The 576,716-nt window shown below is 42.8% G+C and overlaps 1 protein-coding gene across 1 annotated transcript; it reads right to left on the reverse strand.

Annotated features, from left to right (window-relative positions):
- Window positions 1-11,228: 11,228 nt before the first annotated feature.
- CFAP20DC (CFAP20 domain containing) lies at window positions 11,229-487,274 on the reverse strand. The gene is made up of 18 exons (XM_082266497.1): window positions 487,214-487,274; window positions 458,636-458,711; window positions 442,760-442,849; window positions 440,669-440,762; window positions 429,560-429,632; window positions 358,146-358,260; window positions 341,617-341,767; window positions 318,167-318,331; window positions 301,110-301,228; window positions 297,583-297,748; window positions 292,500-292,592; window positions 277,165-277,278; window positions 250,504-250,817; window positions 173,595-173,969; window positions 137,622-137,825; window positions 80,548-80,609; window positions 30,448-30,542; window positions 11,229-11,695 (listed from the first exon to the last, which is right to left on the reverse strand). Exons 2-18 carry the CDS (start codon window positions 458,654-458,656, stop codon window positions 11,583-11,585), a joined length of 2,364 nt encoding a protein of 787 aa, XP_082122623.1. The 5' UTR covers window positions 458,657-458,711; window positions 487,214-487,274; the 3' UTR covers window positions 11,229-11,582.
- Between the last annotated feature and the right edge of the window lie 89,442 nt (window positions 487,275-576,716).

The raw sequence follows: 576,716 nt of genomic DNA on the forward strand, positions 1-576,716 counted from the left end.
CGCCGGAGGCTCGCTCCCGCTGTTTTCAGTCACAGCGGGCGTCGGGCCAGGGGAGGAGCAGCGGCGATCGCCGCTGCTCTTCCCCGATCGTCGGGGAATCGAGTCTGGAGATCCGCCCGCTTGTGTAAACACAAGCGGGCGGATCTCCTAAGTGACAGGCAGGGTCAGATTGCAGGGTTCAGCATAGCTGAACCTGCGATCTGTCCTCGTGTCACTCAGTCACCTCCTCCCACACACGTCAGTAAGCACCAGGCATACATTAACCCCTCCCTCTCCAATAAAATTAACCCCTTCCCTGCCAGTGTCATTTTTACAGTAACAGTGCATATTTATAGCACTGATTACTGTAGTAATGTCACTGGTAACCCCAAAAGTGTCAAAAATGTCAGTCAAGGGTCCGATCTGTCCACCGCAATGTCGCAGTCCCGCAAAAAAAATCGCAGATCGCCGCCATTACTCCTTAAAAAAAACACCAAAAACGACAGAAATCTTTCCTTTAGTTAGTAAACGCAATAACTTTTGCGCAAACCAATCAAAATACGCTTATTGCATTTTTTTTTACCAAAAATATGTAGCAGAAAACAAATTGGCCTAAAATGATAAAAAAATTTGATTTTTACATTTTTTTTGGGGGGGGGGGATTTCATATAAAAAAATGTGAAAAATATTGTTATTTTTTCAAAATTGTCGCTCTTTTTTTGTTTATAGCGCAAAAAGTAAAAATTGCACAGGTGATCAAATACCACCAAAAGAAAGCTCTGTTTGTGGGGAAAAAATTACGTAAATTTCGTTTGGGTATGGCGTTGTATGACCGCGCAATTGTCAGTTAAACACAGTGCCAAATCGCAAAAAGTGGCCCAGACGTAAGACAGCAAAATCCTCCGGTGGTAAAGTGGTTAAAATGGGAAAGCCATGTTAGTATTATATGGAGACAATTATGTACATATTGTATCTTTTTTTTGTGAAAGTTGAGTGACAAAAGGAGTCCGTGTATAATTGAAATAACATTTAGATAGAGCGACCCTTTAAATCCATCACTAGAAGCAAATCTTCTGAACCTCTGTACATCTGGTTGCAGTCACTTTACTGTCTTTTAAGAAATACTAGAACACTGTAATGTCAAGCTCTTTTAAACAACAAAGAGGGTTTATTTCCGCACTCTCTTCAGTGAGGTTTCATGTTGTTCAGACTCGCAGGCTCTTCCATCTTGTAATATCTCTGGCTCAGCACATGTTCGCACAGTTTGGGACAATACTCAGCAGGAATGTTAAACACACATTGTCCAAGCAAGATTATGCAAAACACTCACCCTTAGGAACCAGCGATTTTAACAAAAAGCCAAATACGCTCGCCTGTCTAGTGCAGGAAAAAAAAAAAATCAATATCTCCATTTCGAGTGATCAGGCTGCAGATGTTGGCGTGCCAAATGATGATTAACACAAGCAAGCTGTTTGAAGTATTATTGTATGCAAATACTTCTTTAGGTAATTAGCCATTGATTCCATTTCATGTTACATAAAGTAGTAGGAATGATTTATGAGCAAGCGTGGGGACACTTCCCTGCTGTGCAGAAATCTGCCTACAAAATATTTGTGCTTACAATTAAATAATATGTTGCCGCCGGAAAAACATCTTCATTTTCACAGATAATGATTCTTCCCTTTCTTTATTTACCAAAAGCATATGGAAGATTTTTTAAAGCAATGGGGCATTTGATCTCTGGCTCCTTGAGCCATGTACATGATAGGTAGGGCTATATTGTTTAAAGTGGCTCTGACACCTGTAGGTCAAAGAAAATGTAATTCAGCTTTCTGATAGGCTTGATAGTATAAGACTGGAAAGGGAAATAACCAATCAACCTGGTTAGTAGGGCTGAGCTGGGGTTCAGTCCGAACTTGGAAGTTATCTATAATTGCTGGGCCAATGTACTGCAGGTGGGAGATTTCCCACCCTGCAGCTGCAAATATACACAAGTATCTTTGACCTAATGTGGCCACATTCATGAAAAGTGGTTGTTGGGCGCTTCTGACCAGGCAAGAAGGAAGGGAGTCCACCACTGTAGGGGAGGCGCAGGGGATGCTCCAAATTCTTGTTAGGAGACTGTCCTGAATGGCAGGGTACAAGGCAGCACTGGCAGGAAAACTCAGAGGAATCCGCTTGGCACAGGTAAAAAGAAAAGAACAGGCGCCACTGTAATTAGCCAGACAATTTATTGCACAAAATACATAGTAACTTACACATGGGTAAGTTGCAGTCCGTATCGCAGCGTCTCCAGCGCACGATCCGGCCGTCCACCGGTCCGGAGGTGACGTCACAGGAAGCTGGTCAAAGACTTGGTTACACCGGAAGCCGCAAATGGAACGCAGGCTCCCGGAAATGACGCAACGCGTTTCGGAGCATGCGCACTCGGCTCCTTCCTCACGCTTGCGTCATTTCCGGGAGCCTGCGTTCCATTTGCGGCTTCCGGTGTAACCAAGTCTTTGACCAGCTTCCTGTGACGTCACCTCCGGACCGGTGGACGGCCGGATAGTGCGCTGGAGACGCTGCGATACGGACTGCAACTTACCCATGTGTAAGTTACTATGTATTTTGTGCAATAAATTGTCTGGCTAATTACAGTGGCGCCTGTTCTTTTCTTTTTAATGTGGCCACATGGCCATACTACATCAACGATAATGATGTAATATTGCCATGAACCCATATTAGGTCAATGATGTCATTAGCATCGCTACCCCATCAGGCACTTTAGCCATGGGGTGGGGAATCTTCCTAATGCAGCCAATTGGTCCAGCAATGATAATGTCTTTCTGGTTTCAGACCCCAACCCAAGCCCAAAACCAAGCTCATCGCCATTTATAATATGTGTAACATTCAAGGGGATGTACAGTTTATGTTTAGGAGCAGCAAATACATTTTTTAGAATTTAGTTTTGTAGATTTGTAAATGCTGCATAATATTATGGACCCTTCTGCATTACGCTTGTAATGAGTTTGAATTAGGTACTTAAAATGGTACTGTAGTGGCAGAGCAGACATTTTTTTCCCTTCTCTGGCAATAATTGAGCAAGGCTCTGGAACTGTACACCACTTCCAAAGGGTAAAATCAACTTTACTGTTCAGCGCAAGCACAGAAACTCCACCCCGGATTCATCCTCTAATATGATTTGTACCCTACTGGGATTTGATCACAGAGCACTATGAATAAGTCCCAGTAGGGGGCGAACCTGACACAGAGAGAGGATCCTAGGTGAAATGTCTGGAAGAATAAAGTTGTTTTTTTTTTTTTTTAAAACTTTTTATTGGAAATATAAAACATAACATAAAGTATAATAGAGTACAATAATGTATCAGTTTAACAATAACTAAAGTCGAAAAGCAATACTGGGTACAGATTGATCTAAAATATCACATTATAACTTCAGGAAGTAAGCGTCAAGTAACTACTATATGGGCTTCAGTACACCTGATGACTAGTGAAAAATAACCATTTGTTGGGTTTGGACTTGGGCAAAGGAGTGGTTTGGGTACAGGTTTAAGAGGGAGCATGACTCCCTCACATAGGTGAGAGCTAGGCAGATGGTGGGGGTGGGAAAAAATATATTATCATAGCTCTCAGGAGTGTATGGGGTGAGATCCACTATCTAGGAAGATCTCTGTGAGTTGATTTTTTACCTTTGGAAGTGGTGTGTTGCCCCAGAGCTTTGCTGAATTTTGTGTGGGAAGAACAGACACAGGAGGAGTGTGCACCTGCAAGCTCAAACAGAGGATTGCAGAGATCTTAGAAGCAGCTTCTTCTTTTGAGGATGACAGATGAGAGTTGTGTGTTCTATGGGTCTGTCCACTGGTATCTTGTTTGCCACTGGGTTCAGGGTCTTCTTCCCTTCCACAGTTTAGCCACTACTTTTGCAACTTCTGTGGCAGATGGTATATAGTTATTGGCACCCTTTACAGATGCATTCACAGGGAAAGCACTGTATTCACTTTAGCAGCTTAGCTTACCTTGCTCCTCCACCCCCAGATCACCTGCTCTATTTTTACTATAGGTATTGAAAGGCAGCTGAGTTACTGCTGGAAGCAGGGGAAGGTGAAATGACTTTGAAAAGGACTTGGATGACTTCAGTTGTTCTTCTTTGAACTTTGAGTATGAATTGCTCTACAGTGCCTGCAGCTATAGAGGTCAGTGAGTGCTCAGAACTCAAAACTTGAATGTCTCTAGCTTGGTTACAGGTTTACGTTAAGCAGGTTGTGCTTGATGTGTTCCCTATATGCATTTAAAAGCTTTAATATGTAATTTGTCTAGAATGTGACTTTAAATGTAAAGGCATTTTGCCTAGGGATTACATATAGAAGAGCATAGGAGGGTACTCTCCAGACTTGTATAAAGTACTCGAAATTTCTACTTGAGTAAAAGTACAAGTGCTCGATCAAAAAATTACTTGAGTAGAAGTGGAAGTGCTCGCAGAAAAAGTTACTTAAGTAGAAGTACTAAAGTATTCAACATTTTTTTTACTTAAGTATTGCAAGTAGTTTTTTCAAAAAATTTGCTACTTAAGTACTAAAAGTAAAAAGTACCAGTAGTTTTGAAAAAAAATTTCTACTCAAGTACTGAAAGTAGAAGTACAAGTACTGTGTTATGTAGTTATTAAAGAAATAAGTCAAAAGTTTGAACATCATATTGTTTTTATTATTTCAAATGATTTATTCAAATGATTAACCTGTGTTTGTTAGTAGTTTCTTGATGCACTTTAAGCCCTGTAGCACCATTTATTTGTTTGTTTCATATTTTCTTTTTATTGGAAAGATTTGGTATAGCAGCTTTTATTATACACAGCCTTTATTTTCCTATGCGCTGATTTACAAAGAACATTATACACATTTTTTTGAGCTTTATGCAACCTGCCATCTACTGTTCTGGCAGTGGTAATTGTTTTAAAAGTAACGAGTAACTATGCAGCAAAAAAAAAAAATACTTGAGTAGAAGTATCGAAATCATCGAAAAAATGTAGTGAAGTAAAAGTAGAAGTAGGAGAAAAAAATTCTACTCTAGGAAAGTACAGATACCGCATTTCGGTACTTAAGTACAGTACTTAAGTAGTTCTACTTCGTTACTATACATCTCTGGTACTCTCACAACTGCCGTTTGCTATGAAAGGTATGTGTGGCTCTATTTGTATGGTGAAATTAAACTTTTACTCTGTCTGTAGTATTAAAGGTAGATATTTAAGTTTTGCTTGATAGAAACTGCTTAATGTACCAGGTCACACAAGGGACTAATTATAAGTGGTTATTATCTTGCTGACAGACAGGAACCATGACGAGCTTAATTAAAAACTTTGATGTGATTGGAGTAAAGCAAAGGTTATTTGGGGCTGTGGCGCTGGCGTTGGAGTGCTGCAGTTCTGAAACACGGTTTTACAGCGCGCAGTTGTGCACATTACCATTTAGCAATAATCATTATACAAGCCCTTGAGTATGTTATTGCTATGGTGATGACATTGTAGTCGAAGAGTTTAGAAGCTCTTCTACTGAAATACAGATCATGTATAAACAGCTCTGCAAGTGAAGGATGTTTAAATTTAGACCTGTCACCTTCTCGAGTCACAAGTGTAAGCAGCAAAGCACAAAAAGGAGGGTCTCATTCTGTAACTGGAGATACATAAACACATTCTACATCATGCCTGGATAACGATGACTGCGTCAAGATGGAATTTTGAAGGATTTCACGGTCCCTGTCCCCTGTGCTAATTGAAAATTGTGTTGTGTTACAATATGGTTAGTTTTAACAGCTGCAGAAGGCACGGCGATGATAAACAAGATCATTGCCTGCAGTTATTCCAAATAGGTTTTTGGTATCCTGTGTCATAGACTATACAAATGATTGCAAGTGTAGCGTGCGCTCTGACACGGCTCGTCAGAAAAGCAGTACTTGCGACTGCAGAAGCTCAAAAACATTTGGGACTTTGTATCCAACTAATCACAGAGGGGAAGCCTTGAAGGCAGAAATATGGAAGTTGCTGACTTGTTTTTAAAGGAGCAAGTTCTAGGCCTGTAGCCGTTGTTCTTGCTTCACTACTTAGTATGTTACTGACCAAAAACAGGTCTGAAGGTCAACATTCTAGACCTGACTTGTTCCATATTAGTCATTCACTAGATAGTGAAGCAAAAGTTAGGAAGACAGTCCCATAGCCAGCATTTTTTTTTAAAAAGGCTAGCCAAAGTTTGGACCTCACAGGTTTCTTTTAAAGTGCTGGTGCTCGTTGCTCTCGTTCCCCTGATGACGCGTATTGATGCAAAACATGTAGGCATGGGCTTAACTCATGAAGTCATCACGCCCACCGAGTGCTAGCTGGTGCAGCTTTTTTTTTTGAACCGTCACACCAGAGAGGCTCTCACTCCGTCAAATGGCCAGAAAGGAACCAAAAAACAAGGGAGCACAAAATAGTGTAACACTGCTAAAATTTTTATTAAATAAAAATACACCAAATTGCACTTACAAACATCTCGTGGTAAAGAGCGTAAACAGATGCAAAGGTAGGCTGTCAGCAGCGTGGCCTTGACGCGTTTCAGCATAAATGCTTTTTTCAAAAGATAGTGCCCTACCTTTTGAAAAAAGCATTTATGCTGAAACGAGGTCAAGGCCACGCTGCTGACAGCCTACCTTTGCATCTGTATACGCTCTTTACCACGAGATGTTTGTAAGTGCAATTTGGTGTATTTTTATTTAATTAACATTTTAACTGGTGTGACGGTTCATATCTGCTATTACCTCTTCACCTCAACATCAGTGACCTCAGTCATCCCTTCGGATTATCCATCCATTGTACAACAAACTGATTTGACTCATATGCTATATGTCATTTTGAGTCCTATCGTTCTGGTGAGCACATTATATCTCTATATCTTGTTGGTGTTGGGATCCAGTGAGCACTTCAATTATCACCGTTGTGGACTGTTTTTTTCACTTCACATATGGGACTGTTGATTTGATGTTCACTTTTATTCATTTTGCAATTTATTTGTATTTACCTTTCTTGGTTTATATATATACACGTTTATATCGCTAGTATTTATTAGCGCTGCACTTTTTTCCACATTAAGCATTATAAGAAGGGGGTCAAAAAATATTGACAAACATATACATACAATTTCATATACATGTTAAAATCAGCATTTTTTGCTAGAAAATTACTTAGAACCCCCAACCATTATACATTTTCTAAAAGTAGAGGCCCCGGAGAATAAAATGGTTGCTGTTGCATTTTAATGCAAAGTTTCAATAAAATATACACTTAAAAAAATACACCTAATGAATTTTGGTGCACACAAACAAACTATAATACCCAAGTAAATCGATAACAAACCTGTCAAGATTTAAAATTGCGCACAACCTTAAAATGGTGACAGTTTTAGGTATGGGACCTAAAACTGTCCATAGGTGATGCTTTAAAAGCCTTTACAGGTTATCAGTTTAGAATAAATTGTGAGTTAAGGCTCTTGAATTATTGCTCTCACTCTGATGTTTTCTGTTTACATATGCGTGCCAGCCTACGCACGTGTTTGCATTTGCGTTTATGCACAGGAAGATGGTGCTTTTTTTTTTTTTTTTAAATGTATTTTTTTATTATCTTATTCTTTTTGCATTTTTTTTTCATTTAACTTTATTGTTCTCGCACAAGTAACCGAACAGCCCTTGTGATAGCTTTGGGCAGACGACAGATACTTTTTATGGAGACATCAGGGGTCTGATGTCATTCCTGCCTTCAAAGCAGCTAATCAAACACAGATCATGTTTTTATTTTTTTGTCAGATATTTATAACATTTTGCATATTAATATTTTGCATTTTGCTTTTGAGTCCAGGTGGAGCCCAGTCAAACTTTGACATGTAAAACTTGAATTAGACCATTGCTTACAGAACTCAATAGGTCATCAGAGCCAGGGCCGGGACAAGGGGTGGGTAGGAGGGCCGGCTGCCCTGGGGGCAATGGATTATTGCAGGGATGGGGGCGCCCTTAACCCTAACTCTAAGGTAAGGGAGGGGGGGGGGCACAATTTGGCATATTTGCTGAATGACCTTGTCCCGCCACTGATCAGAGAGCACTCATGTTCCCTAATGAGATGACTTATCAGAATCCAAGGTTTTAATCAGACAAACTGTTATATGTTAAATTTTTACTTGTCAAACAAAGATCACGTATAAATGTAAAGTAAAATACAGATTTAAAACATCAGTTTTATAATTGTCTTATAAAACGACCAAATAAAACAAACCCAAACCAACAAAGTTTATCCTAACGCCTTAGAAACAGCAGATTACAGTGCCTGATGGAAGAACTGTCTCTGATACCCATAGTATCAATAACATTATTTCATTTACAGGGCAGTATGGGTGAATGAACATACTGTAGAATCTGATTGGTTGTTACGGTTCCTCCATTAGAAAACTATATAAAGGTATTGTCCTCAATAAAATTATCTGAAAAGCTATAACTTATACCAAACAGTGTATAACAATTAGCTATATCAACATATATACAATGGAATCCATAAAATTATCAGTCCAGCTGCAGGCCAAGGAACAACAGGACTACAGTAGTATATTGTCTAGAAACTTAATGGACATTCAGAATAATTTTAATTTGAAATGAGATTTTTTTTTTGTGAATATTAAAACATCTCTATGCAATATATGTGCAAATGAGGTTAAAGTATATCCATACATTCATTCTCTGCTTCAAAATATGACAGACAGGAGTAAGGCCCCTTTCACAATGTCTGTCCGTCGGACGGATTCCGTTTTTCTCAGCGGTGGAACTATCCGCCGATCCCCCAGGAGCAGGAGGATGACAGCTGTTCTCCGTGCTGTGTGCGGAGACAGAGCTGTCAGTTCCCCATACATCTCTATGGGGGAATCGGATGGGAATGGACCGTCGGTCCGTTCTCATCCGATCCCATCCGATTTGATCCGATTCGCTGGATGGATGGAAAATAGGGTTTCCATCCGTCCAAATTTGACGGATCGGATCGGATGTCAGCGGACATGTCTCCGCTGACATCCGATGCCCCATAAGGATGCGTGGGGGGACCGTTCAGATCCGCCATAAAAACGGACAGGCGGATCTGATTGGTCCGCCTGTGTAAAAGGGCCAAAGTGTTGTTATCAATGAGCCAGTCATCATGGCTTATAACATCATATAAAGGGGATCTCATTCAACACAGATGACTTTCATTAGTCCAGTACAAAGAAAACAATAAAACCAAGTTTCTCAATGGATTTAGCCTCGGTTCACACTAGGGCGACCTGTGAGGTGACCTGGTCGCCTCACAGGTCGCTGCAGGTCGCCTCCCATAGGGAAGCTGCGGACCCGTTCTAATAGGAGCGACACAAGTCGCTCCAACCTAGAAAAAGGGTCCGGAGCTTCTTTGGGGCGACCAGGAGGCGACCGCCATAGACTTCAATGTTATGAAGTCCGTGGCGGCCGCTCCGAGGTCGCGGCGCGCTCCTCGCACCGCGATCTCGGAGGTCGCACCGGGAAGTAGCGTCGCGGTAGTGTGAACCGGCGCTTAGAGTTATACCAAAAGTGTAAATTCTGATATTTTTAGGAACTTGACATTTGGTACTTTTTACATTTTACTTTTGTAAATGATACAAATGTACAATTTTCACAAATCAGATAGTGTTTTACATACATGAATGCCAATATACTGTATATAGTAAACCCGTGTTTTGCATATTCAGGGAAAGGCAAAAAGTCCACCTAAAAAAAAAAAGACTCAATGCTGCTTCTGACATTTAGGGGTCTATTTATAAAACATTTGTTGTTCTGAATGTCAGAAGCATTTGTGCAAACTGAACAAAATGTCCCCATACATTTTTTAATAGATTAATTCCTGTAACATTGGCTCCATCTAGTGGCCAAAATGCAGTATAGTATTCTGAAATATCTCAATGAGAAAATATGCCACATTTTGTCTACTAGATGGAGCTGATCATACAGGAATGTATCTATTAGAAAACAGGCAATTACATTTCCTCTAGCTTGCACATTTGGGAAAAAAAATATTTTATAATTAGCCCCTTAGTCACAAGAGCAGTGTTAATTTTGACGTGAAATTTTGAATTCGTTTTAGTCATAGATTTTTTTTTTTTTACTAAAATGCCATTATAGTTTTAGTTGTATTTTAGTCATCTGAATTGTTTTAGTTTTAGTCGTATTTTAGTCTACTAAAATCTCCAGTACATTTTAGTTGACTAAAATCGAATGGGTTTAGTTAAATTGTAATGCATTATTCAAGCATTTTTCTAAATATTTGAAACTCAATATTTACTCCGGGAGTAGAAATCTCATGACATGTTATTTTTTATGGTATTAAGGTTTGAACATGCACTACAGACACAGATTTACCCATTGTGAGGTATGACAAATGTTAATTTTGACATCTCATTTTGATTTTGTTTTAGTCATTTGACTAAAAGGCCATTTTAATTTTAGTCATCTGAATTGTTTTAGTTGTATTTTAGTCGACTAAAACAGTGTTAGTTTTGTTGCCAAAATTAACACTGCTCAGGAGGTTGGGAGTGAGATTTGGTGATGTTACTACCGGGCTGCTTACTGTTCTCCTTGCTGGAGGTTGGGAGTGAGATTTGGTGATGTTACTACCGGGCCGCTTACTGTTCTCCTTGCTGGAGGTTGGGAGTGAGATTTGGTGATGTTACTACTGGGCTGCTTACTGTTCTCCTTGCTGGAGGTTGGGAGTGAGATTTGGTGATGTTACTACTGGGCTGCTTACTGTTCTCCTTGCTGGAGGTTGGGAATGAGATTTGGTGATGTTACTACCGGGCTGCTTACTGTTCTCCTTGCTGGAGGTTGGGAGTGAGATTTGGTGATGTTACTACCGGGCTGCTTATTGTTCTACTTGCTGGAGGTTGGGAGTGAGATCTGGTGATGTTACTACCAGGCTGCTTGCTGTTCTCCTTGCTGGAGGTTGGGAGTGAGATTTGGTGATGTTACTATCGGGCCGCTTACTGTTCTCCTTGCTGGAGGTTGGGAGTGAGATTTGGTGATGTTACTACTGGGCTGCTTATTGTTCTACTTGCTGGAGGTTGGGAGTGAGATTTGGTGATGTTACTACTGGGCTGCTTACTCTTCTCCTTGCTGGAGGTTGGGAGTGAGATTTGGTGATGTTAATACCGGGCTGCTTACTGTTCTCCTTGCTGCAGGTTGGGAGTGAGATTTGGTGATGTTACTACTAGGCTGCTTACTGTTCTCCTTGCTGGAGAAGAGATGAAGCAAAGCCCTGTACCAAGATGGCTGCCTCCACACAGAGGCACAGTGCAAAAACAATACATGGTAAATCAGTAATGGGGAAGAGATCGGCTCAGGGAGACCATGGGCAATAATACTGACTGGTCCTTTCCTCCCTGCCTCACTTTTTGAGCTTCCAGAACTCAGTTTCTTTTTAAAGCACGGGACAGGGTGGATAAATATGTTACCGATCACTGCCTAAAAACAGAATGTAGCCAGCTTAAAAGCAATCTTGAAGGCACATTAGCCTTTTTTTTTTCTTTTACAATATTAACATGTTAAGCTAATTCGTAATATTTTCCAGTTTCTGGGTCGAAATAACAGTTCAGACACGGATCATATAACAAGGTCAGTATGTCCTCTTCTTCGTCAGCGCAAATTCCATCATCACCTAAATGATAAGAAATTTATATCAGATACAGTTCATGGTAAAGCATTGGTACTGTTTTGTGATATATTTGTATTCAGTTCACATTTTAAGTTAATATTGTAAAGTTGCATGCCAGTTATTTTTGATGTTACTTTAACATATTTCAGAAGGTCAGGGATGCCCCTTGTAGTAAATAGATATTTGTAAAGCAATGATTTTTCTACAAATGTGTATAAAACATTATTTTAAAAAGTTGGATACATTAAAAACCAAAAACTGCTATATAGATATATATATGAGTTTGGCTTTAAAAAGGCTGTACGTTTTCTTACAATAGCTAGAATCATGAACTGAAATCCTGTTTATACTTTTTAAAATGTAAATGTTAGAGCAGTAGTAAACCATCCCCCCCAAGAAAAAAATAAATAAAAATGAGGCCCCCTGCAGCGTTACATAGTTAGTGGATCTAGTGCAGCCAATAAAAGGAAAAAAAAAATACAATCCTATTTACACAATCCTATACCAGCAGTTGATCCAGAGGAAGGCAAAAAAAAAGCCCCCCAGCAAAGCATGATTTAATTAGCTCCAGCAGGAGAATAAAATCCTTCCTGATCCCCCAAGTTCTGGCATATTATACCATAATGCACTTCAGTGGCGGCTGGTGCTCGGCAATTTGGTGTGGGGGGGGGGCGTCAAACCAATGCACCCCCCCACAGACAGTCGGTCGATCCGTAGGCAGGCAGGCAACACATCCCCCCACCCAAATGCCCTGCCTCCTTACCTCCTCTTTCCTCCTGTCCGAGCCGGGGAGTGCTGGATGGCTGAGCCGCTGTGCTTCTCCTCCAGCCGTGTGTCTTCTGCCTCTTCCTTGCCATTGGCCAGTAAGATCACTTCTCCTTTTGGCCAATGGGGAAAGGGGTCTCACAATCCTCTTCCTGATTGGCTGGGAGGAGAGTCAGTGTGACCAATAGTGAATATTTATTCGCTATTGTCATACACTTGGGTGGGCTCAGGGCACAGTGCTCTGCGCCCCGAGTCCACCCTTTTTTGAAGCCTATTAGAGCCTCTGGCTTCAATCACGTGCTTCAAAAATAAGAAAATCCCCTATTGGAATCCATGCGTCCGGCGCCCTGCATGTAGATTAGGTTGCCGGACGCATGGATTGGGGGGGTGGCGCCCCTGCGCCCCCCAATGGATGGGCTGCCACTGATGCACTAGTATGTACCACATATGTGCTTACCTGCACAAGGAGCCTTTGGGTGCAGCAATGTCATGGCACCCTGGCATTTCCATTTTCCCTCCAGGTTCGAGGGCTCTGGCTGTATGAATGGCCAGGGCCGCAATGACATCACTCCAGTGCCCATATACCATCCCTTCAGAGCACATGTGCCGGTGAGATCACTGGCTGCATCCCGTGTGAATATCTCCTAAACAGTGCAAGTTTAGGAGACATCCACTGTACCGACATGTAAGCCTTATTATAGGCTTACCCGTAGGTATAAGTAAAAAAGTGGACTTTACTTCCACTTTAGGAAATAAATACATGGAGGATATTATTGGAAGAAATATTTTTTAACTGTAATGGTCAGAATTAATGAATGTTTGTTGTGCTAATTAGTCACCATTGTTTCACGATTTACCCTTTTCCCCTATAATAGGTTGCCCCCCCTTTTTTTTTCATTGGTTATTTGGTTCACATAAACAGCTTTGCTTAGAGGTAGGTTCTGTTTTGTGAACATAGTTCTGTTGGCACAGCATATAAGGTTCAATGTTGGCCCTTTATCTTGGCATTAGGTCTACGCTGTTTTCCTACACAAGATTTAAGCCTCTGCCGACAGTGTGCAGATTGCTTACTGTATAGTGCAATAAAGGTTGCCAGCAAGGACATATTTATACTTCTTGCCTCTTAGGCCAACTGTCTCTGCTCCTTACCCCAATCAAGTGGCTAGATAAGGGGCACACAGTAAAGACATGGAGGTTGAATGGAGAAACCACTTAGGTCTTCTATGTCGATGATTGCATATACTTGGATTATTTTTGACCCAAGTGGGACGAACAAAAAAAGATCTGTGCTTGTCATCTTAATAAAGGAGTCCCTGCTCAGCCTCAATACGCAGTTGATAATATGCTAAACAAGTAAACTAAGGTTGTTCATTTTCAATTACCAGTGTGCTGGCTTCCACTTAACATTCTGCTGTTCTGCAATGCCTTCACTGCCATGCACGCAACATAGATCTACAGGCCTTGAGGTGTTGTTTGTGGTATAGACCGTTTTCCATTTACACTCAAGCACCACCCCACACACTTATTCCTCTCCTTGCACAAAACCTTCATACCTAACCCATTAACATGACTCTGTTAGTTGGACACACAAAGAAGTTCCTGTAAAAGAACACAATTAAATATGCGGCTGTGCTACTGCCCATACCACTGATCTGTGTTCTCCATCACTACCAAAGAATCTTCCCTATCCAACATGTTGCTGGGTGTGTGGAATGCCTGCTACCCCTTACACGCTATGATTTCTTCCAATGGCTCCTACATCATTACTGTGTTGAGAAGTAACATAAAAAGGAGCCAAGTATATGACATTCCTGGAAGTGTCAGGAACAAGATTAGCACATGGTATGTAAGTGAGCCGCTTAGGGGAAGTGTAGTCCTGTGCCCGCTGCTCGGGAAGGAGCCCACCCACGCTCCAGACAATGATAGATAAGAGCTTAAGGTCCCGGGAGCCGAACATCAGAACAAGACCCGCTGTGCATGAACAAGTGGCAGTCTCAGCCTGGACCCCCCACCAGGCCATGCCCCAAATGTGTTTCACTCCACCCATTGGAGCTTACTCATGGGGATGAGGACAAGATTAGCACAGGCAATGGGACAGGCAACTTTTACAGAGATTTCTTTGCTATTTTTCTTTTTTTTTAAGCGACAGAGTCACTAAATATCACCTAACACATAACCCCTAAAGTGTCACCATCGTAGAATTCTAATTGTTTTTATTAAAGTGGGAAAGAGTTACAATTTATGTCTGGTTTTATTGTTGTCCATTTACCATTAGGGGATTCTCTTTCATTTAACTCAGTAACAACGGTTACAGGGACAGAAAGTGAGGGGGAGTCACTCCAATGGTCAGCCTGACAGTAACAAAAACCTAAAAAAGGTTTTATCCTTTACCAGTGTATAATCAATTTTAAAAACATTAAATGTTTCATTTGTAACCCCTGAAGTTTAACCGTAATGCTTATCTGAAACCTTTCTTGGAGTTAACACACTTATTACCACCAAAAGTGTCCTATGATGATCCCTACAGTGGCACCACTGAGATCATGGCACCAGAATGAAACAATCTGACTGCTGAAACTCTAAGATGCCGTGAAAATTGCAGTAACTGCTGCAATTTACCACTTGCTTGAGGAATGTGTTGAAATGTTCCCAATCAGAAGGCAGCCTTGGCCATTGCAAACAGCTGGATTAGGCTATGGTCTGTGGCTAGACGCAGGAAGATTGCACTGCTTATAATTGCCATTTGGATAATTAAAAAGCTGATAAGAGCTCACCAGCCATCACAATAAAGGCTGATGACTTCTTCGTTTTCTTTCCAGAGAAGTTTATATGGAAAATGATGCAACTAGGTTAGACAGGTTCTCCAAAAACAGATTCATTTCAGGTCCAGCAAATATAAAGGTACTTAAATAGCTTGAATGATACTTCACAAACATTTCCTAATTCACCAAATACACATTTTCCTAAATGGATATTGGCACAGAGGTGAATATGCAAACACGTGGTTATGTTTATATGTGGAATTGCTTGTGTGAAGGTTTGGGTAACAAGCAGAGTTAGTGTTAGTGTTAGGGTAGCAGGAAGGGTTAGTTTTAAGATTACAGGGAGGGTAGTGTTAAGGTAACAGAAAGGGTTAGTGTTAAAGTGGTTGTTAAGCCACTATATCAGGGGTCTCCAAACTTTCTAAACAAAGGGCCAATTTACTGTTCTACATGCTTTAGGGGGGCCGGAATGTGGCTAGTGGGTGTAGAAAAATGCCCCAGCATCAGAGCCCATCATTTGTTTTAAAATGAGAAATAGTGTCCTATTGAGAGCGTCAATAGGGGGAATGGTTCCCCATCATTGGTGTCAGTTGGTGGAACATTGCCCCAAGGGCCAGATAAAGGCAAGCAAAGGGCCACATCTGGCCCCTGGGCTGCAGTTTGGAGACCACTGCACTATGTGATCTTTACATCATCCTCTCTGTTAGATTACAAACTGTATCCTACTGCCTGTGCTTTATTTAAAAAAAAAAGTGGATTTCTACCTGTTTTCACAGCTCCGAGTGGTGATCATGTGTCTCCCGGCTCTCTTCTCTCCCTGTCTGACATATCCAGGGGGGCGGGGCCAAGAACTTCCTCTGACGTCAGCTGGGGAGGCGGGGAGGAAAGGAGGAGAGAGCCGGGAGCCATGCGACGGCCGAGCGGCGTTGTGAAAACAGGTAATAAAGCACAGGAACTAGGATACAGTTTGTAATCTAAAGCCCCGTACACACGTACCGAATATCAGCCGAACGATCGGCTGTCTTTTGTCCGGTGCTGTCCTGTCGGTTGAAAAGTGCAAAAGACTGCACACGAATTTTGTCGGCCAACAACAGCCGACTGCAGAAGTGATGTCATGTGATGGTTAACTTTCCGTGTGTTTTTTCTTCTCTGAGCATGCCCAGTCTTGCTCATCTGCTGTTTATCGGCCGAATTCTGTACTGACTGGCGAACAATCGGCCGTTCTGGTGTTGGCCAACAAAAATTTTAATGCCTGCACACCAGATTCTGTTCGGCCGAAAAGTCGCAGTCGGTTGTCGGAAGCATCATACTAACAAGCCGACAATCGGCTGATCGGTCGGCGGCCGAATATTTACGGCCGACAATCGCTACGTGTGTACGGGCCTTAACAGAGGGGATGATGTAAAACATAACATAGTTTTGTAGCAGCGGGGAGGGGAGCAGAGTGGCAGTATTGAGCTGACAGGCAAAGAGGGGAGGGGGGAGGAGGACAGAGGGAGACAGAGGAGAGCTGCAGATAGCTGCAGAGGATGGAGACACATATGCTGACCATGGTGTCAGGGCTCAGCAGCCATGATATACCATGGTCAGTGTACAGGAAGGAGGGTAGAAACTGGCAGGATCAGCCAGGTATTTTAGGTGATACGAGGGGCCAAATTACACAACACAAGCAATGTGCTGTATATCATACTTTAAAGGAAACAGGATCTGTTTTTTTTTAGGGTAAAAAATGCTTTCCGGTTACAGGGAGGGTTAGTGTTAAGGTTACAGGAAGGGTTAGTGGTAAGGTTACAGGGTTAGTGTTTAGGGTACAGGGACGGTTAGTGGTATGGTTACAAGGAGGGTTAGTGGTAAGGTTACAGGGAGAGTTGGTGTTAAGGTTACAGGGAGAGTTAGTGTTAAGGTAACAGGGAGGGTTAGTGTTAAGGTAACGGGGAAGGTTAGTGTTAAGGTAACAGGGGAGGGTTAGTGGTAAGGTTACAGGGAGAGTTAGTGGTAAGGTTACAGGGAGGGTTAGTGCTAGTGTTACAAGGAGAGTTAGTGTCCTCCTTTTGCCTGTTACTGAAATCCTGCATCAGCCTTGCCTTGAATTCAAAGCCTTCAATCCCGTTGAAGACGTGTGTCATCTAGTCATTTATGTTTATACAGCCCTTAAGTGTTCCATGGGTATTTGCCCACATGCATGCCCATGCCCATATTTCGCTGGTGTAGCACTGCCCCCTAGAGCAGTGTTTTTCAACTCCGGTCCTCAGGGCACACTAACAGGCCAGGTTTGCAAGAAAACTGAAATACATCACAGGTGATATCATTTGCTGCTCAGTGATTGCAGTATACTAGTCTGCATCTCCCCAAGGTAATACTTAAAATCTGGCCTGTTAGTGTGCCCTGAGGACCGGAGTTGGGAAACACTGCCCTAGAAGACTGCTGAAGAATGACACTTTTGGATTCCCCTGGGTTACCCATAGCAACTGCTTGCAGAAATCTTAATACTTTAAGTTCTTGGCTCAATCAATGATCCGTCTAGGGGTTGTTGTTTTTGTTGTTTTATTTGTATTGGGATAGGAGAAGGGATGAGTGGGATACTCTAACTGTTAACTATTCACACTTCAGAGGACTTCTAACTTGAGAATCTGGCAAGGCCACTACTTCATCCTGCCACTTGAATGAAGATGAGGTAATTGTTCCTATTTGTGTTTCTCTTCAGGGTACTACCCCAGTACCCCCTTTCTCTGTTCTAGCTGACACCCATACACTGACTCTACACTTCGGAGTGGTCCCCTTCCTGGGCAGACCCCTGGGCAAGATCCTCTGTACTCACGATACTGTTTTTACATATTCTCGCAGTGCCCCAACTCCTCCAGTCAGCTCCCCTGGACCTCTGGGTTCAGCCTCACACCAATGGCTCACCAGGCCGACTGCCTGTGACCATCACCAACTGCAGCAGAAGAGGAGGCAGCCGCCGCCCTCCTTCTGGGACTTTGTTTCCCGACAAAAGACCTCTACCTCATGTGCCCGTGGCTTTGAATACCCTGCCCCATAATGCACCAAGACCAACTGTCTGTGCCAATCCCTGGGGCAGCCTGTGTGTCATTGGTCAGGTTTCCTCCAGCATCCAACGTGGCTCCCCATTGGATCAGCTGGGGACACTCCCTGAGACCAGATGAATCACACACTGGGCACACTGAACAGACCTAACTACAGATCCTGTTCTCTGTTAAGCAGAGTGCAATATAGATTTTGCTTGCTGCTCCTCTGATAGGCAGAGCCAAAACTATACTCACTGCCTAGCACCTAGGAGGGTGCTACACTGGAAAACTCCCAGGCACACCTTTTATGAATTTGTTCAATGCACACACATTAAAGTGAGTAATGTTAAGGCAGATCATTCATTTTAAATGGAAGGTCAACACAGCCCAGTGTAGCTAAAACTGCATCCTTTTTATAGAAAATGAAGGACTTAGTGGAATGCTGCAGTGCAAATAAATTACACTGCAGCTTACTAATGCATGTAACCCGCATTACATCAATGCAATTGTGTAAAAACTTAGCCTAAGTGCCATAAAGGGAAGTGTTTCTAGCCTCTGGTTCTTGTGATTCTTCTGATTCCCGTTGATGACGTTAAAGCTTGCCCTTCACAATAATTCCTGTCTGATGCTCGCCTTGTTTGTTTGATCTCTGCCTTGCCCTTTTGCTTGTATGCAACCACAGTCTCATCCCTCATTTTTGTACTTTATCCTGTTTCTGACAACTGTGCTCATCCCTGGGTATATCTAGGGATTGCAACCTGAGAGTGATTCTACAGCAAAGTCTATCACTCACTGTTGGATGCACTGATTCATACAAGGTGGTTCTTTAGATTGTGTGCATGGGCCCCATTTAGGGCCTACATTTATCTGGCATTGCTGAAAACCCATGACCAATGTGACAGTTCCTTTTAGGAATAGATATAAAGAGATGGTGTAAGGTTTGGAGGAACATGGAGGTTTGGTTTTAATGGTTTAAGAACTAGAGATTGTTAAAAGTGTTTGTTACCCCAACACTTCATATTCCTGATATGTGCCTGCTGTACCATGAACTTGTATTAGAAAGTCTCCTTTTCTCTTTGTATTGCTTCCTTTGTGTGAAATCCCAGGTCTTCCTGCTAGTCCCCTTGCTTTTCTGTTAACAATTGACCGCACTAGGCAAGGAGAGCACATCATGGTCAGTTCTCTAGCTATGCTGGAAACTCTGCGTGCTCTCCTCCAATAATCAGACTTGTCCTGAACATGCACCCGCTGCACAGCTTTCACTGGAAAGCTCAGTGTGCTGCTGCTTTTCCTCCCCCAACTCTTATGCAGCTGAGAACAGAGGGAATGTGATCACTTACAGAAAAGGGAAAACAGGTATTTATAATTTATTTTTATATTTGTCCAAAAATGTTTTGTCTTTCAAATCTATTTTAAATTGAATGGGCTGTTTTACAAGTTGATCATTTAGAATCACTTTAAGGTTGTAGGGAAGGTTACCATTTTTTCAGGGAATTTCACTAGCTACTCAATTTAATGTAGTCAAATGAGATAACAGGCTATTTCCAATGGATTGCTGTGTTTCACTGCATTCTGTACATCCTTATTTATCATTTATCCTGACGATTCTTTCCTTAATAAGCCAGTAGCATTTCCATGACATGCTTATATTATTTTTGTTTAGAAGGTGATGATTTGTTCCATTCAGAAATGCTTTTCTGTTAGAACAGAGGTACCTTCGCTCCTAGGCTGACAGGTGTATGATGTATTGAGTCTAGGATGGAAATGGACTTGGGGGTACTGGTAGACAACAAGCTTGGCAGTGGCATGCAATGCCAAGCCGCCGCAAGCAAAGCCAACAGAATACTGGGATGTATAAAAAAGGGGATTCACTCCAGAAATAAAGAGATTATTCTCCCACTCTACAAGACTCTGGTCCGGCCACATCTGGAGTATGCTGTCCAGTTCTGGGCACCGGTCCTCAGGAAGGATGTGCTGGAATTGGAGAAAGTCCAGAGAAGGGCAACAAAAATAATTAGGGGAATGGAGGACATCAGCTATGAGGAAAGACTACAAGCACTGAACCTTTTCTCTCTGGAGAAAAGACGATTGAGGGGGGATATGATATCAATGTACAAATACTGTACTGGTGACCCGAGCATAAGGAACAAACTATTCAGAGAAAGGAGATACAATAAGACACGTGGCCACTCACTAAAACTTGAGGAAAGGCGGTTTAACCTTAAAGTGCGTAAGGGGTTCTTCACTGTAAGAACGGTAAGGATGTGGAATTCTCTTCCACAAGCAGTCGTATCAGCAGGGAGCATTGATAGTTTCAAAAAACTATTAGATGGACACCTTAAAGACCACAACATACAGGGGTATACAATGTACGGTTAAAGCAAACACACACATCATAGGTTGAACTGGATGGACTGATATCTTTTTTCAACCTCACTAACTATGTAACTATGTATTTTGGATGGTTGTATTTTAGGTTATCTGACAATAAAATATAGTGCATTACATGAAGCAAGCAAAATAAAATGTAAAAACTAAAAGCTATAACACAAGAGGACTTTAGAAAACAACAATTTTCAAGGCTACAGTTTATTGAAAGAAGCATTAACTGATGATAGGGCCATGGATACAGCTCCACAAAAATATCACTTCTGCATACCAGGGGGCAAGGTGACACATTCTCGCTGGCACTGCCACCAGCTGTTGGCAGGATATCATTTTAAAGTTCCAGATTAAGGTCAGAATGTTGATTGTGGAAACCACTGGTCCTTAGATTTTATTGCCAATAACCCTTCAATCCAAACTTAACTGACAGCCTCTGGATATGTGTAATGGAGCAAGCTTACAGCAAACAGAACATTTAGCCATAAAAGTACGCTGTCAGACTTGCATTAAATCACTAAAAAAACTTAGCACAACTAAAGCAACCAAAATTGTTTTATTTAACCCGTTATCATCTACCAGTAGCAACAGACCTATGCTCTGAAAAGCTGAACTGCTATATTAAATCATAGATCATAAACATGAGTATTTTTATGAGTAGACACATTCTAATACAGTTATAACTGTGTAGGCACCATAACTCTTTTGCTTAGTTTCAGAAAAGTTATTTCCTAACTTTTTAACAACTTTTTAAAAAGTTCTATCATGTGACAATGCATCCCTTTTTCCCTTTTTCCTGATGGGGGGGGGGGGGGGGACATAACACACTGTGCCTATATTCCATAGTCTGTTCAGCCTGGGGCATGATGCAGGCTTTGCTTGAGCAGGGGCCCTGTGTGTAGCACCCTCCTGGTCAGGTGCTAGTTAAAAGCAGTAATAGCATGTGGTTGTTCTTCTACTTATCAGCAAGCAGGATTTTTAGTTTTAGTTTAGTTTTAGTTTAGTTTTAGTTTAGTTTTTAGGTCTCCGCGTGCAGCAGTTGTGGTCCGATTCCAGGATTCACTGCCGGGGACGGAACGGCATCGGTGAGATCTTGGCCGCATACCATCCGGTCATCTCTATTCGTTTACATGCCTGGTTTTTTATATTGACATGTGAGTGTAATGTGATGGGGATGGGATTTTTTTATCAATAAAATTGTTAGTATTAGATTACTGCCCTATGAGCGTTTTTCCTTTATACACACATGTGATGCTGCTTGGAGTACTGCAGTTTACATTGGGTATTCCTCGAGTGTGAGACTTTGGAACATCTGCCGATGTGTAGCATTCAGTGGAGTGATCCGGAGTCTACTATTTCTTTTGAAGGCTTAACGATCTCAAGCCTGTGGTGAGTGTTGACTGCCTAGGGGGTCACGTGGTGTGGTGGAAGTTTTTGTTCTCCCAATCATTTCTTCACGCCGTGGTGATGGGTCATCCCTCTGGAGCAGTTTGATGGACTGTTGTATATATAGTACATCCTTCTCACCTATTTATACATGCAGCGATATTTCATGTATAATCTTTAAGCGCTGCTTATGTGGTTACTTATTGTGTCTAGACTGACTTTGAGGGTATTCACATCTTTTATATCAGGATTTTTAGTTTTGCCTGTTACATGTGACCATGTGTGATTCACTTGGTCTGAGGGAGTGTCCCCACTGTATCCAATAGGGAAGCCTATTGGACAGTGGAGGGAACCCAGCCCGTGACACACAGGCTTTTGTGACGGTCCCAGTGGGAGGGCACAACCACAGTGTATCCTGGGATAGGACATAAAAGCCAGAGGCACATGTGACAAGGGTCTTTGGGCAGGAAGCCAGGTCCCAGGAGGAGGGTGTCTCTCCTCCTGTCAGCAAGGATATTGGCCACAGGCAGTCGGCCTGGTGAGCCAGGGTGTGGTGCTGAGCCAAGAGGTCCAGGATACTGATGGTGGAGTTGAAGGCAGATCTGCCTGAGAAAAAACAGTGTCCATGAGTTCCAGGGAGCCTGCCGGGGTTCTGCCCAGGAAGGGGACCACTCCAGTAAGGTCAGAGGACAAGGGCTAGCACACATGGTCAGTTGCAAAGGGGGTGCCAAGTAATTTCCTGAAGAGTAATTTACAGAATAGTTCACCCTTCATATATTCACTTCAGTGGCAAGGCAAAGCAGCAGCCTTGCCACACTCAATCCAGTGAGAAGTCCTAAAAAAATGTGCATAGTTGTCAAGTTGGAGTATCCCACTCATTGCTTCTCCTATCCAAGTTCCTAAATAAATACAAAAAACCAAATCCCCTGGAATGTTCATTGACTGAGCCGAGTGTTAAAGGTGCCAACATTTAACAGACTGTTGCTATGAGTAACCCAGAGGACTCCAATCTAAGCAGCTCCCATGGGGGCAGTGCTACAGGTGTGTTCAAGAGGCAGGCTGTGATTGGGAGGAGGTGTGTGCCAGAGGAAGATTGTGATTGGTTGGGGGGGGGGCATAGTGGTTAAACAAACTACCCAATACAGGCATGCTGTATGTATGTACAGTGTTCTGTACCTCTTAACAGTCAGCCAAATGATATAAACTGGCCTTCCACCAATTCTATGACCACTCTGTTCCTAACATACTGTTTTGTATATTGGAACATTACAGCTCGAACTTTAGACAGAGTTCATCATTGCTTGTTGATAGTTGGACCTACTTGTTTTTTTTATATCATGAAACTTATTTTTATATATAATCTTTATTTAAATATTTTTTAACTTAGTACAGACATGTCACAATTAATAAAAAGGTTTTCTAAGGTAAATACGTTAGTTAGTATTTCTTTCGACATGTAATTTACTTAGTATTAATAATGAAAGCAACTAAGTCTATACATAAACTGAGAATTACTGCTCAGAGAATTAGAGTTAAAGAGGTTGTAAACCTCAGAAAGAAAAAAATTAAAGAAGGAAAAACCTGAAAGACAAAGGCATAATGAGCTAGTATGCATAGCATATGCATTATGAAATACTTACCTTAGAATGAAGCCCCCGCAGTGCTGCCGACTCATCGGTAACACGGCAGACATGTTCTGCTTCCTGGTTCGTGTCCTCCGGCCATCTGACATCACTCCCGCGCATGCGCACGAGAGCTGCCGTTCACGGCACCGGTGGCCGTTCCTTCAGAGCGCATGCGCCTATGACATCATCGGTTGCATGTAAATATCTCCTAAATGGTGCAAGTTTAGGAGATAGTTACATTACCTAGAGGTAAGCATTTTTATAGGCTTACCTATAGGCCCACATCATTAAGGTGGGTTTACAACCTCTTTAAATACAACCCCTGGCAAAAAGTATAGAATCACCACTCTAAAAATGTTTATTTAATTGTTTCATTGTGTAGAAAGAAAAACTATCACAGACATGCCTCAAAACTATTTTCATTTAACATTCCAACCTTCTGTCTTTAAAGAGATTGTAAACTCGGTAAAAAATTTTTTTTTTTCTACAACCTGAAAGAGAAATACATAATGAGCTAGTATGCATCGCATACTAGCTCATTATGAAATACTTACCTTAGAACGAGCCCCCGCCGTGCCGTCCGCTCACCTCTATGACGGGCGACATGTCTAGTCGCCCGTCTTCCGGGATCGCGGCATCCGGCCATCTGATTGGCCGGAGCCGCGGTGACGTCACTCCCGCACACGCGCGCGGGAGCCGACAGTCACGGCACGGGGCATGCGCCGGTGACGTCACTGGATGCATCAAAGGTAAATATCTCCTAAACGGTACATGTTTAGGAGATATTTACAGTACCTATAGGTAAGCCTTATCATAGGCTTACCTATAGGTACAACTTCCCAAGGAGGGTTTACTTCCTCTTTAAGAAATATAAAAAAATAAAAAAAAAGAAAAAAGGTAGAAAACTAGACAATTGAAACTGTATTTGCAGTTCAAGCAGTGGAAAAGAATATGGAATCACTCAATTCTGAGGAAAATATTCTGGAATCATGAAAAAGAAAAACACTACAGTACACCACTAGTACTTTGTTGAACCACCTCTGGCCTTTATTACAGCTTGAATTCTCAGAGCCATGAATTTAACTATCGGCATGGGAAAGAAATTGGCTGCACCCCTCCGCTGGTACAATAGATTTAGTGAAACATGTATAAAACTGCCATCAGGACAAGGACACAAAAGGGTTGACGCGTTTCACACTGACAACGTGCTTCTTCAAAAAACTGAGGTTTTGAAGTTTCACACTTTTTAATATCAGTGTGAAACGCATCAACTTGACCATGGTCTGTGTCCTTCTCCTGGTGATAGTTTTATACATGTTTCAGAAAATCTATTGACCGATACAGGTGTGCAGCCAACTTCTTTCCCAAGTTTTATACACAGATGCGAGCCGGGGCTAGCACCCAGTCCCAACTTTCCTCTCTGTTTTCCCTTTAACTATCGATAAACAGTATTTTTCATCAATCCAGCTCCAACTTTCTCTTATTGCAGTTGTCAGATTGAATCAGCACTGGATACCCCTGTAGACAATTTGTCCAATGATCTATACAAAGTCTGATCGCTCGGAGCTCCAGTACATTGAATGGCAGTCTGGACTCTTCCTGAGACCAGACCCCTTGAGCACAATCTATGCCGAGGACACCTCCCCACCCGAACAGGTGCATGCATGTACGAAGAGACGACCGTCTGCTGGTCAGCAAAAGCAGAATCGCCTCCTGCAACTTTTGAAGCTTCTCCTGAGGAAGAAACACTCTGGCTGAGGACGAGTCCAGAGTCAGACCCAGATAGATTAGGCTTGTGGACAGAACCAGGGCAGACTTCTGAAGATTCAGAATCCAACCAAACTCCCTCAGCGTTTGCAGAGTAATCTCCAAGTTGTCCAACAAGGCAGACGAAGACTCTTCTCAAAAAAGCAGATCGTCCAGGTACCCAAGTACTGCGATACCCTACTGACGCAGTAATGCTAGAACTGGGGCCAACACTTTTGTGAAGACCCAAGAACCGAAATCAAAGGATAAAGCCATGAATTTATAATGCTCCTCGCCCACGGAAGAAACGTTGATGGACAACAGATATTGGGATGTAAAGGTAGGCATCCTTGATGTCGATGGAGGCGAGGAAATCCCCCTGATGTAGGGACGCCACCACCGTGCGCATGGACTCCATGCGGAACTTCTGTACCCACACAAAGCAGTTTAGCGCCTTGAGGTCCAGTATTGGGTGCACCTTGTCCTCCTTCCTGGGAACTGTAAACAGGTTTCAGTAAAAACATTGAAAACGCTCCGACTTGGAGCCAGAACAATCACCCCTTGAAGTAACAAATCTTGCACCGCCCCATAGAGATCCTTTAAGTGGTCTGGGGATAAGTTCAGGTTGGAAGAGAAGAACCTTTCCGGAGGAAATGATCGAAACTCGATCTTGTAGCCAGAGTGAATGACTTTGTGGACCCACTTGTCCTGTTTCAGGGAGGTCCACAGATCCGGAAAGCAGCGGAGATGTCCCCCCACCCCAGATACGGGTGAGGGCACCCCTTCATGTGGAGGAATTTTTGTCTGCAGGTCTGGCAGCACTTGTTCGTTGTTTTCCCAACCAATACTTTTTGGAACCCCCAGCAGAGGTCTGAAAGGGCTTGGATCCCTTGTCTTGAGACCCTGAGGGATGAAAAAGTCGCTTGTGAGGTGAAAAGGAGGGTCCCCGTCTGTGACAGGACTCTTTACCTCTGAAAGCCTAAGGAAGAAGACTACTCTTACTCCCTGTGAGGCCCTTGATGAGGTCATCCAAGGAAGCTCCAAACAGGCGATCCCCCACAAATGGAAGATTAGACAAGGCCTTTTTAGAAGCCCAGTGCGCAGACCAGCATTTCAGCCAGATAATGCGCCGCAGGACCACTGCTGAGACAGACAGTCTAGAAAGCAGGGGAGCGGCATCCAAAGAGGCGTCACAGACAAACTGTAGCCCTTAGACCAACTGATCTGCCAGCTCCACCGAGGCAGGGAGGAGCTGCTTCTCCTCCAAGTCCTGGCGTGAAAGCTTAGTCCACTCAGTCAGAGTTTTCGACACCAGGGCAATAGTAATTACCGGCCTAATCGCTGACCAGCAACAGCCACATATGGCGGGCCAGAGCATCCACCCTCTTATTAGCTGGACCTGTAAAGGCCAGGGACTCCTCAACCGGAATGAAGGTAGCTCAATTTGACCTGGAAACCAGTGAGTCCACTACAGATTGAACCGCCCACCTGTAACGCAGTTAATCCTCATAAGGATACTGCAAGCAAAAACGCTTAGCAACCATTGCGTTTTGGAAAACCCCACTGTTTTGTGACAATGTTGTCAAGGTAAGGGGAAAGAGGAACACCCTTGCTGCTTTGGAGGGCCTGTGGGTGCCAAAAGTAACCGGTGCCTCTGACGCGGCATCAACCGCAACCTCAATTTTTAACGTTTCACGCACTGACACAAACAGTGCAACCACCAGCGCCTATTTAAGCACGGCTAGAGGAGCAGAGGAATCATCCTTTACTATCTGAACACTCAGGGTGCGTGGACCCAGACGCAGTAGGGTCACTATATACTAAGCTCACCCAGAAAAACATAATCAGGGACACCGCCCAAGGGCCCACAATGGACCACTTATCGGACTCCGCAAAAAACAAGGGGGTCTCCCTCCATAGAGGGCATAATAGGACATAGCCCCCTTAAAAGGGGGCTGCCCACTGTGACGCGGAAGCTCAGGCAGGGTACCCTCCTAAAACAAGGCAGGTATCCCACACAATAATGGTGGTAAGGCTGTCATTATGTCATTAAAAAAATTAAGCACCCCCACAGCACTAACCCTTCCAAGGGAGGTGCCAAGCTGACCACATGGCCTAGCAGGCTGCAAGCCGTGGCCTAAATTTTTGTGGAGGCCCAGTCGCAATTGCATGGATCCTAAGCCCTGCAGGTTCCTAAAAGAAGAGTGGGGGCTTCAGCTACATACACTGAGGCCGCCCCCCAATGACGGCGCCCAACTCGGCCGCACGGCCTAATAGGCCGCAAGTCGCGGCCTAAATTTTTGAAGGTGCCCAGCCACCAGGATGCAAACCCCAGCAGAGCTGACCACTCAGGGGCAGTGGAGGGGAAGGGGGATGCCCAAATTGGAGGCAGTGGCATCAGCCACCCTCACAGGGGCCGCCTCACATAGTTTCCAGTGAGTAGGCCGCAAAGCAGCGTGCTAATTTTTTGGGCCGGATCCGGCCACGTGAGGCGCATATCCGCGGAAGTAAAAACATCTGCTCCCCCAGCCCAACAACCACCTCAGGGAGCCCAGAGGACATCCCTGCCCTAGTCTCGAACCCCCAGAGTGACAGGGAACCCTACTCAACCCCCCCGTTGAGCCCCAGGAAAACCCGGTCAGCAGCCTGGTCAGCAGCAACTTCAACCAGCCCCCCTTCAGAGAATGTGGCAACAGCCAGCTCATAACCTCACCCAGGGAGGGGAGGAAGGGAGGGTGTGAGGGGCCCAAAGACCCACAGTGACTGAAAATTTTAGAGGGGCTGGGGGGAAGGATGGGAACCAGGGGGTCTGACCATCCCTGGGAGGGGCCCACGTCCACCCCAAAACCCTCCAGGGGTAGTGGGGGGACAGCTACTTACCACACCAGGAACAGGGCGGGCACTGCTCCGGACAGGAAACCGCTCCATCGTAATGTGGGTGCTGTTGGCCAGGGGGAAACACTGTGACTCGGGCCAAAGCCAGTTCATATGCGTCCTTGCGAGACGTTTAACTCACAGGTCAGACCCCGTCCAGTGGAGCTATGTCACAACCGACCCAGCATGGAGCTGTGGTCTGCACACCCTCGTGGGACTGGGGGGGACTGGGGGAACCCTAGGGATCTATGTTATCCAGTTTGTCGCCCAGTCCAGCACTTGATTGTAGCTTTCACAGGAACAAAATTCCATGTAAAAAGAAAAAATATGCCAGGACCTGAGATCCCAGCAAGGAACTAGGTCCTTACTCCTGGCTAGGCAGAAAAAAAACTGAATACCTATAGCAGGAAGTGGGAATATACCCCCAGGGACTGCCCTATGGGCGTGTTCAAGCTTTTTCTCTGCCTAGTGTTCTACACCTGTAGGGGGCAGTATAACCCTACGGTCAAGAAGATGAAGAGCTGTGTCCATCAATGAACGGAAGAGAAAAAAAACTTTTTTTTTTTATTGCGTACCAAGTTAAATTATTATATGTCCTTTAAAAACATTTAGGTATTTAGGTTGGCAAATTATTCACAGAGTTATAGTCACTCATGTTGACACTAATAAATTAGGCCTCGGAACCCAGGCTTCAATGACTACTGGCCATGAAAGGGTTAAGCTGCATCAAGTTGCTTTCACATTCTTATTGGCATTCCTAATGTGAAAAATCATGTACATAAGACCCAAAGTATTACTCCTGGTTGGCGACCTTGGATTACTTTTTGAAAATGCTGTTTATTCATGTTTTGTTTTGTTTTAACTGTTAGTAGGTGTATTTTCCTCCTCATTAAATCTTAAGAAAGAGTTCGTTTTGGTGCAATATTCACAGTTGAATCAGCATCCTCTCTTATCTTCTGTGTACGCTACCGAATCTGTTTTAGCAATAGGAAAGAGCGAAACCACATTGATGTAGAAGACATTTAAAGGTCAATAAATGATAATAACTCAGGGGAACACATCCTGTTTTTAGCAATTGGATGTATCAATACGCATTAAACATGAGGGAAAGTGAATGAATTCAACTTTTATCATTTTACTTTATTCATTGTTTCCAGCAGAAAATTAATGTAGACCTAGCTGATATGCAAATGTAGTCCTTGGAACACTGTATTAATATAAAATATTAGTTCTCTAACTAAATGAATGGATAATGGCATGAATTATATTTCAATGTTATTTGAAATGATGTTGGACAAAAGAAAAGTACTTTTTTATATGCGGAGATACTTGGGTTTCTGAACCCTCCTCGTGTACTTTGCTAGCTGCTCTGCCGAAACCAACCTTGACTTTTCACCTCTACATATGGGAGCCATTAAATGCAGTAGCTAACCCTCTACCTTTATACATTGAACTTATACTTTATATTAAACTTATTAAAATAAAGTGCTGACTAAGGCTGGATTCGCATTTTTCTGTGTGCATTGAAGCACACATGGTTTCACATACGTGTCAGGGTGAATGAGCCTATATATCTTCCTTTTCCTTTTCACAATAAAATGCAGCACGTTGATATAAACTAGCCATTTAATTTCTACTTGACATGCATTTTCATGCAGCAAAATGCTAAAGGTTTGTTGCATCAAAACGGATAAGTGTGATAAGACCCAACAGACATCACAAGATGCCTCTTATTTCCTTCACCTAACCTCCGGAAGAGTTACCCTCCTTCATGACCAGGCCACTTTTTGCGATATGGCACTGCGTGACTTTAACTGACAATTGTGCAGTCATGTGATGCTTTACCCAAATAAAATTTCTGTTATTTTTCCCCACAGATAGAGCTTTCTTTTTGGGGTATTTGACTGGACAGCCCTCCTAGAAGAGTTGAAGCTGCTACAGCTGCAAAGGGTGAACAACTTAATTTTGAACCCTATGGACTAAGACTGGGATGCCATTAAAGTTCATATGTGTGTAAAGGCAGGCGTCCCAATACTTTTGGTAATATAGTGTACATAGATACATACATATATGTTACAGATGATATATCTAGAAATATTTTCATAAATCCCAAGGGTTATTTTCAGTCTTTGACTGAAGTTGAATTGGCTCGCCTTTGATGCAACACCATCCCACACTGACCCGCTTACCTTCATTACTTAGACTGGATTGTTTAAGTTTGAGTAAAGGATCCATATTCTGGCTGGTTGGAATGATGGGAGGACTAAATGCTTTTATCCAGTCCCTGGGTGAGAAAAAGAAAAATAGTCATGTTACCTTTTATCGCTTTCACTTCTTACTCATGAAACCATTCATTATGTTTCTACCTCTGGGACTGTTCAACTATAGCCCAGCTATTGTTCTTTGTATCTTCAGTGTAACCTCTAATGAGCAATGTCAAAGGATAAATAAGAGTTTCTGTAAAATAATGAAATGTTCATGTTTTATTTAGTGACAAATGATATGCCCAGGACACACTGGACATTAATGTTGATGCCACCTCAACCTTGCTAGTCATCAAAAATACATCACTGATGGATTGTGCATGACTGTCAGCTAGAGAGGTCTGCACAGGAATTCTAGAAGAGTCTGGTATGTAACTAGAAATAAGGTACTGCAGACCAAATATCAAGTAATTATCCCACTAAACATTTTCCAGCAGGCTCTCAATAATGGAGCAATAATGTGAAGTTTTCTCTTACATAAGGTAGAGAAAGCTACAGTTGTACTTTAACCACTTTACCACCGGAGGATTTTGCTGTCTTACGTCCAGGCAACTTTTTGCGATTCTGCACTGTACGACTTTAACTGACAATTGCGCGGTCGTGCGATGCCGTACCCAAACGAAATTTACATATTTTTTTTCCCACAAACAGAGCTTTCTTTTTGTGGTATTTGATCACCTGTGGGATTTTTACTTTTTGCGCTATAAACAAAAAAATAGCGTTTATTTTGAAAAAATAATATTTTTAAAATTTTTTTATATGAAATTCCCCCCCCAAAAAATGTAAAAATCAAATTTTTTTTAAATTTTTGGCCAATTTGTTTTCTGCTACCTATGTTTGGTAAAAAAAATCGCAATAAGCGTATTTTGATTGGTTTGCGCAAAAGTTATTGCGTTTACTAACTAAGGGAAAGATTTCTGTCATTTTTGGTGTTTTTTTTTTAACGCGTAATGGCGGCGATCTGCGATTTTTTTTGCGGGACTGCGACATTGCGGCGGACAGATCGGACACTGACATTTTTGACACTTTTGGGGGTACCAGTGACATTACTGCAGTAATCAGTGCTATACATATGCACTGTTACTGTAAAAATGACACTGGCAGGGAAGAGGTTAATTTTATTGGAGAGGGAGGGGTTAATGTATGCCTGGTGCTTACTAACGTGTGGGGGGGGGGAGGTGACTGAGTGAGTCAGGGACAGATCGCATGTTCAACTATGCTGAACCCTGCAATCTGACCCTGCCTGTCACTTAGGAGATCCGCCCGCTCTGTTTACACAAGCGGGCGGATCTCCAAACTAGATTCCCCGATGATCGGGGAAGAGCGGCGGCGATTGCCGCCGCTCCTCCCCTGGCCCGACTCCCGCTGTGACTGAACACAGCGGGAGCGAGCCTCCGGAGGCGCGCCGCCCACAAGGGGCGGAGTCCAGCGACTTAGGTCTACGTCGCTGGACGATAACGAGCCACATTGCTGTAGTAGCAGCAATGTGAGCGGAGCTAAAGTGGTTAAAAAATGCATACTTATATGGGGTGCAGAGCCAAATTACAATAAAAAACAAACCAAAGTGAAAAGAAAAGAAGAAATCACCCAAAACAAACAAACTTTTACCATAAATTGTTATAATTGTTTTATATTATAATTTGATGCTGCACCCTATATAAATACAGTACAGTATATCCTTGGGGAGGTTTATGTATACTGACCTACATTGCTGGCTCCCAGCATTATTCACTCTGCCACTGACTATTACTCTGCATACTGCATGGACACATGGATATAATCAGTGGACTTTATTAAATTACACATTATATGATATTTGTTCCTAAAGGTACAATCTCTTGTATATTTACTTTTATTTATGGTGATTTATGGTGAAAGTTGTTGTTTTTTTTTGGTTCCTTCTTGTTGGTTCGTTTTACAGTATATTGTAATCTGGCACAGCAACCCTTTTGCGGTAGCATCTCCAAAAATTAGAATATCATCAAACAGTTAATTTATTTCAGTAATTAAATTCAAAAAGTGAAATTCATATATTTTATATAGATGCACTACACACATAGTGATATATTTTTTAAGCATTTCTTTCTTTTAATTTTGATGATTATGGCTTACAGCTAGTGAAAACCCAAAATTCAGTATCTCAGATGATTAGAATATTACATAAGACCAATAAAAAAGTATTTTTAATACAGAAATGTTGGCTTACTGAAAAGTATGTCCATTTACAGTATTGTATGCACTCAATTTTTGTTCAGGGCTCCTTTTTCAGGAATTACTGCATCAATGCAGCGTGGCATTGATGCGATCAGCCTGTGGCACTGCCGAGGTGTTATGGAAGCCCAGGTTCTTTGATAGCGGCTTTCAGCTCATCTGCATTGTTGGGTCTGGTGTCTCTCCTTCCCCTTGACAATACCCCACAGATTTTCTATAGGGTTTAGGCCAGGCAAGTTTGCTGGCAAATCAAGCACTGTGATACCACGATCATTAAACCAGGTATTGGTACTTTTGTCAGTGTGGGCAGGTGCCAAGTCCTGCTGGAAACTAAAATCAGCATCTTCATAAAGCTGGTCAACAGAGGGAAGCAAGAAGTGCTTTAGAATTTCCTGGTAGAGGGCTGCCCTGACTCTGGACTTGATAAAACACAGTGGACCAACACCAGCAGATGACATGTCTTCTCAAATCATCACTGACTGTGAAACTTCAGACTGGACCTCAAGCAACTTGGATTCTGTGCCTCTCCACTCTTCCGCCAGACTCTGGGACCTTGATTTTCAAATGAAATGCAAAATTTTCCACAGTCCGTGATAATTTGAGGAGCCATGTCATCTGCTGGTGTTGGTCCACTGTGTTTTATCAAGTCCAAAGTCAGCGCATCCCTCTACCAGGAAATTCTAGAGCACTTCATACTTCCCTCTGCTGACCAGCTATATTGAGATGCTGAATTCATTTTGCAGCAGGACTTGGCACCTGCCCACACTTCCAAAAGTTCCAATACCTGGTTTAATGATCATGGTTTCAGTGTGCTTGATTGACCAGCAAACTCCCTGACCTAAACCCCATAGAAAATCTGTGGAGTATTCTCAAGAGGAAGATGAGAGACACCAGACACACAAGGCAGATGAGCTGAAAGCCACTAATATAGAAACCTGGGCTTTCATAACACCTGAGCAGTTCCACAGGCTGATTGCCTCCATGCCATAGCACATTGATGCAGTAATTTGGAGCCCCGACCAAGTATTGAGTGCATACTATACTGTACATGGACATGCTTTTCAGTAGGCCAACATTTCTGAATTAAAAATACTTTTTTTATTGGTCTTATGTAATATTTACATTTTCTGAGATACTGAATTTGGGGTTTTCACTAGCTGTAAGCCATAATCATCAAAATTTAAAAAAAAAGAAATGCTTGAAATATATCACTCCGTGTGTAACACATCTATATAAAATTTATGAGTTTAACTTTTTGAATTTAATTACTGAAAAAATTACCTTTTTGATAATATTATTATTTTATCAGATGCACCTATAAGTATACCATTTGAGAGGTTTATTTATATATAGTTGACAGCATTATTCACTCTGGCGCTGACTTCTACTCTGCATACATAAAAAAATTACCCTCCATGTAAATTAAGGGTGCAGCTCAATGGTATGTCTTGAAAGATGTGAGAATATAGTATTTTGTGAATATATCTGAATAACAAAAAAGTTAAGTTACATGTACAAAACTCAACAAGTCAGAATCAGAGATAGCACAGCAAGGACTCTGATATTTAATTTATACAGAGACAATCAAAAAGTGTGCACACAGTCCAGCATGCTTTAGTGTCCATTCACACTGGTACGACTTGTCAGGCGACTTGAGCCTCGTACACACGCAACGATTATCGGCCGACCGGTCGGCCGACTTTTGTCCAGTGTTGTTGTGTTGGTTGAAATGTGCTCTGGACTGCACACAAATTTTCTCAGCCAACAAAAACCAACTTCAGAAGTGATGTCATGTGCTGGTTTACTTTCCGTGTGTTTTTTCTTCTCTGAGCATGCCCAGTCTTGCTCATCAGATTTTTGTCTGCCGAAATCTGTACTGACTGACGGAAAAGCGTCAGTTCTGTTGACCGCCAACAAAAAATTTATAGCATGCACACCAGATTTTGTTCAACCGAAAAGTTGGAGTCGGTTGTCGGAAGCATCATACTAACAAGCCGACATTCGGCCGATCGGACGTTGGCCGAAAATTCACGGCCAACAATCGTTGCGTGTGTACGAGGCATAGGTCAGCCTGACAAGTCGTGCACCGTCGCTCCCATAGTGTAGTACAGGAGCCGTTCAAATAGGAGCGACACAAGCCGCTCCGACTTAGAAAAAGGGTCCTGTACTACTTCGGGGCGACCTGGAGGCGACTTGAATAGACATTCATATTATGAAGTCCGTGCAAGTCGCGCCGAAGTCACGCTGCACGCGACTTCACAGGTTGCCCCCGAAGTCGGAGCGACCTAATGTGAACGGGGGCTTAAACACTAGGTGTTGCAGATACGCCCTGTATTTAATACGTTTTTGTAAAATAAACAGGCTAAGAAAATAGGATATAAAATATCAGTTTAATACTAAAAAAAAAAAAAAAAACAATTGACCAAAAAATAGTATGATTTCCCCCTTAAGACCTCACTCAGTGGACATACATGCCAAAATCATAAATACACCAATGGTTTTGGTAAAGCTCAATATGGACTAGTTTCCTCTACATACAAGGGTTCTCTTCTATCCCTAGTCTGGCATTGCGAACACCGGGATTCATAGCTCTGCAATGTCTTGAAAGTTCAATTATACCTTAAGTGCAAAGTGATTTTTTTTTCCAGCAGTACATACCACCATTTTCAACATGTCACAGCTTAAAGTGTGACTTGAGACTGGATAACAAAGCTGTCTTAAACTGTGAACGCCTAACATGACACTCGCTAAGACACTTTAGCAACATGGTAATGATCAACACCAGGATTGCTTTAGATCATCACTGGCTGCTGCGGGGAAGTTGACAGGCTGACAAACATAAGAGAAACCGCAACTGGAAGTTAGTTTATAGGGAAAGCTTTTGATACACAACAGGAATACAGGGGAAGTAATTCTCTAGAATTATAGTTTCTCTCTTCAAATACTCTCTGGACTTTATTATGAATGCCGAGTTTGCTTAGGATGTTGATCCATATACAGTGGATGTTGCTAGTAAAAGCAACCCTTTTTTAAAAAGTTTCTAAAGACTCTATTCACAGTAGTGCGTATTTTAATGCATTTTGCAGAAACACAGGACATTTTTTTTAACATGGGTTCCTATGGAACACGTTCATATCAATGCATTTTTGTGCCTCTGCATTTTTGGAAAGGGACAGGGACTTTTTTTTAACGCAAAACGCTGCTTTTTTTGGTTCAATAGAAAACATCCATCCATTCCACTTCCAGGTGGCAACCGTGTTACATGTCAAGACTAGATGATACAATACTTTATGCTATGCTTTTGGAGGCGACACTTCTTTTTTTGAGTTTATCTTGGCTAATCCCCTAACCCAGTGATCCTCAAACTATGGCCCTCCAGCTGTTGCGGAACTACACATCCCATGAGGAATTGTAAAACTCTGACAATCACAGACATGACTGGACATGAATTGTAGTTCCTGAACAACTGGAGGGCCATAGTTTGAAGACCCCTGCCCTAACCTATCGGTTTTATTGGAAATTTTATATCCATCTCCTGTTTTCTGGTTCTGGGCCCTGGGTATGATATATCCCCCCCCCCCCTGAGCCTGTTAACCATCTTAAGGACTGTCCTGTTTCTAAGTGGAATTCCCACCTTCCTTTGATTTAGCTGGCGCTAAGGTGATATCACTTGTTACCATACTATACAAGAAGCTTGTCGTTTGATTTTATCGATAGATACTGTGATATTTTCCAAATTTGTCTGACATATATAAAATGTCTGGATCCTGAAGAAGCTATGTCAGCGAAACGCGTTGATCCATCAGAAAATTGTATTATCCACATTCAGGCCATTAGACCTGCTATGTATATGTATTGTTAACCCTGATTGTATTCATTTTAGTGGATTATATGTAGATTCAATAAAATATTTATCTGTTTTTTAAATTACATTTGGATATATATAGTTTTTAAATATTTAAGAGGCACATTCAAATTCCCACTGTCCAGGTCTGCTAGACACACCTTCCTCAGTTCTCCCATCCCCCTTTAGATTCCACTATCATTCCTGGATAATACCTTTTTCCTGATTCCTATGGAACACGTTCACAACAATGCATTTTTGTGCCTCTGCATTTTTGGAAAGGAACAGGGACTTTTTGGTTCAATAGACTTCAATGGAGAAGCTGCAGAAAAGCATGTAGTGCGTTTTTACTGCATTTTTACCACAATTTGCATTTTTATATCTGCCCAACAACAAATATTCCCCAAAAAAGTATAAGAAACGCAAATTGCGGTAGAAAAATCACAGCAAAAAGCACTTCCGAAATGCTTAAAAGCAACATGCATAGATGTGAATCGAGCCTTAGGTACCATTCAGGCAGGAGCAAAGTGCAGACTGTATCTACCTATAGTGGAAGTCTGGCACCTGTAAAATCTATACTCAATTTGCTTTAAGCTTCATTCACACTTGTGCGACTTATCCAGAATTGCATGACAAGTCGTTCCCCATATTTTCCAATGATAACCATTCATTGATGCGCGACCTAAAGTTGCAGCAATTTCATGCACTACTTTGGTCTGACTTTAATGCAGCTTGAGGGCCAATGTTAAACCTCAGAGGTTGCATGAAAGTCGTACCAGAATGCTATACCATACAACTTGTGTGCAACAGTTGTCCATTTTCACTGGTAAAGCCAAAGTCGTATCCAAGTTGCACCCATCCAAAGTTGCATCAAAGTTGGCGCAACTTTGGAGTCATAAAAGTGTAAGGTTCATCAATAAATGTCCACTATTGTTTAATATATCCACACACATTCCAATTATTTATTAGGTGGTAGCTTTCTCAAGTTCTCAACGTCTCTCAATGCAAAAGCTACCAATGATATTTACAAAGCAATTCTGACCTGTGCTTTGGAGGCAAGTTAAAAAAGCAATATTACATAATAAAATACCAAATGGATACATCTTGGAAAGTGGAATTATGATATTTTTTCGCATCCCACAATGCCATAGGTGCCACTCAATACAATGCCTTTCTGCAGGTGCGTGCTATATATTAGATGTAGGATCGTGTCAGAGCCCCAGCTTGTCAGTATTTGTATAAAATGCATGCCTAGGCTTAGGGGGCCCTGAGTTGTGTGGGAACCTTTAGAAACAAATATCTCCTGGCACCTTGCATCACCATCCCAAATATTGATATACACTATATTGTCAAAAGTATTGGGACATCTGCCTTTACACGCACATGAACTTTAATGGCATCCTAGTCCTAGTCTGTAGGGTTCAATATTGAGTTGGCCCACCCTTTGCAGCTATAACAGCTTCAACTCTTCTGGGAAGGCTGTCTACAAGGTTTAGGAGTGTGTCTATGGGATTGTTCGACTGTTCTCCCAAAAGCCCATTTGTGAGGTCAGGCACTGATGTTGGACGAGAAGACCTGGCTCGCAGTCTCCCCTCTAATTTATCCCAAAGGTGCTCTATCGAGTTGAGGTCAGGACTGTGTGCAGGCCAGTCAAGTTCCTCCACCCCAAACTCGCGCATCCATGTCTTTATGGACCTTGCTTTACCAAGTGTCTGACCTTACTAATGTGCTTCTGGAAGATTCCCATAGACACAAACCTTGTGGACAGCCTTTCCAGAAGAGTTGAGAGTTGAAGCTGTTATAGCGGCAAAGGGTGGGAAAACTCAATATTGAACCCTACTGACTAAGACTGGGATACCATTAAAGTTCATGTGCATGTAACCGCAGGTGTCCCAATACTTTTGACAATATAGTGGGATTGTGTGTGTATATATGCGTGTGAAATACAAAGAATTGCTCCATCACCTGACCTTTTCTAGTGTATCCTCTGCTGAAATACATAGAGAACATGCTTAGGCTGGTGACATCTATAGCATGGGTGAAAAGCCAAGTTTAGCCTTGTTTTGAGTGTAGCAAAAAATAAATAATTATATTTTAAACGTTTTTGTGCTGGCCATTACCTATGCATTCTAGCATAAAGCTGTAACACCCAGTGTGATATCAATATAAAAGAAAGCACTCCCTAAAGTGCTATTTGCAAAAGTGCTCCATCTACCAATATTTAATAATTATATAAAAGCAAATAATATCTATAAAACTTTCCCAAATCAATAAATAGTATATTCCCAGTATAACATGTAATGCTCACTAATGTGCTAATTTGAAAAGGGCTTAATATTTAGTAAAGAAAATGTGTATCAATATAATATATATATTTACATATATGTGACACTGAGCTGCCGGGTGTTGTGCGGATAAGGCCTGAGACAAGTGTTTGATATTTTGATACATCTTAACTCCTACCTATCCAAGAATAGCTATATGCATGGGATCTTCAATCATTCCAGACAACCCAATACCATATTACTTCTGGGATACCACCTGGCCCCATTCAGGACCATTGCTAGATTAAATGGCAGCGCTAGATGGTTAGGTTGTCTTTGCCTTAGACCAATGTTTGCCACCATTTAATCATCTTGGCATGTTCACCGTAGACCTACCTTTTGATTTTTAAAATATACGGCTATTGTCTTTATGATATATATCCTCATTTTTGAAAACTTTATAAAACCTCCATTACCCCTGAAGAAAGGTGGTGAACACCTCAAAACGCGTTGGGTACTGGCAGATTGTTCTTTTCCATGAATGAGGCTGCCACACCTTCTGTTTAGACAATCTCTTCAGCCGTCACATTTTTAATGGTCACTTTGTATGTTTATTCACCACTACCAGTATGTGATGAATTATTGTTATGTATTAATAAAATGAATACTTTTTAAAACATTTTTGGTTAGTGGTTGCCTTTATAGTCCCATCCAATAAGGGGGCAATCTGTTTATGCTGGAATCATGCAGCATCGGCATCGGATCACAGCAATGGCTGTGAGCGCAGACCAGTGTGTTCCGGCGGGGGCGGTAGCCCTGTTAGAACAGTCAGAACACAATAGCACAGCAAGCAGATCGCTGTACTAATATTGCATAGTTAGTACAGCAACCTCCTCAGTTTTTTATCGTTCAGCCAAACTTAATGTGTTTACTATGCATAACTAAATGACTTCTCAAAGAGAGTAAAGGTATTTTTTTGTTTGTATTTAAAAGTTATTTAACCTCTTGCCAGCCGTATAACCTAGATATAGGGCAGAAGGGCGGCTCGGCTGCACCAGACCACATACCTACGTAATCTGACACTTCTGGGTAGGGGGTGCATGTGTGTTCCCTCGGTGACCCAGTGGTGCTGTGATTAAACACAGCAGATGTTTATCACTGGGTGCCGGTCAATGGATTACCGTTGGCATCCGGCGATCGTCATGAGTTGACAAGGCAAAGCCCTGTCCGGTCAGTGGGGAAGTAATCGATTTTCTTTCCCCACAAAGCAGGGAATAAAATGGATTACTTCCCAAAATGAAAGCACTACACACAGTACACCAAAACACAGGATAGGCACACATTTAACCCTTTACTTGCCCTAGATTAGGGTTGCTCCAGAGGTTGCAAGGGGTTCCTTGAGCAATGAGCAGTCTCTGTCGTTCAGATAAGTTCCCACTGATACCATTGATCTTTTTTAGCTATCTGTAAGGGGGTAATTTTTCCAAGTGACCACAAGTGTAAGGAGGATTCTTCTCACTGATCATCACTACTGTTTTATGAGTTGTAGATATAGTCATTTTTAGCAGGGGTTTCCTAAGATTAGAACATTATTTCAAGGGTTCCTCTATGTTGAAAATGTCGAGAAAGGCTGCCCTAGATGTTTAACCCAGCCAGCGTCATTAGTACAGTGACTACAGTGTATATTTTTAGCACTGATAACTGTATTTATTAGTGTCACTGGTTCCAAAAAAGTGTCAAAAGTGTCAGTGTCCGACTGCCGCAATATCGCAGTCCTGCTATAAGTCGCTGATCGTTGCCATTACCAATAAAAAAAAATGTAATAAATAAAAATTCCAGTATATATACCATAGTTTGTAGGTATTACAACTTTTGTGCAAACTGAAAAATATACGCTTCTTGAGATTTTTATTTTACGAAAAATATGTAGCAAAATACATTTTGGCCTAAAATTATGAAGAAATTAGACTTTTTTTTAATTTTTTTTATTGGATATGTTTTATATATACATATATTTTATATAGATTTTTTTAACAAAAATATGTAGCAGAATACAAATTGGCCCAAAAGGATGAAAAAAATAGATTTTTAATTTTTTTTGGGAATGTTTTAGAGCAGGAAGTGAAAAATATTGTTTTTTTTTTTTTTTTTTTTTTCAAAATTGTCGTTCTTTTTTTGTTTATAGTGCAAAAAATAAAAATCACACAGGTGATCAAATTCCACCAAAAGAAAACTCTATATGTGGGGGAAAAAGAACATACATTTTATTTGGGTACATTATCGCATGACTTTGCAATTGTCAGTTAAAGTAATGCAGTGCTGTATCGGAAAAAATGGCCTGGTCATAAAGGGGGGAAAATCTTCTGGAGGTCAAATAGTTAAAGAGAATGAAGCTGGATATATGGACCAGTTCCTGCCTGACTTTTGGTCTGTTAGTACTGCTGACTGCAACAGAAAAAACAGCATACGATTAGCGCTTTTACCCAATGGCTGCAGCGCTGATCTGTGTACTCTGGTGTATCTCTAGCAGCAGATAGTAAATCCCCACAGCAGCAGCTCACCAGTACTAGTGATATTGCTGCTCACCATCTGGTCACACACAGCGATTAGTCCACTCTCTATTCCGCACCTTGATAACTAGCTGTTGGCACTTCCAAGCTCAGCATTCCAAGTTCCACTCAGGCCACAGACATGCAGCAGATGACAGCGATGTGCACTCTCCGGTCTCCTTCACGGCAAGAGGAAGCTGTGTCCTGTACAGCTTGAGAAAAAATGCAGCTCTTTCCCCTCCTTCTGCATATCTCCTCTTGGGAAATGCAGTTCAGGAGCTCTTGATTACACTAGAGCCTCTCTCCTCTGGACTACACTTCCCACAGTGCAGTGTTGTCTTCTAATCTCTTCCTGTTTAGCAGCTCCCTCCTCTTGCTGATATAGCTGCTTACCAGTTAAGCGCAGCAGGGCAGAAGCTACAGAAAGCAGCTGCAGCCAGTGTTTCTCTCACTCTCCATTTTTAGCCAAGCACCTGGCTACAATTAAAAGTCATTTTAAGACAATGCAAAAAACCTGATTTGTTGAAGCCTGCTCCGGCAATCAGTGGGCAAACAATCAGAGTACAACTCTAAAGTCTCTATGCATTTAGTGTTGTTTGTCAAATTAAATGTCAAAAGTGCTGTTTTCCCAGATAGAAGTACATTTTTGTAAGTGACCTACAATGTCTTAAAATAGCTTCTTGTTTATCTCCACAGCTCCGAAAGAAAAGTAATGAAGAATATTTTGATTAATTAAAGACACTTAGTTATGCGTCATCAAGGCTTTGAACTGTAATCAATACAATCAACATGCAAAGACCAAGTACCACATTCTGTGCCAGATTGGGAGAATACTAAACAGTCCTGACATTGGAGGGGAGAATAAGTAACAAAACAAACTAGATGTCACACTTCCTCTCCTGGCCTTATTTCAGGAATGATAGCGACGTGTCTTTACTTTTAAAGCTGAACTCCAGCCCTATTGTCAGTCCTGCCAGCTGTACACAACCCCGTCCCACCCCGAAATAGCTTACTCTGATTTTACTGCAAACTGTGAGCTTCTCACAGTGTGAATTAGAAGCTGTAACAAGTGAGATAGATCCTCAGTTCCTGGATGGAGGATGTCTGGCCCTTTCCTCCCTGGCCTAATTGTCTCTGACCTGTCCTTTCATTTATTGGATGATTATTATTATTAATATTATTATTATAATACAGGGTTTATATAGCACCAACAGTTTGCACAGTGCTTAACAATATAAAGGGAGACAATACAGTAACAATACAATTCAATTCTTTTAATTATAGAGGTTCAGCGTCAGATGTGGGAGGTACGCAGCATACAGACCTAGTGAAAGCATCACTGGGTCTAATATAAGATATTTAATTGTAGCAATATTTCCAGGTATTGGGCCTGATATGGGTCTGCCATTGTTATTCGGTAACACTTCCAACACATTTAAATTGAAAACCCAAGTGTGAAAGCTGAGACAATGACCATTCCAGGCATCTTTGGTTTGTTTTGTTTATTTTGTAATGGGGATGGGAGAAGGGAATGAGTGGGATACTCCTCTGGCTCAATTAGGTTCAACTGGGACACTGTACAGAAAAATGCCTGTTAGAGCTGTCTTGACGCCAGCTGAATGCCGGCCAATGCTCCCTGGTGCTTGAAGATACTGTTCTGCTGAACTGTGCTGGAACTTCGACTCAGGTTAACTCAGAAGATCCAGGACTGTAAGACATTTGACTCCTGACACTCTGTTTAGCTCAAAAGTCCGGTGAACAGCTCCCTCCAGCCCTTCACTGACTGAGGTAGCTCCTTGTAACTGCTTGTGCTGCTGCAACTCTTAACACTGTACACTTAACTCTTCAGGGCCCAACCGCTGGCACCCCCTCTACACTCCAGGGTCCTCTCGCTAGGCACCCCCTCTAACACTTCAGGGTCCTCTCGCTAGGCACCCCCTCTGACACTTCAGGGTCCTCTCGCTAGGCACTTCAGGCAGACCCTCAGGGGCAATTCACAGTACTCACAAACTTGGCATGCTTTCCTGGAACTGAACCCCTCTATCTCCACTGGTCCTCGGCACACCGGATCCCCTCTGCAGCTCAGCTCAGCTCTCTCTCTGGACTCTCAGGCAGCCACCCGAGACACCCGATCCTTCTGACAGGAGGAGAGACAGCCGTACCCTCCCTCCTGGGACTCTGCTTCCCACCAAAGAAGCGGAGTTATGCATTCCCCTCAAACTTATACCCACTCCCAGAATCCTCTGCGGCAGAATCTGCCTTCTGGGGTAGATACAGGCCTGAATGAGCCACTGATTGGGTTTCCTCCACTGCCCAATGAGAATCCTCTCATGAAGCCAGTGGGGAGACTCCCCTCTCAGCAGCCACACCTGGGAGACATAACAGCCCAGCTGAAAATCATGGCCCTGCTGTTAGGCAGCCAATGTACTTTTACCTAGCACCTACCTTGTAGGGGGCTACATCATGAAGACAAAATATATTTTTTATTTTATTTTTTTAATATTAGCATGTTGATGAGAGGGTAAAACAGGAACCAGAAACTTCATTTTTTATGGTACTCTGCGTCCTTAAACAGTCAAATTAATCTACCTACCAGTATCGCAGATGAGCTGTCAGTTCTTTAATGAAAATGTATTATAATTATAGAGACTAATTTATTAAAGGTATGTATCTGTTACTTTACTTGGATGAGTATGTCTCTGTAGACTGAAAATCAGGGGTTAGAGGTCACTTGACATCTGACAACAGTTGTCTTGTTGAGTGCTTGATCCAACAGATTGGGGTTGATTTACTAAAAGCAAACAGACTGCACTTTTGCAAGCCCAGTTGCTCCAGAGCTTAGTAAATCAAATGAAGCTTTGCTTTACAAAGAGTACCCAATCACATGCAAGGAAAATACAAAACACCATTTTTGCTTGCACATGATATGATGATGAAAGTTAGCAGAGCTCAATTCATTTACTAAGCTCTGGAGCAACAGCACTTATAAAAGAGCAGAGTCTTTTTGCCTTTAGTAAATTAATGGCATTCTCTCCCATACAGTGGCGTCACTAGGGCCATGGCCCCCTCTGCCCCCCCCCCCCCAGCATTACGCTGTGCCCCCCCAACAGGATCCCGGCCATCTCCTGCTCTGGGAATGGCGGGTCAGTAAGCCCAGATTGTGGGTTCCCGACCCTCCATCCCCCAGCATCAGTGTGAAGAATGGAGCCGGGCTGGCACTAGAGGAAGCAGAGCTGATGCTTCCTGTATAGCGCTGGCTCTTGTCACTGGCGGAGCGATACAGAAAGCTTTGGTTCTGCTCTCTACTGCAGCCGCATGCTTCCTGTCACACTGACGCTCGGGGATGGTGGGTCGGGAACCAGCCAGCAGTACCCACCAACAGTACCTGCCAGCAGTACCCACCAGCAGTGCCCGCCAGCAGTACCCACCAGCAGCGCCCACCAGCAGTACCCACCAGCAGTACCAGCCAGCAGTAACCCACCAGCAGTCCCAGCCAGCAGTACCCACCAGCAGTACCAGCCAGCAGGAGGACAACCAGCAGCAGCCACCAGCCAAACCCACCTGGGGGACAGCAGCAGCCAGCGATACCTGAAGGAATCGTGAGAAAGAAGTGAAGGTTGAGTCCAGTTTAGTTGCAGGTAAACTGCAGTGCATCCGTGTAAAACCAGCGTTAGGCCCCTTTCACACAATCAGTCCAATCGGGTCCGCCTGTGCTTTTTTCAGGTTGACCCAATCGGACCCTCCATTCACCTCTATAGAGCGGCAGATGTAAACTGACTTGTTTCCCTTTACACCCACCTATCTCCAATCCGATCCACTTAAAAAAACAGAAGGGGATCTGTCCCCTTCTGTCTGGGCAGATCAGTGGGCCCATAGAGTAGAGCGGGCTGTGTCCATGTCTGCTCTGCATATGGTGAGTGGACACGAACCTGTCATCTGCCCGCTCTGCTCATTGGGGCCTGTCACCAGTTACCAAGTCGCTAAACTGGCCCTCACTCCTCAAAAGGTTGAGCACCCCTGCTGTAGGGGCATAAGTCCTAGATGGAAAGGTGCGCTGGAGCAGCCTTCCCGGTTAGTTTTGCCACGGTGTGTGGTGGAGGGAAAGAGTCCTGGATGGAGAGGTGCACTGTACTGTAGGGCATTAGGAGACCCACGGAGAAATCATAAAGATCTTCCGTGAAGTTGTTAAAAGTGTTAAAACCGCTGCCACTGTAGCGGCTGGCCTTAATCCTTTCATCACTGTAGTTGGCAGTTCTCACTATTCTTCCCTACCTCCTCCACCCTGAGAGCATGGCATCAATACTAGGCTATATTACTGCATAAACTGTCACCAATACTCTGCTATTTTACTGCGTAAAATGGCACCAAGACTAGGCTTTATTACTGCATAAACTGGCATCAATACTAGGCTTTATTGCTGCATAAGCTGGCACCAATACTAGGGGTTATTACTGCGTAAGCTGGCACCAATACTAGGGGTTATTACTGTGTAAACTGGCACTAATACTAGGGGATATTACTGTGTAAGCTAGCTCCAATACTAGGGGTTATTACTGCATAAACTGGCACCAATACTAGGGGTTATTACTGTGTAAACTGGCAACAATACTAGGGGATATTACTGTGTAAGCTAGCTCCAATACTAGGGGTTATTACTGTGTAAACTGGCACCAATACTAGGGGATATTACTGTGTAAGCTAGCTCCAATACTAGGGGTTATTACTGTGTAAACTGGCACATATACTAGGGGCTAGTACTGTGTGAATTGGCACCAATACTAGAGGCTATTACTGCATAAACTGGCACCATTACTAGGGGTTATTACTGAATAAACTGGCACCAATACTAGGGGCTATTACTGCATAAACTGGCACCAATATTAGGGGACATTACTGCATAAACTAACATCAATACTAGGCTTCATTACTGCGTGAGCTGGTACCAATGCTAGGGGTTATTACTGTGAAAACTGGCACCAATACTAGGATTTATTACTGTGTAAACTGGCACCAATACTAGGGGTTATTATTGTATAGACTGGCACCAATACTAGGGGCTATTACTGCATAAACAGGCACCATTAATAGGGGGTATTACTGCATAAACTGGCACCAATATTAGGGGCTATTACTGCCTACACTGGCACCATTACTAGGGGTTATTATGCAAACTATAAAGAAAAGCTTTTAAGAGTTGTCCTCTTTCTCAGGTCTGAAACAATACCTGAGGAAGAAAGGGAAACTCTTGAAAGCTTGTCTTTTAAGTGTTAGGTTAGTACAATAAAAAGGTATCATTGCACACTGCATTACTCTAGTATTTTGTAGCCTTATTTATATTTAAATGTATTTATTTTTTTTTTTTTCAGTGGTGTGATTTAGTGGTGAAAATTATGAGTGCCCCCCCACCCCCCAGTTTTGACTGTGGTATCTTATGTGCCCCCCCTCCTTTATTTTGTTCCTAGAGTCACCACTGCTCCCATATTCTGGCTGTCAGTAACAGTATCCAATAACAGAGCCTAATTATTTTCATTCCTCTACAAGGGGGCCTTGCACTACAAACAAGGCATTCTTACATACTCTGGGCCACTTCACACCAGATGTAGTCCAGTGCATTTTTTTCTGCATTAAAAATGCATTGAAAGTAGGTTATATGGGTTCCAATTGCATAGTTCACACTAGTGCAGTGAGTTCCAGTGCATTCAAGTGCAGTCCAAAGCAATAGAACATTCTGCATTTTTTTCCATACTGAACTGTACAACAAAATACATAAAAAACACAGCAGAACATATCTAAAAGCATAAAAAACACACTGGTACACATTACAGCAAAAAACAAAAAAAACAAAAAACACCTGGAAACCTTGGAAAAAGAGAAAAACAAGAGGGGTAAAAACACACCGGAACACACTTAAAATGTGCATACAGAAATGTATCCAGAATGAGTTTTCGTGGTGTGAACTTTAAGCAAAAACCCATCTAGAATGCATCCAGATTGCGTTTTTGTGGTGTCAACCAGCCTTCAGGGCCCACTTCCCAGTGACAAAATGCTGCAGTACAATCAGGCTTCCTTACTGTGTTGGTAACATCACTATCCTTCTGGCAAGATTCTGGGAAATGCTGAGTAATCCACATATTTAGCAATGACACTGGCACACTACCGCAGTGTTTTCTCATGAGATATGGGTTTACTCTTGTCGGAAGAATGATGTTATCACCCTAAGTGGAACACAGAGTAAGATAATAAAGTGATTGTAAAGGCATTTATATATAACAAACCTGTTATATTTACCTGCTCTGTGTGATGGTTTTGCACAGAGCAGCCCTGATCCTCCTCTACTCAGGTCCCCTGCCAGGCTCCTCCCTCCTCCCGAGCCACTGCTCTGTCTGTCCATACACACAGAGAGCCATGGCCCGGCCCTGCTCTCTCCTCTTTGGCTCACTGGCTGTGATAGACAGTAGCAGAATCCAATGAGAAGGGAGAGACCCTGGACAGCCAAGGCTGTCGTGCACATCACTGGATCGAGATGGGGCTCAGGTAGATATAGGGGGGGGGGGGGTTTGCTGCAGCACATTTTTAGTGCAAGGTCCTTGCCAGGACAGTATCAGAAGACAATGTGGGCATGCGCCATTTTATAGAACATAGATCATCTTCATCTGGATGCATGTGCCTGTGCATGCACATTTGTACAAACACGATAACTCACATGGGCACACTGTGCTGATGTAAGCAGGAATGTATGCCTAATCACAGTCTTGGGCAGCGTGCCCGCATGAGTTAGCATGTTTGAACAACCTGCATGCACATGTATCCAACTGTAGATGATCTTTGTTCTATGAAATGGCGCATGCGCAAAGATCTGGCAGCTAACATTACAACAACTGCCAGACTTGGCTCAGCGCACCTACCCCAGACAGTCCCACATGTGTGTATGCAGCAATTTTTTAGAACCATTATGGAGGCCTATAAGTTGCATTATAGATTATGTGCACCAAACTACAATTCATTTGACAACATCTATAGGTAGTTTATATTAATGCATATAGACTCCCAACATGCTTAAAAATGTCATGTTAACTTCTTCCCAGCTGTGATTTGGAGGGGTTATACTGTACTGTAACATCACCAATCTTGTCACAAATTACCAACATTTTATGGATACCGAGATTCCCTTTATCATGTTTCAGACATAAAGGGAAACTCGGTATCCATAAAATGTTGGTAATTTGTGACAAGATTGGTGATGTTACAGTACAGTATAATGTTTTGTGGTGATGGTGATTGGTGATGTTACAGTAAATATTTGATATACTAGATTATGTGCTGCCAACACGAGAGGACTATTTATTTGTGGAAAAATTATCAATCACTTTTCGCACTCGTATTCACTCTTCAAGGGCCCATTCACACATAGCCAGTCTGCTTCATACAAACATACGTGTGAACACACTATGGGGTTGATTTACTAAAACTGAAGAGTGCAAAATCTGGTGCAGCTCTGCATCTTCTCTTCTCTGCATCTTAGAATCTCAGCTTCTAACTTCAGATTGTTCAATTAAAGTGGTTGTAAAGTCAGAAAGTTTTTTATCTGAAGATAAAAAGCCTACTATGTGCAGCAGCCCCCCTCAGCCCCACTAATACTTACCTGAGGCCCCATCTAGATCCAGCGATGTTGCACGAGAGAGTCGGCTGTCCCAGACTCCCCTCATCATTGGCTGAAACAGCAGCACGGTGCCATTGGCTCCCACTGCTGTCAATCAAAGTCAGTGAGCCAATGAGGAGAGAAGGGGGGCAAGGCCGGGCCATGGTTCAGTGTCTAAATGGATCAGGTGCCCCCCATAGCAAGCTGTTTGCTGTGGGGGCACTCAACAGGAGGGATAGGCTAGGAGCACTGAAGAGGGACCCTGAGAAGAGGAGGATCTGTGCTGCTCTGTGTAAAACTACTGCACAGAGCAGGTAAGTATAGACATGTTTGTTTGTTTTTTGACAACAAAAAAAGAACGAGACTTTAGTATCACTTTAAGCTTCGGCAAAAACCTGGAAGCTGATTGGTTTCTATGCACAGCTGCACCAGACTTTGCACTCTCCAGTATTAGATATCCCCATTATGTCGCATATTAATGGGTGTTGTCAGTGCTGGAGAAAAGGCGAAGATGAAGAGGACCCTGCAGCATCAATTACCCATCCAGAAGACTTCAGAAAAGGTTAAAGTGGGAGTAAACTCCTGAACTTGACTTTTACCTACAGGTAAGCTTATAATAAAGCGTACCTGTAGGTAAAATGAATATCTCCTAAACCTGCACCATTTAGGAGATATTCCAGTGAGCAGCAGCCGGTGACTTCATCGGCGCATGTGATCTGAAGTAATGGCCTATCTGTGCTGTTCCTTCAGAGCCCCATGCTGCGGCTGTGACTTCATTGTGGTCTGACCATTCAAGCAACCGCAGCCCGCGAACCCAGAAAAGGGTGAAGATGGAAGCCTCTGCAGCAGTGATAGCACACCACTGGAGGGCTTAATTTGGAAGAAAGTATTACATAATGTGCTAGTATGCGATGCACATTATGCCTTTACCTTGCAGGGTGAAATCCTTTTTATTTTATTTTTTTTTTAAAAAGTAGTAAGTTGACTACCCCTTTAGGCATGAAAGCAAAAATACTAACAGTCAGGGCCAGGACAAGGGGTGGGCAGGAGGGACGGCTGCCCTGGGCGCAATAGTTTATTGCATGGATGTGGGCGCTCTGACCCTAACACTAAGGGAAGGAGGAGGGGTGCAGTTTGGCATCTTTGCCCTCTGCGCTGGATGACCTTGTCCCGGCATTGCTACTAATGGTCAGTGACCAGTGAACAATTTTGGGGGTGAGTATGGAGCCTGGAGTTGGGCTGTAAACCAGCATCATCATTGTCCTGTCTTTTTAACCACTTAAGCCCCGAAAGATTTTACCCCCATTCCGACCAGGGTTTTTTTTGTAATTCGGTACTGCGTGACTTTAACTGACAATTGCGTGGTCGTGCGACACTGTACCTTAACGAATTTGACGTCCTTTTTTTCCCCACAAACAGAGCTTTCTTTTGGTGATATTTGATCACCTGTGCGATTTTTACTTTTTGCGCTATAAACAAAAAAAGTGTCAATTTTGCAAAAATAACAATATTTTTCACATTTTTTTATATGAAATTCCCCAAAAAAAATCAAAATTTTTTAACATTTTTGGCCAATTTGTTTTCTGCTACATATGTTTGGTAAAAAAAATGGCAAAAAGCGTATTTTGATTGGTTTGTGCAAAAGTTATTGCGTTTACTAACTAAGGGAAAGATTTCTGTCATTTTTGGTGTTTTTATTAAAACGCAAAATGGCGGCGATCTGCGATTTTTTTGCGGTACTGCGACATTGCGGCGGACAGATCGGACCCTTGACTGACATTTTTGACACTTTTGGGGTTACCAGTGACATTACTACAGTAATCAGTGCTATACATATGCACTGTTACTGCAAAATGACACTGGCAGGGAAGGGGTTAACTTTATTGGGGAAGGAGGGCTTAAGTGTGTCCCTAGGGGCGTGCTTCTTCCTGTGATTGGACATGGCTACTAGTGTAGGAACAGTGATCAACGGTCCTACATAGTAGAACCGTATGATCACCATTCCTACACAGGGGAAAATGACAGGTGGCTTGTTTACATCAGCCGCCTGCCTTTCTCCCTTCACGGAGGACGATCGCGAGTGACATCGGGTCCGCCGGTCACACACACAAACTTCCCAGGGAACGAGCCGGGGCGGGCGTGCGCCTCCGCGGGCGTGCGCTCGCCCGCTATTGGCTCACAAGCAACTGACAGGCTAGTGACGTATATATACACGTCACTTTGCCTGGCTGGGGCTGACCGCCGCAGTTTATGTACTTGCGGCGGTCGGCAACCGGTTAATGGTGGATGTTTGGATACCGAGTGTGACTGCACTACATGTAGATCAAAACAGTGTGTCCATTACTCTGCATAGGCTCCTGCTACAAACACTTTCCAACAATGGATTCAGCAGTTTGGTTACGCTCTTTAACAGGTTTCTAGATCCAGAAATGCTAAGCCCATACAATGAGTAGAGAAAATTATCCCATCATGTTTCTATATTGTTATTTTAGCTTGGAAATATCATGAAATCAGCACAAACCGACAGTTATCATTTCCTGCACATTTTTCACAGAGAGCAGCCGCCTGACTAAGAGTAATCTGTTAATCTGTTTCATGCCACGCAATCTGTCAAAATGACAGATACATTCTATCCTTAATACATAATATCTTCATTCACTGTATGTCTTAGTAGGACTTTCCTTGGCTTGCAGCAACATTTGGGAAATCATTTCATTTGTTTTGGTGTTTGGAAGCTCTCAGATATTACGCCATGCACTGTTTATTACCCAGTGTGTTCCGTATAGGAAACTGATGAGACCATTTACAGACTTTGGGGTTGGAGAATGAAAGTTACTCCTTTACTAATGTGATGCAGTGTGTGTCAAACAAGGCCTGGAGGTAGCATTTAAACATAGGGAAATACAGTATCATCTTCTGAGACATCATTTACACTTTTATCATATTCTTCGCTTTCAGTCCTCTGCTTCCACCCTCCAAACTCTCTAACTGGATTTCCCTTTACCTTCCATTCTATCTATTCAAAAACTGCTAAGCACTATTTGTATCTAAACTGACCACAAAACAGCCTTTATGTCATTCCAAGAAACTCAAATGTTCTTGGAAAAAAAAGTTTACGAGCCATCAAAGCATCAAACATTAAAGTGGTTGAAAAACCTTCTATGCTGCAGCTTCCCCCTAGACCTCAGGTGTCAAACACAAGGCCCGCGGGCCGAATGTGGCCCCCCAGGCCATTTCATGTGGCCCTTGCACCTTTCCTGCAGGTGGGTACCCCCCTTATCTCAGTATTGGCAGCAGAGAGGACAAAACTCCTTTGCCAGATCCTGTGCTTCTCTGTGCTGCTGCAGAAAGGCTCGTCTTTGCCCACCCCCCCTTCTCAGCAGTCTGCAGCAGAGAGGAGGGCAAAACTCCTCCTGCAAATCCTGCACCTCTCTGTGCAGGCACAACACCACCTTGTCTCTGCCTTCCCTGGTCTCAGCATTCATCAGACTCTGTAAGCGAACTCCAGCCCTCCTCTGGTTCTCCTTCAGACCTTGCACTTTATTCTTCCCAGATCCACCTGCATCTTCTTCCTGGCAGTAGCACAAGGTAAGGGGGTGCTTTGTGATGTAAGGAAGGATGGGTAACCCTTGACTTTGTAATGGGCTGGGTGGGGCTCTTGACATCTCATGTAAGGGTGTAAGGGGCGTGGGGTGCTCTGGACATCTAATCTTACAGATATAACTGGCCCTTTGAGGGCAACCATAATGCTGTTGCGGCCCGCAATGAAATTTGAGTTTGACACCCCTGCCCTAGACCCTCTCTTTTCCTTACACATCCTGATCCAGCGAAGTGCATGAGCGCTGCGGCTCCACCCACTGTAACTCTCCTCATTGGACAGATTGATAGCAGCAGGAACCATTTACTCAAACATAAGCTGTGACACCGGAGCAGGGGGCGGGGCCGAGTCCCACTGTCTATGTCAATGGATCCAGCAGCAGGACACAGGAGTGAGCCTGCATGGGTGCCCCCATGGAAAGCAGCTTCCCGTGGGGGCACCCAATTAGGAGGAGGAGCCTGGAGCGCTGGCGGGGGACCCCAGAAGAAGAGGATCGAGGATGCTCTGTGCAAAACCATTGCACATTGCATGAAAGTATAGGCATGTTTGTTATTTAAAAAAAACAAAACAATTTACAATCACTTTAAGGATGGCCATAGACAGTTGGAATCTTGGCTGGTTGAGTAGGAACTGGCCAAGATTTGAACTGTTTATGGGCTGGCTGAATGTACCATGTTGATCGATCAACTTGAGTACAACCAGCCTGCTGGATTTAAGTTGTGATTATCACTAGCAGCTGCTATAGCCGCTAGCAATAATCACTGTCTTCTCCCAGGGGGGGCGGCTTCCCCTGCCCCCCCTACTGGGAGAGGACAATGGGGGTTATTTACTAAAGGCAAATCACTGTGCAATGCAATTGCACTTGGAAGTGCAGTCGCTGTAGATCTGAGGGGAATTTCTGAAATGAGGGGAAGCTCTGCTGATTTCTATCATCCAATCTTGTGTCATGTATTTTCCTTGAATGTCCCCCTCAGATCTACAGTGACTGCACTTCTAAGTCCACTTCCAAGTGCACTTGTAGTGCAAAGTAGATTTGGCTTTAGTAAATTTACCCCAATGTCTTGGCAAGAGGGAATCCCCTGTAGCACTGCCTGTGTTGATGGGAGAATCATGTGAGTTTCTTTTCTACAACCCGTGGTTCCAGGAAAGAAATTCACACTGTCTATTGCCTGCCTAACGCACAAATACAAATACATTCATTAAGAATAGAACCCGATAGTGAGCACTTCTCTTTCTCAGCATTCCTTTTTTATCTATAATTTTAACCGGCTGTATTTCACTTTAAAGTCCAACTCTGGGCAACAGAAGTAAAAATTGTCCCAGAAGGAAGCCTCTTCTAAAGATGATGCACAAGAAAGCCCGATAACAGTTTGCTGAAGACAAGCAGACTAAGGACATGGATTACTGGAACCATGTCCTGTGGTCTGATGAGACCAAGATAAACCTATTGGTGGAGACTTCATTGTTTAGCCGTTAAACATCCTCCTATTTGCATGCAACTCCCCCCCCTTAAAAGCTCCACCACCTTCCACATGTCTTACTTTGTTGCTGTATTAAACTGAAGCACCCAGCTAGCTTTAGTACTTACCTGCACACTGTAGGTGGCTTGGCCTCTCTCACTTGCAGGAAGATCATTCAGAGGGGGTGTCAGCATCTGCACTGCACCCTACATCTCCCTTGCCCCCATCCTGCACTCAGTGGGAGCTGCTCAGGAGATCAGATCTGTGGGAGCCATTGGGAGACAAGCTGTCACTTGTAAGCACAGAAGCCAGACTTTTGTGTTTACAAGTGATAATGGTGAGCAGGGAGCCTGTGAGGACCTGGACTTGAACCTGGGACCTCCAGTGTGTCTGCCAATGACTCTACTTGCTGAGCCACCTGGAATGCTGGACAGCTCCTTGGACAAATCTTTGAATGACCCTGCTGTGAATCTTTATTGCCTTGAACTTTGAACCCTTTGCTCCTCCCATGAACTTCCTGTTATAAGCCACGTCTTTGAAATTCCTGGTTGCCAGAATATTGTCCCTTCAACAGCTGATATCTCGCTTGTCTCTCCTGCTGCCGTCCGTATCTTTGCTACCATCCGTTATCAACACTTGGCTTGTTCCTCGACTACGCTTTTGCCTAATCCAACTACTCGTTATCGACCTTTGGCTATTCCTAGACTATGCTTCTGCTTGATCCTGACCTGCTATATCTGCTACTGGACCCTGGCTTGCTCACCTCCTGGTGGGGCAATCCTGAGGACTGCGGCCTGGTACTAACACGCAGCAAAATCCATCTCCACCATCAGGAGCGCTGGTGAACACCGGTTAGTACTTAGATTCCGCACCTCAGGTGAGCCTGCGTCATCTGCCAGTGTAACCTGCCTGTGTTCCTATCCAGCTGGTTCCTGTGTAAGCTATTGGTCTTCGAGCCTGACTCCAGATTGTGACAGGGCCTGAGCTAGGTGGTGGAACTTCTAGCTTAAAAAAAGCCCTGGGGACACCTATTACCTAAAGTATGTAGGCAACGGACACACCCCCTTCCATGCCCCCCCCCCCCAAAGGAGAATTGCCCAAAAAAAAAATATTGGTTGAACCCACAGGTGCTTTTTTACATCTGCTATTTCTTTATACTGGCTTTTGGAATTTACAAATGCAGCAATTTATCAATTGGATGAAAGGTTTACCACTGGGAAACACTTTCTGATAGATAAATAGTGCAATTTTAAATACAACTATATGGATCAGACTAAAATTAGGAACAAATGAGGAGGAAAGAGGGACAGAGGGGCTTTATTCCAAATCAGGGACAGTCCCTTGAAATCAGGGACGGTTGGGAGCTATGGAAGTGGAAACCCTGCAATTTTAAATCTCAAGAATGGAAGTCCGTGGGAGATACAAGACAACAGCAGGAGATATAAAGTGTTCCAGGGTCAATCCTAAATCTGAACACTGGGGAGGATTAGTCCTTTAAAACAATTATTGGTAAACCCAAAAATATTTCTAAAGCTTCTACAAAAGCAAATTAAAAGAAAATTGTTTCTTGCCATCATAATCTTTTAGTCACATCTTTTGTTAATTACATGAAATGTCACTGAATGCTTTGTTCGTGGGTGATGCTTTGTTGTAATGTTTTTGTGTGTTGTGTTACCTAGTTTTACTCTTTGAATGGTGCGCACGTGTTTTAAGGAGCAGCAAATAATTGGCAAGTCAGATGAAGAGCAGCAATTATACTGAGCTGGAGAAGAATAGACCCACACTGACCTGACGGAGCTACCTGCCACAGAATTCCGGAGATGGTTTGTGCTGCAGGCGCACAATATGTACTCAGAGTGTGTAATCATAGCACTTATGTTCTTTTATTTACTGTGGAACCCCCAGGTCTGAGTGGGTGCCAGAAACTGTGTTTAAAAGAAAGTAAACATGTTTATTGGCTGCTTTGTTTCCTGAGGAACAAGGGTAGGAAGTAAATGCCAACCCCAACATGTAAGGATTCCAAGATGTAAACAGGAAAGGGCTGATTGGGTCCCAGGGTTTTTTAATCAATGTATTAACATGTTAATGTTTAACCACTTCTGGACCGGAAAGGTTTTACACCCTTAATGACCAAGCCATTTTTTGTGATACTGCACTGCGATACTTTAACCTCCCTGGCGGTATGATTCTTTCGGATTTTAGGTGCTGAAAGCGGTACCATTATTTTGCATGTAATTCTTAAGAATGAGCAGCCCAAACCAACTATTTACATATGATTTTTTTTTACTATGCGTTCTTCTTTATAACATCTCGGGTATGATAACGTTTGAAACACAAAATCATAAATTATAATATACTAAATAACTATAAATAAGTTAAAGTATGTATGTATGTATATATATATATATACACACACACACGTGTATATATATATAAATATATACGTGTATATATATATATATATATATATATATATACATTACTGTACTTTTTATGTATGTTTATATATATATATTTATATATATATATATATATATATATATATATATATACATTAAAAGTACAGTAAAACTGCAGGAAAGGGCACTGGGGGGCAAGGCTAATGTGAATTTATTTTATTTTGCAATGTATCAGTGTGTTTTACTTTTGAATTTGCCGCCGGTTCCACCCCCCTGCGAACGTCACGTCGCAGGAGACGGAAGCCGGGGCACACAGAGCATCGGGAGGAAGATCCGCTGCCGCACACCGCCAAGATACATCGCTGGATCCCGGTGACAAGGTAAGTAACCCCTCTACCAGGATCCAGCGATCTTCCTAGCAGTACCCCGAGTGTGGCTTGGGGTTACCACTTTTGGCATTGAAATTTAACCCCGAGCCACACTCGGGAATACCGCTAGGCAGGTTAACTGACAATTACACGGTCGTGAAACGATGTACCCAAATAAAAATGATGGCTTTTTTTCCTCTTTTCGATCACCTCTGCGGTTTTTATTTTTTGCGATTTAAACAAAAAAAGAGTGACAATTATAAAAAAAAAACAATATTTTTTACTTTCTGCTATAAAACCCAGCCAATAAAAAAAATGTAAAAAAAAAAAAAATCTAATTTTTTCATCAGTTTAGACCAATATGTATTCTGCTACATATTTTTGGGAAAAAAAAAATCCCTATAAGTGTATATTGATTATAGCATCTATAAACTATGCAATTTTTTTTGTTTTTTCTGAAATTGTGTTTATTGAAGTTTTTTACACATACACAATAGAACCATAAACAAAAGAAAAAAAAAAGTGGCTAAACAAACCATGCTGGAATATAAAAGGCATGTGCTACCCACGTAGGGGTGCTAGAAAAAATGAACACCTTGATGGCTAATATATGCATGAATAGCACATGTATTAATTAGGTGTGTGGTTGAGAGAAGGATCATTATATCAAGGGAGAACATCACAGTGGAATATAAGAAAAAGTCTGGGACTATCCCGCGCTCTGGAAATTGTGTAGGTATGTGTGGTAACCAATGCGTTGGAGTGTGCTGCCACCTCTATATTTCCAAATGGAAATATTGAAATGATTAAAAAAGGGGGGTGTGAGGTTAGCGCTTCTCTGGTGTGTGTTCAATCCAATATTAAACCAAAGTCAAGAATAAATTCATTAACAATGAATACTAATAAATAAATAAATATTCATCAATGGTAAAAAAGTGCCATGGTCCTGGATAAAAAATACATCAATTGCTGAAAAAGTGATGCCCTTCCTTAGCCACTAGAGGGAGTAGCGTGCACAAATAAATATGCAAGATGCAAATGTGAAATAAATAAATAGGTGATTTTGTAAAGTGCCAATGTGCTATTAAATGGAATACCTCTATGATCAATTATCCCACGGGCATAATTAAAGGTGCTTATATAGATGAAAATAAATAAATAAAACCAATACAATACACTTGAGGTGACACCAATCAAATAAATAGTGCTAGTTCGTGATAGTGTTTTAACAGTCCACAGTCCATACAATGGTAATCCTGTGTAAATTGCAGCTATTTCCAAATAGCTGAAAAAGTGCTTGTGCTTCTTTAATCCTTATATGAGTGTTCAAAATCAATGGGGAGCCTTCCCCGTGATCCTGTGCTGTGAAATATATTGAAACTTATGGTAATAGTGCTTTCTTCCTCCTTAGTGCATCAAGGCTCGTGCAGGTGCTTATCCCCTATGGTAATGCACTCACCACAGATCTTTACCCCTGCAGGGGTATGTAGCCTTTTTTGCAGTAAGGATGTATCCCTGGACTTCCCAGCTTTCCTACCAACTTCCTATGTTGCCATCGCTCACATATGGAGAAAATATAGCGATACGCCCATATAGTGTAGTATGTTAAAATAATTTATTTATTACAAGAAAAATATCCACTCACAGTTAGGGAGTAAAAGATGCAGTTTCAGCAGACATCCGGGTCTGTTCATTCCACGGCCCTCAATATCCTCTAGCGGAAGTGACGGAATTGGGTAGAAGATCCTGCTCTACGTAGGTTTCGTTTGAACAACGTCTTCAGGAGCGGGAAGAAGACGATTGAGTACCTTCCGGGAGGTGTTCATACCTGAGTCCCACTGTCCAGGATCTAATGGTAGTAAGCAGTGATGGAGTAAGCAGGTATGGGGCCTTCGGGCCTCTGAACAAGAGGAACTGCAGTGCCTTAAGGGAAGAAAGCACCGCCACCTCCAACATGACAGAGGTATTAGAGCAGTCAGGGGAATACCACCAAGCTGCTGTCACCAGCTGTGTAGCCAGAAAATATTTATGACAATCAGGGAAAGCCAGGCCCCCTTGACTAGTAGGGGGCATCAAAGTGGACAATTTGTATCTCAGGGATCTAGCCCCCCAAAGAAAAGAGGAAAATCTTTATGAGCCGATTAAAAAATTACTTTGGGATCCAGGAGGGGGAATGGCGGAAGAGGTAAATGAATTTAGGTAGAATTTTCATTTTAATTAGATTTATTCTGCCCAAAACTGACAACAGCAGCCTCTTTCATGCCTTTACCCTCCGCCTGCTCGCCTGCATTACTGGGGTAAAATTGTGAGACAGGTAGTCTGAGGCCCTGCGGGAAACTTGGACCCCCAAGTATTTAAATTGGTCCACCCATTGGAGTGGCAGGTCTGGTGGGACCACGTCATAAGCTCCAGGGTCTATAGTAAATTGTAGGGACTTAGTTGGGTCCAGTTGATATGGAGACCTGTGACCGTGGAGTAGGAATTTAAAAGTAGCAAGGCTCCCTTGAGGGAGGGGCCCGCATCCTGAAAGAACAATAGCAGATCATCCGCAAAGAGGGTGACCCTCTCCTCAAGCCAGCCAATATAAAGCCCTTTAATTGCAGAAGAGGTGCGAAGTGCCTCTGCCACCAGTTCAATCGCAATGGCGAAAAGGATGGCGAGAAAGAGGGCACCCCTGGCGTATGCCACTATATAGCTGAGACGGGACCGACAAACCCCCACCCAATCTAACCGAGGCGGATGCTATAAAGAGCTTGAAGCCATTTTTAAAAATTCAAACAAAACCATAGAAAATTCCCAACTCAATTTACCGACCAGTCTGCAACCAACCAAATTATTTTGTCTAATAGAATGCAGTAAAAACAGGGGTTTAGTTTGCAGACATTTGCAAATACATTGTGGACACTCTCAAAATTTATAGATAGGACTGCAGATAATATTGGAGTACCGTGAAGTGGCTCTGCAGCTTATGTATGTATTTACCAGAGGTGGGGGACTTGAGTCACATGACTTGATTTAAGTCCGACTTAACTAAAAAAACTCAAACTCAAAGTCAAAAAACTATTAGATGGGCACCTTAGAGACCACAACATACAGGGGTATACATTGTACAGTTAAAAGCAAACACACACACACATCATAGGTTGAACTGGATGGATGGATGTCTTTTTTCAACCTCACTAACTATGTAACTATGTAACTATGTAAGTCACCAGTTTGAGGACTTGAGACTTGCTTGACTAAAATTCATAAAAGACTCGACTTGACTTTGACTTGGTATTCATGACTTGAGACTTGACTTTGACTTGAGACATATGACTCGAAATGACTTTACTTTTTGAAGTTATTAAATATTTGCATTTTCTCAAGATGTGTTAAAGCAACATTTTGACTTGATTTGTGACTTGACCAAATAAATGACTTGACTTGCTTGACTTCTAGCAGAGACTCGACTTGACTTGCTTGCTTTTCGCCACAGTAACTTGGGACTTGCTTGTGAATTGCACATGTGTGACTTACTCCCATGTCTGGTATTTACAAATGTATGAAAACTAAACCCCTGTTTTTAATGCATAATGTTAGACAGGATAATTTTTTTGGTTGCAGACTGGTCGGTAAGTTGGTTTTGTTTTACATGCATTGCCCTTCCATGTGCTCCTTGCTGCAAAGGCCAGTTATAGGTGAGGCAGTGGCCATTTGTTTATACTGTTGGAATACTGGTGAGGGGACACACTGGACACCTTCACTGCCATGGTGCTATATGCTGGGTGTCCATTGTTCCCCTGATCCTTTAGGGAGGGGTGGGCTCCCTCCAGGCTGATCTGCACTCTGCCTATCCATTATAATGCATGTGATTGCACTGTGGAGGCACTCAAAATGTAGAGTTAGAACTGCAGATACCGGGATGCTGTGAAGTGGCTATGCAGCTTACGCATGTTTTTGCAAATGTGTGCAAACTAGTACTGTTAGACCGGATAATTCAGTTGGTTTCAGACTGGTCAGTAATTTGAGCTGGGAATTTTTGTTGGTTTTGTTTGATGGTCGGTAACTTGAGCTGGGAATTTTCTTTGGTTTTGTTTTACATGCGTTGCCCTTCCATGTGCTCCTTGCTGCAAAGTCCAGCTATAGATGGGGCAGTGGCTATTTGTTTATCATGATCTATGTCATGTAGTTGCTTTTGGAACAAGTGCAGGTGGACAAGAAATGGCTGAAAAAAAGTAAATTGTCTATCTGACTCAGATATGTTCTCCCTTAGGGTCCTTTCAGACGGTCGCTCCGCTGTTTGTGTCCGCTGCGGGACTTTTTTTTTTCACGGAGTGGATGACATTTGTGTCATCCGCTCCGTGTGCCCGCATATCATCCCATCCGTTTGCGGATGATATGCGGACATAATGTAAGTATATGGCACTGCGGATGTCAGCGGATGATACCGCTGACATCCGATTTTCCTTCCTTTCCGTTTTTTACACGGATGAAAAAATAGGGTTCTGTTCCATTCGAAAAAACGGAACAGAACTGAAAGGAGGAAAATCGGATGTCAGCGGATGGTATTCCGCTGACATCCGCAGTGCCATTCACTTACATTATGTCCGCAAATCATCCGCAAAAAAATAGGATGATTTGCGGACACACGGAGCGGCCGTGTGAAAGGACCCTTAAACTTTATGAAGAAGCTACTGCAATAGAGATAGCTAATCTTTGCCAGCTTTTGTAGCCCACTGAGAATTGTAACAGAAGCTTAGACTTAACAACTAAGTATAAAAAGTGGCAAAAGAACAATACTCTATAAATGAAAAATACCCCAATACTTACTTCTCCTGCAGCCTAATCCTTGGATCTTCGATCTTTTGCAGAGCCATTGCCTTCAGTATAATTTTCAAATCCAACACATTTTAAGGTCTGTCAGATGCCTGGTCCCTGATGTGTGCATGTAGTTCCACCTGCCAGCTCCCACGTAACCAAAGCATACAATAGTAACCCAGGGGCCAGTGGAATGAACCAAAGTTGTAGCAGGGGAAGCGGGCATCCAACATTCCTGGAAGTGTCTGATGCCAAAGTTGTACCGGTGGCTTTAGCTCTGAAAGACAGCAAAGATCTGAGGAATCGGCCCCGAAGAACAGGTATTAACAGTCTTTTTTTTTTTTTTTTTTTAGCAACAGGGTTGCTTTCAGAATTTTGAACTCAAACAGTGAAGTTTGGGAATACAGGTTGTGTATTTACACACTTCATTTACACCGCTAAGCCTATATTATAGGACATATCTTTTTAATTATAAAACATTTTACAAAGTATGCCAGTATGAGAGTATTAGTGTGATGACATCCCAGAATATGGGTGTATCCAAATATATAATGTTCATGTATACATTTTAGGTATTTTCACCCTTGCAGTCTATCCAACAAACACACAATACATGCAAAGGTCATAGTGAAAACAAACATGATGTTGACTGGTTGGTGGTTTTTACATGCAATATGTTAGACCCTCATAGTAATTGGCAAGCTCAGCGTTATGTTAATTTCTTGCAAGTTTCTACTTCTACTGATAAATTAAATAAAGAAGGCAAGAAAGACTTTCCTGCTTAATTTAACAACACATATTAAACCCATTAGCTCACTTTGATTTATGCGTGAACCAGTCGATTGACTAAGCCAATAAATTGTGTAAAGAAATGATAGAATGTCGAGTTTTTCAGCGTCTCTTGGTTCACCTGTAATCACAGCTCTGCAGAGTATAACAGAGCACGCTCATTAGGCTATCTGAACGTTTGCCACAGGTTGGGGGATAAAAAGTAGAACTGTAACAATGGTAGAATATTAGCTTTATCAATCACAAAGAAAGTAACCAAAGTTTTCTCTGTGAAAATAAAGGAATTGTGATATCAGATATGTAGCTACCTGTAATATAGTGCATAATTTTGGATCTAGTATTTACACCCTGTATAAAAATATTGTACACAGTATATAATTATCATACATAAGTTACATAGATCCTCCATTTTGAATTAGAACATATAGGGGTCCATTCATAAAAAAAGACTACCATGAAATAGATTTTTTCTTCCCCTGCTTACTTTTGAACTACCTCGGTGACTACCTCCTTTAACTATCCCCTCTCCTACGCTATGTCTATTCCCACCCCTCTTCTTCTTTTACTCTTTCTTGTTTTGTCTGTATGTTGTGACGTATCAACCGATGACCATCAGCTATATAGTTGGGTTGGCCTGCCACTGTTACCCCCTCCCATATGCAAATTCTGGTTTTCACTCTAGAGATGGATCCGGAGGGTCATGTCGACTATTTCTGAGGAATGGTGGGGTTCTCGGGTTTCAGTCTGGGAATCCCCCTCAGCTGGACCCAGGAGGGTGTCTCTGGATGTTTCGCAACCTTTTTGGTGCTCGGAGACCTCGGCTAGGCCAAGTATTTAGCATTCCCCAAATCCCCATAGGGGGGGGGGATAGGTAGTGGCAGGTCTTCTCCCATTTCTTCCATGTCTTCAACTGTTTGGGTTATATGTTGTGGGGAATGTTGCCAGATTTCACGAAAGTCTCACCCTGTTGTCCCATTCACCCTTTCACCTTAGTATCTGGCGGGGTTTTACTTTCCTGCATGATTTGGTTTATATGAATATTCTACTATTGACTCACTTGTATGTTACCTGATTGAAACTACCACTGCTAACCTCTACTGGTTTGAGATTCCATCCAATTGATTGTCTGATTTTATGCATTGTATTGTGTTTAACAAAATAAAAACCTTTTTGATTGAAAAAAAAAACTACCACACATTTATAAAGCACAGCAATGTAATTTACAAATGTTCACTGAACTCATAAAAACATGCAAGAAAAGTTAATGGGGAAAAAAAACAGTTAAAAATCAAAGTTACGTGATTTGGCTCCATTCATGCTTAATGGAGCAAAGATAAATCCATGAAACACCACAGGCTCCATACATAGGCCCGCATTTTATGAATGAATGGTAAAAAGCAGGAGAGAGTATAGTGATGTCCACTCTCTGTTATAAATGAGGCCCATAGCCCTTTCTTGTACAATATGACAGCACTGTATACAAGTATTCTCAAACAAATGCTTTTTACAATCCTTAAAGTGCTAAAGTCACAGATCCTACTGTGTGAAATCAAAAAATATTGAATTGATATTGTGTCAAAAATTATATTACAGTGAACTTCACTTATATCAAAATGTGATAAAAAAAAAGTGTTCTAGTGTTTCCATAAAAGCCCACATATAAATATGTCAAACTAACTCAACAAACATATAACAAATGTAACAAAAAAGTGCTACACTGTTTCCAAGAATTACCCACAAGTGCATTCATCAATCATTAGTGTTCATAGTCCATTGAAAAATTAATTGAAAGAAAAATACAAATATCAATATAAATAAAGTGTCCAAAAAGTGTATCAAGTGAATGTGAAAAAAAATAAAAATAAATAAATAAGTAAGTGGGGCTTTAAGTGGGGCTTTCTTCCCCATCTCTTGACCTGGGTGGCTGCCTTATACAATAAACCTAGAGCCTACATTAAATATGCAGGCTTTAAATCGGATACTTTTCTTGTACAATGGGGAACACGTCAAGGTTGTCCTTTATCACCTCTACTTCTCTCCCTACTCATTGAACCGTTGGCCCAACATATTAGATTGAATACCTCCATCAAAGGTATTGAGCTGGGGGGTCACCACCACAAATTATGTTTATTTGCTGACGATGTGCTTGTATTTCTCTCCTCCCCACACATTTCTGCACTCAATCTTATTAACACTCTTAAAGAGTTTGCCCTCATTTCAGGCCTACAGGTAAATTTTCACAAATCTACAGCTTTGATCATCTCATTATCTGACAGTGAGCTCAGTCTTGCTCAATCAGCTTTACCCTTTTCCTGGTCCCCACACCACCTTTCCTATCTTAGCATTAAACTCAAAGCTAACATTTCTACCTTATTTTCAGCCAATTACACCTCTTTATTGAAGAAAATAACTGACCTTTTGAAGTTCTGGGCCTCTCTCCCACTTTCTTGGATTGGAAAGATTAGCGCTAGTAAAATGTAAATTCTTCCCAAACTCTTTTATTTGTTTAGAGTTCTCCCGATCTCGGTACTGGCTAAACACACCCTTTCAATCTGGGATAATGTGAAAACCACATATGGACTTCAGTCTGCACACAACCCCCTTCTTTCCGTCTTTCCATTATTCTATCCTGCCTGGGTTTCCCCAAGATCTTTCCACAATTGAACCACCACCGGTCTAACTAGTTTGTATAACACGGCCTCTCCCTCAGGCCTATTACCATTCCTGGATCTATGTGAAACTTTTCACTTGCCCAACTGTGAAATATTCCGTTATTTGCAAATCAAAAATGTTTATTCTACACACACGTCTAGAGATTTTCCTTTGAATCAGTTATCGCCCCTCGAACATAAATGCTATACAGAGCCTCACGCCAGAGGCTTATTTTCAAAATTGTACCTGCAATTACTTACCAAACCTTATATTGGTCCCCCAACATACAGTTGTGCTCATAAGTTTACACACCCTGGCAGAATTTATGATTTCTTGGCCGTTTTTCAGAGAATATGAATGGTAACACAAAAACTTTTCTTTCACTCATGGTTAGTGTTTGGCTGAAGCCATTTATTATCAATCAACTGTGTTTACTCTTTTTATATCATAATGACAACAGAATCTACACAAATGACCCTGATCAAAAGTTTACACACCCTGGTGATTTTGGCCTGATAACATGCACACAAGTTGACACAAAGGGGTTTGAATGGCTATTAAAGGTAACCATCCTCACCTGTGATCTGTTTGCTTGTAATTAGTGTGTGTGTATAAAAAGGTCAATGAGTTTCTGGACTCCTGACAGACAGAACAGGAAAGGGATATACAAAGATATCTAAGGAGAATTGAGAAAGGCAATCAGCAGTGTTCAACCTCCAACCAAGAAGTGGAAAATGAGGGGTTCTGGTGAAACCAAACCACGGTCAGGAAGACCAACTAAAATTTCAGCCACAACTGCCAGGAAAATTGTTCGGGATGCAAAGAAAAACCCAGAAATACAGGACTCTCTGAAAACATGTGGTGTGGCTGTTTCAAGATGCACAATAAGGAGGCACTTGAAGAAAGATGGGCTGCATAGGTCGAGTCGCCAGAAGAAAGCCATTACTACGCAAATTCCACAAAGTATCCTGCTTACAATACGCCAAACAGCACAGAGACAAGCTTTAAACCTTCTCCCACAAATTAATTTGGAGTGAATTTACACCTTAAATGACACAATATGGTTGGACATCTGGACTAATACCAAATCCTCCTCCACCAACACTGTTGTGGTTGAAGCCTCCTATAAGGTTCTCATGTGCTGGTATCTGGTTCCTGCCAGGATTGCCAAGTTTTCTCCTGACCATTCGGGACTCTGCTTTCGTGGCTGTACAGACTTAGGCACACACCTACATACTTGGTGGCATTGTCCGATTGTCACCTCATTTAGGGGTAAGATGTTTGATCTTGCATCCACATAGTTTGACACCCAATTTCTACCTGACCCGGTAACGGCTCTTTTGAATGCTAAACCGGATTGTCTTTCGCGCAAACAATTTAGACTTTTTATCCAACTCCTCACAGCTGCAAAGCAGACGATAGCCAAAGCATGGAAATCCCCTTCTTTTAATTTCCTTGAAACCAAACAACGTATGAATTGTGCCACGTTACATGCTAAAATGATAGCTTTGTATAACGCAACCTTGAGCAAATTTGACTCCATCTGGAGACCGTGGATTTCTAAAATTCTTCCTCCAGTTTTTGATGAATCTGTGCTACTTTTTTGGTAATGCCCTTATCCACACTGGCTCATGCGTCATGTGGATTGCTGCCCTTTTCTTGAGACCTACTTTCAACATTTCTTTCTTTCCTTTTCTTGACTCTGCAGCCTCTTTTCTCTATTCTTATTCTGCTCACCCCTCCTCCTTTCTACTTCTCTTTTCTCTTTCCTACACCCTTATTATAAGGTTTTCTTCAAATACAATTATTTTTAGCGACAGTCATCTATCTTTCAAATACTCGGGTCCTATCTCATGGTGTCTTTAGAGGACACCCCATGCCTACATTTTTCTTATTATCTTATTGCTCCAAACAGAACATAGTTCTTCTTGATGCCCTATAATTCTCACGTTATATTAGTTTGTATGTTGATTTTCTTACTGTATGGTCTCCCTCTGGGCCACAGTTTAATCCCTTTTGGGGTGTCCTGGAGGAGATCATGACCTTGCTTCCTCTTTCCTTTACCCCGATTGAATTCCACCTTTGCAATATAGTTCTATACTTCAAACTTGATTGATATGTTTTGTTCCTGTTTGACCCTGTGCTATGCAATTTTCATGTATTTGGGAAATGACTTCCATATCCTTATCTATTTGTTATATGCTCTTAAACTAATAAAATATTTTGAACAAGAAAAATATATGAATAAATGGTGTGTTCCTCTTGTCTTTCTATGTTAATACCACGTCAAATAAAAGTGATCCACCACCTCTTATAATAAACTCCCTCACTAGATAGATAGATAGATAGATAGATAGAACTTTATTGTCATTGCATAGTACAGGTACACAGCAACGAGATGCAGTTTGGCATCTACAAGAATTGCAAAATGTAGCAATCGTGCAAAAGTGCAGATAAATATCTAGCATATTTACAGTGCAGATAACCATCTAGCATAATCAAAAAATATATATACACTATATATATATATATATATATACATACATACACATGCATTATATACACAAATAAATGTGAAATATTGGGCAAAATGTACAGTAATGATAAAGATACATACAGATATAAATAGTGCAGATGTACTGAGGAGTGAAAAGATATACTATGTAGTATGTACATGTATAGTACAGAGGTTACATGCAGTCATTTGTTTGTGTTTGTTTTGTAATGATTAGCGGTGTAATGTTGAGTTCAATAGTATGATGGTGGATGGAAAAAAACTGTCCCTGAACCTGCTGGTTCTAGTGAGCAAGTTTCTGTATCTCCTTCCTGACGGAAGGAGGTCAAACAGTTTATAACTGGGATGCGAAGAATCCTTGATGATGTTGTGAGCTCTGCGCAAACATCTGCTGTGGTGAAGGTAATTGGGTGCCAGTGATGCGTTGAGCGGTTTTTACCACCCTTTGCAGTGCTTTACGTTCACACACAGTGGAGCCTCCGTACCATACAGTGATGGAGTTGGTCAGGATGCTCTCAATGATGCAGCGGTAGAAGCTCATTAAAATCCCCGGGGATAAATGAGATTTCTTGAGACTTCTCAAGAAATACAGACGTTGTTGTGCTTTTTTTATCAGAGCTGACGGAATGGCTGGTAATGTGATGTCCTTTAAAAAGTATTCCCACTTTATCAAAATGATTGTACACTTGTCTGCCCTGTGAGGATGTCTAATGATGAAATGTACGATGGGTGTGAGCTGGAGAGATTGTTATCACATTGAGTCGGGTCTGCTTGCAGCAGCTGAGAAGTTGGAGCCAGCCCGCATATGATAATGCTGTTTATACTCGTGTCAGTGGCAGTGGAGACCCTTATAAATGTGAGTGTGCAATCGTTTTATTAAAGTGGGAATACAGCACGGTGGCCAAGAACATACAGTGGTTTAACTGGACAGGTTCCACTCAGAACAGGCCTCGCCATGGTCGACCAAAGACGTTGAGTGCTCAGCATCATATCTAGAGGCTGTCTTTGGGAAATAGACATATGAGTGCATTGCTGCAGAGTTTGAAGGGGTGGGGGGTCAGCCTGTCAGTGCCCAGACCATACGCCGCACTCTGCATCAAATTGGTCTGCTTGGCTGTTGTCCCAGAAGGAAGTCTCTTCTAAAGATGATGCACAAGAAAGCCCGCAAACAGTTTACTGAAGACAAGCAGACTAAGGACATGGATTATTGGAACCATGTCCTGTGGTCTGATGAGACCAAGATAAACGTATTCCGTTCAGATGATGTCAAGCGTGTGTGGCGGCACCCAGGTGAGGAGTACAAAGACAAGTGTGTGTTGCCTACAGTTAAGCATGGCGGTGGGAGTGTCATGGTCTGGGGCTGCATGATACTGCCGACACTGGGGAGTTTCAGTTCATTGAGGGAACCATGAATGGCAACATGTTGTGACATATTGAAGCAGACTGGGCTGCAGGGCAGTATTCCAACATGATAACGACCCCAAACACACCTCCAAGAAAACCACTGCCCTGCTAAAGAAGCTGAGGGTAAAGGTGATGGACTGGCGAAGCATGTCTCCAGACCTAAACCCTATTGAGCATCCTCAAATGGAAGATGGAGGAGAGCAAGGTCTCTAACATCCACCAACTCCGTGATGTCGCCATGGAGGGGTGGACGAGGTCTCCAGTAGTAACCTGTGAAGCTCTGGTGAACTCCATACCCAAGAGGGTTAAGGCAGGGCTGGAAAATAATGGTGGCCACACAAAATATTGACACTTTGGGCACAATTTGGACATTACCACTTAGGGGTGTACTCACTTTTGTTGCCATTGGTTTAGACAATAATGGCTGTGTGTTGAGTTATTTTGAGGGGACAGCAAATTGACACTGTTATACAAGCTGAACACTCACTACTTTACATTGTAGCAAAGTGTCATTTCTTCAGTGTTGTCACATGAAAAGATATAATAAAATATTTATAAAAATGTGAGGGGTATACTCACTTTTGTGAGATACTGTATAAGTGGATAATACCGCACACATTATCATCCAATACAGAAAGGAACACAGCAAATAAATTGTACTTTATGAGAAATAAGCAACACCCCTATGACACACAGAGGGCAACATAACAACTTACAGTACACTCTTAGCTCTTGTTCCTATATTTCACTGTACAGAGGGGGTTCTGCAGTAACTCTTTCTCACCTAGATAAAACTGGCTCTATGTAAGTTGTGCTTACCACATAATACACAGCTGCTGTGGGGGATATCCCCTGAAGCCAAGGGGGGTGTCAAAGACAGTCTAAGACAATTATTGGGTCCTGGGGAGACTGGGCTTCTGCAGACAGGAAGTTTGACTTCTGCAATGCCGTTCAATGAAAATGTGGACACGCAAAGTGGAGAGAGGAGGGGGAGAATCATAAAGAGCAACACAGCTTATCTATAAGCAAAAGAAGCAGAATGATGAGAAAAGGAGAGGATGGAGTTCCACTTTAGGGTAAGAAATATTCATGATAAAACCAAGTTAAGCAACTAAAGCCCATGGCTATTTTATGCCGATCACTTTTGTCCTAAGGCTAAATTTGTAACAAGTCAAAATGAGTCCTGTCACGATGACCACATCTCAACTCTTTGTCCATCAGCGTGATGTATTTTAATTATTTTAAGAGCAAATTATATTCTACGAGACATTGTTTGCAGTGAAAAACCTGGAGATTAGTAGGGTTAAAGTGCAAAATAACCTGACCCCTGTGAGGCACAAATATGGATAATTGAGATCATTAGGCGGCTGAGAGCAAGGTCTGAAATAAGAGTTTTACGGTCTATTACTCCTGTTATGCCAGGATCATAGAAGACAAGGGAATAAACACAACTGTTTCGAAATGATGATTAAATAACATATTCAATAACTGACAACATGTAATGATCATTACAGCAGCGGAGGATAAAAAAGGTTATGTTGGGTTGTAGACAGTAATCATGATCTGGTTCCTCAACTCCCTGTCCAAGGCTTAAACACCATGCAACATGAGCTCACTTTCTCTGCTGGAAAATATATTATCATAGAGCAAAATTATTATTATATAGGATTTATATAATGTAAACAGTTTGCGTAGCGTGTTACAACATGTGGACATAAGTTACAAAACAATTTAATACAGGATGAATCAGAGTGCCCTGCTTGTTAGAGCTTACAATCTAAGAGGGGGGTCAAGATGGGGCTGATGGAGAAAAATAGGATTTCCTATACAGGAGTAGGACTAGGCAGACAGCACAAAAGCTTGGCTACGACCTGTGGGCCTTCCTTAGCTGGCATACCCTGTCTCTGCTTAGAGATACTCAGTTTTGTAACAAGCAGTAACAGATGCATAAAGCTCCTTAAAAGGGTGGGTGCTGTGTCTGTCAATGAACTTAGAGAAAAGAATTTGACGATCAGTACAAAAATCCTATTTTCTCTTCCATTCATTGACAGACACAGCTCCATATTTTTCACCATAGGGATGTCCCAAAACTGTGCCAAACGTGAGGGGTGGGAATACCAAACCCAAGGCTAAACACAAGCCAATCCAGGTAATAGTAGCTCAACTAGAACAACAGGAGCCCAACCTGAAATACAAAGGATGCCAAATGTCAAAACATCCATGTTGTTAAACTTCAAACCATGCACACCTGTAACACTGACGCCTGATAACAGAAGGCCCATGAAGCACTAAGTGCCTAAATAGAATGTGCTATCACAGGGAAAGGGGAACCCCACCTGAAAGCGAATAAGCCTGGGTCACCGTCTGTCTGATCCATCTGGAAAAGGTATCAGAGAAAGCAGGAATCCCCTTCCGTGGCCCATCTGTAATCACAAAGAGTGAGTCTGACCCCCGAAGGGACTCAGTAGCTGGCAAATAGCTTGAACATCATCCAGAGTATAAAAGGCAAATACCCTAGGATGAGCCGGCCTGGGACACAAGGACAGCAGCACAATGTCCTCATTCAAATGGAAATCAGAGACAATCCTTGGGAGGAACGACGCCCGTGGTCACAGGACCAACTTAACCCAGTGAACCACCAGATAGAGAGAAGGACAAGACAAAGCCGCCAACTCCGACACCCTGCGAGCAGAGGTGATAGCCACCAAAAAATCAACATTTTGTGAGAGTGTAAGGAAAGGGATCTCCCATATGTTTTCAAAGGGGAGATTTTGAAGGACCAACAGAATCAGGTTGAAATTCCATGGTGACAGTGGAGAACTTACAGGCAGAGTAAAATAATCGACCTCGTGAAGGTATGTACGCCCCAATGAATGGGAAGCCAAAGGTCTTTGAAAAAAGACTGCAGAGGCAGACACTTTGCGTTTCATGGTGCTCAACGCCAGTTTCTGATTCAACCCCGTTGAAGAAAGGCCAGAATCTGAGCCACGAAAAGGAACAAGGATGAACTCTGCGAACCGCACACCAGGAAATGTACGCCTTCCACATACGATGATAAAGCTTTCGATATGTAGATTTCATCACCTTCAACATGGTTGGAATCACCGAGCCAGACAAGCCCCTGTTTTTTTGCACCTGGCTCTCAACAGCCAGGCTGTCAAAGCCAGCAACTGTAAAACAAGATGGAAGATCGACCCTAGACAACAGATCGTTCCTGAGAGGAAGCCTCCAGGGGACATTGGCAACCAGTTACACCAGGTCGGTGTACCTAGACCAGAAAGGCCAGTCCAGAGAGACCAGAATGACCAGAATCCATTCATCCTCGATCCTGCGTAGAAGTCGCAGAAGAAGCTGGAGCGAAGGAAGTGTAAATTAGTTGGTACAGGCTCCATGGAGCCACTAGAGCATCCGTGGTGTCTGCCAGAGGATCTCACGACTTGGCCTTGAACCCCGACACCTTCCCATGGAGCCGGGACGCCAACAGAGCCACCTCAGGGGTGCCTCACCCTAGACATATCTGATGAAACATGTCCGGATGAAGGGACAATTTCCCCTGGTCCAAAACCTGACGACTGAGGTAATCGGCCTGCTAATTTTCCACTCCGGAAAAGTTCACAGCGGAGAGGGCAAGAACAATCTGCCCACTGGAGAATGCCGGACACCTCCAGGGCTGCAAATACACTCCTTGTGCCACCCTGGTGATTCAAAAAGCCAGGGCCGTGGCATTGTTTGACTGAAGCCGCACTGGGAGCCCCTGGAGCAGCTCCGCCAAATGATCCAGGCAAAGCCTGATCACTCAAAGTTTCAAGACATCAACAGGCAATCTGTACTCTTCCAGCGTCTTACAGCCCTAGGTTGAGTTTAGTCCCAGGACCCCTCTCCACCCAGACAGGCTGGCATCTGTCGTGACCACTGTCCAGTACAAGGGGAGAAAGGACTTGCCCTGTAGCAAGGTTGGGGAGCGCAGCCCCCAGACCAGAGAACTCTTTGTCCCCCGACTCAGGCAAATCACATTATCCAGCTACTTGGGACAATCTCATTTTGAAGGAGTCACTTGTAGAACTGTGCAGACGGAACCGCCTCAAATGTGGACACCATCAGGCCCCAACTCTTGCATACATGCCCGAAGGGACACCACTTGTGGGCTAACAACAGTTGAATCACAGAATGCAACTTCTGCAACTTTCCCAGAGAAAGGAACACTCTGGCTAGAGCTGAAACCAGAGTCAGCCCGAAAAAAAATCGAATCCGGTCGGAACTAGGGCAGACTTCTGAAATAAATACATCGTAATGTTGATTTTTTTTTTCCATTCAAAGCGGACTGTTGTTCAAAATGCTGTATATGAAAAGTGTTTAAAAACTGTCTATGGAATCACTGAAATATTTTTTTTTTTTTTTTTGTTGAAAGTTTATAATTAAATGTGGATTTTTGGGCTATAAAACTAAATGCAGAGTGTTATTTTCAAAATGAGCCTATAAGAGATTGCTAAAAGATGTCTTTGCAGTCTGTACAATATTCCTTCATTTTAACTGTAACAAATATTCCTTTTTTTTTTTTTTTATTGCCCTAAAAGCTGCATAAGGTATGTATTTTAGTAAACATGAACTTTTTATGAACTTCAAATAAACTTTAATTAAAGCTTCATTGCCTGTTCCCCTTGCCTTCCTTTCCCTGATGCTAGCACCTGCACCCAATTAAAGAATCGGCTCAGGAGAGGACATTGATGGATCCCTGGACAGGTAAGTGTCCTTATACTAAAAGTTAGCAGGTGCAGTATTTGTAGCTGCTGACTTATAATCTTTGGGGGGGGGGGAGCCTGGAGCTCCTCTTGAAGGTAAGTAGAGGCACTGGAGGTTATCTAGAGAAGGGAAGGGGGATTAAAGAGCTATATTAACAGTTTTGTCAGGATTGATACATTCATATAAAGCACTAGACAGGATAAGAGGACTGAAATACCCTTTCTGGAAAAGAGATGCTACTTTAAAGTCTAGAGTCCTGTATTGGCCATGTAACTGAAAATCTGGCCATTTAGTCATATGATATGATAGGCTTTGTTTATAGTACTGGCTTAGAAGGGAACCAGGACTATTGTTTTCTTTGGGAAGATAATTATTTTACCTCCTAATTTACTTATTTATCCCACTACTTTTTATCATTTATATCTAGCCACCAGTGGGGTCTCGCAGCCTCTGCTCTGATTTTCTGTACAGACCCAGTGCAGAGTGCAGAGGAGGAGGCCAGTACTATCAGAGCAGGAGGCCAGTACAATCAGAGCAGGAGCTGTGAGAGCCTACTGGAGGCTAATGGGACAGGCACTAAGAAGAAGACATGCAGAAAGTACTGTATTTTTAGAAGGTTTTATTCTTTTCAGCTTTCTCAGTACCTCAATTAACAATAGAGAAGACAGAAAATGACTGGCAGATCTGGTTTGACTACAAAAGTAGATTTTGCCCTGAATACAGAGTGTGTTCAAACTTGATTGAGAAGAGTTTTTGAACTTGATTTTTCCACCTGATGATTCAAGCTTAGGACTGCACACTGTGAATTCATTCTGGGAATGAATCCATTCCTGCAAAGGGAGCTTGATGTGGAACCTTGTTAACTGACAGATTTAGGTCCTGTATTGATGGGTTTTGAGCTTCTGTCAAGGCATCAGTTTGACATTAGTTTGAGATGCTTCTGAGATCATTTAGAATTCACTGACCACCTTCTGACCTGCATTTGACTTTCTTCAAGTGTGTTTTGCATTCCTATAGACTTGTAGGGGACTGCAAAACTCTGAAGTGAACAAAAGCCTATTTATACAAGCCCTATATCACATAGATGGTGGTCAATTTTGAAAGAAAATTTGAATAAATATTTTCAGGGTTAAAAATGATCAAAACCTGGGATTTCCACAGAAAACAAGGGCAGCTGACAAGTATGGCAAAGGTAAATACTGCATGCTGTACAATCAAAGTATGGATGTGGCCTAGAAGAGTTTTTAGAGATATATTACATATTTACTGTATAAAATATAGTTTAGCCATATAAATTAACTCCAATAACTACCATCTTTTATTAAAAACTAGTTTGTATTTGTTGCTGCCTGTAAATGCTTTTAATTACGGTAAATATATTTCAAATTCCAACATCCTCCCCCAGGCAGCACACCTAATGATTAAGCAGGACAGGATGTACGTGTTCTTGAAGCATCCTTTTGAACAAAATATGACATTTAACATTGTAGGTAAACTAAATATTCAACACAAAAAATAAATTGATTTCCTTTAATCTATTATAAATCAGGGTCACAGCCAGAGCCAGGCATTCTGCAGAACGGGTAGCAAGGGAATAATTTATGAACTAAGCTAAGGCAGTGGGTCATCGTGCAGGGATTTTGAGTTATAATTTGGTCATCAGCTCTGTAAAGCCCAATTATATTACAGAAGGAGGCCCTTCCAAGTCTAGTGTAATGCTTTAAGAAGTTTTATGCCAAAATAGTTTTATTTCCTGATAAAAGAGCACAAGCTAAAAGAACACAAAAAATGTTCTTTAATTTTATGGCCTTTAAATTAGACGCTTGCTAATAGAATAAACTCAAGCAATATGTGATGTTGGATAGATACAGCAGAGGGTCATTCTGGCATACTTGGGATTACTCAACCTTGACCTTGACTAGCTTAAAGTTGCCACTTATTCTATAGTAAACAGTCAAAGCTAATAACGAGAGCTTAAGTCATATGTGATTTTGGAAAAATATAGTAGAAGGCCACCATGTAAGGAACAATAGGCCCCTATTGTCTCTAGTGATACTTGGTTACTTTGGATGACTCAACTTTGACCTTATTATTACTAGCGTAAGTTTGCCAAGTAACTCCTCAAGTCATTTTTAAAGTATAAAAAAAAAAAAAAAAAAAACATATTTAGCACATTTCTGTAATACATGCATATTCCCCCATGGTTGCCCCCCATAAAAATGCTGCAAGTACAAAAAATACCTGTTGATCTGTCAAAAATCCAATGAACTCCTAACTATTTGAGCTGACAACACAGTTCATTTAGCTTTTAGATGTAGAATTATTAAAGGGTATTAATAAAGGAAAGAATCTAGTAAATGCCCATCTTTCGTACTGTCTTTGTCAAAAGAAACCTTTGCCTGCAGATGTTTCAAAATCCAACACTTCCAGGAGCATCAGTTTTCCTGTTTACCAGTTGCGCTCAAAGGTTCCTCCCACTGCTCCCTACATCACTACAGGCCACAGTTGTAAAGTAGATGGATTTGGGTACGGTTTCTCTTCATTAAAGCAGCATGGGCAAGAGATGAGTTGCTTTACATTTTTTATTTAGGTTCTTCAGTCTGTTTGGAAAAAATTAAGTCAGAAGCTACAAATACTGTAGCTGCTGACTTTTAACCTCTTTACCACTAGCCACTGTGCTACTACTGCGGCACAGTGGCTCGTTATCGTCTAGCGACGTAGACCTACGTCGCTAGACTCCTCCCCCTGTAGGCGGCGCTAGCGCGCCGCCGGAGGCGCGCTCCCGCTGTTTTCATTCACAGCGGGAGTCAGGCCAGTGGCGATTGCCGCTGCTCTGCCCCGATCGTCGGGGAATCCAGTTTGGAGATCCGCCCGCCTGTGTAAACAGAGCGGGCGGATCTCCTAAGTGACAGGGAGTGACAGATCGGAGTGTTCAGCATAGCTGAACATCCGATCTGTCCCTGGCTCACTCAGTCACCTCCCCCCACACATGTTAGTAAGCACCAGGCATACATTAACCCCTCCCTCTCCAATAAAATTAACCCCTTCCCTGCCAGTGTCATTTTTACAGTAACAGTGCATATATATAGCACTGATTACTGTAGTAATGTCACTGGTACCCCCAAAAGTGTCAAAAATGTCAGTCAAGGGTCCGATCTGTCGGCCGCAATGTCGCAGTCCCACAAAAAAATCGCAGATCGCCGCCATTACTCGTTAAAAAAAAAAAAACACCAAAAATGACAGAAATCTTTCCCTTAGTTAGTAAACGTAATAACTTTTGCGCAAACCAATCAAAATACGCTTATTACGATTTTCTTTACCAAACATAGGTAGCAGAAAACAAATTGGCCAAAAAGTAAAAAAAAAATTGGTTTTTACATCTTTTTTGGGGGGAATGTCATATGAAAAAATGTTAAAAATATTGTTATTTTTTCAAAATAAACGCTCTTTTTTTGTTTATAGCGCAAAAAGTAAAAATCGCACAGGTGATCAAACACCACCAAAGGAAAGCTCTGTTTGTGGGAAAAAAAAGGACGTAAATTTTGTTTGGGTACGGCGTCGCACGACCGCGCAATTGTCAGTTAAATTCGCACAGTGCCGAATCGCAAAAAGTGGCCCAGACGTAAGACAGCAAAATGCTCTATTGGTAAAGTGGTTAACAAAAGGACACATACCTGTCTATGAATCCAGTGATGTGCTCACCTGGGACAGTTCTTTGGATCCCACACTCATATGTAAACCGTAATCGCATCACAACCATGAGGTATCACCGCAAGCGTCAGAGCAGGAGCAACAATTCTAGTACCAGACCATCTGTGTAACTCTAAACTGGTAACCTCTAGAGGCTTTTACAGTGCCACCTATGGAGATTTGTAGGTACCATAGTTTGGCTCCGTTCCACGGGCATACCCAACTTTAAAGTGTCCCATGTTAGGTATCCATTTTCTTGGCGTAACATCATCTTTTATGTTTTACCAAACAAACTGGGTATTATACTGTGTTTATGTTAACTAAAACAATAAAGTGTATTTTTTCCTGAAAATTTGTGTTTAATAAACTGCTGCACAAATATCATGTGACATGAATTGCAACAACAACCATTTTATTCTCCAGGGTCTCAGCTTAAATAATATATATATATATATATATATATATATATATATATATATATATATATATATATATACAGTATAATCTTTGGGTATTTTTACATGTATGAGAGAAATCTCAGAACTGGTCCAGACTGATACTGGATGAAATGGCATTAAAGGTTTATGTTTTTTTCTAAAATAACAAGCATGTCATACTTACCTGCTCTATGCATTTTTCTTGCACAGAGCAGCCCCGATCCTCCTCTTCTGGGCCCCCCTCCCAAGAGCTTCTGGCTCCTCTTGCTTTTGAATCCCTTACTATGAGGGCACTCCGAGAAGAGAAGGAGCAGACAGCACTGGTAGGTGACACCAGAAGAGGAGGTAGGGAACTGACCTGTGTAATAGTATTGCAAAGGGGGGATGTTTTATCTCTAATAGAGCAAGATAGTATTTTTTGCCTCTGTCCCTGTGTGTCTTAGAAGGGGGGAAAGGTATTGGTGCCTCGGGCCAAAAAGGGGTGGGACTTTTACGGGCAAGTTTTATATAAAAAAAAAATCAATATCAATATATAAAAAAATCAATATATTAATAAATGTAAAAAATAATATATTAATAAATATAAAAATCAATCTATAACCCAAACACTTTTGTACTGAATATATGAATGTTATTTCTATCCATGATTTGGAAAGAACAATATATGCTTCTACATTTTGAATAACTTTTATTAATTGTAAAGATACATTTTTTAGATTTAAAATAACAAACGTGTTATACTTACCTGCTCTTTGCAATGCTATAGAAGGGGGGGAAGGTATTGGTGCCTCAGGCCAAAAAAGGGGTGGGACTTTTACGGGCAAGTAAATTGTACACAGTTTTATATAAAAAAAAATCAATAGGATTTATTCAAAATGTAGAAGCATATATTGTTCTTTCCAAATTATGGATAGAAATAACATTCATATATTCAGTACAAAAGTGTTTGGGTTATAGATTGATTTTTATATTTATTAATATATTATTTTTTATATTTATTAATATATTGATTTTTTTATATATTGATTTTTTTTATATAAAACTGTGTACAATTTTCTTGCCCGTAAAAGTCCCACCCCCTTTTTGGCCTGAGGCACCAATACCTTTGCCCCCTTCTATAGCATTGCAAAGAGCAGGTAAGTATAACACGTTTGTTATTTTAATTCTAAAAAATGTATCTTTACAATTAATAAAAGGTTCCAGAGTTCTGTGACAGAAGTAGGTACAGAGAGTTAAGGTTGTTTGTCAGCTGGCCTACCTATGGTAAGCTTGTCATCAGTGGGTATGACCAGGCTTGGCAAAAAAGGGAGGCACTGTTTTAATAGGTTCCTTAGGAAGCCCTTCCTTCTCAGAGAGAGGCTTTGTTGTGGATTGTATCAAGTACAATATTTCCAACACACATGTTCCTAAAACTGGCTGTATATGTAAATGGGTGCTACAGCAACCACTGGCTGAAAACTGAAGTTTTTATTTAAAGTGAGAAGCATGTCAATAGCGCACCAAGGGTCTCCAGAATGGGTCCGAAGTTTTGTTTAGTGATCACATCATAGTTACAATTGGGACATTACACAGCCTCGCAGGACCCATTCATACTTCACACTCGCTTTGGGTGTGGCTAGGTCACTTGTAAACAGACCATATGCCCATGGTGAGAAACAAGAGTTTAAACCTTGGCAGTTGAGGCCACATGAGTCTGAAATGTCCTGCTAGAGTCAAACAGCTGAAATAAGGATCCTCCCATTTTGTGGCTGCTGTGCTCAAGTTTATGCTGTATGGTGTTCCTGGACACAAATGATAGCCGAGTATCTGTAGAAGCCCCGGAGGAGCATTTGGTATTCCACCTCCTTTTGTCCTACCAAATGAAATTATAGAAGAAATATAGGCAAAACTTTAAGTAAGGGAGAGGTATAACCCCTGTCAGTTTTTTTTTCCCATTTGTGCCCCACTGGGGAGGTTTACCTCCACTTCCTGTTTCACAACCAAAACAGGAAGTGAGTGGAAATCCCTGCAAATTAGGATAATCCCTTGGGGCCTCCCAGGTCACCAGAACTAGTCTCCCCCTTTGGAAGATTTACCTTCTAATACTATTCTGGAGACAACACAACATTTGGGATTTTCTTTTACTTTAATTTTTAATGATAATGGTAAACAGGACAAATAGAGAGGGTGAATCTCCCTAACTGGGGGGAACAGACCACAACAGAAACCTAATAGGTGTTCTAATCTCTCTCCACTCTATCCAAAACTAAAAAAAAGTTTTTAAGTGTTTAGAACTGCGAATACATATAATGGTCCTGCATTCCTTCTGCAGGAGAATATAAGGCATTTACCTGGGGACAAAGGAGTCCTAAGGGGAATTCCCTCTTGTAGTTTTCAAAAGGCTCTAAAGATTTACCATCATCAAGGAAAAAGCTGTTACTCCCACTCAGGATACCAGTAACCCTGACGCGGTGCTACAGGTAGTAGCAGACATAATGAATGCAAAGTAAGGATCGCCTTACCCCCCCCCCCCCCCCCCCCATCCCATCAAAACACCCACATACATAAAAACATTTTTTACTACTGGAAAAAAAGCAGGTCCATTGCCCCCCTTCATACTTTCCAGCAGTGTGCCTATTTCAAAGTTAAAGGTCTACTATTTTTAAAGAAATGCAAGCTTTCCTTACCGAGGGTTGGATTGAGCCAGAGGATTCATCTCTGTTTGATAGTGAGATCCCTGATTGACAGGCTGAAAGAGGCAGAAAAAAGGCAGTCAGGAATTAAATTGCCAAAAAAGTGATTACAAGATGTCAAAGCTACAAGAGAAATGAGACTGATTTAATACAAGTAGATGTGAGGATCTGTAGTCTTTGCAGTACAGGAATATAGAAATGTATTCAAAATCTAATTGCTTGAATTCCTGGGAGACACTGTGCAAAGGAATATTCCTGCTTTAAGCACTCCCTGGGTTGCAGTGTAGACTAGATTGCCACCACTAAATGTAGCACAAGGCACATTGGGCATGCTTATATAAGTCTAATATTGGTTAAATGGCAAAAGTGTAACTTGTCTGAAGCAAATATGGTGAATATTCAAGTAGTATGTATTTTCAGTCCTTATTGTAAAGTTTATTTAAAGTGGAATTACAGGATATATGTAATGTAATAATGTTAAAATTGCTCCCTCCCTCCTTCTAACACCTATACTAACTAACTTGTGGAAGACAGATCTGTATTCCTGACCTATTTTTAGGCCCTTTTGGTCTGGTCATGTGATCTCCCATGTCAGCCAATGGCTGGCTACAGGGAAGGGTAGAGAGCACTCCAACAATGTCTGGAATGCCACTTATAGGCTTACTATGGGCCTTCCATTGTTGGCTATCCCTCCTCTTCCCCAAAGACTCCACTAGCTGACACAGGGGGCCTGAATGCTGTGACTGGCCTGAAAATAAATAAGTATACAGATCTTTCTTCTACTGGTTAGTATAGGTGTTAGGATGGGGTGGGAGATTAGTTAGGTATATCCCAGAATACTACTTTAAGGTAGAACTGAGGGAATTTATTTATTTCAATTTTGGATAGAATAAGGGATAGTTATAACCCCTGTCAGTTTTTTTTTTTCTTTTGCCATCTGGTTCGCATTGGGGAAATTTCCTGTCACTTCCTGTCCCATGGCCAAAGCAGGAAGTGAGAAGAAATCCATCCAAAGCGAGGGAATCACAAATTGTCACCAAAACTAGTGTCCCTTGTAGAAGATTTCCCTTCTGTTCCTGTTCTGGTGTCAATGCCCAAAATGTGGGATTCTGTTTTACTTTCACTGTTGGTGAGAATACTAAACAGAACAAATAATGGGGGCACACACAACAATCTATATCAATATTGGCCTGCAACGCTGATCAGTGTATTTTGAGTAGGGGTAGACCGATATGTTTTTTTCAGGGCTGATACGGATACTGATATTTTGGCCACAAGGTATCAGTATCGGCCGATATGGGCTGATATTTTGTACATTTAAAGTAAAAAAAAAAAATAAAGAAAATTTTTTGACACAAATCTGATACTGAACATGTTCATTTTTGTTTAATACTTAATGGCTGGCTTGCTGGCACCCTGTGGTGGTGTCGGAGACATACCAAGTGTGTCTCAGTGAGCATAATTCCATACCCCGGACTGCAATATCTACAGACCAGAGGACATTTAGCTGCAGAGCGCCCTGACTGCTCAGACACATATACTGGTTGAATATCAGATTGTGTATGCAAATCACTGTTTAAAGCCATCTGTATGTTTGCCTGCTTCGCCTGCATGTCTGTCCGTTTTAGTCATATGTCCGTGCCGCTTCACATGATGTCTACTGCTGTGTTCTATGTTTAAAGATTTATCTGGAAAGTGCAGCCATCCAATACATGTCCATTTACCAGAGGAAGTTTGTGGTAGAGCCATCAATTGCCCTTGTATACCATATGGGTGTGAGGACCCTGCACCTTACGGTCATATACGGAGACTTTTGATAACCACCAACCAAAACTTTTACATAAAAAAATTTGCTCAAATATCCCCAACTGGATGTTTCTACTGGAGGTGGCTTTATCCATACATATCATATCCACACTCCAAGAGTACTACAATTAACTTTATTTTTACTATGAATATTTTTTGATTTTGATTTTCAAGTGAATGTTGGATTTTTCAATGTGCCATTGGGGTGGTGGGTGGAGTCTATAGCGTAGTGGCGCCATTTTTCATCAGACAGGACCTTTTACAGTGCTTCATCTTCATGTTGATTGGTTATTCTCTCATTACACTCTGTGCAATGTTGATGCTGTTGTTTTAACTTTTATTTAATAATTTTTCATTCAATAAAGCTCCATGTGATTTAATTTACCTCACCCTCGTTGTAGCCATACTTTGCAACTGCTTTTCTTCCACTTTTGTTTTTCTTGCAATTTCTGAGTTGCTTGGCACACAGGCTATATGCCGCTGGGTTTGAGGTAATATATTTCTCATATATATGTATATACATACATCACACCCCCATACCCCATTGAGGTTTGAGTGGGCTTCCTAAGGTCCAGTATCCCTCCCCCCCCATTCCCTTGGAATACTGGCTGGCTGGCACCCTGTGGTGGGTGGCTGGCTGGCTGGCACCCTGTGGTGGGTGGCTGGCTGTCTGGTACCCTGTGGTGGGTGGCTGGCTTGCTGGCACCCTGTGGTGGATGGCTGGCTGGCACCCTGTGGTGCATGGCTGGCTGGCTGGCACCCTGTGGTGGGTGGCTGGCTGGCACTCTGTGGTAGGTGGGTGGCTGGCACAGGGGCTATGGGTGGCACGGGTGGGGCAGAGCCTGTGGCTGGCTGGCTGGCACAGGGCCTGTGGGTGGCTGGCTGGCTCACTGGTACAGTGCCTTGCCAATAATCGGTCTATCCCTAATTTTGAGGGAAGGAAAGTCTCCCTGCTGTCAGAATACAATAGCTCAGTGGGAAGAATTCCTCCATCCACATACAGTGTGTGGATGGGGGAATTGAGTCCGTTTTTTTTTCACTTAATTGGTTGAATGAAAAAAAAAATCCTGACTAATCTATGGGTTGCCTTAGGCACAAAAGAATCCTATTTAATACATTTGCAGTTCCATTCAAATAGCAGGTTTGGATTAAATTTCAATTAAGTTTTCAAATTAGTTTGGTTGATCCAAAAATGTCAGGAAAAAATGCTCTAATGAACGATCTACGGATTGAACTAAATTCTACTGGTGTATGCTAACTACATTTGTAGGTGCCGCTCAAGGCTCCACCAGATCCTCTTATATAGCAATACCTTGGAGTGCAGACAAGGACAGAGCTCATCCTAGCTCTAGACATCTCATGGAAAAGGGAAAAGTCCTGGAAGTTGCACATCTCTGAAAAACCCTGTAAGAAAGAGTGCATGACAGCCTTAGCCTGGGCTTCAACCAGGCCACCCCCCTCCCCCCAACACCTCAGGCCATGCATGGGATCATTATACCCATGACTAAGCTCTGTGGGCAGAGTCAAATGCGTTAGGGCATGGCCTGGTTGGAGCCCGGGCTGAGGCTGTCATATATCTTACAAGGTTATTATTATTCAGGATTTCTATAGCGCCAGCAGTTTACGCAGCACTTTACAATGTTAGAGGGAGACAATACAGTTACAATACAATAAAATACAAGAGGATTAAGAGGGCCCTGCTCAGAAGAGCTTACAATCTAATGGGGTGGGGCAGGTGGTACAAGAGGTTGTAACAGTGGGGAATGAGCTGATGGAAGATTAGTTGGCGGTGTGATAGGCTTCCCTGAAGAGATGAGTTTTCAGGGATCGCCTGAAAGCAGCTAGAGTAGGAGATAGCCGTACAGGTTGAGGCAGAGCATTCCAAAGGATGGGAGAGGCCCTGGAGAAATCCTGGAGACGAGCATGAGAGGAGGAGACAAGGGAGCTTGAGAGTAGGAGGTCTTGAGAGGAGCGGAGAGGATGGTTTGGGTGATATTTGGAGTCAAGATTGGTGATGTAGCTCGGGCAGAGTTGTGAATGGCTTTGTATGTTATGGTTAGTATTTTAAATTTAATTCGCTGGGCAATCGGGAGCCAGTGTAGGGATTGGCAGAGAGGGGAGGCAGACACTGAGCGGTTGGTAAGGTGGATAAGCCTGTCAGCAGCATTCATGATGGACTGAAGAGGGGATAGCCTATGAAGTGGTAGGCCTATGAGAAGGGAGTTGCAGTAGTCGAGGCAAGAAATAACAAGAGAGTGAATGAGTAGCTTGGTGGTTTCAGTTGTTAAGAAGGGGCGAATTTTTGAGATGTTGCGGAGGTGACAGCCTTTTGCGACTTCCAGGATTTTTCCCTTTTCTACCAGTGTATGGCCAGATTTATATTGTGAGTCCATATGGTTTAGTATGTTGGTGCTATATACAGAAAATAAAGCATTGAAGTTAATGAGAGATTTTTCATTTCAAACAATTTGTTCTGCTTCTGTGCACTCTCCAACTACCCATATTGTCAGTTAATGGAGAAAGTACACAAGGATGTCAGAGAATATTTTGTCTGTTTGACATTCAGATTGATTTGAACGCAGTGCTTGTTTGACTGCCTAACAAAAAGGTTGCTGTATATTACTGACAATGAGAAGGTTTCTTAGTAAGAGTAATACAGCTTATTAGCAATGAGAAACATTCCACTAACACAGCCTCTATTTAACTGACGGTTAACAAGCCCCCACACAGCCCTGGATTTTCTGCCATTATATACAAACTCGTCCTAACAAATATGAGCACAGCTCGTAAATGACTTTTTAGTTTGACTAAAACTGTAAATGGCAATGCTGAAATATGAACAGATCGAAGGCTTTCACGGATTTACAGTAAAACAGGCTCATTTTTTAGGCTGTAACCACGGCAGATAATAAAGTTCCCAGACAAAAAGAAACAATAACATTAAAATCCCATCCCATTATAGAAATGCTACATTTGTCAGATAAGAGGAGTGGAATTCTTAGCTATTACATTGATTCACTGACTCCACCGGCTCTTTGTTTAGTGATTTACACAGACGGTATCAGGCCGGATTTATTTGAGCAAAGCCCAAGAATTCTAACATTTAAGTGTGGAACTCTAGGCTAAATGGAAAGCAGAAACTGTTTCTCAAAGAAATATAGAGAAAATGATTAAATATAACCAATTTACACTTCCCCATATTTCTTTGTAATATGAAACTACTCTATAATGCCATATAATGTTTGACCCCTGCCTACATTATTGAGCTCAGGTGTTCCAAGTGATGGGTACTGTTAAAACAGCATACAAAGACATTTTAGACAATATTGTGCTTCAAACCTTGAGGCAACAGTTTGGTCAAGGCTCTTTTTTGTTTCAGCATGAGCAGTTCCCTGTCTCATGTGTACTGTACACAACCAGCTCCATAAAGACATGGTCTGATGATCTTGGTGTTAAGAAACTGTAGCTAAACAGAGTCCTGACCTCAACCCTAATGAACACTATTGGGATGAATTAACCCTAACTGTGAGCCAGGTTTTCTAATTTAACATCAGTTCCTGAGCTCACAAATGCTCTTTTGAATGAATAACAAGAAAATCCCACAGACACGCTTCAAAGTCTTGTGGAAAGCCTTCTAGAAAGGTTGGTGGATGTTTTAGATGCAAAGGGAGACCAATTCCATGTTTGTAATGCCTGTGGTTTGAAATGGAATGTCCAGCAAGCTCATTTAGAAGTGAAGGTCAGTTGTCTAGAACATTTTGGCCATATAATGTAGGTGCACTACAATTTGTGACCTAGTTCAGCCTTTTTTAACCGGGGTGCCCAGACACTCTGGGATGCCTTCAGGTTTCTGCAGGGATGCCTTGGCAAAATGCCTAAAATGGCCCAAAATTTGTATGCAAGCCAGCAGGTGAATCTTACCTGCCTTTTAGTTGCACAAAGCCACAGGTTTTCACTGTGCACCATTACAACCTTCCAGCTGTCAGCATCCCAACATCCAATGATATCATCAATCATCAGTTGATAAGAAGGACATCGGTGCCTGCACAACATCCTTATTTGCCCCTAACCTGCCCCTCTCCATCAGCACCAGAGTTACATTAGCTGAGCGAGGGAGAGAAAGTGTGACAAGAACCAAGCTGGTTTGACTTTAAACAATCAATCACAAAGGAAACTATTGTAGCCAGGTGCTTGGCTAAAGACATAGAGCAATTCAGGACACTGTGCTGCAGTGCTCTCTGTGATCCCATTCCGATGCATGGGTTAATATTACCTCACCTCCACCCAACAGGGTGCACTGAAAAGCAGAAGGTTGGCAGAACTCAATCATGAAAGATGTAGTTTGGGGAAAAAAATGTACTATGACAGTTAATGGACTATTAGACTACAATTCCCAAGAACAGCCAGGTATTAGGAGGCAAAAAAGATTTTCCTGGGCTGAATACCAGGGTACTTCCCATTTGCTGAGAGGAGACTGAGGTGCACACACCACTACCCTTGTGTACATATCAACCTAAAACAAGCTTGTGGCACACACAGAAACTGGAGCACTTTTAACCTTTGTGCTGAGGGCCAGAGTTGCTCCAGGCTGATCCAGAAGTGAGCTGACCACTGTTGCTATATCACTGGCTGCGGGCATCGCTGCCATTGATCTATTGTTGCTAGTAGAGACTGAGTACTTAGGGACTGGCCATCTCAATAGCAGCCTTACCAACTGCACGCAGACTTTACTGGGACTGTACTTATGTGCACACTGTAAAACTCGGCCCCAACACTAGCCGGCTGAAGAACTAGCACTAAGGACTACTAACCGAAATAGCTCCCTCACAGAAACATGTCCATAATAAGAGGTACCTCTCTAGGGAGGCTTATATTACACTGTAGTTATTCATACACAAAGTGCACTCTAAAGTGGATATAGCCTACTGTTACAGAGGAGTTATCACAGTGTTGATTATCATTGTCTGTACTGTTTTCTAACCTCTTGCCGACTGCCGCACGACTATTTACGTCGGCAGTCAGCCCCTCACAGGCAAAGCGACGAAGTACTACGTCGCAGAGGCTCTAGGGGGCAAGCGCACGCTGCTGGAGGCGCGCTCCCGCCCCCGCTTGTTCACGGACCCCCCCCCCGCGCGTGTGAGCGCGGACCCGATGTACAGCGGGAGAAAGGCAGGCTGCTAATGTAAACACAGCCGCCTGTCATTCTCCCCTGTGTAAGTGCAGAGATCATACGGTCCTGCTATGTAGGATCATATTTCTCTGCAGTTACACACACAGCCACATCTAATAACAGTAAGAAGCACGCCCCTAGGGACACACTTAACCCCTCCTTCTCAAATAAGATTAACCCCTTCCCTGCCAGTGTCATTTTTACAGTAACAGTGCATATGTATAGCACTGATTACTGTAGGAATGTCACTGGTACCCCCAAAAGTGTCAAAAATGTCAGTCAAGGGTCCGATCTGTCCGCCGCAATGTCGCAGTCCCACAAAAAAAATCGCAGATCACCGCCATTACTAGTAAAAAAAAAAAAAACAACAAAAATGACAAAAAACTTAGCCTTAGTTAGTAAACGCAATAACTTTTGCGCAAACCAATCAAAATACGCTTTTTGCGATTTTTTTACCAAACATAAGTAGCAGAAAACAAATTGGCCTAAAATGTTAAAAAATTTTGATTTTTACATTTTTTTGGGGAATTTCATATAAAAAATTTGAAAAATATTGTTATTTTTGCAAAATTGTCGTTCTTTTTTTGTTTATAGCGCATGATCAAAAAATCGCACGGGTGATCAAATACCACCAAAAGAAAGCTCTGTTTGTGGGCAAAAAAGGACATCAATTTAATTTGGGTACAGCATCGCACCACCGCGCAATTGTCCGTTAAAGTCACGCAGTGCCGAATCGCAAAATAGGCCCTGGTCAGGAAGGGGGTAAAATCTTCCGGGGCTTAAGTGGTTAATGCCCTTTTTTATTTTATAGATTTTGTGGATTACTGGGTTTGTTCTAATTTAGTTGCCTAGAACTCCATTCCATGCTGATAATGAAGATATTGTCTAGTGAACTGAGAGTGACCTACTTCTTTACTTTCTCATCTATGTACATACTGATATTTACTTCAACCTGTGACAATATGTTGGGTTTCTTTACTACTAACCAGCCTGGCGTCATTCATTTGCTTAACCTAGTTTGTCCGAGGGGCTGAGGTTGTTCTAAGAGTCGAGGCAGAGGAACAGAGAACCCATTCTAGCAGGCAGTTATTGCTTGGGTAGTGCTACACTATGAACTCAGATTCACTTCAAATAGCCAGCCATGTATCATAAAGCACTGAACCCTCATTGTTCCATTTGGCCATATGGACATAGGAAGGAACTTCAAACGTGTAATATTTTCCCCTCCCCTTCTGCGCTTTCATATTTCAAAATCCTGCACATGCGCAGATGTGCTACAGGACACTACCAGACATTTGGCCCCTAACAGAGACCTGTGGCATATCTATGCATCCATGGTGGATTCCAGCACATGCACACAGATGCCATTAGGTTTCAGCATTTAGGACCTTCCAATAACCTGCAGCATATGTACATACGCACTGGGATCCCCCCGCATGCACCCCCATGCTGCTGGTCTCTGCTGGGACTCAAATACCTGACAGAGAACGCTTTCATGCCTGCGCACGTGCAGATCTTGGGCACACATGCACCCTTTTGTAAGACACTGCCTTCTGGGATGGGACATGGCAATTATAGTAAACAGTGGGGCATTCCAATATAGGAAAGAAATCAGGAAGTGTTGCGGTGCAAATGGGGAAGAACTAGAAGAAGAAAAGTCTTTGTAATGGTCCATTTTATGAGAAATACCCAATAGTTCTAGGTATAGAGCGGCATGTGACTAATTTCTCACACCCTTTTCGCTATGTAGCACTGGGTGCCTTAGTGCCGAATCACCAGGCTCCAGCACTTTCAGGCAAAAAGTCCTTAGCCCTGTGAAAGCTCAAGCCATAAACTTGAAGCTCAAATAGGGCTTGTTTTCTTTCCTCCAAAAGAAAATGGAGCAGCAGGGGGTGAAGGGAGGTTAAAGCCCAGCTATGGGAAGCCTTAAAATTATCCCATGCATTGGGGCTGCTCCTGCACTGCAAGGGTTGAGTGCTTGTTTAGTCTAGAGGAGAGGAGAAACACTTACCTGATCCTCCACTTACCTGGCAGATGGCACTCCCCGATTCTCCTGTAGTGGACTGTCCCTCAGTGCCATCACATAATATGGACTCTGCATTGGGATGGCATCAGAACCTTAGACCACCACAGCATGCCAAGATACTGTGGAGGGCGGTCTAGCAGCACAGAGAAGCTGAGTATTGGGTAAATAAATCTTCTTTTCTGTGTTCCCTAGACCAGTGGTCCTCAACCATGGCCTACAGGGCCCACTAACAGGCCAGATTTTAGGTATTACCTTGGGGAGATGCAGACTAGAGTACTGCAATCACTGAGCAGAAAATTATATCACCTGGGATGTATTTCAGTTATCTTGCAAATCTGGCCTGTTAGTGGGCCCTGTAGGCCAGGGTTGAGGACCACTGCCCTAGACCTAAGCAAGCAATTAACTCTTGCAGTGCTGGTGCAGCTCCAATGCAAGAGATCATTTTTAAGTTTCCCAGAGTCGGGCTTTAAGTATAAGCAACTGGGGTGGCCGGAACTTTAGTAAACCCATTTCTTTGCCCTTCATAAGCAAATCTTATGTTCAGTTTTAATAGGCAAAATACTCAATTTGTTTTAGATGCAAATTTCTATTTGTTAAAACTTTAAACTGTTCTTATGAATTTAATTTAACAAGCAGACTTACCCCCGAGCTGTCAGAAGTAACCCCTAAGGTACTCAAACCACTGTTTAAAAACTACTACTGCGGATGATGTTATTAAGAAAAATGTAGAAATGAATTTTACAAGATGCAAAAGCAGCTTTATGCATTCACATGCTGAATGCTTGTCAAAATAAAGCTGGATATAAAGATAATACCGCAGTAAAAAGCTGTTTATTACAGAGATATGAGCCGCTGAACTGTAAAAAAAAGTAAAAAGCTAATACAGGTAGGAAGCTAGAAGACTATATAACCTTTGGCAATCTAAAGTGTTTAATTATATAGCATCAATGTCTGCTAACAGGGCAAATAGGCTTGCAGGAGGACAGGCCTATTCCGAACCAGAAGGATTATGGGAAAAAAGCTGTGAATATAGCAAGTATAATTGAACAGCATCCTCGTCCGCCGTTCTTTTTTTCCAGAGCGAGACTCATAGATTCTTCCCAACAAGTTTCTGTTCAGCAAGATGTTTAGGTTGCTAAAGCACTGTGTATCATAAGAAATCAGCATTTTTAAAGTAAAATTCTTAAGTTCACATTTTTATTCTTCTTTTCGTATCTTGTAACTGATTTCATGCAGCCTCTTTGCAGTCTACCTGCACTCCACTGATGTCAACCAGCTAGTCAAGGCTCTGGAGAGATTCAACTTTATTGTTAAGATCCACCCAGATGCCTGGACCAGCAGCTGACTCAGCCTCTCAGGGAACCTGAGCCAGCCCTTTCTGCCCCCTGCACACCCCCAGAGAGTGATGGAGGGGCAGAGCAGAGAGCCGGTGATTGACAGTCACTGGCTCTCTGCTCACTGAAGACCGAGAACTGAGTGAGCAGCAGTCTTTGATCGCTCAGTTCTTTGTATAGAGGCAGCAATGGAAAGATGCAACATTAGGTCACCACTACCTAGGTGAGTATGAATGTGTTTTTTTTAAAGCATGCACTTCTCATTTAACCCCTTCTGGCTGCCGCCTGCTTGATTTTAAATGCCAGGAGGCGGGCAATTTAATCATAAATCGTAAAGCTCCCAATCGCAAACATGCATTTGGAGCTTTCTTGTACCTACTGGTAACTGTGCCAGGAGCGCGCTCTCTGCATAGAAATAGGTTTACGTATTTAAAGCCTGCCCACTGAGAACGGGAACTGCAGTGGGAACTGAGAGCTGCAGATTTAAAAATAATAAACTTTTTGAAATCACACTAACATGTTATAATGCATCTAAACACAAAAATAATATATTTTAGCTTACCAGTCTATGGAAGTGATGGCTGCATTTGTTTTCTTTTTTCAGTCCTTCCTTTATTTTTTGATTCAATAAATTTGTATTAATTTTTAAATTCAAAAGGCATACAACGCATAGAATCGAAAACTTGTAAATGGCAAATTTTAAAGATGCGGGCGCAGCCGCCATCAATACGGAGAGTATGCAATCTCCCGTCAATTCAGTATAAACATGTTTATGAACAACAACAATGGTGAACAAATAACTGGCACAACAGCTGAGGTTAGGTGTACCGTATATCTCTTCTAGCAATGAGATTGTCAAGGAACAGGTTTGCATGTTGGAATGCAGATACAGGTTGCAGTCTCAGACACATTTGGACACCAGATGCCAATCCTGCGGCAAGGGCATCAAGGGAGGGAGGGCAGGCAGCGGCAACACACGACGGCGGTGGTGGCTTCAGCTTCGGCTTCTTGTCTTCTGCGTCTCCTCTCTCCTCCTCTATGGCCAATGGCATGGCTTCTCCTTTAGAACAATCGGGAAATGGGTCTCAGACCCGCTTCCTGATTGGCCAGGAGGAAGATCCGTGTGACAATAGCGAATATTCATTTGCTATTGTCACACAACTGGGTGGGCTCGGGGCGCAGTACTCTGCGCCCCAAGCCCACCCTTTTTTTTTTTAGCCTATTAGAGCCTCTGAATCTAATCACATGCTAAAAAAAAAAAAAAGCCCCAATTGAACTCCATGCGTTCGGCGCCCCACATGTAGATTAGGGGGCTGGATGCATGGATGGGGGGGCGGAGCCCCTGATCCCCCAATGCACTAGCTGCCACTGCTGTCCAATGGTCCTAAAAGCAGGAACTTCAGGTATTTATAAAATGTCCCAGGGGCTAAAAACATACTGCACAGTCTAACTGGACTGGGCAGCCTACATCACATTATGTTGTTCACATTGAGTTGTACGTGCAGGCTAGACTTCCTAATAGTTATTTTCTTCGACAAAGCCTTTAACAATGTTAAACTGTAATGAAAAAGAAAACTCTGCATGTTTTCTCTGCAAATTCTCAATCAAAGTTATTTGCCAGCAGTAGATTTGGCTCGGGACAGCTCAGAGGCAGGTTTTGTGCCAGAAAATAAAAAATTAATTTGTGCGGCTGTAGAGAGGAGGAAGCTGTGAAGACATGCAGTTTGATGGCAATCTGACGTTGCTTGCGCACATTCCGCCGAGTATTGCGTTCCAGAGAACAAGGTGAGAGCGGTGACAGTAACAGGAGGCCTGCCTCACACGTGCAATGTATTTACTGCACGTAGCTGCCTGATTGTTCATTATTGAGTCTGTCAGCTAGTACGTCTCATGCATTGATGAGAAACATTAAGCACAGATGTAAGAACATTATTAAAGCAGCTGGTGTGCTGTTATCAAATCCTATTATCGCTGAATGTTAAGGGAACTGTATTAAAAAAAACACTAATATTATGTTTACATGTAGAGGAAACAAAGCAACATATTAGAATAGATCCGTCTGGATTCAAATGTTTTATTTGTCAATCAGTATGATGCAAGTTGTGCACTTTTCTAATGTTTTGTTTTTCCTTCTTCCCCAGAAATATTTAATTTGCTTTAAATTGCTCTACCCCAGTTGGAAATAAAGATAAACTGTGAGTTTTTATTGTTTCAGATTTCAAAATTTGCAGTAAACATTTATTATTTGACTAAGAACAGGATTCCCAGAGCACTATGAGTTAGCTAAAGAGACAGCACAGCAGTGGGTTGTAGACGGATATAGATACTTACATGGGTTTATTTACTAAAGGCAAATAAACTGTGCACTTTGGAAAGTGCAGTTGCTCCAGAGCTTTGTAAATGAGGTAAGGCTTCACTTTGCAAAAGAGTACCCAATCACATGCATGGAAAATAAAAAAAAATTGCATTTTTGCTTGCACACGATTGGATGATGGAAGTCAGCAGAGTTTGTGCACATTTACTAAGCTCTGGAGCAATTGCACTTGCAGAGTGCAACTGCACTTTGCAAAGTGCACAGTCTTTTTGCCTTCAGTAAATTAACCCCACAGTGTGCAAAAGTACAATAAAGCTCCCCCTGCTGGCTCAAATACAGAATACAGGATAATAGCATGCAATATTTTATATGTACCTGGCTGAAATTGAATGATTAATTAATGATTAATAATTACGAGTAGCACTTTTTGGCTCTGAGGAAGAGGGCCCTCCCTTAAAAGGCGTCAGCCAAACCAGACCCGTGCAGACACCAGCACATCATCCAGCACCGCAAGAGTGTCCTGGCCACTTTGGAGATGGTCGGTTCCATTGTGTTTACATGTGCGCAATCATCATTTGTTTGTGAGTACAATGTATGTTGCTTTTGTATTTTAATAAACCTTTTTAGTGGTAATGCACGAGGTCAGTGCGCCTCTCTCTTGTTGTTGTCTTTCAGTGATTTTGGATACCCTTGGTCCTGAGGGGGCGGCAAGACCATAAGTGATGCCTACAAAGACCACCTAGGACAGTGATGGCGAAACCTTGGCACCCCAGATGTTTTGTAACTACATTTCCCATGATGCTTAACTACACTGCAGAGTGTATGAGCATCATGGGAAATTTAGTTACAAAACATCTGGGGTGCCAAGGTTCACCACCACTGACCTAGGATTATTTATCCCTCATACCACCCGAGCCCAGGAGAATTACTTTGGTTTGACTAAAATTAATATCACTTGCCTCTCCTCCCTACCTCTTCCCCAAGAAACTCCACTCTGCTGCCAATTGTCAGTTCATTTCTGGGTTTAATGGCAGCCAGTGTCATTCAATCGTTTTGCCTTTAGTAAATCAACCCCAATGTGTGTGTGGAGTGTGTGTATGATAAAGCTCCCCCTGCTGGCTCAAATACAGAATAAAGGATAATAGCATGCAATATTTTATATGTACCTGGCTAAAATAAATATTGCTTGCCCCTCATGCCCAAGAAACTCCACTCTGCTGCCAATTGCCAGTTTATTTCCAGGTTTAATGGCAGCCAGTGTCATTCAATATTTTTTCTGTAGGCCCAGGCTGTCATAAACACACTCCCCTGGGCAGTGCGTCATCAAGCCAGCTTAGACTTACAGTATAATATTGCAGAACACTTACATAGTTACATAGTTAGTGAGGTTGAAAAAAGACAATAGTCCATCCAGTTCAACCTATGATGTGTGTGTTTGCTTTTATTGTATAATCCTGTATGTTGTGGTCTCTAAGGTGACCATCTAACAGTTTTTTGAAACTATCAATGCTCCCTGCTGATACGACTGCTTGTGGAAGAGAATTCCACATCCTTACCGCTCTTACAGTGAAGAACCCCTTACGCATTTTAAGGTTAAACCGCCTTTCCTCTAGTTTTAGTGAGTGGCCACGCGTCTTATTGTATTCCCTTACTCTGAATAGTTTTTTCTTTATGCTAGGGTCGCCAGTACAGTATTTGTACATTGATATCATATCCCCCCTCAATCTTCTCTTCTCCAGAGAGAATAGGTTCAGTGCTTGTAGCCTTTCCTCATAGCTGATGTCCTCCATTCCCCTAATTATTTTTGTTGCCCTTCTCTGGACTCTTTCCAATTCCAGCACATCCTTCCTGAGGACCGGTGCCCAGAACTGGACAGCATACTCCAGATGTGGCCGGACCAGAGTCTTGTAGAGAGGGAGAATAATCTCTTTATTTCTGGAGTGAATCCCCATTTGTTACATCCCAGTATTCTGTTGGCTTTACTTGCAGCGGCTTGGCATTGCATGCCACTGCCAAGCCTGTTGTCTACCAGTACCCCCAAGTCTTTTTCCATCTTAGACTCACCCAGAGGTTCCCCCCCTAGTGAGTAGCTTGCTTTCTGGTTTTTGGCCCCCAAGTGCATTACTTTACATTTTTCAACATTAAACCTCATCTGCCATGTAGTTGCCCACCCCGTTATTTTGTTCAGGTCTGCTTGTAAGGTTTCCACATCCTGCATAGAAGATATTGGCATGCCTAGTTTAGTATCATCTGCAAATACCGAGATTGTACTAGATATCCCCTCCTCTAGATCATTTATGATAAATTAAACAGGATTGGTCCCAGGACCGAAGCCTGGGGGACCCCACTATCCACACCCGCCCAATCCGAGTACTCCCCATTAATCATCACCCTCTGGACTCTCCCCTGGAGCCAGTTCTCTATCCAGGTACTCACCTTATGGTCCATACCTACCTTCCTTAGTTTGTACAGTAAGCGTTTGTGGGGAACGGTGTCAAAGGCCTTTGCAAAGTCCAGATACACCACATCCACCGGCTTACCTTTATCTAGGTGGCAGCTCACTTTATCGTAGAAGGTTAATAGATTGGTTTGGCAAGAACGATTTTTCATAAATCCATGCTGATTGCTACTAATAATACAGTTTTCATTACTAAAGTCTTGTATATGGTCCCTTAATATCCCCTCCAAAATCTTGCAGACTACAGATGTTAGGCTGACCGGCATATAGTTCCCCGGGATACACCTCGGCCCCTTTTTAAATATTGGTACCACGTCGGCTTTTTTCCAATCAGCTGGCACCATACCCATCTGTAAACTATCCTTAAAGATCAAGAATAAGGGTCTGGCAATCACCTGGATGAGTTCTTTAAGAACCCTCGGGTGCAAGCCATCCGGTCCCGGTGATTTGTTTATGTTAAGTTTCTCTAGTTTAGTTCTAAGTCTATCTTCTTTTAGCCATGGCGGCACTTCCTGAGATGTGTTGTTTAGTTCGGCCTTACAAGCTAGGTTCGTGTAGCCCCCCGATTCTTTTGTGAAGACTGAAGAGAAGAAATGATTTAACACTTCCGCCTTTTCTTTGTCCTCAGTGGCCATATTACCTTTGTCATCTTTTATGGGGCCAATGTGTTCTGGCCTCGCTTTCTTACTGTTTATATACTTAAAGAACTTCTTGGGGTTCTTTTTTCTCTCCTCCGCTATATGTCTCTCGTGTTCTATTTTAGCCGCCCTGATTTCGCCTTTACATTTCTTATTACACTTTTTGTAATGATTAAATGCTGCCAATGACCCCTCAGTCTTGTATTTTTTGAAGGCCTTTTCTTTAGCACTAATATGCATTTTTATGTTGGAGTTTAGCCACCCAGGGTTTAATTTTGCTCTTTTAAATTTATTTCCCTTTGGAATGCACTGGTCAATCCCCTTGTTAAGTATGCTCTTGAAGCACTCCCATTTTTCCTCCGTGTTCTTTGTTCCCAGGGTTCTATCCCAATTGATATTTTCTAGCAGCGAGCGCAGTTTTGGGAAATTGGCTCTTTTGAAATTCAGCGTCCTTATATTACCCCTCTGCTTCCTATAACTGTAATTAATACTGAAACTTATTGACCTATGGTCACTGTTTCCTAAGTTGTCCCGTATTTCTATATCCGTGATCAGGTCTGAATTGTTGGTAATCAGCAGGTCAAGTACCGTATCTTTTCTCGTCGGTGCATTAACCATCTGACCCATGAAATTGTCCTGCAAAACATTTAGGAACTGCCTAGCCTTGGCTGAGTGTGCGGTTCCTTCTGCCCAGTCTATATCTGGATAATTAAAGTCCCCCATTATAATGACGTTTCCCGTCCTTGCTGCCAATCCTATCTGTAAAATGAGGTCCGCCTCCCCCTCCTCCCTCAGGTTGGGGGGCCTATAGCATACGCCCAATATTACCTTCCCCACCGTGCCTTCCCTTTGAAGCTCTACCCATAGGGATTCTGCCTCGTCCATAGCTCCATTATTATTATCCTCCCTCATATTTACCTGTATACTGTTCTTAATATACAGACATACCCCTCCCCCTTTTTTTACCTTCTCTATCTCTGCGATAAAGGGAATATCCCTGAATGGACGCCATCCAATCATGAGAGCTGTCAAACCAAGTCTCAGTTATCCCCACAAAGTCTAAGTCCTCCTCAAACATCAGCAGCTCCAGCTCTCCCATCTTGTTGGCCAGGCTTCTGGCATTGGTATACAAACCTCTTAATTTTGACCGGTTACATATATCCTCATTTAATAATTTTAGGCTACTCTCTTGATTTGTCCCCATACCCACCCTGGGTATAGGAGCTCCGAACACCCTACCGCTAATGCCCCCATTTCTGCCCTCTGAAACTTGCTTACCGCTGGCTAATTCTACATCTGTACCCTCCCCCCCATTCCCTAGTTTAAAAGCCCCTCTAACTTTTTGGCCATCAAAGTTAGCTACGTCACAACTTCAATCCCCTCCGTACAGTATTAACCTCTTGCCGACTATTAGTTTGATTATTACCGCTGGCCGGTGGCTTTGTTGTTCCCTCGCGACGTATGAGTAAATTGAGGGGGAACTTCCTGGTTTACAGAACAATTTTTTTATATATATTTACAGGTGAACACCCTGTGCTTCTCCTGCTGTGGTTGGACACCGCATGAGTTCATCAGCAGGCTCAGAGCAAATATTTTTGGCTTTGAACCTGCTGGTGGCTGTGGCCAATCACAGCACAGATCTGTGTGTGTGTTAGTACACAAAACCCAGAAGCGGCTGATTTTTACGTCCCTGATTTTATATACTGTTCAGACCTGAAATCAGAAAGAAAAAACAGCCAGCCAGTCTGTGAATAAAATCAGCACACATACTCACAGTTAACCCTTTAAATGCCCTCCCGATTAGTGATCGACCAATATTGTTTTTTAAATGCCGATACCAATATTTTGGTCATCGGATATCAGTATCGGCCGATATTTTTGGGTATGTAAAAATTTTTTTTTTTATTTTTTTTTCAAGGTACTCTTGAGGAGAGATCTTGGGGTCTAAAAGACCCTAAACCCCTCCTCAGCACTGAAAAGCATTAAAAACACCAAGTTTGGCTGAATTGAATGCTGTCAGTTTTTTTTATGTGGCGCTGAGTACCCGGAAGTGATGTCATGACATCACTTCCGGGTTGTTTACATGGAGACCCGATCGAAGCCGAATGCGGCTTTGATTGGGTCTTCTCTTCGGCGACCGTGCAGGTAGGATGCCTAGGTCTCCCGGTGGGACGGGAAACCCGGGCGAGCCGGGGAAGGCAGCGGGAGGGGGGGACGTCCCCTCCTGCTCCTTGTAATGACAGCCGAGCAATGCAGACGAGCTAAAGACTGCTATCAAAGCAACTTGGGCTTCCATAACCCCTCAGCAGTGCCACAGGCTGATCGCCTCCATGCCACGCCGCGTTGATGCAGTATTCGTGCAAAAGGAGCCCCGACCAATTATTGAGTGCATACTATACTGTACATGGACAAACTTTTCAGTAAGTAAACATTTCTATATTAAAAATATTTTTTTTTTATTGGTCTTATGTAATATTTTGATTTTCTGAGATTCTGAATTTGGGTTTTCACTAGCTGTAAGCCATAATCATCATAATTAAAAGAAAGAAATACTTGAAATATATCACTCTGTGTGTAACGCATCGATATAAAATATATCAGCTTCACTTTTTCAATTGAATTACTGAAATAAATTAACTTTTTGATGATATTCTAATTTTATGAGAGGTACCTGTAAATTTGAATAAAATTGAATCTGGACTTTGTTCTGCTTTTAGCAACTTCCTCCTTGCACACCTAGTCTCTGTTTGGATTTTGTACTTTAATGTATGTATTCTATTTTTTAATTGTATAACTTTGTTTTTAATATTTTGAGTTTTCCTCAAAAACTCTCATAGATAGCTATGGGAGCACTCTTTATATTTACACAATTTCAAATTCAGCATTAGATTTGAAAGATTCAGCATTAGATTAACTAAACTAATTCAGCATTAGATTTAGAGACAATTAAGTAACAAATATGTCTGGGAAAAGCGGTAGACGAAAAGAAAGTGTAAGCACATCTTGCTTTTTATACTCTTTGACCGTCACAGCTGACATCTTCATGTAAAACGGGGTCTTTAATTTAAAAACAGCAATTTTCAACACCCTTTCTTATCTGTTAACAGGCTCACAGTACAAAAAACATTGACAGTCAGTTATCACCATATGGTTGTAGCTTTTCTAGGCTTTTTCATGATAAGCGTTGAAGTGTATACCATTGTATATTGCAGATGTCTTTAAACAAACAAGGTATCAACCATATCAATCCCATAATGGTCTTTATTCTTTTAATGTTTGGCAAAGTGGGTTTCCTAATTTGGAATGCAGTACAACATTGTATCATTTCGGAAATAATCTCAGTGACCATTAGAAGAACAAAGTGGAGCCATATTTCCATAATCATGGTGGTGCTATATTACAAATGTAGCAGACTCACAATGAGAGGAAAAGTTAAAGTGGACCTGAACTCAAAAAGTAAATTATAGAGAACATCTAGAAATGATCAATTTGCCTAAGTAGTACCTTAAAAAAAAAATCAACATTTTATCTTAAATCCCTCATAAAAAATAACAGTGCACTTGCTGGTACGTTACATTCAGCTGTATACCTGCTGTATGAGACCTAGGGCACTTCTTTCTCTGACTGTTATGCTGGGCATACATCAGCCAAAAGATCGTTCAAAAATCTCTCATTTGGTCCAATTGTTCGTTTTTCGACCCGTTAATGGGCACAAATAGAAAATCATTTTTAACTTTTCAGAGCCAAAAAATCGAAATAACAGTTTTGAAAATCCACCGTCCGAACAATAAACGAACGATAAATTGAAAGGTTAATGTGTTTCTCGGCTGACCTGTTTGAACGAGGTATATGTGACAAACTGATCGAAAAACAGATTCATTTATGTCCATTGAGCGATTTATCGTTCGAAATTCGGTCATTAAATGATGGCACAATCCTCTGCTCTCATGGCCGATTTTTCGTTTTTCGAAAATGAGTTTGCCGATATTTTGGCTAGTGCATGGCCAGCATAAGTCTTACAAGATTTAGAGAGATATTTGGTGATGTAATTGCTGTGTTCACAGTTTATGATGGTCGAATCCACAGAGAGACACAAAAACAAGGGTTGGTAAGTTAGTAATGGGGGAAAGATTAGCTGTAGGAGGACCACAGGCAAAATTGTTGACTAGTAAATAGTCTTTTGCCCCCTGCCTTTCTTTTTTTGGGGACAGCTTCCATAGTTCAGGTACTCTAACTTTTGTTGTTCTGCAAAGACATACCTGCCCTATGTAAGGTAGGGGTGAAGCAGTGGACAAGGATCTCTGACTGATGCAAAAAAGAAGTCTCCTTAGCTTAACCTGATGGCTATGGGTCAAAGGCAGAGTTCACCCGAACTGAACAGAAAAAGCGCCAAACAAATGTTTCTCAGAGTCCAAAAGCATTTATTTGATTCCACAAATAAGCAAAAGTTAAAAGACATCAGATGCGTTCCAGGAACCAAATCAATACCTCCTCATCAGGGCTTTAGTGCTTAAAACAGCGTCTAATGGACTCATTGTAAAGATCCTGGACAACAAGGCCAGTATGATATTCCGTGTGTGAATATCTGTGTCAGTGCAGAGCTGCAGTGAATCATATGTGTCATTGCTACCGATCAGCATCAGACCTTCATTGGAAGTTTGAGCCTGATAGGTGGCTGTGTAAGAACACTCTAATTAAGAACTAATGTCTCTGTAGATATCTGGAAAAATTCTGGGGCTTGCCAATAATGATGGATGTCTGTGGGATTAGATCGCTATGTGCTCACAGGTTTTATTTGGATGTGTTCCGAAGGACTCAGTGAGCTAATATACTTACAAAGTGACAAAGCCTAACTGATGGTATTCATGCAGGCCCTCTCGTAGTAAATGAGGACCCTTCCAAACCCAGGAGGCATTTTGCTTGCCACTGTTGTCTTGCTCAAATTCTGACTAAATAATAAGGTTCTTCCGTCCTTCCTTTCCCTGGGTGAGGACCAGCACTTTAACAATAGCGTGGTTGTCACGCACTTCCACAGCTTCCAGGCTAAATATTCCTGGTATTTACCAGTTGTAGCCTCTGATTGGCTGCACTTTCTTATAAGACTTGAGAATGTCCCGAATTTGTATTAATGTAGCTGAAAAGACATGCTGAGTTAATAAGCCATGCAGATTACAGCATGACAATATGCATGTGCTTCCAGAGTCAATTAAGCTAGACATAAGTCCCTCTCCAATAAAATGGTGTTAGCAGTCCTGTGATATGAGTATGATGTGTCTCCATACCATGCAAACACTGTCAGCTGTGGACAGGCTGGGGGAGTGAAAACATGTCAATGTAATCATCTGTGGTCAGTATAATAATTTACAGGTATAGGGATTGAGGTGGATAAGAGTATAATAAGGTTCCACTTAACAATCACATTACAGGTATATTTATCTTTAAATGTATGGTTAAGGGCTGATGTGTGAAGCATGTCACAGGTTCCATGGTGATTGAGTTTCCCTGTTGTCCTTTACATTATCGGATAACTATTATTTTGAAGCATATCAGCTCTTTAAATCTATATGCTAAGACACCACTTGAAGACCTGTCATTACAGCCCAAGGCCAGATCAAACTCTGCTTTGCTTACATTCAGCTGTCTACAAAGCAGGTCTGAAAACAAGTAAAGGCATCTGCTCCACATAACCAATGATCTGTGCAATGGTATTGGTATGGCCCCCAAAACCTCTTTACTTGAATGGGCTGCCCTATGCTCTGCACATTTGTCTCACCTCTTTGGGTGAGAAGGTTCACACAATTTTTAAAGGTGTGGTTTGCCGTGACTGCCACGTGACAATCGCAGCAGAATCACATCATGTTTGGGGTGCCCTTAGAGGCAGCATATTGTTCAGCAATTGCCACATGATTTGGAATCGAGGTCAGAATTACAGCAATTCTGCCCTCGATTCCAAATTGTAAAGTGTGAATGGAGCCTTAAAGCTCAACTCTAAGCAAAATATTTTTTTTCTTCGAAGTGTGAAGGGTTTGAACCTTTATTTTTATTACTATCTATATCCCTAATGGAAGCGGCCAGAAGTGCTGAGAAATCTCTCCAATTAGGACACAGACACAAACAAAAACACATTTTTAGTAGAGCGAGGAAGGGTTAGGACATTTGACATTTTTATTGCTGCCTGTGCCCTCCTATCCTGGTGACAACAGTTTCCCCATTTCCTATCCTCATGACACTGTTGCAAGGAGGAGGGGGAAAATAGGTTGGCTGGCATTAGGTTTAAATCATTTATAATTTCAGCCATTGGGGTGTTGTTTTCTGATTCAATGGGGTTGATTTATTAAAGGCAAATAGACTGTGCAAGTTTAGTTGCTCCAGAACTTAGTAAATACCATGTTTTCCCGCAAATAAGACCTATCTACATTTTATAGGATGGCTGCAATATAAGCCCTACCCCATAAATAAGCCCTAGTTAAAATCCTTGTAAAATAATGTAATCCACTCTGAAAAAGGATTATATAATGTCCAGTGTGTATCTTTATGTAACATGATTGTAGAAAATACTTTACTTACGGCGCCGCTGGGCACTCATGTGACTCGCCAGAGCTCTCCTTCTCTCCTCCCGGCTGACGTCAATGGCCCCTCCCTCTGCAATGCTTGGAGCAGGGCTGACATCAGCGGGGATCTCAGCATCTCCCTCAGCAGTGCTCAGAGCAGGAAAGAAGAGCTCCGGCAGGTCATGTGAGCTCCCAGAGGCACTGTAACTAAGGTATTTTTTACAATGTTACATAAAGACACACACTGAACATTATATAATCCATTTACAGAGCGGATTAAATCATTTTACAAGGACTTTAACTGGAGTTTATTTTGGGGATTACAGAGATGCTGACTCCCGAGCTGACAGGGAGGGAGAGGGGGAGAGAAGACGGGGGCAAATAAGACATCCCCCGAAAATAAGCCCTAATGCATATTTTGTAGCCAAAATTATTATAAGACCCGGGCTTATTTTTGGGGAAACATGGTAAGGTCACTGTAAAAAAAATACAAAGTCAAATGCAAGGAAAATGTAAATGTAAAAAAAACACAAAAAAAAACAGCATTTTTACTTGCACATGATTGGATGATGGAAGCCAGTAGAACTTCTCTTCATTTACTAAACTCTGGAGCAAATGCTCTTGCAGAATGCAGTTTGCCTTAAATAAATAATTCCCACTGTATCTTTTCACTTTTCAGCTTGCTTTGTACTTTGCAGTTGGATTTAACTTTAAGGTCTTAAAAGGTGGCATGTGCTAGAATTAATAAAATAGGCAAGGCAACGTGCAGGTATTAACCTTCTACCTTTTCTTTTCTAGCTACACTATACAGCTGGCTAATATATGAGAAAAGTATTAATGTATTAGGGCAAGGCTCAATAAATCGATGGCAGCATTGTGAGTTTTATTTCAGCACTGCTGTTTTTGCAGGAATACTTTCAGTTTTACTTTATATTAAATGCTTGACATATAACAAGCTCTTGCAATACTAATGGGGATACAATTCAGCGGATACAAGAGGAGAAACGCAAAGGTCACAGCTCTGAGAGGCACCTACAAATAATCATGTTTTTGACATCTAAGTGCATATTGGCATCTGTGGTATTTTATCAACAACATGCTACATTCTTTTAGTTCTAATCATATTTATTTTGGACCTGTTAAAGGGACATCCACGAAAAAATATATGGTTTTGTGTAGGTTCTACAACTTATTCTAGAGAATGCAAAAAGAAGAGGAAGAGGTGGAAAAGCCAGGTATCCTGGTGAGGTAGGTGATTTAACTAGTCTGTGTACTACTACTACTACTACTATTGTGTCGACTGGCATGTTATTAATTTGCCAGACTGCATCAGTATATACTATTTGTTAATGTAGATGTAAACCTCAAACGTGAAATATGAAAAATGATATAAAGGATTTCGTGTCATATGACACTAATGGAGTGGTGTATGCCAAAAAATGCCCTCGCAACCTACTCTATATAGGCAGAACTTAGAGAACACTCAAAGAAAGAATTAAGGAGCATGTACATAATATTAGTAGAGGGTTTGACAAACATTTTTTGTCCATACACTTTAGAGACAAACATAATAAAGATTGCACGGGCCTACAGTTTTGCGGTATTGAAGACCCGAGAAAACACTGGGTGGGAGGCAATTTTGTATGGGAACTCAGTAATCGTGAGTTGTGGTGGATATATGAATTAGGATCTTTGGTACCGGGAGGCTTGAACAAAGAGTTTGACTTGGGATATTTTATTAGTAATCAATAAAATTAGTGGATTGGTAGTGGTATAATGTGTTTTATGATAACCCATAGTAATGTTAAGAATAATTGGGATGTTAGGATTAGGTATTTGGATGCTCTCTGGCTAATGGCAGTCTTAGTGGACCCCAATAACAGAAGGGATTAAGGTTACATCTATTAACTCGTAGGATTCATTATATATTCATTGTTAACAATATGGTTATGATATTTTATATTGATGTCAGTTGGTTTCATATCATGCACAAGCCGATCAGATGTTGCTGTCCTATGTTGATAAGAAGTGTAGCATAGCCGTGCATCTATTTGGCAACATAGCAGCATATATAGTTAGCATTGGGTGTTACATTGGTGAATTTGATCACATAGAAAATGGCTGTGCTCAATGAGTTACGAGAATATGGTGAATGACTCAGTATAAAAAGTCAGTCAGTCTGTCCTCTGTCCAATGGAATTTCACCCTGATGAAGACACGTGACCCTGTGTCGATACGCGTCGGGGAGGGGCAAGGACAGTGACTGTACCCGGCGGCTAGGTAGAACCAGCTTCCAGGAGTGTGGACTGATGGCTTTCTGGCACAAATGAAACCGCTGTTGGAGGATATTTTGTATGTTTAGTCTGGTGCTCTGGAAGCACCAGCAAAATGTGAGTACCCACACTATTGTTTTTAATAAAGCTATGCTTTTAAGGGTATAAGCACTATTGAATTCTTTCTTCATATGTGACATTGTAACAATACTGTGGAGGAGTGGAGTGAGGAGACAAGCAATATGTATTGGGGTTAACCAGATATTCATCCCCAGGCCAGGGCGAGGTAAAAAGGCGTTCTTAGACTGAGCTTAGGTGCGAGGATCACATAATTTGAGGTGAGAACCCAACTATATGGGGGGGACGCTCATCGTGGTGGCACATGGTTGTGTTCACTTAACTGCGCAAAAGGAGAAGGAAGAGTTAGCACCCGGTACAACACAGATCTCGGTGGCGGGGAGGATCATCACAATATATTTACATATAATTTGCATAGTTGTGGACTTTGTTTTTTAAAAGAAGCATTTGATTAACCACTTCCCACCCGCCCTATTACAAATTGACGGCGGGAATGTGGTTGTGTTATCCTGACCGGACGTCATATGACGGCGGCAGGATAACACAGCTCTGGGCGCCCCCCGGGGGCGCGCAGAGCGGCGATCGGTGATGCGAGGTTTCAGTCTGACACCCTGCATCTCCGATCTCGGTAAAGAGCCTCTGACGGAGGCTCTTTACCATGTGATCAGCCGTGTCCAATCACGGCTGGTCACATAGTAAATAGGAACAGCCGTTGATCGGCTTTCCTTAGTTCGTGCCTGACAGGCACGAGTAAAGGAGCGCCGATCGGCGGCTCCCCTGACAGGGGGGGGGGGTTGGCACTGGTAATCAGATCATTGATTACCAGTGCAGACCCTCGGGGGGGGGGGGATGCCACTAGATCCACCAGGGATGCCCACTATGACCCCAGGGATGCCCACTATGACCCCAGGGATGCTCACTATGACCCCAGGGATGAATGAAAACAAATTTATGCAGCGCTAGCAACAAATTAGTGGCAAAAATTATTTAAAATGAAACCAATCTATATCATGTAAATTCAATATATAATGATAAAATATATCAATCACATTAAAGTGCATAAATTCCTATAATAATAAATTAAAGTGCATAATTGAACTAAAAAATTAATAAATATATATTCAAAGTGTAAGATTTAAAGTGCATAAATAGTGGAATAAAGTCCTTATTGATGATCCAAAAAGGTGCCAAAGTGCCAAGTAAATAAAGGTGCTTGTGAGGTGAAGGTGCCCTCTTGGTTCCCCACTCACCGGAATTAGATTGTATAAAAGCCCTTGATTTTATTGCACATTTGCTCAGGATCAGATGTGGGATTCCTCCGATGTGTCCTCCGTGTTGAAATCGTTCCCGATAACACCATTAAAAGAAGAGAGGGCCATACATCGTGAAGTACGTAAGGTATAATTTTATTCCCCAAAAAGCGATTGAATACTTACAAAATCAAATGTTAAAATGGCATAGAGCAAACAAAGCAAGTGGCGCCGCTCTTGGCGTGCGTTCCACATACCAGTATCCCAGTGCCCATTATTGCCCACCAGTGCCGCCTATCAGTGCCCATTAGTGCCCATCAATGCCGCCCGTCAGTGCCCATCAGTGCCCACCGGTGCCGCCTATCAGTGCCCATTAGTGCCCATCAGTGCCACCTATCAGTGCCCGTCAGTGCCACCTATCAGTGTCCATCAATGCCGCCTATCAGTGCCCAGCAGTGCCGCCTATCAGTGCCCACCAATGCTGCATATCTGTGCTACCTATCAGTGCCACATATCAGTGCCTATCAGTGCCGCCTATCAGTGCCACCCCATCAGTGCCACCCCATCAGTGCCTCCTCATCAGTGCCTCCTCATCAGTGCCTGTCAGTGCAGTCTCATCAGTGCTCATCAGTGCAGGAAAAAACGTATTTATTTACAAAATTGTATAACATAAACAAAAAACTTTTTTTTTTTTCAAACTTTTCGGTCTTTTTTTATTTGTTTAGCAAAAAGTAAAAATCGCACAGGTGATCAAATACCACCAAAAGAAAGCTCTATTTGTGGGGGGAAAATGACATAAATTTGGTGTAGGTACAGTGTTGCCTGACCGCGCAATTGTCATTCAAAATGCAACAGCGCTAAAAGGGGAAAATTGGCCTGGGCAGGAAGGGAGGGAAGTGCCCTGTATTAAAGTGGTTAAACCACAAGTGTTATTAATTCACATGTTACCTCTAATATAGTACACTTGTCACAACTGAGGTTCTAACAGCTGTTATCATTGATTTATATATTTCTTTAATTGATTTTTTTAATGGTATTTAGTGCAGCACTAAGGTTTGTTTTATTGTTTCACTTCACTGGGTATATGTAAGGGTTTACATCCACTTTAAGCAAAAAAAAGATTCGCTCCCAAAAGGATGTTCAGTTTTGTTTTTTGATGGCTTCGGTAAGATGTAGGTTCTGTGCTGAGAATGTCAGATAGGCAATCTCACCATTGGAGATATAAGAAGAAAGATGGGATTTATAGAATAGCTTTGGGAGTTTTTTTGCCTTCTATGTCCCATTGGGAAGATTTCTCTTCACTTTATGTCCTGTAAACACAAGTGAGATAAAATATCTCTAAAGCAGGGTTGACAGTTGACACTGGAACAAGTGTCCCTAAGGGATGGTTTCCTTTTTTTGGTGAAAACTAACAATTTTTTTGCTCACTTTCTGAAAGTGAAAATGGTCACTATGGCACATAGAAAGAGAGAATCTCCCCAGCCTGGATACAGACAGCAATACCTGACAGGGATTCTAACCCTTTACCATATTATCCAAAACTAAAAGAAGAGTTTTGGCTTTGCATACAGTTTAATACGATAAAATCCATGAAAATATTCATTTGAGTGTATGCATCCTTTAGGGATCTAACAAATATTTATTTGCTGCTAACATATGAAATAATAGTTCTTATTCAAAGAACTGATCCTTAGGAAACTGTAACTTGATTAAAACCACCATTTATAGTTTACCAAAGGCAACTTTAAGAATTATATTTGAAACTCTTGTTATCAGCTGGCCTTTTGCCAGGATCATGAAAATGTAAAGATTTTTGTATGAAGACCTTATAAGCAGTTCTGGTCTCAGATTAGTAGCTCATGCAGTTTGCAGCAGCTTTGCTATTCATCATACAGCCTATAGGTGGAGCTGTTGGCACACAGTACACAATTTGTGCAGCCCTGGCTGAAACTCATAGAAATGTCTTATTCAGATTTTTTTTTTCATTTTTTTTTCTGTCTGCGATGGTAACTCTGCTAAACAAAGAATCTTCCACGGAACATAATAATGTTGTTTTTAAGCCATGCTTTACACATAGATATCAGATTGTAATAAATAAAAAGGCGGCGATATGTCAAAGTTAAGCCCGGCTGCAGATCTTATCTTCCTATCGCACATTTGTAGATGCAGGGAATATAATTCTAGGATCTATTCTTCTTTCTGTGTACGGTTATGGTAACCCCTACCAACAGCACCGTAGTGGCGGTAGATGTGGACTTGCTCAGGTGAACGTCTTGCTGTGCATTAATAAAGGAGCATGTTGAGAACAAAATGGAGGTCTGGTTCTGTTCGGGGGCTATCGATCAGAAAGCTGTGTACGTTCTCCCACCTGTTCCTCCCGACTGATGCTAAAAGGATTTTAAACTAATAAACAAAAAAATATCAGACTGCCGGATGTACGATCTGCCATGCTTAAAGGGCCTCAACCTGAAATACATGTGTAATGTATTTGAAAGAGAAAATATAGACAGCGTGGAAAATCATTGAATTACTTATGTTTTTCAGGAACTCCTGCAACTATACTGTACTAAAGAAAGTACATTCAGTTTACCTTTAGAACAAAAGCTAAATACTCTATTTAAATAGATACAGTATATGGGGACTTGTAACTCTGTTCAGCCAGCCTTGTAATCCAGACATCACTGTCAGACAACACAGCCAGGTCCTGACCTCCCCTGCAGAAGCATATCTCAGTACAGATTGGCAAGAACACAACCCAGCCTCCTGATTGAACAATAAAGGAGCAGCAGCAAGCTGAAAAACATCATTCTGCTTTTTCCTCCAATCAGCATGTTAAGTGTTAGCTCATGTTTGCAGTAAAATCAGAAAAGTCTGAAAGCTGCCGTACAGGGAACTGTAGATCACTGTTATATATGTAGCACTGCCCCCCTAGGGAGCTGTTGAGAATTACACTTCTTTGGTTCCCCTGGGTTACCATTAGCAACTGATAGCAGATACACAGCAATAACCGTTCTTGGCTCAGTCAATGAACAGTCCAGGGGATGGTTTTTTTTGTATTTTATTTTAGAACTTGGATGGGAGAAGGGAATGAGTGGGATACTCCAACTTGAACTATGCACAATTTCTGAGGACAACTGACTGCAGAATGCGGCAAAAGGCCGCTTCTTCACCTTGCCACTGAAGTTAAGATAAAGAATATGGACTCTCACTTTGATTACTCTTCAGGGTCTAACTTGGCACCCCCTTTCTCACTGACTGCGTGTGCTGACCTTCTGTCCATTGACTACCTCCTGGAGTGGTCCCCTTCCCGGGCAGACCCCTGGCAAGCTCCCTGGTACTCATGGACACTGTTTTTCCTCAGGTCGCTCTGCCACTTGCTCCACTGTCAGTATCCACAGGACCTCTTGACTCAGCGCCACACTTCTGGTCCACTAGGCCGACCGCCTGTGATCACCTTCCTCAGCAGCAGGAGGAGAGACAGCCATCACCCTCCTCCTGGGACCTGGCTTCCCGCCCAAAGACGCCCTGTCATATGTGCCCTTGGCTTATATAACATATCCTAGGATGCACTACTGCCTGTGCCAACCCTCTGGGACAGTCACAAAGCCTGTGTGTCACTGGCTGGGTTTCCTCCACTGGTCCAACAGGCTCCCCTATTGGACACAGTGGGGACACTCCCTCAGACCAAATGAATAACACATGGACACATGTAACAGGCAGATATACCAATCAGGCTCCCCTGATAAGCAGATGGAGCAAACTACACTTTACCTAGCACCTACCTCGGAGGGTGCTACATATAGATACATTAGGGTAACTATGCAAGTTACATTTAAGGCTTTGTTCACATTGAAGTTTTGCCTACACACGATGCACAGGGGTTCCATATATCCGTGTGCTGGCAGTCCCATTCATAGTGTGGATGTGTGCAGGTGCCTATCCCCAAACTCACACTGTCTGCGTTCGGGGACCTGCACCTACAAGGATGCCAAATTGGGAGTAACGGCTGTGTCTGTGTAGCTGCTGCATTCCTGCTGGCATGAATGGGACTGCCTTCGTGCGGATGCACAGAACACATGTGCACTTCGTGTAGGCATAACATGGCCCTCACACAGGCAAAACATGGCCATCACATGGGTGTACGCTTGTGTACCAAAAAAGGCAGCATGGAGCGCTTAAAAAAACACCTAGGTGTATATAGTCCAAATTTCAGTAGAAGGAAAGAGATGAAACCCCCGCACCAACTTCAGTGTGAAACAGACGCACACCACACCGCCGTGTAGTTATAATATCTCCTTACCAGAAGACAAGTGAAACGAGCAGTATATCAAGGGCCTTCCCAACAGTCAACATCAGATGGTCGATTCAACATAGCCAGCCAGTATATGAATCATGCTGGATCAATGATCAATGAAACGGATCCATGATAGGTATCTGATAATAATACCCCTCTCAGCTAGACTCTCCAAACACAAGGAGCAAACCCACGTGACAGATATAAAAAGCTCATAGTGAAGAATGTTTGGCCAACTGACAATGTTTATTAAAATTGTACTTACAATAACATTGGTAAAAAAAGCATAAAAGGATATCCAGTGCCGTGGCTCTAGCATGCTTATATCTCATAGGAACTGACTGACGTGTTTCAACCAATAGGCCATCGTCAGTGGCCTACTGACACAAGCACGCCTTCTTATCCTATGCGTCAACGGCAGGAACTAGCGTTAACAGGACATTGACAACCGGAACTATTGAGACCTACGTCCGATGCATTCCAAAACCTGGAAGTAATAAGGTATTCTATTAAAAGATGTGTGTAACACCTCCTATAGAGTACTAGTCAGCGTATAGGGTTAAACAGATAAGCAGCACTACTGAATACTATATCCCCAAAGAAATATAGAACAGTTTGTATCAAGGTGAGTCCACAATAAATAGAAACAGTCCAAGGATGGGATGATAGTTCACCATGGAGTGTAGTAAGCCCATGCGCCTTCACCGCACCACCTGCCCAATCCCCTAAGTAATGCTCATTCACCAGCTATATGTATGTAATATGCCTTTAAATCCTCCAAAGACAATAAGCACCCAATTCACTGTAATATGCAGATCAATCTGTAGGTCAGCTCGATAAAAGGTTTTCCAGCTGCATGTATGTGCTGTGCCTTTTTATCCTTCAACAGACAGCAAGCACCCGATTCACAGTAATATACTAATCAACCACCACCATAGGTCAGCTCAATCAGGGGTATTGCAGTGTGAAGAGCAATAATAAGGGCTTCAAAGGGCAATATGTCTAAAAGAATGCTTTATTGAAACCCCCTTTCCCCTACATAAAATACTCACAATATTATAACGTATAGCGTAGTGTATAACACAACACAATAGGTGACTAACACGGTCGCTGGCTCAGCACCCGGAGGCTCACCATCCCACTCTTCGGCCGCCGGGAAGCCCCATGAAGAGGTATGTGCCAGCCGCTTGGCGTCCGGTTGTCACAGTGACCGCGTGCTCACGCGCTGCCGCGTTTCGTCATCAAAAGACTTCTACGGAGGGACAACCAGACGCCGAGCGGCTGCCACGAACCTCTTCGGGAGCTTCCGGATGCTGATGAGTGGGACAGTGAGCCTCCGGCGGCTGAGCCGGCGACCTCATTAGTCACCTATGGGCTGTATCAAACGCCTGTGCAGGTTTCCTTCCACTGTCCAATATGCCTCCCTATTGGATCAATGTGAAACACTCTGCAGACAGACTGAGTTGCACCTGAGCACATTGAGCAGACCTCACTAGCAGATCCTGCTTTATGGTAGGCAGAGAACAGATTAGATTTACCTGCAATCCCTCTGGTAAGCAGACAGGAGTCAAACACTTAACTCTCTCTCTAGCACCCACCTAGGAGGGTGCTACATGCACGTAAAGTATTTTTGCATGAAAAAAATGTGCATTTATTATTTTTTTTTACAGGAGCCTGCAAAGCCCAGCACCCACGATCAGTGGATCCCAGTGCAAAATCAGGCTTCTTCAGGCTCTTCCTCCAGCTCCCTGCCCATACCAAGGTACGGGTTTTCAGTTAAAGAGAAGTGTCAATTGTCTACAAGTGTGGTGACCACTGCACTTGTATTCTACTGAGAATTCTAAGGCCTCTTGCACATTGGAGTTAAAAAAAACCACCACATTTTTTACTGATCTGGATATAAATGCACTGTTGTCTATGTATTTACTCTCACAGCTGCGTAAAGATAAGTTATAGAGCGATGAGTACAGAGTGCAGTAATTTACGAGCGTACCATGTGCAACTGGTCAAAGTCCATCTGCCGTAGTGTCAGCAGGACTTGTAGCTCAGCTGTTCACAGATCTCTGTTAATGAAGATGGGGCTGTGCAGGTGGAACCCAGCATAGCTGTGCAGATTTAAAAAGTGACAGCGACTACAGGGAGGGCTGTTCTGGAAGTGCTGGGGGTCAACTTGGCAGCATGTTACATGTTACACCCTAATACAAGTGTAACATGTAACATGGTATAAAAAAAATGACCTATCTTTTAACCACTTGCCCTCTGGAAGGTTTTCTTACCTTCATGACCAGGCCATTTTTTACGATACGCATGGCATTACTTTAACTGACAATTGAGCGGTCGTGCGAAGCTGTACCCAAACAAAATTTATGTCCTTTTTTCCCACAAATAGAGCTTTGGTATTTGATCACCTCTGCGCTTTGTGTGCTATCAACAAAAAAAAAGACTGACAATTTAAAAAAACAAAAAAAAAAACAATATATTTTACTTACTGCTAAAAAAGATATCCAATAAAAACAAAAAAAAAATGTATTCTGCTACATATTTTTGGTAAATAAAATCCCAATAAGCATTTATTGATTGTTTATTTCTTTTTTACTAGTAATGGTGGTGATCAGCGACTTATAGCAGGACTGCGATTATGTGACAGACAGTCGGGACACTAACTGATACTTTTGACACTTTTTGGGGACCAGTGACACCGATACAGTGATAAGCAGTGATGGAAGTAACTGCGTTAAAGTAAACAGCGTTACTTAACGCAGTTACTTTAGAGGGTAACGAGTAATCTAACTGACTACTCGTCCCGTCAAGGTAATGCAGTTGAAATTACTTTGGCTGCGTTACCGCAATTACATCTACCGCCACTTGATGGCAGTAGTGTAATTCCTCCTCTCCTCTATGACCGAGGCCAGCGCTGTCCGCAGCACTGGCCTCAGTCAATGAGAGAGAGAGAAGCAGCAGCACAGGCCTGCAGGAGGAGGACGCAGCCAGCCCAGTGTGCTGGGCTGGCCACCAGCAGCCAGGCAGCACCTCCACCAGCAGCCAGGCAGCCAGCATCTCCACCAGCAGCCAGCATCTCCACCAGCAGCCAGGCAGCCAGCATCTCCACCAGCAGCCAGGCAGCCAGCATCTCCACCAGCAGCCAGCATCTCCACCAGCAGCCAGGCAGCCAGCATCTCCACCAGCAGTCAGGCAGCCAGCATCTCCACCAGCAGCACAACAGGTACCAAAACAAAAAAAACTCAGTAACAGACAGTCAAGACAGGAGGACCCCCACAGTGCACCACACCACCATCAGCCACCACCACCACCACCTACCCACCCTATACACCCATTGACCCCTATATACACCTACCCACCCACTCTATACACCCACTGACCCCTATATACACCTACCCACCCACTCTATACACCCACTGACCCCTATATACACCTACCCACCCACTCTATACACCCACTGACCCCTATATACACCTACCCATCCACTCTATACACCCACTGAACCCTATATACACCTACCTACCCATCTTATATACCCACTAACCCCTATATACACCTACCCACCCACTCTATACACCCACTGACCCCTATATACACCTACCTTACCACCCTATACATCCACTGACCCCTATATACACCTACCCACCCACTCTATACACCCACTGACCCCTATATACACCTACCCACTGACCCCTATATACACTTACCCACCCACTCTATACACCAACTGACCCCTATATACACCTACCCACCCACTCTATATACCCACTGACCCCTTTATACACCTACCCACCCACTCTATACACCCACTGACCCCTATATACACCTACCTACCCACTCTATACACCCACTGACCCCTATATACACCTACCCACCCTCCCTATACACCCACTGACCCCTATATACACCTACCTACCCACTCTATACACCCACTGACCCCTATATACACCTACCCACCCTCCCTATACACCCACTGACCCCTATATACACCTACCCACCCACTCTATACACCCACTGACCCCTATATACACCTACCCACCCACTCTATACACCCACTGACCCCTATATACACCTACCCACCCTCCCTATACACCCACTGACCCCTATATACACCTACCCACCCACTCTATACACCCACTGACCCCTATATACACCTACCCACCCACTCTATACACCCACTGACCCCTATATACACCTACCCATCCACTCTATACACCCACTGACCCCTATATACACCTACCCACCCACTCTATACACCCACTGAACCCTATATACACCTACCTACCCATCTTATATACCCACTAACCCCTATATACACCTACCCACCCACTCTATACACCCACTGACCCCTATATACACCTACCTTACCACCCTATACATCCACTGACCCCTATATACACCTACCCACCCACTCTATACACCCACTGACCCCTATATACACCTACCCACTGACCCCTATATACACTTACCCACCCACTCTATACACCAACTGACCCCTATATACACCTACCCACCCACTCTATATACCCACTGACCCCTTTATACACCTACCCACCCACTCTATACACCCACTGACCCCTATATACACCTACCTACCCACTCTATACACCCACTGACCCCTATATACACCTACCCACCCTCCCTATACACCCACTGACCCCTATATACACCTACCTACCCACTCTATACACCCACTGACCCCTATATACACCTACCCACCCTCCCTATACACCCACTGACCCCTATATACACCTACCCACCCACTCTATACACCCACTGACCCCTATATACACCTACCCACCCACTCTATACACCCACTGACCCCTATATACACCTACCCACCCTCCCTATACACCCACTGACCCCTATATACACCTACCCACCCACTCTATACACCCACTGACCCCTATATACACCTACCCACCCACTCTATACACCCACTGACCCCTATATACACCTACCCACCCTCCCTATACACCCACTGACCCCTATATACACCTACCCACCCACTCTATACACCCACTGACCCCTATATACACCTACCCACCCTCCCTATACACCCACTGACCCCTATATACACCTACCCACCCACCCTATACACCCACTGACCCCTATATACACCTACTCACCCACCATATACACCCACTGACCCCTATATACACCTACCCACCCTCCCTATACACCCACTGACCCCTCTATACACCCACTGACCCCTATATACACCTACCCACCCACTCTATACACCCACTGACCCCTATATACACCTACCCACCCTCCCTATACACCCACTGACCCCTATATACACCTACCCACCCACTCTATACACCCACTGACCCCTATATACACCTACCCACCCACTCTATACACCCACTGACCCCTATATACACCTACCCACCCTCCCTATACACCCACTGACCCCTATATACACCTACCCACCCACTTTATACACCCACTGACCCCTATATACACCTACCCACCCACTCTATACACTCACTGACCCCTATATACACCTACCCACCCTCCCTATACACCCACTGACCCCTATATACACCTACCCACCCACTCTATACACCCACTGACCCCTATATACACCTACCCACCCTCCCTATACACCCACTGACCCCTATATACACCTACCCACCCACCCTATACACCCACTGACCCCTATATACACCTACTCACCCACCATATACACCCACTGACCCCTATATACACCTACCCACCCTCCCTATACACCCACTGACCCCTCTATACACCCACTGACCCCTATATACACCTATCTACCCACCCTATACACCCACTGACCCCTATATACACCTATCTACCCACCCTATACACCCACTGACCCCCAAATACACCTACCCACCCACCCTATACACCAGTAGTTTACCACGCAGGTACCACAATGCCACTCTCAGCAAATACCACGCAGGTACCACTAACCAAATACCACGCATACAAGGGGCATATAAGTTATTTGACATATTTAAATATTTTTTTAAAGTAACGCAATAGTTACTTTCCCTGGTAATTAGTTACTTTTTTACTGCTGTAACCCAGTCACTAACTCAGTTACTTTTTGGGAGAAGTAACTAGTAACTATAACTAATTACTTTTTTTGGGTTACATGACCGACACTGGTGATAAGTGCTAAAAATATGCACTGTCACTGTACTAATGCAAAGGGGTAAAACATCAGGGACAATCAAAGGGTTAACTGTGTGCTTAGCTAGTGATTTCTAACTGTGTGGGAGGTGCTTTTGCTAGGGAAGGCATTGATTCATGTTGATCAATGCCTTTCTTAATGACAGAACGGTGATCTGCCTCATTTACTTAGGCAGATCGCTGTTCTGCCTGTGTTCCGAATGATCAGTGGGTACTGGCGGACATCAGGTCTCCAGGACCCGCTGATCAGCTCCTGCTGTGTAGAATCAAGTTTAACACCTTTGCGCCGACGGAACACAAATATGCAGCCTCGGCTTGAAGGGGTTGTACCGGGTGACTGCAGAGGCATCACCCCTATAACGTTGTTTAGAGCAGACGGTCAGCTTTCTTGTAATGACAGCCGATGTGGTTCAGCAGCCGCTCAGCTGTCATTACAAGGAGTGGGAGGGGACACCCCCCTCCCGCCGCCTTCCGTGGCTCGCCTGGGTCTCCCGTCGGAATTCAGCTCTGATCGGGTCTCCGATGTAAAAACCTGGAAGCAATGTCATAACATCACTTCTGGGTACTAAAGCCTTAAAGGCGCCAAATAAAAAAAAAAAAAAAAAAAATGACAGCATTCAAAACAGCCAAACTTGGTGTTTTGAATGCTTTTAAGTGCAAAGGAGGGATTTGGGGTGTTTTAGACCCCCAGATCCCTCCATAAAGAGCAACTATCACTGCCTATTACTGTCACAAGGGATGTTTACATTCCTTGTGACAGCAATAAAAGTGATCAACATTTTTTTTTTAAATGGATAGTGAAAAATTAAAAAAAATAAAATAAAATAAGAAAAAATAAAAACTTTAAAGCCCCTAGTCCCTCTGTGCTCGCGCGCAGAAGCAAACGCATATGCAAGTTGCGCTCGCATTTGTAAACAGGGTTCAAACAACATGTCAGGTATTGCCACGATTGTTAGAGCGAGAGCAATAATTCTAGCACAAGACCTTCTTTGTTAAGCCTCGTACACATGTACCGATCGTTGGCTGAACTATCGGCCGTCTTTTGTCCAGGGCTGTAGTGTCTGTTGAAAACTGCAAAAGACTGCACACGAATTTTGTCGGCCAACAACAGCCGACTGCAGAAGTGATGTCATGTGATGGTTAACTTTCCTTGTCTTTTTTCTTTTCTGAGCATGCCCAGTCTTGCTAATCTGCTGTCTGTCGGCCGAAATCTGTATTGACTGGCGAACAATCGGCCGTTCTGGTGTTGGCCAACAAAAATTTTAATGCTTGCACGACAGATTCTGTTCGGCCGAAAATGCGCTGTCGGCTGTCGGAAGCATCATACTAACAAGCCTACAATCGGCCGATCGGTCATCGGCCGAATATTTACGGCCGACAATCGGTACGTGTGTACGGGGCTTTACTCTAAACAGGTAACTGTTACATTTTTTTAAAGCGTCGACTATGGAGATTTTTGAGTACCGGAGTTTGTCGCCATTCCACGAGTGTGCGCAATTTTAAAGCATGACATGTTAGATATCTATTTACTCAGCACAACATCATCTTTCACATTATACAAAAAAGTAGGCTAACTTTACTGTTTTGTTTTTTTATATTCATTCATTAAAGTGTATTTCTTCCCAAAAAATTGCATTTAAAAGACCGCTGTGCAAATACCGTGTGACATAAAATATTGCAACAATCGTCATTTTATTCTCTAGGGTCTCTGCTAAAATACATATATATATATATATAACTCCTGCACAACATGTGCCAGAAAAAGGCTTAGGATCCAAGGGGTTAAAGTACCACTTTGCCCTTTCAACTCGCAACCCCCCAAGTCACTTGGCATATGTATTCTTTATAATATGCTCAAAGGCAACATATGTGTTATTATTTTGTATTAAATTATTTTAGGACATTTTTACTTGTTTGCTCTCCCACATTATCCTAATCATATTATATAGAAAGATTTGTAAGCGTGGCTAGTTGTATGTTAGACAGTGCACCTTATGTATAACTACTGTGAGAAAATAATTTGCAGGGAAAAAAACCTGGAATGGCTTTCAATTATTAGCTGTAACCAAGAAATGTGGACCTAAGTTCACCATATATTGTTAAAATTTTGGGCAGTTCCTGCTGGCTGAGCTAAAATCCGAGCAGTGCATGGCTCTGCTGGCGCTGCTCAGTTCAACAAATGTTCAATTAACTTTTGTCGAATGAGCCTGTTGAAAAACGGTCAGCTCAAGAGGAGCAAAAAGGCAGTTCCTGAGTTCCTCTGCGTATAATAAATATAAAAACGTAACAAATAAATATGCCGGTTTGCTAGTACACATTAAAGCCAATCTCCAGAAGTCTGGTATATAAAACCTTGAAATACTCGATATGAACGGCACAGACTGTGGGTGACTTTTAACAAGAACCTGATTTATGCTCAGATTTTTCATTCTATGGTTATTATAATTGAGCAGGCTTACCTATAAAACATTTATATTTCATCCTTATCTATATGTACATACAACATTTACCCACCCACCGTAGCTAGTCGAGGTATGGACTCCCCTTGACCTCCCAGACCTGGACTTCCCTAGAAGGAATGCTGTGGTATCTGGCATGAAGCTGTCAGTAGCAGATCCTTAACTCCTATAAATTGTGAGATGGGAGCTCCATGGATTGGAATTGTTTTTCCAACACATCCTACAGATGCTCAGTTGGATTGAGATCTGGAGAATCTGAAGGCCAAGTCAAAAACTTGAACTCATTGCTGTGTTCCTCAAACCATTCTTGAATTAATCAGGCCAGGCAATCTTCTTCCATAACTCAGTGGTCCAGTTCTGATGCTCACGTGCCCATTGTAGACACTTTAGTATGTGGGCACCCGGACCAGTCTACAGCTACACATCCCCAAAAACAACAAACTGCAGTTCACTGTGTGTTCTGACACCTTTCTAGTTTCTATCGGAACCAGTCTTTCTATCTGAACCAGCAATAATGTTTTAAGCAATTTGAGCTACGATAGTACTTCTATTGGATCAGACTACACAGGCCAGCCTTTGGTCCCCACATGCTTTGATGAGCCTTGGCCTCCCATGACCCTGTCCCTGGTTTGCCGGTTTTCCTTCCTTGGGCCACTTTTGGTAGGTCCTCCTGACCCCTGCAGACCGGGAATATCCCATAAGAGCTGCAGTTCTGGAGAAGCTCTGACCCAGTTGTCTAGCCATTACAATTTGGCCCTGGTCAAAGTCTCTCTAATCCTTATTCTTGGCCATTTTTTCTACTTTCAACACAACAACTTCAGGGGCAACACGTTCCCTTACTGCCTAATATATCCTACCCCTTCCAGGTACCATTGTAACAAGATAATCAGTGTTATTCACTTTACCTGTCAGTAGCCATAATGTTATGGCTGATCAATGTACTTTCTTCTAAGCCAAACTCAGTGTGTTGTGATGAGTAGTGTTGAGCGAACACGGACTGTATTATTCGTGTTCGTACCGAATAATTGGATTTTTTGTACCCGAACACGGACACGGACACTTTACTGTATGTTCGGGTAAAAATCCGTGTTCGGTCGTTTTATTTCCGGGTTTTGCATGCTTTGGCGCTCTTTTCATGGCGGGCTTTCAACAGCCAATCAACAATCGTTTAACTGGTGTGCCTTAAGCCATCCCAGCCATGCCTGCAAATGTCTCAGTAGCTGTGATTGGCCGTCTGAAGCATGTGACCAAGTCTTTATAAGTTCGAGGCAGCCGCAGCGGCGTCATTATGCTGCTTAGATTCAGGGACAGAGCACACATCAACGTGCTGGCTGCTGATTAGGGAAAGATAGGCAGGAAAAAACCATTTGTGTCCGGATAGAATTGAGGGACAGGTCGGAGTGTTTAGGCAGGGCGAGTTGTAGGCATTTTAGGGATAGAGTCTGCTGAATTATATAGGGTCAGTGTCTTCTACAAACTACAATCGATATTGCTGTGTGGGGGGTGGGGTCTGCACTCAATCCTGATCTACGATCTCTTCTCAATCCTGTTAGGGACAGAGTCTGCTGAATTTTAGGGAAACTGTGTTCTACAAACTACAATCGATATTGCTGTGTGGTGTGGGATTGGAGATAGGCAGGTGTCAGTGATCCACATCCATTTTTCTGTGTGTGAGCTGCAGTGAACACAATCTTTTTGGGCTGCAGTGAACACAATCTTTTTGGGCTGCAGTGAACACAATCTTTTTGGGCTGCAGTGAACACAATCTTTTTGGGCTGCAGTGAACACAATCTTTTTGGGGTGCAGTGAACAAAATCTTTTTGGGGTGCAGTGAACACAATCCTTTTTGGTGTGCAGTGAACACAATCTTTGTGGGGTGCAGTGAACAAAATCCTTTGTGGGGTGCAGTGAACACAATCTTTTTGGGGTGCAGTGAACAAAATCCTTTTTGGGGTGCAGTGAACAACATCCTTTTTGGGGTGCAGTGAACACAATCTTTTTGGGGTGCAGTGAACAAAATCCTTTGTGGGGTGCAGTGAACACAATCTTTTTGGGGTGCAGTGAACACAATCTTTTTGGGGTGGAGTGAACAACATCCTTTTTGGGGTGCAGTGAACAAAATCCTTTTTGGGGTGCAGTGAACAAAATCATTTTTGGGGTGCAGTGAACACAATCTTTTTGGGGTGCAGTGAACACAATCTTTGTGGGGTGCAGTGAACACAATCTTTTTGGGGTGGAGTGAACAACATCCTTTTTGGGGTGCAGTGAACAACATCCTTTTTGGGGTGCAGTGAACACAATCTTTTTGGGGTGCAGTGAACACAATCTTTGTGGGGTACAGTGAACAGAATCTTTGTGGGGTGCAGTGAACACAATCTTTGGGGGGTACAGTGAACACAATCTTTGTGAGGTGCAGTGAACACAATCTTTGTGGGGTGCAGTGAACACAATCATTGTGGGGTGCAGTGAACTCAATCTTTGTGGGGTACAGTGAACACAATCTCATACTGAAGGTTTGAGGGTGCTGCCTGTTCCATACTCCCCCTACTCCTCATCTAGCCTTTTAGGGGTACAAACAATAGTAATTGGGGCCTAGTGTGGTTGTGTACGTGTGATATACATACACTTTTTTGGGATCATATTTTCTATTCCGCTATTTAATCAAAAACCTTTGGGGATCAGTTAAATTGGGGGATAGTCTGTGTTGGTACGTGTGAGAGAGATCCACCTTTCCAAGTTGTTGGGGTTCATCTCATACTTCTGAAGGTTTGAGGGTGCTGCCTGTTCCATACTCCCCCTACTCCTAGCCTTTTAGGGGTACAAACAATAGTAATTGGGGCCTAGTGTGGTTGTGTACGTGTGATATACATACACTTTTTTGGGATCATATTTTCTATTCCGCTATTTAATCAAAAACCTTTGGGGATCAGTTAAATTGGGGGATAGTCTGTGTTGGTACGTGTGAGAGAGATCCCCCTTTCCAAGTTGTTGGGGTTCATCTCATACTTCTGAAGGTTTGAGGGTGCTGCCTGTTCCATACTCCCCCTACTCCTAGCCTTTTAGGGGTACAAACAATAGTAATTGGGGCCTAGTGTGGTTGTGTACGTGTGATATACATACACTTTTTTGGGATCATATTTTCTATTCCGCTATTTAATCAAAAACCTTTGGGGATCAGTTAAATTGGGGGATAGTCTGTGTTGGTACGTGTGAGAGAGATCCACCTTTCCAAGTTGTTGGGGTTCATCTCATACTTCTGAAGGTTTGAGGGTGCTGCCTGTTCCATACTCCCCCTACTCCTAGCCTTTTAGGGGTACAAACAATAGTAATTGGGGCCTAGTGTGGTTGTGTACGTGTGATATACATACACTTTTTTGGGATCATATTTTCTATTCCGCTATTTAATCAAAAACCTTTGGGGATCAGTTAAATTGGGGGATAGTCTGTGTTGGTACGTGTGAGAGAGATCCACCTTTCCAAGTTGTTGGGGTTCATCTCATACTTCTGAAGGTTTGAGGGTGCTGCCTGTTCCATACCCCCCCTACTCCTAGCCTTTTAGGGGTACAAACAATAGTAATTGGGGCCTAGTGTGGTTGTGTACGTGTGATATACATACACTTTTTTGGGATCATATTTTCTATTCCGCTATTTAATCAAAAACCTTTGGGGATCAGTTAAATTGGGGGATAGTCTGTGTTGGTACGTGTGAGAGAGATCCACCTTTCCAAGTTGTTGGGGTTCATCTCATACTTCTGAAGGTTTGAGGGTGCTGCCTGTTCCATACTCCCCCTACTCCTAGCCTTTTAGGGGTACAAACAATAGTAATTGGGGCCTAGTGTGGTTGTGTACGTGTGATATACATACACTTTTTTGGGATCATATTTTCTATTCCGCTATTTAATCAAAAACCTTTGGGGATCAGTTAAATTGGGGGATAGTCTGTGTTGGTACGTGTGAGAGAGATCCACCTTTCCAAGTTGTTGGGGTTCATCTCATACTTCTGAAGGTTTGAGGGTGCTGCCTGTTCCATACCCCCCCTACTCCTAGCCTTTTAGGGGTACAAACAATAGTAATTGGGGCCTAGTGTGGTTGTGTACGTGTGATATACATACACTTTTTTGGGATCATATTTTCTATTCCGCTATTTAATCAAAAACCTTTGGGGATCAGTTAAATTGGGGGATAGTCTGTGTTGGTACGTGTGAGAGAGATCCACCTTTCCAAGTTGTTGGGGTTCATCTCATACTTCTGAAGGTTTGAGGGTGCTGCCTGTTCCATACCCCCCCTACTCCTCATCTAGCCTTTTAGGGGTACAAACAATAGTAATTGGGGCCTAGTGTGGTTGTGTACGTGCGAGATACATACACTTTTTTTGATCATATTTCCTATTCCGCTATTCAATAAAAACCTTTGAGGATCAATTGAATTGCGGGATAGTCTGTGTCGGTACGTGTGAGAGAGATCCACCTTTCCAAGTTGTTGGGGTTCATCTCATACTTCTGAAGGTTTGAGGGTGCTGCCTGTTCCATACCCCCCCTACTCCTCATCTAGCCTTTTAGGGGTACAAACAATAGTAATTGGGGCCTAGTGTGGTTGTGTACGTGCGAGATACATACACTTTTTTTGATCATATTTCCTATTCCGCTATTCAATAAAAACCTTTGAGGATCAATTGAATTGCGGGATAGTCTGTGTCGGTACGTGTGAGAGAGATCCACCTTTCCAAGTTGTTGGGGTTCATCTCATACTTCTGAAGGTTTGAGGGTGCTGCCTGTTCCATACCCCCCCTACTCCTCATCTAGCCTTTTAGGGGTACAAACAATAGTAATTGGGGCCTAGTGTGGTTGTGTACGTGCGAGATACATACACTTTTTTTGATCATATTTCCTATTCCGCTATTCAATAAAAACCTTTGAGGATCAATTGAATTGCGGGATAGTCTGTGTCGGTACGTGTGAGAGAGATCCACCTTTCCAAGTTGTTGGGGTTCATCTCATACTTCTGAAGGTTTGAGGGTGCTGCCTGTTCCATACCCCCCCTACTCCTCATCTAGCCTTTTAGGGGTACAAACAATAGTAATTGGGGCCTAGTGTGGTTGTGTACGTGCGAGATACATACACTTTTTTTGATCATATTTCCTATTCCGCTATTCAATAAAAACCTTTGAGGATCAATTGAATTGCGGGATAGTCTGTGTCGGTACGTGTGAGAGAGATCCACCTTTCCAAGTTGTTGGGGTTCATCTCATACTTCTGAAGGTTTGAGGGTGCTGCCTGTTCCATACTCCCCCTACTCCTCATCTAGCCTTTTAGGGGTACAAACAATAGTAATTGGGGCCTAGTGTGGTTGTGTACGTGTGATATACATACACTTTTTTTGGATCATATTTTCTATTCCGCTATTTAATTTAACTGGGCCTCCATGCGAGACCTGTGTGCCTTGTTGCGCTGTTTTGAGTACTCCACCAACATGGCCAGTGGCAATAATGACGCCGTTCTCAGCTTAACTATCCCACTTCTATGCCTCCTTGAAAAAACAATTCGGGCGATGATGGAAGAGGATGTGGCACAGGATGAGGAGGAGGAGGAGGATGAAGAGGTAACATTTCCAAGGCTTTCAGGGCAGTCATTCGCAAGGGGCTCCGAGGGTGGGTTCCTGCACACGCAAACGCCAGGGACGCAATTGTCCAGCAGGGGCACAGTTCTGGAGGATGAGGAGGATGAGGAGGAGGAGGAGCTGGAGGAGGAGATGGAACCATGTTCACAGCAGGGTGGCACCCAGGCCAGCTCATGGCCATCACTGGTGCGTGGCTGGGGGGATACAGAGGACACGGACCATACACCTCCCACAGAGGACAGCCTTTCGTTGCCTCTGGGCAGCCTGGCACACATGAGCGATTACATGCTGCAGTGTCTCCACAACGACCGCCGAGTTGCCCACATTCTAACTTGTGCTGATTACTGGGTGGCCACGCTGCTGGATCCCCGTTACAAGGACAACGTACCGTCCTTAATTCACTCACTGGAGCGCGATCGCAAGATGCGCGAGTACAAGCGCACGCTGGTAGACGCCATGCTGCTGGCATTCCCATCTGACAGCGGGGCCACAGTGGAAGCACAAGGCAGAGGAGGAGGAGGAGGAGGTCGCCAACGCAACCAGGGCACCGCCAGCACCTCAGAAGGCAGGGTTAGCATGGCCGAAATGTGGAAAAGCTTTGTCAGCACGCCACAACAAACAGCAGCACCAGCAGCTCAGATGGAACGTCTTAGCAGGAGGCAGCATTTTACCAACATGGTGGAGCAGTATGTGTGCACACGCCTACATGTAGTGAATGACGGGTCTGCCCCCTTCAACTTCTGGGTCTCCAAATTGGGCACATGGCCTGAGCTTGCCCTTTACGCCTTGGAGGTGCTGGCGTGCCCTGCAGCCAGTGTATTATCTGAACGGGTATTTAGCACGGCTGGGGGCGTTATAACAGACAAGCGCAGCCGCCTGTCCAGAGACAATGTGGACAAGCTCACGTTCATTAAAATGAACCAGGCATGGATCCCACGGGACTTTTCCGTACCTTATGCAGAATAGCAATGGATACCGACCTTACCCACCCATTGTTCCATTTTTGCTCTTTCTCACTCTTTTGGGGTGTACCCTCATTTAAAATTTGTGAAAAGAAGCAGTGTTGGCTACCTCGTCCTCCTCCTCAGGGCCAGATTAATGTAGGGGCTATTGGAGCTGCAGCTCCAGGCCCCTACCTTTTATATAGGCCCCGGGTTGGCCATATTCACTGTTACCGCTCTTCTGTCACTTGTAAACACAGAAGTCTGGCTTCTATGCTCGCTTCCCCAGGCAGCACCCTCAGAACCTCCCCACACAGCGTGAAGGCCGGACAAGGAGGGACAGTTGGCGATGCATGGATGTGTTTATGGGCTTCAGAGACAGCATCCCATGTTGAATTAGGCATGCATGGCTGCACCCTTCCTCCTCTGGGTGCATGGCAAGGCACGGCCCTAAGGCCCTTCAAAATCCTCAGCACCAAGCCCATGATGCTGTTAATCCGGCCCTGGTCCTCCTCCACCGCCGCTTCCACCTACACCGCCCATAGGTGTGCGCAGCCTATTGCATTAAGGTGTGCACCCCAAAGTTGAAATACACATGCATGTGTTTGCCAGCAGGGAGAGTAATGTATCGGGGCCATGTACCTGTAGGCAAGGAGAAATAGAGCAGAGCAGGTCCCAGGGAGATCTTTCCCATCTCCTCACTGGCAATGCTATGTGCCCTAGGTGATTAGGGTGTGCCCAGGCACACCCAGCACACCCTGTGCGCACGCCTATGTCACCGCCACATCCACCACCACCTCAACCTCCCTCCTACTCCATATGGGCCTCGTCCTTCAGAGATGAAGAAGAACATTGTTTTATTTTTCTGTTTTTTTTTGTTGTTTTAAGTTATTTCCCTATCCACATTTGTTTGCAGAGCACTTGCCATGCTCTTAATTACGTTTTGCTGCCATTTGCAGCACTCTAGCCCTTTCCTTTGGTGTTTTAGAGCCATTTTAGTGCCTTAAAGTTCGGGTCCCCATTGACTTCAATGGGGTTCGGTGTCCGGGAAAAGTTCGGTAAAAGTCCGGGACACGGACCCGGACTTTTTTTTAAAGTTCGGCCGAACCCGTCGAACACGGACATCTAGGTGTCCGCTCAACCCTAGTGATGAGTCATCAAAAATGGTGCTTTTCCCATTTTTGAGTGTTGGCTGCCAAATTAAATTAATGGGCCGCCTTACAGCTGAACTCTGGGGTCAGCAAACATTAACCAAATACAATAGTCGTGTATTCTTCTTTGAATCCTGGTGTGCTTTGTGTATTTCTTCCAGATCTGTGTAGGAATCCAATGTGAAACTTTGGCTCCCTGTAATAAAGACCGGTCAATGTTGCTCTCTCTCCTTGTGCAGCCTGACTGGTCTTGTCTCCGCCCCTCCTGTAGTTTTATACTAGAAGGCTGTAGTGTGTGGATCTTCTGTTGACCTGCAATTGCCACAGCAATGGCTTTTCTCTGCCCTGACAGGTTTCTCTTAAAGTGTATTTCCATTTATGCTGACAAATTAAGATAACACTTACCTTAAATTTGTTATACATTCTCATTCCTATAGCACTGCCCAATTGTATAATTGCTGCTCACATTTTACTTGCTGTTTTCTCAAAACTCATAACTGAAGTTTTCCTCTGCTATGCAGGGGAGTTAATGTATGCCATAATTAACACTGATCGTACTGTGCTGACAGCTCTCATTATGAGTTGTAAATTGGATTTGAGCACAATGCCATATCTCCCAACTGTCCCTGATTTCGAGGGACTGTCACTGATTTGCAACAAAGTCCCTCTTTCCTCCTCATCTGGTGGCTCTCCCCTCCTCCCCTGCTCTCTCCAGGTGCTGGGGGGGACACTTAATGTGTGATGACGTCACGCATCACGTGCCATGCATGTGGCGTCATTTTTGGCATCATGTGCCAACGCGTTGTTTGTCCACCTGCATTTACCATCTGTGGGTGTTTGGGCGGCAACTGCCGAGTGACGTTAGACATGCGGCGTGATGTTGGGAGGGCCCTGTGGCTGCATTCTAGTATAAATACCATTCCTGGGTGGAGCACTTACTCTCCTTGTCCCTTGCCATTCCTGGGACAACACGTACCCTCTTGGATCTTGCTTTCTGCTTCCCAAACCAAGGTACAGCTCTGTTCTCCCACATGGGATACTTGGGTATTCTTTTGATGTTCACTTCTTTTGATGTCATTCTCCACTTTTCAGACATTATTCAATCTCTTACTTTCTACCTGCTTTTACTATCATTGTTACCAACTTTCTGGCTCTCTGCCTTTACCTTACATAATTATACATACTCATACACCTCTAATCACCCTCCACAGAAATCCCTTGGAGTGAGTATTGTATCACTTTGCATCCCCTGCCGGGGATTACCCTCTAAGCTCTTATTTACTGCTGTTTCTGATGATCCGTTGCCGCAGGACTATACTTCCACAGCTCCAGGAAATGATGTTCCCCACTGCATTCTCGGCTTCTAGTACCACATTTGGAATCTACATGTTTTTTTGCAAGTAAGAATGGGTGATATCCCCCCCCCTTCCCTTCTTTCCCCTTCCTTCCCCTTCCCCCTTTCCATTCCTCCCCTCCCTCCCCTTCCATTTCCCCTCCCTTCCCTTCCTTTCCCTTTTTTACCCCCTTCCCTACCTCCTCCTTTTTGTAACCAACCACTAGATTACATTGGTTATGTATTCTATTACAGATACGTTCATATGTACTCCACATTTGCTCTTGATGATTGGAAGAAATCCACGAAACACGTAGAGATTTTCTTGATGCCACATCAATTTAAGCCTATGCCTATTACCAAAATACCTACACATATTTCTTCTATTATGATCCACCCTGGCACTTTCATGTCATGGAATCAGGGAGGTATAGGTACAAATCAACATCTTCATATATGACTGCATTATGTTGGAACGTGTACATGTATGTACTGTATTTTTTTTATGTGTTTTATGCTAGCGTTACCTTTTATTTTAATGTACTTTTTCCTGATCCACAACGTATACATGTTTGAATTAATAAATATGTTACTGTATAATTACTATTTACCAATTGTAGCCATGTTCTTCATTCAAAGTTCCAGAACCTCCCTCTTTCCTTTTTAAGGGGTGTAGGGAAGAGAAGACTGCAGATAAACAAGTAAAATCTATGTAGAAGGATTTGTTTAATCTCTGTGTATCATCCAAGGCTGTTCACTTCACTGGGTATATGTAAGGGTCTACAACCACTATAACCTAGTTTTGGAGAGATATCCTTTTGCTTATGGTTGTGTTTCCAGAAAGAATGTAAAGGGAAACACTGACAGCAAAAAAAAAACCTTCTAACCTTTTCCTACTCTATTCAGAATTTATCATTTAACAGACAGGATGGTATTGAAATGATTGTGATTTCTCAAATTGTATTATATCTGTCTTATAAAGGCTGCATAACTCTACATCTGTAGAAGTTTTTTATGTACATTCCCTTTGTTACAATTCCAAGATGGCTGTCCTTTTGCCTACCCTGAGTTCTTTTTACAATGGTCCCTGAACCCACTAATGCAGTCCATGTTTTAATTCACTATGCTCTCTCTAGGCATGATAGAAAATCCCCAGCCCTCTGGTATACCCCTGAACAGCAGTATTCCTTCCATACTTGTGAAATCACTAGATTTAGCTATTGGCTATCTAATGTAATAACGTTCTAAATGTTTCAGGCTTGATTCGGATTTTATTACCCAAAAAACTGCTACCTGGCATAAAAGCTTAGCTTTAAATACAAATCCAAATGATATTTCTTATGGCATATTTATGTTTTGTTCCTACACTTGGTAATTTACTGCCACTTGCAGGGCGAAGTGGATGTCAGGAGGACAGTATACAAAATCAATGAGTGAGAGCTCTTGGCCACCTAATGTAACATTAATATCATAGAACTGGGCCTAGATTTATAGCTGTGCTGCCACTGCTCTTTCTAAAGTGAGTTTCTAATGGTTCCATCAATCTGATTTTAAATGCACTTATATGAACAATGTAGAAATGCATGTTTACTCAGGAAATAACATCTAGCCAGGAAATGGGAAGACGCTAATCCTCATAGTATGCACTATGCATAATGTCATGGCTGGGGTTGGAGATCAAGTTGACCTAACTACAAGTGCACAATGACGTCTCTCTGTACAAGCTTCACCCTTTTGCCTCCTGCTAGACTGCGTGATTACCGAAGAAATATGTGTTCTACGTAAAATGCTGTCAGCTTGTTATTGGTCTGTATCATTTACCAATCAAAAGCCTGCAAAGAAACAAAGAGATGACTTCATGATCACTACAGAGATTGTTGTGACTCCTTTCAGAAGTCACGTCAACCTTCTTTTGAGCATTTTCCATTAAGTGTCTAATGGTGATAAAGTGTTTTCAGGTCAGCCCCACAGAAATGACTGAATCCACTGGCTTAGCCTGACAGCTAGGCAAGAATTTTTGGATAAAGGAAAAGGAATTGGCAGCACTCCAGGTTGAGTCAAAATCCAGATTTATTGACTGGACATCCAAATTATGACAATCGTGACAAGGTATACCTTGTCACAATTGTCATAATTTGGATGTCAAGTCAATTAATCTGGATTTTGACTCAACCTGGAGTGCTGCCAATTCCTTTTCCTTTATCAAGTTTTCACGGAGGCGAGCGAGGTCATGCACCGGTGTGAGTCATCAGGCAATTACACCACCTTGAGCAGTGAGTCCTTGTCTGTTCACCAAGAATTTTTGGAGGGAGAGGATAGCAATTGAAACATCTATATATCCTTTAATAAAGGTTTCCTCAAATCCATATTCCACTGAAATACACTACCAAAAGTATTGGGACGCCTGCCTTTACAAGCACATGAACTTTAATGGCATCCCAATCTTAGTCCGTAGGGTTCAATATTGAGTTGGCCCACCCTTTGCATCTATAACAGCATCAACTCTTCTGGGAAGCCTGTCCACAAGGTTTAGGAGTGTGTCTATGGGAATGTTCGACCACTCAGAGAAGTGCTATTTGTGAGGTCAGGCACTGATGTGGAAGAGAAGGCCTGGCTCTAATTCATCCCAAAGGTGTTCTATCAGGTTGAGGTCAGGACTGTGCAGGCCAGTCATGTTCCTCCACCCTAAACTCGCTCATCCGTGTCTTTATGGATTTTGCTTTTTTTTTTTTTTTTTTTTTATGTTTATTTACTGAGGGTGATCAGTGAGGCGCTGCTACTAATTAGCACACAGTCATAATATGTATTATAAATAATAAATATTGTGCTTGATTAATTTGGATGAACAGTGCAACTCATGTGTAAATGATTTCAAGAAAATAGTGCTGGAATAAGAATATAAAAATATAAAATGCATCAACTATCTTCTAAAAAAAAATAAAGTGCACATTTTTAAACATTCACAAGAATATTAGTGTTATAGAAATATAAATTTAAAGTGCAAATAAATATAAGTGTTCTCATAAATAAAGTGCAACAATAGCTTCATGCACACCCCAGTGCCACTTTAACAAGTGATTTAGTGCCCAAGGTCTCTTTTTATAAATCAATTATAAATTGATAATTATTATAAATCATTTAATATCCAACAAATGGTGATCAATTCATGAAGTCCATCGAAAAAGATTTTGCCAAGTGATATGTGCTTCTACTATTAGCACTCTATGCTGGTGTTGCTTGTTCCGCCACCTAGTGTAAAATTGGACACTCACTTAATGCACTCAGGCCACTAAGGACCTATAGTGCCTGTAGTATCCCTCTAGCTGGAAGGCAAATCCACCTATGGTAACCAGGTCCCATACAGGGAGTTCACAATCCAGTGATAAATTCTCTCAAGAAAAAGTTAAAAAGACTTCATTGTGCAATGCCTTTTATTAAAACTTTAATATCAAGTTATTGATATTGTGGCACCTCTAGTGGCATTCTTTGCATGCATATATCGCTGAAATTTGGAATCGCCGCTCCGCAATAGCGTGCATTCCACCTGCGTTCCACCCCACTAGAACCTGCCATGAACTGGAAGTGGTATCACTCGGATACCTCAATGCATTTCACCGGAAAGGCGTCATCAGGAAGTTATTTACTACAGGTAATTATATAGTGCCAACAATTTATGCTTTACATATTGTACATTTACATCATTCCCTGCCCTCAAAGTGATATTAAAGCCAAAACCAAAAAAAGTAATATATTGCAGTTTCCCAATCATTAGATGTGGCGGCTGCATTGCTTTTCTTTTTTAGGCTTACCCAGAACAATCCCTCCAGAAAGAAGGCACTGATAGGTACAGCAGATATGTATAGCGATCACCTTTACTTTTAGAAGAAAAAAAAGTTGCTGATAGATATAAATGGAAATAATTACTTTAAAAGATAACAAAACATATATTATAGATGGAAATACTTTTTATTTACTTATTTTATTTGTTCTGTTTGATTTTTTTTTTACTAAAGATCTAAGAAGAAAGAATAAAAAACATGATCAGAAATCTGCTACTGAAAAACAGCTTCAATGGCCCACAGCCTAAGGGGTCCTTCCATAATCTGAGGACCTGGGTGCAAGAGAAGGTTCTCGGTCACCTTATCCCCCTTTTCCATGTATTTGATTTCTGGCCAATGCTTGCATGGCAACAGAGGTAAGACAGGAATGAATTGATGTTTTATGAATGGGTACATGTCAGCTACAACACAGATGTTTCAATCACAGGCAGGGCCTCTAGCTATACAGACTCCATTAACTTCTCAGCATTAGCATTTCTACCTGGAGTGTCACCTCGCCTTGATAATAACATCAATCTGCTTATTTCTGAAAGCAAACGACTGCATTCTGAATAACACAGGCTATTATCAGTGCTGCAGAGTTTACAGATAGAAACACCTCTGGCCAACAAACAACTTATTCTGGTGCTCAAAAAGTTAAGATTCAATAAGTAATAAAACATACAAAGAAAACAGTCTGTATCCTATAAACTAGCCTTTATCATCCTTTCTACCCCAAAGGTACACTTAAAATTTTCATGTCTCAGGGAACTCTTGTTAAAGCCAGCTCATTGAGGGAAAAATTCCCCTTGCATTGATGGTCAGTTGGAAGAAAGCCTCCTCTTAAGCCAGTCATAGATGGTTCGAATCTCGGCTGGTTCAGCAGGGACCAGCTGAGATTTCAACTATCTTTGAGCAGGCTGAATTTACCCAAGGCGATTCATCGATTGACTTGGGTACAACCAGCATATCGGAGTTTCAGCATGTGATTATTGCCAGCGGCTATAACTGCTGGCAATAATCACTGTGCTCCCCCGGCTGGGACGGCTCTCGCGCTCCCCTTCCCCCCAGGAGAACACGATGGAGATTCAAGCAATCAAGCAATTTTCTTTCCTGCAACCAGGAAAGAAAATTGGACCATCTATGGACTGCCTTGCAGCAGTGGTTTGAATACCCTTGCAGACAGCTACAAAAAATAATTTATGTCATGCTGCTGGATATGTCATGTGGTGTTGGTCCTGGAACTTTGCAGACACCCTCAGATGGAGGTCAATCAGCTACAGCTCAAAGAACCCCTAGTAACTTCTGAAGGAACCCTAGGGTTCCACAAAATCTTGGTTGAGAATGGCTGCTATAAACTGTAATTGTAGTTTTACTCCTATAGGATAGAGGTTATTGCTCAAAATAAGTGTGGCAATGTGTGGGACCATATTTCTTTCCCATTGTACTGTAAACCTGAAATATTAAGTGCCCATTAAAACTGAGCAAACTTAATTTATAAAGCAGGAGCAGATGGATATTTTGTCTTATAGGACCTTGTGTAAGAACAATCCAGAAGCATGGCCAGGGCATCATTATGAATGTCTCTAGCTTTTCACCTGTCATAGAAGTGAGCTATTGAGAACAGGAGAACCTGTCCAACCCACATCTGGTAAGCATGGGCCCTCAAGTCCCAGAGAGACCCAGAGATGAAAAACCTAAAAGGTAACCTGAGTTATCCATTTAAACACTAAAAGTGATTGTGAACATATTTTTAAAATAACAAACATGTCATACTTACCTATTTTGTGTAATGGTTTTGCACAGAACAGTCCTGATTCTCCTATTCTGTGGTCCCCCACCGGAACTCCTGGCTCCTCCCCCATGCAGAGTGCCCCCATAACAAGCTGTTTGCTAAGGGGACATTCATGTGGGCCTGATCCTGAGCTGCGCTCTGTGCCGCTTCTATCCACCCCACTCACTTCCCTCACAGATTGTGATTGACAGCAGCAGGAGCCAATGGCTCCCACATCTGACTCCATGTCCAGTGAAGAGAACGGAGAGAGCCTCTATTCTCTGGCACAGCTCTGGATCAAGATCGGGCTCAGGTATGTATGTGGGGGCTCAGGGTAAATGCACATAATGCAGAGAAAACCTTCTACCTTTACAAGCCCTTTAAAAGGACCTTGTCAGTAGCTAAAAAAAATACAGCATTGGTACATACAATTATACCATTAGCATGCAGGTCAAACCCAGTGTTCACTCTCTTGCAGGGCTAGAAGCAGTGCTGGAATATTTAGCATCTGACACTTCCATGTTTGTCATATGCCTGCTGCATACTGTGGTTCCATCCACCTGGCCGCTATGTCACAAACATGTCCCTTCAGAGCTACAGGGACACACTACTGATGCAGCAGCCAGCGGGAATTGGCCTGTAAGACTGCCAATCATAGTGATGGGCCAATAAGGACTTAACTACAGCCATACCGCTACTTTTCTAAAAAAAACTTGTCTTACTCATTTATGAAATGCAGCTTTATAAATGTGGTTAGCGAGATGTGTAGTGAGAGGAAGAATAAACCTAAAACAGGTCACATGTTAACATTCTCCCCCTATTTTCGACTATCTACAGCATTATGCACACTATATATCTGTGGAGGCTCCACATTGCATTCCATATGTTATAGATGCAAAAATGCAGATACAGTGCAGAGATTTACTAAAACTGGTGCAGACATAATCTGATGCAGCTGTGCATAGTAATAACCAATCAGCTTCTAACTTCAGCTTGTTCAATTAAGCTTTGACAAGAAAAACCTAGAAGCTGATTGGTTCCTATGCACAGCTGAACCAGATTTTGTGTGCACCAATTTTAGTAAATCACCCCCCCAGTGTAGAGTATTTCAAGTAATGTCTTGCAGTGTATGGTTATATATATATATAAGTAAGAAGCAGAAGGGGTTGTTAATCAGTTTCAGCTGCTTTGGTGTTAATGAAATTTGCAATGGGGGCACTAAATGGGCAACAGTGAGACAACCTCCAAAACAGGAATGGTTTAACAGGTGAAGACCACTGACATTTTTTTCCCTACTCATCTTTTTTGACTGTTTTTCACTAGTTTTGCATTTGGGTAGGGTCAGTGTCCCTTCTGGCAGCATTAGGCGATACCTGGACCCTACAGAGGTTGCACAGGCAGTCCAACTCCTCCAGGATGGCACATCAATATGTGCCAATGCCAGCAGGTTTGCTGTGTCTCCCAGCACAGTCTCAAGAGCATGGAGGAGATTCCAGGAGACAGGCACTTACTCTAGGAGAACTGGACAGGGCCGTAGAGGGTCCTTAACCCATCAGTAGGACCGGTATCTGCTCTTTTGTGCATAGAGGAACAGGAGGAGCACTGCCAGAGCCCTACAAAATGACCTCCAACAGGCCAATGTCTCTGATCAAACAATCATAAACAGACTTCATGAGGGTGGCCTGAGGGCCATTAATGTGTCCTCTAGTGAGCCCTGTACTCACTGCCCAGCACCGTGAAGCTCGATTGGCATTTGCCACTGAACACCGGAATTGGCAGGTCCGCCACTGGCACCCTGTGCTATTCACAGATGAGAGCAGGTTCACCCATAGCATATGTAAGGGATGTGAAAAGGTCTGGAGAAGCCGTGGAGAACGTTATGCTGCTTGTAATATCATTCAGCATGACCGGTTTGGTGGTTGGTCAGTGATGGTCTGGGGAGGCATATCCATGGAGGGATGCACAGACCTCTACAGGCTAGACAATGCACCCAGACTGCCATTAGGTATCAGCAAGAGTATGCAGCCAGTTCCTGGAGGATGAAGGAATTGATATCTGAATGGCCCCCATGCTTGCCTGACCTCAATCCAATAGAACACCTCTGGGACATTATATTTTGGTCCATCTGATGCCGCAAGATTGCACCTTAGTCTGTTCAGGAGCTCAGTGATACCCTGGTCCAGATCTGGGAGAAAATATCCCAGGACCCCATCCATCGTCTTATTAGGAGCATTCCTCAACATTGTCAGGCATGCATACAAGCACGTGGGGCCATACAAACTACTGAGCACCATTTTGAGTACTGCAGAGAAATTTCAGCAAAATGGATGAGCCTGCTGCATCATTTTTTCACTTTGATTCTCTTTGAATTCAGCCCTCTGTAGGTTAGTAATTTTCATTTCCATCAAACAATGTGGCACCCTTTAGTTACTAACACATTACCCAGTCTGTATCAGTATAGATATCCAGCATGATATTTTTCCCCATTGAGATCATATGTGTTTTCAAAGTGTTTGTTTCATTTTTATTGAGCAGTGTATATTGTACAGGATAATACTAGACGGTGGGTGGAGTTCCCCTTACTCCCTCAATACCAATTGTTAAAAAAAAAGAGAAAGGCGGAAAAAGGAAAGAGACTCAAAGAAGTCCCTACCTCATCCAAGGGACAGGAAACACTCCTAAAATAAACTTTATTTAAATTGATTCAAAATTTATGAAAAAGGCATAAACTGAAAAAGGCAAAAATATGTGATTGCATAATGGTCCTAAACTTCTTTGAGGTCTCTTTCCTTTTTCCCCCTTCCTCTTTTTTCTTGTATATTGTACAGGATGCCAGGGATGGGTCCTAGATGGCAGGTATATTTCCCCCACTACTTGGGCTATGGTCCTTTAAGGGGGAAGGTTTGAAGACATTTTAGTACTAAGGGGTTCTCACCCATGCAGGATGAGGAGTTCAGGGATAGTCTGGAGAGGGGAGAGAAGAGAGGACTGATTTTGAGTACTCTTTGGATTGATAAGTGAGAAGAGAGGACTGATTTTGAGTACTCTCTAGATATGTCCTCATTTTGGGATCCCAGAAACTCCCAAACCCTAGTGTTGGACTGGTATAGCGGCAGTGAGCCATTTTCTTGTTTAAAGCTAAGTTTGGAGTTAAGCTGTTTAAAGCTTACCTTCAAACACATAAAACAAATGAATATTGCATATATTAATACATTGTTATTAATACTTTTTTATTGCACGCAGTATAGGTATTTGACTTGATATCAGCCATTTACATTTCCTGCACAGCAGAATTTAGACTGGGGGGAGGGGGAGGAGCACTTAGAGACAATAATGTGTGCTAAAGTCTCATGCTGATAAGGGAAAAGAGCAGAGTGACTGAGAGATGAGCTCCTCAGTTTTCTGCATGTCCTTTCACTGTCCAGTCAAAGGCTGGAGGAGGGACAAGACCTGTAAGAGTTACTGAACTGCAGCAGAGAAAAATCAGGTCTTCTGCCCTGCTAGACAGGGCTGTGCTGTGTCGCTGAGCTATGTAAAGCTTAGCACTGGATAGGAGTACACATTCTTTGGAAGGTAAGGTCTGGAGATCAGCTTTAATTTATATAACGGATACACATACCGGAGGCAGACAGGAGTTCCATGTGGCTGTGTCATCACTGCTGGTGCTCATGCTGACATTACAATGGTCTATTTGAGATTGGCTTAAGCCATGTGACATCCCCTCCTCCTCCAGCTCCTCATTTTGCTGCCTCTTCAGACTGGCCAGCATCTGCATCTCTGAAGCGCTGAGTCTGTTCATTTGGTAATTCCTCCAGTCGTAACACTACAGGGAAAAATAAGTCTTCAGGTTACATACAGTATAAGAAAAAGAGTAAAAGAACGCAGTTCTCCAAAGAAGTAAATGAACACATTGAGGCTGTCTTTGCTAACGTCTTCCGAAACTGCTGGCTGTCATGTGCATCCTCATATTTCAGTGTTTTGAATCAATAGCCTAGAGAATTTATACAGAAACAGGACTTCTGATTGATATCTAACTTTCCTGATCTACATACTTGTTCTGGGCCTCGTAACAGGCCCAGAACAGGTCTCCTAATACCTCCTAATTTTTTGAGATGGTAAAGAAGGATGGTTTTCCAAAACATTTTGCAAGAAGGCAAACCCTTGCCACAGTTCTGATTATGCACACTCAGACCTACTAATGCATCAAAAATGATCTGTTAGCACCATGATATCAGCAGAAGGAGTAGCAGCCATTTCTCCTTAAGAAATCACTCCTGGGCTGGCCCAAAATGCTACAAAATCCCTTTTGCAAGCGAAGAATCAGCGAGGAAACAACGCCTCTCTGGTCTGTTCAATTAGGGACCAACACCATAGGAAAATTACTGACACAAATTGAATGAATAATGTTTCATAATGTTTAAGGAGATTTTTTTCCCCACAATTTTTTTTAGGATTCGTTCATACAATACCCGTGTTATGTTGGACTTCAAGATGCGTGTTACCGTACATCTGTAGGTAAGTGCAGTCTATTTTCTCCACTGCAGGTGACGCTCATCCGTAGAGGCAATGCAGGTGGAAGAGGCAGTAAACAGGAACCTAGGTCCTCTAGGATCTCCTCAGTAACAGAGAGGCAACATCTGATGGATGCTGGCATCCCATATGACTTTGGAAGCCATCTTGGGTCAGACGGAAGCTATTTAAGACCCTGGCTTCTGGGCTCCACGCATTTCACGTGTGTCTAGAGTAGGGTCAGGTCACCCATCTGCAAGGGATAGTGCTTAGCATAAGGGAGATGTTCCAGATGAATAGGGAAAGTGCAGGGATACGCCATCTTTCCTAGAAGCCTCCCCACTTGGGTATGGACTAGCCAGGCTGCATTCAACCCCTCAAGACAGATGCTGCGGGCACACCTCAGACCTACTGCTTCTACCCATCGCTGTTACATCCTGTGAGTGTGCCCGGTCTGGTTGCCTTCCCCCTGGGCTTGTTGTGTATTACTGAACTCCAGTGTCAGTACAGTTCTGTTTTCTGAAATTGGCATCTGAGTGTTTTCTGGTCACTGCACCACATCACCCCTACCCATACACTTATTATTGTTACTATTATAATATGGGACTGCACCAACAGCACAGTGCTTTAAAAAAGTTACAAAACCATTTAAGAAGTCAGGGGGGCCCTGCTAGTAAGAGCTAACAGTGCACCACAATGCACAGATGTCTATGCTCTGTGCATTGCACTGCCCTACTTCAATATAAAGCATGCATGACCAATTTTTGCATGCATAGATACATTCATTTAGAATGGGTTGCCTAATGGAATGCCCCTTTAAACAAAAAAATGTGTGCGCTCGCTAGATAAAGTAAAATATGGTACTTATACAGTGATATAATTAAGTGACAACAATCCATTTATAAATAAATGATCAATAAAAGCAATTACTAAAAAAAAATATTAATTTAAATAATATAAGACTGCAGCATCTGATCACCTATCCAGTTAGGATGAGTAAAAAACTATATAAAAAAAAAATATTTAAGTGCGCTGTCCATAAAAAAGTTATACACATAATAAACTTGTTCCATGTGAAAAACAAAAGTCCACAATACAGCATATAAGATGCAAAAAAAGTCCAAATATAGTCAATAAAATAAACTCCTATTAAAGTGCAAGAAATAGTGCTTGATTCATATTCCTCCACAATCTTCTATTTAAATGTGGAAAATACTGGAATATACCACCACAGGAAAGTGCTCACGAAGACTCCTCACCACAAGCAGTTAAGAGAACCCCTTACTAGAGATGATGATCTTGAAAGGAGATCACAAAGTGCCTTGCTGCCCTGCAGCGAAGTGTACCACAATCCAGAATATAAAGACTCCCAGAACTCCTAAGGCAAATGTACTCCAAGGAGGGTATTAAAAGCATGAGGAGGTCTATATAGTGTAGTACTTTAACCAAACCAATTTATTAAAACAATAAGATTGCACTTACAAAATGCCTGATCCTAAGCTGCGTGTGTTTCAAACAGCCAGCATGGCTGAGCTTCCACCCAACTTGCGGAATGACGTCACATGTGAGGCTCCTCCCAATATGTTTCTCCATAACAAGCGCCATCTGGGGAACCGAGACCCCTGAATGCACACGAACGGTGCTATGGGATGAAAGGCCCCCCTACAGTTCTCAGTTTTTAGCATGCTTATAGTTTTTATTTTAATATTTTATTTTTACAAAACATGAGGAGAACTAATAAGTGAGAATAGATCATGTCATGAAATGCATTGATTAAAGTATTTTATTTAAAAATGGATTCTTCCTTCAACACACATGTTTGTCAATTGCAACTTATTGACAACAGATCTTCATCTGGATCCCAAAGTGATTTAACACTATTATTTATTATTAGGGCTCATTCGAATTGGCGCAGACAAACATACATTGTGAAAAACATGCATATCACTATGTCCAGAAATGACTGGTATTTGCAAACAGATGCTGTACGAATCAATTACAGTCTGTGGCTGTATAATGGTAATCACACATTTAAACATTTATAGTGTACAGGGCATACGAGTGGTCACAAACATAAACTTTCTGCATCCAGGGGTGCACATCCATCCCTGTACAAATAAATTTCTTAAATGTGCTATTGCCAGCTGTGATATTTTTGGGGATTCACCTAAAGCAGTGGTTCCCAACTTCTGTCCTCAGTACCCACTAATAGGCCAGGTTTGCAAGATAACTGAAATACATCACAGGTGATATCATTTGCTGCTCAGTGATTGCAGTATTCTAGTCTGCATCTCCCTAAAGTAATACTTAAAGTGTTACTAAACCTAGTAATATAAAAAATGTTCATCAGCACCCCCGCACTGCCCACAGATTATAAATAATCTTTTTACATAAAAATACTGTAGCTATATACCTTGTTAGCTGATCTGTATACTGCGGTCACGTGATACACTGCAGGGTCCACCCGGGTCCAGAGTGTTCATGTAGGAAGATATTTCACTGTCTCTTGAAATCCTCTATAGCCTGTGTCCTCATACTCTTATGGGAGACTGATCATCCATCAATCAAGGGGAGACATCCCACTTACTGTGTTCCTTTTTAGTTACTGGGCATGGAGGAGAAGGGAGGGACTGGGCTGTTATTTAGGATCTGTATACATGCCCACATGTGTGATGTTAATACCATGTGACCTGAATAGCTCAGTTCAAACCAGGGAGCTTTCTCTCCAACAATAGAGACCAAACTAAGCATGTGCAGCTGGACTACACTTACTGTGTCTTATCTGGACTTGTCCAGAGTGACCATGCAGGAGGGGGAGGATCTGTGCATACAGGATCACACAGCCTTTTTACACAATGCAGAGGATTAATCACTTAAGTTAAACAGTGACTATAACAAGCATGCTATTCTGCATCTATAGACAGATTTTACTGTTGTGGGTTTAGCAACACTTTAAAATTTGGCCTGTTAGTGGGTCCTGAGGACAGGAGTTGAGAACCACTGACCTAAGTGGAGTACTTTTTCAATGAGTTCACTCCAGGCAGGAAATACTGTTTAGGGGTTGTTGGCCCACTTTCATTTAAAAGAAAGTAAAAAAAAGTCCAATGAAAAAAAATGTTACTGTCGCAGGAGTTTTCACCAGCACTTTACAACACAAAAGCAGAGTTGGTATTTAGCCTCCTTGCTTCTCCTTGCAGTGTCACTACTCAGGTCCCAAGGCTTTTGTCCAATTCCTCAGACCAATTTCCAGCACTGCTGTGGTCATAAATGTTGTACTTCCCTTGCTCCCTTTTTCTTTTTTGCAGCTCTCTACTGTTCTTACCCATGCCTTTGTCTCTGGGCAGGGGATCTCCTGTGTACCTGCACACACATTCTGCTGGTCTCCATGTAAACCTGTACACAGGGTTAGAGCCTTTGTTCCTCCAAAGCTCTTTGAATCCTCCAAACTCCAGAACCCAAACTGGGAATTAGCAATCTTGGAGTAAACTAAAAAAAAATTTCTCTGCTCAGAACTGATATTCTGAAGCCTCTTGGTGCATCCTTGAGAACCCTCTGTGCCATTTACCTCTTTTAGCACTTTCACACAGCGTTCAGATGCAGCCTGTAGTTGATTTGTTCGTGTGGCTGTATGCAAACGCCTGTCACTTCTGGGCGCAGAGATATGTTTGTTTTTCATGATGTACAGCTCCCTGTGCCCGTATGAATGAACCCATTAACCTTAATTGGAGCATACAACTTTCTGTGGGCACTTCTTGCAAACTACAACCTTTTAGGGAACTTTTGTAGTAATACCCAGTCCAGACGAAAAGGAAAGAAGTGTAATAGCGATCCTGATGCTGGCGAATTGCATGCAGCCCATTAGTTCTTCTTTTTTTTCTTTATTCTAGAAGTTCAAATAATCAATACAGTTATTTTAAGTTTAGATGAAAAGTTTTGTGCAACAGAAACCCTTTCTGCAGTTAACTAGTGCCTGTATTTATACAGAGTGGTACATCAAATCTAACAGAGGCATTCAAAACAGAAAGTAGGTAGAGGGATTTAGTTTAAAAAAGGGACTGTTCCTACAGATGAGGGACAACTGGGAGCTACGTTACTATTGTTATGATTTTTCATTTATATGCTGTTCATGTATCAGCCCAACAGTAGGGAGAGTGTGTAGAAAGCACTAATTGGGGGAAGCCTGCTGACATCCTCCTACATTATTAGATACAACATTCCCTAGTGTATTATTATTAATACAGATCATTACAGGTAGGGTTATTCACAGTAATCCAATGACCATCATTGTATCAAATAGCAACAGTCTAGGGAGTGTATTTTTATTGTTTTATTGCAGATTAAACTTGGACAGAGTGAAGGGGGAATGGAATACCCCAAAGAAAAAATGCTGAAATAGCTAAGGACACTTCTCTTCCCACTGATCTTTCACTGAGTTACAAGTAGCACAGATAGAGTTCCCAAGAAAATCCCCACTGGGTAAATAATTAATTACTAATGTCTATTTTTATGAATATTTATTTCAATATTTTTGTTAGAATTTTAACAGGTAACAAAAATATGTAAACATATTCTGTTGATCATTGTAAAGCTATAAGAAATAACGGCAAATACATCAAATGGGTGATTGCAAATAATATAGGGAGGCGATCTTAAGGGAGAGCAGTGTGATCATCTGTTAGCTGTCTATTAGAAGGTATATAGTAGAGGTCTTAGGATTTGTCTATCTACCCAGACACCTCATTTAGGACAAACTGTGCCTGGGGAGTAGACTATCCTATTCTACTGTAAGGAATACACATCCAATTTCTTAATGACTTTGCTAGGAAAGAGTAGCAATAGTGAAACTTAGTTACATAAATATAACCTTAGTGAGCCATAGTATGTACAATGCAGTACAATACACCATCATACGTGGATATGTTATCCAATGTCAGCTAGGGTGAACTTAACTTGGCGAGGGCCTTTCCTATTTTGCCATATACTCCATGATTTATTGCCCTTCTTGCTTGTCATACCTATTAGTGCTAACATGGGTTTGAAATGATAATTGTGCTCAACCATTCTTTCTACATCTGAGAGATTAAGGGCTAAGGGGGATTTCAAGTCTCTTAGGATCAAGAGGTGTGCTGCTAGTAGTATGTGAGAGGTAACTGTCTTTTGCCAGGGTGGGAAGATATCGATTCCTATATTTAAGACTGCTAGGGCGGGATTGGGTTTTGTTATGTTTTTGGTACAGGTAGAGAGTTCTCGATGCCCTAAGCAGTGAGAAGCCTGAGCTACGGAGCGGAAGGCTGCCCTCCCTTGTTCTAGTGAGAAGGATTCTTTGAGGTCCTTTTCCCACTTAAGCATAGGGTCTGATTTACTAAAATAAATGTTGTCTTTCAGCAAATTGTAGACCAAGGCTATACCTTTGGATTTAAGATTAGGTGAAAGATAGAACTCCCATGCTTTAGGGGCTATCTCAAATTTGGGTATGTGGTTTTTCGTCAAGAAATGCAGCACTCTTATGCAGGAGAATTTTATTTTGGGGGATAGTTGGTATCTGGTGGACAGTTCTTTCAGGGGATATGGGGAATTTCCATCTGATTTATCTTCTAAATGAAGAATTCCCTGTGAGGTTAGGGTTCTAGTTGATAGGTTAGGGATCAGGGTTTCAAAAATGTGGATTCTAGGGGATGACGGATAGGGGGTGCGATGAGGTGACCTTAGTTTAGTGAGATGCCTCCATGCTAGCATAGAGGCTTGGGTGGGGAGTGGAATATCTTTGAGGGGAAGTTGTTTCCACATATCAGCTAATAAGAGCATTTTTAGATAACGGCCTGGGACCAGGGCCTCTTCCAACCTTACCCATAGAGGAGTCTCATCTGAGGAGATCCAGTGTTTAATTTGAGCCAGATGAGCTGCCCAATAGTAGACTTGTAAGTCTGGTATACCTGCACCGCCTAAGGTGCACCTTAAGCTGTGCCTAATAAGAATGGAGTGGGAACTTCTGTCTCTTTTGCCTTTACATAGGAATTTCTTAGAGCCACTCGACAAGGATGCTATATAATAGTTTGTTATGGGGATGGGCAAGGATCTGAAGACATACAGAATTTGTGGAAGGATGAACATCTTAATAGCAGCTAGTTCCTGGGCTAGTTTCTTTGCTATCTTGGAGAGGAGAGGTTTAATGTTAGCCAAGGCTAGTGAGAGAGAGGAGGTCTTTTCTTCAGCGAGTCATCCTGCTTAGTTCCCGCCACAGATAGGTGGAGGATTGAGGTCTTTGGGGCTGAAATTGGCTCTGATGTTATTAGATTAGATTGGGGTCTCCTCAGAATGCGGCCATCCATGCTCGCGGTTGCCACGCCCCCTCCCCCATTAATGACTAATGTCTTTTTGAAGAACCGAGAACAGCACAAAGTCACTAAGACTCTGAGTCTAAGCTAGTGCTCGCAATACCACAGGCAGCTTCCTTCCTTTATCCACTGGTTACTCTTTAGTGAAAGGGAAACAAAACTCTTAAAACCGCAGGACAAATAGACACTCTTGGACATCCTTGAGTTGAAGTGGTTATATCAGGATGATGCCTGCAGCTACAGGCATCATCCTGGTATTAACTTTTAAACTTGGCGATTCCTTCTTAAGAAGAAATGATTTGAGTGGCCCTCCCAGCGAGTCTCCTTTCCTAGGCGCTAACTCCCCGGCAACCGGCGCTGATGACTGCACTACAAAGAGAGAGAGGAACTGACGTTGTTCCTCCCTCTCTGTGACCCCAGAAACTGGAAGCGGCGAGGATTTTGTCACTTCTGGGTTTGGCTCTTTGTTTATCTGGCCGTTAGTGGCCAGGAAAGCAGACGAACAGACCGATCAGTTTCTGATCGGCTGCATTAAAGGCCAGAGAACAGATTTGGGGTCTAATATACCCCGGATCTCTCCCTAAAGATGACCTGTCACGGCCCATGCTGTCACAAAAGATGTTGTTCATCCCTTGTGATAGCAATAAAATTAATACAAAAATAAATAAATACATAAATAAATAAAGTAATAAAACACTTTTAGATAAAATAAATAATAAAAATGTAAAAAAATTAAAGTGCCCCATCCCCTTGTACTTACATGCAATAGGAAAGTCCCCCATTGTGTGCGTAAATGGTGATCGCATCACACTTGTGAACTTGTGAGCTATCATCACAAACGTTAGAGTAAAGAGCAATAATTCTAGCACTAGACTTCCTAAACTGGTAACCGGTAAAGACATCTCTGCCTATGGAGAATTTTAGGTATCGTAGTTTGGCACCATTCCATGTGCATACGCAGTTTTAAAGAGTGGTGCCTCGTACACACGCAACGATTATCTTTTGTCCAGTGTTGTTGTGTTGGTTGAAATGTGCTCTAGACTGCATATGAATTTTCTCGGCCAACAAAAACCAACTTCAGAAGTGATGTCATGTGCTGGTTTACTTTCCATGCGTTTTTTTCTTCTCTGAGCATGCCCAGTCTTGTTCATCAGATTTTTGTCTGCCGAAATCTGTACTGACTGACGGAAAATCGGCCGTTTTGTTGACGGCCAACAAAAATTTTATAGCCTGCACACCAGATTTTTTTCGGCCAAAAAGTCGGAGTCGGTTGTCGAAAGCATCATACTAACAAGCCGAAAATCGGCCGATCAGACGTTGGCCGAAAATTCACAGCCAACTATCGATGCGTGTGTATGAGGCATGACATGTTAGATATCTATTTACTTAGTGTAACATGATATTTTATATTTTAACAAAAAAATTGGTATTATATTGTGTTTGTGTGCAGTAAAATTCATTAAAGTGTGTTTTTTTCCCCAAAAATTGTGTTCGAAAAACCACTGTGCAAATATCAAGTGACATGCAAAATTGCAACATCTGCCATTTTATTCTATAGAGCTTCTACAATATATATATATATATATATAATGTTTTGGGGTTCTAAGTAATTTTTTAGCAATGTATTTGAGAAGCTTGAGAATTGTCCCAGTAGGGAAGTGGTTAAAACAATCAAACACGTTTGGCTGGAGTTGGGCTTTAACAATACAGTACATTCTGGGTTATTCCCAATCCCTGCAAATCTATTTGATAAATGCACCAGTAACTACAGATTTTTATTGAAATAGAATTGTACAGTATAAGTGTCTTTTGTACTCTGTATTTATTCCATTTATTCCATTTTCATTATCTGAATGATAGTGTCTGTTTAATTTAGGCACACACGCCAGAGGCTACATCAAACATTTACCTTGGCAGCTGATACAATTTGCATGGAAATGTCCAGCTGAACAGATTCAGGATCTGCCAGACTCCCCTACTCAGCAAGGATTCAGAGAACTTTTTTTTTTTTTTTGAAGAATGTATTGAGTATTAGATCATCATTATATTTTGTAAGTTTCAATTGTGAGCAGAGACTCTCCATCTCCAAAGTAGCATAATAAAAATAATTCAGCTGCCTTTCATCTGTGAAAGCTAAGTGTGTGATAGCACCATACAGCTCCACTTCTGAAGTTTCCATTGTGAGAAAATGAGGACTCTTCAAAACGTCTGCAGAACAGTACACAAAAGCGTCTAGTGTTTAAACACCAATCAAGGTGTACTACAGCGCTAGACAGGTGTAGATCCGAAAAGGCCATGTGCAGCAATAGGACTAAAATTTAAAAAAATCGGCAGGATATAAAAGCAAAGCAAACCTTTGATTTATTACATCTGCAACGGTCCAGAGCCGGACATATAGAATCTGAATATCCAGCTTTGAACTAACCCTCCTTGAAATTTTTAATTTAATTTTATATTTGTTTTTTACATTGCAAAAGCTCCAAACTGGAATAACCCTTTTTTTTTTTTTTTTCTTTTCACATTTCCAATGATGTTGACACAGCCATGTATTAACAACTTCAGTCTCGGAAGATTTTACCCCCTTCCTGACTAGGCCCTATTTTGCGATTCGGCACTTCGTTACTTTAAGTGCGACGCTGTACCCAAACAAAATTTACGTCCTTTTTTCCCCACAAATAGAGCTTTCTTTTGGTGGTATTTGATTACCTGTGTGATTTTTATTTTTTGCGCTGTAAACAAAAAAGGAGAAACAATTTTGAAAAAAAAAAAAACTATATTTTTCACATTCTTTTATGACATTCTCAAAAAAAAAAATTTTAAAAATCAAAATGCTTTAACATTTTAGGCCAATTTGTTTTCTGCTACATATTTTTGTTAAAAAAAAATCGCAATAAGCGTATTTTGATTGGTTTGGGAGAGATTTATGTCATTTTTATTGTTTTTTTACTAGTAATGGCGGCGATCTGCGATTTTTTGCGTGAATGCAACATTGCGGTGGACAGATCGGACCTCTAACCTAACTGACATTTTTGATACTTTTGGGGGGACCAGTGACATTACTACTGTACTAATCAGTGCTAAAAATATGCACTGTTACTGTAATAATGCCATTGGCAGGGAAGGGGTTAATACTGTTGGTGATCAAGGGGTTAAATGTAAGCCTAGGGGAGTGATTTTAACTGTGGGGGGGGGGGGATTGGGCTTGTGAGATGATCACAGAGACATGCGATCCTATATAGCATGGTCCCTGTGATCATCTCAGGGAGAAGGACGGACCGCTGTGTTTATAACACAGCCGTGTTAAGGGTTTTAATGGAAAACATATGTATATTTTGGGGATGTGGTGCTAATAGCTACCTGGTGCACAACTGAGCCAAAAGGAAATGTAATTCTGTACACACCTCTACCATTATATACAGCCAAGAAAATTTAAGCCAGCCATAGACGGTTCGAATCTCAGCCAGTTCAGCAGGAACTGGCTGAGATTTAAACCATGTATGGGCAGACTGAATGTACCCAATTTGATCATTCGATGAACTTGGGTACAACCAGGCTGCCGGATTTACATGAGATTATTGCTAGCAGCTGTTATAGTTGCTAGCAGTAATCACTGTATTCTCCTGGTGGGGACGACTTATGCAGGCCCCACCCCCGCTAAGAGAACACAATGGGGTTGATTTACTAAAGACGAATAGACTGTGCACTTTGCAAAGTGCAGTTTGACCAGATGCTCCAGAGCTTAGTAAATGAGCAGAAGCTCTGCTGACTTCCATCATCCAATCATGTGCAAGCAAAAATTCTATTTTTTTTTAATTTTGATTTCACATGATTGGGTACTCTGCAAAGTGAATTTGTACCTCATTCTGTCCAGTTGTGGTCGCCAGTCCTCAGGAGGGATGTGTTGGAGATGGAGAGAGTCCAGAGAAGGGCAACTAAACTAATTAGGGGATTGGAGGACCTTAATTACGAAGAGCGTCTGCAATCACTTGATTTATTCTCCCTGGAGAAGAGACACCTGAGAGGGGACATGATAGCAATTTATAAATACCTCAATGGCGATCTCAGCATAGAAAAAAAGCTATTCAGTAGTAAGGATTGCATGAGGACTCGAGGGCATACAATGCGAATAGAGGAGAAGCGTTTTAACCTCAGGCAACGCAGGGGGTTCTTTACTGTTAGGGGTACAAGATTGTGGAATTCTCTACCACAGGAGGTGGTTTCTGCGGGAAGTATGGTTGCTTTCAAAAGACTATTAGACGTACATCTCAAGGAACAGAACATTCAGGGGTATGAGAGATGATTACGGCCTTACACACCTACACAGGTTGAACTGGATGGACTATTGTCTTCATTCAACCTCAACTACTATGTAAATTTACTAAGCTCTGGAGCAACTGCTCCTGCAAAGTGCACTGTCTATTTGCCTTTAGTAAATCAACCCCAATGGTGCAGCAGGAAGGATTCCCCTGTCAATTGTCTATGGCCGGTCTAAAGCTTCAACTTTTTTGTGTACTTTTTACAGCGTCGGCAGGCAATACATGGTTTGAATCTCTGCCTGCTCAGCAGGAACCAGCCGAGACTCGAACCATGTATGGGCAGGCTGAATGTACCAAGCCGATCGATCGATCAGCTTGGGTACAACCAGCATGCCGGGTTTTACCTGCGATTATCACTAGCGGCTGCTATAGCTGCTAGCAATAATCACTGTCTTCACTAGCGGCTGTTATAGCTGCTAGCAATAATCACTGTCTTCTCCCGGTGGGGACTGCTTCCCCTGCCAGGAGAAGACAATGGAAAGGATTCTCGCATGAACACTGTCTGTGTTGATGGGGGAATTGCGATAATTTCTTCCCGTGGTAACAGGAAAGAAATTCGCTCTGTAAAAATTTAGTGGAAAAATTGATAAATAAATAAAATTTAGTAAAAAGAAATTCGCTCTGTGTATGGCCGACTTTACTGGATTAACACCCTAAATAATGGACAGGCCTAAGAATGCTGGCTCATTGAACAGTAAATAGCTGGAGGTGTGTAGGTGACACAAAAGCTAGATTGATGAACCTGGAGATAAATGTGTCACTTGCCTTGGTGTGCAGTGTTGTAGAGGTGTGTAATCACAGGACTTGCTATACATAATTGCAAACCCTTTGGCAGATTACCATACATTTATTTAATTTGCTGTGTGCCTGGAGTCCAAATTTAATACTAGAGATTTGACTTTTCCTAGTTTTCAAATATCTATGTTTTAGAAAATATCTTTCAGGCTTGGCTGCATCCACACATTTGGGAATCTCAATGCTGTAGGCCAAAAACTGTTGGCTCCCAAATGGTTACCTGCTACAAATGCATGAAGATTTTGAAACCTCCTGAACTTTTGTGTTCATTATCCAGCATGTGCGATTCCATCTGATTCTCTGCAAAGCTGCGCACGGGAAAAAAATGGAAATAATCCGGGTTGTACACGGACATCTCTCTAAGACGTTAAAGACAAATTCTCGAATCCCTACGAGTTGTTAAATTCTTTAGATCCTACTTGGAATGAAGAAAGATCATCCGTGTGTCATTATTTTCTATCTGAGCTTTTTATGCTGCTTTAATGTTTCAAGAGCTCAAATTTTCACACATTTCTTACACTGTTACATGAGCTGTTTTGAGAAGATTTATGCAGTTCTATTATGGACTAAAAATAACTCAATAGACAGGCTGCTGGAATGAAGAAAAGATTTGGAATAAGCTGGGTGGATATGTCTGCCGGAAAACGAATCACTTTTTGTTTAACTATAAAGTAAAAGACCTGCTGTGAATGCCAAAAATCATTATCCTATCCGCGGTAACATGTTCGGTGGCTGAGATAATATTTACAAATTAAACAAATAAACGAAATTTGGAAATTTACATTGAAGCACAAGTTGTCAGAGCAAAGCCGCGTGTGTACTTTCCCACAGGTATCGTACAGTCTCCGTAAGTAATAAAGGAAAACTATGGCGTGTTTTCTATAAGCACATTTGGAGTTATCTTAACCAGTTGACCTACAGAAGGTTATACCCTCTTCATAACCAGGCATTTCTTACTATTTAGCACTTCACTACATTAACTGGTAATTGCGCGGTCATGCAATGCTGTGCCCAAACAAAATTTATATCATTTTTTCACACAAAATTAAGCTTTTGGTGGTATTTGAATAAAAACCACTGGGGTTTTTATTTTTTGAGATATAAACAAAAAAAGACTGAAAATGTTGAAAAAAAAAACAAAAAAAAAACAAAACAATGTTTTACTTTCTCCTATAAAACATATCCAATAATAAAAAAAAATAATAATAAAATTTCTTTCAATTGTAGCCAAAATGTATTCTGCTACATGTTTTTGATAAAAGAAAATCCCAAGAAGTGTATATAGTATAAGTAAGTAGTATACAGTAGTAAGTGCAGTGACGGCTGGTGCTCCATGAGCCGGGGGGGTGGCAGACGGACCGCACCATACCCCCCCCGGACCACACCAGGCCGCACACCTTACCCCCCCAGGACCACAGCAGGACACAGGACCCCCCCAACTCACTCACCCGGGGGCGGCAGCAACTTCAGCTTCTTCCCCCTCTTCTGCGTCTCCTCCCTCCTCCTCCATGCCCAATGGCATGGCTTCTCCTTTCAGCCAATCAGGAAACTCGTCTCAGGACCTGCTTCCTGATTGGCCAGGAGGAGGATCCATGTGACAATAGCGAATATTCATTTGCCATTGTCACACAACTGGGTGAGCTTAGGGCGCAGTGCTCTGCGACCCGAGCCCACCCTTTTTTTTAGCCTATTAGAGCCTCTGGCTCTAAACACATTGTTAAAAAAAAAAAAAAAGCCCCATTGAACTCCATGCGTCCGGCGCCACGCATGTAGATTAGGGATCCGGATGCATGGATGGGGGGGCGGCGACCCTGCACCCCCAATGCACCAGCATTGAGTAAGGGTATATTGATTGGTTTGCGTGAAAGTTATAGTGCCTACAAAATATCTTTTATACTGTATTCTGGAATTTATTTTTTTATACTACTAATGGCGGCAATCAGCAGCTTATAATGGGACAGTGATAGTGTGGAGGTCAATCTGACGCTAACTCATGCTGGGGGGGGAACTGATTAACTGCCACTGACTTTACCAGTGACATACATTTTTTACATTCAGATTTTATTTTGAAATTTTCATCAAACATTTGGAAAAAAAAAAAAGAAAACACAAAAACAAAAACAAGAATTTAATCATAGATCAGTTTAACTAAGAAAGCATTAACACCTTCATTACTAACACCTTCAATTTATCTGATTCATTATTATTTAGTTTTCTAAAGGTATTCAGCGATATTAAAAAATATATATATTCCAGAGCAACCAATACACTGTATAATAACTGTATATATATATATATATATATATATATATATATATATATATATATATATATATATATATAAAAGGAACAGGTTAACCCATTATTCCTTCTTGTTTTGTTTTTTCAGCCTCTGTTATTGGTTAAAATTAGAATGTGGTGCATCTATCCATTTTTTGATATTTTTTAAAACTTTCAAGAGGAATTATGTTGAACATAGGTGTATTTCTCAAACATTATGTGTTTATCCATTTCCCGAAAACCAGTCCCCAAGGGTAGGGGGATTGCATGAGACCCAATGAGGAGCTATCAGCTTGCGAGCCACAAAAAGTGAACTTGCAATGGCCACTGTCTGATCATATTCCAAGTTATTGAAATGTATATACCCAAGGAGGCATAGAACGGGATCTGGGATCAACACAGTATCATATACAGATTTTATCGTGTTTATCACTTCCTGCCAGTACCGCTATAGTTTTGGACAACTCCAAAACAGATGTATAAACAAACCAGAAGATTGAGCACATATTGCACATTCAGAGTTTTTTCGCCTATAGACCCTGTACAGCAGCTCCAGAGTACAGTAGGCCCTATACAGGATAAAAAGCTGGGTGACTCTATGAGTTGGAGATATCAAAACCAACTGTAAATTCTACAGTATTTGGTCCCATATATCCTTCAGAGCCTTATCAATATCTGTCTACTAACAAAGTTAATAATATGTTTTCAACACCCCATTGGAATACAACTGAATCAGAGTTGTGATCCCTGCACATTTCAACCCGGAAAATCCTTACAATTTAGAAATTTCAGGAAACGCTCTATTTGACCATAATAGGGTGAATCTAGCACACCCCTAATGCCCAGTATAGTTTTAGTGGACTGCCAAACCTTATAGATAAAATGTGGGATAAGTATGTTGTTTGGAATAGAGGGATCAAAGGCCAGCAGAGGATTACCCTTATGAAATAAAAAAATAAGTTTGTCAAAAGAGGATATATGCAGACTACCATTTACCCAACCTGCAAGACGTTAAAGTTGGGCTGCGAGAAAATATGCCCTGGGATTTCTGCCGATAACCCCCTTGATCATTTGGTTGTTGCAAATATTCATATTTAATTCTAGCCAGTTTGTTAAACTAAATCAAAGTCCGGAAGAATTTGACATTATTACAGTGATCAGTAATAATACTATACACTGTCACCCTACTAATGACACTGGCTGGGAAGGGGTTAACATCTAGGGTGAACAAGGAGTTAAAAGTGTACCTAACTACAGTATGTGTACCAACACAGAGCTTTGGGCCGTGATTGCACACAGCCGATCCGCAAGTCCCGGTCGTGAATCATTGACTGAGACTTGCTGACAGGCTGCCACTGTGTACAATCAGGGCGGAAGCTAGGCGGAGGGGGGGGGGCAGGGCTCCACATGTGAGCGCCCTAAACCTGGAAGTAGGTAGCGACATGGCAAACAACATAGAGCTCTGGGCTGTGATTGCACACAGCCGATCAGCAGGTCCCAGTCGTGAATCAAATCTTTGACTGGGACTTGCTGACAGGCTTGTGCGTGCCCTTAAACCAGAAGTAGGCAGTGATGTACGGGTACGTCGCTTTGCCTACACTGGCCGCTCACCCTTAGTACATTGCGGGCGGGTAGCAAGTGGTTAAAGCTGAACTCCAGTCAGGATTGCAAATATACTATGTTGTGCCCCCTTCCCCCCACAATAAAAGGGTTAAATCAGGGGTTTCCAACATTTTAACCTTCCTGGGCCACATTGGAAGAAGAGGAATTGTCTTGGGCCACACATAAAATAGACTAACAGCAAGGACAGCTGATGAGCAGAAAAAGCCGGGCAGATCAAGGTAATGATCACTGATATAGATAATGTAACTATCTGAGTAATAATCACTCATTTTTATTATTATTATATAAGATTTATATAGTGCCAACAGTTTACGCAGTGCTTAACTAATCTTCCCTATTACCAAAAATATGTTTATTAATACGTTTTGCGGTGTTCTCAGCACTTACACACACCAAAACAGCGTAAAACACTTTAATCTTTCTCTTCCTGCTGTACCCTTTTGCAGTTTTTACACTGCTGAATACGGTATTTTCCAAAACAAATATAGTGTGAGAGTTTACATCTGCAAAATCGTTGGTATCCCTATATATATAAAATAATCATATAAGTCTATTAAAATAAGGGTTTTCTTTTAGTAAAAATACGCTTATACGCCTACTTATATACAAACCCAATTCCAAAAAAGTTGGGACACTGTACAAATTGTGAGTAAAAAAGGAATGGACTAACTTACAAATCTCATAAATTTATATTTTATTCAAAATATAATATAGATGACATATCAAATGTTGAAAGTAAGACATTTTGAAATGTTATGCCAAATATTGGCTCATTTTGGATTTCATGAGAGCTACACATTCCATAAAATTTGGGACAGGTAGCAATAAGAGGCCTGGAAAAGTTAAATGTACATATAAGGAACAGCTGGAGGACCAAAGTGCATAATATCATCCAAAGATTCCGAGAATCTGGAACAATTCTGTGGGTAAGGGTCAAGGCCGGAAAACTGGATACTGGATGCACGTGATCTTAGGGCCCTTAGACGGCACTGCATCACATACAGGAATGCTACTGTAATGGAAATCACAACATGGGCTCAGCAATGCTTCCAGAAAACATTGTCGGTGAACACAGTCCACCATGCCATTCGACGTTGTCGGCTAAAACTCTATAGGCCAAAAAAGAAACCATATCTAAACATGATCTAGAAGCGCAGGCGCTTTCTCTGGGCCAAGGCTCATTTAAAATGGACTGTGGAAAAGTGAAAAAATGTTCTGTGGTCAGACGAATCAAAATTTGAAGTTCTTTTTGGAAAACTGGGATGCCATGTCATCCGGACTAAAGAGGACAAGGACAACCCAAGTTGTTCTCAGCGCTCAGTTCATAAGCCTTCATCTCTGATGGTATGGGGTTGCATGAGTGCATGTGGCATGGGCAGCTTACACATCTGGAAAGGCACCATCAATGCTGAAAGGCATATCCAAGTTCTAGAACAACATATGCTCCCATCCAGACGTCGTCTCTTTCAGGGAAGACCTTGCATTTTCCAACATGACAATGCCAGACCACATACTGCACCAATTACAACATCATGGCTGCGTAGAAGAAGGATCCGGGTACTGAAATGGCCAGCCTGCAGTCCAGATCTTTCACCCATAGAAAACATTTGGCGCATCATAAAGAGGAAGATGCGACAAAAAAGACCTAAGACAGTTGAGCAACTAGAAGCCTGTATTAGACAAGAATGGGACAACATTCCTATTCCTAAACTTGAGCATCTTGTCTCCTCAGTCCCCAGACGTTTGCAGACTGTTATAAAAAGAAGAGGGGATGCCACACAGTGGTAAACATGGCCTTGTCCCAACTTTTTTGAGATGTTGCCATGAAATTTAAAATTAACTTATTTTTCCCTTAAAATGATACATTTTCTCAGTTTAAACATTTTATATGTCATCTATGTTGTATTCTGAATAAAATATTGAAATTTGAAACTTCCACATCATTGCATTCTGTTTTTATTCACAATTTATACAGTGTCCCAACTTTTTTGGAATCGGGTTTGTACTTTGGAGAGTGAACTTGCCCAATTCCTTTTGCAAACCAATCCCAGTGCATTTTCAGCCCATAACACAAAGTTAGGAGCTCTTTGGATTTCTGGGTTTTTAGAGTAATATATCTCAGAGATGTACCAGATATGTTTTTCTTCTGGTAATTTTCCCAGGTACACACTTTAACAGGTTATCTACTGATTCAGTTCTGAGTTAAGTTCTACTTAGAGAGCACATATGAGTATGCACAGCAGTGACTTGTACTTTTTTTCTGAGGCTCAGTACACAATTTCTAACCAAGTACACAATTTCCACCAAAGGGAGCTGCAAAGCAAGCTTCTTTGTCTGTTAGCTAACCCATAGTGCTCTGGGAATCATTTTCCATATATTAAAAGTTTGTAACATAGATTGTATACATAATAAGTAGATATAAAAAGTGCTCCTCCAGGCAGCTTAGCTGAAATTCTACCTGCGTCATCAAGATCCCAGCAATGCTACATCTGGGGGACCTGTTTGCTGAGAATCTCTCAGGCTAAGCAAAGGGATTTCACTAAGGATCCAGTCTGGGGAGTTCACTAGGGAAATATCTTTCTGATGGTGGAAGGAGGCATTCAACCATCCAGGGACATTGTGAGTAAAGACCTGAGTGCAGGATCTTCGTGACTTGGCTGCTGCTATCCCTTGTGTGTCAGTACTAGTGGTTGCCTGGCTTTGGATATCTCTGACAGTGTCTCAATGCAGTCCAGTTTCTGGGCCATTACCAAAGGGGACTATCCTAAGGAGTAGCACCATATGAAGAGTGTCCTCTTGATGCTGTTCAGAGTTAATGGAGTATCCCAGAGCTCTCTTTGCCCTGTCCAAGTTTATTCATAAATATATTTCAGAAAAAACAACCCATTGACTGTTCATTGAGTCAGAACCAGTGCCTGCACTAATTTGGGAGAGGAACCTGTGGCAAGTTAGTGGCCCTTGAAGGGCTGAGCACCACAATAGTTTCCTGCACATAATAAAAAGGTCAGGCATGCAAAAACCACCAAAAAATCAAATCACTTCACATCATCAGGAAGCATTAAAGAGGAGGAAGGGGAAAAACAGAAAACAATGGTGGTCTTGAAAGTTCTTTACCTTATGTGATTCCTTTCACCCTTGAGAACATTCATGCACTGCTACTATGGCATACATAGACATTGGCTAACTGTCAAATCTAGTCCTAAACACCTGAATCAATGGGTGGTCTGCTAATATCCATACCTTTAAAATGGCATAGGAATGGCTTCATTTCAGTAAATAAATGAATTAAAAAAATCACACTCTGTCATCAGAACATGACGCTCAAATGTAATGAAGATGGGGGCTATTATAAAATTTTTTTTTTTACAGTTGCTTATATGACTCGTGTATTATAATATGAGACACAACTTAGTATTTTCCCCACAGATTCTCGCTGTGCTAATTAAAGCCTTATCTAGGCTTCATGTATCTCACATTCCAATAAGACATTTTTATTAATCTATTAAACTTTTGCTGCAGTGACAAATCTCGTTACACAAGGCATGCATCTTGCAGTTTAAAGATTAATATAATGACGCCTGCATTCCACCCGCCTAAAATAATTAATTCTGAATTGTTTGAAGACAGTAATACGTGTGTAAAAGTTTAATTGCTCAACTATCTGTATCTAGCAATATTACCCAAAGGGCCACACTTTGTTTTGTAAATAAAAAAATAAAAGAATGAACTCAACAAAGAACACTATTAAATCATGAATAAAACATTGCAAGGCAAATGACCCTTAAAGTTTACTAAGCGGTAAGGAAATATCAGTTTTATGCAGTTTCACAAGTATGTTAACAGTGCTGTGCAATGGGGAGTTATGGATGAATGTCTAAAACCAAAAGTAGTGCTCATGGGTATGCAGCTATTAAGACTATGGAGATACTTGAACATTACTGCTTGGAGGTCAGCGGCAGAAATAGTCAACATCTCAACAGCCAAACAATGAAGATAATTATGTATCAGCGCTTTGTAAAAAATGTCTGGACTGTGAGAGTCTCGGAGGATACGGTTTTATTTTTTAATGAAGGCAATGTACTTTATATGAGTTAAAAGGAGGATTTTTTGGTTCCTCTTGGCCCACCTCGCCGCCATTGGTTATATTGTTTTCATACAAACCAAGGAAACTTTATACGAGTTGGGTAAATGTCTCTATATTTTAGGCTGTACCCGTGCTGTATATTAGTAGATAGAAATGTGAATTTTGGAAAAAAAAATGTATTTCATTTCAGATTCATTTGTTAAGTAAATCAAGCAGTTTCATCACATTTGTAATTTTAGGCCCAATGCACACAGGGCATTTTTGCAGCTGCTTTTAGGAGCGTCAAATGTTTTTTTTTGCAGCTTAAAAACGCTCTCCATGTTATTCTATGGCCTCATGCACACACAGGCTTTTAGGAGCTCCAAGTGGCATAGGCGTTTTTAAGCTGCAAAAAAAACCCAGTGCCTGTGCGTTCTGATGACCAGTATTAGAGCTGTAAAAACGTCTGACACTGCTAAAGGCTGATTAACGTTGCTTAACTTTGCTTATACAGCGTTAAGCCACGTTTATACATTTTTTTTTATGTGAAAATCATTGGTTCCCTATGGGAGCCCATTGATTTGAATAGAAGTCGCATCACAAGTTCGATCAGGATGATCCGACTTGTTTTGCGACTGGCGCTCTGAGGATCTTGAGGGGAACTCCACACCAAAATGGGAAAAAAACGGCGTGGGGGTCCAACCCAGATTCCAAACCGGACGTTTCGGTGATGTCATCCGGAGACCCCGCCCCCCCTATTGGATCATAAGGGGATGGGTTCTCCGGATGATGTCCTCGGGAGGCCATGCCCCTAATGGCTGTATAACAAGCTGCATAGACCGGAGTCGGCATAATCACTGAAGACATCGTCGGAGGAGGACCGGAGGAAGAAGAAGACCAGAGGGAAGAAGACCAGAGGAAGAAGAGCAGTGGAAGAAGAGCGGAGGGGAGGAAGATTTTTAATAAACTTCTCAAAATGTGTCCTGTCATTATTTACATACACTGCCTTTTATGGGGTGAATGGGTAGGGGTAAAATTTACCCAATACCCATTCACATAGGGAGGGGGACCGGGAAATGGGGGGCCCCCTTGTTAAAGGGGGCTTCCAGATTCCGATAAGCCCCCTGCCCACAGACCCCCACAACCACAGCCCAGGGTTGTCGGGAAGAGGCCCTTGTCCTCATCAACATGGGGACAAGGTGTTTTGGGGTAGAGGGTGCAGAGCTGCCCCAAAGCACCCACCCCCCCATGCTGAGGGCATGTGGCCTGTATGCTCGTTCCCTCCCCTTTCCTGACCTGCCAAGTTGCATGCTCTGATAAGGGTCTGGTATGGATTTTGGGGGAGACCCCAAGCTGTTTTTTCGGTGTGGGGCTCCCTTCAAATTCCATACCAGACCCAAAGGGCCTGGTTTGGAATCTGGGGGGGACCCTCACACCGTTTTTTTCCCATTTTGGTGTGGAGTTCCCTCTTAAGATCCTCAGAGCGCAAGTCGCACCACAATTCGGATCATCCTGATCTAATCAGGAGAGGCACTCAACAATGGAAGCCCCATAGCAAGTCTATAGGTAACGTCACTTTCCATTCATTTCACAGCCGTTGTCTATCCTCTCCTGCACAGAGCTTCGGTCGCTGGAGACTAAACCGGATCAGGTGTAGAAAAGGTAAGTACAGTGATTTCTGATTTACAGGGTTAGATAAAATAGTCTTAGAATGTGGCAAAGAGCAGGTTTAGCGTTAGTTAGGTTTTGACTGGACTTATCCATTAATTCCTTTTTTCAGGAGATTACTTATGTACTATGAGTCATCCCTTCTAGTCCAACCCACAAAGAGAAATGGAATGAGCTGATTAGACAATATCATCTGGAGTCGCGTGCATCCAAAAGTAATGAATAGAATTAAACTATTTTCGGATTCATTCGTTATGTACTGATTCTGAGATTCTGATGGCTCCACGTCCATTCCACCCAAACATAATAAGTAGGAATGATTATCTTATTTCACTTTTATATCTTACTTTATTTATTGCAATATGTTTCCATTTCATATGTAGTGTTGTTTTTATAATAATGAAAAATGTTAATGGGAAATAAAAACAAAATAAATCCGAATCAATTTGGATCATTCGTTATGCTATTTTGGATGCTTCAAACATTAACAAAAGACCCAATGTCATCTGAATGAAACAAATTAATTTGTTATTTTTGTTATAATTTATTTTGGATTTGCTGAAATTTGTTACTATTGTAATGCAAAGATTCGAACATATTAGAATCGCAGAATAGCGAAAATGTTGTCAAAACAAACCACAGATGTCTACTAGTAGATATCATTGCATGGTTGACCTGTACCTATGATATTAAACAGTATACATATTCTGATGCACAGCTGACCACGGAGGATTAAAGTTGAACTCCATCTTTTGACATTGACGTTCGTGTATGAGACTGGAAGTCTCAGCTGGAATTCGGAACACAGTGTAGTATGCTCTATGTAGACTCAGCTACATACAATTTATACGGCACATCCAGCAGCCTCACATGTTAGTGAGGGACATAGTTCGTTTGGGCCAAGCTTGCCCAAACAAACTATGTAAAGTGTATGCAAAGATGGAGTTCAGTTTTAAAGCAGACATACACACCAATGTGCAGCTCCAGTTAAAACATTTTCTTTAGTTTTGGTTAGTGTGAGGAAGATTTTACATTTATTTAGGTCTTTATTTCTATATGTTTATAGGTTGGGGAGATTTGCATCCAGATGTCTAGACAGGATATGATTTTCTCAAACAGGAAAAAAAGATGGCAAAAACCTGAAAGCTTTTAACCAATCCCCTTATAACATTTTGAAGAGTTGAGAGAGAATAAGTCTTAGATTTTTTCCCCTTTTTTATGTGCTGTGTCACTAGGGATTACCCCCAATCACTTTCTGCAGTCATTTTTCAGGTATTCTGAATAATAAGGTAAAAAAACAATATCACATCAGATGTTATAAAAGGCATACAATTCTGTTTTTTACCTTATTAATCCATTTATTTATATATATTTTATATATACTTTTCCTTTTTTTGTTGGTATTTTGAATTATCAGCATCGGGCTCCCTAGGGATCCCAGTGTGTGCACGGCAACCCAGCCTGGCCTAGCCAGTATTTCCCCGATAATACCCTTCTACCTGCTACAGACTTATATATCTGGCACAGGCCTGTTTCCAGGGGACATCCCCATAAAGGTTAGCAGAAGAAAACAGTCCACACATGAAGTCTCGTTTTGCAGGTTTTACTGAATTAAAAATTTCAGCATAGCAGTGCAATCACCCAGGGGGCGGCAGCACATGGCTTATGGATTACAAGAGAGAGAGAAAAGAAACAAGAGACCCGACAAGGAGGAGTCTCCAAGAGCCCGAAAATCCCCCAAAGGGATGTTAACAGTCCCATTTCTAAAAGTTCAAACAGCGACCAGACAGAAGAATACAGAACGCAGTCTTAAGCCCCGTACACACGATCAGATTATCGAACGATCTGTTGTCCTTTTTTGTTGCATGCTAGTCTCATGTCGAAAGTGAAGAGGTTATATTCATACGAATTTTCCTGTACGACAGAATTCTACTTCAGAAGTGATGTCATGTGTTGGATTGTTTTGTATGTGTTCTTTCGTCTCTGAGCATGCCTAGTCTTGCTCTTAAGATTTTTTTCAGATGAAAACTGTACTGATTAAGGCTGCATTCACACTTGAGCGTAGCGTTTTCGCGTGTTTTTTTACCGTGATTTTACCGCGATTTTCAAGCCTTTTTTTCAGGCGTTTTTGGAGGCAGGCATTGACATCTATCATGCTGGTAATCAGCCCAAAAAGAAGCTCATGTACTTTTTTCAGCTACAGGCGTTTTGCAAAATGCTCAGATGTGAACAGGGGCCATTTAAATGAATGGGGTTTTACTTGTTGGGCGTTTTGGAACGTTTTTTTGAGCGTTTTTGGAGCTGAAAAACACTCAAAAGCGCCCAGGTGTGAATGGAGCCTAAACAAAAATTGGACGTTGTGTTGACGTACAATAAAAATTTTATAGCCTGCACATCCAGTTTTTGTCGTCCGAAAATCCGTAATCGGCTGTTGAAAGCTCTATACTAACAAACCGAAAATCGGTAAATCGTTCGTCGGACGAAATTTCCCTTCCGATTTTCATATCGTGTGTACGGGCCTTTACACACTGATAAATTCAATCCTTTCAAACAGGACCCCCCCACACACACTGTAATTCTCTTGGAGGAAGAGTTTAGTTAACAACATACTGTATAGGTTAAGAAACCATTGTGAGATATATGAGAGTAACAAGTTGTAAAATACATGATGCACACCTAAAGTGTAAACAATTTAGAACTGGTGGTGCAAAAAGGTATTTAGAACTGTGGGTGCCAGGCAATACAAGACATTACTAGTTAGGGGCAGAGGATCTCCTTTCTTACTGTAGGTAGCTATAGGATCTTCCAGTGGGTTAAGCATGATTTACGTCAATAGGGTGCCTAAGGGTAAGTAATTTTCTATATCCGTACCCAAGGCACCCTACCATTGGCTGGCCATTACCCCATGCAGCATGCAGAGTAGTAGAGGGGTAGAAATGTGTGTTTCCTTTTCTATAGAGAATCACATAAAAAACTGTCTGTGAGAGATGGAAGTTTCTGATCCTCAGAGACACTTTTAATGGTACTCTGGTTAACCTCTACATCACATGACCATCGTCAGCATTGCCCAGAATCTGTTGCTTTGGCAGGCCACATATGGCTGGACATCCCACGGTAGACAGCTGAGCTCTTTTAAATTTCATGACAGAAATCCTGCACAGGAAGACATTTCCCATGTTGTCTGAAGCCTAATATAAGATATCACTAATATGTTGCGACCGCCTGTGGAATTTAAGAAGAAGGGGTATAAAAACTGGATGTACTCATTTAACAGATAGAACGCCTAGCGAGCATGCAGCTTTTCCATCTTGCCTGCAATCTTCAGCGAAGTTAAACTGCTGTGCTACCAGTCCCGATGTTACAAATAAACTCTCTAAGTAGGCCCCTTAGTGTGCGCTCTACTGTGTCCTGGTTGAGGCCAGTTTGACAGATTCTGACTTATTATCCCATCTATATTATAGTGGCTGTATTTCTATCAAACAGTATATGAAAGTTTCCGCTCAAAAGCAGAGAGTATAATGAGGTTTGACTCTTTACAGCCCCCATTTCACATTTTTGGTGAACGTAATATTTTAACCACTTCAGTCCTAGCATCCCAAACTCCTAAATTCTAAGAGTATTTTTCTTTTTTTTATATCTAAAGCTTTGTTCAATTTTCTAACATAATGTACATTTTTTTTTGTAGTATGGACAGAGCTTTAATATGGTGAGTATATAAGGATACATTTATTTACATTTTGCTAGGCTTTAGCCCTGGTTCTCACTGCTGTGACTTGCCATGCAACCTGCATAAAACACGACAAGTGAAAACACATTTATTTTTAACCATTCCAATCAATGTGACTCAACTTGCAGCAACTTTTAAAAAAGGTTTCTGCACTACTTTGATGGGACTTTGATGCAACTTAGAATCCCATGCACTCTAATGTCATAGGGAAGTTGCAAGTAAGTCGCACTGTAAGATGCATGACACAGCAGTGTGAGCCAAGGCTTAAATAGAAATAAAAAATTTGTTTCCTGTAATTTGTTTTTTTCCAGTGCAACATTATAATTGCATTGTCCCAAATGTTTACACCAAAACAAAATCGACCAAGTCTGACAGACCTCTTGCAGAAGAACACAATACTGTACAGTACTGATGTTTATATGCATTATCTTGCTGGCAGAAAGATCCTGAAAAAAAAATACAGTTATGCTCTGTGAAGATGGTGTATATACTGTATGTGTGTGTGTGTACAGACATGCATATGTGCAAATGCGTATACGTGAGCAAAATACTTGTTCAGCCTTCTATATCTGCCAGTGTTGCAATTTACAAATATACCTGTGACGGTACGCACCATCACTGAGAGTGAAAAAACTATGTGACAGATAAATTGATGGTTTGGACTGCTTCAGTTGGTCAGACTTGTAACAGATGCATGTCATCAGCTCAAACACCTGTCTTCCACGCATTGTAAATTATGCTGATTTGCTCACCTATTGTTTATGGTGGGTTCTCAGTATTTACACTATGATATGTGTATTTGTATCTTGTTTTAGCTTTGGTGCCGGCAGTCTGTTCTTCCAGGCTGGCTTAAGTGTAATGAGTTAATTAGCATGTTAATTGGGATTAGCCATGAGTCAGCTGTTCCTCGTTTTCTATTCATGTAGTGACTGACATACTTCTCAAGTGTATAAAAGTCTGTTTCTTTTTCAATAAAGGAGTTAGTTGTTTCCAGTATACAAACTAAGTGTCAGGCTAGCTTTGTATGACAGCGGCTGGAATTTGATATCTATGTTCATGACTTTGAGGAAGCCGTATACTGACGGAAGACCACCAGTACAGTGTGGGTCTGAGGTTCCGTCACAATACCCTTGTATATACGTACGTATACAAGCGTATACGTGTAAATTACCACACTCAAATGTAAAATTTTTCAGTTTTTTTAAAGCTCTGAATGCATCGCTTAGTTACGGATCTTTATGCAGCTGTTTGCATTGTCCCATATATACTGTAACAGATCTGTTCAGAAAAAATGTTACAAGGCTAAAAATGCAGCATTTTTTGCCCATGTGCAAGAGGCCTAAATGTACTTTATATCACATACTGTTTATACAATATTATATTATAATAATATGACAAAGTGAAATGCTACTGTAAAATCTTCATCACAATCAAACAAAAGATTCCCAGCACGGATACCAGCCAGCCTGCACAACAACCAAGAAAGGAGGGGGAATCGGTGAGAGACCTGGGGGGCACTAGTAAGAGAGGAGGGGGAATTGGTGGGAGACCTGGGTGGGGGCATTAATAAAAGAGGAGGGGGGAATTGGTTAGAGAGTTGGGGGGGCATTAGTAAGAGAAGAGGGGGGAATTGGTGAGAGAGCTAAGGCCAGGGGGTATTAGTAAGGCAGGAGGGGGGGATTGGGGAGAGAGCTAAGGCCAGGGGGGTATTAGTAAGACAGGAGGAGGGAATTGGTAAGAGAGATAAGGCCAGGGGGGGCATTAGTAAGAGAGGAGGGGGAATTGGTGAGAGAGCTGGGGGTGGGCACTAGTAAGAGAGGAGTGTGGAATTTGTGAGAGAGCTGGGGGGGGGGGCATTAGTAATAGAGGAGGGGGAATTGGTGAGAGAGCTGGGGGGGCATTAGTAAGAGAGGAGGGGGGATTGGTGAGAGAGCTGGGGGGTCATTGCTGAGAAAGCTATGGTGGGGGCATTAGTGAGAGAGCTGGAGGGCATTGGTGAGAGCTATCAGCATTGGTGAGAGAGCTGGGTTTTGTTTAGCACACCCCTTAAGCCCCTTCCACCATCAATACTTTGGCCACACCCATATTTTGCCGTTACGCATGCCGCAGCTCACCTACTCCCTCAATTGTCCCTCATTCTAAAGTTTAAAAGTTGAGAGGTATGCAAATGTGCAAATTAGATGCGGTTTTCACTGCATCTAATTCACAAGACATGCGAGTAGGGTTGCCACTTTTTCTTCAAGTCCAACCCAAAAACTTTTTTTTTTTTATATATACACTTTAGGATTGTAAAAGACCTGGGACACCTTTGGGCACTCCAAAGAGCATAGTAATGCGGCGCACACAGTGCCCCCTCACCCTCCTGTCAGGCCCTGTTCTGAGCCAGCTTCCTGTCTGAATAATGTGTCCAGATTTCAGGTGGACGGAAACCTGGACACATGATTCAATACCCAAACTGTCCGGGTGAATCCTGCCCAGGTATCAACCCTACATGTGAGTGTGACGAGCTCTCAATGGAGGTGCAGATTCCAAAAGGGTCCTGTGCATTTTTGGGTCCTGTTCAGGAAAAATTCAGACCTATGTCACATCTAAACCAGTGAACAGAAACACACCAGACACCAGGCTGGAAACTGCAGCCATGCATATGTGAACCCAGCCCAAATGTCCATAAGCCTTATACTGATATCCCTATATTTCACGTTAAAGCGGAACAATACTCACCTCAGCTCAAGCAACGCGGCAACCTCAAGCTCCCCACCTGGCTGCTTACATCTTCGGGCATCCCTGTTCCAGGTCCTGATTTCCGGTCTCTATCATTGGCCGGGCCAGGATGACGTCACTCCTGTGCATGCGCAGGAGTTCACTCAGATTCGGCATTGCCAAATTTGTACAGTGAGCTGCGTGTGCACTGCTTAGTATACAAGGGTGAACAGGCAGGTAAGTAGCTATTTTCAGAGGACATAAAGGATGTCTCTTCTGCATTAAAAATCTTGCCTGTCCATCAATTTTATTCATATAGGTTACAGGTCCACTTGAAAAGGGAAATGTAGAGCACAATTTTGAAATGTGTATGTTCTCTAGTCAGGTACGAACCATAAAAAAAAAACATTTAAAAAAATGTTTTAATTCAGCTTGTTGGTATACATTTTCAGAAACCTGCAGTTTTCCTTTAAACTACTTTATTCTATTTTATGGTTGAACATAAATGCTACTTTATAGTCTTCTGTCTGGTTATATGTACTGTAAGCTAATAGGTAATATAAAAAAAAAAAAAAAATCAGCTTAATTTTTTCTGGCTTTTTTACTTGTAAACCTTCTATAACCTTTGCAGCTTTCTATTTTTTCCCTCTGTAGGGAGGATAAACAAAGCTTGTGTATAACTGACCAGAGCTCACAGTGGGAGGATATAAAGCATCCTGAATCAATTCCCTCTCTCAGTGGGCAAATATAAACCTTAGTGAATCAATAAATTGGAAGTAGGTCTCTTATTATATGGCCTTCCATCCATTGTTTTCTAAAACCAGCTCCTGTCTTCTTCACCTGTGAAAAGGCTCAGGGTGTAATGCACACTGTGCTAACAAAGTGAAATGTTTGAAACTAAGAGAGAATAGCTTCAAAAACCAAATAGTGATATATCTATGCCCTCCTTTCAAAACAGGATTCAGCACTCCAAGCAGAAATGTAGGCAAACAGCTAAATTAGAAGTTGCAATACATTTTTGTGAACTCTTTTTTGCTGCCAAAAAAAAGAATACAATTTTTTTCAGTTGGCTTTGTAACCCACACACCTCTTCCAGATAGCATTGCCAGGGGCATGACCTCATGATTTCCCAACTACAATGAAAGAGAGGCCCAGAGTAGAACAAGAATGCAATAGATGTAGGGCCAGCATGACAGGAGTTAAAGGAGCTTGGGTATAGGAGGGGTAGTGAAAAGTTTGGCTGCTTCAAAAATAAGCAAGGAAAGTTTATCTGGTTGCGTCAGGGATGAGTGGAGCTTTGCGGGGTATGGTCTATTAGTTGAGTAGGGTGGTCTTTAGTTGGAGGTCAGCAAGCAGGGAACAACTTCCAACCCTGCATTTTGTTGGTTTTTCGTGTTGGGAAATTTGGTTGTTGTGGGTAGCTTGGTCTGACGGGGTGCAAGGTCCTTTTAGGTTCATATGAGCACAAAAAAGTTTGGTGTAGGGACCTGTCTGAGGTATGGCTTCCAGTGGGTGGCATGGGTATCTACGAGTTCTCTCTAAATCGGTGGTTTTGCGGCTGAAGGCCTAAGTAAGTGACACGCAGGTACGGTCTTTGTTTTATTGCCAATTGGGGCCTTGGGGCTCCAATCTTTTATGCACTGTGTGTTCATGGTATGATGTTATTGATCATTTAATTATTTCTTTGTTGTTTATGTTTGGTTAATAAAAGGCTGCTATGGCCAATTAACTCCAATCTGTTGTGTTGTGGTTATTATACCGGAGGGGTGGGGTCTTGGTTATAGCAGTTTAGGACAAGCCAGTTTTAGTAAACATTCCCCTATATGTTCTCTTTTTTTCCCAACCATTACAACTATATTTAGCTTGTAGAAAAGATTTACCGGAAAACGTTGGTACCCAATTTTCTTTATAGGCAATGCTTAAAAAGCCTCTGTAGGTCATTAGTTTAGACTAAGAAAAAGAAAAACTAAATTTTTCCACACACTTTACATACTGTAGTTAATTTGGGCCAAGCTGGCCCAAACGAACTATGTCCCTCACTAACTTGTGAGGCTGCTGGATGTGCTGTATAAACTGTATGTAGCTGCGGCAACATAATCCATACCGCACTGTGTTCCAGGTGCGAGCCCGAGACTTCCTGTCTCATACCCAGAACACAGAAGAGTCTACCATAGAGGCGCTCAGCTGCTTAGAGCAAGCAATGTATCCTATCAATGAATACAAAGCTTCCTCTGATTGGCTGAGCCACAGAGGTGGGTTGATGATGTCACAACCTCTGCCAATCAGGGGAAGCTTTGTATTCATTAGGAGAACATATAACTTGCTCTGAGAACGCAGGTCCCTCCTGTAGTTATTCTTGCGGCTAATGTGGCGCAAGCTGCCGAGGGTAGCACGGGAGTTTTTGTTAATTGTGATCTTCTCATAGGATGTGGCAGGTTTGCGCCAGCCAGCACGCTTTTTCAAGACCACAATGACCCCCTTTCCATCAGCAGAAGGCTCAACACTGACTGTTTTCTTGTTAATCAGACCATTGTAGTGGAACCAGTTCCTGGCCTTCAGATTGTTTGGCTCGGTACTGTACACCTGCTATGTATTTTATATTTTCTGCTATAAATAGTACAAATATATTTCAAACATTTGTGTGCTTCCAGCGTTGTTGCAGCCGATTGGGGAAGACCCTATTGCCTTATAGAATGACTGTGTCCCTGTACACAAAGCCAGACCCATTAAGACACCTTTCAGAGCTTGTGGAACCCCAGTGGCCTCCACAGAGCCCTGATCTAAATCCTGTTGAACATCCTCGGGATTATCGGGAAAGCCAATTACGATCCAACACTAATAACTGTCCTCACAAAAGTCTTACTGGGACAAATTCCCACAGACAGACTCCAAAATAAAAGGGTAGGCTGTTGAAATTGCAAACAGGGGATGGGCAATATTAATGGCTTCAGTTTTTTGAAGCCTTATTAAAGCCGCATTTTTTAACTGTTGATAGGTCGGGATTTTATAGCAGAAGAGACACTAGTGGTCTCTTCTGTCATAAATGCCTCTCCAGGCCTGTCAGCACTAATGTAATATGAGCAGCACATGCACAGCTCATACCACATTTACAGCACCTGCTCTGTGCCGTGGTAAAGTAAAGTTTTTCTGGCCCGACCATTCAAGTGGTCGGAGAACATAAACCTAGAAAGAAGACCAAGCTAAGATGGAAGCACCCAAGACCTGCTGGAGCAGTGACAGCACAGCACAGGAAGGCTACGTTTGACAGGTAAGTCTGTCATAATGTGCTAATATTCCGTACATTGAAATTACCTATCTCAATATCTACAGAGAATGATCATTAAGATAAAAGACAATTAACATAAACTGGATATTTTTTTTTTTAAACCCCTCACTAATGATATACGCTGTTAGGCCCTGTTCACATATTGCGTGGCGGGAACGAGTGTTCCCACCCCCTATTCCGCTTTCAAAGAGCGATTTGCATGCAATATTGCGTGCAGCATAGGGCCAGTCTATTCACTTGAATGGGCTAGCCTACGCATGTTTGTCGCCCAAAAAGAAGCTCCTGCTTCTTTTTTGCAGACATGTTTCATGCAAAGGAGCGTTTTGCCACTATTGCCAGGCAATCCTGACACGCAACAATTAAAGGATAATGGCATCCAAATTCACAATTCTGCCTGTGATTCCAAATCGCAAAGTGTGACTGGAGCCTTTGTGTTATCAATGACATGTTGCCCATATAGAATTGGGATGGCTATGTTGTTCAGCATAATCCTATGACAGGTAGGCATAAAGCAAACCCAAAGCTTCTCATAGTAAGTGTTATTCACACAGTTGTCTATGAGATATACATCAAGAAATGGGAAGAATTACAGTGGCTATAGACTTGCTAAAACAATAATTTTGTAGGCAAGTAATTCTTGCTCACCATCTATCACCCAATGTTGATGAGGTAGCATTTCCATTTCTGAGCAGCATTGTGACTAAACCACAAGCTCCATTTGTTCTGATGAGGATTGTTTTAAAAAAATCCTTTTTCTGTTAATGCATACTCACAGATATAGCAGAACAATATACAAATTCTAATGGCTAAGATAGAAAGTGGATAGAAAGCTGTCCATTGTGAACATTAGTCTGTGGAAGACAAGAGATAGATATGTTGTGATGGGGCTTTTAGCTTTGTTATACAGTAGGAGAACTCTCAGCCAACTCAAGGTCATTAAATGACTCCTCTACCATACATGATAAAATACAAGAATGACACAGGGGAGTGATGAAGACCTTCAAAATAAAAGAGCATGAGACGTATGTAAACATGTACACAACAAAATTGATTCTTTTCTTAGTTGAAGTGGTTGCTAAGATTACTCTTAGAGATCCCTTTCACTTAAAGTGTTACTAAACCCAGGACCCTGCATTCACTACGTATGTTCTCCCACAGTACACAGAACATAGAAATGAAATTATTTTAGTAAATATAGACTGCTAAATCATTTTTTCTCATCAGTAGATAGAGCAGCCTTGTGACTTCTATCAGTGTCAAGCCAAGCACTGGTTAAAGCTTTGTAAGAGGAGTTTTCTGACTGTCCTATGAAACTGCAAGACCCCTGATCCTCTGTCTGAACAGTGCTGATTGGTCCTGTGCTGATCACATGCACTCTCCCAAGAAAAAACAAAACAAAAAACCTCTTTAGCAATACACACCAAACTGAGCATGTGCAGTTTTTTACACAATATAGAGGATTTACCCCTTAGCAGGGCCGGGACAAGGGGTTGGCAGAGCGTCATAAGTTTTTTCTACTATAAGGCTGACTGGAGTAGTGACAATGGCATTACTACTTCTGTCAGCCCAGCGCTGGAAGCAGCAAGGAGAGGAGGAGAGAGCCAGGAGGATGTGCAGGCTATGCTCTCTCTCCCCCACCTCATAAGCTTGCACATAATGAAGGGGGGGGGAAGCAATTTGGCATCTTTGCCCTGGGCACTGGATGATCCTATCCCGGCACTGCAAGTGAGTATAACAAGCATGCTTTAATGCATATACAGACTGATTTTACTGTTGTGGGTTTAGTAACACTTTAAAGGCTATCTAACCTCATGTTTTGTCCTAAGCTGACAATACACTCTGCATATTTCATCCAGTTCCTGGTGATACCAGCCAAGATTCGGTCAGTGGATGGCCCTGTCTCTGCCATCCTGCCTGTCATCCATTGACCGAAAAATTGAAAGACCTGAGTGGGAAATGGTTAGTATCCACAGAGATGCGGCTGCTGTTCGGCTTTGTTAACAGCTGGCGGGGCCGCAGTGGGAGATTTTTTTTATCTGAGCTTGTATAGCCAGTTTAACTCTTATTTGTGTATAGTTACCATGTATTCCCGAAAATAAGACCTACCCTGAAAATAAGACATACTGTTATTTTCGAGGAGGGCTGCAATATAAGCCCTACCCCAAAAATAAGCCCTACTTTAATGTTTCTAAAATCCTAGAATCCACTTTATTAGTGTTTTATATAATGTCCATTGTGTGTGTCTTTACAGAACAGTGTGAAATATTTTTGGTACAGCGTCGCTAGGCTCTCAGCTGATCTCCTGCTCTGCTGTCCTTCTCCTCTCATAGCTGTCAGAGGGGGATCTCAGCCCCTCCTCTCTGCAGTGCTCAGAGCGGGTCACAGAAGCACTGAGTATTAGATTAGAATTGTGTGAAATACCTTTGTTACAGCGACGCTCGCCGCTTCCGTAACCCCCAGCTGTCAGCGGGGGAGAAGAGAAGTACAGCAGCGGGAAATCAGCTGTAACAAAGGTATTTCACAGGTGTTTCCTGTGGTTCTTACTTTTTGACTTTTTTTGGTGAATGGGTAGAGGTACCCGATACTAATGCACATAGGGAGGGGGCTGGGATCTGGGGGCTCCCTTATTAAAGGGGGCTTCCAGTTTCCGATAAGCCCCCTTCCTTCAGACCCCGACAAACACAGCCCAGGGTTGTCGGGAAGAAGCCCTTGTCCCTACAACATGGGGACAAGGTGATTTGGGGTGGGGTGGGCAGAGCCCCCTTTGCCCCAAAGCACCCACCCCCCCCCCATGTTGAGGGCATGTGTTCTGGTATGGTTCTGGAGGGGGAGGGCCACTTGCTTACCTCTCCCCCCTTTTCTGGCCTGCCAGGCTGATGCTCGGATAAGGGTCTGGTATGGATTTTGGGGGGAACCTATTCCGTTTCTTTTTTTTTACATTTTGGCGAAGGGCCTGGTATGGACTGGGGAGACTCCATGCTGTTCTTTTTTTCATTTTTTTTATCTGTATTGCCGGGAGCCAGCAATACATTACAGCCAAGAGCAAGTTTAAATGACGTTTTTTCCTTTAGAAATGTCAGTATTGCTGCAGCAGGCTCGTACAGATGGTACAGATGCGCCACTTTACAGGCACATTAAAAGTGGCACGATATTTAAAGGAATTTTTAATTTTTATTGTTTAATTTTAAGCATCATAAAAATCACTGCTCCTTTAAAAACAATTGTTTTATAAAAAAAATTGCATTGATACATGCCTCCCAGGGCAGTACTCGGGTCCCCATTCACTTTTCATGGCAATAACTTGCATATAAGCCTTTAAAATTAGGACTTTTGATTTTCCATGTTCGTGACCCATAGACATTAATAGAGTTCGCATGTTCGCTAGAACTATTTCCCTGTTCAAGATGTTCTGGTGCAAACCAAACAGGGGGGTGTTTGAATCATTCCTACTTATAACTGTGAATTTTAGTTATAAACAGCCACTTTTTCTGAATAAAAACTATTCATTTGTTGTTTACTATTGTGATTAGCTGTGATTGAACACAGCTAATCACATGGTACAGATGGGCTGTGATTGGCCCTGTCTGTACCATGTGATCACTCTGACCAATCACAGAGTTCATCACAATAGTACACAATGAGAGGCATGCATCAATCGTGTACACTTGCTATGTGATCTGCTGTGATTGGCCACAGTGATCACATGATACTGCTAGCGGGCCGGTACAGTAATCTGTCATCGGCTGTGTCCGGTGACCACAACGGGTGACAGATCCCATGGGGTGCAAAGCGAACCTTGCAGGGCATCATATGACGTTCTTTCAGGATAACTGGGCTCCCGCTTGGCCATCATATTACAATAGGCCGCTTCAGAGGGTGGTAATTATCAAACTGTTATGGGTAAAGTTCTGCTTTAAAGCAACCCTGTTCACAGCCTAAAAAAAGATAATGGCAGTTCCTGCCAGTATGAGAGCTGGTAATCTCAGACTCCCACTCCAACCCCCAGAATTGTTAAATGCTGAAGAGTTTGATGGAAGCTGCAGCACTGGAATGAAGGGAATGTCAGATGGGTTATGGGGGAGGTGAGTATAATGTCTCTTCTATTGCAAGGCATTTTAATTAGGAATTTTTTGTACTGATAGGGTCTCTTCAATAAACTTGTAAACATTAAAAAATATAAATACCATGGGCCTAAAACATTTTAGTTTCCTTTTTAGGAGCCTTCAATATTGGTTCCTTACTCTAAACCAAGGAAACCAAGCATGAAGTAACACGTCTGATTTCACTTACTGATGCCTCATCTGTCATCCTCCTATCCTCCTTTGGGATTTCCTTCAGGGATTTCTTGCTCATTGAAGTTCTTAGCTTGTTATCTGATACAAATTGTTGAATTTTCGAAAGAACTGAATTTTCCTTAGAGGATTCATTTCTAATTCCACTGGGGGACAAGCTACGGATTGGTATCAGTTGTCTTTGACTGCTGAAGTCTCCGATTTTGACATCTGTAGAAGAGGTATTTGAAGTGGCACCCTTGATGGAAGAATGAATGAGAGATGGACCTTCGGAAATTCTGCTATGAACATCCACTGGGCTAGGAGACTCATAAAGATCTGTCAATCTTTTATCTGTTTTAGGGCTCGAGGTCCACTTGAAGATGTCTGCCTCCTGTTTATGGGAAAATTAATAAACATATGACTTTATCATATTCAGTGTTCAATATTTTATTGCTCAGAAAATGAAGACAGGATATAACCACTTAAATGAAATATTCATGAATTCTGTTAGTGGTGGGCTGTATATGTTTGTAAGTGAGACTTTGGGGAAATGTAAAAAAGTTGCTTTGTTAGGTTCACAATTTCTTTTCAGGAATTGAAAACTCTTGGACGTAAAGTTGACCTATCAATAACATTAATAGTATACATAAAATACAGTGCCTTGAAAAAGTATTCATACCCCTTGAAATGTTCAACATTTTGTCATGTTACAACCAAAACGCAAATGTATTTTATTGGGATTTTATGTGATAGACCAACACAAAGTGGCACATAATTGTGAAATGGAAGGTAAATTATACATTTTTTACAAATAAATATCTCAAAAGTGTGGCATGCATTTGTATTTAGCCCCCTTTACTCTGATACCCCAAAAAAATGTAGTGGAACCAATTTCCTTCAGAAGTCACCTAATTAGTAAATAGAATCCACCTTTGTGTTACTTAATCTCAGAATAAATACAGCTGTTCTGTGAAGCCCTCAGAGATTTTTAAGAGACCCTTAGTGAACAACAGCATCATAAAGGCCAAGGAACACACCAGACAGGCCATGGATAAAGTTGTGAGAAGTTAAAGCAGGGTTAGGTTATTAAAAAAATATCCCAAGCATTGGAGGGAGCCCACTGGTTTATTTTATTGTTTATACACAACCCATGTACACTGGTTATGTTTGAATACTAGTTCTTCCTCTGGGGGGGGGGGGGGGGGGTTGGGGGATGCTACGCCCTTTCGTGGACACAGTTTGTGCCCATTTGGGGTGTCTGGGGTGGGGCAGGGCCTCTGCTCACTAGTTTGTTTTTCAGCTTGGTCGGTACTCTGGACTCTAGCTGTACCTCCTTTTGAAGAACCTCAGTTATGGGACTTGGTATACCATAATGTTAAATATCTTAATATTGTATTCTTTGTTGCCAATATGTCATGGTTTTATATACTGACACGCACTGTTGTGGTGCGTGGTAATTTTCTGTATGCTACCCCCTTTTCTATGTTTTACTATTTTGCTGTTTTGTTAAAACTCAATAAAAACTATTGAATACTAAAAAAAATATCCCAAGCTTTAAACATCTCACGGAGCACTGTTCAATCCATCATCTGAAAATGAGTATGGCACAACTGCAAACCTACCAAGACATGGCCGTCCACCTAAACTGACAGGCCGGGCAAGGAGAGAATTAATCAGAGAAGCAGCCAAGACCCCCAAAAGCACAGTTTACCCCCAACCACCCCCTCTTTAGCTGCAAAGGCAGTTAATGGGGGTGTTCACATGCTACAGTCATGATGCTTTGCTGTGCACCTGTGGCTAAAAATCCTGATGTCTAAATCCTGCATTTCCTTACTATTTAATTCCCTATTTACTTATGACCTTGGCTGTTTTTTTATCTCTCTGCAGCAGTGTGTTGTACTGTGTAAGTGATCAACAAAAGTAGCAGTTTGGATTTAGGGTGCTACCATTTATTAGTTAACTAAAAAGATTATAATGCAAGCATTTGAGGCATCTTTTTCAAAACAAGATTGTAGGCAGGTGCAGTTTGGACACAAGCAAAGCGGCAGTGCAGGAGGGGAAGGAATCCATGGGGAACTAGATTCCCCTATGACTTCCTGCGGTAAATAGGGGAACAGCTGTCAGACCGGATGCTGGGGCCCTCATGACCTCATCTTAGGTCAATCTGTCTATTTAAGACACTGGCCCCCGTGTTTCTATTGAGTGGTTAGAGTAGGGACAGACCCCTCATCTGTCAGGGAAATTGTATAGAGGTAGGGAAAAGTTTCTGAAGAGTAGGGACAGTGCAGGGACTACAACTACCTCCAGATTAGAAAGCCTTCTTTTTGGGTGTGGACTGGCCAGGCCGCATTCCTGTTCTTCACTGCAGATGCTGTCTGCATCATCATAGACTATAGACCGATGGTAATGTTACTGTTAGTAAGTGGATCCGAATGGCTGTGTCTACCCACCGGGCCTAGCTGTGTCTGGTTGTTTCTACAATACACTGCCTGTCTTGGACTCTGTGTGCTTACTGCAAGCCAAACCACGCTGCACCATGCTCACAAGATGAATTTGCATTTCCTGAAGAAGATGCCACCATGCCTCAAAAGCTTGCACCACAATCTTTTTAGTTAGGCAAAAAATTATATCACCCTAATTTCAAACTACTACTTTTGTACCTTGCTGCCTAATCATAGCACAACTCAGACTTTGAGTAATTAAACAATAAAGGTGACCAGCGCTACGGAATATCTCAAGTGTACAAGATTTTTGTAAAATACAGGTGTAAGCTGCCACAAACCAACCCCTGGAGAACCAAGGGCAAGATGTATGTCAAAAGGAAAAAAGTTTGTATAAGGCGCTACCTGTTTGAGCAGTTTCTATAAAAAAAAGGGGGAATGGTAACCCCTATATAAGTGTACTGCTCGGCCGGTCTGGACTTCTGACAATTTAGGAGATACCTCCCCTTTTTGCACCCACTGGAATTCTTATCTGATTGGTGAGATAATTGCTTGTGTGTTACTATGCTCCTTCTCCTTCTCCTTTCTACAGGGAGGACTGAGGGATTGGACCAACTTGAAAATTGGAACAATTCCCTAAGTGATGTTGGGCCACTCTGACCAACACAAACACTCATTACCGCCCCCCTAAAAAGTCACTAACACCCTGGTTATTGCAAGAGATACTTGAAATAAGGACCATCACCTGCCACTAATGGCTGTTTATGGCCATATTTATCCTCCTTATACGTCTGTTGGTTTTCCTGAAAATGCCTGTGAAGTTCTATACTCTATAGCTCATCACATCCCTATGCCGGCGGTCCCTGTAGTCATAATGAAAATAAAACATTGATAAGTACATTTATGTTCACCCTGAAGAATGGCAGGCACTGGATAGTCAGGGGACATGATCCGTGACACCCCCTATGCAGCGAGCCCTTCAATCAAATTATTCATCTCGCTTAAGACGGTAGCAGGGGCAGCACGGTGTGCACAGACTAATGATGTTTTTATAGGCTCCTGTTCAGCATGAAAATCAAATTCTATCAATTATACTTTCTCACCTCTCAACCCACTGCCCACATCACACGTTCTGTAGGCCAAATGGAGATTTTCAGGCACTATTAGGTGCGTAATAAGTCTCTCAAACATTACCAATTATGAATATTAAGTGATTTAGGTTCTGGTTTGTGCACCAGTCTGTGGAGTCTTATCGTATCAAAGCTTAAAAGACCTGTGCACAAGAAAAAATAGTGCCTTTGTATTTCTCATATTTATGTGCTATAAACCTCCAATAAGTGTTCTTTGTATCTCAAATATTTACATATATTGACCAGTTTGATTTTAGAGAAAGAATAACCCAATTTATAGAACCAAACTGACCTTTCAGTTTAAGGTGGTTGTACACCTTTATATACTGTATACCCAGTGAAGTGACTGGCCCCAGGTGATACAAAGAGATGAAACAATATAAGTTGTACCTGTTTTTCTGCGGCCCACTACGCCTGGTCAAAGTGCAAATTTATAAAGCTTGTGTGAGCTGTCAGAAAATAGGGGAGGAAAAATGAAATTACACTATGCAGAGCTCAGTGAGGAGAGCTCTGAGAGCTGATTGGAGGGCAGGGACACTGTCCCTTCACACAACACACATGAAAAGAGCAGAGGCTGCCAATCACAAGTTCTGTGCTGGAGCTCCCTACTGTTTCACCTTTTTTCTCTTGGTGTCAGGAAAACTTGGCAGAAGTGACTTATGCAGATAGCAGAGGAAAGGGGCAGCAGACATATAAGGACAAGTACACACTACAAAGGGATTTGCTTGCTTAATTTCTAAAGTTTATAAGCACTTTAACCACTTGCCGACCGCCGCACGACTATCTACGTCGGCGGTCAGCCCCTCACAGGCAAACTAACGTAGGGCTACGTTGCTTGCTTGTGAGGGTCTAGGGAGCGAGCGCGCGCCCCCCGGGGCACGCTCCCGCTCCCGCGTGGTCACGGACCCCCCCGCGCGTGTGACCAGCGGACCCGATGTCCGCCGGTCACTCGGCGATCGGCGGGGGAGAGGGAGAATGTCAGGCAGCTTGTGTAAACAAACTGCCTGTCATTCTCCTCGCTGCAAAGACACTGATAAAACGGATCTGGTATGTAGATCCGTTGATCAGTGTCCTTACAGCTAGAGCCACAGCCAATCACAGTAGAAACCACGCCCCTAGGGACACACACAGCCCCTCCCTTCCAAATAAAGTTAACCCCTTCACTACCAGTGTATTTTTACAGTAACAGTGCATATGTATAGCACTGATTACTGTAGAAATGTCACTGGTAACCCCAAAAGTGTCAAAAATGTCAGTCAAGGGTCCGATCTGTCCGCCGCAATGTCGCAGTACCGCAAAAAAAATCGCAGATCGCCGCCATTACGCGTTAAAAAAAAAAACAACAAAAATGACAAAAATCTTTCCCTTTGTTAGTAAACGCGATAACTTTTGCGCAAACCAATCAAAATACGCTTTTTGCGATTTTTTTTACCAAACATAGGTAGCATAAAATAAATTGGCCGAAAATTTTTAAAAATTTTGATTTTTACATTTTTTTTTGGGGGAATTTCATATAAAAAAATGTGAAAAATATTGCTATTTTTGCAAAATTGACGCTCTTTTTTTGTTTATAGCGCGTGATCAAAAAATCGCACAGGTGATCAAATACCACCAAAAGAAAGCTCTGTTTGTGGGAAAAAAAGGACGTCAAATTCGTTTAGGTACAGCGTCGCACGACCGCGCAATTGTGCGTTAAATTCACGCAGTGCCGAATCGCAAAATACCCCCTGGTCGGAATGGGGGTAAAATCTTCCGGGGCTTAAGTGGTTAAAGTATAGCTAAAGGCAAAACTTTTTTTTTAGTTTTGCACAGAGTAGAGATGGATTAGAACACCTGTCAGTTTTTATTGCTGTCTGTGCCCCTGTTAAGTAAATTCACCTTCTCTTTTTGTCCTGTTTACCATTATCGCTGATAGTGAAAGTAAATGAAAATTTCCAAATTTTGGGTTGTCCCCAGAAATTTAATGGAGGGGAAATCTTCCGATGGGGACACTAGTTCTGGTGACATGGGAGTCCCCAAGGAATTCCCTTAATGTGCAATGATTTCCTTTCACTTCCTGTTTGGCCTATCGTTCTACTTTAAATCAGCTAAATACAGGTGTAAAAAGCATAAGGCTCCTTTCACACAGGCGGTGCGCCCGACTGAGTCCATTCTGCCCATCGGGGAATTGATCCGTGTGCAGAGATGGAGCTGTCAGAGCACCGCTCTCCTCTATGGGGAGATCAAATGAGAACGGACCGCCTGTCCGTTCTCATCTGATCCTATCCGATCTGATCCTCCAGACAGATGGAAAATAGGGTTTCCATCCATCCGGATTTCACGGAGAGGATCGGATCAGAAAGCAGCGGGTGTCAGCAGACATCCGCCGCTCCATAGGGCTGCATGAAACATCCGATCCGGTCCGCCTGAAAAACTGACAGGCGGACCGGCAAGCCCGTGTGAAAGGGGCCTTACAGTTTATTTTCTTTAGAAAGCAACTACAACCTAAGTGGGAAAGCTTGTACCCTGCCAGTATACTGCAAAGAAGGACTCTTGATTTATGTGTGAAAGCAGTGGTCTCTCTGCAGAGGTCTGACATGCCCCATGCTGAGTCAGACCATTAGCCTTTCAAGGAGCAAAACTCATTCAGCAGGGAGCATGTTGGACCTCTGTAGAGGTATGACTGCTTCCGCATACAGAGAAAAAGTCCTTCTCGGCATCGTGCTGGCAGGGGACATCCTTTTCTTCTCAGAATGTGGCTGCTGACACCTGAGATCACAAGAATTTATTTATTCCCGGTGCCAAGCTGTGCCAACACTGAGTTGCTCCTGTGACCAGCCAGGTAATTGTTTTATTGCAGAAGACACATTCTGCAATAAAGTACCTGCCTCCTTGCAATAGTTTTTGTTTGCCTTGTAGTTCCAAATGAAGATGACATAGACAATCATTACTAAGGCCGGCCATTGACAGTTCAAATTTGAACCATGTACCAAGTTGATCGATCCATCAACTTAGAAACAACAAGCTTACCGGATTTTACATGAGATTATTGCTAGCAGCTGACCCCCCCCCCCCCCCCCGCTGGGAGAACCGAATGCCTCGGGGGGAAGGATTCCCCTTTCAGAAAAGAAAATTGCTCCTTGTAAGGCCTGCTCGAAACAGGAACAAAAACTTTTACAATGCAATTAAAGTAGTTTAGTAAGAGGCATGGCAAGTTTTTGAAGTTGTAATTTTTTTTGTCACAATTTTTTTTGTCATTTTTTTGGAAATTAAGAAGTTAAATCATTTTTTTCCCAACTTTTTTTATTTCTTTTTTTACATAAGGTTACCAGTGCAGTACAGTGTCATCATATAAATGGTGTGGCAGTGATCAGGGGTACTGACTGGTGACAGTATGAAGAAAAAAAAATATATATATCATTTTTCAATTTTTTAAGATTTTTAAAACATTTTTTAATTTACATTTAATTATCAGAGTAGTTCATTGTCACCATAGTGACACTGTACTACTCTGTTATTGCTTATACAGTGATGATCTCTGTATAAGCAATAGCTTTATCTGTCATGAATAGGTTTCCCATTCATAAACAGCTTGCTTTTAAATGTGATCTGTGATTGGCTAAGCTAATAACATGGTACAGGTAGTCAGGCATCATGTGATTGCTTTGAGTCAATCACAGATCACAACAGTAAGCAAGCTGTTCATGAATGGAAAGCCCTTCATGGCAGATTGTTTACACTGTTATCATGTGACTGCTGTGACTAATCATCATGATCAAATTATCAAATGATAACAGTGATCCGATGTGTGTGGTGGACACATCAGTCACAGGAGGGGCTCCGCTGAAGGGGGGTCACAGGAGGGGCACTCCCATTGGCGTCCGTAGAACTTTTTCCAGGGGGGGGCATCATTTTAAGGTCAGCCGTGCCATGCCTCTGTGCACGGGGCCACAAATCTCCTCAATTTCCTTGCCCTGTGCTCCTTCTCTCCTGGAATGATAGCCCCGGGGCCTGGGGATGAGGACAGTGGTCCACGCATCTGCTGATGTTAGTCACCACGCAAGCCACCACTCAGGAATATTTATCCAGTTTTCAGAGCGCTAATCGCCACGCACGTGACCCGCCGCCTCCCTCCTTCTCCCCTTCTCCCCTCCTCCTCCTGACATCAGTGGGGAATCCTCGGCCCCGCCCGCTGCAGGCAGCTGTCAGACAGGGAGGGAAGAGAGCTGGTGGGTCATGTGAGTGGTGATCAGCGCTCTGAAAACTGGTAAAGAACGGCTTATTTTCTTAAAACACAGACACAGGGGCAAGGGCACACAGGATTATTAAACAGACAAGACAGGATAGTATAAAGTGGCTTAACAACCACTTTAAAGGGGAAGTTGAGATTCGGGGGGGGGCACTTGCTCCCCCATGCGGACGCCCATGGGCGCTCCTAAACCACAGCAGGCTCAATGACATATATATATACATAACTGAGCCTGCACGTGCCGCTCCGCCGCAGTAAATGTACTGTAGCAAGTGGTAAAAGCACTTTCCCTACACAGTGTGTGAGCAGGCTCTTGGGTCAGTAACTCTGTTTTGCTGGGATTTCAGTGCAGCACAGGCACTATGTCATCATTCCAAACAGAAAGTTAAGAGCACACTGGATTTCTGGCAGATAAACGGGTATTTTTCTGTACAGTGGTTTTAATCAGATGAAATATGAGTAAATGTGCATGTGTTATAGGGATATACTTTCCTGTTTTTTTTCCCTAACATACACTTTAATCATTCTTATGCAAAGGCTCACCACAAATGAGACGGATTACAGACTGCCTTTCCATAAGAGTAATGAAAGTTCGAGCCTGGCCCAAAGACTTCTGCGGTGGTGGCTGTATGGTTCCCAATGGGTTATATAGCGTGGATCTGAGAGAAGCAAAGACAGGTGAGTTTGTGACTTGGGGGGGGGCAGGTCATTTTCAGATAACTGCACTAAAAGTACATTAAAGCAATAGTAATTGTTCCTATTAGCCAGTGAAGACAATCACTATGCTAGTCAAAAGGTAGGTGTGGGTGGAGGGAAGTGTGCGCACGCACCCTGGTATTTGAGGATAATGAAGTGCTATGCAAAGAGACTGGAGGCATATGCAAAGGAGAAAGTATACCACCCACAATTATGCTTTACGCCTTCACATGCATGCAGGCCTAAAATGTTCTAATAGGCAATGCTATAGTGAATAGGCTACTCTATACCCTTCTACTAGTAATCTGAGCACCTTTTTGGCTTATCTATTTATAATGAAGACATATTTCAAAACACTCCCACTGCAGGATTCTTGTTCTCCCATAGTGCGTTTCCTAATAGTGACAATAGTGAATCATCCTTGCCTAAAGTGTGTTAAAAAATGCCAAGCACTTTTAATGCCTACTGTCTGTTGGCAGTGCAGAGCAGACGACCCCCCTATGATCAATGTACATTGGGGAAGTTGCATAGCACAGGAGTCAGAGCATCAAGGCTATCACTGTAGTAGCACCAATGATCAATTATGAGATATTTTAAAAGGAAAATAATCCCAACTCCACAATCAATAAAGCAAAAAAACCCTAATTATGAGCCCAAATCCAAAAATCTTTGTGCAAATTAATTAATATCTATATATTTAATATACACAACTGCTATGTCTAATGGTACGAAGCGATAGGGGTGATAAGAGCCGGTCTGACCAGATCTCTGTGTCTGGGGGTCTGGGAAACTTATATAGCATATATAGAGCAGACTAATACACTGTCAATCATTCTCTTGATAAAGTCATCACAGGAATTAAACGCGTTTGGTGGAGCGATGGTGTAGGTGGACACATCAAATGCTAGAGCCTAAGAGTACTTTACATTTACAGAGCAGGCAGCTGTGAAATTTGGTATGGGACGGTGCACTGTAGCACTCTAGCAGTCAGCATGGATGGGTGATTTTTTCGAGTCTGCCGGTTATATCTTGTTGCATGTGAGGAGATTTGCTTGGATTATTTCATGACTACTTGTTGCAACATACAATGCCATGTGAGCTTTATTTTTTTGTTGAACTGTAGGTGATTCATTCTCTATGGAGTCCTGAGAAGCAACATACACCGACAGATGAGGATAGCTTTTAAGATAATTTGGAGCTCTTGTGCCTATCTTGAGAGAGACAGGAATTACTCCCTGGTGAGTGTGGATTTGCTGAACTTGTGAAGGGATCTCCTGTGCATTGGATTTCATTTACAAAATAACTGAACACAGGGTGGATGAATTAGTTACTATTAGAAACAGAAGGAGTGAAATCCTAACAGTATAAAGATTTACTGCTACTCTGGGGCTCTGGGCTTCAACAAAATGGCAGCCTCCAGCAAGAAGAAAAAGGAACATTGCTGGAGGCAATTTACAGAACACACTAATTATGGTACCATGGTATGGTACCGGGTGACCCCACCCTTTAGTTATTTAAGAACTGTCAGATGGCGGAACTGAGAAAGAGATGTACACCGCTCAGGCAGTTTGGAACTTCACAGCCAGCCTTGAATGCAGGACCTCGGATCGCCACCGCAGACAGGATACAAGAGAAATGGCCGCACACCAGGTGATAGCTCACGATGAAAGGCTTTATTGAACAAGGATGCAAGGTACAGCAAAATGAATGATAGACATGTTTCACACGACTCACAGTGTGCTTGTTCACTACCTTCAGACAGATGAGGATAGCTTTTAAGATAATTTGGAGCCCTTGTGCCTATCTTGAGAGAGACAGGAATTACTCCCTGGTGAGTGTGGATTTGCTGAACACGTGAAGAGGATCTCCTGTGCATTGGATTTCATTCACAAAAGAACTGAACACAGGGTGGATGAATTAGTTACTATTTGAAACAGAAGGAGTGAAATCCTAACAGTATAAAGATTTATTGCTACTCTGGGGCTCTGGGCTTTAATAGGAACATAGGAAATAGGAACATTGCTGGAGGCAATTTACAGAACACACTAATTATGGTACCATGGTATGGTACCGGGTGACCCCACCCCTTAGTTATTTAGGAACTGGCAGACGGCTGAACTGGCAGATGGCGGTAGCCTTTGGCATGAGCAGGCCTTTTTTTTTTCTTTTTTCAGGTCAGTGGGGGCAGCAAGCATCATGACTGATGATGGATCTACACCAGGGGGACAGTTATTTTTATTTTTTACATAAAGCACTTGCTAAAAAAATGTCTAATGTCTTTTTTACACTACACATTTTTTGGGGTGAAAGAGTTGGGGTACCATGTACTCTGATGGCTCTGAGGAAGAGGGTCCTTCCTCAAAACGCGTTAGCCCTATCTATATGGACAGTTTCAAGTTTGCTTGTCACTATTAAGGATTACGGTCCTGAGGTCTCTGGATAACCGAAGGAATTTTTTGGTTTCATTCTTATACACAGCATACTTTTGTGAGTATAATGCATGTTGTGACTTTTAACCATTTCCAATAAATCTTTTTTTTTGGTATTGTACTAGGTCAGTGCGTCCTTCTCTTGTTTTTTAACTATGTACCCCATACTCATTCACTTAGGGGTGGACAGGACCTGGGGACCCCTGTGTTAAAGGGGGCTTCCATATTCTGATAAGCTTCCCACCACAAGACTCCCACAACCTCCAGCCAGGGTTGTGGGGAAGAGGCCCTTGTCCCCATCATGTCCCCATCAACATGGGGACACAATGCATGGGGGGGTCGGAGCCCCCCTTGCCCCAAAGCACCTACCCATGTTGAGGGCATGTGGCCTGGTATGGTTCAGCAGGGGGGGGGGCTTGCCCGTCCCCTCCCTTTCCTGACCTTCTAGGCTGCATGCTCAGGTAAGAGTCTGGTATAAATTTTGTGGGGGACCAGACCATTTTATTTACATTTTTTGCGTGGGGTTCCCCAGACCCGAAAGAGACTGGTATGCATTGAGGGGACCCCTCAACATTTTTTTTTATTGTCGGCATTTCTTTTTTTACATTCAGCTGTCAGCAGGGAATCCGCTCATTAACAATGCCTATTTATTAATGTTAAAGCAGAGTTCCACCCAGTGAATGTTTTGTTTTAAAAAAATACCCCCGGGACAGTCAGGGCTAGTGCATTCCGCAATGGCTAGCCTCTGATCTGTCCCGGGTTGCACTTACCTTTTAGAAGAAATACTTACCTTGAAAATGTATTCTCCAGCGCTGCCATTTCAGGTGTGGGCAGCTTGAAGCCAGCGCGATCCTCTTCTGTGTCCTCTTCCGTCTTCTTCGGTCCCACGATGCACTGTGCCGGCCCCGCCGTCACTTCCGGGCCGCAGTGTCATCCCTCCACAGCTTCTGGGCATGCCCAGAAGCTGTTTAGCAAGGTATGATGCACCTACACCGGAACTGACGTCGGGGCCGGTGCAGGCGCATTGATTTCTGGGAGCGATGACGTTCAGCTCCCAGGAATCATTGCAAAGCGGAAGTGACAGCGCGGGCCGCGGCCGAGGAAGGAGAAAGTGGATGGTAAGGTAAGTATATTTTCTTCTAAACGAGGTAAGTAAAAAAAAAAAAAAAAATGTGATTATCCATTTGTTTTTCAGGTGACCCGGAGCGAGAAGATGGAGGTAAGTATAATTTTAGGGTGGAACTCAACTTTAATAAATGCGCCGGCTAGTGCCAGGCATTAAATTCCTGCATGTTTCCACTACTAAAATACTGCATATTATTATTATTATTATACTATAAAGTTCAGCTTTAAGCACTGTGCTATATGGGGTTTTATTTAGCTTCATAGTTTCACAAGTATGAGATACGAATGCAGAAAACTATAACACCTGAAAATCAGCTTTAGGACTGTTTCTCCACTGTTCACGTGGTGCATACAGAAGAAAGACAATTCTAAAGTTTGATAAGCACTTTGCCAAAATAAAAAGTGACCTTAAGTCTCGCTTTGACTGCGAGTACTGAACCAGAAGCAAATGTTCAAGCCCATTGCCATTCACTTTGTATTAGCCTAAATTAAAGGCAACAGATACGTTTCAGGAGGAAGCCGGGAAGCCGGCCTTTTGTTTGTGTAAACGCTCAGAAGATGTGCCTTTCTCTTCAGCCAAGCAGAGCTGAACCTTTTAGCTTGTGCCAGGATTGTTTTGAGAAATAATAGAATGGCTTTGACAGAACAAAGCACTGAACAGCAGATAGCCCTTGGCTGAAATGTCATGGATTTAAGCATAAGGTCCACAGCCAACTTAATCATTCCATTTATGTGGGCGAAAGGCAGTCGCCTTCTTGCAACAGATGGGACCCCCCTGCCTTTAAGGGAAGCCTTGTAAGCATCATACGAGAAACATGCATAATGTTGTCATTATATATTAATGTATACATCATAGTGAACTTTACATATATGTCAGGCTGATGTTGATGCATGTTTATTATACCTGGGAGGATAAACATTATGAAACATAAATGAATCGACATTTATATTTGAAATCACAGCTGGTATTTTATCTTCCATTTCAAGCTCTGACCCATGGCTTATAATGCTTTTTTTTTGTAAAACCTGCTGGCACCCGCAAATGTTATTGTTTGTTGTGTTACTGAGGGCGTGCAATGCATTTCTATCAAACTAAATTTACAATCAATGATAAATGTAGATGCTCTTCTTTTTATGGCTGTCCTCAGAGGACTTTTCACTGCCGGCTTCCTTTTGTTAAAGGGAACTTGTCATTTTGTAGCAGGCAGCAGGTTGATTGGAAAAGTGGAAGATAAGCATTGGATTTTTTATGTAAGGCCTGTTCTCATTCATGTGTTGCATTTAATACATGCTTTACAGTGCATTGCCACATAAAGTGGTAAAGTGCAAACAGAGGTGCAATGCATTGCAATGCCATTAATTTGGAAAGGCAGCCATAAGCACTATTAAAGCAGCAAGCAATGCACTCTTTTACCGGGGGTGTTTGACACCATTGCTGCTAAGTCCCAATGGGGGAATCTTCACTGCACGTCTGTGCAACTGGTCACAGGAATTCCACATGGCACTTATGGACTCTTCTGTTCTCTTTCCCCTAATGGCATTATGCCATATCTTCCACCTTCATTTCTCTATTCATTTTATTTCTTTCATCATTAGTTTATTTTGATTTAATTCCTGTATCTGTTCGCTTATTTTTTGATTGATGTTTTTATATCCTTGGTTTTACCATTTTTTTTTTTACTTTTTCACTTTTCTATTTTTCACTTGTCCATTTGTTGCTGCATTGGTTTTGGATGCACCTTTCAAATGTAGCTCTTTTGGTACATCCAGCAACTTCTTCCATATGGGTTCTGTGATCTTTTTTGGTTGGCCTGTTCCCTCTCACAGCTCCCGACCAGGACGTTGTGGACTAGTTGGCATATTTTTACCACACTCACCTCATTACTAGGACCAATGTCAAGATTTTGTTTTGCTTTTGTCACTTCAGTGGATTTGTAAGTTTGAGGTGTGTCTATTAAGTTTGGTGAATGATAGCAGAAAACAAAAAAAAACAGAAGATACAAACTAATTACCTTTCTTGGCCTTCAAAATAATCGCCATATTTTTATTAAATTTCTTCACATATATAACAAATAAAAATAAAACAAAACATCAATTTACACAAAACCATAAAATGTTGGTGTACCCAGCATAAGTTCAACTATTATTTTTTTTATTTTTTTCTTTAATTTCCCCTTTCCTTATTTCCTTCTCTTCCTTCCTTTCCCCCAAACCTATCCAACCCCCCCCCCCCCCAAAAAAAAAAAAAAAAAAACACCCACACCATACAAATTGTAAATTTACTGTATATATTGAAAATAAAAAAAATGTTTTTAAATGTAATTCCCCTGTGTTAGTGATAAAAATTAGGCAACGTTCGTAAAGATTCTGGAAACTGTCAGCAAAAACCTCTTTAGGAATCTATCGCAGAACCGATGTCACACATTCTTGGATTGCCGCCATGTCCGCAAAACGTGCGCCTTTCATGACGCTCTTCAGATGGGGAAACAGAAAGAAGTCCACAAGTGCCAGATCACAGGTGTATGGTGAAGGATTGAGAACAGGTATGCTGCGCTGAGCTAAGAATTGTATTCTGAATGCAACTGCTAGCACCAGGACTCATCCCCTGTGATGATCGTTCACAGATAGGATGGATTCTGGTCACACATGTTAATGAAATCTCCAGAGGTTTCCATCCGTTTTGTTTTCCGAGAGCAGATCTTCCGGTTACCCAAATCTACCTGGACGATGGTACGCACCGTGTCCTTGCTAATTCCTTCGCCATCAATCATAGAGCCAGTCGCTCATCTGGTGCCAGCATTTACTGCACTCACACAATCATGTCTGCGGTTCTGCTTGTCTACAGCTGACCTGAACATGGCTCAACATCAGTAGTTTCTTTCCTGTTGTGAAAGAATTTGAACCAGTTGTAAACACGTTTTCTTCTCATGGCTTCTATCCCGTACACTTTCACCAACATTACATGCGTCTCCGTTGCCTTTTTCCCCAATTTGTAGCTGAACTTGATGTTCACTCATTGCTCCATTGCCCTGTGACCCTACCTCTCACACTGACTATATTCAACTGCCGGCAGCGGGTTTACCCTAAAGGTCACGTGTACTTCACGCTAGGTGTCGCTTCTCAATGTGTCTCTGGGTAGCCATGTGCATGCGCGCACACCTAGCCCATGTTGAGATATCTGACCATTCACCAAACTTTTTAGACACACCGTGTATATTGTGTGTGGTTCCTTTTTTTTTTTTTTTACTTTTTAACTACCTGGTCTTTTCTTCGCAGTTAGTTATTATGAGTTCTCACATCTCCGAAAGAAGCGAGTGCTGACTCGTGAAACGCCGTCCAGAGATATGTGGAAGAGCCAGTGGGATGGCATACAGAAGGCTATGAGCGGTGCCAAATCTGTCAATCATGCTAATAACACAGGCTTACTCCCAGCCCCTGAGTGGACATAACATTATCAAACAAAATCCTGTCTATATACTTTATTTTTTTTCTACATAGAAATACATAAAGATATACTGTATATATAATTTTAAAATGTATAATAATAATACATATAGGAAAATATGCATGTATTTATGAAATGTATCAACCCACACTAAATCTATGATTAATATTGTTCTAGTGCATGCAGAGGTCCCCAAATGACCCTCAGGAATACAAAGGGTAGCATCTGGGTTCATAGACTGCCCTAGGGACCTGGGAACAGCTGCACCCCCTGTACTAAGGCCAATGAGCAAGGGCGATAAAGAAAAAAAATAGTGTACAGCTTCCTTGTGCTATGTTGAGAAGTTATACTGTGAAAGAAGCATAACAATTTCATATGATAATTTGCCACAATTCCCATGGAATTTATAGATATTGTTAATTCCACAATGGCTGAATAAGCAGTATAGTCTTTTTCATTAACAGTAATATTATTACACATGGATTGCAATATAATAAAAACAATAAAACACTAAAGTAAAAATCAATATTGCCAGAATCATTAAAAAAAATAAAAGAAAGAAATATTTGAATTAAATAATTGTACAGTATCAAGGGAATCGCCTGAATATCAGCCAGAAAACAGTACACTATTTATATTGATCACCATATTGGCCAGCCACTGGACTCACGTCTTGTTATCCTTAACAAAAGCACACATAAAAAAAACACATCACAAGGCTAAACACGTAGAGAAACCAGCGAGGTGAATAGGACAGGGACCTTTGGAGCAGTGGGGGTCAACTTAAGAGGTATAGGGCTCTTTTGTATGTGGCCCCTGACATTACCAAACATCACACGTAATATTCACTACAGGTAATGGTAAAAAAGACACAGTCTTAAGACTTATTAGAGGAGATGGTCAGCGACTGCTGCTTTACAAGGATGGTTGGAGACTGTAGTCAAGTTGTAGGAGACTGTCAGAGAGCAGGGACATGTTACAAGAGACTGCTAGAGATCACTGCTGTTAAAGGTTGCTTTACAAATCATTGTGCCACTACTAAGTGCTGTGGCCTGAGGGCTGAACCGTAAACACAAAAGGGCCACATGTGGCCCTTGGACTGCAGGTTGGGCACCAGGGCTTTAGAGAGAGGGTTGAGGCTAGAAAGGCAAAACTGGGAAACAAGTGGAACACAGGGGCCTGAGGGAGGGAACCGAAAGGGGACAGTGGAAGATCAAGTTTTACTGATAGGAAACAGGAAGTGTCTAAGAGAAGGCTGTAGATCAGGCATGTCCAACCTGTGGCCCGGGGGCCGCATGCAGCCCGGAACCGCAGGCAATCCGGCCCACTGTCCCCTGACAATTTTTTTTTTTGGCTGGGGAGGAAGGAAAGCGGGTCAGGGGCATGGCCACAGTGACTTCCAGCTAACTGTAGGCAGAGGCTGCCTCGGGAGGGATCATCCTCTAGTTGTGTTAAATTAGTTCTGGGGGGGGGGGGGGGGGCGTGGCTGTGTTTTATTACTTATATACCTTAACTATAGTATATATTTTATATGTGGCCCGCGAAAATTTCTCTACACTCAATGTGGCCCAGAGAAGCCAAAAGGTTGGACACCCATGCTGTAGATCAATGACAAATAAAGAGACAGGCAAGACAACTGAAGAAGTGAAAAGGAGCAATGAAGATGAAGAAAGAGAAATAGAGAATTGAGTTGCTGACAGGCAAAACCATATATTTGGCAAATCTGACTCTGAAGCACATATACGATGGTAGTCTGTAGAGCCCTGGTACCCAACCTGTTGCCCAAGGGCCACATGCAACCCTTGGTCACTGTATGTGAAGCCCCCGGGACCCCTAGAAACACTAATCTGAGTTTCTCTATTGCCTTGTTATAGTAGTGATTTCTAGCAGCCTTATGTAATATGCCTCCAGTGTATGGCTGTCTCTTGAAACATGTCCCCAGTCTCCAAAAACTCCTATAACATGTTCACATGTTCTCTGACAGTCTTCTGTAGCATGTCCACAGTCATTCACCATCTCTTGTATCTTGCCTGCATTCTCTGACCATCTCCTGTATTATCTTATGTATTATGATCACAGCCTCCAACCATCTCTTTTATTATGCACATAGGGGTTGATTTACTAAAGGCAAAAAGACAAAGTGCAGTTGCACTCTGCAAGTGTAGTTGCTCCAGAGCTTAGTTAATGAGTAGAAGCTCTGCTGACTTCTATTAATACAAAATGCTGTTTTTTTTATATCTGCTTGCATGTAATTGGGTATTCTTTACAAAGTAAAGCTTTACCTCATTCACTAAGCTCTGGAACAACTGCACTTTACAAACTGCACAGTCTCTTTGCCTTTAGTAAACCAACGCTCTACTTTTTGACTATATCCTGTTGTATGTCGGCTAATGAATATTCAATTCATTTTATGTGTGCACCTTTAATGAAGTTGGGGGCAGCACTTAAGGCCCCCCCCATATCAAGAAAGTTGACAATCGCTGATGTAGAGTGTGGAAGGGGTCACCTTTGTTTTAAATAAAATCAACTATACTGTAGTAGCAAAATTTTTGACAGCTGAAGCTTGGCTTTTGCCTTCCAATTCTGATAGTTTATAGGTTTTAAAATTACTTTTTATTTTAAAGAGTTACCTAAGTTGCTAGTGCTCAAGAGATGATAAAGGGTGGGGATGGGGTGGGGGGGGGGGGTGATGATTCAGCTGCGTAGAAAACAGAGAGAGGATAGCTGAAGACCCAAGCATTGCATAGAGAGGAGATCACAAGGTGGCTGCATTGGATGGAGAAGCAATGGACACTATTCACTGTCCAAAGTTTATGCAAAATGACTGAGAATAACAGCTACATTAAGAAACCCTGAAGGGAGCATATTTTTATGAGTTAGCATGTATGCCTTTGGGATTAAATCTTGACTGATGGCAGACTTTTCCACAGAGCTAATACGAAAGACTGGAAAATTGTTTTTCTCCTTATATATATAGATCAAGGACTTAATATTATGCTTTATATGGAGATCTGTGAGACAACTTGATCTTCTTGCAGCTTGCTGTGCTAATATTTGCTTGTATACCTGACAAAATTGGGCTGCTGTTCTTAAAAGAAACGGTAAGGGAGAACTGTGCTTTTCTATACCTTTAATACCCAGCAGGGGGTAGTAATCATGGGGGTAAGGAGTTTATGTGCAATGAAATGAATGTTAATGAGATTTAGAGATTCAAAGTGTGGAAAGCGGGAGTTTTCTTATGCTTCCATTGGTTAATTACCAATTCAGTCGATACAACAGTTGTTACTTTCCTTATTACAATATTCTTTAGTTATTTGACCAATTAACTATAATTAACAGTTAATTATGAACTGGGAGGAGTCTAATAAACAGTAAGCATGGACTTTTTTTGGTGGAAGGAGCTAACTCTAATTTCAGGGCCCCCCTTCTTCCTAAAACAGCTCAACAGGTATAAAAGCAAGCATTATGATAGATGTCTCGGTTATCAATGACTACCTGTCTGGGTCAGAAGTGCTGTTACTACGTTCATGGCAGAGACACTTGAAGGCTTTGAGTTCTTTTAATATAAAAGAACCAATATTTACTGTATCTAAAGCCAGGTCCTGGATAATTTTTTTCCCGGGGGGAGGGGGAGTTCAGCATAAAAAAATTATTAGGCAGCATGTGCAACACACTGTGGCATTGTCGGTTTAGCAAAACAGTGTTAACAGTAGGAGGGCCTTAAAATTTAAGCCTACTCATTGTGCACACGGTAGCATATGCCACAGTTCTTTTACCAAAAATACTGTATATGTTTTAATTACTGTGCCACAAACTAGAATCTCAAAGACATGTACAAACCTCAGCACAATAATTTGTAACAAATGAAACTCTTCCATTACATAAAGTATCTCACAAAAGTGAGTACACCCCTCATATTTATGTAAATATTTTATTATATCCTTTCATGTGACAATTTCATATGTCTTTTCATTTTCCAGCACTGCCTTAACCCTCTTGGGCATGGAGTTCACCAGAGCTTCACAGGTTGCCACTGGAGTCCTCTTTCACTCCTCCATGACGACATCACAGAGCTGGTGGATGTTAGAGACCTTGCGCTCCTCCACCTTCTGTTTGAGGATGTCCCACAGATTCTCAATTTAGGTCTGGAGACATGCTTGGTCAGTCCATCACCTTTACCCTCAGCTTCTTTAGCAAGGCAGTGGTCGTCTTAGAGGTGTGTTTTGGGTCGTTAATATGTTGGAATACTGCCCTGCGGCCCAGTCTCAAAAGGGTGGGGATCATGCTCTGCTTCATTATGTCACAGTACATGTTGGTATTCATGGTTCCCCTAATGAACTGTAGCTCCTCAGTGCGGCAGCACTCATGCAGCCCCAGACCATTACACTCCAACCACCATGCTTGCTGTAGGCAGAACACACTTGTCTTTGTACTCCTCACCTGGTTGCCGCCACACACGCTTGACACCATCTAAGCCAAATAAGATTATCTTGGTGTCATCAGACCACAAGACATGGTTCCAGTAATCCATGTCTATAGTCTGCTTGTCTTCAGCAAACTGTTTGCAGGCTTCCTTGTGCATCATCTTTAGAAGAGGCTTTAATTTGGGATGACAGCCATGCAGACCAATTTGATGCAATGTGTGGCGTATGGTCTGAGCACTGACAGGCTGACTCCCACCCCTTCAATCTCTGCAGCAATGCTGGCAGCACTCATACGTCTACTTCCCAAAGACAACCTCTGGATATGATGCTGAGCACGTGCACCCAACTTCTTTGGTCGACCATAGTGAGGCCTGTTCTGAGTGGAACCTGTCCTGTTAAACTGCTGGTCTTGGCCACCGTGCTGCCGCTTAGTTTCAGGGTCTTGACAATCTTCTTATAGCTTAGGCCATCTTTATGTAGAACAACAATTCTTTTTTTTCAGATCCTCAGAGAGTTCTTTGCCGTGAGGTGCCATGTTGAACTTCCAGTAACCAGTATGAGAAAGTGAGAGTGATAACACCAAAGTTAACATACCTGCTCCTCATTCACACCTAAAACCTTGTAACACTAATGAGTCACATGACACCGGGGAGGGAAAATGGCTAATTGGGCCCAATTTGGAAATTTACACGTAGGGGTGTACTTACTTTTGTTTCCAGTGGTTTAGACATTAATGGCTGTGTGTTAAGGTATTTTGAGGGGACAGCAAATTTACACTGTTATACAAGCTGTACACTCACTACTTTACATTGTAGCAAAGTGTCATTTCCTCAGTGTTTTCATATGAAAAGATATAATAAAATATTTACAAAAATGTGAGGGGTGTACTCACTTTTGTTGGATACTGTATATAGTACAGTAAAACCTTGGATTGGGAGTAACATGGTATACGAGGTTTTGCAAGACGAGCAATATATATTTTTTTTATTTTTACTTGATATACGAGCAATGTCTTGCAATATGAGTAGCATTGAGTAGTATGATCACCGTTTTAATGTAAAAGAAGTGCAATGACATTCACAATGTTAAAAATTATATCCAGCATCAGAGATTCTGATGCTTATCTGTGTAAAGCCGCTGGTGTTTACAAAATGTGGCAGGAGGTCCGGGGGCGCTAGTGGCTCCCAGCACTTCCTGGAGAACTCAGAGACACTCCCAGCTCGGTGAGTCAGGCGTAGCACGTTTTCAGAGCACCCAGAAGTGAGGTCAACAGTTCCCCAGTGTCTTTAAGTTCTCCGGGAATTTCTGGGAGTCACCAGCGCCCCCAGACCTCCTCTGGTCACATACTGTATACACCAGTGGCTTTACATAGATTAGCACCAGACTCCTTAAAGCTGGCTATTGTTTTTAACATTGTGAGTGTCATTCCACTTTTTTTACATTAAAACTATGATCATACTACAGTAATAGTTTTAGATTGCGCTGCTCTTTTCAACAGAAACAACTCCTGTTAAATCATTTTTATATGAATAAATGGTTGTGAAACAAATCATCTGAGTTTCCATAAATTCTTATAGGGAAATTCGCTTTAATAAATTATGTTTGGATTAAAATCACGTTTCCGATCCAAATTATGCTCGCAATCCAAGGTTTCACTGTACTTTTCTGCACACAGCCTGCCTTGAAGAACAACTTAGTCAATAACTACTTAGCAACCAGCAACTGTTGTACAATAGTGCAGTGGTCAGGAATATACACTATAATGTACTTAAAGTACAGTGGTCAGGAGTATGTCATATGCAGCCCAACGTACAGACAGCATGGTGTTTATAGTGCAGGGCTCAGGGCTGTATAAGACACTATGGATAAGGGCATGAGTGTATAACGTGCAGGAGTTGGAATGCCATAATGACGAGAGTGCAGGGGCCAGGTCTACTTAACACACAGAGTGCAGCCTACAGCCCACTGTGTGTTAGTGTGATGGACACAGGGGTACTTGCTCCTTACCTTTGGGGTCTTTGTAAAGAATCCATCATCCTCTTACAGATTGCTTAAAAGATCACCGGTGTAAGTGGAAACTTAACTTTGAGGCTTAAGAGTCATAAATTGCTCCATTCTCAAGGAATCCCTGGCAACCTCTATAGGAAAACTAGCGTTGCTTGTAACACTGGTTATGAAAGGATCGTCTAGATGCTCACGTTTGTCAATGACATAAGTAACTGGCAAATATACTTTCTGCCTAGCACACTGTAATAGGGGTAGAGTAAAAAGTTCCCCCTGGTCCTCTGTGACCTTGCAATCCTCTGAGTTACATTTCCTACAGGTTACAGGCTCTTCATTTCTAGTCTTTATGCATCAGATGCCTGCCCCTAACTATCTGTTTAGAGCGTGCCTGAACACTGCTGTTCTGAACTTACATATTTTTGAGTATACCTAGCCTGCCAATTTGAAGCCTCTCTTCAGCTATCCTCCTGCACATCAACAGATGCCATTGTTGGAAACCCAAAAGCTGCAACCTGACAGCATTCTGCAGTGAAACCCAACCAGCTTGTGGAGTTCCCTAGCAGAGACAAGGCCTCCCTTAAGGGGCATATATCTATTAAACCAGCCAACATTCCGCTTGTGTGTATGGCAGCCTATCTGAGAGGAGCAGGCCAAACATCTGTTTTTTGTAGAACGGGCAGGACAGAAAAACATCTGCCGATTGGCATCAGTTCAGCGCTCAGAGCCAATGGCTACGAACACTGACTAGGGTGTTTCACCTGGTGGCTCTACTAGTAACACAGTTTCTGTCTGAGGGTGACAACACCCACTCGCTCTACTGTATATATGGAAAAGTGGTCTTGGCACCCTAGCACAAGGCTCGAGAAACCTCTCCATAGTATAGTGGGGAGGGGTTTGGTGTCATCAGAGATAACTAGGAACAATGGTAACTGATCAGAATGCAGCGCAGGCAAAGGGCACCGGAAGATCACCTGGCAAGATTTCTGGCAACCCCAACAGGTTTTGTTTTTCTTTGCACTTATTGAAAAGCATCAAAATGGACTAAATATGAGAGGTTTATTATTTTTGGGGTGTACATACTCTTTAAAGCTTCATAGCTTCTATCTAACTGAAAATACATTTTTACCTAAAGCAGCAGAAACATTTAAATAAAAGGCAAAAAGGTATATCTAGAGATTGCATTACATTCCATTTTCTATTCTAAGTATGTTGTTTTACAAAAAGTTGCAGTGACACTTTAAACTTTGCTCATTCTATATCAGGTTTAGGCAGTGAAGGGCAGATATCTTCTTTTAATCCGTATAAATTTTATTTCTATGCACTTTTCACAAATCTCCAATCTGTAGTGAACGACTTAATACTCAATTACATTAACTGGAATGGGTACCTGAGCCTCTGGTGAATATAAATACTGTGCTTTAATGATGATGTGCCTTGTGACCCCATCAATCCTCTCTACATAATTTAATAGCGTCTGAGAGATGGTAATGTATCATTAATGTAAAGGTGGCCATTGTTAATTGACGCGGAACTTTTCCGAGATGGAAAGCTGGCAGGCCTGCCAAGAAAATCTGTCGACTGTTGAGCTTTGCTTATGGAACGTGAGTAAAAAGGAACCCTCTGAACAATAACATGGCGTAATGAAGAGCATCACTAATTCATCACACAAATTAGTTATTTTTATTCATCTAAAGGGCCAAATAAAGAGCAGGAATATGTAATAAGGCAAAAAGCAAAATGCAAAGTCCAATAGCCCATAAGGGAACATTAGCAATCATTGGTTCCCAATTGATAAAAGAATATGACTGGCTGATTTGGGTTTCAGAACTTCGATAATCATAACTGCTCTTTCTCCTAACTTTTTTAAAGGGCTATAGACAGCAATAAAGTGGCATGATAAAACCATTAAATTGTATGTTCAGTCAAACTTTTTTTTTTTTGGAGTGAAGGAAGTGTTAGAACTCTATGTGGGAATTCACTGCTATCTGGAGCTTTGTTAGAGAGATTTGTAATATACTTTGTAGAGTGCTAACCTTCTTGGTCTCTACACCTCTCATTGGTTCCCGTGCTAACCTCCACACCACTGCAGAAGACTGTAATCACATTAAAGACCAGCAGGAGAAACCAGCGCTCCAGGGAACTCAGAAGATCTACATTTACAGAAGTGTCAATTTCCCAGTGTACTTTAGGGGAAGATTTCTCATGAAATGTGTGCTATTCCTTGACATACGGTAGTTTGGCATGGGAAGTAGGTATTTACAATATTCTTTTACAGGTATAGTTCTCCTGGGGAATTATAGTGCAGCATCAAAGTCACTTTAACTCCAGGCAATTACAAACCACCAACTGAACCCTCCCCGAGGGAATATTGATAGTCGTGCTTGTCATTTTTCTAAATTATTAATCTAAGTACTATTCTTGACTTGATTTTTCTCTGAGAACATCATCCATAGCTGTCCAGATCTCCACTTTGCATAAGTTAGGGAAGCCCTACACTTAGGGTGCGCCCTCCCAAACAACAACACACAAAAGTCCTCAGCACAAAGTTACATCGTGGATTGTGGGCTGGCTCAGGTGAGTAGTGTGGTTGCTGCAATGAAAGATGGGAGACCACACCACACAAGCTCTGCCGATCATTTGAGTGATGTAAGGAAAGATGGGCACGGTGCTGGGAGGAATTACCAGACTAAACAGCATTGACATAATGATGTTGATGCTGCCTGTTGAAAAAATATGAGGAGACAGGTAGGGAACCAGTCTCCTTGTGCATTGGTAAGCTGAAGTGGTGACTGGTGCTCACTGCAGGACATGAATGTGATTAAGTTATTTCTAGGATCTATGAACTGGCTTTTATTTACACAGACTTAAAGTGAACAGAACTGATACCCAACAATACAAGTACAACATAACTTAAAATATGCAATGGATTCTGCATGACTGTGCCAGAGTTCAATTTTAAAGATTTTTTTCCAAAACTAAAACTAAGGTAGATATTAAGGCCATTTCAGATGTACCGTACATAGTATTTAATAAAGATTGCTCTTTAACTATATTTTTTTACATTTGCTGTACAGCCGAGTAAGGTATTTTTATATGTAACTGGCCACTTAATTCTAAAGGACAGCTGACTGCACAGTAATTCAACAGGATTACAGGAGAGAAAATCAGCTTTCTGCAGAAATTATATTTCCCATAATCATAGCTACAGCTCAAATACCTTCAAGGGAGGTACTGAAAAGACACAGCTCTCTATTAAGGAATTTGGTTAGCAGGGGATTTGCATCTGATTGAAAAATGAACATGTGGACTGGAAAAGGCCTCAGTTGTAGCTTACATTACATTGGCAAGGAACCATTAGCTCAATTTTCCCATGGTGTTTACAATTTACTGGAGTATATACATCTAATGAAATGTAGTAATATTCCTATGTATTGGCATCAATCAAGGCAGCCAAAAACATCAGAAAAAAACGTCTGAAGGGCTGCTACAATTAGAAGAAATTACAAACCACACCATAAACAAAATAAAATTGGCCAGTTTGACTGGATAACAAAGGTCAAGCATTTTTATTACAAGTACCTATATAGCACCTTTAATTTACGCAGCGCTTTACACATATGCATCTCATAACATTAGAATATCATCAAAAAGTTAATTTTTTTCAGTAATTCAATTCAAATTGTGAAACTCACATATTTTATATAGATGTGTTACATACAGTGTGATATATTTCAAGCATTTCTTTTTTTAATTTAAAGCAAGCACTAAATACTTGGTCAAGGCTCCTTGCATGAATTACTGCATCAATGTTGGGTGGCATTGAGGCGATCGGCCCTGTGGCACTGCTGGGGTGTTTCAGCCCATCTGCATTGTTGGGTCTGGTGTCTCTCACCTTTCTCTTGACAATACCTCACAGATTCCCTATGGCAGGCATGTCCAACCTGCGGCCCGAGGGCCGCATGCGGCCCAGAGCCGCAGGCAATGCGGCTCACTGCCCCCTGACAATTTTTTTTTGCTGGGAAGGAAGGAAGTCGGGTCGGGGGCACGGCCACAGCAGCTTCCAACTAATGGTAGGCAGTGCCTGCCTCGGAGAAGAGGGGGGGGGGGGAGGCGAGTATGTGCAGTGTTTCTGACTCCTACCACCATGACCACTTCAAATCACTGAAGTGGTCATAATGGTTAGAGTGTTCCTTTATTATCGCTCAGAAGAAGTAAACCTCTGTATACTGATTCCATTTCATTTGATCATCCTCTAGTTGAACTAAATTAGTGCGGGGGGTGCGGCGGTGCGGGAAGGGCCCAGCGGCATTTTATTACATACCTTAACTATAGTATATATTTTATATGCGGCCCGAGAAAAATTCACTACACTCACTGTGGCCCAGAGAAGCCAATAGGTTGGACACCCATGATCTATAGGGTTGAGGTCAGGCAAGTTTGCTGGCCAATCAAGCACAGTGATGCCATTATCAGTAAACCAGGTATTGGTACTTTTGGCAGTGTGGGCAGGTGCCAAGTCCTGCTGGAAAATAAAATCAGCATCTCCATAAAGCTGGTCAGCAGAGGGAAGCATGAAGTGCTCTAGAATTCCCTGGTAGATGGCTGCGCTGACTTTGCACTTGATAAAATTCAGGGGACCAACACCAGCAGATGGCATGGCTCCCCAAATCATCACTGACTGTGGAAACTTCACACTGGACCTCATGCAACTTGGATTCTGTGTCTCTCCACTCTTCCTCCAGACTCTGGGACCTTGATTACAAATGAAATGCAAATTTTTCCACAGTCTGAGTCATGTCTTCTGGCAGATGAGCTTCAGGCTGCTACCAAAGCAACCTTGGCTTCCATAACCCCTCAGCAGTGCCACAGGCTGATTGCCTCAATGCCACGTCTCATAGATGCAGTAATTCATACAAAAGAAGCCCCGACTAAGTATTGAGTGTTTACTATACTGTACATGGACATACTTTTCAGTAAGCCAACATTTCTGTATTAAAAATCCTTTTTTTATTGGTCTCCATTTTATTCTCTAGGGTCTCTGTTAAAAAATATATATAATGTTTGGGGGTTCTAAGTAATTTTCTAGCAAAACAAAATTATTTTAACTTGAAAACAACAAGTGTCAGAAAATGGCCCGGTCCAGAAGTGGTTAAGTGCTGTAGTGCGTACTGTATTTTTTAATGAAAACCATGGTTCTGCTTTAACCACTTGCCGACCGCCGAAAGTACATATACTGCGGCGGTCAGCCCCGGCCAGGCAAAGTGACGTACCGGTACGTCACTAGCCTGTCACTGGCTTGTGAGCCGATAGGGGGCGAGTGTGCACGCCCTGAGGCGCGCGCCTGCCCCGGCTCGTTCCCTAACAAGTCAGTGCGTGTGACCGGCGGACCCGATGTCCGCCGGTCGCTCGCGATCGTTCGCCGGGAAGGGAGAAAGGCAGGCGGCTAATGTAAACAAGCCGCCTGTCATTCTCTCCTGTGTAAAAATGGAGATCAGACGGTTCTACTATGTGGGACCGTTGATCTCTGTTTTTACACTAGTAGCCATGTCCCATCACAGTTAGAAACACCCCCCTAGGACACACTTAACCCCTCCCTCTCCAATACAGTTAACCCCTTCCCTGCCAGTGTCATTTTTACAGTAACAGTGCATATGTATAGCACTGATTACTGCAGTAATGTCACTGGTAACCCCAAAAGTGTCAAAAATGTCAGTTAAGGGTGCGATCTGTCCGCCGCAATGTCGCAGTCCCGCAAAAAAAAAATCGCAGATTGCCGCCATTACTCGTTAAAAAAAACCCACCAAAAATGACAGAAATATTTCCCTTTGTTAGTAAACGCGATAACTTTTGCGCAAACCAATCAAAATACGCTTTTTCCAATTTTTTTTACCAAACATATGTAGCATAAAAATTGGCCAAAAATGTTAAAAAATTTTGATTTTTACATTTTTTTTGGGGAATTTCATATAAAAAAATGTGAAAAATATTGTTATTTTTGCAAAATTTACGCTCTTTTTTTCTTTATAGCGCATGATCAAAAAATTGTACAGGTGATCAAATACCACCAAAATAAAGCTCTGTTTGTGGGAAAAAAAGGACGTCAAATTCATTTAGGTACAGCGTCGCACGACCGCGCAATTGTCTGTTAAAGTCAAGCAGTAAAAAATCGCAAACAACCCCCTGGTCAGGATGGGGGTAAAATCTTCCGGGGCTTAAGTGGTTAAAATAATCTTTACATCAAAAGTCAAGCTTGATCCTGCCCCCCTACCTTACATAGTTACATAGTAGTTTAGGTTAAAAAAAGACAACAGTCCATCCAGTTCAACCTAGTAGGTTAGTGTAGGTGTGTAGTAGTGTAGGTGTGTGTGGACGTATTTCTTTCCCAAACCCCTGAATATTTTGTTCTTGGAGATGTATGTCCAAGAGTCTTTTAAAAGTGGCCATACTCCCCGCACTTACCACCATTTGTGGAAGAGAGTTCCACACTCTTATAGCCCTTACTGTAAAATACCCCTTACTTAGCCTAAGGTTAAATCGCTTCTCCTCTAATCGCATTGTATGGCCATGTGTCCTCTTACACTCCTTGCGACTGAATCGTTTTTTCTATGCTGAGATCACCGTTGAGGTATTTGTAAATCGCTATCATGTCACCTCTCAGGCATCTCTTCTCTAGGGTGAATAAATACAGCGCTTGTAAATGCTACTCGTCATAATTTAGGTCTCCCAAGCACCTTCTGATACTCCTAATAGGTCATAATAGCTGTATCTCACCCTTAAGGGCCAATAGGAGGATTTTGAAGTTAACTGTTGGCGAAGTCAAGGTTCACTTTTACAGGAAGGATTATCTGCCCATATCTCTGGATTTCCTTATCCATTGCTATCAATTCATTATCATCATTTATCAGTAATAATTTTGCACTGATAACCTCTGCTTTGTGATTTTTTTTTCATCATATGCTCAGTTTGAATTGCCCAGTCCTGTGGCAGGTTGATTTTAAAGCTCATTCAGGAATGAACATTTTCCACATAAATTCTTTCTCCTACCTGGTACTGTGTTTTGGAGATTAGCCAGTTGTAGCTTATTATTAGCATATTTCTATTTATACACATATTTCACGCAAAAAGAAGTAGCTTCATATCAGGTTTGTTTAACCTGGGAGAGAAATCTCTCAAAGAGCAGCAAGTCTTTGGAGTGCAGCTACATTTGTTTGTTAAATATTCAAGCATTCACTTGTGCCAGAAACATCAATAGAGTTTGCCAGATGAAGTGTATCTTGCATATGTATACTGTGGACGGCTGATTTCCCCAGAGCTCTCCTTGAAATGTGTTTCTAAGTTGGCCGTACATATGGCCATACGGGCATTCATGCTGGATACGCTGAAACCGATTGCCCGTGTTGACGCTGCTGAGATCTCATTTTAAAAAGACTACACTAATGGACTGAACAGACCACCCTCTCACAGTGAAGGTAATGTAGGTCCAGTGGACACTATAAATAGACAACATAATTTCGACTCTTTTTTTGTGTGTTTATCTGCTTTTCAGACATCTAAACTCACAAATATGGACACACGGCACAAATATGATGCTAAGGGGAACTTGCTTTATAAAGTGTTAGAGAAGGCAAATGGCTAAATATATATTTACATTTGAAATACATACAGTGCTCAGCATAGATGAGTACAACCCAACAGATTTGTCAGAAAACCTTTCTTTTCCTTTAAGAATCAACATTTTCCATGGGACACTATATTACAAAATACTCCCACACATGAGGACCATTGATTGCAACCAAGATTTGTTAATTTGCACACACAAAAAATAATTTTTCCTAACAAATGTTTTCAAGACCATGTTGCAAAAATGAATACACCCCAATTAAAGTCTTAAGCCCCGTACACACGTACCGATCGTCGGCCGAACGATCGGCCGTCTTTTGTCCAGGGCTGTCCTGTCCGCTGAAAAGTGCAAAAGACTGCACACGAATTTTGTCGGCCAACAACAGCCGACTGCAGAAGTGATGTCATGTGATGGTTAACTTTCCGTGTCTTTTTTCTTCTCTGAGCATGCCCAGTCTTGCAAATCTGCTGATTGTCGGCCGAAATCTGTACTGACTGGCGAACAATCGGCCGTTCTGTTGTCGGCGTACAAAAATTTGAATGCCTGCAGGACAGATTCTGTTCGGCCGAAAATGCGCTGTCGGCTGTCGGAAGCATCATACTAACAAGCCGACAATCGGCCGATCGTTCGGCGGCCGAATATTTGCGGCCGACAATCGGTACGTGTGTATGGGGCTTTAAGCTGGATACACACAATACAACTTTTGTTTCTAGATTTCCTTTAGATTTACCTTCAACTGTGTAGTGCAAGGGCCTGCCTGATTGCATACAAAATTGAAAGTGTTTAGGTCTGACCTCATATTATATGGTTTTGGTAAATCTAAGGGCTCTTTCACACTTGTAGTCCATCAAACCGACTCCACTTTTCTCATCTGTCAGTTCCCCATGCATCTCTATGGGGGAAATCGGACACCGTCGGTCCGTTCTCATCCGATCCACTGGATGGATGGAAAATAGGATTTCCATCCATCCAGATTTGACGGATCAGATCGGGTCGGATGGTCGGACATGTCTCCACTGACATCCAATGCCCCATAGGAATGCATGAGGGGACTGTTCAAATCCGCCCAAAAAACGAACAGGCGGATCTGAACGGTCCACCTGTGTGAAAGGGGCCTTAAGGAAAATGTCTAAAGACAATTGTATAGTGTGTATGGCCCATTAGAAGCAAAGCTAAATTTCAGACAACAAAATCCTAATTAACAAGAATTCAACTACAGGTGAGTCTAATTATTCATTAAACAGGTTTATAGCAGATAGTTGAGTATAAAAGGGCATTAGGCTGGCCATACACTATACAATTTTCTTGTTCAACTTTCCTTTAGATTTACCAAAACCATATAATATAAGTTCAAACCTTAACACTTTCAATTTGTATGCAATCAGGCAGGCCCTTGCACTACATAGTTGAAGGTAAATCTAAAGGAAATTGAATAAGAAAATTGTATGGTGTATGGCCAGCCTTACTTAACAAAGGAAACCCCTTCCAATTTCATGCTTTCAGCAATGGCACCACGTGGAAGAGAAATGTCACAAGGCCTAAGAAAGAAAATAAGAACAAAAAGCAAAAAATACCCCCTAATGAGATGGAACTATATAGGTCATATGAATCACAGCATACTGTGTATACCTGTAAGGAGACATTTATACAGGAATCCATTTATCCTGAGGACTCCTCTGACTTTATATTGTCACTGTCAGTTCACCACATTGTACACGGCCCTCTACATCTAAGTACATACAGTATCTCACAAAAGTGAGTACACCCCTCACATTTTTTAAAATATTTTTTTAATATCTTTTAATGTGACAACACTGAAGAAATGACACTTTACTACAATGTAAAGTAGTGAGTGTACAGCTTATATAACAGTGTAAATTTGCTGTCCCCCCCCCCCCCCCAAAATAACTCAACACACAGCCATTAATGTCTAAGCCGCTGGCCACAAAAGTGAGTACACCCCTAAGTGCAAATGTCCATATTGGGCCCAATTAGCCATTTTCCCTACCCCGTGTCATGTGACTTAAATTTGGTGTTATCGCTCTCATTCTCTCATACTGGTCACTGGAAGTTCAACATGGCACCTCATGGCAATGAACTCTCTGAGGATCTGAAAAAAAAGAATTGTTGCTCTGCATAAAGATGGCCTAGGCTATAAGAAGATTGCCAAGTGCACATGAATCATATCCAGAGGTTGTCTTTGGGAAATAGACGTATGAGTGCTGCCAGCATTGCTGCAGATGTTGAAGGTGTGGGGAGTCAGCCTGTCAGTGCTCAGACCATGCGCTGCACACTGCATCAAATTGCATGGCTGTCATTTTAGAAGGAAGCCTCTTTTAAAGATGATGCACAAGAAAGCCTGCAAACCATTTGCTGAAGACAAGCAGACTAAGGATATGGATTACTGAAACCATGTCCTGTGGTCTGATGAGACCAAACTTATTTGGTTCAGATTATGTCAAGCCTGGTGGTGGGAGTGTCATGGTCTGGGGCGGCATGAGTGCTGCCGGCACTGGGGAGCTACAGTTCATTAAGGGAATCATGAATGCCAACATGTACTGTGACATACTGAAACAGAGCATGATCCCGTCCCTTGAGAGACTGGGCTGCAGGGCAGTATTCCAACAACTGTTGCACTAGATGGGCAACAATGAGACAACCCCAAAAACAGGAATAATTTTACAGGTGGAGGCCACTGATATATATTTTTTTTCTACTCAACTTTTCTGACTGTTTTTCACTAGTTTGCATTTGGCTAGGGTCAGTTTCACTACTGGTAGCATGAGACGATACCTGGACCCTATAGAGGTTGCACAGGCAGTCCAACTCCTCCAGGATGGCACATCAATTCGTGCCATTGCCAGAAGGTTTGCTGTGTCTCCCACCACAGTTTCAAAAGCAAGGAGGAACAGGATAAGCACTGCCAAAGCCCTACAAAATGACCTCCAGCAGGCCACTGGTGTGAATGTATATGACCAAACAATCAGAAACAGACTTCATGAGGGTGGCCTGAGGGCCCAACATCCTCTAGTGGGCCCTGTGCTCATTGCCTGGCACCGTGCACCTCTTTTGGCATTTGCCATTGAACACCAGAATTGGCAGGTCTGCCACTGGCACCCTGTGCTTTTCACAGGTTAGAGCAGGTTAACCCTGAGCACACGTGACATAGGTGAAAGGGTCTGGAAAAGCCATGGAGAATGTTATGCTGCCTGTAACATCGTTCAGCATGACTGGTTTGGTGGTGGGTCAGTGATGGTCTGGGGAGGCATATCCATGGAGGGACTCACAGACCTCTACAGGCTAGACAATAGCACCCTGACTGCCATTAGGTGTCAGGATGAAATATTGGACCCATTGTCAGACCCTACATTGGTACAGTGGGTCTTGGGTTCCTCCTGGTGCACGACAATGTCCGACCTCATGTGGCAAAAGTATGCAGCCAGTTCCTGGAGGATGAAGGAATTGATACCATTGAATGGCCCCCATGTTCGCCTGATCTAAATTCAATAGAACACCTCTGGGAAAATATGTTTCGGTCCACCCAACGCAGCCAGGTTGCACCTCAGTCTGTTCAGGAGCTCAGTGATGCCCTGGTCCAGATCTGGGAGGAAATACCCCAGGACACTCTCTGTCATCTCATTAGGAACATGCCCCAACATTGTCAGGCATGCATACAAGTACAGGGGTAACGTGGCAGAGCCTGACATAAGAGGAGTGGCTTACCGGGAAGCTGGCGTGGCACAGGTTCACCAGAGGCGCGGAGTCTAAGTGTTAGCCGGTTTTCACCAGGGCCCCAGATGGTGGGGATGGACTTTGCTGCTTGCTAACACTAGGTCGCGGCCCCCCAGATTCCCTGGGTGAGCCAGGAACAGGTCCAGGACCAATAGCCGGTAGCAGGTAAACAGATCAGGACGAGGCAGGAGAATAGTCAGGACAAGCCCAGGTCAGGGCGGGCAGCAGGTAATCAGAATCCAAGGACAAGCCGGGTCAAGTAACAGGAACAGCAGATATAACAGGCACAGGATACAGGAGAGCTGATGATCACACAGCAATGACTCAGAGTGATCACTGGCTTTAAATAGGCCGTTTGGCGCCAAAGGCGGATTGCGTGCGCATGCGCGTTCACCCCAACGCTTAATAGCCTCAAACTACCTAATGTAGCCTCAGCACATGCGCATAGACGTTCGCCGGTTAGCGACGCCAGTGCGCCTGCGCTGGGTATTGAGTCCCTGACAGTGGGGGCCATACAAACTACTGAGTACCATCTGAAATGGACTATCCTGATGTATAATTTTTTCACTTTGTTTTTTAGGGTGTCTTTGAATTCAGCCCTCTGTAGGCTGATAATTTTCATTTCCATCAAACTATGTGGCATCCTTTCCTTCCTAACACATTACCCAGTCCATATCAGTATAGATATCCAGCATGAAATTTTTCCTCATTGAGATCTGATGTGTTTTCAAAGTGTTCCTTTAAGTTTTTTTGAGCAGTGTACTATATGTAATAGTTTTTGTTGTGGTGTGTATTCAATTTTGCATCAGCTAATTTGAGTAAAACTAAAGATTTTGTAATCTAAGTTATATTATTAACCTTACTTTCAGGTAATGAGCTAAACAAATGTTCTATAAAACTCAGTTTTGTCAAAATTTTGGAAATTTCTCTTGTGTTCATTGAGATATTGATTAAAATCTTACTTTTCAAAAGGGGTGTACTCATTTATGCTGAGCACTGTATGTGTAAAAGGTCTTACCTGCCAAAAAAGTGTAACTCTGGTTTACTGATCTGGACATGATTCTTAATTTTGCTGTACTACAGTCAAGCAGTACAGATTGGTCAAGCCTATGATTGGCTATTAAAGTATCAGTAACGTACTGATAAGATAATTTTGTGGTCTAATCAGCAAGTTCTAATTAATTGATAGAGCTATGCAATGGTGTGTGCATTTTTGTGTGAGTAATTTAATGCTGCCATACTGGTCCGATTTTACCATCCACACAATCAAGGTGGATGGGGGAATCCTCTCTGCTGCGCTAGTGTATTCTGACAACAGAGACTATTTGCTGTCAGAATACACAGATCACACTACAGCCACTAATCGAGTGGCTTTTTTTCAAACAGGTCAAGTCAACAGAAGTCGATCAATAGATCAACTTTTGTTGAGAGTCAGTGGCCAAACATGAGTCAAAATTTGACTGGTCCCTGCTGATCTGGCCAAATTTTGATTCACCTATGGCCATCTTAACTTTATTGAGACAATGCCTGAAGACCACCACCAGTTCAGATCCAATATATAGCAAGTACAGCTTTTGTTAACGACTCCTTTCCATCTCATAGGCCTGAATATGGGCCAGCGAGGCTGCCTATGGCACTAATTGGCCTATAAAGAGGCTAAATAGATGGAAAGAGGTAAAATTTAACTCCCAATTTATAGGGTCACAGTGGAACTTCCATGAAAGTGTAAGGTCCACTTTATTGAAAGCCCCCTATAGGGTTCAGCTAAAAGCAGAGAGCTTGCAGAGAGGTGATCCAAATACCAAAGTGTGTTTAGATGTTCCTGCCCACGTTTATTCATCAGCATTGCAGAAAAATACAACCAAAACAAGAAGTTCCCTTGCAGGGGTAATAATTAGAATCCAACGAAAATTGTTCAGCCTCCTGACTAGTAATGAGACCACAGTGGATCTAGTCAGGCCTTCAGACGTATTATAAAGAAAGAACAGTTCAGACATATTCCATTACAACTCACATGCATCCTTCCCCAACAACAAAGATCATACCAGGGAGAAGACCAATTATACCCCAGGTGGGAAACAAAGTGTGGCCAGAGCTTTAGCCCCAGGGATAATTCATAGGTTTCCACTATATAATAGCTCTTGAAAGAGACAAGCATTCTTTAGGTTCTGGCTTAGTGCATTATAGATAATTTTGACAGTTTCAAGATGTCATTTAATAAAAGGAAATGAGAAATGGTGCAGACCTATAGGTACAGAAAAAGGTTTTACAAAATAAAAAAAGACAATAAAACAACAGCAAAACAAGGGATCAAGAATAAAAATCACTTAACAAAGTCCTGGGTTCTTTGGGTTCCAAAAAAGTTCAGTCAACTGGCATGAATCCAAGTCTTTGGCCCTCAAGAAAGAAGACTCTGGGCAGATGTTCCTCGTTTAATGGTAAAGAAGAACTCCAGACTGCTGATACAGGAGCTTTTTGTGGACCTTCTTAGAAGGTGTCCTTGAGCCCACCCTCACTCAATCATAGTTAAGGGTTGGGAGATAGGTGTGCTGAATGGTTTTATAATTTTCCAACAGACCCTTCCACAATGTTCATTTCCCTATTACATCCATATTTCCAGGTTACCACATTGTACATTCCGGCAACCAACATAATATTACTCAAAAGTTCCAGGTTGATAGAGACCAATTCTGGGGTCTCTCATATGAGTAGGTTTCTCAGAAAGCGTAATGTGCCCTCTATCTTGCCACACCTCGTAAGGTGGGGTGTTTAGTTTTAAAATTATCATTATTTCAATATATACAGTAGTTGTTAGACATGTTCTATAAAGATATTTCAATTATAGCTGGAGATATGAAATGTATGCATACTTTGAGAACTAGGCTGTTTTAACCATATCCCGCCCGCCCTATAGGCGTTTGACGACGGGAATGTGGTTGTATTATCCTGACCGGACGTCATATGACAGCGGCAGGATAATACGCTCTGCGCGCCCCCCAGGGGCGATCGGTGATGCGAGGTGTCAGTCTGACTCCCTGCATCTCCGATCTCGGTAAAGAGCCTACTGACGTAGGCTCTTTACCATGTGACCAGCCATGTCCAATCACAGCTGGTCACATAGTAAACAGGAAGAGACGTTGATCGGCTTTCCTCAGTACGTGCCTGATAGGCACGAGTAAAGGAACGCCGATCGGCGGATCCTCTGACAGGGGGGGGGGGTCGTCACTGGTAATCAGATCATTGATTACCAGTGCAGACTCTCGGGGGGGGGGGTGCCACTAGAACCACCAGGGATGCCCACCCATGACCCCAGGGATGGCCACTATGGCCACCAGGGATGGCAATCAGGGCTCAGGGAGCCCCCCATTGCCCTCCCCATCAGTGCTGCCTGCCAGTGCCCTCCCTATCAGTGCTGCCCACCAGTGCCCATAATTGCCATCGATCAGTGTCGCCCACCAGTGCCCATTATTGCCCACCAGTGCTGCCTATCAGTGCCCATTAGTGCCCATCAGTGCCGCCCGTCAGTGCCGATCAGTGCCGCCTATCAGTGCCCACCAGTGCCGCCTATCAGTGCCTATTAGTGCCCATCAGTGCCACCTATCAGTGCCCATCAGTGCCACCTATCAGTGGCCATCAATGCCACCTATCAGTGCCCAGCAGTGCCGCCTATCAGTGCCCACCAATGCTGCATATCAGTGCTACCTATCAGTGCCACATATCAGTGCCTATCAGCACCGCCTATCAGTGCCACCCCATCAGTGCCACCCCATCAGTGCCTCCTCATCAGTGCCTGTCAGTGCAGTCTCATCAGTGCTCATCAGTGCAGGAAAAAACTTATTTATTTACAAAATTGTATAACATAAACAAAAAAACGTTTTTTTTTTCAAACTTTTCGGTCTTTTTTTATTTGTTTAGCAAAAAGGAAAAAACCCAGAGGTGATCAAATACCACCAAAAGAAAGCTCTATTTGTGGGGGGAAAATGACATAAATTTGGTGTAGGTACAGTTGCATGACCGCGCAATTGTCATTCAAAATGCAACAGCGCTAAAAGGGCAAAATTGGCCTGGGCAGGAAGGGGGTGAAAGTGCCCTGTATTGAAGTGGTTAAAGAAGCAGCTTGGGTCACAGACAGCCAGACCTAACTGCGTATTGGTCGAAATGCTTTACAACGGTTCTAAATACTCTACAACAGTCAATTACTACCAGCATTCAGGCCAGTTAAGTTTGCTAGAGGCTTTATTGCTCATCCAATACCAGCTGACAGATGTATTTATCTGGTCTGGAGTGTGTCAATAACTGAAATAATTAAAATGATTTACCATACATATCTTAAAAAAGCCATGAGCAAATTAGGACAGGCAAATAGCCAATTTGAGCAGACCAAAGAGATTTCATTAGCTAACCAAAGGACCTGCTTCCCTGTCACAGTGGAATATAGGATACTGACAGGATTGTATAAACTCTGCTAAGAAAGTTTAATGCTTAATTCACGGTGAGTATTTTTTTGGAATTCTGACTTCTACAGACTTGCAGTTAACTTTTGTTGCAGACTGGTGCATTTAAATAGGCCTCCAGTGTGGCTGACTCAGTTTTGGGGGTGCCCAGACCTTCCTACTGTGGCAAAATTCTCTCACCGCTGCCTCCTGGAAAAGTTGGGCACTGGAATCTCTTGTAAGAATGTAAACCTACATGGGGCTGGAGCACATTCTTACTGGAATTTGAGAGTCCAGGTTGTCCAGTAATGTTGGAAGTTGATGGATGGTGGTAGACCATTTCTCAGGCTTATGACAAGTTGATTCTCCTTTCAATCAAAATAAAAAAAAAATAAAAAACAGATTCCCCAACCACACATTCCCATTCGAGAGAAGGCAATTTTTAGATTGACTTCTCTGCAGTGAGAACAGCCATAGATAAATCAAAATTCGCCAGTCTATGCTGATCTGGCTGAATTTTGATCCATCTATAGCCAGCTTTACAATTTGTTAGGCAGATCGTTTTGCAAACACAACTATTACACCCAGGCATTGCCAGATTTGGCAGTCTGTAATTATTCTGCAATGTACGGTTGTATGGTTTGGTCATCAATGAACCAGAAGAAAGTAACTGCTCCTGCGCTTGAGAGGTGGTAATGTGACAGATGGAAGTTGAATCAGAGCTTTATCTACAATCTCATTGTTCTGTTAGAATCTGGTGTAGCACTACTCCCATGGGAGCTGCTGGTTACGGATTCCCCTGGGTTACCCATAGCAACAACTAGACAATATAGCATACTCTAAGTGCTTGGCTCAGTCAGAAAACAGTCCAGGGGTTTGGGTTTTTTTGTTTTATTGCAGAACTGGGATGGGAGAAGGGATGAGTGGGATACTCCAACTGAATAAACAATGCACACTTGCTGGGACTTCTGAATAAAGCTGAGTGCGGCAAGGCCGCTGCTTCACCTTGCCACTAAGTGAAGAAGAATTAGATGAACTGTACTGTACTGTGAATCGCTCTTCAGGGTCATACTCGGCACCCCCTTTGTCCCTACTCTTCAGGGTTCTATACGGCACCCCCTTTAATCTGACACTCTGTGTGAGCTGACCCCTTGATCCTCTGACATCACTGGAGTGGTCCCCCTTCCTGGGCAGACCCTTTGGCAAGTCCCCTGGTACTCACAGACACTTTTTTTCCCGGAAGACTCTGCCAGCAGCTCTATACCTGTTTCACTAGGCCGACTGCCTAAAACCACTTTCCTCATGCAACAGGAGGAGAGACCAGCCGTCAGCCTCCTCCTGGGACTCTGCTTTCCGGCAAAGACGCCCTGTCACATGTCCCCCTGGCTTTTATGAGCAATCCCAGGATGCACTGCAAGAGTGCCCTCCCACTGAGACTCCCACAAAAGCCAATGTGTCACTGGCTGGGTTTCCTTCACTGTCCAATAAGCGCCCTTATTGTATACAGTGGGGACACTCCCTCAGACCCAGTGAATCACACCTGGAAACATGCAACAGGCAACCTAATAGATCAGGCTCCCCTGATAAGCAGAAGGAGCATAAGATGCTTTTACCTGGCACCTACCTAGGAGGGTGCTACACTGGTAATTGTATCACTTTTACTGTTCCTTCAACTGAGTTTTCATTAATCTGCTAGAGGTCCTCTTTAAACTCAATCTCCTAGCGCTCTGTACCAAATCTCCATACAATTAAAATCCTATTGATCTCTATGACTTCAAAATATAAATCAGATTAATAATAAAAAACAGACTTCACTCCGGCTTCCTGGCAGAAGTAGAGAGGAGCAAACTTTCTTTGTTTTTTTTTTTCAAAGCAAATTACAATGCAAGAGTACCTGGCAGTTTGCCGTTGCACTGAACTCCTATAGAACAAGGGAAGCATAAGTGATTTATAGAACTCCCAGCTTGTCATTGTGCTATTGAGGTAAGTGTATTCAAATGGAATATAGACCTCTTAAAGTCTGCCAACATTATGCCTGCCTGCTGGTGTTATTTTTATTTCTGCCCTAAACTACTTAATTTGTAATGGTTGTTATAATCCTGCTGCCACTGATCTATTAATCAATGCGACTTTGAAACGGCATCCCATAGAGTCCCCGACATGTGATGAGAGGCCTCCAGTAGCTTTCGTGTAGACTAGCAGAACAGTGGCACTGCTGCGGATTGGGAAATTATTCTAAACAAATAATAGTCACATGACAAGAGCTAGATGAAACTCTATTTTTACCAGCTCCAAAATATATACATTCAGTCAAATAAAGTGCACATGTACTGCAGAAAAAAATGCAATGCTGCAAAACAGGAGAGTAGTCTCATTTCTTGTACTGATGTTTCAGAGTATTTTGGATATGCCATGTTTTAGGTCTATCCTAACCCAAAGCAAGTTGCATAGTGGTTGCCTGACATAATGGCAGCCCTAACCTGTGGAAAAGTTAGGTATGGCAGTTTCAAATCCGACTGGCAATAAGAGCACATTCACACCATTTGGGTTGCAGGAATGTGTGCATTATTGTAATGCACTGCAACACGTGCTGCAGTGCCATTCATTATGATTAGCATCCCATCGCACCTCCAAAGTGAATGTGCGTTTCCTGCAATGTACCACAGCACTATATTACACACTGTCTATTGTGCATTGTGTTGTGTTGCAGCTCTTTCATTTTATTTATTATTATTATATATTATTATTTATTTTATTTGATATATGGGGACAAGATGGCAGCCGTGAGCAGAGAGTTGTGAGCATTCCTGAGCAAATCTGGTTGAGTGAGTGAACGTTACAGATTTGGCCTGTTGCTACATCTTTTCCAGAACACATCAGGACTCGCACGAGTGAAATGTTCAGCATCCTATGCTGTGTCCATCTGGGGAATTTCTAACCCAAAAAGCACTTTTGATCATTGTGAAAGCAGTGATCCTAAGTTTCTGGTAAGAGGCTTAAGGCCCCTTTCACACTAGCGGACCTTTCAGATCCGCCTGTCAGTTTTACTGGCGGATCTGAATGGACACCCCATGCCTCTATGGGGCATCGGATGTCAGCAGAGACATGTCCGCTGACATCTGATCCGCTCCGTCAAATCTGGACGGATGGAAACCCTATTTTCCATTCGTCCAGCGGATCAGATAGGTTGGGATCGGATGAGAACGGACAGACGGTCCGTTCCCATCCGATTCCCCCATAGAGAACAGCGGGACCTGACAGCTCTGTCTCCGCACACAGCGCAAAGACAGAGCTGCCATCCACCTGCTGAATCTTTCCCCCGCTGAGAAAAATGGAGTCCGCCTGACGGACTCCCTGTGTGAAAGGGGCCTAATACTTCATGTGGTGGAGGTGTAGGCTTGTTTTGGATCACCAGTGTCAGTCTGTTTGATGCACACTAGAGGGTGGAAGATTCTGCTCTAACTCCAACTTCAAGACGATTGAACTGCACTATGGACATTTTATCATAATCAGTTATCAGCGCTGCATTTTATATATTATTTTTATTTACCACACCTCTTACGCTTGCCACATTCTTCATGCCAACCCCCCCCCCCCCCCTTCACTTTTTTCCATTATCTTGCCACAATGGGCCACCCCATATGAAAGTGAATTAGAACAAACTGTTAGAACAGACGGATTTGCCTGTTAACCCTGTTTAACAGGTAAACACACGTAGATAGGTTAGGAAAAGACACCATTGTGATTATGTTGCAAATTCACACTGGTAAAGTTGAGAAGCTATTGTATCTGTGAAGTATAATTTTGTTAATATTGTGCTTTGAGCTGATCTTGTATGTTCTTCAATGCAGAGAAGGAGGGTTGTTCTTTGGATGCGCACAGCATTACCAGGGTGACTTTGTCACTTCCCCCTGGATGTCCAACAGTGGTGTCCTCTATGGATTCGTAAGACTGCAGGAGTGTAAGGATATCACAAAATGGTTGTTGGGTAGGTGCAGCGTGGTGTGATATGCAGTAAACATTCAGAGTTCCAATTTGCAAAGAACGTTGTATTGAAACAGTAGGTCAACACACAAACAGGCCCGACAGGAAACTCCCCCATCAGGTGCCACTTATAACTTTGCAGGGAATTGACAGCAGGCAAAAGACTACCGACAGCGTCTGCCATCAGGAGCCAAGTGCGGTATGGCCGGTCTTACCCAAATGGGTCCCTGCTCTCTCTCTACTTCACCAGAACCTTTCCCTATCGCTGCCACTATCCTTGTCAGATGAGGTACAGTACCTGTCCCTAACCTGTCCACTCACATAAAGTGCGCCAAATCCAGGGGTCAGAGTCTTTAATAGTCTCTGCATGACCTAAGATGGCCACCATGGTCATGTGACGCGAGGCATGTGCATCCTAAGGGATCACTGCCCGAGTGACTAAGAAAATCATAGAGAAACACAGGATAACAGTTAAAGTGATTCTAAAGGTACAAGGTTTTTTGAACTTAATGAAGTCTATGCATTAAGGTAAAAAAACCTTCTGCATGCAGCTACCCCCTAGCCCCCCTGAGTACTTACCTGAGCCTGATCTCAATCCAGTGATGTGCACAAGAGCACAATCTCTCTCTCCTTGCTGGACAGAGAGACAGCAATAGAAGCCATTGGCTGCTGTCAATCACAGCCAGTGAGGAAAGGGGGGGGGGGCTGAGCTATGCTCTGTGTGGCAAGCAATAGACACACAGAGCTGGCCCAAGAGTGAACATGCATAAGTGTCCCCTGAGTAGGCTGCTTTCTATGGGGCACTGGACAGGGGAAAGGAGCCTGGAGCATCAGCGGGGGACTTAAATCCCACTTATTTTCTAAAATATTTACATTTAAGGCATGCCTCTGGTGATAAATAGTTGTTAGTGTGATTATGTTTGTTTTCATCCAAATTTTTTGAAGGGCTCAAATTGCCTGTGTCCTACCTGATTACATGAGTTCCATGGCAACTGACCATCTAAACAGAGAATAAGATGGCACCTTCCTTTGCTTTAAGTATAGAAGGGTTTAGTTCCTGCTTTTTGCTATTTACAGACTGTATCACATTTCATTTTAACTCTCTTTCACAATCCTACTCATTTAGTTCCAAAATCAATTCATTCCATTTCAACTAAGTATTGATTTTCAAAAGTGGTTGTAAACCTCAGACATAAAATATGAACAAAGCATATCCCTCTATTGTGTGTACGTTTGTCAATAAATAACACTAAGTGTCATTTCTTTCTGCTGCTTCCTTCCTCTGCTATCAGCATGAGTCACTTCTGACACATTTTCCTGACACCAAGAGAATAAAAGTGTCAGGGAGGGAGTGACAGCCTCAGCTCTGTTTCTGTAAGATGTGTGAAGGGGGTGTGTCTCTTCCGTCCAATCAGTTCTCACAGCTCCCCTCACTGAGCTCTGCACAGTATAATTTCAGTTCTCCTCCCCCTGTTTCCTGACAGCTCAGACAAGCTTTATAAATTCTTCACTTTGAATGGATGTAGAGAAGAGAAGACTGCAGATAAAAATGCACAGCTTATGTAGGAGGATTTGTTTAGAAACATAGAAAAGTGACGGTAGAACAAAAACAGAGCAGTCCATCGAATCTGCCCATTTTTAAATTATTATGCAGGCTTATTTTTTTTGTTTTTTCATTAACTTTTTTGTCTGAGTATAGATCTATGTTTGTCCCAAGCATGTTTGAAGCCATTTACTGTTGACTGGCTCACTACCTCTAATTCCAGTATCAACTACCCTTCTACTAAAATAATATCCAAAACAGTTACATTCGAGGCATGTCATGATGCTAGCTAGCACAGGTGCTTGAGCTCTGAAACCAACTGTCAACCCATTAAATAGCTGGTGTCATAACTGATCACATGTGCAGCAACCATAGCAGCTGCGGATCAAACAGAGGCTAAAATAGCAGCTTCCTTGGCTGTAAGAGCCCTTTCACACTGCTCTGTAGCAAAATCATATGCATTTTTACCACGATTTTGCTGCGTTTCAGATGTGTATCCTTTGCGTTTATGGGCTGCCTGCACCTGTAAAAAAGGATATGTGACTCAAAAACGCACCAAAAAAGCAAATTGCGGTGCATTTTTACCGCAATTTTACCGTGATTGTATTGAGATTTCTATTCAATTTGATGGGCAGCTGCATTTTCAGGACTTTTTAACCACTTAAGCCCCGGAGGATTTTCCTGCTAAAAGACCAGGGGGTATTTTGCGATTCGGCACTGCGTGACTTTAACGGACAATTGCGCGGTCGTGCGACGCTGTACCTAAACGAATTTGACGTCCTTTTTTTCCCACAAACAGAGCTTTTTTTTGGTGGTATTTGATCACCTGTGCAATTTTTTGATCACGCGTTATAAACAAAAAAAGAGCCACAATTTTGCAAAAATAGCAATATTTTTCACATTTTTTTATATGAAATTCCCCGCAAAAAAAATGTAAAAATCAAAATTTTTTAACATTTTTGGCCAATTTGTTTTATCCTACCTATGTTTGGTAAAAAAAATCGCAAAAAGCGTATTTTGATTGGTTTGCGCAAAAGTTATCGCGTTTACTAACAAAGGGAAAGATTTTTGTCATTTTTGTTGTTTTTTTTTTTAACGCGTAATGGCGGCGATCTGCGATTTTTTTTGCGGTACTGCAACATTGCGGCGGACAGATCGGACCCTTGACTGACATTTTTGACACTTTTGGGGTTACCAGTGACATTTCTACAGTAATCAGTGCTATACATATGCACTGTTACTGTAAAAATACACTGGCAGTGAAGGGGTTAACTTTATTTGGGAGGGAGGGGCTGTGTGTGTCCCTAGGGGCGTGATTCTTACTGTGATTGGCTGTGGCTCTAGCTGTAAGGACACTGATCAACGGATCTACATACTAGATCCGTGTAATCAGTGTATTTACAGCGAGGAGAATGACAGGCAGCTTGTTTACACAAGCTGCCTGACATTCTCCCTCTTCCCCGACGATCGCCGAGTGGCCGGCGGACTTCGGGTCCGCTGGTCACACGCGCGGGGGGGTGCGTGACCGCGCGGGAGCGCGCCTCCGCGGGCGCGCGCTCGCTCCCCAGACCCTCCCAGGCTAGTGACGTTAATTAACGTCACTCTGCCTGGCAGGGGCTGACCGCCGCAGTAAATCTACTTGCGGCGGTCGGCAAGCAGTTAAAATGCACCGCCCCTGTAACGCAGTGGTGTGAAGAGTATCATAGGATTTAAAGGGAAACATTTGTCTTACATTTCTCTTGTAAGGTAAACGTATCAGTGTGAAAAGTCCCTAAAGGATAAGATTGTTTAGGCTCATTTTCAGTCTTTGATGTGTGCATGCTCAGTTCAGTATCGGTCTTGGTTAACACTAGATGTGGTGCGGATTCCGCACCGCATCAAAGTCACATCTCGTTCATGCGAACCAATTGTGGAGTGTATGTTAAGTTAACGACACCCTGAAATCGGTTTGCAAAACGCAGTGCAATTTGCAGAATTGGATCGAATGGGTGTTCCGATTTTGGTGCAGACAAAAAAAAAGGGTCCTGCACCCCTTGGTGTAAATGCAGTACGATTTGAGCTATACAAATCCTTGGCTTAAATCGCACCCAAGAGACACTGTGCTGTGATTCCAGTGCGAATTACATGTGGTGTCCTGCACTGCACCATTGGGAACCTAGTTTAAAGAAGGGACGTTGGGGCAGAAGAGGTGTGGAATCAAATTGTGTACAAACTACTATAATACGGAAAAAATGGCATAGAGTAAAGCCTCGTACACACGCGTCGAAAATCGGCAGGGAATTTTCGTCCGACGACCGATCCGCCGATTTTCGGCTTGTTAGTATGATGCTTCCGACAACCGACTCCGACTTTTCGGCCGAAAAAAATCTGGTGTGCAGGCTATAAAATTTTTGTCTGCCGTCAAAACACATCCGATTTTCGTGCAGTCAGTGCAGATTTAGACAGGGAAAAATCTTGTGAGCAAGACTGGGCATGCTCAGAGAAGAAAGAACACAAAGAAAGCAACACAAAGAAAGCAACCCAACACATGACATACTTCTGAAGTAGAATTTTGTCAGGCGAGAAAATTCGTGTGCAGTCTAGGCACATTCCAACCAACAAAACACCAGTCTGGACAAAAGACGGACACCGGTCGGCCGATAATCGTTGCACGTGTACTAGGCTTTAGCCTGTGTAAGGATCACTCAAAATCTGATCAAAGAATCTCAACTGAGAATGCAGATTTTATTTTGCAGGCAGAAGAGAGGAGAGAAAGTTAAAAAAAAGTGAACTATATTGGAGAAAATTACAGTAAATATGCTTATGAAACATTTATCGCCAAGACTTGCTATAAAGCAAAATTATACATTAAACTTTCAGCTTTAAATAATCTTTCAATGACTCAAGGAATTTTGGGCTTTGTTCTGTAAAGGTCAGCATATATGAGACACAGACTCATATGGATGTCGAAAGGTTCTCAAGTCACTTAGATACGGGCCCAGAAAGCCACACATTTATGTCAATGCTTCAAATTTGTTCTCTAAGCAGGAAATTAAGAAATGTAAGCTAAATCCTGGATAATTTGCAAGCGGTAATTACATACTTCAGATCTGTTTGGAACCCATTCCACAAATATACTAACCTTTCAGCTGAGATGTATGGATTATCTGTGAGGACAGGTCTCAGGAGAGTTTTCATGCAATCAAATTCATTGTCCTATTTAAATAAATGAAAATTGCAGGGATGGACCTGTGAATTCACTGTGCCAATGAATTAGATGTTTTGCAGTTCCAGCTGCGAAGACGGAGAGATCTCAGGACAGAGGTCTCATACTGGAATTAAAGTCCAATTCTCCAAAAACCTTAAAGGGTCTTGACTACTTACACCAAGTTGTGTTTAAATAAAAATAAAATGGAATTTATAAAACTTTAAAATGTACTTGTTAAAAAATAGAGGTGCAAGGGCTGGTTCACACCGGAATGAGCGCATTTCTGTGCGCTCCCACGTGGTGCAGTTTTGACAGCCCATTCATTTGAATAGGCTAAAAAATACACTAGAACATGGAAAAAGTAGTGCAAGTACTGCAATACCATGGTGGCCGTAAATGCGCTGTGTTTGCGGGATGCATATGGGTTGCCGTTAACAATTCATTGGCACCCGCAAGCCACTCGAAAGGGCCTCATGTTCACCTGCGGTGCAGGTAGCATGCAGGGAAAGTGCAGCATTTAGGTGTGAACCAACCCTTTGGAGATGAAAGATGGAAGACACAAATGCACTCCTGAAGCCCATCTGCCCCACCTGACATCACGAGGCATTCTAGATCAGCCATTCTCAACCAGTGTTCCATGGAACCCTGTAGTTTCGTCGGTGTTTGCTAGAGGATCCTTGAGCTGTAGCTGATTTACCTCCCTTCTGCATGGTTCCAGGTCCAACGTCACTTAGCAGAGCAAGCAGCATGACACCAGTTGTCTTTTTAACTGTCTGTTAGAGTAACAGTTTGACCACTGCTGTAAGGGGGGCATTCTTCCCACTGATCACCACTGTAACCACCATTCTTCCTTAAGCACTATCTAGTGTGTGCTACTAGAAGTTAGACTAGGCAGACTATAGCTTGACCCAAGAATAAACCTGAGTCACTGAATCTGGTTCAGGGTTTCAGGGTTATAAGATGTCAGGGCTGGATGAACCATCATGGCAGCTCTTTGGTGCCTCCCCCTGTTTCTAGAATGTTGGAGAATGTTCTAGAAAATGGTAGGCGGAAGCTAGGAGGGGTTGCCTTGAATATTTTGGGGCCTTTGGCCAATCCCCAGGTTGGGGGCCTGGCGGGAAGCTAAAGAGGCCCTTAAATAGACATGAGCCATGCCAGCAGGGAGTAGGGTGGTAGATGGAGAAGCAGTGCTGAGGGAGGCTGTCAGTGGCCCTTGAGGGACTCCCACCAGGAAGGGGGGTTACCACAGGTTAGAGCTCGGGAGGCTAGCCTGAAAGGATCCCACCAAAGGAGGCACTTGGAAGTATTCAAGTGGGAGAGAGCAAGAGACAGTGAGTAGACCAGCACGGTGCAGGAACAAACAAAGGGAGAGACAGCCAGCTATAGCAGTGTTCTCCTGAAGACAACTGTGTGCCAAGTCTTCATCAAACCTTGTGCATGGCAGTCAGGAGGGCTGGGAAAAAGAAGGCAGCAAGGTGTGGTTGTTGGCAGCCAGACAGACTAGCAATTTCTGCAAGCGGGGGAACTGGGATCAGTGGCCGCAAGGAAGCAGAAGGTGATGTGATATGCTGCTCACTCTTTATGTGTTCCTTTGCCAAGGGACTGAGAGTTCCTGCCTGTAATGAGCTGTTGCTGATTGGACAATAGACTGTTCGTTTTCTCAGGAGTGATCCAGCAGAAGCTGTACAAAGAGGAACCAAGCTTGTGCAGGTGGAAAGAAGAAGAGGAGTCTGTAAATAGGGAGGAAGTGTCCCTGAATTGTTGTTGTTGTCACACAAGGCATCCCATAATCCCTTACCCTATCCAAGTTATCATCCCCTATTAAAACCACAAAACAAGCCAAAGACTAATTTCTGTGTCTGGATGAAAGAAGGAAATGCTGTGTAGCAGTGGAGAACCCTGACTTTAGCAACTTCTACAGGGGTAGTGCTCTGTTCCCAACCCCGATGAATTCATTTTAGCAGGGGTTCCCTGAGACTTGAAAAATACTTCAAAGGTTACTTTGGGATTTTGTTCTAAATGTGTCTATGGCACCCTGTATAAAATTCCCCTGAATGTTTGGCAGCATACCATGCATTTTACTATGCATGCTGCAGTGCAGCTGCATTGCCTTTGTGCATTGGGGTGCCATTCACAATGAATGGTATTCCCAGTGCACCAACACACATAACATGCATTACTGCAGCCCAGAAATGTGAATCAGCCCTAAGACCCCTTTCACACTTGTGCGACTTGTCCTGCGATTTGGGACTGCAAAGTCGCATGACAAGTCATACTCCATGATTTCCAATGAGTACCATTCATATCTGTACGACTTCAAGTCGCAACGACTTCGAAGTAGTCCCTGCACCACTTTGGGACGATTTTAATGTGTTTTGAGGTCCAAAAACATAGGCATTGCTTCAAGTCAAAAGTCAAAATTGCAGCAGTAAAATCGCACAACTTTTAGGTTGCATAAGTGTAAAAGGGGCCTGAAGTGTAATGCTAAACACTTAACCACTTTAGCCCCGGAGGATTTGGCTGCTCAAAGACCAGGCCCTATTTTGCGATTCGGCACTGCGTGACTTTAACTAACAATTGCGCAGTCGTGCGACGCTGTACCCAAATGAAATTGACATCCTTTTTTTCCCACAAACAGAACTTTCTTTTGGTGGTATTTGATCACCTGTGCGATTTTTATTTTTTGCGCTATAAACAAAAAAGGAGAGACAATTTTGAAAAAATAACAATATTTTTCACATTTTTTTATATGAAATTCTCCAAAAAAAATGTAAAAATCAAAATTTTTTAACATTTCAGGCCAATTTGTTTTCTACTACATATTTTTGGTAAAAAAAATCCCAATAAGCGTATTTTGATTGGTTTGCGCAAAAGTTATTGCGTTAACCAACTACGGGAAAGATTTATGTCCTTTTTATTGTTTTGTTTTTTTAACTAGTAATGGCGGCGATCTACGACATTGCGGAGGACAGATCGGACCCCTGACTGACATTTTTTGACACTTTTGGGGGGTACCAGTGACATTACTACAGTAATCAGTGCTATAAATATGCACTGTTCCTGAAAAATTGACACTGGCAGGGAAGGGGGTTAACTTTATTGGTGATCAAGGGGTTAAGTGTGTCCCTAGGGGCGTGATTCTAACTGTCAGGGGGCGTGGCTAGTGAAGTAATCACAGAGACATACGATCCTACATAGCAGGATCGCATAGCCTCTGTCATTACTTCAGGGAGAGTGTTTGCATCAGCCGTCTGTCTTTCTCCCTCTCCTTCGGAAGATCGCGACTCGCGAGTGGCCAGCAGACATCGGAGCCGCCGGTCACTCGCGCTAGGTCCCCAGGGAACGAGCGGGGGCGGGAGCGCGCCGCCGGTGGTGCGCGCTCGTCCCCTACAGGCTCGTGGGCGAGCGACGTAGGTCTACGTCACTTTGCCCAGCAGTGGCAGGATGCCACAGTAAATCCTCGTTAAGCGGTCGGCAAGTGGTTAAAGACATACATTAATGCACCTCTGCATTTATCAATACATTTATTTTTTTTTTGTAATGCAAACAGTGTAGGTATGCAAATTTAAGATGGTTCTAAAGCTAAAATGTTTTTTACCTTAATGCATTCCCTGCATTAAGGTAAAAAACAGTTTTGTCACCTGCTGTGCCCCCCCCCCCCCCTGAACACTTACCTGAGTCCTGTATCAATCCAGCGCTGTGCCCATTTGCAGTTTTCCTCTCCTGTCTTTCTCTTGTCACAGCATGTCTGTGCAGCAGCGGGGGCCATTTGCTGCTGCTGTCAATCAATTCCTGTGAGCAGAGGGCAGGGGCAGGGCTGAGTTGCTCTATGTGTGTCTATGGACACACACAGAGCCTGGCTCAGGAGCGTACCCTGCACATCTGCCCCCATGTTATGGGGGAGGACACAGAAGAGGGGGAGGCAAGATCGCCGGCAAAGGACCCCAGAAGAGGAGGTTAACCCAGTTGCTATGGGTATCCACGTAATTTGCAGCGGTATTAAATAAACCCAGTAGCCTTTCAGTTTTTTAAACAACAAGGGATTTTTATACATATTTACATATACACACAAAGTACATTTTTATATATAGTATAATTTTAGATTTGTATCAGCAGGGTCAGAGTGCTGTGTTCATATCTCATGTTACTTTGAAGCGGATGCTTTGAATTAAAATAAAATAAATTCTATTAGATCGGCCTGAAATCTCACATGGAGCGCTGAAGAAAGAAAGAACGTTCTGCGAGGCAGCACGAGGGGGATGAAAAAGCAGGAGGTAGCTGAAATCCCACACAGGCAATTTCACAAAATGAAAACCCACCGTCTCCAAGGCTTTATCGGCACACAAGGAAAAAAAAAAAAATACTCTTTTTAAATATGAGGATCATTTTATTCAAATCTAACTCAAATGATCTACTTCTGCCTGGAGACTGAGAAAAGCATTTTAACTGAATAATTTATTGGGCACCAATTAAATCTGCCTTTAAGAGTTTGGGGATGATAAAAAGATTTGTCACAAAGGTAAAATGATCTGTTAAGACAACAAAAACATGTTAAGTCAAACTCATGTGATGTATTGTTGGACGATAACAGCATTTGAAGGAGAAATAAAATAAATTATACAGTTGAGTAGCTAAGCAAGAAAACGTCTCTGCGATCCACGAGGATTAGGATCACCAGCTTTGTACAAGACCAGCTGGTTTTTAATAGGGTCACTGGCAGGCCTGGCTAGCATTTTCCGATGGTCATTTTTTGAGGCAGACACAGCGCAGTTTGAAGACCTGTGTTCATTGCTGCTGTTTGGAGACACTTTGGTAAGCAACAAACTACACAGGCAGAGAGGAAAGTCTGTACTAGTGATGGACGAACTTCGGCCAGGGCGGTTTGCGAACGTCAGCCGCAAATTTTCTCAAAAGTCTGTAAACCGCAAGTTCGCGGCGGGGCCCATTGACTTTAATGGGAGGCGAACTTTAAAAACCTTTAGGTCATATTTGCAGCCACAAAAGACTGTGCACAAATAGTCCCAGCACATGGACAATGTCATAACAGAAGTATTGCAATTGGAAAAGTTGCCCTAAATTATTTTTTTTTTTTTTTACAGCAAAAAATATACATATTTTTTTTCATAAATCAGCCAGAACTGACAGCAGCCGGTAAATACATTGTCTAATACATATAGGGACCATTCACACATCTGTAAAATGGGTCCGCATCCATTCCACAACTTGGCGGAACCTTTACAGACCCATTGATTTTCAATTCCAGTCTGAAAAATTAGGCATTCACAGGATAGAGAAGTAAGTGTCGGCCATTCCAGGCCCCAAAAATTAGCCCACATGGGTTTACCTGACAGCTAAGACCGTAGTATTCTGTGGCTGAAGGTACATTAGGCATTCACAGGATACAGAAGTAAGTGTCGGCCAGTATTGGCCCCAAAAATTAGCCCACATGTGTTTACCTGACAGCTAAGAACATTGTTTTCTGTGGCTGAAGGTACATTAGGCATTCACAGGATAAAAAGTAAGTGTCGGCCAGTATAGGCCCCAAAAATTAGCCCACATGGGTTTACCAGACAGCTAAGAACGTAGTATTTGGTGGCTGAAGGTACATTACGCATTCACAGGATACAGAAGTAAGTGTCGGCCTGTATAGGCCCCAATAATTAGCCCACATAAACGGGCACTCTAACGGGGACACACTGGATATAAAGGGGCACTCTGACAGGGACACACAGTCAGCCTGTGTCCAGCCTGTGTCCCCCATTATCCAGCCTGTGTCCCCCCTCGTCCAGTCTGTATTCCCCCATCATTCAGCCCATGTCACTGCTGTCATGCAGCCATGTCCCCCGCCGTCATTCAGCCTGTGTCCGTGTCCCCATCAGAGTCCTCCTTTACATCCATGTCCCCATCAGAGTGCTCCTTTACATCCAGTGTGTTCCCGTCAGAGTGCCCCTTTACATCCAGTGTGTCCTCATCAGAGTGCTACTTTACGTGTCCCGCTCAGAGTTCCCCTTTATTATTCCCGTCAGAGTGCCCCTTTAATATTGCGGTCAGAGTTCCCCTTTAATATTGCGGTCAGGGTGCCCCTTTAATATTCTCGTCAGAGTGCCCCTTTAATATTGTATTGCGGTCAGAGTTCCCCTTTATTATTCCCGTCAGAGTGCCCCTTTAATACTGCGGTCAGAGTGCCCCTTTAATATTGCGGTCAGAGTGCCCCTTTATTATTCCCGTCAGAGCTGCAGCAACGCTCAGTCACCACACCTGTCACAATGCTGCACAGTGCACAATAATACTACTAATCCACTATAATATGCTTTCTACAAAGTATATTATACCTTGGTTTACCCCCCCCCCCCCCCATATAGTGCACTGCACAGCAATACCAAAAAAATTGCCCTTTAAATTACTTTTGTGGACATTAACAGAGCGATTTGTGTCACTGCAGATGCCGATTTCTAACTGCCCCTACAGCACAGACTGGATACCTGTCCCTATACTGAAGAGAGACTGGACCTATACCGAAATATTAGCCCTGAAAAGGACTTTTGTGAACATTAACAGAGCGATTTGTGTGACTGCTGCCGATCTATAACTGCCCCTAAAGCACCGACTGGATACCTGCCCCTAACCTGAAAAGATACTAGTAGACCTATACCGAAATACCAGCCCTGAAAAGGACTTTTGTGGATCTTAACAGAGCTATTTGTGTCTGGCAATCTCTCCCTGATGCATACAGCTGACCTTTCCCTACACTGGCAAAAAGCAGAATGTGAAATGGCCGACAGCTCAGGTCTATTTATAGGGTAGGGGGACTGTCCATGTGCTGAAATGTTTTAATTGGCTGTCCCGTTCCACCTGACGGCTGTGTCATGGGTCAAAGTTCTTCTGAATGAAAAAGAAAATGGTGGCGCGGACATATTCGTGAACATCAGCAAAAGTCCGACTTTTTGCGAACAAGCAAAATTCGCCGCAAACTGAAAGCTGGGCGAAGCACAAGGCCATCTCTAGTCTGTACCATTTTACCCACTTCTGGACCGGAAGGATTCGCCCCCTTAATGACCAGGCTATATTTTGCGATACCGCACTGCGTTACTTTAACGGACAATTGCGCGGTCGTGCGACACTATACCTAAATAAAATTATAAAAGTAAATAACCGCGCTAAGCCAAAAAGAAATAAGCAGCAACTGTAGTGGGAGTCACTATAAGGGTAATGTATAAGAAGAGCTGCGCTAAACTGATAATAAGCTAGAATCAACCAGCTTTAAACAATAATCCACTTGCACATATATAAAACAACAATAATCATATAGCTGTATATCTTGCAGGCATATAATAAAAGTCCATCAAATAGAGTCCAGACAAGAGAATGAGGGGGTGTGAAGAAAGGAGACCTCATACCACTTCTACGTGCCTAATCCACATATGGTGCCGCATGCATAGAGCTCAAGTTAAGCTTACCAGAGCTCACTGGAAATTAGCATAATGTGCAGTCAAATCGCTGTTAGGCTGACCAATATGTTTCACCGTACTGCCACCACTGTATCGCTGAACAGATGACCCCGAGCAGAAGTAAAGGCCCCTCAGCGTTCCACGTCTGAGATCTCTGCTAGGAGACCAATGGCTCAGTTCCAAGCAGAGATCTCAGACGCGGAACGCTGAGGGGCCTTTACTTCTGCTCGGGGTCATCTGTTCAGCGATACAGTGGTGGCAGTATGGTGAAACATATTGGTCAGCCTAACAGCGATTTGACTAAATAAAATTGATGTCCTTTTTTCCCACAAATAGAGCTTTCTTTTGGTGGTATTTGATAACCTGTGCGATTTTTATTTTTTGCGCTATAAACAAAAAAATAGCAACAATTCTGAAAAAAAAAAAACAATATTTTTCACATTCTGCTATGTAACATTCCCCAATTTTTTTTTTAACATTTTAGGCCAATTTGTTTTCTGCTACATGTTTTTGGTAAAAAAAAAAATCGCAATAAGTGTATTTTGATTGGTTTACGCAAAAATTATCGCGTTTACAAACTAGGGGAAAGATTTATGTCATTTTTATTTATTTATTTTTACTAGTAATGGCGGTGATCTGCGATTTTTAGCGGGACTGCGACATTGCGGAGGACAGATCGGACCCCTGACTGACATTTTTTACACTTTTGGGGGGACCAGTGACATTACTACAGTATTCAGTGCTAAACAGTGTGGGTGATCAAGGGGTTAAATGTGTACCTAGGTGCATGTTTCTAACTGTGTGTGGGGGGGGGGGCTTGTGGAATGACCATAAGAGACCTTAGGATCACAGGAGCTCTGTGATCATTCCAGGGAGAAGAATGGTCAGCTGTGTTTACAACAGCTGCCCGTCCTTCTCTCTCAGCGGGGAATGATCGCGGGTGTCAGGCGGCAATCAGAGCCGTCTGCCCCATGCATCGGCTTCCCCACTGATGAGTGGGGGCGAGAGCGTGCCGCCGGTGGCATGCGCTCGCCCCCTAGCTGCCTGCGCGCGACTGACGTATACCTATGGCGGTTTGCGCAGGAGCCTGCAGTCACTTTATCTGGTCTCACACACTACACAGAACATGGAAACACAATTAGGCTTCTTTCACACGGCCGCTCCGGATTTATTCTCCGCTGCTTTTTTTTTTTTTTTCACGGAGCTGATGACACTTGTGAGGGCTGCTGAATTCTTTACCTTTTCGGGTCCCCCTGGGTTAAGCCCTCTTACGCTCCACAGTGAGTATAACAAGTATGCTTTACTGCGTATACAGACTAATTTAACTGTTGTGGGTTTGGTAACACTATGCTATTTCTGTGGCTGGAGAGGAATAGGCTAAGGGGGGGGGGGGGGGCGGGGAGCAAGGAGTCAGTACAATAATATATTTTGTCCTGGGTGGAGACTACCTGACTGTCATTTTGACTTAAAATTTGACCCTTAAATAAGCACATGCAACTAGTATATATTATTAGAAGGGTCCTGCTCCCATCCACATGAAATGCATGTGTTAAAGAGTTGTAACAGCATGCTATCCTGTTTATTGCAGCTACATAGGTCCTTCTATAGGTCTTTTATATTGTAGCAGTGTAGGGGATTACTGTAGAGATTTCTGTTGTAGCTTCTAAAAGCCACCACAAGATGTCTGTATTTGGTGGTGATAAGTGTTTGCAGTTTTTGCAGCAGCTTTAATAAACCCTTTAAGGTGACACCCTGTCTTAGATTGCCTGCCAACCATACCCTGCAAGTCTGGGAAGTTCCTGGGGGGCTACATAAGTAGGTTGGTCAATTAGTGTAGAGAGCCTTCAATCTGTTTGTAGCAGAAAGCAGTATTTCTCACCTTGACCCTGTCTATAAGGATAGTGTAGCCAGGAAGCAGTTTTACATGAGCTTTACCTTCGGGTGGAAGTGTAAGGACCTCTTCTGCTTGGGGGGTAAGACTGGGGGAGGAATTTTTTTGCGATACGCCACTGAGTTGCTTTAACTGACAACTGCACGATCGTGTGACGCTGTACCCAATAAAACTTGATGTCCTTTTTTCCCACAAATAGAGCTTTCTTTGGTGATAAGTGTATAGAGTTTAGCTGAAACACAAGATCTCTTTCTTCCTCTGTGACAGAACGGCGGTCTGCCTTGTTTACATAGGCAGACTGCCATTCTCTCATTCCGCTGAACGATCGGTGGGTCCCGGCAGCCACTGTGGCTGTGGGACTCGCTGATTTGCTCCTGGACATAGCGGGAGTGGTGCTCTGGCGGCACGTGCGCATCCCTAACATCTCCTGCACAAAATCACGTACATGTACACATGTACACAGCCAGGCCGCCTTGCCCCAGTATATTTGCGGCAGGCGGTCTGGAAGTGGTTAAAGTGGAACTAAACCTATCACTTTCGAAACACAGCTACTGTCAGGGCCTTGACTTAAACCTGGGACATCTGCTGTGTCTGACAATGACTCTTCTCACTGAGCAGCCTGAAATGCTGGATAGCACTCTGTCTGATTCATTGGACAATCCTGCCTTGTGCCCTAACTTCTGCTGAACCTTGAACTCTGCATCTCCCATGAACTTTCTGATTTATGCCATGTCTCTGCACTTCCTGTTTGCCAGATTATTGTGCCCTCTTCAGCCAGTATCTCGCTTTCATCTTCCCTGCTGCCGTCCATGTTTTTCAACCACTCGTTATCGACCCTTGGCTTGTTCCTCGACTACGCTTCTGCCTAATTCCAACCTGCAACTACTCGTTACTGACCTTTGGCTTGTTTACTGACTAAACTACTGTTTGATCCTTATCTGCTTATCCGCTACTGGACTCTGGCTTGCTCACCTCCTGGTGGGGCAAAACCCGAGGACCATGACCTGGTACTAACATGCCGGGAAATTCATCCCTACCATCAGGAGCTCTGGTGAACACCGGTTAGTACTTAGACTCTGCACCTCAGATGAACATGGGCGTCATTTGCCAGGGTGACTTGTCTGTGTACTTGTCCTGCTAGTCGGTAGTAGTCATGCAACTGCTATAGTAACTGGTCTTCAAGCCTGACCCCTAATTGTGACAGTTATATTTCGGGCATGCTGGGATTGCTAACAGTTACAATTGCTTGCGCTTTTAAATGGCCGATGTCATAACTTATCACGTGTGCAGCACTATGGTAGTTGCAGATCAAACAAAGACTAAGATGGCAGATTCCTTGGCTGCAAAGGATAGGAGGGTTTAGTTCTGCTTTAAAGTGATTGTAAACCCTTACATATACCCAGCGAAGTGACTGGCTTCAAGTGATATACAGAGATGAAACTAATCCTCCTCCAGTTGTATCTGTCTATTTGCAGCCTTTTCTTCTCTACATCCATTCAAAGTACAGAATTTATAAAGTTTGTCTGAATTATCAGAAAAAAAGGGGGCAGAGAGCTGAAATGACACAATGCAGAGCTTAACGAGGAGAGCTCTGAGAGGTCATTGGATGGAAGGGACACACCCCCTTCACACAAAGCACAGGAACAGAACTGAGGTCTTTAAGGGGCTCCCTCCCCTGTCACCTTTTTTCTCTTGGTGTCCAGAAAACATGTGAGAATTAACAGAAATTACACTTCGTGCTCTGCATAGACAAGTACACACTATAGAGCATGGGTGTCCAACCTTTTGGCTCCTCTGGTCCACATTGAGTGTAGAGAAATTTTCTCGGGCTGCATATAAAATATATACTACAGTTAAGGTATATAAGTAGGTTTACTTCTTCTGAGAGATATTAAAGGAACACTCTAATCACCATGACCACTTCAGTGATTTGAAGTGGTCATGGTGGTAGGAGTCAGAAACACTGCATACTGTATGCTGGGATATTTACAGTTATGTGCTGGGGGATAGTTGCACCCCTAGCACATATGACTTAGGCAGCCAGAAAATGTCATGTCCTTCATACATATATGAACAAGGACATGACATATTATGACAAAACACAACTAGTTATTAAAAAACATATTGCTACAATTTACACACGCTAATGCACGTACCTTCTCTACTTATTTTGCAAACTGCTGGCGGTTACTGCTGGTCGTGCGGTTACTGCTGGTCATGACATTGGGTACTGCTGGAGGAAGCAGCGGCTGCAGTAGAGAGTAGAGCCGCTGCTTCCTGTATGGCTCCTGTCACAGGCAGAGGAGGAGTGCATTTCATATTACTCCGCCTGTGACAGAGCTGGAACTATACAGGAAGCAGCGGCTCTGTCACTGACTACAGACATCCTAAGTCTCCCGCGGCAGACGGGAGATCGCACAGCACTTGCAGCCTAGTGCATGCCTATCCAATGCAGCCTACACAGTGCCCATCCAATGCAGCTTCACCAGTGCGTGCCCATCCAATGCAGACTGATCAGTGGCCATCCAATTCAGCCTCACCAGTGCATGCCCATCCAATCCAGCCTGATCAGTACACATCCAATGCAGCCCCATCAGTGCATGCCCATCCAATCCAGCCGGATCAGTACCCATCCAATGCAGCCTCACCAGTGCATGCCTATCCAATGCAACCTTACCAGTGCATGCCCATCCAATGCAGCTTCACCAGTGCGTGCCTATCCAATGCAGCCTACACAGTGCCCATCCAATGCAGCTTCACCAGTGCGTGCCCATCCAATGCAGACTGATCAGTGCCTATCCAATGCAGCTTCACCAGTGCATGCCGATCCAATCCAGCCTGATCAGTACCCATCCAATGCAGCCCCATCAGTGCATGCCCATCCAATCCAGCCTGATCAGTACCCATCCAATGCAGCCTCACCAGTGCATGCCCATCCAATGCAACCTTACCAGTGCATGCCCATCCAATGCAACCTTACCAGTGCATGCCCATCCAATGCAGCTTCACCAGTGCGTGCCCATCCAATGCAGCCTGATCAGTGCCCATCCAATGCAGCCTCACAAGTGCATGCCCATCCAATGCAGCCTGATCAGTGCCCATCCAATGCAGCCTCACCAGTGCGTGCCCATCCAATGCAGTCTGCAATGAAGAGAGAGGAGAGCCGCTGGATTACACAGAGCAGGGATCTCCCGCTTACTGGGCGACCGCTGTCATACGAAGTTGTGCCTCCTGGACCGGCTCCTATGATAGACGTCACCAATGTGCTGTCTATCATTGACAGAGGCTCCGAGGCAGCCTCTGCCTACAGTTAGTTGGAAGCCGCTGTGGCCGTGCCCCGACTCAACTTCCTTCCTCCCCAGCAAAAAAAAAATAATTGCCAAGGGGCAGTGGGCCGCATTGCCTGTAGTTCTGGGCCGCATGCGGCCCTCGGGCCGCAGGTTGGACATGCCTGCTATAGAGCATGGATGCTCAACGTGTGGCCCTTCAGCTATTGCAGAACTTCAAGTCCCATGATGCATAGCAGTTACTTCCAAATGCAGGGGCATTATGAAGCGCAACAGCTGGAGTGCCACAGGTTGAGAACCCATGCTAAAGAGGGATATGATTTGTTCATATTTTATATACATTGTTTAAAGTGTCTGGTGTGGATTTGTGTTTATTTTGTACCACTAGGTGCCTGTCAATTGTGGAGAACTGGTCCATCTCACTGTGTGCAGGAGCCAGCGATCATCCTGAGGTCTAGTGCTGGAGACCCAGACCTGCTGATTTCTGCTGTGATGCTGCTGAGTCTATCTAAAGGCTGTTGCTGTATCGCAAAGACACTGCTTGCCTGAATACTTCAGAGGTACACCTGGAATCATTTTATCTTAAAGGGGACCCCCGTTCATCACCAAAGGAGACCTGCTGCTACAAATACTGTCAAAATAAGAAGAAATGGCCCCACATCACTGGAGTTTCATATGCCTTTATTGTGATATTCAAAGTTGCACGACAAAACACCAACCAGTCCATGTAGACGTGTTTCACACAGTATAACTGTGCTTAATCATTAGGCACAGTTTTACTGTGTGAAACACGTCTACCTGGACTGGTCGGTTTGGATATTACAATAAAGGCATTTGGAACTCCAAAAAAAAGGGTAATGATTAAGCACAGTTGTACTGTGTAAAACGCAAAACCTAATGTACTGTGTGAAACACAAAACCTAAGGAGGCACTCCTACTGCATTGATTGATATTTGAAACTGTACTGTATATGCTAAAATGTGGGCTGCACTGTGATTTCCTGTTATTTTTTTTTTTGACTACTCATTTTCCTAATATAACTTGTTATCATACTCCAAGGTTTTGAGTCTCATTTTAGGGTGACCCTGAGACATTTACCAAACCTTGTCAATTTGTGTCTGTTGACGGATATACTCAAGGTGTCAGAGGTACAGAGGTCTTTGTAGAGGTCACGGTAAGAACAGAGAACCCAATTCAACCAGCGGCTCCTGCGGGGGTAGCGCTACACAATGGTACCTATAGACATGAGATCACAGGGACCTGGTCAGCCCTTTTGTGCTTGATTGGTATGACAATTTTGTTGGGAGCACCCAAACCTGAATGCTGCCTGCTGATTCAGAACAGTGGAAAGCCTGTTGCTATTGTTCCTGCTGATAAGCTGGTACAAGCAGTGTTCCCTGTTCCTCCCCTCCACTTACCATAGAAGGTGGCTCTGTTGATATGCCAAGATTATGGAGCACTCATCGGTTCCCTTTAGGGAAATTAAAGAGTTCAGGCTGTTCTGTAGGACAAAAGGGGTCCTACCCATTTCTAAATAGACATATCTCAGGAAAATGCAGAGGGGAGCCTATGGGAAATTCGAAAAAGAAGTTTGGTTCCTCAGGCCAAAAAAGAGAAAGTGGGATTTTATAGGCAAGGTTAATTATTATTCATTTTATTAAGAAAGGATTACATATAAATGTAAAAAAACAACAAAACAATAACATTGGTTGCATAGGTAATGCGTATTACACAATAGACAATTTGTGAACCATTTTACTTATTAAATGGTGATTCCTGGTTGTAGGGGCAGTCAGGGCCTTTCAGCCACAGTCAGGGCCATGTTAGGTTTGATGGGGCCCTCGCCTTCTATTCCCGTGGCTACAGTACAGTGGGACGCTTATCTCCCTTGTAAGGGGTCTGTGTGAATGCACATGTCAGGCCTGGAGTGGGAAGGGTAGTGATGTGGAAGAAGTGAGCAGAGCTTCTCATGAGTGATGAGCCAAGGAAGAATGAATTCTGCTGAGTTAGGAATTCCCTGCAGCCTGATGAGCCACACACATAAGCTCAGAGGTATTACATGACATGTATGTATGTAATGTGTGTATGGGTGGAAGGGTGTGAATAGTGCGGTGTGTTTTAGGGTGCATAGTGCTACGGGTACTTTCATGCCTAAGAGTGTGCCTTTGAGTATTTGGGTGCTTGGTGCCTTTGAGTATTTGAGTGCATGGTGCTGTGTGCATTGAAATGCATGGTGATGTATCGGGGTGCATGGTGCTTAGAGTACTGGGGTGCATGATCTTTTCAGTACTGGGTTGTGAGTTCTAAAGTAAATGGTGCTGTGTGCATTGGGGTGTATGGTGGTCTGTGTATTGGGGCGAATGATGTAGTGCATTGAGTGCATGCTGTAGTAAAACATTTATAATTCACCAATAAGTCCAAGATCCCCCCTGAAGAGTTCTCGGCTTGTCCTTGGTATATCCATTTAATAATACTGAAAACAATTTCTGTATTACTATTAAACCATCTTGAGTATTTGAGTGCATGGTGCTGTGTGCATTGAAATGCATGGTGATGTATCGGGGTGCATGGTGCTTAGAGTACTGGGGTGCATGATCTTTTCAGTACTGGGTTGTGAGTTCTAAAGTAAATGGTGCTGAAAACAATTTCTGTATTACTATTAAACCATCACGGTACAGATATAAACCCAGATACAACCTAAAAAAAGTACAGTGCTAGATTTAATATTGTCCAGGGAGTGTATGTACTTCTTACAGACATATGGGTAATATGAGCAATGAAACAGCAAACTTGTGGGGTGTGTAGAAAGAATTGGAAACATGATGGACTGCAGCATGCAAGGTTATTGAATTTATTAGACAGAAATCAATGTTACATTATTCAATCATTTATTTAATCAGTCTGTCTACCAACTTAATTGCCATAGAATAATATAAGTATCTGTAGCTGTGACTGGATTTAAAAATGGGAATCTGGTATGCATGAAGCATTGAAGACACTGTCACACTGGTATTCAGACGGAAATTATAAAATGATATTGACGTATAATGAGCTTTGCTGCAGTGCAGTCTATTAGATTGCAGGTCTTTTTGACTGGGAAAAAAAAGTCTCAAATAGAGTTACAGAGTATTGGGGCGTTTTAAAGAAGTTTCCATTAGTAGACGGTAGCAAAAACTGAAAATGAAGTCTTGAATTACAAATAGGAAGCTCAGATTAGCTGCTCAGTTTTACATCTAGATGCTGCTGTTCTGCAGCAGTACACCCCAGTCCTGTTTGGGGTTCTGGCGAACACTGCCTGCACCTGAGCAAGATTCTGTAATACCCTGCTTGCACTTAGGCTGCATTCACACCTAAGCGTCACATTTTTGAGCATTTTTTCAGCCGTTTTTGACAGTTTGTGTACAGCGTTTTTTTAAGCGCTGGTCTTTTAGCCAAAAGAAAAAAAAAAAATCTGTTGTATCATTTGTTGCTATGTTGTTTAGCTTTTTCATCTGCTTTTATTTATTATTTATTTTATTATTATTTATTTCTTACCTTTATGCTTCTTGTTGTAAGGGGTTAAGGGATAGGGGTTTATTTATTAGCTTATTATGTATTTATTTAGTTAGTTAGGTTTTTTTTGTTAGGTGAAGAGTTAAGGTTAGAGGTTTATTATTGGGGTTAGGGTTTTATATTTATTTAACCACTTCAGCCCCGGAAGATTTTACCCCCTTCCTGACCAGGCCCTATTTTGCGATTCGGCACTGCGTTACTTTAACGGACATTGCGCGGTCGTGCGACGCTGTACCAAAATTAAATTTACGTCCTTCTTTTCGCACAAATAGAGCTTTCTTTTGGTGGTATTTGAGCACCTGTGCAGTTTTTATTTTTTGCGCTATAAACAAAAAAATACAATTTTGTGGGAAAAAATATATATATTTTTTTACATTCTGCTACAGGACATTCCCAAAAAAACGTAAAAATCTAATTTTTTTAACATTTTAAGCCAATTTGTTTTCTGCTACATATTTTTGGCGAAAAAAAAACGCAATTAGCGTATTTTGATTGGTTTGTGCAAAAGTTATCGCGTCTACAAACTACGGGAAAGATTTATGTCATTTCTATTGTTTTTTTTTTTTTACTAGTAATGGTGGTGATCTGCGATTTTTAGCGGGACTGCGACATTGCAGCGGACAGATCGGACCCCTAACTGATATTTTTTACACTTTTGGGGATACCAGTGACATTACTACAGTAATCAGTGCTAAAAATATGCACTGTTACTGTAATAATGTCATTGTCAGGGAAGGGGTTAACCCTGTGGGTGATCAAGGGGTTAAAAGTAAGCCTAGGGGAGTAATTCTAACTGTATGGGGTTGGGCTTCTGAAATGACCATAGAGACATGTGATCCTATATAGAAGGATCACATGAGCTCTGTGATCATCCCAGGGAGAAGGACAGTCGGCTGTGTTTACAACAGCCGAGCGTACTTCTCTCTCATCGGGGAACTATCGCGGGTGTCTGCCCGCTGTATCGTCTTCCCCGCTGATGAGCGGGGGCGGAAGTGCGCCACCGGCGGCGCACGCTCGCCCCCTAGACTCCCGAGAGTGAGCGCCGTACATGTTGCGATTTGCATGGGGGTGGCTGCCTGCCGCAGTACATCTGCGGCGGGCGGACGTAAACCAGTTAATTTATTTATTTTTATGATATCTTTATTTATTTATTCTTCATTAGGTTATTGCATTTGAGCAGATAAATGTTCAGAAACACCTGACAAAATGTGTTAAAATGCTCAAAAATGCTCAAAGCAAGCGTTCCCATGCATTTTTATGGAACCAAAATGTTTAAAAAACCCACTAATCTGCCCAATTTTAGCTACAAAAAAGTTTCACTTTTTTTAGCTCCAGGCGTTTGCCTTCAGGTGACTTGTAGTGGAGATGTGAACCAACTCCATAGAGAAAAATTCCCCCCGCCCCCCCAGCGTTCTGGAGCTTCCAGCTTCAAGCTACAAAATGATGAGGTGTGAAAAGAGCCTAAGGGCTCTTTCACACGGACGTTCCGTATGTCCGTAAATCACCCCATCCGTTTGCGGGTGATATACGGACATAATGAATGTCAATGGCATTGCGGATGTCAGCGGATGACCATCCGCTGACATCCGATTTTCGTCCTTTCAGTTCTGTTCTGTTTTTTGGAACGGAACAGAACCCTATTTTTGTTCCATTTAAAAAACGTAACGGATGCAAAATAGGATGGCAGCGGTGTCATCTGCTGACATCCGCAATGCCCATAGACATGCATTATGTCCGTATATCATCCGCAAACGGATGGGATGATATGCGGACATACGGAGCGGATGACACAAGTGTCATCCGTGTCCGTGAGAAAAAAAAAAAGTGCCGGAGCGGATCACAATATGGTCCGCTCCGTGTGAAAGAGGCCTAACTCTTCTCACTATTTGCTAAGCTGCTTAGGGATGGTAGGGGAAGGAGGGGATAGGGGAAGTGGAGGGAGGTGCCTCCCTAGGTGGTGCTGCAATGTCAAACCAGAAGAGTAAAGCCCCGTACACACGTACCGATTGTCGGCCGTAAATATTCGGCCGACGACCGATCGGCCGATTGTAGGCTTGTTAGTATGTTAGTATGATGCTTCTGACAGCCGACAGCGCATTTTCGGCCGGATCTGAATCTGTCATGCAGGCATTAAAATTTTTGTTGGCCAACACCAGAACGGCCGATTGTTCGCCAGTCAGTACAGATTTCGGCCGACAGACAGCAGATTAGCAAGACTGGGCATGCTCAGTAAAGAAAAAAGACAAGGAAAGTTAACCATCACATGACATCACTTCTGCAGTCGGCTGTTGTTGGCCAACAAAATTCGTGTGCAGTCTTTTGCAGTTTTCAACAGACACGACAGCCCTGGACAAAAGACGGGCGATCGTTCGGCCGACGATCAGTATGTGTGTACGGGGCTTAAATGTCAAGTATGTACTGAGGCAGCTTTGGTTGTTAGGTTTGTAATCACCAGTACAGGCATGGGACATTCCTCATTCATGTATGGTTCTGATTTAAAAAAATCACCAAACTTCAGCTTTAATACTTTTTCTAGGGCCACATGTTTGCTTTACAAGTGGTATAAGCAAATTTCAGCATATACACTTAAATGATCTGAATTCAAATTGTTTTCCCCTGCAGGTCGCATAGGAACTTTAGACGTTTGCTATGCCGGATTTACTCTCTGAAATCTGATCATGGAAAATATCCTATACTGTAGCTGCACTGAAAACAAAAACTGTAATCTGAATAACTCATTTTTGAATACACAGAGACATGGTTTACTAGGCTTCAAAGAAACTTTAATAGGTGCAAAATCCATGCCTTGCAAAATTGAAGGCTCAGTAACAGAAACAGAAAAGTGACAACTACCTAGAGGTCATTTTACAAAGTTATATATATATATGATGAAAACAATGCTATCAATCATTTTTTTTTTTTTTTGCAAAATCATGTCTTTATGATCCTATTAAATATTGTGATACGTTTAAAGTTTTTAACAAGCTTCATAGTATGGCGCCAAGCCTCGGTAAGGTACCAGGAAAGAATAGTTAGTATTACACAACCATGGCAGACATGGATTAAGCTTTTGGCCAACAATTCTACCTGGCTCCCTGTATCTTTTATTAGGAAGATGTGGGGCGGAAGGGTCTGACAGGAACCTACAAAGCATATTTCGGCCAGTTCTTCATGAAATTCTCACAGTGTCTAGCCAGCTTGAGAATAAAGAAATCTGCATGGGTATGAAGTGCTGGCACCCACTATGCCCCATTATGCCCTACCCTCATATTCTTATCAGCCTGTCACTACGATGAGCTACCTCACTAGCGATGTGTGGAAGCAGTATAAGTGTGCGCAGCCAATTACATTAGGGTGTGCACCCCAATGATCAAATACACATGCATGTCCACAGACTTTTACAGACAGGAGAAAAGGGCCTGTTTTTTTTACAAACCGTCTGTAAATTTATGGACAGTTGGCAACACAGGGCTGGGGGTGTACACATGCTGCCACTGTGATATTTGGTTAGTGGCCATAGTAGGAATTATTCCCTCTGTTGCTTTCTGTGGGCACAGTGCCTGCTGAAGGTGACCCATTCAAGTAATTGGGGCTGCTCTGCAAGCACCCCACCACTGCATGGGGTTAAAGCAGGTGGTGAGGAGGTGATACAATGCCACCTCACTGCCTGCCTAATGCTCTCTGAAAAGTGATCTGAACACAGATTTTTTTTCAGAGACTAAAGCACATGTGAACGAACCCCTAAAGGGGTGCTGGGGCTAGGCAGAAAGGGGGTTTTTCCTAATCCTAACTATGATAAAATAGTGGTCCAGGCATACCTCCATGAGGTGAGAGTCCATAACGATGATGTCCATGGCTTGGATGCTGCCTCTGATTACCGGTCTCTTCAGTGCCACACTTGCGCTCACTCTTGCGCTCACAAGTGAGTCTACGATCCACCTATACTCGTGTCCCATTCCCCGGTCCCTCGGTCTTAACTGTCCCCCAATTCTTTGGCCCTCCAAAACCAAAAGCCTAATAACTGAGCTGAATATGTTTAACCCTTTCCCCAGACTGGGCTGGCGGTGGAACAGCTAACTATACACACATTAAGGGGGTTAATACAGAAGCATCACAAAGGTGTGGGTAATAACCCATCATTTTATCCAACCAGCAGATTGTAAGCCATTTCCCAATAGTACTAAAGTTGTCCCTGAGTGTTAACTGAAAATGAACAAAGAGGGGGAGGGAGACAGATGGGGGAGAGAAGGGAGGGAGATGGGGCGAATTCAGTTACAGTGCACTGCTCACCTCACTCACCCCAGGCTGGTCTCTGGTGGCTTAGGCAGAGACATCAATCATGCAGCCACCATAAAGTTTCTGGCTGCGGTGTTTCAAATTTCATGCCCACGCATTCCTATTCTCCGGCACAGCACTGGGCAAGGATTGGAGTGTGGGCAGACACAGAACAAGATTGGCAGGAGGAGGCAGAGCAGATCGATCCCTCTATCCTCCCCATGTCTGGGGGGGGGGGGGTCTGACAGTGCTAACAGGAGACAACTTCTCCTGGTGGATGGTTGGCAAAGCAAATCCATGGGTTGCCCTTTGGGCAACACTAGAATCTGGGGGGAGTTTGGCCCTCTCCAGCACCCCTTGTGATGTGTGTATAGTTACTTGTTCCACCGCCAGCCCAGGCTGGGGAAAGGGTTAAACATATTTAGCTCAGTTATTAGGCTTTTGGTTTTGGAGGGCCAAAAATTGGGGGACAGTTAAGACCGAGGGGCCGGGGAATGGGACACGTGTATAGGTGGATCGTAGACTCACTTGTGAGCGCAAGAGTGAACGCAAGTGTGGCACTGAAGAGACCAGTAATCAGAGGCAGCATCCAAGCCATGGACATCATCATTATGGACTCTCACCTCATGGAGGTATGCCTGGACCATTATTCTGTCATAGTTAGGATTAGGAAAAGGACGTTATTCATTATGTATTGCCATGCTGCATTTTAACAATAAAGTTGCATTAAACGTCTGAGCCTGGTCTGAAGTTATTTAAAGGGGCACATGTTGGTTCTAGCCTATTCCAAAGGAACCTGGGTCTGTATTTGCACTATGGGATATGAAGCAACACTAGTACAAGAGAGTTAACTTGGCTGGACACAAGTGGAAGTGTGTAGTTGCTATAGGTAGCCAAGTGAAGGAACAAGCAACCAGTCGTTAAGTTAACCTGGTAAAGTAGCAGGTCCTCGAAGATAACAGTGGTACGCTGGACTGGTGGAGTGGGCACAGGCTAAGCGCATCCCTCCTATTGCAGACACAACTTACAGTATGCAATTACATTTTTCAGAGGAACTCTGTATTTTATTGCTGCACACAGTGGAAGCTCATCTCTAAGTCGGGGAATTGCCTTAATGTTAGATCCTTTACATGGCCGCAGTCTTTGCCTGGTCCCGGGCATTGATGAACGTGCTTTGCATGAAACGTGCCGCCACGTGCAGGGCAAGTAAGCCCCAACCCACAAGCTTTGCCTGATAAGAAAGGCCCTGCATTTGGGTAAAGCATGTGACAGTAACCAGTTGGACCGTATAAAAATACTCTTAGAATGCCTGTAGGCCCTCTTATCAATCTTTAAAGAGTATATCTAAAACTGACTCAAACAACCACAATAACCTTTACACCAAATATTGCTATTACCGACCTGTTATTTCATTTCAAATATTGTGAGTTCATTTATGACCATCTTGTACATTACAGCGATGATTCATGCTGCTTTGTAAGCAATGTCCATGTTCCGGCCCACATAAGTGACACGAACATGATTTAGAGGGGACTTTGCGCAGATGCCATTGATCATAAACAAATAAATCATTGAAAGGTTTGTCCATATATAACAAATGACTCTGGAATGTTGAGTAGCTCTTTGAAATGACAGATGATGGAGAAAAAATGCTGTGTTTCTAATAGCACATCTGCACAGTTCGATCAATGAACAAGCTCTGGGCCATACTCATCTGTGCTAATGTCTTTGCATCATACTTGGGGAATGCTAAAACCTGCATTTTAATATCTAGTACAAAGCATACCATGCTGCACTAAAACATTCGACATTCTCTGCCATACAAGATTAGCCAAATTATTTCAAATAAAAAAATCAAGGCAATTTACACAAAAGGAATGATATAAAAAAAATGCCATAACACATACCCCCATCAAATAGTTTCTTAAAGTGGACCTTAACCAAAAAAGTAATGTTTTGTTATGTTATAGGGAACATCTAGAAGTGTTACCCTAAAGGGGAAGTTTTGCTTTACGCTATCCTCAAACCTCCTTTTCTGTTTTTGGCGCTTTTTTTTGGGGGGGGGGGGATACCTGGTTTTGACAGGTACCCTCTCCAACTTCCTTGCCCAAGAAAACCTTCTGGGACACGCCACAGGCCTCTGAAGGCTGCAGGACCATTCACAAACGCAGTACTGCTCGTGCATGCACAGTAGGCAGCCAGGTATGAAGCTGCAAAAATCACAGAAGGCTGCTCACAGAACTGGTTCGGGCAAGCACAGCGCTGGACCCCTAAACAGGTAAGTGTCCTTTTATTAAAAGTCAGCAGGTATAGTATTTGTAGCTGCTGACTTTCACGTTTTTTAAAACAAGGTGAAGAACGGCTTTACTTATGCCTAAGCAGTACCAGTGGTGGCTGGTGCTCCATCAGTCGGGGGGGGGGGGGCGGGCAGCAGATGGACCCTCGCAATCACTCCAGCGGCAGACGGACCCCCCGGACCCCCTCCAATGGCAGGCAGACAGACAGACGGACGACCCCCCCCATGCCAGTTTACCTACCTCCGCGAGACTGACAGATGGCAGCAGCTTCCCCCTCAGTCCCCATGTTCCCTCTCGACCAATAGGATGCCTTCTCTTTTCGGCCAATCGGGAAACAGATCTCAGGACCCACTTCCTGATTGGCCGAGAGGAGAATCAGTGTGGCAATAGTGAATATTCATTAGCTATTGTCACACAACTGGATTGGCTCAGGGCGCAGTGCTATGCGCCCGAGCCCACCCTTTTTTGAAGCCTATTAGAGCCTCTGGCTCTAATCACGTGCTTCAAAAAAAAAAGAATACCCCCCATTGGAATCCATGGGTCCGGCGTCCTGCATGTAGATTAGGGGGCCGGACGCATGGATAGGGAGGCGGCGCCCCTAAGTCCCTAATGGATGGGCCGCCACTGAGCAGTACCCTAAAATATGCATCTTTCTTCTGGAATTCCTCCAGAAATATAACACTGTACTTCTTTGTATGTGAGGGTACCTGGACACTTTTGTGTCTACAGCCTCATATCTGTTTATCTGCAGTGTGAGATGTAAGGCATTGCTGCCTCTGATAGCTAGTTTCATGGCATCCGAATTCTCATCACTTTGGAAGATTTCCTATAATTTCTGTTTGCATCTCTGGGGCATAAAGTGAAGGAAATTTCCCCAATAGTTCACAAACAGCAAAACAAACTGTCAGGGTTATAATTCTTCTCTACTCTGTCCAAAGCTAGAAGAAAAAAATGTTTGGCTATACATCGCCTGTCCTCCACCAATATACAGCAGACAAAAACTGCTGCATTTAACCACTTGCCGACCGCTCACTGAGCTGGTACTGCGGCAAAGTGGTCTGTTATCGTCCAGCGACGTAGACCTACGTCGCTGGACTCCTCCCCCTGTGGGCGGCGCGCGCGCCGCCGGAGGCTCGCTCCCGCTGTATTCAGTCACATCGGGAGTCTGGCCAGGGGAGGAGCGGCGGTGATCATCGCCGCTCTTCCCCGATCGTCGGGGATCAAGTGTGGAGATCCGCCCGCTTGTGTAAACAAAGCGGGCGGATCTCCTAAGTGACATGCAGGGACAGATTGCAGGATTCAGCTTAGCTAAACCTGCGATCTGTGCCTGTGTCACTCAGTCCCCTCCCCCCACACACGTTAGTAAGCACCAGGCATACATTAACCTCTTGATCATCAATAAAAGTTAACCCCTTCCCTGCCAGTGTCATTTTTACAGTAACAGTGCATATTTATAGTACTGATTACTGTAGTAATGTCACTGGTACCCCCAAAAGTGTCAAAAATGTCAGTCAAGGGTCCGATCTGTCCGCCGCAATGTCGCAGTCCTGCAAAAAAAATCGCAAACCAATCAAAATACTCTTATTGCGATTTTTTTTACCAAAAATATGTAGCAAAAAACAAATTGGCCTAAAATGTTAAAAAATTTAGATTTTTACATTTTTTTGGGGGAATTTCATATAAAAAATGTGAAAAATATTGTTATTTTTTCAAAATTGTCGCTCTTTTTTTGTTTATAGCGCAAAAAGAAAAAAATCGCACAGGTGATCAAATATCACCAAAAGAAAGCTCTATTTGTGGGAAAAAAAAGACATACATTTAATTTGGGTACAGCATCGCACGACCGCGCAATTGTCCGTTAAAGTAACACAGTGCCGAATCGCAAAATATTGGCCTGGTCAGGAATGGGGTAAAATCTTCTGGTCTTAAAGCGGTTAAAAATACGCTCATTGAGAATTTTTTTGTCAAAGACATGTAGCTAAATACATTTTGGCCTAAATATATGACAAAAATGTAATATATTGGATATTTTTTAGTAGAGAGTAGAAAACTATTGTTATTTTTTCAAAATTGACGCTTTTTTTTATTAATATCGCAAAAAATGAAAAGTGCAGAGGTGATCAAATACCACCAAAAAAAAGCTCTCTTTGTGGGAAAAAAAGGATGGAAATTTCGTTTGGGTACGGCGTTGCATGATCGCGCAATTGTCAGTTAAAGTCGCACAGTGCCGAATTGCAAAAAGTGGCCTGGACGTACAGCAGGAAAATCCTCCGGTGGTAAAGTGGTTAAGGTCTCTCTGCAGAATTCCGACATCCAACACTCTCCCTCCACCCTGACTCTTCCTGCTGGATTTCTTATTTTTTTATGTTATGGTGAAAGATGCAGGTGGTGTGGCAAAGATAATGATATTTTAGTTTTTAGTAGCTGTTGGGGAGTTGAACCACACAATTATCTCTTACATCTCTCAGGCACTCTTTTGGTGCTATCTCTGAACTTGAGTTCCTGGGTCTGCACACCTTCATGGGCCATTATAAAAGGTTCCCTTTTTCCATGTTGAACTTTCTCATCATCAGTGTTAATTTCATTGACAAAAACATTTCCAGTGATTAAAATGAAATGAAAATGGCCCCACATTTTTATCAATTGATGAAAACTGACAAAAATCAATTCAATTTTCGTCAACTAACGAAAATGGAACAAAAATGTGAGGGAGGGACGTTAGCCCATGTGAAATTCCAGTTTCCTTGGAGCTCTGCCTGAAAAGCCCATGAGTGCTGCACCGCCCAGCTAGCAAGGTAGAGACTGTAGCATGATTAGTGGTGTGGAATGCTTAGTACTGTACAGCATTACAGGTCTCCTCAGATGACTGTCCAGAGCACTGTACATTACAGGCCTCCCGAGAGTCCCGACTCACAACCATCCAGAGCACTGTGCATTACAGGCCTCCCGAGAGTCCCGACTCACAACCATCCAGAGCACTGTACATTACAGGCCTCCCGAGAGTCCCGACTCACAACCATCCAGAGCACTGTGCATTACAGGCCTCCCGAGAGTCCCGACTCACAACCATCCAGAGCACTGTACATTACAGGCCTCCTGAGAGTCCCGACTCTCAACCATCCAGAGCACTGTGCATTACAGACCTCCCGAGAGTCCCGACTCACAACCATCCAGAGTACTGTACATTACAGGCCTCCTGAGAGTCCCGACTCTCAACCATCCAGAGCACTGTGCATTACAGGCCTCAAGAGCCCTGTGAAGCATGGCAGACTCAGATAACCATCCAGAGCACTGTGCATTACAGGCCTCCTTAGTCCTGACAGTCTCGACAGTCCATAGGACTAGAGCACTGTAAATTACAGGTCTCCTTAGACCGTCCAGAGCACTGTGTAGCATTACAGGCCTCTTCAGACCACCGTCCAGATCACTGAGCATTACAGGCAACTTCAGACTGTCCAGAGCACTGTGCATTACAGGCCTTCCTTCAGACCACCGTCCAGAGCACTGTACATTACAGGCCTCCCCTCAGACCACCGTCCAGAGCACTGTGCATTACAGGCCTCTCCTCAAACCACCATCCAAATCACTGTGCATTAGAGGCAACTTCAGACTGTCCAGAGCACTGTGCATTACAGGCCTCCTAAGACCATCAAGAGCACTATGAAGCATTGCAGACTCAGATGACCATCCAGAGCACTGTGCATTACAGGCCTCCTGAGTCCTGACAGTCTCGTCAGTCCATAGGACTAGAACACTGTAAATTACAGGTCCTTAGACCGTCCAGAGCACTGTTTAGCATTGAAGGCCTCTTCAGACCACCGTCCAGATCACTGTGCATTACAGGCAACTTCAGACTGTCCAGAGCACTGTGCATTACAGGCCTCTCCTCAGACCACCGTCCAGAGCACTGTGCATTACAGGCCTCCCCTCAGACCACCGTCCAGAGCACTGTGCATTACAGGCCTCCCCTCAAACCACCGTCCGGAGCACTGTGCATTACAAGCCTCCCCTCAAACCACTGTCCAGAGCACTGTGCAGCATTACAGACCTCTCATACCACCGTCCCAAAACACTGTGCATTATAGGCCTCCTCAGACCACTGTTCAGAGCACTATGCAGTAGTGATCGGCCGATATCAGTTTTTCGTTGCTGATACCGATACCGATGTTTTGGCCATTGCATATCGGTATCGGCCGATATGGGCTGATATTTTGAACATTTAAAGTTTTGCAAAATAAACACAATTTTCGACACAAATCTGTTACTGAACATGTTAATGTTTGTTTATTAACATTTTTAACACTGCAGTCAGTGCAAAGTAAACTGCTAGAAAAAAGCTAGACAACAATAAACAGCTAGACAGTGGATTGGAGGAGTCATTGGACTACTGCTGCAGTAGTGCACTCATTGCAATGATTTGAAATCACTACTGCAGTCAGTGCAAAACTGCTAGAAAAAAAGCTAGACAACAACAAACAGCTAGACAGGCATACGATCTCGGAAGTTGGAGGTCATTTGGCATATCATTTATTTTGGGGGGGGGGGAGTGGGTACCTAGCTTTGACAGGTACCCGCTCCCACTTTGGCTCGGACCGCCTATTGAGCTCGGGTGGAAGTTCTCCTCTCCCCCTCCCTGCAAACTTCTGGGATTCGTCACAGGTCTCAGAAGATTGCTTGTCCATTCAGGACGTGCAGCGCGATTCGCGCAGGCGAAGTGCGCACCCGGCTGTGAAGCCGCAAGCTGTCACAGCTGGGTGCACACATTAGAGATGCCGGCGCCATGGGGAGAAGAGGGAGAGAGCTGAGGCTCCCCCCGGCCGCATCGCTGGACCGGGGAGTGTGTGTTTATTAAAAGTCAGCAGATACACTTTTTGTAGCTGCTGAATTTAATAAACACAAAAACCACCGGAACTCCGCTGTAAGTAGAAATGCACACTCACCGAACAGTACTGCTCTCTATGGAAATAGAAAAGCTAAATGCGCTCAAAACTGAAGTGTCTCTCCTTCAGGGGATTGGTACTCCATTCATTTAACATCCGGTATGGACAGCCAGGTAATCTCTCTCTCCACTGGTAAAACTCATGATTCCATAGAATATGGCACTCACATCCAGATTGAAAAAAGCAACCAACAACAAAGAAAAATCTTCTAGTATTGTATTTATTGGTGACTCAGATCATAATAATTATAATAAAAAGCAGTAAAAACTTCCAAAAACATCAGCCACTGGTGTCACTTACATCAGTAGCTGCCAGTCTAGTATAGCGTTGCGACAAGACTGCAGGCATAAAAATCTGCTCTACAGCTGTTTCGTGCGACCGCATGTCTTCTCTTTATATTATTGTTTTACATGTAAGCTACATTTACATAAGGACACTGTTATAATGGACGGGTGTAATACTTTTTTCTTTTTATTTCCTTTTTGTTTGAGTGCTGCATTTTTTAGTTATATACAAGATGATTATTGTAAGCACCCCAGTTAGTGCTAAATGGTTTGTCCCAACTCACTAAATGCTACATCTGTAGGAGAGCGTGTTCTGTTGAAAAATAACAGACTTACTGGCAAGATCACCAGGTGAAAATAAAGGAAAGAAAAACAAATGCAGCTACCGCATCCAAGAATTGGTAAGCTGCAAAATATGAAATGTTTGCTTTTGGGTTTAATACCGCTGTAAGCTTTATAGCACTGGGGTCCCTGATTCAAATCCCAGTCAGGACAATACCTGCTTGGAGTCTGCATGTTCTCTTTGTGTTTGAGTGGATTTCTTCCCATGCTCCAAAGACAAATTGGTCCTAGCATGTGTATGCATGTGTGATATGGACTGCAGTTTGTAAGTTCCATGAGCAGGGCTGCTGTTAGAAACCACGGGGCCCCATACAGCCTACCTGACAGGGCCCACCTCCCCCCCCCCCACTGAAACTAAGTGAGGACATAGATTTATCACTCCCTTTCTTTGCAGCCTCAGTTTCACAGATGAATGAATAGGAAGCACTCTGAGGTTTCCTGTTCATTCACAAACGGAAGCATAGTAAACACAATTTGCTATGCTTCAATGGTGAATGGACACAGGGGGGATTGGTACCAATCGCTCACTGTGTTCATTCAGGAAAGGAAGATGTCAGTAAATTACATATCCTTCCATCCTGAAGCATCCCTCTGTGTGCCCGCAGCAGCTGCCAGTGGGAGAGAGGGAAGCCGGCAGCGCAGCGGGGGAAAGTGGCACACTGGGGGGCCCTTACAGCATATGGAAGAGGCGCATGTGCTAGAACCACTCCCCTTAAAGTGCAGCCACGGGAGAAAGAGGAGAAAAAGCTGGCAGCGCTGCAGGGGGAGGTAGAAGAGGATTGGTGTCTGCAATAAGACAGTACAGCCAGCCCTTCTGCTCAGCAGGTGCCTGGGCCCCCCTTTTTAACTAAAGGGCTGGCTGTACTGCCTTATCAAGCGGCCCTGTCCATGAGGGAAGGGATTAATGGTAATCTACAATATGTAAAGCACTGCGTAAAGTGTTGGTGCTATATACAGATCTGTAATAAATAAAATACCACAAAGGGAAGGACTGGGCCAGGGGGCAGGGGGGCAATTGCCCCCTGGGCCACTCTGATGCTCTGTAAAAAGGCTGCTATTGCCTCAGAAATCCCTAAAGATTCCTGGTGAAGAGAAGTAAAAAGTCCCCGCTGCTGACCTACTGAGTGGAGGATTAGGACAAGGACAGAGCGCCCCCCCCCCCCTCCCCCACCCAGCATAGATGGTGTAAACTGTGTCTGAGCAGAAGTCGGTTCAATGCCCCACCGAGCTGTCCCAGCTCCCCCCAACCGCCCCCTGCTGGCTAGGTTGGGAACCCCGATTCAGCAGGTGAGTAAAGAGTACCTGGAACGGAGCTTCAGCTTGGAATGGGGGTCAGAAGGAGGCAGGGAAGGGGGAGAGTGGGGGGGGGGGCAAGTCGCGGCACCATGGGCCTCTGGATTGTACTTGCCCCCTGGGCTGAAAGTTGCCAGCCAGCCCCTGATGCCACATTTGAATGGACTGACATTCTAACATGCTAGGTAAGTTTGGAATCTCTGTAGACATCAGGTCCTGCACTCTGTTTTTAGTACAAGACCAGATTACCTTTTCTTACAATACACAAACATGATTTTTATACATAGTTACATAGTTAGTCTGGTTGAAAAAAGACACAAGTCCATCTGGCTTAACCAATAAAAAACAAAAAACAGTAATGAAAACCCAACCATGCAATCCCATATACACAATCCTATACCCGCAGTTGATCCAGAGGAAGGTGAAAACCCCCCAGCAAAGCATGATCAAATTTACTACGGCAGGGGAAATAATTCCTTCCTGATCCCCTGAGAGGCAATCGGATATTCCCTGGATCAACTTTACCTATAAATATTAGTACCCAGTTATATTATGTACACCCAGCAAAGAACCCAGGTCTTTTTTAAAGCAATCTAGTGAGCTGGCCAGAGCCACCTCTGGAGGGAGTCTATTCCACATTTTCACAGCTCTTACTGTGAAGAAACCTTTCCGTATTTGGAGACCAAATCTGTTTTTTCCTCTAGGCGTAAAGAGTGCCCCCTTGTCCTCTGTGTTGACCTTAAAATGAATAACTCAACACCGAGTTCACTATATGGACCCCTTATGTATTTATACATGTTGATCATATCCCCCCTTAATCTCATCTTCTCAAGAGAGAATAAATTCAGTTCCTCTAATATTTCCAAAAAGCTTATAATTACATAACAAATGTACCTCAGTGCTGCTGTCACTTCCATAGAAATCGTCCTCCATTTGCGCTCCTCGTCCGTCATGTTCCAGAAGATTTGGTGAGATGACGTCTCTGGAAAACTGAAAGGCCTGAAGTTTCCCATGAGATGTTGTACAAATCATTGAGGAAGTGGGGGATACTTGATCTGGGTCCTCAGGGGCCCCATCTGCGGGATAGCTGATGTCATCTTGGCTGCTATCTGCCAACGGGTGACAGCTGAGACTGACGTTTGTTTGATGTTGGGTATTAGACAATATGGATTCTTCATCTTGGGAAGCGTCAGGAAATACCCACTCATCTGGAAGATAAAACACATGAAAGGTGATAATGTGTCACGTATAATCCTCATAACAATTGGGTATAATTAGTGAATTTTTGGCTTCTCAAGTGTGATACACAAGAGAGCGCCAATCTATAACTTGTATTTGTGTGTATATGCTGCAGCAACCAGTTCTTTACCTGATGGTAAATCAGCACTGATTTCTCTCCAACCAGTCTTTTATTTTTAAAGCTGAACTCAGGTGGGCAACTAAAAATACTAAATAAAGCGCTTTTATGTGTTCATTTAAAAATATGATTAAGTGTTGTATGCAATTAGTGTCAGTACCTTAATCAGTTCTGGACTGGAAGATTTTCCCCTTTAATGACCAGGCTATTTTTTGCGATTCGGCACTGCATTAATTTAACGGACAATTGCGCAGTCGTGCAATGCTGTACATAAAAAAAAAAAAATGATCGTGCGACGCTGTACCAAAACGAAATTTACGTCCTTTTTTTCCCACAAATAGAGCTTTCTTTTGGTGGTATTTGATCACCTGTGTGATTTTTTTTTTTTTTTTTTTTGCGCTATAAACAAAAAAAGGCAATTGTGTAAAAAAAAAAAACGAAGATTCCCAAAAAAAATTCTAATTTTTTCATCCTTTTAGACCAATTTGTATTCTGCTACATATTTTTGGTAAATAAAATCGGAATAAGCGTATTTTGATTGGTTTGCGCAAAAGTTATCGCATCTACAAACTAGGAGAAAGACTTGTCATTTTTATTTATTTGTATTTTTTTACTAGTAATGGCGGTGATCTGTTATTTTTTAGTGGGACTGCGACATTGCCGCGGGCAGATCGGACACCTAATTGACCTTTTTGACACTTTGGTGGGACCAGTGCCATTACTACAGTAATCAGTGCTAAAAATGTGCACTGTTACTGTAATAATGACACTGTCAGGGAAGGGGTTAACCTAGGGGTGATCAAAGGGTTAAGTGTGAGCCTAGAGCAGTGTTTTCTAACTGTAGGTTGGATGGGCTTGTGAAATGACCACAGAGATATGTGATCCTATATAGAAGGATCACAGGCGCTCTGTGATTATTTCAGAGAGAACAACGGTCTGCTGTGTTTACAACAGCTGACCGTCCTTCTCTCTCATCGGGGAGCAATCGCGTGTGCCCGGCGGCAATTGGTGCCGCCGGTCCCATGCATCGGCAATCCTGCTGCCTAGTGGGGACAGGCGCGCGCTCGCCCCCAGGACCGCTCCCACAAGCCGACGTACCCCAATGTCGATTTGCGTAGCCGAGCCAGCCTCTTGCAGCAAATCTAAAGCGAGCGGGTGGTCGGCAAGCGGTTAATCTGTGCTCATATGAGCCTTTTGTAATTCCCTTCACATCACCACTCAGCCTGGGAGAGGTAAGGGCTGCCATAAGTGCCAGTCACGTGTGCTGCATTATTATTATTATACAGGATTTATATAGCGCCAACAGTTTGTGCAGTGCTTTACAATAAGAGGGAAGACAATACAGTTACAATACAAGGAATTAGAGGGCATGCTGACAGAAGGAGAAAGCAAAGTGATGAATCAACCCTGTACTTGTTTGGGGATCTCGATGTCTGGCAGGGGCATCTAAGTCACAAGACTAGCAGCACAGAATTACACATTTTTTTATCAGTCAAAACAATTCCTTTATATGTATTTATTTCAACTATGCATTAGATGCACGGTCAGAGTTCAGCTTTAAGGCCCAATTGAACTCTCAATGTAAATTGGTGGATCAGAGCAAAACATGTTTAAAGCCTTACATTTTGCTTTCTTTAGAAAGCAGCCACAGCCCAAATAGAAAAGCCTGTCCCTGCCAGCATGTTGCAGATGAGAACCCTTGCTGTGTGTGTGGAAGCCACAATCTCTCTTCAAAGGTCAGATAAGCCCCCCTGCTGAGTCTGAGATAGAGCACTCTAATCAGCATGCATCATGTGCTTTGCTTGAAGCAGGTTGAGTTGTTCTATGCTGCCACAGCTTCAACTCCTCTAGGAAGGCTGTCCACAAGGATTAGGAGTGTGTCTATGGGAATGTTTGACCGTTCTTCCAGAAGAGCATTTGTGAGGTCAAGCAGTGATGTGGACGTGCAGGCCAGGCTCACAGTCTCTGCTCAAATTCATCCCAAAGGTGTTCTATCGGGTTGAGGTCAGGACTGTGCAGGCCAGTCAAGTTCCTTGACTGGGATTATGTTGTGGTGTTGCTTTTCAGGGGTTGGGCTTAGTTCCAGTGAAGGGAACTCTATAGGAAAATGTCATGCTCCCAACTGTTTGTTATTCGTACTTTTACTTCGTTTTTTTAAAAGCTGGACTTTGGCCAAACAGTTAACTACACAGTTGGGATACATATAAACATGATTTATTTAATTTTTTGATTAATTTATTTTAATTCAATTTATTTAATTAATTATTTATTTTAGCTTCCTACATTTTTGTATTACTGCTCAGCTATGTTTGTAAATCACACACTGATGAAATAATGAATATGTGCTCTCTAGATTTTCTATTATTTCTGACAGTGGTTGTAACCCTCTATCCAAAACTAAAAAAAAAAAAGTAATCTAGAAGTATAGTACACTTTAACTAAGTCTGTGTTCCAAATTCCACTCACCTATACAGGCTATTACAAGGGGATTGTTTGCTACTTGTTGGATTTTTCTGTTATTACATATCATGCTGTGCTCAGTAGAAAAACCAAGACCTTTTCTTTTGCACCAGAAGCCGTAAGAATCTTTGATATGGGGTACAATTTCAGAAATTCCAGTGTGAAGATCTTATCCCTGGAGTCTTTGAAACATATTAGAAGCCAGTGGGTGATCCTACCCAGCAGCAGCCAGCCAAAATTGAAAAAAAAAAAAAAAAAATGTAGGACTCATGCACACGGCCATAATTAATTTACTGATATCTACGCAGGATCTTGGTGGCAGAGGCTGACAGTAAGATCCTATGTTACATATTCCTACTAATAGTCATTAAATTCTTTTGTTGAACACGTTTAGACATGTAAATGTACTGTACATATCCACAAAATTATTATTCCGCTTAGTCTAGCAGAAATTTACACATGTACGTGTTAAGATGAGTACAAGCATACAGTGGGTACGGAAAGTATTCAGACCCCCTTAAATTTTTCACTCTTTGTTATATTGCAGCCATTTGCTAAAATCATTTAAGTTCATTCTTCTTCCTCATGAATGTACACATAGCACCCCATACTGACAGAAAAACACAGAATTGTTGACATTGTTGCAGACTTATTAAAAAAGAAAAACTGAAATATCACATGGTCCTAAGTATTCAGACCCTTTGCTCAGTATTTAGTAGAAGGACCCTTTTTGGCAGCCGCATCAGGATCGGATCGCACATCGGTTCACACTTGTGCGATCCGATCCTGTGCGAACTGCACAATCACACTGCGATATGCGATCAAACTGGGGTGTCGTTAAGATTACATTGACACCCCCAGCGTATCGCATATGGCAGTGTGAACTGCCGGGGGTGCGTGTGCGATGCGGGAACAGGCTGCGGATTCGCAGCCTTCCCGCATCGCATAAATGTGAACCGGACCTTACAGATCCTTCTCAGTGCAATTTTATTTTTAATTTTTTTTTTCCAACAATTTTATTGACATAAATGCAGCTGTGTGCATTGGCCCCTTAGCAAACCACCGCTGTGTTCCGATCTGTAAAAAACGATACAATTTATGGATCTGAATGCAGCATTTTTTGCATTTGTACGTATGAGCCCTTAAGTATATGTGAACCTTGTACTTTTTTTAATATGTAAAATTTATGTAAAATTTCTGATAAATACCCTTAAATTGACGGTTTATTCAGGGGTCATGTGGTCGCTACATCACTGTCTTCCGATTGCAGGGACAGGGCTGTGTGCAAGGTGGAAGACACAGCAACTCAGCACTGTGAGTGGCATTGCTGTTGGCCTACAGAGGAAGCCCTGTTGAGAGCGTAATGCGTATAGGAGTGGAACCTGCCAATGCTGCCATTACGTTGTATATCTGGGAACTGGAAGTGAGCTGGAGTATCTTTAAGTGGTATGCGATTTTTATTCATCTTTTTGGTGATTGTGTTTTTAACCCATTTTTATTAAAACAAATTGTATACGGAGAGCACTACTAGTCTTAATTTCTATTTCATGCAATTCCTGTGATTGTGAGTTGTGGAAGATGCTTTATGGAGGATTAATTCCGGAAGAAAGATCTGAATTGTGTGCCTTTATATAGATTAAGCTGTTTTGACCTATTAGGAAGCTTTGAGGTCCAATACAGAGGTAAGCGGGCCCACATAGCACTGGATAAAGTATGTGGTATTGTCGACAGAGGAGGGTTATCACCTATATTATCACATTAACCAAGTAAAGTTTGTATTGAGTTTTTCAGGTTACTTAGTGTGGGATGTACATATATACAAGACAAGACATACAAGATTCAAGACATCACACCATTTGTCTTGGTGGGATAATGGGTGTTTCCCTACAGTACTGCTGTTAATCAGACATTAAAGAACAGATCAGGAGATGTTGCTGCCTGTGTTATCAGTGGTTTACAAGGGGAACCCTGCAGGCACACTGTACAGAATTCTATATTGCCAATGCAGGATTACTCATGGGAGGATGACAACACTATCACAGCATTAGGAGTCTGTGATTAGTACTGTCACCGTACAATAGAAAGCAGGGACGGGGGGGGGGCAGAGACAGCAGTTGCCCTGGTAACATGTAAGGTGGGGAGGGGCACCAGGAGGAGATTTTTTGCCACTACAAGCTGACAGGAGTAGTGACAGCGGCATCACTACTCCTGTCAGTTTAGCACTCGATGAGAGAAGCCAAATCATGAGAGGAGTAGAGCCGGGAGGTACACTGTGCTCTTTCTTCTCTCCAGCCTCACACTCCTGTCACTGTAGCTCTCCTCCCAGCTAGGAATGTGGGTAGGGGTTGGGTAACCAAACTCTGTAAATGCCTGTCTGACATCCAGCAGTCCCCCAAGCCACGACTCATTCAGCAGCTGCATCTCTCCCACCAGCTGCCTTTAGAAATGGGTTAGAAACCGGCTAGGGGGGGTAAGATTTGTGCCGGGACAGGAAATTTGGGGGTGATGGGGTTAATGTTTGTTATATGAGGGGAAATTAGGGGGAATGTGCTAGGAAGGGTGATTTGGAGGTTTGTGTTGGGGGGGGGGGGGGGATATGGAAGGCATTTTGCTAGGAGAATGGGATTTGGGGGGTTGTGCTCGAAGGAGTGATTTGGGAGGGAAGGATCTGTGCTAGAAGGAGAAATTTTGGGGAGAAAGGAATTTGCATTAGGGAGGGGAATTTGTACAAATAGGGATGATTGGGGGGTTCTTGTGCTAGGAAGGGAAAATGGGGGGGTACAATTGGTGCCAGGACAGGAAATTCGGGGGGCGGTGACTGGGTTAATATTTGTTATATGAGTAAAAAATTATGGGGAATGTGCTAGAAGAGGTGATTTGAAGGTTTGTGCTGGGGGAAGGGGGATCAAGGGGGGGGGGATTTGTGCTAGGAGAGGGGATTTGGGGGGTTGCGCTCAAAGAAGGAGTGATTTAGCGGGGGGGATTTTTAATAGAAGGGGAAATTTTGGGGGAGGGGGGAATTTGTGTCAGGGAGGGGGATTTGTGTAGGGATGATTGGGTGGTACTTGTGCTAGGAAGGGACATTTTTGGGGAGTGGATTTGTGCTAGGAGGTTGGATTTAAAAAGAAGAGGATTTTTGTATGGAGGGGAAAGTTGAGGGGCGAGGATGTCTGCCAAGAGGGTGCTTTTGAGGGGGGGGGGGAGGGGTAAGTTTAAGCAGGGGAAAGAAAGAGGACTTGAAATTAACTTTTTTTGGGGGAGAATTTCGGCTTGCAAAGGGGAATATGCTTAGAGCTAGGAATACGAATTAGTGCTCTATTTTTTTTTTTGGGTGGGCGGTGGAGAGGGTCGATTTTGCATCTTCGCCCTGGGCACTAGAGAAGACCTTGTCCTGACATTAACAGGAAGCCCACAGAAGAAGCAGAAGCTGGCATTAACAACGGATACAGTATTTATTATAACTTTACTAACAGCACTAAAAAATACTTGCGCTATTATATGTATCAGCCAAATGGGGAGCTATTTTGAGAAACTCAAGAGTTGGGTTTACAATATAGACAAAATGGGATTTCCATTAATGGGAAAGGGTTATTAATTTTCTGTCTAACCCAGGCATGTCCAACCTGCGGCCCGGGGGCCACATGCGGCCCGGAACCCCAGGCAATGTGGCCCACTGCCCCCTGACAATTTTTTTTTTTTTGCTGGGGAGGAAGGAAGTCAGGTCGGGGGCATGGCCACATCGGCTTCCAACTAACAGTAGGCAGAGGCTGCCTCGGAGGGGAGGGGGGGGGGGATGTGAGCATGTTTCTGACTCCTACCACCATGACCACTTCAAATCACTGAAGTGGTCATGGTGGTTAGAGTGTTCCTTTAATATCTCTCAGAAATAAACCTCCGTATACTGATTCCTTTTCATTTGATCATCCTCTAGTTGCGTTAAATTAGTGCGGGGGGTGCGGCCACGTGGGAAGGGCGCAGCGCATTTTATTACTTATATACCGTAACTATAGTATATATTTTATATGCGGCCCGAGAAAATTTCTCTACGCTCAATGTGGCCCAGAGAAGCCAAAAGGTTGGACACCCATGGTATTGTTTTAGATAGGAGATGTTTCTGTTATATACATATCACTACATCTTTTGTTGTTATTAATATAGAAACATAACATTCTATTAACTACAAGCTTTCAAAATAAAATATACGACTAAAATAAAACGTTTTTTCAGGGTAAAAAAAATAAAATAAAATCACAATTGGACAATTTAATTATACCTTTTTCAGAGTTTAATAGTGTTGTCATAGAAAAATAATCAGAATTACATTGCTTTTTATATTTCTTCAATTTCTAAATGATTTGGAGACTGAAGAGGAAATGAAATATTGTCCAGTTAAGATTTTTACACAAACTTGCAATTTTCTTAATAATTGATGGGAAATAGTGGTCATAGCTATGGGCAATTCATTTGCATTTCATTGTCAGTTCGGGTTATAATAATGTGTGAGAAATTCACAAGTCTGAAATTATAATTAACACCTGCCTTGCAGTCAGTCCTTTAAGGCTTTTCCTCCTTTGATGTAATTCAAGTTGAACATGCTTCATTTATTGTAATCGTTCAGCGATACTTTTCACTGACGGTGACTGAGGAATGTAAATGAACCGGAGGCTTGTGTGATGGGCCGGTGTGATTCCAGATTCCACTAAAAACTTCAGGAACTTTTTTAAAAGAGAATCCCAAGAGGCCCATTAGCTTCAGTTTTAATTTGACTTTCAAATTTCAGGCCCTTGTGAAGAACGATACACAAATAAAAAATGCATGAAGATAAGTATTTCATGGAGTCTTTCTGACCATGTTTTAACCTAATGTGCTTGACGTAGAAAGTACCCTAAATTCTCCAACTGGTGCATACTTAGGCAGGTTAACTAGTTGGCAGCCAAGGGAAAATTTAAAGGAATACCATGGAGGGAAATAAAATTGCAAGTATGTGTTAGAACTAGCAATAGCAGGCTAGGATTTAACTGCAAGGGATCAAGAACAACAGATGATTCTAAGCAAATGAAGACAACAGGCTGCTCCTCCTCATTATTTGACAGCCTTGAGCTCACCTCACGTTGTACAGAATAAATCAGTGTTTACTTTTCCTTTATCTCCTTTATTTCTGCTGGCTGTTGTTTGCCTTTTAGGCCTTGTTCGCACAGGGTGATTTGATCCTTGCTCCATACAGTGCCATGTTTTACCAGCACAGGGATGCACAGGTATTGCATGCATCCCCGTGTCAGCAGTCCTTTGGCAGTCTTTTGGGACGAAGTCGCTGCATGGCCACAGTCACTGCTCTCAATGAGACATCTGTGCAGGTGCATGGCCCTGAACACATCCATGGAGAGTTTGGGGACACGCAGCCACATCCACACGGATGTCATACTGGGAGCAGCAGCTCTATCTGTGCAGCCAATGTGTCGCAATAGACATGAATGGGACTACTGACATAAGGATGCATGGAGCATCTGTAGAACCCCGTAAGGGTAAGCACAGCCCTACTGTACATGGGTCACAGAAGAAATGTGAACAATGCCTTATACACTGCTCAAAAATGTAAAGGAACACTTTAAAAATCAGATCTCAAGGGGGATACATATCATGCTGAATATCTATACTTATATGGATTGGGTAATGTGTTAGCAACGAAAGGATGCTAAATCATTTGATGGAAATGAAAATTATCAGCCTACAGAGGAATGAATTCAAAGACACCCCGAAAATCAGAGTGAAAACATGATGTAGCAGGCTAGTCCATTTTGCTGAAATATCATTGCAGCAACTCAAAATGGTACTCAGTAGTTTGTATGGCCCCCGTGTGCTTTAATGCATGCCTGACAATGTCCAGGCATGTTTTCAATGAGACGATGGATTGTGTACTGGGGTATTTCCTCCCAGATCTGGACCAGGGCATCACTGAGCTCCTGAACAGACTGAGGTGCAACCTGGCGGTGTCTGATGGACCGTAACATAATGTCCCAGAGGTGTTCTATTGGATTTAGGTCAGGCGAGCATGGGGGGCCATTCAATGGTACCAATTCCTTCCTCACCCAGAAACTGGCTGCATACTCTCACCACAGGAGGCTGGGCATTGTCATGCACCAGGAGGAACCCAGTATCCACTGCACCAGCATAGGGTCTGACAATGGATCCAAGGATTTCATCTTGATACTCAATGGCAGTCAGGGTATCATTGTCTAGACTGTAGAGGTCTGTATGTCGCTCCATGGATATGCCTCCCCAGACCATCACTGACCCACCACCAAACCATTCATGCTGAATGATGTTACAGGCAGCATAACATTCTCCTAGGCTTCTCCAGACCCTTTCACGTCTATCGCATGTGCTCAGGGTGAACCTGCACTTATCTGTGAATAGCACAGGGTGCCAGTGGTGGACCTACCAATTATGCTGTTCAATGGCAAATGTCAATCAAGCTTCACGGTGTACAGGGCCCACTAGAGGACTTTGGTCCCTCAGGCCACCCTCATGAAGTTTGTTTCTGATTGGTTGGTTAGAGACATTCCTACCAGTGGCCTGCTGGAGGTCATTTTGTAGGGCTCTGGCAGTGCTCATCCTGTTCCTCTTTGCACAAAGGAGCAGATACCGGTCCTGCTGATGGGTTAAGGACCTTCTATGGCCCTGTCCAGCTCTCCTAGAGTAACTACCTGTCTCCTGGAATTTCCTCCATGCTCTTGAGACTGTGCTGGGAGACACAGCAAACCTTTTGGCAATGGCACGCATAATTGTGCTATCCTGGAGGAGTTGGACTGCCTGTGCAACCTCTATAGGGTCCAGGTATCGCTTCATGCTACCAGTAGTGACACCGTCCCTAGCCAAAACAGGTGAAAAACAGTCAGAAAAGATGAGTAGGGAAAAAAATGTCAGTGGCCTTTACCTGTAAAACCATTCCTGTTTTAAAAGTCGTTTCATTGTTGCCCATCTAGTGCACCTGTTGTTAATTTCATTAACACCAAAGCAGCTGAAACTGATTAATAACCCCCCTCTGCTACTTAACTGACCAGATCAATATCCCAGGGGGTTAATTGACTTGATGCTATATTCTGTTTAAAAGTTGTTCCTTTAATTTTATGTCAGGAGTCTGTGATAAGGAGCCCTTGTAGTTCGGGGTTTTGGCTGTTTTTCTTTAGCTGGAACAGGGGCCTTAGCCAAGGTAGAGGGAATTATGAACAGTTCCAAATACCAGTCAATATTGTCACAAAACCTTCAGGCTTCTGCTAGAAAGCTGAACATGAAGAGGAACTTCATCTTTCAGCATGACAACAACCCAAAGCAAACATCCAAATCAACAAAGGAATGGCTTCACCAATCACCAGAAGAAGATTAACATTTTGGAACAGCCCAGTCAATCTGTGGGGTGATCTAAAGAGGGCTGTGCACAGGAGATCCCATAGAATGCATAGAATGCATTAACATAAAAAAAAACCTTCTGCCTTTACAGTCCCTTTAACACTATCCTCCCAATGGACCAAACTTACTGTATTAGGTTCTAGAACTATCAGTCTCAAAAGAAAAATACTGATTTGATTTTTCCATTTTAAAGCTTCTAGGAAAATGCAAAACTATCCTTGCAGCAGGGCTCCTACTGCACTGCAAAGGTTAAATACTCTTTTTTGTCTAGTGTACTGTTAATAAGCAGTTTTACTTAACAGGTTGCCGACCATACGCCGTGTATTTACTGCGGCAGTGTGGCTCACCCAGGCAAACCGACGTAGGGCTACGTCGGTCGTGGGCAGGGAGCTAGGGGGCGAGCGTGTGCCGCTGTCAGCGTGCTCCCACCCCTAGTCGGCAGTGGGAAAGCCGATGCACGGGTCAGGCGGCTCCGATTGGCGTCTGACACCCGCAATCCTTCCCCGCTGAGAGAGAAGGATGGTCGATTGTTGTAAGCACAGCTGACCATTCTCCCTGGAATGATCATAGAGCTCCTGTGATCCTTCTATATAGGATCACAGGTCTCTATGGTCATTTCAGAAGCTACTCCCCCCCCCCCCCACAGGATCACTCCCCTAGGCTCACATTTAACCCCTTGATCACCCACGATGTTAACCCCTTCCCTGTCAGTGTCATTATTACAGTAACAGTGCAAATGTTTAGCACTGATTACTGTAGTAATGTCACTGGTCCCCCCCAAAGTGTCAAAAATGTCAGTTAGGGGTCAGATCTGTCCGCCACAATGTCGCAGTCCTGCTAAAAATCGCAGATCGCCACCATTACTAGTAAAAAAAATAAATAAATAAATAAAAATGACATAAATCTTTACCGTAGTTAGTAGATGCGATAACTTTTGCACAAACCAATCAAAATATGCTTATTGCGATTTTTTTTTTACCAAAAATATGTAGCAAAAATAAAATTGGCCTAAAATGTTAAAAAAAATTGAGAATATTTTATAGCAGAATGTGAAAAATATTGTTTTTTTTTTTCAGAATTGTCGCTATTTTTTTGTTTATAGTGCAAAAAATAAAAATCGCACAGGTGATCAAATACCACCAAAAGAAAGCTCTATTTGTGGGAAAAAAAAGGACATCAATTTTATTTAAATACAGCATTGCACGACCGCGCAATTGTCGTGCCGAATCTCAAAATATGGCCTGGTCATTAAGGGGGAAAATCTTCCGGTCCAGAAGTGGTTAATTTGCCTCTCACTCCTCCAGCAACCAGTACTGTACTCTTCCCTTCGACACTCCTCAATCTGGGCAGGCTTACATTGTCCTCACTTACAATGCAGGACTAATGGACCTACATTGTACATGATGACGTCAGAGTGCGACTAACGGATGGAGCTCAGAAGAGAAGAGCCTTCGGGAGACCGACTGCACTGAAAGGACGAAGCCTGTGGTGAATGAGGGATATAGCAAGTAAACCTGCTTTGAAAGGAACCTTAGACAAAATGAGTATTTATACCTTGCTGTACAGGGGTAGCCCTAAGCTACTACTGCAAGCATAGTTTTGAATATACTGTATCCCAGAGTTCATCGTTAAGATAATAAAATGATCATACAACATATGCATTCACATTTTCAGACATAGATGCATTGTTCTGGCACTATCACATTTGTATTTTGTGAATATATCATTTTTTTGGCATCCCTGTTCAAGGGATGATGGCATTCAAAAGATCATTCACAAGCCTAACAAGCTCAGTCTTAAGGCTATCGGTATGTAAATGTCTCATGCTGAATCTTGGTATATGTTTGCTATAATAACAGTTTTCTTCACCATTGCTGTGTTTACCTGTTAGCTTGCTGTGTTAGATTTTGCCACATTTGATTCAGAATAAATGAGCTTAAAGTTTAGTTGGTGTGTTAGAATGTTCTTTGTACAATCATAACATCAGTTTTCTTATCCTGAAGTCAATGTTATCTCATGAACTGCACAAAAGAATAACAACAGAAATAAAAATGAACCTAGTACCTACCCCTTGTATTTATGGAAAAGCAAAAAGGAGCCAATAAGACATCAGCCCAATAACTGAATATAAAATAAATGGGTTTATAAGGGATTACCAATGTAATGGGGGGTCTTTAGAATATGCACTGCACACACAAGACCACACGGAAGACCGCAGCTAGCAGACGGTGGCCCCCTCTATTAGCCTCTGGTTTGCCAAGATTATTGATACCAAACAGATGGAGGGAGTAATTGCATCAGTGTATGTTTGAGAGGATCACTTCCAGACTACTTGGTTCTTCTAGACCTTATTTACCTGTTCCTTAGAGCTATAATGGAATCCCAAGAGTAAATCATCTCTAAGACAGTGTGTGGCCTGAGAATATCCCGTTGAGACCAAAGAGACCTACTCGGCCTGGCTTAGACACCCTCTTCACGGATTGCACACCCCCTCCCCCTCCCACTTCCCCCCCCCCACCCTCCTACTCTTTTGTCCTTTTTCAGTATGTCACTCTTTCCTGCCCTGCTGTATTTTTCTGATTTCCTCTCTTTCCTCTGTAGCACCCTCCTAGGTAGGTGTTAGGAAAAAGCATATGGGTGGCCCTGTCTGCATATCAGGGGGGCCTGATCATTGAATTAGGCTGTCACATGCTTCCAGGTGTGACCTGTTGTGCCTGGGGAGTCTCCCCACTGTTTCCAATGAGGGCTCTTACTGGACAGTGGAGGAAACCTAGCCAATAGCACACCAGGGCTTATGGCTATCTCAGTGGGCGGAGTTTGCTGCAATGCACCCTGGGATGGGCTATAAGTTTGAGGGGAGCATGTGACAGGGGTCTTTGGTGGGAAGCAGACGGACGAAGGTTGAGCTGAGCTGCAGAGAGGGATCCAGAGTGCTGTGGACCGAGTGGAGCTGCTAGGCAGAATGGAAGGGAAAAACAGTGTCGTGAGTACTCAAAACCGCCCAGGGGTCTGCCTAGGAGAGGGGACCACTCCAAAAGGTCAGAGGGATCCGGAAGCCAGCTAACCTGTGGAGAAGGCTTAGAGAAAGGGGGTGCCAGTGTCTAAGCCCTGAAGATAAGTGAGAGAAAGAGAGTGCCAGTGTGGGCCCTGAAGTGTTTAGCAGCACAGTAGTAGCACAAGTAGCTACCTCAGCAAAGAGTGCTTAAGGGAGTTCTAAGAGGACTTCTTTATGTAAGAAAGCAGTTCAAAGTCAGTTTGGAGTTAACAGGCTGCGAGCCAGCACTAACCAGCGTCAACCGGCGTTGACCGGCATTTAGCTAGCGTCAAGTCAGCGCCAATCTGCATTTTTCAGTTGTCCCTAGCAAATTGTGCATAGTTGAGCCAAAGGAGTAACCCACTCATTCCCTTCTCCCATCCAAGTTCTCAATAAATACAAAAAACCCAAAGATACTGGACTGGTCATTGTCTCAGAGCTCACACTTGGAGAAACATGCTCAAAGGTACTTTTGTTGCACCCGGTGACCCAGGGGGACCCATATCCACATAAAACGTCTGGGAATCCTGGTACACCTCTTATTATGTACCTCTCATCAATGATACGGGTCAACCTACAATTGGGAACTAACACTAATGTAGAATTACCATAGGAGCGAATATATTGTCTACGCTAGTGCTTATGACATCCACACCTTGAGCATGTGTTACCTGTTGTCCTAGACCCAACAACATGGGAGATACTTGATTCTCCCTTGTCTCCATCTTACTAAGACAAGATGGCTTGAGCGAAGTGGATGCGAACCTTAAATGCTGCCAGACTTCACTGTCATCTGACACCCTGTTATTCTCAGGGTTATAAAAGTTACACTCCTGGGTAACACAGGGGACAGTGAACATAATCCAGGACCACCAAACCACAAACAGAAAGAAAGTCATTAACATTTGACACATAATTATATATTCTTATACTAGCACAGATGCCTATGTATTGTGATCCAGGACTAAATTTAAACTGCAGTTACTGTATAAAAAAAGCCTTTTTAGATGGCAAGCTGCAGCAGATCATGCACGAAAAGTTGCAAATCAATTCTGCACATCAGACAATAGGTTTTGCCTACCATATAGTCAATTCTATAGTTCTTTCCAGCAATAGCTATAAGGATATCTTTTAAAAGGAAAAAGATGCTGGACCATTCAGGCTTTCAATTATCTTCCATAATCCTCTTCTATTGTGTACATGTGATTGGCATTGCAGTGTCATATAGAATAGACACTCTCTTCTAGGACAAAAAGTAGCTAGCCTAGATAACATCCACTAGCTGTCATGGACAATGCTGTCTGGACTAGCTGTATTTGAAAATCCTTTTAAACCCACTTTAAGCATAAGAATGACAGCCTAAAAGCCTAAACAGTAACCACGTAGAGAGAAAAGCAAACTTTCAACAGTGTTTAATACATAAAGAGGAACCCGAATGATTTATGTGTTTCACTTCGTTCCAAAACGGTTGCATTAAAATGATGATGTCCATTTATCTTGTTTAAAGAAAGCTTGATATCCGTGTAGCACAGCTGCTCTCCAATGTACGCCTCTTAATGTGTGTTGCGGTACAGGACTAATGATTGAGCTCAGAGAAATGACTTTGTCATGTTCTATTTCTTTTAGGAGTCCTAGGCTTTCCATGTAAGTGCTTCTATCGATAATCAAGCTTTGGTGTGGATAAACAGATTAAACAGTTCATTAGGCACTACTGTTTTCAAATGCAAAAGATGGAGAGCAAGGATTTTGCCTGAACAAAATTATAAATGCAACACTTTTTTGTTTGTGCCTCCATTTTTCATGAGCTGAAAGATCTAAGACTTTTTCTATGTACACAAAAGACCTATTTCTCTCAAATATTGTTCACAAATCTGTCTAAATCTGTGCTAGTGAGCACTTCTCCTTTGCTAAGATATTCCATCCACCTCACAGGTGTGGCATATCAAGATGCTGATTGGACAGCATGATTATTGCACAGGTGTGCCTTAGACTGGCCACAATTAACCACTTGCCGACCGCCGCAAGTAGATTTACTGCGGCGGTCAGCCCCTCACAGGCAAAGTGACGTAAATATACGTCACTAGCCTGTGAGGCTCCGGGGAGCGAGCGCGCGTCGCTGGCGGCGCGCTCCCGCGCGGTCACGGACCCCCCCGCGCGTGTGACCGGCGGACCCGATGTCCGCCGCTCACTCTGCGATCGTCGGTGGAGAGGGAGAAAGGCAGGCGGCTAGTGTAAACAAGCTGCCTGTCATTCTCCCCTGTGTAGAAACTCTGATCATACGGTTCTACTATGTAAGACCGTTGATCAGTGTAACTACAGCTCAACAGACAGCCAATCACAGTTAGAATCACGCCCCTAGGGACACACACAGCCCCTTCCTCTCAAATAAAGTTAACCCCTTCACTGCCAGTGTATTTTTACAGTAACAGTGCATATATATATAGCACTGATTACTGTAGAAATGTCACTGGTAACCCCAAAAGTGTCAAAAATGTCAGTCAAGGGTCCGATCTGTCTGCCCCAATGTTGCAGTACCGCAAAAAAAAAAAATCGCAGATCGCCGCCATTATGCGTTAAAAAAAAAAAAACAACAAAAATGACAAAAATCTTTCCCTTTGTTAGTAAACGCGATAACTTTTGCGCAAACCAATCAAAATGCGCTTTTTGCGATTTTTTTTACCAAACATATGTAGCATAAAACAAATTGGCCGAAAATGTTAAAAAATTTTGATTTTTACTTTTTTTTTTGGGGAATTTCACATAAAAAAATTTGAAAAATATTGTTATTTTTGCAAAATTGACGCTCTTTTTTTGTTTATAGCGCGTGATCAAAAAATCGCACAGGTGATCAAATACCACCAAAAGAAAGCTCTGTTTGTGGGAAAAAAAGGACGTCAAATTCGTTTAGGTACAGCGTCGCACGACCGCGCAATTGTCCGTTAAAGTCACGCAGTGCCGAATCGCAAAATACCCCCTGGTCAGGAAGGGGGTAAAATCTTCCGGGGCTTAAGTGGTTAAAGGCCACTCTAAAATGTGCAGTTTTATCACACAGCACAATGCCACAGATGTCGCAAGTTTTGAGGGAGCATGCAATTGGTATGCTGACTGAAGAAATGTCCACCAGGCTGTTGCCCGTAAATTGAATGTTCATTTCTCTACCATAAGCCGTCTCCATAGGCGTTTCAGAGAATTTGACAGTACATCCAACATGCCTCACAACCGCAGACTATGTGTACCACACCAGCCCAGGACCTCCACATCCAGCAGCTTCATCTCCAAGATCATCTGAGACCAGCCACCTGGACAGCTGCTGCAACAATCGGTTCGCATAACCAAAGAATTTCTGCACAAACTGCCAGAAACCGTCTCAGGGAAGCTCATCTGCATGCTCATCGTTCTCATTGGGGTTTCGACCTGACTGCAGTTCATCTTCGTAACTGATTTGAGTAGGCAAATACTCACATTCAATGGCGTCTGGCACTTTGGAGAGGTGTTCTCTTCATGGATGAATCCCGGTTTTCACTGTACAGGGAAGATGGCGTCGTGTGTGAGCAGTTTGCTGATGTCAACTTTGTGGATTGAGTGCCCCATGGTGGCGGTGGGGTTATGGTATAAGCAGGTGTATGTTATGGACAACGAACACAGGTGCATTTTATTGATGGCATTTTGAATGCACAGAGATACCGTGACGAGATCCTGAGGCCCACTGTTGTGCCATTCATCCATGACCATTACCTCATGTCGCAGCATGCTAATGCACGGCCCCATATTGCAAGGATCTGTACACAATTCTTGGAAGCTGAAAACATCCCAGTTCTTGCATGGCCAGCCTACTCACCGAAAATGTCAACCATTGAGCATGTTTGGAATGCTCTGGATTGGCGTATACAACAGCTTGTTCCAGGTCGTGCCGAAATCCAGCAACTTTGCACAGCCATTGAAGAGGAGTGGACCAACGTTCCACAGGCCACAATCAACAACCTGATCAACTCTATGTGAAGGAGAAGTGTTGCATTGCGTGAGGCAAATGGTGGTCACACCAGATACTGACTGGTTTTCGGACCTCTCCAGACCCCCCAATACAGTAAAACCGCACATTTTAGAGTTGCCTTTTATTGTGGCCAGCCTAAGGCACGCCTGTGCAATAATCATGCTGTCTAATCAGCATCTTGATAAGCCGCCACACCTGCGAGGTGGATGGATTATCTCAGCAAAGGAGAAGTGCTCACTAACACAGATTTAGCCAGGTTTGTGAACAATATTTGAGAGAAATAGGCTTTTTGTGTACATAGAAAAAGTCTTAGATCTTTGAGTTTTGTGTTTATAATTTTGTTTAGTTGAGAAAGTTTGAATTCTCTAAATATTGGTTCCAGATAGCTAAGATGTCATTGCGCTGCTGCAAGTAGAGATAGTGTAGCAATCTATACATCAATCTTGGATAACTGACCTGATATCACAGCATATACACTACAAAGAGGACTGCCACATCAAATAATTTTCATGTCAAAAACAAAGGTCAAATTGTTAGACCTGTTGCTACACATAGAAGATGACTGTTACTGTCTGTTTCTTCGGTATAGTGATATACAAAGGGGGAATATGGTAGCGATGTATAAACATCTTAATGGTGATTTTAGCAAAGGGAGGAAGCTATTCAGTCTAAGGTCGCATAACAGGACATGTGGCCACTCAATGAAGTAGGAGGAGTAGCGTGTAGGTGGGATGCAGTGTGGTGCAGAGGCAATAATTCACACAGGCAGGTGCAATATAAAACTTGCATTTGTATTGAAGTAATGCAGCAACAGTTCACAATAGACTCAGTGGGACAGCCACCCAGCTGGGCACACTCACAATTCCCAATGGCATGAAGAAGAATGTTCCAGCCAAACCAACAGCATCTGTTGAGAAGGGATAGAATACAGCCTGACTGTCTCCTATCCAATCAGGAAGGTATCCAGAGAGATGAGACTGTAAACTTTCCTTCCTCATCAGGAACTTTTCTCTATTGCTAATACTGTCCCTAACAGATTGGGTATCTTCCCCTACACTGCCCACTCACATTAAAGCATGCCAAACTCAGGGGCCAGGGTCTTAACCACTTACCGCAAATCAACGTAATAAGTGGCTGTACCGGGGTGATGCCTGCAGCTAGAGGCATCATCCCAATACCATTTATTAGAGCCGAGGGTCGGCTTTCAGACAGTAATGATCGATGCGGCTTGGGAGCCACTCGATCATTACCCCAGCGAGCGGGAGGGGATGCCCCCCCCTCCCGCCGCCTTCCGTGGTTCTGCCCGGGTCTCCTGTCCGCTGGTTGGTTGGAGTCCTGATCAAAGCCGATGTGGCTTTGATCGGGTCTCCGATGACGTAACCCGGATGCGGCGTCCATGACGTCACGTCTGAGTTACTCGGTTGCTGAATTTAAAGAGTGACAGTAGTCAAAAATGCAGTTTTCACCATTTTGAATACATTGAAGTGTAGTGGAGGGGTCTGGGGTCTTTTAGACCCTCGATCCCTCCATAAAGAGTACCTGTCACTGCCTATTACTGTCACAAGGGATGGTTACATTGCTTGTGACAGCAATATAAGTGATCAGATTTTTTTTTTTTTTTAAAAACCTGTGCTAAAATTTAAAAAATTAATAAAATAAATAGGGAAAAAAAAGAAAAAAATTTAACCATCCCCGTCACCGTGAGTTCGCGCACAAAAGAAAACGTATATTGAAGTCACGCCCGCAAATTAAATTGCTGTTCAAACCACACATGTGAGGTATTGCCGCGATCACCAGAGTGAGAGCAATAATTTAAAAAAAAGAGCTACTCTCTAACTCTAAACTGGTAACCGTTAACATTTTCTAAAACGTCGCCTATGGAGATTTTTATTGACCGTAGTTTGTCGCCATTCCGCGGGGGTGTGCAAATTTTAAACCGTAACATGTTGGGTATCTATTTACTCAGCGCGACATCATCTTTCACCAATTACAAAAAAAAATGGGCTAACTTTACTGCTTAGTTTTTTTTAAATGCAGTGAAATTTAATTTTTCCAAACAAATGGCGTTTGAAACAGCACTGCGCAAATACCGCGTGACAAAAAAATATTGCGGTGACCGCCATTTTATTTTTCCATATATAATGTTTGGGGGTTCTAAGTAGTTTTCTAGCAAAAAATACTGATTTTTTTTTTTTTTACTTTCAATAATTTTTATTGAAATATTAGAAAACCTACAGGATGCATTGTTTAAACAGTTTACAGAACTGGAACATGTTTCAAAAGTAACAGTGATAACATAGTCAAAAGGGAATCAGAGAAACAAAGGATCAAATGAACAATTAGTTGAGGAGCTACAACTTAAGAACACCATGTATTTATGAATGTTATCAACAGGAAGGTATGAAGTATTTACTGTGTATCCAGATTTGCCAGTCATTGTGAAATTTGGGTCCTCGAAATGCTGAGTATGCATACGCTCTTTATAAGGAACATTGTACATTCACCAATCGTACCACTTCCAAGTGAGATGGCGCGGTGGATTGTTTCCAATACCGTGCAATGGTAGTTATTGCTGCGATCAGCGTGTGTACGTAAACCGTTCTCATATGGGGTGGTATTGTTTCCAATCCCAGGGAAAGAAGGGCCATAGCAGGGTTGGGTTTAACTAGTATGCCAGTAATGGTAGCGAGAACCTCAAAAAACCCTTCTCCAGAAACTGGATAGCCCTTTGCAGGACCAGAAAATGTGCACAATTGTGCCCACCTGGTCACAATTTCGCCAGCATAAAGGACTCTGGGTATGGTATATTTTGGACAGGCGGTATGGTGAGGATTTTTTGTGCTTGTTCCCAGTGGTTGACACTTTGAGTTGCTTTGTATGAGGTGCGAATGGCCAGTTTCCATTGCGTTTCCGAGAAGGACGATTGAAGCTCTTCCTCCCATGTAGTCATGTGTTGTGTTTTGTAGAAGGACAGCTTTTGCACAAAAAAATTGTAAAAAAAGGGATATGCCTCTCGTTAGGGTGAGAGGATCAGTGAAAAATTTCCATATCTGAGTAGGAAGGTGCAATACTGGCGGGAATACTCGAAATGCTGTTATATGCGTAGATGGCCTGTGCAGGTAGTGTAAATTCACTCTGGAGCGCGGCAAAAGATTTGATAGTTTTGTTGCGCCACAGTGAGAATGCCCTCCGAAGTGAATTTAGTAGTGTTGACAGAGAGGAGGAGAACATCTAATGTGGCGAGTGGTAGTGGAACCATTGTGGATAGTGTGGACCGAGGGAGTTGAGGGATAAGGAGCCTCCATGATTTTAGTGAGGCCTGTGTGGTAATAGGGAGTGTGTAAGGCTATCAGTCTCCACAAGTCTGCTATCAGCAGAGTACTGAGGTCACCTGTTTTAGATAGCGTGGATTCTATAGAGAGCTATGTAAGGGCATTCTGACTAGCAAACCAGTGGTTTAGGGGGGCCAAACGGGATGCATGGTAATAATCCAGAATATCCGGGAGTCCTAGACCTCCCACTGATTTGTGTCGTACCATGTGTGAATGAGCACATCTCGCCCGTTTTTTTTCCCAGACAAATGTGAGAAGCAGTTTAGAAAGGGTATTTATATAACTTTTGGGAATGTGTATTGGGAGGGTGCAGAAAATGTACAGTATTTTGGGTAGACAGACCATTTTAAAGGCCGCAATCCTACCAGTCCAGGACATTTCAGTTGATTTAAGTTTTGTAATACAGTATCTGCTGAGATGGACGTTATGAGGGGTTTTAAATTGGAGGTTACTAGACCACAAGTGGGGAAGGACAAATTGATGCATAAGTAGGGTAATGTCTGTGCAGTCCAAGTATACGGCAAGTGCGTTTGTAGGTGTGTATGTGAGGCGGTGTGCATGCCCATGTCGAGTATTACAGATTTGCTAAAGTTAACTTTATAATACGTTTTTTTACTGAAGGTTGGAAGGATTTGATGGGCTGTTGGAAGGGACACAATGGGATTCGTGAGGCTGAGTATCACATCATCAGTGAAAAGTGTGATGACATGTTGGGAGCGTTGGAATTTAAATCCTGAAACCAGGGGGTCCTGTCGGAGTGATTCAGCCAAAGGTTCAATTAGAAGGTTGAAAATAAGGGGTGAGAGAGGGCAGCCCTGGCGTGTGCCATTTTTTATGGGAAAAGATTTGTACAAAAGACCAGCTGATAGTACTTTAGCTGACGGAGATGAGTATAAGGTAAGTATGGCGGATAGGATTGGGCCAGAGAAACCGAATCTCTCCAGGACTGCTCTCATGTATCCCCAATGAACGCGGTCAAACACCTTCTCTGCATCAATAGAGAGAAGCAGAGAAGGCGTTTTCGTGCGCTCGGCATGATGAATCAGGTTTATTACTCTTTGGTGGCGTCCGGTGCTTGTCGCCTTTAACAAATCCCATCTGGTCCCCCCCAATCAATGTAGGGAGGATTGGTGCCAGTCTATTAGCGATGAGTTTGGCAAAAAAAATGTATATATCGTTATTTAACAGAGAAATGGGTCTGAAATTGGCAGGTGCATTGGGGGGTTTACCAGGTTTGGGGTGGGTGGTAATATTCACTTGAAGCATTTCTTGCGGAAAGCTACCAGTGGTTATAGCATTAGAGAACAGTGTCAACATGTAAGGTGAAAGTGTTTCTTGTAGGGTACAATAATATTCATTGGTCAAGCCGTCTGGACCAGGGGATTTATTTAGAGGGAGAGATTTTAGCGTTTTGATCAATTCTTGGGGTGTAAAGGGGTTATTAAGTTGTGATAAGGAGTCAGCTGAGAGAGTTGGCAAGTGTAATTGCCGGAGAAAGTTTTGAATGTCCGCGTCAGTAGGTTGAGGGGTGTGTGGGTCTTTGTCGAGATTGTATAAGGAGCTATAGTAGTCGGCAAACGCATCCGCAATTTTCTGAGGATGCGTTAGCTTCATACCGGTTTGTGGGTGAATGACATAATCTATTTTGGTTTTGACTCTCCTTGCTTTTAGCCAGGAGGCCAGAAATTTGCCAGCCTTATTGTGGGATGAATAATATTGCAAACGTAGACGTGCCATCATTTTGTCATGCTGTTCTGTTAGGAGTCTACGAAGGTCTGAGCGAAGGGATGTTAGTTTTGAGGCATGAGAAGGGGATGGAGTGGTTTTATTGAGCTCTCTAAGGAGTGGATCTCTGTTATGAGAGTTATGTGCATTTTATTGTGGAATTTCTTTTTCAATCGAGAGCCCAGTTGGATAAGAATACCCCTGGCAAAAGCCTTATGTGCGTTCCACAAAATAGAAGGGTTTACCTCCGGAGTATCATTGTTGCTGAAGAATTCATGCATTTGGGATTGCAGTTGTTTAAGGGAATCGGGGTCAGAGAGGATGGAGTTGTTGCAGCGCCATATAAATGAAGAGGGGGTAGCTGGACCTGTGGAGATGGACATATGGATGGCGGCATGATCCGACCATGTGATGTGGGATATAGATGTGTCAAGAATAAGTGGTAGGGTGTGTGAATCAACTAGGAACATATCTATCTGGGTGTAGGTATTGTGACAGGCCAAGAAGAAGGAATAGTCCGGCTCCTCTGCGTGTTGGTAGCGCCATACATCATGGAGCCCCTCAGAGTGTAAAAAGAGTAGCAAGAATGGGCATAGTAGATTTTCCCCTGGAGGAGGAGTCCATGGCATGGTTCGCCACCAAGTTAAAATCACCGCACATGATCAGCCTTCCTACTCTCAGTTTTGTAACCTTTGAGCATAGTCTACGCAGGAATCTCAGTTGATGTTTGTTGGGGGCATATACATTCACAGTTGTGTAGGGGCAATTATCAATAAAAAATACTGATTTTAACTTGTAAACAACATGTGTCAAAAATGGCCTCGGTCCTTAAGTGGTTAATAGACTCTGCCACACCTAAGTTGGCCACCAGAGTCACATGGGTGGCCAGCATCCAATTGGTTCACTGCCCTAGTGACTCAAGAAACCATAGAGGAACCCTGTTCCCCATGAATTCCTCTCCCTCTGCGTTGCAGCTAGGGGTGAGTGCCACCAGCAGTGGAGACAGCAGACTGCACCTGCCTACAAGTGGTTTAATCTTAAACTTCATAAGGGGTTCTTTACTGCATCTTAGCGAGTACATAAACACACACACCTACACAAGTTGAACTGGATGGACTGATGTCTTCATTCAACCTTACCAACTATGTAAATATGTATATTCAGTATATTGTATATACTACTGTTTGGCTTATTGTCACTGTGAAGTTTGGACTTGTGGAAAGGCAACAGAACTAGTAAATAGGTGCAGCAAGATCTTAAAGAAAATGTACAGTTGTTTCAGTATTTTAAAATATACCTATAAAAGAGATCAGCTTGATGAAACAAATTTTATCAATGCTCTGGAGTCTTAATATGGAAGGTGTGGGTGGGTTACCAATGAAACGCACTGCACTGAGACACCAAAAGGTTTTCCACCTTGCACGAACGAGGGTCATGCTAAAGGGCAAGAATTTATTGACAGGTGCATTTTACCTGCATTTAAGCTCTGCCTGACTTGGTTCAAGCTGATTTTGCATTCTGCTAGAGGTGTATTAAGAGAAAAGTAGTTCTGATGGAAACAAAAGTCAGTCCACCCTGGCCCTGACAAAACTTGCTGAATTCCCTGGTAAAATTAGGTGCTATTTGTGATGTGACCAAAACCTCGACTCTCATCGATGTGACTGAAACATTTTGATGAAAAAAATGTTTTCAATAGACCTTTGGATTAGACTACCAGAAAACAGACCTGAACTTATTTTACTACAAACATTCATTTATGACTTGGATCTGAGCATGTCTTTTTATGGTAGTGAATGGGTGAATAACATTGTGAATATTTATGCATATTACACATCAGAGTATACAGAAACAGAATAAAAACAAGTACGAAGTCACAAGTTCTGTTTTATGTTTCTCTTCTATAGGAACACAACATCCCCCCCTGCTGATTCTCATCCCACTCGGTTCTTTTCATGGAACATATGAAAGCTTTAAAACTAAATAATTAAAATGAAATTGGATCCTAAAATATCATCTTTGTTGTGCGGCCCAGGAGTAACAAGCATGAATAAGTCTACCTTGTAAAGGAGGAAACCAGGAAAGATAGGAACTCTTCTTGTTTTTCTATAGTTGTTAGGGTTTAGTGTGTTTTGGATATTTACTGTTAAGTCTCAGCCATCAATATTTGTAAGACCAATCACTTTTACATTCAATTCTGTGCCCTTAATGGTTACCCATTAGAATTTTTTTTTTTTTACCATAATTAATTTTTCTATAATTTTGAAAAATTATAGAAGATACAAAGAAATAGGGCACAAGAATAATATATTCAAACAATGCGTCACTACCAATAAAAGCAGCATAGGAATCCAGGCATGTTGACTGTTAGCCTTTTTTTATCATACATTTTTGTTATTTTAAAAAATTATAAAAGATACAAAAAATAAGGCACATGAATCATATCTTCAAAGATTGCACCAGTGGCAATAGGCATCATTAGAAATTTTGGTCATGAGACAGATAGGAATTATCAACAATAATCTTCTAGGTAACCATAAGGAAGAGATTAAATAAAAAAAAAAAAAAAAAATACAATTCTCATTGCAAGTTTCCTTTCTTTTATGTAGGACTGCCATCAGAAATCATAGGGTACCTTACTAGATGGTGTCTCAGTCCCCTTACACACTGCTACACATTGTTGTACTTTAGCAAATACCATTAAATGGCTTTTTACTATCTAGAACAGTGATGGCGAACCTTGGCACCCCAGATGTTTTGGAAATACATTTCCCTTGATGCTCAACTACACTGCAGAGTGCATGAGCATCATGGGAAATGTAGTTCCAAAACATCTGGGGTGCCAAGGTTTCCCATCACTGATCTAGAAGCTGAACAATTACAAGCACTGGGACCTCATCAATATAGTCATTTTATTACAAACATATGAAGAAATAAAGGAAGAACAGGAAACGTCTTTCCTTTATTCCAAATCAGCATAGGATACAAGATAAACCCAAATGCATTACTTGCTGTACAAATCACTTTGTCAAGAATTACTTAGATGCATGTTTAGCTCCACTTTATATACATTTCTAGTATTCCAGATACAAGTTTGTTTGTTTTTTTACAGTGAAAAGATAAACTTTCTTTTAAGGTAAAAAGTTGCTAGAATATTTTTCATTTAGTTCTGGCCTAAAAAAAAAAAAAAAATACCCCCGGGACAGTCAGGGCTAGTGCATTTCAGCAATGTTAGCCTCTGAACTGTCCCCGGGTTCACTTACCTTTTAGAAGAAATACTTACCTTGAAAATGTCTTGTCCAGCGCTGCCATCTCAGGTGTGGGCAGCTGAAGCCAGAGCGTCCTCTTTGGTGTCCTCTTCGGCGACGTCAGAGTCCCTGAATGCCCTGCATTGGCCCTGATCATCACTTCCGGTGCAGGCGTGTCATCCCTGCACATGCATGCACAGAAGCTGTTTAGTAGGGAATGACGCGCCTGCACTGGAAGTGACAAGCGGGGCCGGTGCAGGCGCATTAACTCCTGGGAGCGATGACGTTTGGCTCCCAGGAGTCAATGCAAGCAGGAAGTCATGGAGCGGGCCGCGGCCACAGAGGGAGGAAGTGGAAGGAAGGTAAGTATATTTTCTTCAAAAACAAGGTAAGTAAAGCAATAAAAAAAATTGTGATTATCCAGTTCTTTTTCAGGTTACTTAGAGCAAGCGGTTGTCAAATTTTCGTTTTGAGGCTGGAACTCAACTTTAACAATACCTAAAAGATTGTTAGTCTGCTATCTCATGCCTGAAATTAGCAGCTCTGTCCTACTCGTCTTTTCTGACGCTTACATCATCCTTTTTTCCAGTATGACAAGAAATGTCAATTCTAGATGGCTGGGCCTAATACTGACAGTCGAATACACAGAACTAATGGTTTTAATTCTCTGATAACGGTCTTACCCTTGTTCCTCCTTCTGAGTATTACATTTGTGCTAATTACATCTACAAACTAACATTTTGATGAAGCTACAGTAACATTTAAAATTAATTGGCAGGAAATATACAACCTCCAAGCAGATTTTAATCATCTTATGGCTAAAATAACACCCTCCATACTGGGAGAGCCAAACGCAAAACAGTTTTTATTGGAAGGACCAAAGAATGTCTCTCTGTCTTCTTCCATCATAGCATTACGCCTAATACCAAAAAACAGGTCCACAATAAGAAGCCACCGCTTTATCAAGCCAATGCAAACATAATGCAATTAAATAGAGGTCTAACCTGCAATGTTGGTTCTGGCAATACTCAGCGTCTGCGCTCTGTTCTCGCAGGAAGGCATATGGATCTGAACAGAGAGCTTATCTTCATTTCCGTTGTGTCCCACAGAAGAGCTGTCTGAGAGAGAATATATCATATAAAATACATTTCTTCTTATCTGCATGTTTTAAATTGCAAGTGGATTTTTATTAGTTCTGAGATCTTTCCCTGCTGTTCCTCTGATAAGCCATAACTTAGAGGAGATATTTCCATTTTATTCACTTGCAATGCCTGCACTATGTTTCATAACTAAGGTGACCAATTTAGTCTCCAAGCTGAGCTTCAATTTCTCAAATAAGTGCTTTGTTATTTTGTTTATGGCTTTTTTCTGTTTGATTTTCATTTTTCTGCAATTTCCAGGTCTTTATCTATACTCTGAGTAATGCAGGAGCTAGAGTGACACATTCAAGTGATATACAGTCCCAGGAACTATGACATGTGAATGCCAATGTCCTTGCTAATATTGGGACTCTCAGTTTTTGCATGACACTTGCAATTTAACAGTAAATCTATGCCAGAGTGGCGGTCAATCTATGCCACGGTATCAACAACAGTGCCACAGAGGAAGCATGTGTAAACATTAATGCCTCATTCACATGGCCCTAAAAAAATGCAGCTATAACAATTTTTTATTTATGAATCTGAATGAAGCTGCATTGTTTTTAATAGAGACATTCAGACAGGTGTGTAATCATGCACTGCATTCAGATCTGTAACCAAAAATCTATATCTGAGGACATGCATATATACATATACCACTGAGAAAAAGAACATGACAATTTTTCCATATTAAAAAACAGATCTATTCACCGATCATGTATGCAGGAACTTTTGTTCCTTGACTAATGATCAGTAATTTTTTTTTTACAGCAGTGTTACGGGAATGTGAATGTGCCATAAATGTTTAGTTCAACTACAAAATATCAACCTGATGGTATAGAACACCAGAACTCCTTCACCATTTCAACCCATCCCTACCAAATACATGTTGGCGCTGGTCACAAGACTCGGGATCTCTACTTCACATCTGGTGGGATTGCCCACGCATACAAACCTTTTGGTCACAAGTCCACCAGATAATTTCAAAGGTATCCTCATACACTCTAGATTATAATCCTGCTCAATTTTACTACACCATCCCAACATACCATTCACCTCCTATCGAAAGACTATACCCATCCACCTCATTAATGCAGCCAAACTATGTATACCCCTACATTGGGGTACCACACATGTCCCTTCCATGAGGGAATCAAGAAGATTAACAAAATCTCAGAGATGGAGGAAATCATACACATCGCGAAAGACACCCCAACAAAATTCTTAAATACATGCACACGTTGGATTCAGTTCCAATTGACGAAACACTACTCTGACCTCATGGGCACAGACAACACCCACATCCCTTGCTGAGGGTTCTCTTTCTCAATGGCTCAGATAAGACGTGAATTATACTTTATTAGCCGTTCTTTAGCAAAAAAGGGTCATCCCTCCCTAAACCAGGGTTGTGTAGGGAGACCCCCAACACATTTCAACCACCTCCCACTTCGTATAGGTTAGCAAGCTGGATATTCCAGCGAACTTAAACCCAGCTCCTATTATATCAACGTTCACCTAAACATATGATGTTTCCCCAAGTGGCTATTAACTAGGCTCCAGTAGCCTGTATGTCGACCTTTTGGGACTTCACTGCTATAACCCTTTGTATACTGTATGACGCTTTACCAGAAGCTAGTATTGTAGACACTCTGTAACCTTATACTCTAACTACATCCTTCTCCCCTTGCATCCCCCCCTACCCTGTTATAAACTTGACCTCAAATGTCATCTCAAAACGACAGAATTTATACCCATTAGGTTTTGGGCTTAGTGTTACTCTTGATACCTTGTATTTTTCTCTGTTGTTCACTGTTATTATTGTATTGATGTTTACCATTTCTGTACTATGCACTTTTTATTTCTCAATAAAACTTTTATGGAAACATAAATGTTTAGTTATGAAATCTTTCTCAATACCTTATCACCTTTGTATGTTGATAATGAATTGCTACTGATTGCAAGACTGTGCCTGATTCAATGATTTAAAGAATTAGAAAGTAAAAATAAATAACCCAACTAAAGGGCCTTAAAAAAAAAAAAAGAAAAAAAAAAAGGAAAATCAGTCCTGCTTACTGGTTTAGTCTCATCACTGCAAACTGAGACATAGCAACTTATTTGTAGGGAATGTCCCTCTTTTGGAACCAAAACCACACTGTCACTCTTTCTTCCTCAATTTTCTCTCTTTTTGGTCTGATGCATAGAACTTTATAAAAAAAAAAAAAAAAGCACAACTTTACACCCAACAGTGTTATACTCTAAATAAGTGTTTCTCAACTCTGGTCCTCAGGGCACACGAACAGGCCAGGTTGGCAGGAAAACTGAAATACATCACAGGTGATATCATTTGCTGCTCAGTGACTGCAATATTCTAGTCTGCATCTCCCCATAGTAATACTTAAAATCTGGCCTGTTAGTGTGCCGGAGAGGACCAGAGTTGAGAAACACTGCTCTAAATAACTGCACTTGTTAGTTTAAAAAAGCCAGTATAAAACAAAAACCTGTTACTAAAAAAAAAAAAAAAAAAAAAGGCTTGTTGGTTTAATCCATTCCCAACCAGGGTTCTGTGGAACCTTAAGGTTCCCCCAAAAGTAGGTAGGGGTTCCATGATGAGCAATTTCTGCCTCTCAGATAAGTAACTACTTATACCGATGATATTTTTAGATACCCGTAAGGAGGGCATTCTTCCCACTAACCCCCTAAGTAGGCAGAACTCTACCCTGAACACCATGCTAATGTACTGTAAATTGAAGATATAGTTATTACTGTCAGGGGTTCCCTGAAACCTGAAAGTTATATCAACGGTTCCTCCCTGTTAGAAGGGTTGAGAAAGGCTGGTTTAATCAACCATTTTCTGCATATTATTTCTTCAATATCTAGAAACAGGACATGGGTGTATCCTTACTTTTGAATTTTTTTTAGCAACGCCTTTTTAGAAATATTCCAACTAAGATACAGTACCTTATCTAGTTTTGTGTTGATTTACGTTATATGCTCTATTTGTTTGTAATGTTCTAGAGGGAATTTGACTTGTATCATAGAAGTGAACCAGGTAAAACTTGGGTACATAAACATTGGTTCATGTCCTTAACCTAGTCTATACTAATGGCTTTAGATATCAGACAAAAGGACAAATTAGTAACTATAGAAGAATTACTAAGCGCCTTGTAGCGAGCTATAACCCATATCAAACAAACATAATTTTTACTTTAGGGAATTTACTTTGTTAAATCCAAATGGGAGCCATTGTAAAGGGTTACTCTTCTGTGAATTTCATCATTTTTTAATGCCTAAAGTGATTGTAAAGCTTCATTTTTTTATTTTATTAAAATTAACAAACATCTTATACCTACCTGCTCTGTGCAAGCAGCTTGCGATGGGGGCACTGGATTAAGATCAGGTTCAGTTATGTATTTAGGGGGGGGGGGGGCTGTGGGGGGAGCTGCACACAGAAGTTTTTTTTCCTTCTTGCATAGAATGCAGGAAGGTAAAAAGTCTTCAGCCTTAACGACCACTTTAAAGGAATTTTAGTTTAGTTCTCTATTTAGGGCTGTTAAGATATACAAATACTGTAACTAAAATAAAACTAATATAAAACACAAATGCCCATTGGTGACTGATTCTCTTTATAGGGCAGATTTACTTTAAAGTTTCATCCCTCAATAGAGACTCTGCAGAAAGGTCTTCTTTCAGCTGTGACATGATATTGATAAACTTTGCTTTTTACTTGATCTACTGCTATTCCAATGGAAAATCCTCTAGAGCAGCGTACAATACTGGATTTTGAGCCCTCTGACAAACTCTACATAGCTATTTCAGGGGAACTCTCATGCTTGTAAACTAACAAGCTTTGCTAAAAATCCAAACTAGACTTGTCATGGCCTTTCAGATGAAATCACAGACTTTAGTTTAGAGTCAAGGACTTCCGTGCCCCATTCCACCCATAACAATATGGTTAGTATTTCCTTACACCAAATCTCCCGTTTTGTAATATATTTCAATGTTTTTCCCCTTAAGCACAGCATTAATTTCTGCTGCTGTAATACAACATAAATTCGGTTTGTTTGTCTTCGTGATGAATGAAATCCTTGAAGTTAATCCTTACTACAAGACATGTGACCACCGCTTGTACCGCGTTCCAGGAAAATGAAATATTCGCGGTGATGTATTTGTTGTTGAGATTTCTTTTAGCGATGTTGTGGAATTATCTTTACACACAATGCTCATTTTTCTTGTGCTTCTTCCATATATCATGCAGTATCATCAATAACAAAATATTCCAGTGCCGACTGCTCATTCATCAGGATGCAGATAGCTCAGGCACTGTGCAGATGTATGATCCCTCAAAAAAAAAAAAAAAACACAATTAAGATACAGAGAGGAAAGATGCAATCCCCCCACTCTCATGTCTGCAGTTATGTTGCCAAGGCCTTTATACGGAAAACAAAAAGTATTTTAGTAAAAAATCTCCCTCCTAGAAGATCCTTCTCACTTAAACATGCTACGTATAGCAAACCTGTAAGGGCAAAGCAGCAATTTTGCTTGAATCCACCCCCACCCAGCAACACATAATCAGTTGCCTTTGCCCCCCAACCACTCTGTTCAGCTGGTGGGAACAAAAAAGAAATACCCGGTATTGGGTATTCTCGGGTATGAAGGATTATATACTCCATATAACAATAGTGGGCCAATCACCAAAGCAGTTATATAACAACAGAGTCAATAGCCCTGTCTAAGCTTTGATTTGTTAGACTGGTAGCTTATATATGATGGTTGGAGCAGCAGGGGTAAAGGAAAGGTAAACATGTGCTGCCTAGGTGTCGGGGACTAAAGTGAAATCATTTGGTTTGCCCTGCAGGGGCAACAAACTGCTATTAGGCTTTTGGAAACTGAACACGTTGAGGAAACCCTCACCAGTGGAGAACATACATATTTAAGGCATATTTCGTTCCTGGTAGTAAGTGTTTCTATAGCTATATACAGAGTCTGGTTTGGGTAGGAAAGGGTTTACACATTGCACCACATCCCAGTAATTGAATAGAGTAAAAAAATATCCAAGTAAGGTGGGACTTTTAAGGTGCTTAAGTATAGCTAGGATACACTGTAAGTGCTGCAATGTTACAGAGTTTTCCGGGATAAATCATTCTGCCTATGGTAGATTGCGAAAATTAGATGTGTGCTTTGTTCAAAGGGACATGGTAATTTTAAAGCTGGTCCATCAATGAACATCAGAGAAAAGGATTTTATGGTAAGACAAAAAATCCAATTTTCTCTTTCATTCATTGACGGACACAGCTCCAGAAACTTCTTGACCATTGGGACCTCCCAAAGAAAGCAGTGTCAAACATGAGCAATATCAAACATGAGGGGTGGAAAAAAATACAGCAGAAAAAAATTCCCAAAAGCCTAAACCTAGCCAACCAGGTAATATGAAGCTCAACCAGGAACAACTGGAGCTCACCTGAAAAAAAAACATACACCTTCAAAGTTGCAGCCAAAAGCAGCATCCGCAGATGCCAGCACATTTACTGTATAACATTTTGTAAAAGTGTGCACAGATGACCAGGTGGCCGCCTTGCTAACCTGCACCACTGACGCCTGATGGCGGAAGGCCAAGCTAAGCACCTGTGTAGAATGCGCCTTAACAGGGAACAGAGGAACCTGACCCTTGATGGAATAGGCCTGCACCACCGCCCATCTTGTCCATCTGGAAATGGTTGTGGCAGACACGACCAACCCTTTGCAAGGTCCATCCGTAAGCACAAAAAGTAAGGCTGATTTTCTAAATGACTCGGTTGCCGCAAGGTACACGCTGATCGCCCGACCCACATCCAGAGAGTACAGGGCAATCTCTTTAGGATGTTCAGGCTTAGAACACAGGGAAGGCAACACAATGTCTTCATTCATATGGAAACCAGAAAACAGCCTTAGGAAGGAACGACTGACAAGGGTGAAGCACCACTTTATCTCTGTGAACCACCAGGTAAGGTGAACGACAAGACAACGCCAGCAGATCCGACACCCTGTGTGCAGAAGTAATAGCCACCAAGAAGGCTACCTTCTGGGACAATGTAAGCAGAGGAAGCTCGCCAATATTTCCGAAAGGCGGGTACTGGAGACCCGACAGCATCAAATGGAGATCCCACGGAGGCAATGGAGACCGTATTGGGGGAGCTAAGTGGCGAACACCACGAATAAAGTTCTGGCCCCCCTTGAGGGTACCCACAGGCAGACGCTGTTCAACAACTCGTTAGAGGAATGCCAAAATCCAAGCCACCGAAATAGAACAGGGATGAACCCCAGGAGACTCACACTTCGTAATGTATGCCTTCCAGAGCAATGGTAAAATCTTCCTGGAGGTAGATTTTCTAGTCTTTTACAACATGGGAATCACTGATTCAGACAATCCCCTGTCCTTCAACACCTGGCTTTCAACAGCCAAGCCGTTAAAGCCAGCGAATGTAAAGCAGGATGGAAGATCGGCCCCTGAGCCAATAAATCTTCTCTGAGAGGAAGTCTCCAAGAGGCATTGGCGACCAGCCGTACCAAATCGGCCTACCAAGACTGGCGAGGCCAGTCTGGAGCCACTAGGATGACCAGATCTCTTCAGCCTCGATCCTTTGCAGGAGACTCGGCAGAAGTTTCAGTGGGGGGGGGAGGCGTATATCAAAAGATACTGGCCACAAGGAGACACCAGTGTGTCTGTGATGTTAACCAGAGGATCCTAAGACCTTGCCACAATTCTCTGTACCTTCCTGTTGAGATGAAAGGCTGGACAGGCTGGCAACAGTGTGGACTATTGTCCTGTACAGGGGAAGGAAGGATTAGCCCTGTCGAAGCACTGGAAAGCAAAACCACAATATCAGGGACCATCTCGAATCCCGGCTCAACAGGATCAGATTATCTAGAGTCTGTGGATCCTTGTCCCACTTGGCTAGAATCTCCCTTTGCAGAGGCTCGAGTGGAACTGTGCAAACGGAACTGCCTCGAAGTTAGACACCATCAGGCACAGTGCTGACACGCAAGTCCAGAAAGAAGACCGACTGCTGAACAACAAAAGCCAAGTCGCATCTGCAGCTTTGGAGTTTTTGTTCCCCTGGAAAAAACACCCTGGCTAAAGCCAATCCAGAGTCAGACCCAGATAGTCCAACTTGGTGGACGGAACCAGAGCAGATTTTTGGAAGTTCAATTTCCAACCGAACTCCATCAGAGTCTGCACAGTAATTTCCAGTTCGTCCCTTAGAGCAGTCAGAGACTCTGCTCGCAGAAGAAGAAGGTCCAGGTACCCAGTACTGCAATCCCCCGCTGCCGATACAATGCCAACACCGGGGCCAACACTTTTGTGAATACCCGAGGAGCTGAGGCGACCATAGGGTTATACCATGAATTGAGCATGCTCCTCGCCCACGGCAAGCGGAAGAAACGCTGATGACCGACATATATTGGAATATGAAGGTTAGCGCCCTTGATGTGGGGGATGCCACTACTGTACGAACGGACCCCATTCGGAACTTCTGTACCCGCAAAAGCAGTTCAAAGCCTTGAGGTCCAGGAATGGACTTACCTTGCCTTCCTTCCTGGGAACTGTAAACAGGTTGGACTAGAATTTATCTATTTATAAATTTTGATTGAAGATATTTTTGCACAAAATTTTTTCTTTTTAGATATCAATTGATGTTTATTCATTTATTTATTTATTTACTGAACTCGGTGCACTTGCACTTTTTATAGTATTTTTGCAATATTGCACTTGCACCTTTTTATTGCAAAAAGGAACATTAGGTTTAGTACACTTATATATGCTTGTTTCCTCGATTAGCCTTGATTAATTTAACCTCTGGTGTCCCAGGCACTTGATCTCCTTTTTTACTACATAGGTTTGACTAGAAACTTTGAAAACGTTCTGATATTGGAACCGGAACAATCACCTCTTGTAGTAGAAAGACTTGGAGGCGGTCTAGGGATGAACGCAGATTGGAAGGAAAGAACCTCACTGGAAGATAAGACCAAAACTCGATCATGTAGCCTGTCCAGATCAGTTTGTGGACCCACCTGTCTTGAATCAGGGAGATCCATGGGTCAGGAGGGAAGTGAAGATGTCCCCCTACCTCAGACATGGGTGAGGGCGCCCCCTCAGGCAGAAGAGGGCTTGTCTGCAGGTCTGGAAAAACCCACTCTCTGTGATGAGACTCCTCGCCCCTGGCAGCCTGTGGAAGAAGAGTACTCTCCCCCCCTGTAAGACCCTTAATGATATCATCCAGGAAGATCCAAACAGGCAATCTTCCAAAAAAGTAGCACAGATAAGGCCGTCTTGGAAGACTGTTCTGCAAATCAGCATTTCAGCCATATCATGCGCCCAAGGACCACTGCTGTCACAGACAGCCTAGAAACCAAGGGAGCTACATCCAGAGAGGCACCACAGACAAACTGCAACCCCTAGACCAACTGGTCCACCAGCTCGCAAGGGCAGGGGGAAGCTATTCCCCCTCCATAGTCTTGGACAAAAGCTTTTCCCACTCTGGTAAAGTCTGGGATGCCAATGCTATTGTGAACACCAGCCTAAGGACCGAACAGGCCACACAAAACATATGGCGGACCAAAGTCACAGCTTTCCCATCAAAGGGGTCTTTAAAAGCCGGAAACTCCTCCACCCAAATTAGAGTGGAGTTATTCGACCCGAAAACCTGAGAATCCATCACAGGTAGGACTGTCCACTTTTTTTTTTTTAACAGGGACTCTTCAAAGGGATACCGTCTGAGCGAAAACGCTTAGGCACCGACATAATGCGTTCAGGTCACTGACTCGCGACAATTTTGTCAAGAAGGTGGAAAAAGGGGACACCTTTTGCCGCTTTAGAGGAGCTGCATGTACCAAAGGGGACCAGCACCTCCAACGCAGAAACAGCTGCATCCTCCAATTTTTAAAGTTGCCCGCACCGATGCAATAAGTGCATCCACCAGCACCGTTTCATGCACAGCTGCAGTAGAAGAGGAATCATCCTCACAATCAGAGCACTCAAAGTGCGTGGACACAAACCCAGTAGGGTCACTACATACTAAGCGCACCCTGAAACATAACAATGAGAATTGTTGCATAGACACATAACAGGCAGGTGAGGGTTGCCGACTGCGATCACGTAAGGGGACGCCGACCCAGGGCCCATGAATGGACCACCTACTGGACCCCACTAAAAAAAAACCCAAAACCCTGTCACCCTCCAAGCCCCTCCATAGAGGCCCACATGAAAATAAATGGCCCCCTTAAAGGGGTCCGCCGCGCCTTCCCCCATGCAGGAAAGGTACATAGAGGGTCCGTAGCGCAAATAGGGGGTTCCCCTACGTAATAATAGCAGCATGCTGTCATCAAATAAAGGTGACCACCCCCACAGCACCCCCCCCCCCTGCAGGGAAGGTGCCAAGCTGGCAGGATGGCCTAGTAGGCCGCGGCCTAAATTCAGGTGGAGGCCCAGCTGTAGAGATCCCATCCAAGGGAAGGCGGGTGGCTACAGGACACTCACAGGCCCCCCCCCCCGGAGGTTCCCACTCGGCTGCCAGGCCTAGTAGGCAGCATTTCGCAGTCCAATAGGCCACAAGCCGCGGCCTAAGTTACTAAGAGTGCTCCGCCACCTAGGGAGGAAGCCCACCGGACCTGACCACCCAGGAACAATGGGGGAGAGGGCGGATGCTCCAGCCACCTTTACTGGGCCTCACAAAACAGCATCCGGCCAGTAGTTCACAAAGCCGCAGCCTAAACTTTCGGTGGGTTGGGCCTCGTGCAGTGCAGACCCACAGATGTGAATCTATCCGTTCCCCCAGCCCAACACGACACGTGGGAGCCCTTAGGACCCTCCTGCCCAGGTCACTAACCCCCAGGGTGACAAAGGACCCTTTGCAACCCCCGGTGTGCGCCCAGAAAAAATTGGTCAGCAGCAGCCCCAAAGTAAGCCCCCCTTCATAGCACATGGCAAAAGCTCACAACCTCCAAGGAGGGAGGGGGATGGGGGGGGTACGGAAGACCCAGGGTGACCCTAGATGGGCTGGGGAGAAGGAGGGGAACCTGGGGGTCCCACCGTCCCAGAGAGGGGTCCATGTCCACCTCAAAACCCTCAAGGGGGAGAGGGGGATAACTACTTACTATACCGTGGAATTGGGTGGGCACCGCTCCAGACAGATCACCTTTCCACCGGAATGAGGTGAGGTCGGCCAGGAAGAATGCTGCGACTCAGGTTACAACCAGGTCGTATGTGTCCCCTGTCCAGTGGGGCTTTGTCACGGCCGACCTAGCGCAGAGCTGAGGCCTGCAAGCGCTCGCTGGCCAGACGGGGGAGACCTTAAGGACCTAGACTATCCAGTCCGTCACCCAGTCCAGCAGTTGATTGCAGTCCTCAGTTAGAACAATAACTTCTTTATCATCCTAGGTTTCACAGAAACGGTAATTTGTCTATTGTGATTGTACACTCTGACGTATTTTGCGGATGTATACCCTTTTTTTTTTTTAAACTCAATAAAAATGATTGATACATTTAAAAAAATTGACAAGCCTTCTAATCCCTCTGCACTCTATCCAAAACAAATTATTATGCTGTAGGATGAACCTCTTACCAACTAGGCATATTCCAGAGGGTATTGCATGGCGTTGAAAATTCTGTAGTTGTAGTTTTGGTTCAGGAAGCCACTCACTCTGTGCAAGTTGCTTATTCTGGATCCAGCAAAAGAGTCCCAGACCATCACGCTTCCTCCTCTATGTTGGTGTCATATGCCAAGGAACCATCCTTTCACCTCCTCAATGGAGTGCAAAAACCCTGCATGATGAACCAAAGATCTCAAACTTTGATTCATCCTTCCTTAAGATCTTCTTCCAGTCTTCAGTAGTCCACAGATGATGCTTTATGGCCCAGGCAAGCCTCTTTTTCTTATTTTGCTATCTAAGCAATGGCTTTTTTTCAGCAACTCGACCTGTCAAACCTGAAGCTTGAAGTCTTCTCTTCACAGTTGAAACTGAGACTCCCTTACTTCGATCAGTGTTAAGCGTTGTCTAAAGGTGTTTTTTTGTGAGCCGCCTGTCATGCAAGCTGTTGTTCCTCCCTTTTGCAAGTGCCTTTTTTTATTTTTCAATATATTATAGTATAGTTAATCTCATATACAGTATCCAAGATACAAGTGCCTTTTGATGGTGTAGGACACTGTACTCAATGACACCTTGGCTATTCTTTGCAATATTTCTAAAGGTAAGACCTACACTTTAAAGGGTTATAATGGTCGGTTTTCCTATTTCTTGCCATTCTGAGAGCAATATACTACTTCCTGCAGTACAATTCTGTCCAAATATTGCTTAAAGCGGTAGTATCATGTTTTTTTTTACTTTTACCTACAGGTAAGCCTATAATAAGGCTTACCTGTAGGTACAATTAATATCTCCTAAACCAGCACGGTTTAGGAGATATTTGCAGTGCATGCAGCCGCTCACGAGAGCGGTGCATGCGCTCTGAAAATCTGGGGGGACCTTCAGTTTTGCTTGCCGGGAGCTTGCTGGAAAATCACTCCCGCGCGTCATCGCGGCTCCGGCCAATCACAGCGTCAGAGCCGCCGAACCCCGGAAGAGATGCCGAGGGATCATGGCAGCGCTCGCAGCGATGTCCGGGGGTCCGTGTCGGGGCTTTGTTCTAAGGTAAGTAATACATAATGAGCTAGTATGCGATACATACTAGCTCATTATGCCTTTGTCTTGCAGGTTTTTTTTTTTTTTTTTTAGCGTTTTTGGGTTTACAACCGCTTTAAGAGGGTGTAGAAACACAGTCTGTTTCAACACTGCTTTTATACAGACAGAGAGTTTGTAAGTAATCAACAAAAGCCAAGACATCTGTAGGAATTGTTAGTATAAACTTTCAAGGCTTAATTTACTTACATTGCTGCAGAACAACTGTGAGTGGTTAAACCATTACATCTTCCCTGAAAAGGGCTTTTTGTATAACTCTGAAATGTACATTATTTTTTATTTTTTTAGTTTTTGTAAACTAATTTATTTTCACCTGTGGCAGTTTACTGCTTACCTTTGTACCCAGGGCCGTCTTTAATATTTATTGGACCCTGGGCAAAAATTTTCTTGGGCCCTCTTGAATTCACTTATCAACTATTTGGGGGCTCAAGGGGCAGCTGCTTTGGGCCTCACAACAATGACTGGACCCGGGGCAGCTGCCCATTTTGCCCTGTGTTAAAGACAGCCCTGTTTGTACCATTTTGGGTTATTCACTTTGCTTGAACTGTTTACATTTCAATAAAAACTGGAGACAATTGAGTACTGTCCGTGATGCTTTTTTTATTTGCACTAACAACACTAATACAGCTACAATGACCTCAATAAAAACTGGAAAAATGGTGGTGTTCTAAAACTTTTTTTACCAGTAGTTTACTCATCTTTTCTTTGCTCCCAAAACTCAATTTACCACCAAAAGAGGGGAGTAGACACCCTGTGTAAACTCAATGTCAATACTAATGGCAGCATACACAGGGATGTGCACTATCTTCCTGCCACATGTATAGACAATTGTCCCTGAGTGGGCAACTGCCAAGCACCACACTATGAAATGAGAAAAGCATAGGCTTTCTTTCAGTAAAAAAGAGAACCATGCAGAGGGTGATTGCATGAACGAATACTATCAATGCAATGTTAAGCATAGCAAGCATTCATCGACATAAATATACACCACACCAAGATTTTGTTGAAAAGCTGAAGAGAAGCCTTAAATGCTACTGCAAGTGCTAAAAATAAAAAAATAAAGCCAAAATGTAATATTTACCTGACTAAAAATAATTAAAAAATGTTTGTAGTATATTAATATAATAATAAAGAAAATGTACAAAAAAAATTGAAATTCCCTTTAAGCCATCTGAATCATCTTCTTCAAAGAACAAGCATATATCAAAGAAATGATGGCTATAGATGTTCATGCTTTCAGCTGTCAGTCTCCAGTAGGGATAAGCAGGGGTCAAGCACAGCTACAGGGTCCCTGGGATGCCCTCCTTCCCATCAGAAATATGTTCTTATCTACTCCCACTTTCCCCCTTACCTTTCCTTCTTTTTTAAACATCTTTCCTGCCAGTCACTTCTGAGTATAGGGATGCGTTCTATTTAGAAATCCTTAATTTATAACTGATAGCTATTGAGAATGATTCAAATAGGATTAAGAAACACAATGTTCTATTTTTTTTTGTTTTGTCCTAAAAATGCAATTATTTTTACAGTAAATCTGTGGCCAGACTTTGCCTAAAAATATGAAAATGCATGTCAAACAAGCTGTGCCTGGCTCTAAACAGGAACTGAGCAGTAATTCAAACTGGAATTTCACAGCTGGAGGCTTGCATTCCAGTAGATCTGTCTGCCTGACCAGCAAAGCCTACACCAGTGATGGTGAACCTTGGCATCCCAGATGTTTTGCAACTACATTTCCCATGATGCTCATGCAGTGTAGGTGAGCATCATGGGAAAAGTAGTTCCAAAACATCTGTGGTGCCAAGGTTCACCATCACTGGCTTACACTCTCTTCCTCCCTTCTGTGACACTGCAGCTTTACCAAGTCACAGGAGGAGATTATTTACTCGGCACAAAGTACCAAGAGTAAAATATTTTAAACAGTACTCTACTATCTTAAAGGTATCTATGTCCAACCATGACCACTGCAGCAATAATGGATATTTCTATAATTTACATGTGGCACATACAGGGGAGGACTGGGCCAGGGGGCAGGGAGGCAATTGCCCCCCGGGCCACTCTGATGCCCCATAAAAAGGCTGCACCGCTTCTGCCACAGATATGCCTAAGAATTCCTGGTGAAGAGAAGTAAAAAGTCCCCACTGCTGACCTACTGAGTGCGGGATAAAGATAAGGACAGAGCGCAGCCCCCCCCCCCTTCCCCCCAGCATGGATGGTGTAAGCTGTGTCTGAGCAGAGGCCAGTTCCATGCCCCACTGGAGACTCTTCTCTGTCCCAGCTCCCCCCAACTGCCCCTGCTGGCCAGGTCTGCCGGTGAGTAGAGAGAACCTGGAGCGGAGCTTCAGCCTGGAATGGGGGATCAGGAGAAGGCCAGGAAGGGAGAGAGTGGGGGGCCGAGTCGCTACACCATGGGCCTCTGGATTGTACTTGCCCCCTGGCTGAAAGTTGACAGTCAGCCCCTGGGCACATATACTATGAAAAAAATCTATGTGATTTTATCTCCTGCTATTTGACCCACATATAACTGAATGATTCAGAGGAGCAATACCCCTTCCCTATCATCTAGTTCATATGGGCAGCTAGGATTTTTTTTTTTTAAACAGGAGCAATTAAAAGTGAGCAGTCAGTGCTGGGCTTTCTTATAAATATGTCCAGCATGATTTCTAACCTAACTTTCATGGAAACACTGTTTTAAATGTTTATTTGTAAAGTAAAGATATCATACAAGTAAGAAAAAAACTCTATACACAAGATCACCTTGTTAACTTAAAAAAAATAAAATGTAAAATCTAAAATAAAATTGATTAAAGTTGTTAGGCCCCTTTCAGATGAAGCACATCCATCCAATCGAATCCGCCTGCTCAGCGGGAGATCTGCCTCCGCTGATCCCCGCTGAACAGACGACTGACAAGTTTGAGGCCACTCCGCTTTGCAGAGCAAACATGGACATAGCCCCGCTCTTCTCTACGGGACGGTCGGACAGAAATGGACTGCATGTCCGTTTCCATCCGATTGTCATTCGATCTGCTGAACGGTGGCGAACATATAATGGATTTTATCGTATCAGATGCCTGGTGGGTGTCAGTAAACACATGTCCGCTGACATCCGCTGCCCCATAGAGAAGAATGTGTGGTCCAATCAGGTTCGCCTGAAAAACATACAGGTGGACCTGGTGTGAAAGGAGCCTTAGAGTTGTCATTAAAAGTTCAACATACATTTACCATTAGGCCCCTTTCACACCAGTGGACTAATCGGGTCAGCCTATCCCTTTTTCAGGCAGACCCGATCGGATCACCCATTGTGCTCTATGGGGATCAGTGGAGAGATCCTCCGCTGAGCATGCCCATCCGCTTGGACAGATCCGCTTCTTCTGAAAGGGGCCTTACAGCAGGAACTGTTACTAAACTTTGTATTTGATGTGTTTATTTATTTATCTCCTTTTATTTTATCAGTTTAGTTCATATACATGTAAAATACAGTTCAAGTTACCTACCAAGAGTCGGTGTTGTTTGTTCTTTCCTTCCTGCACTCCTTAGTCTTCTGCTCCTCTCTGTTGGTGGCTCCTGGGGTGGATGTGGCTGGTAGTCTGTATGTAGCACAGATGACACACATAGTTATATCTAAAGAAGTTGCACCTGGCAAATCCATAAACAGATGACTAATCTTCTGGGCCCATTCACACACATGGATTTTTACCTAATGCACTATTTATTGAAATCAATGGAAATGCATCAAAACACACATCAACTAACTTTACACTGTGCGGCAGTGTGCATTATTTTGTATGTCATGAGATGTTAATGATGTTAAATTTGCTTCAATAGAAAACACATTACCAACAAATACATAGATGTAAATAGACTCAGAAGCCTATGAATGTTTGATATGACATGCTCAGTAGTTAACTTCCCTACAGCTTGTATATATTAAGTAGAAGGCGCATTGATATAAAAGATGCTGAGCTTAAATAATATGTTACCCCAACATTTCATATTTCTGATATGTGCCTGTTGTGTTAAAAAGTATCCTGCTCGCTTTATATCGCTTCCTTTGCTTGAAATACATGATGTTCATACCAGCCCCTTTGCTTTTCTATTTCAATCTGACCACGGTAGGCATAGAAGCACATCCATCCCAGTGTGGTCAGTTTTCTGACTGTGCTGAGAGCACAGCCTGCTTGTCCACCAATGATCAGACTTGTGCTAACACACTTGCACAGCAATTCACTTGGAAGATCAGTGTACTCCTTTTTCTCCACCCCTACCTCTTGAACTCTCTCTGCACCAGACTAACCCTGATATCCCTGGCCTTTAAGCCTGAGGATATCATCATAGGGTAGCAGCTTAAATTGACAATCTATTGTTTTATATCACTAATCCAATAATCTCCCTCCCATTCCTCCTACAAGAACTTTACACATATGGCACACTATCCAATTTTAAGGTAAGCCTACAAAAAAATGTAAGCTTTGAACATGTCATTAGAGAAAATCATCATGACGACCCTTCGGCCTAGTTTTCCATTTAGTTGGGCATTACAATCCATAAAATACCTGGGTACACATACTCCTGCGGATCCTTCCCTGATATTTAAACGAAATTACCTCCCGCTTTCGCATTCTTTGAGGAAATTCCTAGACTCCTCCACCAACAAATAATTTTCCTGGTCTGGGGGGGATGGGTACAATATCTTAAAAATGAATGTGATGCCATGGCTGCTCTTACTTACTCCAAACATTACCAGTGCGTGTTCTACACGCTTTTTTACAAACCATAACATCAGAACTCATTATGTCTGTCTTGCAAGGTAGAGCACCCAAAATACGCTGGGATGTTCTGACTAGGCCGAAGGTGAGGGGTGGAGTGGGGTTACCAGACCCAGCATATTATTACACTGCAGTCCATATGGCTACGGTGATCGACTGATACAGACATGGTGAATACAAATTATGGGTCCTGCTTGAACAGGATTATTCCCCTGTCTCAATGTTGTGACTCCCATGGGCAGGAGAGCAGGCGCCTAGATCTCTGGTCAAACACCCTCTAATGGGCCTGAGGCTCTGGGAAGTTGAACAGTTCTTATCACTAATTAATGTCAGTAGTTTCTCTTTAACCATGACCCCCATCATTGGACATCTGGATATCCTCCCAGGCCAGTTTGACCTGATATTTTGTACCTGGACTGAGCAAGGGGTAGTTAGAGCATCACCGTATATATCTGCACAACAGTGGAACACTCTCTCTGCAGTCTCTGCAACCTATGGTGCACCAACACTGGGCACTCACAAGGGACTTGTCACCTTTTAAACATGTCTGTCTTGATGAAAGAGGCGACTTTTCCCTATCCTCTTCATAATATTTAGTAATGAATGTGATCTCGGGAGGTGACCCTAGATTTCTCACCACCTTGAAAAACGATCTACAGCGTTCTTTTACCGGCGAACCAAAAAGACAGAATCCGGTTTTTCGCCCATAAAACATTCATCTTTAGTAGGTACCAGGAGATATCCTATAGCAGGGGTGTCAAACTGAGGGCCCTCCAGCTGTTGTGGAACTACAAGTCCCATCATGCCTCTGCCTGTGGGAGTCATGTTTGTAAATGTCAGCCTTGCAATGCCTCATGGGAATTGTAGTTCCGCAATAGCTGGAGGGCTGCCATCTGAATTTCACCTTGGCTGAATTCTTTCCACAGCAAAACCCTAACTGCTGGCAATGTGGTACCCTCCAATGCTTTCTTTTCCATATCTTTTTGGACTATCCTGTCTTTCAACCCTTTTGGAAACAGGTTACTGAAATCATAAAGCAAATCATTGGGTATGCCCTACCTGATGATCCTGCTGTCATCCTACTCAATCTCCCATTGAGCCCATGTCTCAGAAAAGATATAAGTAAGCCTTGCTAATTAATTTACGAAATGCTGCCAAGGCCTGCCTGTGACCCCTCTTCAGCTGATTGCGGGCTAAAGCACAGACTGCATCAAAGACCCAGTCTAGTCTCTAAAAAGATCCGGACTATATGGTTGGGATCCACCCAGAAGCCAGGACTGGCAGCTGGCTCAGCCTCTCAGCGTGCCACTAAGAACTGGCGCTGGAGGGGCAGAGTACAGAGCCAATGACTGACAGTCATTAGCTCTCTGCAAGCTGAAGACCAAGAGCTGAGCGATCAGCTGTGTTTGACCACCTAGTTCTTGGTCTTAGAGCCGGCAGGGGATAGATGCAGCATCGAACCATACTTCTCTTTAATACCAGCCTTCCAAAATGCCCCAAATTTTCATAACAGAAAAAAAAAAACAGGGATATTGTCTACCTTCCCATTTTCACAAGAATTTTCTCCACTAAAGATGCAATTGAATAAGACTGGATCTCCTGGTACACACACGGAGAGATGTACTGTATTATATATATCACCACAGAAAACGTACCAGTGTTACAAGAATTTTCGCCATGAATGTTATTAGTTAAATATGACACTATTTTCATCTTAATCCTTTCTATAATATTACAGATTCCACATAGCAGGCTACACACGGGACCATGTGTGCTAAGCAGTAAGAAGCCTGAGGCAGGCTCAGCTGTATTAGTTCAATTTACCCGAAAGGTGCCCGAAGGCTCTGCTCCATTTAGTAGGTCTGATCTGTGGTGTTATGCTTTAAAGTACAGTGTGGTTGATAGTGATGGCTTGCTTGTATATATTTCCAGGCATTGCTTTGCCTCGATGCCTCAAGCAGCTGACTTAGATGATCACCTACTTGGGCAAGAGCGAGTGATATGAAGGTTCTACGCTTACATCATCTAATATTCTCTACAATGTAACTGTGATAAACCTCCGGGCTCAATGGAGAAAAAAAGGCATGGCATGAAAGAAATTACATTTTCATGACAGATCTCCGGCTCCGCTTTGCCTGATGTACGCATTTTTCCCATTTTTAAGTTAATGGATTCATAATTCTGAATCGTTTTGCATGTATTCTTATGAGACAGAAAATGCAAAGGGGGAATGCAGAGAAAGCAGAACCACTCTTTACTGAATGGTAATAATACATTACCTCAGCTACTAGGAGGTTTTATTACAGGGGGAAAGTAATATCAACAATAAAAAATGATCAAATTACTATATATAACTATGTATGTTATAAGCAAGGCCCTGGATCCACAGACATTTCAATAATTAAAGGGGGTGTCCACACTAAAGGAAAAAGAAGGCTCTGGTTGGTTCCAGTGTGTGTATGGAGTAAATCCACCCCTCCCTGGTGAGTGGCATCCTTATTCAGATAATGTTTGTGTTGTCTTTATGGATCTTTCATATATTATAATTCTGACAGAAGCCATGAGTGGGTAGGGACCTAAGTCGTTCTTTGTATGAAGCGGAACTCTTTAATAAATGGTAATTGTACCTGACTTCAGCTACAAGGAGATTTCATTACAGCTATAGGGGGAAAAGGAATAAAAACAATAAAATATGATCAAATTACTATATATAGCTAAATAAATGCTATGTGCAAGGTCATAGATGCAGAAAAGCTGCAAAAATGAAAAGGATTGTCCTTTCTAAAGAAAAAAGTGGGTCCCAGTTTAATTGCCGATACACAGAGAGAGTGAATCCACAAAATAGGACTTATAAATATGATTGAGAACTGAGTCCACACTGGATTTGTATAAAAATGTAACAAATTGTATTGGATTACATATTAAAAAAGGACATTAAAATGTCATTATATATTATACAATACAGAGTAAGGGGATGAAGTTGATATAAAGTTTGGATTCAGTTGATTAGTAATTCCATAGTACGCTGATCTAAACGTTTCGCAGGCTACCCCGCTTCTTCAGGATCACATAAATAGGGTACTATAGACTGTATAGCTCAAAAACATGACACATTAGTGTGACAGTCAGTGGGAAGAATGCTCCTTACTCTTCTCATCATTGGGAAGAATTACCCCCTTACAGATAGCTAAAAGGAACAATGGTATCATTGGGAACTTATCAGAGCGGCAGAAATTGCCCATTGCTCAAGGAACCCCTAGCAACCTCAGGAGGAACCCTAGGGTTTCACGTAACCCTGGATGAGAAACCATGGAGTAGGGACTGCATTACCATAGGCATTCAATGCTTTACTGCCAGTATTAGCAAAGTTTTAATACCTTGTATTGTTTTGATGTGCATAAAAATGCCAGTATATATAAGGCTGTGTTTTTTTCCCCTTCCAATTTCTGGCACAGATAATGAGTTAATTCATGGTTTGATAATGAAAAGTCTGGGCGTATAGAAAACCTTTTTGAAGAGGCATTTTCATTCCAATCTAAGGAGGCCATCAAGGCCTTTTAGTTCTCTTCTATCGATGTCCTTTTGGAAGATACTCATTACATTCAATTGAAACAAACCCCGTTGGCAGAGGGTCTAAAACAGACAAAATCATGTTACCGGGGTATGCCGCATCTCCCAGTATGCCTGAAAAAACCTTATAGCTTGAGTATAGTACTGGGGCACTGGGGAATTTGGGTGGCTGGCAATGATTGCCAACTGTGACTTCTCTCTCATAACATAGTAAATGAACACTTACATAACCGCTTATTACCTTGACGTTGTTGGTCTTTTCGTCTGGCCTGCTGTAAATTTTCTTTGTTCTTTTGATCTGAAATCAGAGTCAGTTTTGGTGATAAGACTCTTGCATCTGTTCCGATTCCCTTCTCCGGGGAGAGCTGTGGTAAGGATTTTTCATATCTGCTTGTAGATCTTGTTGACTTAATGAGGAAAAAACCAAAGCATATATATTTTAAAACATATAATAATACCCTGGGCCTGACTGCACAGGTCACTTAAAAAGAAACACAATTGTGGCTGATTCTAACCTCCCTCCACTCTTTTTACCTGTCTTTAACCCAATTTTTGTCCTGCAGAAAGGAATAAGTATGGCTACAATGGGGTTGATTTACTAAAATTGGAGAGGGCAAAATCTAGTGCAGATCTGCATGGTGGCCAGGGCCGCTGATATGGGGGGACCACCAGTCCTCCTGTAGGGGGCCTGGGCACACAGGGGGGCCCCAACAGCACGGGGAATCAGTGTGGTCAGGTGGAGGGCAATTAGAGAAGGAAGCCCTGTGTGGCTCTCTGCAGCAGCTGAAAGCTGGCGGGAGGGGGAGAGACTTGCTTTCAGCTGCACAGACACAGGGCATCCTTCCTGTAAATGCTTCACTGATACCCCTCCCTGTTCTGCCTGCTTCTGATCCCCCCTTCTTGTGCATCCACCTTTCACTGTGCCCCCCCCCCCCCGCCCACAGCGCTGCAGGCTTCCCTGTCCTGTAAAAATGTATATAAAAAAAGAAGAATTAAACATTGTAATAAATAATTTTAAAAAAATAGTAAAAAAAAAAAACTAATTGTAAACATTTTTAACATTTTAAAAAAATATATAATTTTTTTTGTAGCACTACTCCCATGGGAGCTGCTGTGTGTGGGTTCCCCTGGGTTACCCATAGCAACAGTAGAATATATTTCCAAGTGTGTTTACCTTAGACAAGGCCCAGTCCAGTTTCTTTGGTTTTTAGGTTTTATTAGGAACTTGGATAGGAGAAGGGATGAGTGGGATACTCCAACTGAACTGAACTATGCACAACAGGCAGAGACGGTCTGAAAAATGCTGATTAACGCTGGTTAATGCTGATTAACGCTGGTTAACGCTGAGTTGAGCTCGTCACGGCTAGGCCGCTATTTCACTTGACACTTGGCTGTGAAAAGAGTCACTTGAGCTTCCTGAGGTAATCCTTTCCTAAGGAAAGCTATTCCTTGATAAAGACTGTACTGCTGAACAACTTCAGGGCCCTTCCTGGCACCCCTTTACTCCCTTATCTTCAGGGCTTAACAACTTGGCACCCCCTTTGCTGTAATATACTGGATTAACTGGCTCCTTGATCCCTTTGACCTCTCTGGAGTGGTCCCCTCTCTTAGGCAGACCCCTGTACAGATCCTTAAGTACTCACGATACTGTTTTTCCAGAAGTATTCTGCCCAGCAGCTCCGCTTGGTCAGCACACTGGATTTTTTCAGCACAGCTCAACCCCTGGTCCCTAGGCCGACTGACTGGACCACCTTCCTCACTTCAGCAGGAGGAGAGACAGCCGTCTACCTCCTCCTGGGACTTTGCTCCTGCCAAAAGACACCCTGTCACATGTCCCCTCCAGATTTATTCTTAATCCCAGGATGCATTGCCGCAATGCCCACCCACTGGGACAGTCATAAACCCTGGTGTGCTATTGGCTAGGTTTCCTCCACTGTCCAACAAGGTCCCTCATTGGATACAGTAGGGAGACTCAACAGGTCACACCTGGAAGCATGTGACAGGCTAACCTACAGATCAGGCTCTCCTGATAAGCAGAACAGAGCCTTATATATATACATAAAATATATGTATATATATTTTACCTAGCACCTACCTAGGAGGGTGCTACATTTTTTAAATGTAAGCATTTTTTAAATGTAATTTTTAAAAAACAATTAAAAAGGGCTAATTCACACAGGTTCTCTGTTATGTTTGTGTCCGCTAATAATGATTTTAGTGTATTTTAAGTGAAAATATTGTCTTGATATATTCGGAGGGACCCAGCCAGGTAGGCTGTACGAGGGCCTGTGATTTCTAACAGCAGCCCTGATGGTGGCCAATCAGCTTCTAACATCAGTTTGTTCAGCTAAGCTTTGAAAAAAAAAAAAAAAAAAAACTATTGGTTTGGTTTCAATGCAGAGCTGCACCAGATTTTGCACTCTCCAGTTTGAGTAAAGGCCCGTACACACGTACCGATCGTCGGCATACAAACGTCGGTGGACGAAGGATCTGCCGATTGTACGCGTGTTAGTATGGTGCCTCCGACAGATGTCTGCGCACAATCCGCGGACAAAAGTCTTTCTTGCAAACATGAAAATTTTTGTATGCCGACACCAGAACGGACGATTGTTCGCCTGTCAGTACACAATTCGGCCGACAGACCGCAGATTTGCAAGACTGGGCATGCTCAGAAAATAGAAAACACAGGGAAAGTTAACCATTACATGACATCACTTCTGCAGTCGGCGGACAAAATTCTTGTGCTGTCCTTGTGCTGTCTTTGCACTTTTCAGCAGACACCGACATCCCGGGGAGAAAAGAGGAACATTTGTATGCCGACCATCGGTACGTGTGTACGGGGCATAAATCAACCCCACTGTGCGCTTAAAGCGGAGTTCCGGGCACAGAAACCATTTTTCAATAAACATACCCCCGGGACAGTCAGGGCTAGCACATTCCACAATGGCTAGCCTCTGATCTGTCCCGGTTCGCACTTACCTGCAAGATGAAATACTCACTTATAAAATTTCTTCCACAGCGTTTCCATCTCTCTTGTGGGCAGCTGAAGCCGGCGCAGTCCTCTTCTGCATCTTCTTCCGCGTCCTCTTCTCCCAGAATGCACTGCACTGGCCCCTCTCGTCACTTTCGGTGCGGCGCCGCATTCCTCCACAGCTTCTGGGCATGCCCAGAAGCTGTTTAGCAGGGGAATGCGGCGTCGCCCCGGAAGTGACGAGTGGGGCCGGTGCCGTCGCATTGATTCCTGGGAGCGATGACGTTCAGCTCCCAGGAATCATCGCGAGACAGGAAGTGACGGCGGAGCCGCGGCGCTGAGGGAGGAAGTACCCTGAGGTGAGTATTTTCGATCTTCAATTAAAAGGTGAGTAAAAAAAAAAAAAAAAAAAAAAAAAAACCTAACTATCCAATTCCTTTTCAGGTGATGGAGAACTAGCGGACAGGCACAAAAAAAAAAAGATCGATTTTGTGCCCGGAACTCCGCTTTAAGGCTGCAAAGCAGAGAAACAAAGCACCATTTCAAGATGGCAAATATGATGGGCCTTAACAATACTGTATATGTAACGGTAGGGCCTAAAGCACACTGATTTAAATAGGTAAGAAAGGCTGTGAATCCTAGGATGATATAAACTCAGCCGGATCCTTTTGGATTAAAATACATGAATCAGGTACACATATGTGAAGCGATGTGTCATACATGCCATGTGGCTTCTTTAATTTCTGATCAACACTGCATTTACATTTTGTACAATCTATATCCACATGCAGTCATACCTCTACAGGTGATCTGGCGCTGTTTTTTCTCCCGGAGGCTGGTGGAGGACCAGAAACCTTGGACCCAAAAGCAATATGAGATTGTTCTGCTTTTCTTATATCACGAGAGCTACACTGCCCTCTGCTGGTGAGGGACTCTGTCAAATACAAAGTTACATAGAAGGCAAAAGGCTCAACTTGTGCTCATTTTCATAAATACAAAATAAGTATAAATACATAAGATCAAATAAAATTAGCATTTTTTTTTTACAGAAAGTAGAACATTTCTTTCTTTCCTGACCCCACACAAGGCAGTAAGATGAATTCCCTGAACCAACGTTTTTACCAATTTTTTGTAAATAGTCAAATAACAACAGAAATCACTATTTATATCAAAACTGTCCTCCTTCAAAAATGTCACTATTTTTTAGAAAAAGGGTTAAACACTACATGGCTTCAAACACTACGCGGTGCAAATATATGATTACCATTACGATAGAAGAAGACATGGATGCTGAGGAAACCAGAGTTCACACAACTCTTTTATTTGTTCTCCTGGGTAAATGGTGTGTGACATACTGACAACAAATTGTGGTGACTGTTTGGTTTCCCTCGGGATCTTGCTTGCATATTCAGGACTTGGCATCAACATTACCATGATTTACTTTTATATAACTGTGTATGATCATATTAATCTATACTGCACTTCTGGCTGAAAATAGAATTCTTAGATGTTAGGACCATCACCAGATACACTATATGGCCAAACGTTTGCAGACACCTGAACTTCTCATCTATAGCATGTTGGACATCCCATTCCAAACCACGGACATTACTATGGACTCCCCCCGCATCTAAAACAGCCTCCACCCTTCCACAAGATTTTAAAGCGTGTCAGTGGGCATTTGTGCCCATTTAGCCAAATAAAAAGCATTTGTGAGGTCAGAGACTGATGGAGGATGAGAAGACCTGGCTTGCATCAGTGTTCCAAATGATTTCAAAAGTGTTCAGTAGGGTTGAGATCAGGTTTCTGCGCAGGCCCCTCATGTTTCCCCACACCAAACGCATCAAATCATGCCTTTATGGAGCTGTCTTTCTACACAGCGATACAATTATGCTGGAACAGAAAAGGGGAAAACAATCTTTGGGAGATTAAAAAGAAAAATCAAATGCCCAGTGGTGCACCATCAAACATCCAGTGGTGCACCATCAAACATCCAGGGGTGAACCATCAAACGCCCAGTGGTGCACCATCAAACATCCAGTGGTGCACCATCAAACGCCCAGTGGTGCACCATCAAACATCCAGGGGTGAACCATCAAACGCCCAGTGGTGCACCATCAAACGCCCAGTGGTGCACCATCAAACATCCAGTGGTGCACATCAAACATCCAGGGGTGCACCATCAAACGCCCAGTGGTGCACCATGAAACATCCAGTGGTGCACCATCAAACGCCCAGTGGTGCACCATCAAACATCCAGTGGTGCACCAGCTGACTTATTAGGCGCCATCACTGTAACCAAAGGTACATACAGTATAATAATAGGATTGGTCAAGAATCAGGGTTAGAGACTCTTGTCTTAAATAAAAAGTGGTCACTGGCTGTCAATCACAGCCAGTGAGCCAATGAGGAGAGAGTGGGGGGGGGGCAGGAGTATAGAGTGCATATCTTATGTCTTATGGGCACATAGAGGGAGGCTCGGGAGCAAGCACGCACGAGTGCCCCACAGCAAGTGGCTTGCTATTGGGGGCACTGGTCAAGGGGAACGAATGCTGGTGGGGGGACTGGAGAAGAAGAGGTTTAGGGCTGCTCTGCGCAAAGCCATTGCACAGAGCAGGTAAGTATAACATGCTTGTTGTTAAAAAAAAAAAAAACTCCTGTCTTGAGTAAAAAGTGGTCACTGGCTGTCAATCACAGCCAGTGAGCCAATGAGGAGAGATTGGGGGGCAGGAGCATAGATCACATATCTTATGTGCATAGAGGGAGGCTCGGGAGCAAGAACACGCCAGTGCCCCATAGCAAGAGGCTTGCTATTGGGGGCACTGGTCAAGGGGAAGGAGTGCCGCCGGGGGAATCCGTGAACAAGAGGATCAGGGCTGCTCTGTGTAAAACCATTGCACAGAGCAGGTGGGTATGACATGCTTGTTATTTAAAAAATTATTTTAAATAGCATAAATTACATAAAAATGAAATTACCACAGTGCCCTATAGCTCATCAAAATACAAAAATGTGTAAGCGTTTCAAACACTACCCAAAACTAAAAACGTTAGGGGCGTCTGTATTTGCAGCAGCTTTGGTACCAATGGGGCCAATAATTACCGCCTAGGGGTCAAGTGACAGAAAAGGGCATTCCTTCAACCTGTTGTCACGAAGATGAAATAGTACAATAGTATAAACTGATTTTGTTTGCTATAACATTAACAAAACCCTTCACTGGACTTTGCTATTCTCAATAGTTTGGAGGGGTGTCCACACGTTGCTTCATATACTGTAGGAAAGTTGGATGGTCAGGTGTCACAGACAGGGCCGCTGATAGGGGGGGATCACCGGCCCTCTTGTAGGGGGCCCGAGCACACAGGGGGGCCCACACAGAGAGAGGGGGATTAGTGATGGACAACAAATACAGAAATCTTCCTCCAGCACCTGAATCTGATCTGTCCCTCTCCCTGCTATCAGCTTTTATCTGTTGAGAAAGAGACAGTTGTCCCTCACTAATCCCCCTCCCTTGTGTGGGCCCCCCTCCCAGCACTTATCTCTGCTCAGAAGTTTATTTGTAACTTTGTTTCTCTCTCTGTCTCTCTGATTACTGAGCTCCAACTGCCCAGCCTGTATATTTTTCTCATCTCATCTTCTTTTTTATTGAACATCGTTTTTTTTTTAGATTTAGCAGGAATAATGCGAGTTATGTTATATTTGTGTCTGATAATAGTGATTTTGTTGTAATTTTAGCTAAATATATCTTTAATATTTTCTTGGGGGGCCCTGCCAGGTAGTCCCCACGATTTCTAAGAGCAGCCCTGGTCACAGACATTTGGCAACATGAAGTGCATCAAATTCCCACAGCACAATTGGATCTTTACAGCTTAAGCCTCGTACACACGTACCAATCGTCGGCCGAACGATCGGCCGTCTTTTGTCTGGTGCTGTCGTGTCTGTTGAAAACTGCAAAAGACTGCACACGAATTTTGTCGGCCAACAACAGCCGACTGCAGAAGTGATGTCATGTGATGGTTAACTTTCCTTGTCTTTTTTCTTTTCTGAGCATGCCCAGTCTTGCTAATCTGCTGTCTGTCGGCCGAAATCTGTACTGACTGGCGAACAATCGGCCGTTCTAGTGACGGCCAACAAAAATTTTAAAGCCTGCACGACAGATTCTGTTCGGCCGAAAATGCGCTGTCGGAAGCATCATACCAACAAGCCTACAATCGGCCGATCGGTCGTCGGACGAATATTTACGGCCGACAATTGGTACGTGTGTACGGGGCTTTACAGTACTTATAGCTAACAAAATGGATGTCTAGGATTCTTTATAAACCAATAGGCTGCATATTGTTTTATTAAATAAATATATTTCTTCCTTCTATGGACTCATTTTTAGGCAGGCAGACTTGAAATCATTTTTCATAAAAAGCTTTTCCATTTCCCGATTAATCTATCTTCCTAAACTAAGGAAACTTTAAAACGTTTGAAGTGAATTTCAAAACTTATTTAATTAAAATTATGATCGTGAACTTCTAACACTACTGTGAAGGAAATAAATATATTTCTGCTCTTGTAATTTTATAGTAAATGATTGGTTTTGATGCAAACTCAGTGGAGCAATACATGCTGTCATTAGCGACTTGAACTCCTCTATTAAATAACAAGACCTGACTCCGTTCAATTAGAGGCAGGCGTCTAAAATCCCTCAAATCTCACCTGATCAACAGAAGCAGACACAACAACCTGGGGGTTGGAAATCACTTCGATGTTAACAGAAATAATTTACTACATACGCCAAGTCTCTCATTTAGATCTGTAATGTGGGGGCAAACTATCAGATGAGAAAACAGCAACATGCACACATGAATTTTAACAAGGAATAGACTATTAAGCAAACTGAAGCAGCCCTTTACAACCAATCAGCAGTCATCTATCAATGTCTTGACATAACTAAATGATGTAAGTCAGAAGCTGATTGGTTGCTTTGGGTAAGTACAAACTTTCTTATCTGTTTTAGGAGAACTCACCCTTTAGCTACGTAAGCTTTTTTTGCAGTAATGCCGGTAGACTTTAAACAAAAAAAGTCTAATTTAGTGACTCTTTACAGTATTTATAACATGTCGTGTGACAGTCCTGTAGACCTAGAGCATATATTCAATCACAGCGACAGCAACCAACGCGGCGAGCCCGTGCTGACAGGCAATCTACTTCATTCCCGGTACCCACACCTTGTCTGTAAAGCCTCTCCTTTATCACCGTGCCGGCTGCCAGTAAAAGCTGTTATGCTGATGTATAGCAGTTGCCAACTCAATATCTTGTCTTTAGAAAGCAAGTGACAAACCGTGAGCGCTAAAGGTAGATTTCATTTTATGCTGAGCTTCCATCAACATGTATGCTCTACCTGGCCAGAAAGTAATAAGTCACAGAACATGACTTGCTGTCCCCAAAATCAAAGCAGGAACAGGTAATAGGTATTACAAGCAGCTGGCTGAGCCTTTAAACAACCGGTATAGAAAGATTACTGGTTTAATTGCAGAAATTTACCTTTTCATCAACTTAAAAATTTGTGGCAAAGGTAAAGAAACATTTTTCTTTAAAAAAAGTTTTTTTTTTTTTTTTTTTAAATGCGCATTTTTCCTTAACCACTCGCCAACTGCCGCACGACTATTTTCCTGCGGCGGTCAGCCCCTCACAGGCAAAGCGATGTAGGACTACATCGCTAGCCTGTGAGGCTCTAGGGAGCGAGCACTCGATCACGGACCCCCCCCCACCCGCGCATGTGCCCGGCGGACCCGATGTCTGCCAGGCACTCGCGATCGTCCGTTACAGCGGGAGAAAGGCAGGCAGCTAATGTAAACAAGGCCGCCTGTCATTCTCCCCTGTGTAAGAATAGAGATCATACGGTTCTGCTATGCAGGACCGTTGATCTCTGTTCTTACACATCAAGCCACATCCAATCACAGTTATGCCCCATACACACATGCAGATTATCTGCAGACTTTTGTCTGCAGACTTACCAAAACCATATAATATGAGGTCAAACCTAAACATTTTCAATTTGTATGCAATCCGGCAGGCCCTTGCACTACATAGAAAAGGTAAGTCTGCAGACAAAAGTCTGCAGATAATCTGCACGTGTGTATGGGGCATTAGAAGCACGCCCCTAGGGACACACTTAACCCCTCCCTCTCAAAAGAAGTTAACCCCTTCACTGCTAGTGTCGTTTTTACAGTAACAGTGCATATGTATAGCACTGATTACTGTAGTAATGTCACTGATAACCCCAAAAGTGTCAAAAATGTCAGTCAAGGGTCCGATCTGTCCGCCGCAATGTCGCAGTCCCGCAAAAAAAAATCGCAGATCGCCGCCATTACTCGTTAAAAAAAAAAACAACAAAAATGACAAAAATCTTTCCCTTAGTTAGTAAACGCAATAACTTTTGCGCAAACCAATCAAAATACGCTTTTTGCGATTTTTTTTCACCAAACATATGTAGCATAAAACAAATTGGCCGAATATGTTAAAAAATTTAGATTTTTACATTTTTTTGGGGAATTTCATATAAAAAATTTGAAAAATATTGTTATTTTTGCAAAATTTACGCTCTTTTTTTGTTTATAGCGCATGATCAAAAAATCGCACAGGTGATCAAATACCACCAAAAGAAAGCTCTGTTTGTGGGAAAAAAAGGACTTCAAATTTGTTTAGGTACAGCGTCGCAAGACCGCGCAATTGTCCGTTAAAGTCACGCAGTGCCGAATCGCAAAATAGGCCCTGGTCAGGAAGGGGGTAAAATCTTCCGGGGCTTAAGTGGTTAACCACTTCAGCTCCGGAAGGTTTTACCAGGCCATTTTTGGCGATTCGGCACTGCGTTACTTTAACTAACAATTGCGCGGTCGTGCGACTTCGTACCCAAATACAATTGATGCCCTTTTTCTCCCCACAAATAGAGCTTTCTTTTGGTGGTATTTGATCACCTCTGTGTTATTTTAGATTTTGCGCTATAAACAAATAAAGAGCGATAACTTTGAAAAAAAAAAAACACAATATTTTTTACTTTCTGCTATAAAACATTTCCAATAAATCAATTTTATTTTATCAGTTTAGGCCAATTTGTATTCTGCTACATATTTCTGGTAAAAAAAATTCCCAAAAAGCGTATTTTAATTGGTTTGCGCAAAAGTTATAGCATTTACAAACTACGGGATAGATTTTTGGACTTTTTTTTGTGTGTTTTTATTAGTAATGGTGGCAATCAGCGATTTTTAGTGGGACTGCGACATTGTGGCGGAAAATCTGACACTAAGGGGTTTATTTACTTAAGCTGCAAAGAGCAAAATCAGGCTCACTTCTGCATAGAAACCAATCAGCTTCCAGGCTTTATTGCCAAAGCTTAATTGAACAAACTGAGGTTAGAAGCTGATTGGTTTCTATGCAGAAGTGAGTCTGATTTTACACTCTCCAGCTTTAGTAAATAACCCCCTAAGTGACACTTTTTGGGGACCAGTGACATTAATACAGTAATCAGTGCTAAATAATATGCACTGTTATTGTATAAATGACACTGGCAGGGAAGGGGTTAATACTGGGGGTGATCAAGGGGTTAAATTTAAGCCTAAATGTGCTTTCTAACTTTGGGGGGGGGGGGGGGGGGCTCTGTGACAGGCACACAGATATCAGTGTTTCAGCTTAGCTGAGACACACAATTTTACTGTGCCTGTATGACAGAAGAGCCACCTGCTGACGGCTCTCCTGTCAGTTTCTCTGAAGATCGCAGGAGGCCGGTGGCGATTAAGCCCGGTCCTCCCACGGTCTGGCTGCCGATGTGTCTAGTCACAGCAGGAGCGCAGCTCCGGCGGCGCGCGGCGCCCCGAGAGTGTGTGCACATAATAACGTAGATCTACGTGATAGGGCATACAGGAAGAGGACCATTGGAGTGGGGAGTCTGAGGCCACAGTGCTGGAGAGGAGGTGGGAATTGCAGAAAAAGTTGTTTTTTGTTTAAACAATTGCTGAGCTAGTTATTTTTTATTTAAACCTGGAGTTGGGGGTTTAATTACTCCGGATACACATTTCTGTTAGAGGCACATGATACCCATAATCAGTAAAGCCTACTACACATGGCCGAATGTCCGGCGGCATCGACCATTCAATAGAATTCGGTGGCCCCAGTGCATTGGAGTCATCCTTTTGAAGGGTCAGGACCAAAAAAGATCTGCCGATCGACTATCGATCAGTGCTCTGGGGTGGGGTGTTGGGGCGGTGTTGGGGTCAGGGGAATGGGCAAATAAATATTATCATTTTCATTCTGCTCCAGCGCCTGCCCAGGGAGACTGCGTCATACGCATCGTATCATCCAGGCGAGGTGAATGCGCTGTTTGTGTAAATGCAACGATATGTAACAAATGTGATGTGTTACATTATTTGTTTGGTCTATGTACAAATTATATATAGTACAACTGATTTACATGTATTTTCTCATCTATGTAGTGAAATCAGTGTTTCTCCCCCTCTTTGTGTGTCCTGAGGAAGCCAATCAGCGAAACGTATTGACACACAGGGGCTCACTCACCTGATAGTATGTAACAATATGTTTGTTAACAATTGAGCTTGTATTAGCCATTTATTACATTTGTATGTGATTGTTTTGATCAACACTTTCTTTTTATGTGTTTTTTATAAATGTGTATACTAAAAATATATGGATTTTATCAATATTATGCGTTCTATTTTGTCTTAAAAGGCTGGTCCAATTTTTTTCTTTATAACTTAACTTCAAGAATTCCAAATCAGACGAGAAGACACTCAAATAATGCCCAGGTGAACATTCAAATGGGGTTTGGGCTCCTCAGCTTTCCCAGTGATATAAGGCTCGCTTAGGTCAGCCTTCAAGTTACAGGGGTGTAGGGTAAGTATTTTTATATTCTAATTTTTAATGTTTTCAATTTGAGTTTTTTATTCAGGATGGAAGGATAGGCGATAAGTGGATCTTGAATTTTTACCCAACGTTAACCTATAAGTATGTCTTTCAAGTGCAGGAGAAAACATATGCAAGCATGTAGATGGAGTGCAGCAAGCAGAGGTAATAGTTCACATAGTCAGTTGCTTTAAAAAACTTGTATTGCAGTAATGCAGCAACAGTTCACAACAAACCCGGTGGAAGGGCTTCCCAACCGGTTGCACTCACAGTTTTCAGCAATGTGAAAACAGGAGATTCCAGCAGGACTGATAGCGACTGTTGAAAGGGGAAAGAGTGCAGCCTGGCCATCTAGCGCCCAATTAAGAAGGTGTTCAGAAGAGATGAGGCCATACGCTTTCTCTCCTCATCAGGAACCTTTCTGGAACATAAGTACTGTCACTCACAGACGGAGACAAGAAAATTCATGCGGGCTACCCGGGAGTTTTGACAACTTATCATCCTAATCATCATCATCTATACGCAAAATCTGAAGGTTGCAGGGGTGATCGAGTGCCGCCAGGGGAGGGCTCTGTTTGTTGGAAGAAGGAAGGACATCGGTTGTATTTGGGTGCAGCGTCGCACGGCCGCGCGATTGTTGAGGTAACGCAGTGCCGAATCGCAAAAAGTGGCCTGGTCATTAAGGGGGTAAAACAGAGTGTTGTCTGATGTGTCCTGGCTCCTGGATCTTCTGGGACATACGGGAGAAGTGTTGTCTGATGTGTCCTGGTTCCTGGATCTTCTGGGATATTCCAACAGCAGCTTCTGGGGTCGATCTCCCGTAGGATCATAAGGCTATTTATGACCACTGCAAGAGCAGCGGTCATAGACATCTGGTAAGAAGCCAATCGGCTCTTTTCTGTGTGGTGGAGGTACTTACCGTTCCAGTCTCTCTCCAATATTATAGATCTTCACTTGTCAAGGTGTCTTTCTGTGGATTTGAATGCTCCACGTACCATCTTAAAGTGGACTCATGCTATATGGTGGACTGTATATAAACTTCTCTAGCGCTGCATTTTTGTATTACACTCACAGACGGAGTACCTTTCCCTACTCTATCCACTCACAAAAAGCATGCCAAGCATTGGAGTCAGGGCCTTAAATAGGCTCTGCCTGACCCAAAATGGCTGCCAGAGTCACATGGAGCGGCAGAATCCAAATGGGTGTTTCCTCAGTGACCCAGGAAACAAGGAAGCACAAGCAAAATCAAATTCAACCTCGAAGCTCCAGGGGTACAAAGCTACCAAGATAAGCACATCTCCATCATTCTACCTACAACAAAAGAGTGGCGGAAGAGCTATTCTTTGTGGAAATCAAAGAGGACCTCTACGATACCCTATAAAATGCCTAGGACTTATATATATTTTTAGTACAGGAGATATACAAAAGTTTCAGGATCTCAATGCATGTTGTTTTAGGGTAGATCTGAGGCAGCCAAGACACTAAAATCATTATGTATACATTATATATTTTACAAGTACAGAGGGCCCTCAGCACAAAGACATGAATGTCTAAAGTTCATGAAACGCTATAAGACTCGGTTCACACTGAGGCGACACGACTCTGTACTACTTCGGGAGGCGACTTGTCAGTCCCGTGCACCTCGACTTCGGCGCGACTTGCATGGACTTCATATAATGGAAGTCTATGGAAGTCGCTCCGAGGTCGCCCCGAAGTAGTACAGGACCCTTTTTCTAAGTCGGAGCGAGTTGCGTCGCTCCTATTAGAACGGGTCCTGTAGCAGTCAATGGACTGCGAGGAAGCGCGACTTGTCAGGCTGACCAAGTCGCCTGACAAGTCGCGCTAGTGTGAACCGGGTCTAACAATGTCATGCTATGCTAGGTTAGGGCTTGCCCCCAATTTTGAGTCCAGGTCTCCTAAAGCTTCTGTTGCAAATTTATACCAAAGGAAGCCTATAAAGAAAACATTTCAGAAACATTTATTTAACTAACATAACCTTTTTTGAAAATGCATTATGTTAGTAAACCCTTGGAAACGTGTTATAATTTGCAAGTCAAATCGTTTCCAAGAATTTTTCAAATAGCTATAGATTTAAAATGACATAAAGACATTGAGTGTGTTGTTCTTGCTGAGGTTGTTATAGAAATGGATCACAATATATGCAGAACTTCTAAGAAGCGGAGGTTTTTTCCACTGCTGTGCAAGGTCTATTATCTCAGCAGAAAGTTGGTGGCCCCAAAAAACAATAAGGTGTAGCCACCCTTCTCCTGCGCTTGGTATCCAGACCCCTTGACCACACACTTCACGGGACTGACAACTGGCTTCTCAGATGGCTAAGGTCTTGCTGCCCTTACGGACTGGGGTAGTCCACCGATACTAAAGGCAAAAAAGAACAAAAAAAGGGCGCACCGACCTAGCGCATTATCCTCAATAAAAGGCTTTATTTAAATAACATAAAAAATGGCTACTCACAGACGTAGATAAAGGTATAGCATATCAAGCTGAATTGCTCAAAAGTCCGTGTTTAGTCCATATAAGCGTCCATGATGAGATGACTGACGCGTTTCGAGGACCAGCTCTGAGTGACTCTGAGGAAGAGGCTGGTCCTCGAAACGCGTCAGTCATCTCATCATGGACGCTTATATGGACTAAACACGGACTTTTGAGCAATTCAGCTTGATATGCTATACCTTTATCTACGTCTGTGAGTAGCCATTTTTTATGTTATTTAAATAAAGCCTTTTATTGAGAAAGTTGGTGGCCTCCTGGTACAGGAGTCTGGGGGAGGTCATAGAACTAGAAGTGTAGAGTGGAAAGCGCAGTAGGCTGTTATAGCACGCCGTTAGGGTTCATCAGCTCTGTGATGATACAAATAGCGAGATGCTGTTATTTAAATGTCAACTTAGCCCATGAAATTACAGTTTAATAAGAGTAAAAAATGTAAAGGTACGCTTTCAAAAAACATGGAAATGTTCTATTTAAAGAGTAACTCCACTTTTGTTGAGAAAAAATCATTCCCCTCCGGGTGATCTCTGTACATTACAAGGATTTTAACAAACTTTTTTCCCACAAAAGATCAAAGTATTCTGCAACATATTTTGGTAAAGAAAATCACATGACATAACCTTTTGTTATTCTGAAGAAATCATTGTTTGTTCCTCTGTGCAGAGTGGGTCTAATGGAAGTGGTTTCAAAATTATCAGCTGTGACAGCTGCAGGGCTCTAATGAGGAAATCTGCTGGGCCTACATCCCTTTAGACGTGTTCCTATTGGGAGTATCTCACCAAAAATGAAATTTTTGTTGCAGGGGATGCCAGAAATCCGACTAGTATCTTAACCTCCTTGGCGGTATGATTCTTTCGGATTTTAGGTGCTGAAAGCGGTACCATTATTTTGCATGTAACTCTTAAGAATGAGCAGCCCAAACCAACTATTTACATATGATTCTTTTTTTACTGTGCGTTCTTCTTTATAACATCTCAGGTATGATAAAGTTTAAAACACAAAATCATAAATTATATATATATATATATATATATATATATATAGGTATATGTATATATATATATATATATATATATATATATATACACACACACACACACGTATATATATATATATACATATATACATAAAAAGTACAGTAAAACTGCAGGAAAGGGCACTGGGGGGCAAACTAATGTGATTTTTTTTTTATTTTGTAATGTATCAGTGTGTTTGGTGTGTTTCACTATTTGAATTTGCCGCCGGTTCCACCCCCCTGCGAACGTCACGTCGCAGGAGACGGAAGCCGGGGCACGGAGACAATCAGGAGGAAGAACCGCCGCTAGACACCGCCGAGACACATCTCTGGATCCCGATGACAAGGTAAGTAACCCTGCTTACAGGATCCAGCAATGCTTCTGGCGGTACCCCGAGTGTGGCTCGGGGTTACCGCTTTTGGCTCTGAAATTTAACCCCGAGCCACACTCGGGAATACCGTCAAGATGGTTAAGCAGACTTCTGGGTAAATAAGTGAGCCAATCACACAAGCAGGAAATGATGTTTCTGGGGTGTGGTCAGTATACATTCTGTGTACAGAACAGCTCCAGGTAGCCATATTGCATTGCAGTTTCAGAAAATACAACAGCTGCAGATTGAAAAGGAAATTTTTAATAGCATTCAATCACAATATGACTTGTGTTGCAATTGTATACGCTATATTGTTTTTACTTTATTTGCTGTTTTTTTTCCCCCCACAAAAGTGGAGTTACCCTTTAATAACTTACTGTATGTATGAGGTGCAGTATACCCTTTTTAATTCCCTATGATTGTCTGTACCCGTGTTGTCTGAAATGACCTGATTCTAAGGCAGGGTGTCAGGAGTGTGCTCCTATTCTATGACAGCTGCTGGTCTCATTCCAGCATCCTGGTTTTGGTTGTGACTAGGGTTGCACCAATACCGTTTTTTTGTTATCGCTGAGTACGAGTACCAATACTTTCGGTCAAGTACTCGCCGATACCGACTACCGATACTTTGCAGTGCGATTTACTTCAATACAAAAAAAATTTAAGCAAATCGCACTGTAATAAATCACATGCTATTTGAACAGGAATGCAGTGTGATTCCTGTCTGAATTGCAAGCAATTTCCCCCACCGCTTCTGTGTGTGTGTGTGTAAAGAAGAGGGAAAAGCGCCATCTAGTGGATAGTTTAAAAAAATGTTAGAACTCACAGTACCTACCTGGCCACATGCAAAATAATCTACATAGGTACAGTGCATCCGAAAAGTATTCACAGTGCTTCACTTTTTCCACATTTTGTTATGTTACAGCCTTATTTCAAAATGGATTCAATTCATTTTTTCCTCAAAATTCTACAAACAATACCCCATAATGACAATGTAAAGGAAGATTGTTTGAAATCTTTGCAAATGTATTAAAAATAAAAAAATTCCAGTTACATAAGTATTCACAGCCTTTGTCATGACACTCAAAATTGAGCTCAGGTGCATCCTGTTTCCACTGATCATCCTTGAGATGTTTCTACAACTTGATTGGAGTTCACCTGTGGTAAGTTCAGTTGAGTGGACATGATTTGGAAAGGCACACACCTGTCTATATAAAGTCCCACAGTCACAGTGCATGTCAGAGCACATACCAAGCCATGAAGTCCATGGAATTGTCTGTAGACCTCTGAGACAGGACTGTATCAAGGCACAGATCTGGGAAAGGGTACAGAAAAATGTCTGCAGCATTGAAGGTCCCAATAAGCAAAGTGGCCTCCATCATCTGTAAATAGAAGATGTTTGGAACCACCAAGACCCTTCCTAGAGCGGGCCAGCCGGCCAAACTGAGTGATCGGGGGAGAAAGGCCTTAGTCAGGCAGTTGGGCAAGAACCCGATGGTCACTCTGATAGAACTCCAGTGTTTCTCTGTGGAAAGAGGAGAATCTTCCAGAAGAACAACCATCTCTGCAGCACTCCACCAATCAGGCCTGTATGGTAGCATGGCCAGACGGAAGCCACTCCTCAGTAAAAGGCACATGACAGCCCGCCTGGAGTTTGCCAAAAGGCACCTGAAGGACTCTCAGACCATGAGAAACAACATTTTGTGGTCTGATGGAACAAAGATTGAACTCTTTGGCCTGAATGGTAAGCGTCATGTCCGGAGGAATCCAGGCACCTTCATCACCTGGCCATAATCATCCCTACTGTGAAGTATGGTGGTGGCAGTATCATGCTGCGGGAATGGTTTTCAGCAGCAGGAACTGTGAGACTAGCCAAGATCGAGGGAAAGATGAATGCAGCAACGTCCAGAGACATCCTTGATGAAAACCTGCTCCAGGGGCAAAGGTTCTAACAGGACCCTAAGCACACAGCCAAGATAACAAAGGAGTGGCTACGGGACAACTCAGTGAATGTCCTTGAGTGCCCCAGCCAGAGCCCAGACTTGAAACAGATAGAACATCTCTGGAGAGATCTGAAAATGGCTGTGCATCGACACTCCCAATCCAACCTGATGGAGTTTGGGAGGTACTGCAAAGAAGAATGGGAGAAACTGCCTAAAAATAGGTGTGACAAGCTTGTAGCATCATACTCAAAAAGCGTTGGGGCTGTAATTGGTGCCACAGGTACTTCAACAAAGTATTGAGCAAAGACAATGAATACTTATGTACATGTGATTTTTTTTTTTTTTCATTTTTAACACATTTACAAAGAAAAAAAACGACTTTCACATTGGCATTATGGGGTATTGTTTGTAGAATTTTGAGGAAAATAATTAATTTAATCAATTTTGGAATAAGGCTGTAACATAAAAATTGTGGAAAAAGTGAAGCGCTGTGAATACTTTCCGGATGCACTGTATATGGAGAAGTTCCAGGATATCTGTGGGTATAGGGAGGAAGTGATGTCAGCTTGGGGGTGGACCACCTCTACATCTCCTCCAGCCCTGTGAGCACCTCCAGTGGCTGTGATTTGCTATCATTTGCAGACCGGGACACCTATGTAGATTATTCTGCATGTGGCCAGATATGCACTCTGTGAGTTCTAACATTTTTTTAAACTGCCCACTAGATAACGCTTTTCCATTACACACACACACACACGAGCGCTATTGAAAATGAAATTGTTTACTGTTCAAATCACATGCGATTCTTTGCAGTGCGATTTTTGCCCATTCATTTTGTATTGAAGCAAATCACACCGCAAATTATCAGTTTCAGTATTGGGAGCATCTGATCGAGTACCGACGCTTGTGCAAATGCTTGGTATCCGCACCAATACCGGTATCTGTGCATCCTTAGTTGTGATACATTCTCTCTGCCTCTCCACCTGTAAGGTGATTGATGTGGTCAGTCTCTGGGAGGAGCCCAAACCTGATTTAAGCCAGCCAAGCCTGCAGTCTCTTGCTTGTTATAGTACCAGTAGGCCTTCTTGCCTTATGGGAAAGGGGACTGCTATAGGTGAAGAACACAGAAGCCAGCTATAGTGTCTGACCATCTGCGCTGGGGGATAAGCCTGACACAGGGAAAATAAAGGCCAAGTGTTCTAAACCCTGCACTCTGCACGTACAGAATCACGTGACAGGCAGTCTCACCCAGAAGTCTGATGAATTTCAGTGGCGGCTGGTGCATTGGGGGCGCAGGGGCACCGCTCCTCCATCCATGCGTCCGGCCCCCTAATCTACATGCAGGGCACCGGATGCATAGATTCCAATTGTTTTTTTTTTTTTTTTTTTGAAGCACGTGATTAGAGCCAGAGGTTCTAATAGGCTTCAAAAAAGGGCAATAGCGAATGAATATACCCTACTGCCACACTGATTCTCCTCCTGACCAATCAGGAAGCAGGTCCTGAGACCCGTTTCCTGATTGGCCGAAAGGAAAAGCCATCCTATTGGCCAAGAAGCGGAGGAGGAGGAGGGAGGAGACTGAGACTGAGGGGGAAGTTGCCGCCACTGCCTGCCCAGATTTAAGTGAATCACACCTGGACACATGTAACAGGCCTAACTAGAAATCCTGCTCCCTAATAAGCAGGAAAACAACCCAATGCTTTTACCTAGCACCTGACTAGGAGGGTGCTACACTTTCTTCTATTTTCATCAGGTGATCTGGCAATAAAGTTTGTTGCTTTTCAAAAGAACAAGCTCTTCTGCAGATGTATCAATTACAGCAGGGGTGTCAATCTCAATTTAATCGTGGGCAGCATCAGCAATATGGTTGCTTTCAAAGGGCCGGATGTATCTGCAAGACTATATAAATATACTCCTTCTGTTGCTGCCGGGAAGAAGCAGGAACAGAGCTCGGAAGCAGAAAATACAGGGTCTGGTGATGGACCAGAGGAGGGCGGGAGTCAGCTGAATGCTGAGACCAGAGGAGTTGGAGACAAGGGTATGCTGCGACTGTAAGGACAGTGCAGGATCTGTAGGAGGAGTTCTGTCTGTCCTCTGCTGAGAAGGGGGGGGCAGAGACAAGTATATCCGCAGCAGCACAGAGAAGCGCAAGATCTGGTGGAGGAGTTCTGTCCTCTGCTGCCAACTGCTAAGACAAGGTGGAGCCAGAGACAAGGGGGGTGCTGCAGCTGCAGGAGAGTGCCACATGAAATGGCCTGGAGGGCCGGATTCAGCCCGCAGGGCTTGTATTCGACACATGTGAGTTACAGGAATAAGACAAATCATTTACCACTGCCAGGGGTGCTTGGCAGTGATCAGCTTTTTTCTATTCATGTAAAACTTTTATTCCAAAAGGAACAAAACTGTTTGTTTTAATTGCTTATATAGTGTTGGCAGGATTTTAATTTGGTAAATCTGCTAGTACATCTAACACTCCCCTCCCTATGGACTGACAATGCTGCTGTCTAAAGGTGCCTCTGTTTCTCCTTCATCCAGAGTGGGGGCACTCTAATACAGGAGGTGTGTTACTGGCCAGATCACCTGGTAAAAACAGAGGGAAAAAGCCAAAAAAAAGAAAGCTAATGCAGCCATCACATCTAATGATTGGTAAGCTGCAATATAATAAAGTTTTGGTTTTGGGTTTATTACCACTTTAACTTCAGGTTATGTTCCTTTGGAAAGCAGCCTCCAACTTGAAAGTGTTGGAAGTTCTACAGCACAGTGGAGTGGACTGCTCACTGATACAAGAAATAAAAGCAACTGAAAGAGTGGCTGATTTTTGCTACAGCAATCATCGCCCACGATCGCCCCACAAATAATCCTTAGCAACTAGCAATCAATCGCTACATATAAGGAACAATGGAGGTGTTAGTGATACCACAATGCTCCGAGTTTGTGCAGTCAATCGTCACTACATGCATCTGCAATAGCAGGCAATTTTAGTAGTACAATCACACTATCGAAAAAAAAAAAACAGTATGTGCCCAGTCTAGGTTAGTATTTTTAAAGCATACAATGTGCCCTACATGCTTTAGATAAGAATGGTATTTCTTTAAGACTTTGAGAACTGTATATAACACAATACCTCCATTCCCTGGGATCCCGAACCTCGCATCTTCCCTTGATTCACTTGGACGTAACCTTATGAGATCTAGCACCTGTGTGACCTGATCCACATCTGTTGTAATTTGGCAGCTTCGGGGAAGTGTATCAGTGGGTTCACTGCTGGCCAACGCAGATCCATATATATCTGTAAGAAAATGAAAATGTTTCTATAACAACCTTTTAGCAATGTAATGTCGCTGTAAAATTTGGATGTTTCAGAAAAGTGCAGCAATCAATGAAAGGGTCATGTTAACTGAGAGAATATATTTAATTACAGCGTATGCTGCTCGGTTTCTAAGGGGCCTTCAAACTGATGGATCTTGGTAATGCTAACATTCCTTTTATTTTCCCTTTTTAAACAATGACAATATTCTGTATTTCAGAGCATTTTACAGAGGGCACTCACATCAGTCATTGCCCTAGAGGAGCTTACAGTCTTATGTCTCTGTTGGTCAAAGGTGAATTCAAGACTAAATCCAGCCAAAACATTTTTTTCTTTTAGTTTTGAATGTAGAGTGTTGAAAAGTTGAAATGTTTCTGTTTGCTTCCTATGTGTTTTTCCCTTTAGTAATATGGATGAAATGGCCGCATACCACGAGAAGACTTGATTGAAAACAGAGTTCTTTATTCGTACATTTACAAGTACAAGGTACTGCAGGATGGAAATGGTAGACGTGTTTCACACAAACTCAGCGTGCTCAACAAGCACGCTGAGTTTGTGTGAAACGCGTCTACCATGTCCATCCTGCTGTACCTTGTACATGTATGAATAAAGAATCAGGTCTTCTCGTGGTATGCGGCCATTTCCTCAATATTACTTTGTTTGCGGTGGCGAACCGAGGTCCAGCACCCACAATGGACTGTGGATACAGACCTACCTGGGTGGTGTATACTCTCCTTTGATGTTTTTCCCTTTGTCAGACAAAACAGAAAGCAAGTGGAAATTTTCCCGATGGCAAAGGTAGAAACAAATAAAATAAATCTTCAGTACCAACCATGAAGAAGAATTGGAATGTGTGTTAGGATTTTACTTCAAAGAGGAAAGAGCCAAAACCAGGATCTTATGTAATGAAAATAGAACAAGTTTCAGGGGTTCTAAGGCTTCCACCTCATCAGAGCTTGGTACAATTGATCCAAGCATGTACTGGAGTAAAAAAAAAATTGTAGAGATTCTGAGGGGTGATTAGCATGATTACTCTAGATACTTACAACTTTATCAATCTAGTATATGCTTTATTCAACATTACCAAGCCCTGGTGAATGGGGTACCCTTTGAACTCCTAAAATGTGTTGGATTTTATGAGACAAATAATCTGAATAAAATTAAATCTGGGGTACGTTCTGCCACCAAAGATGGGGCACTATTCCTCTCACTGACACCAATAGTGGGGCCTTATTTCTCCAACTAATACCAATAATGGGGCACTATTCCTCATCCTACGGACCACAGACCCTACCTAAATATATTTACTAAAATTAAGCACAAAGCCTGAGGCACTGGTAACTCCCACTGATGCTGGGGCGTTTTCTACTTTCAATGACCACAGTCAGGCCCCTTAATTCTGAAGGACATTTAACTGGCCCTTTATTTAGAAAGTTTGGAGAAATCCAACTTTAAAGTGGTAGTAAATTCTACAAACATGTTTTTTTTTTTTTTTTTTTTTTCAAATGGGCCCCTTCAGGTTTGTGCTATAATGTGCTAGAATGCACAGCATATAGCACATTGACTGACTTACCTTTCAAACAGAGCCTTCCAGTGCTGGGCTGTCAGCGCTCCCTGAGCTTCCATCTTTGCCCAGTCAACCTTCCGGGGTTGCAGTCTCCAGCCATTTGAATGGCCAGGCTGCGATGACGTCACTCCAGCGCATGTGCACTGGATTCACCATCATGACACGGTGCTCTCTACAATCGTTACACTCAGTGTGCCCTGAATGAAGAGCATACTGTGCATGCATCTGTTACATCATTGTTAAAATTAATTGGTGCGCTAAACGTGTTGATGCGATTACAATGAATCAGCTCAATATATATAATGAAATACAGTGCAAACAAAGTAACAAATCTCCTAAGTTAAAGTCCAAAAGTAAATGTCCTTCAGATTATAACCACACTGTGAAAATAATTGGTATGTGTTTCTTGTGAAACCGTTGTGGTAATATAGGGGTGCTGGAACCACGTCCCAAAAAATGTGACATCCACGTGAGAAAGATCCCCACCACCAGCTGGCTGTTCTTCTTACCAGATATATAAATATCGTAAGCAATCCAAAATGCAGAAATCATGCACATCCACCCTGCGTGTGAACCACACTTAAGAGCCTCTTACCAGATGTAGGATGAATTGGGCATTGGAAATGAAATCTCCCTCAGCCAGAACGTGACAGGTAGCTGGGTAGATGGTCTAATCCCCACGGACCAAGTGATATTGGATCTTCTTATTGCCTCCGCAAGTTGCCTCAGCTCCAGCACAGCGCGCCTCCCGGGGGAGGGCTTCATCCCGCCGGCCACTACTAATCTTGACAACGGACACAGGCGGCGGTCCCACAGCGAACAGTCAGCCGGTGACAAGGCCTAATCCCTCTCCGGGCCCTGGATGACAAATACCAAGCGCTTTGGCGGCAGCGGTTTGGGGTCGGCTTGAGTTGTTGCCTCCTCAGCAGCTCGAAGCCGATGTGAATATTTAATAACTGTGCAAGTTTAGCAGATATTCACAGTACCTATAGGTATAACTTACTATAAGCTTACTTGTAGGGCAAATTTTCAGTTTAGAGTGTTCTATCGCATTAAGTGATCCAGTACCCAACACCTTTCTTCTACTTCCAGGATTTTATTGCTGTGTGTTCACATCAGTGAGATTTTTCTACACTTCAAGGACCAAGATGGATGTAATTCACGTAATTTATATGTAGGAAAAGCTCCTCTATAGTGTAACAGCCATTAGTGAAAATCTGACAGAGATACGACCCCTTACCCAAAAGTTGTGGCTGGAGCCTGGCTTCATCCTAGAAGTATGTTTTTCAGAGAGGAAACCAACACTGGAATACCCAAATGCCGGGCCGCCGATAAGGGTGTACTGCCTTTCCTCCTGTATGGGGCCTGGACCACATCAGTTCAGCAGAGGGGCCTGGGCACCTGCAAAGCAGGAGGTCTGGCTATGCTGCTTTTTTGGTGGTCCAGGCTGTATACATGAGTGATCCCCATGTGGTTCCCTCTGCAGTGAATCTGGCTTCTCCTTCTCTCACTCCTGCCAGCTTTAGCTTCTGCAGGGAAGCCACAGGGATACAGGATTCTAATGATGGATCCTTCCCTCCTCCCTCTACACGGATTCCCCCTGTCCTCGTCCCCCACAGTCTAGCTCCCTTTACTGCAGCACTGCCATTTGGCTACCCTCCTTTCCTTCCCGCCAGGCTCAGCAGCTGCAGGGGCCATATGGGGGGATTGGACTCTGAAGAGGGATCCTCCCTGTCCTGATTGCCCACAATACAGATCCCTCAGGGCCCCTCCTGCCTACTTCAGCTACTGCTGGGGAGTTATAGGGGGATCAAACTCTGAAGACAGATCCTTGCCACCAACCTTCGATCCCCCCTGTCCTTGTGGTCCCCACCACAGTACAGATCTACTGATGCCCCTTCCTTGCAGTGCTGCTAGTTGATTTTAGTGTATTTTTATCAAAAATATGATTTGATACTGTCAGATAGGCTATACGGGGCTATGTGATTTCTAAAAGCATGCCTGAATCCATGCTAACATCAGATACAATATAATCACCATGCCTTTAACTAATGTGATACACCTGAGAACTATAATTGCTCTACCATACTCCCCTTCTAGGAATACAGTAATCCTTTCCAGTAGTTCTCCTTTAAAGGGGCAGTCACAATAATGTTACATGTTACATATAGTTTAACAGTAGATGGCAATATAATATCAGCTCTAAATAGTGCACACATAATAGCTTCAGCCTAAGTAGAAAGCTATCTTTAATTCATTTTCATATATTCAGTTGTATTGATATGCACTGTTGATCTGAAACACACAGAATAAAGAAGCACTTGTACTCTAAGAAGAGAGCTTTGCTCTCTTACATAACAGCTGGAGTCACTTATGTGTCTATAATAGACTCTTAACAATGCCAAGGTTTAGCAGGAATGGTAAAATACAATGTGATGTCACCTTATCGCAATATACATATTGAAAATGAGGAATCTTTTGGGGAAGAAAAATGGACAAATCATACAAATGCATATGGCGTCTTTGGTGGACATAAAAACCCAGTTTCCCTCATGGTTCCCTAGGACCAGAAACGTGTTACTAGCTGGATGAGCTGAAGGGCAAAAAACCTAATAAGAAAGCCAATGCAGCCATCACATTTACAGATTAGTAAGCTGCAATATATAACATTTTTATTTTTGGGTTTAATATCACTTTCACATGAAAGTAGAACTTTGTGTATATATTAAAAAAATATTCTAGTAGGAATACCTTTGTAGCAGATGAGACCCTGTATGTCTTTTCTGCAACAGCTGCTTCCTCTCTCCCTGCTAGCAAGTTTCTTTAGATTGTCCACTGAGCCACGCATGTAAAGGTGAGTGTACAATCTCAATATGGCTTGGGTGTCAGAACGCTAAACAATTCCATACATACTTATGTCAGTTACGCCATCTTGGGCTGGCCAATTTAAGATGGCTGAAGATACCAAACCCTGAAGAAGACCGGGTGAAGAGGTCTATGGTGACGAGGGAGCATGTGGACAAACAAATGGCGACTGCCCCCACCTATAACTGGCCTTTGCAGCAAGGAACACATATAATGGATAGGCAGAGGGCAGGTGAGCCTGGAGGGAGCCCACCCCTCTCCAAAAGGCGCAGGGGCACACTGGACACCCAGCATATAGCACAATGGCAGCAAAGGTGTCCAGTGCGTCCCCTCGTCAGTATTCCAACAGTACAAACAAATGGCCACTGCCCCCACCTATTACTGGCCTTAGGTGGAAGCCCATGGAAGGTCAATGCATGTCAAACAAAAACCAAAGAAAATTTCCAGCTCAACTTACCGACCAGCCTGCTGCCAACTGATCTATCCTAACAGTATGCATTAAGAACAGGGGTTTAGTTTGCGCACATTTGCAAATACATACGTAAGGTGCAGAGCCATTTCAGTTCCTTTAAGGAGGGATGGGCTCCCTCCAGGCTCACTTGCCCTCTGCCTATCCATTATAATGCACGTGCCTCTACTATGGAGGCTCTCAAAATTTAGAGTTAGGACTGCAGATAATACTGGGGTTCCGCAGCAGACCTTAATTCCCACTTTGAAGCTTATATAAGATCTTAGTATTTGAGATTACACTTTAGATCTACAAGGACGTAGTTCAAGAAATTCAGATAAATGTCAGAAATACCTAACTGAATACTTTATTTAGGCAATTGAAATCAGAGGTTCAGCATATTAGCTAGGCAAATTACATCTTTAGAATGAAGGGGGCAGCAATAGTAGCCTCTATGCTGACACTTTTCCTTTAACCTGAAGTATAACTAAAGACAACATTTTTTTTAGTTTTAGATAGAGTGCAGAGGGATTAGAAAAATGCTTGTCAGTATTTATTGTTGTCTGTGTCCCCATTAGGTAGATCCCCCCTCTCTATGCGTTCTGTTTATTTTTATTATTGAAAGTGAAAGACAAAGAAAATCCCACATTTTGGGTTGTCCCCAGAAAAGTAATAGAAGTGAAATCTTCCAATAGGGACACTAGTTTGGGTGACCTGGGGGTCCCTAAGAAATTCTCTTAATTTGCAGGGATTTCCTCTCACTTACTGTTTGGCTATGGGACAGGAAGTGAAAGTAAATCTCCACAATGGGTCACAGATGGCAAAGAAAGTCTGAAAAGGGCTATAACCCTCCTTTGCTCTATCCAAAATGTAAAAAAAAAAAAAAAAAAAAAAAAGTTTTGCCTATAGTTCTACCTTAAAGTGTACATGCAGCCAAAATACAACTAGAAAAATCAGCAAAGGGCCATAACATATACGTCAGCAGGACATGTCCCTTGTGTTGATGTCTCTTCTTTTAGGTGAAATCTTCCTCCGCCTATTCCCCTATGCCATAATCTTCTGGGGTGGCAGAGTTTAATAAAATGAAAGGGCCATTATAGGCTCTCATCAAGACTGCCTGACTATGCCCATCCTCCCTACCAAGCCATACTAAATTAAATAGGATGATTGAATGATTGAATGGTCTGTGATAGATTAGGTAAAATGTCTATTTTTCTATGTCTATTTTTGTACTATTTTTGTACATGTAAATATGCTTTTTTATTCCTTACTCAAAAAGGCCGCTAGCAGCTCCCCCTCCCATTGAGTGAAGCTCGTGTAACTAAGATGGCACCTCCATCCAGGACTACACCCAAGATGATGACACCTAGATCCTGAAGGAAGTTTACCTTACATGGACATGACCAATCAGAAGCTACAAGCAATCAGATAACGCTATGCTTATGACGCACTTGCCCACGACACTAGCCGCTCGCCTATATAACCCCATGTATCCAGTAGCAATAAAGGAAGTATCACTTACCTGAAGACGCTTCAGTGTGGTTCTTCTCGTGCATGCACCAGATTATATAGGCCAAATCAGGAAGGGGGCAAATACTCAACCAGACGATTGGTCTGATCCAAAACAGGTCCACCCCCCCTCCCCCCCATTCATAGATCATGACACCGAAAAATTACAGCGGTGGCAGTGGGGGGCATGGACAGACAAGGATTTTACCTAATAGAAGAACACCCATATGGAACCTACCCCCATTGGGAATCCACAAATGGAGCTATGTAAGACTACGTCTTCCGTTTGCTGACTGATCTTTTGGGATCCTTGAGGGAATCTTGTGTATAGGTGCGGCCACCTCTGCTGTCACTACTACCCTCACCCTGCCTCTCCAACTATTGTCAATCATTGTCTAATACTGGCCCTTCAATCTGCCACGGCATAATAGCATATACCTATCTATATGCCAAAATACATGATCAGAGAAGTAGGAATACAGCAGTCTCTTGGAAATACAGATTTTCATCTGTTTGCCTTTTAACAATCCCTGGGGCCTCCCCTTTTTCTTCGTCTCATCTATGATGTCTGTATGTGTCTGAGATTTGTTCCCTGGACCACTGAGAAAGGCGACTGACCGAAACGCGTCTGGTCCCCCCTCGGACATCTCAGTCACTCCTAGCTTCTGAGACGTAACTCTAGGCCACGTACTTGTTTTTTAAGTGTTTTGTTCAATTTCATATGTTTTTGTGTGATATAATTTGTATTTTTGTACAATAAAGTTTTGAAAAAAACGTAATACTCATGTCCTGGTTATTGCCAATTAAAGTCCCATTCTTTAGGGTAATTGTTCTTTGGTCTATATCACAGGGATGTTGGCAATTCCCAGAAAAACCACTGATTCCGTACTTTTTCTTACCTAATAGAAGAGGCATTAGGACAAGGGAAACATCCTACTGACCGTAAGCTATGTCCTTTGTGCTGATTTTCCAGTTTTTTATTTTGGCTTCTCTTAGGCTTTAACTTTTGAGATTCCATTTTAACAGCCAATCTATGGTGGAATTTCAAAACAAAACGTGTGCAAGCTATGCCACCTTGTTAAACACTAACAAATACACTAGCACTATACAAGAAATACTATGCTAATATATAGAACACATGACAAAACAAATCACGATGTATCAAATAGAGGAGAAGAAAAACATGTAGTTACAATTATGCAAATCTTGTGTACTCACATCATGATAATGTAAAGAATATAAAAAAGCACTGACAATCTCTGTGTCCTTTCTGCGTATACAGCTTCAAAATGCAGCAAAAGCTGTTTTAGAGCTCGAAAAAGAAGTTTTTAATGGCTATTAACTATACAGCTGACTATAAATAGGGTTTTCAAACCATCTTCATCTTCTGCCCACTCAAAATAACTATAGAGGGGGTATTGCACATTTCAGCAAATGTCCAAAGTCTGCAATCTTTTAAATTACCATGTGCAGTTGGTAATCATGAAAAAACTACAGTATGTCAGAGATTTTTGCATTAATTGACAGCGGCACACACAGAGAAGGTGATAAACAGGATGGCAATCTCCATTATATCTTCAGCGTATACGTACTTGAATCTTTTATTTTTAAATCTGTCACTAATCTTTAATCTTCCGCTGAAGTTTTTCCAGATACAAATGACATTTCAGATTCAAGACAAGCTTAGATATTTAACTGCAAGAAGCAGTCACTTTTTATATGCTTTACATCATTTTTTTTATTTTAGCTTCTAAATCCCTTAAAGTGCAATCTGACTTGAAATATGAGTTATCCTAAAGGATAATTCCACGCATATAAAAATGTGCTATTATGAAGCAGAGCAAGGAACTAATAAATGTTATGATATATATTTGTGACCTTTTTTGCTCCTTTTATGCCTGTAAAAACTTCTAAAATATACATTATGCCTGCCTAGAAATAAGCACATTTTTCTTTTTGTTATGTAGTTCTGATTACAATTGTCTGTGAAATGCTCCCATTGACATAACATTCCTTGTGTGCTACAGGATTGCAGCAAAAGCTTTTAATCTTTTATCAACATCAGTATTTTTATTCAAGAATTTAAGAGAAAAATACAAAATGTGGATAAAAAGGAATATCAAAATATGGTGAAAAGGGCAGTTATAGACATGGAGATCTTGGACACCAGTATTTCCTTTTAATGGACATATCCATTTTGTAAATTTTTTTTTTTTAATTCACTTCTTTTTTTTATTATTTTAAAGAAGAAACAAAAACTGGTTCACCTACGCAGGGTACACTTTTTATGCCCTCATTTAACTGGCGTTCTCCTTTAAAGTTAAAAACTCGGGGAATAGCCTCTTACGTGGATGATCAATTGTTTTATAAAACCAATCCTACCATTTTCATTCCAAACCTGATGGTAGAACTGGACATCTTGCTCTTGCCAATTTTATTATCAATTACCAGAAATCGGAGGCTCTTAAATGTTTCTCTTCCAGATTCTCTGCTTCAGAGTTTACAATTACACATCCCGTTCAATTGGTCCAAATTGTATATAAAATATGTTGGCATACACCTCCCCGTCAACTTGTCCACTGCCTTTCAGATTAATTTCCCCCCTCTTCAACAGAATATCAAACAAGACCTGGCAACGTGGCAAACCAGGATATTTTCATGAAAAAAATAAACAAAAAAACTTTATGTCATGGATACTTTATCTCCTGCAGAGCCTTCTAGTGCATGTCCCTACTTATATATAAAAAAAAAAAAGCTTAAACAGACTATTCATGCAATTTCTGTGAGCGCATTAACCGCCTCGCCCCCCGACCCCCCATTGGGTTCTTGTGGCTGGCTTATTGATATGGGGCTATCGGCCTTCTGGATGCTGCTTGTCACTTATTGCTGGTCATCGATTGGTACCGACATGCTGATTTTACCCAATGGGTTTGGATAGATCAGGCGGCTTCCAAAGTTCCGTTATTGACAATTTCCCCCGGAGCTTAAAGCCCATCCCACTATTGGGTCTACATGGAAACTCTGTTGAAAAGTCTTTTTAAAATGCAGAAATATTGGGGGCCTAATCCCCGCTTTTTCCGGTCCGGGTCTAGAGGATTCCATGTGCCTTGATCATGCTCACATGTTCCAAGCCAGACACCTTAAAAAAAGGAATTTATGACCTTCACTACAAGAAATGACTTCACGCTGGCAACTTGGTCCCTTGGACTTCTGGCTTAACTCGGTCATTTCCTCTCTACTCTCCCCTCCAGACACAGCATTCAAGAGAAACCTAAACACCTTTGAAAGAGAATGCATAGCCTACACACTGCTTAAGCACTCAGTGTGTCTTATGTATAACCTTATTAATGCTCCCCATTTATTGACAAGTGGGAACTTAATCTTCAACTGTATTTTATGCACAGAACACATTGATAGGATAATGTTCTTTGCACATAAGTTTTCCACCTGTGCTAAACACCAGGAAACTCCAAAACATGTTCCCTCGCTCCGTGGACTGTTGTTAGAGGTGTGCTGAAGCTGTCGGAAACATATTGCATATATTTGGAATTGTGACCATCTCCAGAAATTTTGGTTGGAGGTTGAACACATTACTCAAGAATTTACTGATTACCAACTTCCCCCTGACCCAGCTTGGTTCCTTCTTCACCATCATACCATACCACAGAAGACCTACAAAAACTCAGTCCAGCCTCATTTACCTAATGCGGCTAAAAGCTACATCCCTGAACCCTGGAAGCAGTCCGGCTCTCCTCTTTGGTGAGGTACTTGGCTAAGGTAGCGGAAATAAACAGAATGGAGAATCTGATTTCAGCGAACAGGGATAAGCGTAACAAATTTCTCAAAAAATGGTTCTCTTGGCACAAATTCACATATTCGGATGAACACAAAACCATTCTGGGTCATTCAGAAACCTTATAGCCGTCAGCAGAGAGTCACTGGAAGGGAGACAGTGAAAGGGAGACAACCAAGTCTGCCCCTTTCTTCTTCTTTCTTTTTTTTTTTTTTGCTGGTTTTTATGTTCCTCTTGGCTAGTGCTGAGATATATTCAGTAGTTGGCTTACAGTCTCTGTTTTTTCTTTTTCTCTTAAAAATTTGAAAAAATTGGGGGGAATGCACACCATGATCTGGAATCTTATGTCATGACCCCATTCAGTGTTGTTTTGTGTTAGGTACCTGTGAGGTAAAGTCAGAAGTGGAGCTTGAGTGCTGAGGATTCAGGCGAAAACAAAGTCAGAGAGATCAGGCCGGCAACAGATCGGGCAAAGCGGTATCCAAACGAAATCCTAAGAATGGTCAGGCAGGCAGAAGTCATGCACAAGCTGGCGGGGAAGTACAGATTCGGCAGGCTGAAGAAGGGTCACGAATACAGGCAAAAGTTCAGACATGAAAGTCTATCAAAGAGCAAGCAGCACACTCAGGAAGATATTCCAAAACAAACAGGCACTCAGTAACAGGAAGTGAGGCTATTTAAAGGCTGGTTAAATTGTACATTGTTCACAGCTGGTTAAATTGTACATTGTTCACAGCTGGTTAAATTGTACATTGTTCACAGCTGGTTAAATTGTACATTGTTCGACAGCAGGTAGGGCTAGTGAGTACAAGGCAAGCATCAGACTGGAAAAATCACTGCCAAAACTCCAGAGCTTCTCTGTGGCACAACAGATAAGGCTGCAAGCTACGAAACAAGGAACCTTCTGGTTCAAGGACACCCAGGTACATGACAGTATGGTCAACATCTGCCACCTTGATTCACAGCCCCAATACAAGGGAGGACTTTTAGTTTTCCTGGAATTGAGATTTAAAGTGATACTGTGACTTCCCCATTCAGGCAAAGTGACAGTGTCTGCAGGAACAAATATTAAGTCAATGCTTCCCCAAAGACTTCTCAATCTTGTTTCCTACTGTAGTTTCCCTGCCTGTCTATGCTCTGGTGTCATAGTTCAGACAAGGGGGTAATGTCATGTCACAAAATACATGACAGTGAACAGGCCTGTTGATTGGCCGCTCAGGCCCAACACTGTCACATGTGGTCTCTAACACCTATAAGTCCCAGTCTATTAACAAGGACTCCGGCAGTGTGGATAAGTGACAAAGGAGTGTAGCTAGCTAAGTTTCCATGCCTAGATAGGTGAGCTATGTGTGAAGCTGTCTGAATGTACAAAGTGACAGTGTCTCTTTAAACTTTTAGAAAAAAAAAAAAAAAAACTCAAGATACAGTGCATCCGGAAAGTGTTCACAGCGCTTAAATTTGTCTAGATTTTGTTATGTTACAGCCTTATTCCAAAATTGATTAAATTGATTAAATTCATTATTTTCTTCAAAATTCTACAAATACCCCATAATGGCGATGTGAAAGAAGTTTGTTTGAAATCTTTGCAAATTTCTTAAAAATAAAAACATCCTATGTACATACATAAGTATTCACAGCTTTTGCTCAATACTTTGTTGAAGCACCTTTGGCACCGATTATAGCCTTTTTGCGTATTATGCTACAAGCTTGGCACACCTATTTTTGGGCAGTTTCTCCCATTTTTCTTTACAGGACCTCTCAAGCTCCATCAGGTTGGATGGGGAGTGTCGGTGCACAGCCATTTTCAGATCTCTCCAGAGATGTTCAATCGAGTTCAAGTCTGGGCTCTGGTTGGGCCACTCAAGGATATTCACAGAGTTGTCCTGTAGCCACTCCTTTGCTATCTTGGCTGTGTGCTTAGGGTCATTGTCCTGTTGGAAGATGAACCTTCTCCCCAGTCTGAGGTCCAGAGCACTCTAGAGCAGGTTTTCATCAAGGATGTCTCTGTACATTGTGCTTTCATCTTTCCCTCGATCCTGACTAGTCTCCCAGTTCCTGCCGCTGAAAAACATCCCCAGCACCATGCTTCACTGTAGGGCTTCACTGTATTGGCTGTGTGATGAGCCCTAAACCCTACCTTCTGACATCTCCCTGATCAAAAAGATTGATAAGACTTTAAGGGCCTGTTCACACTGTAGCAATGTCAGACATTGCATGTGATTCGCACCGCACTGCTGTGCAAATCACATGCGATGTCTTTGCGATGCAAATTCAGCCATCCAGACTGGATGGCTGAATTTGCATTGCATTGCATTCGGTCCAAACTCATGCATGACCATTTTTGTGGTCCGCACCAGAATCGGATTGCAAGGGTGTTCACACCCATGCGATCTGATTCCTGTCAGAATTGACAGTTCACACTGTGATATGCAAACTGATTTTGGGGGTGTCATTAACTTTCTATGGACACTCCCAGCAGTTTTCATATGGCAAAGGATTTGCAGCGTTCCCACATTGTACCAGTGTGAACCGAGCCTAACACATTTAAATATGACGCATAAAAATATGTAACTAGAACTAAGGCTCTGTTCAAATTGGTGCAATGCGGGAACCCTGGAAAATCCACTGTGGGTTCCCGCATCGCACACGACTCGCAGGCAGTTCACACTGCCATATGCAAACTGCTGGGAGTGTCAATACAAAGTTAATGACACCCACAGATCAGTTTGCATATCGCAGTGCGAACTGTCAATTCGGACAGAAATCGGATCGCATGGGTGTGAACACCCATGCGATCCGATACTAGTGCGAACCAAAAAAAGGGTCCTGCACAAGTTTGGTCTGAATGTGATGCAAATTTAGCCATACAATCTGTATGGGTGAATTTGCTTCGCACAGACATCGTATGTTATTTGTTCAGCAGTGCGGTGTGAATCACATGCGATGTCTGGCATCGTTACAGTGTGAAATGGCCCTAAATAGGTAAATGTTAGCAGCAACTAGGACTTGAAATATGGTTGCTTGTTATAGGTTGCCGCACTTCAACTGCCTCATTGCATATATTTTTTTTTAATATGGTCAAGCTGTTTAATATCATCAACTACTCAGGCGGGATAAATGCTGAGAACATACTGTACTGTATGGCAGGGGTGTCAAACTCAATTTCATCAAGGGTCGCATCAGCAGTTGGGTTACCCTCAAAGGGAGGGTTGTATCTGGGGTGCGCTATGTACAGAGTGCAAGGAGCAGGAGTGTATTGCATGCAGAGTGCAGAGTTCAGGACTATGCTATGTACAGAGTGCAGAGTTCAGGAGGGCGCTAAGTACAGAATGCAGAGTTCAGGAGGGCGCTACGTACAGAGTTCAGGAGGGCGTTACGTACAGAGTTTAAGAGGGTGTTACCTACAGGAGGTTATTACCTACAGAGTGCATAGTTCAGGAGGGCATTATGTACAGAGTTCAGAAGTGCATTATGTGCAGAGTTCAGGACTATGCTATGTACAGAGTACAAGGATTAGGAGTGTCCTACATACAGGGTGCAGGGTTCAGGGGTGCATTATGTACAGAGTGCAGCATTCAGGGGTGTGCTGTGTACGGAGTGCAGGGTTTAGTGGTGCACTGAGTTTGTAACCCCAACCCCCCCATGAAGCTTCCTCACATCTCTTTCACCTACCTGGCCCGGCTCAAGTATCTCCCTGTGTTGGCGGCTCTACTACCTATGTATTTGCAGGAAGATCATTCCTACTCGTAGATTCTGGAGACCTGTCCCTGCTGCGCTCTACCGTGAGTGCGTCCAGGAATCTGTTAGATCCAGGAGCCACTGAGGGCAAAGCTGTCCCTTCTAAACACAGAAGGCTTCTGTATTTACAAGTGACAGTGGGGAATGAGAGCGGATGTGGCCATGTTCTGGCTGCAAAACTTGGTGTGAGGGCCACTTGACAAGGCATGGAGGGCCACATTCGGCTTGCGGGCCTTGTGTTTGACATACGTGCTGTATGGGGTCTAATTCAAAGAGATTATTGTCCTCATAGTAACAATGTCCCCATTATAACAGCTTTATCATTTCTGGCCTGATCAGTGCCTGAAACCTTGTTGACACCTATTTGGAGATGTAATAATAGCAGCTCTATATAAACCAGGACGTGTTTCAGGTATATTGATCTTTAAACAACAGTATGCAATTTATTTAGCTCACTGCTAAGTAGGACTGCATTAAGTAACACATTAAGAGAAAATAGAATGCATAAAGTAATTAAGATATTTGCATAACCTCTTTATAGATGTCATAAATCAAACATTTCCATTATTCCAGAAATAAACCCTTAACAATAATAACAAACAAAATAGAATTGAAAAGTTATTCTAAGCTGTTCATCGAGAATTTTTAAAATGGAGTTTTGTTGCCCCATTCAAGCTTTACCATCATTCTCCGGGTGCAGACTACAGAAAGATAACTTAAGATAACTAACCTTTAGGGCTCATTTACACCACTGCATTACATGTATACATATGTTGGTGTGATGCACCTTGCTGACAACACAACACTGACCTGATGTGCTAAATCGGTGTTTCTCAACCTTTTTTCAGTCAAGGCACCCTTTAACCACTTGCCGACCGCCGCAAGTACATATACTGCGGCGGTCAACCCCCCCAGGGCAAAGTGACGTATCGGTACGTCACTCGCCCGCAAGCCAATAGGGGGCTCCCGCGCGCCGCCGGAGGCACGCTTCCGCTCGTTTACTGCCATCACCGCGCGAGTGACCGGCGGCTCCGATGTCACTCGCGATCTCCAGCTGGAGAGGGAGAAAGGCAGGCTGCTAATGTAAACAAAGCCGCCTGTCATTCTCCCTGGTGAAACTGCAGAGAACATACGATCCTGCTATGTAGGATCGTATGTCTCTGTGGTTACATCAAAAGCCACACCCCTTGACAGTTAGAAGCACGCCCCTAGGGACACACTTAACCCCTGGATCTCTAATAAAGTTAACCCCTTCCCTGCCAGTGTAATTTTTACAGTAACAGTGCATATGTATAGCACTGATTACTGTAGTAATGTCAATGGTACCCCCAAAAGTGTCAAAAATGTCAGTCAAGGGTCTGATCTGTCCACCGCAAAGTTGCAGTCCCGGAAAAAAAAAATTGCAGATCGCCGCCATTACTCGTTAAAAAAAAAAACACCAAAAATGACAAATCTTTCCCTTAGTTAGTAAACACAATAATTTTTGCGCAAACCATCAAAATACGCTTATTGTGAATTTTTTTACCAAACATAGGTAGCAGAAAACAAATTGGCCAAAAATTAAAAAAAAAATGATTTTTACATTTTTTTGGGGGGAATTTCATATAAAAAAAAATGTGAAAAATATTGTTGTTTTTTCAAAATTTACGCTTTTTTTTGTTTATAGCGCAAAAAGTAAAAATCGCACAGGTGATCAAATACCACCAAAAGAAAGCTCTGTTTGTGGGAAAAAAAGGACGTAAATTTTGTTTGGGTACGGTGTCGCACGACCACGCAATTGTCAGTTAAAGTTGCACAGCGCCGAATCGCAAAAAGTGGCCCAGACGTAAGACAGCAAAATCCTCTAGTGGTAAAGTGGTTAAACAGTACAGTCCTGCCCCCATCACGTGACTGGACAGTGAAAAAGTAGCAGCATGCTGATGAGGTCATCCTCTTCTTTCAGCCTCCACCTTTTCAGCACAAGTGCATGCAGCACACCTAGTTGGTTTCTGTTGCTGCTCCTCCTTCACCCAATGGAATTGCTGCTACATAGGGGCTTAAAAAAGTTTGATACCTAAACAAATTACGGTAATTAGACTAAATAGATTTATAATGTGATTTTTGTGACTTTTACAGAATTCACTGTAAAATGTATTGGTCTTTTTTATATGCATCTGCAGTTTAGCTTTACAGTGTAATTGCCCCTTTGGTGCAGTTATAACTATGTTGTAGCACCCCTGTAAAAATAGTGGCATTGGACCTGGAACTACCTAGGTACTATCAGATGGGAGGTCAATTAGCCACAGTTCAATGAACCACTAGCAACTTCTGGGGGAACCCTAGACTTCAACAGAACCCTGGTTTAGAATGGCTACCGAGATACTGCTAAAGAACTTTAATAGGAGAGGCAATAAAGAGCTCAGAGCCTCCATGTAAAGGTACTCTCAGACTGCATAGCAAAATAAATAGTAAGGATATTTTTAAAGTGTAGCTTTATATGCAGTTACACCTAAGTTGTAGTGCTCCCTGAACCCAGCCACCCTGACAGTCTTAAACCAACCGAGTCCACTAAGATATTTGTACATTTTCACACAGCCACTTATCAAAACCTTCTTGGTGGGCCCAGGCATGAGCTCTATACTCTCTATCCTGTCATGGCTCTCTAGTAATCCCTCAATAACAATGGTGAAGCCCAATTTACAAATTAATAGAAAAGGTAGATTTAAATTTAATTTGTTGTCATAAGAAGTTTCTTAGTACTGGAATTGTTACATCAAGAATCATGTGTGTTAGAGGCTACAAAGTGACTATGGTTGTTGTTCCAGCATCACAAGATGACCAGAACACTGGAGGTATCACCGACTGATGCTAATGTTTGGGTAAAAAGATAAAATACAAAGGAGGTAGCTAGTGCTCCCTCTACATCTCAAGGTCTACTTTTTGACTTTGGCAGAAGTGTACCTTTAATAGCGCACCACTTTGTAATTACTAATACTTTTAAAGAGGTGAAGAACAATATAGGGGAGAATTAAGATTGTAGATTTGCATGGCTTAAAATAATGTGGTTGCTTAGATGGCTCTTTATTAACGATTCATTGGCTTCAAAGTTCAAAATTAAAAGGACTTTTATTTAAATATCCCATTGAAGTCCAGAAATTACCGGAGATCAGTATCATTAGACTCATTTGCAATTAATGGAGTGCAAAGGGAAAACAGTGCTTTGGATCAGCAGTGGAAGTAAAATACAGTACAAACAGCTTCTAGTGTTACATTTATTATATACTTAATTATAAAGTTACAATTTCTTAATCAAATGTGGTACTGTTTTTATCCTTATCTCTGGAGGGGCGAAATTATTTTGCAACCCTCTCTTTCTATGAATAGCAGGCACTTTTAGGTGTAAATTACTTATGATCCCCTGTATAGCCTCCAGTACCCCTGACACTCTTAGTGGTGTGTAATACAACTGTATAACCCTCCTAGATAGGTGCTAGGTAGGCAAAGTAGTTTTGTTTGTTTAACAGCAGAGAAGAAGGCAAAATGTATATGCTCCCTGCTTCTCAGGGAGCAGGATTTGTTAGTCAAGCCTGCTCCATGTGTCCAGTGTGTAATTTATCTGGGATGAGGGAGTGTGCCCACTGTGTCCAATGGGGAGGCACATTGGACAGTGGAGGAAACCCAGCCAATGACACACAGGCTTTTTTACTGCCCCAGGGATTGCCACAGACTGGCTGTCTCGGTGCATTATGGGGCAGGGTATATAAAGCCAAGGACACATGTGCTCAAGGTCTTTGGGCAGGAAGCCAGGTCCCAGAAGGAGGGTGACAGCAGTCTCCTCTTCTGCAGCAGTGGATGGTGGTCACAGGCAGTCGGCCTGGTGAACCAGAGTGTGTGGCTGAATCTGGAGATCCAAGAGAAGCTGACTGGAGGAGTTGGGGGCATCGGTGACTCTGGAAAAACAGTGTCCGTGAGTACAGAGGAACTCTGCCCGGGGTCTGCCCAGGAAGGGGACCACTCCAGAGTGTAGGAGTCAGTGAACGGGTGTCAGCTACACAGAGAGAGAGAGAGAAAGGGGGTGCCAAATTAGAACCCTGAAGATAATTATAAGTAGGAACACTTACAGTATATTACCTTCATTCCAGTGGCAGAGTGAAGCAGCGGCCTTGCCGCATCTTTAAGTCAGATGTCCTTAATACTGTGAATAGTTACTAGTTGGAGTATCCCACTCATCCCTTCTCTTATCCCAGTTCTAAATAAAACTACAAAACATCCCCTGGACTGATTTTTGACTGAGCTAAGACCTTGAAATACTACTTTGCTGCAACCATTTGCTACGGGTAACCCAGGGGAATCCTTAAGGTGTAATATTCAGCAGTCCTCTAGGGGGCAGTGCTACACAACATTTGGGTACTGTGACTTCTGTAGCTCTGGCATGCCCTCTCCCATCTCATCGCAACATTTACTGTTGGCTATTGAGGTGGCCCTTCAGTGATGAGGCAATAGTAAAAAGCATTACTAAGAGAAGGTGGGGCACTGCTAGTGGCCATAGGAGCAGATTGCATTATGTTTTATTTATATATAGGGAACTTAGGGGCTATGCAGGTGTTCAGAGGTTGTGCGCATATACCTGCTACTCAGGGTTAGCTTTTTTCAACCCCCCCACGTTCACACACACAGATCTACTTTACATAAACCAAATAGAATAAATGTTCCTTTACTATATATTTGGTATTTGTGCCCCCCCCCCTCCCCCTAATGTTAATCTCATCTTTGATGCAGAATCATGAAAAGTGGGGTGATGCACATACATAAAATTATGATTTTCTAAACTCTAGCTTGGTGCTTGGACAGCTATCATTCTTCAGCATTGTACATCAACTTCACAGGCATCTGCATTTATAAAACAGATTATAAAGAGGAGAAATGCTGCCCGGTCATGGCACCTGGTCATGTGATCTTTTCTAAACGGGAAGATCAGCTGATCTGAATTCTGATTCCCTTTTCAGCAGAAATCACATGACCAAACAATTTTTTATGATTTTAGATTTGTGGGGAGAACTAGAGGAAGACTGGATTAGTATTTTCTCCAAGTACGGTCCCAGCAGAATGGTCAAAGTGGAATTATGTGAACATTTGAGTATTAGTCCACTTTAAACCTCTTGTCTTTCAACCAAAAGAGTTGCTCTCGTTTTGGGTCATTTAATATACAGTAAATATATGATATTTATTTAAAATGCTCATATACTCCTTAGACAAGTATGAACAAATCCAACCTAATTAGAGTCTTTACTCATAACAGATGTCCTTTACATCTCTTATAAAAACTAAACTCCAAGCAAATATAAAACATACCAATGAATGCAGTTCTATATCTACTAATAAATAGTTAAATGTATTATTATTAAATATAATACATTTATTTTTACTGAAACCAGAGAAAGTACCTACATTTGACTTGGTATAGGCATTTTGCAATAATCTATACAGCAGAGCTCAGACTGGAAGAGGATGCCAATCTTGTGTGGTACATGCAAGTATGCTCACAAGGAACATGCCGATAGGCAGAGTGAAAAGAAAGATGACCTAATTGACCCATGGTGTCATAGTTAGGGGTATAGTTAGGCTCAGGGACCAGTAGCTATAGCTATTTAGAGAGGTACTTACTGACCGGCAGGCTAAGTATACATGCAGGTCGCCCTGGCGGATGACGTGGGCTCACCTGAGGCGCAGGGTCTTGGTACTAACCTCTATTTACCAGAGCTCTTGATGGTGGAGATGGGTTTTGCTATGTGTTAGTATCAGGCTGCGGTCCTCAGGATCCCCACCAGGAAGTGAGCAAGCTGGGGTCCAGTAGCAAATATAGCAGATAGGCATCAAGCAGAAGTGTAGTCAGTAAACAAGCCAAAGGTCAGTAACAAGTGGTTGCAGGCTTGGATTAAGCAGAAGCGTAGTCGAAGAAACAGCCAAAGGTCGGTTACGAGCAGTAGCAAAGATACAGATGGCAGCAGTAGTGCCAAGAGTGAGATATTGGCTGGAGGGAGCACAATAATCTGGCAAGCAGAAGTGCAAAGACATGGCTAAAATAGGAAGTAAAGGGTTCAAGGTTCAAGAGAAACAAGGTTCAAGTCAGGATAATTCAAGGAATCGTCCACAGAGCTGTCCAGCATCCCAGCAGAGGTTGCAGGTTCAGATCTGGGTACTGCTTCTCCTTCACTGTTCAACCAGAAGGCCAAGGGAAGGGTAGTGTCAACAAAGAAATCCAATTGTAACAGAAAATGTGATGTCATCCCCAAAGGGCATATAAATCTTAGGTCCAGATGGACAGAAATACAAATCCTTTGGCAGATAAACCAACTTCAATGTATTTCATCTGTTTATTTAGCTGTTTTCCTGGAGTTCAGCTTTAATTTAGCTGGACTTCTCCGCTCTTTCCTGATCCCTGCCATTCTGTGATTATTTGTGAAGATGTTTTTATGACTGACCACAGCTGGAACTCTCTTTCCTTCATCCTAAGAGCTGCCCTCTCATCATTTTCTTTGTGCATGAAGAAAAAAAGACATCTGCTAAGAGCTATTAAACACACTCAGAGATGTTAATAGGATCTTCTCTTTTGCATTTCTGTCTACAATTATAAAATATCTAATTTGGTCAGTGTTTTTCTAAGTATCATCAGAAATATGTGCTGTTGTTGCTGAGTATGTTGTGTTGCTCACACAGTGACAGCTGCAAACAATGAATCCTTCATCACACTTCATAATCCATGCATAAACATGGAATAATGAGATGACTAGCTGTACATTGTTATTACATATATCATAAATGACCCTAGTTTAATTCAAAAGAACACTTCTTGCATCATTATAAACATATCACAGAGGCAGTGTGAACTCACTGACATTCATTTGTCACTCCTGTATAAAATAACAGAGGTCTATTTTAGTAGTAGCTAGGTGTACCTGAAGACAAGTAATTAAAAGTTATCAGCACCATATGAACAATATATATATATATATATATATATATATATATATATTGTGGGAGATTAGCTCGGTGGCGGGTATGGATGACCCCTTGGAGGGGTGCGTTTACACAGGGAGATAGCCGAGAAGTCGTTGCAAACAACAGTTTGGTTTATTCTTGCAATTTACTTCACACAAGTGCAAGCCTCAAAAACATCAAAATAAAAATAAAACACAAAATAAATCCTTGCCACTGTGGGCGCCTACCTTCTCACATACAGGAACCTACCCACGGAGTTTGTCTCCAATCTACTGTTGGGCAAACTTTGCTGATCCTACAGCAGACACTCAATAGTCCATGTTTTTCTTCACACAACAAATGTCCATTGAACATGTCCCTTTACTCTTCACATAGAACACATTCCTTTGTTTCTTTTCACATAGAAATAGTCCCGACCTCACCTTGAGTAGTCTTCATACTTTTTACCCTCCTCAGCGCACATCGCTCCAGGAGGTCTTCTCCCATGCTCACACAGCGTCGGGAGGCACACATCTGACTGTCCTCCTCTCCCCAGCTTCACACAGCGTCAGGAGGCAGCAATCCTTAGACTTCCTCTGGACAAATTATAGAGGCCTTAATTTCCTCATTCTGAACAGCTGAAGTCTGTTCACTGTCCTTAGACAGTTCTGCCTACCTTTGCAGCCGACACCCTATAGTAATTGGTGAATTTTCTAAACCAGGTGGAAATGTATCTCCTGTCTGTGACTACATCCACAGATTTACCTGACTTCCTGTCACAATATATATATATATATATATATATATATATATATATATAGTATCTCACAAAGGTGAGTACACTCCTCAGATTTTTGTAAATATTTTATTATAAATGTGACAACACTGAAGAAATTACAATTTGCTACAAAGTAAAGTAAGTGTACAGCTTGTATAACAGTGTAAATTTGCTGTCCCCTAAAAATAACTCAACACACAGCCATTAAGGTCTTGCAAAAAAAGTAAATACACCCCTAAGTTAAAATGTCCAAATTGGGCCCAAAGTGTCAATATTTTGTGTGGCCACCATTATTTTTCAACACTGCCTTAACCATCTTGGGCATGGAGCTCACCAGAGCTTCACAAGTTGCCACTGGAGTCCTCTTCCACTTCTCCATGACGACATCACAGAGCTGGTGGATGTTAGAGATCTTGCGCTCCTCCACCTTCCGTTTGAGGATGCCCCACAGATGCTCAATAGGGTTTAGGTGTGGAGACATGCTTGGCCAGTCCATCATCTTTACCCTCAGCTTCTTTAGCAAGGCAGTGGTCGTCTTGGAGGTGTGCTTGGGGTTATTATTATGGTTGTAATCATGTTGGAATACTGCCCTGCGGCCCAGTCTCCAAAGGGAGGGGATCATGATCTGCTTTAGTATGTCACAGTACAGGTTGGCATTCATGGTTCCCTCAATGAACTGTAGCTTCCCAGTGCCGGCAGCACTCATGCAGCCCCAGACCATGACACTCCCACCACCATGCTTGACACCATCTTAACCAAATATGTTTATATTCGTCTCATCAGACCACAGGACATGGTTCCAGTAATCCATGTCCTTAGTCTGCTTGTCTTCAGAAAACTGTTTGTGGGCTTTCTTGTGCATCATCTTTAGAATAGGCTTCCTTCTGGGACAACAGCCATGCAGACCAATTTGATGCAGTGTGCGGCATATGGTCTGAGCACTGACAGGCTGACCCCCACCCCTTCAACCTCTGCAGCAATGATGGCAGCACTCATATGACTATTTCCCAAAGACAACTTCTGGATATGACGCTGAGCACGTGCACTCAACATCTTTGGTCAACCATGGCGAGGCCTGTTCTGAGTGGAACATGTCCTATTAAACTGCTGTATGGTCTTGGCCACCGTGTTGCAGCTCAGTTTCAGGGTCTTGGCAATCTTCTTATAGCCTAGGCTATCTTTATATAGAGCAACAATTTTAATTTTTTTTTTTTAAATCCTCAGAGAGTTTTTTGCCATGAGGTGCCATTATGAACTTCCAGTGACCAGTATGAGAGAGAGAGAGCAATAACACCAAATATAAAACACCTGCTCCCCATTCACACCTGAGACCTTGTAATACTAAAGAGTCACATGACACCAGGGAAGGAAAATATTCCCTGGGACTGCCCCATAGATATGGTACTCCTGTAGGGGGAAGCATAACCCAATAGTCAAGAAGATTCTGGAGCTGTGTCTGTCAATGAATGAACGAGAAATGGAATTTTACATTATATATATATATATATATATATATATATGTGCGTGTGTCTATTTTAATAGCTCTCTGTTTCCAATATTTCTGTTTACAAATCAGACAAAAGTTTGCTCAAACAAAATGTAATTTACAAACCTTGCTCTGTCTCCTGAGGTTTTAACTTCATTGTATATATTTTCCTCAGCTTGCAGTTTGCTGAAACAATGATTCCATCCAATGACTGAAATACGGCCCCTTTAAATATCCCACTTGTGAAGTCAACAAGGTCAATGCACAGATTACACCACTGGAAAGAGTAAACATTCTGGTTACATACAGTATATAGCAAAGCATGGGCATCAATCAGTATGGCTACTTTACTAAAGGACTAAAAAAAACTACAGCCCATTGTATACCAGTATTAGGTTTCAGAGTTGGTTTTAAAAGATTAAAGCGGAGTTCCGGCCACAAAAAAAAATTTTCAATGAAAATACCCCCGGGACAGTCAGGGCTAGTACATTCCACAATGGATAGCCTCTGATCTGTCCTGGTTCGCACTTACCTTTTAGAAGAAATATTTACCTTGAAAATTTCTTCTCCAGCACTGCCATTTCGGATGTGGGCAGTTGAAGCCAGAGCGTCCTCTTCTGCCTCCTCTTCCTTGTCCTCTTCTCCCAGAATGCGCCTGCACCGGCCCCGCTCGTCACTTCCGGTGCGCGCGCGTCATCCCCCACAGCTTCTGGGCATGCCCAGAAGCTGTTTAGCAGGGAATGAGGCGCCGCACCGGAAGTGACGAGCTGGACCGGTGCAGGCGCATTGATTCCTGGGAGCGATGACGTTCAGCTCCCAGGAATCAATGCAAAGAGGAAGTGACGACGCGGGCCGCGGCCGCAGAGGGAGGAAGTGGAAGAAAGGTGAGTATATTTTTCTGCAATAACAAGGTAAGTAAAAAAAAAAATCGTAATTATCCATTTCTTTTTCAGGTGACTAGAAGCAAGCGGATGGCCCAAAATGGACTATGTCGATTTTGTGGCCGGAACTCCGCTTTAAAATAGAACTAAATGCAAAACTTTTTTTTTTTTTCATTTTGGATAGAGTAAGGGAAGGTTATAACCCTTATCAGATTTTTTTTTTTTTCGCCATCTGTGTCCCATTAGGGAGATTTTCTTTCACTTCCTGTCCCATAGCCAAAATAGGAAACTAGTGGAAATCCCTGTAAATTAAGGGAATTTCTTCAGGGCCCCCAGGTCACCAGAACAAGTGCCCCCATTAGAAGATTCCCCTCTATTACTTTTCTGGGGACAACCCAAAATTTTAGATATTCTTTTAATTTTACTTTCAATGATAATGTTAAACATGAAGAATAGAGAGGATGAATTTCACGGCGGCACAGACAGCAATAAAAACTGACAGGTGTTCCAATCCCTCTCCATCCAAAACTAGAAAAAAAGTTTTGCCTTGAGATATTCTTTAACTTAGTTATAAGATAAAGCCCAACTTCAGGCACGCAATCCCCTCCCACCCCCCTTGGAGAACTCCCGTACATTAATTTCCCTTATATTTTTCCAGGTGTCTTTGGTTTTACCCAGTGTTGTCACAGAGTCCCTGATCTTCTTCACTCTCCACTTCCTGGTGGTGGGCATAATAATGTTGTGAACATCTTTGCAGTATTTAACTGCAAGTCCAGAAACATGATGCCATAGCTTTACAGGACATTGGTTAAATTGTGGTGGGCATAGTAGAGCCTGGAAGGGAAACCTCTGTGGGCAATAGCCCCGAAGGGGAGTTGAGTATAGCACCTGCAGCTACTTTTTAATTTTAAATCGCTGCTGATGGATCCATTTTGCTTTCTTTTTCCCAAACTAGAATCAGGCTCTAAAGCTGAAGTTTAGCTAAAAAAATGAATAAATACATATGTCTCTACAGCTTTAGTTACATTGCTTACCTGTAATAGAGTACCTCCCACAATGCACTGACTTATAGATTCTGTAGAAACCCTCACTGCAGGGTTGTCCTGTCCTCTTTCTGCTGCTGAACATCTAGCACTGTGTAGGTTAACTGCTTCAGATCTCTGGGTTAATTGGCACTAAATATGATCCGATGAGGACACGCCCCCTCCTGATCTCTCCTCCAATGAGAAATGTTCTTTAGATGATTACACTGACTGTAGCACAATCTGTGAACGGGAAAGAGCATCCGGTGACTGAACAGACTCTCCCCCATTCACAAGTGGTGTTACAGGCAGTGAAATCAGCGATAAAAACGTGTCCCATTGGAGGACAGGGCAGGAGGGGGTGTGTTGCCAGCCCTCTCCGCCGTACACATTCCCGGCGTGGAAAACTGGCAGGCGGATTACCTCAGTAGGCAGGTAATCAACCCCTTAGTGAAGACCTGCCTACTGATGCCTTATAGTGGTTGAGTGAGTATGAACAGCATGTAATACATCATTTATTGATTTTTTTTTTTAAGATGTGGGTTTAGTGACACCTTAAAGCGGAGTTCCGGTCTCAAATACCTTTTTTAACTAAAAATACCCCTATAATATTAATCCATCACCCTTTACAAAACCGCTATTCTCATACTTACAAGGTGCATAGTATTGGATTTTAGTCAAAATCTTACTTTTAAAACGCTGTCTGGGCGGCCATCTTGGATGTGGGCATCTGAAGCCACAGTGTAATCTGCTGTGTCCTTCTTCCTGATTCCAGGGAGTGTTCTGGGAGTTCTTCCTGATTCCAGGCTCCTGGGAGTGATGACAAACAGCTCCCAGTATGCAATGCAAAGGCGGGAAGTGATGTCGGTGGCCATGGCCACAGAGGGGGAAGGAAGTACAATCAAAAATGCCCTGAAAATAAGGTAAGGGACCCCCGAAAAAAATTGAAAATGCCCAATTGCTGATCTAAAGTTGCAAAATAGGCCGGAACTCCGCTTTAACCTCCTTAGCAGTATTCCTGAGTGTGGCTTGGGGTTAACTTTCAGTACCAAAAGCGCTAACACCGAGCCACACTCAGGATTACCCCGCAATGCTACTCACCTTCCCTGCGATCCCCGCTGTCCTCCCCGGTCGTCCTTACAGTCTTTCCCCACTCTATGCACGGCCGATTGCCGGCACTTGCCTTCCGGTTCCCTCCCTGCAAGCGTTGCGACGCAGGGGGTGGAACCGGCGGCAAATTCAAAAGTGTAAATACACTAAATGACATGATACAAAGCTGTGATCCTAATGGATTACACTGTATCATGCCATTTCACCACAGGATTTCACCTGGTGACTTTTCCAGTGCCCTGCCTGTGCTTTTCCAGTGCTTTGTGTCTGGAAAATTTTGAACGACCATGGTGTCCAAAAAGCGTTCTTTTTGCGCAAAAGTGCTTTTAGACGAACTACAAAACAGCGACAGCGAAATGGAGTTACTTGAAGAACTGAGCGATAGCGATTAGTGGGAAAATTGGTCATCAAGTACGGAAAGTGATGACAGCGATGATTCTGATGTCTCTTTCTGGCACATAGCTTGTGGAATTTGGGAAGTATATCAAATGATTCTTCAGAGTTTCCAACGGAGCAATGTGCCAGAAAGAGACATCAGAATCGTCGCTGTCTTCACTTTCCGTACCTGATGACGAATTTTCCCACGAATCGCTATGGCTCAGTTCTTCAAGTATCTCCGTTTTGCTGTCGCTGTTTTTCAGTTCGTCTAAAAACGCTTTTGTGCAAAAAGAATGCTTTTTGGACGCCAAGGTCGTTCTCAATTTTCCAGGCACAAAGAACTGGAAAAGCACAGACAGGGCACTGGAAAAGTCACCAGGTGGAATCCTGTAGTGAAATGGCATGATACAGTGTAATCCGTTAGGATCACAACTTTGTATCATGTCATTTAGTGTATTTACACTTTTTAAATTGCCGCCAGTTCAACCCCCCTGCATCGCAATGCTCACAGGGTATGGAACCGGAAGACAGGTCCCGGCACCGGCCGAGCACACAGCTTGAGGACAGCGGGAGGATGGCAGGGGAGGACAGCGGGAGGAGGGCGGAAGGACGGCAGGGGAGGACAGCAGGAGGACAGCGGGAGGAGGGCTGGAGGACGGCAGGGGAGGACAGCGGGAGGACGGTGGGGGAGGACAGCGGAAGGACGGCGGGGGATCGCAGGGGAAGCTGAGTTTTAAAATGTAAAACAACAGATTTCCATGCAAAAGAATGTACCGCTTTTAGCACAGAAATCCTGACATAATCAGACTGCCAGGGAGGTTAAGGAGCTCTGCTGTTTCTTCTCCTACTGTCCAGTCACAGGTAGGGATGATCGAACGGTTCGGGTCCACCATCGGTTCGGCCCGAACATTGGGTGTTCGAGGTTCGGCCGAATTTAGAACTTTTTGCCCAAAAAGTTCGGAATTCGGCAACCAGAACCGCCCAAAATGCAATGCTTCAGGAAATGGGCTTTAAAAGCCCGTGATTGGACCAGAACCATTAGCAAAAGCCAATTGAGGGGGCAGAAGAATGCTAGGAATGTGATTGGAGTGACTAGGGGGTCCCTAGACCAATCATTAGTGAATACGCCCCCCAGTATATAAGATCGCCCCCGCCATATTCCCAGCATTGTTATACTGGACATGGAAGAGAGTGGAAGCAGTTCTGTTAATTTTACTTTAAAAGTGTCATTTAGCTATTTTTAGTGTGAGGAAAGGGATATCTAGTGTAGTTAGAGTGCTCCTTTACACTTAAGTTAGCTTCAAAAATTTAGTTTCTGTAGGGAAAGTGTTAAGTGTCAGGGGACCGTAGTGTAGTGTAGGGTTAACTGACAGTGACTGCTATGGCAGGGTGACAAAACCCTTCCATAGCAGGGTGACCGCTATAGAGAAATGATCATTTCTCTGCTTCGGGACAGGAATGTGGCTTCTCACCAGCAAGCATTTTTTAATGCTGCAGGGGCTGCCACTGCCAGTGCTTTTTTGAGGACATGTTTGATGTCAGACATGACATCTGAATATGTGTATAGGGGGTATATATAGACATATATGTCTGAATATATACCCCTAGACATATATAGGTGTGATAGTAGCAGAAATAAATGCTTGCGCTAATGAAATCATTTACAGTAATATATTTCTGCTACTATCACACCTATATATGTCTAGGGGTATATATTCAGACATATATGCCTATATATACCCCCTATACACATGTCCAGATGTTTTGCCTGCCTCAAAAGAACCCCAAAAAATGCCAAAAAAACGCTAGTGTCAAAAAAAAAAATGCCCAGGTGTGTTTTTGCTGGCATTTTTTGGGGGGTTTTGGAGGCAGGCAAAACATCAGAACTTGTGCACAGTACCACTATACACAAGTTCAGATGTTTTTCCTGACTGCAAAGAACCCAAAAAAATGCCTGCTATTAAACCGGCAAGGTGTTACAGCAGAGAAGCCATATTCCTGTGCTTAAAGTTTTCTAATACAAACGATCTTTTTTTTTATGGTTCTGGACATACTACAGAGCTGAAACTTCACAGGTACACCTTTTAGACCCCCCAGACACAAAATCACACAAAAAAAAGTTCTTAAAAATTGTCATTTTTGATAAAAAAGCCAATTATTGAAAAATTAAAAAAAAAAAAAAAAAAAAAAAAAGAGATTTTTTGATTTTTACTTTGGATTTAGTATCTGGGGGGTCTAAAAAGTGTACATGTGAAGTTTCAGCTCTGTAGCATGTCCAGAACCCCCCAAAAATTAGCATTTTCTTATAATTTTTATTAGAACAGGAATACGGCTTCTCTACGGCGCTTTTTCTTGCATTTATCGGGCATTTTTGGAGGCAGGCATGACTTTTTTTGGATTTAGTGTCTGGGGGGTCTAAAAAGTGTACCTGTGAAGTTTCAGCTCTGTAGCATGTCCAGAACCAGAAAAAAAGATAATTTTTCAGTAGAGCAGGGATGGTGGGACCCCTCTTTTACACTTATATGATCTTTTTTTGGGGTTCTGGACATGCTACAGAGCTGAAACTTCACAGGTACACCTTTTAGACCCCCCAGACACAAAATCACACAAAAAAAGTTCTTAAAAATTGTCATTTTTGATAAAAAAGCCAATTATTGAAAAATTAAAAAAAAAAAAAAAAAAAAGAGATTTTTTGATTTTTACTTTGGATTTAGTATCTGGGGGGTCTAAAAGGTGTGCATGTGAAGTTTCAGGTCTGTAGCATGTCCAGAACCAGAAAAAAAAAGATCGTTTGTATTAGAAAACTTTAAGCACAGGAATATGGCTTCTCTGCTGTAACACCTTGCCGGTTTAATAGCAGGCATTTTTTTGGGTTCTTTGCAGTCAGGAAAAACATCTGAACTTGTGTATAGTGGTACTGTGCACAAGTTCTGATGTTTTGCCTGCCTCCAAAATCCCCAAAAAATGCCAGCAAAAACACACCTGGGCATTTTTTTTTTGACGCTAGCGTTTTTTTTGGCATTTTTTGGGGTTCTTTTGAGGCAGGCAAAACATCTGAACATGTGTATAGGGTGTATATATAGGCATATATGTCTGAATATATACCCCGAGACATATATAGGTGTGATAGTAGCAGAAATATATTACTGTAAATGATTTCATTAGCGCAAGCATTTATTTCTGCTACTATCACACCTATATATGTCTAGGGGTATATATTCAGACATATATGTCTATATATCCCCCCTATACACATGTTCAGATGTTTTGCCTGCCTCAAAAGAACCCCAAAAAATGCCAAAAAAAAACGCTAGCGTCAAAAAAAAAAATGCCCAGGTGTGTTTTTGCTGGCATTTTTTGGGGAATTTTGGAGGCAGGCAAAACATCAGAACTTGTGCACAGTACTACTATACACAAGTTCAGATGTTTTTCCTGACTGCAAAGAACCCAAAAAAATGCCTGCTATTAAACCGGCAAGGTGTTACAGCAGAGAAGCCATATTCCTGTGCTTAAAGTTTTCTAATACAAACGATCTTTTTTTTTCTGGTTCTGGACATGCTACAGACCTGAAACTTCACATGCACACCTTTTAGACCCCCCAGATACTAAATCCAAAGTAAAAATCAAAAAATCTCTTTTTTTTTTTTTTTTAATTTTTCAATAATTGGCTTTTTTATCAAAAATGACAATTTTTAAGAACTTTTTTTGTGTGATTTTGTGTCTGGGGGGTCTAAAAGGTGTACCTGTGAAGTTTCAGCTCTGTAGCATGTCCAGAACCCCAAAAAAAGATCATATAAGTGTAAAAGAGGGGTCCCACCATCCCTGCTCTACTGAAAAATTATCTTTTTTTCTGGTTCTGGACATGCTACAGAGCTGAAACTTCACAGGTACACTTTTTAGACCCCCTAGACACTAAATCCAAAAAAAGTCATGCCTGCCTCCAAAAATGCCCGATAAATGCAAGAAAAAGCGCCGTAGAGAAGCCGTATTCCTGTTCTAATAAAAATTATAAGAAAATGCTAATTTTTGGGGGGTTCTGGACATGCTACAGACCTGAAACTTCACATGCACACCTTTTAGACCCCCCAGATACTAAATCCAAAGTAAAAATCAAAAAATCTCTTTTTTTTTTTTTTTTTAATTTTTCAATAATTGGCTTTTTTATCAAAAATGACAATTTTTAAGAACTTTTTTTGTGTGATTTTGTGTCTGGGGGGTCTAAAAGGTGTACCTGTGAAGTTTCAGCTCTGTAGCATGTCCAGAACCAGAAAAAAAGATCATATAGGTGTTAAAGTTAAAGGAGGCTCCCGAACCACATCCCTGTTCTACTGAAAAATTATCTTTTTTTTTTTCATGGTTCTGGACATGCTACAGAGCTGAAACTTCACATGCACACCTTTTAGACCCCCCAGATACTAAATCCAAAGTAAAAATCAAAAAAATCTCTTTTTTTTTTTTTTTTAATTTTTCAATAATTGGCTTTTTTATCAAAAATGACAATTTTTAAGAACTTTTTTTTGTGTGATTAATAGTCCCTGGGGCATGACCCAGAACCCTAGGCACTTTTTAGGGGCATTTATTGGGTTTTAGGGCTTAAAAATTGTGTTTTTTGATTACAGAAGTTCGGGTCCCATTGATTTCAATGGGGTTCTGAAATCCGAACCGAACTTTCGTGAAGTTCGGGTGTTCTGGTCGAACCGAACTTTTCAAAAGTTCGATCATCCCTAGTCACAGGCTGGGGAAGGTCAAAGACCTATAAATGTTACATAACTGCAGCAAAGAACAATCAGGTCTGCCACTGAGGCCTCAGAACTGGATAGCCGAAAACACAGTTCCTTTGGTAGGTAAAACAACTCCAATATATGTATTTTATCTGTGTCTGTAGCTGTTTGCCTGGAGTTTAGCTTTAACATCCCAAAGTTATATATTTGCAAAAAAAATCTCCATTCCTTTTCATTGCCTAATTAGATTTTTGCATCTAACTTCTTGCAGGGTTCTCACTGACAAACACCAACAATCACTGTTCTCTTAAAAGGCAGAGATGTGGAGACTAATGAGGGTTTAGACCAATTAATCACTTTCCTTCCCGAGCAATTGATCAGGATTTTTTTATTCACATTTTGCATGAATGATTTATTTATTCTCTGATGGAAACCGTGTAATTGAACTACACATTCAGATACAATTTAATTTATTGTTCATTAAAGTGTACTTTTGTTTTTTTAAACACTGGTACTGTATGACACCAGACCCAACTAATTTAAATTACATCCAAGCGAAATAGATTTATTCTTTTTTTATTTCAAATTAATAACTACCTCAGCGGTACGGCTTTATGAATAATAATTTTATCAGCATATTTTTCCCTTGTACGCTGGCAAAAAAAAAAAAAAAAACAGGCTGCCCAGACTGCGTATAAGCATAAAACTTGGAGTTTCTAAAGTTATTTAGAAGACAAATGTCTTGCACATAAGTGCTGCAAATTCACTGAAAATGGAATTGTTTTGAAAGCATTTTGCTTAATTTGCTGGTCTGGAAAAATTGCCCATCTTGTAAATAGACAATATTCCCTGTTTATGAAAATGCTTTGTTTTCTACGGATTTTCAAAGAAATGCAATGGTCTTTAACCCTTTTGCTACAGTAAGCTTTCTATTTTACTCATTATGTCTGACTTAAGTTCCCACTTTCCTCAACAAACCACCAACAACAACTAAATATGCATATAAAAACACTTACCTTTATACACCTAATTAGACTTGTTTTCATTCATTCTACCTGCTCTATCTACCCCCCCCCCCCTCCAAATCCCACGTCGCCATTTAAAAAAATATGTATTCAGTAGCCGGATTCTTTTTCTCAGTTTTCATTCCTTAGGCCAGCCCTCTAAGACGTTCCTTGGCGCATTTGTTGTGCGTGGGGCAGCCAATTCAAATTAACGTGCAAAAACTTGTGAAAAGATGTGGAATGCGCAGATGTGAATGCAGCCTTAGAGATCTGGCACGTTTTTGTTTTTTTTTAGACTTTAGACATTGCCATGGTGTTAGCAATGAGAGAATTATTAAAGAACAACTAAACCCTCCTATCCTTTATAGCAGGGCTTGACAAACCCAAGGCACCAGGTCGCGTTGCCGACTAGAATTAATGGCCTGGTGCCTAGGCTGCACTGCGGCAGGTGTCTTGTCCCCATGCAAACCCGCCCCTGGGTTCGCAGACTAAGATGCCGCACCAGTTGGTAATTGAGGCCACGGCTTTGCGGCCTGCTGGAGAGAGACCCTTACAGCGGGGAACTGGCGCCCTCTTGTGGTGGCTGCAACAAGCAGTCACTGGCGGCGCTGGGGGTTTCCCTTGCCTGTTCTCACTACCCGCCCATTTCTTTCCCAAGAGAAGAGGTTGAAGATGTTGAGGGCTTAACTTGGTCCCCTGTCCTTACCGGTGAGTGGACAGGTAGTGTGGGGCAGCTGGTCAGAATGGCCTCAGTTTAATTTACAACCCCACAAAAAAGGAAACAGGTTTTTTTTCCATTACATTTTTTTTAAATTATTTTTCATCCTCTCCCTGTCAAGCCAAAGGCCCCTTTCACATGGGCTGTTTGATCAGGTCCTCCTGTCAGTTTTTAAGGTGGACCAGATCGGACCCTCCAGTCTCCTCCATGGAGCGTTGGATGTCTGCTGAAAACCGCCACCATCCGATCCTGTCCGCCAAAAACAGACGGATGGTGCTCCTACTTTCTATCCGTCCGACTGCCCCATGGAGGAGAGCAGGACTGTGTCCATGTTCGCTCTGCATAGTGGAGCTGACAAGACCTATCATCCGCCTTCTCAGTGGGGATTAGCAGAGAAATCTCCGCTGAGCAAGTGGCTTCCGCTTAGCTTAGCGGAGGTGCCTGTGTAAAAGGGGCCTAAGGTGGCATCAGTTACTGGATCACTGAATCTCCTATCACCTCCACCTAGCTGCACTGTCCTTCCCTAGTGAGCCACTGCTCATCACACCATCAAGCCAAGTACACACAGGCCGAATGCCGGGCAACATCAGCCGGTTCACTAAAAACTGGCCGCCATTGGGCCTGTGAGTATGGCAGCCTGTCAGACAGAAGCTGGCAATTCGGCGTGAGCGGAAAAAAATACCGTCTCCTAAATGTTTTAGCTGGCTCATAGATTCCAAGTAAATTTGTCAAGCCCTGCTTTACAGCAAAGGAAGCTGCCATCTTAGTCTCTGCTTAACCACTTTACCACTAGAGGATTTCACTGTCTTACGTCTGGGCCACTTTTTGCGATTCGGCACTGTGCAAATTTAACCGACAATTGTGCGGTCGTGCGACGCCGTACCCAAACAAAATTTACGTCTTTTTTTTCCCACAAACAGAGCTTTCTTTTGGTGGTATTTGATCACCTGTGCGATTTTTACTTTTTGCGCTATAAACAAAAAAAGAGCGTTTATTTTGAAAAAATAACAATATTTTTCACATTTTTTTATATGAAATTCCCCCCCAAAAAAATGTAAAAATCAAATTTTTTTTTAATTTTTGGCCAATTTGTTTTATGCTACATATGTTTGGTAAAAAAAAATCACAATAAGCGTATTTTGATTGGTTTGCGCAAAAGTTATTGCGTTTACTAACAAAGGGAAAGATTTCTGTCATTTTTGGTGTTTATTTTTTTTAACGCGTAATGGCGGCGATCTGCGATTTTTTTTGCGGGACTGCGACATTGCAGCGGACAGATCGGACCCTTGACTAACATTTTTGACACTTTTGGGGGTACCAGTGACATTACTGCAGTAATCAGTGCTATATATATGCACTGTTACTTCAAAAATGACACTGGCAGGGAAGGGGTTACTTTTATTGGAGAGGGAGGGGTTAATGTATGCCTGGTGCTTACTAACGTGTGGGGGGGGGGGGGGTGACTGTGACACAAGGACAGATCGAGGGTTCAACTATGCTGAACCCTGCAATCTGACCCTGCCTGTCACTTCAGAGATCCGCCTGCTTTGTTTACACAGGCGGGCGGATCTCCACACTCGATTCCCCGACGATCGGGGAAGAGAAGCGGCGATCGCCGCTGCTCCTCCCCTGGCTCGACTCCCGCTGTGACTGAATACAGCGGGAGCGAGCCTCCGGCGGCGGCAGCGCGCCGCCGAGAAAGGGGAGTGTCCGGCGACGTAGGTCTACGTCGCCAGACGATAACGAGCCACTTTGCTGCAGTAGGCTCAACGTGAGCAGACGGCAAGTGGTTAAACTACAGTTGCCATGGTGTTGCACATGTGATCAACAATAACACCAGCCATTTAAAGTCATGACAGTTCGGTTGAGAGCACAAGCAACTGTGACAGTTAGGTCATTTATTGCAGGCCTGGGTTACCTGCACTAGGATGCACCGAAACATCTGCGCAGGCAGTCCCCTTGATGTCAACTAGGATGCAGCAGCTGCACAGACACAGACACTGCTCCTGATTTGACAGCTATGTTGGTGCATGTCCTCGAATATAGACAGTGAACCAGTGTGTCTGTCTGACTTCTGTCAGTTTATTGTTTTTCTTTTGCTAACTAACAGGTACACTCAAAGTCATTATAAAGGCACAGTTTTGTTTTAACAAACATAATATACCTACCTGCTCTGTGAAATAGTATTGCACAGAGCGGCTCCTTACCCCCTCTTCTGGGGTCCCCCACCGACGCTCTCTGCTCTTCCTCTTCTGTGCTATGTGGGCAGATGTGTGGGCTAGCTCCCAATCTGGGCTATGAGTGTCCATAGACTCACACAATACTGCATGGTCCCCACCTCTACTCCCTCCTCACAGGATCTGATTGACAGCAGCTGGAGCCAATGGCTTCTGCTGCTGCCTCTGTACCTGTGAGGAGAGAGAGTAACAATGCTGGAGCATTAGGATAAAAAGCCTTATGTCTTTAGAACCAGTTTAATAGCTGCCCCCTTGGAGCATAGAAAGTATGCTTACACGTAGAAGTAACAGAAAGGTCTATAACCCTATGTAAGCACTAACTTGGCCAACATGAAGCTAACACCAGGCTTTGGTAAGAAAAATAACTTAAGCAAACCTTTCCCTTTACTTTAGATGTGCAAAGTTTACGTGTTCTTTAAAGTCTAATTCTAGGCTAATCCTTCTCAGCTTTCAGTTTCTCTATCCTAGTAGCTTCCATGTGTGTTTTTTTTTTTTTTTAATATACAGTAAAACCTTGGATTGCGAGCATAATTCGTTCTGGAAACATGCTTGTAATCCAAAGCACTCTTATATCAAAGCGAATTTCCCCATAAGAAAAAATGGAAACTCAGATGATTCGTTCCACAAGTCCTTCAGTTTACAGTCTATATACAAAGATTATGGCAATGTGATAGGTTGTGTAACCATAAAATGTCCATCCACAATATGCAGCCTTCCCAAGGGGATTAGAAGCAAAATCTAGCAGAGCTACAGAATATAAGAGAGATGAGAGGCGCCTCTAAGTGTAGCAATATGGTTACATTTAATGAAGGTTCAACATTTAGCAACTCACATGGTTGATGATTAAAATAGGCACACCTAAGTATGCAGGCATCCGGGGTAAAGCTGTCCACATAGACCATCTTCTGAACCACCGGCTTTCACCACTGTCAGTCTGCAATCATGACCTGGAAGAATAGCCTGCAGTAGAGTGATCTGAAAGTGAGGCTTTGAATCACTCGTGGAGTGCAGTGGGGAAGGGATGATGAAGATGGCTGTACAGTGGACAGTCTATGTGGACAGCTTTACCCCGGATGCCTGCATACTTAGATGTGCCTGTTTTATTCATCAACCATGTGAGTTGCTAAATGTTGAACCTTCATTAAATGTAACCATATTGCTACACTTTAGAGGCTCCTCTCTTCTTTTTTATACATGACGCTACTTGTATATCAAAACATCGCTTGTATATCAAGTCAAAATTTATTTTAAAAATTAGCTTGTCTTGCAAAGCGCTCTCAAACCAAGGTTTTACTTAAATTTTCATAAGTCTTCAGTTCCATAAAGTAAAGGACATGATAACAACAGCATACCCTCTACATCATTTATATGAATGCTGGGCGTTGTGGTGTCTCAGGGAGCCTGGCTCCCATTGGTGTCCTCAGTTCTCTGTGTTGAATGAGCCTAGGCATCATTCAACCCAAAAGATCAAAGACATCTAGTGGCAGAAAGTTATTACTGCAAGGGAAAGTGCCACAGAGGAGGTGAATATTAGTGTCAGGTTTGGGCATTAACATGATTATGTAGTGATGAAGCTAATACTATTTGCATATATACAAGGTGACAAGGTATGTAGCTATACTGATATAAATTTCCCAGAATTAGAGATGAGAAAAGATGAATTCATACATAATTATGACCAGTTCAAATAATACAATGCAATGCAACCGTGCATGCACAGATATGGCAAATAGAACTAACAAGGCACTGGTTCACTACCTATTAGACTAATGACTGATGCCTTTATCCGTGACTATTGTATTAAGGAGCCTAAAGCAAACCAGTGTGCCGAATATACTCTCTTTTTAAATAAAATAGGAAAAAGCCAAATGTGTGAGCTGTATATAGTAAATGCCCCATGTGGTGCTAAGCAGCTGTCACTGTGGTAGAAAACAGTATGCTCATCCTTGTCAAGCAAATGTACAGTATGTCAGCTTTCATAAGTTTAGCAGACACTGGAAGCTTAACCATAAACTAAAAGAGTTTGCATTAGTGGATCCAGTTGCCAATTCGGACAGAGCAATGTTCTGATTGAACGCTGACTCTCTCAGAAGACAGCATGGCAGCCAACTTTGTGAGAGGATGCCAAAGGTATACATGTCCTGATTAGTTACTGGCTTTCTCTTGGTTTTAGCAGGGTAACCATCTTTGGGATCACATGGGAAGCATATACCATAGGTACTCAAAATGGCAGCTGGATCAACATCCATGATGCAAATCTCCCATTCCACCCCATCCCAAAGGTGCTCTTTTGGATTGAGATCTAGTGACTGTGGAGGTCATTGGAGTACAGTAAAATCATTGTCATGTACAGGAAATCAGTGGTGAGATGATTTGTGCTTTGTGACATGGTGCATTATCCTGCTGAAAGGAGCCATGAGAAGATATATAGGGATGGACATGGTCAGCAACAATACTCAGGTAGGCCGGTCTGGTGAATCACATTTTTCTCTACATGGATTGGATGGCCGGATGTGTGTGTGTCACTTTATTATGTATTCGGTCTGACCAGACTTCTGGGGTTGAGAACCCCACCCCCCACACACACCTGTACTCTATCAGTGTCCACTATCAAGTAGATATAGGAGAAGTCCCTTGTAGTGCATTAGCACATCTCTCCCAGCAAGGAGTGTTATCTTCAAGGGTAAGAGAGGCTGGATTCATCTCTTTTTTATGGATAGTGTAGGACCCACTGATAATGGGGTACTTTGACGTAGTGGTGGGCTTGAGCACGATATGGCCATATGGTGGGACTAAACCCCCATTTTTATTTATGGATTGTCTCCATATTTGATGTCATTTCTTTTGCTTGGTTGCGCTATTCTTTTTTAATATGCATGTCGCTTGGTCCATAGCTGCACCAGCTTTAGATATACATGTTCAGGGTTTGCTTCCCCAATTTTTTGCTTGTTTATTAGTGTGTGTCACTTACCTGGGGAAAATATGGCACCAGAATGCAGTACGGGAAGAAGGCAAGTTGGTGGAGACCCTTTAATGCTTTGGGCAATTTTCTGATGGGAAGCCTTGGTCCTGTCATTCATATGGATGTTACTTTGATACGTACCACCTTCCTTAATATTTTTGCTGAACAAGTACACCCCTTCATGGAAACCATATTCCCTGAGTGTAGTTCAGCAGGATAATGCACCCTGTTGCACTGCAAAAAATGGTTTAAGAATGGTTTGAGGTGTTGACTTGGCTTCCAAATTTTCCAGATCTCAATCGATAGAGCATCTGTGGGATGAGCTGGAAAAAGAAGTCTGATCCAAGGAGGCCCACAGGTCTTGCAACTTACAGGACCTAAAGGATCTGCTGCTCATGGCTTGATGACAGATACCCCAGCATACCTTGAGGGGTCTAGCGTACATGCTGCGATGGGTCAGCCAGAGGACCTACTTAAAATTAGATTGGCCATCATAATGTTATGGCTAATTAGCGTGCGTGCGTATATATATATATATATATATATATATATACAGCGCTTTTTTTCTCAGACGTGCAGGAACTCCCCTTTCTGAGTCACCCCTTGTCTCCGCCCCCTACCCACCTCCTGCACCATTCCTTGGTTCCACCCCCTACCCACCTCCCAAGTACTGCTCCTTTTAGAGAACACAGAACTATGTAACATTGTGGTACTAAGTAATATGTATGAAGTTTGTTAATAATGACAAGAAAAACAGTAAACTAGATCACAGAACTAGCCAGCAACAATAGACCCCCTCAGCAACAATGAACCACTCAGAACTAAATACCCCCCCCCCCCAGCAACAAAAGATCCCCTGCAGCAATAACAGATCTACCTGCAGCCAGCACAAATAGACTCTACAGCAGCTACCAAAAATAAACCCTCCCCCAGTAACAATGTATCACTCGCAACAAAATACCCCCTCCCCTAGCAACAACTGACCCCCAGCAACATAGGACCCACCCCCAGCAACAGTAGTTCCCCCCCCCCCACCAACAACAACAATAGACCTCCTGAGCAACAGTAGTCACCCTTCCCCATCCTGCAAAAGTAGATCTCCTCCAGCAACAATAGATCCCCCCAGCAGCTAGCATAAATAGACCTTGAACCCCTTGCCATTAAATACAGTCAGTGTTGGAGGCGTTCCCCCTGAAAAAAAGCCCTGTATATATATATGTGTGTGTGTGTGTGGGTTTGTGTGTGTGTGTGTGTGTGTGTGTATATATATATATATGTGTGTGTGTGTGTGGGTTTGTGTGTGTGTGTGTGTGTGTGTATATGTATATATACATATGTGTGTGTATATATATCATTTTTATTTTTTTTATTTTTTACATAGAGCATAGATTTTACTTGGACATGGCAAACATCATTACAGTTTATATTACTGCCATTTAAACATACTTATTGTAATATACAGAAAATTAAAATTATAAGCATAAAAAGGTAGAGCCTAAAATTACCCCCCCCCCCCAAAAAAAAAAAACAAAAACCCTGACAACCATGCTTGAGTTGCTATTAATTTTACATTTTCATTTCATTGAAAAGTGTGTTTTAATATATGCATTTTCGATGCTTACCACTTTCCGTTTGATAATGGACAGAGGGATTTTCGCATGTAAAGGCGTTGCAGATATTTCCTTATGGACAGTGGATAAATATAATCTTCTTTTAATATTTGCCAAATCGGTTATTCTAGGTGGAAAAAAAAAAAATATTACGCAGATTATAGCAGACATAATAAATTGCATTTCGATAACATCGTGTAAAAGTGTGCATTTCATATAAAATTCAGTGTCAGGTGGAAAAGCTGGGCATTTTAAAGATGACATTTTATAAGATAAGTAATGAGATTTTTTTTTCCTCTCTCTCCTAAATTCAAACTTAGGTGAAACAAAGCCTGATATCACAGATCACTTTACATGCTAATTTATTTCTGCACATTCTACTGTATTTTAAAAGTCCTTCAGTCTGTGAAAGAATTCAATTTGTATGAAGTGAGGAAGCGCCGGCCTTTAATAATCATGGATGCGCCGGTCCTTCATCTTTTATTACCGCGGGGACTATTTGCAATTATTAAAAAGGGAAAATGTCCAGATTGTTTTTTTTTTTTTTAAGCTTAAAAAGTATGTAAACCCTAACAATGAACTTCTCTTATTCGTTCCCTTTTCGTCCAGAGCACAGACTGGGGAATAAAAAAGCAGCACAGGGAGCCAATTAATTGTAAGGAGCATGCTGATAGGATGAGAGAGCAGAGAGATAAACTTATCAGTGTGCTGCTTCTCCTTTCACTGTCCAGTCGCAGACTGGGGTTGCTGTAAGGATAGCTTAAATGCAGCAGGAAAAATCAGGTCTTCTGTCCTGCCAGACGAGGCTGTGCTGTGCAGCAGAGTCGTGTAAATCTCAGCACTTAGTGGACAGAAAAAAAATCCATTAGCGGGTAAAACAATTCTCACTATGTATTTAATCCGTGTATTTAACTGTTTGCCTGGAGATTAGCTTTATGAGTCAGTATTTCTCTGCCATAGCTTATAATACTGTATAACAAATGACTCTAGGCAAAATTAAGATTTATAGTTAAACTGCATATATGGGAGTAGTTTTAGTTTTTCCTTTTTCTGATCCTCTATCCAGACAGCAGAGGCATGACAGTGACCTGACTTTTCTCTGTTAACCACTTCAGCCCTGGAAGATTTTACCCCCTTCAGGACCAGGCCATATTTTGCTATTCGGTACTGCGCTACTTTAACTAGTAATTGCACGGTCATGCAACCCTGTACCCAAATGAAATTTATATCATTTTTTTTACACAAATAAAGATTTATTTTGGTGGTATTTCATCACCGCTGGTGTTTTTATTTCTTACAATATAAACAAAAAAAAGACTAAACATTTTGAAAAAAAGATATATATTTTTTTATTTTCTGCCAAAATTGATTCCGCTACATGTTATGGATTAAAAAAAAACCCCAATAACTGTATATTGATTGGTTTGTGTGAAAGTTTATAGCGCCTACAAACTATAGTGTATATATATTGGAATATTTTTATACTACTAATGGCGACAATCAACGACTTTATAATGGGACTGCAGCAGTGCAGGGGGCGATCTGACACTAACTGATGCTGGTGGGATCTGACTGACTGCCACTGACATCACCAGTGACATTAATACAGTGAGCAGTGCTAATAATATCCACTTCAGCTCCGGAAGATTTACCCCCTTCAGGACCAGGCCATATTTTGCTATTCGTTACTGCGCTACTTTAACTAGTAATTGCACGGTCATGCAACCCTGTACCCAAATGAAATTTATATAATTTTTTCACACAAATAGAGATTTATTTTGGTGGTATTTGATCACCGTTGGTGTTATTATTTCTTACAATATAAACAAAAAAAAGACTAAACATTTTGAAAAAAAATATATATATATTTTTTACTTTCTGCTGTAAAACATACCCAATAAAAAAAAGATTTACATTTCTTCATAAATTTTGTCCAAAATTGATTCCGCTACATGTTATAAAAACCCCAATAACTGTATATTGATTTGTTTGTGTGAAAATTTATAGCGCCTACGAACTATAGTGTATATATATTGGAATTTTTTTATACTATTAATGGCAGCGATCAACAACTTCATAATGGGACTGCAGCAGTGCGGCGGACGATCTGACACTAATGGCACTTTTCCACTGCATGGAACGGATCGGTTCGGCTCACTTTGGCGCTTTTCCACTGCATGGTACCGCATGGTATGTGTTAGAACGGTTCGGTATGGTTTGGTACGGCAGCGCTTTTCCACGACATGGTACGGCTCGGCACGGCTCGCCTAAACAGTACCACCTCGATTGTGGTTCCAAGCGTTCCGTACCTATACCATATCCCACAATCCTTCGCATGCAGCCTTGATTGTTTGTCACTACTAGCCACTGATTGGTCAGAGAATCGCTGTAATCCCACCCACTTACTACTTTAGTGGAAAAAGCAAACCAAGCCTAGTAGAGCCTATACAGTGCTGAAAGGTGCCGACTCGTACCACGCAGTGGAAAAGCAAACCGAGCCGAGCTGGGCCAAGCATTGCCCAGTGGAGCCGAGCCGGTACTTGCAGTGGAAAAGTGCTATAACTGACGCTGGTGGGAACTGACTGACTGCCACTGACATCACCAGTGACATTAATACAGTGATCAGTGCTAATAATATCCACTTCAGCTCCGGAAGAATTACCCCCCTTCCTGACCAGGCCATTTTTATGCTATGCAGCACTGCATTACTGTAACAGACAATTGCGCAACACTGTAATTAAATACAATTTTTGCCTCCCCCCCCCCACACAAAAAGGGCTTTCTTTCGGGGGTATTTGATCACCTCTGCATTTTTTTTTTGCTTTATAAACAGAAAGCAACCGATGATTTTGAAAAAAAAAAAAACAATATTCTTTACTTCCTGCTACACAGTAAAACATATTTAATAAAGAAATTAGATTTTTTACATTTTTTTATCAAATAAGGCCAAAATGTATTCAGCTACAAATTTTTGGTAATATAAAATTCCCAATAAGCGTATATTGATCGGTTTGCGCCAAAGTTATAGTGTCTACAAACTATGGGATATATATTTGTGGAGTTTTAAATTATTTATTTATTTATTGTTTGTACCAGTAATGGCAGTGATTGGCGCCTAAGTGGGACTGTAATATTGGACAATAACTGACACTTTTGACACTTTTTTTGGGACCAGTGATACTTATACAGTGATCAGTGCTAAAAATATGCAATGTCACTGTACTAATGACACTGGCTGGGAAGGGGTTAACATCATGGGCAATCAAAGGGTTAACTGTGTGCCTTGGTGGTGTTTTACTGTTGTGTGGAAGATGCTTTTACTAGGGGAAGGCATAGATTTGTGTCCCTGCATTGCAGGAACACAGGATCTATGCCTTCTATACTGACAGAATGGCAATCTGCCTTGTTTACATAGGCAGATCGCTTTTCTGACTGTGTACCGAACGATCAGCGGTTGCCGACGAACATCGAGTCCGGGGGACCCGGTGATCAGCTCCTGCTGTAGAGATTGATAGTGGGAGTGAGCCACCGGCAGCGCTCACTCGTGCCCAATCCCCAGAAGTGCAGGATCATGTGCATATATATATATATATGTGATCCTGTAGCAGTAAAACTGCTATAGAGCGGTTGGTAAGTGGATATACACTGTCACTGTATTAATGACACTGGCTGGGAAGGGATTAACATCTAGGGCGATCAAGGGGTTAAATCTGTGGCTAATTATTGTAATGTGCATACAGTGTGCTGCTTTTATTAACTGTGGGGAGGGGGTCATGCACATGCACTTTAAACCCAGAAGTAGGCAGCGACGTATAGGTATGTTGCTTTGCCTACAGAAGCCGCTTGTCCGCCCCGGGCGGGCACTAAGTGGTTAAAGTTCTGAGCTTAGTGACCTGCATCTGTTAGCATGTTCCTTGCAGCACATCCGATTGGCTCTTAGAGATGCGAATGGCTCCCACTGCTATTGAGTCTCCTGTGAGAAGAGAGAGAGAGAGAGGGCAGAAAAGCTGCTGCAGACGGACACAATGCTGGATTGAGATCAGGTCCAGGTAAGTGTTTAGGGGCGGGCTGGGGGTAGCAACTTTTGAAAGGGTTTTTTTTTTTTTACCTTAACCACTTAACCCCCGGAAGATTTTACCCCCTTCCTGACCAGGGCCTATTTTGCGATTCGGCACTGCGTGACTTTTTTTTTTTTTGTAAATATTTTTTATTGAAATTAAATGCATACAATGTAAGTGAACAAATGTACGAATACGGTAATACATTAACATGGTACAGGCTTAATGAGAATACAAAGGTTGAAGCCGTGCACGGCCTGAATCAGGGGGGATCGGGAAGAGGCAAGGGTAGGGATAGGGTAAGGTAGGGTAAGGTAAGGATGTGGTACAGATATCAATATCAATAATATACAATACAACATTAGATCTTGGTTATATAGTAGCCCAGAAGTTCCATTGGGAATTGAAAGATTGTATTTTCAATTTTCACCTACGTAGAACAACTGTTCTAGCTGCAAGCAGGACGTGCGTGACCCATGGTCTGAACATGACAGGGATTTCATCTATACCCAGATTTAGCAATGCCAAAGCTGGAGATGGCGTCATCAAACACCCCGTATGTGAGAACATGTAAGAGAATACCTGATTCCAAAAGCTTCGTAGTGAAGGGCATGACCATAATGTGTGGAGCAGAGTGCCCACTTGGGAGCAATCTCTCCAGCACAATTGGGAATATCTTGGGGAGAAGCCCGCCAAGCGAAAGGGGGTATAGTACCACCGATTCGTTATTTTGAGGGCCATTTCCCAGTGAGTGGCACAGTGGGAGTATTTATGAATCGCACTAAGTGCTGTCTTCCACTTAGTAACGGAGAAGGCCGTAGCTAGATCTTTGTCCCATTTGATCATGTGTCTAGTCTTGTGGAATGTCACATTGTCTAATAATATGTTGTAGTAATCTGACAGCTTAGGGGGCTTTTGTGAGGTCTTCGTGAATACATCCCAGATTTTCCCGTCAACTATTATTTTGCACAGAGGGTTAGACAAGAGAAAATGTGTTACTCGAAGAATGTGATAAAAGGAATTGTGCGGGAAAGCATATTTGTGAATCAGGTCGGAGACCGGGACCAACGAACCGGCATGGTAGAAGGAATCAATGGACACAAGAACCCAGCGATTTAATAAGTGTATGGGAAGGTCAGGTATGTGTGATTGAAGGATAGAGATCGGTAACTGGATTTTGGGTAGAACATCCCTTTCATTAAGTGGAGCCGGAGAGCGACGCCACACCCTTAGGGAGGCTTGCATGGTAGGAGGTAATGCTTGGAGATCCCAAGCCTTCCACTTGTCGCTTAGGAGTAGGACCTTAAGGTCCGAGATGGGTGCGATATCTCTCTCCAGGTCCACCCAGATCGGGTGCTCAGACGTGTGGCACTGCGTGACTTTAGCGGACAATTGCGCGGTTGTGCGACGCTGTACCTAAACGAATTTGAAGTCCTTTTTTTCCCACAAACAGAGCTTTCTTTTGGTGGTATTTGATCACCTGTGCGATTTTTGATCATGCGCTATAAACAAAAAAAGAGCGTCAATTTTGAAAAAATAACAATATTTTTCACATTTTTTTATATGAAATTCCAAAAAAAAAAAAAGTAAAAATCTAAATTTTTTAACATTTTAGGCCAATTTGTTTTATGCTACATATTTTTGGTAAAAAAAAAACCGCAAAAAGCATATTTTGATTGGTTTGCGCAAAAGTTATTGCGTTTACTAACTAAGGGAAAGATTTTTGTAATTTTTGTTGTTTTTTTTTTAACGTGTAATGGCGGCGATCTGCGATTTTTTTTGCGGGACTGCGACATTGCGGCGGACAGATCCGACCCTTGACTGACATTTTTGACACTTTTGGGGTTACCAGTGACATTACTACAGTAATCAGTGCTATACATATGCACTGTTACTGTAAAATGACACTGGCAGTGAAGGGGTTAACTTTTTTTGAGAGGGAGGGGTTGTGTGTGTCCCTAGGGGCGTGCTTCTAACTGTGATTGGCTGTGGCTTGAGGTGTAGGAACAGTGATCAACGGTCCTACATAGTAGAACCGTATGATCACTATTCTTACACAGGGGAGAATGACAGGCGGCTTGTTTACATCAGCCACCTGCCTTTCTCCCACTCTAACGGACGATCGCCTCCGGCGGCACGCGCTTGCTCCCCAGAGCCTCACAGGCTAGTGACGTACCCATACGTCACTTTGCCTGTGAGGGGCTGACCGCCGCAGTATATGTACTTGCGGCGGTCGGTAAGTGGTTAATGCAGAGAATGTTAAAGGTAGAAAAATGTTTAGCCTTTATAATCAATTTAAAGGAAACCCCTGTACTGGGAGACAGGCTGCGATTGCAAAGTTTGATTGGTTTTGGCTGTTTTACTGGTTGCAGAGTCAGCTGCTTCCCCCTGGTTTCTAGTGAGTTCTAGAATTTAGTCCGTTAGAAGAGGCAGACCCTGGATTTGCATATACATATAGCCTCAGCCAATCCCTGGGAGGAAGAATGACCAGTAGGGGGCTGATGTGTGTATAAACAGGCTGGAGCCTGGAACAGCAGGGCCCTAGTCCTAGTGGAGAAGACCCAGCCTGGAGAACTGTGGCCCTCTGTGCCATTTAGCTGAAATTTGCAGGAGGTTATCAGGGTCCCAGCTTAGGGAGAGCTGAGGGACCCATTTTTAAAGTTGTTGGGAGCAGTTGGAGGAAGTCCACTGAGGATCTGCCCTGGAGACCCACTGTACAGAATCTGGCTGGTGCTGGAAAAAGGCACTCAAGTACACAGGGCACAGAGAGTAAAGGCCAGAGATCCTAGTTCCTTATCGACCCTTGGAGAGACTTCAAGGGTTGCTGGCTCAAGTTTGTTTATGCATTGGAGCTTCCTGTGTTGTATGTTCATCTACCACTAGTCACAATGGTGGGGTTTACCCTGAAGAGTTCAGTTATAGCCAGTGAGTATCTCAAGGCTCACCCTACACCCCAAACAAATTTAACCAGCATTAAACTACAAAAAGACATGGGCTGCCTGTTTCATAAGTTGTTAAACTGTGGAGCTACTGTGTTCCTGGCTGTCATTTACCTCAAAGTGAATGGAACCTGGGACAAAACTGCCAGCCTGGTCTGGGGTATGTGCTACATTTAGTAGACCAAAAGAAGCAACTAAGAGAAGTTCATAGTTAACCACTTGCCGACTGCCTAACGACGATTTACGTCGGCAATCAGCCCCTCACAGGCAAAGTGACGTAGTACTATGTCACTAGCCTGTGAGGCTCACGGACCCCCCCCGCACGAGTGATTGGCGGACCCGATGTCCGCCGGTCACCCGCGATCGTCGATTACACCGGGAGAAAGGCAGGCGGCTAATGTAAACAAAGCCGCCTGTCATTCTCCCTTGTGTAACAGCAGAGATCATACGGTCCTGCTATGTAGGACCGTTGATCTCTGCTGTTACATGAAAAGCCACATCCAATCACAGTTAGAAGCACGCCCCTAGGGACACAGTTAACCCCTTCCCTGCCAGTGTCATTTTTACAGTAACAGTGCATATGTATAGCACTGATTACTGTAGTAATGTCACTGGTACCCCCAAAAGTGTCAAAAATGTCAGTCAAGGGTCCGATCTGTCCGCCGCAATGTCGCAGTCCCGCAAAAAAAATTGCAGATCGCCACCGTTACTCGTTAAAAAAAATAAAAAATTAAAATGACAAAAATCTTTCCCTTAGTTAGTAAACGCAATAACTTTTGCACAAACCAATCAAAATACGCTTTTTGCGATTTTTTTTTACCAAACATATGTAGCACAAAACAAATTGGCCTAAAATGTTAAAAAATTTGATTTTAACATTTTTTTGGGGAAATTTCATATAAAAAAATGTGAAAAATATTATTTTTGCAAAATTGTCGCTCTTTTTTTGTTTATAGCGCATGATCAAAAAATCGCACAGGTGATCAAATACCACCAAAAGAAAGCTCTGTTTGTGGGGGGAAAAAAAGGGATGTCAATTTCATTTGGGTACAGCGTTGCACGGCCGCGCAATTGTCCGTTAAAGTCATGCAGTGCCGAATCGCAAAATAGGCCTTGGTCAGGAAGGGGGTAAAATCTTCCGGGGGTTAAGTGGTTAAGGTTTACTTAAACTGTGATATGTGAGATGGGAGGATCCTAGCAGTCTTCTCCCATGAATTCATTCATATTTGGTTAACTCTAAGGAAAAAAACTAAGCCGTTTAGAGGTACCCTACTGATTTTAAATTGAAATATCCACAAAAGAAAACCTAAAAACAGGCTCCACCAATGTTTCATTACTTCAAACCAACTTATCTCCTAAAACACATAACAATTTTAAAGAACCCAAAAATGTATTTTGATTTTTTTTGGCAGCTACAATCCATCAACTTTTTACAGTGCCTTGCCCATATAGTTGCCAAATTGATCCATAAGACTTGAAAGCTCTCCTTCCCATGTGCAATTTGAAAAGCCTTGATTCAAAAATCTCTATTTACTCCAACGCTCATTTTCATTTTCTTTCATTTTTAGAGGAACATTCATTTTCTGCACAAACTGATTGGGATGAGTGTAATTCACAAAGCTACATCCACATAGGCTATTTGCATAAAGAGCTGATGTACCAATCTCCTTGAGCAGCATCACAAATGATCATTTAAGAATGTAATTTCTTCAGAAGAAAATAAAAGAGCAAAGGTAAATTAATATACTTTGATGCATGTGGAGAAGTAAGTGTCCCAGCATCCCATGTCTCATCCAAGTAGTAACTGATGAGGATCACAATCATTGTCAACTTGCTGCTCCAGTAGGCAACTATTTTGTGCACTCCATACCCCCTTCCTATAGATGTTTAGTCTTAGGGGTTTAATTATAAAATAAATTGCTGGATGAATCTCACAAGCATTCATTTACCAATTCATATACTCCTATAGCATAATTTTCCTAATAGGTTTTTCCTTGTTATCATCAGCTCCATACAGTGGCCATTACGCAGTAGTTTCCTGATTGAGGTATACAGTATTTATTGAGGCCATGATATTTTTTGGAAAATATCATGGCCACTAGATGCTGTTGGTCATTGGAAAAAATGTAATAGGAAAATTACTGTAAGTATTCATGACAGCTAGATGAATGCTTGTGACATTTGTCCAGCAATTTCTTTTTTTTTTTTAATTGACCCCTTTAGCCTCATACACATAGAGATCGAATGATATCGGTTTTTCATTTTACCAATACCAATATTTTGGCCATCGCATATCGGTATAGGCCGATATGGGCCAATATTTTGTACACCCTATGTCAGGATCCGAGACTAGTCTTCTCGTCCTCCGACCATTAGGTGGTGATGCTCATGTAAGGGTAAAATGATGTCACATAGCATAATTCCGTTTACAAATGTTATTGAATATGCCACTCACATATGTATAAATTAAAGATAGAAGCAATTCCACATTAGCAGATCTTCTGGCAGATCGGTATCTCTCACCCACATGCCGTAAGTGATACCCGGGTGATACCGCTCCGTTCGGCATCCACTCAATACTGCTCTGTCTCTCGCCCACTCCATCTCCCCCCCACCCGATACTGATCCGTCTCTCACCCACTTGCCGTAAGTGACACCCGGGTCATATCGCTTCGTCCGGCATAAGGTCTCGGAGGTCACATGCAGACGGAGAGGTATCACCCGGGTGTCACTTACGGCAAGTGGGTGAGAGACAGATCGGTATCGGGTGGGTGCCCTTACATGAGCAATATTTGGAATATCGGCAATATCGGGCAGTTTCGGGGCAGATACAGATATATCGGCAAAAATCAATATTGGCCCTCAATATATTGGCCTTGCCGATAATCGGTTGATCCCTAATACACTACTAGTTTTTTTTAGAAAAAAAACTGACAGTTCAGGTTGAAGCCTCTGTACTAACAATCCGATGTTAGTACAGTACAGCGATCTCTCCTGCTGTGCTATTGTGATCTGACAGGGAAACGGCTACTGGCTGAGAACACTGATCAGGAGTCGGTCGGCAGACCTTTTTTGGTCATGACCCTAGACAGAAGCCGGCGAATGGCCGGCTTCTGTCTGACCGGCTGCCGTACACATGGGCCGAATGTCAGTTGGTTTCCATTGAACTGGCCAATGCCACCTGACATTCAGCCCGTGTGTACTAGGCTTTATCACAGTTCTATAACCATAGCCACACACAGAGGCTGGGTGTGGTAAAACTGAAAGAAAAAGACTGACTATTTTGTGCCTGTACACCAAGAACTGACTATTAGAAAAGTGGGGCAAACTCTGTCCAACTCTGTAATTAGGTTGGAGATGTGCAGAGTACTATATTCCACCAATAAACATGAAGAAACTGTGCAGAGATGAGAACATTGGTAACTAGCCAGTATACACTGGCAAGGCTGGAAGATTGGAACCCTTCTTTATACACAGGAATGTGTTATTGATTAGGAAACTTGATATACAGGGCCTCCGTGCTGCCTCTGGGTGTTCTGTGATGTCCTCTGCATTGTTACACTTTAAGTGTAGTGCGCCCTTGTGACACCTACTCAGGGGGCAAGTCAGCGACACCCTGTGCTCACAGTATCACTTTAGTCTTCCAGACACCAAGCATCATATAACCAATAAGGCATCTTGAGGTTGGATTAAGATACTGTGGGGACAGTTTTGTCTTTAAACACAAATTTACTTGGAGTTTGGATTTAAAACCCCTTAATGCTGTCTGTATGCATACATATGGCATTATGGAGTGGGCCAGGGGAGGACCGGGTCAAGGGGCAGGGGGGCAATTGCCCCCTGGGCCGCTCTGATGTCCTGTAAAAAGGCTGCACTACTTCTGCCACAGACATGCATAAAGAATTCCTGGTGAAGAGAAGTAAAAAGTCTCTGCCACTGACCTACTGAGTGCAGGATGAAGACATAGACAGAGCGCAGTTCCCCCTCCCCAACATGGATGGTATAAACTGTGTCTGAGTAGAGGCCGGTTCCATGCCCCACTTGAGACTCTCTTCCGGTGGCCAGCCCCATCCAAGCTGTCCCAGTTCCCCCCCAACCGCCCACCTGCTGGTCAGGTTGGAAACCCGGTTTCAGCCGGTGAGTAAAGAGTACCTGGAGCAGGGCTTCAGCCTGGAATGGGGTCAGGAGGAAGATGGGAAGAGGGAAAGTGGGAGGGGGCAGAGTCACTGCATCATGGGCCTCTGGTTCGTACTTGCCCCCTGGGCTGAAATTTGCCAGTCTGCCCCTGCAGTGGGCCCTACTCCATACGGTCACATGTATACACAGTATGCAAACCTAAGTTTGTAATAGGTGAATGCGTGACTGTGCACCCCAAGCACTATAAATGAGCCACCCTGGTTTTTTTAGAGTAATAACCAGGAGTCGGTAGGAGGGGATCACTGTGATAACCATTGACAGTGATCATTTGTTCAGGGAGCCTCCCCTATATCACTAAGGGCCCTTTCACACAAGCACCTTCCTATTCCTGTCACTTTCATACTCTTTTATCCTTTTCCCTGTGGTGTTGGTACTTCCTCAGCACGCCATTATTATTAACTTGCACCCTCATACTTACTTCACGGACAATCTCCTTAGGTGTGCATATCTCGGGCATGGGGTTCTCCAGTATATCTCACCACCACTTTAAATCATAGCTATATATGGCATTCAATCTTCTACTCTACTACCTCATTATTACGTCATTATTTTTCCAGAAATCTAATTGGACAAGTGGTTGAGCTATCTGTTTTCCCCACATGAGGATTCACATCACCCACCTATTCATCACCCCATTTTCCTATGTGTGCAGGCTGTGCTCCCTCAGCTCCCGTGCCAGACCCACCCTCGGATGGTGCGCCATTCTATACATCCTGTGACTATGATTGGAAACTACACTGTAAGTTTGACATTTACAAGGATTGGATATACAGAGTTGTTTACTAGTTACATATAAGACTTCTTTACACACACATGTGTACATACTATATTTTTTCCAGATACATGAATTGCACCCGCTCCTGATGAAGTGATTACTCACGAAACGCGTCAAGATTTTTAGGAAGCAATTCTACTGTACCACCTTCGGTTTACCATGTACACCTATGTATTGTTACTATCATCATTATGTATTGTGTATATCCGTGTTGCTATCCAACATGCGTGCACATGACGAATTATTCATTCATCTATGTTGATGTTTTTACTAGAGTCTCCATGTATAATCCATTCCGTTTATTTTTATTCTCCATGTATATTGCTACCATTTTTTATCATCATTTTATGAGCCCATTAAAATGTGATCCATACTTTATCTGACCTGTTTTATTATTTTTTGATGTGTCCATCTCATTAGTTACATAGGGCCACACACCTCATGCAAAGTCCCAAACTTTTTGGCTATTATTTTGATATTATGACAGGGATGGAGGCACATGTCTTTGTGAGCCTCATATAAAGTCCCAACCCCCCCCCCCCCCCCTATTTTACTTCCTTTCCAATTAGTAGGGGATCTGTCTGTTGATACTCTGCTGATCAGAGCAGACTGGGGGGAATAACAGGTCTGTGTCCACTCAGTTACTGCAGAGCTGGTACTCTGCTGTCCTTACACCCAAGTACCTCTGATCCAATCTTTCCCAATGGAAGAGGATGCATTTTTTTAGCGAGCCTGATGGGACTCAGAGGTAGGCAGGTATAAATGGACACAAGTCCATTTACACCTGCCAGTCTATAGGAATGCATGGACCTTCTTCTCAGGTCCACCTACAAAACTGACGGGCGGACCTGATCAGATCACCCATGTTTTCAGAATGTCTGTGAGGAGAAAGAGATACATTGCATCTTTGTGAAGGATGGTGGAAACAAAGTAAATAAAGTAATAAAAAAACTAATAAGTCAATAAAGTATCAATAAATAAATAAATACAAAAAAATAATGGAAAAATACAGAGATCAGTTGAATCAGGGCTTGAACCTAGATTAGTGTCAGGGTTAGGCTGGCCATTCATGTTCAATTTTGAACACCGGATCAAGGCTGGAACCATGAAGGTTCAGAACAGCACTGGGTGAGATGGAGCCTGCAGTCCTGTACCCAGGCTTTGCGCGTTGCCTACAGCCTGCGTGAACGCACAGGTGGTCAGGATTGTTATAAGCCAGATCTAAACATAGCTCAGGGTAATTGCTGTCATTTGGAGACAGACCCCTGTCAGATGACCTGGTTGTTTCTGTCAGAGGTTGCATCCCTGGTGAGGGGGACTTCTTGCCCGAAAGACTGGGAAGGTGGGACAACTACAAATCCCTGGGAGGCCAAGAGAGGGTTTGAGAGGCTGGGAAATCTGAGGCGGCTAGCGAGGGGGGTGACTGGTACACCAAATTTGGAGGCCAAGAATGGGCCTTCACCGCAAGGTACTCCAACTAAGGCTGAGTAAGCCTAAGAGCCAGGTAGCTCAGTATTTTTAATTGTGTTTGCTGAAGAAGTTCCCCCGTAGAGGAAACCTGCTGTTGTAAGAACGTTCTTTCTGTCTCCTTTTAATAAAAACAGGCTGCCACACCCTTATACCAAAGTGCCGGCTGCCGTGTATTCACTGTACAAGCGCATCTACCATTGAGCTAAGCACGTCTATATCACAGTGGGAAAATGACCGGTTCGGGAGCTCATAATGAACATTACAAGGTGGCAGAAAAACTCAGTAAGAGACAGTTTAAGGAGGAACTGCAGCCTCCCCCCCCCCCCATTTTTCCCCTGCTTACCTTTTACTGTCCTTTGCACAGTAAACATACTCACTTAGCCAGCAGGTCCAGCGTTGAGCTGCTGGGATCCTCCTCTCTGCAGCCACTGCACGGGTCCGGCACAGACATGTTGTCTGTGACAGCTGCCGGCTTTTGCAGGTGCAGGCGCCGCCAGGACTGCCCCCCACATCTTTGCATATCATGCATCCCAGAAGGCACCGGGGCGCCGTGTCATTCGCCTAGGCGAATTCCGAAAGCTGGGGAGCAGGCCAAGCCTTTGATAACCCCCCCCCCCCCCCCGAAGTAATCAAACAAAAAAAAAAAACCCTGAAAGCAGCACTGCGGAAGGGGAGCAGGATGGAGAGGAGGAGAGTGCCGCGGGAGGGTGAAGGACCACTGTAATGACAAATAGATTACAGGGCCATTAAGTAGTGTATTTGTATGGATTCATTTTGAAGAAAAGGGATATAAGTTAGTGTCATTTTAAGTTAGAGTGGTTGTAAAGGTTTTTTTTTTAAAATAAAGTGGCCCTGAACCTCTTTTTCTCGGTCCCCCGCCAGTGCTCCTGGCTCCTCCTCTATGTCCAGTGCTACCACAGGAAGCCACTTTCCATGGGGACACTTGTGCGTGCTCGCTCCCAAGCCCTGCTGCTGCATCCATTGGCACAGATAGCGGAACTCGGCCCTGTCCCACGCTTGCTCGTCGCTGGCTTTAATTGACAGCAGTGGGAGCCAATGGCTCCTGGTGCCCCTGCATAGCCAGTGAGACCCGAAAGTGAGGGGAGAGCTGCAGGCGTGCGTATAGCTGGCTCGAATAAGGGCCCAGGTAGGTAACAGGGGGGTTGAGGGAGGATACTGATGATCAAACATTTTTTACCCTAATGAAAGGAATGCATTAAAGCGGAGCTCCACCAAAAAGGGGGAAGCCCTGTTTGTTCGCACACTCCCCTGCCTCATTTGGCACTTTTTTTGTGGGGGGAGTGTGTACCTGTTTTGAAAGGTACCCGCTTCCACTTCCGGGTAAGATCTACAACATTTCTAGCTCCTCCTCCTTCCCCCCTCTGCTTTCTGGGAGACATACAGGTCCCAGAAGATGGCATAATTATTCAGAAAGTGCAGAGCGGCTCGAGCATGCGCAATAGGAAACCAGGGGTGATGCCTAAAGGCTTCACTGCTGGTTTCCCCTACTTACAATGCCGGTGCTTGCTCCCGAAGCTGATTGATGAATCGCCTCGGGGTGCCGACATCACGGGATCCCTGGACAGGTAAGGGTCCTTATATTAAAAGTCAGCTGCTACCGTATTTGTAGCTGCTCACTTTTAATATTTTTTTTTTTTTACAGACTGGAGCTCCTCTTTAAGGTAAAAAGAAATGGTTTGGGCTTTAGAACCACTTTAAGAAAATTATGAGGCAGACAAAGTTTGGGGTTAAGCTTAACTTCTTAACAGGAAAAGTTGGGATGTGAATATGACTTCAGCTGCCTATATGCAGTTTTCACTGAAGATAACCAGTTTGTGCATTTTTCACCCTATGCTATATTCGAATTGCTTATGATTATAATAGAAGCAATAACAGCTCCTTAATCTAAAACATTGTCCTACTTTTTTTTTAATTAGATCTGGGCTCTAAATAAAATTAAGGGAAAGAAAATATGCAATATTGTATCTGGCTACAAGCTATAAAAATCTCATTACGCTGTACAAATTCCAGTAGAAATTCTAAGGTGACAGGGGAATCATTGTCATTCTCCAGAAGTAGATCCCAGGAATATATTTATTGCAGTTGTTACCAGCGATCGTCTGCCACAAGACCTGAGTGCTACGTTTCATTTCATTATTTTTTTTCCTCCCTTCTTCCTGAAGTTACGTCGGAGAAGCCGGAGAACAGTTAATATATTTTTATTATGTCTCCACTGAAGCATTCATATCTAAGGGTCAGCAATGTGATAGGAAAGTAATAGGACCATGTAGAGAAAAAAATGAGGTAGTCAAAAGGAAAATCAACCTCATTTATAATAATATTCCAGTGATCAGGAGGTGAGTAACGGCACTAGCCGTGGTCATTAGCCGCAATCATTCCGCACGTAACATCTACATTTGGAAAAAGGTTGTGAGCGTGGAATGGCAGCGCCAGTTCATTGCTCTGATCTTTTATTTAAATTCTGTTATCTGCGGGAAACCAGTACTTGGATTTCCTTCCTTACTTGCACTCGATATTTATGCTAATAAGAAATTTTGCTAAACATTGCTTTTGTCTAAATATCACATTTTTAGAATATTCGAACCTTTCTGTAGGGAAAAAAAAAACAGAGCACTTTTAAAGGACCGCTCCATTTTGATGTGATGTCTATGTACCATATAGAAAAGCAACAGCAGAGTGAGTAGAATGATGCGCTGACGCTGCTACATTGCCAAATTAGAAGGCTGGAGGTGTGTTTGTGACAATGCTGTGTTGTGCTGCTGCAGTGGAGATGAGGACCGCTCCATTTAGATGTGATGTCTATGTACCATATAGAAAAGCAACAGCAAAAAGCACTGAAACACTGAATGAAGGACATGACAGAGTGAGTAGAATGATGCACTGATGCTGCTACATTGTCCAACTAGAAGGCTGGAGGTGTGTTTGTGACAATGCTGTGTTGTGCTGCTGCAGTGGAGATGAGGACCGCTCCATTTAGATGTGATGTCTTTGTACCATATAGAAAAGCAACAGCAAAAAGGACTAAAACACTGAATGAAGGACATGACAGAGTGAGTAAAATGATGCGCTGACGCTTCTACATTGTCCAACTAGAAGGCTGGAGGTGTTAGTGACAATGCTGTGTAGTGCTGCTGCAGTGGAGATGAGGACCACTCCATTTAGATCTGATGTCTTTGTACCATATAGAAAAGCAACAGCAAAAAGCACTGAAACACTGAATGAAGGACATGACAGAGTGAGTAAAATGATGCGTTGACCCTTCTACATTGTCCAACTAGAAGGCTGGAGGTGTTTGTGACAATGCTGTGTTGTGCTGCTGCAGTGGAGATAAAGACCGCTCCATTGAGATGTGATGTCTATGTACCATATAGAAAAGCAACAGGAAAAAGTACTGAAACACTGAATGAAGGACATGACAGAGTGAGTAGAATGATGCGCTGATGTTGCTACATTGTCCAATTAGAAGGCTGGAGGTGTGTTTGTGACAATGCTGTGTTGTGCTGCTGCAGTGGAGATAAGGATCTGTCTGTACCAACACATGACTGAGGGACCTGCAGAATGCCGAGGCTCCAGTTCTCTATAAAACATTAAACACTTGACCCATCCCCTCTTCCAAAATAACCAAACGACACATTTTATTTGGAGTCGAATCGCCATAGCAGCTTTTTCATTAGAAACCATTAAATACAACATTCACAAGAAAACAAGTTTAATGCATATAATACAGTCAATGCATACCAAATAAACCAACCTCAGCGTATGCCCGGTCTAAGGTCTTTGAAGGCCTATATACTCACGATTAACCGGTTGGATCTGCCACCCAATCAAAGGCCCCCAGCTGCAACTACGCTGGATCAGGGACAATTAACTAGATACAACCTAATTATTAACTTGATGTTACCACCGTATTGTTAGGAAGGGATACCCATACCTCAGATGGGCCTAACCCACAATTCTTCACAATTATTTAACCAGTACCGCCTTCAAAGATGTAGACATAGACGATAAAGGACCGCACTCCAACTTGAAACAATGAATGATTTATTGATCAAATGGTGGACAAATAAATTCAGAGACAGGTGACGAGGTTAACGCGTTTCACAGAATGGGATCCGCTTAGTCATAACCACATGTGGTTATGACTAAGCGGATCCCATTCAGTGAAATGCGTTAACCTTGTCTCCTGTCTCAAAAAAATTTTTGTCCACCATTTGATCAATAAATCGTTCATTGTTTCAAGTTGGAGTGCGGTCCTTCATCGTCTATGTCTACATGGTTGCTGGAGCTGCAGATCTGACGTGCACCCGACCGCTGACCACTAGACTCTGCACACCTGAGCCGCTTTCCTCCCCTGTGAATCGCCTTCAAAGACCCAAAAGACCCCCTGCCTGCTGTTGTGAGAAGAAAATAAAAGGCCCCCAGCAGCAACTACACCAGCTCAGGGACAATTAACTACGTATGTGCTACCAGATACAACCTAATTAATACCGTGATGTTACCCCTGTTTTGTCAGGAAGGGACATCCATACCTCAGATGGGTCCAACCCACAATTTTCCACAATTATTTAACCAGCACGGCCTTCAAAGACCCAATGGACCCCCTGCCTGCTGCTACGACAAGAAAATGAAAGGACCAAGAAATTGAATGGCAAGCTAACAACCTGGTTTCCTGCCTAGTAAAATGTTGTCATACATCCCATGAGTCATCAGGAGGGGAGGAGAGGAGGAGGGGTTTTCTCAGCTAAGCACAATCTCCTGCATGTATACTTGAGCTAGAGAGCAGGAAGTAAATACTACATGAATCATTTGCCCTAACTCAGGATGGCCAGGACCGGAAATGCTAGGGGGTGTTTTTCAAAGTGATTTCTCACCAAAATAAAGCACGGAGACATGGATGGATGGGGGAGTTTGCTTTGAATATTAAAAATGAATGAAATAGTGTCTTTGGTTTGTGGTGCTCAGGTGCAGTGAAGAGCCACTTTAACTGCAAACACTATGTGATACTACTGCATATTAGTCATAACACAGAGAAACGCTAATAGAAAGTCGTCCTTTCCCCAAGGCCCCCTATTTCATTTGCATCATTAGCTACATTCTACGCACATGCTGGTCTAGTATTGCTATAACAGTGGAGCTAATGCACTCCCAAATGATATCAACTGGTAAAAAAAAGGCTAGTAAATGGATGCTGAAATACTGTAAATTACAAACCTGCTCAAAAAAGTAGTAATTGTAAAACACTTCCAAACTAAATGCACAGCTTAGTAACACAGCTCTTGTGCCAACGTTAAAGCAATCATCCAACAAACAAAGTTGCAGAATTAATAGATTTGGACTTTATTCCTTTGTCTATTAAGTGTGGGAATTTGGTTTCCAGGCATCACGCATTGTATTGTGTCTAGACTGTTTATAAAAATGCAGACAATGGGAACCTTCAAACATTGTTATAAACACATAACATCAAATGTACTATGACATTAGCTAAGTGCATTTACCTTGTAAACAAGAGTCTGCTGACATGAGTAACCTTTTGCAAAATTGTTCCATTTGACATGTTTAAGTGCTTTCAAAATGTACAAAATATCTGTAGCTACACAAAAAAAATACACCCACAAATGTACATCTTATTTCAAAAAAGACATTACTTCCGAATTGGAATTCATCTTTACTATAAAAGTATCCATTTTTTAATATTATCATCTTACTTGAAGCATAGAAGTCAGTTCTTTAGCATATTTCACATATTTTCACATTTACGTCAATTGGTTTCCAACTACTAGTAGTTTGCTTAATCCACTCCCATAATCCTGTTTGCTGGGTTTAGATCTACTTTTTGACAATCAATAGGGAGACAACTCCATAGAAAGATAGCAATGGCATCATATAGACATTAAAGTATAACTAAAGGCAAAAGTTGTTTTTTTTAGTTTAGGATAGGATAGGGATAAGAACCTCTATCAGTTTTTATTGCGGTCTTTGCCCCTGTTCTATCAGATCTCCCTACCCCATCAGAAATCCATACTCGTTATTTCCGGTTTAGATCAGCTGTGGATTCGTCATGCATCAGCTATATGCATCAGCTGTAGCCACGTCACACATCCTAGTGCGCATGCGGGTCGGGGGCAGCGGGCAGGGAGATCTCTTATAACAAATATCCATCCGATCTGCACCGACCCGACAATGGGACAATCCGATCTCCATGCCCCACACTGCACCGACCCGACAATGGGACAATATGCCCACTGTCCATTTGATGGCTATGTCCCATTGTCGAGTCGGTGCAGTGTGGGGCATGGAGATCGGATGGATATTTGTTATAAGAGATCTTGCTGCCAGACCCATTGCCGCGCATGCGCACTAGGACGTGTGCCGACTGTTGCGATATTATCAAATTTCCCTACCTATTGCGCGCATGCGCACTGGGATGTGTGACGTGGCTACAGCTGATGCATACAGCTGATGCATGACGAAACCACAGCTGATCTGAACCGGAAATGACGAGGGTATGGATTTATGATGGGGTAGGGAGATCTGATAGAACACCCCCCCCCCCCCCGCCCCTCTTTAGAAGATTCACCCTCTCTATTTGTCCTCTTTGCCATTATCATTGAAAGTGAAATTAAAGAAACTTTGGGTTGGCCCTAGAAAAGTAATAGAGGGGAAATCTTCCAATAGGGACACTAGTTCTGGTGACCTAGAGGTCCTCAAGGGATTCCCTTATCTTGCTGGAATTTACTCTCACTTCCTGTTTGGCTATGGGATAGGAAATTAAGGGAAATCTCCAAAATGGGACACAGATGGCGAAAAAAATTAGACGGGGCTATAACCCTCCCTTGCTCTATCCAAAATGGAAAAACATTTGCCTATAGTTTCACTTTAACATATCAAATGTTACAGTATAGTATGAAAAAATACACATTTAAAGTGTTAATAACCCTTTGACTGCCAGGACCACTTATTTTGAACAAATATTAAAATGCACATTTTAGACTTGAAGGTTAGTTAAAACTGCCAAAAATTTTATAGTTTCAGAAGGCAGGGGCCATGAAGAATAAAATGGTGGTAGCTGTCATTTTTGTTTTACATCCAAAATACACTAAAGCTAATTTTAGTGCAAACACATATTATTATCCAATTTTTTGAAAAATATAAAAAGAGGCTGCATATATATGACAAAAATAGTGCAGCACAAGTGAAAAAAGATATAAAGTGATATTCTTCAAAAGTTCTTGAAAAAGGACCAGAAATCCCTCATAAGAGGTATCTAGTGGTAGTCGGTTAAAGGAGCGCCCGAAATCAGCAATAGGAATCCCACTTGGATCAAAAGATTGTCGTTTTATTGGTAGCAGAACATGGCTTTAACATGTTCTGCTATTAATAAAACGACGTTCTTTTGATCCAAGTGGGATTCTTATTGCTGATTTTGGGCGCTCCTTTAAGCGACTACCACTGGAAACTTTGGAAAAGACCACTAGGCTGTATCTTAAGGTAGCAGCTCAGACCCCTCAACAAGGGTCCACTGCCTTTTTTCATCCAGTCGGACTAGATTGATTGGGAGTTAATCTCCCCAAGCGGCCCTCTCTCACCTACCTCCCACTCACAGACCCTCTATCGAGCCGGTCAGTCCAGCGCAGCCATCAACTTTTAAAAAAAAACTACTCATAAGAGGTATGTCAGTAATAGCTGATATCCATAGGGTGCCGGAAGCAATCTAATAAGAGTGACATTCCCTTCACCAAAAGACACTCCTATACGCTCACCTCGTCCAGAGACCCCTGAGTTACCAGTGGGTCAAACAGGCTTTAACGGTATCCAAGGAACAAACAAAGGGAAGCATGGTATGTCTCCTAAGTAATCCTCTTGGAACCACCAGTAGTGGAATAGCATCTAATGAATCAGGTGTGCAGCCTCTGTGCCCCAGGTAGAATTACCATATAATCAGGCAAATCCATATAAAGTCTAGAAAGAACAATCTAAAGCCTCGTACACACGCAACGAATTTCCGCCGACCGGTCGTCTGTCTTTTGTCCAGAGTGGTGTCTGTTGGTTGGAATGTGCTCTAGACTGCACATGAATTTTCCTGCACGACAGAATTCTACTTCAGAAGTGATGTCATGTGTTGGATTGCTTTGTATGTGTTCTTTCATCTCTGAGCATGCCTAGTCTTGCTCATAAGATTTTTCCCCATCGAAATCTGTACTAATGAGACGAAAATCGGACGTGTTTTGATGGTCGACAAAAATTTTATAGCCTGCACACCAGGATTTTTTCAGCCGAAAAGTCGGAGTCAGTTGTCGGAAGCATCATACTAACAAGCCGAAAATCGGCAGATCGGTCGTCGGACGAAAATTCCCGGCCGAATTTCTACTCGTGTGTACGGGCCTTAAGTGTATACCGTTTAAAAACACATTTATTGAAGTAGGTATTGAACTTACAAGAATTCCTTGATAAATGAGCAAAACACCTAATCGATTAAGCCAGTGGATAAAAAAAACAAAAAACAAAAAGATATAGAGATATACTCAATACAAATTAGGTAAGAATTAGTCCATACAGTCCATAAGTGGTAAGGAATATCAAGGAGAAGTCCGCAGGATGGATGGATCCACAGGTGAATGGGGATTGCACACACAGTCACCAGCAGCTCCTTAGCAGGAAATGGAAATTCCCTCAGACACAAACAAAACAGCATAAAGAGGGCGCCTGGGTCAGTGTGATAGTAAAAACAAGTAACACTTTATTCAGACACGTGAGAAGACCGCTGTGGGGATAAGCTCAGACCCGCCAAATAGAAGTGTATAACTGGTGGCATCTCCAGCTCTCACATCTGCTCTCACAGAGCTAGCAAGAGATCAAATCACGGACGGGCTGCGACGCGTTTCTAAGTCGTCGACTCCTACTTATCCCCACAGCTTTCTTCTCCTCCCTCATGACGGCTGGCTGCTTGATTGGTGATCCGCATCCATCCTGTGTGCAGCTTGCAAGATACTTTTATGTAAATGTATCTGAATAAAGTGTTACTTGTTTTTACTCTCACACTGACCCAGGCGCCCTCTTTCTGCTGTTTTTGTTTTGTCTGTTTTGTATGCGAAGACCATCATGTGATTAGACAAGCCATAGGAATGAATGGACTGAATGACAAGCATGTGCTGTAGGAGCCAGATGCCACTGGGACATCAGTCTGCAAAGGCTGTGTGGCGTTGGGCAGGGCCACACAGTGAAGAACTCAGGAGAACATTTAAAAGGTAGGCATTTTGGTAGGTTGGGGGAAATTTTAAAGGACCATTGTGCCTTTAAAGCGGAGTTCCACCCTCTTTTTCTTCTTTCCAGATTCCTGTGAGGGTCACTTACCTTATTTTAGGGGCATCTCTGTCCAACGTCCTCCTTCTGCAGCCGCGGCCCCGGACATCACTTACGGTTTTGCATTGCGTCCTGAGAGATGTGAGTCATCAATGCCAGGATGCAATGGGAATGGCCGGCCGCTACTCTGATTGCCGATCGCAATCTACAGCGCATGACACAGAGACCTGTGATCCTATATAGAAGGATCATATGGGCTCTGTGATCATACCAGAGAGAAGAACGGTCAGCTGTTTTCACAACAGCTGACCGTCCCCTCTCAGCGGGGAACGATCGCGGGTGTCAGGCGACAATCGGAGCCGCCTTTCCCCGTGCATCGGAGTTCCTGCTGCATCAGGCACGCGACTGAAGTATACCTACGGCGGTTTGTGCAGGAGGGTCAGTCTGCCGCAGTATAACTGCGGCTGGCAGTCCTTAAGTGGTTAAGAGGGTAAATCCTTCTGGTCCAGAACTGGTTAAGGAGCATTGTACAGTCAGACTGAAAGGTGTGTAAGGCCCCTTTCACACACAGAGTCCATCAGGCGGACTCTGTTTTTCTCCGCTGATCCCCCGCTGAGCAGGCGGATGTTAGCTGTGTCTCCGTGCTTTGTGCGGAGACACAGCTGTCAGATCCCCATGCATCTCTATGGGGGAATCGGATGAGAACGGACCGTCTGTCCGTTCTCGTCTGATCCGATCCGCCAGACAGATGGAAAATAGGGTTTCCATCCGTCCGGTTTTGACAGATCAGATCAGATGTAAGCGGACATGTCTCCGCTGACATCCGATGCCCCGTAGGGATGCATGAACGTCCGTTCAGATCCGTCAAAAAAACTGACAGGCCTATCAGAACGCACTCCATGTGTGACAGGGGCCTTAAGCCTAGTACACACGCAACGATTATCGGCCGACCGATCGTCCGTCTTTTGTCCAGAGTGGTGTTTTGTTGGTTGGAATGTGCCTAGACTGCACACGAATTTTCTCACCCAACATAATTCTACTTCAGAAGTGATGTCATGTGTTGGTTTGCTTTCTTTGTGTTTTTTCTTCTCTGAGCATGCCCAGTCTTGCTCATTAGATTTTTCCCTGTCGAAATCTGTACCGACTGCACGAAGATCAGCCATGTTTTGACGGCGGACAAAAATTATATAGCCTGCACACCAGATTTTTTTCGGCCGAAAAGTCGGAGTCGGTTGTCGGAAGCAACATACTAACAAGCCGAAAATCGGCAGATCGGTCGTCGGACGAAAATTCCCTGCCGATTTTCGACGCGTGTGTACGGGGCTTAAGACTTTACAGACTATAGACATGTTACAAGATGGAAGTAATGAGTTTCTGAAAAGCAAAAAAAGCAAAAAAAATAATAACTATAATGAAAAAAAAAATTGTACCTATAAATGAATAAAGAAAAATCATTTTCAGTTTGAAGGAAAGAATATGTTATTTGCCTCTAGGTGTCAATGTAATCTTCACTTGCAGAATTCAAAGACAGAGGTGATTACTGCGAGCACGCCTGACTAATGTTCTTTACAACAGAGAAAAATCTTGGAGATAAAATATAGCAGTGATTAACTTCCAGATGTTTCTAATTTGTTTGTGGGTGAATTAACGTTCCTCTTACGAAGCAGAGAGGAAATATACGTGGAAAAGTAAGGTGCGTTAATGTCTTTCTTTCAGAGAACTGGTTCGAGCCTATTAGATGAATTGCCAGACTAGAACAATTTCCATTTTCATTTACTTAACAACATTACAGAAAACTGTAAGTGATGGGGAAGAATTGCTCGTAAATCCACGCCTGTTTAGGAGGGATGGCACGGTGAAATAACACATTATGGTTGGTGTTCTGTAATGTGATGCTGAGTTCACTGACTTTGTTTGTTAAAGGACAACTCCTTGTTGTATTAGAAAAGTGCGATTAGTGGAGCGGGGGAAGGTGAATGTAGGGTGTAGATCATATTCAACTCGCTGTACTGAATATTTCATGTCTTACTTTAACCACTTCAGCCCCGGAAGGATTTGCCCCCTTAATGACCAGGCCATTTATTGCGATTCGGCACTGCGTTACCTTAACGGAAAATTGCGTAGCCGCGCGACGCTGTACCTAAATACAATTGATGTCCTTTTTGTCCCACAAATAGAGCTTTCTTATGGTGGTATTTGATCACCTCTGCGGTTTTTAGATTTTGCGCTATAGACAAAAAAAAGCTAAAATTTTGAAAAAAAAAAAAAAAAAAACGCCATATTTTTTACTTTCTGCTATAAAACATTCCCAATAAAAGTTTTTTAAAAATGTAATTTTTTTATCAGTTTAGGCCAATTTGTATTCTGCTACATATTTTTGGTTAAAAAAATCCCAAAAAGCTTATATTAATTGGTTTGCGCAAAAGTTATAGCGTTTACAAACTACGGGATAGATTTTTGGACTTTTTATTTATTTATTTTATTAGTAATTGCGGCGATCTGCGATTTTTAGTGGGACTGCGACATCACGGCGGACAGATCGGACCCCTAACTGACATTTTTAACACTTTTTGGGGACCAGTGACACTAATACAGTAATCAGTGCTAAATAATATGCACTGTTACTGTATAAATTACACTGGCAGGGAAGGGTTTAATACTGGGGGTGATCAAAGGGGTTAATGTATGCCTATGTGCTTACTGACTGTGTAGGAGGGGGGGGGTTCTGTGAAAGGCACAGACACATCGCAGTTTCAGCTTAGCTGCAACTGCTGAGCTGTCTCTGCCTGTCTGAGAGAAGATCCGCCTGCTTTGTTGCCATAAGCAGGCAGGTCTTCTCTCCTTTTTCCGGAGGATGGCGGGAGGAAGGCGGCAATTGCCGCCTCTCCTCCCCTGCAGCCCACGGCTCGCGGCCCGCCTCCCGCTGTGTCTAAACCACATGAACTCCAGTCACATAGTACTACGTGACTGGACGCAGCCGAGCCACCCTGCCGTAGTAAAAAGCCATCGGCAAGTGGTTAAAGGGTAACTCCACTTTTGTGGGGAAAAAAATAGCAAAGAAAAAACAATATAGCGTATACAATTGCGACACAAATCATATTGTAATTGAATGTTATTATAAATTACCTTTACTTTTCAATTTGCAGCCACTATAATTTTCTGAAAATGCAATGCAATATGGCCGCCTGGAGCTGTTCTGTACACAGAATGTGTACTGACCACACCCCAGAAATATAATTTCCTGCTTGTGTGATTGGCTCACCAATTTTTCAAGAAGTCTGCACTAAGATACAGGTCAGATTTCTGGCATCCCCTGCAACAAAAATGTCATTTTTGGAGAGACACTCCCAATAGGAACACGTCTAAAGGGATGCAGGCCCAGCAGATTTCCTCATTAGTGTCCTGCAGCTGCCACAGCTGATAGATAATTATAAAACCACTCCCATTAGACTCACTCAGCACAGAGGATCAGTAGAGCACACAGGGATTTCTTTAAAAAAAAAGTAGGAATCTACAACAAAGTTTGCTATAATCCTTGCAATGTACAGAGATCACCCAGAGTGGAATTTTTTTTTTCTCAACAAAAGTGGAGTTACGCTTTAAAGCTGAACTCCAGTTAAAAAGTTGAAATATAATTTGAGAGCCCAGTAAGAAAATAGCGTTTGCTGAAATACTTATTTTAAATCCAAATCTGTCCACTGCAGTATTTCTTTTCTGCCACAAGGTATCTTTATTCTTCCAGGTTAAATGACTTCAATTTCTTCATTCACCCACTTCTTCTGAGCCCAGATGCCCCTGGGGCAGTTTAATCACTCATTCTGGACTCTAGAGTATCACTGCACTGAACAGCACCTCCATGTCCCATTATCTGTGTCTCATTGGGGAAAGTTTTCTTCACTTTCTGTTGTGAAGACACAGGAAGCAGGTGAAAATCTTGTCAAAGAAACAAGTGTTAGATCAAAAGATTTCCTCTCTATCCCTGACAATTAAAAATTTAGAATTTTCAGCCAGGCAATTAGTATTTTCACAAAGAGGTCGGTAATGAAACCTGCATTGTTTATAACAGTGAGAAAGGATATACTGTACTTGTCAACATACTCATCCTTTTCACCGGGAACCTGTCACCCCTGCCTATGGCCACAGACCCATTTTCCGGGCAGTTCTGCCCAGATTATGTCTACTTTTCCAGTTGCTCGACCCAGATCACACCTATTTTTGGGGTTATCCCAACCCTAATTATGTAGGAACCGCCCAATTATGACTGTGATCACCTCAGGTTAATCATTTTTTTGAGTTCCTGCGCAAGCTCAATAGCGAAAATAAGGGTGATGTAATATCCAGACTAGTGAACGACCAATATTGTTTTTTCATTGCCGATACGGATATTTTGGTCAATGCATATCAGTATCGGCCGATATTGGCCGATATTTTCGTACATTTAAATTTTTTTTCTTTTTTTTCTTTGACAGGTACTCTTGTGGAGGGATCTGGAGGTCTAAAAGACCCCAAACCCCTCCTCTGCACTTAAAAGCATTTTTTTATTCTGGCGCCAGTACCTGGAAGTGATGTCATGACATCACTTCCGGGTTTTTGCATGGAGACCCCACCAGAGCCAAATGCGGCTTTGACCTGGTCTTCGTGGCCATGCAGACTGTTTGCCCGGGTATCCTGGTGGGACAGGAGACCCAGGCGAGCCACAGAAGGCGACGGGAGGGGGGGGGGATGTCCCCTCCCACTCCTTATAATGACAGCCGAGCAGCTTCTCAGCGACATCGGTTGTCAGACTCATTACAAGACAGCCGACCATCGGCTATGGACGCCAGTACCGTGATGATGCCTCTAGCTGCATGCATCACTCCGGTACAGCACTTTCCCGAAGTATCGCCAATATCGGTAACCTCCAGGGCTGATTCCAATATATCAGGGAAAGTGCAGATCGGCCCTCGATATATATATCGGCTTTGCCGATAATCGGTCGATCCCTAATGCAGACACAGTATAATCTGAGGCCGGGTTCACATCTGTGCGACCATGGTTTCCAGCATGGGGTCTGGTGCGTTTCTGTTCACCGGTTCAGGTGCGAATCGGGTCCCAATTTCTGCACTTGATCTGGACCCAAACACCCACAGGACCCTTTTAGAATGCAGACCTCGACCGCCCTGGACCTGTGTGAACTGGCTCCACTGAGTGCCAGCCACAAAAATATTCTGTAGTCAGTGCCAGGACAGGTGTCACTGGCATGGGAAAGATAGCTATGCTTCCAAATGTGGAGCCCCGGTGAAGTAGTTTGGCCTCCAGCCATGAGGGGGCGCTGCATGCCTATCAGTAACAGTGCAAAACATGGGCAAGTTGTCCCTACCTGACAACTGGAAAAGAGTGTTGTCACCCTAGAAGTGAAAAATGACTAAATAAGGACCTCCATGGCAGGATCACCAGGCATTATGTTACTGAAAGCTGCAGCTGAAAAAAATTAAAAGCAATGTTTAAAATTACATTAGCCTATTACGCTAATATAGGTTTACAAGACTTTTCTATAAGTTGTTGTTTTTCAAACTGCACAGGGCCTATGTTTTATAGCCACTTTAGGTGGAAGTAGTGCTTTGCAGAATTTTTCCTTAGTAACACATTCTAAAATGTTTCATAGCCTCTTAAAAATAAAATAAAACGCATAAAACCATAACCAAGTAGAATGTGTATTAGCCGATAGAAAAGACAGGAACAAAGCCTTGGCCGCAATTTCCCTAAACATAAGTTTGTACTTGGCCCACGCCTCCCTGCACACACAGCAACCTTTAAAACATTCTCCTAAACATATTTATTTTTCTATTAGTCTTGCTAGATTGGAAGAGCAACTCAAGCACAACGCTATTTTCAGCCTAGTTGAAGACGCTACAATGATCTCACCGATGCAATTAATCAAAATGGGATTCAAACTGCACATGAAACCATGCTGTGGGTCATTGCTGCTGGGATGCAGGAGAAGGAGGGAATGGTGAAACATATGGACCCTTTTCTTTCATTTCGGAAAAAAAAAAGTAAAATCTCTGTACAACTATTTTCTGTAGATCATAGAATAAATTGTAAGAAGTTTACCAAAAAACAAACTTTAACCTGGATGATCGGATATTTACAGTCACATTCATTCAATTTGGGAATTGTTTACCTACAAAAGAATTTGCAATTCTGTACTTTCTTGTGATCCAAACCCCCCTGCCGTCAGAATAGCCAGGTCAGTGACCCAGGGGCGTAACTACAGGGGTTGCAATTGCAACCGGGCCCCATGCTCCAGGGGGCCTGTGCGGCTCCACTGTACACCTGGATAGGAGGGGCGGCGGGGGCAGCATGTAGAGAAATCACTGTCCTCCTTTTTCCTCCTGTAGTTGCAGGAGGGAAATAGATGAGATTGGTTCCTCTGTATGCTGCCCCCGCCACTTCTCCTATCCAGTTCACTTGTGTTCTGCTGTCTCTGGGCCCCTGTGTGCTCCCCTGCCCCCCCCCCCCCCCACTGTGCTGCTGCCTTCCGCCCTCCCCTCTCCTGCCGGCTGCTGCAGGGGATGTGTTACAATAGAGACCCAGGAAGGGGTCGGTAAATATGTAATTTACCAGCTCCTTCCTTTTCTGAATGGACAGAGTCATAGTCAGTTGCATTGTAAACAAAATAATATAAAATGATAAAAAATAATACAACTTAAATATCAAAAAATAAAAACTGCTGACACCACTGGGTGAACTTCCAGGATCGCAAAGGTCACACTTGCGACCGGGCCCTGGCATTCCACCACTGTGTGGAGGTGCCAAGATGGCAGGAAGGGGGCCCACTGCAGAACTTGTGAAAGGTTCCCGCTGCAGGACTGTAATAAAGGGCCCAATAATGAGAGAATAAAGGGCCCCAGGATCAGTGGGAAGAGCCCCAGGCTTGAAGGGAAGGGCCCCGGCCAGGGTTCCAGGGGGCCTTTCATGGTTTCTTGCATCGGGGCCCTGAAGGTTCTAGTTACGCCTCTGCAGTGACCAAACTTATCTCCACTGTAGCTAAATAAAACTACTTATTCAGTGACCTGAATAACAAAAACTACTTATACAGTGACCTGCCCCTAGAATGCTATTTGGACAATGTAGCCACAAAAGAATGTGATAGGGGCATCCTATTGACACAAAAAACAAGTGCAGCGCTAGTAAATAAATGACATATGATAAGTAACAAAATTATAATAATGAATAAATGAGTGTGACCATAACACAAAAACAAACTAAAAAATGAATATCCAATCCTCTATGATAGTCCGTAATCAACAGTAAGGATACGTTCACATGTAGGCATTTTGGCCTTTTTTGGGCGTTATTCAGCTCTAATGCCTCGTACACACGCATCGATTATTGGCCGGGAATTTTCGGCCAACGTCCGATCGGCAGATTTTCGGCTTGTTAGTATAATGCTTTCGACACACGACTCCGACTTTTCGGCCGAAAAAAATCTGGTGTGCAGGCTATAAAATATTTGTTGGCCATCAACACAACGGCCGATTTTCCGTCAGTCAGTGCAGATTTCGGCAGACAAAAATCTGATGAGCAAGACTGGGCATGCTCAGAGAAGAAAAAACACACGGAAAGTAAACCAGCATATGACATCACTTCTGAAGTAGATTTTTGTTGGCGGAGAAAATTCGGGTGCAGTCTAGGCACATTCCAACCAACAAGACACCACTCTGGACAAAAGTCGGACGATCGGTCGGCCGATAATCGTTGCGTGTGTACGAGACATAAGGATAAGCTCAAAAAACGTCCAACAAGACAAATCCTGTTCATTTCAATGACCCCTGTTCACATCTGAGCGTTCCGACGCCTTGAGCAAAAAGTACATGAGCTTCTTTTTGGGTAGATTACAGGCGTTTTTGTTAGATGTCAATGCCTTCCTCCAAACACCTGCAAAAAACGCCTGAAAAACGCCTATAAATAAACTGTAATATGTAGGTGTCATAACGCACACCAAATTACAATGTAAACAAAGAGTTCAGAAAAAAGCTCAGGAAAAAATGGTGAATCCACCTCCAGTGACTGTTGCAATCAGTGACAGTGCTCCTCCACCAAGATATGTATGTGCTTCCCCTTTTGCTTAGGGAGGGAGTGCATGCTGTGCGGGTAAAACACAGCTGGTTTTCCCTTTGGACCAGATTATAGGATCAGACCAGTTTCTGCTCTGCCCCCCATATTGGGATGTTTTTGGGATCCTTCAAATTAGGTTTCCCTTACTCTGTACAATAGTGAGCCAGCTGATATACAGCATTTGATCCCTACTAAGGATCCTCTTCATCCATCTGTGCCTCAGTCCCTTGTGGTTTCTGGTTTGGGTCCCAGTGCCTGGGTGTCCCCCTGCATACCACTCGTTTGCAGTCATTGCTCCATAGATATCTTTTATCAAACAAGAATTTTTGTCTTATATTCCACTTTGATATATGGCCAGAAATTCTGGACAAATGTACCCCCAGAAGAAGACTCTCAGTTGAAACGCGTAGGGATTTGGAGTCCATATACTTGAGTGTTGCCATATAGATATCTTATGTGATTAAATCTTTTGTAATGTATGTATTTTTAACGATTGTTGTACTTTTGTATCTGATGCCATGTAATGTCAGTTTTGCTAATTGGGGTTCATTAATAAAGATTAGACTTTTTATATATCTTTTGTATTTACACCTGTCCTTATACTCTTTCTTGGTATCGCAACATCCCTCTCCCCGCTTTCCAAATCCCTTTGGGATTTAATTTGCTGTATGTGCTCACCAAATATCCTGAGAACATGGACCTTGTTTACAATCCCATCAGGAACTGGAAAAACCCCTTTAATATGCAGGAATGTCCTCTTAGCCAAGGAATAGTGGACTTGCTAAACAAATGCTCATCCAATGGAGCCAAAAAAGCTATGCCTGAGATATTTCTTTAATGCTTGGATTCAACATTTACAGAAGTCAGATCATCCAATGTTCAGATTCCTTTGCATGTAAAATTCCCCCGTGCAGGGTCGGGCTGTGTGCTCGTACACCCGGACGGCGCTCCCCCCTCCTCCAGCCCGGTACACTCCGCTACTCCAGTCAGTCTCTTTCTCTCTGTTCGGATCTCCCGCATGGCCAGTTTTTGCATAAAGGGCATCCTATTGTCCTCTCCACCTCTAAAAAAGTTGACAGTATTTTGAAACATAGTACAGCCCTAATGCCTTCGAAAGTCAACCCTGCCTTGGCCAGTCTGAGTGTTTCTGTGCAAGGAATTACAGAAAACCTATATAAATACATATTTAGTAATTTTTACTACTTTTATTTAACAATATATTAACTTTTTTAATGAATATAGGAGTGGACTTCATCGTTTTTTTCTGCTTAAAGGGCCTAAAGTTTAACTTGTAGTTAAAGAAAATTGAAAGTTTAGCCCCGTACACACGTAGCGATTGTCGGCCGTAAATATTCGGCCGACGACCGATCGGCCGATTGTAGGCTTGTTAGTATGATGCTTCCGACAGCCGACAGCGCATTTTTGGCCGAACAGAATCGGGTGTGCAGGCATTAAAATTTTTGTTGGCCAACACCAGAACGGCCGATTGTTCGCCAGTCAGTACAGAATTCGGCCGACAAACAACCGATTAGCAAGACTGGGCATGCTCAGAGAAGAAAAAACACGGAAAGTTAACCATCACATGACATCACTTCTGCAGTCGGCTGTTGTTGGCTGACAAAATTCATGTGCAGTCTTTTGCAGTTTTCAGCCGACAGGACAGCACCGAACAAAAGACGGCCGATCGTTCGGCCGACACTCGGTACGTATGTACGGGGCTTTAAATTCCTCTATTTTTAAAGTCATGTTTACAAAATGAACCCAAAAGGTCTATTTTTGTAAAATGTTTTGTGTTCCTCCTTTGGTTTTATCAAAGGTAAGCAAAGATTTTATCAATGGCAATAAATTTGAACTTCATGGAGGCAAGCTCTATAAACTGAGGCTCCCACATTAATAGGAATGTATTGGGAATTTACAGAATTTGTTGAGTGAACTATGTGTGCTTTAGTACAGAATGGTTATTGTGTAATCAGCCATGACATTCCACAGGGTTGCGGGCTATACCTCTGTTATACCTCCGATACTTGACATTGATGCCTAAAGAAAAATTCCAGGTATGGAATTTTATACATAGTTGTGTTCATCCAACCTGGACCAATGTAACTATGCATAGCCATATACCAATTTCAATCACCATATTCATCACACCTAAAATTAGAATATGAGACAGCGCTGTGATACTACATTTAAATAATGCCCACCATAAAGTCCCATATCATATATACATAACATCTGTAACAATAATAAGTCCCAAAATCCAAACGGATCTTCCTATGTGTTGAAAATCAAAATAATGGTGTATCACCCTCTGTGGATGCACATCGATGCTGAAATGAGTGTTTAAGTGGCAACCTCAGACTGGGCTCCAGCCAGGCCACACCCCCAACATGTTTCATCCCCCTCGGAGGTTAGTCATGGGAATGAAACATGTTAAGACCATCAAGGTACCGTACTCCTTGCAGGACTAGCTGTTCTTAGTTTTTGTCTTTTATGTTTTATGTTTGGTTTATATATTAGCATGAAGACTCCATAAGACTAATTAAATCGTATGATATTTACACAATGTGGAAATGCCTAGTAGTTGTTCGTTTTAATCTCAATTTAAATATCAAGTGTATTAGTACACCGGATTGGGTTGACCCTTGGATTCTTTACCTTCTGGTTACAGCTGCTATTACACACTAGTTGCTGTCTTTGTTGCTGGGCAACCACAGGGTATAAATAGGATAAGATCAACGCAAATTTTGCCTCTCCTGATGAAGTCATTCTGACGAAACACGTAGAGCGCCATCGCGTCATTTCCGGCCTCAAACTCCCGGTCCGTGGAGCGCATTGCTTTCCGGATACCGCTTGCCGAGTGTTTGATCTGCATTGAAGGCCTGCATACTTTGCTAGTTTGTAAGTGCAATATATATTTTTTATACTAATAAAACTGGTTTATATGGAATCACACTATGAGATGCCTTTCTTTCCAAAAACCTAAGATGGGTGTCCCCAGTAATTTAATGAACTGAAGTGGAAAAAGAGATATATATCGTAGTCTGGCTGGTGATCTCATTTCTTATTCATGTGACCCGGTGCATAAAGGTGGTGAGGGAGATATCCCACTGTTTGGTGGTTACCTGTGACCCCGTAGGGGCTCCATTTGCTGGTAAGTGTGGGCCTAAAAGGGGAGAACACAACTGGATTCACTTGCATGGATTAACACCAAGAGATTGCGTTTATTTGCACTTATTTTTGCACCTGTCACTTTATATGGATTCATGAACTTTTTTGAACTTCTAGAATTGTTAGTTGATGTATTATTGTTTTTGCACTTAAAGCACTTTAAATAATATTTATCTTGTCACATATTTTTAGTCAATATATTCATTTTGTGTCTTTTTTTTTTTTTTTTGGACCTTGAGCACTTTATATGATTATAGTGCAATGATATCTGGTGTTTGGATCATAGGATTATATACACAATTTGTATGTTTATAGGAGGTTTTGGTTTATCTTTGTGTTTATTTTGTGTTCCCACAGCACATTGAGCACCGTGCACACAACTTTTTTCATACCAATTCCAGCATTTCTCACACTTCTAGGCAGCGCCACCTATTTTTCTGTTTAAATTTAATTTATTTCATATCCCTTTGGGATATAAGAGGTAGGCTGCAGCCTTACTACAAATCCTAGCGCAGAAACCATACCATTTTCAAATGTATAGAATATTATCAGTGTATGCTAATATTTTAGAAATCATATATCTATGTATAATTTGCAACTATACATGTACATGGGTGCAGCCATTTTTGCTTCTTACAATATATGGCTAAAGCTGGCCATACAGCAATCGACATTCAGCTGGTTCAGCAATGATTGGACAAATTTTGATACATGTATGGGCAGGCTGGTTGTACAGAAGTCGATCTACCGATGTAAAACCAGCTTGCTGGACAATTTCAGCACGATCAGTGCTGCCGGTTGTAGCTAGCAGCTCTGAGCATTGTATTCTGAGATTGGATTGGAAGTCTCCCCACCATCAGAACACAATAGCTTTTTGGAAGTGATTCTCCCACCCGCCTTGAATGTGTAGATGAGGGAATCGGGTCATTTGGGTTTTTTTTTCATCCCACTGGTTGAAAAAAATGAATGTATGTGCTGCCTAAGACTGCTTAGTTGTGTTACAAGTGCACTTGTGCTTTATCAGCTCATCTCACTCCACATCTACTAGACAGGGACTCATTGGAAACAGTAGACACTTGGCAGCCTCTCACAACTTAAAACACCTGCAATGTTCTGTAGCATTGCCCCCTAGAGGGCTTCTGAGAATTGCAATTTCTGGATTCCCCTGGGTTACCCATAGCAACAGTCTGTAGAAACTTATCACTTTAGACACTTGGCTCAGGCAATGAACAGTCCAGGGGATTTGGCTTTTGTGTTTTATTTTAGAACCGGGATGGGAGAAGGGACGAGTGGGACACTCCAACCATGAACCACGCACAAATCTTGAGGACAACTGACTGTAGTGTGTGTGGCAAGGCCGCTGCTTCACCTTGCCACTGAAGTGAAGATAATGAATATGATCCTGAATTAGATCCTCTTCAGGGTCCTAACTTGGCACCCCCTTTCTCACTTTCTGTGCGTGCTAGCCCCTGTCCACTGACTGTCCACTGGAGTGGTCCCCTTCCTGGGCAGACCCCTGACAAGCTTCCCGGTACTCACGGACACTGTTTTTCCCAAGGTTGCTCTGCCTTCCCCACTCGTCAGTATCCACTGGACCTCCTGGCTCAGCACCACACTTCTGGCTCACTAGGCCAATGGCCTGTGACCACCTTCCATACAGACAGGAGGAGAGACAGCCATCACCCTCCTCCTGGGACCTGGATTCCCGCAAAAAGACCCCCTGTCACATGTGCCCTTGGCTTTTATAACATATCCCAGGATGCACCACTGTTGTGCCAACCCACTGGGATAAACATAAAAGCCTGTGTGTCACTGGCTGGGTTTGCTCCACTGTCCTACATGCTCCTCTATTGGATACAGTGGGGACACTCCCTCAGACCAGAGGAATCACACATGGACACATGCAACAGGCATAATTACTGATCAGGCTCCCCTGATAAGCAGATGGAGCAGACTATGCTTTGCCTGCTGCTCCCCTGATAAGCAGACAGAGCAAACTATTTACACTACCTAGCACCTATCTAGGAGGGTGCTAGAGTTCTTTGACACCATGTGACCTTAGCCTATGTTTTAGGTAACAAGAGGGAGCCAAGAAGTGTTTTTTTTTCAGTTCATGGCAAGAAATGTATACTATTTACGCAAAACAATGTGATTTGGACACGTTGAAATATTGCTCACCAAGCCATGTGAAATAGTAATTTTAATAATGCGTCCACTTTAAATCACAAAATTTATAATATTTCATTTTAATGTGTCTAAATAGTTCAATAAATCAATAAGAAAAAGCTGGCTGAACTTCCTCCAACCCCGATTTTTCCATATAAAACAAAGTAACTGCTATCTACATTTCCAGATGTGACACACTTATTGAGAACAAACATTTCAGAGCCTGATATAGACCCATCTATGCAAAAAAAACAAAACTGTTTGCAAATACATGCTCGTGTTTATCACACCTTGTGTATTCATGCATATTTAGTAACGGGAGCTGAAGATAAAATGTGCATTGAAACACAAAGGCGTGTCGGCACATTTTTTCTTTCCTAATTAGGATGAAGTCAGATTTAAAGGCCTTGTTTGCAAGCCCATCTTGTCTGGTCCTGTTAATTATTCAGGAGAGGATACAGACAATATGCATGTCTGATAATAATGAGTGCAGCAATCCAGATGGTAGAGAGCACATAAGGCACTCTCACATTAGCGCTAAACACATAGTATTCCAAGAATCTGTGCACACAGTCAAAGACAAACATATCCAGATGTACTTTGCCTTCCAGAACGTAATCCTAATACAGAATACAGGCGGTCCCCGGGTTACAAACATCTGACTTACAAACGACTCCTACTTACAAGTGGAGGGAAACAACAGGAAGTGATGGGAAATCTACCCCTAGGAAGGGAAATTCACTCCTGTAAGAGTTATCATGGGAAAAAGGTGTCCCCAGTGAAGTTTTATCACCAATCTTTGTTCCCAGAACAAGCCAAAATTCTCAAAATCCAATTGTCATAGGGACAGAAAGTGAGGTAAAATCTTCTAAACAGGGGTACAGACAGCAAAAAAAATGTTACAGGGATGCTAACCCTTCCCTATGCTATCCAAAAAACGTAAAACATTTTTTTTTTGGCTGGAGCTACCCTTAACCGCTTGCCGACCGCCGCACGACGATTTACGTCGGCAGTCAGCCCCTCACAGGCAAAGCGATGTAGGGCTACGTCACTAGCCTGTGAGGGTCTAGGGAGCGAGCGTGCGCCGCCGGAGGTGCGCTCCCGCGCGGTCACGGACCCCCCGCGCGTGTGCCCGGCGAACCCGATGTCCGCCGGTCACTCGCGATCGTACGTTAGAGCAGGAGAAAGGCAGGCGGCTTGTTTAAACAAGCCGCCTGTCATTCTCCCCTGTGTATGAATAGTGATCATACGGTTCTACTATGTAGGACCGTTGATCACTGTTCATACAACTCAAGCCACAGCCAATCACAGTTAGAATCACGCCCCTAGGGACACACATAACCCATCCCTCTCAAAAAAAAAGTTAACCCCTTCACTGCCAGTGTAATTTTACAGTAACAGTGCATATGTATAGCACTGATTACTGTAGAAATGTCACTGGTAACCCCAAAAGTGTCAAAAATGTCAGTCAAGGGTCCGATCTGTCCGCCGCAATGTCGCAGTACCGCAAAAAAAATCGCAGATCGCCGCCATTACGCGTTAAAAAAAAACCAACAAAAATCTTTCCCTTTGTTAGTAAACGCGATAACTTTTGCGCAAACCAATCAAAATACACTTTTTGCAATTTTTTCTTTACCAAACATATGTAGCATCAAACAAATTGGCCGAAAATGTTAAAAATTTAGATTTTTACTTTTTTGGGGGGGGAATTTCATATAAAAAAATGTGAAAAATATTGTTATTTTTGCAAAATTGACGCTCTTTTTTTGTTTATAGCGCATGATCAAAAAATCGCACAGGTGATCAAATACCACCAAAAGAAAGCTCTGTTTGTGGGGGGAAAAAAGAGGTCAAATTCGTTTGGGTACAGCATCGCACGACCGCGCAATTGTCCGTTAAATTCACGCAGTGCCGAATCGCAAAATAGGCCCTGGTCAGGAAGGGGGTAAAATCTTCCGGGGCTTAAGTGGTTAAACCAACTCCTAAAATGATCTTTAAATCTAATGTGTCTGCAGGGTTGAGTCAACTGCTGGCTTCTGATATCTCTTGGGGACTCCAGCAGTAAAATCTTTCTGCAATGAGGTTCTGATCCCACACAGCTTGGTGTATCACTAAAGGCATAGAAAGGTTTTTCCCAATCTTGCAGATACAGTTCATCCAACAGTTACACTGATAGGAGTGCAGATATAGAAACCTAAAGCTGAACTCCAGCTATTGATATACATTACATAGTTATTTTGGACCAAGCTGGCCAAAACAAACTATCCCTCACTGACATGTGAGGCCACTGGATGTGCTGTATAAACTGCAAACAGCATACCCAGAACACAACAGAGTCTACCTGAGCTCAGGCATTCAGAGAAAGTGATGTATTTTAGCAATGAATACAAAGCTTCCTCTGATTGGCTGAGTCAGAAAGAAGGGCTGATGATGTTATGACCTCTGACTCAGCCAATCAGAGGAAGCTTTGTATTTGTGACATCGTCAGCACTTCTTTCTGACTCAGCCAATCAGAGGAAGCTTTGTATTTGTGACATCATCAGCACTTCTTTCTGACTCAGCCAATCAGAGGAAGCTTTGTATTCATTGCTAGAATACATTGCTTTCTATGAATGGCTGAGTGCCGATCAGATAGACACTAATATGTTCCAGGTATGAGACAGGAAGCCTCAGCTGGACCCCAGAACACAGTGCAGTATGCTGTTTGTAGCCTCAGGTACATGCACTTTATAAAACACATCCAGTGGCCTCACATGTTAGTGAGGGACATAGTCCATTTGGGCCAGTTTGGCCCAAACAAACTATGTAAATTGTATGGAAAGCTGGAGTTCAGCTTTAACACCTAGGCGCCGACCACATGCAAATATGCAACCTCTCGGCGGCCGGGCCTTGGTGTCAAGGGGCCGCATTTTTTCATGCATTAGCGCTGATAGAACTGTGCCAAGAACGTGTACCCTGCGCGCTCATGCACAGTGACCAGCGGCTCACAAAAAGCTCCTGATCGCTTCTTACGATCAGGAGTTTTACCATCCTGTGACAGACAAACACAGCGGTCACATGGTCACAAGCCCCGCCCTGCCTCCCGGAATGCCTTAAGAGGCTGGCACCAAGGGGTTAAAGTAGACTCCCTGTAAAAAAATATGAACTGCAGCTTTAAGATGCATCTGCATCTATTTTTTTTCCCAGTCCTCCTGCAAAGCCTCACAAATACAAGTTGATCCTGCCATTGTAGTCCACCTACAGCAGTTTACTTTGATAGGGTGGCAACAATGCTGCACTGCTCCTGAATTCAGAGCAGAGTTGCCATTCTCATGTAGGCTGTGCTTGCTTGCACTACAGTTGGATGAAAAAAACGTTGCAGGGGGGTGTGGCTATCAGCATTGTCGCTGTTTATTCACAAGCCTTTAGCTTGTCAATCAGCACCTAGTCCTGCCCACTGCTTTGTGAATTGGCAGCATTGCCTCATTTACTCAAACCCTCCCTCTATGCCCTGCAATGTCTGGAAGGGGGGCATGTGAGACACAAATGAAGGAGGATCTGCCTCAGTCAGTGAAGGTAAAGAAAGTATTTCATTTACTTTATGAGACTTGTGAATCACATAGTAAATGGATTTGTTGGCTGTTTAGAATGTCATAAAGGGGCCTTTACATGTATTTCAATGTGAGCCTGTCTCTCATTTGAAACTTTTAAAACGTACTTGCCTCTAATGAAAGTGGGCAGCACAGGATGCCTATTATTGCCTTTATTAGAAAAGGATCTTCTATCATTAGAAATCACACTTCAGCTGGCACTTATCTTGTCAGCGATAGGCAAAAAAAAAAAAAACAATCCTGCAAAACTGAAATCAACAAAATCTACCTTCCCTGTGCCAGTTCCTGGAAAACCTCCAATCTGCTTTTTTCTCAGTAGAAAAATGATAACAAGTGTTTTTGAAGCTATGGACCTATGAATACACTGAATATTTCTGCAAGGAAAAATCTATATCAGTGTTTTAAAAAAAAAAATACACTTTTAGATTTGAGTAGAGCGAGAAAGGTATAAACCCCTATGAGGTTTTTATTGCTGTCTGTTTCCTCATTGCAAAGACTGATTTTCCTTAGTTGCCCTAAAGAGGAAGTAAACCCTCCTCTGACACTTTTACCTATAAGTAAGCCTATGGTAAGGCTTACCTATAAGTACTGTAAATATCTCCTAAACATGTACCGTTTAGGAGATATTTACCTTACATGCAGCCAGTGACGTCACTGGCGCATGCACTCTGAAGGAACGGCCTCTGGTGCCGTTCCTTCAGAGTCCCGTGCCGTGACCGTCGGCTCCCGCGCGCGTGCGCGGGAGTGACGTCACCGCGGCTCTGGCCAATCAGATGGCCGGATGCCGCGATCCCGGAAGACGGGCGACTGAACATGTCGCCCGTCACAGAGGTGAGCGGTCGGCACGGCGGGGGCTCGTTCTAAGGTAAGTACTGCATAATGAGCTAGTATGCGATGCATACTAGCCCATTATGCTTTTCTCTTTCAGGGTGAAAAAGAAAAAAAAACAAAAAATTTGAGTTTACAACCTCTTTAAACTGATTGTTAAGTCAGAAGGTTTTTTATCTTAATGCACCCCACCCCCCCATACTTACCTGAGCCCATCTTGATCCAGCGATGCTGCAGGAGTGTCTCGGCTTTTCGAGACTCTCCCTCCTAATTGGCTGAGACGGCAGTGCAGCGCCATTGGCTCCCGCTGCTGTCAATCAAATTCAGTGAGCCAATGAGGAGCGAGAGCGTGCGGGTCGAGTCGCAGCTCCGGGTCTGAATGGACACAGGGAGCTTTGGCTCAGCTCAGGTGCCCCCAAAGCAAGTTGTGGGGGCATTCAACAGGAGGGAGGGGACAGGAAAGTGAAGAGGGGCCTAGAAAGAGGAGGATCGGGGCTGCTCTGTGCAAAACCAACTGCACAGAGCAGGCAAGTATAAGGCCCCTTTCACACAGGCGGACCGTTCAGATCCACCTGTCCATTTTTCAGGCGGATCTGAACGGATGCCCCATGCACCTCTATGGGGCATCGGATGTCAGCGGAGACATGTCCACTGACATCCGATCCATCAAATCCGGACGGATGGAAACCCTATTTTCCATCTGTCCAGTGGATCGGATCAGATGGGATCGGATGAGAACGGACAGATGGTCCGTTCCCATCCGATTCCCCTATAGAGAACAGCGGGGATCTGACAGCTCTGTCTCCGCACACAGCGCGGAGACAGAGCTGCCATCCGCCTGCTCAGCGGGGGATCGGCGGATCGATCCCCCGCTGAGAAAAACAGAGTATGCCGACGTACTCTCCTCTGTGAAAGGGGCCTAACAGGTTTGGTTTTTTCTGTTATTAAAAAAATAAAAAATAAAAAAAAAATGAAACTTTACATTCACTTTAAAGTGGTTGTAAACCTCAGACATGAGATATGAACAAAGCCTATCCCACTATAGTGTGCACTTGTCCCAATTAAGAGCACTAGGTGTCATTTCTCTCTACATCTTTGTTCCTCTGATATCAGCAAGAATCACTTCTGACAAGTTTTCCTGACACCAAGAGAAAAAAGGTGACCGGGGAGGGCGCTCCAGCTGATTGACAGCCTCAGCTCTGTTCCTGTGTGAAGTGGGGGGGGGGAGGGTGTTCCTTCCCTTCAATCAGCTCTCAGAGTTCTCCTCACTGAGCTCTGTAGTGTGTAATTTCATCTCTCTGCCCCCTTGTTTCTGAAAGCTCAGACAAGCTTTATATATTCTGACTTTGAATGGATGTAGAGAAGAGAAGACCGCAGATAAAAAGGTACAACGTATGCAGGAGGATTTGTTTCATCTTTGTGTATCACCTGATACCAGTTACTTCACTGGGAATATGTAAGAGATTACAACCACTTTAATTAATGTAACCAAAACAGAAAGTGATAGAAGATCCAATATTTTGGAGTTTTCACCAGAATTGAAGGTGGGGTAATACTTCCAATGAGGACACTTGTTTTGGTTATGACTGTCTATGTGATGAATTCCCTTCATTTTCTATAGTATCTGTTGGATGGGAAGTGAAAGCTGTATTAAACTCTAAAACAAACATTTATTATAGTGCAGCTTATCAATTTATAGATGTGATTGCTGCTTTAGTTGTCTTTTTTAGGCTTTGGTTTCTTTATTTTCATTTGGTGATTTGGCCAGTAAATCTTTTTTTTTTTAACCACTTTAGCTCTGGAAGGTTTATTCCCCTTCTTGACCAGGCCATTTTTGCGATGCAGCTGTATACTTTACTTTACCTGACACCTACCTGGGTTACCTGGGTTTACTTGGGTTACTTTAACTGACACTTGCGCGGTCGTGCGACGCTGTACCCAAAAAAGTCTATGTCCTTTTTTCCCACAAATAGAGCTTTCTTTTGGTGGTATTTGATCCCCTCTGTGGTTTTTATTTTTAGCGCTTTAAACAAAAAAAAAAAAAGATTGCCAATTTTGAAAAAATATATATTTTTTACTTTCTGCTATAAAACTCATCCAATAAAAAATGTAACAAACCAAATTTCTTCATCAATTTAGGCCAATATGTATTCTACTTTTGGTAAAAAATCCCAATAAGCGTTTATTGATTGGTTTGCGCAAACGTTGTAGCGTCTACAAATTGTAGGATAAATTTATGGAATTTTTATTTATTTATTTTATTTGTAATTGCGGCAATCAGTGCCTTATAGTGGGACTGCGGCATTGCGACATGGTAAGTGACACTTTTTTTGGGAACCAGTGACATCAATACAGTAATCAGTGCTAAAAATATGCACTGTCACAAAATGTGCTTGGTTACTGTGTGGGAGTTGCTTGCACTGTGGGAAGGTGGAGATCCCTTCCCTGCTTTGCAGAAACACAGGATCAATACCTTCCCTACTGACAGAACGGCCGTCTGCCTTGTTTATATAGGCAGACCGCCGTTCTGCTTGTGCCCCGAACGATCGGCAGGTACGAGTCTGCCAGACCTGCTGATTGGCTCCCTTTGTGTCCAATCACAGCAGGAGGGGGGTCACCAGACCCAGAAGTGCAGGATCACATAGTAGGTATGTGATCCTGTGAAGGAGAGCCACCTTGCTACCATATATTTACAGTATACGGTCGGCACGCGACTAACAGAACAGGCTCTCTTACAAATCAGTGAAGAGTGTTGAGGCAAACCATTTACCACTGATAGGGGTACCTACAGTGGTCAGCTGTTATTTATTCTTTATCTTACAAGAAAAAAAAAAGAAAAAACTGTTGCTATAGCTTTTTGTGTAACTGCAGTGGGAGCTGGAGTTTGGCTTCAATGTGTAGAGTGTATCTAAATCAGATAGCCCATCTAATATCCCCATCTCCCAGACTGACAATGCTGTCCAAATGTGCACCTGTGCTCCTTCTTCCAGAATGGGGGCACTTTAATATAGGAGGTATTCTACTGGCCATTTACCAGGTGAAAACAGAGGGAAAAAACCTACAAAAGAAAACTAATGCCGCCACCACATCTAAGGATTGGTAAGCTGCAATACAGTATATTACCTTTTTGGTTTTGGGTATAATATGGCTTAAAATAAAAACTACCCAAATAGGAAAAGAAAGCAAAATGCACTTAGGCTGGCCACAGACAGTTTAAATCACGTATGGGTAGGCTGAATGTACCCAAGTTGATCGATCAAAAGAAATTTCGCTCTGTCTATGGGGGCTTTACTGTAGTTTTAAACCTTTCTTACTCAATCCAAAACAAAAAAAAAGTTTTGATTATACAATCACTTTAAGAACCTGGTATCTGGAAAGAATAATCAGTAAAGATTCACCAATCCTAAGATCATATCACCCCATTTTGGAAATGATTTTCATAAAGAAAAAAGCAAAGATGCTGCCACTCCAACAAATGCCTCTATCATCCGGGAAGAACTAGTCACTATAATTGGTAAGATGAAAATCTAGACAAGCCTTTCTCAACCTTTTCAACACAGAGGAACCCTTGAAATAAATTTCTGGTCTCGGAGGACTGCTAAAAATGAAAAATCTACAACTCATGATACATTAGTGTGACAGCCAGTGGGAAGAATGCTCCTTACTCTTCTCATCATTGAGAAGAATTACCTCCTTACAGAGAGCTAAAAGGAACAATGGTGTCATTGGAAACTTATCTGAGAGTCAGAAATTGCCCATTGCTCAAGGAACCCCTAGCAACCTCAGGAGGAACCCTAGAGTTCCACAGAACCCTGGATGAGAAACCCTGACCTCGACCCTTATTGAGTTTCAGAAAATAGAAGAGTGGAGGTGTAACATTTAGCTTCCATGAATGACTTTCCAATATTACTCTGATCTACAACACAAGTACTCTTTATCATCTTCTGTATGTGTTACATTGCTCAGTTTCAGAACCTGGACAGCTCCTTGCTGAATCTACAGATGCATTCTACCTAAAGCTGATCTTCATTCACTTTTTCTGCCTAAATTTTGCTCCCTCCCCTCTCCTTTCACATAATTGAAAATATTTTTTAATACTTTTTTTATTTAAAGTGGAGTTCCACCCTAATTTTATACTTACCTCCATCTTCTCGCTCCGGGTCACCTGAAAAAGAAATGGATAATCACATTTTTTTTTTTTTTACTTACCTCGTAGCGAAGAAAATATACTTACCTTACATCCTTCTTCCTCCTTCCTTGGCCTGCGGCCCGTCGTCACTTCCTGGCTCTGCAATGATTCCTGGGAGCTGAACGTCATCGCTCCCAGGAATCATTGCGCCTGCACCGGCCCCGACGTCAGTTCCGGGGTGCGCGCGTCATCCCCTTCTAAACAGCTTCTGGGCATGCCCAGAAGCTGTGAAGGGATGACGCGCGCGAACCGGAAGTGACGGCGGGGCCGGCGCAGGGCATCGTGGGACCGAAGAAGGCGGAAGAGGACGCCGAAGAGGATCTCGCTGGCTTCAAGCTGCCCACATCTGAGATGGCAGCGCTGGACAAGACGTTTTCAAGGTAAGTATTTGTCCTAACAGGTAAGTGCAACCCGGGACAAATCAGAGGCTAGCCATTGTGGAATGCACTAGCCCTGACTGTCCCGGGGGTATTTAAAAAAAAAAAAAAAAATTCCAGGGTGGAACTCCGCTTTAATGAAAAAGCCGTTGCTTCTGTCTTTTTTGCCTAGGCAAGAATAGCATAGCCCAGCTGGCAGCAGCCTCCTGGGAAAGCCATGTCATGCATCCCAGCAGGCTTTGGAGCAATCTAGAACAGAAGTACAGGGCATGTCATCAGGGGGTTGGCTGCATGAATCTGGAAGAGACAGCTTGCCCCCTGATGATGTACAAGATGAAGATGGCAATACAGGACCTGACCCGTAGGAGAAGAGATGTGCAGGAAAAGAGGACAACACTGGATGCGATTGGCTTGTAACTATGTTTATGCAGCGATTCTGCCTGCGATTTCAAATCACTTTTTGTGAACAGTTATATTTCTTTTTTCTTTTCCCTCTGTTTTCACCTGGTGATCTGGCCAGTAGAACACCACCTGAATTAGAGTGCCCCCACCCTGGATGAAGGAGCACAGAGGCATATTTGGACAGCAACATTGTCAGTCTGGGGGAAGGGGAGTGTTAGATGTACTAGCATATTTAGATACGCTAAATAAACTGAAGCCAAACTCCAGCTAATACTTTTTAAGCAGTTACAACATCAGTTTTGTTCCTTCTGAGATAAAGGTTTCATATAAAAAAAATATAAGCTGATCACTATAAGCAACCCTGTCAATGGTAAATGAAATGAAAATATAGGAAAGAAAGTCTAAAAAAGAAAACCAATGCAGTCATCACATCTAAGAATTGATAAGCTGCAATATAATAAATGTTTTCTTTTGGATTTAATACTACTTCAACCAGTTGCTGGCCATCCACTGCAGTATCACTGCGACAAGGTGGCTCGGCAGTGCAAACTGACGTAACTGTATGTTAGTCACGCACAAGGGTAGGGGGCGCACCCACCCGCCATCCCCGCAATGTGCTGACTTGGTTCAGAACCGATCAGTCATCAATTCCAGACCAATGATTTTTGGCCCGGACCTAGTGATTGGTTCTGACCAATTTCAGAATGTCCTGTGCCTGTGTAATGTAAACACAGGGACAAGAAATGATGCAATCTCCTGTCCTGGAGCCCTTTTTGGTTCCACCGTGAGAGAAGAAAGCATCAGACAATGAGTACACAAGCACTACACTGACACCAGTACATAGGCACACATTTGTCACTCCAGTTAACCCTTTCCCTGTCACAGTGTCACTATATACTGTATACAGATAATTTACTGATCACTATATTAGTGTCACTTGTGAAGCAAGTTAGTGTGAGAGGAAGTTAGTGGTAGTTTAGCGGCAGTCCCAGATAGGTTTAGCGTACCTGCCTTACGTCCCCAATAAAGATTTATTCCCCTGAGCTGAACAAAAAAAAGGAACATTGCATGTATTCCCATCATTAGAAGTGGGTGGATGCTGTGAGGTCTAATAGTGGGCATACCACACACTTTCTGGCAGAGATTTCTTCATCCACATCGATCAATGTGAATGGAGGAATCTGTTTCCATAGGTTGCATGAAAAAGAAAAACCTTACAATATATGCCCAACAAGGACCAGCAACATACTGGTACGTCGCTGGACTTCAAGTGGTCATACAAGGATGATGCCTGCAGATTTAGGCATCATCTTGATATAGTTTTTTACAGCCAGCGGATGGCTTTCATGTAAAAGCAATCCTAGCGGCTAATTAGCCTGCTACACTGCTTTTACAAGCAGTGGGGGGAACTGCCCCCCCACCACCTTCCACGGTTTTCTCGGGCTCTCCTGTCCCACCGGGTGACCCAAGACTGCAGCTGGTGGTTCTGTCAGCTGACCATAGAACTGATTGGAGACCAGAATGGCTCCAATCATCTCTATGGCCTAAGATACCGGAAGCTACGAACATTTCATGACTTCAGTTTCAAAAAAGAGTACTTGTCAATACTTATTGCTATCATAGGGGATATTTAAATTCACTGTGATAACAATAAACATGGTTAAAAAAAATGAAAGGGAAGGCAAAATAAATAATAATAAAAAAAAAAAAATAATTCAAGCACCCCTGTCCCCTTGTGTTTGTGCGCAAAGGTGAACACAAGCATCGGCCTGGTGTCATATGTAAACAGCAATTGCACCATGCATGTGAGGTATCGCCGCAAACGTCAGATCGAGGGCAGTAATTCTATAAGTAAACCTTCTCTGTAAATATAAAGTCGTAACCTGTAAAGGCTTTTTAAAATGTGCGAAGTTCGGGGCGTGCGCAATTTTAAAGCATGTCATGTTTGGTATGGGACGTAGATGAAAAAGGCGCTGGTGATCTTTTATATTTACTGGAATAAAACTTGTTCAGGGTAGCACGTGTATTAAATATGTATTAAAAGTGCTTATTAGTGAATAAATTATTATAATTAAAGGTAATAGATATATTTTAAAGTGCACAACTCAAAATTAAAAAATATTTCTGTTGCTTATTGGTAAATAAATATATAAATAGTTATATATAAATAAATAGATAAATAAATATATTGTACATGCAACAAGCAAATCAATTATATAAATATATAATATTCCGTGCAGCAAGCAAATAAGAGTGCTTAATAGTGCGTGCATAAAAAACTCATCAAATATAAACAGATATATTCGTGCTCTCCAGTGAAAAATAATTATATAGCAAGTGTCTCTGCAATTCGTGCAAAAAATATGCTCCTTAAAGTGCTTCAGGTGGTGGGGTGTGACACACGTGGCCTCTTACCAGCTTCCAATGAGTCACAATGACTCCCAACGCCTGTGATCCCTTTAATTGGGTGGATCAGACCTCTCCTCGATATCTTTTGGGATGGATATCTGCTCCTACATTAGGCATGTATGGACCATATAGTCCGCATAAAGATAAACAAAAAAAGCCTCCAATAGTGAAATATTGTATGCTTTATTTGAAAATTAATAAAAAGGTATACAGTTGGTCCCTTACTATTAGTTGTGCCCTCCTGGCACTGGGCAATTCGGCAGTACACAAAATCTTTCAGTAGTGGGGAATCGTATCCGAGGATCTGCAGCTTCCTCTTAGTTTTCCTCTCACTGTGCTGTGTCTGGTAAGAGGCCACGTGTGTCACACCCCACCACCTGAAGCACTTTAAGGAGCATATTTTTTGCACGAATTGCAGAGACACTTGCTATATAATTATTTTTCACTGGAGAGCACGAATATATCTGTTTATATTTGATGAGTTTTTTATGCACGCACTATTAAGCACTCTTATTTGCTTGCTGCACGGAATATTATATATTTATATAATTGATTTGCTTGTTGCATGTACAATATATTTATTTATCTATTTATTTATATATAACTATTTATATATTTATTTACCAATAAGCAACAGAAATATTTTTTAATTTTGAGTTGTGCACTTTAAAATATATCTATTACCTTTAATTATAATAATTTATTCACTAATAAGCACTTTTAATACATATTTAATACACGTGCTACCCTGAACAAGTTTTATTCCAGTAAATATAAAAGATCACCAGCGCCTTTTTCATCTACGTCCCATATTTTATATTGTTTTCACAATTAAAAGGGCAGCAGGTTCAGATATATCTTTAAAAAGAGCCAGGCGCCTTCCTATAATTTGCTATTGATGTCATGTTTGGTAGCTATGTACTCGGCATAAGATCATCTTTTATATTTTATATATTTTATATATATATATATATATATATATATATATGAAATATATATTTTACCAAACAATTGGGCAATATATAGTGTATTTGTGCATTACATTTAAAAAAAGTGGGGTTTTTTTGCAACAAATTGTGTTTGGAAAATCTCTGCGCAAATACTGTGTGACAAAAAAATATTGCAACACCCACCATTTTGTACTGTAGAGCCTCTGCTTTAAAAATATATATAATGTTTGGGGGTTCAAAGTAATTTTCCGGTAAAAAAATATATATACTTTTCATGTAAACAAAAAGTGTGAGAAAAGGCTTGGTATTCAAGTGGTTAGAAGAGTGGGTGATGTGTGGCAAGAGCTTCTAATATTGGGCATAAAATGCCAGGACAGTTCAAACACCCCCCAAATTAACATTTTATATTTTGCCTCAAGTTTCACGAAAATTACAGTTTAACCACTTAAGCCCCGGAAGATTTTACCCCCTTCCTGACCAGGGGTTTTTTTGCCATTTTTTACTGCTTGAATTTAACGGACAATTGCGCGGTCGTGCGACGCTGTACTTAAACTAATTTGACGTCCTGTTTCCCCACAAACAGAGCTTTCTTTTGGTGGTATTTGATCACCTGTGCGATTTTTTGATCATGTGCTATAAACAAAAAAAGAGCGTAAATTTTGCAAAAATAACAAAATTTTTCACAGGTTTTTATATGAAATTCCCCCCAAAAAAATGTAAAAATCTAAATTTTTTAACATTGTCATCCAATTTGTTTTATGCTACATATGTTTGGTAAAAAAAATCGCAAAAAGCGTATTTTGATTGGTTTGCGCAAAAGTTATCGCGTTTACTAACAAAGGGAAAGATTTTTGTCATTTTTGGTGTTTTTAATGGCGGCAATCTGCGATTTTTTTTTGCGGGACTGCGACATTGCAGCGGACAGATCAGACAGACTGACATTTTTGGGGTTACCAGTGACATTACTGCAGTAATCAGTGCTATACATATGCACTGTTACTGCAAAAATGACACTGGCAGGGAAGGGGTTAACTGTATTGGAGAGGGAGGGGTTAAGTGTGTCCTAGGGGCGTGTTTCTAACTGTGAATGGACATGGCTACTACTGTAAAAACATATACATAGTAGAACCATCTGATCTCCATTTTTACACAGGGGAGAATGACAGGCGGCTTGTTTACATTAGCCGCCTGCCGTTCTCCCTTCCCGGCGAATGATCGCGAGTGACCTGCGGACATCGGGTCCGCCGGTCACACGCACTGACTTGTTAGGGATCGAGCCTCAGCGGGCGCGCACCTCAGCGGGCGCGCACTCGCCCACTATTGGCTCACAAGCCAGTGACAGGCTAGTGACCGCCGCAGTATATGTACTTGCGGCGGTCGGCAAGTGGTTAATATATATATATATATATATATATATATACATACAGTATCTCACAAAAGTGAGTACACCCCTCACATTTTTGTAAATATTTTATTATATCTTTTCATGTGACAACACTGAAGAAATTACACTTTGCTACAATGTAAAAGCAGTGAGTGCACAGCTTATATAACAGTGTAAAATTGCTGTCCCCTCAAAGAAAATCAACACACAGCCATTAACGTCTAAACCACTGGCAACAAAAGTGAGTACACCCCTAAGTTAAAATTTCCAAATTAGGCCCAAAGTGTCCATATTTTGTGTGGCCACCATTATTTTCCAGCACTGCCTTAACCCTCTTGGACATGGAGTTCACCAGAGCTTCACAGAGGTTGCCACTGGAGTCTTCTTCCACTCCTCCATGACGACATCATGTAGCTGGTGGATGTTAGAGACCTTGCGCTCCTCCACCTTCCCTTTGAGGATGCTCCCCAGATGCTCAATAGGGTTTAGGTCTGTAGACATGCTTGGCCAGTCCATCACCTTTACCCTCAGCTTCTTTAGCAAGGTAGTGGTTTTCTTGGAGGTGTGTTTGGGGTCGTAATCATGTTGGAATATTGACCTGCGGCCCAGTCTCCGAAGGGAGGGGATCATGCTCTGCTTCAGTATGTCACAGTACATGTTGGCATTCATGGTTCCCTCAATAAACTGTAGCTCCCCAGTGCCGGCAGCACTCATGCAGCCCCAGACCATGACATTCCCACCACCATGCTTGACTGTAGGAAAGACGCACTTGTCTTTGTACTCCTCAGTCCTCACCTGGTTGCCGCCACACATGCTTGACTCCATCTGAACCATTATGTTTATCTTTTTGTGGGCTTTCTTGTGCATCATCTTTAGAAGAGGCTTCCTTCTGGGACGACAGCCATGCAAACCAATTTGATGTGTGCGGCGTATGGTCTGAGCACTGATAGGCTGACCACCTACCCCTTTAACCTCTGCAGCAATGCTGGCAGCACTCATACGTCTATTTCCCAAAGACAACCTCTGGATATGACGCTGAACACATGCACTCAACTTCTTTGGTTGACCATGGCGAGGCCTGTTCTAAGTGGAACTTGTCCTGTTAAACCACCGTATGGTCTTGGCCACCGTGCTTCAGCTCAGTTTCAGGGTCTTGGCAATCTTCTTATAGCCTAGGCCATCTTTATGTAGAGCAACAATTCTTTTTTTTCAGATCCTCAGAGAGTTCTTTGCCATGAGGTGCCATGTTGAACTTCCAGTGACCAGTATGAGAGAGTGAGAGGGATAACACCAAATTTAACACACCTGCTCACCGTTCACACCTGCGGCCTTGTAACACTAACAAATCTCATAACATTGGAGAGGGAAAATGGCTAATTGGGCTCAATATGGACTTTTTAAATTAGGGGTGTACTCACTTTTGTTGCCAGTGGTTTAGACGTTAATGGCTGTGTGAGTTATTTTGAGAGGACAGCAAATTTACACTGTTACAGTCGGTTCAAACTAAGGCGACATGACTCCTTACTACTTCGGGGGCGACTTGTGCATTACCATGCACCACGACTTCGGAGCGACTTGCAGGGACTTCACATAATGGAAGTCTATGCAAGTCGCTCCAAGGTCACCCAAACTAGTACAGGACCCTTTTTCTAAGTCGGAGCGACTTGTGTCGCTCCTATTAGAACGGGTCCTGTAGCGGTCAATGGGCCGCGAGGGAGCACGACTTGTCAGGCTGACAAGTCGCCTGACAAGTCGTGCTAGTGTGGACCGGCTCTTATAGAAGCTGTACACTCACTACTTTACATTGTAGCAAAGTGTCATTTCTTCAGTGTTGTCACATGAAAAGATATAATAAAATATTTACAAAAATGTAAGGGGTGTACTCACTTTTGTGAGATACTGTATGTCAAACTGAAACAAACATTATAAAATAGGGACAGGGCCCTTGACATCATCTTTCTTCAACATATAATGCCTTTTAATAACTCTACCCCCAGGGATTTAACAACATTCCACACATGTAGCATTGGAGAATAAGACCTATGCAGACTTCTTTTCATCACAGAAGGCATTATGTAGCCAGAACAGGGTGGCTCTACAACATTCCCAGCTCCCATCCTATTCTTGAAAACTCAACATCTTCACATTCCATGGTTATTGAATTAAGGTGTCGGTGCTACCTGTGTGGCCTTAAAGGCTGAGTTATCTTCCTGGCACTCACTGGAACTATAGAGGTGCCTTGGGAAAGCTCTGAAATGTTGTAAACATTATTGAGTGAGTACATCCAGTAGAATGTGACTAACTGCTACTAGATATGCAGTAATACAGAATGCAAATAATGCATACATATCCTGTGTGAGCCCAGCCTTAAGCCTAGTACACACGCAACGATTATCGGCCGACCGGTCGTCCGCCTTTTGTCCAGAGTGGTGTTTTGTTGGTTGGAATGTGCCTAGACTGCACACAAATTTTCTCGCCCGACAAAATTCTACTTCAGAAGTGATGTCATGTGTTGGTTTGCTTTCTTTGTGTTCTTTCTTCTCTGAGCATGCCCAGACTTGCTCATAAGATTTTTCCCTGTCGAAATCTGTACTGACTGCACGAAAATCGGCCGTGATTTGATGGCGGGCAAATATTTTATAGCCTGCACACCAGATTTTTTTCGGCTGAAAAGTCGGAGTCGGTTGTGGGAAACATCATACTAACAAGCCGAAAATCGGCGGATCGGTCGCCGGACAAAAATTTCCTGCTGATATTCGACGCGTGTGTACGAGGCTTAATGAAATAGCACATTTTGACCCCTAAAATTAAAATAAATGAGAAACTTCCAAAAGAAATTACATATATAAGACGAGACTCAATGTGACATTTTGGTGTGTCCAACTAAGACAGCATATAGACACTTATTTCTGAGAACCATTTTGTTACAGCTAATTTTTAATTTGAGAAACCAATTAGATTATTCCTGTTGTTTGTGCCATTCTGGAGCACCATGTAAAAACTCTTTGGTGTAATAATATCTTCTGTAAATGAGACAAAGCTGCTGGAAATATCTATTTCTACAGGTTGGACATGAAAGCAAATACTGTGCCTGTCTTCTCCAGCACAGTAGTAACTATTGCTAATTCAACAGGTTAATGAGATACATCTCTGCATGGCTCCTTATATTCACCTTCACTGTCAGATTCTTGGGGTTGTCTTCTTGACTTACACCCACTGGTGCATCTGCAGGAACTCTTATTTCTTTAATTGCTACTTTCTCTATAGCACACAGCAAAATGATGGTAAGATACACAAGGGGAGAAGTTAGAGGAACTACAAGTCCTAGAAGTTCATATGAGCCAGGTAAATGAATTACTTTAGCATGTTCCCAGTGTTGGGGGTAACTAGTTACAAAGTAACTGATTACAGTAACTACATTACTTTTTTTGGTAACTAAGTAATGTAACTAGTTACAATACTAATATTGGTAACTACACTACTTTACTAGGCTATAGGAAGTAACTACACTACTTTACTAGGCTATAGGAACGCGCTTTCCTGCGTTACCCAAGCCGTGCGATATAATCGTTATTTCGAAGAATAGAGAGGGATGAAGTTTGTGACTTTTTGTTGCACTTTATGTTTTATTCTGTTTTTTCAGGTTTTGTTCTCATGTTTCCCAAAGCCTGTGTTTATACAATAAACTCTATGCAGAAAGAGTGTCATGCATCTTCTTCTACATGGCCAATTAAGAAAGAGGAAAGTAAAGTAATAAGTAGTGAAGTTACTTTTCAAATGCAGTAACTAGTAAAGTAATCTCGTTACAATTTACAGAAGTAACTAGTAACTAATTACATTTTTTGAGTAACTACCCCAACACTGCCTGTTCCTGACACTCATTTAAACTGAAGAAACCATTTGGGTGCATGATAAAACATTTTCAACCTTACAGAACAAATCCAGCTGAATGTAATACCCTTCCACTAGTTATTTCAAGTGCAGAACTGCAAGGACAGGTCATGTGACAGGTAGATAAAGAACTGATAATTTTCACCTGTTTTGTAAGTTACTTGTCTACTGTGCTTTCCTTTGTCATTCCACTGTTTTATTTAATTGTGTATAATGCGCTGAAGCTACTGAGTTCCATAAACAGTCATGTTGGAATACTGCCCTGTGGCCCAGTCTCCAAAGGGAGGGGATCATGCTCTGCTTCAATATGTCACAGTACATGTTGGCATTCATGGTTCCCTCAATGAACTGTAGCTCGGCAGCACTCATGCAGCCTCAGACCATGAAACTCCCACCAGCATGCTTGACTGTAGGCAAGACACACTTGTCTTTGTACTTCTTATCTGGTTGCCGCCACACATGCTTGACACCATCTGAACCATTAAGTTTATCTTGGTCTCATCAGATTACAGGACATGGTTCCAGTAATCCATGTCCTTAGTCTGCTTGTCTTCAGCAAACTGTTTGCAGGCTTTCTTGTGCATCATCTTTAGAAGAGACTTCCTTTTTGGGAGGACAGCCATGTAGACCAATGATGCAGTGTGCGGCGTATGGTCTGAGCACTGACAGGCTGACCCCCCACCCCTTCAACCTCTGCAGCAATGCTGGCAGCACTCATACAGTATGTCTATTTCCCAAAGACAACCTCTGGATATGACGCTGAGCATGTGCACTCAACTTCTTTGGTTGACCATGGTGAGGCCTGTTCTGAGTGGAACCTGTACTGTTAAACTGCTGTATGGTCTTGGCCACCGTGCTTCAGCTCAGTTTCAGGGTCTTGGCAATCTTCTTATAGCCTAGGCCATCTTTATGTAGAGCAACAATTCTTTTTTTCAGATCCTCAGAGAGTTCTTTGCCATGAGGTGCCATGTTGAACTTCTAGTGACCAGTATGAGAGAGTGAGAGCGATAACACCAAATTTAACACACCTGCTCCCCGTTCACACCTGAGACCTTGTAACACTAACAAATCTCATGACATCAGGGAGGGAAAATGGCTAATTGGACCCAATATGGACATTTTTACATAGGGGTGTACTCACTTTTGTTGCCAGTGGTTTAGAAATGAATGGCTGTGTGAGTTATTTTGAGGGGACAGCAAATTTACACTGTTATTAAACAAGCTGTACAGTCACTACTTTACACTGTAGTAAAAAACAGGATTTTTTTCAGTAAAGCAGTTAAGATTAGCCTAGTAACATGTTAAAAAAGCTCCATCTGCTAGCTGGAAACAACAAAAAAGTAAATATGTAAATTCAATATTTATCTAAAATAAAAAAATAAATAAAAACATTGTCTTTTTAGTTTATTACAAAATAAAGAAAATATACTAGATACAAAAAAAAAAAAAAAAAAAAAACTACATACACTCAGGGAAAGTGTTGTCCCTTACAATATTTTGGGAGAAAGACCAAAAATCTTCAGCATCCTTGGGTATTGTATATGTCGGTTAAAGCAGTAATAAACCCAAAAGCAAACATTTATTATACTGCAGCTTACTAATTCTTAGATGTGATGTCTGTATTAGTTTCCTTTTTTTAAGGCTTTCTTTCTTCTATTTACATCTGGTGATCCAGCAAGTAAGTCTGTTGTTTTTCAAAAGCACACATTATCCAGCAAAAATTTTCAGTTTACATGGATGAGACAAACCACTTCATTCTGGTAGGGTGATCAAAATGATCAGCTTTTATTTATTGTATGTAAAACCTTTATCCAAAAAGGAAAACACATGGTTTACTGTAGCTGATTATAAATTGTGAGCTGGATTTTGACTTTGATTTGTTAGTGGTTCTAAATCTGCTAGTACATTTATCATTACCCTCCCCCTCCCCCCCCCCCCCACCCCCCAGACTGACAAAGCTGCTGTCTGCTGTGCCTCCTTTTCTCCGTCATCCAGAGTTGTGTCTCACTAATACAGGAGGTGTGTTCTTGGCCAGATCACTGGGTAAAAACAAAGCCAAAAAAAGCCAAAGAAAAGAAAACGAATGCAGCCAACACATCTATTAATTGGTAAGCTGCAATATATGACATTTTTGGTTTTGGGTTTAATACCACATTAAGGAACTCAGGAATTCCAAGGAAGCATTTGTAAAAGCAGATTTCTTTAATTTAAAATAATAAACCTGCTATACTTACAATGGTTTACCACAGAGCCACAGACATCCTCTTCTAGGGCCCCTCTCTGCTCATCTTGGCTCCTCCTGTTCTGTGTTTGCCCCCATAAAGTGCTTGCTATGAGTGCAGATATGTGGGCAATGGGCATTATCCCAAACTGGGCTGTGTGCGTCTGTTGACTCCTCCTCTCTGCTTACAGGATTTGATTGACAGCAGCAGGAGCCAATAGATGCCGCTGCTCTCCGTCAGGCTTTTGAGAGCAGAGTAAGAAGAGAGTAGACTGGCAAAAAGGTGCAGCGCTGGATCAATACAGGACTCAGGTAAGTATTTGGAGGGGGGGGGGCTAGCAGATGGGAAACTATTTTTACCTTAATGCAGGGGATGCAGTAGGGTACAAAACATTTTACCTTTAGAACCACTTTGCAGGAAATGGTTCAGGAACTGCAGCAGGGAGATCTGTGTGGACAGTCTTGTGTGGACTGATCCTTGAAAGTGACTTTCACCTTACAAACAAACCCCAAAAACAAAATAATGCATCCTTTAAAAGAATACTGCACTAAACATATATCAATAGTAGTACTTCAATTAGCATACAATATACCGTATAAGCATAAAAAGGTGATTAAAAAAAAAATAAAATATTCGTAAAATACAAATCACTGAGCCAAAATGATTGTAAGTCCATCCACCATATTAAAATAACCCACATGTGCTGAAGGTAAACAAAACTCCACTTTCGTCATCATTAAGGCTCGGTTCACACTGATGCGATGCGGGAAGGCTGCGAATTCGCAGCCTGTTCCCGCATCGCACACGCACCCCCGGCAGTTCACACTGCCATATGCGATCCGCTGGGGGTGTCAATGTAATCTTAACGACACCCCCAGTTTGATCGCATATCGCAGTGCGATCGTGCAGTTCGCACAGGATCGGATCGCACAAGTGTGAACCGCTGTGCGATCCGATCCTGATGCGGCAGCAAAAATGCCTCCTGTGCGTGTTTGCTGCGGGTGCGATGCGAATTTAGCCATACAAACTGTATGGCTAAACTCGCACCGCACAGCTGATCGCATGTCATGTCGGAGCAGTGCGCTCCGACATGACATGCGAACCCCGCACACGCAGTAGTGTGAACCGGGGCTCAGTGTTGATTGCTCCACATCATCAAAGATGCACCCCCAGCGGCAAACTGACTCATCAAACTTTGTGACCTTGAACACCGTCAAACACCGCTGAATTGGAATGCCCAGAAATTTGGTTCCATAATTGCTCCAGAAAAAAAAAAAACATTATGGAAAGCACAGAAAAGAAAGACTCAGCATGTATCTTTTTTTTTTTTTTAATTTTAGAACTTAACAAGTGGCTGAGGAATTGGTGTAGGAAGGAGGGGTTTGGGTTCCTGGAGAACTGGGCTGACTTCTCAATCGGCTACTGGCTCTTTAGTAAGGATGGGCTGCACCTTAATGGGGATGGTACAGCTCTCTTGGGGAGTAAGATGGCCACCAAGTTGGAGGGGCTTTTAAACTAGGAGATGGGGGGGGGGGGGCTCAGAAGTAGAGTCAGGAGGGAGGGAGCAAAGGACAGAAGGTAGTAGTAGAGTCAGCAACGAATGTAGTTCCATAACATCAATTGGGGGGTCTGTGCGGGAAAACCTCAGACCAAACAGGAATAAAAATAATCACCATTCACTATCAACTTACACAAAACTGAGAGGGGTATATGCAAATGCCAGGAGCCCAGCTAATAAAATGGATGAGTTGGAAATGTTAGTACATGAGGAGGACATAGACCTTGTGGGAATAACAGAAACTTGGTTCGACCCCTCACATGACTGGCTGGCCAATATCCAAGGGTATTCGGTGTACCGGAAGGACAGGGCAGGAAAAAGAGGGGGAGGGGTATTTCTCTATGTCAAGAATAATGTAAGGGTGATAGAGAGGAGTGATATTACGGAAGGGATGAGTATGGAGTTAGAATCCGTGTGGGTAGAACTCCATAGGGAAGAAGAAAAGGGAAAAGTAATTGTGGGGGTTTGCTATAGGCCACCCAACCAAAGGGAGGAGGTAGAGCTGGAATTTATATCACTTTTGGGTAAAGTGGCAAAACTGGGATCAGTCATCATATTAGCGGACTTCAATTTTCCCGACATTGACTGGGAAGAGAGGACTACACACTCACAGAAGGCCCGTCTATTCATGGAAACCTTACAGGACAACTACATGTCACAGTTGGTGGATTCTCCTACTAGAGAAAATGCAGTCCTGGATCTATTGATCACTAATGACCCAGACCTAATCTCGGAGGTAGGAGTCAGGGACAACCTGGGCTCTAGCGATCACAGGATGATCGCTTTTAGCGTAAATAACAATATAACAAGGCAAGAGGGGAACATTAGAACCCTAAACTTCAGAAGGGCAAACTTTCCCAAATTGTGCTCCATGATGGAAAGGGTAAACTGGGACCAAACCCTGGGAACACTGAAGAAATTCTTTAAATATATCAACAGCAAAAAAACTGCTTTTCCTGATTCAGTTGTAGGTGTGCAGATCCAGAGTGGGCAGACTTTAAGTATATAGTACAAAACGTACAGCCTTTGCAGGGGCAGTGACAATGGAGATCTAGCTGGACTAGAGTATAAGTGAGAGTAAAAACCTTTCAAGAGTATCTAAACAAAAATGTAATAAATTGCAAGATACCAGTGCTCAGATGAGATAGCTGCATTATTTTTTTCAGGCTTTTATTTCCTTTATTTTCACCTGATAATAAAACACGTCTTGTCCTAGTGTGGCTATGCGCACTCACTCCACCGTAACTATGGGGGGCAGCCGTGGTTGTCACCCTAGACTGGATTTCAAACATGTCTTCCTCTTTTCATCTCTCTTACAACGGCGTTGGGGGGATTTGCGGGTTACAGAAGGTAGATAAACTTTTTTTCTGCCTTCAGTGCAGTACACAGTATTTAACAAGGACATTAAACCACATCATCACATGTATTCTAAAGTGGCCATCACATCTAGGGACTGATAGGCTGCTATATATTACATTTTTGTTCTTGGATTTAGATATCCTTCCATTAAACACGGAGATGCGTTACTAAAGCTCTGGAATACGATTTCTAAAAGTTTTTCTGCTACTGCCCTAGGCCCTTCTATGTTGGCAATGCAGATACAGTATCTGACCCTGTTCTCAAGGCTCAATATTATATTTTGATTTTCACTCTCTATTCTCATGTAAATCAGCCCTGTATACCTCAGTATATATAAAAATACATTCCCATATAAATCAGCCCTGTATACCTCAGTATATATGAAAATACATTCCCAATGCACTTAGCACCCAAGGATGAGTCACTCTATCATATACACTCTATCATATAAATCTGATTGCAGCTCTAAGGGTTTCTCAGACATGTCAATTATAAAATACGCAGGCACAAATGGACAATTATTCTCATTTTCAAACTTTCATCCTATTAGAGAACACGATGGCAAATGCAAACCACAACAAAAAGCATTTATCATTTGCTTAGACAATGTTTTTTTCTACTCGCATAACTAACTGGAAATGAAGGACAGACTCATACTGTCTTAATCCTTAAATGCCTGTCGACCTTGTGTACAATCCTGTCTGTTTATGCAGCAAAATGCTAAGGAGACAAGCAGCCTTGAAGCAGGCATTTTCATCGCTATGCAAAGTTGTTACATGCAGACTCCCACAAGTACTCACTCCACACTGAGCTCTACAACATAGAAATCGTTTCCTTGTCTGTGGCCTTTACTATTACTTCAGTTGCTTTTGAGATGATGATGAGGTTGCATCAAGCTATGCTGGTTCTCTTTTGAGAAACTGTTGTAATTTCAGATGAGAATAAAGCTAATGATCTGCTAACCATCTAAGAGGGAAGTAGCTATGTTTAAAGCCAAATTATAATCCCTCTTTTTTATAAATTTAAAGTGGAAGTTAAGTCCACTTTTTAACTTGTATCTACAGGTAAGCCTATAATCTGGTTTACCTGTAAGTACTTTGAATATCTCTTAAACTTGCACTTTTTAGGAGATATTCACACAGCATAAAGCTGGTGATGTCACTGGAGTATGTGCTCTGAAGGAACACGCTCTGAAGGAACACGCTCTGAAGGAACATGCTCTGAAGGAACACGCTCTGAAGGAACACGCTCTGAAGGAACACAATCTGAAGGAACATGCTCTGAAGGAACACGCTCTGAAGGAACGCGCTCTGAAGGAACATGCTCTGAAGGAACATGCTCTGAAGGAACACGCTCTGAAGGAACATGCTCTGAAGGAACCCGCTCTGAAGGAACATGCTCTGAAGGAACGCGCTCTGAAGGAACATGCTCTGAAGGAACATGCTCTGAAGGAACACAATCTGAAGGAACATGCTCTGAAGGAACACGCTCTGAAGGAACACGCTCTGAAGGAACACACTCTGAAGGAACATGCTCTGAAGGAACACACTCTGAAGGAACATGCTCTGAAGGAACACACTCTGAAGGAACACGCTCTGAAGGAACATGCTCTGAAGGAACACGCTCTGAAGGAACACGCTCTGAAGGAACACACTCTGAAGGAACACGCTCTGAAGGAACACGCTCTGAAGGAACACACTCAGAAGGAACACGCTCTGAAGGAACACGCTCTGAAGGAACATGCTCTGAAGGAACACGCTCTGAAGGCACATGCTTTGAAGGAACACGCTCTGAAGGAACACACTCTAAAGGAACACACTCTGAAGGAACATGCTCTGAAGGAACACACTCTGAAGGAACACGCTCTGAAGGAACACGCTCTGAAGGAACACGCTCTGAAGGAACATGCTCTGAAGGAACATGCTCTGAAGGAACACACTCTGAAGGAACACACTCTGAAGGAACACACTCTGAAGGAACATGCTCTGAAGGAACATGCTCTGAAGGAACACGCTCTGAAGGAACACACTCTGAAGGAACACACTCTGAAGGAACACACACTGAAGGAACACGCTCTGAAGGAACTCACTCTGAAGGAACACGCTCTGAAGGAACATGCTCTGAAGGAACACACTCTGAAGGAACATGCTCTGAAGGAACACACTCTGAAGGAACACACTCTGAAGGAACACCCTCTGAAGGAACACACTCTGAGAGAACACGCTCTGAAGGAACACGCTCTGAAGGAACACACTCTGAAGGAACACGCTCTGAAGGAACACGCTCTGAAGGAACACGCTCTGAAGGAACACGCACTGATGGAACACACTCTGAAGGAACACGCTCTGAAGGAACACGCTCTGAAGGAACACGCTCTGAAGGAACATGCTCTGAAGGAACATGCTCTGAAGGAACATGCTCTGAAGGAACACACTCTGAAGGAACATGCTCTGAAGGAACACACTCTGAAGGAACACGCTCTGAAGGAGCACGCTCTGAAGGAACATGCTCTGAAGGAACACGCTGTGAAGGAACACACTATGAAGGGACAGCAGAGCTCTGTGCCGGAGCCAGGGCTCCCGTACGCACATGTGGACATGACGTCATCACAGCCTTGGCCATTCATATAGATGGAGTCTGTGAACCCAGAAGGGACACTGGGTGAAGGTGGAAGTGCTGCAGAGCCATGACATCGCTACGCTGGAGGGCTCCATGTCCACGTAAGTCTGTCATAATGTGCTGCACTTTATTTTATGTTTTGATATATTAAACTTATGTCGTTTGTTGTGCTAGCGGCTCATCATTCATTCCAGTTAGCGCAGCTTGATTCCCCGTTATTCTATAATGTGCTAGTATGCGGAGCATATTAGTACATTATGACTTAAACCTGCTGGGGGGCAAAATGTTTCTGGCGTTTTACTACCACTTTAAAGCTAGACTCCAGGAAGATTTAAATAACATGCTGCTAGCACCCTGGTTCTAGGTGTATGAACCCAGAGCAGTAGAACTGTAAGGTCTCTTTCACAAGAAGGGTCTAATCAGGTCATCCTGTCAATTTTTTAGGCAGACCTAATCAGACCCTTCATTCACCTCTATCGATGTCCGTTTACACCCGCCTACCTCCAATTCGATCCCCCTCTGTCTAGGCAGATCGGATGACAGTTGGGTGTAAATGGACAACAAGTTTGCTTACACCTGTCGGTCCATAGAGCAGATATGGTCCATGTCTGTTCTGCACGAACTGAGCAGACACAGACCTGTCATCCGCCTGCTCTGCTCTGATCAGTAGGGGATTAGCTGACAGATCCCCTGCTGATCTAATCGGAGTTCGTCCTGTGTGAAAGAGGCCTAGAAATCCAGCAAACAATTCCACCAGCTAAAATGCACAAACTGTGCAGGGACAGAAACAATGACACCCATAGATGGCAACTTTCTGAAAGTGATGCTAGAATTGCAATCAGGTTGCCAAGTCATTACTAGAATCATTAAATCTCTGGAATTCCTAATATAAAACATGTTAACTGTAAACATAATGTAGCGCGTGTGATGTAATTTTTTAGAATAGCACACACTGTACTGTGAGTTGGATTTGCCACAGAAAAAAGAGGGGGAAGAATCCACCATTATGTTCAGGTAACGACCTGCAACAGTTACAAACATACAGGCAGTGTGCTTGATGTTATTCTTGTGAGTCCCGCAAGCTGCGCTCTGCAATGGGCTGCAGCCTGAAGATGAGGAGGGAGAGTGGCCTGAGGTCGGGGAAGTGATGGAAGCAGATAGAGGTCTCTGGGAGAGCACTCATCAGCAGCCCTTCCTAATCAGGTTGAGTTGGAGCACCGCTAGCTAAAATAACAGCTCAGCAGGCAAGGGAGGCCCACTATAGCCCAGTGGCTGGTTGTAGTGGGCAAGTGAAGGGTCTGGGCTGGTCAGCAAGGGACCGAGGGAAATAGGCAGAGGTGGGGGACTTGAGTCACATGACTTGACTTAAGTCAGACTTAAGTCACCAGTTTGAGGACTTGAGACTTGCTTGACTAAAATTAATAAAAGACTCGACTTGACTTTGACTTGGTATTCATGACTTGAGACTTGACTTTGACTTGAGACATATGACTCGAAATGACTTTACTTTTTTAAGTTATTAAATATTTGCATTTTCTCAAGATGTGTTAAAGCAAAATTATTGTGCCTGTTATGTTTCTGACACCACAGTCAGTTAAAACACCTCAGTGTGTTCTGATTTTTAGGACACTGGCTGTTTAACAATGGAAATACTTAACATGTTTTTAGTGACTGTGGTGTTGAAGGATTTTAAGCTGTTTGGGCATTCAAAGTGTTTCTTTAATATGCCAAGAAAAAAGCACTAAGCCGTTTCGTTAATGTTGAAAATAAAACAAAACCTTTCCTGACCACTGACTTTTAACTAATTTAAAGGTGAAAATTGGGGTAGATCAGTATTTTGACTTGATTTGTGACTTGACCAAAATAAATGACTTGACTTGCTTGACTTCTAGCAGGGACTAGACTTGACTTGCTTGCTTTTCGCCACAGTAACTTGGGACTTGCTTGAGACTTGAAGGTTAAGACTTGAGACTTGCGTGTGACTTGCACATGTGTGACTTACTCCCATGTCTGGAAATAGGTCACTTACCTGGTGGCAGCCAGATACACTAGATGTTTCACCAACATAGTGGGGGTAGGTAGATTTCAACCAATAAGCACTGTCAGTGTCACTGGAATGGTTTACATAGTGCACCTGGCTCCAACCTATCAACTATTCCAGTGACACTGACATTCCCCCGGACTGCCACTCACAGATAACACTGTTAGTATTACTGGAACAGTGGATAGGTGGGAGTCAGATGCACTGTCAGTTTCACTGCAATGGTCTGTGGATTTGATGTTATTAGATCTGACTCCTACTCCACTCCCTACTCTGCCCCCTATCTCAAGAACTTGCATTTTGAAAAGTTTACAGGTATGATGACAACCCAACCAGACTGTGTGCTGTTCCTGGCAGCCCTGCAGCTCTAAGCAGCAGCGTATGTTGTTGAAGCAGAAATCTAGCATAACATTTTAGAAATGTAGAATGCATTTAATGATTTTTGAGAAAATTGTAAACTCGATTAGATGATTAAAAAATGATAAAATGTAATACTAAAACCCAATCATTACTGGCCATACCTAGACTAAAAAGTTTCCCCATTATGTTTTCACCTTTGTGGCAGATTGACCGCCCTCCTTCGGGGGGACCCTCCTGCCCTGGGCACATTATGTTCCCACTGGGGTGCCAGGGTGTCAGGGTTCTCCCTCCCATGAATATTTGTCCCAAATCCACCATAAAAGGTAGGTCATGACGTTACTACTCTTATTTCGCCATGGCGTTCTAAAACGTTGTTAATCGGTCTTGCTACTTTTCCCCTCATTTAATGACATGTTGCATATTGTTGTTTCTTGTTTTTTTTTTTTTTTTTTCTTTTTGGTATGTTTGTTGTTCTCTGTAATGCTCTGTACATCTGAAACATGCTTTTCTACTCAACTGTTGATGTTGATTGTACTGTGTTTTAAACCCAATAAAACTATTTTTCAAAAAAAAAAAAAAAAAAAGCTAATTTGTCTCTTGCTTCTCCTTCACTTTCCAATCACAGGCTGTGGGAAAGAGATGAGTCGTGTTGGTTAACCCCTTACCGCCTGCTCCAGGTGGCCCTTTAGGGGGTAATAATGCTGGAGGACGTGTAGGCAAGCACCTGATCATGTGATTACTGTGATTGGCTGTGTTAGTGATCACATGACTAAGAGCCTGTCCCACTAGCTCTTGAATGTAAACAGTGACAAACATTGCCTATTGAGATCCCTACTTATTATTTTAAACAGGTAAACTCAATATTTATGAAATTTGTCTGGGCACATAAGAAACCTCGGATATCGCGAGAGTTATTAACTTTACCGAAAAAATATGGAGGTGCGGCAATACCAGATATTCGTAAATACTATTATGCTACACATTTACGAAGGCAAATTGACTGGTGTCGTCATGGAGAGTCAAAGTTATGGGGGCAAATAGAACAGACAAATACACCGGTCCCCTTAAAAAGGGCATTATGGTGTTACAAAAATTTACCAGGGGAATTAAAATCACACCAACTGATTGGTACAACTTTACGATTATGTGCACAAATTTGTTTCCAGAACTCTGTCTCTTCTTATGACTCACCACTATATCCCATATTAGGAAATTGACAAATGGGAGAGGGAGTTATCTTGTACCTTCACCATAGAGCAACGACAACATATAATTAACCTGGTTTTCAAATCATCTATGTGCACTAGGTATCAAGAACTAAATTTCAAAATTTTGACAAGGTGGTATTACACCCCATACAAATTACATAAAATGACAATAAACAATACAGACAGATGTTGGCGATGCCTGGTGGAAGAAGGTACACTAATACATATTTTCTGGTCTTGCCCTAAATTATCAAACTTCTGGAAAAAAGTTAAAGAAATTATGCAAAAATTCTCAGAAACAAAGATACCAGAGATCCGGCTTTTTTCCTCTTACAATTAAAGAGGTTGTAAACCCTCGAAAGTTTTTTTTTTTTTTTTTCTGCAACCTGAAAGAGAAACCCATAATGAGCTAGTATGCATCGCATACTAGCTCATTATGAAATACTTACCTAAGAACGAACCCCCGCTGTGCCGCCCGCTCACCTGTATGACGGGCGACATGTCCAGTCGCCCGTCTTACCGGATCGCGGCATCCGGCCATCTGATTGGCCAGAGCCGTGGTGACGTCACTCCCGTGCACGCGTGCGGGAGCCGACGATCACGGCACGGGGCTCTGAAGAAACTGCACCAGCGGCCGTTCCTTCAGAGCGCATGTGCCAGTGATGTCACTGGCTGCATGTAAGGTAAATATCTCCTAAACGGTACATGTTTAGGAGATATTTACAGTACCTATAGGTAAGCCTTAATATAGGCTTACCTATAGGTAAAAGTGTCAGAGGAGACACTCTTACTCTTTCTCTTTAAGTAAAACACCAGTGGAAAGATATAGGAGATCCATATTATGTCACCTAGCAAACACAGCTACATCTTGTATACCTACTAACTGGAAAAAAACAAATACCTCCAACAATAGAATGTTGGATACGTAAAGTAGAAGAAATAAACAAAATGGAAGACTTAAGCCCCGTACACACGTACCGATCGTCGGCCGAACGATTGGCCATCTTTTGTCCAGGGCTGTCGTGTCTGTTGAAAACTGCAAAAGACTGCACACGAATTTTGTTGGCCAACAACAGCCGACTGCAGAAGTGATGTCATGTGATGGTTAACTTTCCTTGTCTTTTTTCTTTTCTGAGCATGCCCAGTCTTGCAAATCTGCTGATTGTCGGCCGAATTCTGTACTGACTGGCGAACAATCGGCCGTTCTGGTGTTGGCCAACAAAAATTTTAATGCCTGCACGACAGATTCTGTTCGGCCGAAAATGCGCTGTCGGCTGTCGGAAGCATCATGCTAACAAGCCTACAATCGGCCGATTGGTCGTCGGCCGAATATTTACTGCCAACAATTGGTGCGTGTGTACGGGGCTTTAGTCCTGAGAGCTCAACATAAAAGAGGAAAATATATAGAAACATGGAGTGCATGGAATAGTTTTTTATCAATGAATCAGGGAAGAACCTTTGTAGAAGAGGATTTGATAGACCCCTAAGCAATAAATTGTTTAACTCGGCAGGAAAAGGAGGAGATAACTTTTTATAGTTTTTTTTTTTTTTTTTTTTTTTTAGGGGTTGATTTTGTTTATAGAGATAGAGAAATTAAGGTGAGCTGAATTTATGAGAATATGAAGAAAGTTAATTAAGAATAAGATTTGATTATAACAAATGTTGTTTGTTTTCTTGGATGTATGTTATCACTTGAAAAACTTAATAAAAATATATAATTGAAAAAAAAAAAGTAAACAGTGACAAGGAGCTGTGGGTGGCAGTGGTCAAAATGCGGGGGTGCTGAGTTAGTGTGCTCCCAGTTGGCTGTTTGCATATATGTGGCAGCACAATGTGAAGGACCACCATCATGTTGCCACAATTACGCGTACAGCTGTTGACAACTGGTACATTTCAGCAGAGAAATGTCAGGTTACCAGCCTGCAGGGCTTTGTGCATCTCAAGACTGGGTAGACAGAAATACAAATGTATTAGCGGGTAAAACAGCTGCCATGCATACAGTACATTTGTGTATTTAGCTGTTTGCCTGGAGTTTAGCCATAAGAAAAAACACAAATGAATAAAAATAAAATGTTAAAATGGAAATCAGAAAAACTTCACCTCCAGTGCCTTTTTTATGCCCTTCAAAAACTGCCTTTGTATACACTGTGTGCTCAATTATATTTCAGGACAAATTTGCTTTCTGTATTTTCTAAAAAGAGCAACGTTAATGTATTTATTGTGTCTAACAGTTTTTCTCTCACCCAAGAGCGAAAATTATTCCTTTTGATTTCTTAATGGTTTCTAAATAATGAAAGTGTTATGTTAAGATACAAGCAAACACTTTTATTGGTTTGGACGCAGCAACCCATGGGAACTCTTATAATGTCCTTTCAATCATGCTACTATCAAATGTATGAAACTTTTAAAGCCCAACTCCAGTCAAACATTTTTCCTTAAAGTGATCCTGTTGCCGGACTGTACATTTCAACAACAAACTTCCCATAAGGTCATACAATGTTTTCCTTCTTACATATTTTATATTATTTCCGTGTAAAAGCCTCCCTTTAGTTTGCTCTTGAGCACCGCCATCCTGGATGTGATCTTACCAGCTCCAGAGGACTCACAACTGTCACTCAAGTGACATTCCCCTAATCCTCACTACCTACCCACTACCCCACTATAAACCCATGCCAGTGACAAACTGCTCCATGGCTTGCATTCTTTCTGCAAAAATGTCTTCAGAGCTGGCTGTGGCTATGTAATAAGGCTAGGTTTACACTAGCCAATATTTTAGAAAGCGATCTTTGGTGGAGTTCAACTAAGCAGCCACTGTCAGACGTTCAGGAGGTGATCCTGCCACCTCCTCAATGCCTGTTTTTTTTATATTTTATCATTTATAATGGGGCTAATGCAGCCCCATTGACTTAAAAGGCCTCATTGACAAAAGGCCTCATTGCCGCCTGTCAACTCGGCATGCCAGGTAAAATTTGCAGAGGCCATGCCACAGCATGTGAACTGACTACTTCATTTATATTTTATTATGTATTGCGGCAGTGCGAGGCCTTGCCACTATGTGAGTTTAGGAAATAAAGGTGGAAATAACACAGGATTCTCAAAGTTGCAGTTTGAGAAGCTCTGGTGTGTTCATTGTGAGTGGAGAAAACAATGTTGTAAGTTTTCTCTGGGTTTTGTAGTTCCGGATCAGGGCCTAGAGCTTGAAGGTTCCAAAGTGTCTTAGGCAGGATGCAACTTTCAATCCTATGTCTAGGATTTCTTGGACATCTACAGCCTGTGGGAGTATAGGGTCGGTCGGTGATGTGCAGGGTTATGATAAACCAAATCTGAGAATAGCTCAGGGAGATTGCTGCCATTTTCAGACTGAGCCCTGTCAAGAGAGCTGCTGGAGACTGCATCTCTTGTGGGGAAGATCCCCTGCCCAAGGACAGTAAAAGTCGGGACAGATACACGTGTCTGGGAGACCAAAAGAGTGTCTGTGTGGCTGAGAAAGCTGCGGTGGCTAGCTGGTCCAGGGGACTGGAGGGAATTTGGAAGTCTCTGGAGGAGTAAGAAAGCTCTGAGGGGCTGAAGAACCCTAATTAGAGGCCAGAAGTGGGCCTGTGCAGTGAGGTGCTGCAGCCAAGGCTGAGTGAGCCTGAAGAACCTGTGGTCTGAAGCACCAGTATTAAAAGCAGCAGTTCTGCTGACAAGACCTGACAAGTCAGGTAGCTCAGTAGATTCAGTGATTGTGTTTTGCTGAAGCTGAAATATCCTCTTCATGGAAATCTTTTTGAAACTTTGCTTTTGCCTAATAAATGTGGGCTGCCATGCCCTTAAACTGAAGTTCGGGCTGACACGTCTCACTAAAAATGCATCTACAACTCTAAACTACCAGTGTGAAAGAGGTCTAGGTCCTTATGGGATTAAAGCAGAACTCCACCCAAAAGGGAAAGTTCTGTTTTAAGGCACCCTCCCCCCCTCCGCCCCCATATTTGGCATGTAATTTTTTTGGGGTGGGAGCAGGTACCTAGTTTTGACAGGTACCCGCTCCCATGTCCGCTTGCATCACCTTGGCGATCCGAGCGGAAGTTCTCCTTCCCCACTCCCTCCCCAAAGTCTTCTGGGACATATCACAGGTCCCAGAAGACTGCGGGATCATTCACAAAGCCCAGCGCAGGTTGCACATGTGTAGTAGGAAGCCAGCTGTGAACCTGAAAACTGCATAGCCAACTGCCCAAAGTTAGGATTCCAGCACTGAGAACCCAAAGGCTAGTGAAGAACTGTAAAACGCTGGATCCATGGACAGGTAAGGGTCCTTACATTAGAAGTGGTCATTTTTTTTTTTGCCCAAACTGGACAACCGATTTATTCAGGGCTATGTACCAAGGATGTCCATGCTGCTGCTGTGAAAAAAAGAAATTTAAGCAGTTTGGATTGGGGGTGGGATTAATGCAGATTAGCTGCAGTGTACATTTAGGAAAAAAACATATCTGATACATCTCTGCAATACATTTACATTCCCTCTTTTTTTATCTCTTCCAAAATACTGCAAATAAATAAAAATACTTGCAAGAAGTTGGGATTTCACTGGATTTCTAGCAGATCAACATATATCTTTCTGTACTGGCAGCGCTTTTATGGAAATAAACATGGGGGAATGTAATGCAGAGATACACTGTACAGTATATACAAGGGTTCTTCAAAAACCGCACTTTTTTTTAAATGTTTCACAGCCATCTTACCACAGCATGACAACTCTTATAATAAACTGCAAGGTCAGCCGGCTTGCCAGACTAGTCACATGGTACTCTCAGACACAACCAATTACTACTCCTCCCGCCCTCACTGTTTTCAATGAAAATATAAAAGTGCAGAAATGTTTTAAGACCCCCTCATATATTTTTTATTCTGCCCAGATTCACACTTTAAAGTTCTTCCTTGAATTATATAATAGTAGAAGCAGGGAAGGAGACCGTTTTTGTTAACAGCATATATATCTTATTTTAAAACCTGTTTAAGAAAACTGATGGTTGGTATGTAGGCAATTGTTATGGGAAAATCCTTAAAGTGGTTGTAAAGGCAGAAGGTTTCTGTGTGCAGCAGCCCCCGTGGCCCCCCTAATGCTTACCTGAGACCCATCTCTGTCCAGCGATGTCCACAAGTGCCTCGGCCATCCGGGAATCTCCCTCCTGACTGGCTGAGACACAGCAGTGGTGCCATTTGCTCCTGCTGCTGTCAATCAAAGTCAGTTACCAATGAGGAGAGAGAGGGGGCGGAACAGAATTGCGGCTCTGTGTCTAAATGGACACACGGAGCTGCGGCTCAGCTTTGGTGCCCCCATAGCAAACTACTTACTGTGGGGGCGGAGGGAGGGAGGGGCCAGGCGATCCGAGAAGAGGAGAATCCAGGCTGCTTTGTGCAAAACCAACTGCACAGAGCAGGTAAGTATAACATGTTTGTTATTTTTAAAGACAAAAAAAAGGAGACTGTAGTATTTCTTTAGCTGTGTGCTTTCTTACTCCAAATAAAAATAAATGTTTAAAAAAAGCAAAATATGCAGATTTTCTATATCCTGTATCACTAAGACGTGGCTTTTAGTCAGTCTGAGAAAGAACTCTGTACTTTTGCTGTATAGGCTTTTGTGTTTCTCTAAACAGATGGCATGTACATGGTATCCCCTGGGAAATCTCAGAATATACTGATGCCTTGGAAATAACAATTAAATTAGCTTAATTACTTCATGTCGACTTGATAAGTCACTGTTTCCAATGCAAAACCTGCCAGTTGCAATTAATGGCTAGTGGTACTAATTCAATTGATGAAGTGCCTCCTTTGTGGGAAGAATGAAGTTATTTCAGTGACTTACAGTAGTTCGGCAGAAAAGTCTTGTCCTAGCGGGATGTACAGCTGCAGGATCAGAAACCTCTGGATCAGTCCAACTGAGGATGATAAACAACAAAAAAAAAGGGGAATTCAGTGTCAATGTGATCAACCGGAAAATGCAATAATGTACTGTATGTTCAGAAGCACATTTATAAGCAACAGATGTCTATGCAAATCCACAGGAATGTTTTAAAGTGCAGCTGTGTTCACTGCAAACATCTTATTAAAGAAAAAAACTTAATATAAGATATTTTTAAGCCTACCTCTATATACCTGTTACAGCAGGAGATTACAAAGTTTGACCTACTGCACTTGGGATTCTTAGAGACTTGGTGAGACATGCCCCTCTCTGTGATCTAGGATGCACTGTTGGAGTGTTTTATGACCTATAATAGGTCTGCATGTATTTTAATGTAATATGTTGTAATACAATGTTGTTAAAGTTTTAACTACATGAGCACCCCAAGCTGTGTGCCAGTAAAGTCCATTATATTAATGCCTTAGGGTTTTAGGTTTATGTTTATGCAGATGGAAAGGATATGGCACTTTGAGCTGCTATTTATATTTAATAAGAGTGGAGGACGTTATGGTGGACCCGCTCTTGAGGAGGATTTACTATGGCACCCTGCACTCACATGCAACAACAATGCAGAAAGTTCTCATTGAAGAACTTCCACCACTGGAAAAGATTCAAAAAGGGAGCGGAGGCTCTCTGTGACGTGACCAACCTGAATACATCTAAAAAAAGCATATTTTTTTAAAAGAGAGTATATTAAAAACATCCTAGCTATTGCCAGGAAATGGAAGGGCAGCGAAATCCCCTCCATAGGAGAAGTTCTACAAGTGGTGAAGGAATCATATGAATATGAAAAAATAATAGCATACCCTGAAAACCGTATGCAATAATTTCATGCTAGATGGTCAGTTTTGAACACTTATGTGCAAAGCCGACTGGGCTCTTAGGCTCTTAGTGCTAGTGTTACTCCCTCTTTGTTTGTGGTGGCCCATCTTCCCCTGTGGCGCAGTTAGTTCCCGATGGGGTGCCGTAGGGTAGATTGGATCACCCTTGAATGATAACGTGAAGTAATTGTATTTTCAACAAATATCGGTTCTGACATATCTGTGTTTTAAAGGTTTTGTTTTGCACATTAAAGTAAACTATGGCATGTACTCTTTGCAGTTACAATACACTGTACCCTTTTGGTCTTTATCTCCATTATGGAGCTTACTGCTTTTCTTTCTTTTTGTATTGCATATTCTTCTTTGTTTTTGATTGATTACAGTAATATGTACTTTTCTTCTTTGTTATGTTTAAAACCCAATAAAAATTATAAAAAAAGGATATTAAAAAAAAGAAAAATCAGCTTAGAGGGGCTCTGTGAGAGTGGCAAAGACCAATGGCACCATGGCAAAGGCCCATGGCACACATGCCTCCTCCAGACCTTAGGGAAGTAGTGATGATAGAAACATGAGAACTACCACGGTTTACTTAAAGACATAGGTCCATCATTCTGGTTCTGGCTTCACTACTCCAAAGTAAGCCTGTGAGGAAAGTACAGCATGGTGTGGCAGGCAATGAACACACAGTCCATATTAGTCAATAGTATTATATTGTAGAGAGGTTCAAGACAACTCAATCAGGCCCAGCAGTTAAGCACCCATGTCTGTTGGCACTTACGAACTGTGACAATGGTATAAAGACTTGCAGATGCCGACAGCATCTGCAACGAGAAGCAGAATGCAGACTGGCTGGTACACACCCAAAAGGTAAAGTGAGGTAGACATAGTCCTTGCACTGTCCCTACTCCTCTGGAACCTTTCCCTACCTCTAAGTACTGTCCCTGCCAGACAGTGAACCTGTCCCCACTCGCATAAAGTGCGCCAAACCCAGGAGCCGGTCTTAAATAGACTCTGACTGACCTAAGATGGCTTTTGGAGCCCCATGGGGCTTCAGCGTCCAATCGGACAGCTGACTCCTTGTGACCACAGGAAACCAAGTTCTTCACAACTTCCTTCCCCTTCTGCATTACCTCTTCGGTTAAATGAACCTTGCTCATATCAAGACATTGTGATTTATTATGTATATTCACTTTTAGACTTCACTTCCTGATACAGGTTCAACATTTTGTGATGGATTCATTCTTCTACTGATAGAAGCAACCAAAAACACAAAATGCTACTTTGTTTATTATGGTGGTTTGCTCTGCACAACAGAAAAGGGTTAAACTTTATTTAGACTTTATTTGGTTAAACTTTATTTGGAGAAGAACAAGAGAGGAGTTGAGAATAGGCTGAGAATCTGTGTCCCTCTAATGATAATTTGTGCTTCATCTGCGGTGCACACACACCTTGATACATCGCAGGTTTACATGATGTATCAAGAGCCATTTGAGATTATTCTAGCCCTTAGAAATCTATAGACGTACAATGGAAACATATTGTGGGGACTTCTGACAGCAGTAAAGGCTGCTGTGGAGACCAAAACTATTTATGTACAATTAGGTAGATCCAGCGCTAATAGTGCTAGTACTGTACTTTGTGAGTCAATAAAAACATTTCAGTTGATACCTCAGATTCAGAATACTTTAATAATCCCAACGAGAAATTATTAATGGGGAACTTCACCCAAAAGAAGAAATCCTGCTTGTTTGCATCCTCCCCCCCCCCCTCCACTGCCACATTTGGAACTTTTTTGGGGAGCGGGTACATGGTTTTGACAGGTACCCACTCCCACTTCCGGTCGGATTACCAAAGAGATCTGAGATGGAAGTTGGGCTCCCCCTCCTTCCCCTGCAGTCTTTTGGGACACATCAAATGGTCCCAGAAGACTGCAAGACCATTCCCAAGGCACACCGTGGCTCATGCATGTGCAGTAAGAAACTGGCTGTGAAGCCTTAAGGCTTAATTGCCTGTTTCCCTTACTTAAGATGCCAGTGCCTGCACCCTGAAGCCAATTAAAAAGTCGGTTCACTATTATTTGTGTTGCTTTCTTTTTGAAAAATAATAAAAACGATTGAAAGTAAAAAAAAAAAAAAGTTGGTTCGAGGAGGACATCACTGGATCCCTGGAGAGGTAAGTGCCATTGTAGTAAAAGTCAGCAGCAAGAGTAGCTGCTAATTTTTTTTTTTTGGGGGGAGCCTGGAGTTCCTCTTTAAAAACAGTATATAAATACATATTAGAACAGTCAACGATTCCCTGCAGAGGCGTAACTAGAACCTTCAGGGCCCTTCCCTTCAAGCCTGGGGCTCTTCCCACTGATCCTGGGGCCCTTTACTCTTGTTGCGGTGCCCTTTATTACAGTCTCGCAGCGGGACCCTTTCACAAATTCTGCCGTGGGCCTCCTTCCTGCCATCTTGGAGCCTCCCCACGGTGGTGGTATGCCAGGGCCCGGTTGCAATTGTGACCTTTGCAATCCTGGAAGTTCACCCACTGGTGTCAGTAGTTTTTAATTTTTGGTATTTTAATTGTATTATTTTTTATCATTTTATTTTATTTTTTTACAATGTCACTGACTAGGACTCTGTCCATTCAGAAAAGGAAGGAGCTGGTAAATTACATATTTACTGACCCCTTCCTGGTTCTCTATTGTGACACATCCCCTGCAGCAGCCGGCAGAAAAGGGGAGGGAGCACAGTGGGGGGGGGGGGGACCAGGGGAGCACACAGGGGTCCAGAGACAGCAGAACACAAGTGATCTGGATAGGAGGAGTGGCGGGGGCAGCATACAGAGGAACCAATCTCCTCCATTTTCCTCCTGCAGCTACAGGAGGAAAAAGGAGGACAGTGATTTATCTACATGCTGCCCCTGCCGCCCCTCCTATCCAGGTGTTCAGGGGAGCTGCACAGGCCCCCTGGAGCATGGGGCCCGGTTGCAATTGCAACCCCTGCAACCCCTGTAGTTACGCCCCTGATTCCCTGCATATAAAGGAGATATACCTGAACAAATGACAATAAAATTGTTAAAATTGACATGGTTTATTCATTTTTTTAACTAAGGTAATGAAAATGCAGATTTGCCTTAAAGAAAAAGTAAGTACACCCCTACATTCTACGGGTATCACCACTTTACATGAAATTATAATTTGGTGTTCCAGATTAGGTGCCAAAGATTAGAACCTTCTTAGGGAATGTGCAGGTGGAACCTGTTATATTGTAACTTCAGACATCTACGGTTTGCTGCTCTTTTTGCTATTGATGTGTGTGGTGTCATCATGCCAAGATCGATAGAGCTCTCTAAACCTCTCATAAGGAAAGTTGTGGATGCCTAAGAGTGTGTCAAGGCATTTAAAAAAGATTGCCAAATGATTTTAAATCAATCATTCCACTGTAAGAAAATAATCTACAAGTGGCATGGATTTAAAATGACTGCTAATTTGTCCAGGTTTGTCTGGCCCAGAAAATGCAAACCCAAGACTTGACCGTTTGATGCTAAAAGGAGAACTGACCTCAAAAGAGACCTTGAAAAAAAAAACACAGAGTGTAGCTTTTGAGTGTGTTTCACACACCACGAACTTTAAAATAAAAAAATAAATAAAAAAATTACTTGAATACACGGGAACCTTCATTGCCAAATCTGCATAGAATTTGCATGTTCTAACCAACATTTTATGGGAATCCTCTAGGTCAGTGGTGGTCAACTTTTTTGATATAGGGGGCCTCAAGTATGGCCCCTGACATCAACAAAGGATTGTGCACAATATTTATAGACTGTAATGCTACAGAAAGCTGGCGAAACTGCAGATATGCAACAGGAGACAGACATGTTACAAGAGATAGTCTAAGACTGTATACATGCCATAGGAGATGGTGAAAGACTGTGGACATGCTAAAGGGTCCGTTGGCAAATGGGAACATGCTTAACCAGTTGCCGACCACCGCACGACTATATACTGTGGCGGTCAGCCCCAGCCAGGCAGAGTGACGTAGGGGTACGTCACTCGCCTGTCACTGACTTGTGAGCCAATTGCGGGCGGGGGCGCGCGCCCGCCCTGGCTCATTCACTGACAAGTCAGTGCGTGTGACCGGCAGACCCGATCGTCCGCCGGTCACTCACAATCGCTCCGGTGAAGGGAGAAAGTCAGGCGGCTTATGTAAACAAGCCACCCGTCATTCTCCCTGGTGTAAAAATTAAGATCAGACGGTTCTACTATGAAGGACCGTTGATCTCTGTTTTTACACCAATAGCCATGTCCCTTTACAGTTAGAATCACGCCCCTAGGACACACTTAACCCCTCCCTCTCCAATACAGTTAACCCCTTCCCTGCCAGTGTCATTTTTGCAGTAACAGTGCATATGTATAGCACTGATTACTGCAGTAATGTCACTGGTAACCCCAAAGTGTCAAAAATGTCAGTCAAGGGTCCGATCTGTCCGCCGCAATGTCGCAGTACCGCAAAAAAAATCGCAGATCGCCGCCATTACGCGTTTAAAAAAAAACACCAAAAATGACAAAAATCTTTCCCTTTGTTAGTAAACGCGATAACTTTTGCGCAAACCAATCAAAATACGCTTTTTGTGATTTTTTTTTTACCAAACATATGTAGCATAAAACAAATTGGCCGAAAATGTTAAAAAATGTTGATTTTTACATTTTTTTAGGGGATTTTCATATAAAAAAATTTGAAAAATATTGTTATTTTTGCAAAATTGACGCTCTTTTTTTGTTTATAGCGCATGATCAAAAAATCGCACAGGTGATCAAATACCACCAAAAGAAAGCTCTGTTTGTGGGAAAAAAAGGACGTCAAATTCGTTTAGGTACAGCAACGCACGACCGCGCAATGGTCCATTAAAGTCACGCAGTGCCGAATCGCAAAATACCCCCTGGTCTTTTAGCAGCCAAATCCTCCGGGGCTTTAGTGGTTAAGCAGACAGTCATAGACTGGAGACACATTACAGGACATGAGGCTGCTAAAGATCACTAATACGGCCCCTTTTACAAATCAGTTCTTTAACATATAGGCTTCCTGCAGCCCTCTCTAAAATTATTTGTGCCATATTTGATACTTCTCTTGGAAAGATCCACTTTGAAAAGTCAGAGGAAAAAAAACATAAAAAGAGACAACACAGGAAAAAGTAAGATAGTTTAAAAGAATTAAACCAAGTCATTTAACTGTAAATAGTCTAAATAATATTTTCATTTATTGTTCTGAGCAAGAATTTAGGTAAGGAAAACATATACTATTGTCTGCAGGGGCCCTGAGGGTCATACAATACAGTAGGTACCAAAGAGCCACAGGTTGAACACCGGGGGCCCTAGGTATTCTGGCTTAAGGGCTGTACACACATTTGGCCCGTGTGTACGGCAGCTGGCCAAATACCTGGCTTCTGTCGTGGGGCATGACCAAAAAAGGTCTGCCAATCATCGGCATCCAATAAGCGCCCTCAGACAATGGCTAAGAGCGCTAAACGGCGTGTTCTGGTGGGGGGTGAGCGGCGTTCCCGTCAGAACACAACAGCTTAGCGGGGGAGATCACTGTACTAACATCGATTTGTTAGTACATGATCTCCTCTCCAGCTCTTCAGTTTTTTACATTTAGCCCACTGGGTTGAACAATACAAAACCTGATAGTGTGTACTAGGCTTTACTCTCACATTCCAAACCTATAAGAATAAAAGGATTCTACCTAAATTGGTCCTCCTGAGTGTATGACTGCTGATAGGACTTTGATGGAAACATTAGATTACAAACTGCACCTGGGGGATGGACTAATGTCAAAGGTTCTGTGTATAGAGAAAAGCACTGGGAAAATCGGTAGCTGGTCGTTCACAGCAGTCCACATACTAAAATTCTACAATATGGTATCCATTGTGTAGATGTGGTACAAGGCATTATTGAAAACTGTTGATGCTATATAAATCCTGTATAATAATAATAATAATAATTCTAATTATCACAAAGAATTCAATTGTTTATATTTTTTCTTGTTGAGTCTGTGTTAATCTGTGCAGATGAATGCAGCTCAATGCAAATGATGTGAACAAGCCCTAATATGTAAATTCAGAAAATAAATACTTAACCACTTGCCGACCAGTCACGTTGATTGTACTGCGGCAAATTGGTTATTATCGTCTGGCGACATAGACCTACGTCACCAGACATTCCCCTCTCTCGGCGGCGCCACCGGAGGCTCGCTCCCGCTGTATTCAGTTACAGCGGGAGTCGGGCAAGGGGAGGAGCGGCGGTGATCACCGACGCTCTTCCCCGATCGTCTGGGATCTAGTGTGGAAATCCGCCCACTTGTGTAAACAAAGCGGGCGGATCTCCTAAGTGACAGGCAGGGTCAGATTGCAGGGTTCAGCATAGCTGAACCTGCGATCTGTTCCTGTGTCACTCAGTCACCTCCCCCACACACGTCAGTAAGCACCAGGCATATATTAACCCCTCCCTCTCCAATAAAAATTAACCCCTTCCCTGCCAGTGTCATTTTTACAGTAACAGTGCATATATATAGCACTGATTACTGTAGTAATGTCACTGGTACCCCCAAAAGTGTAAAAAATGTCAGTAGAGGGTCCGATCTGTCCGCCGCAATGTCGCAGTCCCGCAAAAATAATCGCAGATCGCCGCCATTACTCGTTAAAAAAAAAAACACCAAAAATGACAGAAATCTTTCCCTTAGTTAGTAAACGCAATAACTTTTGCGCAAACCAATCAAAATACGCTTATTGTGATTTTTTTTACCAAAAATAGGTAGCAGAAAACAAATTGGCCTAAAATGATAAAGAAAATTTGATTTTTACATTTTTTGGGGGGGAATTTCATATAAAAAAAATGTGAAAAATATTATTTTTTCAAAATTGTCGCTCTTTTTTTGTTTATAGCGCAAAAAGTAAAAATCGCACAGGTGATCAAATACCACCAAAAGAAAGCTCTATTTGTGGGGAAAAAAAGGACATAAATTTAATTTGGGTACAGCGTTGCACGACCGCGCAATTGTCCGTTAAATTAACGCAGAGCCGAATCGCAAAATATGGCCTGGTCAGGAATGGGATAAAACCTTCCGGTCATAAAGCGGTTAAAAATACGCTCATTGAGAATTTTTTTGTCAAAGACATGTAGCTAAAAACATTTTGGCCTAAATATATGACAAAAATGTTATATATTGGATATTTTTTAACTTTCAAAGTAGAAAAATATTGTTATTTTTTTCAAAATTGTCACTTTTTTTAATTAATATCGCAAAAAATGAAAATCGCACAGGTGATCAAATACCACCAAAAGAAAGCTAGGTTTGTGGGAAAAAAAAGTACGTAAATTTCGTTTGGGTAAGGCGTTGCATGACCGCACAATTGTCAGTTAAATTTGCACAGTGCCGAATCGCAAAAAGTGGCCTGGACGTAAGACAGCAAAATCCTCCGGTGGTAAAGTGGTTAAAATAAAAATTATGTAGTGACCGATGTATTAAGGGGCACAGAAGGTTGCTGAGTGTTTGCAATTACCATTTTATAATGGCATTTTCACCATTAAGCATTAGAATTCAAGATCTGCGTTCCAGTTTTTAGTTGTAATATTGTATGATTGATGACAATGAGAGAATTTGGAGCGGGAACACTTTATATTAATGCTCGCAATAAACAAATTAAAGGCTCATTTATTGTAGGGATATATTAATTTACTATACAAAATTCTGCTGATAGAAATAATTGAAAATATGCTAGTAACTTCAGAATAATTAATCTCCAAGCCATTAGCACAAGATCATATTTTTAATCCATCTCTTGCGTTGTGCTTAGGCGGAAGAACTTTGGAATTTTTCTATTAAGAAAAAACATCTATGTTTGATGTTCCAAATTTTTTACATATTCTTGGTTTTAATAACGTATATCCCCTAACTGTCTCAGTTAAGTATGGCAGACCTGATAAAGTAGGTAAGGTTAGATATTTTTTGTGTGAATCTAGGCAATTGCAGCCTAGATGGATCAAGGGTGGAAATAATTTAGTACTAAAGGATAAAAGGTGTGCATTTTAGACTGCATCTAGGATGTGCACAGAATCCTAATGGTGGGAGGGATATGGTACCCATGGCATACCCAGTAACAAGTCTTGGATTAGGTGGATCAGGTAAGATGCAATCAGAAAATTTTCTACAGCAGGCTGGACTGGGTTGTATTGGAGTCTAGTGCTCTAAACTTAAGCCCCGTACACACGTACCGATCGTCGGCCGAACGATCGGCCGTCTTTTGTCCGAGGGCTGTCTTGTCTGTTGAAAAGTGCAAAAGACTGCACACGAATTTTGTCGGCCAACAACAGCCGACTGCAGAAGTGATGTCATGTGATGGTTACCTTTCCTTGTCTTTTTTCTTTTCTGAGCATGCCCAGTCTTGCAAATCTGCTGTCTGTCGGCCGAATTCTGTACTGACTGGCGAACAATCGGCCATTCTGGTGTTGGCCAACAAAAATTTTAATGCCTGCACGACATATTCTGTAAAAATGCGCTGTCGGAAGCATCATACTAACAAGACTACAATCGGCCGATCGGTCGCCGGCCGAATCTTTACGGCCGACAATCGGTACGTGTGTACGGGCCTTTAACTTCAGACTTTAGTCAATCATTGACGGTGCAATTTTTTTTCCCCTGCAACAACTGGTTACAGGAAAGAAAATTGCTTGATTCCCCCAACAACACTGAGTGGGTTGATGGGGGAAATGCCTCCTGCAGAGGCAGAGCTAGCATCACACTCAACCAAGCTAACACTCATGCACTAACCAGCAAATTTAAATGTAGCACTGTCTCAGTTCACCAAGAATACCATACATTTGAGCAGCAGTATGAAGTAAGCAGTAGCAGCCTAGTTACAGAGAGTAATTGCCTACAGTTATGTTTATCATGATTACATACTGTAGGCCCTTTAGTATAGAGGCCAGTATAGGTTCATGAGCATCTCCCTATTGCATAATGAACCAAGACTAGAGTCCAGTAATCATGCATTGGCCACTACGCATACTGGGTGCCTCAAAGGAGCAGTAAAGCTGGCAATAATAGTAGCTTTAGTGTCCTCTTGCCCTAATTGGCACATCCAGTATAGGGTAGCTTGGGTGGTGGAGTTTTAACAGGTTCTCCAAGGGGTACAGCAGACAAGCAGGTCTGGTAACTATAGGTTCGGAATAGAGCTTTCCACTGTAACCTGAGCCTCGGTTAATTAGTCCATACTGATCAGCGGCTCCAAGGGGTACAGCAGACAAGCAGGTCTGGTAACTATAGGTTCTGAATAGAACTTTCCACTGTAACCAGAGCCTCGGTCAATTAGTCCATACTGATCAGTGGCTTAAGCAAATAGGTTAGGGGTGGGAGACAGGTATGCAGCTCAGCGAAAGTATCAGTCTAGATCAAGGGTCTTCAAACTATGGCCCTCCAGCTGTTCAGGAACTACAATTCCCATCATGCCTAGTCATGTCTGTGAATGTCAGAGTTTTACAATGCCTCATGGGAAGTGTAGTTCCGCAACAGCTGGAGGGCCGTAGTTTGAGGATCCCTGGGATAGTCCCGCTCACAAGGACAACAGAGGAAACTCCTTACAACCATTCAGACTTTCACTGTAACGCTGCTCGGAGGCTCTCACCACTCTGACATTTGTGTGTCCTGCCTTCCTTGTTTATTTTCCTGTGCCCGTCTGCTTCATAGCCTGCTGCTCTCCATGATGTCATCAAAAGCCCTCTGTCTTAGTCCCTTTGTTCTTTCATTCCAGCAGAGGCAGCCAAAATAGAGCCGGTAGTGGCTACTTGACGCTGCTTACATCAACGCGTTTCACCCACGTGACTGAGCTTCAAGGAACCAGTCCTGAACATGAGCATTTAACCCTTGCAGGAACCCTTGCAAGAGATAACTTTTGTTCTCTGTGGAGTTCAGCTTTAAGTAATAATTGGCACATGATGGAAACATTTTAGTGGTCTACATAATTTAGGGAAGATGGTGCTGCCCTTTAAAACTATTTTTATACAACGTACAAGCACTGCAAAGGTTAAACTACAGTTGCTTATTAATCATGATTTGACTATTAAGAGCCAAAATCGCCGTTTTAACAAGCACTGTAAGGAGAATCAGAAGAGACAAGTAGAGCCATAAACTTACGGTAAATAAAGGACACTTACGCATTTGCTTGCTCTCCTTTGGCAGCTGCATCTTGACAGTCTGGCTGCTTCCTTCAAGGATAAAGACAAAACTCTTCACTTCCTTATCAAAGTCCTTGAAACAAATTAATAAAAATTTATAATAAATTAGCCATCAAATGCTATTAGAAAAAATACAGAGCAGAACAGATCAAAGAAGACTCTCTTTTTTTCCTCTTCTTAGAATACTAGACATTAATCCCACAGTGGTCCTGTAACAAATGATGAAGTACAGTCTTGGTCTTAAAAAAAACAGAAGGTAATGGCATGTCATTGCTTCCATCAAAAATCCAAACATCAAGGTTATTTTTTTGTTATTTTTGACTAGTTGGAGCAGCAATGCAAGGTATGACCTGGTAATCAAGCATGCATCCATGTTTACTGGCCTATAGCACAGATACATCCTCAACCACTCAAGGTCCACCCTATAGCAGTTTTTTTGCTACAGGACAGCACCTGTGCGCTGGATTATGTATATATACATGATCTGACTCTTCCAGGTAGAGGGCGTGCATGTGTGCCGCCGGCCGCTTGCTTCCACTGTAATTACATACAGCGGAAGCCAATGGGCAGGTGCACAGTATCTGATGTCCTCCGGCACCTGCCAATTGTTGGGCAGCAAGACAGAACTGCGATCTGCCTATGTAAATAAGGCAGATGGCCGTTTTGACAGGAGGGAAGGGATGGAGCTGTGTCTCTGCAAAGCAGGGAATACATTTCATCTCTTCCCCTTGTAAAAGCACCTCACACAGTATAGAAAAACACTGGCTAGGCACACAGTTAACCCTTTGATTGCCCCTGATGTTAACCCCTTACCAGCCAGTACCTTTAATACAGTGACCGCTAAATTGCCAGTTAAGATAATGCAGTGCCGTATCGCAAAAAATGGCCTAGTCATGAAGGAGGTAAATCTTCCGGAGGTCAAGTGGTCAAAGTGTATAATTTTACATAGAGAGGGTAATATTTGGAGCAATGGTGACTAACACACAACCTGCTGGCTCTCTGTGTACAGCAGCCCACCATGCCCTGGGTCCGCCATCTTCTGGGCATCCTGTGGGACCCGTCAAGCATCAACAGCATTCCAGGTGATAAAATGCTCTGCGCCTTTCCGTATCCAGTATGGAAATAAAGATCGTACAGTCAGGCAGAATTGTCTCCACCTGACAATGCGAGACAAGTGTAGTTCCAGCCTGCTAGGTCAAGCAAAAGAGCCACACTTCCACAATTGTGTATTTATTTGTGTTAAACTTTATTGCTCATCCAGCAAATTTACAAACCCAGAGTATTTGCTCTTTACTCTTTGCCAAATCCTATATTCTTCCTATCCTATAGGTTTCTCTCAAATGGGCTTAGTCGTGAAGGAAACCCTGGCCTCACTGGGGAGAGAGAAAGCATTATGGTAGCATGTGATCAAGTAAGTAACTACTGATCACCAGTGCTGGGTGGGTTTTTTTCACTTCCACTACACTGACCACCAAAGGGAGTTAAAAAAAAACATCCCTTGACCACCAAAGGGGGTTGTTAAGTAACACTGCCACTGACCACCAATGTTGGGGGGTTTAACCACTTAAGGACCGTCCCACATACATTTACTGTAGCAGGGTGGCTTTGATTGGACACAGTGGGAGCCAATCAGCAGGTCCAGCGGCCGCGATGGCAGCCGGCCACCCATGATCATTTAGGAAAATGACAGAATGGCAGTTTGCCTAGGTAAACAAGGCAGTCCGCCATTCTGTCAGACAGGAAGAGAAAGATCACACTTTAGTTCAAATGGAGCCAATTGTTTCTGAGCAGTCAAATAGAGTTCATAACAAACCCTCAAATGTTTTTGGGCACACCCTGGTAAAAATAAATTTGACAAATGCCAGGACATTTCAGACTTCAGGCCTGTGGACACAGGAAAGCCATCCCTGCATAAAACAGGAAACAAAAGTCTCTCTCTTTTGCACATGGGCTTATCTTTCTCTGTAGGCTCACAGTGGAAATATGAGAAATAACCGTACAGTATGCACACTCAGTAATGTTGCTCACTGATATTACACCGACTGACTGATTTACAAAGAATTTACTTACTTTCCAGATAGCTAACTGACTTCCAGAGAGTTTCCATTTTGCCACTGGATCTTTACCTTGGGCACTGAAGATTTCAACAGATGCTCCTCCCTAAAAGATAATAGAAGAAGATAGCTCACTAGTATTGGTACAGCTCCAAGTTGCCATATTTAATTTAGTTTTTTTTTATCAGTTTTGGAAAATTACAGTAGTTTGAGCCTGAAATGGAAAGGCAATAACATTAAATGGTCATCCATGAATACAAACATGCCATGAGTTGGCATTAAAGCCCACCCTCTTTGCCGCTGCACATATGCGTTAAGTACAATAGGTTACATACAATTGAGTAGTTGTACTTGCCTGCTGCACATCAATAATAGTAATTCAGTGGCTGCATTTACTTCTTGCCTAGAATTGTTTCTAAAACTATTCTCTAGGCAGATACAGATATAAGCAAAACACCAATTAATACAGTTTTGTATTAATTTAGGCCCAGTTCACACTGGTGCGACATGGAATCTGATTTGTGTCATGTCAAATTCACTGTTTCCCAATGAGAGCTGTCTTAAATGATTCCACACAAGTTGCTCCGACTTTAGAGAAGGTTCCTGTACTATTTTGGTCTGACTTTGATACATCTTCAATGCCATAGAGTGTACAAAGTCACATTAAGTCGGATCAAAGTCAGACAGAAGTTGCAAGGCAAAGTCTGATCGGAAGTCCCCCATGTTGGAGTAGTGTGAACCTGGGCTAAAAGTAGCAAAGGAATGAACTCCTCAGTGTGCTGCTTCTTTGTTGTCCAATCAAAGACTGGAGGTTGGGAAGGGACCTTCACTTGAAAGCAAGTAGAGAACATTCAGGTCACTAATCTTGCTCAGCTGCCTGGCAGGGCTTTAAGAATAGGGACGAGCTGCTGGTTCAATCTGAACCCAGGTTTGGACCAAATTGTGATTGTTCAGAGGTTGAAACCGGCTGAACTAAATTGGCGTTTGGCCTCAGGGGGCAGGAAGAAGTTACACATTTATATTATATTACTAAAATTGCTAAATATGACAACTTCCCCACTGGCTGGTTTGTCAGAAAGCCAGCAAGCCATGACATCACCACCTGGCCCATTCAGCTGTCAGTCTGGGAATGCTGGCTAACAGACGAATGTCAACAAAGGGGCAGGGATTGTATAAAAAAGGAAAAATAGTGTGGGATCCTCTCCAATATTAATACCAGACCCCTCAGAACTAGTAAGAATTTTATGGGGGACCCCAGTGCAAAAAGAAAACTGCTGTTGGGTTTGGTATGAATATGGGGGAGGAGCCACATGCAAAAAACAAAAAAACATATGCCTCCACATTTCCCCCACAATCTACACCAGTCCTTGATCTGATCATGCAGCTAGGTTGGCCACAAAAGTGGGGTATGCATGCCATGTGCCCCTCTTATCCTGAACCATACTAGGCCAAATACCCTCAACATGTGGAGGTACCTTGCCTGCAGGGTCCCCCAGGCAAAGAACCTTGTCCCCATGCTAATTAGGACAAGGGCCTATTTCGCACAACCCTGACCTGGTGTTTATGGCACTCTATGGGTGGAATCTGAAAATCCCCTTTAACAAGAGGGACCAGGGCCGCTGATAGGGGGGGACCACCAGCCCTCTTGTAGGGGGCCCGAGCACACAGGGGGGCCCACACAGAGAGGGGGGATTAGTGATGGACAACAAATACAGAAATCTTCCTCCAGCACCTGAATCTGATCTGTCCCTCTCCCTGCTATCAGCTTTTATCTGTTGAGAAAGAGACAGTTGTCCCTCACTAATCCCCCTCCCTTGTGTGGGCCCCCCTCCCAGCACTTATCTCTGCTCAGGAGTTTATTTGTAACTTTGTTTCTCTCTCTCTGTCTCTCTGATCACTGAGCTCCAACTGCCCAGCCTGTATATTTTTCTCATCTTCTTCTTTTTTATTTAACATAGTTTTTTTTTTAGATTTAGCAGGAATTATGCGAGTTATGTTATATTTGTGTCTGATAATAGTGATTTTGTTGTAATTTTAGCTAAATATAACTTTAATATTTTCTTGGGGGGGCCCTGCCAGGTAGTCTGTATGGGGCCCAGCGATTTCTAACAGTAGCCCTGAGAGGGACCCCAGATACCTGCCTCCCTTTGTGAATGACTAAGGGGTACCCTTACTCTTTGCGAAACAGTGGAAAAATAAACAGAGTCAGAGTTTTTAAGTCCTATATATAAAAAAAAAAGAAATGGCCCATGATGTAAATTAATTGTCAATCACATCGTCCAGAGATGCAGATCCACTTCAATCACGATAAATGACGACATTGCCAACCCGCCGAAAGAAAAAAACCTTTCACTCAGGGCACATCTCAGTGTGAATGAAAGCTCTGGCACTCCGCTGCTAAAAGTAAACCAAGGGGTGGGTCTCCTAGGTGATGTTATTCAGCAAACATAGACATAGCCATATTTGGTCAGTGACATCATAATTCTCTAGTAGAGCATACTGGTATATGTAAGAAATCTCCTATCATACAGTTCATATGCTATATTTGGGTTTACGATAACACAAGCCTATATTGGAATACAGCCAAGCACAGCCTTTTCTGCCAACAGGAGGCTATATGTAGCACTGGGGTGATACGTTGTGCATATACAAGAGCCCTAGCAGTGCCTCTTTAAATTCTGTCAAAATTATGTAGCTCGGACATTTTTTCTTTTTTTCGACCAGTCAGTCTTTATCATGCTTACATTTTACACTGCAGCTTCAATGAAGGCAACAACATAATTGTATGTGATGGCAAATAAAAATATCTGTTAGGAAAAAATGAGGCACATTATCACAGCAGGGGCTACTAATCCGTAGGACAAGCTCTTCCAGAAGATCACACGGCTTGCTGCAATTTATACTGTGAAGGGGTAAGATTTTCACAGTAACAGCTGCTATAAAAAGGAAATTGGGGATATTACACAGGAACCTCCTGGCGCCTATAACATCTGGGAATGCTGGCTTGCAGCTACTTTGTTGGCTGTGGAGGAATTCAGGTGTAGAACTTCGCAAGCAGCCAACTCTGTGTAGCAAAAAATCTTATCCCCAAGTACCTTGAAATATTTTTCTTACAGCCTTAAAGGACCAAAAGAGACATTCAGAAATGGCCACATAAAGTTTGGCCGTGAGATCTAATGTATTTTAAAGGGACCCTGTCATCAGAGAATTGTGCTAGCTAACATTGATGAGCACTTCTGCAAACTCTAGTTGCCTGACTGTCACTGGCTTCAATATTTTGAGTCACTCACCCAGAAGCCCAAGCTTTAGCCTTGTCTCGCGGGTTTATTCCCTTAATCCTTGATAATAGCGTACCAGTTTCCATAGCAAAACTCACCATCTCCTCCCTACTTTGTTCCACAGATAGTCTGTTGTAATAAATTGGTGCCACTCCATGTCCAGATTAAATGACACCTAGCACCACCCAACTCTTTCCTATTTACCCAGACAGTCATGAACACACCCCATGTAGGAGATGCCATCACCATGCCCACACACACTATATCACTGTGTTCCTAGCACCTAGAAATCAGAAATGCATGCAGGGATTTAAAGTCTTCTAATGGCAGGAACATCACAGTGGTGTGACATCTGTGTGCCATTCACCCCCCCCCCCCCAAAGGTTAGTGATTATTGTAAGATTGCATGAAACTCAGAGGTCAGGTAAGTAGGGGGAGGAAATGGAAAAAATGTGCAAAGAGCAAGGGGATGGAGTTTCCAATCCTAGAAGCCCTAAAAGTACAATACAGTAAAACCTTGGATTGCGGGCATAATTCGTTCTGGAAACATGCTTGTAATCCAAAGCAATCGTATATCAAAGCAAATTCCCCCAAAAGAAATAATGGAAATTCAGATGGTTCGTTTTACAACCATTTATTTATAAATCCTTCAGTTTATAGTCCATATAAAAAGATTATAGCAATGTGATAGGTTGTGTAATCATAAAATGTCCATCTACAAATGGCGCCTCCACAAGGGGATTAGAAGCAAAATCCAGCAGGAGCTACAGCGTATAAAAGAGAAGAGAGCCACCTCTAAGTGTAGCAATATGGTTACATTTATTGAAGGTACAACATTTAGCAACTCAAATGGTTGAGGATTATAACAGGCACATCTAAGCATGCAGACATCGGTGCTAAAGCTGTCCACATAGACCATCCTCCGCACCGCCGGCTCTCACGGCTGTAAGTCTGCAATAGGGACCGGGAAGACTACCCTATAGTAGAGAAAACTGAAAGCGAGGCTTGAAGCCCTTGTGGAGCGCAGCGAAGAAGGGAAGACGTAGATGGTGGTGGCGGTGCGGAGGATGGTCTATGTCAGGGGTCTCCAAACTATGGCCCTCCAGCTGTTCAGGAACTGCAATTCCCATCATGCCTAGTTATGTCTGTGAATGTCAGAGAATTACAATGCCTCATGGGAATTGTAGTTCCTGAACAGCTGGAGGGCCATAGTTTGGACACCTCTGGTCTATGTGGACAGCTTTACCCCAGATGCCTGCATACTTAGTTGTGCCTGTTTTAATCATCAACCATGTAAGTTGCTAAATGTTATACCTTAATTAAAAGTAATCATATTGCTACACTTAGAGGCACCTCTCTTTTCTTTTAGTTGTGACGTGAGGCTACTCATATATCAAAACATTGCTGGTTTATCAAGTCAAAATGTATCAAAAAATTTTGCTTGTCTTGCAAAACATTTACCCAGCCCTTCTTACAATATAAGGCCCCATGCACACAGGGTGTCAGAAAAAACGAGCTGCAGAGCCACTTCTAACGCCAGGAAAAAGCAGCTGTAAAAACGTGCTTTTAGTAGCTTTATCCATTGGCGTTATTGCACGTTTGGCCACGTTGCATTTAGCACTGTTTTTTCTGTCTCCATTCAAAATCAATGGTTCCCTATGGGAGCCTATTGATTTGAATGGAAGGCGCATTGCAAGTTGGATCAGAATAATAATCTTGAGGGGGAACCCGAGGTGCCTGTTTTGGAACCTGGGGGGGGGACCCCCACGCCGTTTTTTCCCCATTTTGGCATGGAGTTCCCCCTCAAGATTCTCAGAGCGCAAGTCGCACCGCAATTCGGATCATCCTGATCCGACTTACGATGCGCCTTCCATTCAAATCAATAGGCTCCCATAGGGAACCATTGATTTTCAAAAAAACGTATAACGTGGCTTAACGCTGTATAAGCAACATTAAGCAATGTTAATCAGCCATAAGCAGCGTCAGACGTTTTTACAGCTTGAAGCTACAGCTCCAGAACGCACTGGTCCTGGGGTTTTTTGCAGCTCAAAAACGCCTATGCCACTTGGAGCTCCTAAAAGGCCTGTGTGTGCATGAGGCCATAGAATAACATGGAAGGGGCATTTTTAAGCTGCAAAAAAAACATCTGACGCTCTTAACAGTAGCTGCAAAAACGCCCTGTGTGCATGGGGCCTAACAGCTGATCCTTCCGTTTGCAGGTCTTTACTTTTCTCTTCTAATGGCTGCAACCTTCTGTGAATTTTGCAGCCTAGCTGGAAAATATCTACTGTGGATATGCCTGCTTTTGTACACTAACATTCCATCAAATTCAAATGCTAACCATATATTTTTATTATTAGTATACAGGATTTATATAGTGCCAACAGTTTGCTTAGTGCTTTACAAAATGAAGGCAGACGTTACAGCAACACTACATTTTGGTACAAGAAGAATCAGAGGGCCCTGCTCATTAGAGCTTACAATCTAAGAGGGAGGGTCAAGTAATACAAGAGGTTATAACTGTGGGGGATGAGCTGATGGAGAAACTAAAAACACAGTGTATGAGTTAGAAGCAGGATAGGCTTCTTTAAACAGAAGGTTTTTCAGGAATTGTCTAAAGATGGATAGATTATGAGATAGTCTGACAGATTGGGGGCGAGCATGGGAGGAGATGACAAGGGACCTAGAGCTGGCAGCTCAGCCGATCATAATGGGGTAAGGAAATGGGTATTAGGTTGCTGAGATTGGTGGGGTCGAGTGAGGCCTTTTTAAGTATGGGGTTGACAAATGCAGGTTTTAGAGGGTTGGGGGAGATGCCAGTAGAAAGGGAGAGATTGAAGATATGAGTTAACCGGTTGCCGACCGCCGCACGACTATATACTGCGGCGGTCAGCCCCGGCCAGGCAGAGTGACGTATCGGTACGTCACTCGCCTGTCACTGACTTGCGAGCCTATCGCGGGCGGGCGCGCGCCCGCCGAGGCGCGCGCCCGCCGCGGCTCGTTCACAGGCAAGTCAGTGCGTGTGACCGGCGGACTCGATGTCCGCCAGTCACACTGCGATCGCTCCTGTGAAGGGAGAAAGACAGAGCAGCTTGTGTAAACAAGCTGCCTGTCAGTTCTCCCTGTGTAAAAGTAAAGATCTGACCGTTCTACTATGTAGAACGGTTGATCTTTGCTTTTACACCAATAGGAATGTCCCTACACAGTTAGAATCACGCCCCTAGGACACACTTAACCCCTCCCTGTCCAATAAAGTTAACCCCTTCCCTGCCAGTGTCATTTTTGCAGTAACAGTGCATATGTATAGCACTGATTACTGCAGTAATGTCACTGGTAACCCCAAAAGTGTCAAAAATGTCAGTCAAGGGTCCGATCTGTCCGCTGCAATGTCGCAGTACCGAAAAAAAAATCGCAGATCGCCGCCATTACGCGTTAAAAAAAAAAACACCAAAAATGACAAAAATCTTTCTCTTTGTTAGTAAACGCGATAACTTTTGCGCAAACCAATCAAAATACGCTTTTTGTGATTTTTTTTACCAAACATAGGTAGCATAAAACAAATTGGCCGAAAAATGTTAAAAAATTTTGATTTTTACTTTTTTTTTTGGGGAATTTCATATAAAAAAATGTGAAAAATATTGTTATTTTTGCAAAATTTACGCTCTTTTTTTGTTTATAGCGCGTGATCAAAAAATCGCACAGGTGATCAAATACCACCAAAAGAAAGCTCTGTTTGTGGGAAAAAAAGGACGTCAAATTCGTTTAGGTACAGCGTCGCACGACCGCGCAATTGTCCGTTAAAGTCACGCAGTAAAAAATCGCAAAAAAACCCCTGGTCCTTTAGCAGCCAAATCCTCCGGGGCTTAAGTGGTTAAAGAGTGTAGGATAGAGCCACTACGGGTGACCATAGTATTTGCGAGGGAACAGGGTCCTGGGGGCAGGTGGTTAGGTGGGCGTAGAAAAAAGTGACTTCCTCTATCGTAGCTGGGTTAAATGAAGGAAGTTTTGATTGTGCAGGTGGAAAAGAAGTGTATGGTGAAAGAGATATCTGTACAGTGGAGAACTTGTCATGAATTGTATCATAGTTACATCCTTGAGATGTAAGTCTAAGAGTCTTTTGAAAGCCACCATACTACCCGCAGAAACCACCTCTTGTGGTAGAGAATTCCACAATCTTGTAGCCCTAACAGTAAAGAACCCCCCACGTTGCCCGAGGTTAAAACGCTTCTCCTCTAATCGCATTGTATGCCCTCGAGTCCTCATGCAATCCCTTCGAATGAACAGCTTTATTTCTAAGCTGAGATCCCCATTGAGATATTTATAAATTGCTATCATGTTGCCTCAGGCGTCTCTTCTCCAGGGAGAATAAATCGAGCGTTTGCAGCCGCTCTTCATAGTTAAGGTCCTCCAATCCCCTAATCAGTTTAGTTGCCCTTCTCTGGACTCTCTCCAGCTCCAATACATCCCTCCTGAGGACTGGCGACCAGAACTGGACAGAATACTCCAGATGCGGTCGGACCAGAGTTTTATAAAGTGGAAGGATTATAGTCTTATCTCTGGAATACATCCCTTTCTTTATGCATGCTAATATTCTGCTGGCTTTGACAGCTGCCGCTTGACATTGCATGCTGTTGCCTAATCTATCATCAACCAAGACTCCCAGATCCTTCTCATGATTCCCCCAAGGGTTCCCCTCCTAACGTGTATTGTGTCTATCTCATTTTTTTAAGTGATTAGTGATCTCCTGGGCAGTGAGCAGGAGAAATGTCAAATCTAAGCCTACTGGACATTAGTTTGCAGGTGTGAGAGGCCCTCCACTAAGTTTTTGCTGGCTTTTAATATCATGGAAAGCTGCAGGCGTCAGAAGAAATAGGTATGGACCTGTAGAGGGGGTAGGAAGCTCTGTGATTTTTGCTTTAGAGGTGTACATGTACTTCAATTTGGATTTTTCTGATCTACAGGCCAGAATATTTAAGGCAGAGGGTCACCATGGCAGACAAACAGCTAGCATTTCCAGAAAGAGGTCACCAATGACCACCTCCATATTTCTTTCATGGCAGGATTATTTAATATTTTTTTTTTTTTGCACATGAGGTTTTCTAGATACGTTATGTAAGAGCTTTCTACACCTTTCATGCTGGACATTATGATTAAGGGTGTTCTCTTTGGAAGAGAGACTCTACAACACGATGAAAGGGGATTGGGCAGGACCAATCAGATTAGTGGATTGGAGGGTATGGAAAAAAGCAATGTCTCTTTTAGAGGTAACTTTCGCCATCTCATTCTCATCAAATCCACCAATTGATCATCAATTGAAACACTTGCAGATGCAAAAAGCCATTTACCCTCTGATATCTCACAATTCCTAGAGACCCCTGCCACTCAGTGCCACAAAAGCTTCTAAAGTCTTGATGAGAGGATGTCTGCAACCCCTAAAATGCATTGGAGAGTATATCTTGCATCAACTCAATTAAGGACTAGTAAACTTTTATCTCTGCATACTATCTAAATTGGTGTGGTGTTCACTTTGTGTTCTTAGATATTTCATGATTCTCTCAGTCATCCCTCACCACACACTGAGATGGCATCAACCCACCTCTTATTTTGTTCTTTGCTTTTTTGTTTCAGGGTGTTTTTATTTTTTTATAAATGTCTGTGTGGTATTTTGCCACAAATGGTGGTAGTTTGATGCTAGGGGACACATACACATCTCTGTTATGGCTGTTATGGCTATTTGCACTTGTGTGTATGAATAAACATGCACAGGCACTTAAAGCACTGCATACTGAGCAGAAGTTGCTGAGTCATCATAAGCTCCTGCAACCCATGACCTGACCTGCGTTCTGACATTCTCTGTTTGACCCAGGGTGCCTCCAGACTTTGCAACAACCTGATTTCCTGCTACTGACCTAGGCTTGTGTCCTGATTTTGCCTTCTGCCTGCTGTTTTTATACCTTTGTTGCTCCCCTAGTATTGACCTTGGATTGGATTTTGACTTCACTACTGCTTGCTGAATTGGTACCTCTGCTGCATGGTTGTTGTTGATGTCTGCCTGTCCTGGCTACGCCTCTACTTCTTGCATCTGTGGGTTTTAGTGCCTGACCTGCATTCCAGCTTTCTGCACTTTATCAGGTCTGAGCTGCTTCAGAATCATAGCAGACCCCAGACTGTCTTCTGACCAAGGGCTATGTCTGGATCCACAGCAGACACCTGTGCTACTTCTTTTCCTGTTACACCTGTAGCAGGTTTTCCAGGCCTGTGGCCTGATGTGGGTCTGCCATTGTTACCGGTTACCTCTCCAGCCCATGTGAGCTGCGACAGGCATCTTGGTTTTGTGGTCTTTATTGTAGAAAAGGGGATGGGAGAAGGGTATGAGTGGGATACTCCTTTAGGCTTAACTAATTACACTTGGGACTTAATCCTAGAAAAATACCCGTTGGCGCTTCCTTGACGCCAGCCGACGCCAGCCAATGCTCCTTAATACTGAGAACACACTGTAGCTCGATAGAAGTGCTGGATCCTTGACAATAAGTCCAGAAGACCCAAGACTGTGAATTGTAGAATTACTGACACTGCTGTACTGCAAAGTCACTGAATACTCCCCTCCCGCCTTGCACTGGCTTGAGGTAGTACACTGTAGATTTCTGTAAAGCTGCAACTCTCAACTGTCACATTCTGTCCAATTCAGGGCCCATATGCAGGTGCCCCCTTTAACCTTGAACTCTTCGGGGTTCACTGACTATGTACCCCCCTCTGTAACTTCAGGGTCCTCAACCTAGGTACCCCCTTTCAGATAACTGGCACTGGATTCCAGAACCTCTTCCGGAGTGGTCCCCTCTGACTCTAGCAGACCCCCAGGGTTAATCCGCAGTACTCACGACCTGTGTAGGCTTTCCTGGGACTGGACCCCTCTCACGCTCTGCAGGCTCTTGGCACACCGGATCCCCTCAGCTCAGCTCAACACTCTCTGGATTCTCAGGCGACACCCCAAGACATCCACCTTCTCAGACAGGAGGAGAGACAGCCGCACTCTCCCTCCTGGGACTCTGCTCCTGCCAAAGACACCCTGTCACGCACTTCCCCCAAACTTATACCCACTCCCAGAATCCTTTGCAGCATAATCTGCCTTCTGGTGTAGTTACAAGTTTGGATGTGTCCCCTGATTGGGCTTCTCACACTGCCCTATGAGAAGCCTCTGACCGGAGCCAGTGGGGATACTTCTACCCTCAGCAGGCACATCTAGAAGCCCTGACACCCTAACTAAATAAATCACAGCCCTGCTCTTAGGCAGACAAGGCCCAGTATACATTTACCTAGCACCTACCTGTAGGGTGCTACACACCCTTTAAAGAATAAGTTAGGCAACGCTCCTTTGGCCCTACTTCTCCTGTAGGTTACAAGAATGCACTTCATTCTGCACTCCTATGACTCATTTTCAGCTGACAGCGGGCTAAAGCGGGCTAAAGTCGGCTGATGTCACTCAGTCCAGCCACTGGATCTATCCCTACTTTATTGTCAGGATCCACCTAGATGCCTGGACGGGCAGCTGGCTCAGCCTCTCAGCAAGCCGCTGGGAGACTAAAACAGCTGCTCCTGCCCCCTCTACAGCCCAGTGCTCCAGTGACCGCTGGAGGGGCAGAGCAGAGAGACTGTGACTGACAGTCGCCGGCTCTCTGCTCAGTGAAGACCAAGAACTGAATGATCAGCGGTCTTTGTTTGCTTAATTCTCGATCTTAGAGGTGGTGGAGGAAAGATGCAGCATACCATCTAGGTGAGTATGTGAGTGAATGTACCTCTCTTTTAATTCTTTCCAGGGAATGTTGGATTCAACCAGGTATTTAGCTCTTTATATCGTTGAGCTCCTGCTTTTAGAGTTTCTTCACAGCACAGCCAATTTACATCAGATAAAGGGGAAATAAGTCTATTGCTGAATTATAGATAATAAAGGGAAAATAAATCTAGCTAATAAAGGGGAAATACTGTGTGTTAATGGTTTTGCACGCTGGTTACAAGTGGTACACATAAAAAAATGTATAAAAATAGTTTCATATTTAGTTAAATAAAACAAAAATAAAAAAGGTATTTAAAAAAATAATAAATGAATAAGTAAGTAAAATTTATAGAACATTACACACCCTTTTAAAGTGTAAAGGAAGTAGAAATGTAGTTGACGGAGAAGTAGAACATCAGTAAAGGATAAAAGGATAAAAGATCTAAAATAGCAAACACTGCTACTAACATCAGCAAAGAAATAGTGGAATGTGTTGGACTAGTTTTAGCCTCTAAAGCATCATAATCCTTTTAAAAGTGAATGTAAATAGCCCAAACAGTTCCACCTCAAATATTTCTTATTATCTGCAACCCGAAAATAAGTACACAAAAGATTAAACAAACACAATGTGTTTACCCCTCTAACGACACAAGCATGAGTCTTACCGCTCTGACATATTCGGTATGAAAACAAAAATTAAATATTCACCAAAAGCAACTCTTGTTCACAGATTCAGATCATTTTTTAGTCGAATTAATATCCTTCTGCGCCAAAGGCAGCAAACTGTTATTGGGCAAAGGCATAACAAACGACACTGCGGCTTATGTCTTCCTGCTCGGTTATTTCGCCTGCGTCTGATGGCTGTACTGTTATTATAAACTTTAAAAGCAAAATAGGTATTTTTCTGTTTGTAAAATCGCTCAAAGCAATTTTCTGTAGTGGTCCAGCGATTTTAAGAATATTTGCTTCACTCTGAGTCACAGGCACCTCTGGATTGCATCTATCATTATCATTTTCTGCTTCAAAGTTGTATATTAAAATAATCACCGAAATGTAGGATGCTTTTTTGTGTTTTGCAAAATGCTCATTTATAGCTATTTGTTTACTCAAATTCCTTTGGCATTTGTTCTGTCTAAAGTTGCCCATAATAACATTGCAGGGTTGTTGAATGATAAGAACTAGTTTAACTTGCAAAGATCCCACTTCTCCCAACAGAGATAGTGCTGTCATAGGAACATATAAATAATAAAACCTTTTGTACGGAGTTGCCATTGTGTTGTACAATTTATCATGTATGATCTGCAGATAAGGAAAGGAAGATGCTCTACAGCACAGGTGTCAAACACAAGGCCCGCGGGCCGAATGCCGTTCACGTGGCCCACGCATCTCTCCTGCAGCTGCGGCACCCCCCTTGTCTCTGCCCCCACCTTGTCTCTGCAGTCAGCAGCAGAGAGGACAGAACTCCTTTGCCAGATCCTGCAGTCCTCTGTGAAGCTGCATAAAAGCTTGTCTTTGCTCACCCTCCCACCCCACCTTCTAAGCAGTCCGCATCAGAGAGGAGGGCAGAACTCCTCCTACAGATCCTGCACCTCTTTGTGCAGCCACAACACCACCTTGCCTCTGCCTCCCCTGCTCTTAGAATTCAGTAGACTCTGGAAGCTGACTCCAGCCCTTCTCTGGTTCTCCTACAGACCCTGCGATTCTTTCCAGATGCACCCGCATCTTTTTCCTGGCAGCAGCACAAGGTAAGGGGGTGCATTGTGATGTAAGGAAGGGTGGAAGACTCTTGACTTCTGATGGTGGGGGGGCTCTCAACATCTCATGTAAGGGTGTAAGGGGGCGTGCGGTGCTCTGGACATCTAATCTTACAGATATAACCGGCCCTTTGAGGGCAACCATAATGCTGATGCGGCCCGGATTGAAATTAAGTTTGACACCCCTGCTCTACAGTTACCTGAGCAGCCGAGAGTTTTGTGACTCCCCTCCATTCTTATCTGCTAATATATTAGAGAAATATCATTGGAGGTATCCCAAAAATAAATAAGAAATAAGGACGGCCACACACAGTTTGAACCTGGCTGAGATTCGAACCGTGTGTGGGCAGGCTGAATGTACCAAGTTGATTGATCGATCAACTTGGGTACAACCAGCCTCCTGGATGCACTTGCGATTATTGCTAGTGGCTGCTATAGCCACTAGCAATAATCACTGTCTTCTCCTAGCGAGGATGGCTTCCCGTTCCGAAACACTACCCCCCCCCCCCCCTCGCCTGGGAGCAGACAATTCCTCAGCATGAGGGATTTCTCTGTCAGGACTATCTGTGTCGATAGGGGAATTGTACAGATTTCTTTCCTGGAACTTGTGGTTGCAGGAAAGAAATTTGCACGGCCTGCCTAAATGTATATATTGTGCTTTGGAGCTGTTTTAAACCAGCCATAGATGGATAGAATTTTTGCCGGTTCAGCAATGACTGGCTAAGTTCTGATCCATCTATGGGTAGATTGGTTATGCAGAATTTATCCATTGATCAACTTAAGTTCAACCAGCCTGTTGGATTTTTGGATGCGATAACTGCTGGCGGCTATAGAACAGTGTATATTAAGGGATGTAGCGCTAATCATGAAAAATAGACAGATAAAGTCCATATAAGATGATATGTATCCACGTGACAATGTAAAACCACACTGACAGTCCTGGAAATGCTAGAGGTGCAATAGATCCGCCACCAAAAGAAGGTCTCCAAAATACCCTTACCAGATCAACGGATGAAAAAGGCCATACACAGCAGATGATATAAATCTGTGAAGCATTGATCCAAAGCACCATATTTTTCACATCCTGCCTTCCATCCCAAGCCACTGGACTGCTTTAGTGATCTCGCAGAAAGACAAAGCAAGAAATGCCTCTCATGGTGTGGTATATCAAACATTAATTTATTAGAATAAAAGAGAGAGACTCACATTACAGCAGAGTGGCAGCAGCGTGTATGTGTGGTAAGTCACTAGCGTGGTTCAGTTTCTAACCAAGAAAATGGCCGCCGCCTTCTTCAACTGCACATGCGTCCGAACATCCACCAATAGGGGCCCACCCAATACGTTTCGTCCCACGTATTGACGTCCTCAGGGGCATCCCTGAGGACGTCAATACATGGGACGAAACGCTGATTAGCGCTACATCCCTTAATATACATTTATTTAGATTGTTTCAGAATTGGTTTGTGTAGCTGCTTTTGCAATTATTTAAAAAGATTTATTTGTGGTGCATAGCGCAGCTATTTTTATATCAGGCTATAGAACAGTGCCACTAACAGCCCCACACAGTGGCACTGACCCCCGCTGATGGCTCCCTACTGCCACTAAAGCCTAGTACACATGGCCTGAATGTTGGGCGGCATCAGCCTGTCCAACAGAAGTTGGCCGACTTCTGTTGATGGGACATGACCGAAAAAGGTCTGCTGACCGGCATCCTATCAGTGCTCTCAGCCAATGGCTGAGAGTGCTGACCAGTGTGTTCTTGCGGGGGGGGGGGGGGATCCCCTGTCAGAACACAAAAGCTCAGCGGAGAGATCGTTGTACTAACATCGGATTGGTAGTACAGCAGCTCACAAGTTCAGTTTTTATTCTTCAGCTTGCTGAGTCGCATTAAAAAAAAAAACTTCACAGTGTGTACTAGGCTTAAAGCGCAACTCCACTTTGGTTGAAAAAAGAACATTCCCCTCTGGGTGATCTCTGTACATTGCAGGGATTTTAACAAACTTTGTTGCAGGTTCCTACCTTTTGTTATTCTGAAGAAGTCCCTGCTTTTTTCTTCGTGCTGAGTGAGTTTAATGGGAGTGGTTTCATAATTATCTGTCAGCTGTGGCAGCTGCAGGGCTCTATTGAGAAAAGCTGCTGGGCCTGTAACCCTTTAGACGTGTTCCTATTGAGAGTATCTCACCAAAAATGACATTTTTGTTGCAGGGGATGCCAGAAATCTGACTTGTATCTTAGGCAGACTTCTGGGAAAATTGGTGAGCCAATCACACAAGCAGGAAATTATGTTTCTGGGGTGTGGCCAGTATACATTCTGTGTACAGAAAAGCTCCAGGTAGCCATATTGCATTGCATTTTCAGAAAATTACAACAGCTGCAGATTAAAAAGGAAAGGTCATTTTTAATAACATTCAATTACAATATGACTTGTGTAGAAATTGTATATGCTATACTATTTTTTTTTTCTTTTATTTGCTATTTTTTTTCCACGAAAGTGGAGTTACCCTTTAGGCTGGGTTCACACTTATGAGAATTGGATGCGGATTTCCCTGAATCCAATTCGCATGTCAGGAGCCTGTGACCGTTTCTCAATGGAGCCGGTTCATACAGCTTCAGGACAGCTGCTGAGCGAATTGCACAGATGTCCTTTGTGTCTTCTGGTCCATTTCAGGTCCAAATTCAGCCACAAATTCGGACCCGAAATCAGACCTAAAAAGGAAAGGATATATTTTTATTTTTATTTTGGAAAGGTAATTTTTAATAACATTCAATTACAATATGATTTGTGTCGCAATTGTATATGCTATATTGTTTTTTCCATATTTGCTATTTTTTTCCCACGAAAGTGGAGTTACCCTTTAACAGGCCCACAAAATAGTTTTGCACCCCACACACTGTACCATTTATTTTCCCTCCCCTGTGCCAATGATGCCTGCACTGTAAAAAGCCACTGACATTGTGCCACCCGCACCCATTTCATTCTTTTTAATGTGTTACAATTGAAGGAAATCTGGAAGGAGAGGGATGTAAAAGCTGCCTTTCTTCATCTTTCTCCAAAAAAACGCTCTCTCTTACTGTAAGGTTTCTCATACCTGATATTCATTTTTGAACATGACGATGCTTCCACCAGCAAATATCTGCGGTTTTTACGTCCAGATATGATTATATCTGAAAAAAAAAATTGAATTCAAGATTATTTATTATGTTAGTGCAACATCATATATGATACTTATAAGAATACGTAAGCCAAACGCTGCCAAGTGCCTGATTCCGAGGCACTGGAAACGGACTATTTGTCCCACCCTGGCTGAATGGAAACGAGAGGTGAATTGGGTTATGGAGGCAAAATAGGGTGTTGACCCTCAGGGGCCAACAGTCCTGGTTCATGGACACTTGGATAGGTTGGATGTTTTATTTGGAAGAGCTTCCGGATAACTAAAGTGATTGGGCTGGGTTTCTGGGGTATGTCTGGTATTCTTTCGGGCCCCGTATCTTCCCCCCGGTGTATTGTCTCTTTCATGACCGTGTCTCTTCCAGGCTGACCTCTTTTCCTTTACTTTCTTTCTCTGTGTCTGCTTTCTTACCGCTCCATCGGGAGCGAACTTTTCTCTCCTCTTGAGTCTTTGTTCTGTTTTTATTGTTTTACTCATTTGCATGTTCAGGATGTGGCAGAACTAAACTGGAATTCCTTTTGTTAGATGTCACGGAGCTGCCGAACCGCCCCAGGGGTTCCTCCCCGGGGGCTGGGCCCAGACAGTTGGACAGGTGTTGCATGAGGTTCTCCTCCGTTTGGCCGATAGGCACACTCTTCATGACGAGAAACCTGTCTTTTGTGTACGTGATCTCTGGTTATTGTATGGCATGCCACTATTTTTCAATGTTAGTCCCGGTTCACACTTTTGCGATGCGGAAACGCAGCGTGTTCCCGCCTCGCATCCGCACCCCTGGCAGTTCACACTGCCATATGCGATATACAGGGGGTGTCAATTAAAAGTTAACAACACCCCCAGTTGAGATCACATATCGCAGTGCGATCTGCAAGTTCGTACAGAATCGGATCGCACTAGTGTGAACCACCATGCGATCTGATTCTGCTGCGGATAAAAAAAGGGGCATGTGCGTGTTTAGTGCGATTGCGGTGCGAATTCAGCCATACAAACTGTATGGCTGAAATTTGCACCGCACAGAGATCGCATGTAATTTAGGAGCAGTGCGCTCCGAATTACATGCGATCTCTGTGATCGCACTAATGTGAACCGCCACTTATACTGGCCATTTCTATTCTGTATTGCACTACTATATATTCTGTCTTTTTGAAAATATGAAAATAATGATTATTAAAAAAAGAATACCTAAGCCATATATTTCTTCAGCTATAACTGAATTGTGCTATGTGTAAAAATACATTTTAGTTATAATGAGATCCACTGATAATGAGCTGTGCTACCACAAAAAAGCAACATTTCCCCCCCACAAGAAAACAAGTCATGTCCCCTTGTTTCAGTAAACAAATGTGCTGTGCTAGGGTGTGCTGAAAATAGGTAAGGTTGCATTTTTATGCAGCAAAACATGTTGTCATTGCAATGTATTGTAGTGCATAGAGCTGAATAAAATGTCTTTTTTTGTGCCATTTCAATAACGTTTTAGGGCCGGTTCACACTCTTGCGAGTGCGGCGATCGCATGTAATTCGGAGCGCACTGCTCCTTCATTACATGCGATCGGATGTGCGGATGCAAATTCAGCCATACACTTTGTATGGCTGAAATTCGCACTGCACCCGCACAAAAGACGCACAGGACCCTTTTTTCAGCCGCATCAGGATCGGATCGCACAGTGGATCACACTGCGATCCGATCCTGTGCGAACTGTCAGATCGCACTGCGATATGCGATCAAACTGGGGGTGTCGTTAACATTTAATTGACACCCCCTGCGTATCGCATATGGCAGTGTGAACTGCCAGATGTGCGTTTGCGATGCGGGAACAGGCTGCGAATTTGCAGCCTTCCCGCATCGCACAAGTGTGAACCGGGACGTAAACAAGAAAAAAAAAAGGTAAACAATGTGTTGTGACAACGGATCCCACTGCCCCTACATAATGCACACCAGTGGGTGCATGTTATACAGAGCACAATGGGGTTGATTTACTAAAGGCAAATAGACTGTGCACTTTGTAAAGTGCAGTTGCACTCTGCAAATGCAGGTGCTCCAGAACTTAGTAAGTGAGGTAAAGCTTCACTTTGCAAAATGTACCCAATCAAGGCAAAGAAAAAAAAAACTGCATTTTTGATTGCACATGACTGAATGATGAAAGTCAGCAAAGCTTTTGCTCATTTGCTAAGCTCTGGAGCAACTGCTCTTGCAGAATGCAACTGCACTTTGCAAAGTGCACAGTCTATTTGTCTTTAGTAAATCAACCCCAATGAGTGCCAATGATGTGAAGGGGCCTGATGAGGGAAGATGAGGGGCCCGGGATGCAGACTGTTTGAGTCTAGGGGCACTCATCTGTCACTAACCACATGTAACAACTTGATGTGTGTCTGCATACGAACAGCCACAGTGCCTGTCACTTAGGGTCGTTTCACACGGGCGGTGCGCCTGGCGGACTCTGTTTTGCTCAGCGGGAATCGATCCGCCGATCCCTGCTGATGGATCACAGACCCGTCTGCGTTTTCTTTGCAGAGACAGAGCTGTCAGAGCCCCGCTCTCCTCTATGGGAGATCGGATGAAAATGGACCGCCTGTCTGTTTTCATCTGATCCTCCAGACGGATGGAAAATAGGGTTTTCCATCCGTCTGAATTTCACGGACAGAATTGGATCGGATAGCAGCGGGTGAGGTGTCAGTGGAGATGTCTCCGCTGACATCTGCTGCTCCGTAGGGCGGCATGGAGCATCCGATCAGGTCCGTCTGAAAAACTGACAGGTGGACCTGATCAGAAAGCCCGTGTGAAAGGGGCCTTAGGGTTGCCACCTCATCCCTTTAACCTTCCTAGCGGTATTCCCGAGTGTGGCTCGGGGTTTAATTTCAGTGCCAAAAGCGGTAACCCAGAGCCACACTCGGGGTACCGCTAGGAAGATCGCTGGATCCTGGTAGAGGGGTTACTTACCTTGTCACAGGGATTCAGCAATGTATCCCGGCAGTGTGTGGCGGCGGATCTTCCTCCCGATCCTCTGTGTGCCCCGGATTCCGTCTCCTGCGACGTGATGCTCGCAGGGGGGTGGAACCGGCAGGAAATTCAAATGTAAAACACACCGAACACACTGATACAATGCAAAATAAAATAAATTCACATTAGTTTGCCCCCCAGTGCCCTTTCCTGCAGTTTTACTGTACTTTTTATGTATTTATATATATATATATATATATATATATATATATATATATATATATATGTATACATATACAGTATATATGTATATACACAGTATATATATATATATATATATATATATATATATATATACATACATACTTTAACTTATTTATAGATTTTTATCCCATTATAATTTATGATTTTGTGTTTCAAACTTTATCATACCCGAGATGTTATAAAGAAGAACGCACAGTAAAAAAAAAAATCATATATAAATAGTTGGTTTGGGCTGCTCATTCTTAAGAATTACATGCAAAATAATGGTACCGCTTTCAGCACCTAAAATCCGAAAGAATCATACATATTGCCAGGGAGGTTAATCCAGGACATATATTAATTACACAGGTTCTAAAGGCTAATATAATGCACATAAGGCACTAAGTGAGTTTAATTACCACCTTAATCAGCCACAGAACCTGTGTAATTAATGTGTGTCCTGGTTTAAAGGGTTGAGGTGGCAAACCCACTGTCACTGATCTGTACAGGCTTCCTGGACATGGCTGATGGCACCAAACTATGATCCCTGACGCAGATTTATAATGATACTTGCTGCACCAAAGGGCTAATCAGGCCTATTAATGAAGTCTAAAAATGTCAGCAAAAGAGAAAAAATAAGACAGGGAAGGACTGGGATGAACCACATTGCCCTTTGCAGTGAGGGTCTCTGCTACTTATGGAAAGAGGGAAGTGTGAAAGGCTATGACCTCAGGGTTGAGAAACTTGTAAAGCTAAAGCAAATAGGTCATAGAGAATCCCAGGTCCTGCAGAGCAGCTGGGAGAAAGCCACCCAGAGGTTGATTCAGGGGCGTAACTACAGGGGTTGCAGGGGTTGCAATTGCAACCGGGCCCCAGGCTCCAGGGGGCCTGTGCGGCTCCCCTGTACACCTGGATAGGAGGGGGGCAGCATGTAGAGAAATCACTGTCCTCCTTTTTCCTCCTGTAGCTGCAGGAGAAAAATAGAGGAGATTGGTTCCTCTGTATGCTGCCCCCGACACTCCTCTCATCCAGTTCACTTGTGCTCCCCTGGTCCCCCTCTACTGTGCTCCCTCCCCTCTCCTGCCAGCTGCTGCAGGGGATGTGTCACAATAGAGAACCAGGAAGGGGTCGGTAAATATGTAATTTACCAGCTCCTTCCTTTTCTGATTGGACAGAGTCATAGTCAGTGACATTGCAAAAAAATAAAATAAAATGATAACAAATAATACAATTAAAATGCCAAAAAATAAAAACGACTGACACCAGTGGTTGAACTTCCAGGACCACACCGGGCCCTGGCATTTCACCACCGTGAGGAGGCCCCAAGATGGCAGGAAGGGGCCCCACTGCAGAACTTGTGAAAGGGTCCCGCTGCAGGACCATAATAAAGGGCCACGCAATGAGAGTAAAGGGCATCGGGATCAGTGGGAAGAGCCACAGGCTTGAAGGGAAGGGCCCTGGCCAGGGGTCCAGGGGGCCCATCATGGTTTCTTGCACCGGGGCCCTGAAGGTTCTAGTTACGCCTCTGGGTTGATTTACTAAATATGGAGAGTGCAAAATCTGGTGCAGCTGTGCATAAAAACCAATCAGCTTCCTTTTGTTTTTTTGTCAAAGCTTAATTGAACAAGCTGAAGTTAGAAGCTGATTGGCTACCATGAACAGCTGCTCCAGATTTTGCACTCTCTGGTTTTTATAAATCAACCCCAACAGGTTTTATTTATTAAACATATCTGTGTGAATAATTCAGCATTCACACAACCCTCGCAAAATCTCCACCATGTGTCCAATATACTATATATATATAGTAGTTTCTATGATCGTCAGAATTCTATAGTGACAATAATGCAATATTTTCCTTAAAACAGAACTAAACTCTCCTTTTGTTTTCGGCCAAGGAAGCTGCCATCTTGGCCTCTGTTTTATCTTCAATTGCACATGTGATTAGTTATGACACCAGCTATTTGTTGGTTTGACAGTTTGGTTGAGAGCACAACAAAGGTGTTAGTTACATTCCCAGCACGTGCCAGGAATGTAACTGTTTTTCTTTTTTAAATCATAGGGTTTAGTTCCCCCTTTAACCACTTCTGGACTGCCCGCCGCGTATTTACGTTGGTACTTTGGCATTAAATACCGGTAGCTGCCATAATCCCGGTATTACTCTACGCGGACTGCAGTCCTCTTTCACATAAAAGTGGTCCCACCATCAGATGGGCCGCGGGATCACTTTTATGGGAGAGGTGGCCACCCCCCTCCCGCCGCTTCCTGGACGTTTTTCCTACTTACCGGAGCCATTGGTAGCAAGAAAAACGATCGGGACTGTTGCAGCCCTGAGAAGGAAGTCGAGTGAGACTCAACTCTATGCCTTGAAGGACCGGTGCAACGTCATACGTCCCTTCCACCCAACAGCCTTAAAGGGCCCATTTTTTTTTTTTTTTTTTTTTTGCTTTTAAGTGTAGATGTGAGATCTAAGGTATTTTCGACCCCACATCTCACATTAAAGAGGACTTGCTTATTTCTATTACAAGGGATATTTACATTCCTTATAATAGGAATAAAAGTGACCAAATTTTTTTTTCTTTTTTAAAGGAACAGTGTAAAAATAAAAAATAAAAGATAAAATAGGAAAAAAAAAATGTAAAGCCCCCTGTCCCTCCATGCTCGCGCCCAGAAGCGAACTCATAGGCAAGTCATGCCCACATATGTAAACGGTGTTCAAACCACACATGTGAGGTATCGCCGCGATCGTTAGAGCGAGAGCAATAATTATAGCTCTAGAACTCCTCTGTAACCCTAAACTGGTAACCTGTAGACATTTTGAAAATGTCGTCTATGGAGATTTTTAGGTACCAGTGTTTGTCGCCATTTCATGAGCGTGCGACATTTTAAAGCATTACATTTTAGAAAAAAACTGGGCTAACTTTACTGTTTTCTTATTTTTTAACTCAAAAAAAGTGTTTTTTTTCCAAAAAAATTGCATTTGTAATACTCCTGCCCAAATACGGTGTGACATAAAGTATTGCAACGATCTCCATTTTGTTCTCTAGGGTCTCTGCTAAAAAAAAATATAATGTTTGGGAGTTCTAAGTAATTTTCTAGCAAGAAATACTGATTTTAACTGGTAAACAACAAGTGTCAGAAATAGGCCTGGTCCCTTAAGTGGTTAAATATCACATTCAAGAAAATACCACACTTTGGCCAATGGTTAGAGCTGCTGATCATAGGAAATACACATATTAGACACAGAGCGAGTAATATTCACGATGGCTGTGCGAATGCTGGGGTTTTTTCACACCAAACATTTTATAAATAGACCCCACAAAAGGCCCCTACTCTCTTGCTGGTGCCCCCACTAGGAAACTGATTCCCATGGGGGCACTCGGGCGGGCTTGTTCCTGAGACCCACTGCTGCGTCCAACATTGACACAGACAGCGGTATTCGGCCCAGCCCCCCACTCTCTCATCACTGGAGCCAATAGCTACAGCTGCTATTGATCTGTCCAGGGAGGAGGGACAAAGCCAGGAGAGCCGATGCCTTAATGCATAGCGCTGGATCACAATGGGGTTCAGGTAAGAAAAAGGGGGGTGAGGAGGGAGTCTGTGACACAGAAGGTTTTTTTTACCCTAATGCATAGACTGCATTGGGGTAAAAAACCTTGAGTCTTTAGAACCAATTTTAGCCCAGGTTTACACTGCTTCGACATGAAAGTCGCGCGACTTCCCATCCAACTTTGTCTTGCAAATTCAGTCCGACTTTGATCTGACTTAATATGACTTTTTACACTCTATGGCATTAAAGTTGTATCAAAGTCGGACCAAAGTAGGAACCTTTTATGATATTCCCAACTTCTATTCAAATCAATGGGTTGAAATTGTGCCCAACTTGGACCAAAGTAGTGCAGGAAGTATTTTCAAAGTTGGACCAACACAAGTCGGACCAGTTAAAACAGCTTTCATAGGGAACCATTGATTTTGCAATGTCATGCGACCTGTGTTTTTCGAAGTCGGAGCACATGTTCGACCAGTGTGAATCGCCCTAAAGTTGGACAGACTTGTGTAATATCAGTTAAGACAGCTCTCATAGGGAATAGTTTATATTCCCATCGCACACCTTCCTAGGTGCATCTGTTGTGTGTGCCGCAGCGCTCACCAACTGGACACTGGATCTATCACAGATACATACATATTCATCAGCCCACCATGGATCTTGCACAGAAGTCTGAAGGAACTTTTTATTGCAAAAGGATCACATCAGGATAGGTGCAACGTTTCGGAGTCACGCAGGACCCCTTCGTCACATGCCTGACGAAGGGGTCCTGCATGACTCCGAAACGTTGCACCTATCCTGATGTGATCCTTTTGCAATAAAAATTTTCTTCGGACTGCTGTGCAAGATCCATGGTATGTTGGCGAATATGTATGTAGCTCTCATAGGGAAACATTGAATTTTGCATGTCATCCAACTTGTGCTCTCACAAGTTGGATCCCATGTCGCACAAGCGTGAACCGGGCCTAACTTGCAATTTCAGAGTGTTTGCAAAAAGAAAACAAAAAAAAAAACTTTACTTCTGCTCTAGGATTCCAATAACCCCAATCTGCTACCCATTCATTATTTCCAAACACTTTCTAATGGACAATGAGGGTGGTGATCTGTCAAGGGACTTGAATGTATTTCTCCCAGACACATAAAAATTTATTGAAAACAAAAGTGGCTTCATTTATTCCTCAGTCACCCATTCTTTGGAAACCGAGAACATCTAACCTAACATTTCCACGCACAGGAATTGTGTAATGTTAACAGAATTTCTTCTTTTTTTTTCTTAAATTATTCGTTTTATGAACTAAGCAATTTTCAGAAATGATCAAGGTACTTAAATAGTTCACTGCATGGCAAATGATGGATGAAATTATTATTGGGTGTCTGTAATTAGAAAGCATAACTGCGTGACTGTCTGTCATAACCACAAGAATGATTTATATTCTAATAACCGTTTTCATGTAATGTGCGAGATCAATTACATAATGATCTGTACTGAGCTCTTTTCGTGTGAAGTTTGCCTGAAGTTTTTAATACTCTTGCACTTCAAGGTAAAATGGATACAATGCTGAAACGGCTGGAATTTATTAGCCCTGTTTTGCATTGATTCATTTAGTAGATACCTAGGAGGGTCTTATCTTGCCTGTGCACTATCCTAGCTAGATACATAAGTCAATTATTGGCCATCGACTCATCTGGATGGTTGCATCTGTTAGTCATGCCTGGTCCGCCTACTCTGAGGCTTGTGAATCTATTAGCTATGCCTTAGCCATTCGTCTTTTTTACTTGTCATCTGTCTATTAATTACAGCTGATTCATCTGTCTTTCTAAATGCATTTGGAATACTTTGATTATCTATTCACATTTTCTAGTTCATGCAAGACTTTGCAGATCTTCCATGAAAATAAAATTAAAAAGAAAGATGATCCTAATAAAGATATTTTTAATATGTAGACAGCAGAAATCATCTCAGATTCTGCAGGCAATATATTGATGAATAATGTGGAAATCCAGTTTTGCTAAGATGTATCAAATGTCTAACAAATGTTCTGAGTGAGTAAGACCCCGTTCACATAGGGGAGACGCTACTTGCTGGGGCGACCTGTGAACCGCGACTTCGGCGCGACATGCATGGACTTCATATCATTGAAGTCTATGCAGGTCGCCTCCAGGTCGCCCCAAAGTAGTACAGGACCCTTTTTCTAAGTCGGAGCGACTTGTGTCGCTCCTATTAGAACGGGTCCTGTGCTAATCTATGGCAGGCGACCCACCGCGACTTGTCAGATGACCAAGTCGCCTGACAAGTCACGCTAGTGTGAACCGGGTCTTAAAGTACAACTAAAAGCAAAACTTTTTTTAGTTTTGAACAGGAAGGAGATGTATTAGACTCATGGGTGCTCCCCTGGGGCCCTCCTCTGTTGCGTAACCACAAGTCCCATCATGCCTCTGACTTTGGGAAACAAGCTTGTAACTGTCAGCAGCTTGGAGTGCCTCATGGGACTTGTAGTTCTGCAACAGCTGGTGGGCCACAGGTTGAGCACCCATGGGTTAGAGCAACCGTCAGGTTTTTATTGCTGTCTGTGCCCCCATTAAGGAGATTCATCCATTCTATTTGTCCTGTTTACCATTATCTTTGAAAGTGAAAGTAAGAGAAAATCCTACATTTTGGGTTGTCCCCAGAAAAGAAAAAGACGGGAAATCTTCCAATGTGGACACTAGTTCTGATGAACTGGGGGGCCCCAAGGGATTCCCCTAATTTGCAGGGATTTCCTGTCTCTTCCTGTTTTGGCTTTGGGACAGGAAGTGAAGGGAAATCTTGCAATGGGGCACAGAAAACTGACAGGGGTTATAACCCTCCCTTACTTTATACAAAATAAGAAAATGTGATTTTTGACTTACCGCAAAATCTATTTCCCTGATGTTCATTGACGGACACAGCCCACAATTCTTCATAACTATTGGTTATACTGCCCCCTACAGGAGTAGGACACTAGGCAGGAAAATGCTTGACTACGCCTATGGGCAGTCCCAGGGGGTATACACCCACTCTAAGCTAAAGGCACTCAGTTTTGTTACAAGCAGTGTCAGAAGAAAGCCAACTCCACAGAGGGGTGGGTGCTGTGTCTGTCAATGAACATCAGAGAAATGGCTTTTTATGGTAAGTCAAAAATCATTTGACTTACCATAAATCATCATAAATCATTTTCTCTCTCGTTCATTGACGGACACAGCTCCTGATTCTTCCTAACCATTGAGACGTCCCAAAGCAGTGTTAAACATAAGGAGTGGGAAAAACATCATAAAAAATTACCAATGCTAACCATAGCCAATTAGGTAACATAAAGCTCTACCATAAACAACTGGAGCTCACCTGAAAAACAATACACCCTCAAAGAGGACCAGGTCCTCTAAACAGCAGCCTGCAAAACCTTGAGGCCAAAAGAAGCATGCACAGATGCCCAGATACCAACATTCACTTTATAAAAACTTTGAAAAAGTGTGCACCGACAACCAGGTGGCCGCCTTGCAAACTTGCGTCACTGACGTATGATGACGGAAGTCCAGGAGGCACTAGGTTACCTAATAGAGTGCACATTGACAGGGAAAGGTGGAACCTGACCCTTGATGGTATAGGCCTGAACCAGTCTGATCCATTTGGAAATGGTTGCAGAGGAAGCGGACAATCCTTTGTGAGGTCCGTCCGTGAGCACAATAGAGTCTGATTTCCTAAAAGACTCCATGGCTGCCAGGTACACCCTAATTGCCCAGACCACATCCAAGGCATGCAAGGCAATTTCCTTTGGATGTATAGCCCTGGGACACGGGGGAAGGCAACACAATGTCTTCAGTGAAATGAAAGTCAGAGATCAGTCTAGGAAGGAATGACGGACAGGGGCGAAGCACCACCTTATCCTTGGGAATCACCATAAGGTGAACGACAGGATAACGCCGCCAGTTCTGACACCCTGCGCGCAGAGGTGAAAGCCACTAAAAAAGGCCACCTTCTGGGTCAGCAAAAGCAGGAAGGCTTCTGCAGAGCTGAAAGCACCAAATTAAGATCCCAGGGCGGTAACGGAGCTCGCACTGAAGGAACCAAATCTCAGACACCCTGAAGAAAGGTACGCACCAGGGAGTGTTCGGCCAAAGGTCATTGGAAAAAAGCCACCAAAACTGATACCTGGCCCTTGATGGTACTCAAGGCCAATTGCTGTTCAACCCCCTGTTGAAGGAAGGTTAAGATCCGATCCACAAAGAAGGAGCGAGGATGAACACTAAGAGACCCACACCCCGCAATGTATCTCTTCCACGTACAATGGTAGTTCTTCCTAGAAGTAGATTTCCAAGCTTTCAACAGGAATCACTGACTCAGACAAAGCTCTATCCTTCAGCACCTGGCGTTCAACAGCCAAGCCATCAAAGCAAGTGACTGTAAAGCAGGATGGAAGATTGGTCCTTGGGACAGCAGATCCTCCCTGAGAAGAAGTCCCCAAGGAGCATCGGCAAACAGCGAGGCCAGTCTGGAGCCACTAGAATGACCGGAATTTTTTCTGCCCTGATCTTGTACAGGAGTCATGACAGGAGTATGTTATAGGTAAAGTTCAACTTTAACAGAAAGACATTTCAATTGCTATGTCTACATTTTTCTAATACCTGAGGACAAATCTTTAGTGTAAAGGTAGGTTTATACACTGAACAAAATTATAAACGCAACACTTTTGTTTTTGCCCTCATTTTTCATGAGCTGTACTAAAAGATCTAAGACTTTTTCTATGTACACAAAAGGCCTATTTCTCTCAAATATTGTTCACAAATCTGTCTAAATCTGTGTTAGTAGTGAGCACTTCTCTCCTGAGATAATCCATTCACCTCACAGGTGTGGCATATCAAGATGCTAATTAGACAGCATGATTTTTGCACAGGTGTGCACTGGCCACAATAAAGGCCACTCTAAAATGTGCAGTTTTACTGTATTGGGGGGTTCAGGAAACCAGTCAGTATCAGGTGTGACCATAATTTGCCTCATGCAGCGCAACACATCTCCTTTGCATAGAGTTGATCAGGTTGTTGATTGTATCCTGTGGAATGTTGGTCCACTTCTCTTCAATGGCTGTGCGAAGTTGCTGGATATTGCCAGGACCTGGAACACTCTGTCGTATACGCCGATCCAGAGCATCCCAAACATGCTCAATGGGTGACATGTCCAGTGAGTATGCTGGCCATGCAAGAACTGGGATGAATTGTGTACCAATGGGTTTGTTCAGTGTATAATAATATATGTTGAGTGCAGTGATCGCTAATGGCCGGAATACACGATTAGAATATCGCCGGATCATTCGACTAGCGACTTATGAAAAAGTGTTCGTTGGTCAAAAACATTGCCAACATACACGGGCTGAATATCGCCCGACCGTTGACTGCCGACCATCGAAACAGTGTTCAGCGTGATGATGTTCTACAGATTTCAAATAAACGACCTTAACACCAACGCAGGGCTTGACAAATTTTCCTGAAATCTAGGAGCCAGCTAAAAAAGTTAGGAGCCAGTTTTTTTTTTTTTAAACTAACAACCAAGCTTTATTTAATAAAACGGATACTAAATTTACACATAAATATGACTAGAACCCCACTCTCCTCTATAGCACAATTGGATGAAAACAGACTGTCTGTCTCTTTCCATCCGATGCCATCTGATCCGATCCACGGGATGGATAGAAAATAGAACCACCATCCGTCTGCTTTAGGTGGACAGGATCAGATGGCGGCAGATTACTGCTCCATAGAGGAGAATCAAGGGTCCGATCAGGTCTGCCTGAAAAACTGACAGGCGGACCTGATCAGACAGCCTGTGTGAAAGGGGCCTTCGGCTGTGGCATGGCGATGAGGAAAAAAAAAAAAAGGATATAGATATATATATATGTATATATATATATATATATATATATATAGATAGATAGATAGATAGATAGATAGATAGATAGATAGATAGATAGATAGATAGATAGATAGATAGATAGATAGATAGATATAGATATATATTTATATATATATATATATATAGATATATATATATAGATATATATTTATATTTATATATATATATATATATATATATATATATATATATATTTATATATATTTTTTTTTTAATAATTGGAAAAAAAGAATTTTTTTTTATTTTTTTAATAATTAAAAAAAAAGAAAAAAATATTATTATTTTTTTTTTTTTACATTTAAAAAATAAATTAAATAATAATAACCACACTCCCTGTCAAAGGTAACTAACTGGACAGGGAGATGGTAATGAATGAATTGAGAACAAAAAGGCAGTGGAAACAGTCATTACAACAGTCATTACTCCCGGCCTCCACAAGAGGGCGCCAGTTCCCCATTGGAAGCCTGTCATCTCAAGTAGGCTGAAAAGCCGGGGCCTCAATTTTCGGACGGCCCGGAAGTCCGTGCACTCTGTGCGCGGAAGTCCGGGCAAAAATGACAGGACACCTTCTGCAGGGCACCCCCAGGCGCCAGGTCGCTATTTCTAGTCCCAAATGCGACCTGGCGCCCGGGGATTGTCGAGCCCTGCACCAACGTATAGAAAATCGTTCATTCGCAAACGAGACGACAGAATTTTTCAGTTTTTTCAAACGGTATTTTTCGTTCACAATATCGATATCGGTCATTGATGGCTGGGCCAGGCTAATGACAGCTTCCAAGTTGGGCGGCTGGGTCCAGTGAACACACACACGGACAGGAGTCAGACTCGACTGTCCTGTGTGTGCCTGTTCCCATGGAGGCAGACAGGCATTCCTGCAGTTGTGTGCTCCCCCTCCATGCAGGGCTATCTTACCGAATGGGCAGTTGCCTGGGGGCCCCACTTGTCTGGGGGGCCCCATCTGCCCAGCGATCCAGCCCCAGCCAGGCATTAGTCCAGATTCCCGCGTGCATCCCGCCGCCGAACTTAGCAGGTGGCAAGCACCTTTTGGCCCTGCACTGCTGTCAGCCACTTGGGCCATGGAGGGGGAGCCAACAACTGCAGGAATGCCTGTCTACCTCCATGGGAACAAACGCACACAGGACAGTCGAGTCTGACTTCCGTCCCTGTGTGTGTTCACCGGACCCAGCCACCGAACTTGGAATCTGTCATTAGCCTGGCACTGCTGTACCAATAAATATCGCCTTATCGATAAGTAGCATTTTTATTCTCGTGGGCGATTGTGTAGGCAGGGCCCCAGTACACTGCATTGCCCGGGGGCCTATAATTCTCTTAAGATGGCACTGCCTCCATGGCCCAAGTGGCCTGACAGCAGCACAGGGGCAACAGGCGCTTGTCACCTGCTAAATTTAGGGGCGGGATGCACATGGGAATCAGAACTTGGCTGGGGCTGGGTAGCTGAGCAGGTGGGGCCCCCGGGCAACTGCCCATTCGGTAAGATGGCCCTGAAAAGTGAAAGTAAAAGAAAATCCCAAATTTTGGATTGTCCCCAAAAAAGTAATAGAGGGGAAATCTTCCAATATGGACACTAGTTCTGGTGACCTGGAGGTCCCCAAGGAATTCTTTTAATTTGCAGGGATTTCCTCTCACTTCCTGTTTGCCTATGGGACAGGAAGTGAAGAAAAATCTCCGCAATGGGACGCTGATGGTGAAAAAAAATCTGACAGGGGTTATAACCCTCCCTTAAGACAAAGAGAGGCTGCAACAACGCTCCAGGACCATGTGAAACCATAGCATCTGGTGCTGGTCCAGTCTGTGAACTGAAAGAGTATATGCAAAAGAGGGGACCATACTCTAATCTTCAGAAGTGTAAATGCTTTAATCATAAAAAGCCAAGCATGACATCACTAGACCACGATAAAACCCTCCCTTGCTCTATCCAAAATGAAAAAGAAAAAAAAAATTGTCTGTCTAAAATTGTCAAAAAATGTACTACTTATATTGCCGGCGCTATATAAGAACCTGTAAATAAACACAATACATTTTATTTTTATAAAATAAAACCAAACACATACTAAGTATATTCATGCAGCTGTATGAGTGTTTGAAAGCTGAGAATCTACAATTCAGGTACAGGAGTAGACCAGCTATCTGAGACCCTCCAGACTTCGCACTGTCCACCTGCTGACTGCAGCAAGGGTCAATTTAACATTTTTATATTCAGTATTTCATATTCAGCTCACTAAAAAGAAAACATTTGTTTATCACTCCTAAACTTAACACACAAAAAAAGAAAATAAAAAAAAAACCTGTTTTAGTCATTGTAATGTCTAATTTTTTTTTTTCATTATCAATTAAAATAACAAACATATTATACTTACCTGCTCTGTGCAGTGTTTTTACACAGGGAAGCCCGACTCCTCTTCTCGGGTCCCTGGCTGATGCTCCTGGCTCCTCCCTCCTGTTGAGTGCCCTCACAGCAAGCAGCTTGCAATGGGGGCACCCGAGCCGAGCTGCAGCTCCCTGTGTTCATTCAGACATGGAGCTGCCATTCGGCCACACCCCCTCTCTCTCCTGATTGGCTAATTGAGTTTAATTGACAGCAGGGGGAGCCAATGACCTGCTGCTGTGTCTAAGCCAATCAGGAGAGAGAGAGTCCCGGACGGCTGAGGCACTCATGGACATCGCTGGATAGAGATGGGGCTCAGGTAAGTATTAGGGGGGCTGAAGGGGGGACTGCTGCACACAGAAGGCTTTTTTATCATAGAATGCATTAAGATAAAAACACCTTCTGACTTTACAACCACTTTAAGTGCTTAGGCATAAAGCACCTTATATTAACGTTGAAAATGCTGCATGAATAGATTGTTGACATGTCACAATATGCAACAACTGTATCATATTCTTAAAAAAAGCTGTACATTTGAGTGGGGGTGATGACCACACATAGCTACATGGATACAAGCTAAGCAGGGTAATAGATTCTCAACAGGATATTACAGAACATTTACAGGAAGATCTTAATAAATTGGGGGGGGGGGGGAGGGGGGGTGTGCAAACACATGGCAAATGAGGTTTAATGTAGGGACATGTAAAGTAATACACTTGGGGGTTAAAGGAGAAGTACAGCAAAAGCTTGTTTGGCTGTACTTCTCCTGTGGGATCACTAGAGTGCAGTTCGTTTTGCACCCCTGTGACCCTGCTGATGTCACAGAGTTGGTCCATCTGGCTCGGGCGTCATCACAACCATGGAGTCGGGATCTGCCCATATGCCTGGACTGGCACCCATCTCAGCCTCTCAGCGAGCTGCTAAGAGTCTGAGCCGGCCTCTCTCTAAATTTAAAATAAATCATAACAAAACAATAAAACTCATATGTTTTATTCGGATCCGAAATAACGACATAATGAATGATCTGAATTGAAGGTTGCATTAACATTTTTCATTATTATAAAAAATGCACTACATATGAAATGGAAACCGTGAGACAGAATGTACAACGTGTTGATGTTACAACCTCTGATTACTGTGCTATGTACATTTCGTCAGAACTGACGTCATCAGGAGCCCCAAGTCAGTGTGGGGAAATTTGATACACAGTGGAGGGTCTTTTCCACACAAGTGTGTTCAGATTTCTCTCCACAGAGAGTCGCATATCCTATGGTAGTTTACTGGTTTATGAACATGTGGTGTTTTGGTGGAACTGGGACACACAGGTACTCTGTTCCAAGTCACCTGGATTCAGCATATGGTTGTGGACTGATCACATTGTTTTTAAAAATACTTTTTTTTTTATATATATTTTCTTCTGTTTTCATGTTTCTTATTAACTTAAAATTATAGAACTTAGAGGGGCATGTGGTTTATCAACTAGGATCTGAATATGCCTGAGCTTATCTCTAGTTCACACCAAAGCAGCGATGAAAAAGGTTGGACAGGTAAGGCCCCTTTCACACCTTTTGTCAGTTTTTTCAGGCGGACCTGATCAGATGCTCCATGTACCTCTGTGGAGCAGCGGATGTCAGCAGTGATATGTCCGCTGACATCTGCTTCTATCCGATCCGATACTGTCCGCGGAATCCGGATGGATGGAAACCCTATTTTCCATCCATCTGGAAGATCAGATTGGATAGGATCGGATGAAAATGGACAGGCGGTCCTCCCATAGAGGAGAGCGGGGCTCTGATGGTCAAAGTAAGCGGAGACGGATCGTCATCCACCTGCTCAGCAAGGACCGGCAGATCGATCCCCGCTGAGAAAAACGGAGTCCGCCGAGCGCACTGCTCGTGTGAAAGGACCCTAACATTTGTACACTGAAATGTACTACAACACTTCAAAACATGCTGTGGTACATAGAGTTAAACGAACTGTCATTTTGAGACGTATTAATAAAGTTAAAAAGAAAAACAAACAGTAAACAGTGCAATGCAATTTATTAAAGCATTAACCACTTAAGCCCCGGAAGATTTTACCCCCTTCCTGACCAGGGCCTATTTTGCGATTCGGCACTGCGTGACTTTAATGGACAATTGCGCGGTCGTGCGACGCTGTACCCAAACGAATTTGACGTCCTTTTTTTCCCACAAACAGAGCTTTCTTTTGGTGGTATTTGATCACCTGTGCGATTTTTTGATCATGCGCTATAAACAAAAAAAGAGCGTCAATTTTTCAAAAATAACAATATTTTTCAATTTTTTTATATGAAATTCCCCAAAAAAAAAATGTAAAAATCAAATTTTTTTAACATTTTAGGCCAATTTGTTTTCTGCTACATATGTTTGGTAGAAAAAAAATCGCAAAAAGCGTATTTTGATTGGTTTGCGCAAAAGTTATTGCGTTTACTAACTAAGGGAAAGATTTTTGTCATTTTTGGTGTTTTTTTTTTTAACGAGTAATGGCGGCGATCTGCGATTTTTTTTTTTTCGGGACTGCGACATTGCGGCGGACAGATCGGACCCTTGACTGACATTTTTGACACTTTTGGGGTTACCAGTGACATTACTACAGTAATCAGTGCTATACATATGCACTGTTACTGTAAAATGACACTGGCAGTGAAGGGGTTAACTTTTTTGAGAGGGAGGGGTTAAGTGTGTCCCTAGGGGCATGCTTCTAACTGTGATTGGCTGTGGCTTGAGGTGTATGAACAGTGATCAGCGGTCCTACATAGTAGAACCGTATGATCACTATTCTTACATAGGGGAGAATGACAGGTGGCTTGTTTACATTAGCCGCCTGCCTTTCTCCCGGTGTAACGGACGATCGCGAGTGCCCGGTGGACATCGGGTCCGCCGGGCACACGCGCGGGGGGGGTCCGTAACCGAGCGGGAGCGCGCATCTGGCGGCGCGTGCTCGCTCCCCAGAGCCTCACAGGCTAGTGACATACCCCTACGTCACTTTGCCTGCGAGGGGGTGACCGCCGCAGTGTATGTACTTGCGGCGGTCGGCAAGTCAACGCAAATCAGCAGGCATGCATTATACAGAGCTGGTGTGAATGGGCCCTAAATCGCAGTGAACTGGCTGGGTGAAAGTTTTAGTCCCTGGAGCAAAGCAAAATTTGTGTTTGATGTAACATCTCGTAATGTGAGGCTCAATACATCACAGTAACAATATACTGATCTACGGTTACTCTTTATTTATTGGTGTAGCGCTTGTGGTTTATTGCATCGGCCCACCACAGACACCTTGTTATTAAATACCTGTAAAAGGGCAGGCTGGGTATAAATTGCCCTCTGGAAGTTGGAAGACACGCACTTTATAGTTGCATTTTGCCTTTATTCACTGAGGGCTTAAATCTTCAGATCTCATTTTGCCTGTCAGAGCCTAGAGGCTGGATTATCTCCATAGCAGCAACACCGCTAAGGGCTGACAGTATCATTTTTATTCCGGAGAGCACGGCAGCATTCTACACCTACTCTGCTGTGTAGGTGACAGCCAAGACTGAAACCATACTTGTAGAATGCAAGCTCCTGAATAAAGGTACACTAAATCCGGATTCCAGACCAAACTTTTTTTTGTCTGTGACCCCATTGGGGAGAATTCACCTCACTTCCTGACCCAGTGGGATAGCAAGACAGGAAATGGAGGGAGCAATTTTCACCCAGCAAAAAGCTACATATGGAAATGTAGCACCCTCCTAGGTAGGTGCTAGGTAAAAGCATTGTTTGCTCTGCCTGCTTATCAGGGGAGCCTGATTGTTAGTTTTGCCTGTTGCATGTGTCCATGTGTGATTTATCTGGTCTGAGGGAGTGTCCCCGCTGTATCCAATAGATGAGCCTGTTGGACAGTGGAGGAAACCCAGCCAGTGACACACAGGCTTTAGTAGCTGTCCCAGTGGGTTGGCACAGAGAGTGGTGCATCCTGGGATGGACTATAAAAGCCAAGGGCACATGTGACAGAGCGTCTTTGGGCGGGAAGCCAGGTCCCAGGAGGAGGGTGACGTCTGTCTCTCCTCCTGTCAGCAAGGAAGGTGGTCACAGGCAGTCGGCCTAGTGGACAGAGTGTGTGATGCTGAGCCAGGAGGTCCAGGATACTGACGAGTGGAGCTAAAGGCAGAGCAACCCAGGGAAAAACAGTGTCCGTGAGTACTGGGAAGCTTGCCAGGGGTCTGCCCAGGAAGGGGACCACTCCAGTGGAGAGTCAGTAGACAAAGGCTAGCATGCACGGGAAGTGAGAAAGGGGGTGCCAGGTTAGGACCCTGAAGAGAAATTCATTCAGGAACATATCTTATAATTCAGGAACATACTGTATCTTCTACTTCACTTCAGTGACAAGGTGAAGCAGCGGCCTTGCGGCACACGCTACAGTCAGTTGTCCTCAGAGATTGTGCATAGTTCAAGTTGGAGTATCTCACTCATCACTTCTCCCATCCAAGTTCGAAAATAAAACACAAAAACCAAATCCCCCGGACTGTTCATTGTCTGAGCCAAGTATTCAAGTGATAAGTTTTATAGACTGTTGCTATGGGTAACCCAGGGGAATCCACACTCAGCAGCTCCCTAGGGGGCAGTGCTACAGAAACAATAAAGTTGTTCTAAAGGCTAAAGTTTTTTTTTTATATACCTTAATGCATTCTCTGCATTAACATAAAGTCCTTTGAGGTGCGGCTGCTCTCTAACCCTCCTTTAATACTTACCGGTGGCTGATCTCGTCCTAGCGATGTGCCATCTGCTCTCTCTCTCCCTCCTCACTGAACTGGGTGAGAGTAGCAGGAGCCAACCAACTCCAGTGATGAAAGAGCGATAGGTGGGGCCAAGCCACACTGTGCGGCAATAGCCACACAGTGCGGCTCGGGATCGAGCCCGCACAAGTACCCCCCCAACAAGTGGCTTGCTGATTGGCTACCATGCACAGTTGCACTACTTTTAGTGCTCCAGTTTTTCGTAAATCCCTTCCACTGTGTCCCAATTGACAACAATAGAACTGTCCACACGGGGTTGTACAGAACACTTGTGCATCCCTGTGCAGGGTAATCACAGCCCTCACATGGGCCACGGATGCACACACCCCATGTGGACAAGGCCAAAGAATGAAAATATTTGCTCTTTTTTCATTGCTCTATGTGTCTTCTTTGAGGAGATTTTACTCTCAATTCCTGTAGAGATGTAACTAGAACCTTCAGGGTCCCAATACAAGAAACCATTAAGGCCCCCCTGGTCCCTGACCGGGGCCCTTCCCACTGATCCTGGGGTCCTTTACTCCCATCGTGGGAGCCTTTATTATGGTTCCACAGCTGGTCAACTGCCTGCCATCTTGGAGTCCCCCCACGGTGGTGGAACGCCAGAGCCCAGTCGCAAGTGCAACCTTTGCGAGCCTGGTAGTTCCACCACTGGTGTCAGTCGTTTTTTTTATTTTATTTTTTTTTTGTTTTATTTATTTATTTATGTATTTTTACCATTTCATTGTATTATTTATTTATTTATTTTTACAATTTTATTTTCTATAATTATTTACATATTTTTTTTTAGGACCCCTGTTGGGGGGCCTTGGTGAAATGTCAGAAGTCTAAACAGGCCCCTTTCTCTTGTCCTCTAGTTCTCTAGTTCTCTAGTCCCTTTCTCTGCAGCCTCAGCTGCACAGAATGAATGCACGGGAATAGCTGTGTACAGTCTACTATGCCTCAGCTATGAATGAATGAAAAAACAGTCAGTGATTCAGTACAAGGAACAAGACAAGGAAGGGGCTCTTCCCCACTCTCCATCCTGACAGATCCCCACAGCAGCCAGCGGGAGCCAGGGAAGCACACAGGGGCAGGGGCAGCAGGACAGCGATAGAGAGGTGGCAAGAGCAGCATATAGAGCATTGGTTCTCAACTCCGGTCCTCAAGACCCATTAATGGCACTTTTCCACTGCAAGTACCGGCTCGGCTCTACTCGGCCCTGCTTGGCCCGGTTTGCTTTTCCACTGCTGGTACCGCATGGTACGGTGTTGGAACGGTTCGGTACGGTACGGTACGGTTTGCTTTTCCACTAAAGTAGTACTAAAGTTAAGTGGGTGGGATAACAACAGGGTGGGTGGGATTCTCTGACCAATCAGTGGCTAGTAGTGACTGCATACAAAGGATTGTGGGATATGGTACCGGGTATGGTACCTGTTGGAACCACAATCGAGTAGGTACTGTTTTTGAGAGCCGTACCGTTCGGTTCCATGCAGTGGAAAAGCACCGCCGTACCGTACCGTACCGTTCCTACACCATACCATGCAGTACCAGCAGTGGAAAAGCACAAAAGCGAGCCGAACCGTTCGGTTCCATGCAGTGGAAAAGCGCAATAACAGGCCAGGTTTGCAAGATAACTAAATTACATCACAGGTGATCTCATTTGCTGCTCAGTGATTGCAGTATTATAGTCTGCAACTCCCCAAGGTAATACTTAAAATCTTGCCTGTTAGTGGGTCCCGAGTTGAGAACCACTGATGTAGAGGAACCGATGTTCTCCATTTTCAAGTCTGTGAGAGGAGGAGACGCGGGCATTCAGCGGCTACATGGAGGGATCAGTTCTTCTACATGAGTTCTTCTACATGACTCTGCCCCTGCCATCCTCCTATCCAGCTGTACAGGAGGGCTGCACGGGCCACCGGGAGCATGGGGCCGGGTCGCAATGGCGACCCCTGTATATACGCTTCTGCTTCCTGTCGAAGTGGCAATTCCCAACCTAAGCAGGAATGATGAACTACCTCTACCTGTCCTGGTAACACCCATACCTTCTCATTTCTTGTCCTGGTCACCCACACCTCCATCTTTCAAAGATGAGACTGAGGGACATCTTCTAACAAAAGGGGTAGGCAAGGGACTTGTGCCTACCATGCCCCCAAGTACACAGACCATGAGGAATTAATACATCAAATGTGATCAGTTGAACCCACAAATGCCTTTTACCACTACTGTTTGTTTACCCTGACTTTCCAATATAAAATACAAAGATGTGACTTAAAGGCTAAATTGCATAGTTACATAGTTACATAGTTGGTGAGGTTGAAAAAAGACATCAGTCCATCCAGTTCAACCTATGATGTGTGTGTGTGTTTGCTGTTAACCGTACATTGTATAACCCTGTATGTTGTGGTCTCTAAGGTGCCCATCTAACAGTTTTTTGAAACTATCAATGCTCCCTGCTGATACAACTGCTTGTGGAAGAGAATTCCACATCCTTACCGCTCTTACAGTGAAGAACCCCTTACGCATTTTAAGGTTAAACCGCCTTTCCTCTAGTTTTAGTGAGTGGCCACGTGTCTTATTTTATCTCCTTTCTCTGAATAGTTTGTTCCTTATGCTAGGGTCGCCAGTACAGTATTTGTACATTGATATCATATCCCCCCTCAGTCGTCTCTTCTCCAGAGAGAATAGGTTCAGTGCTTGTAGTCTTTCCTCATAGCTGATGTCCTCCATTCCCCTAATTATTTTTGTTGCCCTTCTCTGGACTCTCTCCAGTTCCAGCACATCCTTCCTGAAGACCGGTGCCCAGAACTGGACAGCATACTCCAGATGTGGCCGGACCAGAGTCTTGTAGAGTGGGAGAATAATCTCTTTATTTCTGGAGTGAATCCCCTTTTTTATACATCCCAGTATTCTGTTGGCTTTACTTGCAGCGGCTTGGCATTGCATGCCACTGCCAAGCTTGTTGTCTACCAGTACCCCCAAGTCTTTTTCCATCCTAGACTCACCCAGAGGCTCCCCCCCCTAGTGAGTAGCTTGCTTTCTGGTTTCTGGCCCCAAAGTGCATTACTTTACATTTTTCAACATTAAACCTCATCTGCCATGTAGTTGCCCACCCCGTTATTTTGTTCAGGTCCGCTTGCAAGGTTTCCACATCCTGCATAGAAGATATTGGCATGCTTAGTTTAGTATCATCTGCAAATACTGAGATTGTACTAGATATCCCCTCCTCTAAATCATTTATGAATAAATTAAACAGGATTGGTCCCAGGACAGAACCCTGGGGGACCCCACTTTCCACACCCGCCCAATCCAAGTACTCCCCATTAATCACCACCCTCTGTACTCTCCCCTGGAGCAAGTTCTCTATCCAGGTACTCACCTTATGGTCCATACCTACCTTCCTTAGTTTGTACAGTAAGCGTTTGTGGGGAACGGTGTCAAAGGCCTTTGCAAAGTCCAGATACACCACATCCACAGGCTTACCTTTATCTAGGTGGCAGCTCACTTCATCATAGAAGGTTAATAGATTGGTTTGGCACGAACGATTTTTCATAAATCCATGCTGATTGCTACTAATAATACAGTTTTCATTACTAAAGTCTTGTATTTGGTCCCTTAACATCCCCTCCAAAATCTTGCAGACTACTGATGTTAGGCTGACCGGCCTATAGTTCCCCGGGATACATCTCGGCCCCTGATAGGTTTAGTACTAAATACCAGTATGGCACAAGAATTTTCTCTACCTAAAGCAGTTCTTTATAAATATAATACATCATTTTTTCTTTTTTTTTAATCCTGTAGTTGCTGACTTTTACTAAAAGGATATTTACCTGTCCAGGAATCCAGCGCCATTTTTACCCGGGCTGGTTCTTCACTAGCCTTCAGGTTCCCAGTGGCAGCATCTTAACTATGGGCAGCTGGCCATGATGCTTGCGGCTTCATAGCCAGGTGCTCACTGCACATGTGCGAGCCACACTGTGCTTTGTGGTCCTGTAGTCTTCCGGGACTTGTGACGTGTCCCAGAAGACTGCAAGGAGGGAAGGAGAGAGGAAAACTTCTGCTCGGAGCGCCTCAGCGATTCGAGAAGAAGTGGGAGAGTACCTGTCAAAACTAGGTGTCTGCTCGCCCCCCCCCCCAAAAAAAAAAAAATGAGCCAGAGGAGGGGGGGAGGACTTAAAACAGAACTTCCCCTTTTGGGTAAAGTACATTTAAATATTGTGTACCACCCTCTAGCTATGTGCTAGGTGTAAATAGGTTAGTTGTTAGAGTAGGTAAATTAGCTTGGCTGAGAACCAGGCCTGGGTTGAATCTGGGTCAGGTAGCGGTATTCTGGTAGAATCCCGGGCTTGGACAGGAAACACTTATATAGGATCTGCAACCTCTCCATATGACAGACCATTGCCCTGACGCATCAGCCCAGCTCCCATTGTGCCCATCAATGCTTTCCCCCTACTGATTCAAACATGCAGTCACCGCTCTGTAGTGCCTATAGGTTGGATTTGGGCCTTACGCACCCCAGCATGGTGATTTAGACTGTATTCACACTAGTCCGACTTGGACCGCGACTTGTCAGCCTGACAAGTCGCGGTCCGTCACGCTTCCATTGTGCGGTACAGGACCGGTTCTAATAGGAGCGACACAAGTCGCTCCGACTTAGAAAAAGGGTCCTGTACTACTTTGGGGCGACCTGGAGGAGACTTGCATTGACATTCATTTTATGAAGTCCGTGCAAGTCGCGCCGAAGTCGCGCTGCACGCGACTTAACAGGTCGCCCCCGAAGTCGGAGCGACGTAGTGTGAACCGGCACTTAGATTTACTTGTTTGCTATATTCACAAGTTTTCCCCCAATGTATGTTTATTGTTTGTTGTTTTTTTTTTTTCTTTTATGAGGTACTTCCACTACTCCTATGTCTGATGTACTTCCATGGCTCCTCTAATACAAGGGTCTCCAAACTTTCTAAACAAAAGGGCAGTTTACTACCTTTTAGACCAGGGGGTCTTCAAACTATGGCCCTCCAGTTGTTCAGGAACTACAATTCCCATCATGCCTCGTCATGTCTGCAAATGTTAGTTTTGCAATGACTCATGGGATGTGTAGTTCTGCAACAGCTGGAGGGCTGTAGTTTGAGGATCCCTGCTTTAGACCTTAGGGGGGCTGGGCTGTGGCCCATGGGAGTAGAAAATGGTATCAGTGAAAAGAATAGTATCCCATACATGGTGTCAGTGAGAAGAATATTATCTCATCTTTGGTGTCAGTGGGAGGAATAATTCCTCATCTTTGGTGTCAGTGGAAGGAATAGTTCCTCATCTTTGGTGTCAGTGGGAGGAATAGTCTCTCATCTTTGGTGTCAGTGGGAGGAATAGTCTCTCATCTTTGGTGTCAGTGGGAGGAATAGTTCCTCATCTTTGGTGTCAGTGGGAGGAATAGTCTCTCATCTTTGGTGTCAGTGGGAGGAATAGTTCCTCATCTTTGGTGTCAGTGGGAGGAATAGTTCCTCATCTTTGGTGTCAGTGGGAGAAATAGTTCCTCATCATTGGTGTCAGTGGGAGAAATAGTTCCTCATCTTTGGTGTCAGTGGGAGGAATAGCTCCTCATCTTTGGTGTCAGTGGGAGGAATAGCTCCTCATCATTGGTGTCAGTGGGAGGAATAGCTCCTCATCTTTGGCGTCAGTGGGAGGAATAGTTCCTCATCTTTGGTGTCAGTGGGAGAAATAGTTCCTCATCATTGGTGTCAGTGGGAGGAATAGTTCCTCATCTTTGGTGTCAGTGGGAGGAATAGTTCCTCATCTTTGGTGTCAGTGGGAGAAATAGTTCCTCATCTTTGGTGTCAGTGGGAGGAATAGCTCCTCATCTTTGGTGTCAGTGGGAGAAATAGTTCCTCATCTTTGGTGTCAGTGGGAGAAATAGTTCCTCATCTTTGGTGTTTTTCCTTTTTTCTCTTTTTTGCTGTGTTGTTTGCAAAAACGTATTTTTCAATAAAAAATGTCAGATTTAAAAAAAAATATGGCTAGTTTAAGGCCCCCTTCACATGGTAGTTCTGATCAAATCTGCCCGTCATTTCTTCTTGCAGACTGGAACAGAAGGTCCATCCATCTCTGTTGGACAGGTGGGTGTAAATGGACTTGTCCCTACCTCTTGGTCCAATTTGGTCCGCTAAAAAAAGGACGAGAACTGCGTCCTAATCCGTTTTGGTGGACTGGATTGGAGGTAGCCGGGTGTAAACACACATTTACGGAGCCCATAAAGCAGAGTGGGGTCATCCATCCCGCTCTGCTCCGATCAGCGGGGATCAGCTCACTTATCCCCTGCTTATTGGAATGGAGCCTGCCCCGTGTGAAAGGGGCCTAAGTTTGACACGCTTTTTTGCACATTTTGTTTCATGAGCTACAAGAGTGTGAATGCCGGTGTTCTGTCAGGAAACCATACCCCATCAGATTTCCCTACCCACGTAATTTCCGGTGCGGGTTCGTCATGCACCAGCTGTAGCCGCGTCACACGTCCTACTGCGCATACCCACACGCGCAGGCCCACTGTCTCATTGTCGGGTCGGCGCAGTGTGGGGGATGGAGATCGGATTTTGTCGGGTCGGTGCAGCGCCGGTTCGGCGCAGTGTGGGCCATGGAGATCGGATGGATGTTTGTTATAAGAGATCCCGCTGCCCGACCCGTTGGTGCGCATGCGCAGTAGGACTTTTGCCTGACCCCTTACGATGTTATCAAAATTCCCTACCTATTCTGCGCATGCCCAATAGGACGTGTGACGTGGCTACAAGCTGCTGCATGACGAATCCACAGCTGATCTCAACCGGAAATGACGTAGGTAGGGAAATCTGACAGGGTAGGGAAATCTGATAGAACACCGGCTCTATGACTGCCTTACATGGGACAAGGAAGCTCACAGACTCGCTCACACTTCCGGTTTCACTTGTGTGCAGGGAAGAGTATGCAGTTAGTGTCTGCGCTCAGTGCGGCACACACACCTCTGCACGCCTGTAAACTTAGATGTGCATGTGATTCTGTACAGGCTCTGCGACTCCATTCACTGCCGCCTGCACGCACATAAAAAAATAGCTCATTCACACTGTAAAAGGCCTATGCCCCTGTGTGAATGACAACCAATGGCATCGCAAACGCTTTTTTCACACATTTCGTGTAGTCGTGTAATTCTGTGCGTGTTCACACTCTACGCTAGTGTGAAACCAGGCTTTCGAAGCGATTGTACGATAATCTAAATGTTAGTACACAGCTTTGGTTTGATATTTTCTGAAGGGACAAACACAAACATTTTTCTTGTACGATAAGGCTATGTTCACATCTTGGTGTTGCTATTTACAGGCGTTTTTTAGGCATTTTTTTCCTGGTGTTTTTTATGGGCTTTTTTTCAGGCGTTTAACAGTCGTTTTTACATGCGTTTTTACAGGTGTTTTTGTGCAGACATTTTTAGGTTGACTAGTAACCAATGGAAAAAAATAAAAACGCCTGTAATCTGCCCAAAAAGAAGCCCATGTACTTTTTTGAGCGTTGGGCGTTTTGCTTAAAACGTCAAAACGCTCAGATGTGAACAGGGGCCATTGAAATGAATAGGATTTGTATTGTTGGGCGTTTTTTGAGCTGATCCTAGAGCAGAAAAACTCCCCAAAAACGCCCCAAAACGCCTACATGTGAACTTAGCCTAACAGATAGTATGATTTTCATTTAAGGCTGGTTCACAGCACAAAAACGCACTCCAGATCCATTTCGGATGCAGATTTTAAAAAGTTTTTAACATGTTTTTGGTGCCTTCCAGTGCGATTTTCATGCGTTTTCGGATGCATTTCATATGCTTTTTTTCTTCCTTTTTCTTGTTTTTTTTTTTGCCCACTGTACTGGGATCCAGTGCGTTTTTGATGCATTTCAGTGCATTCCGCTGTGGGTTTTTTTTTTTGTGTGTTTTACTGCATTCCGGCACCGTCTAGTGCAAGAAAAACACAGCATGTTCTACTTTTTTTTCTGGAACTGTAAAGCCCCCAAACTGATCGCACTGGTGTGAACTATGCTATCCGAAACCATATACCCTACTTTCCATGCGTTTTTTGATGCAGAAAAAAAAGCATGGACTGCGCGTTGTGTGAACTGGCCTTCAATCAGTACAGTTTTCACCCAAAAATGCAATACAAATATATTACATCACTTCCACATTTTTATTCTGTCGTATGAAAATGTTTGTACTTTAGTAATCTCCTCGTTTTCGATATGGAGACTAGCATGTAAAAAGATGATTTGTTTGATAATCTCAGAGGCGGTTCACACTACTCCGACTCAAAGTCGCCCCGACTTTGGGCGACTTTAAAGTCGCCCGTGCAGCACGACTTCATCGCGGCTTGCAAACAACTTCTCATAATAGAAGTCAATGCAAGTCGCTCCAAAAATAGTGCAGGAACCTTTTTCTAAGTCGGAGCGACTTGAGTCGCTCTGATTAGAACGGTTCCATTGCACAGCATGGATCGCTACTTGTCAGGCTACCAAGTCGCCTGACAAGTCGGAGTAGTGTGAACCGGCTCTCATTGTGCGTACCCGGCTTTATGGTGCAATCACGTGGCGTCTTATTAAATCTGATAAAAGGTAATGAAAATAAGAGGCCATGGTCTCCCCAAAGACCTCTGTTCTGTGTCATGTCATACAGGCTTCTGCAGTATTTTCATTGAACACTTCTAGGACTCACCTGACGCTTTCAGGAATAGGGGCCCCTGGGATCCTGTGGGGTCCAGTAGAATGTACAGGAAATATCCCCAGTCCATGCAGTGATGCAGGAAGTGCAGAGCAGTAACATCAGCGTGCTTGTCGCTTAGCAACCTGGAGGCCAACCGCCCCTGGGAGTGTGTTCAGGCTGTTTTACTATTGTCATTCATAGCAGACACAGCAAACATCCCTCCACCCTGACTGAAAACTGATCTGTACACAACACACAGCCTTCACCTTCCAGCCATTACTGTGCATGCTGCTCTCTACACTCACAACGCCTTTACTTCTTTTCTTTACAAGATTAAATCAGTATTTTTTGCTAAAAAAAAACCCTAAACATTATACATTTATATTAATAAAATGGCAATCGCTGCAATTTTTTATGTTACACAGTATTTGCGCAGCGGATTTTGAAACGCAATTTTTTTGAAAAAAAAAAAACACTTTCATCAATTTAACCGCTTGCCGACCGCCGCACGACTATTTACTGCGGCGGTCAGCCCCTCACAGGCAAAGCGACGTAAGACTACGTCGCTAGCCTGTGAGGCTCTAGGGAGCGAGCACGCGCGCGCCGCTGGAGGCGTGCTCCCGCTCGCTCACGGACCCCCCCGCGCGTGTGCCCGGCGGACCCGATGTCCGCCGGGCAATCGCGATCGTCCGTTACAGCGGGAGAAAGGCAGACGGCTAATGTAAACAAAGCCGCCTGTCATTCTCCCCTGTGTAAGAATGGAGATCATATGGTTCTGCTATGCAGGACCGTTGATCTCTGTTCTTACACATCAAGCCACAGCCAATCACAGTTAGAAGCACGCCCCTAGGGACACACTTAACCCCTCCCTCTCAAATAAAGTTAACCCCTTCCCTGCCAGTGTCATTTTTACAGTAACAGTGCATATGTATAGCACTGATTACTGTAGTAATGTCACTGGTAACCCCAAAAGTGTCAAAAATGTCAGTCAAGGGTCCGATCTGTCCGCCGCAATGTCGCAGTCCCGCAAAAAAAAAAATTGCAGATCGCCGCCATTACTCGTTAAAAAAAAAAACAATAAAAATGACAAAAATCTTTCCCTTAGTTAGTAAACGCAATAACTTTTGCGCAAACCAATCAAAATACGCTTTTTGCGTTTTTTTTTTTTTTTTTACCAAACATAGGTAGCAGAAAACAAATTGGCTTAAAATGTTAAAAAATTTAGATTTTTACATTTTTTGGGGGGGGGAATTTCATATAAAAAAATGTGAAAAATATTGTTATTTTTGCAAAATTGTCGCTCTTTTTTTGTTTATCGCGCATGATCAAAAAATCGCACAGCTGATCAAATACCACCAAAAGAAAGCTCTGTTTGTGGGAAAAAAAGGACGTCAAATTTGTTTGGGTACAGCAGGGGTGAGGAACCTTTTTTCTGCCGAGGACCATTTGGGTATTTATAAAATCATTCGGGGGCCGTACAAAATTATCAACTTAAAAATGTGCATGTTATATTTGGTCAAACATTTAATTAACTCACCCCTAATGTGATAGCTGCAACTGCTTCTTTGGTGAGGTGTGTGATGTTAGCTGGTATTGATGATGTTGCTACTCGCAACTGGTTTTCCAGGTTTGCATCGGTTAGTCTGGAGCGCAGTCGACTCTTTGTGGTGGTAAGCTTTGAAAATAACTGCTGGCTGGTACTGCTGGTGGGTACAGCTGGCTGGTACTGCTGGTGGGTACAGCTGGCTGGTACTGCTGGTAGGTATAGCTGGCTGGTACTGCTCGTGGGTACAGCTGGCTGGTACTGCTGTGAGTACTGCTGGCTCTGGCTGGTACTGCTGTGTTTGCTGCTGGCGGGAAATGCTGGCTAGCAGCGGGGCTGCGCTGGAGGAAGAGGCGATGTTTCCTGTATTGGTCACAGGCGGAGTGCATTTGATATCACTCCGCCTGTGACTCACTCAGACTGTCAGAACGGAGTTGAAACTATACAGGAAGAATCGGCTCCATTCTGACAGATCAGCTGAGAGACACAGACTCAGCTGCACGGGGGGCCGGACCGAATGACTTCGAGGGCCGCATACGGCCCCCCCGAACATAGGTTCCCCACCCCTGGGGTACAGCGTCGCACGACCGCGCAATTGTCCATTAAAGTCACGCAGTGCCGAATGGCAAAATAGGCCCTGGTCAGGAAGGGGGTAAAATCTTCCGGGGCTTAACCACTTAAGCCCCGGAAGATTTTACCCCCTTCCTGACCAGGGGGTATTTTGCGATTCGGCACTACGTGACTTTAACGGAGAATTGCGCGGTCGTGCGACGCTGTACCTAAACGAATTTGGCGTCCTTTTTTTCCCACAAACAGAGCTTTCTTTTGGCGGTATTTGATCACCTGTGCGATTTTTTGATCACGCGCTATAAACAAAAAAAGAGCGTCCATTTTGCAAAAATAGCAATATTTTTCCCTTTTTTTTATATGAAATTCCCCCAAAAAAAAATGTAAAAATCAAAATTTTTTACAATTTTCGGCCAATTTGTTTTATGCTACCTATGTTTGGTAAAAAAAATCGCAAAAAGCGTATTTTGATTGGTTTGCGCAAAAGTTATTGCGTTTACTAACTAAGGGAAAGATTTTTGTCATTTTTGTTGTTTTTTTTTTTAACGCGTAATGGCGGCGATCTGCAATTTTTTTTGCGGTACTGCGACATTGCGGCGGACAGATCGGACCTTGACTGACATTTTTGACACTTTTGGGGTTACCAGTGACATTTCTACAGTAATCAGTGCTATATATATGCACTGTTACTGTAAAAATACACTGGTAGTGAAGGGGTTAACTTTATTTGAGAGGGAGGGGCTGTGTGTGTCCCTAGGGGCGTGATTCTAACTGTGATTGGCTGGGGCTTCAGCTGTATGCAGAGTGATCAACGGATCTACATAGTAGATCCAGATGATCAGCTCTCATACAGCGAGGAGAATGACAGGCAGCTTGTTTACACAAGCTGCCTGACTTTCTCCCTCTCCCCCGCAGATCGCAGAGTGGCCGGCGGACATCGGGTCCGCCGGTCACACGCGCGGGGGGGTCCGTGACCACTCGGGAGCGGGAGCGCGCCTCCGGGGGCGTGCGCTCGCTCCCTAGACCCTCACAAGCTAGTGACGTAGCCCTACGTCACTTTGCCTGTGAGGGGCTGACCGCCGACGTAGATAGTCGTGCGGCGGTCGGCAAGTGGTTAAAGAAAAACACTAAAGTTAGCCCAATTTTTTTGTATAATGTGAAAGATGATTTTGCGCTGAGTAAACAGATACCTAAAATGTCATGCTTTAAAATGGCGTCTGCCAGTGGAATGGCGGCAAACTACAGTGCTTAACCGCTTGCCGGCCGCCCTATGCAAATATACTGCGGCAGGGCGGCTCGGCTGTGCAAAATTACATAGATCTACGTGGCTTTTGTGCATGCGGCCTCGGCGGCGCACGCATGCCGCCAGAGCCGCGCTCCCGTTGTGTTTAGACACAGCGGGAGGCGGGCCGCAATCGTCAAAGAAACTAACAGAAGAACCGCCTGCTTATGTAAACAAAGCAGGTGAGTCTTCTGTCACACAGGCAGAGAGAGAGATCAGGAGTTTCAGCTAAAACCCTGATCTCTCTGTGCCTGTCACAGAACACCCCCCACAGTCAGTAAGCACCAACAGGCATACATCAACCACCTTTGATCACCCCAGTGTTAACCCCTTCCCTGCCAGTGTAATTTATACAGTAAGGGTCCTTTCACACAAACGATCCAATCATATCCGCCTGTCAGTTTTTCAGGCGGACCTGATCGGATGCTCCATGCATCCCTATGGGGCAGCGGATGTCAGCAGAGACATCTCCGCTGATACCCGCTGCTATCTGCTTCCGATCCTAGCCGTAAAATCCAGACGAATGGAAAACCTATTTTCCATCCGTCTGGAGGATCGGATCAGATGAGAACGGAGAGGCGATCCTTACTCATCCGATCTCCCCATAGAGAACAGCAGGGATCTGACAGGTCCATCTCCGCACACAGAATGGAGACAGAGCTGTCATCTGCCTGCTCAGCGAGGATCGGCAGATCGATCCCCGCTGAGTAAAACGGACTCCGTCGGCGGATGCGGACCGTGTGAAAGGACCCTAACAGTGCATATTATTTAGCACTGATTACTGTAGTAATGTCACTGGTCCCCAAAAAGTGTCAGTTAGGAGTTCGATCTGCCCGCCGCAATGTTGCAGTCCTGCTAAAAATCGCTGATTGCTGCCATTACTAATAAAAACAAAAAATAAAATAAATAAAAATCACATAGTTTGTAAACGCTATAACTTTTGCACAAACCAATTAAAATACGCTTTTCGGGATTTTTTTTTTTTTTACCAAAAATATGTAGCAGAATGCAAATTGGCCTAAACTGATAAAAAATTGGAATTTTTAAAACATTTTTATTGGGAATGTTTTATAGCAGAAAGTAAAAAATATGTGTTTTTTTTTTTTTCAAAATTGTCGCTCTTTTTTTGTTTATAGAGCAAAATCTAAAAACCGCAGAGGTGATCAAATACCACCAAAAGAAATCTCTATTTGTAGGGAAAAAAAGACAGCAATTGTATTTGGGTACAGCGTCGCACCGCCGTGCAATTTTTTCGTTAAAGTAACCGAATTGCAAAAAATGGTCAGGTCATTAAAGGGGTGAAACCTTCCTGAGCTGAAGTGGTTAAAATTCTCCATAGGCGACGCTTTGAGCCCATGTTCACATTGGTCTGATTTGACCTGTGATTTGACATGTCAGATCGGAGCCAATTGCCGGCAATTGCACTGTGTTGGCTGCATTTGTTTTCTTTCTTTGGCTTTTTTTCGCCTCTGTGTTCACCTGGTGATCTGGTTAGTATCACAACTCCTCTATTAGAGTGTCTCCACTCTGGATGAAGGAGCACAGGGGCACCTTTTGTACAGCAGCATTGTCAGTCTGGGGGATGGGAGTTTTAGATGTACTAGCATAGGTGTGGGCAGGCAGGGGGAGTACCAGGTGTAATCCTGCCGACTCTACTGCCGGGGCTTCCCCCTTGTTGTTCTAGTCAACTCCTATTAATCTGAATGATCCTAGAGTTTATATACTTACTTTGTGAAGATCCCCACACATTTACTTCTTTGAATTCTGTGACACATAGTTACTATGCCTCTGTGGGTTGGCACTGCTGTGTTACACATTTCACAGAGCCTGCCTTCTGAACTACAGAGGTACTGAGAGGAGGAGTTTTAGGAGGCGGAGTCAATACAGGAATCACTGCTTTCAAGCAGCAAAATACCATGGGATATGTAGTCCTTAGGACTAACAACAAAGCTGCAAAGCATGCAGGGAATCCAGGAAGTTGTGGAACGCGACAGCCAGCAGACAGGCAGAACTCACAACATGAAAAGAGATTTTTTCAAGTAAGCTTATATTGAATTGTCAAAAATATTTATTGTTTGTTTTGTTATTACAATGCTGATTGTACAAAATGAAAGTGCATGCTGTGATCATAGAACTCCTTTAAAGGGGTTGTAAACCCTTATTTTTAAGAATAAGAATAACAAATTTGTCTATACTTACTTGCTCTGTGCAATCGTTTTGCACAAAGCAGCCTGGATCCTCTTTTGGGGTCCCCAGGCAGCACTACAGGCAGCACTACAGGCCCCTCATCTTCATCAGGTGCCCCCACGGAAAGCTGCTTTCCCATTCGGGCTTGCTCCCAAGTCCATTGACACAGACAGCGAGACTTGGCCCCACCCCCACCCCCCCCCCCCCCCGTTACCACGCTGGATTTAATTAACAGCAGTGGGAGCAATGGCTGTCCAATGAGGAGAGAGAGAGTCTGGAGCTGCTGCACTCGTGCACATCTCTGGATCGGATCTGACCATAAGAAAAAGGGGGGGTCTGGGGGGAGCTGCATCACAGAAGGTTTTTCACCTTAACCACTTGAGCCCCGGAAGGTTTTACCCCCTTCCTGACCAGGCCCTATTTTGCGATTCGGCACTGCGTTATTTTGACGGACAATTGCGTGGTCGCGCGACGCTGTACCCAAATAAAATTGATGTTCTTTTTTTCCCACAAATAGAGCTTTCTTTTGGTGGTATTTGATCACCTGTACAATTTTTATTTATTTTTTTAACAAAAAAAGAGCGACAATTTTGAAAAAAAAACCAATATTTTTCACATTCTGCTATATGACATTCTTATAAAAAAAATGAAAAATCAAAATTTTTTAACATTTTAGGCCAATTAAGCGTATTTTGATTGGTTTGCGCAAAAGTTATCGCGTCTACAAACTACGGGAAAGATTTTTGTCATTTTTTTTTATTTTTTTTTTACTAGTAATGGCGGCAATCTGCAATTCTTTGTGGGACTGCGACATTGCGGCGGACAGATCGGACCCCTGACTGACATTTTTGAGACTTTTGGGGAACCAGTGACATTACTACAGTAATCAGTGCTAAAAATATGCACTGTTACTGTAATAATGACACTGGCAGGGAAGGGGTTAACTATATGGTTGATCAAGGGGTTAAATGTGAGCCTAGGGGAGTGATTCTAACTGTGTAACTGTGGGGGGGCGTGGCTTCTTAAATGACCATAGAAACATGTGATCCTATATTGAAGGATCACAGGGGCTCTATGATCATTCCAGGGAGAAGAACGGTCGGCTGTGATTACAACAGCCGACCGTCCTTCTCTCTCAGCGGGGAGCGATTGCGGGTGTCAGGCGGCAATCGGAGCCACCTGCTTGCCTCCTAGCCTCCCGAGAGCGAGCACCGTACATGTACGGCGATTTGCCTGGGAGCGGCTGCCTGCCGCAGTACATCTGCGGCGGGCGGTCGTAAATTGGTTAATGAATAGAATGGGGGATTTACAACCACTTTAACCACTTGCCGACTGCCTAACGACTATTTACGTCGACAGTCAGCCCCTCACAGGCAAAGTGACGTGCGCTCCGGCTCCTGCTCGCTCACGGACCCGCCCACCAATGTCCGCCGCTCACTCGCGATCGTCGGTTACACCGGGAGAAAGGCAGGCGGCTAATGTAAACAAAGCCGCCTGTCATTCTTCCCTGTGTAGCAGCACAGATCATACGGTCCTGCTATGTAGGACCGTAGATCTGTGCTGTTACACACACAGCCACATCCAATCACAGTTAGAAGCACGCCCCTAGGGCACACTTAAGCCCTCCTTCTCAAATAAAGTTAACCCCTTCCCTGCCAGTGTAATTTTTACAGTAACAGTGCATATTTATAGCACTGATTACTGCAGTAATGTCACTGGTAACCCCAAAAGTGTAAAAAATGTCAGTCAAGGGTCCCATCTGTCCGCCGCAATGTCGCAATCCCGCAAAAAAAAATCGCAGATCCCCGCCATTACTCGTTAAAAAAAAAAAAACAATAAAAATGACAAAAATCTTTCCCTTAGTTAGTAAACGCAATAACTTTTGTGCAAACCAATCAAAATACGCTTTTTGCGATTTTTTTTTACCATACATATGTAGCAGAAAACAAATTGGCCTAAAATGTTAAAAAATTTAGATTTTTACATTTTTTTTGGGGGGGAATTTCATATAAAAAAATATGAAAAATATTGTTATTTTTGCAAAATTGTCGCTCTTTTTTTGTTTATAGCGCATGATCAAAAAATCGCACAGGTGATCAAATACCACCAAAAGAAAGCTCTGTTTGTGGGAAAAAAGGATGTCAAATTCGTTTGGGTACAGCATCGCATGACCGCGCAATTTTCCGTTAAAGTCACGCAGTGTCGAATCGCAAAATAGGCCCTGGTCAGGAAGGGGGTAAAATCGTCCGGGGCTTAAGTGGTTAAAGAAAAGTTTTGGTTTTCGATACACTTTAGGAAAGATCCACCCAAAGCACAGCAATTGGCATGCTACTGTTGGCTCGCTGCTCGCTTTCACATACAAAGTGAATTGATGGGTAATCATAGGCACTACAAAACTTAGGCTCCATTCGCACTTGAGGTGCCATTAATTGTTATTGGCACCCCAAACGTGGTTAGCAGACGCATGTTTTGCCAGGCATTTTGTCATTCACCAAAATGTGCACTGAAAAAATGCTCAACACTCCACACCCAAAAAGGTTCTGGAGCTTCTTTGGCATGTTTGTCACACGTAGGGCAGCCCATTCAGGTTCATGCTATGCAAAGTGTGAATGGGGCCTTACATTACTAAAGTTACTAAATATTTGTTTTAAAGAGAGTTTTCTGGTTTTGGGCATTTAATCATACATTTTTTTCCATATAAATAATTTGTATAATATTTTCAATATTTATTATAAAACCTTTACAAATTAAAGTCTTGGGTTCCCCATCGGTACTCCTGGCTCCTCCTGTTCAGCGAGTCCCCCATAGGAAGTCACTTGTGTGGGCTAGCCCCCCTAGCCTCCCTGTCTGCATCTATAGACACAGACAGCGTGACTCAGCCCCTACCCCCTGCTCCTTTGTCACAGAATTGGATTGACAACATCAGGAACCAGTGGCTTATGTTGCTATGAATCTGCCCAGGGAGAAGTTAGAGAGCAGAGAGAGTCGCTGCTCCCATGCAACATGCTGGCTCGAGATCAGGCTCGGGTAAGTAAAAGGTGGGCTGGGGAGATCCTTTGGCACAGAAGGTTTTTTTTTACCTTAATGCATGGAATGCATTAAGGTGAAAAACCTTAAGGCTTTAGAATCACTTTACCACTTCAGACCCATGCTATAGCCAAAATATAGCCATTCTGGGAGGGCATCCATGAAAGTCCACCCAGAACCACGCCCCCTGTGCACCCCCTTCATACACAGCTGATTACAGATCACGGTAAGGGGCCAAATACAGCAGTTTATTTACCATGTGATCAGCTGTGTCCAATCACAGCTGATCACATGTAAACAAATTTTCCAGTTATCGACATTCCTTTCCTCACACGCTGTCACAGTGTGAGGAGAGGAGAGCCAGTAACCAGCAAGTGTGATAGGGAACATTTACACAGAAAATCAGGGCACTGACCATTAATGCTGCCTATCGGTACCCATCAATGCTGCCTATCAGTACTCATAAATACTGCCTTTCAGTACCCATCAATGCTACCTATCAGTGCCCATCAATGCTGCCTATCAGTATTGCCTATCAGTGCCCATCAGTGTCACCTCATCAGTGCCGCCCCATTAGTGCAACCTATCAGTGCCCATCAGTGCAGCCTCATCAGCGCACATCTGTGAAGGGAAACAATTACTTATTTGCAAAATGTTATGTAGCACCCTACAAAGTAGGTGCTAGGTAAAGTATAGTGGGCCCTGGCTGCCTAACAGCAGGGCCATGATTTTCAGCTGGGCTGTCATGTCTCCCAGGTGTAGCTTTTGAGACTGGGTGTCTCCCCACTGTGCTCCATGAGAAGCTTCTCATTGGGCAGTGGAGGAAACCCAGGCAATGGTGCACTCAGGCCTGTATCTACCCCAGAAAGGCTGATTCTGCCACACAGCATTCTGGGAGTGGGTATAAGTTTGAGGGGAACGCATGACGCAGCGTCTTTGGCAGGAAGCAGAGTCCAAGGAGGGAGAGTACGCCTGCCTCTCCTCCTGTCAGCAGGATCGGGTGTCCCGGGCGGCTTGCCTGAGGGGACAGAGGGCTGAGCTGAGCTGCAGAGAGGATCCAATGTGCCGAGGACCCGCGGAGTTGAGAGGGGTCCAGTTTCAGGAAAGCATTCCCAGTTCATGAGTACTGCAAACTGCCCCCTGGGGATCTGCCTAGAGATAGAGGGGACCACTCTGGTCGTGGGGATCCAGGAGCTAGCCAGGCGGTGCAGGAGTAAAAGTAAAGGGGGTGCCAGTGTTGACCCTGAAGAGAAGCAGAGATGGTGCCAGTGTGTGGACCCTGAAGTGCAGAGAGGGTGCCTAATGAGAGGACCCTGAAGTGTAGAGGGGGTGCCTAGTGAGAGGACCCTGAAGTGCAAAGGGGGCGCCAGCGGTTGGGCCCTGAAGTGTTCAAGTGTACAGCGTGCAGTGTACAGTGTTGAGAGTTGCAGCAGCACAAGCAGTTACAGGAGCCCCCCCCCCCCACCCTCACCCCACCTTGCTCTCTCCTATCCAGAGTAAGCTGCTGACTCCTCCCTCCAACAGAAATCCTGGTCCCTATTCTGCATCAAAGAAGTGACTCTGCTATCACTTCTGTCAGTCAGCAGGCAACCAGGGAACTAAGCCTTGCGCCCAGAGATCCTGTACCAAACAGTAAGTGAAGAGCAAGCCAAAGCCAGCAAGTTCACAGGTATGTCCATTGGCAAGTGAGATTAAAAATTTGTTAGAGCCAGGTGAGTGTTTTATTTAGGGATTCTGTTGAGGCGTCAGCATCTGAACCGCTAGTCTGAAATGCACATTAGCTCCCCCCCCCCCCCCCACTACCACCTCCTGCTTGTCAAGGAGAGCTCTTGGACCTAGTTGCTCCCTCTACCCTCCATGTTCTCAGACTTTGGACCTCCTTCCTAGTGCCACGCCCACCCAGGAATGAAGGCAGCTTCTCATTTTTGTTGTGTTTGGCCATGCAATTTGTCATATGACAAGGGGAGATTGGAAGAGGGGCTATCTGCCCTCAATTCCCAGTCGGCCTCATAATGAGGAGGTCTTTTCTCAGTGGGTGCCTCCCTTTCCTTGCTCTTTTCCACCCAGAGTAAGCTGCTAGTGGAGGAAAAAGAGCACAGAATCCTCCCTCCAGCAGCTATTCTGGTCCCTACTCTGCCTCGCAGGAGTGAAGCTGCTGTCAATCCTGTCAGCCACCAAGCAGCCAGAGAACTGAGCCCAATGCCCATAGAAATGATGACTTAAATTGGTTGTAAACCACCTCCTTTACTCAGTAAAGTGAAAAGCCTCAGATGATACACAGAGATGAAAGAAATCTCCCTACATGAGCTTTACATGTACTGTATATCTGCAGTTTTTCCCTTTCTACACTCTTTACATTGGGTGTGGAGTTTTGGCATACACTGTGTGAGAGCTGATTGGAGGAAAGGCACCCCCCCCCTCCACATAGGTAATGGAATGAAGAAACATGCAGAGCTTCAGTCTGAATAGACCAGCTCTCTGCTTATCTATCTCTAAGCTCCCTCCCCAACACAAATTTCCTGCTGGTGTTATCTCATATGTCAGAGAACTTGTCAGAAGTTATCATGCTGATAATAGAGGAAAGGAGCAGCAGAAAGACACGGTCTCAGAGCTTTGGAAAGAGATAAGTAAACACTACATTTATATGTGCCCAGGACAGATTTCATGAATGGGTTACAACCACTTTAAGTGAAAAGCAAGCACCTCTGGGTATATATCGGCAAGTTCCCAGGTATGCTCATTGTAAAGCGTGATTCTGTAGAGCCAGGTTAGTGCCCTATTTAGGGTTATCGCCAATGATAGGATCACTAAGGACGCCTTAGTCCCCCTGCTCGCCAAGGGGGACTATTCCTCAGAACACTGCTACTTCTTTTATGTAATGTTCCAATTAACAAATAAAAACTCTTATGAACCATTCCTTTGTATTCCTGCACTCCCTCAGAGGAATTCTCAGCTGTAATTGGCAGACTCTAGTAAATTTCTTTCCTGTTAAAAAAAAATTGCAATAAACATCAGGACATTTATCAGATTTGACAGTCATTGGAAACTTTGTTGTTAAGACTGACAATGCGTTTACCTCACCTGTGGTTTTAGGCTGATATTTTTTATTCACTGCGCTGGTACTGATATGCAAATGTGCCCACTGTTTGTAACACATAATTAACATAAATTGATTAATTAAACTAATTTTCTGCAACCTGTGTGATACTAACATAGGCATTGCAATTAAAAATGAAACATTGATAATGTTTAGCCCCAGTGCATATAAAGCCCCTGGCAAGTATACCTACTCCTACATCTAAAAATTATAAATTAAAAAAAAAAAATAATGATTTGAAAAAAGGGATACGGAAGAGGATACGACAGCAATAGTGAAATTATGGTTTATGAATGGCAGAGCAGAGAAAGGTAGGGGATTAAATCCTATGTTTTATTCCTCTTTTCAGGATAAAAGTACACTAAAAGCAAAAAATTTAAAGTGTATGTAAAGCCTAGCAGTTAACTTCTCTTATCTGCTCCCATTTGATCTGTTAAATATACAATTTACAGTCTTTATGTTATATCTGTGTATTAAGTGCAAAGGAAAAAGGTTGATCCTGCCATAAATCTCATGAGCTGATAACTTCCTGTGCTCTTTGCCTCTGCTGCACTGTTACCAGTTAGCATTGTTCTCTGTTTCCTTGGCTGGGAACTACAGACCACTTCTCCCATGTTGGGGAAATAAGTAGAAGGAGAGGTGCTTCATAATCCTAATGGTCTTCCTGTCCTAGGGTGACAACGCTGCACCTCCTTATGTATAATGCAAAAAAAATATATAGCCACCAAATCAAAGGAGCGGCAAGCTTCAATAAATTACCGTTTTAATCTTGGGTTTAGATATGTTTTAATCTCTTACATCGATCAGCCATTACTTTATGACAACACACCTAAAATTGAGTAGGTACCCCTTTTGTAAATAAACGAGCCCTGACCCGTTGAGGCATGGACACAACTAGAACTCTGAACATATGCTGTGCTGTCTGGCACCAAGCCATCAGAAACAGATCCTTTAAGTGATGTAAGTTGAGAGGTGGGGCCTCCTTTGATCAGACTTGTTTTTCCAGCACATCCCACAGATGCTCGATTGGATTGAGATTTGGAGAATTTGCTGTGTTCCTCAAACCATTCTTCAACCATTTTTGCAGTTTGGCAGGGCGCATTATTCTGCTTAGAGACGCCACTGCCATCAGGGAATATTGTTTCCATGAAGGGGTTTACGTGGTCACCAACAATGTTTAGGCAGGTGGTATGTGCCAAGTAACATCCACATGAAAGTACAACCCGGAGCAAAATATCAAAGAGATAGGCGCAGGGCTAGCATGACTGGGCCAGCAGTGGAATTGTCCTAGCAGGGGTTAACAAAGTCAGGCAGTTAGTGGGGGTTTCTCTTCTATTGGCCAATGTGAGTTAAGGGGAGGGGCTGTAGAGGGGGAGTTAGCTTACTGCAGTTTTTCCCGGGCATCAGTTCAGTGTGGGTGGAGGAGCATTCCCGCCCGCCCCTACATTGGAATGTCTGTTTAATGTGCTTGTTTGCTGATTTTATGGTTGGGGGTCTTTGGAGGTGTTTCTGGTAAAACCTGCTGTACTTATCTGCTGAGGGACCCATCTAAGGTATGGAGTCACCTGGGGAATGCCAGTTAATAGATGGGTTAACTGGTAGTTTAAATTGGGAGGTATCTGCTGTGTGTTGAGGTCGTCCCCGAGCCGGTGCTGCGGCTGGGGACAGTTAAGAGTTACACAGATACAAAAATGGTACTTGATATTTGGGGCCTCCAAAGATCGGTAACCTTATGTTATATTTTATTATACTATTTTGGTTCCTGTTCTAAGGAACGTGTTATATATATTTTTGTTACTGGTTAATAAATGGCCACGTTGGCCAATTTTACTCCAATTACGGTGTCCGCGTATTTATTGCAGGAAGTTTATTTAAGGGGTTGGGATTTGGGATAACGGTTATGGTAAGTGTCCTAATTTCATCTGGGGTGCCTTGGTCATGGCAGGACCCAAGGATTACAAGCAGAACATTGGGCAAAACATCACACTGCCTCTTGCTGCTTTCATTCTTCCTATACTGCATCCTGGTACCATTTCTTCCCCGGGTAAGTGATGCGTACACACACTATCCACATGATGTAAAAGAAAATGTGATTCATCAGACCGACCACCTTCTTCCATTGCTTTGTGTTTCAGTTCTGATGCTCACGTGCCCATTGTAGGCACTTTTGGCTGTGGACACAGATGATCATAGGCACCCTAACCAGCCTGCAGCTATGCAGACCCATACACAACAAACTGCGATGCCCATTTATTCTGATTTTAGCACATCAACTTCATGGATAGTATGTTTACTTGCTGGTTAAAATAGCGCACCGACTTATCATTGTCATAAAGTTATGGCTGATTCGTGTAAATATACGCAGTACACACAAACTGCATGTCCAGAGATTTAAATGTTCATTCAAGCAGTGCTGTTCAGTAGTTTAAGCGGAGTTCCACCCTGGGAATTTTTTTTTAAATAAAAATACCCCAGGGACAGTCAGGGCTAGTGCATTCCACAATGGCTAGCCTCTGATCTGTCCCGGGTTGCACTTACCTTTTAGAAGAAATACTTACCTTGAAAATATATTACCATCTCAGGTGTGGGCAGCTTGAAGCCAGCGTGATCCTCTTCTGTGTCCTCTTCCGTCTTCTTGGATCCCTCGATGAACTGCACCAGCCCCACCGTCACTTCCGGTGCCGCAGCGTCATCCCTGCACAGCTTCTGGGCATGCCCAGAAGCTGTTTAGCAAGGTATGACGGCACCTGCACCGGAACTGACGTCGGGGACGGTGCAGGCGCATTGATTCCTGGGAGCGATGACGTTCAGCTCCCAGGAATCATTGCAAGCCAGGAAGTGACGAATCATTGCAAGCCAGGAGTGGCCGCCGAGGGGAGGAAGAGGAAGTAAGGTAAGTATATTTTCTTCTAAACATGGTAAGTAAAAATAAAATTAAAAATTGCGATTATCCATTTGTTTTTCAGGTGACCCGGAGCAAGAAGATGGAGGTAAGTATATTTTAGGGTGGAACTCCGCTTTAAGAAATCCAACCTCTCTGCCTCTGGTTGGTAAGTTGTTGGTTGTGATCTTGGAACCCCATTAGCATATCTATTTTAATGCAGGAAAGGTATTCCAAACACACCCACTGTTGTTTTCTTGATTACTCTGACATACAAAAAGCCTGTACCAAACCATTTTTTCTAATTTCAGAGAGGATATTTCATCAAAGCCAGCAGTCAGGTACAAATCCCTCTTGTAAGACTGAATTAAATTGTTAATTTGGTTGAGTGGAGAGAAAGGAAGTTTCACGGCATAGATTGTAGGAAGCAAACACTCCCATCTAACATGTAAAGAGCAATGTGAAATCGGTCTACCATGAATTTCATAGAACTCAGATTATATCAAATAGATTGGAAATCCTGACTCTTCCAGGCTAGCATTAGCAGTTCATTAGAGTTAATCCAGGGAACACGTAGAATTAAACTCAACTCCAGGTAGGATAATTCCACTGCATTGCAATCTGTAAGTAGCTCTTTACCCTAGCAGTAATATACTGTACATGTGATTTTCTTCTAATACAGTCGTTTAAATTTTTTTTTTTTTTTTTAATACTTCTTCAGTAGATAGTACAGCGCCTGCTATTCACAAAAAGCAAGACCACAGCAAGTATTTTGTTAATTTTAAGAGGGATAGAAGAAAAAAATCCACATATATATTCCCAAAATGCTAACATAAAAAGCTGCCTACAAAGTGTAACACAATGCAATTATCATGACAAGATAATTTCCCAATTGGCCTTTTTAAAAATATAAAAAAAATCTGGATGCTTTTAAGGTAGGTATACTTCGGCCCCCCAGCCATGAGGCATTGCAAGACTGACAGCTATAAGAATTAGGGTTGAGCGAACACCTAGATGTCCGTGTTCGACGGGTTCGGCCGAACTTTAAAAAAAAGTCCGGGTCCGTGTCCCGGACTTTTACCGAACTTTTCCCGGACACCGAACCCCATTGAAGTCAATGGGGACCCGAACTTTAAGGCACTAAAATGGCTCTAAAACACCAAAGGAAAGGGCTAGAGTGCTGCAAATGGCAGCAAAACGTAATTAAGAGCATGGCAAGTGCTCTGCAAACAAATGTGGATAGGGAAATAACTTAAAACAACAAAAAAAAAACAGAAAAATAAAACAATGTTCTTCTTCATCTCTGAAGGACGAGGCCCATATGGAGTAGGAGGGAGGTTGAGGTGGTGGTGGATGTGGCGGTGACATAGGCGTGCGCACAGGGTGTGCTGGGTGTGCCTGGGCACACCCTAATCACCTAGGGCACATAGCATTGCCAGTGAGGAGATGGGAAAGATCTCCCTGGGACCTGCTCTGCTCTATTTCTCCTTGCCTACAGGTACATGGCCCCGATACATTACTCTCCCTGCTGGCAAACACATGCATGTGTATTTCAACTTTGGGGTGCACACCTTAATGCAATAGGCTGCGCACACCTATGGGCGGTGTAGGTGGAAGCGGCGGTGGAGGAGGACCAGGGCCGGATTAACAGCATCATGGGCTTGGTGCTGAGGATTTTGAAGGGCCTTAAGGGCCGTGCCTTGCCATGCACCCAGAGGAGGAAGGGTGCAGCCATGCATGCCTAATTCAACATGGGATGCTGTCTCTGAAGCCCATAAACACATCCATGCATCGCCAACTGTCCCTCCTTGTCCGGCCTTCACGCTGTGTGGGGAGGTTCTGAGGGTGCTGCCTGGGGAAGCGAGCATAGAAGCCAGACTTCTGTGTTTACAAGTGACAGAAGAGCGGTAACAGTGAATATGGCCAACCCGGGGCCTATATAAAAGGTAGGGGCCTGGAGCTGCAGCTCCAATAGCCCCTACATTAATCTGGCCCTGAGGAGGAGGACGAGGTAGCCAACACTGCTTCTTTTCAAAAATTTTAAATGAGGGTACACCCCAAAAGAGTGAGAAAGAGCAAAAATGGAACAATGGGTGGGTAAGGTCGGTATCCATTGCTATTCTGCATAAGGTACGGAAAAGTCCCGTGGGATCCATGCCTGGTTCATTTTAATGAACGTGAGCTTGTCCACATTGTCTCTGGACAGGCGGCTGCGCTTGTCTGTTATAACGCCCCCAGCCGTGCTAAATACCCGTTCAGATAATACACTGGCTGCAGGGCACGCCAGCACCTCCAAGGCGTAAAGGGCAAGCTCAAGCCATGTGCCCAATTTGGAGACCCAGAAGTTGAAGGGGGCAGACCCGTCATTCACTACATGTAGGCGTGTGCACACATACTGCTCCACCATGTTGGTGAAATGCTGCCTCCTGCTAAGACGTTCCATCTGAGCTGCTGGTGCTGCTGTTTGTTGTGGCGTGCTGACAAAGCTTTTCCACATTTCGGCCATGCTAACCCTGCCTTCTGAGGTGCTGGCGGTGCCCTGGTTGCGTTGGCGACCTCCTCCTCCTCCTCCTCTGCCTTGTGCTTCCACTGTGGCCCCGCTGTCAGATGGGAATGCCAGCAGCATGGCGTCTACCAGCGTGCGCTTGTACTCGCGCATCTTGCGATCGCGCTCCAGTGAGTGAATTAAGGACGGTACGTTGTCCTTGTAACGGGGATCCAGCAGCGTGGCCACCCAGTAATCAGCACAAGTTAGAATGTGGGCAACTCGGCGGTCGTTGTGGAGACACTGCAGCATGTAATCGCTCATGTGTGCCAGGCTGCCCAGAGGCAACGAAAGGCTGTCCTCTGTGGGAGGTGTATCGTCCGTGTCCTCTGTATCCCCCCAGCCACGCACCAGTGATGGCCATGAGCTGGCCTGGGTGCCACCCTGCTGTGAACATGGTTCCATCTCCTCCTCCAGCTCCTCCTCCTCCTCATCCTCCTCATCCTCCAGAACTGTGCCCCTGCTGGACAATTGCGTCCCTGGCGTTTGCGTGTGCAGGAACCCACCCTCGGAGCCCCTTGCGAATGACTGCCCTGAAAGCCTTGGAAATGTTACCTCTTCATCCTCCTCCTCCTCCTCATCCTGTGCCACATCCTCTTCCATCATCGCCCGAATTGTTTTTTCAAGGAGGCATAGAAGTGGGATAGTTAAGCTGAGAACGGCGTCATTGCCACTGGCCATGTTGGTGGAGTACTCAAAACAGCGCAACAAGGCACACAGGTCTCGCATGGAGGCCCAGTTAAATTAAATAGCGGAATAGAAAATATGATCCAAAAAAAGTGTATGTATATCACACGTACACAACCACACTGGGCCCCAATTACTATTGTTTGTACCCCTAAAAGGCTAGATGAGGAGTAGGGGGAGTATGGAACAGGCAGCACCCTCAAACCTTCAGAAGTATGAGATGAACCCCAACAACTTGGAAAGGTGGATCTCTCTCACACGTACCGACACAGACTATCCCCCAATTTAACTGATCCCCAAAGGTTTTTGATTAAATAGCGGAATAGAAAATATGATCCCAAAAAAGTGTATGTATATCACACGTACACAACCACACTGGGCCCCAATTACTATTGTTTGTACCCCTAAAAGGCTAGATGAGGAGTAGGGGGGGTATGGAACAGGCAGCACCCTCAAACCTTCAGAAGTATGAGATGAACCCCAACAACTTGGAAAGGTGGATCTCTCTCACACGTACCGACACAGACTATCCCCCAATTTAACTGATCCCCAAAGGTTTTTGATTAAATAGCGGAATAGAAAATATGATCCCAAAAAAGTGTATGTATATCACACGTACACAACCACACTGGGCCCCAATTACTATTGTTTGTACCCCTAAAAGGCTAGATGAGGAGTAGGGGGAGTATGGAACAGGCAGCACCCTCAAACCTTCAGAAGTATGAGATGAACCCCAACAACTTGGAAAGGTGGATCTCTCTCACACGTACCAACACAGACTATCCCCCAATTTAACTGATCCCCAAAGGTTTTTGATTAAATAGCGGAATAGAAAATATGATCCCAAAAAAGTGTATGTATATCACACGTACACAACCACACTAGGCCCCAATTACTATTGTTTGTACCCCTAAAAGGCTAGGAGTAGGGGGAGTATGGAACAGGCAGCACCCTCAAACCTTCAGAAGTATGAGATGAACCCCAACAACTTGGAAAGGTGGATCTCTCTCACACGTACCAACACAGACTATCCCCCAATTTAACTGATCCCCAAAGGTTTTTGATTAAATAGCGGAATAGAAAATATGATCCCAAAAAAGTGTATGTATATCACACGTACACAACCACACTAGGCCCCAATTACTATTGTTTGTACCCCTAAAAGGCTAGATGAGGAGTAGGGGGAGTATGGAACAGGCAGCACCCTCAAACCTTCAGAAGTATGAGATGAACCCCAACAACTTGGAAAGGTGGATCTCTCTCACACGTACCAACACAGACTATCCCCCAATTTAACTGATCCCCAAAGGTTTTTGATTAAATAGCGGAATAGAAAATATGATCCCAAAAAAGTGTATGTATATCACACGTACACAACCACACTAGGCCCCAATTACTATTGTTTGTACCCCTAAAAGGCTAGGAGTAGGGGGAGTATGGAACAGGCAGCACCCTCAAACCTTCAGAAGTATGAGATGAACCCCAACAACTTGGAAAGGTGGATCTCTCTCACACGTACCAACACAGACTATCCCCCAATTTAACTGATCCCCAAAGGTTTTTGATTAAATAGCGGAATAGAAAATATGATCCCAAAAAAGTGTATGTATATCACACGTACACAACCACACTAGGCCCCAATTACTATTGTTTGTACCCCTAAAAGGCTAGGAGTAGGGGGAGTATGGAACAGGCAGCACCCTCAAACCTTCAGAAGTATGAGATGAACCCCAACAACTTGGAAAGGTGGATCTCTCTCACACGTACCAACACAGACTATCCCCCAATTTAACTGATCCCCAAAGGTTTTTGATTAAATAGCGGAATAGAAAATATGATCCCAAAAAAGTGTATGTATATCACACGTACACAACCACACTAGGCCCCAATTACTATTGTTTGTACCCCTAAAAGGCTAGGAGTAGGGGGAGTATGGAACAGGCAGCACCCTCAAACCTTCAGAAGTATGAGATGAACCCCAACAACTTGGAAAGGTGGATCTCTCTCACACGTACCAACACAGACTATCCCCCAATTTAACTGATCCCCAAAGGTTTTTGATTAAATAGCGGAATAGAAAATATGATCCCAAAAAAGTGTATGTATATCACACGTACACAACCACACTAGGCCCCAATTACTATTGTTTGTACCCCTAAAAGGCTAGGAGTAGGGGGGAGTATGGAACAGGCAGCACCCTCAAACCTTCAGAAGTATGAGATGAACCCCAACAACTTGGAAAGGTGGATCTCTCTCACACGTACCAACACAGACTATCCCCCAATTTAACTGATCCCCAAAGGTTTTTGATTAAATAGCGGAATAGAAAATATGATCCCAAAAAAGTGTATGTATATCACACGTACACAACCACACTAGGCCCCAATTACTATTGTTTGTACCCCTAAAAGGCTAGGAGTAGGGGGAGTATGGAACAGGCAGCACCCTCAAACCTTCAGAAGTATGAGATGAACCCCAACAACTTGGAAAGGTGGATCTCTCTCACACGTACCAACACAGACTATCCCCCAATTTAACTGATCCCCAAAGGTTTTTGATTAAATAGCGGAATAGAAAATATGATCCCAAAAAAGTGTATGTATATCACACGTACACAACCACACTAGGCCCCAATTACTATTGTTTGTACCCCTAAAAGGCTAGGAGTAGGGGGAGTATGGAACAGGCAGCACCCTCAAACCTTCAGAAGTATGAGATGAACCCCAACAACTTGGAAAGGTGGATCTCTCTCACACGTACCAACACAGACTATCCCCCAATTTAACTGATCCCCAAAGGTTTTTGATTAAATAGCGGAATAGAAAATATGATCCCAAAAAAGTGTATGTATATCACACGTACACAACCACACTAGGCCCCAATTACTATTGTTTGTACCCCTAAAAGGCTAGGAGTAGGGGGAGTATGGAACAGGCAGCACCCTCAAACCTTCAGAAGTATGAGATGAACCCCAACAACTTGGAAAGGTGGATCTCTCTCACACGTACCAACACAGACTATCCCCCAATTTAACTGATCCCCAAAGGTTTTTGATTAAATAGCGGAATAGAAAATATGATCCCAAAAAAGTGTATGTATATCACACGTACACAACCACACTAGGCCCCAATTACTATTGTTTGTACCCCTAAAAGGCTAGGAGTAGGGGGGAGTATGGAACAGGCAGCACCCTCAAACCTTCAGAAGTATGAGATGAACCCCAACAACTTGGAAAGGTGGATCTCTCTCACACGTACCGACACAGACTATCCCCCAATTTAACTGATCCCCAAAGGTTTTTGATTAAATAGCGGAATAGAAAATATGATCCCAAAAAAGTGTATGTATATCACACGTACACAACCACACTGGGCCCCAATTACTATTGTTTGTACCCCTAAAAGGCTAGATGAGGAGTAGGGGGAGTATGGAACAGGCAGCACCCTCAAACCTTCAGAAGTATGAGATGAACCCCAACAACTTGGAAAGGTGGATCTCTCTCACACGTACCAACACAGACTATCCCCCAATTTAACTGATCCCCAAAGGTTTTTGATTAAATAGCGGAATAGAAAATATGATCCCAAAAAAGTGTATGTATATCACACGTACACAACCACACTAGGCCCCAATTACTATTGTTTGTACCCCTAAAAGGCTAGGAGTAGGGGGAGTATGGAACAGGCAGCACCCTCAAACCTTCAGAAGTATGAGATGAACCCCAACAACTTGGAAAGGTGGATCTCTCTCACACGTACCAACACAGACTATCCCCCAATTTAACTGATCCCCAAAGGTTTTTGATTAAATAGCGGAATAGAAAATATGATCCCAAAAAAGTGTATGTATATCACACGTACACAACCACACTAGGCCCCAATTACTATTGTTTGTACCCCTAAAAGGCTAGATGAGGAGTAGGGGGAGTATGGAACAGGCAGCACCCTCAAACCTTCAGAAGTATGAGATGAACCCCAACAACTTGGAAAGGTGGATCTCTCTCACACGTACCAACACAGACTATCCCCCAATTTAACTGATCCCCAAAGGTTTTTGATTAAATAGCGGAATAGAAAATATGATCCCAAAAAAGTGTATGTATATCACACGTACACAACCACACTAGGCCCCAATTACTATTGTTTGTACCCCTAAAAGGCTAGGAGTAGGGGGAGTATGGAACAGGCAGCACCCTCAAACCTTCAGAAGTATGAGATGAACCCCAACAACTTGGAAAGGTGGATCTCTCTCACACGTACCAACACAGACTATCCCCCAATTTAACTGATCCCCAAAGGTTTTTGATTAAATAGCGGAATAGAAAATATGATCCCAAAAAAGTGTATGTATATCACACGTACACAACCACACTAGGCCCCAATTACTATTGTTTGTACCCCTAAAAGGCTAGGAGTAGGGGGAGTATGGAACAGGCAGCACCCTCAAACCTTCAGAAGTATGAGATGAACCCCAACAACTTGGAAAGGTGGATCTCTCTCACACGTACCAACACAGACTATCCCCCAATTTAACTGATCCCCAAAGGTTTTTGATTAAATAGCGGAATAGAAAATATGATCCCAAAAAAGTGTATGTATATCACACGTACACAACCACACTAGGCCCCAATTACTATTGTTTGTACCCCTAAAAGGCTAGGAGTAGGGGGAGTATGGAACAGGCAGCACCCTCAAACCTTCAGAAGTATGAGATGAACCCCAACAACTTGGAAAGGTGGATCTCTCTCACACGTACCAACACAGACTATCCCCCAATTTAACTGATCCCCAAAGGTTTTTGATTAAATAGCGGAATAGAAAATATGATCCCAAAAAAGTGTATGTATATCACACGTACACAACCACACTAGGCCCCAATTACTATTGTTTGTACCCCTAAAAGGCTAGGAGTAGGGGGGAGTATGGAACAGGCAGCACCCTCAAACCTTCAGAAGTATGAGATGAACCCCAACAACTTGGAAAGGTGGATCTCTCTCACACGTACCAACACAGACTATCCCCCAATTTAACTGATCCCCAAAGGTTTTTGATTAAATAGCGGAATAGAAAATATGATCCCAAAAAAGTGTATGTATATCACACGTACACAACCACACTAGGCCCCAATTACTATTGTTTGTACCCCTAAAAGGCTAGGAGTAGGGGGAGTATGGAACAGGCAGCACCCTCAAACCTTCAGAAGTATGAGATGAACCCCAACAACTTGGAAAGGTGGATCTCTCTCACACGTACCAACACAGACTATCCCCCAATTTAACTGATCCCCAAAGGTTTTTGATTAAATAGCGGAATAGAAAATATGATCCCAAAAAAGTGTATGTATATCACACGTACACAACCACACTAGGCCCCAATTACTATTGTTTGTACCCCTAAAAGGCTAGGAGTAGGGGGAGTATGGAACAGGCAGCACCCTCAAACCTTCAGAAGTATGAGATGAACCCCAACAACTTGGAAAGGTGGATCTCTCTCACACGTACCAACACAGACTATCCCCCAATTTAACTGATCCCCAAAGGTTTTTGATTAAATAGCGGAATAGAAAATATGATCCCAAAAAAGTGTATGTATATCACACGTACACAACCACACTAGGCCCCAATTACTATTGTTTGTACCTCTAAAAGGCTAGGAGTAGGGGGGAATATGGAACAGGCAGCACCCTCAAACCTTCAGAAGTATGAGATGAACCCCAACAACTTGGAAAGGTGGATCTCTCTCACACGTACCAACACAGACTATCCCCCAATTTAACTGATCCCCAAAGGTTTTTGATTAAATAGCGGAATAGAAAATATGATCCCAAAAAAGTGTATGTATATCACACGTACACAACCACACTAGGCCCCAATTACTATTGTTTGTACCCCTAAAAGGCTAGGAGTAGGGGGAGTATGGAACAGGCAGCACCCTCAAACCTTCAGAAGTATGAGATGAACCCCAACAACTTGGAAAGGTGGATCTCTCTCACACGTACCAACACAGACTATCCCCCAATTTAACTGATCCCCAAAGGTTTTTGATTAAATAGCGGAATAGAAAATATGATCCCAAAAAAGTGTATGTATATCACACGTACACAACCACACTAGGCCCAAATTACTATTGTTTGTACCCCTAAAAGGCTAGATGAGGAGTAGGGGGAGTATGGAACAGGCAGCACCCTCAAACCTTCAGAAGTATGAGATTGTGTTCACTGTACCCCACAAAGATTGAGTTCACTGCACCCCACAATGATTGTGTTCACTGCACCCCACAAAGATTGTGTTCACTGCACCTCACAAAGATTGTGTTCACTGTACCCCCCAAAGATTGTGTTCACTGCACCCCACAAAGATTCTGTTCACTGTACCCCACAAAGATTGTGTTCACTGCACCCCAAAAAGATTGTGTTCACTGCACCCCAAAAAGGATGTTGTTCACTGCACCCCAAAAAGGATGTTGTTCACTCCACCCCAAAAAGATTGTGTTCACTGCACCCCACAAAGATTGTGTTCACTGCACCCCAAAAAGATTGTGTTCACTGCACCCCAAAAATGATTTTGTTCACTGCACCCCAAAAAGGATTTTGTTCACTGCACCCCAAAAAGGATGTTGTTCACTCCACCCCAAAAAGATTGTGTTCACTGCACCCCAAAAAGATTGTGTTCACTGCACCCCACAAAGGATTTTGTTCACTGCACCCCAAAAAGATTGTGTTCACTGCACCCCAAAAAGGATGTTGTTCACTGCACCCCAAAAAGGATTTTGTTCACTGCACCCCAAAAAGATTGTGTTCACTGCACCCCACAAAGGATTTTGTTCACTGCACCCCACAAAGATTGTGTTCACTGCACACCAAAAAGGATTGTGTTCACTGCACCCCAAAAAGATTTTGTTCACTGCACCCCAAAAAGATTGTGTTCACTGCAGCCCAAAAAGATTGTGTTCACTGCAGCCCAAAAAGATTGTGTTCACTGCAGCCCAAAAAGATTGTGTTCACTGCAGCCCAAAAAGATTGTGTTCACTGCAGCCCAAAAAGATTGTGTTCACTGCAGCTCACACACAGAAAAATGGATGTGGATCACTGACACCTGCCTATCTCCAATCCCACACCACACAGCAATATCGATTGTAGTTTGTAGAACACAGTTTCCCTAAAATTCAGCAGACTCTGTCCCTAACAGGATTGAGAAGAGATCGTAGATCAGGATTGAGTGCAGACCCCACCCCCCACACAGCAATATCGATTGTAGTTTGTAGAAGACACTGACCCTATAATTCAGCAGACTCTATCCCTAAAATGCCTACAACTCGCCCTGCCTAAACACTCCGACCTGTCCCTCAATTCTATCCGGACACAAATGGTTTTTTCCTGCCTATCTTTCCCTAATCAGCAGCCAGCACGTTGATGTGTGCTCTGTCCCTGAATCTAAGCAGCATAATGACGCCGCTGCGGCTGCCTCGAACTTATAAAGACTTGGTCACATGCTTCAGACGGCCAATCACAGCTACTGAGACATTTGCAGGCATGGCTGGGATGGCTTAAGGCACACCAGTTAAACGATTGTTGATTGGCTGTTGAAAGCCCGCCATGAAAAGAGCGCCAAAGCATGCAAAACCCGGAAATAAAACGACCGAACACGGATTTTTACCCGAACATACAGTAAAGTGTCCGTGTCCGTGTTCGGGTACAAAAAATCCAATTATTCGGTACGAACACGAATAATACAGTCCGTGTTCGCTCAACACTAATAAGAATGACATCCAAATGTAGGAGCATAATGGGACTTTGGCAGTTTTGCAACAGCTGGAAGGCCAATATGTGCCTGTTCTTGTGTGCTCTACTTCTCTTTCTGCAGGTTTTTATAAATCAAACCCCTAATACAACATAGCTTGCGAGAAATTATTATACACATTGATCCCCAGATGTAAATCTAGTCATAAAAATTTCAATGTCTCCAGGTCCCAATGGTTTTTCTGTTTGCTATTACAAAACTTTTGCTACCACTCTCGCTCCATATCTTGTCAGGTTCTATAACTCACTTAGGAATGGTAAGCCCATTGATAGGACTCTGAACTTGGCCTTAGTGATGGTTATGCCCAAACCAGGGAAATACACTAGTGATATCAGTAATTATCTCACTAATTTATACTAATATAAAGATCCTAACTAAGATTGTATCAATCAGATTGTCAGTATTTATATCCAAATATGTCCATAAGGACCAAGTGGGGTTATCCCAGGGACGCAGGGCCCAGACCAGATATGGAGAGCGATTGATATCATGTCAATCCTAGGTTCTGGATGGGACGGAGAAGCACCACAGGAGGGTCTTTTGCTGTCTGTTGACCTACAGAAGGCTTTTGACACAGTAGCCTGGCCAAACCTATTTCAAGTTTTGGAAAGATGGGGTTTTGGTCATCACTTCCTGGGACCACTGAGAGCTCTCTACTCCAATCCTAGTGCACAGGTACGCCTACAAGGTTGTTACTCCAAACCCTTTAATATTTCGAAAGGCACCCATTAGTGCTGCCCTCTCTCTCCTTTAATATTTACTATAGCAATTGAATCCTTAGTAATAGCCATCAGAACCCGACCCCAATATTCGTGGAATATTCTGTGGATCGGCCTAACATAAATGAACCCTATTCGCGGTTGACCTTCTCCTGTTTGTCTCCTCCCTTCTGGTTTCTATCCCCAATAGCTTGAAATCACTACAGGACTTTGTCTCTGCATCTGGCCTACAAGTCAATATGTCTAAATCTAGCGCCCTAAATATTTCAGTTGAACCCGTCTTGGCCAAACGGCTACAGTCCCATTTCACATTCTCTTGGTATTCCTGATCTTTTCCATACCTAGGCATTCACTTGACTCCCAATATTCAAGAATTGTACAATGTCAATTACTCCCCCCCTTTTTTTAAGAAGCTAAGTGCTGACTTTATTTTATGGGTTAAACAGGAATTGTTCTGGATAGGCAGGATCAACGCAATTAAAATGACTCTCTTGCCCATCTCTTATATTTGTTTAGATCTCTACCCATATTGATAAAAAGGGCACAATTGAACAGTTTGCAATCTAATATTATACAGTTTTTCTGGGGAAAAAAAGGCCACTGCTGTCCTAAAACTGTACTCTGTAGAGTTCGAAATCGGGGAGGACTTGCCCTTCCAAACTTGTGGTGGTATTACCAAACAGCTCAGTTAGCACAATTCTCCTTGATCTATTCACGTGGCCCAAAAGCTGACTGGATCCTTATGGAACGACTAGCTGTCCCTCAATACAACTCTAGACTTTCTCGCCTGGTGCCCCCTAAACATAGACCCCCAATTCTTCCGCCTTCCTTATCACACTCTTTTGCTCTTAGTGTTAAGCTCCACAAACACTCTTCGCTTGTCTCAGAATTCAGACCCTTGACTCACATATTCCACAATCCTCGATTCCCCCAGGTATGAACATAAAAGCTTTCCAATGGTGGTTGGATAAAGGACTGTTTTGCATAGGGCATTTTTTTTTTAATTCTATGGGACCACTTTTGACACCCCATTGCATCAGTAAATTGAAAATGCCCCATACTAAAAAATATCACCATTTCTAAATTTCCCATTTCTTATATTCAATCTGGAACAACAAACAGGAACCTCCCAGGATAACTGCTTATGAACGATGTTGCTCGGAGCTTCAGGATCAAAAGGGAGGCATATCTATTATTTACTCTTCTCTAGCCGACTACAGGGATAAACCGGCTTATGCGTGAAGCTGGGAACAGTATCTGGAGGAGGAATGGGATCTAGACACCTGGCACCGACACTTTCAGTGTTCCTTTAAAGGGGTAGTCAATGTCTCATTAGTTGAGGCTAACATTAAAATATTTACACAGTGGTACCTGGTGCCTTCACGCCTAGCTAAAATGTTCCCGGAATCTTCCCCTCTCTGCTTCCAAGGATGTGATCATTTAGGCAGCTTTTTCCACATGTGGTGGACATGTCCTTGAATTTCCAATTTCTGGAATAAATTCTTCCATATCATGCTTAAGGTCACTGGTTGCTCTATTTCCCAGACCCCCATATAGCCTTGTTAAATAGTAGAGTGGAGAAGATCCCCAAACATACCCTATCTCTCGTGTTCTTTATGCTACTAGGTGATAAGGTTACAATCGCCAGAGCTTGGAAAAAAAATACTGTCTCTTTAAGAGTGGCTAAGCTCAAAATGTCATGGATCATGACTCAGAAAAAAATGGTTAGTGTACTACAAGATAAGTATAAAAAGAAGGGAAATATCCGCGCTATTCCAAAAAAACGGAACTAACAATAAGCAGCCAGCATGATTTGTAAAAGACAGATACAACAATTTATATAAAAACGTCCATATGCAGCACTCCAAATGGATATAAAATTGAAAAGAAGGGATGTAAAGATGAATGTCCTCCACCAGCCTGTGTGTCGATAAAGCACACCACACCACCGTGATACAATCAAATCTGCTTACTAGAAGATCAACAATTATGCGCAGTGCATTTAAATGACTCTCAGGCTTCATCCACAGGGAGACCCACACACTCTCTAATCAGTGGGAAAATATATAATGTAAACTCAAGGATCTGACTAATAGATCTTCTTCCACTCGATCAAATTAGTACACCCTGAAAATAAAGGAACTCATAGGGCAGTACCTAATAAGTAGATGACAATTTATTAAAATTGTACTTACAAATTCCAGCATGAAACAAGCATTAAAAAGCAATACAGCTGCGGCTTCTAGTGTGCATGTGTCTTAATCCGGGATGTTTTTACTACAAGATAAGACTGAGAGATTTGAACTCATCTGTGACCCCTCGGTGAAATATATGAATACCCCCCTTTGACCCTAACCAAAAGAATGGGCACTGGTTTCTCCCAATGTGGTGACTTCCTTCCCTATTTTCCTCTCTTTTCTTTCCTCCCTATTTCCTCTTTCTCCTCTCCTGCATTCTTCTCTTTCTCTTTTTAAGTATCATTCACCTTGGCCGCTGACTTGGCTGGGCCTCCCTGTTCTACTTCCCTCCAGATGACTATTTGTAATAGGTTTGGAGAGGTACAGTAGTTTCCCCTCATATATATAGCCTATCCCTATAGGGGCTCTAAGAAGCGGGGTAGATCTCGGAAGGTTCACATCTTGAGTAGGTCCTCGTTCAAGCATTAGATTGCCCCTGATGAACATTTTAAAAAAGACTGTTTTCTTTTTTCTCTTTTTTTTCTTTTATTTTCATTTTTGGCCAGTCTTTCTCCTAGTTGGCATGGACTCTTTGGACCATATGTTTTGCAACCAATTCTTGGTGCAGTTCCTCTGGTTCCTCCCTACCCCTGACAGTAGGTCCTAGGCAAAAACACGTTCTTGTAACTATGACTGATCTGTACTCTATATGAAGGCTATTTTCCCCTTGGGAGGGTAGCTCGGGTAGAGAAAACCATTTGTACTACTCTAATACTATTTTTTGTTTGTCTCCTCCTTGTTCATTGACACTTTGGTTGTATTGTCATGTATAACAAAAATGATATTGGGGGGCACACCCTAAAAACGCACAATTCTCTGGTTGGTGCTGCTAAAAGACCAATATACAAATTGAACAATATAATAGCGCACACATACACAGAAAGAAATGGTTTTCAAAGTTTGCAAGGCTATTTAAAAACACCTGCTCTTATATATTAAATATGGGGATTTAGTCACACCATATGGCCATACTGTGCTTAAGCCCACCACTACGTCAAAGTACCCCATTTTCAGTGGGTCCTACACTATTCATAGAGAAGATAATCCCACTTCTCAAAACCATAGGGCAATACTCACTCCTGTCATGGGAAAAGTTTGCAGGCTGCAGACTCCTCTGCTCAAACTGCAATGAAGGGACGCCTCCTGGAACTACTTACAGGTGGACCATGCTGATAATACATTGTCATGTATGTTTGCATCTTTTTGATAACCTTCAATTTAAAAAGATTGAAAGTGAAAAAAAAAAACTTCAATGTCATTTCAAAATTGTTTTTAATCTCTTACTAGAATCACATATGGCAGGCCAGCTTCAAATGCTTAATTAATATTCTGGCTTAGAAAAATGCTTATTAACCCATTTCATGCTGGTACATGACCAGTGACAGTCTATCTAGATTTGTCCCCAACGTTTTTCCTCTATGTTTTCAAAGATATTGCAAACGTGGCACTCTTCTACATATTTGGTGGCCCTAGCCCCAAGGCCTCCTGTGTCTGGATATAATATTCTGTGGTCGGTCCTGCATATTGACCTTGTTTTTTAACCTGTGGGAAGCTCTCCTACACATACCAGTCCCACATTTGGATAGGTATCAGAGAAAACTGGTGGGGTTTGTGTTCCTGGCTGCCTGGCAAATGCTAGCCAAGGCCTGGAGGCAACTTTCTCTTAGTTTTTCTGAGGTCAAACAAAGACCCTATATGGACAATGACACATGAAAAGCTAACCTTTCTACTGACCGACACTCATGCTAAATTTTTGAAGGTTTGGAGCCAATGGCTGGACTACAATGATCATCACCAGCACCTAGATTGCTCCCTACTTTCGCTGTAACTGACCATGCAGTGCCAGCCCAGCATAGCTAAAAGTTGGACCCGACAAGATCTTCTGTACACCTCCTTTCCTCCCGTATTTATGGTCTTGTCCTGTACATTCTCCCCCTTCCACCACCTATCTGTGTCTCCCCTGATTCGCCCCCTCCATCCCAGCACTACACCAGCCGGCATTCCTTGCATCCCAAGTCTCTTAAACAAGCTTGCTGTATGTCATTTAACAAAAATTCAATAAAAAGTTCTGTGAAATAAAATTGTTTTTAATCTTTTAAAATATCTAGCTTTCATTAAAATAACAATTCTCTCCTACATACTCCTACGTTGACATCCTTTCACACATGCCCCAGATGAAGACTACAAGTGGCTATGCACATACATTGTCCAGGTATGGTCCACTGCATGGTAAACTAGAATAATGATGTCCAGCTGATGATGGAGTAATTGAATGTAGACAAGAAGTTGCTGAAAAAAATTTGAGGAGATCAGTGTCAGTAAGAGGTTTTCTCTGCACTAAACATATAGATCTTATGTTAAAGCTTCCACATCAAAGTGGAAGTCTGCCTTTCCCCTATCTTGCTAAAACATTTCCTTCAAACCACTGCATTATGGTAACGGGCATGATACTTCAAGCTTCATAGAAACTAATTGTAATATGCATAAGTGCCTGCGGTGGTATTCATTGTGAGTGGCACTCCAACGCATCTTAAAATGTGTAGCACCCTTCTAGTTATAGTTAAGGATACTAGGTAAATTTAGTCTTGCGCCTCTGTAGCCAGTGGAACAATTGTTTATTGCTTTAGCCTGCTAAGTGTTTCACAGGCTTCCGGTCTGATTATTTCACCCTGCATTCTAGAGGGTTCTGGAATCACAGTGGGAGGAAAGGCAGAAGGGCAGTCTAAATATTTATAGGGACCCAGCCAATCCCTGGAGAGGTGTGCCCAGTAGGTGGCTGGAAGGCCCATATATAGTCTGAGGCCTGTAGCAGGAGTTAGTTGGTCCTGGAATTCAGTGCTGCAGGAGAAGTGCCCAGCCTGAGTGGGATCAACTTCTAAGCTGCCATATGCTCAACGAGGTCCCAACTGTAGCATAGTTGGGGGCCTATTTTGAAGGGTTTCGTCCTGGATTTTGGACTGGAAAACTCCCTGAAGAGTACCTAGTAAAAGTTGGAAGGAGGTGTCCAGCTGTCCTGTGGCATTTTGACCCTTGTTTCTCTCCTACTGAATACCTGATGGATATCGGAAGGAGGCAGCCAGTGATCCTGTGGCATTGGGAGTACTGACCTGAACTCAGATCCCTAGTAACTGTGTGCAGTTTCTCTTTTCTTCAGAAGGCCCCTTGTGCCCTGATGATGGGCTTTTACAATAACTTAGTTTCAGTTACCTTTCCTAAGCTAAAATGTCCTCTTGTTATTTAGTGTTCTTGGGATATCCCATGCCACCTGTCTCCCCATCCAAGTTCTTCAGCAATAAAAATACATAAAGACATTCCCTAAACTACTTATTGACCCAGAGAGGGTGGAAAATGATGTGTGCCTGGCTGCCTCTGCACCAACGTTCGGGAAAGAACCAGTCAAAATCAATGAGCTCCTGCAGAGTTAGCGCTACAAATGCATGTGCTCTACAATGCACAGTGTCCTGTGTATTACATTGCAGAAAACTGTAGCATGTCCCATTAGCGGATGGGTTGTAGTTTAGCCTGTTCATTTTCAATGAGATGTTAAACATACAACTGATGTAGTGTGAATAAGCCCTAACTCATAGCTTCCAACTGTCTCTAAATTGGAGGGACTGTGCCTGGTTTGGAACAAAGTCCATCTGTCCCTCTTTTATCCTTGTTTGTCCCTCATTTTGGGCTGCTCTATATAGTCGTATATAAAATGCACTATTTATCTTTAAAAAAGTGTTTGCTAGTGCTAAACCTTTCATCCAATTTATAAATTGCTGCATTTGTAAATGTCAAAAGCCATTATGAAGAAATAATAGCGGCAAAAAATAAAATATAAAAAAGAGCACTTGGGGGATTAACTATTCTTTTTTTTTTTTTTTTGGATAATTCTCCTTAACCACTTCAGCTCTGAATGATTTACCCCCCTTGCTGACCAGACCTTTTTTTTGCGATACGGCACTGTGTTACTTTAAATGATAACTGCGCGGCCATGCAACACTGAATCCAAATAACATTTATGTCCTTTTTTTCCTACAAATCAAGCTTTCTTTTGGTGATATTTGATCACCTCTGCGTATTTTTTATTTTTTGCGCTATAAACAAAGAAAGACAAGTTTGAAAAAAATGCAACATTTTTTACTGTCTGTTATAAAACATATCCAATACAACGTGAAAAATCTAATTTCTTCATCGGTTTAGCCCAATATTTATTATTCTGCATATTTTTGGTTTAAAAAAAATCCCAATAACAGTATATTGATTGGTTTCGCAAAAGTTATAGCGTCTACAAGCTATGGGATATATTTATGGAATTTCTATTTATTTAAATTGCTAGTAAGCGGCGATTCATTACTTACAGCGGGACTGTGATATTGCGGTGAACAATCGGACACTAACTGCCACTTTTGCCACTTTTTTGGGAACCAGTGACACTAATACAGTGATCAGTGCTAAAAATTTGGTAAACAGGCTGTCCACAAGGTTTAGGAGTGTGTCTATAGAAATGTCTGACCATTCTTTCAAAAGCACATTCATGAGGTCAGACACTGAAGTTGAGAAAAAGGTCTGGCTCGCAGTCTGTGCTACAATTCATCCCAAAGGTGTTCTATCGGGTTGAGGTCAGGACTCTCAGCAGGACAGTCAAGTTCCTCCACCCAAAACGTGCTCATCCACGTCTTTATGGAGCTTGCTTTGTGCACTGGTCCAAATCATTTGGTGGAGGGGGGATTATGGTGTGGGGTTGTTTTTCAGGGTTAGGGTTTGGCCCCTTAGTTCCAGTGAATGGAACTCTTAAGGCATCAGCATACCAAGACATTTTGGACAATTTCATGCTCCCAACTTTGTGGGAACAGTTTGATGTTGGCCCTTCCTGTTCCAACATGTCTGCGCAAACATTCCCATAGACACACTCCCAAATCTTGTGGACAGCCTTCCCAGAAGATTTAAAGCTGTTCTAGCTGCAAAGGGTGAGCCAACCTAATATTGAACCCTACGGTCTAAGACTGGGATGGCATTAAAGTTCATGTGCATGTAAAGGCAGGCGTACCAATACTTTTGGTAATATAGTGTACATACATATATGAGGACCAACTCAAAACACCCGAATGTCTTTGAGTGTGAGAGGAATATGCAAACTCCATGCAGGGAGTGTCATGGATGGGATTTAAACTGATAACCCTCATGCTGCAAAGTGGGGGTACTAACTACTAAGCTACTGTGCTGACTGTTCAACCGGGGAGGGCCTGTGCAAGGTCCAACACATACTGACTCAAAGCTTACACAGGGAATATAACTTATGACTCTGGCAGGCAAACAAGGTGGTAGGGAAGCACTGGGAAGAAGTTTATCGTATGGTGAAAGCTATCAAGAGAACCTACCGTGTGGTGCAGAGTGACAGGTTTACTTTAGGTTATCCTTTACATTGTACATGATTTGCAGAAGCAAATATTATTTTCTGCTTTCCCTGAAGTAGATGGAATGTTCTAAACTCTAACTTAACTGTTGTCCTTGTGATGAATTGCCGTCAGCTGCGCTCAGTTCATACACAATGGGCTCAGCTTCTATATATCATCCGACTGGCGGCTGTGTATATTGGCCATTGTTGGTGCAGAGTCATCACGACTAAGAGCGTGGAGGGCACTGAGTTCTAAGTTTCTGAAGATTATATCTGAGCATATTATTTCTTATTTTCCTGATAAGGGACTGAATCATCTCCAAACTAACTCATAAAAAGGTTTTTAGAATTACTTTTTTGCTGTGTACGTGAAAAGAAAATTGATTGATTTCAAGCAGAAATTCAAATATATTATCTAGAAGATTTCTGTATTATGGGTTTTATCATAGAAAACATCTTCTGTAAAATCATCCCAAAATGAATCGCAATATAAATCTTAAACTTAGGGCAATAATGTAACAGGATTCAATGGCAGGAATGCCTTTAGATATGGGAAGTAGGTACCGCGTTGTATGAATTATTAATTTTGGTATTAATTAGGATATACTGCATCCCACAAGAATCTTTAGGTTGTTGTTGTTGGTTTTGTGACGGGAGTCACTTTGGTTGTGGGGGGCCCGTGGAACCCAGCTTACCTTAGAAGAGGTTGAGAAATCCCTTTCCCAGGTCCCTAGGCCCCTCTTATGTGTAAGTCACCCTGTGTCTTTTAGGGGCACAGGGTGACTGAGAAAATGATGGACAACTACTTAATAGACACTGAGAATATGGTTTGGATTGCTTCAAATGGGACAGTAATAATTATCGACAATATACCTGAATAAATATATGTAGATTTAAACCCACTTTACTGTATGAGACCTATAGCCTATTGTAGACCATTGCCATGAGGTCTGTAACTCCTAAATAATCAAAGCATTGTTTAGATGTTAATTCCATGCATTCCACCAGGCTGGTTTAAGTGCTAAGTTAATTAGCATGTTAATGATATCCTTGTCAGCTAAAATAGTTGCTAGAGGGGGATTAGCCATAAGTCAGCCCTACCTCGTTATCTAAACCATTGTGTGATTTTTTTGGGTAAATATTAGGGTCATTTTTCATATAGTGACTGACATACTTCTCAAGTGTATAAAAAGTTTGTATTCTTGTTCAATAAACCAGTTTCAGAGTTTGCAGCTAAAACGAGTGCTGTCTAGTTCTTGGTTGCAATAGGCGGCTAGATCTGATATCTATGTTCAAGACTGGAGGAAGCCGTATACTGACGGAAGCGTGCAAGCACATTGTGCGATGGTCCCATCATAGGTTTTTCTTAAAGCAAACCTTTGAGGTATATTATAGTTTTAAAATGTCACCCAGGCAGTGGTTAGAATAAAAAAAGCAACTTTGGGGAAGGGTTGCAGCCTCTGTCCTTTTTTTTTTGCCAACTTTGCAGACAGGAAGTGGTGGGATATCTCTTCAAAGAGGACACAGACGAGCACATATCTTTAGTTGATTCGGCAAGGGTTAAAGTAGATTTATGCGTGTCCCAATTGGAGAAATTTCCCTTCACTTACTGTCTGGTAGATCCAACAGGAAATGAGAGATAAGTTCTTTAAAATTGGGAAGTTCCCTACTAGCACTGGAACGTGTGTCCTCATTGGAAGTTTGGAATTTTTTTGTGGGGACAGAAACACATTAGTTTGCATTTCATTATGTTTATACATATTCTATGTGTTGTATATTTATGTTTGTTTATCATCTTCTAGTACAGTGCACATTGCTGTAGGGCAATAAGGGCAATACGTACATATTTAAGGCTTTTAAAGTAGAACTATAGGCAAACCTTCTTTTTTTTTCATTTTGAATAGAGCAAGGGAGGGTTATAGCCCCTATCAGATTTTTTTTCGCCATCTGTGTCCCATTGCAGAGATTTTCCTTCACTTCCTGTCTCAAAGCTAAACAGGAAGTGAGAGGAAATCCCTGCAAATTAAGAGAATTTTTTGGGGACCTCCAGATCACCATAAATAGTATCCCCATTGTAAGTTTTTCCCTCTGTTAACCTTTCTGGGCACAACCCAAAATGTAGGATTTTCTTTTACTTCCACTTTCAATGATAATGGTAAACAGTAGAGGGGCGCCGAATGGAAATATTGGTGCTGGTACCGAAAATGCAGGATGCACTTGGCCAAAAACCACAACCGAAAATTACAGTTTTTAAAAAAATATATATATTTTTATATAGAATTGTATTATGTTAAACTTTCTAATTATTATTATGAATTTAAATGAATATGAATTTATTGTTGGCCATTATTGGCACCTTTTAGCGCAAGAAAAGCTCAACAAAAATGTATCCCTTTAAATTATATGTATATCTTCACACTGTTGCGCTTTTGTTGTGGTGTTAAAAATCCTGCTTGCTGCATTTTTGGTCAGTTAAAAAAAGTACCAAAAACACACCTCCCCATTGAAATGCATTGAAAACGCAGCAATAATGCATCAATAACGCACCCGTGTTACGTTTTTGATGCAGTTTTTTAGTCATGTGCCCTATGAAAAACACAACATAAGCACAGTAAAACATAGTAAAATCGTGGAAAAATCATGTGCGCTTTCATGCTGTTATTGACACCTTTTTCTTCTTTCGGCAAAATTCCGATAACACCATTTCTGGTCCAATTGTTTTAGCCATCAAAACTTTGATGCATCTCTAGTAAACAGTACAAATAGAGAGGGTTATTCAGAGAGGGCACAGACAGCAATAACAACTGACAAGCATTCTAATCCCTCTCAACTCTATCCAAATTGAAAAAAAAAGTTTTGCCTTTTAGTTTTACTTTAAGGGTCCTAATGAAACGAAATACCCCACGAAATGCGTAGACCAATACACTGCCCTCATTTGTATTCTGAACCGAGTCCCATACACTGTATTGTATATTAATGTTTGTACTTTGTATATGTCCTTTGGCCATCATTTTGTAATAAAATATTGTACACATTTTAATGATTTGTTGTTTTCACTATTGGAGGCATAATTAAAGTCCCACTTACCTTCTTGATGATATATAGGTTCTAATTTTTCTCTGCTGCTATCCAAATTTTTGGCTTTAAATACAACTTGGAAGAAAGGAGATGGTTGATGACGTTCTGCCAAAAACTCCAACTTGCCTAGAACTCCAACAATGTTACTTCCGGTGAGTGTACACCAGGAATGAAAGAAAGAAAAGAGGTGGATGACCATACACTAATATGTAGAAAACCCCAAAAATGTATTTGGGTGATCCATCTTTAAAAAAATATCTTTTAGAGATGGATCATCCCAATAAAGTTTTTTAGATTTTCTACATATTAGTATGCCTTTGTTCTGCCAGAAACTTCAGCTTGCCGAGAACTCCAATCATGTCAACTCTGGTGACTGTACATCATGAAAAATTGGAGATTTCGACAACTTGGTGTTTTCACAGAACACCTGCAGCCTTTACACTCTGGCACACGCTATATTGAGTTGACATTGTTAGTCCACCCGCTAGTTGTCGTTGTTGGCAGACTAACAATGTCCACTCATAATAGCATGTACAGAAGTGTATACGCTGCCACCTGTTCTGTGAAAACACCAAGTTATCGAGATCTCCAATTTTTCATGATGTACAGACACTGGAAGTGACGTGATAGGAGTTCTCGGCAAATTGGAGTTTTCGGCAGAACAACGGCACACTAATATGTAGAAAATCTAAAAAACTTTATTGGGATGATCCATCTCTAAAATATATATTTTTTAAAGATGGATCATCCCAATACATTGTTTGGGTTTTCTACATATTAGTGTATGGTCATCCACCTCCTTTCTTCCAAGTTTAATTGGCTGTGAACCGGAACTGCACCTGTTATGGAGTCCACAAGGGACTATTTTGAAGTGGACCAATCTGGAGCAGTGTATGTTTGTGTAGCACCCTACAAGGTAGGTGCTAGGCAAAAGTATAGTAGGCCTTGGCTGCCTAACAGCAGGGCCATGATTTTCAGCTGGGCTGAAAATCTGCCAGGTGTGGCTGCTGAGAGGGGAGTCTCCCCACTGGCTCCATGAGAGGATTCTCATTGGGCAGTGGAGAAAACCCAATCAGTGGCTCATTCAGGCCGGTATCTACCCCAGAAGGCAGATTCTGCCACAGAGGATTCTGGGAGTGGGTATAAGTTTGAGGGAAACGCATGACGCAGCATCTTTGGTGGGAAGCAGAGTCCCAGGAGGGAGAGTACGGCTGTCTCTCCTCCTGTCAGAAGGATCGGGTGTCTCGGGTGGCTGCCTGAGAGTACAGAGAGAGCTGAGCTGCAGAGAGGATCCAGTGTGCCGAGGACCAGCGGAGAAAGAGGGGTTCAGTTCCATGAATGCATTCCAAGTTCGTGAGTACTGTGAACTGCCCCTGGGGGTCTTCCTAGCGTAAAGGGAACCACTCCGGTGAAGGTCCCAGGGATCCGGGAGCCAGCTAGTGTAGAGGGGGTGCCTAGTCAGAGGACCCTGAAGTGTTAGAGGGGGTGCCTAGTCAGAGGACCCTGAAGTGTTAGAGGGGGTGCCTACTCAGAGGACCCTGAAGTATAAAGGGGCGCCAGCAGTTGGGCCCCGAAGAGTTAATGTGTACAGTGTGCAGTGTACAGCATTAAGAGTTGCAGCAGCACAAACAGTTCCAAGGAGCTACCTCAGTCAGTGAAGGGCTGGAGGGAGCTGTTCACTGGACTTTTGAGCTAAACAGAGTATCAGAAGGCAAATGTACTACAGTCCTGGATATTCTGAGTTAACCAGAGTGTTAAAATCGAAGTTCTAGCACAGTTCAGCAAAACAGTATCTTTAAGCGCCAGGAAGCGTTGGTCGGCAATCAGCTGGCGTCAAGACAGCGCTAACAGGCATTTTTCTACAAAGTGTCCCAGTTGAACCTAGTTGAGCCAGAGGAGTATCCCACTCATTCCCTTCTCCCATCCCCATTACAAAATAAACAAAACAAACCAAAGATGCCGGAATGGTCATTGTCTCAGCTCTTACACTTGGGTTTTTAACTTAAATGTGTTGGAAGTGTTACCGGTAACAATGGCAGACCCATATCAGGCCCAATGCCTGGAAATCTTGTTACATTTGTATCTTTAAATACAACCTAATGTGTACATATAACCAAACCATTTTTTTTTTCTTTGGATAGGGAAGCATTAAAAATCCTGCCAAATAATTTTTTGAGGCGATATTCTTTCCCTTCCCCTGTTAGAGATACAATAGGAAGTTAAAAGAAATCTCCCAAAAAGAAGGGGATTCGCCTCTTAGACAGTTGTCCCCAGGACAGTTATATCCATTGGAATATTTAACCTCTTGTTCTAGGGACAACCCTAACATTTTGGGTTTCCTATCACTTTCTGTTTCACTGACAATGGTTACCTAGACAAATAGATGGGTCAATCTCCCCTATGGGGGCACAGACAGCAGTATAAACTTGACAGAAGGTCTTATGCCTAGTACACACAATGAGAAAATCACAGCTTTTGCAAATCGATCAATCAGCAATCTGAATGTTATTACACAGCTGTCGAGAGCCGATCACGACAGTTCAAGCTAAATTATACGAAGAGACAAACACGAAAATTCTTCCCGCACAATACCAGAACAAACGACTTTTGTTTAATCAGTACAGTATTCGTCTGAAAACAATACAATACAATACATTACATCACTTCCCAAGTGGTATTCCGTCGTATGAGAATTTGTGGAACTTTAGTAACCTTTTCAATATAAGGCTTGCATGCAAAAAAAAAAAATCAAGCGTCTGATTTTCTCATCATGTGCACAAGGCTTAAACCATCCCCACACTATCATTATCTAAAAAGAAAAAAAAATGCCTTTTATATACAGTATAAACCTACACTGTGACTCTCCAATATACTTGTACTCGAGGCTGCGCTCAATCAAACTACAATAACTTCTGATTTCATTTCTCAGAAAGACCCACACATACTCACACATAGAGCAAAATGCCTACTCTCGCATTGTATACCAACTAGCACTGTTCTCTTATCTCGATGTCCCAGCATAAATCTGACTACAACAACCTTGTACAATAATGGAGAACATGTTATATCTGTAGAGGGTCATTGTCACCCTAAATAAAATCCCTTCTAAGGTTAGCGAGGAGCCCTTCACCGGATAAAGCTCTTCCCCGATCCCTTTTGTATTAATTTAATTTGCTTGATATACAGAAGGCAGATGTTCATCATAAATAAATCCCCATGCTTTTTATTGCTTCTCACCCTGAGTCTGCAATATGTGGCATTTTTCATTCCACTTATAACATTTTTTGTTTAGTGCTCTCTCTCTTTGTGTGTTTTAGGCAGCAGTTTTTCTTACGGTTCTTGCTATCCCCTGCTGTTTCAGATTTTACGGAGGGTTAGTTAAAGATCACAAATACATGAAATAGAAAAAAAGGAGCACTTGAAATATTTGCTGATTAAAGAGGAAATATAATCTTTCGAATGTCTTTTTAGATATGCATTTAAAAGAGCTTAGCGTAATCTAATCAAACTTATTAATGTGTATTATTGTTCTTAAGTGACTCTGTCATTGATTTAAATCCCATCTCTGAGCTTTTATTTGCTTTTTAAATTGAGGTCCCAGAATGTGTGAAAAAAATGCTGCTCCAATTGCAATACTCATTTCACAGTACATCTTCCTGCCACAAGATGTCCTCAGTGTTCTGGGTTAAGAAAGGCTACTGTAATTTAACCTGAAACACCGAGGATATACTGTGAGTTTAGAGCATCATGAAGCTTCCCCATGAGAGTGTGTTATCAAGAGTCACTGCACGCTGGGTAAGAGTCGGGTAGACGAGAAGCTTAGTATTGAAGCTACATGTCAAGGCTGCAACAACTCACAAATCTGGGGCTGACAGCAAGTTAGAATACAGTTGTACATGTTGCTCCAGTAATGATTGGTATTTGTTATTTGACAATGTTGGAGGATGGACACCTCTTTACATATGCGGCATAGGCTCTCTTTTGAATCATACCGAACAATGCTTGGGCTTTACTGTTCCCCTCAATGCAGATTGATCAGTGCTCCCAGAAGACCTAAAGGCTTTATTATAGACTAAAATGGCTGATAGAAAGACTACCCTTCGACCTCCACGGAGTTGCACAAAAGAACTCATCGGGAGTTCAATTTATCGTATTTGAAGCAAAAGTAAATGTAAAGTTAATGTTAAGTCAACTAAATTGCTGTTGTTGATACCATGGTTGGCAGAGCTAGAGCTACTTATTGCTAATAACTGTATCCGTTCATTCATTTACAATAGCCTTTCCTCTTCAGTAATCCAGAGCAAATACAATTCAGACAGGGTCTGTTGCACTGCCAACCATGCTTGCATCTATTACTAGGGAGTTCAGGGAGTCAGTGTATGTTGTGGCAGTCAAACTGCTATACACACAAATCAACCCCTCTGGGTGCTCTACATCTGTATAATGAAACGGCTAAGAAAAACACAAACACAAGGCCACTGGGCCGAATCCAGCCCTCCAGGCCATTTTATGTGGCCCTTGCACCTCTCCTACAACTGCTGCACCTCCCTAATCTCTGCTCCCACCTTGTCTCAGCAGATGGCTACAGAGAGGACAGAACTCCTCTGCCAGATCCTGTGCTTCCTCATGCAGCAACAGAGAGGACCCCATCTCAGCAGTTGGCAGCAGAGAGGAGGACACAACTCCTCCTACAGATCCTGCACCTCTCTGTGCAGCCGCAGCACCCCCTTGTCTCTGCCTCCACTGGTCTCAGCATTCAGCAGACTCCGGCAGCTGACTCCAGCCCTCCTCTGGCCCACCTCCAGACCCTGCAGTTGCTGCTTCCCAGCTCTGCCTCCAGCTTCTTCCCAGCAGTAGCACATGATAAAGGGGTTGCACTGTGATATAAGGGAGGGTAGGAGCTCTTGACTTCTGATAGTGGTGGGCTACAGATTGAACCGACCCTCTGAGGGCAACCATAATGCTAGTGAGGCCCGCAATGAAATTGAGTTTGACACCCCTGGTATAGTGACCTATATTATAGTAAACATTAACATTTGTTAATTGTGCCTAAGCAATACCCTAGAAGATTTACTTTTTGTCTTGAATCACTCCTGAAAAATAGTAGTGCACTTTCTTGTATGTGAGTGTGCCTAGGCACTCTTGTCGCTACTGCCTAATAGCTGTACAGTATATTTGCAGCATGCAGTCTAAGGCAAAGTGAGATTTAATGATGACAGTGACACTACTATGCTGCATAACCAGTTCTGGACCCGAAAGGATTTGCCCCCTTAATGACCAGGCCATTTTTTTCCCCACAAACAGAGCTTTCTTTTGGTGGTATTTGATCACCTGTGCAATTTTTATTTTTTGCACTATAAACAAAAAAAAGAGCGACATTTCAGGGGGAAAAAAAACAATATTTTTCACTTTCTGCTATATAACATTTCCAAAAAATTAAAAATCTAAATTTTTCATCCTTTTAGGCCATGTTGTATTCTGCTACATATTTTTGGTTAAAAAAAATAAAAAAAAATCACGATAAGCGTAGGGGAAAGATTTATGTAATTTTTATTTATTTATTTATTTTTCACTAGTAATGGAAGCAATCTGCAATTTTTAGCGGGACTCCGACATTGCGGGGGACAGATCGGACCCCTAACTGACATTTTTGACACTTTTGGGGAGACCAGTGACATTTCTACAGTAATCAGTGCTAAAAAATATGCACTGTTACTGTAATAATGACACTGGCAGGGAAGAGATTAACCTAGGGGTGATCAAAGGGTTAAGTGTGAGCCTAGGGGAGTGTTTACTAACTGTGGGGGGGAGGGACTTGTGAAATGACCATAGAGACCTGTGATCCTATATAGAAGGATCACAGGCACTCTGTGATCATTTCAGAGAGAAGAACTGTCAGCTGTGTTTACAACAGCTGACTGTCCTTCTCTCTCAGAGGGTAGTGATCGCGGGTGGCCGACGGCAGCACCAGGCGCGCGACTGACGTAGGGTTACGTCAGTTCGCACAGGAGAGGCTGCCTGCCACAGTATATCTGCGGCGGGTGGTCTTAATGTGGTTAATGCTTTTCTTGCTGAAGGCTCTGGCATGAGGAAGCAAAACCCTGCCTCCAAGGTTGCCTTTAGGCTGGGTTCACACTGGGGCGGCACGACTCCTTACTACTTCGGGGGCGACTTGTGCATTCCCATGCACCACGACTTCGGAGCGACTTGCAGGGACTTCACATAATGGAAGTCTATGCAAGTCGCTCCAAGGTCGCCCCGAAGTAGTAATGTGGTTAATGTTTTTCTAGCTGAAGGCTCTGACTTGAGGAAGCAAAACCCTGCCTCCAAGATTGCCTTTAGGCTCGGTTCACACTGGGGCGGCACGACTCCTTACTACTTCGGGGGTGACTTGTGCATTACCATGCACCACGACTTCGGAGCGACTTGCAGTGACTTCACATAATGGAAGTCTATGCAAGTCGCTCCGAGGTCGCCCCGAAGTAGTACAGGACCCTTTTTGTGTCGCTCCTATTAGAACGGGTCATGTAGCAGTCAATGGACCGTGAGGTGTGAATGGGGTCTTAGAGATCATGTGGGTCTACACAGTCTACCTAAGGGAACATACTGTACCCCGTTGAAATGAGAGAACCACAAGCAAACCCCTCTGGACTGGGGCCCCCCTGCTGACCTGATGGGGCCTGGGCCTAGAACAGAAGGACTGCCTTTACCCCTTTATTGGTTGCCCTATCTGCTTCTACCAGGATGGCCACCTCAACAGTAACACAGTGCAAAGCAAAATCAGTAATAAAGAAAAGAAACTTCTGCTGGAGGACCTTTAGCACTACTTGTGACTAGTCATATGCCCTCTTTTGCCTTTTTCTGGGAACAGCTTCCAGGCTTCAATAACTAATTAACTAGAGTGCCTCCTTAAATAATAGAACTCCTACTTATTTGATTATCACTGTCAGTTATCCCCAGGCAGCCTATTTTCCTTCTGAAAAAGTACATTTTTTCTGTAGTATGTTCCTGCCAGCTTTGCACTGAGGACACTCTATTAAAAAGACATGTGCTTGTCATCTTTAGCCAGAGACGTCTCGATGTTCTTGTCTGCGTGCTGCTTTGAAGTCTTAAACTAGGTGCCAGCTTCTCCCACTATTTTTGTCTGTACATTTGCCAACTGCTGCTCGCCGCTAGACAACTTGTGCTATAAACAAAACCTCCTTACCTTATTGCATATGCATTGCTGCCTGCTTACCTTCTAAATTGTTCCTATATGTAACAGATGGGTAGCAAAAAATAAAGCTTTCATATTTAAATCTGTAGATTACATAGATTACACATTACCTACTGTAAATTTAAATATTAAGTAAAGGTAACTATTGGGCTGTTTATTAAAAAAAAGGAATTAAAAAAATGGAGCTGTTGCTGATACTGACCAATGAGAAGCTGTCTTACATTTTCATATAGAATATAAGACAAAACCTTATAGGTATTGTATGGCAACATATTTTCTTTTTTTTTCTCTTTCTCTCTTTCTTTATATGAAAACAGACCATTTATTTACCTCTTTCAGGCCCCGTGCAAGCAATTGAATTTTAACGCACGTGTCAGAATATGCTGAACAATGAAACACCAATTACGTTTTCAATGCTTTCAACCCAAGTTCGTTATCAGTTTTTGCAGATGACACAAAATTGGGCAGGGCAATAACTACACAGCATGAGGCAGATATCTTACAGAATGACCTGGACAGAATAACGGAGTGGGCAACGACTTGGAAAATGAGGTTTAATGTGAAGAAGTGTAAGGTTTTGCACTTGGGGACTAAAAACATAAAAGCACAATACACCTTAGGAGGGGAACCCTTGGGGGAATCAAAAATGGAGAAAGATCTGGGAGTCTTGGTTGATGATAGATTAGGCAACAGCATGCAATGTCAAGCGGCAGCTGCCAAAGCCAGCAGAATATTAGCATGCATAAAGAAAGGGATGTATTCCAGAGATAAGTCTATAATCCTTCCACTTTATAAAACTCTGGTCCGACCGCCTCTGGAGTATTCTGTCCAGTTCTGGTCGCCAGTCCTCAGGAGGGATGTGTTGGAGCTGGAGAGAGTCCAGAGAAGGGCAACTAAACTGATTAGGGGATTGGAGGACCTTAACTATGAAGAGCGGCTGCAATCGCTCGATTTATTCTCCCTGGAGAAGAGACGCCTGAGGGGGGACATGATAGCAATTTATAAATATCTCAATGGGGATCTCAGCTTAGAAAAAAAGCTGTTCATTCGAAGGGATTGCATGAGGACAAGAGGGCATACAATGCGATTAGAGGAGAAGCGTTTTAACCTCAGGCAACGTGGGGGGTTCTTTACTGTTAGGGCTACAAGATTGTGGAATTCTCTACCACAAGAGGTGGTTTCTGCGGGAAGTATGGTGGCTTTCAAAAGACTCTTAGACTTACATCTCAAGGATCAGGACATTAAGGGCTATGTGAGATGATTACAGCCACACACACCTACACAGGTTGAACTGGATGGACTATTGTCTTTATTCAACCTCACCTACTATGTAACTATGTAACAATAGTGTGAACCTACCCTAAGGCTTCATTCAGGTGGTTGAATATCTGTGGGCTGGAACAGCCACTAGGAAGAATCATTAGATTCCTTCTGGTTGCTGTAAACAATTGTAAGGGGGCTTCTGATTGGCCAACTGTTGGCTCCAAAGTACTCAAACTCCCACCCTGCTTCCTCTTGAATAGGACAACAACCCATTGCTATAGCTAAGGGCCTGCACAATATTGTGCCCACTCTTTGCCATAGGCCCTCCCACAATTGCTTTGGCCATTAGCCTTTATATTCTTGAAGAAAGGAATGTCCACACAAAAAATATAATTTCATCAAAGATCAGTGAAATATCAATAACATAAACATACTGACAGCTGTCATCACCATACACAAAAGAGGACAAGCTGTAGCAGTCATTTGTGAAAGCTGAACATTGCACATCCTCCATAAGCCATCTTCCCTTAGCATCTCCTCTCCTTGGGAGCACCACACTGTTGGGACCCAACTCTCTGTATACTAAATATGTAGCATTCTGCTCTTTTAAAACTAAAATTCACAAAGTGAAGCATCCTGCTCTGTCAGCCTAGATTAATAAGTTGACTTCTGTAGTATACCAGTCTCGCTTTCTATTTCTCACTCCATAACTCTACCCAGCCTGGTACCCTCCCAGATATACTCTGCACCTCCAGGGTGTGCTAGTGCTCAGGTCAGAGAACAGTTAGCCTGGTATTACAGGCCTTTTGCATCCCGTGAGTCTGGGTGACTACAGCTGGTTCTTTTGGGTGTCAAACTACTTCACCCAAGCTTCTTTCCTGGGATTTGCAGCAGCTGACTACTTATGTTTAGCTCTGGGGTGTTTGACTCCCATGCCCCATCAAATAGGGCTCCCTCCCTCCTGGCATTTATATGGGCACTTACTCCACCAACTGCATCACTACAGGAAGGGTTTGCCTAAAAGGGGACCTAAAACCCAATTAAATAATTACCACACTAATTTGGGGCAGAGCCACCTAGTGGCAGACCAGCTAACTGCACTTGCTGCTTGCACCCAGCAGACATTATCAGATTTGTACTCTGTACAAATAATGTCATGCACCACTGCTGTTCGCATGTTACATGCAAATTTTCCCTTCAACTGACCCCAACTGCTGTGTGCAACTAGGGTCAGCGTTTCTGTAGAGCTTTGGCCACACACAAACTGGCCACAGGTAATCAGTCAGTTTGTATGTGGCGATAGCACAGTGTTGTTCAGAAGAGACGTTTAGCCTCTGAATGCCTCTGAATGCTGCAAATTAACCACAGATATTCGGCTGTGTGAATGTAGCCTTACTGATCTTTGTATTTGAAGTGGTTGTAAACCCTTACATATACCCAGTGAATTGACTAGCCTCAGGTGATACACAGAGATAAAACAAAGCTTCCTACATAAATTGGACCTGTTTATCTACGTAATATCTCCTCTACATCATTTCAGATTCCAGAATTTTTACAGTTTGTCTGAGCTTTCAGAAAGCAGGGGGGAGAACTCAAGTTATACTCTGCAAAGCTTTGAGAGCTAATTGGAGGGATGGAGGGAAGGGACACACCCCCCTTCACACAACACACAGGGACAGAGCTGAGGCTGTCAACCAGCTGGAGGTCCCTCCCCTGTCACTATTTTTGTCTTGGTCTCAGGAAAACATGTCAGAAGTGACTCATGCAGATAGAAGAGGAATGAAGCAGCAGAGAAAAATTACACTTAGTGCTCTGGTTTGAGACAAGTACACACTATTGAGGGACATGCTTTGTTCATATTTTATGTCTGAGGTTTGCAACCACTTTAACGTAGTTGTAAAGGCAGAAGGTTTTTACATGAATGCTTTCTATGATAAAAAACCTTGTGCAGCAGACCCCTCAGCCCCCCTTCTACCTACCTGAGCCCCATCTCAATCCATTGATGTTGCAGGAGAGACTCGGCTGTCCTGGACTCTTCCTCCTCATTGACTGAGACATCAGCGAAGCACCATTGGCTCCTGCTGCTGTCAATCAAAGCCAATGGGGAGAGAAAGGGACAGGGCCAGCCTGTGGCTCCATGTCTGAATGGACACAGGGAGCTGCGGCTCAGCTCGGATGTCCTCATAGCAAGCTACTTGCTGTGGGGGCACTGAACAGGAGAGAAGATCCAGGAGAGTCAAAGAGGGACCCGAGAAGAAGAGGATCTGGGCTGCTCTGTCCAAAACCATTACACATGGCCTGTAGGTCAATCACAGCCAGAGAGTCAATGAGGAGAGAAGGGGGGGGGGGATCCGCAGCTCCGTGTCTGATTGGACATGCACAGCAGCAGCTTGGGAGCATGCCTGCTTGGGTGCCCCCATTGCAAGCTGCTTGCTGTGGGGATACTCAAGGGGGAGGGGGGGGGGTGGCGAAGCACCGGCAGGGGACCTGAGAAGAGGAGGATTGGGGCTGCTCAGCGCAAAACTGCTGCACAGAGCAGGTAAGTATAACATGTTTGTTATTTAAAGAAAAAAAAATGTGTTTTTAATATTGCTTTAGAAAATGAGCTTTGACATACAGTATAATCACTGACTGGAAGCAGCAGATCACTTTTGTGCACATGTCGGTGCCTAGACACCCTCTGATTTTCTAGCCCCACAGGAGCCCACCAGAGCTTACATACAAAAAAGCATAGCCCACCCACTTCTGCCTCTGATTACTGGATTGCATTGATGTCATCAGGAGATCGGGTCTATTAACAGGAATTTCTGTCCAGCAATCATTTTCACCTCCACTGATATGAAGTTCTCTTTGCAGCAAAACAGTGCTGCAGAATGGATATCAAAGATATCCAAAGCAAAAGAACGACTGCACAATGCATACTGTATGTGCTATGTCATCAACTACAGACTTGTAGCACATTGTATGAAGGCTGAACTCCAGGTAGGGTCTTTGTTGCATACTTAGGCTGGCCATACATGGTTCCAGTCTCGGCTGATTCAGCAGGAACCAGCTGAGATTCGAACCATTAATGGGCAGGCTGAATGTACCAAGTTCGATCAAATCAACCAGCCTTCTGGATTCTCTTGCGATTATCACTAACAGCTGCTATAGCTGCTAGCAATAATTACTGTCTCCTCCCAGTGGGGGCAGCTTCCCCCTGCCCATGGTTGCAGGAAAGAAATTCGCACCATGCATGGCCAGCCTTACATTGGTTCAGCTTGGAACAATGTAAGTATGCATATCTAATACCTGATGAGCCGCTGGGGAAGCTAACAATCACTGACTTAGTCTGTATTAATATGATAGCCACAATCTTCCAGATCCTGCTTCGAGCGGCTTTCCCTCTGCACACTAAACATAGGGGAATGCTCGCACGGCACTTCTGCCATCCACAGAATGCTTTTTAAATGAATGCAAGGCTTTCTCTGATTTCAAGAAGTGGAGAGGAGGGGCTGTAACATCGCAATTTCCACCTCATCCAACCAGCCAAGAATGCTGTGTATCCATTGAAAAAAATACAAGGCATTCTGTGAATGGTGGCATTGCTGAGCAAGTGACTCCCTGTATTTAGTGTGCAGAAGGGATGCCACTCAGCACAGGATCCATAAGATTGCAGCTATCACTGTGGTAGCACAGACTTTCCAATCAGCATGTTCACCTTTTTCTTCATTATTTCCTTTTTTCCTTACACTTTCACATTAAAGTTCACATGTTTTTTTCTCATCACATTAATCTTCCCCACATGCTATAGTGTTCACCTTCTTTTTACTGCGGCTGAGGATATATAAGAACCTCCATTCTGCTCTTGGTCCCCACCTCTATGACTAAGCCCCGGTAGGCGGGGCAAAACGCGTCAGTGGGGCTTAGTTAGCAGAGCTGGCTGAGGCTGCCAAACACTGCCCTTTGGTCAGGTTGGAAGAACGGCATCCCAGATGCGGCAACTTCTACATTAATTGTCAGCTTCCTTAGTGGTTCCTCGGGTATGAGATATGCATACTTATATTGTGCCAAGCTGGACCAATGTACGTATGAAATAAAGATCATACCAGAATTTCAGCTTATATTTTATTCCGTTATAAACATTAAGTTGAGATTTTAAACATTTGTTCTCTATTTTTGTAATTCTGATCTCTGAGCAGCATCAATTCCTTGAATCCAACAAAGAAATATGGACGTTGGGGGACCACAGGTACTAATGTTGCTCACAAGACAATTGCAGGAGTAGGGGATATAACAAATTCTGAAGCAGTGGTCAACTAAAGTGAACATCCCCTTTAAATAGCACCATTCAACACCTAGGCAAACTAATATTAATGGCAGAACCAACACTAGTTAATTGGCAACCCAGGGACATCACCAACTTATACTGTTTTAATCCCCTTGCTCAAAAATCCTTATTGCATAATGACTGGTCCTCTTTAAAATCTACTTATAGGGACTGGGATGGTTTTAAAGAGAAAATGTAATTTGCTGGAGATTTGTAACATATTAATCTTGTGAGTTATGTTCATAAAATTAGTTTGATAAATGAGCGGACAAGAAAGTAGTGATGAGATATGGTAAAAGGGAGCAGTCATTCAATCACTGTTGTGGCTCATCACTAAAATACTGTGTATTCCATGACATTTCTGGAGCTGTGACAACGGTCTCTTTTTTACTGCAGGTGTAATCAGCAGCTGCTTAGATAATATCCCAGGCACATAATACAAGGTTCACATTTACTGGTGAGAGGGTATGCAGTGATTGTTCTTACTTTTTCACGTTATGAACATAAAAAGGAAAATATGCTGAGAAAAAGGTTAATTGGTCAATTTCTACCTGGGTTCTGGAGGAAATCAATTCTCTGTTGCTGGTGCTTTGATGAATTACTTCTAATAGGAAGAAAGCCAAAAATTAAATCCGAACTTCTGATCTGCCTATTTCATCCAGGTCAGGGGCTAAAAGTACTGAAGCCATTGGGTGACAGCTAGACATCTAGTATTTTTCATAGGAGAGGTCAGCAATGGCAGCCTCTGCAGAAACATTGTTTAGCTGTCCTTCCAGCCAACCCTAAGGACATTCTGGAAAAAGATAAAATAGAAGCTATCAGTTAAACTGATATTTCAGGTTTTGGTAGATACTGGAAAATGAGATTGTTATAATGGGTGTTTTTTATTTACATATATTTTTATTTATTTTTTCTTTAGGGTTTTTTGTGCATTTAAAGCGGAGTTCCGGCCTCAAATACCTTTTTTAACTAAAAATACCCCTATATTACTAATCCATCGCCCTTTACAGAACCGCTATTCTCATACTTACAAGGTGTGCAGTATTGGATTTTAGTCAAAATCTTACTTTTAAAAGCGCTATCTGGGCCATCTTAGACGTGGGCATCTGAAGCCGCAGTGTAATCTGCTGTGTCCTTCTTCCTGATTCCAGGGAGTGTTCTGGGAGTTCTTCCTGATTCCAGCCTCCTGGGAGTGATGACAAACAGCTCCCAGGATGCAATGCAAATGTAGAAGTGATGTCAGTGGCTGTGGCCACAGAGGGGGGAGGAGGAGGAAGTACAATCAAAAATTCCCTGAAAATAAGGTAAGGGACCCCCGAAAAAAATTTGAAAATGCCCAATTGTTGATCAGCATAGCGAGCACTCCAGGAATCACTAAAATTGCAAAATAGGCCGGAACTCCACTTTAATAGCTGTTTTTGCCTTGCTATGGTTTTGTTATGTTTGTTTTCTTTGTATATGTCTATGTATTTTTTGCAAAAAATGAAAAATCTGATTTAAAAAAAAAAAAAAAAAATTAAACCACCTGACAATTTCTTATATCTAAGATCTAATTTCAAAGAGTCACTCTGCTAATTCCTAAGTGTAGGTTACATTGATCCATTCAGTTGTTTTTGCAATAAAAATCTGACTACAATTGCCTAAAAATGGTGTGTATAGAGATTGCACTGTATGAAAGTGCCTTGACGTTGCCTGATAACTTACTTTTTTAATTCATAGATTTCTTATAATAATTCCACTTTATTTCCCCAGGCTTACTGGAAAGAGGGGTTTGTGTATGCGCCCTCTTATGTCATGTTAATTTTATAGAAAAACAGAAACCATTAAGGAAAAATAGATTAGTATGACTTATATTTAAAGGTTATTTATCCAAGCAAATCGAATCATTAATTTTGACCTGACTGTTTCAATGCGCACTTCTAAATCAATTTTTGTAATAAGTATAACTCTGTTCCATTCCATCCGAGTGTGGTAAGGTCTGCAGTGAATTATTGTAGGTCAGACCTGCAGCTTGTGATTTGTATTCCATCCTTGGTTACACTAGCTCTATCCCGTGTTTTGGCTTCTAAATCCTCAAGAGATGTGATATTAGCCAAAACCCTGAACTCAGGAATGTGAGCGTTCTCCAGAATTATATTAAATATAATAATTCGATTTTGGTGTTCTTACATGAACATGTGACTTCGAGATGACTTGAAAGTGCACTAGATTTTATGAATCAGTGGGATGGAAATAGCGACGGAGATCAAATTATACAATAGGAAATGGGTTATTGATGGATGGAAACAGCGTGTGATGTCTTGGCACTTATTGCTTGAAGAAATATAAATGATAAGGATGCGGCTAACTTTTTTTGAAAAAAAAAAATGATGTTTGCCCTTTTGGTAAACAATAAATGTGAGTTAAACTTGCTGATCCTGCCTCTTGCAGAAAAAGAGTATTTTATAATTGCGTTTAACCACTTTACCACCGGAGGATTTTGCTGTCTTACGTCTGGGACACTTTTTGCGATTCGGCACTGTGCGACTTTAACTGACAAATGCGCGGTCGTGCGACGCCGTACCCAAACAAAATTTAAGTCCTTTTTTTCCCACAAACAGAGCTTTCTTTTGGTGGTATTTGATCACCTGTGCGATTTATACTTTTTGTGCTATAAACAAAAAAAAAGCGTAAATTTTGAAAAAATAACAATATTTTTCACATTTTTTTATATGAAATCCCCCCCCCCCAAAAAAAATGTAAAAATCTAATTTTTTTTACATTTTTGGCCAATTTGTTTTCTGCTACCTATGTTTGGTAAAAAAAATCACAATAAGCGTATTTTGATTGGTTTGCGCAAAAGTTATTGCATTTACTAACTAAGGGAAAGATTTCTGTCATTTTTGGTGTTTTTTTTTTTTAACGAGTAATGGCGGCGATCTGCAATTTTTTTTGCGGGACTGCGACATTGCGGCGGACAGATCGGACCCTTGACTGACATTTTTGACACTTTTGGGGGTACCAGTGACATTACTGAAGTAATCAGTGCTATAAATATGCACTGTTACTGTAAAAATGACACTGGCAGGGAAGGGGTTAATTTTTATTGGAGAGGGAGGGGTTAATGTATGCCTTGTGCTTACTAACATGTGTGGGGGGGAGGTGACTGAGTGACACAGGGACAGATCCAAGGTTCAGCTAAGATGAACCCTGCAATCTGTCACTGTCTGTCACTTAGGAGATCCGCCCGCTTTGTTTACACAAGCGGGCGGATCTCCAAACTCGATTCCCCGACGGTCGGGGAAGAGCAGCGCCGATCGTCGCCGCTTCTCCCCTGGCCCGACTCCCGCTGTGAATGAATACAGCGGGAGCGAGCCTCCGGTGGCGCGCGTGTGCCGCCCACAAGGGGAGGAGTCCAGTAGGTCTACGTCGCTGGATGACAACTAACCACTTTGCCGCAGTAGAGCTCGAGTGAGCAGTCGGCAAGTGGTTAAAGTATAATTCCACTTTTGTTGAGAAGAAAAAATAAAAAAAAATTCTCTCTTGGTGATCTATGTTCACAAGGATTTTAGCAAACTGTTGCAGATTCTTACCCTTTTCTGTTCTCAATAAAATTACTGTTTGCTTCACTGTCTTTCCCAGAATGATTTCTGAATGGAAGGGTCTGCAGTCGTTATATTTGCCCGGTGCACTCTTTTCTTAGCATAACAAGTCAAAACTGACAGGCTTTGACCTCACAAAGCTGAATTCACTCCTTAAAGTCCTTTTGAACCCTCAGTTTAAAATAGTTAAATACATTTCAGATAGATTGAAGCAGGTTTCAGTGTTTTACACTACAGTTCTTTCTAGATCTGTTGCCTGCCTGAAGCAGTGATCTAATTGCTATAGGTCCAATAAGTCCCAGAGTGAGTCAGAGGTTTTCATTCAATGGGAAGCATGAGCTTTTCTAATTGCAGTTCTAAAGGTCTATCTCAGTAGGAAGTGTGTTGGACCTCTGCTGAGAGACCACCGCTTCCCCACAGAAAGAAAGAGTCCTACTTTGTAGCTGATTTAAACAGAGGATTCATTTGGGCTTTCAAACAAGCCAAACAATTTCTTTGAGCTTGGCAGCCTTACATACGCACAACCCTCGCATTTTGATCATCTTCTTTTGGCAATCTAACACTACTCGGTATGCTATCCCTGAGACCTTTCTTCCCTTGTCTCTATTCCTTCCAAATCCAAACTCTTCTCTCACTCTTTCCTTTTTATCTACATTTTCTTCCTTCACCCTTTTTTTTATTTTTAAGGCCTAACTAAATACTTGGTCCAACCTTCGGTTATGACAGTTGTTGGATATTCTTGATGTCTAGAGCTAAATTGTCAATTTCCTCAGCTTAATTTCTCATGTTGATCTGTTGGATCTCTTTGCCAGAGTTCTTAAAAGAGCTTTCTGTTCCTCGTGTATTGATTGTACAGTTTCAAGTATGCACGGGTCCTATCATTGATTCTCCCGTGCGCAACTCTCTCTGTACTGGAAAGGTAACTTTTTTTTGCTGACACGTGTAATGTTGTTTATTATCTGACAAACAGCTGTTTCATGTACTCACTATCAATAAAGACCTTTGTAAAAAAAAAAAAAAAAAAGAAGCCAAACGCCAAACAAGCCTGGGGACTTCATACTTAATAACACAATGGTCTAGTTTTAGAACTTATATTGCTGTGCAGTTAATCAAAATGTCCTCGATTCCCTCTGGTCTATATCTTCGGACCCGTTATCTGTAAGCATATAATAATCTGTAAGTCATCTGATAACTGCAAAATGATATGGCTATTAAAAGGTTACAGTGCAGCCCCTCTTCAAAAGAGTCTTATGTGATGTCTCGAACATGGTCTTCAAGATGGCAGCCTGAGAAGGCATACCTAGTCATTGTATAACTTATCAGGTAGGACCTCTCACTACTTATGGCGGTTCGGCTCGCTTTTGTGCTTTTCCACTGCTGGTACTGCATGGTATAGTGTAGGAACGGTTCGGTACGGTACGGCGGCGCTTTTCCACTGCATGGAACCGAACGGTATGGCTCTCAAAAACAGTACCTACTCGATTGTGGTTCCAAGAGGTACCATACCCGGTACCATATCCCACAATCCTTTGCATGCAGTCACTACTAGCCACTGATTGGTCAGAGAATCCCACCCACTTAACTTTAGTACTACTTTAGTGGAAAGGCAAACCATACCATACCGTACCAAACCGTTCCAACACCGTACCATGCGGTACCAGCAGTGGAAAAGCAAACCGGGCCAAGCAGGGCCGAGTAGAGCCGAGCCGGTACTTGCAGTGGAAAAGTGCCATTAGTTGTTGGTAAATATAAAAGGAGATTGTACAATCAGATTGTGACTTGTGTATCCTGTGTAAATGTGCTCATGGACAAATGTGTATTGATATCCACTGAATACTTCTACAGACACTCCATGGCCTATGTATCTCAGTGGAAATATTAATAAACTGAGTTGGATTTTCCTGTCTAATTGCTTTTGTTTTATTACCCAGAAATGTTGACATTGCTCCCTGCTTCATAGACATAGTTGACATAGTACCTGTTCTAATTGTGATGTGATGGATCTAATTATCATCTGAACATGCAGTATGATATGGAACCATGGCGTTCTGATGACATATACTCTTTTGTATATTGAAACCAGTTAACCATCTGGTTACTGCTGCAGCACCCTCCTTACTTGAGGCTTTTCCCAAGAAGAAGTGTGATGAGAATAAAATTAGTATCAAAAGGTCATTCTCACTAGTGGAGCAGCAATGATGACCTCATTTTACCCATGGAATGTGAACCAGTAGCCAACTTCTCTGTGTTAATTTTCCTGTCCTCATCTTTCATTAGAGATTATTTAACAGTACATTGCCTTTTACTCGCATGCGTTTTCCCATTACTTTCTTTGATTCCTTTTGTGGTTTGAGGCCTTTCATCTCTACTTAACAGCTTGTATGTACTTTGTTGCAGGCAGTAAAAAGCAATTAAATTTATAACTAAATGAACCACTTTTATTTTACCTACAATGCATTCCAAAGGATACCATGTATATTGTTTTTAAACAATGGTATTTGGTTTGTTTAGCCTACATTGCCTACAAGTCTCCAGGTAATTATTTCTATATAACGGAAAACATCTTCAATTTTTTATCATACCTAAGGGTATAAATTGCGGTTTACCACCGTGGGTTTTTGGAGTCCATTTGTCCTAAAAGTTATTGCATGAATGTTAAAAAAAAGCCTTGTAATAATTGTAAAAATCCCTTTTTTCGTCTCCCATATTAGCCTGTCACAAAACCAAATACCTAAGTAACTGACCACAACTGGAACCTGTTTTCTGCTATTAGCACTGGTTAATGGCTTCAATTAAACTCTGATCCTGTTCTTTAACTGAGATAATTTTACCATTGTTCATGTAGCTGCCCTCGCTAGTAGCTTAAAGCAAACTTTTCTACAGCTCATGTAGGCAATACAGGGCTTTTTAGCCTTTTATTTATGTAAGGTAATACGGTTGAGGTAGAATGGTGTATAATTTGAATAAAAAAGCAATCCAATCTAACAGTAAAACACACTTTATGGACAAAAGTATGGGGATTCCCCTCTAAATGTTTGAATTCAGGTATTTCCATTTAAAGGGATCTGTTATTGCTACAGTATACAAAGGCATTTTAGACAATTGGACATTTCCAGCCTTGTAGGAACAGTTAGTGGTAGGCTATTTTCTGTTTGGGCATGACTGTTCCTCTTTGAATGGTTTGATGAGTCCTGGCCTCAACCCTATTAAGCACCTTTAGGATGAATTAGAACACCAATTGCAAACCAGGTCTTTTTGTCCAAGATATACTGGACCCAACAAATGCTCTTTTGGCTGAATGGGCACGAATTTCCACAGATACTCACCAAAACTTAAGGAAAGCCAAGATTTTGGAGTGTCTGTGGGATTTTGTGCCCAAAGAAATCTTCAGCGTACATGGATTTCTGATAAATAATTACATGCTAGCTACATATGAGGCACACTCATATTTTTGTGACACATGTACAGTAATTTTTGCTCTCCATTTGTAGCCTCTACTTTTAAACTATTTGAGATAATTAAACTCCTTTTCATATGAGTAGAGGTCTGCCAAAAACAGAAAAATTCCGTCTATCCACAAATACCGGAACATTGAAGCTTTACCACCTGCTGACAGCTACAGTCCATTAAACAGATGTCCTATAAGGCCTATTGCCAGAAGACAAGCACAGGATATATTCTCTTGTAGCATTCTACCATGCTAGCTTTCTCCAGCACCTTCTCGTGTCTCTATTGACCACCACCCAAGCATCTGTGCTTCCTGCAATGCTTGATACTATCATTTTTGAATCATGATGTCACCAAGTCAAAGACAGAGTTTTTTCTGGCATATAGAAGTTCCTACCCTATGGTCCCATATTGCTAACTACAAGAGGAACCCTGACACTGTCTTAGCACCTTAAAGGCACCATAAAGGAAAGTGTTTTTTCACAGATTCTGTCAAATCAGTAGATTCCTTAGAAGATTCAATTTTAGGTTAAACGAGCCAAACATATATGTTAGTGCTGGCATCAAAAGCTGCAGCTGCCAAGGTGTTGAGTTGCGCAACTTGGATCCTTCAAGAGTGGTGTATGACACCTTTCACAAGAATGAGGTATTCAAGACTGCAATTTAGGAGAAGAAAAAGTGTGCAGAGCTATTTATGAGACTGTCATATACCTGTGTAGTTTGCTATGTAGTTCATGGTGCCATTACTTGCTAAACAATGACATCTGCAGTATTAGGATTGCTGTATTGAACACAGGCAGAGAAGTGTATGTCATTTTATAATAAACTATGCTGTACATTAAATATCCACTTCTGCATTACAGTTAATGTTGTGTTTCCTGTAAAGAGGTATGCTGCAGCACTAAAGATACACACTGCCAAGACAGGAGTCTGCAAGTCATTCTTCTTCAAAGGCAACATGAACTGGAGCTACTGAAGTCCCAGGAGATGGCTGTGCAAAAGTCTTAGGCAGGTGTAAAAAAATACTGTAAAATAGGAATGATTTCAAAAATAGATGTGGTAAAAGTTTATTTTTATCAATGAACAAAATGGAAAGTAAAATGAAAAGGAGAGACATCCAAATCAAGTCTATATTGGATGTGACCACTCTTTGCCTTCAAAACCACATTGGTTCTTCTAGGTACACTTGCACGATTTGTAAAGGAACTTAGAAGATAGGTGGTTCCAAACATCTTGGAGAACTAACCACAGATCTTCTGTAGATGGAGGTTGCCTCAAATACTTCTGTTTCTTTATTTAATCCCAGACAGACTCCATTATGTTGAGATCAGGGCTCTGCAGGAGTCAAACCATCAGTTCTAGGACTCCTTTCTCTTCTTTACGCTGAAGACAATTCTTAATGACATTGGCTGCATGTTTGGGGTCATTATCCTGTTGCAGAATACATTTGGGGGCAATCACATACCTCCCTAATGATATAGCATGATAGATAAGTATTTCTCAGCATTGAGGACACCTTTAATCCCAACCGATTCTTCAACTTTATTTGCAGAAATACAGTCCTAAACTGGCAAGGAACCTCTATCATGCTTTACTGTTGCCTGCAGACATTCATTATTGTATCACTCTCCAGCTCTTCAGTGAACAAACCACCTCCTTCTACAGTAAAATATTTCACATTTGGACCAATCAGTCCAGAGCATCCACAGCCATTTTACTGCACCCCAGTTCCTATGTTTTTGTGCATAATTGAGTCGCTTAGCTTTGTTTAAATGTTCTTTGCAGGTCTTGTAAGTACCCCAGAGAGTAGACTGTAGTTAGACTGACAAAGGAGACTACCTGCTTCCTGAAAGGTATATAACATCATCCTTTGCATCACAATCAGGAAGAGTATCATGTGGTGATTCTGTGTGGAGACAGCTAACGCAGTTGTTGCCATCAGTGCCTCATGCTCAGTGACAGTGCCTACCATCCTGTGGTGGCTGAGCCATTCCTGCTTTCTGTCCACTACAAGGACTCTCTCCTTCACAGTGACATGCATACCTTTCCCCAAGATGTGTGAGTGCATACACTACTGTTTTTAACTATTACAATGAATAAAGATATACTGCATTATGAGTCTCTTTGGTGTCCCTCTTTTTTTTTTTGTTTTTCATAAGGACAAAAAATAATAACTAGATAAGGGATGAACTGATAGGAGAAATAAAAGGTTCAGTTTTTTAAAATTGGACAGAGTAGGAGATAGACAGACAGATTGGGGTAGAGAGTTCCATTGGATGAAAGGAAGAAGACAAAGGGCGCCAGGTCACAATATAGTATGAGAAATATGACAATTTATTGTAGTGACTTACATGTACAAACGATCCAAAATACAGCCAGTAAACCATGAACAACGGTACTCGCAATGGGACACATCCGGGATGATCAGATCCGGGGATCTGCTGATTGATCCTGTGCTGTGTGGCAGTGTCTATGATACAGGTGCCGGTTGCTGCTGTAGGTAACGCAGGCTCCCTGGATGGGCAGCCTTGCAGATGTCTGTGTAGAGCGGGGTCGATGAAAGCAGTTCCATTGGATGGCTGAGGCTGTGGCGAATTCCTGGAGACAATCATGGCAGAAGAAGACAAGAAAGAGGACAGTTTGGCTAATATATTGATACAAGATTGGTAATGTAGTTTGGGGCAGAGTGTAAATGGGCTTGTATGTTGTTGTTAGTACTTTGAATTTTATTGGTTAGGCAATCAGAAGCCAGTCCAAGGACTGGCAGAGAGGGTTAGTAGACACTGAGTGGTTGGTAAGATGGATGAGTCTGGCTGCAGCCTTCATGATAGACTAAAGGGAGGAAGGATAGCCTGTGTAGAGGTAGGCTTGTGAGGAAGGAGTTGCAATAGGCGAGAGATCGCAAGGAGTGAATGAGTTGCTTGGTGGTTTCATTGGTTAATAAGGAGTGTATTTTGGAAATGTTACGGAGGTGAAGTCTACAAGATTTGCATAGTGATCAGATTTGGGGCTGAATGGACAGGTCAGAGTCCAGGATTATCCCCTGGCATGAGGGAAGGAACTGATAGTTGTATTATTGATCTTGAAGGAGAAGTCAGGAGAAATAATGAGTGTGTGTGTGGGGGGGAGGAGAATTTATAGGTGAGGTGAGGAGTGATGAGTGAGGAGTAGAGAGATAGATTTGGGTGTCATCAGCATGGAGATGGTATTGGAAGTTGTGGGAGTTTATCAAGTAACTAAAGGAGGTGTAGAAAGAGAAAAAGAAGGGGTCTGATGACACAACCTCAGGGACCACCACAGAAAGAGAAAGTGGAGGGTAGGAGACAGAATTGCAGGCAACACTCAAGGAACCCCATGATAACTAGGAGGAGAACCAGGAAAGACCAAAGTCCTGGAAGCAAAGGAAGTGGAGTCTTATGAGGAGGAGTGGTTGGTCAGCAGTATTAAAGGCAGAAAAAGGGTCTAGTAGTACTGTATGAGTGTGGAGTAGTGGCCATTCATTTTAGAAGTTAGTAAATCATTACTGAATTTTAGTAGGGCAGTTTCTGTGGAGTATTTTTAGGGAAAGCCAGACTGCAAGGGGTCAAGAAGGTTGTTGTCAGTGTGGTAGGAGCGCAGAATGTTGTAGACTAGGCATTCTAGAAGATTAGAGGTAAATGGGAGCAAGGAGGTGGGTCTTAAATGGTTCCGGCTGGTGGAGTCCAGTAAGAGTTTTTTTAAGTATAGGAGTGACAAGTGCATGGTTTAGAGAGCAGGGGAAACATGCCATTAGAGATGGAGAGATTAAAGATCTGAGAGAGGGAGCGTAAGATAGAGCAAGAGGGTGTCCATCAGGGGAGGACTGGGCCAGGGGGCAGGGGGGCAATTGCCCCCTGGGCCGCTCTGATATCCTGTAAAAAGGCTGCAACGCTTCTGCCACAGACATGCCTAAAGGAATACCGGTGAACAGAAGTAAAAAGTCCCCGCCACTGACCTACTAAGCGTGGGATGAAGACAAGGACAGAGTGCAGGCCTCCCCCCCAGCATGGATGGTGTAAACTGTGTCTGAGCAGAGGCCGGTTCCATGCCCCACTGGAGACTCTCCTCCCCTGACCAGCCCCATCTGAGCTGTCCCAGCTCCCCTCAACTGCCCCCTGCTGGCCAGGTTGGGAACCTGGATTCAGCTGATGAGTAGAGAGTACCTGGAGCAGGATTTGGGCCTGGAATGGGGGTAAGGAGGGAGGGTGGGAGGGGGGCCAAGTCGCTGCACCATGGGCCTCTGGTTTGTACTTGCCCCCCGGGCCGAAAGTTGCCAGTCTGCCCCTGGTTTCCATGGTAGTTGCAAGAGAACAGGGTCCAAAGGACAAGTTGTAAGGTCGGCTTCTGAGAAAAGTTTGTTGAATGTTGAATTACATTGTACAATAAATAGCAGTGCATGATCGGTAGTGTTGGGAAGCATTCACAATTCTCTCAAGGGAGACATTAATAGCTTTAGGTCATCTTTATTTTATTTTTTTGAAAGGTTACGTTTCTGTGCTAATACTTTATTCTTATAAGAAAGTGAAGCACTAAATCTCCACTGGTTGGTTGATCTGCTTCCCCTTGTGGAGCAGTGGGTATGTCACTTCTCTGGATCATTTATTAACACCTTAGTGTATTTTTGGTCAATATATGTTTAATTTTTTAAAATGTAAACTCATCTAATCAGATACTTTATTCTAACTGGAAGGCCCAGCACCAGCTCTGCACTTCTTGATTGCCCTGTCATGCCTTGTAGAGAAGGAGGGGTGTGTGCCAGTTGTGTTTTTTGTACAACTTTCTTTTATTTATTTTAAATGTATACATTTCTTTTTTTTTTTTTTTAACAATCAGCTTGCTTTATGAAATTGAGAAATTTACAAAACAGAATGCAACCTGAATAAACATGGTTATGACATGGCTATACAATGGTATATAAGTACAATAGTAAAAACATACATTGTGATTCCAGTTGCTATCTGGCAGTAGGTTAACCCAAGGGCTAGCATTATAGAACTCCAAGGGGGACTTACACAGCAAAAGCTATGCAAGGTCTGATGCTCCTGGATCCCGTCACCCCATGAACCAAACAAAAAGCAACAATAGATCTATACAATAGAGAATATGGTGAAAGGGGAGAGAAAGGGATAGGGTCGGGGGGGGTTGGGGGGTTAGAAGCAACAGACCGACACAATTTACTCTGAAATCCAGGGCTGCCACACCTTCTGAAATTTCCAGGGGCACCCCCGATTTATATACCGTATATACTCAAGTATAAGCCGACCCGAGTATAAGTCGAGGCCCCTACTTTTACCACAAAAAGATGGGAAAAATGATTGACTCGAGTATAAGCCTAGGGTGAGAATGCAGGGTGGCGGGCATGGTACAGGAGAATGCAGGGTGGTAGGCATGTTACAGGAGAATGCAGGGTGGCGGGCATGGTACAGGAGAATGCAGGGTGGCAAGCATGGTACAGGAGAATGCAGGGTGGCTGGCATGGTACAGGAGAATGCAGGGTGGCTGGCATGGTACAGGAGAATGCAGGGTGGCTGGCATGGTACATGAGAATGCAGGGTGGTTGGCATGGTACAGGAGAATGCAGGGTGGCAGGCATGGTACAGGAGAATGCAGGGTGGCGGGCATGGTACAGGAGAATGCAGGGTGGCTGGCATGGTACAGGAGAATGCAGGGTGGCTGGCATGGTACAGGAGAATGCAGGGTGGCTGGCATGGTACAGGAGAATGCAGTGTGGCTGGCATGTACAGGAGAATCGAGGGTGGCAAGCATGGTACAAGAGGATGTGGGGTTGCGGGCATACTAGTGGCTGTGTTTCACTTACCTGTTCCAGAGGTGCCTTCATTTTAAAAATGGCGCCGCCCGGCGCCAACACGTCATTGCACACACGCCGCCGCCTCTCGGGAAAGCTGGTATACGTTCGGCTATTCCCGGCCTGTCCCGAGCAGTGGCGGCGCATGCGCGGGCGGCGCCGTTTTGAAATCTCAACCACTTGCCGACTGCACACAGTATATTTACTGCGGCAGTCGGCCCCGGCCAGGCAGAGTGACGTAGGTCTACGTCGCTCGCCTGTCACTCCTTCTAGAGCCAATAGCGGGCGAGCGCGCGCCCGCCGAGGCGCGCGCCCGCCGAGGCTCGTTCACGGAGGAGTGCGGGAGTGTGACTGGCGGACCCGATGTCCGCCGGTCACACTACGATCGCCGGTACAGCGGGAAAAAGACAGAGCGGCTTATGTAAACAAGCCGCCTGTCAGTTCTCCCTGTGTAAAAATGAAGATCAGACGGTTCTACTATGTAGAACCGTTGATCTTTTTTTTTACACCAATAGGAATGTCCCACTACAGTTAGAAGCACGCCCCTAGGACACACTTAAGCCCTCCCTGTCCAATAAAGTTAACCCCTTCCCTGCCAGTGTCATTTTTGCAGTAACAGTGCATATATATAGCACTGATTACTGCAGTAATGTCACTGGTACCCCCAAAAGTGTCAAAAATGTCAGTCAAGGGTCCGATCTGTCCGCCGCAATGTCGCAGTACCACAAAAAAAATCGCAGATCGCCGCCATTACTCGTTAAAAAAAAAAACACCAAAAATGACAAAAATCTTTCCCTTTGTTAGTAAACGCGATAACTTTTGCGCAAACCAATCAAAATACGCTTTTTGCATTTTTTTTTTACCAAACATAGGTAGCGTAAAACAAATTGGCCGAAAATGTTAAAAAATTTTGATTTTTACATTTTTTTTGGGGGGAATTTCATATAAAAAAAAGTGAAAAATATTGTTATTTTTGCAAAAATTACGCTCTTTTTTTGTTTATAGCGCGTGATCAAAAAATCGCACAGGTGATCAAATACCACCAAAAGAAAGCTCTGTTTGTGGGAAAAAAAGGACGTGAAATTCGTTTAGGTACAGCGTCACACGACCGTGCAATTGTCCGTTAAAGTCACGCAGTAAAAAATCGCAAAAAACCCCCTGGTCTTTTAGCAGGAAAATCCTCCGGTGGTAAAGTGGTTAAACACGTCGGAGCGGCCGGGAACTTTTTTTTTTTTGTTGACTCAAGTATAAGCCGAGGGGGACGTTTTCAGCACAAAAAAATGTGCTGAAAAACTCGGCTTATACTCGAGTATATACGGTAAGTCAGCTTCTAAAGTGGCAATACAGCATTAACCATAGCCTCCCAGGCCAAAGCAGAAGGTGGAGCAAAAGAGGACCACTTACAGATTATAGCCTTCTTAGCATAGTATAACAGGGTTGATACCAGGATTTTTGTATGGTGGGGTCTCTGGGCATCATTATGTATTCCCAGCAGAGCCAGCTCCGGGGATGCGGGTATGCACAAATCAAGTGTTTCAAAAATCGAGGACCAGAACTTTTGTATCACTGGGCATTCCCAGAACATATGGATGTAAGTTCCCAACTGAGTGTGGCATCTGGGGCAGTGGGCATACCTTTCCGGGTACTAAATGTATACATTTCTAATTTGATGCATTATGCGAAGATAGTCTAGCTTTATATCTGCACTTGTTGACAGTCACTGCAAACCTAAGAACTAGAGGGCACACTTCTTATTATAGATGAGGATTGGGAATGTCATTGTGTTCAGCCCTAGGAGTGAGTTACGTGATGCTTCTGTTTAGATCGGTTCTCAGAAAAGAAATAAGGAAAGATATTTAAAAAAAAAAAACTGAATTATTAACCACTTCTGGACCAGAAGACTTTCCCCCTAATGACCAGGCCATATTTTGCGATTCGGCACTGCGTTACTTTAACGGACAATTGCGCGGTGGTGTACGTAAATAAAATTGATTTTCTTTTCTCCCACAAATAGAGCTTTCTCTTGTTGGTGTTTGATCACCTGTGTGATTTTTATTTCTTGCGTTATAAACAAAAAAAGGGCGACAATTCTGAAAAAAAAAAAAAAACACTATTTTTCTGCTATATAACATTCTCAAAAAAAAATAAAATAATTAAAAATCAAAATTTTTTAAACATTTCAGGCCAATTTGTTTCCTGCTACATATTTTTTGGGAAAAAAATTGTAATAGGCGTTACGCGTTATCGCATCTACTAACTACGGGAAAGATTTATGTAATTTTTATTGTTTTTTTTTTTTTACTAGTAATGGCGGCGATCTGCGATTTTTCGCAAGACTGCGACATTGCGGCGGACAGATCGGACCCCTAACTGATATTTTTTACCCTTTAGGGGGGGGGACCAGTGACATTACTACAGTAATCAGTGCTAAAAATATGCACTGTTACTGTAATAATGACACTGATCAAGGGGTTAAATGTGAGCCTAGGGGAGTGATTCTAACTTTGGGGGCGGGCGTGGCTTCTGAAATGACCATAGAGTATTTTGATTGGTTTGCGCAAAAGTTATTGCGTCTGCTAACTACGGGAATGATTTATGTAATTTTTATTGTTTTTTTACTAATAATGGCGGTGATCTGTGGTCTTTAGTGGTACTGCGACATTGCGACGGACAGATTGGATCCCTAACTGACATTTTTGACACTTTTGGGGGGACCAGTGAAATTACTACAGTAATCAGTGCTAAAAATATGCACTGTTACTGTAATAATGACACTGGCAGGAAAGGGGTTAACACTGTGGGTGATCAAGGGGTTAAATGTGAGCCTAGGTGAGTGATTCTAACTGTGGGGGGGCGGGGCTTGTGAAATTACCATAGAGACCTGTGATCCTATATAGAAGGATCACATGAGCTCTGTGATCATTCCAGGGAGAAGAACCGTCAGCTGTGTTTACAACAACTGACCGTTCTTCTCTCTCAGCGGGGAACGATTGCGGGTGTCAGGTGGCAATTAGAGCCGCCTGACCCATGCATCGGCTTCCCCGCTGCCGACTGGGGGCGGGAGCGTGCCGCCGGCAGTGCACGCTCGCCCCCTAGTTCCGTGCTCGCGAGCGATGTAGCCCTACGTCGGTTTGCCTGGGGGAGCCACACTGCCACAGTAAATATATGGCGTGTGGTCGGTAAGCTGATTAACCACTTGCAATTCCACTATTTACGTCGGCAGTCTGCCCCTCACAGGCAGAGTGACGTAGGGCTACGTCGCTAGCCTGTAAGGGTTTTGGGAGTGAGCGCGAGCCGCCGGAGGCGCGCTCCCTCTCGGTCACGGACCCCCCCCGCGCGTGTGCCCTGGCGGACCCGATGTCCGCCGGTCACTCGCGATCGTCTGTGACAGCGGGAGAAAGGCAGGCGGCTAATGTAAACAAAGTCGCCTGTCAGTTCTCCCTGTGTAAGAATGATGATCAAACGGTTCTACTATGTAGGACCGTTGATCACTGTTCTTACACATCAAGCCACAGCCAATCACAGTTAGAAGCACGCCCCTAGGGACACACTTAACCCCTCCCTCTCCAATACAGTTAACTCCTTCACTGCCAGTGTCATATGTATAGCACTGATTACTGTAGTAATGTCACTGGTAACCCCAAAAGTGTCAAAAATGTCAGTCAAGGGTCCGATCTGTCCGCCCCAATGTCGCAGTCCCGCAAAAAAAAACGCAGATCGCCGCCATTACACGTTAAAAAAAAAACAACAAAAATGACAAAAATCTTTCCCTTTTTTAGTAAACGCAATAACTTTTGCGCAAACCAATCAAAATACACTTTTTGCCATTTTTTTTTTTACCAAACATATGGTAAAAAAAAAATTGGCCTAAAATGTTAAAAACTTTTGATTTTTACATTTTTTTTGGGCAATTTCATATAAAAAATGTGAAAAATATTGTTATATTTGCAAAATTGACGCTCTTTTTTTGTTTATAGCGCATGATCAAAAAATCGCACAGGTGATCAAATACCACCAAAAGAAATCTCTGTTTGTGAGAGAAAAAGGACACCAAATTCGTTTAGGTACAGCGTCGCACGACCGCGCAATTGTCCGTTAAAGTCACACAGTGCCGAATCGCAAAATAGGCCCTGGTCAGGAAGGGGGTAAAATCTTCCGGGGATTAAGTGGTTAAAGAACAAGTCCCACTTACATTTTTTATATGTGTTCTTTTCTTCTTTTCTCCAGGGAACAAAGTATATGTAGTTCTGTGTCTCATGTGCTGTCTAAAGCCCCGTACACACGTACCGATGGTCGGCTTACAAATGTTCCTCTTTTCTCCCCGGGATGTCGGTGTCTGCTGAAAAGTGCAAAGACAGCACAAGGACAGCACAAGAATTTTGTCCGCCGACTGCAGAAGTGATGTCATGTAATGGTTAACTTTCCCTGTGTTTTCTATTTTCTGAGCATGCCCAGTCTTGCAAATCTGCGGTCTGTCGGCCGAATTGTGTACTGACAGGCGAACAATCGTCCGTTCTGGTGTCGGCATACAAATATTTTCATGTTTGCAAGAAAGACTTTTGTCCGCGGATTGTGCGCAGACATCTGTCGGAGGCACCATACTAACACGCGTACAATCGGCAGATCCTTCGTCCACCGACGTTTGTATGCCGACGATCGGTACGTGTGTACGGGCCTTAAGCTAGCTATTAAGTCAGACAGAACAACCCTCCTCCCGCCACGGCCATCCAACAATGGAGCTAGCAAGGAGACTTATTTTTCTTGGTCTTCAAGCAACTTGCCTGCTTGTCTGGGACATCTTAGCTGAAAAGCTCCCTTCCCCCTCATTCCCCATTAAATGCTTGTCTCTGGTAAGTGCTTGGAGATGGGGAAAAGTGTAAACCATCAAAGCAGCCGTCTCCTTGCTAGCTGTGTTGTCAGACAGCCATGAAAAGAGGAGGGGTGTCTGTCCATCCAACCTATCTGTTGGCCTTAAAGCGTAACTTAACTTTTGTTGAGAAAAAAACATTCCCCTCTGGTGATCTATTGGATTCCAAGGATTTAGACAAACGTTGTTGCAGATTCCTACCATTTGTTATTCTGAAGAAATCCCTGTGTCTTTGTCTGTACCCATGAGCAGAAGTGATTCTAATGGGAGTGGTTTCTTATTTTATCAACCAGCTGCTGCACCTGCAGGGCTCTAATGAGGAAAATTGCAGGGTCTGCATCCCTTTATATATGATTTCCTATTGGGAGTATCTTACCCAAAATTAAATTTTTGCTGCAGAGGATAATGAAATCTGACTTGTATCTTAGTGCAGACTTCTGGGAAAATCAGTGAGCCAATCACACAAGCAGGAAATGACATATCTGGGGGGCGTTCTGTACATATTCTGTGTACAGAACACCTCCAGGTGGCCATATTGCATTGCATTTTCAGAAAATGATAGCACTGCAGATTGAAAGGGAAATGTAATTTTTAATAACATTTAACATTTTTAATAACATTAAAATTCAAGTACAATATGACTTGTGTGACAATTGTATATGCAATACTATTTTTTATTTTTTTTTGCTATTTTTTTTCCACCAAAGTGGAGTTACCCTTTAGGCTGGGTTCACACTTATGCGAATAGGATACGGTTTTCCCTGCATCCAATTCGCATGTCAGGAGCCTGTGACCGTTTCTCAATGGAGCCGGTTCACACAGCTTCAGGACAGCTGCTGAGCGAATTGCACAGATGTCCTGTATGTCTTCTGGTCCATTTCAGTTCCAAATTCAGCCAAAAATCCGAACCTAAAACGGTGAACAGGGATGCACCGGACCCTCTGCTGTGAATCACTCAGCAAAGAGGTGTGAGCCCTGCATTAAGCTGGCCATGGATGGATCATTTTTTTTTTTGATCAGGCAGCGCGCTAATGAAAAAATATTTTTCTGCAGTCAGAATACACTGATTAGCACTGCAGTTGATTGGCTGCAGTGCTGATCGAACATATGTTTTCCTATTACTTGATCGACGGGAATGAACATAGATGGATCAGCGGCAGTAAAACGGAAAATAGGAAATAGTTATATGCAGTATTTCTAAACAATCTAAAGTATCTCATAAAATTGAGTACACCCCTCACATTTTTGTAAATATTTTATTATATCTTTTCATGTGACAACACTGAAGAAATGACACTTTGCTACAATGTAAAGTAGTGAGTGTACATCTTGTATAACAGTGTCAATTTGCTGTCCCCTCAAAATAACTCAACACACAGCCATTAATGTCTAAACCACTGGCAACAAAAGTGAGTACACCCCTAAGTGAAAATGTTCAAATTGGGCCCATTTAGCCATTTTCCCTCCCCGGGGTCATGCGGCTCGTTAGTGTTACAAGGTCTCAGATGTGAATGTGGAGCAGGTGTGTTAAATTTGGTGTTATCACTCTCACTCTCTCATACTGGTCACTGGAAGTTCAACATGGCACCTCATGGCAAAGAATTCTCTGAGCATCTGAAAAAAAGAATTGTTGCTCTACATAAAGATGGCCTAGGTTATAAGAAGTTTGCCAAGACCCTGACACTGAGCTGCAGTACAGTGGCCAAGACCATACAGTAGTTTAACAGGACAGGTTCCACTCAGAACAGACCTCTCCATGGTCAAACAAAGAAGTTGAGTGCAGGTGCTCAGCGTCATATCCAGAGGTTGTCTTAGGGAAATAGATGTATGAGTGCTGCCAGCATTGCTGCAGAGGTTAAAAGGGTGGGGGGGGGGGGATCAGCCTGTCAGTGCTCAGACCATACGCCACACACTGCATCAAATTGGTCTGCATGGCTGTTATCCCAGAAGGAAGCCTCTTCCAAAGATGATGCACAAAAAAGCCTGCAAACAGTTTGCTGAAGACAAGCAGACTAAGGACATGTATTACTGGAGCCATGTCCTGTGGTCTAATGAGACCAAGATAAATGTATTTGGTTCAGATGGTGTCAAGCGTGTGTCGCAGCAACCAAGTGAGGAGTATAAAGACAAGTGTGTCTTCCCTACAGTCAAGCATGGTGGTGGGAGTGTCATGGTGTGGGGCTGCATGAGTGCTGCTGGCACTGGGGAGCTACAGTTCATTGAGGGAACCATGAATACCGTCATGTACTGTGACATACTGAAGCAGAGCATGATCCCCTCCCTTCAGATACTGGCCTGATGGGCAGTATTCCAACATGATAACGACCCCAAATACACCCCCAAGACCAATGTTTGCTAAAGAAGCTGAGGGTAAAGGTGATGGATTGGCCAAGCATGTCTCCAGAACTAAACCCTATTGAGCATCTGTGGGGCCTCCTAAAACAGAAGGTGGAGGAGCGCAAAGTCTCTAACATCCACCAGCTCTGTGATGTCATCATGGAGGAGTGGAAGAGGACTCCATTGGCAACCTGTGAAGCTCTGGTGAACTCCATGCCCAAGAGGGTTAGGACAGTGCTGGAAAATAATGGTGGCCACACAAAATATTGACACTTTGGGTCTAATTTGGACATATTTAATTTAGGGGTGCACTCACTTTTGTTGCCAGCTGTTTAGACATTAATGGCTGTGTGCTGTTATTTTGAGGGGACAGCAAATTTACTCTGTTATACAAGCTGTACAGTCACTACTTTACATTGTAGCAAAGTGTTATTTCTTCAGTGTTGTCACATGAAAAGATATAATAAAATATTTACAAAAATGTGAGGGGTTTACTCACTTTTGGGAGATACTGTAAGTGTTATTTTTCACTCCTAGGAACCGGGAGCCGTGCATCGAATGTGTAAGAAAAACTGCTTTTTCTAGTACCCAAGACCAAAGTAAATATTTAACACTTGCAGTGCAGGGGTAACCCCACTGAAAGGAAGGATTTTTGTTTTACCCCTTTAAAGCGTTTGTTACCCCGACTCTTCATATTCCTGATATGTGCCTGCTGCACCATGTACTTGTACGTACTTGTATGAGAAAACTTTGCTGGGAACTCAGTGTATTCTCCTTGAATGATCAGACTTGTGCTGACATGCCCCCCTCCCTGTACAGCCATTCACTGGCAGGCTCATTGTGCTGCTGTTTCTCCTCCCCCAGCTCTTATGCAGATGAGAACAGTGGGAATATAATTGCTTATAAAAAAGGGAAAAAAGGTATTTATAATGTTTTTTTTTTATCTATACAAAAACGTTTTGCCTTTCATTTCTATTTGAAACTGAATGTTTTTACGCAAAAAGAAAGAAATATATGAATAAAACACTAATATGTATTCTTTTTAAATAATAGATATTTCCCTTACGATTTTGTAGCTTACAGCAGGTTCAGCAAATATTTGCCTTTTCTTAGAACATTCCTGTGAAACTTTGTTTGTTCTGCTGCGATAAATGAGAGGTTCGGGTAATGCCATTGTTCTATATTTTTGCCCTTAGGTTTCTAGAGAGATTTGCAATAATTTGTGATTAATTAATTTTTCTTTTTTTTTTTTTTACTTTCAGCAAATGTAATGAAGATATTGATGGGAAAGAGAAGAATGAAACGTGAATGTGTGATGACGTTGGCTTTATCCTGCTGCTTTGACATTCATCATCTGCCCAAACTAATAACAGAAAGGTTATTGAGGAGCTATTCTTAGTAGGTTTGTTTCATATATTTTTCTGCTTTAGGATGTGCCTTGTTCTTTGTTTCTCTCTTACTGTAATAGTGATTTAAGCCAAATGATTAAACTGACTTACTTGCCAGTGGGGCATTCTGCAAAACTGAGCGCTTAGTGGGTATTTCTGGAACATGCTGTGACCTCCTCAGTGCCCGGGGTACAAGCCTGCTGGAAACGCAAATGTAGCGCTTACTGCTTGGCCAAAATCATTTATGTAATATGACAAGCATAGTCTATCCAAATGTCTATCTATATGTAACAGCAAGAACAGCCTGGAAAGCATCAGGATAAAATGTCAAATACGCAGGAAAAAATGCCAGCGGGGGAAAATGGGCATGACTTAATGAGCATGGTCAGAGGTCTACTGCTTTATATTATCTATCTATCTATCTATCTATCTATCTATCTATCTATCTATCTATCTATCTATCTATCTATCTATCTATCTATCTATCTATCTATCTATCTATCTATCTATCTATCTATCTATCTATCTATCTATCTATCTATCTATCTATCTATCTATCTCTCTCTCTCTCTCTGTCTCTATCTGTCTGTCTGTCTGTCTGTCTGTCTGTCTGTCTGTCTGTCTGTCTATCTATCTATCTATCTATCTATCTATCTATCTATCTATCTATCTATCTATCTATCTATCTATCTCTCTCTCTCTCTGTCTCTATCTATCTGTCTGTCTGTCTGTCTATCTATCTATCTATCTATCTATCTATCTATCTATCTATCTATCTATCTATCTATCTATCTATCTATCTATCTATCTATCTATCTATCTATCTATCTATCTATCTATCTGTCTATCTGTCTATCTGTCTGTCTGTCTGTCTGTCTGTCTGTCTGTCTGTCTGTCTGTCTGTCTGTCTGTCTGTCTGTCTGTCTATCTATCTATCTATCTGTCTGTCTGTCTGTCTGTCTGTCTGTCTGTCTGTCTGTCTGTCTGTCTATCTATCTATCTATCTATCTATCTATCTATCTATCTCTCTCTCTCTCTCTCTCTCTCTCTCCCTGTCTCTATCTGTCTGTCTGTCTGTCTGTCTGTCTGTCTGTCTGTCTATCTATCTATCTATCTATCTATCTATCTATCTATCTATCTATCTATCTATCTATCTATCTATCTATCTATCTATCTATCTATCTATCTATCTGTCTGTCTGTCTGTCTGTCTGTCTGTCTGTCTGTCTGTCTGTCTGTCTGTCTGTCTGTCTGTCTGTCTGTCTGTCTGTCTGTCTATCCATCCCACCAGCAGAGGTAGAAAGTCAGTCAACAGAAAGAGGTGTATTTATAAAAAATGTACTGTATGAATGTCACAAGCAACAGATCAGCCATCATGAATAATCCTTGCATTTTCCAATAATTCTCTACTATATTTATTTCCTATGAGTGTCAGCTCTGTAGGCCATAATGTAATATTTTCCTGAAACACTTGAACCAGGAAAATACCACTTTATAAAGACCACCAGATGAAGCGAATGATTAAAGGAAAACAATGCATTAGACAAAATCTGGGCAATATTTGTTTTTAATAAAAAAAATTTAGAAAAAGAGAACCACAAAACCCAACATTTTTAACTACTTCAATACAGGGCACTTTCATCCCCTTCCTGCCCGGGCCAATTTTTAGCTTCAAAATTAATTTTTTATAATTTTCTTCGCACAAATAGAGCTTTATTTTTGGCGGTATTTGTTCACCTCTGGGTTTTTAATTTTTTGCTAAAAAAATGAAAAAAGACCAAAAATGTTGAAAAAAAAAAACATAATTTTTCTCCTTCCCTGATGTGCGCTGATGAGGTTGCATGGATGGGCACTGATAGACTGCACTGATGGGCAATGATGAGGCGGTACTGAAGGGCACTGATAGGGTGGCACTGACGAGGAGGCACTAAAATGCAGCACTGATGGACACTGATAGGTGACACTGATGAACATTGATAGGTGGCACTGATAGGTGGCACTGATGGGCACTAATAGGAGGCAATGATAGGTGGCACTGATGAGCAGCACTGGTGGTCAGGCACTGATGGGCACTAAAAGCCAGCACTGATTGACTTAACTGATGGGTACAGATTGGCCTCACTGATGGGCACAGACTGGTAGCCGATAAACGGCACTTCCTTGTTTACATGTGATCGGCTGTAATTGGACATGGGTAAAGAACCGCAGTCGTGGCTCTTTGCCGAGATCAGGGTCTAAACAGGGCACCTTCATATGACATTGTCCCAGAACGAGAGCCGCACGGCTCCATCGTCATTTGTCGGTGGGAGGGCGGCTAGTGGTTAAACAAGGAGGTAGACTTAGTGGACCATGGTTTTTTCTGTCAGTAGTCTTCTATATTTCTTGGCTGAAAAAAACAAACAAAACAGTTTGCAGTCTCTGATGATATAAAGTACCCACAATGCTCCTGTTGGTCAGTTACCATGTTATCTAAGTTGTCTAGCTTGTAGGGAGTTAGCTTTTTTTTTTTTTTTAATAACCATTTGCCGTCCCGCCAAAGTTATACTGTGGCAGGTCGGCTGTGTTATGCGAAACGATGTACCTGTACGTCGTTTCGTGTAGCAGTTAGTTGGGCGTTTGCGTGCACTGATTGGCCACAGGGGAAGCCAATCAGCGGGTCCGGCGAACGCGATGTCCGCCGGGCACCTGCAATTGCTCCCTATGGGGACAGAACAGCGGTCTGCCAAAGTAAACTCCGTCAGTGATGAACACGGGATCCTTTATATTTAGAAACACAGGTCTCTGTGTTCATCCAGTAAGTAAATCTCCCACACAGTTAGAAAGCACCTCCTTAACCGTTTCATCGCCCCTGGTGTTAACCCCTTCCCTGCCAGTGTCATTAGTACAGCACCATTGCATATTTTTAGCACTGATTACTGTAGTAATGTCACTGGTCCCACCAAAAGTGTCAGGATCTCAAGACCTAATTTGAGAGGAGCTGCACCATTTTACCTGGTGTTCCCTATCACTCTCCTGGCCCTTCTATGTGCCCCATTTAATGATGGTTGGCAGTGCTGTATTTTGACCTAGGCTGACAAGGCCCAGGCCTAGGGTGGCACTTTGCAGGGGGGGCAGCAAAATAGCCACCCCACCTCCATCTGAGACTCTATCGGCCACTGGTTGCTAGCGCCGCCTGGCGTCTAGCAACCAGTGATGTAACATCTTCTCCCACTCCCCCTCCCTCTCTCTCCCACCCCCCTTCCCTCTCTCTCCCACCCCCCTCTCCCTCTCTCTCCCACCCCCCTTTCTCTCCCCCTCTCCCTCTCTTTCTCTTACCTCTCGCACTCTCTCTCCATTCTCCCCTCTCTCTCTCTCTACCACCCCTCCCCCCCTCTTTCTCTCACACCCTCTCTCTCACCCCCTCCCTCTCTCTCGACCCCCCTCTCTCTCTCATCCCCTCCTCTCTCTCTCTCATCCCCTCCTCTCTCTCTCTCTCTTTCTCTCTCTCTCTCATCCCCTCCTCTTTCTCTCTCATCCCCTCCTCTCTCTCTCTCACCCCCCCCTCTCTCTCTCATCCCCCCTCTCTCTCTCCAACTCCCCCCCTCTCTCTCTCTCCCACCCCGTCTCTCTCTTATTCTTCTCTCTCTCTCTCTCATCCCCCCTTTCTCTCTCCCACCCCCTCTCTCTCTCATCCTCCCTCTCTTACTCTCTTTCTCCCACCCCCTTTCTCTCTCTCTCTCTCACCCCCCCTCGCCCTCCCTTACCCACCCCCTCTCTCTTTCCCACCCCCTCTCACCCCCCCCCCTCGTGAGATCTCAAGGGTTCTTGCTGGGACTTCTAGTCGTTCAATTTTAGAGGGAGTCACATCCGTTAAACAGGAAGGGGTGGGACAAATTTACATGGGGGGCGCCCAATTTTAGTCTTGCCTAGGGCAGCTCAAAACTAAAATACACCACTAATGATTGGGTTCCAGTCAGCGCAAAAGCCTATTCTTTTTCTATGTGTACATGAAGCCTGACACACCCCTACCCCCAGACTGACAATGCTGCTGTCCAAAGGTATCCCCTTTGCTCTTTCATCTAGAATGGAGACACTCTAATACAGGAGGTGTGTTACTGGCCAGTTCACAAGGTAAAAATGGAGGGAAAAAGCCTAAAAACAAAAAAAAAAAAAATGCAGCCACCACATCTATGGATTTGTAAGATGTAAGATATTACATTTTTGCTTTTGGATTTAATGCCACTTTAATGGAAAGCAGTTCACTCAATTATAATCTGTTATAGCCACATTGATGTGTATGGTTATAGACTTGGTAGGTCCACTTTAAGGAAAGAAAGGGGGAACTATTTTTTAATGATTTTATTACCTTATCATTTTCCGATAATATTCTGCTTATTTTAGCCAGATCTTTTAATTCTTTTATCAGCAGAAAAAAAAAAACATTTAGTACTTGCTACAACTTCACATGATTTACCCCCAATCACATTCTTGTACACCCTCATATAAAATGATCTACTATCACTTCTTAAATTTAGAAGATATTTTCTGTCCCAGTGTTCGATAAATCAATACTTACAATGCATTCAATTCCCTAGAGCTGCCGAGCAGCATGTGAAAGTGTCTGCCAACACCGGTGAGGAGGGAACGCGACATTCTAACTCCACAGCTGGGTAAATTATTTTATGTAAATCTCTGACATTCGTTAGTCCTCATACATCAAAGTACATAAGTTATCGGGCCAGGGATGGAGAGGTAGAAAGCGTAAACACTGCAAGACAGTTTTACACTACATGCATTGGGTGGGTGATTTTAACACTGTTTTATTCAGCCTAGCAGATCCTTGCAGTGGGATTAATGCCAATTACAGAGGGAAATTGAATCATTAATCAACACGGCAATCTTGGAAAAAAATGCTTTAAAAAATTAAGGAAGATTTTAAGTATAATAAAGTCGAACTTCCAGCAGATAAAAATACACTATATAATCCAGTTATGTATTTGATAAAAACATCATTGGATATATTCTTACCCAATGACTCTATTGATTTGTGTAGCACATTTGGTTAAATTGGGAAAATGCTTACTGAATGGAAGAATACAGGGATTACCTAATGCTGCTGCTCCTATACTGTCCAATCACAGGCTGGATTAAAGGTGAACTCTGGTCCCACACATTCAAACCAACTCATGGCGAGAGTCTGGTATTCACTGGGACATCTTCAAAGATGACAAATCCATGTCATTCCCAAAACTAAGAGACGCCTATAACATTCCCTCTACTGACTATTTCTTGCACACATGTATTCTACATTTTTTGAAAAATAACCCTAGACCCTCAATGCTTATGCATTCCCAGGCCTGGCATTTCTATACTACCCCTACCCCCTCCATTAAGGGCATTTCTTTGTATTACTCCCTTCTTCAACACAAGGAGACCTTTCACAAAACTCCACCTGTGCACAGGGCGGCGCTACCGATAGGCAAGGTAGGTGTCGGCCTAGGGCGCACATCAGTCAGGGGGCACTGCCTAGGGTTGCCACCTGTACAGGAATTCCTCCTGAAACCTGGGCACAGCAGCATACATCCAGTTCCAGCCAGTGTGGGAACTTCAAAGGGAGATTCAAGTGGTGGTGCAAAAGATACGCTTTTTCGTGTTCGCCATTGTGAGCTAGACAATTTAATAGGAAGCATTGTTGGTTTTGGCAGATGCTGCTTACTTTTTTGCTCTCTGATTTAAACTTTGCATACCCTACCATACCGGGAGCTTCTTTTCTAGCAAGTTATCTGCATAACATGCATAATATCTAAAGGGGTGGTGAAGTGCAATAATTCTTAATATAGCACTTTGGAGGATGAGATTAAAAAAATGGCAGAATTTCACAACAACCAAAAAACTAAAGTTTCACTTTAAATAGTGCACATATATTAATTTTCTCAGTAGGTTACTAACTATTCACTAGTGTTTCAGTATGTATGTTTTTGTTCCAAACTATTTTAGTGGAAATACAAATTTACATAAGAGCAAAAAAGATAAAAAGATAACAAATTAACATAGGTATGAGAAGGATATGAATAATCAATCTATGTAAACATAGTGACAATCTTTGGTCTGCTTCATAAAATTAGGCGATGACATGATTGAGAATGCATAACCGAACATTGAAGATGAATAATCCTAATGTCATTCAAATACAGCAAGCTATATCAGTCAATATGCTGTGGATTATAACCTTTATGTGTCAAAAGCATACTAAATTGTAAGGCTTATAAGTAGAGTGTGGTGGGGATGACTGGGGATAGCTCACTCCAGAAAAAAGGGAAGACATGCACCGTATTAGGAGGAATGTGCAAAATGTGTAATCTATCAAAATAAGGGTCTTTCACAATGGCTAAAAGGTTCCTCCACCTTCTGTATTGGTCCGGAAGTTGATTGTTACAGGATTGTTACAAGGGTATGTTGGTTTAAAGAGGTACTGGAATTGTAGGAGAAAGTCATAAGATTAAAGAATGTAGGAGATAGAGGAAAGGGGGATAGAACGGGAAGTCTGGAAAGTTCTCCAGCCAAAGTCACTTTAATTCCGTCCTCTATGGGCGACAGGGTATGAAAATTTATCGTACTGAATAGAAAAAGTAAATTGGGTATATCAGTATATATAAGCATGTGATGGGACCTTCAGGCATGTTAACTAGTAATGATCGAATGGTTCGGGTCGACCATCGGTTCGACCCGAACAATGACTGTTCGAGGTTCGGCCGAATTTAGAACTTTTTGCTGAAAAAGTTCGGAATTCGGCAACCAGAACCGACCAAAATGCAATGGGCCAGGAAATGGGCTTTAAAAGCCTGTGATTGGACCAGAACCATTAGCAAAAGCCAATTGAGGGGGCAGCAGAATGCTAGGAATGTGATTGGAGTGACTAGGGGGTCCATAGTCCAATCATTAGTGAATACGCCCCCCAATATATAAGATAGCCCCTGCCAAATTCCTAGCATTGTTATACAGGGACATGGAAGAGAGTGGAAGCAGTTCTGTTAATTTTACTTTAAAAGTGTCATTTAGCATTAATTAGTGTGAGGAAAGGGATATATAGTGTAGTTAGGGTGCTCTTTTATACTTTAGTTAGATGCAAAAATTTAGTTTCTGTAGGGAAAGTGTGAAGTGTCAGGGTGACCGTAATGTAGTGTAGGGTGAACTGACTGCTATGGCAGGGTGACCAAACCCTTCCATATCAGGGTGACCGTAATGTAGTGTAGGGTGAACTGACACTGACTGCTATGGCAGGGTGACCAAACCCTTCCATATCAGGGTGACCGCTATAAAGAAAAGCTAGTTTCTCTGAAGTCACTTTCGCTGCAGTAATATGGCTTCGCCCCTGTCAGCTTGCTTTTTGGCTGCAAGCGTCTATAGGGATTTTTTGAGCACATGTTTGGAGTCAGGCATGACATCTGAACATGTGTATAGGGGGGTATATACACACACCCATGTATGTATATATACACCTGCACATATATAGGTGTAAAAGGAGCAGAAAACACTACTTGCTCTAATGAAATAATTAACACCAATATAGTTACGCTCCTATCACACCTATATATGTGTATGTGTAAAATACATATAAGTATGTGTGTGTATATATACCACTAGTGATGTCGCGAACCTAAAATTCGCCGTTCGCGAACGGCGAACGCGAACATCGGCAAATGTTCGCGAACCGGCGAACCGGGCGAACCGCCATAGACTTCAATAGGCAGGCGAATTTTAAAACACACAGGGACTCTTTCTGGCCACAATAGTGATGGAAAAGTTGTTTCAAGGGGACTAACACCTGGACTGTGGCATGACGGAGAGGGATCACGCAAAAAAAAGTTCTTAAAAATTATAATTTTTTGATAGAGAGCCAATTATTGGAAAAATTAAAAAAAAATAAAAATAAAAAATTTCTTTGGATTTAGCATCTGGGGGGTCTAAAAAGTGTACCTGTGAAGTTTCAGCTCTGTAGCATGTCCAGAACCCCTAAAAAACAGCATTTGTCTTATATTTTCAGGAATATGGCTTCTCTGCGGCTGGCTTTTTCTCTTGCAGGCATTTATCGGGCATTTTTTTAGGCAGGCATGTCATTTTTTGTATTTAGTGTCTGGGGGGTCTAAAAAGTGTACCTGTCAAGTTTCAGCTCTGTAGCATGTCCAGAACCCCTAAAAAACAGCATTTTTCTTATATTTTCAGGAATACGGCTTCTCTGCGGCTGGCTTTTTTTCTTGCAGGCATTTAGCGGGCATTTTTTTAGGCAGGCATGTCATTTTTTGTATTTAGTGTCTGGGGGGTCTAAAAAGTGTACCTGTCAAGTTTCAGCTCTGTAGCATGTCCAGAACCCCTAAAAAACAGCATTTTTCTTATATTTTCAGGAATACGGCTTCTCTGCGGCTGGCTTTTTCTCTTGCAGGCATATATATCAGTGGTGGGTGGGCAGTGGCACAGTACACTCTCTGTGGACCTGACAGCAGTCACTGGCACCCAGGCAACTGCAATTTAAAAAATATATATATATTTTTTTTACTTTGCAAGCTGCTGTGCCACTTTATATATCAGTGGTGGGTGGGCAGTGGCACAGTACACTCTCTGTGGACCTGACAGCAGTCACTGGCACCCAGGCAACTGCAATTTAAAAAATATATATATATTTTTTTACTTTGCAAGCTGCTGTGCCACTTTATATATCAGTGGTGGGTGGGCAGTGGCACAGTACACTCTCTGTGGACCTGACAGCAGTCACTGGCACCCAGGCAACTGCAATTTAAAAAAATATATATTTTTTTTTACTTTGCAAGCTGCTGTGCCACCTTATATATCAGTGGTGGGTGGGCAGTGGCACAGTACACTCTCTGTGGACCTGACAGCAGTCACTGGCACCCAGGCAACTGCAATTTTAAAAAATATATATTTTATTTTACTTTGCAAGCTGCTGTGCCACCTTATATATCAGTGGTGGGTGGGCAGTGGCACAGTACACTCTCTGTGGACCTGACAGCAGTCACTGGCACCCAGGCAACTGCAATTTTAAAAAAATATATTTTATTTTACTTTGCAAGCTGCTGTGCCACCTTATATATCAGTGGTGGGTGGGCAGTGGCACAGTACACTCTCTGTGGACCTGACAGCAGTCACTGGCACCCAGGCAACTGCAATTAAAAAATATATATATTTTTTTTTACTTTGCAAGCTGCTGTGCCACCTTATATATCAGTGGTGGGTGGGCACACAGTGGCACTGCAGTGGGCACAGTACACTCTGTGGACCTGACAGTAACTGGCAGCCCAGGCAACTGCAATAATAAGAAATATTTTTTTTTTTCAATTTATTGCAACAAGATGCTGTGCCACCGTATATATATCAGTGGTGGGCAGTGCACTGCAGTGGGTACAGTGCACTCTGTGGACCTGACACAGCACTCACTGCAATTATGACAGAGGAAAAAAAAAATATTTTTTAAAATGCAAGGTACTGTGCCTGTGCCACCCGAAATGAGTGTGGTGTGCACACAGTACAGTCTGTGGTAGGTCTGTGGCCTCTCACACACAGCGGGCAGGCAACTGCAGTGTACAATAGATATATATAGATATATATATAAAGAAAAAACTCTATTACCTTACCAGCCCTTAAAAGGGCTTTTGGGGACACTATATATATATATATATATATATGTATATATATAAATAAAAAAAATCCTCAATTACCAGCCCTTAAAAGGGCTTTTGGGGACACTAGATAGATATAGATATATATATATATATATATATAAGAAGAAACAACTCAATTACCAGCCCTTAAAAGGGCTTTTGGGGACGCTAGGTATATATATATATATATATATATATATATATATATATATATATATAAAAAAAAAAAACACAAATACCAGCCCTTAGAAGGGCTTTTTGGGGTGCTGATATTACAGCAGTAGTGGACCAAGAACACTGCAAGACCAAGAACACTGACTAACTGTCCCTAGCTTAACAGCAGCAGCAGCAGCAGCTCTCTCCCTACTCTCACTACACACACTGCTTCAGAATGATCTAAGATGGATGCTGCCCTTGCTTATTTATAGGAGGTGGGAGGGTGTGGGAGGGAGGTATGCTGATTGGCTGGAAATGTGTCTGCTGACTGTAAAGTTCAGGGTCAAAGTTTGCCTCAATGATGTCTTATGGGGGGCGGACCGAACATCGCATATGTTCGCCGGCAGCGGCGAACGCGAACATGCTAAGTTCGCCGGGAACTGTTCGCCGGCGAACAGTTCTATACATCTCTATATACCACTATACACAAGTTCAGATGTTTTGCCTGCCTCCAAAGAACCCAAGAAAATGCCCAAAAAAACGCTAGCGTAAGAAAAAAAAAAAAACGCCTAGGTGTGTTGTTGCAGGCATTTTTTGGGGGTTTTTGGAGGCAGGCAAAACATCTGAACTTGTGTATAAGGCTATATATACACACATACTTATATGTATATACACACCTAGACATATATAGGTGTGATAGTAGCAGAAATATATGCTTGCGCTAATGAAATAATTTACACTAATATGGCTCCGCTCCTATAACACCTATATATGTGTAAGTGTAAAATACATATAAGGATGTGTGTATATATACCACTATACACAAGTTCAGATGTTTTGCCTGCCTCCAAAAACCCCAAAAAAATGCCTGCAACAACACACCTGGGCATTTTTTTTTTGGCGCTAGCGTTTTTTTGGGCATTTTTTTGGGTTCTTTAGAGGCAGGCAAAACATCTGAACTTGTCTATAGTGGTATATATACACACATACTTATATGTATTTTACACTTAGACATATATAGGTGTGATAGGAGCGGAGCCATATTAGTGTAAATGATTTCATTAGCGCAAGCATATATTTCTGCTACTATCACACCTATATATATCTAGGTGTATATATACATATAAGTATGTGTGTATATATACCCATATACACAAGTTCAGATGTTTTGCCTGCCTCAAAAGACCCCAAAAAATGCCCAAAAAAATGCTTGCTATTAAATCGGCAAGGTGTGAAAAGAGAGAAGCCACTAACCTGTTCTATAAGTGACATAGTACAAACAATCTTTTTTTATGGTTCTGGACATGCTACAGAGCTGAAACTTCACAGGTACACTTTTTAGACCCCCCAGATACTAAATTCAAAGAATTTTTTTTTATTATTATTATTATTATTTTTTTTCAATAATTGGCTCTCTATCAAAAATGACAATTTTTTAAGAACTTTTTTTGTGTGATTAATAGTCCCTGGGGTATGACCCAGAACCCTAGGCACTTTTTAGGGGCATTTATTGGGTTTTAGGGCTTCAAAATTGTGTTTTTTGATTACCAAAGTTCGGGTCCCATTGATTTCAATGGGGTTCTGAAATCCGGGCCGAACTTTCGGGAAGTTCGGATGTTCTGGCCGAACCAAACTTTTGAAAAGTTCGATCATCCCTAATGTTAACTACTTGGGCAAAGTCGGCTGTCATTTGAAAGTGAAGCCAACCAGCCCATACAGAAATACATTTAGAGGGGGAGTCTTGTGCTGTGGAGATGAGATCTTCCACTTCTGCAATCTTGTTGATTCGCCTGAACCATTCTAGTAGGGAGGGAACCTGTGTCGAGCCCCAATGTACGGGAATGCACATTTTTGCTGCATTTACCAAATGCATTGTAAGTGATTTGAGGTACCCCTGGGGGAGGAGAACAGAGTGATGGAGAAGGAATTGTGCCTGGGTAAACTCGAGAGTATGTGTCGTCACTTGTGCAATCGTGCTATGTACTCTGACTAAAAATGATTGGAGTAATGGAAAATCCCAAAAGTTGTAAAGGATGGTGCCAACTGCGCTGTGGCAACGCCAACATTGATCAGGGATTGAGGAGTCAAATTTGTGTAACAGAGCAGGAGTTCGGTACCAACGTGATAACAGTTTGTAGTTATTGTCCTGAATGGAGAAGAGGTTCTCAAACGCGGTAAGGGGTCTAGATGTCACAGGAGTTCTAGATCTCGAGCTGAGGAAATTATGTAGCTGAAAGTATTTCCATAAGGGAGGATGGGCTTCTGGCCACCTGTTGTCTATTTGGTTGTAGGCTAGTAGTCTACCTTTATAAAAGAAATAGTGTGCACGTATCTCCCCAACGTGAATCACTCCTGCCATGAAGGCGCAAGCCATCCCTGGTAGAAAGTCTGGGTTCATGCTGATAGGTGTCATGGGCCCTGGAGTCGAGGATATGTTGAGTTTTTTTGCATGCTGCTCTAAAGCAAGATAGTGTTGGCTCAATGAACGGGTAGTTTAACACAGACTTGGGGGCATTATGCTCTGACCATGTAATGGTTTTGAGGGTTAATTCTGTAATGGAAACATCAAGGCGTACCCAGTCTTTTGTACAATGATGTACGTTCCAGTCCACAATGCGCACAAAATGGCATGCCCAATAGTAATATCTTAAATCTGAGAGTCCTACCCCTCCCTGTAGTTTGGGTATCGTTTATTGCTCGTAGCTTAATCTTGGGCATCTGTGGCACCATAAGAAAGTAGTACATAGTCGTTTGTAGGAGCATAGAAAGATAGGTGGGAGTCGGATTGGTACCGCTTGGAGGACATATCGTAAACATTCATTTTTAAAAGAGCCACCCTACCAAACCATGAAAAAGTAGGTTTGTGCCATTTTTTAAGATCATCTAAGATTGGGCAGAGAATAGGCAGGTCGTTTTTCATAAATAGATACGATATTCGGTTGGGCAGCTGAATGCCTAGGTATGTGATGGCCTCTGATTGCCATGTGAAAGGGAAGTTCTGCTGACAACAAGTTACTTGCTGTGTGAGTAGCGATAAGTTAAGGGCATGTGATTTGATAAAATACATTTTAAATTTTAATATATATTGAAAAAACTGAAAGTCTTTTAGAAGATTGGGGAGTGTAGTATGTGGTTCTGTAAGGGTATGTATGTTTTTGTTTTGCGCTTTGGTAAAGTATCAAATGACATTCATTATAAATATGTTTTTTTTTTCAGACTTTGAAGCTCTCCACATAGAAATGTACTGACCTAGATTGGTAACAAGTGCTATGATTCATGATCTATTGCTACGCTATTGTTTTACTTATACTGTGTTAATTCTCTTTATGGTATATGTCCATTAGGATACCGTTGTTACGGTGAGAGAGGTCTCTGGTAGTGTTGTACAATGCTCTAATTAGTGTGTTGAGGTTCAGAATTAAAATTTTTCAATTTTTTTGGATGTATGCCATAGAGTTTATGTGCTTAAATGGGTTGAAGGGTTAAATTTTAAGCAATACATTGATCAAATAATAATCACCATTGTTATCAAAATGAAAGCAAAGTAAACATGTTTGTTCCCTGTTTTTCTGTTCTCTGTCCCCATTTACCACTTTAAACATATGTGGCTGTCCCTTATTTTTACCTTGTTTTTTTTCTGTACAGGTTTATATGTGTAAAAAGTGTTAAAAAGCATACAATAAAAACGATTAAACTGAAAAAAATGAAATGTACTGACATTGGGCTTTGTTGTTGGAAATCAATGATAAGTGTTCAAGAACCTTTGTAACTCAAAGTTAAATTTTTGAAAGAGTTAGAATGAGCACTGAATGTGGTGCACATGGTTTGTTCCTATTAGTTTATATCAAGAAGGCCTTTGCTTTGTTGCATTAAGGCTGTTTGAGCACTTTGATAGAGGGAACTCATTGTGACATACAAAATAAGTAAAAACCCCATATTATGATTGTTTTCACGCAGTCTGCATTGTCCTTTAACAGTTCTCATTTGTAAGCAAGCTCTTTTTTATGGTTGACGACACTGCTGATGTTGATAAATGGTGACTGTGAATGTGAAAGCTTAAAAGACAACGCTAAAAAAGCAAAAAACTCAACTAGCGTTCAGCTGGTTTTGAAGGTGACTATAGTTTTGAAATGCTAGAACTGACTTTGATTTGGGAAACCAATGACCTTAGCTATTGTTTCCTTGCGATTCCAGACCAATAACCTTAGCTACTGTGACTTTGAGATGCCAGACCAATGATCTTAGTTATTGTGACTTTAAGATGTAAGACTAATGATCTTCGCTATTGTATCTTTGAGATGCCACACCAATAAACTTAGTTACTGTGGTATTGAGATGCAAGACCAAATAAATTACCTATTGCCATTTTGAGTTTCCAGGCCAATGACATTACCTATCATGACCTTGAGATGCCAGACCAAAGATACTACTTATTAAGATGCCAGACCAATGACCTCAGCTATCATAGTTTTAGGTTGCTAGAGCCATGACCTTCAAAAATCACTCGCTATTGAATAGCAGTTGAGTCAGCGCTCCACTGGCCAAACAAACAGTCATATGAGTCCATTGGAGACAACTGCAGGGGATGGTAATCTTAATAGGAAAAAGGACACATACATTCACTGGCAGCTCCTCGATGGGTATCAGGATCCCCTCAAAGGTATGCAACAAATAGAAGAGGATGCCAGATCAGTATAAGCAAGATAAAAAGTGTAACTTATTATCACTTACATGTAAACAAGCTGTAAACTGCACACAGGGCTGGTATAGTTGCTCAGATGAACGTAGTGGTCTCGATGGACTGGAGAGCAATCACAGGCACAGACCAGGGATTGCCATGGGGAGAGATGGTGGCCTCTGGGGCTCTGACACACACCATTCAGAGTAGCAGAGTTGTTGTTGCAGACCCATGACCTTAGCTATCATGACTTGGAGATGCCAGACCAATGCACTTAGCTACTGTGACTTTGAGTTGCCGTTTCAATGACTCAAACCATCCTGAACCCAGGCGCCATGGTAAGTCTTTTTCACCCTGTACTGTCTAAGGAGGACTTTACAGGCTTTTCATTTTGTGGGGGAGGTTTATCACTGAAAAGGTCAACCTTGCTTACCTTTAGTACATTTTTGGTGTTTGCTCAATTGCCATAGTTCTATTCTGAAAGTTCTTCCATCACAGATATCCAGGTTCAAAATATATTTGCTAGGACCTTTTTCCCCAATGCATCCTTGAAGGAATTCCCACATCATATTAAGACCATCTGTACCGCTCATTATACATCTTCATATTCATTATGTTAGAATGATTCTTTTTGGAACGATTCATTATTTTGGGAGAGTATACATTCGTTATTCTGTATCGATTTGTTTTTTTTTTTTGGAATTTCTGTCTTCTTTAATGTTATTAAGTTTCATTAATTTCCTCATTCCCAACTGACTTTGTTTGTTGGTCTGCTCACATAAGAATTAAATGAATTGTCTCTCAACTGCAATATCAAAAAAAATGATTTAACAATATTCAAGATACGCTCACTAGAATAATATTGAATAGATCCGAATCGATTTGGCTCATTCGTTATGTTGTTGCGTTATTTCGGACTATTCAACATTAAAACAACTTAACGCAAACCGACGTAGGTCTACGTAGGCTGAATTTAAGTGGTTGTACCGGGGTGATGCTTCTAGCTAGAGGCATCATCCCAGTACCATTTTTTAGAGCCAGCAGTTGGCTTTTCGGCGGTACTGACCGATGTGGCTCGGGAGCCGCTCGATCGCTACCCCAGTGAGCGGGAGGGGATGCCTTCCGTGGCTCTGCTCGGGTCTCCAGTCCCGCCGAGCAACCAGCCGGTGCGTCTGCCGGCTGGATGAAGTCCTGATCAAACCTGGATGTGGCTTTGATCGGGTCTCCGATGACGTAGCCCGGAGGCGGCGTTCATGACGTCATGTCCGGGTTACTCAGCTGCTAAAGGCGCCAAATTTAAAAAGTGAGTGTATTCAAATGCAGTTCTCAGCGTTTTGAATACATGGAAGTGTAGTGCAGGGGTTTAGGGTATTTTAAACCCCCGATCCCTTCATAAAGAGTACCTGTCACTGCATATTGCTGTCACAAGGGATGTTTACATTGCTTGTGACAGCAATAAAAGTGATCAAATTTTTTTTTTAAAAAACCTGTGGTAAAATTAGAAAAATAAATAAAATAAATAGGAAAAAATATATATTTTTTTTAGCTGCCCCCGTCGCCGTGAGCTCGCGCACGAAAGAAAGCGTATACGGAAGTCGTGCCCCCCAATTTACCACACATGTGAGGTATTGCCGCGATTGCCAGAGCAAGAGCAATCATTTAAAAAAAGAGCTACTCTCTAACTCTAAACTGGTAACCGTTAAAAATGTTTACAGAGTCGCCTATGGAGATTTTTATTGACCGTAGTTTGTTGCCATTCTGCAGGTGTGCGTAATTTTAAACCATTGCATGTTGGGTATCTATTTACTCGACGTGACATCATCTTTCGCAACATGCAAAAAAATTTGCTAACTTTACTGTTCAATTTTTTTTAAATGCAGTGAAATGTAATTTTTCGTATTTTTTCCAAAAAATGGCATTTGAAAGATTGCTGCGCAAATACCGCGTGACAAAGAATATTGCAATGACGGCCATTTTATTCTCCAGAGTCTTTGCTTAAAAAATATATATAATGTTTGGGGTTCTAAGTAGTTTTCTACTGATCTACTCATTTTAACTTGTGAACAAAATGTGTCAAAAATGGGATTGGTCCTTAAGTGGTTAACAAAAGGTCCAAACTATCGCATCATGTCATCTAATTTAAACAAATGAATATGAATGTACTTGTTGTTTTTGGATTAGCTTAAATGCATTATTGTTGTGCTTCAGAGATTTGGAGGCATCTGAATCTCGAAATCACACAAATGTCATTTGAATTTCGATTCATAATGAAACGAATCACACATGTCTACTAATTACTTGTTTTCTCTTTTTGTCCATTAGTCCAGACTGCAAACTATGTATGTATTCCCCTGGCAGTAATGTCAGTAATTGCTTTCATTAGGTAGTCAGTTTGAATACATGCATATTATGCCATAAACCAGTGGTCTCCAAACTATGGCCCTGTGCTTGCTTTTATCTGGCCCTTGAGGCACTATTTTATCTACTGACAACAATAAAGGGGCACAAATCCCCCCACTGACACTAATGAACAGGCAAAATTCCTCCCAATGACACCAACAATGGGGCCTAATGACACCAATGATGGAACACAATTCCTCCCAATGACACCAATGATGGGTCACAATTTCCATTAATGTTAACAATGATGAGGCATAATTTCACCCAATGACACCAATAATGGGGCCCAATGACACCAATAATAGGGCACATATCCTCGCAATTGCTTGTAAAAGCAGTCTAGTGGTGAAATAGCTGCTAGGATTGCTTTTACATAAAAGCTGATCGCCGGTGAAAAAAAACTATACCAAGATGATGTCTAAACCTGCAGGCATCATATCGGTATAACCACTCAAAGCTTTTTTTTTAACTGCGGTGGTGAAATCACCTCCTACAGCACTGGAGTCATTGATTTATGTATTGTGAGAGCAAACCCTGTTGCTGTTACAATAAACAAATCGGTGCTGCAGCTGAATTCCGTACCTGCAAAGCAAACAACGGTTAACGATAAAACACAGTATCAACAAATCATTAACTTAATAAAAAACTTTTTTATAGCAATCTACAACAAAAAATAGTAAGAAATATATGGTGAAGCATAGGGGCAATGCGCCCCTATGTCCACCCCATCATCTATGCTTCGCCATATACAGTACTGTATGCTCTTTTTCTTAACTGTGGTGGTGAAATCACCTCCTACAGTGCTGGAGTCGCTGATTTTACGTATTGCAAGAGCAAACCCTGTTGCTGTCAAAATAAGCAAATCAGTGCTGCAGCTGAATGCAAAACAATGGTTAACAATAAAACACAGTAACAATAAAACATTACAGTATAGCATAAAATACAGTAGAACAGTAAGAACAATAAAACAACAACTATTTTTGCCTTTTTTTCATGTTTATTTATTAATTTATGTTTTGTTTTTTTTTCGTCTTTTTTTACACTTTTACTGTAACTATAAATGTACCAGGTTAGGGTTTCTCAAAATGTGATAGCCATCCAACCTCTTTCAAGACCCTGTGTGAAATTGTGCCGTGCTGTACCCTATACTAATACTTCACTAGTGTGTGGTAGCGACTGAAACAATCACTGATACAGAGGCCAGATTCCCCAGGACAGGAGGGACAAAAATAGCAGGTGTCACGCCTATATCTGCGCTTGTTACAGTTACAGCATCTTTTTTGGGGTGCTCTTTGGGTAGGGGTATGCATCCCCTGCAGCCGGCTCACTGCATGTTGATTGGGAAATTGGGCCACAGCACCTT

The sequence above is a fragment of the Pelophylax lessonae genome (assembly GCF_965119305.1).
Source record: "Pelophylax lessonae genome assembly, chromosome: 8".
NCBI classification, from domain to species: Eukaryota; Metazoa; Chordata; class Amphibia; order Anura; family Ranidae; genus Pelophylax; species Pelophylax lessonae.

What these genes read in the sequence shown, in the direction of transcription:
- CFAP20DC (XM_082266497.1), bottom strand. Translation starts at nt 458,656, where the DNA reads ATGTTCAAAAATGAATATCAG. An exon ending in AAAGGAGAGCAAGCAAATGC is followed by an intron (nt 429,633 to 440,668) that starts GTAAGTGTCCTT and finishes TATCATCCTCAG; the next exon opens with TTGGACTGATCCAGAGGTTT. An exon ending in TGCCAGAACCAACATTGCAG is followed by an intron (nt 250,818 to 277,164) that starts GTTAGACCTCTA and finishes TTTATCTTCCAG; the next exon opens with ATGAGTGGGTATTTCCTGAC.